The 576716-nt window shown below is 43.6% G+C and overlaps 1 protein-coding gene across 1 annotated transcript; it reads right to left on the bottom strand.

Annotated features, from left to right (window-relative positions):
* Positions 1–188859: 188859 nt before the first annotated feature.
* On the bottom strand, positions 188860–490812 carry ANKEF1 (ankyrin repeat and EF-hand domain containing 1). The gene is made up of 10 exons (XM_078647084.1): positions 490557–490812; positions 460688–461072; positions 445450–445649; positions 417173–417322; positions 388522–388645; positions 348760–349579; positions 331710–331936; positions 224066–224250; positions 201248–201370; positions 188860–191397 (listed from the first exon to the last, which is right to left on the bottom strand). The coding sequence occupies exons 2-10, from the start codon at positions 461031–461033 to the stop codon at positions 191245–191247; spliced, it is 2328 nt and encodes a 775-aa protein (XP_078503210.1). The 5' UTR covers positions 461034–461072; positions 490557–490812; the 3' UTR covers positions 188860–191244.
* Between the last annotated feature and the right edge of the window lie 85904 nt (positions 490813–576716).

Below are 576716 nucleotides of genomic sequence, written 5' to 3'. Positions count from 1 at the left end.
GCGAGCGCTTCCGCGCATGACGAGGAGATCAGTGGCCCCGCCGATCATCGTGAGGAGGAGCATCGGAGCGAGCGCTTCAGCGCATGCCCGCGGGAGCAGAGACCCCGCCGAGCAACGTGAGGAGCCGGCTGCAGCCAGAGTGAGTGTCTCCCTGCTCCCCTGCTCGCGCGCCACGCAGAGGAGCTGGCCGAGTAGGGAGAGGGAGTTGAGAGACTCGGCTGTTTTTGGGGGCATTGGGAAATCGGCCCTGTTCTCCGCTTGAGCGCCCGGCAGAGGAGCTGGCCCGAGCGAGGAGAGAGCAGGGGAGCTTCCAGGGAGCCTTCGCCCCAGTTAAGTGATTGACCACCTCGGTGGTGTACTCAGCCCCCCCCCCCTTTCTCATCTTGCTGCTGAACACAGAGAAGAACTTAACCACGCGGTGGAAACAAGTAAGGAGTGGAAAAGCAGGGGGAGTGGCGCTAGTGCCTACAAAGGAGAGAATTAGATACTGGTCAGTCAATCCCTGCTAAACACAGGTTGGGGAATAGCATAAGGAAAGCAGATCTGGCCAATGTGGTGAACTTATTAACTGTACTGTTATCAATAACAAGTAAAATAAGTAAATATCCCTGAAAGTGGAGCTACTGTTTATATGTTATCTGGATGTAATGAGAGAATACTACTGATGTGGAATTTTTTATGACAGTTAACACTGCTGAAAAGTACCCTATTAATTCCATGAAATCTGCATGTACTTAAATTGAGTGGCAGTTTTCTCTCCCAAGGTTCTAGCAGATTATTATTTCACCTGTGTGATTATAAAGTAATGAACTGTGAATCCTAGAGTAAAAAGTGTAAGAGTACTGACAAGTTAAATGATTAATTGCTTAGCAGTTTAAGTGATATAAGTGCTGATACAAAAGTGACCTGCAATGTTCTAAGTTATATTTATATATTTTGAGGATAAGGAGAATATTATTTTTATAAAGCAGCTCGTATTTTTTTACAGTTTTGGTGTAGTGTTTTCTTTTGAGTGCTATTGCGTGGAATTACTTTTGGGTGGTCTGCAACCTTAACACTGTGCCTCTGAAATGTTTGTCTTGCCCTAGGCCAGGCTACCCCAGTTCCAACACAGAGGTTTTGATTAGGGCCCAGTATTACAACCTCCGTTTTGCTACCGTTAAGTTTGGGCATGTTTTCTCTCATCCAGGTGGCAATGCTCCTAAGGCCAGACTGCAGGAGGGAGGAGGAGTCATGGTCTCCGTTGGAGAGTGAAAATACGATTTGAGAATCGTCGGCATAAGTGAACATGTTGAGGCCTGCTGCTTCGGCGATCTGAGCTAGCGGGGTAACATATAAGTTAAAAAGCAGGGGGCTCAGTACAGATCCCTGAGGGACACCATAGGGGGATTGGTGGACATTTGAGGCCGCGGTACTAGACGTTACTTGAAACGTCCTGAGCGTCAGAAAAGATGATATCCAGTCTAATGCTTTGCCCCTAATTCCCACGGCGGAGAGCGATTTTAACAAGATGTGGTGAGAGATGGTATCAAACGCTGCGCTGAGGTCGAGTAAAATCAGCGCAGCGGAGTCACCTCTGTCGACTAGGAGGCGGAGATTTTCCATGACCCCAAGCAGTGTCGTCTCAGTAGAAAAGCCGGGGCGAAAACCCAATTGGGAGGGGTGAAGTATGTTGTTTAACTCCGTGAAACTGGCAAGTTTCCGTGGACGTGTTTCTCCAAAATTTTGGAGAATACAGGTAGAAGGGATATAGGACGAAAATTGGCCAGCACTTTCGGATCCGCCGATGGTTTCTTGAGAAGAGGTGACACCATGGCATGTTTCCACATGGCTGGGACCTTTGCTGTGGAGAGGGACAAATTCAAAGTTTGCAAGATGACAGAGAGTTGCGGGGTGTTAAAGAGTCTCAGTACAGAGATTGGGAGGGGGTCGGTAGAAGAGCCAGATTTTACTTTCCCTAAGATGACTCGAAGACTCTGCTAACTTCACTTGTGCCCACATAGCCTTTTCTTTTAACTTCTTTTGTTTGGCATCGATCTCTTCACTACAATATTTTGCTTTTCCTTAAAACATCATCTACAGTGCTCGATTGCCATCCTATCATACTATGCCTAATCATATCTCCAATTTCTGGTCTTAATCGATACACAAATCGATATATAAAATGACTCATGTCCTTTTCACTCAACTCTTCATCAGCCACGGCCGGTGGTAGGTGTAACTGCAGGGCGGTGACGTAGGGAGTGGGAGGGGTAGGGTGGGGGGTTGTAATGTATGGATTACGGACTTTAACAGGTAAGTAAACATATAAGTAAATAAAACGAATTTCATTGTGTGCACTGCATCGCCAAATGCGATGCAGTGCACGCAACGTAATTCGTGTTTCCCCACCTTGCTCCATCAGGGGCAATACCAACAAGAGAAGGTTAAAGGCTAGAGAGAGATGAGAGGTGAAGTGTACAGCAGACAGAAGAGAGAGGTGAATCTAAGAGGAACAGAATCAGAGATAATGGTAATAGTAGTGCTTAATTTGAGCCAGCGGTTGCGATGGGAGCCGCCAGCAATACTTTTCTGCGTGAGCCATCTACTGAGGTCAAGAGATGGAAAAACACTCAACCAGGAACCAAGGAGAAAGAGAAAGACAAAAAAACAGTCACCAGGGGAGAAAGTAAGAACCTCTAAGGGTGAGAAGAAATGATTGGCAGTGTCTAGCAGTGGATTAAAGAAGCTGGTTTCAGGACTATGCAGCCTTGGGGTTTGACACGCTGATATTTAACGGCGCTGACCGCAGGTTTCTGGCCAGTACTTTGGACACCGGACTTCATTATTTTACAAATTAAGGTAAGAGGCAGGGAAAGGGTGAGGTGAAGTGAAGTGAAAATCATGGAATTGAGAGGTGAATGTAAGAGAGGCAGAATTAGTGAGAAAAGGTAAGAGGCTGGAGGGTGAAAAGGGGAGAGGTGGATGTGAAGAGGTCACAAAAAGAAAAAGGTGAAGAGGCTGGAGGGAGTGATGAGAGGTGAAGGGCAGTACTTGAACAGGAGATGTAGATGCTAGAGAGGCAGGGTAACTTGCATAGAGAGGAGAGGGAGGAAGGAAATTGTGAGAGATGGATGTGGATGCAAGAGGGGCAGAATCAGTGAGAACAGTAAGAGGCGGAGAGATGAGGTAAACTATAGAGAATGGAGAAGAAAGGTGGATATCCGAGGGACAGAACCAGTAGGAGAAGGAACGAACATTGGAGAGATGTAAGAGGGGTAGAATGCACAAGATAAAATAAGAGTCTGGGGAGAGATGAGAAGAAGACCAGAGTATGGAGGGGTAGGTGGGTGTAAGAGGGATAGAACCAACGAGAAAAGATAGGACGCTTCAGGAATATGGGAGGGGAAGGGTGGATGTAACTGGGGTAGGAGTGAATATAAGAGAGGCAGAACCAGCTAGAGAACATACGCAGAGTGAACAGGACCGAAAAGCAATTGTGAGAGGTGGATGAAGGAGAGCAGAATCACTAAAAGATGATAAGAGGTTTGGGAGAGGTAGACAGAGGGGGGAAGGCAGATATGAGATGAGCAGAACCTGCTAAAGAAATTGAAAGGGTTGGTGAGAGAGGAGAGATGAAGAGTCAATCGGGAGGTACAGGTCAAAGAGGGACATACCAGAAATAGAAGGAAAGCAGAAACAAGGGAAGGAGGAAGAGGAGAGGTTGAGCTACAGGGGCAGAAAATGTATAAGTAAATTTAGGAGCGTTGAACCAAAAGAAAAGAAAAGATAAAAGGCTGGTTGGAGAGTTGAGATGTGAAGAGTAGTGCAGGGAAGGGAGGTTTGGATGTAAGAGGGGCAGGAATAGCAAGAGAAGTTGAGAGTCTGGATGGAAAATTGCGAGGTAAAGAGGAAAGATGGATGTAAAAGTGACAGAACCAGAGACAGAAAGTAAGAGGTTGGGTGAGAGATATAAGCACCTTATCCAGTTATTCAATATCTGTCTTTTAAAAAGATCTGATTCATTGAACGTGTTAATGGACTGAAATACCAAACAATGTTCTATGTGACTAATAGTCCGCCAATCCTCAACAAACATCTTGCTATGACTGTGTGTGCCCAAAGTGTCCTGTGAAGTGATAAGGAATATAAACCATCCTGCAAGACTTAAGTGTTGTGAGGGCCAGGCTCAGGGAGACAAGGACCCAGAAAATCCAAAGAGAAGGCACTGGAGTGGATCATCTCGTTCCTTGCCGGAAGAACACAAAGAGTCCGCCTCCCCCCGTTTCGCTCCGAGGCCACCGAAGTCATCTGCGGCGTCCCGCAAGGATCTTCACTCAGCCCCACCCTCTTCAACATCTACATGAAACCTCTCGCAGCCATCGCACGCCAGCACAACCTCAACATCATCTCTTACGCCGACGACACCCAGCTGATCCTCTCCCTCACCAGAGACCCCGACACCGCCAGAACCTGCCTACACGAAGGGATGAAAGACGTCGCCGAGTGGATGAAGGACAGCCGCCTGAAACTGAATTTGGACAAGACGGAAGTCCTCATCCTGGGATCTTCGCCCTCTGCCTGGGACGACTCCTGGTGGCCCCCAGCCCTGGGCACCGCACCCAAGCCAACCGACCACGCACGCAACCTGGGCTTCATCCTGGACCCCTCCCTCTCGATGACCAGACAAGTCAACGCCGTCTCCTCATCGTGCTTCAACACCCTGCGTATGCTTCGCAAGATCTTCCGCTGGATCCCGACCGAGACCAGGAAGACTGTCACCCAGGCACTCGTCACCAGCCGACTGGACTACGGAAACGCCCTCTACGCCGGAACCACAGCCAAGCTACAGAAAAGACTCCAGCGCATCCAGAACGCCTCCGCCCGACTCATCCTGGATGCCCCCGACGCAGCCACATCTCCAGCCACCTGAGGAACCTGCACTGGCTCCCCGTCGACAAGAGGATCACGTTCCGGCTCCTCACCCACGCACACAAGTCTCTCCACGACCTGGACCCTAAGTACCTCAACGACCGCCTGACCTTCTACACGCCCACCCGCCAGCTACGGTCCACCAGCCTCGCCCTCGCAGCCGTACCATGCATCCGAAGAGCCACCGCCGGAGGAAGATCCTTCTCTTACCTGGCTGCCAAGACTTGGAACTCCCTCCCCATCCACCTTCGGCTGACCCAGGACCATCTCGCCTTCAGGAAACAACTCAAGACCTGGCTGTTCGAGCAGTAGCATACCCCTCCCCCCAAGCGCCTTGAGACCCTCCCGGGTGAGTAGTGCGCTATACAAATGGCATGATTGATTGATTGATTGAAAGTTGACCAATGAGCCTATGACTGCGTAAACTGGCCTCTGGCATGGACTGGCTTGGTCATTGGTGCTCAACTCAAAAGGCTGCTGCAGACTTATGGTTGGTGTGCCCAGAGTAGGTTTGACAGTGTTTACAAAGTCAACCAGCTCATTGTCATGTGCACAATGATAAAGCAAACATTAAAACAACGAGATCAACAGGCGTCAAGTGCTTTTTCTTCCAGTCTCACAAATTGCCATATTAAGGGGCTCATTAGGATGGCGGACGGAAGGCCGTCCTCCGTCCTGGAGTAGGCGGAAAAAGCCCTTTTCCGTCCGCCTGCCGCGGACAGTCCGACCGCCATATTAGGATGGGAAAAACTGTGAAAACTCTGTACGCGGCGGAAGAGAACGCACCGCCGCGGAACTACACCCGACCCCGCGGCGGACGTAACCAATCCTGAGACACCGCCGTACGGAATGATGTCTCCGACCGTGCCCCAAATCACGATGGCGGTAAACACACATAAAACCGCTGCGGAAAAACAACCTGCCTGAACATGTCGGATTCCCCACAGCGAAGATACAACACATTGCAGAGATACCCACCACAAGCAGCTCGCCCACATGGACCCAGCGCTACACGCATTTCCGATACTCTTTGCGATCCTCCACCAGCAAGTCATGGACCATCATCGACGACGACGCAGGTACGCTACACACCATTCACTGTCGGAAGGGGAGTACCTGGCAGAGCTGTGACGTTGAGAGGGGGAGTGTCATGTCACAGGAAATACATTGACGAACGCACCAAAATATACACAATTGAAGTACACAACCAGGAATGACAGCGACAAACCACAAAACATGATTTATTAGCTTTATTCAACATGCATATCAGAAAATCCAAGAGCATGGGCATTGTGCCCAACAGAGCAGGTACATCAGAGGCAGTAAACGAGAGGGCAGAATGCAGTATCAGAACAGCAACAGGGCATTGTGCCCAACAGAGCATGTACATCAGAGGCAGTAAACGAGAGGGCAGAATGCAGTATCAGAACAGCAACAGGTCATTGTGGACAACAGAGCAGGTACATCAGAGGCAGCACGTGAGAGGGGCTAAGTGCATCAACAATCCATTGCACTGGACAGGTCCATCAGAGTCAGCACGTGAGAGGGCAGAATGCAGTATCAGAACAGCAACAGGGCATTGTGGACAACAGAGCAGGTACATCATTGGCAGCACGTCAGAGGGCACAATGCAGTATCAGAACAGCAACAGGGCATTGTGCCCAACAGAGCACGTACATCAGAGGCAGTAAACGAGAGGGTAGAATGCAGTATCAGAACAGCAACAGGGCATTGTGCCCAACAGAGCAGGTACATCGGAGGCAGTAAACGAGAGGGCAGAATGCAGTATCAGAACAGCAACAGGGCATTGTGCCCAACAGAGCAGGTACATCATTGGCAGCACGTCAGAGGGCACAATGCAGTATCAGAACAGCAACAGGGCATTGTGCCCAACAGAGCAGGTACATCAGAGGCAGTAAACGAGAGGGCAGAATGCAGTATCAGAACAGCAACAGGGCATTGTGGACACCAGAGCAGGTACATCAGAGGCAGCACGTGAGAGGGGCTAAGTGCATCAACAGTCCATTGCACTGGACAGGTCCATCAGAGGCAGCACGTGAGAGGGCAGAATGCAGTATCAGAACAGCAACAGGGCATTGTGGACAACAGAGCAGGTACATCAGAGGCAGCACGTGAGAGGGGCTAAGTGCATCAACAGTCCATTGCAGTGGACAGGTCCATCAGAGGCAGCACGTGAGAGGGCAGAATGCAGTATCAGAACAGCAACAGGGCATTGTGGACAACAGAGCAGGTACATCATTGGCTAGCCAAGAACGTGTGTCAAGCGACCATTCACAAGGAGATTAACAAAACATAGGTGGTTACATTCGTCAATCTACACACAAACTAAAATGACATGTGACTGATGGCAACTAGACCTCACACCACAGAATCTGGTGGACTGCTTGAACAACTCGCCTCGGACACACCGCCAGCACCAGCACCAGGAGTGTGAGACACAGCCACCGATCTACTCACTGACACATGTGCCATAGACCCAGACACACCGCCAGCACCAGCACCAGGAGTGTGAGACACAGCCACCGATCTACTCACTGACACATGTGCCATAGACCCAGACACACCGCCAGCACCAGCACCAGGAGTGTGAGACACAGCCACCGATCTACTCACTGACACATGTGCCATAGACCCAGACACACCGCCAGCACTAGAAACAGGAGTGTGAGACACAGCCACAGCTGTGGTGACTGATACATGTGCCATAGACCCAGACACACTGCCAGCACCAGGAGTGTGAGACACAGCCACCGATCTACTCACTGACACATGTGCCATAGACCCAGACACACCGCCAGCACCAGCACCAGGAGTGTGAGACACAGCCACCGATCTACACACTGACACATGTGCCATAGACCCAGACACACCGCCAGCACCAGCATCAGGAGTGTGAGACACAGCCACCGATCTACACACTGACACATGAGCCCTAGACCCAGACACACTTGCCGGACATGTCCCTGTACACTGACCAACAAATACCATGCCTGCACCTGACACATGTGAGTGAACAGCAGCTGAGCCACTAGGACCACTGAAATGGTGAGCCACAGGGCTGTATGGGCCAGGAGGCAGGGTGGCTCTGGGAGCTGGGGACAGCTGTACTGGAGCGACATTGGGGTGTTCAGGTCTCACTGGTGTGTGTCTCCGTTTCTTTGTGAAATGTAGGGGTACCCCGGACATGCCTGGACTGGTAAGTGGAGTGGCATCACCAGACATCAAAGGTGAATCATGTGCTTGTGGTGGTCTGCTCTCTGGGGACGTGCTGGACCCTGCCTGCCGTTTGCTGTGGGCCTGCCTTCTACCCTCTGCATCATGTGTAATGGGTGATGCAACAACAGTGTACTCCTTCCTCTGCTTTAGTGGTCCGTGGATGGGAGTAAAGGTATGGGGGGACTCGACCGCTGATACATGTGTTGTACGTTCCCTAAACATCATCCTCAGTGCAGCCAGGGGTGAAATATGCCTATCCTTGATAGTGCTCGTGTCCATGGGAGAACCCTTGGCCATGGGATGTGCCTTGGACGTCGGAGGTGTCCTGTCCCTGGAATGGCCCTGATCCCTTTCCGGTGCTCTGTCCCTGGGTGCAGACATGTCCATTGTAGTGTCCCTCTCCTTTGAAGCTACCCTGCTCTTGGGAGGTGCCCTCACCTTGGTATTGTCCTTGTCCTTGGGAGTGTCCCTGCTCTTGGGAGGTGGCCTTTCCTTGGTACTGTCCTTGTCCTTGGGAGTGTCCCTGCTCTTGGGAGGTGGCCTTTCCTTGGTACTGTCCTTGTCCCTGGGAGTCTCCCTGCTCTTGGGAGGTGGCCTTTCCTTGCTACTGTCATTGTCCCTGGGAGTCTCCCTGCTCTTGGGAGGTGGCCTTTCATTGCTACTGTCCTTGGCCCTGGGAGTCTCCCTGCTCTTGGGAGGTGGCCTTTCCTTGCTACTGTCCTTGTCCCTGAGAGTCTCCCTGCTCTTGGGAGGTGGCCTTTCCTTGCTACTGTCCTTGTCCCTGGGAGTCTCCCTGCTCTTGGGAGGTGGCCTTTCCTTGCTACTGTCCTTGTCCCTGGGAGACTCCCTGCTCTTGGGAGGTGGCCTTTCCTTGCTACTGTTCTTGTCCCTGGGAGTCTCCCTGCTCTTGGGAGGTGGCCTCTCCTTGCTACTGTCCCTGTCCTTGGGAGTGTCCCTGCTCCTGGGAGGTGGCCTTTCCTTTGTACTGTCCTTGTCCCTGGGAGTCTCCCTGCTCTTGGGAGGTGGCCTTGGCTTGGGAGTCACGTTGGTGGGGGATGGCTGTGTAGCATGTGAATCCATTTCCATACACACCCCTCCATGATCATGTCTGTCAACTCCAGTGTTGGACACGTCGTCTTCGGATAAAGAGATCACAGGCTCATGGGACGGTGTCTGTGCCCTCTGTGCCCTGCCTTGCTGCCTGTGGCTGCTCCTAGTGTAATAACCAGAATAAGAGGCCTGGTCTGAAGACTCACTCTCCCCTGTAACATCAAGTGGTGTGGATGGTTGTACAGAAGTAGCACCCTGTCTATGCGACTGTACAATGGCTGAGGACACAGTGTTTGCCAATGACTGAACTGTTCTGTGGAGACCAGCAACATCGCCATGCATCCCCTCCATGAATGCCACCACCTGCCCCAACTTCCTATCGTGGTCTTGGAATGCATTGATCATGTTGGTCTGCCCTAGATCAACAGCCTCTGCACAAAGTGCACTTTGTGTCACTGGGGCAGGGGCGGCGGTTCCTGCACCGAAGGCAACTCTGCTCCCCCTCCTCTGGCGAGCACGAGTAGTACATGTTGCAGTGGGTGGCAGTGTGGGCCCTGTGTGCTGTGTCCCGACTGAAGGTGTTGATTGCCCACTCCCTGTCTGTGCCAACAGTGCAGACTCACCAACACTTTCTGAGGATGAGGGCGATGGTGTTTCCATATGCGAGTCCTCAGGGACGGTCCTGTCCCCCTCTCCGGGGCTGCCCTCTTCAGTGTCAGTCTGCGTGTGTGCGGCCTCTGATTCGGAAGCATTGCCACCACTCATCTCCGTTGTCTGCGGGTCAGTGCCCTCTGCCAAAGCTGAAATAGAGAGAAACGCGGTGTGAGTAAGTGCCACACACACGTACTGAAGGACAACAGATCTAGGATTGAATTAAATACATTGTACATGTAGCACACATCCTGCACACGTCCCACCCCTACTATCTGCACACATGTCATGCCATGGGACCACAGACCTCAACGGCATGTCCTGGAACCCTCAACTACCAAGCATGTGGGCTGTCCACCTGGCGGACATGGATGCCAACGCCTACTCCGCTAATGGCACCAGCATGGTATTTCTGCTAAACATACGCACCACGGAAGCCACTACTGTGTCCGAGCAGCAATACATGCATTGCAGGCCCAAGTAACATACACATACAATCTGCTTACCGCTACTTTGCTGTGATTCCCCACCCAGCTGGGCAGACAGGTCAGGATGCGTCACAGCAATGATACGGTGCATAAGAGGGGTCATGGTGCGGCGGGCCAGACGTGTAGATCTTGGAATCATCCCCAGTGTCATCTCTGCCACATTCTTGCTAAGCCTGGAGATGTCGTCCCAGCGCTTGTGGCAGTGTGTGTGTCGTCTATTGAACCCCTCCACTGCCCGTACATCACGTGCTATCGTCCTCCACACGGCCTTGCGAACGTGCAGCTTTACCTGCCATGATGGGAGTCAAGAGGGTAACGTAAGTGGACAGTATGACATAAACAAACATCACAGGAACACGATTCAACATGCAGCCATGCTCAGCACTACACATGTAAAGGTCCCACAGCACACTGGCAGGCCTGCAGAAGACAGGAGCCACCGAACACCTCATGACCAACAACATGTACACCACTATACTTACCACCTGTCCGGGTGCACCGTAGAGCCGTTGGTAGTGGCTGAGCACACCGTCCACAAGGACATCCAGCTCCGCTGCGGTGAAGGGACGCGACCGGCTCTCTCGCACTCCCTCCATGTCAAGGTCCTGGACTGTGGCCCAACAGCAGCAGCCGTAGGTCAGCTCAGCAGCAGCAGGTCGAGGTGATGGTCACAGGCAGCAGCCGTAGGTCAGCTCAGCAGCAGCAGGTCGAGGTGATGGTCACAGGCAGCAGCCGTAGGTCAGCTCAGCAGCAGCAGGTCGAGGTGATGGTCACAGGCAGCAGCCATAGGTCAGCTCAGCAGCAGCAGGTCGAGGTGATGGTCACAGGCAGCACTGGATCGAAGCAGTGAATGTGTGCTTCTGAAAGTCACACATATATAGGGACCAGAGCCCATGTCAGTGGCACACGTGGCCAGCTATTGGTTCCCCCTGGATGCCTCATTCGAAAAGGCCCAATGACAGGCCCTGGTGTGGCGGTGCACTGCTTCCGCCATTGTCGATGGCGCATACGTGCCCCGCGTGACCCCTTCCCATTGGCTGCCTGTGCACGTGCCGTCACGGACACACATCGGCAACCGCAAGTGCGCACTTCCGCGACGGTTGCATCTTTTGCAACAATGTTCAATCAGTGGCGCCACCATGGCGGTGCACGCCTTCCGCGGGGGAGGTGCAGGCCAACACATCCTTCTGATGTTGTCAATGGAGATGGCAGTTCATGACCCCCCTTACAGTCACGTTGCATCATCCACCGTACACCGTCCCTGGCAGGCATGTCACCCACCGCCGGTCCGGCCCGGTCAGCCACCGCCGTGCCGGCCCGGTGTTGTAAATAGCGTTGTCCATTCCGTCTGTTTTCTCTGTTTCTTATGTGGAACTTTAGTGTGTCCAGCCTCGGACGGCCCCTCCGTCTTGGAGGCGGTGCGGAGTCAGCTTGTGGGGCAGGTTGCTCAGGGGCCACATCCGTCTCCAGGGGCACAGGTGGCGGTGGCGGTGGTGTTGCTGACCGTGGCGGCTGGACACTCGGTTGAGGGGGGGGTGTGTTGCGTTCTAACCATACCCTCCACAGTGATGTGTGCTGGGCCACGAGGTCCACTAATTGGCCAATGCGGCTGTCAATGGCCCGCAACACATTGGTGTTATCAACCATGTCCTGGTGTGCACGATCAGCATGTCCCTGCCTACGCTCATAGAAAGCCTGGACTCTGCCTAGGGCTTCCAGTGTCTCAGCAGCAGGATGGGGTGGGTGTCCTTCCCCAGCTCGCCGGTGTGAGGTACTCCTGCTTGGGGATGTTGCCTCGGCTCTCTGCTTTCCCGTCCACTCTCCCTGCTTGCGTGGGATGTTGATGGCCCTGCGTCTAGCGGTGGGTCAGGCAGGGTGGCACAGGCAGGAGTGGTGGTAATGGTGGTGGTGGAGGTGGTGGTGGTGGTTCTACAGCTCACTGTGGCAGGTGTTGCAGGAGTGACACAGGCCACGGTTGTGGAGGCAGGGATTTCCCGTGTGCCAGATGGCCCTGGCAGTGTGCTTTGGCCCGCTTCCTCCTCCGCACCGGAGCTGGCTGTGGCATCGTCCCCAGAGAGTCCTGGATGTGGGTGAGGAGAATGTGGCGGCGGGTTGCTGGTTCCACCAGTCAAATTGCGATCACCTGTGAGGGAAAAGGTTTGATGATCAATACTTTGGACATGATATGTTTTGATTGGCATACATTACTTTTCAGTGACCACACACACCCGACCCACCACCACCCTCCCTGTGGACATGGGGGCCTGTTGGAGTTGTAGTGCTGGTCTCTCACACACCCCACACACCTCTCACACACACCCTGTGGACATGGGGGCCTGTTGGGAGTTGTAGTGCTGGTCCCTCACACACCCCACACACCTCTCACACACACCCTGTGGACATGGGGGCCTGTTGGGAGTCGTTTACATTTTGGTGAGTATGTAGCCCACATGCATAGGTTAGGGCCTGGGAGCTTTTTCTTCTCAGTTGTGTGTGGCAGGCCATGTCTATGTGCTTGTGGTGCTTGGTTTTTACTTACCAGCCTCTTCTCCTTCTTCAATTCCTTCCAGGCTCTCTGGGTGCAGTATGCCCAGCACCTTTTCCTCCCAATCAGTGTAGGGTATGGGCTCCGGGGGTGTGCCGCTGCCAGTGAGATTTGCTCGTAGATTGTTTTTGGCACGGATGCCTTTGACCCTGGTTTTTAGGTCATGCCACCGCCTCTGGATTTTGTGCTTTGTCCTTGGCACGGTACCTGACGCATTCACCCGAGTTACAATCCTGTCCCACATGTGATTTTTCTGGGCCACGGTGGTCTGCTGGACTAGTGTCCCGAATAAGTGGGGTTCAACACGGATGATTTCATCCACCATGACCTTCAACTCTGTCTCCGTGAATTTGTTTTTTTTTTTGGGTGCCATGGTGTGTGGTGCTCAAGGTGTGGGTTGGTTGTTTTGGGAGGTGCAGGTGTGTGGTGTGTAGGAATGGTGTGGTGAGTGTTTGTATGGTGGGTGTGTTTGGGTGGTGGTTGTATGTGTGCAATTTGTCTCTGCTGTTCGTCATCTCAGGCCTCTTGCTAGCAGCTATGCTGTGATGCAAAGGACTGTGGTAGTGCGTGGGATTAATTTTATAGTCTGTGTCGTGGTTGTGTCCCAATGGTTGATGGCAGTCAGGTGCTAGGTGGGTGTGTTGACTTGGGTGGATTAGTAGGTGCTTGGGGGGTTGTCATTGTGGCTTGTGATTGGTGTGGGTGTTTCAGGTGGGTGGGCGTCCTGTGTAGTGTGTTTTGTATTTACTTCGGTTAGCCATTTGTGAATTGGTTTGACGGTAGGGATGGTGTCCGTGTAGTCCTTCCGCTGGATTGCTGGATTTCTCGTAGCATTGTTTCCGCAGCGGTCGTGGATGGGGGTGAGTTCCGTGGGACTGGCGTCGTTATCCTAATCGCGGGAACGGAGCATCCGCAGGTATTGCGGTGGCTGTGCCTGTTCCCGCGGTCATGTTCGTCCGCGGGGGACAGAGTTTCTTGGGTTCCGTCCGCTTGCGGCGGTCTCAGGTGTATTCCGTCCGCCGCGGACGGGGTTTGCTGTACTCCGTCCGCCGCGGATGGAGTTTAATGGCATTTTTATCCTAATCGCAACGGCGGGTTCTCCGCGGCGCGGTCGGGAGTATCTTGGCTGCGTCCGTGGCAGACGGATCCCGTTTCTGTCCGCCATCATAATCGACCCCTATATGTTTAATTTTCATGTGTGTGCACAGGTCTTGTGTTTTTAATGTAGATGTTTGTCTTGTACAACATCATTCAAGGGGTTGTTAGGGTCACCCCTTACCTGGTAGCACCACAACATTAGGTCTGTGTCAGTTAATTTGCCAATTAACCAGCTGAGCGCAATCACTCCCTCATACTAAGAACCCTTCACTTTGGTTTAATGCACAATGATAATGGTCCAGCCTGGATAGGCACAGAATGGGTGCATTTTCTCCCAGAACTTAGAATCCCAAAACTCAGGGAGTGACCGCAAGACCTGGGGAAATTGCAGCTTTTCAGCAGCACAGTTTGAATTGGCCTCCTTTGGGAGGAGATGTAGAGAAAAGTGGGCACACAAGGAGAGGGGGGCAGTTGAGGAGTGCAGACATTTCAGAGAGTACATCAAAACACCTGGAGGGGTCTGCCACTCGTTGAGCCTATGGGTGGCTGTCCAGAAGGTTCAAAGCAGATCTTCCATTGGATCTTGGAAGGACCAAAAGTGTTTGGTTAGGAAGCTTGACACACGGCAAGAGTGACATGTGGATGATCAAAGGGGTCTTGCAAGAGTCTTGTGTTCAGTTATCTCTTTGAGCAAAAGCCATGCATAGTTTGGTTATCACATCTTAGGCTAAATATGAGTTGAGCAGCTTGGTCCTTTACCCGTTGCATTTTGCAAGTGTCTTCCCTTTTTAAATTTGTAAATCTCTGGGATTTTGGTAGCTTTATTTTGCAAGTCACACACCACCTCCCCGACCTATAGATATTCCACCTTGCTGGATTTTCTGTACTGGTGGATGCAAACTGCACAGAATCTACTATCTGCTGTATTTAGTACCTCTTGTTTTGTTGCTTCAATATACTACTTGCCAGCTTAGTGAGTGACTCAGTATAACTTATGGGATATTTTTTTCTGATGATGACAAATTGTTGTCTCTTTTCAGTCAAAAGTTAGCTCAGATCCTTGCATTTCATAAACATGGAGTTTGAGATTAATTGATGTGTTTAAGTGCTCAGTGTGTTTCTGTGATCCAGCATTTGGTGCTTTTGCCTGCCAATATATCAGGCACCCCACCTGTGTAAGACATCTGTGCCATTTTCTTCTCTTATCTCTGGCAATCTGTGCTTTCTGCTCTTGAATGCAACATTTGCAGTTCACTCACCTCATCTAGCACGTATCTCTTTGTGTGGATCCCCTATGCCTGCGGAAAACCAAAATGCTTTAACCATCGATCTCATTGGCATAAATGGAAGTTTGAGGTATCACTTGAAGATCTGCTGGATAGCTCTGGGACAATATGGGAATTTTAATCATGCACTAATCTTGAAACAATCAGTGAACATTGCAGTAATTATATTAGTTTTGGAGAGACATATGTCTAGCTTTCCACCTAGTTTGATCAATGTAATGTACTTCACATAATAGAGCTTTACATTATTTGTACTGATTTTATTAGGATTATTATTTATATTTTCATTCTTTTACTGTAATCCACACTAGGTAGGTAGCTTGTTGCAAAGTTGCTTCAGTGATGCCAGAGAATTAATTGTCAATTGATGTCACTTCCTGTGATGACACTGATAGAGCGCGCAGGTCACCCGACTAACAATTTCACCATATGCACACTTGGGCCCATACATTCAATTTACCATATTTATTATTCGGGTAACCTACACTCTACTACCAGTATCCCTAATTCCTATATACCGACTCACCAATCCTTCTCACAGGTACTTATGATCACAATGGATCAGGGAGCTAGTTGGAAAAGATAAGCAGTCACCAACATACAATAACATTTATAATATTTGCACTCTTTATAATAACCACAGACTTAGGAAGTTATGAAAACCTTTATCTAGTTCTCGTCAAAGTCAGAAAGCATAAAATTCACAGCGAGTAAACTATCAATGACCAAAATCATGAAAATCGTGTAACCATGCAGAAAATAGAGTATGCCAACCATTTAGAACTATAAAGGGAAGGTAAGAACAGGGAACGGCTAGTAAGAAATTTTCAGAAATTAGGCTTGGTATGGTGTGTCTAAAGGACGGGGAAAATAAGGAACATGCTAGAATGTCACAGTTTGAGTACCCCTAGACGATGGGTAAGGCAAAAGAGCTTTAATTTGTACTAAAGAAATTTAGAAATAACAATGTAGCTAAAAGGGTAGGAAAAATGGAACACGCTAATAATTCAGAGCAACCACTTTAATTCGACTAAAGGAATGGTAAAGAAAGTGAACATCTATATTTCATGAGCAGTATTTCACCATTGACTTAAGGATGGGAAAAAAATGGAACATGCTAGTAAAACAGCCAAAATTTAGAACGTTATTATTGGTCAGCACAGGGAGGGTAAAAGAAGGAACAAATGTGCAAATAAGATTTTAGCTAATTCAAGAAAAGCAAGGAAAGGATGCAAATGTGGTTCCCTCATTATATTTACCTAGAAAGGTGTGGAGACCAACCCTGGCCACGGGTCAGTTAAGAACAGCAGGAACCCCAAAGAATACAGTCGCCAGTAGCCCAGCAGGTGCAGAATGGAAACCCAGGACAGGAAACCAGATTAGGATCAGGACAGGGTCAGAGTCAAAAACACAAGAGGGTCCCTGAATGTGAATGCTAGGGGAGGGAGGAAGGGAAAAACTCTGGAATCAAGAACAGGAGAACCTCCCCTAGGTCCAAATATAAAGAAAGGCAAACACTCTAATCTAAGATTCAAAACATCATCATTGTCCCACACAAGACTTATTTATTTGGAAATCATATGTCTATTTATTTTCTAGAAAAAAGGTCTTTTCATTTATAAATCTAATCCAATAGCAGTGAAGACATAAATGTATATACAGACTCTATTTACATATCGAACTCAAAAAATGCAGCCTGCCCACTCACCACTTCAATATAGTCACCAATCACACTCAATCAAACCATCATCAGTCATACCACTCAACAATATGTACAGAATCACACAATCACAAAAGAAGAACATTCCTATATATACATCGGTTAAAAATGGCATACAAAAAGAAAGAAACAACAGAACAACAAAACAACAAGCGCCGACGCGCGTTTCCGAACAGGACCGATATTATCCAATCCTTCGTCAGGGCGCAAATAGGTACATACAGGTTCTTATATAATTTTTCAAACTATCAGCAATATACAAAAAGATTAAAAACTATAATTATTTACAGGACAGGACCACCAAGGTAAGACCAGCACCCGCAGTTCAGTTGCAACGCCTGCGCTACACCTTCTCTGCAGCTATCAGTCAAAACCCCGATTGGGTTCTCGATTTCCCCAGCAAAGTGCTTCGCCAGCACTTTAAGGTTCTCAAAACCCCGATTGGGTATGTGAGTCTGTCGGACAGAGTGCTCCGCAGCACCTCCGTTTCGATCAGCTATTGAGTGCGTAGGGTCAGTGGCAGGTCAGCTATTCGGACAAGTCGGACAAATTCTCTAGCTAAACCTAGGCTAGTTATACTGTTTTCGGGTCAGTGATCCACCCCCCAAATGTTGCAAGTGTAAGGATCCCCAATTTCGATTGGGCAAAAGAGAGGACAGGTCATCACACCTCCCAGGATTTGACTTTCTCAAGCTCACTATTTGCATTTTCAAGACCGCCCATCGAACTCTAGGTTCACATGACATATGCTTTATATATAACAATGGGGAATTTATCTTTTAATACATTGTATTTTATTGGGTACAGTTCTGCATCTTCGACTAGGTTAGAACGCTTCTTCCCAGGCGCATCTTGACTGGGACTGCCACTTGGTAAGATTCCAAAGGTCATTGCTGTGGAGACTCGCAGATCTTGCGCAGACTCAGTTTCAAGCAAAATGGAGTACAGCAGGGGACATCAGGCCATATTTCGTAATGTACCATGAAATGGAAAAGAAACAGTTTTAGAACACAGAAAAAATAAAGGCACTGTATACCATGAGTCACTATACTACACCCATTACTTCATAATAACTATAGCCTTAATGATTAATGCAGAACAAACAGCATAGCGAAAGCAGCGATGCAAGCTTCAGGCATGTGAGGACACAAAGCAGCCATCTTAGTTATACTGCGCAAGTGCAAAGAGTTTCCCACCAGAACTGCGAGCACGTCACGTCACATGGGTATGACCGTCACATGCGCAGAAGAAATTCCCGCGTAGCAGCAGCCATTTTAAGTAGCAAGCGTATTAGGATTAGTAAACACATAGGCAAGCTTCTCTCGGACACCCAAAATGTCGGAATAAGGGGTAAATTAATAAGACAAACAGGTTGATTAATAAATTAAAGTTATTCGAGGTTCTTGAATACAAGCAAGTCGCTATACGTGCGAATCCTTGCACCATCAACACTGCCTCTGATGTCACTTCCTATGAAGTTACATCTCATGAGAATTATAGGGGCCCCACATGTTCATATTCTGCCTGGTGCCCCAAACATCCTAGCACCGACCCTGCATCCGTGTCGCAGTGCCTTTCATGGTGATCCTGATCCTGGTGGGTGTCTCATTCTAAATATGGCGGGGTGGCTGTCACTATGATGTGATGGCAGCCTGAACAAATTTTTCTGAAGGCAGCCATCAGCTCAGCTGTTGAAAACCCAGCAGCTGCAGACCTCGAAATGGGGCGTGCGAGGCATCTGTCAATTTCACCAAATCCAAAAGGACCCTCCCTCTAAGTGCCCACTTACCTCTCCTCTTGCAAAAAGTACATAAACCTTGATGTTTTGACAGTGGCTGGCGACTTAGCTTAGAAACTTCACTGTTAAGCTGGCGACTGGCTAAGCAGCCGCCATTTTCCTTCAAAAGTATAACGAATGTGACCTGTATAAACACGTTGATATGAAATTATAAGCTAAGTGGACTGACTCCCTGAAACATAAAGGCTAAACCAGTCCCGCCTAATCCTTTGCTAATGTAAAATAATAGCATTCATTTTTAAAGAAGACGTTCTACTTTATTCGAACGATTATTTGAAAAGTGTTTGAAGATGACATCCGTTTGAATGGCATGCTTCTTTCCAGTCGAGCAACTGCACCTAATGCTTTAATTACGCTAATATCTGCTGGGAACACTGCAGGCTCAGTGAACACATTTAAAATGTAAAAATATACTTTAAAGACACATATCTGCTGTAAAACAAAAATATGTGTAATTAAGATGTTAGCGTATTGTCATAGCATATCAGCTTCTTTATTGAAAATACTAATTTAACAAGCCAAGGTAAAACATTAAAATGTTAACAAATGTTTTTCAACACATTTTCATCCTAAAAGTGAATACCAAACACTGACATTCATGAAAGCAAAGAGGCATTCTGTAAAACTAAAAAACACAAGGTTTCAAAACATTTCGATCGTAGCATCCACATAATATGTATTATGTGTTGGTCACTTACAATTATGACAGTAAGACTGTCATAGGTGACAGTAAGACTGTCATAGGGCATCTCAAAGTCTCTGATCCCTCCTCCTTCTTCACCCTTCTATGCTAATCTGTCCCTTTTGCATAAGACACACGGCTGAGTTGTATGCAACTACAAAGGAGGGCGATTATTTTGAAACAAAAGGTCAGCATGAGAATGCATATCTGAGGCATTTATGGGACCAGAAACATTATAAACGTGTTTGCTTCGAATACCATGGCATAGGGGAGGCACTCCCCAAGCATCCGCCTTGGTTCTCTGCCCAAAAATCATCCTAATGTTCGGTCTTTTTTAGTAATTGATCATTTGCATGTTTGCACTGTATGCACTTTGACTAGCTCTGCACTTTTGCACTTTACGTGTTTCAATGCTGCCGATTTTTGAAAGATTTTTCATGCCATTTTTTAGGTCGAGCCTAGCGCAGCGCATGCCCTACACCAGGAAAATGACCTCTTGTAATCACTTCAGCTTTTGTTAAAGTTTGTGCATGTGGAGCTCACACGCCATTGGCCTTTGTGTCTGGCTTTATTATGCAATTGGCCATAGGCGTGTGGATGTCCCAGCTTCTTTTAAAAGGTTTACTCCCAGAGCGTTTTGCTCTTGGGAGCCAGCAGCGGCGCCGGGCAGAGACAATCTGTTTTTCATCAGCCTGGGTGCGCTTGTTCATTCATTCATTAATTTATTACTTTATTCGGTTAAACAACAATAACCATAAAAGTACACAACATGAAAATTCATTACAAAGAAGTATCATAGATAATACATTATAAAAAGACAATTTTATACATAAAAAACTATTAAAATTCATCCATACAAATTGATTTGCGTAGTATAAAAACTTTAACAAAAAATTCAGAGATAAAAGCAACAGTTAATACTGTGTCCAATCTCTGCAATTCTAAAAATGCTGGGCGGCATCGCTTTAAATTCATTTCCTATAAAATTGGGATAATCAGTTTCCTACGAGGTAATGTATAAAATTTACAGAAAAATAAAATATGAATATCCGATTGGGCTGAAGAGTCATCACATGGGCACTCAACTAAATCATGGGACCAAGTATTCATAACAGGGAAACTCACAAGTCTAAAAAGAACATTTAACCTAAAACGTGTCAGGACAAAGCTCTCATAGTTAGATATATTTAAAGTTAAATATGGCTGTAGTTTTCCCTGAGTTAATCAGTTGGTGTAAACATACAGTCTTTTTCTTTACTTCCTCATTAGCTCTTTTCTCTTCAAGATACTCCATACATTGTTTTTGCAATATCTTCCTCGGGATATTAGCCATTGTGAGAGGATCATCATAGTAATTTCGGCAGTCAATTTCAACAAGGAAACATTTCACATAGACAAGCCATTTGATCCTATTCACGTGTACTAAGTTTAGAACATCCATCAAAATTGCGTGATTCAATACACACTCATTAGTTGTCCATGCCCTGTGCCAAAGAAGTATAGGCTGGATTTTGATTGTGTCTGCAATATGTGGCTGTCCAAGTTCCCTGTGGCAAATATAAGTCGAGACACTCTCAGGTACAGCTAAGATGTGCCTCAGGAACATGTTTGTCATTATTTGGATGGGATTTGTATTGGCATATCCCCAGAGTCCTGAGCCGTAAAGAGTAACTGATATACAGGTCGCATTAAAAATTGTTAAAATTTCCCTGATCGTTTTTTTACCCATTTTTTAATAAAGTTTTTTAGGGCCATAATTGATTTGGAGAACAAAAGACTTCTTACTTTTACAGCACTTGCCCATGTGCCGGACTCGTGGAACAGGATACCTAAATAAGGGAAGGTAGGGGTGGAATCCAAGGGACTATCATTCATATACATAGTTTTCTCTGTCTACTACTACCTGTGCCACAATTCATGGAGAAAGTTTTTGTACAGTTAATTTTTAGATCCAAATTTAGCATAAAGTTATTAAAAGATGTTATCAAGCCCTTTAGGGCAAGGGGCGTTCGTGCCATAATGACTGCATCATCTGCATACAAGAGTGCAGGGAGAGATCTTTTACCTACCATAGGCATATCCCTGCACTGTTGCAGCAGAATTCTCTCAAGACCATTAATATAGACTAAGAATAGAAAAGGGGCCAAAACGCACCCCTGGCGTACCCCTCGTCCTACCCCAAAGGATCTAGTACATTCTCCATCCTTTCCGTAACGCACAAGTGCATTGGCACCTGAGTATAATTCCCTTAGGAAACAAATTATAGTTTCTTCCACCCCTAAACCTTCTAATAATGCCCACAGTGTGCTATGGGAAACGCAGTTGAATGCTGACGTTAAGTCAACAAATGTAAAGTAAATACGTTCCCCCTTTGCCCTAGTATATTTTTGGTGCATAATATATAGGTTTAGGCCCTGCTCTACTGTTCCAACTCCCTTCTGGAAGCCATATTGCAGGTCACTGATTATCCCATTGTCCTCTGCCCAGCTTTGAAGTCTTCCTAAAATAACTCTCCCAAGGATCTTTATGGATGAATCTAGAAGGGAAATGGGTCGGTAACATACACAATTTTGCCTATCCCCCTTCTTAAATATTGGCACAATTATCGAAGTGAACCAAGAGGCATTTCAACCTCTTGCAAAGGCAGCATTAAAAAGTTGTACTAACATGGGCCCTCAAAGATCAATATTATATTTAAATAAATCCGCTGGGATACCATCCGGGCCTGCAGCTTTTCCGCCCTTGGTTATTTTGAGGCTCGCTATAACTTCTTTCAGGGTTACCACCAATTTCATGTCCTTGGGTGCGCTTGTTAATTATTGCTTTCCGCCCGTCGCCTCTTGCACCCTTCTGCTTGTTTAGTTTATCAAAGGGGGGGTGTTTGCCTACCTTCGTGGCTGGTCTTACAGGTTTGTGGAGTCGGTGATCTTGATGGAAACTGGGCGAGAGAAATAATGCACTGTTTATTTCTTGGTATAACTTTTGTGGGTCGGCTCCACTGGGAGGCCCCAGCAGTCTGCGCGCATCCTGTTGCTCATTAAAGGCTGTGAGCGCCAGGGGACTCGGGACCTACAGCCGGCCCTGCCGGTGCTCTGCATTAATACCTGAGACTAGCTTACGACCCCCCCTCCCCAAAACCCACATCCTGCAACAGACGTGCAGCTTTCAACTGATCGATTATATTCTGCTGCACTATTAACGCTCGGCTTTGGTACCCGCAAGGGCAAACCTCTAGCCCGTCCCCAATGCACCAAGTGTTTATCGTTGGGCCTTTTTGTAAGCGCCCCCCCCAAATAATAAATGTTTTTGGGTGGTCCCACACTCATGGTGCTAAATTGGGAGGTAGTGACAATCCCAGTGGTAATGGCAGGGTTTGTTGTAAATGCACACTGGGGTTACCCACCGGTCCCTAAATACTCCCAGCAGACCCCCCTTGCACTTCCGACACGCTGCTGCTGGGACTTTTGTACTGTCTTTGTGACCTTAAAACTGATTCTGGAAACAAGATACACAGCTTGAGAGAGCTTATCAAACGTGAGTGTTCACCTCTGGCCTGGTGTGTGGGGAGAATTGTGCCTCACCCCTTGCAACCACCGACTGAATAGACCAGAATAATAGACACATACACTGCTGTGCCTTGGACACCTCGTGGGGAGTGAGTGCCGTGCGTGATTGCACATCACCTCTGATGGTGTGTGTGAGACAGGCTGCACTGGTGTGTTACCGGCACTTGGGCAGCGTTGGTTTATTACAGAACAAGTCGGTGCCCGCACATTGAGTGCGGGGTGTAGACATGTTGTCCTTTCCTAATTAATGAAAAGAAGTGGTGTGTAGTTTGTGTGTACTGGTCGGTTGCGCGTGGGGTGCACACGCAGTAGAAGCATGGGGGGTATGTGAAAGTTCAATAAATCACTTCTTTGGGGGGGAGGCGGGGGTAAGCCAGACTGACAACTGCATTGTGTGTGTAAAAGGCCGCTTTATTGAAACAGGTGCACATCACAAACTTTATTTACTGGCTCCTCGCCTTACAAAACTAAAACCTCTCTAAACATCGAGTTAACTGCCCCTTGGGTTTCTTCCCCCCGCCCCTACGATCCCCACATGATAAAACATCCCCCACCCTGCAAAAACACAATACATTAAATGCAAATGCATTACATAAATACCATAATACCCAATCCTATCCCATAAACTTTGACCTTCTTGACCCCATTCCTAACCTCCTATCCTTCTTCCTGCAACTGTAACTAATGAGCCCCAATGTAAAATCTCCAACCTATTTAACCTTTCCCCGATCCTGAAACCAACTCCCCAACTTTACGCGAAGTACCAAAAACTCCAGCCAAACTTGGCCAACTTCCAAAACCAACACCGCCAGCACCTGTTCCAAGCGACAAATACAATTCATAACCCCTGCGCACCTGTTCCAAAAAAGTCCCTAAAAAACCTAATAAAACTTAATAAAACCTCCCAGAAAGAAAATCTCTGAAACCCAGGGAGGGTGGGCGGGGACAAAAACCTCTCTAGAAGCGCTCCCAGCCACCAGGTTACCAAACCTAAAATGGTGGCTGGGCATGCGCCGTTAACCCCTATATCCCTTGGGCTCTTTTCTAAATTTGGGCTGCTTTTGGGCTATCCCCAAGCAGCCCAATGTCCCAAAATGGCCCTCGCCATCTCAACCCCCCTCCCCCTCCCAATCTGCCCGGGGGGCAGACCTCGAGGCTCGGCTGCCCCCCAAAACCCCTTTGGGAGGGAAAAGGGGGGTAAGCCAGACTGACAACTGTATTGCGTGTGTAAAAGGCCGCTTTATTGAAACAGGTGCACATCACAAACTATATTTACTGGCTCCTCACCTTACAAAACTAAAACCTCTCTAAACATCGAGCTACCTGACCCCTTGGGTTTCTTCCCCCCACCCCTACGATCCCCACATGATAAAACATCCCCCACCCTGCAAAAACACAATACATTAAATGCAAATACATTACATAAATACCATAGTACCCAATCCTATCAAATAACCTTTGACCTTCTTGACCCCCAAACCTAACCTCCTATCCTTCTTCCTGCAACTGTAACTAATGAGCCCCAATGTAAAACCTTCAACCCGTTTAACCTTTCCCCGATCCCGAAACCACCTCCCCAACTTTCAGTTCCCGCCACAACATGCCCCCTTTTCCTTTCCAACTTATATTAAACACATTCGGATTGAATCCCAAATTTATGCCGAAATAACTGGATTGCGCCTGTACCCGGGCCCTCCTAACAAAGGAATGCCCCTCAATCCAGACCGCCATGTCTCTGGCGAGGGGACCCGCCACGGAACCTAAAAAAGAAATAAATAGTAAGTGCCCTGTCCCCCATAAACACCACGCGCTTCAAACGCAGTGCGCCTCCCGAACGTACCGCCGATAGCAGTCAGACGACCATCTGCCCAGCCGCATGATGTCCCCTCGCCCCTGCCCTTGCCGGTGAGCCTCCGAAGCCGCTCCGATTCTGAACGAGTGGGTGCCAAAACGATTCCCTTCCAGCCCCAGCCTCCTCAATGACTTACGCAAAACCGCCAGGAGCTGTGCTGCTGACACACGACGGCCATCCGCGTGTCAAAAAACTGCCCCCTCTACACCCCCTGCCGCTCTCAGGCGCAAACCCCACCTCACCGGGCACCTCCCTTCCGACACGCCTGCCGACAGGGAAACCCAACGGCCTACCCCTCTCTGATCCGTCTTCGCACTTTTCAACCACACTCGGTCCTCCCTCTCCCCGAACAACACCTCTCACCATTGCAACCCCGCGTCCCTCAGTGCACCCAGCAACTCAGAAACTCTAAAGGCTCCCACAAACATCCATGCCATCAGGGTAGCAAACAAACAGGCCTCCTCGGCAGAGAAACACACACCCGGCAACGCCGCGATGACCTGCACCAGCAACCCCGGCGACAATGGCTGACGGACCCGGCACCCTCTCCCGCATTTTCTGGCCCACCCCTCCAACATGCGAGACCCGAGTTCCCCTGCCGACGGCGCATACCCCCACAACAACTTGCCCATGAACGCTATCCCCGCCAGTTTGCCTGCAATCGTTACCCGCATGAGACCCTTGTCAATCAAATCCAAAATAAATTGCACCACATCCTCCTGCCTTTCCCTTCTTGAATCTCGCCACCGCGCCCTGAACACCAAGAAATCCTCCCACGCAGTCAAGTACGTCACCTTTGTTGACACTGCCAAGGACCCTAGAACCAGATGCAACATCCTGTGTTGCCTACGTACCACATCTGAGGGGGAATGCTGGTCGGCTCCTGGTCTGCGTCCTTGGCTAAGCCACGGAATCTCCCCCACTGCGAACGAGACAAAGCATCCGCAATGCCATTGTCAACCCCGGGCACATGTACTGCGCGGAGAGCAATATAAAAGCGCAAGCACCCCAGCACACACACATGCAGCAGCTTCAACACCTGTACATCTTTCGCCGACTGCCGATTGACCACCTCCACCACCGCCATGTTATCCACGTGAAGCGTTACCCTCCTGTGTGCCAGCAGCTCCCCCCAGAACGCCACCACCAAGGGAAAAAGCTCGAGGAAGGCAATACTCCTGCCCCCCCGCCCACTCCTGGGGCCATTTTACGGCGTACCACCGCCCCTGCCAGTACAAACCGAAACCATCGCTCCCCTGTGCGTCCGAGAAGATCTGCACATCCCACACTAGAACCTCCCCCAACTGCATGTGAATTCCATTGAAATGCTGCAAGAAAAAACTCCACATCCGTAAATCCTCCTTGACTCCCGCGGGGAGCCGGACGTGGTGATGCGGCGGGTGCCGCCCCACCAAAGCCCGGGCCAACCTTCTACAAAAAGTCCTTCCTACCCGCACCACTCTGCACGCAAAATTGAGGTGGGCCAGCAACACCTGAATCTCCAAAACCGTAACCTTGGGTCGTGCCAACATTCCTTCCAGCAGCTCTAGCATGTGCTGCTTTTTATCCACTGGTAAACGGGCCTCCATTGCCACCGAGTCCAGTTCCATCCCCAAAAAGGACAGCGCCGTTCCTGGCCCCACTGTCTTTTCCAGCGCCAATGGCACCCCCAACTCCATCATGAGCTCTATGAACCTGTCTAGTGCCTCCTGGCAGTCCGCAGAACCGGGTGAGTCGACAAAAAAGAAGTAATCAGGTAGTGCATGACCCGTCCGTGCCGTAAACAGCCACTGCAAAAACGTGCTGAAACACTCAAAAAGTGCACATGACATCGAGCAGCCCATCGGCAATGCTTTGTCCACGTACCAGCGGCCGTCGAACTGAATCCCCAGTAGGCCCCAATCGTCTGGATGGACTGGGAGCAGCCGGAAAGCCGACTTGATGTCACACTTTGCCATCCTTGCGGTTGCGCCCGCCGACACTACCAAGGCCATGGCCGCATCAACGGAGGAATATGAGACCATAGCCCCCTGTTCATCGAGCCCCCTTCGGGCCAGGACAGGTGCTGTATCAGCCGAAACTGCCCTTTCTCCTTCTTTGGCACAACCCCGACCGGGAAGACAATCAGATCCTCCACCGGCCAGTCCTCAAACGGACCTGCCATGCGGCCCTCCAACACCTCCTTCTCCAATTTGCCCCGCACCACCTCCGGGTGCTCCTTGGCAGACTTCAAATTATCTGCCCACCTCCGCCGCCTAGGACCCTCGTACCCCAGGCGGAACCCATCCTGGAACCCCCCTCTCAAACGTTCGGGAGCCCTCGCGTCGGGGTACTCACGTAGCGCCGCCACCAGCCGATCCACTTTAACCGGCGTATGAGCCCTTGGGCCCAGGACCCTTATCAATTCTGCCCGCTCCGCCTGCCTGATTGGAGCTCGCCCACTGGCCACCTGATGTTCCACACTACCCTCCTTTGGACGTGCCCGACGCATCACAGCACCTGACCAGTGGTTGACCATATTTGCCACATCCGGAGCATTCATGCCGGAAACGGTAATGCTCCCGCGTACACAACCCCTTGTTGTAGTCCCAACAGGGGCCCACGGTGCCGGACTGATTTTTGAACCCAGCCCCCACCCCTCCCCGAGTGGGGCGGCCTTGAAAGGGTTGATAAATGATGGGAAGCCCAGTTGCCGTAAAAATGGTCTTCCCCGATCCTGCCAAACCCATCGTGTGTTGCCACAGATCGGTATCAAGCTCGTCCCATTTCGCCTCCGGGTCCCAGGCCATCCGCGCACGGAACTTCTCATCATACTGCGCCCAGGCAAAACCGCCCCCCGTGATCTGGGCCTTCCTGATGACGTCCGTGTATTTAAACAAGGACACTGACCGGTCCGGGAACTTCTCGCAGTACACGCTAGCAAATATTAAGAAGGCCCCCGTCCAGTTCTCTATCACGAGAGGCACTTTCGGCCTCTTCTGGAGCTCGTACTCCTCCTCCTTTGAACCCTCCCTCGCCCGCACCACCCGATGAAGTAACTTCAGAATCTCCATGTACTCCCCCATCCAAATCCGTTCCTTTGTGGCTAGCATCAAGTGCGCCCCCAGGGGCTTCGTGACCCCCATATACGGAAGCTTCTTAATTTTTAGCTCCTTACTCTCCAGTTTACCGCCGTCCTCCCCGACAGCGCCCGCATCCACTGATCCCGCCGTGCAAGAGGCCCCTGTCACCCCTGCCCCTTTTGCCCCGTCCAGCGCCTCCTTGTCTCCCCGCCCGCCAGCTCCTGAAGCACCGCCTCTGGCCCCACCCCCTTGTCTGTCACATTCTTTCCTTTGCGCAGCCACACACCCCCAACCCCCCTCCCCCACCCCCCTGACACCAAACGCGCTGCTGCCGCTGCTCCCGTACCTGTCACCAATGCATCCACCAGCTGTCGTCCACCATGCCGCTCCACCGATGCCGCTCTCGGCTCCCAACGAGATGCCCGGGCCGTCCACTCACGCTGGCCCCGTGACCTTGGTAAAACACTATCAACAACATTAATGCGCCCCCTCCGCCCTCGCCATCCCTCAATTACCCTTCCTCCAAGCTATCCTCATCCTCTACCACTTGCACAAAACCAGCACCACACCCCTGTCCATTCGGTGGTGCTGACTGCCCCCTGCCAGCCACATTAAACAAAACGCGCGTGTCGCTCCTCCACCGGTGAGACTCCCCAGGCCGCTGGTGCCCCGTGGGTGCTGGGGTCGGCGAGCCCGCCTCGGGCCTTCTTGTGCCGGCCGCGACGGGATCCCCCGCCGTCGCCAGGTTTGCTATGGGAGGCTCCGACCTCCCTTCGCCTTGGCGCCGCTGGGCCGTCCTCAACCCTGCCAAGTCAGGAGCCCCTCGCCGCTCTTTCTCCTGCAAGAAGAATGGCGGACTGGTGTGTTGGGTCCCTCACTCCACCAGACCCCTGACCCCCCCAGCCTCCCACCTGTCCCCCGCACCCCCGACCCTCCTCTTCCCCCATCTGCCCGACCACCTCCTCCTCGTCGACACTCCACACCAACCCCCAACACCTGCCCCACCGTCATCTGACCCCGACTCCCCTCCCTCCAGCCTCCTGCACCAGACCCCTGCCCCACTGCAACCCCCCCAGCCAGGCCTCCCTCCCGCCCGCAAGACGCCCGACCCCCAGGCCCTCCCTGCCCCCCCCCTCGCATCTCGGATCCCCTCCCCCCATGACTCGAAGACGTCCAGGCCCTCCCAGTCTCCCCCATTCCCCTCCGATGTGAGCAACGGGGACCACCCCCTTCTCTCCCCCTGGGACCCAAACCCCTCCGCCACCCCCCACCGGGCATGCCCCCCGCCGCCTCCAACACGACCCCCCCAAAAGCCCCACCCATCCATTCATGCCCCCCAGATCCCCCCCACCCTGATTCCACAAGCCACCTGTCCTGCCGGCTGTCCCCCCCCGCTCCAGACATCTCCTCCGCCCCCCTCCCTCATGGCCAAACCCCCACAGCCCCCAGCCCTCGCACCCTTGTCCCCCCTCCCGCCTGTCCTTGTCGTCCCTGGCCCCCTCTCACCCCCTCGCTTTTCCTGGGCTCGTGGGAGGTACTGTCCTCCACCCCCCCTCTCCGCACGCTCCCTGCATCCCTGGGCACTCTGTGAGAGCTCGTCGGGGAACCGCTCCCCCCCCCTGGGGGCACGCTTGGCCTTCGCCTTCTTTCCCGCCCCTCCCGCAGTGACCGGCCGCTCCTCTCTCGCCACGGGGGGAGCGCTCCTCGTGCTGGTCCTCCGCGGCACCCTCGCACACACTCTTCCACCTGCACAACGACGGGGGAAGCGCTCTTCGCGCCTCCCTGCCGCTTACAGCCCGTACCTCGCTCAGACCTGCCTGCTCCCGCACCAGAGGGCCCAGGCGGAGGTGCAACCTCCGCCCCGGACCCCTCCGCCCGCACTTCCACGACCGCCCCCGTAGCAGCGGGGCGGTCCAACTCCACCATGGCTGGTCCCGACGCCAAACCCCCAGACTGCCTCCTCCGCCAAGGCCACCCCCGGCCCCCTGCTCCACCCTCACCACCCTCCCCGCTCCCCACGGTCACCCTCTGCCCCTCCTCTCCGCCCGGAGCCCTTAGCTGGGTCCTTGCCAGCTTCTGGGGCGAGCAGGCGAAGACGGCCGCCACCACCCCAGCAGACGCGCTCCACACCGGCCGCCCCCCCCCTGGGGGCCCTCAAGGAGGTCCATGCGCCCTGCCTCGCTGAGCAGGCATATGGCCTCCAAAACACGAAAATCCTCGGCTGCCATCACTCCAAAAACTCGCAAAGAGAATCCAAACCGCCACAAGCCAGACAAACTTTTCCCCAACACTACAGAAACCCTCCTGACAAAAACCTCTCTAGAAGCGCTCCCAGCCACCAGGTTACCAAACCTAAAGTGATGGCTGGGCAGGCGCCGTTAACCCCTATATCCGTTGGGCTCTTTTCTAAATTTGGGCTGCTTTTGGCCTATCCCCAAGCAGCTCAATGTCCCAAAATGGCCGTCCCCGTCTCAACAACCCTCCCCCTCCCAATCTGCCCGGGGGGCAGACCTCAAGGCTCGGCTGCCCCCCAAAGCTCCCTTCTTTGTGCCTTGTGGCAGCGGTGGGGCGAAGCGAGGTGCAGTCCAGTGGCCAGAGAAGTCATCTCCCTGCACTCAAGCTCTCGGCAAAAATAGTCCATGTGAATCCCCTGCTTGGTTTTCAAAGAAAGCGCCACAGGGGCGCACCGTATAATTACACTAAATGAGAGCCGGCGAGATGCAGGCTTCACGGGGCGCTAATGACCCCCCTGATGCAAGCACTATTTCTCTGAAGTCCCCCTTTCTACTGGCAGAAGACCCTCTGCACACGAACAATGCGAGCCTCTGAGTGCACCTGCACTCGTCAAAGAAACCCTTTCCAGGCGGAGTTCCTGTACTTTTCAGTTTCTCTGCAGTCAGCAGTTCAGGAGACACGGTTTTTGCACCACAAAAACAGACGTTGTTAGCAAAGCCAATAAAGTCTTGCTTGCAATTTCAGTCCTGACTAAAATATTTGTAAAATACTTGTTGCAGTAAAAAAGCATAACACAAATGATTGTTGTCTGTGTACAGGGCATCCAGGAGACCAGGAACTTGGGGCCCCATTAGGATGACGGGCCGACATTGCCCGCCCGCCACCCTATCGGAGAACGGAACCGCCCGCCATAAGGGCGGGGGTCCCGTGGGGGGAATTAGGATGTGACCGCCACAGTGGCGGGCACATCCTGTAGTTTTAGCATTGTGGCGGGCGGTGCACTTTGCACCGCCCGCCACAATGCTAAAAATGCTTTTTCGCATTTGCATATGCAAAGCGGCAGGCACCGCGCGGTGCCTGCCGCTTTGCATATGCAAATGTGGGGGGGTACCATAGGTACCCCTCCCTGTCCTCCCCCACCTCTGCCTACACCAGGGGGGCCCGCAAGGGGCCCCCACAGCAAACACCGCCTGCCTTTCCCTCAGCATCGTAATATGGCTGGCGGTGTCCATTGGACACCGCCACCATATTATTCCCTTTCCGCCGCGGTCGCAAGGCGACCGGGGCGGAAAACAGGCGGGCGGTGTTTTTCACCACCGCCATCCCCCCCGCCATATGGCGGGGGGCATTTGGGCTTGTGATGTCGGGCGGATTGCCTCCGCCAGGCCGGATTGCCTCCGCCAGGCCGGCGATGGCCACCGCCAGCCTGGCGGAGGCAATCCGCCAGACATCGTAATGGACCCCTTGATGTGTGACATTTCTGTGCACTTTAGATGAAAAATAGACCCTCCTGTATGGTAACGCAAGCACTTCACAGGAGGCGGAGTTATACCCTAAACAGTCAGTAGTATGCCAATGTAGAGAACAATCCTGCTCTGAGCAGAGCCAGTGCCTCTCCGTGTATTTGAAAGATTTGTTGACATTAGAAATTGCTGAGAGCTGCGCTGTCAAAAAACAGACTTAAAAATATATATTGTTGCCTTCAGAGCGCAGTGAATCCGCGAGGTTTTACAAAGACCATTTATGTATCGATTTTCAGCAGCACTGTTCAATTTGCTTGACATTATAAACTAGATTATTCAATCGGAAGACTTGAAGAAAAGGTTGATTTTGAAAGCTTCTTTTCGTAGGGTTGTCGTACTGCTGTGGTGCTGCACTAGTTTAGGCGAAATCTCTAAAAGCTACAGGTTTTCGGTATATTTTCGGTTTTTCCTTTTATTGGGCTAACTGAAAATTGAATGATAGCGCGGCCTGTTTTATAAATTTTCCCAGCCTCCCAAATTATTGGCCTTTAAGTAGGCTGCTTAGAGGTCCCTGTGACTTCACAAAAGAGCCCCAAAGTCCATTGCAAGCCAGTATATTGTCAGCCACAGAGGGTGACACAGTTTGTCTACATGGCTTACTAGGCCTTCAGTGCAGCTTTGTTCACACTTGAAATGGTCACGCTGCTTAAGTATGGGGAGGTTTACAGGAGGAGAGTGAAATGTGCGCTGTGGAACTAGGTAGGCATTTAGAAGGCCTACCTGGCTACTAGTGCCAACCGTTGTAAATATATTTATGTAAATGCATGATACACAAGTTAACACGGTATGCATGTTCGTTGATTTTTTCAAGAATTCGAGTAGAATTGCTTAAAATGCAGAATCTGTACTCCCAGGTTGCATGTCTTTAAAATAAATCTTTACAACTCATTGCTTGTAATGGTACTAAGATGCCGGAAAATCTCCGCAGAGTTGTCCTACGGAATCTTGGGTAACAGTTCCCATACTGTGCAGGTAAAAAATAAATAAACAAGTTATCGCTGGAAATTTGTGTTAAGTTTTTTTCTAAAGTAGTGCATGGTTACATTCCTGGATTTCTTTGTGGACGTTTGTAGTTGTTTTACTTATATGCGCCTAATGCTATGCGCCTAATGCTTTGAAGTGTCAAAGCATCTCTAGAGGGGTGCTGCAGGCTTCGGAAAACAAGCTGACATCTTGGAAAGCAGACATATGTAAGGTGTGACCCGCATTCCATGCAAGCTCGTGTCTCCAAACACATACAAGGGAGGACACAAGAGACCCTCTGTTCATGAAGCTAACAAGAAGCACACTCAAGAGCAGATGTTCTCAGGATGGCTTTTCCAAATGGCTGGATAAAATAATATTGTTGCATATTGCTTAAGCACTACAGTAAATGTAGTAGGGTTAATCCCCATAATTAAGAGGCCAGTGGAGCTGGAAGGAAAGTATATTTTATTTTAGGCTACTGATTCATAAGAGAACAAGAAAACAGTCTCTCTTTTCCTCTGGGAGGGACAGGAAATCAATACCCCCTCCCCCCAACACACTGTGGGCCAATCCAAATGAATCTGTATCTGGTAGTGGAGGACGGCCAGCACCATTCCGCCCAACACCTCTTCCACTGTAAGGGTCCCAAGTATAATATACAAATATTTTATAATCGAGTTCTATGCTTGTGTCTATGCTGGGCATTTGGCTATTGTATTCCCACATGGGTCTAGAAGGCCTGAAGTTTGAACTAGGAAAGGCCATTTTTATGTCGAGCCTAGCACAGCGCATGCGCTGCACTAGGAAAATGACCTCTTGTAATCACTTCAGCTTTCGTAAAAGCTCGCGCATGTGGAGCTCACACGCCATTGGCCTTTGCGTCTGGCTTTATTACACAATTGGCCAAAGGCCTGTGGATGTCCCAGCTTCTTTTAAAAGGTTTACTCACAGAGCATTTTGCTCTCGGGAGCCAGCAGTGGCGTGCAGAGGCAATCTGTTTTTCATCAGCGTGGGAGCGCTTGTTAACTATTGCTTTCCGCCCGTCGTCTCTTGCACCCTTCTGCTTGTTAACTTTGTCAAAGATTTGGGGAGTTCAGTTCAAGGGGCCATTAACTTTTAAAACTTTTATATTTTCATCGGATAATATTCGTTTTGCTTTTAAAAATATAATTGCTGCCTGTATTCCAAGGTGCAGCCTTGTGTTAATGCCTCTGGCTTCAGTTTCCTTTGTTCCTTTTCTGTTCTTTTCTTCACCTTCCTGTTGCATGTATGTTTGTTTGTATTTTTTCTTTTCCACTCGTAGAGTTGCATTTGAGCTCCAGCGTTACCATTGTTTTTGACATAATGGAGCTTTATTCTTACCAGAAACTTTGTAATTCAAACAGTGAGATTATGTCACGTGCAAAAAAAACTGGTGTAAATGACATTTACATCAGATGTAGGTCGCAGCGTTTCACCAAATTGATTCCTCGGTTGTAAATGATTATTTTTTATGTTTTTGAGATATTGTAATATAGTGCCTACACAAGGCCAGGCGGCGTCAATCGCTTTACATATGATTATCGCACCAGCGTGCAGAGAAGAAAAGAAAAAAAATCTAATGGTCAAATCAGGGGTAAAATGTACAGAGGGTGAAAGGAGAAACACAGCAATAAAAGTAAGATCCAGTCAATGCAAACAGTGATTGTAGCTACATGCAGAGAGGGGGTGCAAAAAAAAGCAGCTTAAACGGAGGGGAGGAATATTGAGAGATGCATGTACAATGTACAGGAGGCGGAGCAAAACAAAGAGAAAATGTTCCTTTTTTGAGAGGGTGGGTGTTAAAAGAGGAGTGAGGGGAAAACAGTGGTTGGTGAGGCGAAAAAACGTTAGGACACTTAAGACGCACACATGTTTTTGATGATGTTTGGCAAACACTATGCTCTGCTTTTCAGTGTAGCTTGGGTCCGCACCACCAATTAAACCCAGTGGGAAACACCTTGGCTAAAACCACACCCAGCACTCATGGCGCTTGGGTCCTCATAGGCGCAGGTTTTAAAAGCAGCGCAGATTGAATCCATGCTTCACTCGTCCTGTGGTCTAAAGCACCTATTTGTAGGAGGGGCCCCTCTGAGCCTAGTGCCCCCCCCAAGGGCAAGGTACCAAGCACGACACCCGACCTGAGACCATGGAAGCTGGGTTTTTGAGAGCGCGCTGTCAGGACATATTTATTCTCAAATCAAACATCAATTGGCAAAAAACAAAAAATGTGCATGACAATACCATCTTTACATTGTTTGTTGAAATCTGGATGGTAAACTGAACAGCTGGACACAGCAAGCACTGACGTCATCTCTCCTGTTGTCACACTGGACTCATCACTGCCCCCCTGTGACTCTGGCAGCCCTCCATGGGCCCCCACCAACTCCAAGGGCCGTTGTGAATTCTTAAGGACCTGCCCTTCATTCCCATTGCTCCTTCAAATATAATAAAAAGTTACAAGATTTTATTCAGTTGAATTTGCGAACAGTGCCAGTATTGTAAATGGCAACGTGCATTGTAAAGATGACAACACGCTTGCCTCGCGAGACAGAGGAAGTGTTCGCCTAGTTGATCGATGCTGAAGGCAGAGGATGTGGCTTAACTGTGAGAGCGGCCGACCTGGAAGCTGGGGACCCAGGTGTTTGAGTCTGACGGGAACTCAAACATCTTGTGATTCTGGGCAAATCACTTAGTCTCCCCGTGCCTAAAGAAAAACAAATATTGGCATAGCCAATAGGTCTCACCTTTGGGACCTTATAAGTGTTTAGCCATGCAACAGTTGATGTTGTTGCACCAAGGAAACTGTGCTGGATAACTAAACACTTATAAGGTCTCAAAGGCGAGACCTATTGGCTATGCCAATGCTTGTTTTAAGGTAATATGGGCCAGACAGTGCTATGCTTTAGATATAAGAAATGGTTATGCTAGGAACTGTCAAGACAAGGTATCATGAATTTGGTCCTCCTCCTGTTTGTAGCCCTTGAGAATAATATGATCCAGATGTGCACCTTGTAATGTTTGTTATGCTGGATATTGTCAAAAAATGTCAAATGTGCACGACAATTATAACCCTTTTTTATGAACTTTACAGGTAACTGATGTTGGATCTTTTTTAGTATGTGATAATTGAACTCTCGCTGTATGCACTTTGAGTATCTTAGCACTTTTGCATTTTACCTGCTTTTTTCTTGCTGATCTTTAATGATATTCCTTGCTAGTTGTTGCTAAGGGGATACGGGCCAGACATTACTATGCTTTAGCTTTAAGAAATGGTTATGTCAGGAGTTGACAAGAGAATGTATCATGAATTTGGTCCTCTTCTTACTTTTTGGACCATTTAATGATGATGTTATCTTAAGGCTTGTAGTTGCTGACTATGAGGGATAGCAATGTCACTGGACATGATTGTAATTTATATAATATTTTTCTTATATTCCAGATTTCATTTCAGTTCCCATTATTGCACATGAATGCACTTTGTCACTTCATGCGTTATTGCTGCTAAGTACATTATACAATACTGCCTTTTGGTTTTCCATATGCAATTTGTTATGCCATGAGGCAAATTTGAATGTACCAGCTCAATCAAAAAAAATAAAAAGTTAAGATTTCAATTTTGTGACTTCCATTCTTCCATGATGTTAGTACCAGCCATACAGACAGATAGATGGAGAGAGTTGCCCACCATTTGAGCGACCAAAAGGCAGAAATAATCAAGGAAAAAAGATAGTAAGGTGGACGTTCAGTAGGAACAAAAAACCCATGAACAGTGTATTTATGTCTGGATGCCTTGAGTTCTATCATGCTCCCAGTGTGGAATACGCCAGTTATAGCATATTTATTTCATTAGAATTCTGGCTTTTTATGTTTCACATGCACAGCGCCTGCGATATTTATTGTTTTTAATATAAACCTAAAAGGGACTTACATCCCGCCTCCTCTCTTTCCTGGCTTCTTATTGGTTCCTGTGTGTGCCACTTACTTTCCTTCATTTTTATTGACTGTAGCACATTTTCCTGCATTTACCAATGCTTGTCCCTCATCTACTTCTCATCAGTTTCCCTTTTACTCTAGCAGCATATTCATATAACAATTTATCACTCGGAGAGATTAAGTGATTTGCATAGAATTACAGAATGTTGTGGGGCGCCTCAGAGACTCGAACCGGGATCCCCAGCTCTCAAATCAGCAGCTCTGGCCACTGCCACATCCTCTACAGTCCTGTGTTATAAGTCAGGGTGCTCTTTCTTTCTCCCGACGATGATTGATGAAAACAGCTCTTTATTCATTGCATGGGTGTAACCGATGCATTAACAATGCTTGTTAAGACTGTCAGAACCCCATTAGGAAAGGTCAAGGGACAAACAGAAGTTACTGGGTCCAACCATGATGGTTGATCGTCCTGATGTCCTTTGGACTGACCTACTATGGAACTTGAGCAACTGGGCCAAGTAACCCTTCAGCACTCGTCATGGAGGGGAAGTAGACAGAGAGGTGTGCACACTAGCCCACAACTCAAAATAAATGCAACAGCAGCAATAAATAATTGTGCAATCAAATACTTGCTTTTGTGATAAAAGAAGTATTGACTTACAACTACAAAGTGAAATACGGCATTCATAAACAATACACACAATCCCCTGAGGTCAAGGCTATATTGTTTCATTGGCTGATCCCTGAGTCCAAGTTCCCTCAAACTAGCAGTTGCCGTTAGTCCCAACTGACTATAGCTGACATTCAGGTTTGGCCCCACTAGTACTCCGAGTCTCAGGAGTCCCATTCTCACACTGTTTTAAAGTCAATAGTGTTCCACTGGCATTAAGTTCCCCAAGGACCGACTGGCCCAAAACCAGTCTTACCTGCACCAGCAGGATCGGAGTGACTAGAGTATCTTAGCCTGCTCCCCCCACGAGTCCTGAAGCTACAGCGGCTGTCTCCTGTAAGTCTGTCAGACACAGCCTGGGTAGGCTGTGATTGTCTATCCTTGAGTTACTCGCACATCATCCTGCAATGCACTGGGGTTTCTCAATGCTCCTCCAGGCTGTGTAGGTTCTTCAGCTCTTCCCAAGGGTACTGGGGGAGGGGGCAGGGCAGATGATCCTGACGCCGGTCCACAGTTGCAACTCAAGCCCTCTATGGTCACCACAGTGGCCTCTCTCCTCCAATAACAATATTCGACCAGGTCACACTTCTAGCTCCTGGTGGTCCCTTCTGGCATACGGGTTCACCGCCCCTCTGCTGCACACAGACTATGACCCGATCAGCACAGCATCTCTCTTTATGGCGGCACCCTCCCTGCACAAGGGAAAAGACCCGTACCATGCAGCAACTACCACAGCTCACTTCACGGCGGCCCTCCTCTGGTATACGAGGATAAATGACTTTCCCTGCACATAGGCAACACCCCGACCGTCTCCTCACACCTCCCTAAGGGCATCCACTCACCAGGATTCCCCAACAGACCTCACTCCCTCCCTGCCACTCCTCTTCCTCACAGGGCACACTGGTCTTGGCAAGCAGGCGCATGTCTGTGCTCCAGGCTCTAGGGCAGGTGGTCTTGAATTCCCTGGGTGATGTCCCCTCACCCACCTGGGGGATTTGCAATCATTGGCCCCCAGTCCTTGTCACAGCTAAAATGTATTGCAGAGCTTCTCCTCATACAACCTGACTGGTTGCTTGACAGTTGACAGTTTTTGGGGTCTCAATCTCCCCTTCTCATAGTCCATTTTCAAACACCAAATGTGATTTAGAGTCTTAGGGCCAGATGTAGGAAGCCTAATACCGGTCGGTAACGGCCGAAATTACCGAATTTCGGCCGTTACAGACCGGTATTAGGCTTTTGGGATGTAGGGGCCTAATTTAAGGATTAGGTAATTTACCAAATCGGTAATTTAAGGAATCGGTAAATTACCGAAATCTTAAATACCGATTTGGTAAATTACTGAATCCTTAATGTAGGAAGCACTCAAGTGAGTGCTTTTCACTTGTAAGGATTCGTTATTTACCACCAAATACAAGTTGGTGGTAAATAACGAAAATCGTTAAAAAAGCAATTTTGTGCTTTTTTTAACAGTGCCATGTGGCAGACATACATGCACTTAGGGCATGTATGTGTGCCACATGTGCACCCATGCACTATACAGGGGTGCAACAGGGTGTCACTGTGACACCCTGCCACCCTTGTAGGTCTACCCCCTATTACTGATTCGGTATTTACCGAATCGGCAATTCTCATTCACTCCTATGGGCCTCCAGGCCCATAGGAATAATAATAATAATAATAATACAGAATTTTATAAAGCGCGTGCAGTTACCTCAGACAGAGGTGTCCCGGCGCTAAGCAAGCCGCAAAACAAAGAAAGAAAGGATGTGGTAGTGAGAAGGAGCCCTGGCTCAGATCTTATGGGTAAAAAGCCAAGTTTTAAGTAGCTTCCTGAAGCCAGATTCAGATGCTGCCAACTGTATAGCAGGCGGCAGAGTGTTCCACAGCTTCGCCGTGCTGGCCGAGAAGGTCCTACTTCCCAGCCGCGCCCTTCTAACTCGCTGAGTAAGAAGTTGGAGCAGAGAGTTGGAGCGTAGGAATCTCACCTGTACGTATCTTGGGAGTCGAGTTTTTAGATAGTTGGGACAAGTCCCATGTAAGGCTCTGTAAGCCAAGGTAAGAGCCTTAAATTTTATCCTGCTTGCTACTGGGAGCCAGTGCAGCTCGTGCAAGTGCGGAGAGACATGTTGTTTGTACTGGATATGCTTTATCAATCTCGCAGCCGCATTTTGTACGGTTTGCAACCGTTGGATCAGGTATTTGTGAAGGCCCAGATAGAGGCCGTTAGCATAATCCAGCCTTGAAGTGACCATGGCTTGGATTACCGTTTTTCGGCATCCTTCTGGTAGAAGCGGGAGAAATTTGCGCAGATACCTCAATTTGCTTAAGCATCCTCCTACGACCTGCTGGATGTAAGAAGAAAAAGATAAGCTATCATCCCATTTCACCCCCAAATTGTTTGCCTTTGTACTGGGGTGGGCGCCGGACCCAACTCAGCTGGCCACCAAAACTCCGAGGGGGGTGGGAGCCTTTTTCAAAGAAAATTACCTCAGTTTTACCCGCGTTCAACTTCAATTTGTTTGTGTTCATCCAACTTGCTACATCACGTAGGCAGCCCTTGAATTTAGCAAACGCTGTCTCCGACCCCTCAGAGTACGGGAAAACAAGCTGGGTGTCATCGGCGTATGAGATCGCCGTGACTCCCCAGTTCGCAATTAACGTGAATAGGGGGGCAAGATAAATATTAAAAAGCAGCGGGCTGAGTGCCGATCCCTGTGGGACCCTGCAACTCAGTCGCTTAGGTTTGGAGGAAAAAGCGCCCAGTGCCACCTTCTGCGATCTATTAGACAAATAAGAGTGCAGCCTCCCAAGCGCTTGTTCCTGAAGGCTAATCACCTCCAGTCACCTTAGTAGTCTGCCGTGGTCGACCGTATCGAAAGCGTCAGATAGATCCAGGAGCACCAGCATAGCCGATGCCCCTGAATCTAACGACCACCTGACCGACTCCGCTACCTCAATCAGGGCGGTCTCGGTGCTAAAATAGGCCCTAAAACCCGATTGGGTCTCGTGCAAGATCTTATTGTCTTCCGTGAATCTATTCAGTTGGAGCTGAATCAGTTTCTCCATCATTTTGCCTGGTGCCGCCAGTAGAGAAATTGGGCGCAAATTACTGAGGTCATCCGAATCCCCATTCGTTTTTTTTTTCAGAGGGAGAAGTGTGGCGTGTTTCCAGCAATCGGTAAACACCCCCGTGGAAATAGACATGTTCCATATATGCCGGAGAATGGGCGCGACTGAATCCGCCATCATACTCCAAAGCTTAGGTGGACAGGGGTCATCTGGCGACCCTGATTTACATCTCTTTATTTCCTGCAAAGCCTCCGAGAGCAAGATCGGATGGAATTGATCTAGAGACGCAGGGGGGACACTGGCTTCAGCCGTATCCGCCATTACCGTGGGACTGAGCTAGGAGAAAGCCCCATATACTTTCCTGATTTTGTCATCGAAAAATTCCGAAATCCTATCACAGAGAGTTTCAAAAGGGATAACCTCTGTTTCAATGCTTCTGGGTTTAAAAAAAGACTGCACTATTTTAAAAACTTCTTTGCTAGAATGTTCGACTTGTTGGATAGAGGTAGCAATTTTTATTGATTGTTGAAGCTTGCGGATGGCCATCCTATAAAGATTCCTTGCCAATTCGCAATAGTTAACCCTCCATATTTGCTCCAACTTCTTACAGGCTGATTTTTCTGCCCTCAGTTCCGCAGAAAACCAGGGGGCCGAGGGGGGTTCCCTCCGTGACATAGAATGTTTAACTGGGGCAATAGTCTCCACCATATCCCCTATCCATTGATTCATAGCCTTTGCATCAGCGTTAGTATTAGAAGTCAATGCCTGGGGATTCCGTGCAAGGGCTGGACCAATGGTTTCAGGTTGCAGATTTTTCCATTGTCTATGCAGAAAGGAGCGTCTTCCGACCTCCTGCCCCCCAACTGGTAATGTAACAACGAAGGGGATCAGAGCGTGATCCGACCAAAGTAGCGGCTGTGGCGCCTCAGCTGACAAATCCCTAATGTTGGAAAAAATCAAAACTAGCATATGTCCCGCTCTGTGCGTGGGCTCAGTGATAGTCAATGACAGGTTGGTGGCGCTCAGAGTGGAAATTAGCTGCTCCGCCAGGGGGCAGTCAGCACTATCAGCATGCACGTTGAAGTCCCCTACTACTAAAAAAAGCGGGTGAGAAAGAGAGCTTTGGACAATAATGTCCATAAGTTCGATTGAGCTAGCCTCCATACAGTCAGGGGGTCGGTAGATAACTAGCCCAGCCAGCGACTGTTGAGGGTTAATTTGGAGGCAAAAATGTATCCCTTCCACCCCTGGGATTGTAGTCGGCTGTGAGGATGTGAGCGTGTACCTGTCGTTAAAAATTAGAGCCACCCCCGCCCCTTCTATCGCTATCCCGATTCGAAAAGCACATTCTAAAGCCTTGTGGAACAGCTAGAGCAATGGAGGTCATATTGTGGTCGTTCAGCCAGGTTTCTGTCAGAAACATGGCGTCCCACTCCGAGTCCTCCAACAGCAGCCAGATATCTTCTGCATGTTTAGCCAGTGATCTGCAATTCAGGAGGCCTGCTCTGATGGCATTACTAGGAGGTCCCGCTGTGACTTTGGGCTTGTATGTGCGGGTGGAGTTAGCCTTAGTGAGCATCTTCCCGCAGTGCAGACATACCTAAGATAGGTTAGTGTTAGCTAAATCAGCCCTGGTCGCTCTGCAGGACTGTTCTGAATTCAGGGCCAATAGCTCCTCCCTTGACCAGGAGATCCTCCTGCTGTCCTTCCCCGCACTGGCAGCGTTCCTGGCCCTGGCCGCGTTACGGTCGCAGACGGGCGCAGACGGGCTTGCCTTAGGAATGTATGGGGAATACCGATTCGGTAAATAAAAAAACTTATTTACCGAATTTTACCGATTCGGTAAAATTTACCGAATCATTATCTACATATCATTTACCGATTCTAAAATACCGAATCAGTAAAATTCGGTATTTTAGAATCGGTAAATTATATTTACCTACATCTGGCCCTTAGTCTTTGAAGTTTTCTCTTCCTCTTGAAAACAGTCTTTCACAGCAGGATTGACACCAAATCTGATAGCCCCAGAACACAGGCTATGGGAGGGACTAGAGGATCACACTTGGATGTCAGCCACAATGATGTGGGTATCAAAAGGTTAGCCCAGGGTCCCAGCCCTAATCTTTATGATTCTCTTATCAGCCCCATCTCCTTCCAGAGATATGCCAAGGCCCATTCCTTGTGACCTCTCTCTGAATCAACGAGCAATCTTGAATTGTAATAGTGAGCCTTGCTCTCCCTCCAGTTTGCTCCTTGCAGTTTACATGAATGCAGAAATACACACATTTGCTTGTGTGAATTGCTCTACCTCTTCTCTTGATGTTTCACCATGCTGCCCTCGGTGTCCCAAAATGGACCCCAGAGTCTTCCATGCATTATACCATTCATAGGCACACATATACCCTGTACATGTATATAACATACACACACTGGACAGCACTACATCCTTTATGTATTGCACAGGTGCAAATACACCCAGCACATGTAAATCACACATGCACTGTGCAGCACTACACACCAAACCGGTGTAGGCCCAGTATGAGTTAAACACACAGCCACAAAACCTTTCATGAGTAGGCTTCACTCCAGTGACACAAATAACAAGCATTGGCATAGCCAATAGGTCTCTCCTTTGGGACCTGCTGCATAACTAAATACTTATAAGGTCCTAAACAAGCAATGGCTAGGCCAATGCTTGTTTTGATTACATCAGCTAAGGCTACAGATGCACTGCTGAGGCAGACCGAAAAAGGTTGAAATTTACTTTTTCCCTAGTGTAGTCCTTCTCCCGTTTTGTCCCTTTTCTATGTTTACCCTCTTGGCCCCTTGACCTTGTATGCTCGCTGAACTGCTGTTGTGTTGTGTATGTTCAAAATGTGAGGGACGCTTGCACAAGTTAGTGATGCATGAAAAAAACCTCTCACTTCCAAAAAAAGCAAATACTATTGGCTTTGTCAATGCGTGTTTGTTATGCAGACTGCAACTCCGAGGTGCGATCAGTGGAACGTTCACATCCCTGCCTCCACCCGATGCACTGGTTATTCCCTGACACTGGGCTTGCACCACTCGTCACACACAAGGGGACAGTTAGATCAGAAAATATTGTACAGATTTCTAGACATATTACTGTCCTCTTCGACCCATCGAAAATACTTCAGATGTGCAGGGGCGGAAGGCGGAAGCCCACCTCGGGTGCAATCACCCCAAAACTCAGCAATGCGGTTGCAACAGGCTCCGCAGTGATTGAAGGAAGAATGGTGTGAAGTGGACTCTAGCTAATTTCATAGCAAGCCTTTTACCACAGCCTCGCGGACTCTATAGGGCCAACAAAAGTAAAACAACGATGATGATAATAAAATGAATTGATAGGTAATACAACAAAACCAACAATAACAATGCTACTTCAAATATCGGGCGTCACAGGAAGTTCACAGTGAGTTTTTTTCACCATGTTCCATCTAAGTGATGCTATGGAAGGAGTTACTATCACCTCGGTCAATGGCGGGCTTTATATCACCTCTACAATGATAAATGTCTGTGTTTGCCGCACTACATTCATAATACCAACTTGTGTTTCATATCGAACGTTCTAAGAACTTTAACCAGCAGAGTTGCCCTTGCCCCATGCTGTGCTCCTCATCGTACCAACCACGGAACGATGGAAGGCTGAACTGACCTATAAATGGGTTCAAATTTGTGAAGGGTAGGGCAGACGTCAGTAGCAGGCTCTGAGCTACACCGAGGGAATCGTTAGGTGACAGCATCCGTACAGAAGTTTGCAGCAGGCGCTCTCACCCCCTGAGCTGTTCTAATTCAGGTGGATACAATGCTCGATATATTTAGATAACTTTGAAAGCAAGCGCGCGCCTCGCGCGTCAGCAGGGGGAGGGGGCCTGCCCGATTCACTTGCGGGAGCGTGCGACCATATGGCATCACCATATGGCACCGCGCGTTCCCGCAAGGAAATTGCCAGAGGTGCATGCATTGCCATTGCAAGCAATGCAACGCGTGCACGTTTTTGCCCCCAAAGCTGTGCCGACGGCATTAGGTCTCTCTCCTACGTAGCGCATGCATGCTGCGGAGGCAAGACCTAAAATGGACCTGGTCACTACTCCCAATCACTACACGGTATACTGCCACCACTGCACTCAGGCTGCTTAACTTCTGGTGAAGGCAGTGACCTTTCCACCTCTATGAGGGTAGCGTTTTGGGCGCCCCTCTCAGCCCTGCAATCTGTAAGACAGGCCTGTGTCATTGCACACACGCATTATCCGTATGCCAAAACAACACAAAATCAGCATTAGAGATCCAGACATCAGTACAGTTGAGGCACTCAGGCCATTCATCATCATGCAAGGGACATTTCCATCCCAACAACATCTTGACATAAAGTTCATAAGGTCCTACTTCATTTTAAGCAGATTGAGGCTCCATTTTCTGTTGCAAAACCTTTAACATGTCTGCCTTTGATGCAGATGTCATCTGTCCTTATCTTGTTAGGAACTTGTCAAAGTGTCAAGTCATTTAGATATATATACATCAAAAAGACACCAGATGCGAGATCAGTCTGGAACAAGTGCATTGTTATCTCAGTTTCAAGGTCAAACAAGAACAATAGCCAAAACAGTGAAGTCTGAATGGTCGCATTTTTACCTTATTTGATTAAAAGAATGTGTCTTAGACTAGCATCTTGATGCTCATTGATTATATCAAACATTCCTAAGATGATGTGAAAATTCAGTCTCGAATAGGATATAGTATAAAAGGACTGCCACCTGACCACTAGTCAGTAAAGGTCCTTCGCCCCAGAATATTGTGAGCAAGATACCGTAGAGATGATCCTGCCTGCCATAGATGCTGCTGCATCGCAACTTTCTACTGAAAGCTGATATCGAGCCTGAGTCCAGGAGGAGCTGATGCGACGCATGTTTGCCTTTTGCAGGGAAAACGGCCTCCCTGACTCTTGATAATTACAGTGTTTGGCTGTAAACAGGTATCTATACAGTCATTGTCCCTCAGAAACTCTAGATGCAAGTTGTGCTACTCCATGCTCTCCTAGTGTACTGCATAGAAGTTGGTTTTAGGGTATTAGTTTTTCTAGATGATATTTTAACCATAGTAGAAATTTTCATTTTCATCTTGTTGTTCGCAACATGCATTTGTGCTGTTTTAAGCATATTCAGTGTGGTTATTTTCAATGTGCAAAACATCAGGGTGCACCTGTTGAAATAAAGACACTTTAGTTAAAGTGTCTTTTTCTTAGCGCTGTTTGAGTGTGTGTGGTATTGAAGTGAACGAAAAAGGTTTGATTCTAATCACCACAGTGTCCCTGGAATCCTTCAGGAAGCGACTCAAGACCTGGCTTTTCGAGCAGTAGCTGCCCCCCCCCTACCTCCCCTCCAGCACCTTGAGACTCTAGCGTGTGAGTAGCGCGCTATACAAATGTTCTTGATTGATTGATTGACTGTTTGAGGACTGTTGGTAACCCAAATGCATTGACACCACTTCAGCTGTGTATTGAGTAGAGTTCTGCTGGGCTATAAAAACCTGTCTTTTACATTCAAACATTGGTGCATTGAACTAGCCCCCAGATGCATCAAGCATTCATTTTGCGATTCCTTATTAGCGAAAAGTAAGGAATCGCTAATAAAGAATAGCAAAATGGTATGCAAGAAGAAATCACTTTAAAAATAGCGATTACTTAAAATTCCTTAATTGCGATTCGCAAATTTCGGTCGCAATTAAGGAATACCTCCCCATTCATTCCTATGGGCATAGAGGTGCTTGATAATACGCCCTTGTTAATTCCCATAGCAGCCCATGTTAACACAAGAACATGGGCTTCCATGGAAATTAACACGGTCGTATTATCAAGCCTATTATCGCCGTTTTATCGTCAGTTTCCTGACGATAAAACGGTAATAATTTCAACACCGATCCTTGATAATATGCCCCCATATTCTTCTGTGCCTTGTAAAATCCTGAGGCTTGGTTTGTGCTGGTGAAATTCATTGTTGATGATGCAGTTCTTTCGAGACAGTGGGGTGTTAAAATATGTCAGGATAAAGGACAAAATATAGTCCGTGAAGTTGCAACTAGCCTGTGTGGATTGCCCACCGACTACTTTGTAAACTGATCTTCCTTTTGTGATGTGACTACGTTATTTTCGGCGCTAAACAAGTTAAGCGCTGAAAAGTAAATTAGGATAAAAAGATTCTGCACTGTTTTGGATCACATTTGTGACGCAAACACAGCGCCAAAGCATAGCAAATCTCCCCTAAGAGTATAGCCTTTCTCTGATGATGCTCAATTTTCCAAATTCAATAATTGGTCCTCTCTATAGACTATCTGGGCTAGAAACTCAAACTGCAATCTGAATGGGGGAACATGTTGAATGCTAAGAACAAGTGTCCATGGGCAGATTTTCACTAAAGATTAATGATGAATTACTATAGGGCATATCTACAGGAGTTTAGCTGAAAAATGAATGAATTTAATTAAATAGTAAAACTCATCAAATTAGTGCTTCTTTGATTGTATTATTTTTATGGTTGAAAATGCTTGAGAAATAGTGATCACACAATCTCCGAAACTGGATTGGAAACAAAAATTAATTATTGGAGAATCATGCCGTCTGTCATGACAGTTTTCCGGCTTCTGAGGAATTCAGGGACAACTAAGAAATCTTAGGAACAAAGAATGCCTCTTGTTTCTGAAACTAGTTACTATTGTAAGCACTCTGATGCCGACAATCTCCTTTAAAGACTCATGGGGAGGCAAAGGCGACCAGTCAGGGCTTACTCCTGAAGGGCGGCGTGGGGTATAATTCTCGGTGACAGATACAACTCTAATAGTGTGCAATTAATGCAATAGTCAGGCCCTGTTATACTTGTTGAATGACACCTTTCATTTATAGATAAAGATTGAATGTGATAGAAAAATGTCTTCTTTATCCTTACAGTAAGTCATGTTCAACATAAGTATTGTGGTCGAGCCTGGTTCTGTAGGAAAAAGGCAGACAGTTCTCTTCCAGACTTTTGCAAAATATCACTGTCTTTGTGGATGGGTGCTGTAAGAAATTGGGTTGTTGGTTGACTAGGGTGTGGGCCCTGGTCAAACAGCAACCACAAACCTTGTCATGGTAAGGCACCAGAAATGCCAAATTAACCTGCACACGCCCCCTTTGTAGCTTGGCCAATAGCAGTCAGGTTTAACTCAGAGGCACTGTGTAAAGTGAATCTATGACATAATTTTGACAGACAGAATATGGACATACAAAAATATTGACACAAAAATATCGACATCAAAAATATCGGAGTTCTATCTACATAAAGGTAAGTACAAAAATATCGAGAGAAAAAATATCGTAGTACAAAAATATCGAAGTTAAAAATATCGTTTTTTTTAATGTAATAATAATAATGTAAAAATTATTTAAAAATACATATAATTTAACAAATTATAAATATAAACCTTAAAACATATTTAAAAAATAATAACTAATACATATACATTTAAAATAAATTAAAAACTCTACATATAAATTAATATATATACTTACCCCACATATTGCAACAGTAGGAAAAGCGTTGGATAGCGTAGGGGTAAAAATTACTATTCCCACTCCAAAGGGTGCAACAGTAGGGAAAGCTTTGGATAGCGTAGGGGTAAAAACTACTATTCCCACTCCAGAGGGTGCAACAGTAGGGCAAGCTTTGAATAGCGTAAGGGTAAAAATTACTATTCCCACTCCAGAGGGTGCAACAGTAGGGAAAGCGTTGGATAGCTTAGGGGTAAAAATTACTATTCCCACTCCAGAGGGTGCAACAGTAGAGAAAGCGTTGGATAGCGTAGGGGTAAAAATTACTATTCCCACTCCAAAGGGTGCAACAGTAGGGAAAGCGGTGGATAGCGTAGGAGTAAAAATTACTATTCCCACTCCAGAGGGTGCAACAGTAGGGAAAGCGTTGGATAGCGTAGGGGTAAAAATTACTATTCCCACTCCAAAGGGTGCAACAGTAGGGAAAGCGTTGGATAGCGTAGGGGTAAAAATTACTATTCCCACTCCAGAGGGTGCAACAGTAGGGAAAGCGTTGGATAGCGTAGGGGTAAAAATTACTATTCCCACTCCAGAGGGTGCAACAGTAGAGAAAGCGTTGGATAGCGTAGGGGTAAAAATTACTATTCCAACTCCAAAGGGTGCAACAGTAGGGAAAGCGTTGGATAGCGTAGGAGTAAAAATTACTATTCCCACTCCAGAGGGTGGAACAGTAGGGAAAGCGTTGGATAGCGTAGGGGTAAAAATTACTATTCCCACTCCAAAGGGTGCAACAGTAGGGAAAGCGTTGGATAGCGTAGGGGTAAAAATTACTATTCCCACTCCAAAGGGTGCAACAGTAGGGAAAGTGTTGGATAGCGTAGGGGTAAAAATTACTATTCCCACTCCAGAGGGTGCAACAGTAGAGAAAGCGTTGGATAGCATAGGGGTAAAAATTACTATTCCCACTCCAAAGGGTGCAACAGTAGGGAAAGCGTTCGATAGTGTAGGAGTAAAAATTACTATTCCCACTCCAGAGGGTGCAACAGTAGAGAAAGCGTTGGATAGCGTAGGGGTAAAAATTACTATTCCCACTCCAAAGGGTGCAACAGTAGGGAAAGCGTTGGATAGCGTAGGAGTAAAAATTACTATTTCCACTCCAAAGGGTGCAATAGTAGGGAAAGTGTTGGATAGCGTAGGGGTAAAAATCACTATTCCCACTCCAGAGGGGGCAACAGTAGGGAAAGCGTTGGATAGCGTAGGGGTAAAAATTACTATTCGCACTCCAGAGGGTGCAACAGTAGGGAAAGCGTTGGATAGCATAGGGGTAAAAATTACTATTCCCACTCCAGAGGGTGCAACAGTAGGGAAAGCGTTGGATAGCATGGGGGTAACAATTACTTCCCACATTACTCCCATTTAACACACAACACACTACACATACAAAAAACACAATTAATATAAATATCAATTAATTAATTAACACATATTAATTACCAATTAATAATTAATTACCAACTAATAATTAATTAACAAGATATTTACAAGAATAAACAATATTTATTAATACATTATTTATAATTAATATTATGAAATAATTAAAAAAACGAATTACCAATTCATTAATTAACAATTAATTAACAATAAATACCAATAAATAAATACAATCTCTTTAATTAATTGAATTTAATTATGTCACACCCTATTCCCCTATAAACACACAACCCACTACACATAAATAAATCACATAAAAATGTAATTGTCATTTAATCACTTAATAATAATTAATTACCAATTAATTAGTAATTACCAATAATAATAATTAATTACCAATTAATTATTAATTAACAATAACAAAAAACAATAAACAATACTACATTAACTCTAAATACTTTAATTAAGTAATTCATAATTAATTACCAATTAAGTATTATTTAACAATAACAAAAAATAATAAACATTACTACATTAACTCTAATTAAAATAATTAACTAATTAATAATAATTAATTACGAATTAATTATTCATTAATAATTATTATTAATCAAAAATATTTTTTTTAAATGAATGAATGAATTATAATTAAATTACTTCCCACCCTATTCCCCTATAAACCTGCTCTGATACTAAAACGCAAAATGTAAACAAAATTACTAATTTCTAAACATACATTAAAAAACATGCTTAACAAACATATAAACAACATAATAAAATACATAACACTAAACAAAATTTCGATATTAGTAACATACATACCTTTATATCGTTAATCTGGTTATCGATATTATTGCACATCGATATTCTATACCATCGAAATTAAAACATTGATATTATTGTATATCGATATTTTAATTTTGATATTTTGCCTCTCTACCGTGTAAAGTATTTGTGCAACACTTCAAACAATAAAACTGTGAAAACATGTCACAAAATGAGGCCACAACTGGTTTAGAAATATAGAGTAATTTTTAATAAATAAAACAGAACCAAAATGACAAATATCCAATCACAAGATACTGAGTTATGGCTTTTTAAAGATTTTAGTGAAAATAGCATAAAAAAGCACAAAGCACCAATTGTGGATATCTGGTTGTGCCCGATCGGGACAAAGTCACAAGTTCACGCCAACCATGATGTTGAGCAGGTTGGCTACAAGGACCCAGATGGGCCTCCTGAACAAAGTACCTTAAGATCCGGGTTGCGGAGCATTGCTTGGATCAGGGGCAAAGATGCTTTCCGCAGCCGAGGCAATGCGTAGGTTAGGAGATGCAGCTAGGCGGCGGTGCAAAGTCCTGCACCGTTGTCGCCGAGGGTCCCGACAATGATGCTTGCGAATCAAAGTCTGGGTTCCTGGATATGCGCGTATTCAGGACGATGCGTCCGTTCCAAGGAGCTGTGAGGCTGTGATGCGGAGTCTGGCACCGTTGTTGAGACTTCTGTCGTCGAGAGATGCTAGGGCCTGTGCCATGGATGCGCCGCACCGTCGGGCCATGGGTTGGTTCCAAGAACTGCATAGGCGATGCAGGTCTTTGCAACGGGCCCAATCCAGACAGCAGCGGCGATGCATCTGTTCTGCTCGGGGATACGCTGCTCAGGAGATAAAATGCATTAGTTCTGTTCAGTGATGCACCGCTCAGCAGAGAAAATGTGTTGGTTCCGCTGGATGCACAGTGGCTGGTAAGCACCTTAGGCCCACTTCCATGGGTCCAGGACTGGGGTGGCACCACTTGACAGGGTAGACTCACAGATGGCAGGGTCCAGGTGCAAGATGGTTGGAAACCTGTTATGTTCCAGAGGCTTTCGTTCAGGAGGCCAATAAACTAGCCCTTGGAATGGTTGTATGGCGTTACTACGCATTCCGTTGCGACGCATGCCTTTACCACGCATGTGTACAATGCGAATGCCATTACCAAGCATAGCCTTTACCATGAATATGTCTTTACCACACAGACTTTTACAACACATTTGTTTGTAAAACCATGCATGGTAAGGGCATATTCAAGGTAAAGGTTACCTCAGACCCCTGCCCCAAGTACCATAACTGATCCCTTGCGCCCTCCCACCTCCAGCCCTCAGATCTTTCTTCCTAAAAAATACCCCTCCATTGTACCCCTGATTGACTCCCCCATAGCTCTCAATTGTCATAATAAATACCCCTCCCCTGCCATGAACCCTAAAAATGGACCCCTGCGCAATTTCCCCACCCAAACCTTTCTAACAAATACCCTCCCCTGCTCTAATCCCTAGAAACTGACCCATGTGCGACCCCCACCTAACCCTTCTAACAAATACCCCTCCCCTGGACCCTAGAATCAGCCCACTGCGCGACCCAACCCCCTCACCCTTTATTTAGTCAATATTAATTTTACATATAAAGTTAAATCACCCTTTCCTCTCCACATTATTTCCTCTCCAAGTTCTTCTGAGGCGTAGTGCACTTCATAGTGGGGAAGCGGAAGGGTCTTTCTTTTTCCTCTAACAACACCGATAGCCTCCACCACCATTACCAAACACATACCTCTCTGACACATGCCTTTACTAAGTGTCCCGTTGTAATGGTATGCATGATAAAGGCTGTACGTGGTAACCACACCTGCGTTGGAATGCATGCCTGGTTAAGGGAATTCATGGAAACAGCTGCATTGTAGCACCTGTTTCCCCTTGGAGTCAATCTGTGTTCAAAAGAAGCAGGTCCAGTCCTTCTCACCCAGGCAAGAGGGCAGCAGGCAACAGGTCAGCACATGAGGACAGCAGTTCCTTGAGAGCAGCAGTCCAGCAGAGTGACAGGCCTTCAGCAGCACAGCAGATCTTCCTGGCAGAATATCCACAGGTCCTGAAGTGTACTGAAGAGTTGGTGTCTGAGATCCCTTTTTATACCCTGGTACCCTGGTTCTAGAAGGTGGGAGAAGCTTCTAGACCGTGTCTTTGAAGTGCGTGGGACTCCTTAACTCGCCTGCCCTAGCTCCAAGCTGGCTGAAGTGACAATACAGGATCGTTAGGCCCTTTGTGTGGAGAGAGGACACAGCCTATTCAGCTGTTAGTGAGGCTTAGCCCAGCTCATCTTTCCCATCCTGCCAGTGATGGCCCTTCAAATCACACCTAAGCTTACATTGTGTGTGGCTGTCTAAGGGGAATGCACAAAGCCCAACTGTCAACTACACCGAGTCGTGTGACTCAGAGAGAGGCTGCAGGCACCAAATGGCTAAGGCAAGAAAATGCCAACTTCCTAAAAATGGCATTTTCAAATTTGTACTTTAAAATCCAACTTCTTCATACATTAGGATTTCAAATTAACGATGAAAAAAACGATGGAACAATGGATTTAGGCCCAGATCTCTGTACTGGGGTGAATGTATGCCATTGCTCTGCATTCTGTCCATAAATTGTTCTTTTTGCATTTGTCACCCCGAGTGGGACGGGTATGCTCAGACGTGAGTCCCATGCTCTCCTTGTCACTGAAGTCAAGCTATCCTGGCTGATAAGGGCTAAAAGCCCAAAACCGGTCCTAGGATGCTTGTTTCCAGTCCAGGGAGGACCTGGCCTGGCAGTTTGGGCTGGACTGTTCCCATTGGGCGCAGAGTCAAGGCTGATTTGCATATGGATGGGTCCAACTGGAATGGCATGGTGAGCAAAAAGACTATGGATTTAGGCCCAGATCTCTGTACTGGGTGAATGTATGACATTGTTCTGCATTCTGTCCATCAATTGTTCTTTTTGCAACTTCCTAAAAATGGCATTTTCAAAATTGTACTTTAAAATCCAACTTTATCATACATTAGGATTTAAAATTAGGATTCCAGAGACACCAAACACAAACCAGTTATCTCTTCCCATTTGGAAATTACAATGATAAAAGTAGGTAAAAGTGAATTTAAGAGTTTCTCACTAGCAGGACATGTAAAACATAAAAGTAAATGTTCTACATTTAAAATATTCTGAGCCCTGCCCTCTGTGCTGAGCTTGGCCTACCCTATGTGTGACTTATATGTTTTACAAAAGGAGGTCTGGTCCTGGGAAAAGTTTATTTTCCCAGGTCAAAAAGGCAGTTTACACTGCGCACACAGGCTCTGCAATGGCAGGCCTGAGACATGTGTAAAGTGCTACTTAAGTGTGTGGCGTAATCAGTGCAACAGGCCCACTAGTAGCATTTAATTTACAGGCCATGGTTACATATAGCTTTTGTTTCTTTCTGTTCCCCCTTCTTTCCCGTTTGTGTATTTTTCTCTCTCTTGCTCGTGGTCAATATCAGATGATAAAGAATAACACCCAGTCACCAAAAACAGTGCCCTTGGGATCAGCCAGCAACCACCGGCCTAAATTAAGCACTGGTTGGAGGGCAGACATTCTTCCATCCAATTATGTATTGATTTTTGTGTCTAGGCACAGAGCTTCTGATACGAACCAACAGTGAACACATTTTCCTAGCTCACAGGGCCAAATCATATCCTCATACAGTGACAGTAGGAGGGATCCGCCAGTAAACTGGTACTCATTCATTCACTCATTCAATTTAGGGGAGTTCAATTTGGTGCATTTTGCTCAAAATTCAGTAGGGTTTATTTTATAAAAATATCCCTAATGTTCTGTGACTTCTAGTTTCAAGAACCTGGCTGGCAGCTCATATTAGCCCCTAAAATTGTAGAGTCCTCCTAGACAGTTCTTCATCGAAACCAGGGCTTGTTGCTGAGGGCCAGTCTTCTAGCAAATTCCACAACAGTGGATGGGATTAAGCACCCACCAAAAAACACTTACTGCTGTGCATAACCAACCCACCTAGTGAAGGAAATGTAATGGGGATCAGTAAGCACAAACAACCTTAGCCTTTAGACACAGAGCCAGTCAAAAAATAAAACGTGATCTGGCTTTTTATTGAATCCTTGTATTCATTGAACAAGGCATATCCAACTGCAGTAGTGGCTGGCATGGATCGAGGGTGGGAGGAAAGGGGATTATTTAAAAAAGACAAAAAAAAGTACCTTCTCGCAGCATCTCTCCGTCGTCTCTCCTTGGGAATAAAACGGGAAGCAGGCAGCCAGGGTTCTGTGACTAATCACAATGCTGCAGTGCAGCGTTGTGATTGGTCTGAGTGCCGTGGTCCAGGTGCTCGGCCAGAGACTGGGGGCCTGGGCAGGTTCTCCATGCAGGCTGTAATGCATCCTGCGTGGAGAACATGCAAAGTGAGCATGACTGTTTGGTCGGACCGAGAGGGCCGGCCATACAGCCCTTGCACATTTAGGAGGGTGCTACCACTCCTCCCCTGCACTGCTCTGTTAGTAGAGCAGCCCCGCCTGACCCGTCACGCAAAACTGCTACAGCAGTACAAAATAAAATGACAATAACATTAATGTATAGGCATTTATATAGCGCACTACTTACCCGTAGGGTCCCAAGGCGCTTCGACCGCTGCGAAACCCTTCCTGGCTTCCCTGAGAGATGGTCCCTTAATGGGTATCTCCAGGGTGAGACCAGGCATCCCCGGCGGTCTGGTGGGGCCGTTAGTGAAGATGAGGCAAGCTTATGCCCAGAGTTGCCGAGTGTGATCGCTGATCAGAGTGGGCACCGAGGCGAGAGAATTATCGAGTCCGCTGACCCTGGTCCAGAAACCTGCCGCGCCGGGAATCGAACCCTGGTCCCGGGCCGTCCTCTGCTCTCGGGTCTGCCGCCTCTAACCAGTGAGCCACACTACTTCACATTTAGGGTGACCAACTGGCATTGGTGCAAATTCAGGATGGTGAATGTAAAAATTCAGGACAAAGGGACAAAATTCAGGCCAAAGGGTCAAAATTCTGGACAAAACTTCGGGACAAAAGGTGGTCGCGCAATAGTATATAAGTAAGTAAATAGACAACCACCTAAGTACAAGTCAAAATAAGTTTATATTAGGTTGAGACAATTGTGCATGTCACGGTTTTTCAGTATAGCCGCAGCTTGCTACCTTAGACGATTCAAAATTTGCATCTCGCTCCAGCAGGTACATTAGTCACCAGGCAATGGTGTACCACACCTGAATATAAGTGAGGCCACTTTTATTGTTGATTGAAAACTACTGGATATCCAAGGAGCTGTGCAGTGCCAGCCCCCAGTAACAACCGCTCTCCCCCCTTTCCGCCTCCCAGTGAAACACCCAATGCCCGGTCCGGCCAGTCCTGCCTTGCTACCACCCTCCATTGGTGCCCCTCATCTTCACTTAGACCGTCTCTTATGTGTATTTAATTTCTTTTATAGTGTTACTCATCCAAAGTATGTATGGTAGGGTATCGGAGTACGTTACATCACACACACATTATATAGAGACAATGACTCATATTAACGTGAAAGTCATTGTATAGGAAATGTTACTTAAGATAATGGGTGCTACAAGGTGTAATCATTCTTTCATCCATCATTCAGTCTTTCACCATTCATTCTGTCCTTCCATCTGTGTGCCCATCTATATCCAAACATATTCAACCATTTGCAAACCTATCCAAAATATATCCTTCCATCCATCATTTCACTCATCCATCCCTTCATCCACCCTTTCACTAATCTATCATTCATCTTCCCACCCTTTCACCCCATCCATCCGTACAGTCATCCATCCACTCTTCCACCCATCCATCTATTCACTCACCCATCCAGCCATTTACCCTTTCACCCATCCATTCACTTACTCATCCATACACACATTCACTTGCCCATCATCTACCCTTCCACCCATCTATTTACCTTTTCGCCTATCCATACTTCCACTCATTCACTCATCCATCCATCCTTTCTTTCATTATGTATCCATTCACCCTTTCATTCATCCATTCATCCTTTACTTTCAGTAATTCAACCAGCCATTCGCACATTCCTCTACTTATTTACTTTCCCACCTTTTCACATTATGAGCTGAGCCTTTGTCTGCAGAGTCGCAGAAAGAAGAGGCCTATCAAGAACTTCACCTGGCTGTAGTTCCTAAAGCAAGGGGTGGGGGAGGGTTCACTATGCCCCTGCACATAGGCAATCTGAAATCGTAGAAGTCATGAGTCATACATAATGCACAGTGCCAGGATGTGAGGTGACTGTGACATGGTGTTGTTTCCACGGCTTTAAGTGGTGTAAAAAAGCTTGGGGGTCTCTTCAAAGTGTATGTTCGGTGTAATTAAGAGCGTAGTTTAACACACCTAGGCAAAAAATCTGCCCATAGCATAGTCTTCCGCCCGACTGGTATTAAGTTGTGTCTGTCATTGCATCCAGATGTATAACACAGCAAGTATCATTACATCAACAAGAAGCCAGGACTATTGGCTTTGTCAATAGGTGTTAGTTGCTTAAAATGAAAAAGCAGTAACGAGGGCTTTGTTGAATATAATATTGAAAATACTTCACTCTAAAATGATGGGACAGTAAAAGAAGTTAACCCCTTCTTTTTAACTTGTTTTTCAGGCTTCTTTAAATAAACAGGTTTTTTTCACGTTGCAGCATGGGCGTTTTACCTTTTTTCTAACAGATAGCCCTGCTGTACACTAAGGTAGGAGGAGGCTGCCACATGCTTTAACACCCCCAGACTGCCACATTGTCATTCTGTATGTGGCAATTACTCGGCATACAGAAGGACAATGGGGGGTTGGGGGGATTGAGGCTTCTCTTGTGCTCCAGGAGGAGCGCCAGGCGACCCCATCAAGGGGGTGAGGGGTGAGGCCTCTCACAGGGGAGCAGTGTTGCTCCCTGTAATAGCCATAATTATGGACAAAAGGCGTCCGTAAAAGGGATCGTGACGGACAACGGACGTGAGGTCCCAATTACGGACGGTCCGTGAAATTTACGGACGGTTGGTCACCCTACTACATTATTATCATTTAATTTTTCCTTTCTTTCACTGCTTCAAAACAGTGGGGCGACGCTATTCCGCCTTAGCGGCGGATCCACCCATGTAAACTGGCAAATGGAATATTGAGTCATATTTCCACTCGCAATGTGTAACATAAGCAATATTACACATTTTACTACCCTTGTCCATTGTCGTTTGTCGTCACATTTGTACTCGATTGTGTACCTTCAAGATACCTACACCATGTCACTCTCACTCCATTGGACAATACTTACCATGCACACTCTTACCCATATTTTTTTGGTCGAGCAACAATGATGTCCTCAGTGTGCATCTCTTTGTAGATTCGAATCTGCACGATTTTTCCTCATTTGTCCAAAGTAGGCAGCATAGTCATTCTATCACACAGCGCTCTTCACATGATCAGCGGTAAATCGAGGTCGGAATGTTCCACTTTTAAAAACACCCCAGTGCAACATCAATCGAAAAGAAATGTTTATCCAACACCTGCAAAGAAAAAGAACCACACGGTGACCAAATAAACAACCATACATCCAGCTGAACAAACAGAACTCTGTAATTCACCTGTAGCCATCAAACAAATGTCTAAGAAATCAAAAGTGACCCTCACATTTCTGAATGGGGGAGGCTGTAGATTGCCAGAAGAGTGCCTCCCCCAAGCATTGAGAGAAACCTGCACACTCCCTCCAATGTCAATGGAGACAAAGCTGAAAGAACAGGATGAATAATGGAAAGAGGACATGGAAATAGAGAGAAAAGTAAGACCACCTGGGCAGAGACCCTCTCTCCCCAGAAGTAGTTCCTCATGCAATAGTCATATGGAGTAAAGCTTCTTGATCTCATTAACTTTCGCACAATAACCACTCCACGCTGTTACTTTAGCGTGAAAGGCCATTTATTAGGACAGGGTTGACAACCAATTCAAGAGAACACAAATAAACAGTTAACAATCCCCCCTCAATTCTTTCACACATCATCCACTCTCATACTCCACTTACTCAACTCCCAATTCACGCCCGACCTCTTCACTTATATCATTCACTTCCACCCTTCTCATTCAACCTCCTCCAACATCTACAGTCATCGCACTCCTGCCTGCCACACCCCCATCCTGCACCTGTATCCCCCTACCCGGAAGGGTGATTCTGCCCATCATGGACTCCCCACTCCCCCAAGTACTGCCACACGCCCCCTACAACCCGTCCTAAACATGGCACGCTTAACAACCAAAACACCCCCTTTCCACTCCTAAAAATGTAGGGTGGAAGTGTGGTCAAACTTTTCCTATCCTAACCCTGCTGGCACTGGGACAGGAAGAGGAAGGACTTCCTCTCCTGTCCCCCTTTATCATCTAGCCCTAGCCCCCTCCCCAAATCCCACCCCTACTCTATCTACACCCTGTCCTTACCTATCGCGCGAACACCCCAGGGGAAGACTGGTCTGCCGGCCTCACCTCCCCTGGGGGCCGCACTGTGTGCTGTCCCCTTGTGTGGCAGGTACTCATGGGAACTAGATATCGGGGAGCTACCAAGGCTATGCAGCAGCCACAATCAGATGCTAAATCAAACTCTTAGAACAAAACAAAAATTTCACTATTCACCGTATATAAATTGCAAACAGAAACGAAATAAAGCAGTCTTTGGAGGTATTTTATGCAGAGAGCATGAACATTTTTGGATGCTTGTATTCATGGATCTGTTGTTTTTAACCTAGGGTCAGTGGACACCTAGGAGACTGGGGCACAAACCGAGGGATCTGTGACTGCTTAGAAAATAATATATACATAAGAAAACAACATTGAAAATGTAAAGCACTCTGTAAATGTGAAGAAATTTGAAACTGGATGCTTGAAATTAAGTTGATACTTAGCATGATTATTGAGGGCCCCTCAGTTTACAGCAGAGAATCTAGTATGGACGATTGGTGGCTTAAACTGAAAAAGTGATATGCTAAAGTCTAGCATATCACTTCGTCCTTCAGAGATGAAACTACATTTTGAGATGCTCGAATTTTTCCATTGAGATTCAAATTTAATTGTTTTTGTATTTTCCTGCCTTTTTGACTTGAATAAATGTTTAATAATTTGTTTCATGTACTTATTTCGGTATTGGGTTCTAGGGCTTCCAATAGTGATACAGTGGGGTCCTGAAAAGCCAAAAGGTTAAGAACCCTGTCATAGTTCAATAGAAGTGCCTGCAGTATGCTGCCAGAAATAGCTATTTGGGATAATTAAATAGCCACAAGATGGCAGAAGAGTCTCAGATATGTGAGGAAAACAACATCTTTATAACTGTTTATCAAACAAATAAAAATACACTATTTGAAATGTTATACATTTTTCAAACACTTGCTTCTGTATGTATTTAGTATCTGAGTATCCTAGAAACAACCGCTGCATTGCTGTGTCTTGACAAGCAATTGATTTTCCCACTGTACATAAAAAATGACATTAAGAAATTGTTTTTGTTCAGCACAAATGTATTGGATTAAAGCTTCCCTGGCAACCAGCATAAATCTGCCTTAAATCTTTAAATTTTCTTCTAAGACGGTTCAGGGAAAGTTTTGAAAAGAATGGGGTCCAATAAAGCATTTTAAATCTTAAACTTCAGTCTTTGGTCCTGAAAGGACACTCATGGTTTTTTTAGTTCTCACTTAGTATCTCCAGAAGCTGATCTAATTTAATAAATGTTTTCCATGGCTTCGCCCTATGGCCCAGATTTATCAAGCCTCTGCGTTGTCCTTGCGTGGTGCAAGGACAACGTAAAGGCTTTGTAATATTTACAAAAGCACACAAGGAGTGATTTGCGCTGCCTTGCGAGACTTTGTAAAGAAATGCTTGTGTTGCGTTACATTTCAACTTGGGAGGCATTGCATGGATGGAGCATGGGCTTTCCTATGCATTCATCCAGAGATTTTGGTGCATTGCCAGATTTACTAAAGCTACTAAACAAGAGAATGCGTCAAAATGCTGCGCCTTCCACAGTAAGGTGTGACGAGAAGAAATATCTTCATTTTTCCCCATTATTTCCTCTTTCCACTTCCTGCACAAAAATCCTGCCTGAAACTCATGCAACTGTGCAGTATGGCGCAAGGGTGCCAGAATTGGCGCTAAGCAGCGAACATTGTGCCAGCCGAAGGAGAGGGCAGAAATGGCCATATCTTTGGAAATATAAAGCATTTCTGCTCTCTCGCTTTCATGCAACACAGCACAGAAATTTTGCATGCTGTCCTGTGTTGCGTTAAATAATATTAAATATGTCCCTATATGTACGGGGCTACCTCAAGTATGCCATTGAATTATGTCAATGGCATACTTGAGGTAACCCCGTTTTCACCTACATGTCAAAATTATCTTATGTATGTCAGAGTCTGCATATTATAATGCGAGCAGGCAGGCTTAACTTCAAAGACAGGTATGTAAAGCATTTAGAAACACCAATTCAGTAAATAAGTAAGGCACAACACATATTAAAAATCGAACACCAATTTATAAAAATATGTCCCTAAATGTATGGGGCTACCTCAAGTATGCCATTGACACAATATTGCCAAAGGTTTCACCTAAATGTCGAAATGATCCCATGTATGTCAGAGCCTGCATATTATAATGGGTGCCTTACTTAAGTCAAAAATAACATCCAATATGCCAGAGCCAACATTTTGACATTGATGCCTCCCCATATACCAGAGATAGCTCCATCTGTCACATCTACCTCGAATATGCAGGTTCTAGCATTTTGCCATTGGTGCTCCATACCAGAGGATCCTCTCTTATGCCAACAATTACCTCCTATATGTCAGCACCAGCATTTTCGAAAGGGAGCATACTTTAAGGACTACCTACGGTACGCCATGACCTGCATTTTGCCATAGGTAGCCTCCCCCACCCAAATGCATAGCTGTCAGTGGTGCAGATAGTGCAGTGACACTGGGTCTCAGTGGGTCAGGGGGCTCATACAGGCCAACACAGGGTGCTGTGCGCCCAGCCTTACCTATTCCAGTTTTCCAAAGAGTTCTGACAGTAAACGCCTTTCTACTGTCTCGAAAAGTCTAACATTGTTTCTTTCAATGTAAACATGTTTCGTTCATTTTCCCACCATTAACTACCAGTTATTTTGTTTATAAATAAAAGTTTGTTAACCCCTTGTGTGCTGCAGACGGCCTCCGCAGTCCGATGTCACGGTGGGCATGTGCGGAGGACGGCCAGGCGCCATCTGAACCCCGCCCACTCATTAATTCGTCCACACAGCGGGGGAATTCACGCAGCGCGCAAGGGGTGAAAACTATATTGTTTAGTAAAAAAAAAATAGATATCTTAGTCTGTTATACATAATTTTCCCTCTCATATGTTCTGCATGATTAATCTAATCACTTCGTTCCTTTTGTCTTCTTCCCTCCTGGTATACCCTGCTTTTCTATTTTGGATTTATCTCCTTAAGAGAATATTCATGGAGATTCTGGAATGGGGAGCTGGTTGGTCAGTAGGAGACAATGCCTGTCAGGAGTTGTTTACTTTGTACGTTGCTCTCAATAGACATGATTCTTCAACCACAGAGGGTGTTGAAAAGTGGGTTATTAGTTGTAGAAATATGCATCTACCATTGACAATCATTCCACTAACACAATATAGGGCTCAGAATAGGTCTTAGAAAATTATTTCCATGTTCAACCCGTGGTAGCTTGGCTGCGAGCAGGCAGCCTTAACTTCAAAGACAAGTATGTAAAGCATTTAAAAACACCAATTCAATAAATAATTAAGATACAACACATAATAAACATCTACCACCAATTTATAAAAATAGAAAATATCTTTATCTTTAAAATGACATCAAAACAAAACAAATCCAATGTGGGGAACCGGAGATATGAATTTGTGGGGATTTAGTATTCTATAGAACATCGTAACCTATATTGCCTGTTGGGACATCTGGTCGCACTAGACTGGGAAAAAGTCAAAGTTTCAGGCTGACCACGATGGAGCCCTGAGTAACTACCCCTTGGGGTAGGTCCCGGTCAAAGTCTTTACCTTCTGACGTACAAGCTTTTCTGGAGCTTTTCTTTCCAGGGTCCCACAAAGCTCTCAGCCAGTCTGGATTCGGCGAGGGTTCTCCGGCTTGCTTTGTGATGAGCTCCCAGTCAAACTTGTGAAAGTTTGACCTCCTGAGCTTTCCAGTGGGACGAACCAGAGATCCAGGCCGGCTCGCGGTTGAAGGTGTGCGGCTTGACTCTTGTCGTTCTGATGTAGAAAAATTTACAGAGCTTTTCAGCAGGATGAACCTGGATGGCTGGCGAGCTCATGGTTGAGGAACGTCGTCTTGGCTAGCCAGGTCAAGTCAGTCCACTTATAGAGCTTTTTTCCAAAGTTGCTCTAAACTTCTGGAACTTCTTCCTGAAGTCTCTTTAAGGGTCTCAAAGTGTCCAAAACTTACTCCAAGGGTCTGGAAGCTCACAGAATGGCCCTTGAACGTTTAGAACTTCAATTCCCACAATCCACTTGGAAAGAACCCTTAAAAATCCACTGGTAGTACTCCAGGCTGGGGATTCTTGGTGGTGATTGTCCAGGTGAGCTCTGTTAACCTGTTGCTTGCATGGAGTCCACTGTTTAGACCTTTTGAAGCAGGTTTGATTTGCAGGGCTTTTGTTCCAGATTGTGCAGCAGGCGCAGTCAGAGTGCAGGGCCTGGTTGGTGCAAATCAAATTTCCAGCATGGACCCTTTTGCAGTTTCAAGCAGCAGATCTGAGAGGCTGCCCCACTCAGATACTTATTCCAAGTTCTCTGGGTCGAGGAGGAGGGGCACTCCTGCCCAATGAGGCGCAGGGCAACACCCCAGAGTATGACCATATCCCCCAGAGTGTGGGACTGTAGTCTCCCAGAGAGCATAATTTCTCCAAAATTCAACATGGCTGAATTTTCAGCAGAGAGACAAGAGCTGACTAAGATTACCTTCAGGATAGTTTATCTCCATATTGCCATCTTCCCCTAGCATCAACCTACCAGGAGGCAAGCTCTATGTCAAGTATTCTAAAGTTCTGGGGTCTGGGCCCCAATATTTATAATCAATTTTCCTTTGTTCTCTTGTGGCAGAGAGACTATCTGCTCATTTAAAACAAGTTCTGTCCTCCCCGGTCCAGCTGCCCAGCAGGAGGTGGACACAACACTGTGTAAAGCAGCGCCGGTCCATTCAGGTGCAAGGAAATCTCCCTCCCTACTCTAAATGCAGGCTAGGTCTATTCAGCCCAGTCCCGACTCATCCAGTAAGAGCAGGACACACCTCAGTCCTCCCAGTGTCTGTCTGAAGAGAATTCACATCCACTGTCACTCCAACGCTAGACAATCAAACCAGGAGAGGCGCACAGGATGGCTAAGAAAGAAAATACCCACTTTCTAAAAGTGGTATTCTCAAACCCACAATATGAAAATCATCTTTACTAAAATATGCATTTTTATATTCTGAGTTCAGGCATACTAAACTCCATCGTTCTATCATGTCCTTATGGGAAGTTATACAAGATGTTACAAAGTATTCCCCATACTATCCTATGGGGCAGATGCCTTACCATAGTGAACAAGCATTTGCATTTGCAATGCAATAGGTCTCGCATTAGGAAAGTTTGAGCTATTGGTATTGTAAATGACACATTTTTTATTTATGTTTTGTTTTAAAAAAAAGTGAAATTAATAGCTTTGTCATTTACAATGCCAATAGTTATAACTTTCGCAAATGTGACACCTATAGCATTTGTAATGCAATATGTGTTGTATTTACGTGACTTACATGTATTTTTTATTGCAAATAACAATGGCTTTTAATTTTAAAAAATAATTAATACTTAAATAAAAGTTATTGTAATTTATAATGGCATTAGCTTAAACTTTTGTAAATAACTTTTGTGAAGATTATGTTCAGTGTATTTTATTGTGAGAATATTCAAGAACAGAAGTGAAATATTAACATCTTTTTGTTACATTTGTAATAAAGCTTGATACACTGGGAGAACATATTTGAACCAGTTGTTGTTGAATGGTTGCACAGATTGATGCTGTGGTGGCGCTGAGTGATGTTGTGATGGCGAACGAGTGATGCTGTGGCATTCAGTGATGCTGTGGTAGCGTATAGTGATGTTGTGGTGCCCCTGAGTGATGCTGTGGTGGTGCTGAGTGATGCTGTATGCTATGCTATGTTTTGTTTTGCTATCCTATGTTTTGTTTTGCTATGCTATGCTATGTTTTGTTATGCTATGCTATGTTTTGCCATGCTATGCTTTGTTATGCTATGCTATGTTTTGTTATGCTATGATAATTTTTGTTGTGTTTTATTATGCTATGCTTTATTTTGCTATGCTATGTTTTGTTATGCTATGCTATGCTATGTTTTGTTGTGTTTGGTATGCTATGCTATGTTTTGTTTTGCTATGCTATGTTTTGTTGTGTTTTGTTAAGCTATGCCATGTTTTGTTATGCTATGTGTTGTTGTGTTTTGTTATGCTATGTTATGCTATGTTTTGGTATGTTATGCTATGTTTTGTTATGCTATGCTATGTTTTGTTTTGCTATCCTATGCTTTGTTTTGTTATGCTATGCTATGTTTAATTTTGCTATCCTATGCTTTGTTATGCTATGCTAATTTTTGTTGTGTTTTGTTATGCTATGCTACGTTTTGCTATGCTATGCTTTGTTATGCTATGCTATGTGTTATGCTATGCTATGTTTTGTAGTGTTTTATTATGCTATGCTTTGTTTTGCTATGCTATGTTTTGTTATGCTATATTGTGTTGTGTTATGCTATGCTATGTTTTATTGCGTTTTGTTATGCTATGCTATGTTTTGCTATGCTTTGCTATGCTATGTTTTGTTATGTATGCAATGTTTTGTTGTTTTTTGTTATGCTATGCTATGTTTTGTTGTGTTTTGCTATGTTTTGTTATGCTATGCTTTGTTTTATGTTATCCTATGTTTTGTTATGTTATGCTATGTTTTGTTATGTTATGCTATGTTTTGTTGTGTTTTGTTATGCTGTGCTATGTTTTGTTATACTATGCTATGTTTTGTTTTGCTATGCTTTGGTATGTTATGCTATGCTTTGTTTTGTTATGCAATGTTTTGTTATGCTATGCTACGTTTTGTTGTGTTTTGTTATGCTATGCTATGCTTTGTTGTGTTTTGCTATGCTATGTTTTGTTTTGTTATGAGGGTGAGGGGTGTGAGGGTGTGTGAGGGTGAGGGGTTGTGAAGGTGAGGGTGTGTGTGAGGGTGTGTGAGGGTGAGGGTTGGTGAGGGTGGGTGAGAGGGTGTGTGAGGGTGAGGGTGAGAGGGTGTGTGAGTGTGAGAGGGTGTTTGAGGGTGAGAGGGTGTGTGAGGGTGAGAGCGTGGGTAAAGGTGAGTGTGTGTGTGAGGGTGAGGGGGGTGAGGGTGAGGGGGGTGAGGGTGAGGGGGTGTGAGGGTGAGGGGGTGTGAGGGTGAGGGGTGTGAGGGTGAGGGTTTGTGAGGGTGAGCGTGTGTGAGGGTGAGAGAGTTGTGAGGGGGTGTGAGGGTGAGGGGGTGAATGAGTGTGTGTGAGGGGGTGAGATTGAGAGGGTGGGTGAGGGTGTGTGTGAGGGTGAGGGGTTGTGAGGTTGAGTGTGAGGGTGAGTGGGTTTGAGGGTGAGGGTGTGAGGGAGGGTGAGGGGATGTGAGGGTGAGGGGTTGTGAGGGTGAGGGGGTGTGAGGGGGTGTGAGGGTGAGGGGTGAGGGTGTGTGAGGTTGAGGGTGTGTGAGGGTGAGAGGGTTGTGAGGGTGAGGGGGTGAGGGGGTGAGGGTGAGTGAGGGTGTGTGATGGTGTGTGAGGGTGTGGGGGGTGAGGTTGTGTGAGAGTGAGGGTGTGAGGGTGAGGGTGAGTGAGGGTGTGTGAGGGTGAGTGAGGGTGTGTGAGGGTGGGTGAGGGTGTGAGGGTGAGTGAGGTTGGGCCACGGTGTCTCTGAAAGCAGTTGTTTTCATTTACTTGGCGCGGGTTTAGGTCCGATAGAATGATATGATATGGGCTAGGCGCATTCCTCCGCCATGAAGCCATCCCAAGAGCCATTTTAAAGTTAACAGGAGAATTTCCCCCATGCTGTTCTCATCTGCCATTCCGCGAGACGTCTGTTCTCACACGGTAAGAGCACGCTGTCAATTAGGCACCTCGTGCTTGCACAACTCGTCCCCCCCCAAAAAAAATGTTCTTGCGTGCCATGATGTGACACATTGAACTTCCACCTAGCAAAAGCATTTTTGTTGTCAGAGTGACTTTTAACATTTCACAATTCGTGCCCAAATTAAGTTATATTTATTTGTAGCAATTAGGATTTACGATTTTTGAAAATGAGTGCTGCAAAATGACATCACTGAAACTTTTCTTGGTTGTTGAAACCAATTTTCTCACAGAGAGTTTTCGCCGCCAATTTCATCCGAAAAAGCTGTACTACTATTTAGGCACATGCATTGTTCCACTTTAAATCAAAATGGTGTGACAATTACCTTAAAATACTTTTAGACATGTTACAGTCAATAAACGTATTTTGCGTTTCCAGAACCGAATTAAAGTGAAAGTGTCAGTGAAGCTCCCGGCATTGCGCGGCGGGGGGGGGTGTTTGTCTGTGGGCTGGGTTAAAGATGAGAGCTGAGTAAAATTAACGAAAAGATGGTTATAGTAGAGAAGCCTGTGTTAGGGAGCGGGGAAAATGCACAAGACCAATTTTCTCACAGTGAGTTTTCGCTGCCAATTTCATCCGAAAAAGCTGTACTACTATTTAGGCACATGCATTGTTCCACTTTAAATCAAAACGGTGCGAAATTCACCTTTAAATACCTTTAGACATGTCACAGCCAATGAACGCATTTTGCGTTTACAGAACGGAATTAAAGTGAAAGTGTCAGTGAAGCTCTCGCCATTGCGCGGCGGGGGGCGGTGTGTGTGTGTGTGTGTCTGTGTCTGTGGGCTGGGTTAAAGATGAGAGCTGAGTAAAATTAACAAAAAGAGGGGTTTAGTGGAGAAGCCTGTGTTAGGGAGCAGGGCAAGTGCACTTTTAGTAAGACGAATTGGAAACCATAGAATGGCAGAGGAAAGGCAGCGCTGGGAGGGTGGCTGGGCAATCATGCCAGCATTCCGATTCACGAGCAGATGGTCCTGTTTATGACCTGCGGAGCGCGTGAACTGGCTGGTGGCAAATGGAATCAGAGAGACCGCAGTCGCTTTGATGTTCTTGTCTTGTCTTGCTTTGTGGGAGGGGTAGGGGGAGCGAATTCCTGTGCACGCGCCTGGCTCACATGAACTGTACGCGATCCGCAGCTGGGTAGGCGCTTTTCGGAACGCTTACTATAAATCTCGCCTACCATCCCCACGGGATGGAATAGATGAGACCTAAAAATGAAATACACTGTATTTCACTATCAGGACATGTTACACACACCAGGACATGTCCTACCTTTCACATACTCTGCACCCTGCCCACAGATGTAACTCGAGCCAACTTTAGGTGTGACTCACATGTAATGAAAGGGACTGTTATGGCCTGGCAAGTGGGCGCACTTGCCAGGTCGAAATGGCAGTAAAAACAGCACGCAGACACTGCATGGCAGATCTGAGAACCCTTTGAAAGGCTGCATGTGTGTGTGTAGCACAATCAGTGCTGCAGGCCCACTAGCAGCATTTGATTTATAGGCCCTGGGTACACACAGTGCACTGTACTAGGGACTTAGAAGTAAATCAAATAAGTCAAACTTGGAAACACCAATCCCTAATAACAATTTACACAGAGAGCACTGATTAGCAGTGGTAAAGTGCCCAGAGTCCTAAAACCAACAAAAACAGGGTCAAAAACAGGAGGCCAAAAAGCAAAAAGTCTGGGGGTAAACCCACTGAAAAAGCCAAGTCTAACAGGGAGCAATTCACAAAACTGTCGGCCAGCTACACCTAGTCATATGACACAGGATCAGGCTGCAGGCACCAAATTATCAGGACAGGAAAATGCCAACTTTCTAAAAGTGCCATTTTCAGAATTATTGTCACAAGTCCAACTTTATCAGTAAATAGGGCTTTTAATGGTAATTTGTAGGCACTCATCACAAACTGTCCACCTGCTCCCAATTGGAAGTTACATCTCATTGAATGTAATAAAATAACTCCAAATGTGATCTTATGAGAGAGGTAGGCCTTGCAGGAGTGAAATATGAAGTTAGGAGTTTTTTACTAACAGGACATGTCAAACTTTAAAGTACAGGTTCTACTTTTAAATACACTGCACTCTGCCCTATGGGCTGTTCAATGCCTATCCTAGGGGTGCCTTACATGTATTAAAAAGGAAGGTTTGGGCCTAGCACAAAGTGTATTTTCCAGGTCAAAATGACAGTTTAAAACTGCACACACAGGCTGTAATGGCAGGCCTGAGGCATGTTTACAGGGCTGCTTAAGTGGATGGCACAATCAGTGCTGCAGGCCCACTGGTAGGGACTTACAAGTAAAATAGGCCAATTGGGGTTTGCACATGTAAATGTAAAGATTTAAAGAACTTCCGGTAGAAATTATACGTTACAGTTACTCAACAGGACTAACAACTTGGAATATCAAGAAAAACTGCTAGGATTAGGAGATTCCCCTTGAGATAACTCCATAATACAGCCCATTATGTTAGAGAGCTCAACAATGGTCCAGTGGAGAGAAAAAGTGTGCAAACCATTGAAACACAAAATGCAAATGCCATAGAGACACCAAGCAGGAGGAAGGATAAGGGGAAAAATAGGGACTACAATGGCAAAATGTAGAGTAGAAATAAAAAGTCAATAATGTAGCTTTGGTAGCATGAAGCATATGGTGTTAGTTAGTAATTGTCCTTCTGCTAAATGAAGATTTTATTAATGCAAAAAGAAAATTTTTCAAGGGCCGGCAAAGGAAACCTGCAAGAGCAGTTTAAATGTTATGCATAATGGATAAACCTATTGGGCGAGAAATGAGGAAGAAAGTATGATGATGTGGAAGGGTTAGTAGTATGTGATTATGCCTCTGTTAATATAATGCTGCAGCAACCAAGCCCATGATGATTGTTTTCAGTGCAGGGAGGACCTGGCCTGGCGGTTCGGGTTAGACTGATCCCAGGAGGAGCAGGGTCAAGACTGATTTGCATATGTCTGGGTCCAATCTGGGGTGGCATAGTGAGCAAAAGAACAGTGGATTCTATGTCAGGACCGTAGGCTTCGGATTATGCTTATCCTTTCTTCGCTCTTTATTTAATACAAAACTCACAGCAGCCCAGAAAAGCTCAACAAATGCTTGTATATCCCAAAACAAAGGGAACAGCATTAAACTAGGAAAGAAAAGCAGTTTCCAAATGTTCCAAACTACAAATCCCATCAATCCATATGGGTAATGTCCAACATTAGTCCTTTAACCATGTCCATGACAGGTAGATAGGACGTCCATCTTGTGCCAGCTTCCTCTTTCTTCGCTGCTTCGCAGCCAGTTAAGTTGTTTATTCCTTATCTCTTTGCTTGAACACTGAATTTGTGTCCTGGTTGTGAGTTTCGCTGTTATTGCACTATGGTGAGGCTCTGTGGGGCTCCATTGTGCTGTTATTGATGTTGTTTTGCCTCCACAGAGCCCGGTTCCTTTGCGTTTACAGAACGGAATTAAAGTGAAAGTGTCAGTGAAGCTCTCGCCATTGCGCGGCGGGGGTCGGTGTGTGTGTGTGTATGTGTCTGTGTCTGTGGGCTGGGTTAAAGATGAGAGCTGAGTAAAATTAACAAAAAGAGGGGTTTAGTGGAGAAGCCTGTGTTAGGGAGCAGGGCAAGTGCACTTTTAGTAAGACGAATTGGAAACCATAGAATGGCAGAGGAAAGGCAGCGCTGGGAGGGTGGCTGGGCAATCATGCCAGCATTCCGATTCACGAGCAGATGGTCCTGTTTATGACCTGCGGAGCGCGTGAACTGGCTGGTGGCAAATGGAATCAGAGAGACCGCAGTCGCTTTGATGTTCTTGTCTTGTCTTGCTTTGTGGGAGGGGTAGGGGGAGCGAATTCCTGTGCACGCGCCTGGCTCACATGAACTGTACGCGATCCGCAGCTGGGTAGGCGCTTTTCGGAACGCTTACTATAAATCTCGCCTACCATCCCCACGGGATGGAATAGATGAGACCTAAAAATGAAATACACTGTATTTCACTATCAGGACATGTTACACACACCAGGACATGTCCTACCTTTCACATACTCTGCACCCTGCCCACAGATGTAACTCGAGCCAACTTTAGGTGTGACTCACATGTAATGAAAGGGACTGTTATGGCCTGGCAAGTGGGCGCACTTGCCAGGTCGAAATGGCAGTAAAAACAGCACGCAGACACTGCATGGCAGATCTGAGAACCCTTTGAAAGGCTGCATGTGTGTGTGTAGCACAATCAGTGCTGCAGGCCCACTAGCAGCATTTGATTTATAGGCCCTGGGTACACACAGTGCACTGTACTAGGGACTTAGAAGTAAATCAAATAAGTCAAACTTGGAAACACCAATCCCTAATAACAATTTACACAGAGAGCACTGATTAGCAGTGGTAAAGTGCCCAGAGTCCTAAAACCAACAAAAACAGGGTCAAAAACAGGAGGCCAAAAAGCAAAAAGTCTGGGGGTAAACCCACTGAAAAAGCCAAGTCTAACAGGGAGCAATTCACAAAACTGTCGGCCAGCTACACCTAGTCATATGACACAGGATCAGGCTGCAGGCACCAAATTGTCAGGACAGGAAAATGCCAACTTTCTAAAAGTGCCATTTTCAGAATTATTGTCACAAGTCCAACTTTATCAGTAAATAGGGCTTTTAATGGTAATTTGTAGGCACTCATCACAAACTGTCCACCTGCTCCCAATTGGAAGTTACATCTCATTGAATGTAATAAAATAACTCCAAATGTGATCTTATGAGAGAGGTAGGCCTTGCAGGAGTGAAATATGAAGTTAGGAGTTTTTTACTAACAGGACATGTCAAACTTTAAAGTACAGGTTCTACTTTTTAAATACACTGCACTCTGCCCTATGGGCTGTTCAATGCCTATCCTAGGGGTGCCTTACATGTATTAAAAAGGAAGGTTTGGGCCTAGCACAAAGTGTATTTTCCAGGTCAAAATGACAGTTTAAAACTGCACACACAGGCTGTAATGGCAGGCCTGAGGCATGTTTACAGGGCTGCTTAAGTGGATGGCACAATCAGTGCTGCAGGCCCACTGGTAGGGACTTACAAGTAAAATAGGCCAATTGGGGTTTGCACATGTAAATGTAAAGATTTAAAGAACTTCCGGTAGAAATTATACGTTACAGTTACTCAACAGGACTAACAACTTGGAATATCAAGAAAAACTGCTAGGATTAGGAGATTCCCCTTGAGATAACTCCATAATACAGCCCATTATGTTAGAGAGCTCAACAATGGTCCAGTGGAGAGAAAAAGTGTGCAAACCATTGAAACACAAAATGCAAATGCCATAGAGACACCAAGCAGGAGGAAGGATAAGGGGAAAAATAGGGACTACAATGGCAAAATGTAGAGTAAAAATAAAAAGTCAATAATGTAGCTTTGGTAGCATGAAGCATATGGTGTTAGTTAGTAATTGTCCTTCTGCTAAATGAAGATTTTATTAATGCAAAAAGACAATTTTTCAAGGGCCGGCAAAGGAAACCTGCAAGAGCAGTTTAAATGTTATGCATAATGGATAAACCTATTGGGCGAGAAATGAGGAAGAAAGTATGATGATGTGGAAGGGTTAGTAGTATGTGATTATGCCTCTGTTAATATAATGCTGCAGCAACCAAGCCCATGATGATTGTTTTCAGTGCAGGGAGGACCTGGCCTGGCGGTTCGGGTTAGACTGATCCCAGGAGGAGCAGGGTCAAGACTGATTTGCATATGTCTGGGTCCAATCTGGGGTGGCATAGTGAGCAAAAGAACAGTGGATTCTATGTCAGGACCGTAGGCTTCGGATTATGCTTATCCTTTCTTCGCTCTTTATTTAATACAAAACTCACAGCAGCCCAGAAAGGCTCAACAAATGCTTGTATATCCCAAAACAAAGGGAACAGCATTAAACTAGGAAAGAAAAGCAGTTTCCAAATGTTCCAAACTACAAATCCCATCAATCCATATGGGTAATGTCCAACATTAGTCCTTTAACCATGTCCATGACAGGTAGATAGGACGTCCATCTTGTGCCAGCTTCCTCTTTCTTCGCTGCTTCGCAGCCAGTTAAGTTGTTTATTCCTTATCTCTTTGCTTGAACACTGAATTTGTGTCCTGGTTGTGAGTTTCGCTGTTATTGCACTATGGGGAGGCTCTGTGGGGCTCCATTGTGCTGTTATTGATGTTGTTTTGCCTCCACAGAGCCCGGTTCCTTGCGGTGCGTGTTGCCGCTAGGGGGAGCTGCTGCGTCTTGTTGCTCCTCAGCGTGGTTTCTCCTCACAGAGAGGAGACGCGCAGAGAAGCGAGACGCGCCGGAGCCTTGCCCTGCCGCCTAACCCGAACGCCCATAGATTCTGGGTCTGTACTTGCCCCCATTGCTTTTACGCCCCGCGCAGGGTCCGTATAGCGGTTTTTACCACCACGAGCGCCTGAGGGCGTTTTTTCAGCACTATTAGAGCGGTTTCAACCGCAGTGGGCCTGAGAACCGATTTGAGGTATTTAGAGGGTGCGTGTGGCACCGCGCTGGGAGGCGGCTAAGACCCCGTCTTTTTGAGAGGGTCTGCGCGCTTTTAAGGACTGTGCTGCCTTGACGTCCGGTTTCCAACTGATTCTTAAAAGTTTTTTGGCCTGCAGCCTCCCCAAAGCCAGTGCTGTTCTCAACAGCCTTCCTCAGCCTCATTTCTATATTTATATATATATATATATATATATATATATATATATATATATATATATATATATATATATATATATATATATATATATTTACCTGTTACCTGGGACTGCGGTTACAACCGCTGACAGGCATGGAACAGGAGGGCTTTTACAAGGAGGAAGAGTTTCAGTATCTCAATGATGATGAATTCTACAATGTGGTGGACAGCTCTATCTACCGCTGTGTCACGGAGATAGTAGGCCCCATGGAGGAGCCTCCATGGGGCCTACTATCTACGCATTGTAGAAGAGTGCGTAAAGTTGGCGCAGGCACACTTAGGTACGCCGGGTGATAATCAAACTCCCATGGGAGAGGAGCTCCCTACCCCGAAAAAGCCCTGCAGGGAGGGGGTCTCCGCGGGAGCGCAGGGTGTGGACAGGGACGCCTTTGAGTGTTTGTGCGACGCTTTTTTGGCCCAGGCGACCATTCCCACCCCTGCACCACCACCGGGCCCTGAGCCCTTGGGTTCTTTGGGTATGGCTCCCTCGTCCCCTGGAGGAGTGTCACCGGCAGACACTGATGACGAGGAGGAGTCGGTGTGTTCTTGGCGGCCGTCCAACTCCGCCGCCGAGTTACCACAGGACAGTTTGGGTATGTTGGACCCGGATGAAATAATCCATCCGCGGTGTGCAGCTTGGACCCCTGGGGACAAGGTGGTGAAGTTCAAGGCAGGACGCCTCCGCAAACCCTTAGAGAAGGAGGCGAGGAGTTGTCTGCGTAGGGAGTGCCCACGGCCCACGTTGGAGGGAAAGCTGGCTATGACACCAGAGTTAGATTCAAAGATGGCCACCTTCCTTGCAAAGTTTGTAAAGGACCCCCGCAAAGGCATTGACCGTTCCTGGCGCTCCTGTCAGGATAAGTTGCTGGATGCAATAGGGCCCATCACTAAAATCCTTGACATGGCGGCTGAAGCGAAGGTAAGGGTTTCCACGATTTCTCCCGACATCCTGTCGAATTGGGCGCAGAGGGTGGTCATCTTCTTGGGGAACGCCAATTGTGCCCTTTCGACCGAACGTCGGCGATCACTTCTGTTCAATCTAGACCTAAATTTGGGTGGTTTGGCCTCCTCCGAGGCAGGGGCGGTGGCCCAAGGGGGTCTCTTCGGAGACCCCTTGATTAAGGAATTAGGTAAATTTGTTTCAACTTTTACCTCCCTGGACAAGGCCCAGTCCAGTATAAAGAGGGTCTTTCAGCAGTGTTTCTCTTGAGGGGCCGTTCGCGCTAGGGGCCACGTGACCGGCCGTGGCGGTCAAAACTATACCAACAAGGGTCAAGGATCCGGGCAAGGTCAATACAACACCTCTGCCAACTACACACATTTTAACCCCACCAGAGGTCAGCGCTTCAGAGGTCGAGGTGGCTTCAAGAACAACTCCGGCACCACCAATACCAGCGGTAAGTGTTATCTCTGCGGAGCAGGTCCAAATTGGCGGCCGACTAACGGCTTTTTCAGAGGCTTGGGCAGCGATTACTGCAGACGTGTGGGTCTTACAGACGATTCACAGTTTCCAAATAGAGTTTTATGATTGTCCTTACCAGACACGACCCCTGCACCCTATAGTTTTTTCAACTATTGATGCGCAGTTGATCGACAAAGAGGTCTCGGAGCTGCATCACAAAGGGGCCATTTGTCGGTCAACTCAGCAGCCCTCAGGTTTCCTCAGCAACATTTTCCTGGTGGAAAAAGCAGATGGAGGCAAACGGCCGGTTATCAACCTCAAGGAATTCAATGAGTGGTTGGTCTACCAGCATTTCAAGATGGAAGGAATCCATCTTCTTTGGGACGTTCTTCTTCCCAACGATTGGATGGTACGCCTGGATCTCAAGGACGCGTACTCGGTGGTACCCATCCATTCCCCACACCGTCGGTTTCTACAGTTCGTCTGGAAGGATCAGGTATTCGAATTCACGGCCCTTCCATTCGGGCTTTCCTCAGCCCCTTGGTGTTTCACCAAGCTGCTCCATCTGGCAGTGGAAATCCTGCAAAGTCAGGCTATTCGGATGATTGTCTATTCGGACGACATCCTCTTAATGGCCCAATGTCCCGAGAAGCTAGGCCTTTAACTTCAACAGAGCAATTCTCTGCTTCAAGGGTTAGGTTGTGTCATCAACAAAGACAAATCCGTTCTCTCTCCATCCCAGAGATTAATATTCCTTGGGTTCGTCGTAGACTCCCTCCAATCCTCCTTGAGCCTTCCGTCCCGGAAGGTGACCAAATTCTGGATGTGTTGCGTCAAACAATTTCCAAGTCCCACACCTCCCTCCGACAGATTGCCAGGGTGGTGGGACACCTCTCCTCTTTCATTCAGGCAACCTTCCCGGGACCCCTCCATTATCGAGCCCTCCAGTGTCTCAAGGTGCACCACCTCAAGAGGGGTATGACTTACGATCAGTTGGTTCCCCTTTCCACGGAGGTGAAGGACAAGATGTCTTGGTGGCTCACTCACATGGAAGCCTGTAATGGACGAGCGATCTTCGGGTCTGTTCTGGATCTAATAATAGAGTCCGATGCCAGCAGGTCGGGTTGGGGCGCCCGCTGCAGGGATTTCTCCACAGGCGGGGCCTGGTCGTCAGAGGAGCAGGAGTTGCACATAAACTGCTTGGAGCTGCTGGCGGGCTCTTTCGCAGTACGCTGCTGGACCAGAGATTCAGTGCGTTCATGCGTTCTTCTACAGATGGACAATGTCTCAGCGGTTCGATATGTCAACCATCTGGGCGGTCCACGGTCTCGAGCTCTGGTAAACTTAGCGAAAGAGTTTTGTAATTACTGTCTGGCCCACGATATCTCCGTGACAGCGGAGTACTTACCGGGTCGGGCCAACCAGGTAGCAGATTGGCACTCCAGGCATTTGCGGGACTCCTGCCAGTGGAAGATGGACGTATAGGTGTTCCAATGACTGAACGATCTATGGGGTCCTTTCTCAGTGGACCTGTTTGCATCCCGCTTGGAACATCAGCTCCCGCGGTTCTTCAGCTGGAGGCCGGATCCTCTCGCGGAGGCCACAGATGCTTTCCTCCAGGATTGGAGTCGAGAAGAAGCCTATGCGTTCCCTCCTTTTGCAATGGTGGTGCGGACGGCGGCCCAACGTTGCCGTCAGAATGCGGAGATGGTGGTGATCACGCCCGTATGGAGGTCTCAAATTTGGTTTCCAGTTCTTCTGGAACTTTCTTGGGATTTTCCAATCCTACTCCCCCGATTTCCCAGTCTTCTTCTCAATCCGGACGGGGAGCTGCATCATCTCATAACACAGGGTTCTCTCCACCTGATGGCATGGCAGCTTTCCAGCGACGTTGGTCGCTCCCGGGCCTTTCGAGATCAGCTGAGGACCTTCTGTCCAAAGCCTGGGCAGTCAGTACCGCAAAGCGTTACCATTCTGCCTTGACTAGGTGGGTGCATTGGTACCTTCGACGGGACCTGGATCCCGTAGCCGTGGGCGTCATTCCCGTTCTGAGTTTTTGGGCGGAATTGGCGTCAGACGGCCTGGCATATCGCACCATTAACGCAGTGCGTTCTGCGATTTCGGCTGCTCATTACCCGGTTGAAGGAGCTCGGGTCGTTGAACATCCCTTTATTTGTAGACTCCTAAGAGGTATCCGCCTTTCATTACCCCCAGAACCACGCTACTCTGTCCTTTGGGATGTCAATGTCGTCTTGAATCTTTTTCTGTCATGGCAACCTAACAAATACCTCTCTTTGAAAGAGTTGTCTGCTAAACTAGCCATGCTTTTGTGTTTGGTGTCTTGCCGCAGGGTCTCAGATGTACGAGCCTTGGACGTCTCTGCGAGGGTTTTTTCCCTGAAAGGGGTTACATTTACGGTGTGGCGTCACACGAAGTCTGCGTCAAGGACAATTTCGTACCCAGCATTCATAGATACCCCTAAGCTGTGTGTTGTTCAATGCCTAAAGGCGTACGAAGACATGACTTTAGAGATTCATCCTCCGGGCGAACAACAATTACTCATTGCCTTACGGAAGCCACACAAGGCCGTCTCTTCCCCTACCATTGCCAGGTGGGTGCGATGGGTCATGCAAGAGGCAGGTATTGACACTAAGCTGTTTGGGGTTCACTCAGCTAGGGGCACTATGGCATCTAAGGCGTTTGCTCTGGAAGCTCGTTTGGAGGACTTGATGCGTGCTGCGGATTGGTCCTCGGATTCCACCTTTAAGAGGTTTTATTTTAAACCAGTGGTGGACATTGCACATTTGGTGGTAAGTAAGCATTGAACTAGCATAATCCGAAGCCCCCGGTCCTGACATAGAATTGAAATTTTCCTAGCTTAGTAACTGTAAGTTTCAATTCTATTAAGGACACAGAGGCGAGGATTTTCCCTCCCAGGTTTCCTTCGGATGACATCCCACCCGTACTGCAGTAAGTAGTCGGATTTTGATTTATCTCTTGATTGTGCTTTGCTCAAGATGTTGTGCTGTTTGACATTGGTTTATTTAATCGTGTAGTTTATTTGTGACGCTTACGCTGGTGTCTTTCTCCCGTTAGGGAATGAAGGTTCAAAAGAGGACCAGTAGGATGGAAGCGTGACTCGCGCGAAGAAAGAGGAAGATGGCACAAGATGGACGTCCTTTCTACCTGTCATGGACACTGTTAAAGGACTAATGTTGGACATGAACCATATGGATTGATGGGATTTGTAGTTTGGAACATTTGGAAACTGCATTTTTTCCCTAGTTTAATGCTTTTTCCATTGTTTTGGCATATTCAAGCATTTGTTGAGCTTTTCTGGGCTGCTGTGAGTTTTGTATAAAATAAAGAGCGAAGAAAGGAAAAGCATAATCCTCACCTCCGTGTCCTTAAGAGAATTGAAACTTACCGTTACTAAGCTAGGAAAATTTCGATTCAACCCAGATCTCTTGACTGGGGATGAGTGGTTGAAAAGTTTCAGCACTCTGTCCTTCATCTTGTTGTGTTTGCTATGTTCACCCTAAGTGGCCAAAGGTATACCTAGATGTGGGTCACTTGCTCGTTGTTCTGCTGAATTCAAGCTAACCTGGCTGATAAGGGGTTATAACCTGAAACCAGTGCCAGGATGCTTGTTTCCAGTCCTGGAGGACCTAGCCTGGCAGTTCCGGGCTGGAGTGCTCCCATGAGGAGCAGGGTCAAGACTGATTTGCATATGGCTGGGTTCAAACTGGGGTGGCATAGTGAGCAAAAGAACAATGGATTCAACTCAGATTTCTTGACAGGGGGTGAGTGGTTGAAAGATTTTAGCCCTCTGTCCATCACCTTGTTGTGTTTGTTCTGTTAAGATAAGACACAAGACAGTGGACCGCTCCCTACAGGGAATTTAGAGCCAGATGTATGAAGCATTTTACTGCTCGCAAATGGCCCACCGGGCTGTTTGCGACCGGTAAAATACTTTTTGGCATGTACCAACCCTATTTTGCAAGTCGTTAACCTATTACTGACTTGCTTAATAGGGTTTATGAGTCGCTATGAGGAAGAGAGTGTTAAGGTCATCCGGTCATAATAGCGAGTTGCCATGGTATGTAGGAATGTTTTAGGACAGCGAAGGGGGTAGCTAAACATTTGCAGTTACCACCAACTTCAAGTTGGTGATCCCCCATTCACAAAGGGAAAGGGTCCCCAAGGGACCGCTTCCCTTTTGTGAATGTGGGAGTCAACATTGTACAAGAGAAGGCAGTGCTTATAAAATGAAAATGTAGCATTTTATTTTTATTTTTGAAATGCAGCCCGTTTTTCTTTAAGGAAATTACAAAATAATTATATTGCTCTATTTGAAAAGCAATCACAAACATGGTGGTCTGCTGACTCCAGCAGGGTGATGGAGCAAGGATTCGCACGTAAAGCGACTTGCTTGTATTCATGAACCTCAAATAACGTTAATAATGTAACCAACATGTTTGTTTTACTAAATTTGCATATTTTCACTTTACACAGGGTATCCGAGTAAAGCTTGCCTATGTGTTTACTAATCCTAATACGCTTGCTATCTAAGATGGCTGCTGCTAAGCGGGAATTTCTACTGCGCATGCGTCGGTCATACCCATGTGACGTGACGTACTCACAGTTCTGGTGGGAAATTGTTTGCACTTGCGCACTAGAGCTAAAATGGCTGCTTTATGTTCTCATATGCGAGAAGCTTGCATTGCTGATTTTGCTTTGTTGTGCGTTCTACATTAATCCTAATGCTATAGGTATTATAAAGTAATGGGTATAGAGTAGAGATTCATGGTATACAGTGTATTCATTATTTCTGTGTTCTAAAACTGTTTCTATTTTACTATTCATGTTTTGTAATCTTTGGGCATAAGGGACGGGAATACTCCATTTTGAAAATCCTTTCTGCGCATGACAGTCCACAGCCAGAGGATGAACTCTGTGTTCTTGAACCCAAGCCAGATAGAAGCACCTGCCAAGAAGTGCCTAGGAACTCACGTCTAACCCCACTAAGAAGAAGTCAAAACACTACAATATATTTATCAATAGACTGTCCATTGTTTCGCCATTCGAAGACATCATGTGAACCTGAAATTCGATGGGCGGGAATGAAAAATTCTAATGAGGGGTTTGAGAAAGCTCAAATCCTAGGTGGTGTGATGACCTGTCCTTTCTTTTGTCCAATCGACATTGGGGATCCTTACACTTGCAACATTTGGGGGGTGGAACACTGACCTGGAAAACAGTATAACTAGCCTAGGTTTAGATAGAGAAATTGTCCGACTTGTCCGAATAGCTGACCTGTCACTGACCCAACGCACTCAATAGCTGACAGAGAACAGAGGTGCTGCGGAGCACTCTGTCAGACAGACTCACAGACCCAGTCGGGGTTTTGGGAACCTTAAGTGCTGGTGAAGCACTTTGCTGGGGAATTCGATAACCCATTCGGGGCTCTGACTGATAGCTGCAGAGAGGGAGTAGCGCAGGCGTTGCAACTGAACTGCGGGTGCTGGTCTCAACTTTGGTGGTCCTGTACTGATCCTAATCTGGTTTTCCTTTCCTGGTTTCCTTTCTGCACCTGCTGGCCTACTGGCAACTGCATTCCTTGGGGTTCCTTCTGTCCTTAACTGACCCGTGGCCAGGGTTGGTCTCCACACCATTCTAGGTAAATATAAATCTGTGAGGGAAACCCACTTGCGTCCTTTCTTTTCTTTGCTTGAAATAGTTAAGGTCTTACTTATCCATTGTTCCTTTTCTTACCCTCCCTGTTTTGACCGATAATAAAAGTCATACGTTTTAGCTGATTATTAGCATGTTCCATTTTTCCCCATCCTTTAAGTAAATTGTGAAATACTGTTCATGAAAATATAGATATTCCCTTTCTTTACCCTCCTTTAGCTGAACTAGAGTGGTTGCTCTGAATCATTTAGTATGTTCCATTTCTTACCTCCCCTATAGCTACATGGTTATTTCAAATGTCGTCAGTATATATCAAGTTCCTTATCCACCTTTCTAGTAGTACTCACTGTGATTTTCTAGTATGTTCCTTATTTTCCCGTCCTTTAGTAACACCTTTCTAAATAAAGATTCTGTAAGTTCAGTATAGTATATTCCCTGTTCTTACCTTCCCTTTAGATTTCTAAATGGTTGGAATCATCTATTTTCTGCATGGTTATACGCTTTTCATGATTCTGGTTATCGATAGTTTGCTTGCTGTAAACCTCGTGCTTTCTAACCTTGAAGAGAACTAGATAAAGGTTTTTCAAAACTTCCCGAGTCTGTGGTTATTAATAAAGAGTGCAAATGTCATAAATTTTATTTTAGACTGCTTATCTTTGAAGCTAGCTCCCCTGATCCATTGTGGTCATAGGTGCCAAGGACAAGGATTGGTAAATCGAAGGTATAGGAATTAGTTAGGATTGGATTACTGGTAGTAGAGTGTAGGTTACCCGTCTAATAAGTATGGTGAATTTAAATTTATGGGCCCAGGTGGGCATATGGTAAAACAATTATAGTCGGGTGACTTGCGCGCTCTATCAGTAATTTTCTGGTAGCAGAGGATGGTTAAAGACTAGTTAAGATAGGTAGGTAGGTAAACTGTTGCTAACCGTGAAAAGTAAAATTGCTGCTAAATTGAATTGATCGATCAAATGAAAAATTGTTTTAAAAATTGTTTGGAATGTTATGAAATGTTTTAAAATTTTCTCTGATATGCTGCTATATTGATCTATGTATTAACAAAACTCGTTAGTGATTGTTATATGTTTGTCTGGAATCCCCGGGGGCAGAATAGCGAGTGGTAAGTGGAAGCCACGTCGCAAGCGAGGTCACTTACTTGAGGAAAATTGGTGCATGGTTGGGCAGAACTGGAAGCACTAATTAGGGTTTCTGTATAAATGTATGAATAAATGGTAGCAAAGAGTTCGCTGGCAAAACTTCTATTGTGATATAACCTAGTAAGGGTCACACGGAAGGAGTAGCAGGTTCGTCTTAGCTTGATTGATAGCAAAGGGGTTCGCTGGTGACATTTTGGCCTTAGTATATATCCCTGAGTGGATGAGTCCAAAGGAGTAGCAGGTTCCCTAATGCTTGCGTGAAGGGTAGGCAGGAGAGATCTACTCGCAGTATATGAAAAGTAAACGGAAGGGATTTACTTGCGGTGAAACAAATCTTTTCTTTCTAGACACTCGAGTACAGTGGCGAACATTTTTGCGTTGTAAATTAAACAGAGCACTTGCACTTTAAATAAAGAATTGAATTTTACGATTACCTTGTGAAGGAGGGAGTCAGTTGCGGAGCTGCGCTGACGTCACTCAAGTGCCACGCTAGTATTGGTCAAGACAGCGGGCGTGTAGCATTGTAAAGGAGGGGTGAACACAGAAGAGTGGGAACTCGTTTTACGAGAAAGCCGTGCACTCATTGGTTGAAATTGTTTGAAAGCGCATATTTGGTTGGTTGCAGAAAAATAAAAGACCCGCTAGTATTGGAAGTGATTTTGTAAACAGAGTAAGTGATTTGTGAAAATATATGTGGTATCCAAGTCATCCAGAGATTCGACCTGATCCAAGATATCAAGGTTTTGTGAGGGATCAGTGGAGAACAGCTAGAAATCGCATTATGTACGGAGGCAAGGGAAAAATGACATTTGTAGATAAAGTAAAGAATTACTTTAAGAAAGATAAGCCTATCAAAACTATAGAAGGAGTTATTATTCCTCCACCTAATACTCCCGCATCCTTTATGTTATTTGACAGAGGCTACCATGCTTGTGTATGGTTGGAAAATTGGGTGGAATATACTAAAGATTATGGAATTTTTGCATTTACCTAAGAAGGTAAATTTAATGGGAGAATTTTGTTTAATTTGAGGACCCGAATGAATAATTAACATCCCAGACCTAGACTAACGCAATATGAGGCATTAGAAGAATGGGAAATAGAGGCTTTTGAGCGAGACAGACCCAGAATTGACAAAGGGTTAGCTACATTTTATCCGAATGTAAAGAAAGACACCAGAGAAAAAAGAATGAAAGAATGGAGACAGAACATGATGGTAGAAGGACTGTACCCTGTAATAACAGTAGAAGAGCCCATGGGGGGGGGGGGGAAGGACAGAGAAAACAAAACATTTAATGACCACGGGTGATTCAGACGATGACTATCTGGAGGATTTGTTAATGAAGAATCCACCACCTTATAATGAGGAACCTAGATCCCTAAGTACGAGAAACCCATTCCTGAAACCTAATTATGGTGAAGGGCCAAGTATGACAAACCCAAGTGCCCCAAGTTATAACCCTCCTTTAATTCCGCAGATAGTACATGAAACCTCCATGTATAAGGTGCTGCAGGATAGAGAACGAAAAGCTTTAGTTAAACAGAGAACTGAACTAATCCAGAAAATCTCCCAATTAAATACCAGTCCTGAAGCTCTGACAATCCCAGCACTATTGGCCCAGTTGTTCCTTTGTAGGGAGATAAGCAAACTAGTCCAAAAACTCCAAATATAACCCCATCCGTAGTACAGCAGAGAAAAGAGCCCTTAATAATAGATGATCAGGCAAGTGAATGTGAATCTGTGATTTCCTTGATGGATTTACCGATAAGGGAACCAGAAGGGAGTTCACAGAGAAAGAACACTCCTTTTAGCACAAGAGAAGTTCAAATTGAGTCATCTTCCGGTACCAGAAGTGCTACGGTAGTGACTACTGAAGAAATCGACAGATGGACCCGAGAATTAGAGAAACCAAATCCTCAGCCAAAACCATTAGATATATATAAACTGAGAATAGAATTGGAGGAACTGATGGCTGGGAATGTGGGTTTGGACAGACTGAACACCCTTAGTGAAGAGGAATTGTTATTCATTTGCAAAAGTATCACCCGTAATACCAGAGTGTTCCATGAGAAATTAATGGACACCGCAGCTAGCATGGGAATTGACATTGGTAAGTCTAAAGTGTTGCAAAAACCCTATAGAGCTGAGTTCTCTGACAAGGATTTAGAAAATATGAATGTGTCAGGGAAAAAGGTGCAGATAAGAGAATTACTAAACCTGTTACAAAAATGGGGAGAATTGGAAAAATGGAAAGCCAGATGGGCAAAGAAAAAGGAAGAGAGTAGATAAAAACAAATGACATCTGAATATGTTTTAAAGGAAACAGAAAAGGTGGAAACGTTATATCCTATGCGAGAAGTGCCAGGGGGAGGATATGTACATGTTCCATGGTCCCGGCAGGATATCGTGTCCTTTACAAATGACTTCCCAAAATTGCGAGAAAAACCTGTAGAATGGTACAGACAGGTCGAGAGATTTGTGAAAGTTCAAAAATGTCTCCTGAAAGATCTAGATGGTTTCTTTGACATTGTAGTTCCAGTAGATTTGTGGACAGAATGTAAAATTGCTGTTGATTGGCCTAGTGAAGAATTCCCTAGGGACCCAAAGACAGGGACTCCTTCAGGGGATGTTATGAGGAAATACAATCAGGTAATGTTGTATTTGAAAGGAAAGGTGCCTGCAAAAGAAACTGATTGGACCCGAATAGATAGAACTACCCAGAATCGAGATGAAACTGTACATTCTTTTTATGAACGACTGTTACAGGTGTTTAAAATGTACAGCGGCCTGGATAACATAGAAATGAAGGACATGACCCACTTCATATATCGATTTGTGTTAGGGTTAAGGCCTGAGATCTCTCAGTGGATCAAAGACAATAAAATCTGCTGGCAAGCAAAACCAATTGACGAAGTCCTTAAATATGCTAAATACTGTGAAGATGAGCTGGAAAATAAGCTAAAAGAATTGAAAGAAAAAGCCATGTGGGCACAGGTAAAATTAACAGAGCACCAGGAACAGCAGTTAAGCAAAATGACTAATACTCAGAATCAAGGCCCTAGGAGTGGGGGAAAGCCGAGTAAAAATGAGCCGAGAAGAGGCAAGGAAAAAGTTTCCCCGTCACGGGTGCGGAAGGGTGGGACACTGGAGGGACGAGTGTAAGGCTATACAGAATGGTAATGTGCAAATTAATTATTTAAATCCACAGACGCAGAATGAGACACCACGGAAGACCCAGCAGCAGGTAAAACAGAATCAGTTGCCTCGAGCACCTAGGCCAAATTATAGGAGCAAAGCACAACAGGGTGAAGACACCGAAGTTTGGGAAGGAAGGGAGGATAGAAATGCAGCAACTTCACAATTTTTGTTAAGTGAAACATTCCTCTGTGACGATACCTACTGACGGTGCCTGAAGGGGGAGGACGAGGAGTGCGTGCTAGGCGCCTCCTTGCCGGTGGACCAGTCAGAGCCATACATTGAAGGAAAGGTTGAAGGAAATGACGTCACCTTTCTGTTGGACACTGGTGCTACCCGTTCTACTGTGAGAACAGCAGACGTTCCAAACCTACCCCTCTTGGGAGAAGCGATCCAAGTAGTGGGCGTTTCTAATAAGCTATTTAGTACCCCAGTTACAGAACCGATGGAAATTAAAATAGGGAATTTTAAAGAGATGCATAGATTTGTTGTCTGTGACTCAAGTCCTGTGAACTTATTAGGACGAGATTTGTTAGCCATAAAAGAAGATGCAGTCTACCCAAATACTAAACAGTATAAAATGAGTGCAGAAGTAAAAGCAGGGGTTGCTATTGAAATCAAACGGTTGCTAGAAGCAGGCATTTTGCAAGAAATGTTGAGCAGTGCTTGTAACTCATCGATAATTGGCATAAAGAAACCTAGTGGTAAGTACAGGGTCGTACAGGACCTGCGCAAGGTTAATAAAATTGTTGTTCCTTGCTGTCCTGTTGTGCCAAACCCTGCAGTGATTCTATACCAAATACCATGGAATGCTGGATGGTTTACTGTCATTGACTTATGTCATGCATTCTTTTCGACTCCATTGCCTCCAGATAGCAAATTTCTTTTCTCATTTGAATTCAACAGCCATGTATACGTCTGAAATCGTGTTCCTCACCGGTACACAGAAAGCCCTTCGATTTTTAATCAAATTCTGAAAAAATGCCTTGAAACCCTGATATTGCCAGGAATATCAGTCCTGTTGCAATATATAGACGACCTCTTGGTGGCGTCTAAAAGCAGGAAAGACTGTGTTATCAACACCATTGCCTTACTGAACCATTTAGGTGAAGGTGGACATAAAGTGTCGCCAGAAAAACTACAGTTTTGTACCTCATCAGAAAAATATCTGGGGCACCAGATAGAGCGGGGTATCAGGAAAGTTACCACAGAAAGAATTAGAATAATTCGAAACATGGAATTGCCAAATACCCAGAAAGAAATCAGAATGTTTCTTGGAGTTGTAGGATTCTGTAGGGCAGTGGATTGTGGGATTTGCAGTCCTAGCAAGACCATTGATAAAGATGACAAAGAAAGGAGCAAAAGATCCTGTGGAATGGGATGAGGAAAGCATGACTGCTTTTGTAAAATTGCGAGAATGTCTGTGTACAGCTCCTGCATTAGGAATGCCTGACTATTCAAAAGATGTTTCACTTTTTTGTGACACATGAGACAATTGCTCCTATGGCTAGGTTGATACATGGAGACACACATTTGGGAAAGATGCGATGATTCGCATATTCAGACAGGCATGGTTCAATTCGAAATTCAGAAACATAGCAGAGGCACTCTGCCAAAGGTGTCTGATTTGTCAGCAATTTAACCCAGGAAAGAAAACTGTAGTGTTACCAGGATGGATTGGAAAGGCAGAGGGCCCTTTTATTCGACTACAACTTGACTTTATTCAGTTACCCCCTTGTCGAGGAATGAAATACCTACTTGTCATTGTCTGCCTATTTTCAAGTGGGTAGAAGCTTACTCCACACGCAGGAACGATAGCCTCACTGTAGCCAAATTGTTACTTAGGGAACTTATACCTCGGTACGGTTTTCCAGTCACAATTGAATCAGACAGAGGAAGGCATTTCCATAATGAAGTGATCAAGCAGATTTGTGAATCATTCAAAATCACGCAATAACTGCACTTTGCATATCGCCCAGAGGCTTCTGGAGTAGTAGAACAGCTGAATGGCACTATAAAATCATGATTGGGAAAAATGTGTGAATTCACTCAAATAGAATGGCCAGATGCCTTGCCCCTTGTTTTGATGGGACTTAGAACTATTCCAGACCGGAACACAGGCTTGAGTCCCCATGAGATACTGATGGGAAGAGCAATGCGGCAAGCATGGGTGCCAGGATACAAACTGATAAGCATATCTAATGATTTGGTACTAGAATACTGCAAAGAACTGGCTGACCAAGTGCGTTCTATCTTTCACCAGGTTGGGGAAGACGCTGTCGCCAGACCAACGACCCCAGCACATGACCTGAATCCAGGTGATTGGGTCGTAATCAAGAAACATACCAGGAAAAGTTGCCTTGCACCAAGGTGGGGAAAACTACGACAAGTAATTCTGGTTACCACCACAGCTGTGAAGTGTGCAGAAGTACCTCGCTGGATCCATGCCAGTCATACGAAGAAAGTGACTGAACCTGAGGCAACTGAGGCTGAAGGTTGTGCAGCTGAGGGGTCTCAAGAGATCGGGCCTGAAGTAGCTGAAGAAGAACAACTGAGCTCCAGTCAAGATGATTGGATCCCAATAGTCGACCTGACTATAGATCCTGTGAGAACAAGAAGACAAACCTATTTAGATAGACAGTGGGATAGTGAGGACGAGACAGGTGTAGAGGAAGATAATCAGATCATCGAAATCCAAATCAAATCTGATTCTGAGGATGACCAGATAGGGAAAGAACAGGTAATTGACACTCCTCCAAGAACTCCTGAGCCAGAAGAGGGACAGATAGAAATTAGGGCAGAGGTTCAAGTGGAAGAAAATCAAAAGTTCGAAGTGCTTGAACAGGACCAGACAGGAATAGAAAATTGTGTTCAGGAAGAAGAAAACGAAATAGAACAAAGCCAAATCCAGCATACACCTGAACAAGGCCAGTTTAGGGACCAGGCAGAAGAAACTGATATAAGACCTGGATCTAGTCAGTTAGAAAGTAATACAGAGGACGAACTTGAAACAAATGTGCCACAACTAAATGAAAATAAAAGAGTGTTCGAAGAAAGCCAAGACACAGTGCCAGTTAAAAAACTCAGAAAAGGGGACACGGTACCTAGATTTGTCAAGAGACTGAGACTGCGACTAAAAACAATAAACGAAGAACCTGCGCAGAAAAATGAAGTCTCAAGTCAAACTGATCCAGCTGTAATAAAACCGAAGCAAAGAAGTGCCAGAATAAAAAGACTGAATAACAAATATCAGAGTCCTGAGTGGACTTACTTTGTATTGGAAGAGTTTGAAAACCTGGAAATAAGTGACGAAAGTGATGAAGGATTGATTATTGACCAGACCGAAGAAGAAGCGAAACCAACCTGAAAGTTGCTCCGAGTAAGCAAGTTGTGCAGAGTCACAAAGAGGGGTTAAAGCTTCTTTTGAGTCAAAATGTCTGATTCCTCTGTGAATGGGAGACCGAGACGAAGTTGTTTAAAAACATGCTGGATGTATGTTTATGTAGTGTAGCAATAGTACTGATACTTTGGATAGGACTAACAATAGCTATTCCTACTATGATGAGTAAAGACCCAAATCTGTACCCTACTAATCAATTGCCAAAAGACACTGAAGAATTACAAACTAGAAATACACCACAAAGTGTAGATGCACCAGAAAAGGAACTTTTTTTTAAGGAATCGCTATTTGGGATTTCAAATTGGTATGTATGTAGAAATTCGCTATTTTTTAGCGATTTCTTAAAATTCCTTTATTGCGATTAGCAAATTGCTAATCGCAATTAAGGAATAATTTCGCATTCATTTCTATGGGCCACGAGGCCCATAGGAATGAATGTGAAATTATTCTCAATTTGCGATTCGCAATTTGCTAATCGCAAATTGAGAATAATTTCAAGGTTGCAAGGGTGTCTTAAGGACACCCTGCTGCATCCCTGAAATTGACATGTGTGCGCATATGGCGCACATACATGCCCTAAGCGTCACATGGCACCACAAATTGCAAAAAGTGCCTTTGTAAAAGAATTCGCAAATTACCACCAACTACAAGTAGATGGTAATTTGCGATTTCTTAGCCTAAATTAGCAAAATTGAAATGCTTAATACATAGCATTTAAGAAATCGCAATTTGCAATTTCTTAAATGCTTACGCAATATTAAGGAATCGCAAAATTTGCGATTCCTTAATATTGCGAGGCTTTTTGCATGATACATACCATTTCCCGTTTTTTTTGTCGCAAACGCTGCTATTTTGCGATTTGCAGCGTTTGCGACAAAAAAAACGCTTTATACATCTGCCCCCAGATGAGGAAGGACTACATTACAATAGAATTAAAAACAAAACCCATTTAAATGTTTTCGCAAACTTGTTAGTACATTATGTAGAAGCTATGGAAATAGACGACTGTTATGTCTGTATGAAGCTGCCTACTTCGGTAGCTGAAGGTGTGACATACCATCATCTACCACTAACCTATGGAATTTCCTGTAATATTCTAACTAGTTTATTCTATAGAAGAGGACCTTTACAGTATTATTATTCAAACTTTGATGTGATATTTTCTGAACTTCCTGTATGCAGAAACCTGAACCCTGTACATACAACTAGAGATGTAGCAAAATACATGAGTGAATATTTTCTAACTGTAGGTAAAATAAATATAAATGACGCACACAAAGATAACTTGACCTGTTCATTACACGAACAAGAGAAAATGTTCCTAAATATGGTAGAGAAAAGAAGAGAAAGTTTCCAAAAGAAAGCAAAAGACAAGAATCAGAAAACCCCTAAATGGGCTGAAAGCATAGGGAGCACCTCAAATGGTTGGGCTAATGCTCCTATGTTGCTGGATTTCGAAAAGAAGGGGAAACTTTGTCTTCAAAGAGAAAGAACTAGTTATTATAACAATATATTCATTGGTTCCAGTGAATGCGAACACAATTACAAGGTAATTGGGGGTTGGGGTTTGAAAGATGGGTCAGAGCCTGTGTTTCCTGGAATTTATTATATATGTGGGAACAAGGCTTATTTCAAATTGCCCGACCATTGGTACGGGGGTTGGTATTTTGGTATTGTCTTCCCAAAGATATACCATGTGGGAAAAATCACTGGAAGCACTGAAAGAACTAATGAATTAGTATGTAGTAAAAGAGAAATTGTTGGTGAAATAGTAGGTGATATTTTTAGTGCATCGATACCTGCAGTGGAAGTGGCTCTGAATACACACAGAATTTGCAAGTTGTCAACAGTAGTAGATCGGTTATCAACTGACACTGCTGGAGGTTTCCTGATGGTCAATACCGAATTGGTCGCTATCAGATCAAAGGTTTTACAAAATCAAGCCAGGTCCAGAGCACACAGAAGGAGTGTAAATTGTTGTGAAATGTATCACATGTTCCAGCAAAAGAGAGATAAGATCGTTTTGTTACAAAGAGATTTATTCCTTATCACTCCTGTTGCTCCTATCAAAAGGAGATCAACCAGGAAAAGTTGCCAACCGACACGTGTTTCGTCACGGATAGTTAACCCTGACTCTTCAGGGCTGGAATGAGAATAGATAACATGACATACTATACAAAATCATTTGTGCACATGAGAGTGTTGTGCAAGAGAAAGGACACCAAGTGTTTGTGGAAACCAAAAAAGGGGGGAGGAAGAGGGTGTATGTGGGTGCAGGTGACCTGATGTTCCAATATTATTTCCCGAACATTTATTATATTGGTGACTACATAAAAAGTGTGGTATTTAAAAGATAAGTACCAAGAACCTTAAGTGACAGACGTGATGTATCCATGAGCTGTTAATGGTCGAGAACAATCAGAAAAAAGTGAGTTATAAAGCTTGTCACGGTTTGAGCAAAATGAAAACAAGTTACAATCTCCGGAATGTTCTGAATAAAAAATCGTTTCAAGAAAAAGAAAACCGTGAGTGCCGTGAAGTGGGTGACATAAAATTTGTCAACATCATTACATCATGAAAGCATGATACAAATTAATATGTTTGAAAAAATACGTTGTCACTTCTAATTTCTATAGAGATGAATATTCATCAACAATTTTTCTGAAAAGCATATCCTACTGCTTACAATTCCTACCAACTGTTGAGAAAAGCGGCAAGGGCAGAATCAGGGAAAAGAAAAGAAAACAGACAGATAGATGCTAGTGGTTCATCGGACAACCTATAGAGATTATTCTCCTTCGAGAATGGTCAAATTTATATGCACGTAAAGTGTTAATCGTTATTCCAAGTCACAGAAATAGGAAAATAAGGGGGGAGAGACCTAACATTGTGTATGTCCATTGAATTAATCAATTACAAATGTCGTGTAGACAAAACGCATGCAGAGGTAAGTAATACTAGAAGGATGTCATATGATGATGTACCGACATAAAATAGCCAGAGAAAGCAGTTTGTACAAAAACGGGGTATGGGGCAGCGTAATCCTACCTGATCTCAAGTGAGACACAGCGGTATCTATGGGGTGAGAAAGGGGAAAGATTGGTTCAAAATTGGGTTCAGAATTGCCCATATATTTGTAATCGCCCTTAATCAGTAACGTCCACTGAAAAGGGGGACGAAACAGTCATCAAGAAACGGCCCAATCTAGAATGTAGGAAGTACTCACCAGAGGATCGGTGATGCTTCCAACTCGGTCACAATCGGGTTTGCGTGTTTCAAAAGGAACCGATTCAATTGTTTGTATCGAGAACATCGGCTCAAGTCCACAGTTGGGAGAGGGGCAGACGGACGGGTAATGTCGTCTGTAAAGCAGTGGCTGCAAAAGAATAGGGGGTGGTTTTAATTAAATAAACGGGACATCTACTGTTTATTCAGGAAGTTTTGGGCTTCCGTAATCAGTCCGCTTACCTACCTGTCACCGCTCAGTCGCGGCATGGAGTGGGAGCCGGATACAGGAACCACTGTGTGTGTTATCGCTTTCTATTAAAAGCGATTCGAACGGAAGAAAGAGCTAGACCGCTAATCCGCGGTAACTGGGAATAAGAGTGGAAATGGAAAAATCCTAACCACGATTACTCAGGGTCAAAAGGTTTTTTTCCCCCCTAAACAAATAAATCTAGGATATGCTCTTTTTTGTGCTGAAAAGAATATATTCAGAAAATTCTAATCAAGAATTAGGTGAAAAGGTTGGAGCGAGCAAGGAAAAGAGTAGGAGGAGTTGTAGTGGAAGAAGACAAAAGTGAATAAATCTTATCTTTGTCAACGTCATTTTGTTCATTAGAAATCAACAACGGGGATGTTATTTATGAATTATTTGTTCACTCAAATTCATAACATATGTTTCAAAAATTGCATGAGTTTTCAAAATTGTGGTAGTCAATTTGCAATGAGAAGTATCATCATTTGCATATGTCATCACATTAATTTATAAACCTGTGGTGTACTTGAAATTTACATTAAAGGCAATAGTATAGACACACAGGCACATGCATCAAGCGTTAGCAAATTCGCAAATGATGCGAATCGCAATTTCAGAGCAATAGCGCTCGCAATTGGCAGTGTAGAAATGCATCATCCAAATATTAGCGAAAATCACTAAATAATCGCTAAAAATGAGAAATAGCAAAAAATATTCTGAGAATACAAGTGCGAATCCTTATCTGCGAATTCGATTCGCAAATAAGGATTCGCAATTAATATGCATAAAAAATCGCTAATTGCGATTTCCTCAAAAATCGCAATTTTGCACTTGCAAATTAAGAAGGGACACAACCAGGTGGTAAAAATAAAAATCAAACCTGAAACACCTGCAAACCAACTGAAAATGTATAAAACACACCCACACAAGGCCCCAGAGCTCAAAATGGCTGGTCTGTACCTGATGGCGAGGAGGATGCGGCTGCTAGGTGCTCGACAGACAAGGAGGCGAATCAATGAACGCATATTCAGAGTGCGCATAACTTTGCTTGGCCAGCAGGATGACGAAATATACGATAAGTATAGGCTGAATGGACAAATGATACTTGATCTAATTAATGAATTGGACCCCATTCCTCAATGACAGACACATAGGACCCAAGCTATCCCAACGCACGTACAAATATTATGTTGCCTACACCTACTGGCATCAGGCAGTTTTCAGGGAGTAATTGCAGTAGCCGGAGGTGTCTCACAAAGTGCATTATCAAGAATTTTGAAAGCGTTCCTTGATGCCATGATGTCCCGGATACATGCATATATAAGTTTTCCAACCTCAGCCCATGACCTAGCTAAGACTAAGCAGGAATTTTATCAGATAGCTGGCTTCCCACAAGTAATTGGATGTATAGATTGCACCCATGTTGCAATATGTCCCCCAGCTACACAGGAATATTTGTATAGAAATAGGAAATGCTACCATTCCCTCAACATTCAGGTTGTGTGTAATGCCAAAACCATAATAACAGACATTGTAGCGCAATTTCATGGCAGTGCACATGATTCATTCATCTTCAGGCAAAGTGGCATGCAGACCCGACTTGCAAGGGGAGACTTTGGAGAGGGACATTTGCTAGGTAAATATGTGCCACACAGCATTGCAAACTTGTCACAAATGCATATCTGAAACTCATAGTTGACATATTTTCTTTTCTCACATGTAGGCGACAGCGCATACGCCTTGCGCAATTACCTAATGACACCTTATCTCAATCCTGCAACAGCCGCCCAAAGAAGATACAATGTAGCGCAAATCTCAACAAGGAATATGATAGAGAGAACATTTGGGCTACTAAAGAGCAGATTCAGACGCCTACATAAGACAGGAGGAGCAATGAAATACAACCCAGAGCAATGCTGCAAAATTGTGGCAGCATGTGCCATGCTGCACAACATAGCGACAAAGGGAGGCCTGGAAATTGACCTTTCTGACAGTGACTCTGAGGATGAAAACCAGCCAATCCTTTACCAACGTGCCCAACAAGGATCTGACGCAGCAGAAGGACGCAGACGCAGAATGGAGATCACACAAAATTACTTTTAAGGTGAGTAATGATGACACGAAGACAGTATGGTTTGCAAAGTAATTTTTAATAATAAGAATATGTGACCTGGAAACAGAGGTGCACTTTAAAAGTGACTTTGGGCACACTTTTGTTGCCAACAACATTTACTATTTCAAAATAAATTAAAATACTTGTCAGTCAGTGATGAGGTCACAATGTGAGAATGGTTCATTCACCAGCTCAACAGGATTTGTGCATGGGAGCCTAGCGTTTCTTGCCCCTAACACCGAGACGCCTCTCAGCAGCAGCATCCTCTTGCCCTAGGCTGGGTCTGGATGTGATGGCACAGCATTTGGACCGTCTAGCCTCATTGACAATTGGCATTGGTGTATTGATCATGCCTGAGGCACCCTCACTGATTACATTTGGTGCAGGGATGTTTTCACCACTTGTAGATGCAGTCTCCATCTGTACTGCGTTAGTGACTTGCTGTAATCCTGTGGCAACATCACTATTATCATTGGACATTTCGGTCTGCATTGTTGATATTCTAAGTGAGCTGTTGCTGTGGCCAGTGTGTTATTGGACGCCACTTGCATTTTCAGTTGCTGCATGAGTTGTTGTTGCTGTGCATTGTGTGCTATTTGACCCTCATGCATGACTCTTGTCATTTCCTGACGACTAGTGGCAAACAGCTAGGTTAACTGACATTTTGGCAATTTCGTCCTTGATCAATCTAGTGTTTTTTGCCTGCAGGCGATGGGACCGAAGCATCTGTCCCTCCAAGCCACCCCAGACATCATTCAACTGTTCCACCTGCTGTGGCCTTCGTGCTCTCCTTGTCAACCTTGAATAGCCTCTCCGGTTGAAGGATGATCTACTTGAGGCGGTAGTACTTCGTGGGTTGCTGACATGAGGTGCCGCATCAGCCTCATCATCTGTGGGATAGGGTACCAAACTTTGGACAGGTGTCCTACGTGATTGTGGGACACGTGATTGGATGCTTTTCGAAGCTGGTGTGTTATCAGGTTCAGAGGCGCTGCTGAGCTGGATGTCCTGGACATCATTGTCCCTGGCCTCACCATGTTCTGCATCTGTGAGGTTAAACAGTGCACAACAGCATTAATGTATGCTTTTTAGTTATGTGACTGTTGTAACATGAATAAACATTTATACTTTGGCACAGTTACTACTCTTTTGGAATTGGTTTAATTAAAATATGTGTCTGTGACTGGAACTGCTTGACCAAACTACATCTCCCATGATGCACTTGCTATACTATTGAAAGTGATGTTAATGTTTCACTACTTGCGTGTGCGCTATGCAGAGCTACCATTCACACTGCAGTGATAGGGACAATGTACACATGCATTCCTCTTACCTTGGGACGTGTGTGCAGCTCCGGAGGTATCCAGTTGCGTCACACCGACCACAGCTTCTTTCTGGATTGTGCTCTCAATCAAATCCTCCATGGGAGTGTTTCTGGTGTGTGGTGGTGTCCCTCCTCCAGTTAGTAGTGCTTCCTTCAAGCGCTCTGCGATGCACGCCTTGGCCCTACTGCGCAAATCGTACCATCTTTTTTTCAGTTCGTCGGTGGTACGATGAGTGACCCCAATTGCGTTCACTCTGCTTTGTATCATGAGCCATATTCTCCTTTTCTCCTGCTCAGGCACCTTGAGAGAAGCCTTCCCAAACAACTTATCATTGCTGTGTACCACTCCCTCAATCAGGGCTTCAATTTCTGTTTCAGAAAACTAAGTTTTCTTTTTCTGCCACTTTGAGAGTCCTCAACAGTTTCTGCAGGCTCCATTTTGTGTACCTTACGGGTTTTATGAATCAGACACACTCCTCTCCTGCTCCCAGTACCAGCTCCCTCCTCTCTCTGTGCTCCTGGAGTGAAAATGAGGCTCTCAGAGCACACTTCCTGTTTCAGAATGAGGCTTGGAGGGCACAGTTCCTGGTTCTGACATCATCAATATGCATCAACGTGCGACCTCGCAATTTGCGATATCGCAAATTTCGATATCGCAATTATTTCTGCGATTATTAGCGATTCCTTAGAAAATCGCTATTTTATTGATGCATCCCGTTTTGCGATTCCTTATTTGCGATTCCTTAAAAATCGCTAATAAGGAATCGCAAAACGTTTTGTTGATGCATGTCACCGTAAGTATCTGGTCCAAGAAAAAAATGGAGTTCATCATCAGAATTCTGTCCATATTTCACCGTGTTCAAGCGCATAATCCAGGTGGCCTCTTGTCCTCTGGGACGTAGTTCACGATTGCCACCTCTGACACTTGCCTCAATGACATCAATTCCATAAAATTTGAAAGTTTTGACTGGACCCTGTGCCGGACATCTGGCCATGTGTATGGCCATGGGGTAGCGGGCATCCTGTGTGGAAATGGCTCTTGCATGTTCCCTGATCCTTTCTTTCAAGGGTCTGATCGAGCTTCCCACATATTGACTGTGACAAGCGCATTCAATGACGTATACTGTATAACTGGTGTTGCAGTTAATGTTAGTTTTGATCAAGAATTCTTGACGGTTGTGTCCAGAGAAAGTCTTGATTCCATGGTGGGCCCATTTGAAAATGGCACATAAACCACATTTGTAGAAACCCTTTGATCATTGTGTTAGCCAGGTACTATTCCTGGTTCCTCTTGGAACGGTGGGACTCAGTCTGTTTTTTAGGTTTCTACCCCGTCGGTAGGTGATTTGCGGTTTTTGTTTGATGGCTTTGTGTAAGGATTTGTCCGCCAGCAGGATCCCCCAGTGTTTAGTGATGCTCTTTTGTACCACTGTACTCATTTCATTGAAGTCCATAATGAGCCTCACAGGTTGGGATTGGGCTACTGACTGTGCTTTATTGGCAAGTGTCGATTCTCTCGTGATTTTTTTTATTCTGTTTTTAGCTTTGTTGAGTATTGCCGGTTTGTATCCTCTCTTGGCAAACCTGCTGCGCATGTTGTCTATGCAGTTTTCAAATTGGACATCTTCACTACAGTTCCTTCTTGCTTGTATGTATTCTCCGTAGGGAATGGTGTTTATTTGGTGAATCGGATGAGAGCTGGTGCCGTGTAAGATAGCGTTGCAGGCCGTTTCCTTGCGGTATAGTTTACTGTGGAGAGCATTGTTCTTAACATATAGCTCAATGTCCAGTAAGGTGACTGAGGTGGAACTGATGTGGCTGGTGAACCTCATATCCATATTATTGTCATTCAGATGAGCACAGAATTTGTGTAGAGATTCTTGTGTGCCTGACCAAATCAAAAGACAATCGTCAATTTACCTTCCCGAGTATATTATGTTATTGCTCCATCTTGTACCTTTGTTGCCCCAGATGATGTCAGCTTCGAGGGCCCCCATGTACAGGTTGGCAAAGGATGGGGAGACTTTGGACCCCATTGCGACGCCCTTTGTTTGTTTATACCATTTCTTATCATATACAAAATAGTTGTGGTTCAGAATTATGTCCATCATGGTAATGATCATTGTCGTATGTTCCAGAAGTGTGATGGACCTAGATTGTAGAGTTGTGGTGATTGCTTCAAGGCCTAATGTAGGTTTGATTGAAGTATAAAGCGATACAACATCTAGGGTGGCCAGAAGTAAGCCGGGTTCCCATTGAATGTCGGATAGGATACTCAATATGTGTTTGGTGTCCCGTGTAAAGGACGGAAGATTGTTCACTAGTGGGTTAAAAAAAAATCCACATATTGGGAGAGCCTTTCAGTTGGGCCACCCATCCCTGACACGATCGGTCTGCCCGGTGGGAAGTTTCCTGGCTTATGTATTTTGGGCAAGGTATACAACCATGGATAAGTCGGTCTCATCACTCTCATATACATTAATTCATCATCATCAATTAATCCAGCCGTATTCCATTCTCTAAGATGACCATTGATGAGAATGGTGAGTGGTCCTATGGGGTTACTCTCCTGAGGTTCATAACAAGTGTTGTCGGATAATTGGGATAGAATCTCTTCATGGTAGTCCGAACTGTTCATTATTACAACATTTCCTCCTTTCTCCGCCTCTCTGATTGTAATGTCTTTATCATTGCATAGGTTTTTGAGTGCAATTCTTTCATCTCTTGTGAGATTATCCCATGATCTCTTTTTGTTGGTTGTCTGTCTTCTTTCCTATTTTTCAATATCATCAAGCACCAATCTGTAGAAAGTGTCTATCGGGTTACCACCAGGCAATGTTGGGGTCCATTTGGATTTATTTTTTAGGCCACTGGCTATAGTTTGAATGAAGGCTGAATGAAGGCTGATAGCCAGAAACCGGTCCTTGGATGCTTGATTCCGGTCTGGAAAAGACATGGCTTGGTAGTTCGGACTGGACTGTTCCCATGAGGCACAGGGTCAGAGCTGATTTGCATATAGCCAGTGTCTAACCCAGGATGGTGGGGAGTGCAAAAAAACGATGGATTTAGGCCCAGATCCTTGTACTGGGGTGAATGTATGACATTGTTCTACATTCTGTCCATCAACTGTGTTTTTTGCAATTTTCACCCCGAGTGGGCTGGGTATGCTCAGACGTGAGTCCCAGGCTCTCCACACCACTGGAGTCAAGCTATCTAGGCTGAATGAAGGCTGATAGCCAGAAACCGGTCCTTGGATGCTTGATTCCGGTCTAGGAAAGACATGGCTTGGTAGTTCGGACTGGACTGTTCCCATGAGGCACAGGGTCAGAGCTGATTTTCATATAGCCAGTGTCTAACCCAGGGTGGTGTGGAGTGCAAAAAAACGATGGATTTAGGCCCAGATCCTTGTACTGGGGTGAATGTATGACATTGTTCTACATTCTGTCCATCAACTGTGTTTTTTGCAATTTTCACCCCGAGTGGGCTGGGTATGCTCAGACGTGAGTCCCAGGCTCTCCACACCACTGGAGTCAAGCTATCTAGGCTGAATGAAGGCTGATAGCCAGAAACCGGTCCTTGGATGCTTGATTCCGGTCTGGGAAAGACATGGCTTGGTAGTTCGGACTGGACTGTTCCATTAGGCACAGGGTCAGAGCTGATTTGCATATAGCCAGTGTCTAACCCAGGGTGGTGTGGAGTGCAAAAAAACGATGGATTTAGGCCCAAATCCTTGTACTGGGGTGAATGTATGACATTGTTCTACATTCTGTCCATCAACTGTGTTTTTTGCAATTTTCACCCCGAGTGGGCTGGGTATGCTTGTCGTGTATTTCTATAGGTTCTGAATCAGTCCCCCTATTCCTGACCCTATTCTGGTTAAACTAACTATCAAGTTAACTAACAGTCAGCCCATGAGGCAAGAAAACCCCCATGATGCAGATACCGTTATCTGACGCAGTCACACTACGGCACAGGAACGTGTTATCTGATTAGGTCATAACGCTTGAGATCTAATTAGACAAGCGACATTCCTCCAGCCCCTGATAAGGCATACGACGTTCTCATAACAAATCAAACCTATGACAACCTGGAAAATCCGTGCGGCCATTGTTTTGATTTCACAGAGAACTTTAGTAAAGAATGTGCTAACGAGCAAGTCGTATGACATCTTTATTGACGTATCTATGTCCATCCTTACGTCAATCTCGGCACCTTTAAGGTATAAATATTGCCGATCTTGCCCTATGCAAACACACGCGTGGTGACAAGACGGAGCAGCCATACTTGCCGAAGCCGAGAGCAGAAGCAGACCCCGCTGGCGCAGCCCCGCCTTCCTGACGCGCTGAGAGACGCGCTGCTATCTCAAGCCGAGAGACCCAGCACCGGCGCTTTCGGGCAGCCCTCGCAGGCAGCCTGGAATATCGAGAGCAGAGAAAGAGATACTATTCCTCATCCATCCTAAATTCCAGGTACAGAACTGAATAACCCCTCACAGAGAATTCTTTAGTTATTCACTTGGCAAAAACAAACTTAACTTAAACTGTAACTTTCTATTCCCGCCCACGCATTAGACTTAGGTCAGGTACACGGGGTAGGCGTATTTAGAAACACCAGTTGAGTACGTTTAGTCAAATGTATATGTGTATGTAAATATATTTTAATCATTTCAAACATCATATGGCTCAGAAACCATATCAATGTTTTTACAGTATTATTTTATACTATTGCTTTTAATGTATGCACTTTACTTAACTATAAGTATTGCAATAATATCGATCCATTTCTCTTGTACGAGAAAAGAGACTGATCAATAAATAACACCTTTTTATTGAACACGCCCGTCTCTTCCTTTTCTCTACATTCTGATGAGACTAAGAATGCACGTACTGACTGAGTAAAATAATTGCCTTGTGCTCACACGACTCTCGAGATTGACTCTTGATTAGGGGAGAGCAAAGTTGTCATGTTCTATGGTTGTCAGAAACTAAATCCCTTCTTGTCTAATCAGGGGAGTTAATTCCTTCCTTGAACATTCGAGAAAGTTTCTAGCGAACTCTGAGCTTAGCTGGCAAACCCAAAAATTAAGTCTAGTATCGACAGTAGTAGACCTAGTTAACGTCTGGCCTAGGCCTTTACTGCTGTAGGTACTATTCCAATGCGCAGAGCCTATTGGGAAAATAGGAACTACACTACATGGCGCCCAACGCGTTTGGAAAGGGCGATAAAACTAACGTAAGACATTTAGAGTAACTCAGTCGTGCTTTCTCACTCAGACCCCTTTTCCCAAATACTCCAAAGACGTCTGGAGTGGGTGAAAGGTTATATCCTCCAAAACCTCGCAGGAGGGAACTCCTATGTATGGTTCTTGGTCAAGTCAACGTTGAAGGATAAACAGTTCCAAAATATTGTGCATCTAATCTTTGTTCCATAAAGAAACCTGATCTGCAAATAGACATAATACCATCCTGTCTGTAAAATGGGAGACAGTGATGAAGAAAGAGAGGCAGTTAGATTAACTACTGAACTCGCAGATGCTGATGCTACCATGCAAGCAGCAGACCCGAATATAACACTCATTCCGGTCATTAAAAGGAGATCTATAACCTTAAAACTTATAGAAAATGGACTGACACCTAGAGGTGGCACAGTCATATTCGTAATTGAGGCACACGAATATCGGCAGACAGAGGTATACTATTCATGGATACATTTTCCGGCAGCAAATGCTGTAACAAAGTACTTCCACTATTACAAAGTAGAGGAACCTCCTGAAACATACACTCCTTTCGAGGAGGTGGAAGTACCACTCAAATTCCAAGAGCATTTGCTCTTATTTGATGGCGCCCTAAAACATAACAATCACATTACCAGGCTCGGTCCTTTAGGTAGACCAGGAGCAACGTGGCCGGTCTTAGCCGGATACACACCACATCCAGACATCGAAAGAATGCCTGCAGCAGAGCTGTTAATACAGCTAAAACAACTACTAAAAATTCATAGACAATTAGTTCAGTATGTAATGCGGACTTCAACAATTCAGCCAGCGATTAAACTTCCACAGCTGACCCCTCACCAGGGGAACACAAATAAAATTACACCACAGAACATCCAATCCTGCCTAGGTAAAGTTCCAGCTAAACGGGAACAGATACCATTCTGGTTGGCACAGAAAATTACCCAAATAGAGGCGGTGTTTCCTGACACCACCCCATTAGAAAAACACAGGATTCTGACTATATGTCTCCCAATGGGAATCGCACCACACATTGAGGACTGTGACACTTGGGGTACAGTCTTTGCTTCCATCTACACAAAAACGCACGGTGTTCCATCCATTTCGGTAATACCAGATGTGCTAAAACAAATTCAAGATGAATACGGTCCAGAACCTGCTTTAACTCTTGGTATGAAATTACTGAAAGACTTCAAGCAGGTCTCGGCTATATTACTAGCCAACATAAAAGGTGAAGCAGCAAACGTGGCGATCCGCCAGAGGTTAAAAGAGACAGATATAGCAGACCAACCAGCTGAAATTGCCAGAATCATAGAAAAATCCTATGAAGAACTAGGCAGAGATAGTCTAGGTGGAATACCAGTAAAACCGCAACTGACTACAAGTCCAGAAAAAATATTTTTTAATAATAATTCACCAAAAAAGAACTGGGATGGAAACAAACAATCCAATCCAAAAGAAAAGAAATTCCAGTCCCGAGGAAGGTCTCCTAGGCGAAGGGAGAAATCTCCGAACCAGAGACACAGGTCACCCCAGAGTGACCCCTCGGGGAATAGATATAACCTTAGAAATAGGGATAATATTAAAAAACCTGATAGATATCAAGACATTGATACACGTCCCTCTCAATCTTTTCAGAATTCCTCGCAGAAATCGGAAAGAAGAGGACGATCAGAAGAGCACGCCAAGTCCAAAGACAAGGAACCTGCTCAACAAAAAAAGAAATTACAATTTCCAAAAAAGAAGGTAGCCAGTATCAAGGTAGTTAACAATGCCGAGAATACTGAGGACACAACTGAAAAACGGAGAGTGGGCTCAGACAATGCTAGACAGCGCAGCAGAAGTGAGCATAGCTCGCAAAGTCCTTATGAATCATCTGGAGACAGTTGACACGAATGAATACCTTCAAGTGGAAACTGCAGACACCAGAGTTAGCAAGCCCCACAAGATATACGAGATAACATTACGTATAGAGGGAGATAAGACTAGGAAAATAAGGGGACTATTTTGGGATAACCTCTCAAAGGGTTATGACATCCTTCTAGCTGAAAAAGACTGGCCACCAGAGTTTGTCAGGGAGTGCCCTCATGGCGAAGAAGTAATTATGCCTGCCTTCTCGAATCAAATTCCGATTCATAAAAAATACACACTTGCTAGAAAGTGGGCAGTGGCCTTAGCACCTGCTTTATATAAAAATCATGTAGGATGGGATGAGGATTCTCCTCCTCACAAAATCCAGTTAAAATCACAACCTACTGCACAAAGGCAGTACCCAATTAAGCAAGAAGCTAAAAAACAGGTAAATGAAATACTAGATCAGCTAGAATACCAGGGGGTGATTGAAACTTGCACCTCACAAATGAACAATCCCTTGTTTCCGGTCTCCAAACCAGACAATTCATATCGTCTAGTTTTGGATTACCGACACCTTAACACATGTTGCAAAACCTTTGCAGTGCAAAACTCACACAGTGCTGCACTAATGAATAACATAGTGCGCAAAAAATACAAAACAACCTTGGACATCTCCAATGGATTCTTTTGTCAAAACATAGCTCCAGAGAGCAGATCTTTAACTGCATTCTCAGTAAATGGCACTCAAAAACAATTCTGTCGGTTAGCCCAGGGGTACAAGAACAGCCCGGGGGTATTCTCAGCGAGAGTAACCGAATTACTACAACTATATGATGATGAAGCATTATCTTATGTCGATGACATTTACTTAACAGATGATGACTTAGAGACTCACTTGAAAAGGGTGAACACCATAATACTTGGGTTCGCTGCAGAGGGTTACAAATTCAACTTTAAAAAGTCAAGAATTGCCCATCTGACAGTCTTATATGTAGGATATGAATTATCAAGTATAGCCTGGTTGACAATTTTCTAAAGAACTAGAAGAATTAAAAAATCTAAAATATGAAAAGACGTATCCTCTGCCAATCGACATTCTTCCTCTACGACATTACGCCTGTGTAATCTATACAGACGGACATGCTCAACCCTCCGTTTGGGGAGAACAAGCATACAACCCCACATGTGAGATTACAAAAGAAGTGTGGCGCGGAGGTAAACTAAGACCTCTATTAACAAAATCACACTCAGTAGAAACTAATTCAGAACTACAAACTGAAATAATAGCTTTGAAAATGGCGCTAGATAATGCGGATCGCGAATTCCCGACACTTATAGTGTCAGATTCATATTACTGCGTCAAAGCATATAACAAGGATTTGCAGACATGGATTCAGAACGGTTACAAAGATGACACAGATGCACCAATAAAGCAGAAACTGCTCTGGGAACAAGTAGCTCTTTTGAAAAAAGAACTACCAAAGACTCACGTGACACACTCACTGAGTCATCAGCGTGATGGCGTTCACGTTGTAGGGAATTCATTGGCTGAAACAGCCGCAGCGGCAGCCACTAAACCGGCTCCCGTAGATCGAAAAAAGCGTACATTAAAATACATTGACGGTGAAACAATGCTGGCGGTGAAAACGTCATCAAAGGGCGACTGCTCAGCGTTACCGATCAACTATCCACTCAATTATACATACATAATCGATGCAAACTCCGTCCCTTTTGCTCGAATCCCTGGAGTGGGGGATAGAGTGATTCCAAACATGGACAGGAGAAACTTGTTAATCGCAGACGCACACATGGGCGAGGGTCTCAGACACCTTAAATTAAAAGATTCTCTGGAAGAATTACAATCACGGTACTGGTGGCCAGGCATGAGCCTGCACTACACCATGTTTGTAAAAAACTGCCCAAACTGCAACAGAGATCGCAGTGGGGAGAGAAGCAGTTTAATACCTCGTCGTATCAAGGCAGATAATATTACCAGCAAAAAGAATGGCTTGCGATTAACATATACAGGCTAGTTTCCACTTATAATGTAGATCACCAGCACTCGGCTGACTTCCGGACTATTATACAAGATTTGCGAGTCTAATTGGCATATACACTAAGAGCATGTTACGTTTGACCATTGTTTTCACTCAGGCAAACCAGCCTGGGGGGAAACATGGCCAAATGAGCACAGTCCAGCGGGAATCTTCTCACTTCCTTCCTGAGGGTACGGGATGGTGTAAAGAAAAAACCAAGGCAGAAAGCAATCTATAATAGAAAGGATATTAGGTTCGGGAGCTGGGTGGGTCAAACATCTAATAAGTGTCCAACGTAGTCTAAATAACGTGCCAAGAAATTCTCTGAAGGGATTCAGTCCGTACGAATTATTATTCGGAACTAGGATGTTGATCTCTGACCTTGATAGTCAGACTTCAGTGGTAATAGAAAAAACCTTTGATGTCAAAGACCGTTTGGCTATTTTGCAGGACTTAAACAAAACAAGAAAAGACCTGAGCAACATACAGTTGAAACAACAGCCAACGACCACTGAAGAATCACCACCTGTCCCAGCAAGACCTGTCTGGATTCCAAAAGTCGGGGATCTAGTCAGGGAGAAGATCGCGGTAAAGAAGGAATTTGGGCCTTCTTACAGAAAAGCAGTTCCTGTCTTGTCTGTCAACGGGACAAGATCAGTTGTACTACCGCCACTTGCTGGTAAAAAGGAGAACCGAGTTGTATCCATCGACCTGGTAAAACCACAACATGTGGCCGATAACAAACAGTAGGCCAAGTGGACTCCCAATAAGTAGCAGAACACCTAGGTTTGCTACCAGTACAGAGGTCCTATCAAAAAGGCTCATCACATTCGAAACGCCTGCAGAAGAACAAGAAGGACTATGCAACAATGCAATAGAACTCAGACCTCTTAAAACCCAAATAAAGACATTTAGCAGAGACACACCAATCTATACTGAAGTACCAAGTGAAAATGCAAAAAACAGAAATCCTGAACCAATTGGAACAATTGACAGAACTGCATCCGGTTACTTCATCAACTTCGATGATTCCTCTGACGGCTTCAGTGAATCAAAGACACAGCCATCATCAAAATCCTTTAAAGACAAAGCTAAGGAACTTTTGAAACAATTGAAAGAAACATATCTGGTTTCTCCATGGATTGAATTTTGGGTGGGTTTTGGTGCATTTATCCTCATACTTTGGCTCATCATGGTATTTACTTTGGGACGCTTCATTGAGGGAAAATATGCTAAAATGGACACAGCAAGTCAGAACATCAACTTGGTCCTCAAACCACACACATCTTCACACGTCGAGAAAAGAGAACTTTCTTCAGCCAACTTCACAGCCAATCCTATACCTGGTGGGGTAGCCTGGGACAACACTGACTATGAAATTTATGGTCCGGTCGAGATCCTGAAATATCCACACCAAATCAAGATCTCCTTGAGTGACTTTGCAAAACCAAACTCATTTGCTGATGATTGGGACTTCGAAAGTATTAACAACATGATGTCTGACTTAGTAATGTCTGCTAAATTTACAAAACATGATTATTTGCAAGGTTCTACAAATTATGATAGTATGTATTGCTATAACCATTATGGTAACCATTTTTTACATAAATCTGCACAACCTAGAAATGTTTTAAGTTATAATCAATGGGAACATTGTGCTACACCTCCAAAAGGAAGCTCTAGAACCGTGTATGACAAATATTCATATTTTTCAGGTTTTAACATAAGTAATGCTGAAACATTTTATTTTAAATTGTCAAACAAGACAGGGATGAAAACCATGATAACCAACACAAAATTGATATATTCAGATTCATTCTTTGAAAAAATGAATACATTTGGATTTGATTATTGGGACAAAAATGTTGAGTTGAAAAGTGTTTGGGGTACAAAAGAATGGCAAGTACAGGGTTTAGAAGCTTTGTTTAGAGCCTGCATGATCCCAGAACAAATTATATTTTTAAATGACACTGTTCAACAAACCACCTGTCTTGGCTTAGCCAAAATCAAAGATTTAATTAAACCGTCTATTCCAAAGCCAACAATGTTTAGCAATAGCTCTGATACAGATGAAGAAATAGACGTAAACCATATACTAAACCAAAACAGAACACATCCTGATTGGAAACAATGGTTGATCTGGCCCACAGATACTAATTACTGTCAAGATAGATTCCTGAATAAAACACAGGGTTTCAAAATGACCAGGCCAGACCCTAGATATCCCCAAAGACATCACCCAGGGATAATAACAACCTACAGTGTGGGCAAATTATGCCTTCAATGGCTACAGACTTCCACACTGCCTGAAATTAAGCAACACCTAACTTTACTTACTGATGGTGCTGACTTGCGTGATTTCATACTGGGACCACGCAAACAGCGTCAAAAGCGTTTCATAGCAGCCTCTGTATATGCAGCATACAATGAGGCCTGGAAGGTTACTCAAATTGAGACAGCAGAAAGAATACGGGAAATTGACCGTATCAATTTGGAAAAATCACTTTCTGTAGTGGACAATGGGTTAATGACTCTGTCCTCCAGAATTTTTTCATTGGACAGCATTGTGACTTCAGCAATCGATATATTATCGCAAGACTTACTGTTATTACAACATGGTCAGTCACAATTGCGTTCCATTGTACAGCTTGGCTGGACGTTACAAAATCTGCGTTCAGGCTATGTGCCTTGGCGTTTAATCAACACAACGTCACTATTCCAAATCTTTAACCTTACTGATAGACAAATCGGTATGGCGCAAAAGGGTGCTGATTATACAATCTTGAGCATTGAAAAACTAGAAAGATTACCAATGACAATGTCAGAACGACCTGTCAGTGAATGGATAATCCACGGAATCATAAATATTCCAATCTCAACCTTCAGGTTTCAATACTGCCAAAAATATATACAGGCTGGCATGTACGAGAAATTGGGAAAGGGGTACCTTAAAACAACTTGGAACCTGCCCTATTCACATGCATGTGTCAGTAATAAAGGACAGAAAGTGTTTCTTAGTGGCAACAATTGTGCTATGTCACTAAGCGGCACGCTTCTGTGTAACGGAATTAGTTTGCATGGAGCCTGTGAAGGGAATTCGTACAACCTTTCATGTCACCAGCAAGGCGCACCTGCAACTGAAATAGAACCATTCTTTCAAAGACTCTATAATGGGAGTTACATTCTTATTGTAGACCGCAGATGTTGTAGTCTTATGCCCGGGACTCCTTATCTAGTCACTACAACGGCGAAGGTCAAGTGCTGTGGACGTTCTTTATTCCCCAGCTCCTTTCCAGACAGGGAGGCAAGGGCATGGCCCAGTTTGAAAATTACTTCTATTCGAATAGATACTTTAAGCAGAATGAAAACAGTGCTTCTTCAGACGCCTACAAGGCTCACGTCATCAAAAGAAACGTATGATCTACAAGTCGCAAGGACGACTACAGAGATACATACATTATTATCAACTAATTCCCCCGTACATTTCGCGGAAATCCTAAGCGAAATCTTAAATATTTCTGATACCACTGGGGTCTCAAAGGTATTTAAGACAGTATTTTCGATGGCATTAACACCATTCAAAGCCATACTGGGTATTTTTCCAGATTTCGTCCATTCGATTTTTGGCGGACTTCCCCTGATCCTGGGACTAATTGCAGGAATCCTATTCCTAGTCCTTATTTTTCGTTATGGCAACCCATGTCACAGATCAAACTCTCGCGACAATGGAAGATACGATCCTAGCCATTGGATACCGGGACCGGATATCAAAAATCCTGGGACTCTCCCGGCTTAGAGACCTGAACATGACTTGGTTTCTATCATTTCGACCAATGTGGCAAAGGTGTGTTTTACCTGTACTAAGGTGTCTGCTATGCGGAGAAGAATGCGTGTTAGACACCTGTCTGACGCTACAATCGGATGCGCCAGTGGATGCAGATACACTGTTGGTTTCTACCAAGGTTCACGCTTTGTGCTGCCCTCAAAGGCTGCCAATCCTGATGACGGCATTCCTGGAATCTTCACCACTGCGATTGAAGAGTAGTGAAGTTCAAGATGAAAGCAGCATCGAACAGGTACGACCTTCTGTCAGCAATGCGATACAGAATGTCAAAGCAGACAATCATGCGCACGAATGCATGGTTACACCTATTTCCGACTTAGTGGAACTTTCCCATGAAGCTGTTGACAGTTTTTTCGAAAGCCTGAATGATATGATGTTCTCTCCAGAACAGAAATAGAGACTTTTTGAGTAAACTCGCACACGGCGTTCCCTGAATTCGGCCTTCAACTTTAAAAATAAAGTGACATGAACAATTCTTCCCACCGGTTCACGGACAACAATTTTTTAGCAGCCCCAAATTATTTTTCACAAATTTTTTGGGACACTTATCTTCTGCTTAAAGTAAGAAACTATTCCTAGAGAACTAAAATTTCTATTTTTAGATACTTTATAGACTTTAGCTGCTCGCTGGGATGTTCACAAATATTTTATTATGTGATGAAATGGTCTCGAACTTCCTTTCTGTATAGCTATATTAAGAGCCATTTCATGTGTATTTCTCATATACCAATAAGCAATAATGCATACAAATGCGTGTTTACTTTTGCATTTAAACCATAGCTTAAGTGCATACAATATATATGACTGCAATTTTTCAGTATATTTGAAAATTTCGAAATGCATTTATGTACTTTGGGGTGGTAAGGTATACACTATACTCTATAGTATGTTGTACTATGTTATACTATGCATAGATTAGTAGATATGACCATAGTTAGCGTGGAGTGGGTGTCGTGTATTTCTATAGGTTCTGAATCAGTCCCCCTATTCCTGACCCTATTCTGGTTAAACTAACTATCAAGTTAACTAACAGTCAGCCCATGAGGCAAGAAAACCCCCATGATGCAGATACCGTTATCTGACGCAGTCACACTACGGCACAGGAACGTGTTATCTGATTAGGTCATAACGCTTGAGATCTAATTAGACAAGCGACATTCCTCCAGCCCCTGATAAGGCATACGACGTTCTCATAACAAATCAAACCTATGACAACCTGGAAAATCCGTGCGGCCATTGTTTTGATTTCACAGAGAACTTTAGTAAAGAATGTGCTAACGAGCAAGTCGTATGACATCTTTATTGACGTATCTATGTCCATCCTTACGTCAATCTCGGCACCTTTAAGGTATAAATATTGCCGATCTTGCCCTATGCAAACACACGCGTGGTGACAAGACGGAGCAGCCATACTTGCCGAAGCCGAGAGCAGAAGCAGACCCCGCTGGCGCAGCCCCGCCTTCCTGACGCGCTGAGAGACGCGCTGCTATCTCAAGCCGAGAGACCCAGCACCGGCGCTTTCGGGCAGCCCTCGCAGGCAGCCTGGAATATCGAGATCAGAGAAAGAGATACTATTCTTCATCCATCCTAAATTCCAGGTACAGAACTGAATAACCCCTCACAGAGAATTCTTTAGTTATTCACTTGGCAAAAACAAACTTAACTTAAACTGTAACTTTCTATTCCCGCCCACGCATTAGACTTAGGTCAGGTACACGGGGTAGGCGTATTTAGAAACACCAGTTGAGTACGTTTAGTCAAATGTATATGTGTATGTAAATATATTTTAATCATTTCAAACATCATATGGCTCAGAAACCATATCAATGTTTTTACAGTATTATTTTATACTATTGCTTTTAATGTATGCACTTTACTTAACTATAAGTATTGCAATAATATCGATCCATTTCTCTTGTACGAGAAAAGAGACTGATCAATAAATAACACCTTTTTATTGAACACGCCCGTCTCTTCCTTTTCTCTACATTCTGATGAGACTAAGAATGCACGTACTGACTGAGTAAAATAATTGCCTTGTGCTCACACGACTCTCGAGATTGACTCTTGATTAGGGGAGAGCAAAGTTGTCATGTTCTATGGTTGTCAGAAACTAAATCCCTTCTTGTCTAATCAGGGGAGTTAATTCCTTCCTTGAACATTCGAGAAAGTTTCTAGCGAACTCTGAGCTTAGCTGGCAAACCCAAAAATTAAGTCTAGTATCGACAGTAGTAGACCTAGTTAACGTCTGGCCTAGGCCTTTACTGCTGTAGGTACTATTCCAATGCGCAGAGCCTATTGGGAAAATAGGAGCTACACTACATGCTCAGACGTGAGTCCTACGCTCTCCACACCACTGGATTCAAGCTATCTAGCCTGAATGAAGGCTGATAGCCAGAAACCGGTCCTTGGATGCTTGATTCCGGTCTGGGAAAGACATGGCTTGGTAGTTCGGACTGGACTGTTCCCATGAGGCACAGGGTCAGAGCTGATTTTCATATAGCCAGTGTCTAACCCAGGGTGGTGTGGAGTGCAAAAAAATGATGGATTTAGGCCCAGATCCTTGTACTGGGGTGAATGTATGACATTGTTCTACATTCTGTCCATCAACTGTGTTTTTTGCAATTTTCACCCCGAGTGGGCTGGGTATGCTCAGACGTGATTCCCAGGCTCTCCACACCACTGGAGTCAAGCTATCTAGGCTGAATGAAGGCTGATAGCCAGAAACCGGTCCTTGGATGCTTGATTCCGGTCTGGGAAAGACATGGCTTGGTAGTTCGGACTGGACTGTTCCCATGAGGCACAGGGTCAGAGCTGATTTGCATATAGCCAGTGTCTAACCCAGGGTGGTGTGGAGTGCAAAAAAAATGTTGGATTTAGGCCCAAATCCTTGTACTGGGGTGAATGTATGACATTGTTCTACATTCTGTCCATCAACTGTGTTTTTTGCAATTTTCACCCCGAGTGGGCTGGGTATGCTCAGACGTGAGTCCTAGGCTCTCCACACCACTGGATTCAAGCTATCTAGCCTGAATGAAGGCTGATAGCCAAAACCGGTCCTTGGATGCTTGATTCCGGTCTGGGAAAGACATGGCTTGGTAGTTCGGACTGGACTGTTCCCATGAGGCACAGGGTCAGAGCTGATTTGCATATAGCCAGTGTCTAACCCAAGGTGGTGTGGAGTGCAAAAAAACAAGGGATTTAGGCCCAGATCCTTGTACTGGGGTGAATGTATGACATTGTTCTACATTCTGTCCATCAACTGTGTTTTTTTGCAATTTTCACCCCGAGTGGGCTGGGTATGCTCAGACGTGAGTCCCAGGCTCTCCACACCACTGGAGTCAAGCTATCTAGGCTGAATGAAGGCTGATAGCCAGAAACCGGTCCTTGGATGCTTGATTCCGGTCTGGGAAAGACATGGCTTGGTAGTTCGGACTGGACTGTTCCCATGAGGCACAGGGTCAGAGCTGATTTGCATATTGCCAGTGTCTAACCCAGGGTGGTGTGGAGTGCAAAAAAACGATGGATTTAGGCCCAGATCCTTGTACTGGGGTGAATGTATGACATTGTTCTACATTCTGTCCATCAACTGTGTTTTTTGCAATTTTCACCCCGAGTGGGCTGGGTATGCTCAGACGTGAGTCCCAGGCTCTCCACACCACTGGAGTCAAGCTATCTAGGCTGAATGAAGGCTGATAGCCAGAAACCGGTCCTTGGATGCTTGATTCCGGTCTGGGAAAGACATGGCCTGGTAGTTCGGACTGGACTGTTCCCATGAGGCACAGGGTCAGAGCTGATTTGCATATAGCCAGTGTCTAACCCAGGGTGGGGTGGAGTGCAAACAAACGATGGATTTAGGCCCAGATCCTTGTACTGGGGTGAATGTATGACATTGTTCTACATTCTGTCCATCAACTGTGTTTTTTGCAATTTTCACCCCGAGAGTTGGCTGGGTATGCTCAGACGTGAGTCCCAGGCTCTCCACACCACTGGAGTCAAGCTATCTAGGCTGAATGAAGGCTGATAGCCAGAAACCGGTCCTTGGATGCTTGATTCCGGTCTGGGAAAGACATGGCTTGGTAGTTCGGTCTGGACTGTTCCCATGAGGCACAGGGTCAGGGCTGATTTTCATATAGCCAGTGTCTAACCCAGGGTGGTGTGGAGTGCAAAAAAACGATGGATTTAGGCCCAGATCCTTGTACTGGGGTGAATGTATGACATTGTTCTACATTCTGTCCATCAACTGTGTTTTTTGAAATTTTCACCCCGAGTGGGCTGGGTATGCTCAGACGTGAGTCCCAGGCTCTCCACACCACTGGAGTCAAGCTATCTAGGCTGATTGAAGGCTGATAGCCAGACACCGGTCCTTGGATGCTTGATTCCGGTCTGGGAAAGACATGGCTTGGTAGTTCGGACTGGACTGTTCCCATGAGGCACAGGGTCAGAGCTGATTTGCATATAGCCAGTGTCTAACCCAGGGTGGGGTGGAGTGCAAAAAAACGATGGATTTAGGCCCAGATCCTTGTACTGGGGTGAATGTATGACATTGTTCTACATTCTGTCCATCAACTCTGTTTTTTGCAATTTTCACCCCGAGTGGGCTGGGTATGCTCAGACGTGAGTCCCAGGCTCTCCACACCACTGGAGTCAAGCTATCTAGGCTGAATGAAGGCTGATAGCCAGAAACCGGTCCTTGGATGCTTGATTCCGGTCTGGGAAAGACATGGCTTGGTAGTTCGGACTGGACTGTTCCCATGAGGCACAGGGTCAGAGCTGATTTGCATATAGCCAGTGTCTAACCCAGGGTGGTGTGGAGTGCAAATAAACGATGGATTTAGGCCCAGATCCTTGTACTGGGGTGAATGTATGACATTGTTCTACATTCTGTCTATCAACTGTGTTTTTTGCAATTTTCACCCCGAGTGGGCTGGGTATGCTCAGACGTGAGTCCAAGGCTCTCCACGCCACTGGATTCAAGCTATCTAGCCTGAATGAAGGCTGATAGCCAGAAACCGGTCCTTGGATGCTTGATTCCGGTCTGGGAAAGACATGGCTTGGTAGATCGGACTGGACTGTTCCCATGAGGCACAGGGTCAGAGCTGATTTGCATATAGCCAGTGTCTAACCCAAGGTGGTGTGGAGTGCAAAAAACGAGGGATTTAGGCCCAGATCCTTGTACTGGGGTGAATGTATGACATTGTTCTACATTCTGTCCATCAACTGTGTTTTTTGCAATTTTCACCCCGAGTGGGCTGGGTATGCTCAGACGTGAGTCCCAGGCTCTCCACACCACTGGAGTCAAGCTATCTAGGCTGAATGAAGGCTGATAGCCAGAAACTGGTCCTTGGATGCTTGATTCCGGTCTGGGAAAGACATGGCTTGGTAGTACGGACTGGACTGTTCCCATGAGGCACAGGGTCAGAGCTGATTTGCATATAGCCAGTGTCTTACCCAGGGTGGTGTGGAGTGCAAAAAAACGATGGATTTAGGCCCAGATCCTTGTACTGGGGTGAATGTATGACATTGTTCTACATTCTGTCCATCAACTGTGTTTTTTTGCAATTTTCACCCCGAGTGGGCTGGGTATGCTCAGACGTGAGTCCCAGGCTCTCCACACCACTGGAGTCAAGCTATCTAGGCTGAATGAAGGCTGATAGCCAGAAACCGGTCCTTGGATGCTTGATTCCGGTCTGGGAAAGACATGGCTTGGTAGTTCGGACTGGACTGTTCCCATGAGGCACAGGGTCAGAGCTGATTTGCATATAGCCAGTGTCTAACCCAGGGTGGTGTGGAGTGCAAAAAAACGATGGATTTAGGCCCAGATCCTTGTACTGGGGTGAATGTATGACATTGTTCTACATTCTGTCCATCAACTGTGTTTTTTGCAATTTTCACCCCGAGTGGGCTGGGTATGCTCAGACATGAGTCCCAGGCTCTTCACACCACTGGAGTCAAGCTATCTAGGCTGAATGAAGGCTGATAGCCAGAAACCGGTCCTTGGATGCTTGATTTTGGTCTGGGAAAGACATGGCTTGGTAGTTCGGACTGGACTGTTCCCATGAGGCACAGGGTCAGAGCTGATTTGCATATAGCCAGTGTCTTACCCAGGGTGGTGTGGAGTGCAATAAAACGATGGATTTAGGCCCAGATCCTTGGACTGGGGTGAATGTATGACATTGTTCTACATTCTGTCCATCAACTGTGTTTTTTGCAATTTTCACCCCGAGTGGGCTGGGTATGCTCAGATGTGAGTCCCAGGCTCTCCACACCACTGGAGTCAAGCTATCTAGGCTGAATGAAGGCTGATAGCCAGAAACCGGTCCTTGGATGCTTGATTCCGGTCTGGGAAAGACATGGCTTGGTAGTTCGGACTGGACTGTTCCCATGAGGCACAGGGTCAGAGCTCATTTGCATATAGCCAGTGTATAACCCAGGGTGGTGTGGAGTGCAAAAAAACGATGGATTTAGGCCCAGATCCTTGCACTGGGGGGAATGTATGACATTGCTCTACATTCTGTCCATCAACTGTGTTTTTTGCAATTTTCACCCCGAGTGGGCTGGGTATGCTCAGACGTGAGTCCCAGGCTCTCCACACCACTGGAGTCAAGCTATCTAGGCTGATTGAAGCCTGATAGCCAGACACCGGTCCTTGGATGCTTGATTCCGGTCTGGGAAAGACATGGCTTGGTAGTTCGGACTGAACTGTTCCCATGAGGCACAGGGTCAGAGCTGATTTGCATATAGCCAGTGCCTAACCCAGGGTGGGGTGGGGTGGAGTGCAAAAAAACGATGGATTTAGGCCCAGATCCTTGTACTGGGGTGAATGTATGACATTGTTCTACATTCTGTCCATCAACTCTGTTTTTTGCAATTTTCACCCCGAGTGGGCTGGGTATGCTCAGACGTGAGTCCCAGGCTCTCCACACCACTGGAGTCAAGCTATCTAGGCTGAATGAAGGCTGATAGCCAGAAACCGGTCCTTGGATGCTTGATTCCGGTCTGGGAAAGACATGGCTTGGTAGTTCGGACTGGACTGTTCTCATGAGGCACAGGGTCAGAGCTGATTTGCATATAGCCAGTGTCTAACCCAGGGTGGTGTGGAGTGCAAATAAACGATGGATTTAGGCCCAGATCCTTGTACTGGGGTGAATGTATGACATTGTTCTACATTCTGTCTATCAACTGTGTTTTTTGCAATTTTCACCCCGAGTGGGCTGGGTATGCTCAGACGTGAGTCCTAGGCTCTCCACGCCACTGGATTCAAGCTATCTAGCCTGAATGAAGGCTGATAGCCAGAAACCGGTCCTTGGATGCTTGATTCCGGTCTGGGAAAGACATGGCTTGGTAGTTCGGACTGGACTGTTCCCATGAGGCACAGGGTCAGAGCTGATTTGCATATAGCCAGTGTCTAACCCAAGGTGGTGTGGAGTGCAAAAAAACGAGGGATTTAGGCCCAGATCCTTGTACTGGGGTGAATGTATGACATTGTTCTACATTCTGTCCATCAACTGTGCTTTTTTGCAATTTTCACCCCGAGTGGGCTGGGTATGCTCAGACGTGAGTCCCAGGCTCTCCACACCACTGGAGTCAAGCTATCTAGGCTGAATGAAGGCTGATAGCCAGAAACCGGTCCTTGGATGCTTGATTCCGGTCTGGGAAAGACATGGCTTGGTAGTTCTGACTGGACTGTTCCCATGAGGCACAGGGTCAGAGCTGATTTGCATATAGCCAGTGTCTAACCCAGGGTGGTGTGGAGTGCAAAAAAACGATGGATTTAGGCCCAGATCCTTGTACTGTGGTGAATGTATGACATTGTTCTACATTCTGTCCATCAACTGTGTTTTTTGCAATTTTCCCCCCGAGTGGGCTGGGTATGCTCAGACATGAGTCCCAGGCTCTCCACGCCACTGGAGTCAAGCTATCTAGTCTGAATGAAGTCTGATAGCCAGAAACCGGTCCTTGGATGCTTGATTCCGGTCTGGGAAAGACATGGCTTGGTAGTACGGACTGGACTGTTCCCATGAGGCACAGGGTCAGAGCTGATTTGCATATAGCCAGTGTCTTACCCAGGGTGGTGTGGAGTGCAAAAAAACGATGGATTTAGGCCCAGATCCTTGTACTGGGGTGAATGTATGACATTGTTCTACATTCTGTCCATCAACTTTGTTTTTTGCAATTTTCACCCCGAGTGGGCTGGGTATGCTCAGACATGAGTCCCAGGCTCTCCACACCACTGGAGTCAAGCTATCTAGGCTGAATGAAGGCTGATAGCCAGAAACCGGTCCTTGGATGCTTGATTCCGGTCTGGGAAAGACATGGCTTGGTAGTTCGGACTGGACTGTTCCCATGAGGCACAGGGTCAGAGCTGATTGCATACAGCCAGTGTCTAACCCAAGGTGGTGTGGAGTGCAAAAAAACGAGGGATTTAGCCCAGATCCTTGTACTGGGGTGAATGTATGACATTGTTCTACATTCTGTCCATCAACTGTGTTTTTTGTAATTTTCACCCCGAGTGGGCTGGGTATGCTCAGACGTGAGTCCCAGGCTCTCCACACCACTGGAGTCAAGCTATCTAGGCTGAATGAAGGCTGATAGCCAGAAACCGGTCCTTGGATGCTTGATTCCGGTCTGGGAAAGACATGGCTTGGTAGTTCGGACTGGACTGTTCCCATGAGGCACAGGGTCAGAGCTGATTTGCATAGAGCCAGTGTCTAACTCAGGGTGGTGTGGAGTGCAAAAAAACGATGGATTTAGGCCCAGATCCTTGTACTGGGGTGAATGTATGACATTGTTCTACATTCTGTCCATCAACTGTGTTTTTTGCAATTTTCACCCGAGTGGACTGGGTATGCTCAGACGTGAGTCCCAGGCTCTCCACACCACTGGAGTCAAGCTATCTAGGATGAATGAAGGCTGATAGCCAGAAACCGGTCCTTGGATGCTTGATTCCGGTCTGGGAAAGACATGGCTTGGTAGTTCGGACTGGACTGTTCCCATGAGGCACAGGGTCAGAGCTGATTTGCATATAGCCAGTGTCTAACCCAGGGTGGTGTGGAGTGCAACAAAACGATGGATTTAGCCCCAGAACCTTGTACTGGGGTGAATGTATGACATTGTTCTACACTCTGTCCATCAACTGTGTTTTTTGCCATTTTCACCCCGAGTGGGCTGGGTATGCTCAGACGTGAGACCCAGGCTCTCCACACCACTGGAGTCAAGCTATCTAGGCTGAATGAAGGCTGATAGCCTGAACCGGTCCTTGGATGCTTGATTCCGGTCTGGGAAAGACATGGCTTGGTAGTTCGGACTGGACTGTTCCCATGAGGCACAGGTTCAGAGCTGATTTGCATATAGCCAGTGTCTAACCCAGGGTGGTGTGGAGTGCAAAAAAACGATGAATTTAGGCCCAGATCCTTGTACTGGGGTGAATGTATGACATTGTTCTACATTCTGTCCATCAACTGTGTTTTTTGCAATTTTCACCCCGAGTGGGCTGGGTATGCTCAGACGTGAGTCCCAGGCTCTCCACACCACTGGAGTCAAGCTATCTAGGCTGAATGAAGGCTGATAGCCAGAAACCGGTCCTTGGATGCTTGATTCCGGTCTGGGAAAGACATGGCTTGGTAGTTCGGACTGGACTGTTCCCATGAGGCACAGGGTCAGAGCTGATTTGCATATAGCCAGTGTCTAACCCAGGGTGGTGTGGAGTGCAACAAAACGATGGATTTAGCCCCAGAACCTTGTACTGGGGTGAATGTATGACATTGTTCTACACTCTGTCCATCAACTGTGTTTTTTGCCATTTTCACCCCGAGTGAGCTGGGTATGCTCAGATGTGAGACCCAGGCTCTCCACACCACTGGAGTCAAGCTATCTAGGCTGAATGAAGGCTGATAGCCAGAAACCGGTCCTTGGATGCTTGATTCCGGTCTGGGAAAGACATGGCTTGGTAGTTCGGACTGGACTGTTCCCATGAGGGACAGGGTCAGAGCTGATTTGCATATAGCCAGTGTCTAACCCAGGGTGGTGTGGAGTGCAAAAAAACGATGGATTTAGGCCCAGATCCTTGTACTGGGGTGAATGTATGACATTGTTCTACATTCTGTCCATCAACTGTGTTTTTTGCAATTTTCACCCCGAGTGGGCTGGGTATGCTCAGACGTGAGTCCTAGGCTCTCCACACCACTGGATTCAAGCTATCTAGCCTGAATGAAGGCTGATAGCCAGAAACCGGTCCTTGGATGCTTGATTCCGGTCTGGGAAAGACATGGCTTGGTAGTTCGGACTGGACTGTACCATGAGGCACAGGGTCAGAGCTGATTTGCATATAGCCAGTGTCTAACCCAAGGTGGTGTGGAGTGCAAAAAAACGAGGGATTCAGGCCCAGATCCTTGTACTGGGGTGAATGTATGACATTGTTCTACATTCTGTCCATCAACTGTGTTTTTTGCAATTTTCACCCCGAGTGGGCTGGGTATGCTCAGATGTGAGTCCCAGGCTCTCCACACCACTGGAGTCAAGCTATCTAGGCTGAATGAAGGCTGATAGCCAGAAACCGGTCCTTGGATGCTTGATTCCGGTCTGGGAAAGACATGGCTTGGTAGTTCGGACTGGACTGTTCCCATGAGGCACAGGGTCAGAGCTGATTTGCATATAGCCAGTGTCTAACCCAGGGTGGTGTGGAGTGCAACAAAACGATGGATTTAGCCCCAGAACCTTGTACTGGGGTGAATGTATGACATTTTTCTACACTCTGTCCATCAACTGTGTTTTTTGCCATTTTCACCCCGAGTAGGCTGGGTATGCTCAGAAGTGAGACCCAGGCTCTCCACACCACTGGAGTCAAGCTATCTAGGCTGAATGAAGGCTGATAGCCAGAAACCGGTCCTTGGATGCTTGATTCCCGTCTGGGAAAGACATGGCTTGGTAGTTCGGACTGGACTGTTCCCATGAGGCACAGGGTCAGAGCTGATTTGCATATAGCCAGTGTCTAACCCAGGGTGGTGTGGAGTGCAAAAAAACGATGGATTTAGGCCCAGATCCTTGTACTGGGGTGAATGTATGACATTGTTCTACATTCTGTCCATCAACTGTGTTTTTTGCAATTTTCACCCCGAGTGGGCTGGGTATGCTCAGACATGAGTCCCAGGCTCTCCACACCACTGGAGTCAAGCTATCTAGGCTGAATGAAGGCTGATAGCCAGAAACCGGTCCTTGGATGCTTGATTTTGGTCTGGGAAAGACATGGCTTGGTAGTTCGGACTGGACTGTTCCCATGAGGCACAGGGTCAGAGCTGATTTGCATATAGCCAGTGTCTTACCCAGGGTGGTGTGGAGTGCAATAAAACGATGGATTTAGGCCCAGATCCTTGGACTGGGGTGAATGTATGACATTGTTCTACATTCTGTCTATCAACTGTGTTTTTTGCAATTTTCACCCCGAGTGGGCTGGGTATGCTCAGATGTGAGTCCCAGGCTCTCCACACCACTGGAGTCAAGCTATCTAGGCCGAATGAAGGCTGATAGCCAGAAACCGGTCCTTGGATGCTTGATTCCGGTCTGGGAAAGACATGGCTTGGTAGTTCGGACTGGACTGTTCCCATGAGGCACAGGGTCAGAGCTCATTTGCATATAGCCAGTGTATAACCCAGGGTGGTGTGGAGTGCAAAAAAACGATGGATTTAGGCCCAGATCCTTGCACTGGGGTGAATGTATGACATTGTTCTACATTCTGTCCATCAACTGTGTTTTTTGCAATTTTCACCCCGAGTGGGCTGGGTATGCTCAGACGTGAGTCCCAGGCTCTCCACACCACTGGAGTCAAGCTATCTAGGCTGATTGAAGCCTGATAGCCAGACACCGGTCCTTGGATGCTTGATTCCGGTCTGGGAAAGACATGGCTTGGTAGTTCGGACTGAACTGTTCCCATGAGGCACAGGGTCAGAGCTGATTTGCATATAGCCAGTGCCTAACCCAGGGTGGGGTGGGGTGGAGTGCAAAAAAACGATGGATTTAGGCCCAGATCCTTGTACTGGGGTGAATGTATGACATTGTTCTACATTCTGTCCATCAACTCTGTTTTTTGCAATTTTCACCCCGAGTGGGCTGGGTATGCTCAGACGTGAGTCCCAGGCTCTCCACACCACTGGAGTCAAGCTATCTAGGCTGAATGAAGGCTGATAGCCAGAAACCGGTCCTTGGATGCTTGATTCCGGTCTGGGAAAGACATGGCTTGGTAGTTCGGACTGGACTGTTCTCATGAGGCACAGGGTCAGAGCTGATTTGCATATAGCCAGTGTCTAACCCAGGGTGGTGTGGAGTGCAAATAAACGATGGATTTAGGCCCAGATCCTTGTACTGGGGTGAATGTATGACATTGTTCTACATTCTGTCTATCAACTGTGTTTTTTGCAATTTTCACCCCGAGTGGGCTGGGTATGCTCAGACGTGAGTCCTAGGCTCTCCACGCCACTGGATTCAAGCTATCTAGCCTGAATGAAGGCTGATAGCCAGAAACCGGTCCTTGGATGCTTGATTCCGGTCTGGGAAAGACATGGCTTGGTAGTTCGGACTGGACTGTTCCCATGAGGCACAGGGTCAGAGCTGATTTGCATATAGCCAGTGTCTAACCCAAGGTGGTGTGGAGTGCAAAAAAACGAGGGATTTAGGCCCAGATCCTTGTACTGGGGTGAATGTATGACATTGTTCTACATTCTGTCCATCAACTGTGCTTTTTTGCAATTTTCACCCCGAGTGGGCTGGGTATGCTCAGACGTGAGTCCCAGGCTCTCCACACCACTGGAGTCAAGCTATCTAGGCTGAATGAAGGCTGATAGCCAGAAACCGGTCCTTGGATGCTTGATTCCGGTCTGGGAAAGACATGGCTTGGTAGTTCTGACTGGACTGTTCCCATGAGGCACAGGGTCAGAGCTGATTTGCATATAGCCAGTGCCTAACCCAGGGTGGGGTGGGGTGGAGTGCAAAAAAACGATGGATTTAGGCCCAGATCCTTGTACTGGGGTGAATGTATGACATTGTTCTACATTCTGTCCATCAACTGTGTTTTTTGCAATTTTCACCCGAGTGGACTGGGTATGCTCAGACGTGAGTCCCAAGCTCTCCACACCACTGGAGTCAAGCTATCTAGGATGAATGAAGGCTGATAGCCAGAAACCGGTCCTTGGATGCTTGATTCCGGTCTGGGAAAGACATGGCTTGGTAGTTCGGACTGGACTGTTCCCATGAGGCACAGGGTCAGAGCTGATTTGCATATAGCCAGTGTCTAACCCAGGGTGGTGTGGAGTGCAACAAAACGATGGATTTAGCCCCAGAACCTTGTACTGGGGTGAATGTATGACATTGTTCTACACTCTGTACATCAACTGTGTTTTTTGCCATTTTCACCCCGAGTGGGCTGGGTATGCTCAGACGTGAGACCCAGGCTCTCCACACCACTGGAGTCAAGCTATCTAGGCTGAATGAAGGCTGATAGCCTGAACCGGTCCTTGGATGCTTGATTCCGGTCTGGGAAAGACATGGCTTGGTAGTTCGGACTGGACTGTTCCCATGAGGCACAGGTTCAGAGCTGATTTGCATATAGCCAGTGTCTAACCCAGGGTGGTGTGGAGTGCAAAAAAACGATGAATTTAGGCCCAGATCCTTGTACTGGGGTGAATGTATGACATTGTTCTACATTCTGTCCATCAACTGTGTTTTTTGCAATTTTCACCCCGAGTGGGCTGGGTATGCTCAGACGTGAGTCCCAGGCTCTCCACACCACTGGAGTCAAGCTATCTAGGCTGAATGAAGGCTGATAGCCAGAAACCGGTCCTTGGATGCTTGATTCCGGTCTGGGAAAGACATGGCTTGGTAGTTCGGACTGGACTGTTCCCATGAGGCACAGGGTCAGAGCTGATTTGCATATAGCCAGTGTCTAACCCAGGGTGGTGTGGAGTGCAACAAAACGATGGATTTAGCCCCAGAACCTTGTACTGGGGTGAATGTATGACATTGTTCTACACTCTGTCCATCAACTGTGTTTTTTGCCATTTTCACCCCGAGTGAGCTGGGTATGCTCAGATGTGAGACCCAGGCTCTCCACACCACTGGAGTCAAGCTATCTAGGCTGAATGAAGGCTGATAGCCAGAAACCGGTCCTTGGATGCTTGATTCCGGTCTGGGAAAGACATGGCTTGGTAGTTCGGACTGGACTGTTCCCATGAGGGACAGGGTCAGAGCTGATTTGCATATAGCCAGTGTCTAACCCAGGGTGGTGTGGAGTGCAAAAAAACGATGGATTTAGGCCCAGATCCTTGTACTGGGGTGAATGTATGACATTGTTCTACATTCTGTCCATCAACTGTGTTTTTTGCAATTTTCACCCCGAGTGGGCTGGGTATGCTCAGACGTGAGTCCTAGGCTCTCCACACCACTGGATTCAAGCTATCTAGCCTGAATGAAGGCTGATAGCCAGAAACCGGTCCTTGGATGCTTGATTCCGGTCTGGGAAAGACATGGCTTGGTAGTTCGGACTGGACTGTACCATGAGGCACAGGGTCAGAGCTGATTTGCATATAGCCAGTGTCTAACCCAAGGTGGTGTGGAGTGCAAAAAAACGAGGGATTCAGGCCCAGATCCTTGTACTGGGGTGAATGTATGACATTGTTCTACATTCTGTCCATCAACTGTGTTTTTTGCAATTTTCACCCCGAGTGGGCTGGGTATGCTCAGATGTGAGTCCCAGGCTCTCCACACCACTGGAGTCAAGCTATCTAGGCTGAATGAAGGCTGATAGCCAGAAACCGGTCCTTGGATGCTTGATTCCGGTCTGGGAAAGACATGGCTTGGTAGTTCGGACTGGACTGTTCCCATGAGGCACAGGGTCAGAGCTGATTTGCATATAGCCAGTGTCTAACCCAGGGTGGTGTGGAGTGCAACAAAACGATGGATTTAGCCCCAGAACCTTGTACTGGGGTGAATGTATGACATTTTTCTACACTCTGTCCATCAACTGTGTTTTTTGCCATTTTCACCCCGAGTAGGCTGGGTATGCTCAGAAGTGAGACCCAGGCTCTCCACACCACTGGAGTCAAGCTATCTAGGCTGAATGAAGGCTGATAGCCAGAAACCGGTCCTTGGATGCTTGATTCCGGTCTGGGAAAGACATGGCTTGGTAGTTCGGACTGGACTGTTCCCATGAGGCACAGGGTCAGAGCTGATTTGCATATTGCCAGTGTCTAACCCAGGGTGGTGTGGAGTGCAAAAAAACGATGGATTTAGGCCCAGATCCTTGTACTGGGGTGAATGAATGTATGACATTGTTCTACATTCTGTCCATCAACTGTGTTTTTTGCAATTTTCACCCCGAGTGGGCTGGGTATGCTCAGACGTGAGTCCTAGGCTCTCCACACCACTGGATTCAAGCTATCTAGCCTGAATGAAGGCTGATAGCCAGAAACCGGTCCTTGGATGCTTGATTCCGGTCTGGGAAAGACATGGCTTGGTAGTTCGGACTGGACTGTTCCCATGAGGCACAGGGTCAGAGCTGATTGCATACAGCCAGTGTCTAACCCAAGGTGGTGTGGAGTGCAAAAAAACGAGGGATTTAGCCCAGATCCTTGTACTGGGGTGAATGTATGACATTGTTCTACATTCTGTCCATCAACTGTGTTTTTTGCAATTTTCACCCCGAGTGGGCTGGGTATGCTCAGACGTGAGTCCCAGGCTCTCCATACCACTGGAGTCAAGCTATCTAGGCTGAATGAAGGCTGATAGCCAGAAACCAGTCCTTGGATGCTTGATTCCGGTCTGGGAAAGACATGGCTTGGTAGTTCGGACTGGACTGTTCCCATGAGGCACAGGGTCAGAGCTGATTTGCATAGAGCCAGTGTCTAACTCAGGGTGGTGTGGAGTGCAAAAAAACGATGGATTTAGGCCCAGATCCTTGTACTGGGGTGAATGTATGACATTGTTCTACATTCTGTCCATCAACTGTGTTTTTTGCAATTTTCACCCCGAGTGGACTGGGTATGCTCAGACGTGAGTCCCAGGCTCTCCACACCACTGGAGTCAAGCTATCTAGGATGAATGAAGGCTGATAGCCAGAAACCGGTCCTTGGATGCTTGATTCCGGTCTGGGAAAGACATGGCTTGGTAGTTCGGACTGGACTGTTCCCATGAGGCACAGGGTCAGAGCTGATTTGCATATAGCCAGTGTCTAACCCAGGGTGGTGTGGAGTGCAACAAAACGATGGATTTAGCCCCAGAACCTTGTACTGGGGTGAATGTATGACATTGTTCTACACTCTGTACATCAACTGTGTTTTTTGCCATTTTCACCCCGAGTGGGCTGGGTATGCTCAGACGTGAGACCCAGGCTCTCCACACCACTGGAGTCAAGCTATCTAGGCTGAATGAAGGCTGATAGCCTGAACCGGTCCTTGGATGCTTGATTCCGGTCTGGGAAAGACATGGCTTGGTAGTTCGGACTTGACTGTTCCCATGAGGCACAGGTTCAGAGCTGATTTGCATATAGCCAGTGTCTAACCCAGGGTGGTGTGGAGTGCAAAAAAACGATGAATTTAGGCCCAGATCCTTGTACTGGGGTGAATGTATGACATTGTTCTACATTCTGTCCATCAACTGTGTTTTTTGCAATTTTCACCCGAGTGGACTGGGTATGCTCAGACGTGAGTCCCAAGCTCTCCACACCACTGGAGTCAAGCTATCTAGGATGAATGAAGGCTGATAGCCAGAAACCGGTCCTTGGATGCTTGATTCCGGTCTGGGAAAGACATGGCTTGGTAGTTCGGACTGGACTGTTCCCATGAGGCACAGGGTCAGAGCTGATTTGCATATAGCCAGTGTCTAACCCAGGGTGGTGTGGAGTGCAACAAAACGATGGATTTAGCCCCAGAACCTTGTACTGGGGTGAATGTATGACATTGTTCTACACTCTGTACATCAACTGTGTTTTTTGCCATTTTCACCCCGAGTGGGCTGGGTATGCTCAGACGTGAGACCCAGGCTCTCCACACCACTGGAGTCAAGCTATCTAGGCTGAATGAAGGCTGATAGCCTGAACCGGTCCTTGGATGCTTGATTCCGGTCTGGGAAAGACATGGCTTGGTAGTTCGGACTGGACTGTTCCCATGAGGCACAGGTTCAGAGCTGATTTGCATATAGCCAGTGTCTAACCCAGGGTGGTGTGGAGTGCAAAAAAACGATGAATTTAGGCCCAGATCCTTGTACTGGGGTGAATGTATGACATTGTTCTACATTCTGTCCATCAACTGTGTTTTTTGCAATTTTCACCCCGAGTGGGCTGGGTATGCTCAGACGTGAGTCCCAGGCTCTCCACACCACTGGAGTCAAGCTATCTAGGCTGAATGAAGGCTGATAGCCAGAAACCGGTCCTTGGATGCTTGATTCCGGTCTGGGAAAGACATGGCTTGGTAGTTCGGACTGGACTGTTCCCATGAGGCACAGGGTCAGAGCTGATTTGCATATAGCCAGTGTCTAACCCAGGGTGGTGTGGAGTGCAACAAAACGATGGATTTAGCCCCAGAACCTTGTACTGGGGTGAATGTATGACATTGTTCTACACTCTGTCCATCAACTGTGTTTTTTGCCATTTTCACCCCGAGTGAGCTGGGTATGCTCAGATGTGAGACCCAGGCTCTCCACACCACTGGAGTCAAGCTATCTAGGCTGAATGAAGGCTGATAGCCAGAAACCGGTCCTTGGATGCTTGATTCCGGTCTGGGAAAGACATGGCTTGGTAGTTCGGACTGGACTGTTCCCATGAGGGACAGGGTCAGAGCTGATTTGCATATAGCCAGTGTCTAACCCAGGGTGGTGTGGAGTGCAAAAAAACGATGGATTTAGGCCCAGATCCTTGTACTGGGGTGAATGTATGACATTGTTCTACATTCTGTCCATCAACTGTGTTTTTTGCAATTTTCACCCCGAGTGGGCTGGGTATGCTCAGACGTGAGTCCTAGGCTCTCCACACCACTGGATTCAAGCTATCTAGCCTGAATGAAGGCTGATAGCCAGAAACCGGTCCTTGGATGCTTGATTCCGGTCTGGGAAAGACATGGCTTGGTAGTTCGGACTGGACTGTACCATGAGGCACAGGGTCAGAGCTGATTTGCATATAGCCAGTGTCTAACCCAAGGTGGTGTGGAGTGCAAAAAAACGAGGGATTCAGGCCCAGATCCTTGTACTGGGGTGAATGTATGACATTGTTCTACATTCTGTCCATCAACTGTGTTTTTTGCAATTTTCACCCCGAGTGGGCTGGGTATGCTCAGATGTGAGTCCCAGGCTCTCCACACCACTGGAGTCAAGCTATCTAGGCTGAATGAAGGCTGATAGCCAGAAACCGGTCCTTGGATGCTTGATTCCGGTCTGGGAAAGACATGGCTTGGTAGTTCGGACTGGACTGTTCCCATGAGGCACAGGGTCAGAGCTGATTTGCATATAGCCAGTGTCTAACCCAGGGTGGTGTGGAGTGCAACAAAACGATGGATTTAGCCCCAGAACCTTGTACTGGGGTGAATGTATGACATTTTTCTACACTCTGTCCATCAACTGTGTTTTTTGCCATTTTCACCCCGAGTAGGCTGGGTATGCTCAGAAGTGAGACCCAGGCTCTCCACACCACTGGAGTCAAGCTATCTAGGCTGAATGAAGGCTGATAGCCAGAAACCGGTCCTTGGATGCTTGATTCCGGTCTGGGAAAGACATGGCTTGGTAGTTCGGACTGGACTGTTCCCATGAGGCACAGGGTCAGAGCTGATTTGCATATTGCCAGTGTCTAACCCAGGGTGGTGTGGAGTGCAAAAAAACGATGGATTTAGGCCCAGATCCTTGTACTGGGGTGAATGAATGTATGACATTGTTCTACATTCTGTCCATCAACTGTGTTTTTTGCAATTTTCACCCCGAGTGGGCTGGGTATGCTCAGACGTGAGTCCTAGGCTCTCCACACCACTGGATTCAAGCTATCTAGCCTGAATGAAGGCTGATAGCCAGAAACCGGTCCTTGGATGCTTGATTCCGGTCTGGGAAAGACATGGCTTGGTAGTTCGGACTGGACTGTTCCCATGAGGCACAGGGTCAGAGCTGATTGCATACAGCCAGTGTCTAACCCAAGGTGGTGTGGAGTGCAAAAAAACGAGGGATTTAGCCCAGATCCTTGTACTGGGGTGAATGTATGACATTGTTCTACATTCTGTCCATCAACTGTGTTTTTTGCAATTTTCACCCCGAGTGGGCTGGGTATGCTCAGACGTGAGTCCCAGGCTCTCCATACCACTGGAGTCAAGCTATCTAGGCTGAATGAAGGCTGATAGCCAGAAACCAGTCCTTGGATGCTTGATTCCGGTCTGGGAAAGACATGGCTTGGTAGTTCGGACTGGACTGTTCCCATGAGGCACAGGGTCAGAGCTGATTTGCATAGAGCCAGTGTCTAACTCAGGGTGGTGTGGAGTGCAAAAAAACGATGGATTTAGGCCCAGATCCTTGTACTGGGGTGAATGTATGACATTGTTCTACATTCTGTCCATCAACTGTGTTTTTTGCAATTTTCACCCCGAGTGGACTGGGTATGCTCAGACGTGAGTCCCAGGCTCTCCACACCACTGGAGTCAAGCTATCTAGGATGAATGAAGGCTGATAGCCAGAAACCGGTCCTTGGATGCTTGATTCCGGTCTGGGAAAGACATGGCTTGGTAGTTCGGACTGGACTGTTCCCATGAGGCACAGGGTCAGAGCTGATTTGCATATAGCCAGTGTCTAACCCAGGGTGGTGTGGAGTGCAACAAAACGATGGATTTAGCCCCAGAACCTTGTACTGGGGTGAATGTATGACATTGTTCTACACTCTGTACATCAACTGTGTTTTTTGCCATTTTCACCCCGAGTGGGCTGGGTATGCTCAGACGTGAGACCCAGGCTCTCCACACCACTGGAGTCAAGCTATCTAGGCTGAATGAAGGCTGATAGCCTGAACCGGTCCTTGGATGCTTGATTCCGGTCTGGGAAAGACATGGCTTGGTAGTTCGGACTTGACTGTTCCCATGAGGCACAGGTTCAGAGCTGATTTGCATATAGCCAGTGTCTAACCCAGGGTGGTGTGGAGTGCAAAAAAACGATGAATTTAGGCCCAGATCCTTGTACTGGGGTGAATGTATGACATTGTTCTACATTCTGTCCATCAACTGTGTTTTTTGCAATTTTCACCCCGAGTGGGCTGGGTATGCTCAGACGTGAGTCCCAGGCTCTCCACACCACTGGAGTCAAGCTATCTAGGCTGAATGAAGGCTGATAGCCAGAAACCGGTCCTTGGATGCTTGATTCCGGTCTGGGAAAGACATGGCTTGGTAGTTCGGACTGGACTGTTCCCATGAGGCACAGGGTCAGAGCTGATTTGCATATAGCCAGTGTCTAACCCAGGGTGGTGTGGAGTGCAACAAAACGATGGATTTAGCCCCAGAACCTTGTACTGGGGTGAATGTATGACATTGTTCTACACTCTGTCCATCAACTGTGTTTTTTGCCATTTTCACCCCGAGTGAGCTGGGTATGCTCAGATGTGAGACCCAGGCTCTCCACACCACTGGAGTCAAGCTATCTAGGCTGAATGAAGGCTGATAGCCAGAAACCGGTCCTTGGATGCTTGATTCCGGTCTGGGAAAGACATGGCTTGGTAGTTCGGACTGGACTGTTCCCATGAGGGACAGGGTCAGAGCTGATTTGCATATAGCCAGTGTCTAACCCAGGGTGGTGTGGAGTGCAAAAAAACGATGGATTTAGGCCCAGATCCTTGTACTGGGGTGAATGTATGACATTGTTCTACATTCTGTCCATCAACTGTGTTTTTTGCAATTTTCACCCCGAGTGGGCTGGGTATGCTCAGACGTGAGTCCTAGGCTCTCCACACCACTGGATTCAAGCTATCTAGCCTGAATGAAGGCTGATAGCCAGAAACCGGTCCTTGGATGCTTGATTCCGGTCTGGGAAAGACATGGCTTGGTAGTTCGGACTGGACTGTACCATGAGGCACAGGGTCAGAGCTGATTTGCATATAGCCAGTGTCTAACCCAAGGTGGTGTGGAGTGCAAAAAAACGAGGGATTCAGGCCCAGATCCTTGTACTGGGGTGAATGTATGACATTGTTCTACATTCTGTCCATCAACTGTGTTTTTTGCAATTTTCACCCCGAGTGGGCTGGGTATGCTCAGATGTGAGTCCCAGGCTCTCCACACCACTGGAGTCAAGCTATCTAGGCTGAATGAAGGCTGATAGCCAGAAACCGGTCCTTGGATGCTTGATTCCGGTCTGGGAAAGACATGGCTTGGTAGTTCGGACTGGACTGTTCCCATGAGGCACAGGGTCAGAGCTGATTTGCATATAGCCAGTGTCTAACCCAGGGTGGTGTGGAGTGCAAAAAAACGATGGATTTAGGCCCAGATCCTTGTACTGGGGTGAATGAATGTATGACATTGTTCTACATTCTGTCCATCAACTGTGTTTTTTGCAATTTTCACCCCGAGTGGGCTGGGTATGCTCAGACGTGAGTCCTAGGCTCTCCACACCACTGGATTCAAGCTATCTAGCCTGAATGAAGGCTGATAGCCAGAAACCGGTCCTTGGATGCTTGATTCCGGTCTGGGAAAGACATGGCTTGGTAGTTCGGACTGGACTGTTCCCATGAGGCACAGGGTCAGAGCTGATTGCATACAGCCAGTGTCTAACCCAAGGTGGTGTGGAGTGCAAAAAAACGAGGGATTTAGCCCAGATCCTTGTACTGGGGTGAATGTATGACATTGTTCTACATTCTGTCCATCAACTGTGTTTTTTGCAATTTTCACCCCGAGTGGGCTGGGTATGCTCAGACGTGAGTCCCAGGCTCTCCATACCACTGGAGTCAAGCTATCTAGGCTGAATGAAGGCTGATAGCCAAAACCGGTCCTTGGATGCTTGATTCCGGTCTGGGAAAGACATGGCTTGGTAGTTCGGACTGGACTGTTCCCATGAGGCACAGGGTCAGAGCTGATTTGCATAGAGCCAGTGTCTAACTCAGGGTGGTGTGGAGTGCAAAAAAACGATGGATTTAGGCCCAGATCCTTGTACTGGGGTGAATGTATGACATTGTTCTACATTCTGTCCATCAACTGTGTTTTTTGCAATTTTCACCCCGAGTGGACTGGGTATGCTCAGACGTGAGTCCCAGGCTCTCCACACCACTGGAGTCAAGCTATCTAGGATGAATGAAGGCTGATAGCCAGAAACCGGTCCTTGGATGCTTGATTCCGGTCTGGGAAAGACATGGCTTGGTAGTTCGGACTGGACTGTTCCCATGAGGCACAGGGTCAGAGCTGATTTGCATATAGCCAGTGTCTAACCCAGGGTGGTGTGGAGTGCAACAAAACGATGGATTTAGCCCCAGAACCTTGTACTGGGGTGAATGTATGACATTGTTCTACACTCTGTCCATCAACTGTGTTTTTTGCCATTTTCACCCCGAGTGGGCTGGGTATGCTCAGACGTGAGACCCAGGCTCTCCACACCACTGGAGTCAAGCTATCTAGGCTGAATGAAGGCTGATAGCCTGAAACCGGTCCTTGGATGCTTGATTCCGGTCTGGGAAAGACATGGCTTGGTAGTTCGGACTGGACTGTTCCCATGAGGCACAGGTTCAGAGCTGATTTGCATATAGCCAGTGTCTAACCCAGGGTGGTGTGGAGTGCAAAAAAACGATGAATTTAGGCCCAGATCCTTGTACTGGGGTGAATGTATGACATTGTTCTACATTCTGTCCATCAACTGTGTTTTTTGCAATTTTCACCCCGAGTGGGCTGGGTATGCTCAGACGTGAGTCCCAGGCTCTCCACACCACTGGAGTCAAGCTATCTAGGCTGAATGAAGGCTGATAGCCAGAAACCGGTCCTTGGATGCTTGATTCCGGTCTGGGAAAGACATGGCTTGGTAGTTCGGACTGGACTGTTCCCATGAGGCACAAGGTCAGAGCTGATTTGCATATAGCCAGTGTCTAACCCAGGGTGGTGTGGAGTGCAACAAAACGATGGATTTAGCCCCAGAACCTTGTACTGGGGTGCATGTATGACATTGTTCTACACTCTGTCTATCAACTGTGTTTTTTGCCATTTTCACCCCGAGTGGGCTGGGTATGCTCAGATGTGAGACCCAGGCTCTCCACACCACTGGAGTCAAGCTATCTAGGCTGAATGAAGGCTGATAGCCAGAAACCGGTCCTTGGATGCTTGATTCTGGTCTGGAAAAGACATGGCTTGGTAGTTCGGACTGGACTGTTCCCATGAGGCACAGGGTCAGAGCTGATTTGCATATAGCCAGTGTCTAACCCAGGGTGGTGTGAAGTGCAAAAAAACGATGGATTTAGGCCCATATCCTTGTACTGGGGTGAATGTATGACATTGTTCTACATTCTGTCCATCAACTGTGTTTTTTGCAATTTTCACCCCGAGTGGGCTGGGAATGCTCAGACGTGAGTCCTAGGCTCTCCACACCACTGGATTCAAGCTATCTAGCCTGAATGAAGGCTGATAGCCAGAAACCGGTCCTTGGATGCTTGATTCCGGTCTGGGAAAGACATGGCTTGGTAGTTCGGACTGGACTGTACCATGAGGCACAGGGTCAGAGCTGATTTGCATATAGCCAGTGTCTAACCCAAGGTGGTGTGGAGTGCAAAAAAACGAGGGATTCAGGCCCAGATCCTTGTACTGGGGTGAATGTATGACATTGTTCTACATTCTGTCCATCAACTGTGTTTTTTGCAATTTTCACCCCGAGTGGGCTGGGTATGCTCAGTTGTGAGTCCCAGGCTCTCCACACCACTGGAGTCAAGCTATCTAGGCTGAATGAAGGCTGATAGCCAGAAACCGGTCCTTGGATGCTTGATTCCGGTCTGGGAAAGACATGGCTTGGTAGTTCGGACTGGACTGTTCCCATGAGGCACAGGGTCAGAGCTGATTTGCATATAGCCAGTGTCTAACCCAGGGTGGTGTGGAGTGCAAAAAAACGATGGATTTAGGCCCAGATCCTTGTACTGGGGTGAATGTATGACATTGTGCTACATTCTGTCCATCAACTGTGTTTTTTGCAATTTTCACCCCGAGTGGGCTGGGTATGCTCAGACAAGAGTCCCAGGCTCTCCACACCACTGGAGTCAAGCTATCTAGGCTGAATGAAGGCTGATAGCCAGAAACCGGTCCTTGGATGCTTGATTCCGGTCTGGGAAAGACATGGCTTGGTAGTTCGGACTGGACTGTTCCCATGAGGCACAGGGTCAGAGCTGATTTGCATATAGCCAGTGTCTTACCCAGGGTGGTGTGGAGTGCAAAAAAACGATGGATTTAGGCCCAGATCCTTGTACTGGGGTGAATGTATGACATTGTTCTACATTCTGTCCATCAACTGTGTTTTTTGCAATTTTCACCCCGAGTGGGCTGGGTATGCTCAGACATGAGTCCCAGGCTCTCCACACCACTGGAGTCAAGCTATCTAGGCTGAATGAAGGCTGATAGCCAGAAACCGGTCCTTGGATGCTTGATTCCGGTCTGGGAAAGACATGGCTTGGTAGTTCGGACTGGACTGTTCCCATGAGGCACTGGGTCAGAGCTGATTTGCATATAGCCAGTGTCTTACCCAGGGTGGTGTGGAGTGCAATAAAACGATGGATTTAGGCCCAGATCCTTGTACTTGGGTGAATGTATGACATTGTTCTACATTCTGTCCATCAACTGTGTTTTTTGCAATTTTCACCCCAAGTGGGCTGGGTATGCTCAGATGTGAGTCCCAGGCTCTCCACACCACTGGAGTCAAGCTATCTAGGCTGAATGAAGGCTGATAGCCAGAAACCGGTCCTTGGATGCTTGATTCGGGTCTGGGAAAGACATGGCTTGGTAGTTCGGACTGGACTGTTCCCATGAGGCACAGGGTCAGAGCTGATTTGCATATGGCCAGTGTCTTACCCAGGGTGGTGAGGAGTGCAAAAAAACGATGGATTTAGGCCCAGATCCTTGTACTGGGGTGAATGTATGACATTGTTCTACATTCTGTCCATCAACTGTGTTTTTTGCAATTTTCACCCCGAGTGGGCTGGGTATGCTCAGACGTGAGTCCCAGGCTCTCCACACCACTGGAGTCAAGCTATCTAGGCTGAATGAAGGCTGATAGCCAGAAACTGGTCCTTGGATGCTTGATTCCGGTCTGGGAAAGACATGGCTTGGTAGTTTGGACTGGACTGTTCCCATGAGGCACAGGGTCAGAGCTGATTTGCATATAGCCAGTGTCTAACCCAGGGTGGTGTGGAGTGCAAAAAAACGATGGATTTAGGCCCAGATCCTTGTACTGGGGTGAATGTATGACATTGTTCTACACTCTGTCCATCAACTGTGTTTTTTGCCATTTTCACCCCGAGTGGGCTGGGTATGCTCAGACGTGAGTCCCAGGCTCTCCACACCACTGGAGTCAAGCTATCTAGGCTGAATGAAGGCTGATAGCCAGAAACCGGTCCTTGGATGCTTGATTCCGGTCTGTGAAAAACATGGCTTGGTAGTTCGGACTGGACTGTTCCCATGAGGCACAGGGTCAGAGCTGATTTGCATATAGCCAGTGTCTAACCCAGGGCGGTGTGCAGTGCAAAAAAACGATGGATTTAGGCCCAGATCCTTGTACTGGGGTGATTGTATGACATTGTTCTACATTCTGTCCATCAACTGTGTTTTTTGCAATAGTTTGATTGGTTTCAAGTTCCAAGTCTTTGAGTAGATTTTCAAAAGAGTTTGGAGGGTCGTCAAAATCCGTGAGGGATTGTAAAAGGTGTGTGGCCTTCACCTCTTGAATGCTCAAAGTGCTAGAGAAATTGTCAGGAGTGATGTTCACAGTTTCCCTTATATTTGTGGGTATGCCAGAGAAGTGTTTTTTTTGGTTTGAGGCCCCTGATGAATTTGAAGAGGTCTATTTTGGACCTACATGGATCGCCAAGCTCATGTGGGTTGAAACTAAGACCTTTGCTCAGTAGTGATATCATGTTTTTGTCCAATGTTTTTGATGACAGATTGACTACTTGTAAATCCGTGTCATCTGATGTTATTGTTTCTTGTTGCCTGACCTTAGTTTCTCCTTGTAATTGTCTTGTGCCGGCCCTCTTGCCTCTGCGGGTTTTGCGCTTGTAGAGTTCAATCGCGAACGATTTACTCGTCTCATTGTCCTTATTTCCTGCAAAAAAGGGTTGATGTTGCCTGATGTGGATTCTGATTGGTGCGAGTGGGTTTCTGAAATTGTTGATCATATTTTTTCACAAAAGTAAAAACTCGACCTTCCCGAGAGTCAGCTTAATCTCTTTTCAGTTGTCTTGTTTTGCGGTCTTTGATCTCATTTTGATGTTTGGATAGTATTTCATTCAGTATTTTGTAATTTTTTTCTGTTGCATCCTTCATGTCCAACGCTTCTATTTCTTTTTCAAGTTCCATTATTTCTGCTTGTAGCTTAGTCACCTTGCGTTCAGCATTTTCTATCAGGATTCTGATCAGTGTGTTTGAATTATCAGTGAGTGTTTCTTCCCATTTGCTCAATAGGTCGTCATCTAGATCGTCAAAAGTTGGGAAAGTTTGTGAGCGTAGTCCTCTAGGAACTCTTTTTAGTCGTAGGTACTGCTTAAGCGTGGCACTGTCCCACCATCGTGAGTTTTCTGTCTTTTTGAGTCGTTCTAATTTGATACATTTTTCTTTTAGACCTCCATTTTGCTTCTGGTTTCCACTAGCAGAAGCTACTGTGGGTTGGTTACCCTTACTTAAATTCTCAAATAGCTCAGAGGCGATCTTATCTCTATCCATATTGTATTAATCTTTATAAGTGTCCGTGTCTTTAATCGTAGTGGCTGCCTTTCTGAATCAAATATATGTGGGTCCAGCGAGAGGTTTTTTGAGGTTTTTCAGAAATTGATGGCGCTCAACAGTTTACGATATTGTGGGGTACCCAAGTGTATTGGTTGAAGATTCTTAGTTTTGGTGCATCTTGGTCAAAGGAAAACCACAACCTTTGAAAGGGAAAGGGGGGTACAAAATCGACTTGCCCTTGACACCGTATTGGCAAAAGAGGGCGGAGTCTGCAGAATGTTGAAAGCGCAACATTGTTGCACTTACATACCAAACAAAAGTGTGGAAATTAAAGGGTATGTGAGAAACATTACAAATTTTGAAAAATAGCTTAAACCACTGGAGGTTTATAGTGCATGGAAGAGACTTACTGATGGTCTCTCCGCTATAGGTAGTTGGTTTTCTAACCTAGGTAAGAGTCTTGTGAGTAAAATACTGATGCTAATAGCGGGAATAGGTCTATTAGTGTTCATAATAATAATTTGCTGCAAATGTCAAAAACACAAAAAGAAATATACTGTGAATAGGCGAGGAGTGAAACGAAATGTTGACGAGCTCGAATTAGAAGAATTGAATAATCAGATTTACAAAAGAGTGAAAAATTCTCATCCTAAAAAAGTTAATGGAAAAATCAAATTAGAAAGCTTGTAGAAATTGAACTGGGTGATATGTGAGAAGTTGGCATCTGGTTCCATTAACTGTAATGATATAAAATATCATCAAAGAGGGGATTGATGGAGCAAGGATTCGCACGTAAAGCGACTTGCTTGTATTCATGAACCTCAAATAACGTTAATAATGTAACCAACATGTTTGTTTTACTAAATTTGCATATTTTCACTTTACACGGGGTATCCGAGTAAAGCTTGCCTATGTGTTTACAAATCCTAATACGCTTGCTATCTAAGATGGCTGCTGCTAAGCGGGAATTTCTACTGCGTATGCGTTGGTCAAACCCATGTGACGTGACGTACTCGCAGTTCTGGTGGGAAACTGTTTGCACTTGCGCACTAGAGCTAAAATGGCTGCTTTATGTTCTCACATGCGAGAAGCTTGCATTGCTGCTTTTGCTTTGTTGTGCGTTCTGCATTAATCCTAATGCTATAGTTATTATAAAGTAATGGGTATAGAGTAGAGATTCATGGTATACAGTGTATTCATTATTTCTGTGTTCTAAAACTGTTTCTATTTTACTTTTCATGTATCGTAATCTTTGGGCATGAGGGACGGGAATACTCCATTTTGAAAATCCTTTCTGCACATGACAGTCCACAGCCAGAGGATGAACTCTGTGTTCTTGAACCCAAGCCAGATAGAAGCAACAGCCAAGATGTGCCTAGGAACTCACGTCTAACCCCACTAAGAAGAAGTCAAAAGACTACAATGTATTTATCAATAGACTGCCCATTGTTTCGCGAATCGAAGACATCATGTGAACCTGAAATTCGATGGGCGGGAATGAAAATTCTAATGAAGGGCTTGAGAAAGCTCAAATCCTAGGTGGTGTGATGACCTGTCCTTTCTTTTGTCCAATTGAAATTGGGGATCCTTACACTTGCAACATTTGGGGTGGTGGAACACTGACCTGGAAAACAGTATAACTAGCCTAGGTTTAGCTAGAGAAATTGTCCGACTTGTCCGAACAGCTGACCTGTCACTGACCCAACGCACTCAATAGCTGACCGAGAACAGAGGTGCTGCTGAGCACTCTGTCAGACAGACTCACAGACCCAGTCGGGGTTTTGGGAACCTTAAGTGCTGGCGAAGCACTTTGCTGGGGAATTCGATAACCCATTCGGGGTTCTGACTGATAGCTGCAGAGAGGTAGTAGCGCAGGCGTTGCAACTGAACTGCGGGTGCTGGTCTCAACTTTGGTGGTCCTGTCCTGACCCTAATCTGGTTTTCCTGTCCTGGTTTCCATTCTGCACCTGCTGGCCTACTGGCAACTGCATTCCTTGGGGTTACTTCTGTCCTGAATTGACCCGTGGCCAGGGTTGGTCTCCACACCGTTCTATGTAAATATAAATCTGTGAGGGAAACCCACTTGCGTCCTTTCTTTTCTTTGCTTGAAATAGTTAAGGTCTTACTTATCCATTGTTCCTTTTCTTACCCTCCCTGTTTTGACCGATAATAAAGTCATACGTTTTAGCTGATTATTAGCATGTTCCATTTTTCCCCATCCTTTAAGTAAATTGTGAAATACTGTTCATGAAAATATAGATGTTCCCTTTCTTTACCCTCCTTTAGCTGAACTAGAGTGGTTGCTCTGAATCATTTAGTATGTTCCATTTCTTACCTCCCCTATAGCTACATGGTTATTTCAAATTTCGTCAGTATATACCACGTTCCTTATCCACCTTTCTAGTAGTACTCACTGTGATTTTCTAGTATGTTCCTTATTTTCCAGTCCTTTAGTAACACCTTTCTAAATAAAGATTCTGTAAGTTCAGTATAGTATATTCCCTGTTCTTACCTTCCCTTTAGATTTCTAAATTGTTGGAATCATCCATTTTCTGCATGGTTATACGCTTTTCATGATTCTGGTTATCGATAGTTTGCTTGCTGTGAACATCATGCTTTCTAACCTTGAAGAGAACTAGATAAAGGTTTTTCAAAACTTCCAGAGTCTGTGGTTATTCCCAAACTTTTTGCCTTCACCCTCCTGTTTTCTGACCCTTTTTGTTTTGGCGTTTGAGACTCTGTGCATTTACTTGTAAGTCCCTAGTAAAGTTGTACTACATGCACCCAGCTGCTAGTGTACCTGCAGCACTGAATGTGCCATCCACTGAAGTAGTATTTTTAGACATGCTCCAGGCCTGCCAATGCAGCCTGTGTGTACAGTTTAACTGCCATTTCGACGTGGAAAAATATATCTTTTACAAGACCTAAATCTTCCTTTTTAATACATATAATGTCACCCCTAGGGTAGGTCCTAAACAGTCAATAGGGCAGTGTATTTAAAACATTGGGCAATAACATTAAACTTTTAAGTGAAACTTTCAATTGGGAGCAGGTAGAAAATTTGGGTTTGAAAGAATTGTCATTTAAAACCCTCTTTAATGGTAAAGTCTGATTTTAAGTCACAATTCTGAAAATGCAACTTTTAAAAAGTTAACCAGGTAAAGATGCCTGCAAGGGTTTAATTTGAAACACACTTTTTTGAATAAACATGTATGTGAGAAGTGTTTGTTTTGAACCCCTATGTTTCACATTTTGATATAACCAAAGTATCAATGATATGCCCGGCTATTGTAATTTATTCACAAAACAAACCTTAAAAGTATTGATGTGATGACATTCTATAAAATATATATTTATTCAAAAAAGTATGTTCCAAATAAAGCCCTTGAAGGCATCTTTCCCTGTTTAACTGTACTAACCAAGCCCACAAGGGTATATTGGGTTGCCCAAATTTATTGAAATGCTTTTAGAACATTGGCATATTCTTGTCCTAACCATTTGGCACCTATATCCTGGGTCACATGGCTAGGTGGAGCTGGCAGTTGGTCTTTGTGTACTGCTCCCAGACAGTGAGACTAGGGGGGGATTAGGTGTTGGCAGGATAGACCATCTCTGACTTGATAGGAGAGCCGAGCTGTCTCCTACCAAACCTGCACATCACAAAGGCCCTGCCTCAGCACAAAGGTTTTCATATTAGTCTTTTGTGCCCCCATGCAAGTTGGGGACAAGGAGGCAGGAAATTCCAGACACCTCTGTAGGGGGAGGGCTCTAGTAGTTTCTCCAACGACAAAGTGGGCACCAGGTAAAACTAACGGACCCTCAGACCTAACTCTTCAGAACACATCTGGACCTGTGGAAGGCTCAGAAGAGGGACTGCTGTGCTGCTCTGCTACAAGAAGGCATGCACTGCTTCCCTGATACTCTGCTGCCCTGCTACCTGAGTGAGAAGGACAGGACCTACTTTGAGGATTATCAGACAGGACCTACACCAAGGATCAAACCCGTCTGATCAGAGCCTCAGGGACAGAAAAGGCTCCAACTAATTTGAATCCTGCACCTGGAGTCTGCTTGCTGTGAGTCCTAACCCCGAAGTGTGCCCCTCCAGTCCTGGACACTTGGGAATGGGGCAAAAGGTGCTCTGCCAGCCCAGCTGTGGTCTCATCAGAGCTGACACAGATCAATGCAACACCAATGCAGCCCTTTGCAGCGCCTCATCAGAACTGATGCATTGTGATGCAGCCTCGAAGCAAGCCAGCATTGCAGCCTGACCAGCTCATCGGAGTTGCTGCTATGCAATGCATCCTCGACATGCATCACACAGCAGTTTCCAATTGGCACCAACACAGCCTCAATGCAAGCCCGCATCACAGCCCTCACAGCTCACCAGAACCACCACTGCATGATGCATCTACAGCACAGACTTTGCAGCACTTCCTGGGACCACCGCTCCATGGCACAATTTTCCGCAACCAGGATTTATGGTAAATTACTCAGTGGGACTAACGTGGTCCCTGTATCCAGAGCGCGCTCCATCTTGCTCAACCTGAACTTGTGACTTTGTCCCGGTCCAGCGCTACCAGATGACCAGAGTTGGCACTTTGTGCTTTTAAGTACTATTTTTTACCTAAATCTTTAAAACTGCACATCTCTTGTTCTACTAATTAGATTTTTCTCATTTTGGTGGCAAGCAAATGACTGAATTTCACTACGTTTTTCTAAATTGTTGCAGGATTATTTTCTTGTGTTGTGTTTTCACTTTATTGCTCTTTGAGTGCTGCATAAATACTTTACACATTTCCTCTAGGTTAATCCTGACTGCTTTTGTGCCAAGCTACCAGAGGGTTGAGCGCAGATTAATTTGGCGTTTGCTTGATTATTTCACCCCAACAAGAATTGTGGTTGCTACTTGAGTATGACTTCAGCCCCTTCAAAATGTAACCCAATCTCCAACAATAATGGTCTCCCCAAACCAAAAGATGAAACTATTGGTACAACAGAACATGTCCCGCTTGAAAGGGAGATCAAACTAAAAGCGAACACCCAGACTGTGCATCTCAAAATAACATTCGAACCATCTTGACTTCAGTATGTTTTGAAAAAATCTCTCTGCCAAGAAACTTTTGAATTCAAACACACACTCATTGGAGACTTGCCATACTGCCCAGCACCAGTCCATCTGGTACCATACCACAATTATATCTATGGGGTAAAGTATCCCCTACTGTATACTGTATGTAGGATAAAGTATCCCCTGCCAAACATTATAAGGATATTGCAAGTCAACAAGGAGTTCACTGGCAATATAGAGGAACAAGGCTGAGTTCATTTATTAGGTCATGAACCTCCAAAATGACATGCACTATCATTCTAATGTAAGGCAGAGGGTATTTTATTCCTTATATAACAAGATCACATAATCACCCTTCACACAATCTGCTTGAATTCTTAGTGTCTTGCATTTGTGACATGAAAACTAAAAGCAGAAACTGTACTGCAAAATCAAATACACCAAAAAGCAGTTAGTAATGTTACCAAAGATATATTAGAACCCATTTGATGTAACTAAGGTTAGTGAAACACTGCTGTTCAGATTCTGTTGAGTTTGAGCCTCATTTATGAGGCCCCTTTGTGCCACAGCAACATCACTTTTTGTGATGCTCTGGTGGCGCAGGAGCCTGCTCCATATTTACCTGCCAGCACTAATCCATTTTTGGCTTAATGCTGCCTTGTAAATATTGTTCCCTTTAACGCAGTTTTCTGCTTTAAAGGGGCGTGCAATGGGTATTGCCTGGTGTTTTCCCAGAAACATCCAAGGCTTATTGACACTGCCCCATATTTACGAGAAATTGTAACTCTGAGGCAGCAGCAAAAATATAAGCCTCCACAGGGGAGGGGCAAGGAAAGCACAACGAGGAGAAATATCATTCTTTCTCCCAGTTTTTTTTTTCTATATTCTGCAGCACACACAGTAAGAGAAAAAAGCCTCTTGTGATTGTTCCTGCACAGAAATAATCATCCTTGCAATGCAGGCAATGCAGGCACCCTTGCACCATGGTGCAAAGGTTCCTGCATTGGCGCACGGCAGCCCATTATGCGCCATTTCCGGGGAAAATAACAGGAATGCCCTACAGCAAAAACTCATAAATGAGGCCCTTTGTCTTTCTGGTAATGACCTACAGCAGCAAAAAACAAATCATGTTACCATAAATATCTCCTTTTCACTGGTGATTTTGTCTGAAACACCAATTCCTGTTTTTCTTGTTTAAACATTAGCTGTAGTGATGACCCAGGATAGGCCTTTCTCCTTGGCGAAGCAGGTATTGTGATATCAGAACTCAACTGTAATGACTTATTGCTGCTGCTGTTCTTTTTTTACAGGTGACTAGATACATCACAAGTAGACTGTAATAAGAAAATTAGAAACTGGGGGCCTCATTTATGAAAAGTGACGCATCGCTGCGTGAGAACAGCGATGCGTCACTTTTCATTGCGCCCTCCTTGCGACACCAATGATGCATCATATTTACAGTATGATGCATCATTGCGCAAGGAGTTACAGATACGTCAGTATTTCTGTTGGATCTGTTAGCGCAGAAGTGAAGCATTGATGGAGTGTGTCACAAAAGTGACGCAACTCCAACAATGCGTCCTTTCACATGGGGCAAGCCCCATGTGAAAGGGCGTGCATCAGTCTTACGCCTGCTGTGAGGCAGGCGCAAGATTTTGACGCAATGGTGTCCTAGAAGTGACGCAGTGAAATCTCATAGATTTCACTGCGTCACTTCTACGACCCTTTCTTGCGTCAAAACGCCCCCCTTGCATACATTATACCTGGCGCAGGTATAATGTGGCGCAGGGGTTTACAAAGTGACGCATCTACCTAGATGCGTCACTATGTAAATATGGCGCAACATGGCGCATTTTTTACGCCACTGGTGCATCACAAAAAGTGACGCACCGGCAGCGTAAAAGTGATGCACGGCCTCATAAATGAGGCCCTGGGTTCTATACATGGAATGCAGGCTTCCATGGATTACACTTGTGTTTACACAACCTCACTCTACATAATAGGGAGAATGCTAGTCACCAAGGAGTTCTATGACCGCATAGAGTAGAGGCCACAAGGCAGATGACCCTATTGGTCATGGCACTCTAAGGGCCTCATTTATGAAAAGTGACGCATCGCTGCGTGAAAACAGCGATGCGTCACTTTTCATTGCGCCCTCCTTGCGACACCAATGATGCGTCATATTTACAGTATGATGCATCTTTGCGCAAGGAGTTACAGATACGTCAGTATTTCTGATGGATCTGTTAGCGAAAAGTGACGCATTGATGGAGTGTGTCACAAAAGTGACGCAACTCCAGCAATGCGTCCTTTCACATGGGGCAAGCCCCATGTGAAAGGGCCTGCATCAGTCTTACGCCTGCTGTGAGGCAGGCGCAAGATTTTTACGCAATGGTGTCCTAGAAGTGACGCAGTGAAATCTCATAGATTTCACTGCGTCACTTCTACGACCCTTTCTTGCGTCAAAACGCCCCCCTTGCATACATTATACCTGGCGCAGGTATAATGTGGCGCAGGGGTTTACAAAGTGACGCATCTACCTAGATGCATCACTATGTAAATATGGCGCAACATGGCGCATTTTTTACGCCACTGGTACGTCACAAAAAGTGACGCACCGGCAGCGTAAAAGTGACGCACGGCCTCATAAATGAGGCCCTAAATCTGTACTGTAAAGATAACATGCAGATGCAAAGCTTCTGATTGGTTACAAAATATATTTTGATAAACTTAACGCAAGGCCACTTTCCAAAGTGGCTGAAGATGAGAATGTGTTTTAGCATGCAGAGATTCCACTTTTCTTGTAATGAACTGCGACGAAAACAACTTATCCCAACCTTCGCATCATTTTTCAGATAAAATCAATCAGAAGAAGTAGCTGACAAGCTAGTTATGCCGTTTATTGCTGAAACATCAGTTGTAACTCTGTTCGGTGATCCCTTCACACCGTCTACTGGCAGCGGGCATTATGATATCACAACTCATGTGTAATAAAGTATTCCAGTAGAGTAGCCATGTTATTATCTTATCATTCTCATAAAATAATTAGAAACGTTTTTAAACATAATATAGACTTCAGTGTACAATAACTGCATATTATGTTCCGAACAAAATAAACATAAACAAATTAATGTTATTGAAATTATGATACGACGCCCCCCATTTGCCAGCGGAGCATTCTTTTCTGCAAGCAACACTCTTTAAAATGTACAATGAGCAAATTCGGTTAGGTGGCATGTGCGGGGGTGTTTAAATCCTAACAATTAAGAAGAGAAATGCCAGCCGCTGTCAGGTGAGAGGGTAGTTTGATTGGGAACAGTAATAATTGTAACTATCAGCGGAGTACTCTAGGCCCTATAGCGTGCAATCACGGGCTGACAGTCGTCTTACGTGACTCTGCTTTAGCTGTGAGACAGATATTAATTAGTTTCTATTTTTACATTCATGACTAAGATGTTATGCAAAATTGACTAAAGAATATATGCACGTGACCATGGCTTCCCTAGAGAGTAAAATGGAAAGGTTCGCATGTGTTAAATAAACCACGCAATTTAATGATATAGAGCATCTCATTACAGCCAGGAAAACATTCTTAGAAAGCCTTAGTGTGGCTTTGATTAAAAGTACTATTGTTTTTACTTATATTGTATCGTTGCTAAACTACGACCAACGTTTTGATATTTCGACATGTTATTATTTATTATTTTAGTACAACTATATCTTTTTACAATTACAGACTCTAAACTTCGAATAGCAACCAACGTAATTCGCCTGCTGTATTCAAGTATTGTATCAAAAAAGTAATTAGATGACGTAAAGGATCCATGCAGAGAACTCCCATTAATCGAATATGGAGGTACTTTAGGTGAATTATTATAGTCGAATAATATTTTCCTCTACAGAGTCGATGATGATAATAATGCTTGTACCAACGAAGTAGACTCACAAAGAGCACATTTTGGGAAATTTTTTTGTTCGCAGCTTTTGCACTCTGGTGCAGGGTGGTTTGAGAGAGGTCCAGAGTAGGGACGCGACCATCAACAAATAGCCATGATTCAGACATACGCTATGGGGCAGATATATCATTCTTTCATGCAGCGCAATGATGCAAGCCACCATGCTACACTGCGTAAAAGGGCAGGAATGTGCCATATTTACTACTATACAGCGCATTTCTGTCCTTTCCTAGTGCTGGCCAGCCCTGGACTGGCTGTTGCGGGCACCGGGCAATCCCCCGGTGCGCCGCAAGGGTGGGGGCCGGTTTTGGGCCCTGGGGGCCGTTTTTGTTGCAGGGCCTTTTTTGCAGCATAGCTGCAAAAAAGGCCCTGTAACAAAATCGGCCGAAAAGCGGCCCTGGCAAAGAGCTTGGTCGCACCCCCAGGGGTCAGCGGAGCACTTTGTCAGGGCCGGTTTTTGTTCTCACTCCGGCCCTGGTGCTGGGCTGGCGCACTTTTGACTGCCTAGTACGACCACAGGCATCCCTGCGTCATGGTGCAAGGTTGACTGCGTTGAAGGCAGGATTGTTTTTGTGCAGGAAGAGACACCTTCCTGCTTAAAACAAACCTGAGATGCATTTTGCTCTTTCTACAGACAGAGGGTAAAACAAAGAGAAATAAAGATATTTCTCCTTGTTAAGCCTCACCTGGGGAGGCATAGCATTTTGGCATATTCCAAAGTCTACCACTAATGGTAAATCTTGGATTGTGCCAAAATCGCTGGGTGGATAAGTGGGAACACCCACACTCCATCCATGGAAGGCCTCCAGGCCACAGAGTAACGCAAGGCAGCGATTTGCTCTGCCAGGCGTTTCTATAGATACTTCAAGCCATGCAGGGTCCTGCAAGGTGGCCTTGCGTAGCTTGACAAGTCTCACTTAGGTTTGCGTCGCTCTTGCGCTTCATTGTGTGGTGCAAGGGCGACGCAAAATCTTGATCAATCTGGCTCTATATTTCTCCATATTCAAAGGAGTGTCACAGTGCTGGCAGTACGAAACAAGGACAGTGGTTACAAAAGTATTGCCCTTAAAGGGACCACTCACTTAATTCTGCATTACAAAAAAACTTTGGGGCATATTTATTAAAGATTTGTGTTGCCCCTGCATCCTGCAACGTGTTGCAATAGTGACGCAACTCTTACGTTTCCTTTATCAAGCCACGCAGGGCCACCTTGCGTGTCTTGATAAATCTAGAGTAAGGCAACGCAGCGCAAATTGCTGTGTTGCGTTACTCTGCCCCAGCGAGGTTTTCCATGGGTGGGGCATGGGTGTATCCACCCAGGGATTTTGGTGCATTCCTAAATTTACCATCAGAGGTAGACCTGGGAAAGCGTCAAATTGCTGTGCCTCTCCAGGTGGGGTGCAACAAGGAGAAATATCTTTATTTCTCCACATTATTACCTCTTTCTATGTGTGCTGCATTCTGTAGCACACGTATAAAGAAGAAAATGCCTCAGAGCAGCCGCGGCCCGTGGAGGGAGTTGCGGTGGGGCAGATAGGCGGGGCGGGGGAGGGTGGAGGGTGCTAAAAAATGGCATATGGATAATTGGAGGTAAGTAAACAATTTAATCAATAAAACGAATTTCGTAGAGCGCACTGCATCACAATTTGCAATGCAGGGCACACTACGAAATTTATTTTATTTATTAAATTGTTTACTTACCTCCAATCATCAATATGCCGGTTTTTATCATCCCCCCACCCTGCCCCTCCCCCACCCCGCATCTCTGCCCCACCGCAACTCCCTCCACGGGCCGCGGCATCCTCAGAGGATTGCTTTTTTTGCAGGAAGGTGCCCCTTCCTGCATAAAAACAATCCTGCTTACAATTCAGACACCCTTGCACCATGATTCAAAGGTGCCTTCATTGGCACTAGGTAGCACATTCTTCACCAGCGTTTGGAAATGACAGGAGTGGGCTATATATTGTTAATTCCTGCCCTTTCCTTGTCACGAAGAGCAGCAAAGTGACTTTCTCCACTGCATAATAATTTCATATTTATGCCCTTTAGACTATTAACTAAAGCCTTCCAAGTGAGGGTCATTGTTCAGTGCAAAAGCTCTTGTGAGATGTACATGCAATAGGCAGCTAGCAATTGTATTGTTCAGCGGGAATTTGAGCAGTGTTTTTATTACAAGTGTGGCCTTGAAGCTCTTTACTGTCCTTATTCATTTTCTTCAGCCCGGAGCCTGTGTGCATGCTTGGTAGAGCGAAGAGTTGGTGTGTGCCCTTTATGGGAGGTGTTGGGTGTTGTGTGTGGGGCGCAGAGGGGAGTTCAAATCACATTACTTTTGACTTGGGGGCTGAATTACTAAGATTTTACACGATGTTTGCATCACAAAAGTGACGCAAATCAGTGCAAAATATTTTTGTCTGATTTTCTTTCCAGTGCCAAACTTGTGACAGTGTCTCCGCGGCGTACAGCAGTTAATTTCAGCACCATCGCTAGGGAGTGGGTAGGAGAGTGCCATATTTCTGTATATTTGGTACTCTCCTGCTGTCTCCTCACGCAGCACAGCATTTGTGGCTGCTGCACTGCGCTGCATGAGAAATTGGCAAATCTGGCCCTTGGTGCTGTGCTTAGGCATATCTGTTGGGTAAACAGACAAAATATCGATTTCAAAATATCGAATGGACAAAATATCGACTTCAAAATATAGAATGGACAAAATATCGAATGGACAGAATATAGTCATCAAAAATATCGTTTTTAAGGTAAGTAATGTAATATATCGAATTTTAAAAATATAGAAAGTCAAAATATCTAAGTATATAATATAGGTTATTAAAATTATCGAATTTTTAATAATATCGATTTTTTATAGAGTTTTTTATGTTATTATATGTGTGAAAAGTGTGTATTTATGTTATAATTTATTTTAATTAATGAATTTTATGTTATTTAAGTTTTTGTGTAATTTAATTCTGTAGCAGGTTGTGGGTTTATAGGGGAATAGGGTGGGAAGTAATTTAATTATAATTAATTAAATATGTAAATTTATTTATTGATATTTATTTTGAATTTATTGTTAATTCATTTTTATTTGGTAATTAATTACATTTTAATTGCCAATTAATTTTATTTAATTGATTAATTGATAATTATGTTAATTTTACTAATTTATTTTCTGTAGCGGGTTGTGGATTTATAATTAATTGTTAATTAATTTTTAATTGCCAATTAATTCATTGTTAATTTGTAATTCATTTGTATTAATAGGTAATTAATTGTAGTAATTTATTTTCATTTGTATTTTTAATTGATTAATTATTATATTATATTAAATTGGTAATTACTTTTAATTATTTTTTTATAGATATTAAGATATCTATTTTTTTTTAAATTATATGAAGTATTTACTTTCCCTACTGTTGCACTCACTGGAGTGGGAATAGTAATTTTTACCCCTAGGCTATCCAACGCTTTCTCTACTGTTGCACTCTCTGGAGTGGGAATAGTAATTTTTACCCCTACGCTATCCAATGCTTTCCCTACTGTTGCACTCACTGGAGTGGGAATAGTAATTTTGACCCCTACGCTATCCAACCCTTTCTCTACTGTTGCACTCTCTGCAGTGGGAATATTAATTTTTACCCCTACGCTATCCAATGCTTTCCCTACTGTTGCACTCATTGGAGTGAGAATAGTAATTTTTACCCCTACGCTATCCAACACTTTCCCTACTGTTGCACTCTCTGGAGTGGGAATAGTCATTTTTACCCTTACGCTATCCAACGCTTTCCCTACTGTTGCACTCTCTGGAGTGGGAATAGTAATTTTTACACTTCCGCTATCCTACGGTAATAATATTGCATATTTTTTATTTATATTATGTTACTATATATATATATATATATATATGTTTTAATAAATATGATTGTATTTTTTTATAACTTTAATTCATTATTTAATAAGTTTAATGTAATTTAAGTATTTTTAAGTGTATTTTAGTTATTAATTTTCAATATTTTTTTTATTTAACATTGTTTTTAAGAAATTCGATATTTTTACATACTAAGGTGCCTATTAGGATGGCGGACGGACCTGTGTCCGTCCGCCACCCCCGAGGTGGATGGACCGTCTGCAGGGGCAGCGGCGGTCCCTCTGGTGGAATTAGGATGTGACTGCCACCCTGGCGGTCACATCCCGTATATTTAACATTGCGGCGGGTGCTGCTTTAAGCAGCACCTGCCGCAAAGTTAAATATGCATGCTGTGCATTTGCATGCACAAAGCGGCAGGCACCGCGCGGTGCCTGCCGCATTGTGCATGCAAATGTAGGGGGTTACCATAGGTACCCCCCATGTGCACCCCCCTTCACCCTGGGGGCCCGCAACAGGCCCCCAAAGAAAAGACCGTATGCCTTTCCGTGGTGGGAAAGGCATGTCCTGAAGTTCATCCTAATATGGCTGGCGGTGTCTGATAGACACCGCCACCATATTAGAGCTTTTCCGCCATGGTCGGAAGGCGACTGCGGCGGAAAAGCGGCGGACGGGCTTCCCATCCGCCGATGACCCCCCAGACATCCTAATGTGGTGGGGGTCTTTTCATTTACCGCAGCGGTGAATCCGTATCCTCCGGGCCGGCGGTGGCTTCCGCCAGCCCGGAGGATGCGGATTCACCGCAATCCTAATCGACCCCTATATTTTTTTTAACTATATTTTTGACTCGATATTTTAGTACTTACCTGTTTGTAGATAGAAACTCGATATTTTGTCTGTCGATATTTTGTCGCCGATATTTTTGGTAGTCGATAGTATGTCCGTCGATATTATGTCAGTGATGCATCTGTTGTGCAGAAAGAAGAGTGTCAGGCGGATTAAGCTGTTCTCACTATACTGATCACACCTGGGCTTGGACACTCCGGTATAAATCATTCATCTCGATCATATCGGTTCCTTACCCAATAGTTGTTCTTTTTGGAATGTTCTCATTGTGGAAATGTGCCAGGTTGGGCAATGGCTATGAGGCTTGGTTGATAAAGGAGGAGAGAAATGCTGTGTCTGTATTGTTTTTCAGAATCCAAGTTACGTGACAGCTCATTTATTTAGGTTGGGAGAATCTTGGAATTGGTGTGGGAGTCACAGGCAGGGGTGTAACGCAGACCCCTGCAACCCCATCAGTGCAAGGATGCCCCCAGGCTTCATGGGTCCCTATTCAGCCCAAGGTCTAAGAATATCTGTGAGATATGGGAGATGGAAGGGGCCTGAGACATTCTGCAGGTGAACCTTACCATTCTGTGTTACGCCATGGCACATAGGGTTACCGGTCCAAAATTTGGGGAATTGGGTCCTTTTAGTTCTGATGTACTGAAGCTCAGCTAGCCTTATTCCTATACTACGTTTGCAAACAGAGGATGTGGATTCTACCGGTACGTCTGTGTTTAGTTTCAGATGGTTCTGCTCCTTTTGCTTGTTCCTTCAGGCCAGCCTGTTTTGTCTTCAGATGTCAGCGGGAGGGAAGCCTGGGGTCAGTATGGTAGCTAGCTGTCGGGCTGCCCGTGTTCGTCACTGCGTTTGACACCCAGCAGTCGCATGAAGAACGGAGGGGGCTGGTGAGTCCCGTGATGTCCTGCACGGCCGCAGGTATGATCGGGGGCGGGGAGACAGAGACCGCCGCCCCCAAACTACGACACTGGGTGGGGCTGGAGTCTGTGCCTTGGAGAAGCCCAAAACACTGGCACAAAAGAGTGAGAGGCCTTCACACTCCACTTTCTATCAACATTAGGGGGTAACACAGGCTTCATTCACACATCCGGCAATAAAAATCTAAAACGGATTTCACCGTGTCCATAGTCAACCGTGACCCACACACACTCCTCATTATGCTATACAGAGTGTAGACACCTGTGCAGCATCCACTCACCACTGGATGCAGCAATGCAATGGACCCACTTGCCAGGGACAGATGGGGGACAGTACTATACAAGTCTTCCTGTGCAGGTTACAAGTAAAAGGACATGTCCTGCCGTATTAAAACACCGCTGCTCACACAGTCACTCTGCTACAGCTCTGTGAACTGGCAGTATGGTGTGCCCCTCCATACAACCAGGGCCGTATTTGTGTCACAATCCGTGATACATTGGCCCTTAGGGTACACACATTATTATTGTGTACGCTGAGGTATAAGAGAGTCAAAAACAGCCAAGGGCTCAGTGTATGTGCAACTCAAAAATAGAGGTGCACTCTCTCAGACTCCAGCAGGACATACCCATCCAGACAAAAAAGGTGTACAGGTTTTTCCACCCACTGCATCTAGGGGCATATTACAAGCCCCTATCGCCACCAGAAAGTTACTTTTATCGACGCTCCGGTGGCGTAGCGCTATTTCCCATATTTACAAAGAGGCGCTAAGCCACTTAACGTGGCTTAACACCACCTTGTAAATATGCACCTTGCCACCGCAGTACTCTGCGGCAAAGGGGCCTGCAATGAGTGTTGCTGTGGGCATTCCAATGCAACACCCCCTCCTTGCTTTTTTACACTGACCCAGATTTACAAGTCCAAGGCAGCACTAAAAACTGTCATTCTAACGCCAAGGATAACCAGGCATTAGAATGGTGATATGAAGAGAAAATATTAATTTCTCCTAGTTTTTAGCTCTTTTCATGTGTGCTGCATTCTGCAGCACACAAAGAAATAGCAAAATCCTTTTAATTATTGTTTATTGTTTCTGTGCAGGAAGGTGTCCCTTCCTGCACATAACTAATCATTAAATAATGGTGATATGCTACTTCTATATGTGCTGCAAAATGCAAAGTAGCAAATCGCTATTATTGATGGTTTATGTGCAGGAAGGTATACCTTTCTACACATAAACAAACGCCACTGCAGCACAAGCACCATTGCAACATAGCGACAGGGTGCCTGCCCTGGGCTTAGACAGCTTTTTTTGCACCTGCACTAGGGGAAACACAGAGGTGCGCCGTATTGTTGTGAATATGGCACATCCCTGCATTTTAGAAATGTTGGGGTGAGTCGCTGCTGAACTTCGCGCAGCACCGCACTCCGACATTTTTTTGTAAATATGTCCCCAGTTTACAGCTTTTCCTATCTAATGAAATGGATGACACTGTCCTCAAATCGACCAAACTCCTACATGGTGCAGATGCAACCATAAGTCATGCATCACAAGGGTGAATAGGGACACTCAGGTGTCCTTTAGTGCTGTGTATATTCCGTGTGGTCTCAAGGATGCATCTTGTTAACAATCTGCTTTAGGCATTTGCATTTAAAACACTTTGTCATAAATGTTTACTGGTGGGTTCGGAAAAAGTAGCCTTTTGTTGCTTCCCCCAGTGCTTTGCCTGTCCAAGTTCATTTATAGCTCTGTGCATTTGTGCCAGAATGTTACATAATCCTGTGATAAAGAAGAAATAAAGGATCTGTTTATGCCTCTTTTATGGATGCATAATCATTCCACTACTAGTTCAAAGTGTATTATCTCACTTATACTTGGGGATATTGTGTATGTGTTTGTGCGTGTGTCACATTCATGTCCTATGAGGCTTATATCACCTATAACCTATTGTCAATTACTTTGAAGATATTTACAAAGATAGTCACCAAATCTTAGATCACATTTAATTCGCAACAAAACATGTTAAGGATGAACATTTTATTTATTCATCTTCTTAGTAATTGTCAATAATACATGTTTTTGTTTAATTTGCACAGGTGTTTATCTTATTGTAGATGTATATAAGAAAGACACATGGTAATTATTTCTTATTCCATGTTTTATTAGGGGTCAACTGTTTTTAACATTTACTGTCCTGAAGATGGTCTTATTGACAAAAGCATAAGGACCGAAACGCAGAAAAATACACTTCTTTCTTAAATATCATTTGTTTTATATGAAAAAGTGTACACAATTGTTACAGTGAAGGGGTTAATTATTGTAAAAACCTTTTTTCCTTCTTGTTTCATTGTGAGTTAAACCTACAAGTACCCTATATTAATCCTCAATACAAAATTCTTTTTATACTTACACCCGTGTTTGTATATATTTGTCTATGATTAGATCTTGTGTTCTCATTTTGTGAATAAGGGAACAATGTAAGTACGTCTATATTCTACGAAAAGAAACTATAAGAAGAAATTACATTGCAAGTCATATTTTCTAGCTTGCCTTGAATGGTGAACTAAAAGTGTAAAAACATGTATTGAAATAAATCCCATGAAGGCGCATTTACCTGTTCATTTGAATCTGCCCAAGCCGTCAGGGGTATATTGGGTTTCCCATTTCATTAGATATCCATCTTGTACAGCAGCAGTGTCTCAGTTCATCGACAACTTATTGAGCCTAGCTATATATTCTGGGATAAAATAATATTTGTTCAGTGTATGGGCTACATTACATGGTGTTCTGAACAAAGGCACAGTTTTTCTAACAATAACCTGCGCCCCAAGACCACATCCTACTCCCCATTCCCCCAATGTCATGCCGACTAGGATAACTTCTAAGAGTTCATTCTTTTCGCTGCTGGCTTCGTCTTGGTATTGTCTACATCCTTGTAGTTGAAATGCTGTGCTTTGCCATTTTGGCCTGCTCTTGGCAGGGCTTCAGCGATGCCATTCTGGTCCAGTATCACCTTTAGGCTATTTACACAATTGTACTTTGATAAATTGAAAGGGGAAATTTCAGTTTTAACTCAAATCAATGTTAACTTAAAATCATCAACAAACATTACGGTCTACGTCTGAAATTGTCCACCTACTCTACACTCAAAGAGGGCAACGGCGCATCTTCAAAGCGGCTTTGGTCTGCATTTCCAGTATTTTTGCCTCTTTCACCTCACAACTGTCTTCAGGACTGCTACTGATCCTCCTGCTTGCGGATCCATCCTATATTCATCTTTCTACAAGGATGAATCCGACCTGTCTATGCGAAGAAAATGCTGTCTGGTTCTAGCCAAATTTCTGAGGCTAGACCACCTCACTGACATCTATAAGGAGTATACTGGTCATTACAAGAAGCTCATTCTCTAGAGCCTGACCAATTGTCTATTATTCAACATCCCACTGTAATGTATAGTTGTAATGCCTATCGTTCAACAGCAGTTTTTGTATCCTCACCATCATCATCATCATGATCTCTGTATCTACAAGCCGGCATATTTAGCTTACCACAGCAGATGCTTGCCATCAGTCTTCTCCCACTTCTGCTGTTCGATCATCTCCATTCTCACCAATCTTACCCACACTTTTCATCTGCTTGAATGTCTCTCTTCTGAGTCTCCTCTCTTGACCTTTTTCACCATTACTTCTGTTGATGCCTCCTGGCTCACCCTCATCAGTTATAACTCTTTGGGAATCATGGCTAGCTGCAGCTACCATGATGAAATGCAATATTTGCCTTATTCAAGGGCATCTGTCATTCTTTGATGTTGCCTGTACTGTTTGGTATCAATGATTGGGACATTTCTACCACATCTATATCTCCTAAGGCAACACTACCTTGCTTCTACCTGATCCCTAGTTTCCAGCTTTTTTTCCTGCTTTTGTACCACAATTTTGTGCATTGCTGCTCAGTACGTTCAGTCATAGGGAACTGCCCTCTTACACATTTAACAAAGAGCAACATCATACTTATAGTTAACTGTCCTAAATGTTTTTTTTACATATATGACCACTATCAATCATGGGTGTCTTGTATGTGCATGTATATCATATTAATTTCAACCTGAGGTTTGTAAGGCCTCTGCCCCCCTCTCCCGGAGATTATGTTAATTTGCAAAATGCTCTATAGGAGGTTTTATTGTTACCTTAAATTGTTTATGATAGTGGGTCTGTATGCTATGTATGTGATGTATATATACAGGCTATCGTTTTTTTATAATCAATCTTTATTGAATAAACCATATGGATTCTTTAAGCCATTCAGACAGACCATCAGAAGTACAGCTTTGTACAAACGTAAACAACATTATATAAAAAGAGGGAAAAGGGAAATCATGTCATAAGAAATAATTGTCACTAAATCAAATCAAAAACTATACATCTTAGTGTTGAATAAACCCACTAGCCTCTCACAGGAGACAACGACGTTAAACTTTTGTAATGTTACCCTATTTTGCTTATCTCCCAATTCTCACTCTGCTGGGTCTATTCCTAATTTTAATATTACACTCTTACAGTCCCAATATCTCCTCAAATTTCTCCATTTGATTGTTCACCTTGGAAATTGTTCTCTCGTAAGTTGCCATAGTCAACACATCTTGCAGTCATGTATCTGATCTGGTATGGTGGCTGTCTACAGCGGTTGTATGATAGGGTCACGCATGGTTAAACCACGGGTGCCTCTACCATGTAGCCCAAACCACAAATGGATCTTAACCATGTATTCCTTTACCTTGCATGCCTTTACCACACAATTTTGTGTTAGCATAAGTGGTAAAGGGGTTATGTGTGGCTAAGGTCGCCACTCGCCCCACCCCCCGACTGCCTCCACCACCCCTGCGCTGTCCCTAAAACCCTGCCCCTTTACAAACACTACCCAGATCCCCCCACTGACTCTACCCATTCCCCTCCCCCTGCCCTAAGGCCTCAAACCCTGTCCCTGTACTTACACTACCCCGACCCCCTGCGCTATCCCTTAAACTACACCAGCCCCTTCCACTGCCCGAGATCTACCCCGAGTCCCCCAGTCCTAAAAACATTCCCCGACTACCCATTCCTCTCCCCTTGCCCTAAGGCCTAAGTCCCTGCCCCGTTACATACACTACCCTGACCCTCCCACTCCACCCCCACACTGTCCCGAAAACTATAAGCACCCCCTGCCGTGAACCTAGCCCCACTTACCTCACCATGTCTCTTCCTGGTGTCTGCCTGCTTCCGTCTTCATCTTCTTCCATCTAGCCAGCAGCTAGGCCGCGCACTGCCTTAACCATATGCGTGGTTAAGGCAAGCATGGTAGAGCTTGCGACAGGACGTGGCATAGGGGCTAGGGCCCATGTATCATGAACTCCAACATTACAGGTGCCCGTTTCATTTCCTATTCTGCTAGCTCCCTGCGCCAGCTACAATCCACGAGGATCTGTGATACTCGATTATCCTGTAAGCTACTCGAGGGTTGTTTCTCATGTCTACAATGTCATTTTCAATCATTTGCGGCTACAGATAGCAGCCATGACAATGTAACCTCATTAGCATCTCCCCTGGAACTTAAGTGTCTTCTCCTCAACGTACGGTCTCTTCCCAGACATCAACTTCAGATCTGGGATCTGATTTTTTCCAAGCAACCTGACATATGTTTTTTAACTGAAACGTGGATGAAACCCCATACAATTACTGCAATAACATTAGGGGTCCCAGCAGGTTATAAAATCATACATGTGGATAGGCTAATTAAAACAGGAGGTGGTTTAGCCATCATATTTAAAGACACTTTTAAGATAACAATGTTAAAACAAAGCTTCACCCCTCTACTGGAAATCATGGTATTTAAAATTAATCTAGCAAGCAACATTTCATGGAAGGGCGCACTAATATATCGCCCACCGGGACAGAATCCAGACTTTGCTCTGTCTCTTCTGGAATTATTGTCATCCCATGTCAGGGCAAAGGAGGACTTTTTTCTCCTTGGTGATTTTAATGTACATATGGATAACCCTGAAGACCCTGAAACAATTAAACTAACAGTTGATCTGTCCAACCTCGGGCTAGAGATAAAAAATAGTGGTGCGACCCACATAGCGGGTCACACCCTCGACTCCATATTTTCTAACAGCACTAAAATCAGGTGCCTCCCTGCTACAGAAATGCACTGGACAGACCACTTTTTGATTGAGTTTAATTTGGCAGGACCAACCAAACAACAACCTAGAACACCACCCCCTCCTATCTATCGTCGTCAATGGCATAAAATATCAGTTGAAAATCTACGTGAACATTGGCAGAAACCTCAATTCTCCGAAGGAGACTCAGCCGAAGTGGCACTGGAAAAATACAATAATTCTCTTAAACTAGCTATTGACACCCTTGCCCCGTTAAAACTTCATAAGCAGTACCTCCCCACCAAACAAGAAAAGTGGTATACCCCAGACCTCAGGAAAGAAAAACAGAAATGTAGGAGGCTACAAAAAGCGTGGAGGAAATCCAAAAATGGGCAGGAAAGGAAAATGTTTTTAGAGGCTCAGTCAAATTATTACAAAAATATAAAACTTGCAAGAAAAAATAATTTATCCCTACAACTAGCTGAGGCGGGAAACTGTCAGAGGGAATTGTTTAAAATCTTGCTAAGTTTTGTAAAACCGACAGCTAGTGAGAGCCCTGACGATGCTTCTCAGACGCTGTGCGATGAGATTTCTATATTCTTTGAGGACAAAATTAATTTGATTTATAATAAAATTATCGCTTCTCAAGGCACAGAGACCCGGCTCTCCCCCCCATGTGTACCCTCTGCACATACTAAAAACACCTTTCTTACTATTCCACCAGTCAGTGATTCTGATCTTCCAGTCCTCATTAACCACATGAAAACCGGCTCCCCGAATGACCACCTTCCTGCTAAAATGGTGGCCCCTTTGATTTCCATCTTGGGACCCTCTATTCAGTCAGTTATGAATATCTCACTGGCCAAGGGACAAGTCCCAAGGGAATGGAAGATAGCGGTAGTAAACCCTACAAGGAAAAAAGCGGCCTCCCCCTGGACAGATCTTTCCAACCTCAGGCCCATCTCCCTCCTACCCCACATCGGTAAGATGACAGAGAAGCACATGAATATCCACCTATCAAATCACCTCGAAGCAGCAGAAGGCCTGGACCCTTCTCAATCTGGGTTCAGGCCAAACCACAGCACCGAATCGGCCCTACTAGAAGTGACCAATAACATCAGGATGACACTGGATAGTGGGGGGTCTACGATTCTGGTGCTGTTGGATTTGTCTGCTGCTTTCGACACGGTGTCTCACAAAGTGCTTCTCGACCGTCTGAGGGATGTAGGGCTGGGAGGTGTAGCCTTGTCTTGGGTGGAAAGTTTCCTCTCCTGCCGCTCTCAAGAAGTCAGGCTGGGCTCCCACAAATCCATCTCTAGGGAGCTCACCAGGGGTGTGCCACAGGGCTCATGCCTTAGCCCCACATTATTTAATGTGTATGTGGCCCCCCTGGCCGACTTAGTGAGGCCCTATGGGTTTACCCCGATATCTTACGCTGATGACACCCAGCTTCTGTTCCCATTTAAAACTTTTACACCTGCCCTGCAAAAATCTTTTGCAGAAGGCATGAGGGCCGTGTCAAGATGGATGGCCGAGAACTGCCTACAATGCAACGTGGGCAAAACGGAAGTTTTATTGTTCGGGGAGGCGGCGACACTGTGGTCTGGGGAGTGGTGGCCCACAGAATTAGGATCAGTTCCCGTCCCGAAGCAGACTGTCAAAAACTTGGGGGTGTTATTCGATCAAGCCTTGACTTTTAAACATCATGTCAACCAAGTTGCGGGCACTTGCTTCAGGGCCATTGGACTTTTGAAAAGGGTGGACTATTGAAAAGGGTGTTCCCCTATATACCTGATAGTCACAGGAAAACCCTAGTCCAGGCACTAGTGATCAGTAGATTGGACTACTGCAATGGCCTTCTTTTGTCAACTAATGAAGGCCAATTAAACAAACTGCAAGTAGTCCAAAACACGGCGGCGAGACTAGTTCTCAATGTTCCATCTAGAACTCCCTCCCGACCTCTACTAGCTAAACTCCACTGACTGCCAGTGCGGCAACGCACGAAGTTTAAAATTCTGTGTACCATTCAAAAATGTCTGATAGGAAAGGGCCCTAAATATTTGACTAAAGCCTTTCAACCCTATGTTCCAGGTAGATCCTTGCGATCAAGCAATCTCCATTTACTACAGGTTCCTAAAATAAAAAAATCTCGTCAGGGAGGTCGTGCTTTGGCACATACAGGACCTGCTCTCTGGAACTCCCTTCCCCCCAAACTTAAACTCATTACCAACCATTTATCCTTTCGTAAAACCCTCAAGACTCACCTTTTTACTACTAGTCAATCAGTTCATGCCTCGCTACCTCTCTAAGGGGCTGGGCACGGTATAAATCTCCTTTAACCAGCATAAGCGCGGAGATACCCCTTCGGGGATTTATTCAGGTGCTATAAAAGCATATAAAATAAAATAAAATAAAATAAAGAGCTTGCGTAGTCGGAACATGCATGGTTAAGACCGGGGTGTTCCAACTGTTTCCTGTTTCCAACACCTCTGAATACCAGTTTTGGTCGCTGCCAATGCTCTTATTTGGAAGTGTCATGCAGTGGGATGGGTCTAATGCCTGGGTTCTTAGATATCACAGTGAACTCTCTCAGTCTTTTCCAGATGGATCGTTTCCTTAACACCTTCGTGCTCATGACGAGGTCAGCTCATCATGAGGCACTGTGGCGTTGTGCTCATGACGAGCTGAGCTCGTTGTCTTCCGATGTCTCCGGGATTGTGCTGAAGATATAGGGTTCCACCTCTTGACGTCCTCGGAGTCTGAAGCATATATACACAGACTGCCAGGATAATCAAGCGAGGGAGGGAAAGGAAGGGGACAGCGGGGAGGGAGATCTGTAAGTACACTAAGTACACACTGTGAAGGTTTGCATGTAATCCAACTGTCAATTCCTTCCTTTACCAATCAACAACGGTATGTTCCCATTCCTACCTGAAAAGGAATATAATGATGCCTCAATTGTAAGAAGAGAGTAGGGAGATATCAGGGATTATACCAACTGTAAAGAGACAAAGTAAACATTGGATTTACTGGAGCTGTGATTATAGATCATCATTAAAAGCTGCATCTATAACATACCAAACACGCTACGTGTATATTCTTTTGTTAGGTAAATCCCAAGATATGACCCCCGATAATCTCTCTTCTGAGATGGAAACAAAATGAAAAGGTTGTGGAGAGAAAATCAGATAAGAACAGCAGACCCGGTTAATATCTCCTTAACGCTATCTGCACCACTGTAAGGTTCCTGTATTCCATGTATATGTCAGCCACTGATCGGCTGACCAAAACCTCATGTACTTCGTGGGAAAGTCAGAACATAGCTTGAGCCCAAACCATGTAATATCCAGCTACTCGACATCCAGTGTTTTGTGAACTAACCAAAATCCTGGTTATCCCAACAAGGACTCTTTAAATCAGAATAGGTATATTCCTGTAACAAGACAGCAGATTGCCTGCCCTGGCCAACGTTGAAAAGGAGCTCTCCCGTCTGAGAGAGCTACAAACAAAATCAGCAAGGAAAAGAAAAAAACACCAAATGGGAGAAAAACACTCGCAAACGTGTTTCCTCCTGTCCGTCAAAGAACTATGGGGCACATTATCAAGGGGGTTTATCTCTGCTTTTTTGGCTTTAAAAGCCAAGAAAGCGGAGATAAAATTATCTCCCTATTACCTAGCTGTCGCTAACACCAGTTAACGACAGCTAGTAGGAGATAGCGACCATCTTGGGCCCCACTTTGCATGTTAGTGATATTTATCACTAATGACATGCAAAGTCGGCGTGCCAAGATGTTAGCGACAGTCGCTAACATCGCTATCTCCTATTACCAACTTTTGGAGATATTCGCGCTAAGCGCGAATATCTCCAAAAGCTAACACCTGCCCTGAGCAGTTCTTAGCCATGTTATCCAATGGGAGGTGGATAACATGGCTAAGAGCATTAGCTCGGTAATGCATGAATATCGCTGACTTTTCAGCGATATTCATGCATTGCGGCCGGTTTTTATCGCATTTGCGATAAACCTTAGTAATACCAAGGTTTATCTGCGATAAAAATCGCCGCAGCTCAGCGGTAAAATGTTGTGTCTAACCAAGCAATAGCGATAATTATCGCTATTGCTTGGTAATATGCCCCTATGTACCCAACCCAAGACGGAGTACACAAGAGCCAGCAAAGTTCACTCACAGGTCTTACCGCTGTTCCGTAAGACTCACCGCTGCTAGATCCTTCGGCAAGAATAATCGGCAACGCCGGCTTCCCTGACTTGTTCTTTATTTCCTGTTTGTACGCGACTCGCGTACAACGGAACGTGCTTTCCGGGCATGATGGGAAATGTAGTCTAGGGCCCTGGAACTCCTTCTGGATCTCAATAAAGAGGTCAGCTACTGGCGCTACTGGTTACGTAAAACATGACACTCGTCATGACCCGCGCGGCGCTCACCCGCGGGGATAATTCCCCTGCTGTGCTGAGCGTTCCACGAAAGCGGGTGTGGTCATGACGAGCTCAGCTCGTCATGAGCACAGCGCCACCATGCAGCGTGATGAGCCGAGCTCGTTACAAGCACCGTGGCGCTGCGCGTGCCCCCCCTGCCCCCAGCACCGCAGGGGAATTAGCCCCACGGCAAAGGGGTTAATGATATACATTTCCATAATATGTGGACATTGACACAGTGGAAATGTGTACACTGCCAGCAAGCAGAGTTCAGACTCAACTCTGGTTCACATAAACAGGCCGGTAAAAAGTGCTAGTGGTGTTTAACTTGAAAGTATGCCAATTTCAATCTGCCTTCTCACAGACCTTTGTCATGATTTCAAAACTAATGATGTCTAACCTCCTGTTTCTAAACCACAAAAAATAACTCCCACCAGGGCTTCAACTTTTTATTGGTTTGTACACAAAAACAGTTGTCTGATAAGGTTTTGTATAGCTCTGAGACAATACTGTTGTGTATTCCCCACATATGAAACAAATTACTGATATCTTATTTATGAAAGGTATTAGAGTCTGGTCCCAGTCTTTGTCACAGGCTCAGCATCAGCTGGTTATATTTCCAGAGTTGAGGGGGCGGGGAGGTCATATTCATTACATAGGCCTATAAATTATCTCAAATATCCATCCTTTACCAAGTCAGCTATTGTCATTACCTCCTTATGACACCATGTGATTGATAATATTGCAGATTTAGCACTATTGCCCAATTATCCCATAGAAGGGACTTGTCTTGTAAACTATGAAAGGATCCCAATTTACCATGTGCTCTACCCAATGCATGTATCAGTCAGTGGGTTAACTGGTTTATTTTTTCCTTCATCAGCTTATCATTAGCTTAAGGAATAGATCTATCTTTCAGATTCAGGTCTGCATTCTCACTACCTACCCATAGAGGTGTATTAGCACACGATAGGAGTAGATGTTTTATATCAAAAAGAGGATGAGCAACCCAAAAACTCATTCTTGTACTGTAAATGTAGCCCCTACCCCTCTGTGTGCTGTGGCTGAGTGTAGTTTGTAGTTCTCAGTCTGGGGTCGGCTCCGTTCCAGTTGATCATTTTCTTGCCTCCGGTTTGCAAGGTACTGATTGATATTTTCAAGTAGATGGTAGAGGAAATGTCATTTAATCAGGGGTTACATTAATTTTGATTATTTTTTTCTTTCCCCATAATTAGAACTGCATTTTAATCCATGTCGTCGGATTGGATGCCAATTGTTCAAGAATGTCTTTCACCATATTATCCAGGTCTCTGTTGAAATATATTCCCATATATTTACACCTGGATTGTTGGCCAGTGTGATTCTTGTAGTATATTTTGCAGTGGGAGAGCTTCACATTTCCCCCAGTTTATCCTCCTTCCTTATATTTTACCTTTGAGGAGATCTCTATCCCAAAAGCGGGGCTCCCCTTTTGTAAAGTGTAGGAAAATGTACAGAAATTATTGAACTCAAAAATAAATGATAAATATATTTTTATATTCAATATTAATGTCAATTAATCTGACATATATATATTAAATGTAGAACATAATTAAGACTACAGCACTATTAGCTTAATTCTAAAATAAAACTTTAATTATTGGAAATATGTTCACTCAAACTTATTTTCCTAAAATTTACATTCAAAACTAAATTTCCACCTAAGGAAAATATTTTTTATTATGCATCAATAAGTATTACAAGTGATGTATAGAATTCATTAAAATTGAAGTCGTTATATTTTAATAATTATTATTACATACATTTTTAAATTCAGAATAGGGTTTTAGATATTTTATAATTAAATAATATGTGCTATTTCTATATTTTTATCATGAATCTATATTTATTTATACTTTTAACTATTTGAAATATTTTAATTTAACATTATTTCCAATGAGGTTTTATTTTACCTACCTACCTCCATTAATTTCTATCAGAGGGTGTGGCAGTACCAGTGGTTGGCCATGTGTGGTGCTGGATTTACTGCGGGGCTATTGTCTTTATAGTAGTAACTTACACACGGATTATGTGAATAAGCAAAAACCAGTAAACATTCTCAAAAGCGTAAGCTACCTTTATGGTATTAAAGTATGTTATAGTTAAATAAGAAATATGTACCATTTTATATATATATATTATCAACATTAAATCATATTTATATATATTTTTCAACAAACAAACATATTTTTTAACTATTTTAAATAATTTAATTTAACATTATTTTGCTATGGGGTTATATTTTAATTCCCTATTTTCATTATTTCCAATGGGAGAGTGTTGCCGGACCAGTGGTTGGCCACGTGTGGTGCTGGACTTACTACTGGTTTTTTTTTGTAGTAACACTTAGATTTTGAGAATAAGACATAAGTAGTAAATTTACTCAAAAGTGTAAGTTACCTCTGTGAATCAGGCCTTGCGTGTGTCAATTTACTACAAGTAAATGTATACTTCAATTTTTAAGTAACTTTACTACCTTTGACTATTTACTATTTATGATTTTAAAGATACTCAAACGAATAGACTCACTTGTCCCTCTAAAAAAGGGTCTGGAGTCATTATAAACATCAAATATGACTATAAAGTTACTACTAAATAGTGACTTTTGAGCTGATTTAGAGTTTGGCGGGTAGGATTTTACTCCATCAGGGTTATCACGGAATAGATTGTCGCACAGCTCAGTCAACATTACAAAACTGCACAGCAAACTTACAGGGGCATATTACAAAAAAATAGCGATATTTATCGCTAAGTAGGGTTAGCGGCAATTTTTTTATCACCGCGCATCGCGGGATTTAATCGCTGAGATAACGTGCTATTAGCAACGTTTATCTCAAAAGCGAAAAAATTCCCGGCGATAGCGTCAAAATCCGTGAATATCGCTGAGCAGCGATATTCAAGCATTATCGCTAACAGGGTCTTACCCATTATATCCACCTCCCATTGGATATAATGGCTAAGAACTGGTCTGAGCAGGTGTTCGTTTTTGGAGATATTCGCGCTAAGAGCGAATATTCCCATCGCTACGCCTGTGTTGGTAATAGGCGATAGCGATGTTAGCGACTGCTTTCAGTCGCGACAGGTTGGGTACGCCCACTTTGCATGTCATTAGCGATAAATATCGCTGACATGCAAAGCGGGCCCCAAACCGCTCGCTATCGCTAACTGCTGTTAGCGACAGCTTGCTAATAGGGCGATAGTATTAACGCCGCTTAGCGACCAAAAACGGCCGCTAAAGCGGCGAAAATTGCCTATCGCCCCCCTTGATAATATGCCCCACAATGTTTTCCATTATCCCCCCAAAAAATCGTAAAGTGGGATTTTTTCTGGAACATAAAAGAATCACCATAGGAGATTTTTTCCCATAAGAAGCGGTATTTTGCAATAAGGAGAGAACCTCAGGGAGAGACAAATGCCCACACACAAAACAATCACTCCATTTGCAGATTTCACTGGCCCTTACCACCTAGTTTTATTTGGTGGCGACAGAGAGTGAAAACTGACCATGTGTTCGCCCGCTCTAAATTGGGTGGGTGGACAGGACACATAGCCAAACCTCTGACAGCTCTTACTCTGTCAGGCCACCAGAGGTTTACATTGACAGCAGAGACAGAGAGTACGATAATAAAGGTGGACGTTTTTCCTCCATCAAGCCCCTTCCTAGCACTCCCTAAGGGGAACAACCTTTGCAACGAAACCCTAACAACGCGGTACCATTACAAAGCAGGTTTTAGAACGAAAGTCGTTACAACGACTTTCGCTGGAGGGCGCTCTAGGATATGGAATAGTTTAATTTACTATCCAACACCTTCCCTACTATCCACGGGGAAAATAAAAGTAAATTAAACTATTCACTATCCAGCGCCCCCCAACGCAAGTCGTTGTAACGACTTGCGTTGAAAAACCTGCATTGTAACGGTACGCGTGGTAATACCACGTGTTGTACCGTCATACATCCCTCCCTAAACCCCTCCTTACTGTTCTCTCAAGTCGTCCACTTTAGTAGTAACTATTCACTATTTTCCAGCCACTGCACTCTGTTCCTCCCACATTTACTACTAAAACTTACACCCATGTGCGCTGAGATCCCTGCAGTTGGGGTGGAGACCTCCGCATTTAAAAGATATGAGAAGTGGAGACGGAAACCTCCACATGTAAGTAGGTGAATTGCATTTTGTAGTATGTTAGTAATACTGTTTTCTGTGAATAGGCCCCAAAGTTTACTCTCACAGAGCTTCACTTACATTGCTAACAGCATCCTCACCATATCCTTATATTCTTACTGGTTTTGTTTCAATCTCATTAGGGGCATCCCTGCTTGGTAAGTGAATAAGGCACTTGTTTGAGTGTGGGCTGTGGTGGTCATGCATTGTATTATGTTGTCAGTATGTTAACGTTTGCTTTCTCACTGTTTTAATCTTCTCTCAGCGTTTTCTTAGTTATTGTTGTGTTCCTCATCATTTCCTGTGTTAAACAGGCCTTGCCTGCTGGCCATAGTGTTCATGCCCACTCCACAGATCTTCCCTTCTCCTCTAAGTATATTGAAAAATTGGAGCATTGTCTTGTTTTATTTGCTCATTTCGGATACTACAGTGCTTTCATATGCTAGGAACTTGGGGGCAGGATAAGTAGACCCACTTTTGTCTGAAATAGACTCATATCATAGGGCAATGTCCAGTTCAGGATTATAGATGCATCTGTTAACTTTGGTAGAAGTTGAAGTTAGGAAAAAGTCAATGTGCAAGCGTGTTTCTTGGACTCACAAAGTGAAAGAATAATCCTTTCTATTGAGTTTGATAATCTCCATGTAGCCGCTGGGGCATGATCATGCAAGATATCCTGAAAAAAATGTCTTTCCTCACTCCGTCATGCATCATGTCTGCCTGACTTGTCTATTAGGCAATCTAGAACCACATTCCAGTATCCTCCTCTGAGAATATCCTTAAAAATATCATAAAGGAAATCTCTTTTGTTACCAGCAGTAGATTGATACTTCCATTTTAAATAACTTTACAACCTTTGCCTATTCACCATTTATGAATGTAAAGTTATTCAAAAGAGTAGACTCACTTGCCTCACCCCGTGAAATAGGGTGTGGCGTCAAATTTGACTGCAAATGTACCACTAATAGTGACTTTTGGGCCAATTTAGAGCTTGGAGGACAGGGTTTTACTCCGTCAGGGTGACAGAGTAAAGTATTCCATCACGATGATGGAGACCCTGCCTACAAATTTTGAGATGTCCACTGGCCCAGCATTGGCAGGAACTGCCATCACAGCTGTTCCTGTCAATGCATTGTTTGATGTACACTTCAGGCATGTATAGCAATCCGAAGACAAGCACCATACACTGTATTTTAAGTATAACCATAATGTAGTGAACTGATGCACTGCCCTTTCAAGGGGTGGGATGTTCTTTGCCATATTTAATAAAAGTTGAGGATTTAACTGCATGGAACACTTTGCCAACCCAATTAATTTTATTTAAGTACTTCAGTTTCACAAGCAAAGAGATTTGTCTTCTGAAGTAATGCAATATCTGATCATTTCTGGTTAATATCTTTTTATCTTTTAATGTATTGCAACAGTCCATTTACATTTAAGAAAATTATTAACAGTGGTTTATGGCTGGTAGTTATTACATTAGTAATACAGTAAGTGAGTTTATCTTGGGGGGGACAAATTGGTTATGAAGGGGAGAAGAGAAGTTTGTATGGGGTGCCCGAGGAAGTTTTCACCTGATAGTGAGGGCTACAAATGAGCATGTCATCGGGAGTACTATTTATGGACTATCTAATTCCAAAGGTGGGATTACACTTATCGTAGAGACGTTTTGTATGAGGTGCCGGATAATATTTTTACCTGATTATGGAGGGTGGGGGAGTGAGTCTTTCATTGAGAGTGATCTTTACTGAATATCTATGCTTAAAAATAATAATTAAACAGATTAACAATTTGACTTACATTCATGTTATGTCATAACCAAAATAAATGGTCCAACTTTACTTGAGAATGACTTAATGTGGTGTCTCAGGCACTGTTCCAGTCATAAAAAACTATTCCTATTGATGGGTGGTATTATTTTAGTCACCTCTAATAAAAAAAAATCATAATACTATTGATTCCTCTCGATCTAAACCGCTTAATTCAAAATTATCTATCAAACATTAGAAGCCTTTTAATGTCCCCCTAGGCAAAACTGTACCTTAATGGAAATCTAGATGTAGAAGACTCTAAAATTATCCACATTAAAAAAATTATAAAACCATCTCATATACAATTCTCTGGAGCCTTCTCATTCATGAAATCATACAAAGAAATGGAATCCTTTAAGTACCACATACTATCTTTGATGGCCTTCCATATTGACTGATTATAAGTTATTGATTGTACCTTTGTGCGTTATTCCTTTCCTTAAGGCATGATACGAGCAAGGGGGAACCAATAGAAAAATAGCCATGCATCTTGCATGGGTGATCTCTTTTTGTCTATAACAACAAAATGTTGCTTGTCTCCAATTCTCCCTCTAGGTGCCCAATGAATTCATCAAGCCTAATGCTTCCATCTTAGCTGTGGAGTATAAATGAGGGTTGCTCCTTAGTTTACAGTGTTTGTTGTGATTGCTCTGTGGTATTAGGGTCCATAAAGGGGTATCTAGGGATTCAAGCCATCTTTCCCAAGAGTTAGAGTTCTCAAATTCTGTAGTTTTCCCATCAATTGTGACTAACATTGTTGCTGCGTTGTGTAATCCAAAACGTATACACCATTTACCTGGTCTTGGTCTTAAAGTTAAAAACATCTTCTTTTTCACATTAGTTTCTGCAGAGAAATCCTGGGAGAAGTATATCTTATGTCTAGAATACTTGTTGAGGTTTCATAAGGCAAGTTATTATTTGCTTCAGTCCATTTTTAAGGGCGCTGTCTTTCATTCTGACCCTATGTGCCCTCTGGAAATCAAAAGGTGGAATCAAAGTTATTTGTAGATTAGACAAGAAACCATCAAGGAAAGCCATCATATCATAACCTTCTGTTTTTGGGAATTCTGGAAATTCTTATATAGTTACAACTGTTTCTGTTCTCCAACTCGGTCTGTTTACATGAATCTTTCAATTATCTTGCTCCCAGTACACAGATTCTTCCACTCGCTTCTCCACAGAGGCCAATCTAGTTTCTGTTGTGGAGAACTTTTATTTCTGTCCATATCAATGAGATCTCCTCATCTACTTCAGTGGTATTAACTTGAACAGAACTGATGGACAGCCTGATTGCTGCCAACTCCTTCATGATCACCTGTACTGTAGCTTCTAACACAGTGGTTACTGGTTGTACCTTAGGAATTTTAAATGCTTGCCTGCAACAGCTTCTCTGCATACATAGGAGAACATATTAGCTTCAGATTGGGAATGGGGGCAGTCTAAAGCCAGGGAGACCTGAACCTCCTTTTTTTTTTTATTAGATCTTTTATTTTTTATCCCGTGGTGGTGGGAGACAGGTTAAACAAATAAACATAAATCTTACATATTTTATACACACAAAATTATAGAATAAAAATTGAAAAACATTATTAATTTGCCAGCCACTTTTCAAATGGTTCCCAGTTCTTGGAAGCTGTTAAACATCTTTTCTTTCCTCTAACCTCCTGAACGGAAGTCTCTAATTTGAACCAGGCCAACATCCTGGCCTTCCAATGACAAAAAGTAGGAGGTTCAGGATTTAACCAGAGCGGTGTAATGCAAAGTCTGACCATGGCCATAGCAATAAAGAGAAAGGCTTGCAAATATCTTGTTCTTTTGGGGGCCATAGAGTATTCATAACGCTGAGATTTTAACTGAAGTTTGAGTTATCAGAGTAAGAAAAGTTTCAATTTGATTGATAAAAAAAGATAACTCCGGACAGTCATAGAACATATGAACAGAATCTGCAGACGGAAATTTAGATCTTGCACACAACGACCCTTTGCCCCCACTAACTACCCCCCATCTGACAAGTTTTGCAGGCGTATAATAAAGATTGAACATAGCCATATAACTTTGCGAGCGAAGAGTACCAGAAACCAAAACAGACCTGGCTAAAACCAGTGGAAATTTTAGATCAACAGAGGGTACTCCAAATGTAGTCGCCCATTTATTATTCTGACCATCTAAATCGTCTGGGAGTTGAGATAGAAAAGACTGGTATAAACTGCCAATTTTTGCTTTCTTTCTTATTAATTCAACTATATCAATTTTTTGAAACATTGTTAGATTTGAAGGGAACTTCTTATCAAGAAAACTTCTAAATTGTAAATATTTAAAAAAAGTGGTGAGACTGCAAATGGAATTTCTCCTTCAGAGAAAAAAAAGTAGCCATTCGCCCGAAATCAGCCATATCGCCAATCTCCTTCAAACCAAGAGATGTCCAGGTAATGGCCACCCCCTCTTGAAATATTAATGGAAGTAGCCCAGAAGCACTTAATGGGGTATAATAATTGAGCTTAGGGATATGAAAAGGACGACAAACTTTTTGCAAAACCGAGAATAATGCCCACAAAACCTTAAATTTGTTTTTTTCTAAAATAACTTGGTTCAAGAATACGAGTTAATACACCTTTTGTAGAATCTCCCAATGATATTGAATATATTGATGGTGAAAGATGCAACGGAAGCTCGACAACATCTCCTAACAAAGGAGAAGTGAAGTGTTGGATCATAGCTGCCCAATAGTAATACATTAGATTCGGAACTGTCCATCCCCCACGATCCTGCGGGAGATAGGTCCACTTAGCCGCCCTCCTTTTTTTACGATATGACCATAAGAATCGTTGACATATCCTTTCTGCTTTTATTAAAATTAAAATAGGGATTAGAAGTGGAATAGATCTAAAAAGATATAAAAATTTGGGGAGGACAAACATTTTAAGGATATTACATCGGCCGAATAATGAGAGGTGTAAATGATCCAGCCTCTCTAACTTGTTATGAAGTAAATCAATAATAGGGGAGTAATTCAGGTCAGAAATCTGATCTATATCAGGGAAGATATGTTGCCACTCTAGTAATAGGAACATGAGAAATTGGCATAGCCGCAGATTGTAAAATTTGGGTCTTTGCAATGTTTAACTTGTAGCCCGAAATTGAGCCGAATTGAGCAGCCAGAGTCTCCAATGCAGGAAAAGATCGGGCTACATTATCAGTTAATAAAATAATATCATCGGCATATGCCAATGCCTTGTATTCAATTCCATGAACACTGATAGGAGATATAGTCTGAGATTTTTATATCAAACATAAAAAGGGATCGATAAATAAAGCAAAAAGTAGAGGAGAACATGGGCATCCTTATCTGGTGCCCCTGCTAATAGAAAAATAATGTGATTCATTACCAGAGATACGAATTTTGGCAGTTGGAGATATATACAGGGCTTGTAGAGCCTGGATAAATTCCGATGTGTAACCCTTCCAGCGCAGAACACCCCATAAATACCCCCAGGAGACCCTGTCGAACGCCTTCTCGGCGTCCAACAGGATCACCCAGAGGGCGGAGTTTGTAACCTTTGCCCAGTCTAACAGGGCGACAACACGCCTGATGTGATCCGTCATGTCCCTGCCGAGAATAAACCCAGGCTGGCGAATAGAGACCAGAGGAAGAATTGTTTGGGTTAGACGGAAAGCCAGTATCCTTGAATAGATCTTGCTATCCGTATTAATTAGCGCTATCGGCCGGTATGATGCAGGGTTTAATTCGTCTTTGCCTTTCTTTTTAAAGAGAACAATTGTCGACTGCCTCCAAGAATCAGGGACAGATCCAGTCTGGTCAAGGCGAAAGACCTCTAGCATTTGCTGTTTAAATAAGTGTGAAAAAGTCTTATAAAATTCTAGATGAATAAGATCCGGCCCGGCAGCTTTACCATTGGAAAGAGATTTCATAGCAGTTACAACTTCCTCCCAACTAATAGGTCCTGCCAAAATTTGATTCTGATCGTCTGTAACCTTGTGAGTATCCCTAGATTGAAAAAATTGGTCCAGACTAGTTTGCTGTTGTAGAGTTACATTTGTATCCTCTGTATATAGGATCGGATAAAAGTCAACAAAAGCATTTAGAACACCATTGGGTGTATCATGAATAATACCAGACGGATCCTTAACCCTGATAATCTGATTAGCTACAGCCCTTTGTTGTAAACGTTTTGCCAAAACTTTAGCAGAATTTTCCCCCAGCTCATACATAGAAGTTCGAAATTGAAAATACTTGGTTGCTAAATCTTTATAAAAAGGCTCTAATAAATTGGATTTAGCTATAGCAACGTATTTCAAACTTGCTGCTAAATCTTCCCCCATATGAATGTTAAGACTCAGATCCGATTCGGCTTGTTGAAGCACTGCCAGTCTAGTTTTAACGATTTGCTGCTCAGTTTTCCAACGATGAGAAGCAAATCGCTTAGTTTCACTGCGCAATGCGGCTTTAAATGTGTCCCAAAGAGTACCAACCGATCCGGTGCGACTATTAATTTTAAAAAAACTCTAAGATCCAAACAGTGAGCTGTTCCTGATACAATTTATCTAATAAAAGTTTTCTATCGAAAGTCCATGGCCTGATTTGATTAACAGGGCGATCGCATGGAAAACTGAAAATAATGGGATTATGGTCAGATATGGTCCTTGGGTTAATTTCGATCTTAACAGACCCTACAGCTTGAGCAGACATGAAAACAAAATCAATACGGACCATTTTGTTATGGGGTATTGAATAGAAAGTGTAGCCCTCTTGATTTGGATAATGATAGTGCCAAAGATCTATCAGACCATGTTCAGTAAGAAGAATCCGGAGCGCCTTATATACTTGAGGCTTTCGTCCAACATATGCACTATGCTTAGTTATATCTAACTGACTGGGGATATTGATATTAAAGTCCCCACAAAAAAACATTGGCTGGGGCCAGGTAGCTAGATCTAGATTTAGATTCCTCAAGACCTGCGGGTCATCAAGGTTAGAAGCATATATCGAACAGACAGAGAACGAACGACCATTGACCAATAATTCTACAATTAACCATCTGCCAGAATTATCTTGCTTTATCCTTCTAACCCGCCCAACCCCGGTTTTTAAAATAATAGCAACACCCCTGATTGTAGAGTGCAAGCCACTAAATCATAACCGAAAAATCTAAGATGAGCACGACTACCCCAAGGGATATAAGTTTCTTGCAAGCAGAATAAATCCACTTGCATCACCTGCAGCATCTTATGAAAGATCCTAAGTTTTTTAGGGTCATTCAATCCACAGATATTCCAGGTTGCACATGTCAATCTAGAAGCAGCCATTAAATTTAATCAAGACAAACAGCCCTGGAAAACTGATAAACATTTTTATAAAACAAATAATTGCAATCCAGCTTGTTTTGGAGAAAAATTAGAAAATTGCCATCAATTTGAGTCCATTTGAAAAACAGAAACAACTGTCAGTAAACTTAGACCTAGTCATCTCCGACCACCTCCAACACACCACCCAAGAACCCACCCCGTTCACCCCACCCACCCCAACGAAACCCACCCAACCACCCACTGCATCCCCGCACCCCTCACCCCCCATACGGAGCATCAGGACCATGGTCCTTGTGATGGTTGAGTAAGCGTATCCCCACACTCCACTGAACCCACAGTTTCCCCCTATCCAAAGAAATAACGGATGACCCTAGAATATCAACTAGAAAAAGCATTCAAAATTTTATATAAACCAATCAGGCCATCACTAAAAAGAGACTAGAGACAAAAACAAGAAGAAATGATGACTGCCCTGCATCTGAAAACAGAAAATACATTATCTAGCTCAGACTATATTGAATCCAAAAATTCCTTAGCAGGTATCTCCGACAGAAAAAACTTTGTCTGACCCTTGAAAATCACTTTTAATTTTGCCGGAAAAAGCAAAAATGCCTGGGCCCCCTTAGCCTGAAATAGAGAGATCTGTTGCCGGAGATGCCAGCGGCGGTCAACCGTCTCTGAGCAGAAGTCCGGACGGACAAAAAATTGGCAGTTCTTAGCAAATCGCTTCTTATTAGGTCTGGCAAGATCAAATATACGTTCACGGGCAAGGAAATTGTTGAAACATACCAAGATCGCACGTGGATAAGGATTAGTGACGGTGACAGAGGATTGCTTTTTTTTATTAAATGGAAAGCGATGCGCTCTCTGTATTTCGAGATTCCAATCCCACTGGGTGACTTCTGGGAAAGCATCGGTGAAAAGCTCCACTATAAATTGTCGGACATCGTCACCTTCTTTATTTTCCTCTATCCCCAAAACCCGGAAGTTATTCCTTCTAGCCCGATTCTCAAGATCTGAAAGCTTCCATAAAATATCCTTGCGTTGTTCTTTGACCTCTGTGACAAGATCTTTATGTACAGCAGCGGCATCTTCGAGAGCCGAGATCCATTCCTCAGCTTCAGTAACCCTGGTACAAGTCTCAGTGCAAGTTTTAATAATGCGTCGAAGAGAATTCTGCATTTTGCGGCAGACCCCCTGGATGCGCATATTTTCTTGTCTTGCTGCTTCTCTGTGCATCATTATAGTTTGATAAATGGTTACCAAAGAAACAACTTCAGGGATGTCTGACACGGCCCCCGTAGTATCTCCACATATATCCTGCATATTCAATTGAGCTTGTTCAACAGATAAGTCAATCTGCAAGTTTTGCTGGGTAGATTGGGAGATACTTTGGAGCTAGGAGCTTTACGAACTGTATCGGTACTCAGATCTTTAGAGGCCGCGCTAAGACGCCAATCAGCAGAGTCACTATCATAATCTGACCATTGAAGCTCTGGATTGTCATCATCATCCTCCTCTGAAACCGAGTAGAACTTATCGGTGGACTCACTGACCACTTTACCCTCTGGTGTCATGAGATCGTTCTGTAAGGAGCTCCAGAGAGGCAGATACAGGGATATTAGAAAGCTGAACTACATTACCCAGCATGCACTGGGCAGGAGAACATAAGACGTTAGAAGAGTCTGGAGCTGGACCTGGAGTCATGACTGTCTCTTTTGACAAATTCATAGAGTTAGTAAATCCAGGGGGCTCAGAAGGGTCAATATGGAGGGGGGGGGGGGATTCCTGAATTAGATAGCGCTATAGTGGATACTGCTAGAGGAAGACTCACCCCCTCCTTACCAAAAAAATCTTCGGGAGTCTTTAAACCTTGTCCTTGCGTTGTGTCAGGCAGGCTGGTATTTGTGATGGAAACTTTTGGCTTGGCCCCGAGCCTATCGAACATTGCAGGCAGTGTTTGACCCTTGACAGTCATCGGGGAGGTAGCGGAAATCACCGTAGGATTTGCCGGTGGAGGTTTGTCAATGTTTACCAGGCGCCCCTTCTGGACCGGAGCCGCTGAGCCTTTCGGATTCAGCTCAGCTTCCTGATGATTCCGTGTTGAGCTGTGGGACTTGAGAGCGGCGGCCGCTGCCTTAGACAGAACTTTCGGCGGCATCCTGATTTCACTTCTGAGAGCCGAAGGTGAAGAGCCTCGGAGCCCCGGAGAGCAGCTGGCGGGCTTAGAGGCGGAGAACACCGCGCGGCACACCGAGCCAGGTGACCAGCGGCTGGGACGCTGAACAGCCCGCCAAAACCACCACAGCTTCAGGGACACTCCAGGTCTAATAGACGCCAACCGGAAAGTAAGGGCCATAAACAAAGTCAGTTACTTTTCCTGCTGAGTAAAAAAGCGATTGATTTTCAGCAAGTTTCACGCAGACAGGGCAGAGCGGTCATTTCAGGGGTCCGCTGTGGTTCAGGAGAGCAGAACGCCAGCTCACTCGGCCAAGAGCACGGCCGCCATCTTGCTCGCGAAACCTGAACCTCCAATGGAAGCTTTGGTATAATTACCAGTTGAGGTGTAGGTCTTTGTACAGAAGAGTACTACTGGTAATGTACCTGCCTCCTCTTCCTGAGATGTTCAGTTTAATGTATGGATGCACAAATGGTGATTTCAAAGATTGATTTCTTGGTTTGGGTGTTTTCCTTCACCCTGCTATAAGGCTGTAAGGTGCTTCATCTTCATAGCGCTTTGTGGGTTGAAGGAGATTTAAACCAGTTTATTGGCACTAAGTCGGTTAAAATATTCTTTGTAGCCTTTTATCATGTTTTCTTATGCTTAGAAAATGGCATTTACCAGGACAGAAATGGGGAGGATTGAAGGGAAGTTTAGGCAATAGGCTCATAATCCTCTTTCTACTTCTAATAGCATAGCCTGCTGATGGCTCCTCACTTGTGAAAGGCAGTCCCAATTCTATGTTAAGCAGTCTGGTTAATACCTCAAGACTGATGTACAGGTATGTATAAGTGTAGGACATGGACTTTTTGGCTAAAGTTCCCTAAACTTTTTGCTTTCCCCCTCGACCATTTTCCTGATATAGAGTTGGCAATTTAGATGCTTTGGGTACTTTGCCACTGCTGATCAGGGTCAAAGTACAAGTGTTCCCTATACAAAATGTAATAGTAATTAGTTGACCTTGATTGGTATGTTTGCCTTACTAGTAAAGTCCCTAGTGAAGTGCACCCTGTGTGCCAGGGCTAGTAATGCAAGGCACGTGGAGAAGGGAACTCTGGCCTGCAGTGTAGGGCCTGCACGTAGAATGCTAAGTTAGCATGTTGTCCTGACAAGTGTAACCATTTGTCAGGCCAGGCTTTCTCTTTTGCATACGCATTGGGCACCCCTGTGGTAGGTCCCAGGTAATCCCTGGGCAGGGTGCAGTGTAGGTAGAAGGCAGGATATATACTAAGGTGTGTGTTATGTCCTGACAGTGAAAAACACTCCATTTTGTTTTTCACTGCTGAAAGGCCATCCTGCCCATAGGACAGAATGGGGGAGGCTGGGTGTTGTGTTTGTTAGCCTAGTTTCCTGTAAGTTTATAATGGAGAGGTAAAGTTTAGTATGTATGAACTTACAGTGTCATAACACATCTTTCTGTGAAGGTGGTTAGTCATTGTGTGTTCAGAAACCACTCTTTTAGAAAGTGGCTGACTTTTGTGCTCTATGCATTTCTGTGCATCTCTGCTGAAATGTGGATTGTCTGTCTGGATCTGAAAGGTGAGGGGAGCTGGGAGAGGTCTTGACCCAGTGAGGGGTTGAGATGGCACCAGGCTGCCCTGCATCTGGAGAGTAGGGGGGAGATGCCCACGAGGTGAAAAGGCCTGGGCTGGTGCTATAAACTAATTGACCCATATCCTGCTGAGTGATTAAGGATCCAGACCCCCAGTATCAAATGGAGAGAGGTGACACTGGGAGGGAGAACTGATTTAGGGAGGGGTCAGGGACCCCTGAGCACAAAGGAACTTCAAAGACATTAAGGGGTATAACTATGAGAGCTGAACCCCCTGAACGTTGGAATGAAACCAAAATGGATTGAGACTGAAAAGGCTTGGACCCATTCTGTGTTCAAGAGGAACCTCTGTTAAAGAAGGAGCAACTGAAGAGACTGCTGTGGAAAGACCAAGCCTTGCTTTGTTATCTGGGACTGGTCTGTAGTTTGCTGTTCTACCCAAGGGAGAGGCTGTTGGGACTGTGCTCGGAGGTGTTGGGTCCCCCTGCTTGAAGACTGTGCTTTGTGCCGTGTCTTGTAATCCCAAGGGCCGGGGTGAGCTGGCTCCCTGTTTGGAAATAAAGGATCATAAAAGTTTCTGGAGAAGTCCCAAGCAACGCAGTGTGCTTTAGCAGCTTGAGACCCGCAGAAGTTGTGCCTTGTGATCATGAACACGCAGGAGTAAGCTGAGTCTCAGACACGCTGGGTGCATGTCGTGGTGCAAGCCAAGGCATTGGTGAGGTGCGCTTGGTCATGGTGTGCACGGGGAGACAAAGTAAGACTCAGACGCACAGAGTGGTGTGAGCCAGGGTGTTGGTGAGGAGCACCTGGGTATTGTGTGCACCAAAAGAAGAAGTGAGCCTCAGAGGCGCAGAGTGAGTGTCGTGGTGCAGCCAGGGTGTTGGTGAGAAGCGCCTGGTCATCGCATGCACCTGGAGAAGAGGAGAGACTCGAATGCGCAGTGTGCTTGTCGAGGTGCAACCTGAAGCGCAGGTGAGGAGTGCCTAGGTAGGGTGTGCTCCAAATTTGAAGTGAAGTCTCCACAGTGCTGAAGGCAAGTCTCGGTGTTCACTGAGACTGCCGGAAGGAGTGCCAAGTCATTGGGCCCTCGGAGGAAAACAGCAGCGGCCCTGACCGGCAGTCCCCGAGGAGCTGGCCCGCCGGCCCGAACTCGCCGCACCCAATGACAGAGTTCTGGATCAAGGCCCAAGTCACTGATGTCGGAGAGGAGAGTGGGGCTGCCCCCTCCCAGGTAACGTGGATCACCACCTGGATGGGTTGTGGGCCCGGAGGGACACACTCTCGGCCTCTCGCTTCTGCCAGCTGAGCAAGCCTGTTGCTTCAGCTCAGATCTCGGCCCATGCTGACCCAAGGGGGGCCAGTACTGGAGCTGGAGTAGGAAGCAGTACTTTTGTGTCATCATTGATCCATATTGGGGGCACTGTAACGGAGCACCTAAACTGTTGTATTACACTTTGCATTATGGCTGCTAACGAACTATCGAACTGTCGTATGACGCCTGACTTCATTTGTGCCTGACGAACGACATGCTTAGTGCGCTCCGCACTGCATTATTTTTCCCTTGCAGATGACCTGATTGTAAAGTGGCGCATTGCATTAATTCTTCATTGCACAGTATCTGATTATATCGTGGCGCAGTGCATTATTTCTTCATTGTACAGTACAGGATTGTAGCGTGACACAATGCTTTGTTTCTTCCTGGTACAGGGCATGCTGGTAGTGATACGCATTGCATTATTCCTTCTATTGCAAAGTACATGAATGTGGTGCTACGTATGACATCGTTTCACTGTTGCACAGTACACGAGAATATCACTACGCATTGCAGTATTTGTTTTCTTTTGCAACGTGTGTGATTCTAGCAATACGACTGGCCTAAACTTTTCGAAACGGTTGGAAGTGAGCTTAACTGTTGGTTAGAAGTGGTGGTTGGGATTAGAACCTACCAACCCACCGGAAAGAATACTACCCATTCTTGTATGTTGATTTTGTATCGTGTGGTCATATTGTATTACCTCTTATATAAAGTTTATACTAATTTTACAAAAACTTGTGTGGAGTCTATTTCTGGTGACATCATTGGGTTACTGCGAGCGTGGTTGCACATACTGTACACTTGTGCCTAGGAGATAAGCATGGCTGCTCATGCCAAGCTACTAAGGGGGTGAGCAGAGCTATCTCAGACGGTGTACTTACTTAGCCTAACGTTGAAGCTAGGGTTTGGGGACTCCCGCCTCCAGCATTTGGTGACGGCGGTAAGCGATAAGGACCCCCCACTTCCAACAATAAGCTATTATCAGAGTCTTGAGCGTGTCTAGTGCCCCCACCATTACTCGCTGCACTCAGGCACCTAAATCATCGCTCCTCACCATGGCAACATTAATGTCCCACTCCAGGTGTCCTAGTGCTCCGGAAATCACCCCTAGGCTGTCTTCCCAAGGCTGATGGGGCAGCAAAGGTTTGTCCATGGTCCTTCTTATCTGCAATTGTCTGGCAACTTAAGGCCAGCCAGTTTGTGCAAACCACTTGCGTTTCTTCTAGTATGTTGAGCCATATCGCGTTCTCTCATATTTGTGTTACATGGAGGCTCTGGGCTAAGATCCCACAATATTGCTCTTTGGTACTCCACATTTTGTGTGCTGATATAATTTCTTAATCTAGAGTTCAAAGACACAGGGCATGAGGTCAGTCACATTCTCCCACACCTTTTTACTCTGCGAGAAACTCTGCAAAAAAGGCAGGCTGCTCTGTACAGTGGGCAGACAAGACAGAACCATCCAGGCTGAGCTTAAAAGTAAATATGGAATCTTCCCCAGCCATAGCCCAGGACTATCATCTGGCTATGCTAGTGTCGACTGTATGCAGCCTTCGTCTAGGTATTTAGCTTGTATCTTACTTCTCGTAAAGGCAGATTGTTAGCTACCAGTAATTAGGGTACTAGGCTAGGTTGAGAATACGCTTGTGTACACTTTCGTTAAGTTCCAATGCAATTGTGATTATTTGCGGCTAGTCTGCAACTTAGTTTCTGTTCTAGATTGTTGCATGATAAAACTGATAGGGTAAGTATCTAGGGCCCGGATTTACTAATGCTTTGCACTGGGTTTGCATTACTTACAAACTCAATGCTAAGTGTTATGCTGGAATTAACTGTCCAGCGCAAATCAGGATTTGCAGATAGTTTACTAAAGTGACACATTGCATTACTTTGTATCAAACTGGCGTTCCTTGTGTGGTTGATAGGTTTTCCCCTGCAACCACCCTTGGGTTTTGATGAAAATCCGTATCTATAAGCATTCGTAGACAAAAGGGCAGGAATGGGCTGTATCGATGTGATAGGGTGCATTCCTGTCCTTTTTCCCAGTGCCGGCGCAAAATAGGCTGCCAGGCGCCAAGGCAGGAACTCTTGCACCATGGTGCAAGGGTGCCTGTGTTGCAGGGCTGATTGATTTTGTGCCAGAAGGTTCCCCTTCCTGCCCAAAATCAATCAATTCAGGTGTGCTGCAGAATGCAGCTTGCATTGAAAAAGCAAAAATCGAGGAGAAATTAAAACATTTCTCCTCATTGTGCCTGCCTAATGCATTCCCTGGAGTGGCTTTAGATCCTGACCCATTCCCAGCTTTAGGATTTCTTGTAAATCTAAAAATGCATGGTAACACCCACAGCAACATCCATGGAATGCCCCTTTCGCGAAGTGTTCTGCGTCAAAGGGGCACATATTTACAAGGCCATGAAAAGCCATGTAAAGTGGCTTTATGTGGCCTTGTAAATATGCTGGGGCACAATGCGCCATGGGAATGTAAAAAAAGTGATGTTCTGGTGCTGCAAGGGGCCACATAAATGACGTGCTGTGTTTTTGTGACTGCATTCTTTAATGTCTCCATATGAGTTCCTGTTGACTTTCTTAGATAACAAGCTCAGCAGTGAACCTATCAACATTTAGGGTCTCATTTACAAAGAATTGGCTTAGGGCAGTGCTGCAAGTGATTTGCTGTACTGCCCCATGCCAATTTAAAAGGGGAGGAATGCACAGGATTTACCAGATACGGTGCATTCCTGTCCTTTCAGCCAGCGCAGGAGCACAATTTGCATTCGAGCGCCTACGCAGGCATGCACTCTTGCCCCATGGTGCAAGGTTGTCTATGTTGTTGGCATGATTGTTTTTGTGCAAGAAGGAGTACCTTCCTGCACAAAAAAAACTCACAGGAGGCGTTTATCTCGTTCTATGTGTGTTGCAGAATGCAGCACACATGGAGAGAGGAAAACGCCTGCTTTGGAGAGGCGTATTTTTTTGGCACTGCCACAGTTTATGTGATGTCGTAAATTTGGGGCACTGCTAAATTCCTTGGGTGTTGAGTGGGAACACTCAATGGAGCACCTCCCTGACACAAAGTAAGGCAAGGCAGCAACTTGGGCAGCCTTGCGTTACTCCATATCTATGAGGGCCATGTGCCTCATAGATTGGATTGAGAAGCCTGCGCCACCGGATCATCATGATAAGTGACGCTCCGGCGAGGAAGGCCTCTTGTAAACGAGGGCCTTTATTTAATATGGGTAGAAGCATTGACCGAGTACAACATGATTGTTTTTTATTTTAAACATTATGTTGATGCAGAATTTTTTCTTTATTCTTGTTTGAGAATCCAGCTCTTGGCATCCTGGCCATCTTGGTCAAAGGAAAAAAAGATCTTCTGGAGTGGCGGGGTAAAGGCAAAACATTATGGCATTGTGCCATTAGCAGAGTAAAATAATGCATCCTAGTAGAGGCTGCAGGGAATGGGGTTATTTTCTCAGAATCCATTTCTATGGTCATTGTGATATCTGGAACTTAGGTTTTTTTTGAAGGGTGTGTTAGCCAACCATCTTAAACAGGCGTATTGTATCGGCAGTCGGAGCAACCTCCTCCCGACGGCAGTCCAGCTTTTCTTCCTGCACTCGTCTCCTAACTTCCAGTAAAATATATTTTCTCTATCTCTTTCTCTTTTTCCCTCTCTTTTCTTGTTCTCACCCTTTTCGTTGGTCATGGTGAGCACACTCACCAAAGGTATTTTTATTTCCTTTCTCCTGTCTATCACTAGAAAACAGCAGAACAAATCTGTTGCTGCTAAAAAGCGGACATCAGTCTCTGCAAAGAGAGTGCTAGAAATAGTATTAAGTGAAAACAACAGTGATTAGCATAAGCCGTGTACCATATAGTGTAGAATCGTATCAAAATGGTGGAATGTAGAAAATTATTCAAATCATCCTCTTTGGACAACGAATTTTTTTTAGATTTTCATTTTTTTTATTTGACAGATTAATTTTTTTTATTGTTCCCATTGCTATCTGAAGGATCCAGTCGCATAAAAGTATCTTCAAAAACCAAATTACAATAGATTATTCTAGCCGTTCCTGTTGAACTCAGCAAATAACTAACAGAATTCCCATTTTGGACAATCATACTCAAACAACCTTGTTGCTGTTTTACTGAATATAGGATCACTATGGAGCTGCTCCCCAGTGGAGCTCTTGTACATCTATGGTTATTAGTCTCAGTGTGGATTGCACATATATTAACAATGTTTTTCCTTATTATAATTTAAATATTTAAATTTAATGGATGCTCTCTTTTGTGAAGGTCAGTGTTTTCCTGTTTCAAGTTTCACTCCGTCCTTGCAGTCTATATAGAGTAATTTGCCACCCTTTTGGGATTTCATCTCTACTATATAAAACCACAAATATATAAATACATTTTTTTATCAATATTGTAGGTTTAAACGTCTGTCCCCAAATATTCTAATAATACACACATTGTTCATTTTTAGAAAAAACATGGTATCCGTCAAGGTCCCATTCAATGCTAAATAAACATGGCCAACCTCCTTATATATTATGTTGTACAGACAAATCCCACATTGACACATACCTCGTCTTCTAAACTAAGCAGTTAGAAGTAATGCCATAATAAGCCATAGCAATTATTTGGATACGAAGTGCAGTAAGTACAAAGAATATCCAGTGGGAACAGTAACTTATTTTAGCCAAGTTATGATACAAAAATTTCCAATTCTAAAGTGTTTGATTTCTGATTATGTATATCAAAAAAGAACGTCATTGTTTTGATTTAGTCAATGTATCGTGTACATGAATTAAGATAAAGGAAATGTGCTGGATATATTGATGTTGCAGTTAAAGCTTTACGAGTAAAAATTGATCATGTATTTAAGTATATTCAGTATTGCAAACCACAGATAAATTATTATTAGTATAAAAATGTAAAATTAAGCCCTATGTGCGTTTTAGAAACTACATATTTTATGTTTCAAATGTATTTTAGAAACTTCATATTTTAAATTAAACATTTTAATACATAATTCAAACGATTTACAATTATGCCAATTTGGATTACATAACAGATGGAGGTAGGTTAGGAGCGGGAATGCAGCAATTACCATCAAATTATATAAAAACTCAAATTATACATGATAGGGTTTCCCACGGACTCGTCTGTAACACAGGGCCAGTTAGACAGAAGAAAAGGAACAGGTTGAACATTCAAAGCATACATAGTCTGGGCTCTTGGAGAACTGAAAAAAGATAGATGGTCACAAATAAAACAGTATATGTAAATTCAGAATAGTTGTTTCAAAACTGCTCTTCTAATTTCAGTTCCTTGTGGATTACCTCAAATAAACAGGGGAGAGGATGTGGCCTAACGGTTGGAGTGGTCAACCTCGTAGCTAGGCAACCAGGCTCAAGTCTGGGCAGGGACGCTCAACATCCTGTGATTCTGGGCAAATCACTTAGGGGCATATTACCAACAACTAGCGATAATTATCGCTATGTTGGCTTAGCGGCAATATTTTTATCGCCGAGCTGCGGCGATTTTTATCGCTTAGGAACCTTGCTATTATCAAGGTTTATCTCCTAAGCGATAAAAATCGGCCAAAATGCATGAATATCGCTGAAAAGTCAGCGATATTCATGCATTACCGAGCTAATGCTCTTAGCCATGTTATCCACCTACCATTGGATAACATGGCTAAGAACTGCTCACTAACTGGTGTTAGTGACAGCTAGGTAATACAGAGATGATTTTATCTCCGCTTTCTTGGCTTTTAAAGCCAAAAAAGCGGATAATCCCCCTTGATAATATGCCCCTTAATCCCTGTGCCTGACAACATCTATGTGTCCGTCTGTAACGCAACTGGTACTCATGCAAAGCGCTCCGATATACTGTTGTCTGCTTTGCTGATATTGTTAATGTTAATGTTTGCAAACAACTGAACAAAAGAAAACAAGTGACTTCTTGAAATAGCAAAACAGATGAATGACAGTTACACCACTACAACTACCAATGGCTGAGGAGAGAAAGCTCAATGCTGCTGTCTTAAAAAAAGTCATGAGCGCTGTCCCTGACCAACAGGTAATGGTCCTGACAGTCATTTGTTTTCTCTTGTATAGTAAAGCAAATTCCTTAAGCACCATACCAGCACAGCTACCTTCCACAACATACAAATAACAGTAAGCACATGGGTGCCAACAGTGTTAGCTTCCATCATACGCACGGAACAAGATAACAGTCACCACATGGACATTTACAGAGTAACCTGTCAACGTACACACAGGAGATATAAATATATAGCATGGCCAGCAGTAGGGACACAAATTCGTAGGGAAGGCATACACACAAGCACCCATCAGACATAAGTAACTGAAGCTGCACGGTTGCCTGATAGCTCAGAGCCAGAGATGAAAGACTAAAGGGTAAGCTAAGGATATTGCTCTAGTCCTCAGATGGCAGTCCCTGGCGTTTCCCTAACCTGCCCAAGATGATACTAAATGTTAGTAGTATCAGGTGATACTGCAGTGCTAAAAGGAATAACCTTTCCCCTACAAAACATGATATGAAAAACTAATAACATGATAACCACATAGATATGGAGTGATGCAGCGGAGGAACTGGAGAACTGCATGCCTCCCTTGTTTCCACCTTCCCTAACAAGAAGAGACTGTTTTATGGACAGTACCAACCCACTAAATTAATTGACAGCTTGATGTGTATCATGTATCTCTATGTTTAGCTCTAATTAATTCACGTATTTGACCATTCATGTACTGTATATCTTTATAATGTTTAACATTGTGAACCCACTATGGGGTCTTAGAGTGCATGAGTATGTCGGGATCTGTGGATCTGTATGGCAAGGTTCTAATATATTAGTGACTTTTTGAGAACCCTATAAACAATTTTCAGGCAGTTTGGGTCTCTTCAGATTGTATATGGCTGAGGAACTCGCTACCTCCTAATCAAAAGGCACCAAGTGAGCGTCTTCGAATCTTGCTCCAGAATCTAAACCCAGCTACATCAACCTTTACCTTAAGATAAGTACAACCACTCTTCACAATATCATAGACCTCAGAATGTTTTTTTTGGAGTAGATAATCTGTGTGGCACTGAGGAACCGGTCTTGCAATGCTCCAGAGGGCAAACATAAGATAGTTTAAAATATGTGAGTCATCCATCAAACCACTGCCAGTCAGCCACCTTTTAGAATTCAATCAAGTAATGGGTCCCATCTACATAGCTGCCAGGTATTTAAAATAAAGCCCACCATATCTTGCAGCCTTTATTAAAAGGCATAAAGAAAGACCTCCATTAACCACTGAAGCCAACTACTCAATGAGTGGCCTCATGGAGTGGTCAGCTCCCAGAGAACATTAATACCAAGAACTGGCTAAGTAACACCTACCAGTAGCATTATTTTATACATTACTGAGCACCATTTCCATGAACTGTCACAGCAGTACAAAGGTCATAGCAATTTTAAATGGAAAGGAGCTGGGAGTTAGGAGAACAAGAAGCTTTATGATTTCACTTTCTTGGATGTGCTGCTGCTTTACTGCATATTGTCAGATAATGAATTAAAACCTTTAAAGAATATTCTGAAACAAAGAAAGGAACTTTTAGCAAGTGAAATATGATGTTTAATTTTTCCAGATGCTCTTTAACACAATTTAAAAAAAAAAACAAGTTACTTACCTTCGGTAAATCATTCTTTTGTAAAAACAATATCTAGCTGCAGATTCCTTACTTTTGAATTTCCCAATTGCCAGACTGGATCTGGAAAGTTTTGTATGAGCAGTACCTCTGCACACCGTCCGGCTCCGTATGAAATTAGCGGACTTGTTTGCATCAGTTGTGACGTCTCAGTCACCAATATAGGCACCACCCAGGCGCACGCGTCTGTTCCTTTTCACTTTTTCCATGCCAGAAGCGGAGCGCCATGAAGTGAACAGTCTATTATGTGTCAAAACTAGTGCCCTGTAAAGGAGAACAAACCTGGCCCTATAAATGAGTCCACAGAGCAGGGAGGCATGGGTACGTAAGGAATATGCTGGTAGCTATTGTATTTACCAGATAATGGGTTACTGAGGGTAAGTAACTTGTTCATCTGATAGAGAATTCTAGCTGCAGATTCCTTACCTTTGAATAGATACCCAAGCCTTACTTCCTGGCAGTGGGCCACGGACAGATTTACTAGACTAAAAGGTCCTGCAGGACCTGATGGGAGAAATACCCTTCCCTACAGACCTGATTGTCCAGGCAGTAGTGCTTCGCAAACTTGTGCAGTGAAGCCCACATTTCAGCCAGGCAGATGTCAAGGACTGTCACTGCCGAGCTGATGCTGTGGTTGCAGCCTTCTCCCTGGTGAAATGAGCTCGTAAGCCCTCAGGAGGTTGCTTCCTAGCCAGGGAGTACCAGATTTTAATACAGCTAACAATCCAGTGCGAAATGGTTAGTTTCTACACAGCCTGACCTTTTTTAGCTTCCATGTAACCCACAAAAAGTTGGTCATCCACCTGGAACTGTTTTGTGCGGTCAAGGTAGAATGACAACTTTGTTTTGGGGTCTAGATGGTGGAAACTCTCCTCTTCCTTAGAGGGATGCGGAGGAGCAAAAAAGGTGGGGAGTGTGACCGATTGCCCCAGATGGAATGAGATCACAACTTTAGGTAGGAATGAGGCACAGGTGCAAAGCATCACCTTATTCAGGACTGTCATAAGGTGGGGAGGCTTGGATGACAAAGCCTGCAGCTCGCTTACCCTCTGAGCTGATGTTATTGCCACTAGAAAGGCTTGATGGTAAGCAGCCGGAGGGGACAATTGTGTAAAGGCTCAAAGGGAGCACACATTAGATATAAGAGAACCAATTTGAGAACCCACTGTGGCATGATAAAGAGCATAGAGGGAAACATATTTACAAGCCATGTCAAGAACCTATTTACAATAGGGGACTTGAATAAAGAGATTTAGTCCAACAGCCACAAGAAAGCAGAAAGATTACACTTGAGAATACCCAAAGCAGAGTCCTGCTGGGCAAGGGTAAGAATAAAAAGAATATTAGCTAGAAAAGCAGAAGAAGGGTCAATAGACCTTTCTGTACAATATATATATTTTTGTAACCAACTGCAGGCTTATACTGTCTTAGTGGAGGAACACCTGGCTGCCAAAATAACATTACATACTTCGGGAGGAAGGTCGAAAGCTATCAACTGTCGCTGCTCAATCTCCATGCAAGGAGGCAGAGTTGACAGGTTCAGGTGGAGGACCCTCCCCTGCTGCTGAAACAGAAGATCCTCCCGAAGGGGCATCCTGATCGGATCCAAGCAATAGGCTTTCTCCAGCTTTTGGCTTATCCTTTTAGTACATAGCGCCGAGACACCCATAAATTGTTAAATAAAATAAAAGATGCTCATTTGAAGACGCTCTGGATACCAGACTTACCTTGCCCAGTCGGGCGCAACAAGGATGACTTGGGCCCAGTTGTTCTTGGTCTTGTTGAGAATTCTGGGCAGAAGTGGTATGGGCTTAAATTATTATTATTATTAGGGAGTTTTGTAAAGCGCCTGGTTTACGCCCAAGGCGTGTCCCCGCGCTGTGGTGGGTAGGGTGACCGTGTAGCAGCCCAACAGTAGTTAGCGTTTGAAGAGATGAGTCTTAAGTTTTCGCCTAAACAGGGTTTCCGAAAACTCCATGCGAAGTTCCATCGGCAGGTCATTCCACCGCTTAGCGGCCAGGTATCTGAATGATCTACCCCCCATGCGTGTTTTCTTTATTTTGGGGATTTTCAGAAGACCTGTGCAAGACGAGCACAAGCTCCTGGTGGGCTCATACCAGGTGACCAGACTTTGTAATGGGGCAGGGGCTTTTCCTCTCAGAATGCGGTGGCATGTGGCCAAAGCCCTGAATTCCACCCTACTCCTGACCGGAAGCCAGTGCAACTCCTGGAGCGCTGCCCTGGAGGGAGATCTTCTAGGAAGCCTCAAAACAAGGCGAGCGGTAGCATTCTGCAACACCTGGAGGCGGTTTAAAACCTTTTCCGTTGCCCCCAGATACAGCAGATTGCTATAGTCCATGCGAGATGTGACTAACGCATGCACCAGCGTCCGGCGAGCAGCAATGGGTAGGAAATCCAAGATCTTCCTCATGGTTTTTAGAATGCCGAAGCATGTCCCCACCACTCGACTAGCCTGGGAGTCAAAAGTAAGATCCTCATCTAGCCATACACCCAGGTTCTTTGCTTCATGACATGGAGCAGGTACCTCTCCCATACAGGAGGCACGAGCTCCACTCACAACATAAAAGCATTGCTTAGCTATAGCTTCCTAGGAAACTCCAGCGTGCAATACTGCTGACACTGTGCATTCTCTGCATAGGCAAGCATATCTAACCAAGGGTCTCCCCACTTTTGAAAGAGATGTTGTGCCACCTCCAATTGGAGACATCATTCATGATCAGCTAGGCATTGATGGCTGAGTTTGTCTGCTGTGGCGTTCAAAGAACCTGCCAGGTGTTGAACCACCAGGGTAATGCCCTGCTGTTCCAGCCATGTCCAGAGATGTAGGGCCTCTTGATGAAGGGTCCAGGACCTCACCCCGCCCTTCTTGTTGCAGTTCCACATTTCAGTTGTGTTATCCGTGAACACTTGCATCATCTTCCCCTTGACAGATGGCAGAAATGCTTTCAATGCTAGCTTGATTGCCCAAAGTTTCAACAAGTAAATGTGGAGCCCCGACTCTGCGAGACACCAGTGTCTTCTGATCTCCACCTCTCACAGATGGCCACCCCATCCCAGGAGTGTTGCATCTGTCACTACTGTGAGATCTAGTTGGGGAAGGGAGAGGGTAAGCCTCTGACTCAATCGCGGTTTGTTAACCACCACTGCAGGTACTTTGCAGTTCCCTCCGAGATCTGAAACCATGTTGGAGAGATTCCATGATGCTGCGCCCACTGGAACTTCAGATCCCACTGCCGAGCCTGCATATGCCATCTGGCATAATTTACCAACATGATGCAGGAGGCCATTAGTCTCAGCAGCCTCAGAGTCATTCTCACCGAAATCCCAGATTTAGGCTGTAACATTGTTATCATAACCTGAATATCCTGGACTCGCTGATCAGGAGGATAAGCTCGAAACTGCACTGTGTCCCGAACAGCTCTGATGAAAGGGAGCCCCTGAGAAGGAGTCAGGTGTGACTCCTGCACATTTATAGAGCACCCCAGGGAATGTAGGAGGTCCTACGTAATCTAGAGGTGTGGGAGATAACAGCCTGGGCAAGGACGCCTACAGTCAGCCATTGAGGTAGTGGAAGACCGATACCCCTAACCTATGCAGATGAGCTGCAACCACTGCCATCACCTTGTTGAACACCCAAGGGGAGCTGGTAAGACCAAAGGGTAGCACAGTGAATTGAAAGTGCTTGTGGCCTACCTTGACACGCAGTTAATACCTGTGGGCCGGCAGAATGGGGATGTAAAAATACGCATTCTGCAGGTCCAATGCTACCCGTCTCCTTGACCTAGGGTAGATAAGAGCTGAGCCAACGTAGGAATCTTGAATTTCTCCTTTTTGAGGAAGTGATTGATGGTCCGGAGGTCCAGAATCGGACGTAGACCTTTCTTCTTATTTTGTATCAGAAAGTAGCAGGAGTAACAACCACTGCCTACTTCTGAAACGTGAACATTCTCTATAGCTCCCTTGGCCAGGAGAGCTGTAACTTTCTCTCTGAGTATTAGTAGATGATCCTATGCCAGCTGTTCTTGAGTTGGCGCTAAAGGGGGAGGAAAAGATAGAAAGAGAAGAGCTGATCTGCAAGACCCATTTGTCCGATGTTATGGACAGCCAACGAAGGAGATGCTGTTGAATTCTCCCTCTAACTGGACTGGCATGGTAGAACCAAACTAGGAATGTTTGGATGCTGCAGCTGCCAGGGGCTGGGTGGCAGACGACTTCCGGCTACCATTCCCACAAGGTTGTAATGTACCACGTCCACGTCCTCGCACAGCCTGGGGAGTTTGTGCATGACAGTGGTTGTGTTAAGGCTGGTGAGGCTGAAAACCCCTGCCATTGCTACAAAAGGGGCAAAAGGCAGACTGGGCTAAAGGTGTTACCAAGAGGCCCAAGGATCTGGCTGTAGCACGGGATTCCTTGAAGTGCTCTAATGCCAAGTCTGCCTACTCTCCGAAGAGACATGTCCCATCAAAAGGCATGTCCATGAATTGGCCTGGACATCACCCAAGAAGACAGATGTTCTCAGCAAGGTGTGGCATCATAAGGCCACAGTCGAAAAAAACACTCTACCCAGCAAGTTAGTCGTATCTAAGCTTGCTGCATCTCTCCCATCTTTCACTGCCTGAGAGAGCATGGCCGGGTCTCCTCCGGAACTTGTGGCAGCACTCGCGCAACTATTTCCCAAAGGGTGTGCGAGAAACAGCACAAGTAGCCGGTGTTCACCGACCACAATGCAAGGCTGGTGGAAGAAAACATCTGCTTCCCAAGTACATCCAGCCTCTTGGATTCCCTGACGGGGGAGCAGAAGGGAAGGCACTATGCGATGTGGCAGCCTGAGCTACCAAGCACTCAGGAGTGGGGTTTTGGCTGAGGAAAGTTGGATCACCCAGAGCCAGGTGATGGTGGCATGCTATTGTCCAGTTCACAGGAGCCCCTGTGCTAGGCGTGGACCATGAGACTAGAAGGAAATCTGTCAGAGCTGCATTAAAGGGCAAAAGGGGGGCAGATGAGGAAGCCCCAGGTTGAAGCACTTCGGCGAAGAGATTAGTCTTGGCCTGCACCAAGGGGAAACTCCAGGTCAAAGACCTCTGCTGCCCTCCTCACCCCCATGGCATAAGTGCTCCCTCCTCTGTAACCACATTGAGCGGAGAGAGCATACCAGTAGCTGGAAATGTGTCCAGTCCACTGGCCTCTCCAAGCTCCTCATACAAGTCCAAATCCTCACAAGGAGCGTCGAACTGATGTTCCCAAGAGTCCAGAGACCCCTCCCATTCTTCTCCCATGCCTGAAACTTCTTCAAAATGAACAGGAAACTATGTAGAATCTCTTGGCTCCTTTGGCACCGGAGTTCGATCGACATCGATCCGAGTCCGAGTCATCAGCTATCAGAATGGGGCCAGTGGCGCTTGCAGCGTCTACTTCAGGGCCGGGGCAGGTTACGTTGGCACAACCTGCGCTGACCTGGAATCCGATCCATGAAACCCCACCAGTGCAGAGGCCAGAGCTGTTGGTATGGAGCCTGGTGGGGCCTCCTCCAACCCCACAGGGCTCAAATATGCAGCGCATGGCCTCATAAAACTCTTTAATCTGTGCGTGGGTCGCTCCGGCTCCCGGAAATGGGGGGAGGCGCGGAGTTGGACATGGCACTGATTCTGCGGAACCATGCCTGGAGCATCAATGCTCCCCACCCATCTCATCGACAGACGAGTTAAAGTCGAAATTTCTTATGTCTCTTCCCTGAGTGTCCCGTGGACCTCGAGTGCGAAGAAGAGGTCTTGGGGCTCCTGGAGCAGTCCCGCAATCTTCTGTTCCTCAATCAGGACCAGGACCGCTAAGGAGTCACGCTCGATGGTGACGACTGCCGGGCCACGAGGAACTTCATGGTCCGCTCCTGCAAGGCCTCCGGTGCCATGGCCCGGCAGTCTGAGCACGACTCTGAGTTGGGGTCGCACTCGAGAAACCAAAGCAAACAAGATGGGGGTCAGTTACCAACATGGCAATGTAGCAAGTGCCACATGGCTTGAAACCTATCCTTCTAGAGATTATCCCTCGACACACAAGAAAAAACGTTGCAACAAAATGTCCACAAAAAAAGTCAAAACATGGATCAGCGCAAATTGGCATGGAAAGAAAAGAAATTACGCCGCGCGCCTCAGTGACACCCATATAGGTGACCACTGTCACAACAAACGTCAACTATTCTGGCTATGTCACATGGAGCTGGACGGAGCCACCTGACGGAGTGCAGGGGTACTGCTCACTCAAAAGTTTCTGAATCCAGTCTGACGCCTGGGAAATTCAAAGGTAAGGAATTTGCAGCTAGAAGTCTCTATCAGATACATTGCTGTAGTAAGAAACTATCCACTACGATTTCCAGTTGTGCAAAAGTGGAGTTTTAATTTGCATGAGCTACTTCCAAAATGTGATGTCTTTGACAACATCTTATAGGTGTTGCTAAGGTGGAAGTATCTGGCATCTCTAACATAATCTTTTACCCACCTTATGTTTGTAATACTTTAATAAGCAAAATGTAGGTGTGTAGGGAGCATGCAAAGGGCAGAATATTTATCAAGTACTGAGATTCAATGGTTGAAAATGTTGCTGTTTAAAACAAGATATTAAAGGATGCCTTAATGTTGAAGGGAAATCAAGTGGCCATAGCATACAGAAAGTTTCTTCGTGTGACGCTTCTTAAACTACTTGTGAAAAACGATCTATCTTGAAAGATTCACTCATATTGCTTACTGTGTAACAGAGAAGCAACAAATAGAGCAAGAGGCAGAAAAATTAATATGATTAGATGAACCATATAATAAGTCTATTAGGCTACGGAAAGAGAAGACACAAAATTGAACGACTGCCTCCTTATCTCCTCAACAGAATTGACATATAGTTATAAGTATACAGTACATTTATGGTGAATTAAACTAAATTTACTTGTTCGTCCATGAAAATGTTGTTGGCCATGTGCGTGCATAAATTCAACAGTGACCAATATTGCTCACATTTAGTTTCAAGTAAATAATTGCATTACAACAAAAATCATGATCTATCGAGAAGTCTCCCACTGAGGTCCCATGATTATATTTTAATAAGAATAGGAATGTTTTTCCCTATCAATGTAAACAATCATCTCAAGATAATTTTTTCTACGAAGCAGCTTCGAGTGCCAGAGCTTTTTCCATTAAATTCTTCGTAAACGGCATCTTGAAGTCTTCGAAGTCCACTTCATATGTGAACCGCTCCCGGCGTTGTTCTCGTTTTCTTATTAGCTCTTCAGTTGTAGGTAGTGGAGTCCAAAGCTTAGAAAACAAAATAAATTTTTTTTAAAAATAAATCGGACAATTAAAAAATAAGTATATCACTTTTCCGTTCAATTACCTTGCTATGCTTACACATATGGAAACATTACTCCATTGTACAAGGACTGTAATCTAAATATTACTCTAAATATTACTGGCCTTGATAAATGTCCGATTAAAGGGATTATTTATCATCTGGTGGGTGGGCAGCAGGTTAGCAAATCCACTGGCCTTGGCTTCCCCTGCGAAGGCCACCATATAAAGAGGTCCCCATCCGCATAGCTGGGATCCATGTGCACTGAAGGCACAGATGAATCCCGAGCAGCTGCCATAATATTTGTACCTGTTGGGCATTCATTTTTGGTTTTACAGAAGCAGGAGTCTGAGTCAGTAAAATTAAAAATCAGAAGTCCTGAAGCGCTGGGAGTTTTGCCCTGCACATGCTGGCCATCGTTTGTTTTGCCTGCTCGTGTCTGCCAGGCGTTGTTGCGTGTGGACCCGGGCATGGAAGATCAGTGACCGCCATGTTCTGAACAGCGTGGAGTGGGCGCCACTGCGAAGGGGTGGACCAAAAGCAAGCAGGCAATGGTTTCTGATGGCAGACCCAGCTGAGGTTCCAAACCTACCCACAGGTTTCACAATTCTAAATCAAGTGGTGGCTGGAATGCCAGTTTGGTGGGTTAGAAGCTCCATCCTCTAAATGGGGCCACAAGTCATTTAAATATTTTGCAAACTAGCTGAAAATTCCGTTGGTCATGTGCTCTTGTCAAAAATGTTCACATATGCTGAGTAGGGCTATGTTCCAAGCTGGTGGGGGACGGGCCCCGGGCCCCGGGCCCAAGGGGAGTTGCTGGATAATAAAAGAGCACTGCAGAAAGATGTCTTGTTGGCAGAAGCGGGATCTTGTTGTGCTGATAATTCTGATGTTGTCAATGTGGATGGTGGGTGGGGGAACGGGGGGGGCGCCTGGGTGTGAGAATATTCACTTGTGACTTGCCAGCTGTGTTTCTGTTGGTTAAAATTGCAAATAATGTTTTTTTTTGTTTGTTTTTTAAATGTTCTCATATAACATTTCTAGGGGTTTCTTACAGATGGGATACTTACAGAATTTTTTTAAAGGTATGTATGTTTTCGTTTTTTTACATATAGGGCATGATTTAGAGTTGGTGTGCAGATTGCTCCTTTGCAACCGCAACGGAGCATGCTTTCCGTCAAACTCTTGGTCCCCCCTCCTCATATAGAGACCGTGACCTTTCCTTCAACAGAGCCCTTGTTGGCTCCATCAACAAATAGCTTCCCCCAAATGTCGGAGGGAGTAGGAGCCTTCAGAGGAAGGTCAATACACTGCCTGCCCTATTTAGGGTGGACAGTGTCATGTCTATTTTTCTGTCCACGATCACCAAGTCAAAACTGGGGGTGAGGGATAGAAAAACTCTAAACTCCCGGGGCCTTATTTATGAAGGCCTTGCGCCGCCGGTGCGTCACTTTTAACATGGGAAAAAGTGACGCATCGGTGGCGCAAGGCTTTCATAAATGAGGCCCCCAGGGTGGGGGGTTATTCATTTTTTATTTTTCTGAAACAAACTCTCGCTTTGGGAGTGTGTTTCAGAAGAACAAAAAAAATGATTAAAAGTTTGGTGAATGGCTATCAAACTGTTTGTACTTTGAAGGAAACTGCCTTGACGGCAGTTCCTTTCAGGGTACAGAGGTGACAGCTCGGTGGGCAGTCAGCTCTAAATCTGGTGGTCAGAAACTCATCAGGGGGGTGGAGTGTTTGTCCTTAACGACCTTGATGGAGGGAGTACCATATACCAACGCTTAAAACAGGCCTTCAGTTTTAACAGAACCTTCAGCACCATCTTGTGGTCGGTGTGGAAAAATATATCAAAATTCCACCTACAGACACCAACATAGATCTTCCCTTCAATAGAACATGGGTCTACCCACACATTCATCCCCGAGTGTCTCATCATCGGTTCAAAACCAGGAAATGAACAGGCAGGGGATCGAATCTAGCATACAAAATCCGGATTTATCATAAAATATTGACTTTCTCAGAGACGGAGAACATAAATGTTTCATTTGTAAGAACGTATTATTTCTCAAATATGGGATCACATTCTATAGATTTACAACTGATCTGGGTTTCTCATTATCATATTAATGTGCTGCTTGTAGTATTCTTTTTGAGGAAATTCTCAAATGTTCACTGTCAAATGTTGTCCCTAAATTTGCGTTCCTTTTGTTTCATTGGCACTCAGAATATCTTTAAAATGGTGCATACATCCCCAGGAGTATTTATATTTCACGTAGCAAGGATCTGTAAATTATGGATGAACAGTTGTTCTAAATGAAGAACAGCCCTATAAACAACCACCTCATCAACAAACCCCTCCAATTAATTGGATGTTCTCAATAAGCAATAAACGTAGGTGTCTTTATTGTATAATCACATACTCCGCTCTTTAGCCTTAAGTCTGAGATGTGTAGCCCAGGATTCTCTTTGATACTAGGCCAGAAAATTATAGAAAAACACATTCACTTTAACCAGAAAGATTACTGTCCTCTTAGGAACTGTAGAGCAGATACCGAAATACAGGTACACGCTTACTTATCTCAAATAATATCACCTCAAGCCAGGATAGCTGTTCTCTCATTACTTGTGACAAAAGGAATAGCCTTAGCCAGTGCAGCACTAGTACAATTGGACACTTAACCGATGGACCATACAAATATTCTAATCTAATAGTCTAATTTAACTACAGTTTAATATCCTTTTTCCAAAGATGTTACAACTAAATAACTCTACGCAACCACGTGCTACTCATTGCACATTTAAATGATTAACAACTGTGTTTCAAGAAAAAACATTCTAGTGTTAGCATAGATTGCTAGAATTTGTTGCACCTGGGAAAGTGATAGTGTGTCAGAAACTGACCCACTGGGTTATGTTATCCCAGTTCGGCCTGCAGAGCTAAACAGGTTTTCCAGAAAGTATGCTTGGCTTGCTTTCAATAAGCTGGCCACAGCAGCAAGGCTGCACTTTAAAGGAAGTCTTGTGTAGTGAATGTGCCGCAATGGACACGAGAGCGCAGGCAAAACAAGGGACGGTCTTTGATCTCCAAAAGCAGTTTAGATAACAGTCACGATTACTCAGGAACAACATTGATCACAACTGCCTCAGCAAGAATAATTAGAAAGGAAAAGCTGTCCCAAAGCATACCAATGGTTCTAGTGTTCAAACCAGGGAAAGGGTCAAAGATAAATAGAAATTAAGAGAGTAGTTGACAGTGCTCTTGAAATAGTTTTTGGGCTGGTGGTAGTACTCAGTAATCTGAGCTTGAAGAAGGTGCTAAAGAGTCAAACATCTGGTAATGAGCAATGCAAAAAGCTGGTGCAAGTAAATCTAATGCACAACCCACTGAGCTGCATCACATACATTTGAAGTGCAGAAAAGTTTGAAAAGGCGTTTCAGGTCAGTAAGTCTGAAATTCCAGTGAGTTTGCAGATTCTATTTCCCTCAGGGCATAATCGGGCATTGCCGGATAGTTGATGCTTGGTGCAAAATTCCTCCAGCCCGCTCCCAGATTTAAGATGGTTCTGCAGAACAGAGGTCTGGCAGCAAGTATATTTATGGTGTTCAACCATTTAATTAGTGTACAACAGCTGATTATCCTAAAATTCCCACAGAAGCTCAAGCCCTCACATACAACAAAATGTTTTTTCCTCCCTCATGAGGGTGGTTTGTGGTGAAAATTTCCCAGATGCCTTGCTAGTATAGAAATTCACAACGATGAGAAAGAGACTCCTCAAGTCAGGGCTTTCCAGACCTTAGCAAGTGGAATCTTCACACCTGCCTGCCATTAATTCCTAAACTTCATGCTGAGTCTTTAGACAACAATAGACTATTATGACCCCTGACACGAAAAGATCAAGCAGCAGATGTTTACACCTAAATCTGCATCTTCCGATCCCACACCCTCTTCCATTAACACCACACAACTCCTCTCAACTGAACAAAATTGAGCAGCATCGTGAAAAAGTACGTGAAATGTACAACAATGCATCTGTTCTCTTCCCTTCCTCCGCTGCGCTCCCACCTTTGTGGCTTGCCTTCAGATCTCCATTAATCATTCTTCAATTTTGACCTTTGTAAGTATTTCAGTGTCAGATAGTAAAGCACTTGACATCTGCCAATGACTTCAACTTGTACATTTGATTTAGAGATTCTGAAGGCAGATGTTGGGACGGAAAAGTCTTCTACATGGTAAGGAAGTGCACTCCTGCACAGACTGCCCAACTGTACTAATGTCTGGATCCCTAATGCGGACTTGTCCTAGACCATGATCCATGTTTGCATGGATCATGCGTGTGCGCCATGACATAAGCCTGTCTCGTGGATTGTGGTCTTGTTGGACCAAGAGGGGTGCCGAAAGTGCTAACCTCTTAGTGGTTGAAGGCTACTGCCTTAACCAGGAGTTAAGCCGGCAGGAGTGAGACCCACAGGTTCACTCACTTTTAAAATTCCACTGTTGTGTTTAACTTACCCTTGGCCTACATCAGATTGGTGTAAAGTGCTGAGCAAAGCAGAAGTGGTTTATTTGCGCTGTGAAGAAGTGGTTTATCAGTGCTAGGTGTATGTGTGCCTGGGCAGGGTGCATGACAGAGGTAGTGCAGTACTGAGCAGTGCAAGCATGTGCTGGATGTACATGTGTGTATGAGTGGTACAGTACCTGAAGGATGTAGTGCTGCATAGTACGTGCAGGACAATTGCATGTGCTGGGTGTATGTGTACTTGTGAGTGGTGCAATACATGAAGGATAAAGTGTGTGTATGTTAAATGCATATGCTAGATGTATGTTTGCGTATGAGTGGTACAATATATAAAGGATATAGTGCTGGGCAGTGCATGCATGTTAAATGCTAATGCTGGAAGTATGTGTGCCTCTGAATGGTACAATACATGGAAGATACAGTACTGTGCAGTGTGTGTATGCTGTATACAAGCACTGGGTGTACGTGTGACTTTGAATGGTACAATACATGGAGGGCCCTGGGTTCAATTTTGGGAGACCCAGGCCTGCATTGTGAAACATGGAGAGGAGGTAGAGAGATTGCCCAGACAGATTTGTGCATTGTTGTATTCCTTTAAGCTGGGCGGGACACATGTTTGGGAGGGGAGGACCAGGCCTCCCCTGTACACTTCACATGGGAGGGGCCTGGCCACATCTTAGGAAGGAGATGGGGCTGATAAGAGAATCATAAATTATAGACCTGAGGGCTCTCAGCTACCCATTTAAAGCACATATAATTGTAGCTGACATCCAGATGTGAACTCTAGTCGCTCCCATGGCCTGCATTGTGGGACTATCAACTTTGGAGATACTCCTGCTGTGAAAGACTGATTTAAAGAGGAAGAGGGAGCTGAGGAGTGGACACTTCAAAAGAAGCAGAACCCCCCAAAAACTTAAAAGACTCAGACCCTAAATCACATTTGGTGTCTTGAAATGGACTATAGGAAAGGGGGGTTGAGACCCCATGAACAGTCATGTGGCAAGCAGCCAGATGGGCGGTGTGAGGAGGGGAAGCTCTGCAAGGCTTCTGCATGTGGCCAGGTCAAGGTCTGCTAGTCTCCCTGATGGGTGAGGGGACATCACCAAGGGAATCCTAGCCCACCTACACTAGAGCCTGGAGCTACAGTGCCTGCCTGCTAGCTTAGACCGGTGTGCCCTGTGAGGAAGCAGACTGCATTGGAGGGAGGGAGATCCAGCCCTGCCAGTGGACTCCCTGTGCGAGGTGTGAGGAAACAACTGCTGCACCAATTAGCTTGTTGCCCATGTGCAGGACAAATTTGGCAACCCCCCCAGTATGCGCGTATCAAGAGAGAGAGAGAGGACTCGAAAGCTAGTCCGAGTCCCCATAGTTTATATGTGTTATCAAAAGAGACTAGCTTAAATATGACCAATATTGTTAGGACTCGGATTAGATTTGTCATGGGCACCTCGTTGGTGAGTTCAGGAAGCCCTCACCCACCAACCTGGTTGGTGGCATGCTTCATCATCGGGCCCACCCAGTGACACCTAATGTGTCCCGGGTGTGCTGCGACGCCTGATTACAGCGGAGCTGGTATTTAACTGAGAGTGCAGTGTGAGGTGTAAATTGAAGTGTGAGTTAAAAGGTCTTGGCGAGGGTCCCAGTACCCGAGGGTAGATTACATTTTAATTTTTAATAACTGGGCCCCCGTCAGCGGTTAAAATAAGGCTTGGGGATGTTTAAGGGAGGCGAGTTACTACCTCCTACATCCATCAGTTGGTCGACATGTTTCAGCCAGCGCCTTAAACTAAAACTGGCTTTCCTCAGGACCTTTTTAAAATAGAGTGTAGTGCAGGTTAAAAAGGAGTGTAATCCAGGCTATGTGTTACACTCACTAAGGTGTTTCTCTAAGTGTGAGAGGGGGGATCCCCTTCTCATATATGCCTGTACTGACAACATTGAAGACATAGACAAAACATGTAAGAAGAGGAGAGTCAAATAGGCGTCTTCGCCACATAGTCATATACATAGAATGCCGAATCTACAGTGCTCAGTGGGTAGACTACAGTCGGCAAAAGTGTAATGGCACTGGTGGTACCATTATTGTGATTATCGCAAATAATTGGGGGTGGTGTCGCTAAAACACGGGTATCACACATATGCATGAGATACAAAGTGTGATGGGGCGTAAGTAAACACTCTTACGCTTAGATTTTGCAGACAATGCTTCCAGGAGTGAAGCGGTAATGGGTTGACCCTGTAGGGAAATAATGTTGGCCACTGGGAGTTAGAGACCTGTAAGGAGGGAAAAGCGCTTACCCAGAGATTGTTGCTTGGAGGTTGTCATACTCACAGCTTTTCTGGTCAGAGCCTGCCTTGTACCTGTTGCACCGTCCTCGTACTCCGGTAGAAAGAGCTGGAGTTTCTTGTTCGTTTTTATATGCTTGCTAATTGGATTAACTAACTGCACCTGTAGCTGGGAGTAAGAGTTTGGCTACCTCATTGGAGGCTGTGTTGTACGTAGTGACGCTGTGTTCTAAAGAGGAGCAGGAACAACCTATCACCTGCGTCAATACGTACAACACAGCCTCCAATGAGGTAGCCAAACTCATTAAGAAGAACTGGAAGATCTTGAACTCAGGCAGGGCAGACATACCGCGTTTTGCTTACAAGAGAAGCAATAACTTGAAGGACCAACTAGTTAACACCCGTCCCAAAACACATAACACACAAGAACCGAACACCATTCTGAATGCATGGGGCCTACCAAAAGTAACTGAACACTACACCTGCAATGATTGCAGTGTGTGTCATTTAACCACCCACACCAAAACTCTAACCCTAGAACCTAACAAGGTGTGGACACAATGCAGCCACACCAACTGTAATTCACGTAATGTGATTTACCTTCTCACCTGCTCCTGTGGTCTCCGCTATATCGGCATGACCACCCGCAAAATACGCACTAGGGTCACTGAGCACAGAAGCACCATTAGGTGTAAGAAAAACATCAGTAAATTAACCAACCACTTCATCACCCATGGCCATACCCCCAATGACCTCACATGGACAGTCATCGAACAAATCCCTGAGCAGGCATTAGACAATGAAAGAAGACTGATGAGCAAAGAACAGCGTTGGATCTATCGCCTTTCCTCACACATCAATGGCCTGAACGATGCGATCCCTTGGAACTCAGTCACATGCTGACGTAAACCTCTATACAGAGGTCTTTACTAGTACCCTTCCAACCCAGTTGACCTATGAACTCCCACTCAACTGAGGCTACCACCCCTAATCGTGCCATACTCAGCCATAGCCTCCCGCTCCTACAGCAACCTGTGAAGATTCATTACACTATGCCCGAGCTAAATGCACCTCCTTGAAGTTCCATGCCCGCACTATTGATAGTGGCAGATTGCATACTTCAACACAACACATACTCTACCGCGCACTTGCACTAATAACTAGTGTCTCAACCCCGCTCATGCGCAATAGACACATGCAGCCCCGCGCATGTGCTAGAGAGTAGTGTCTTTCAACCAACTAGTGTCTCACCCTTGCTCATGCGCAATAGACACAAGCAGCACCACGCATGTGCTAGAGACTAGTGTCTTTCCACCGCCCATGAGCAGACAGCTAGGAACACACCCGGGGTAGTCTTTCTACTCTTACTCCCAGCTACACGTGCAGATAGTTAATCCAATTAGCAAGCATATAAAAACGAACAAGAAACTCCAGCTCTTTCTACCGGAGTACGAGGACGGTGCAACAGGTACAAGGCAGGCTCTGACCAGAAAAGCTGTGAGTATGACAACCTCCAAGCAACAATCTCTGGGTAAGCACTTTTCCCTCCTTACAGGTCTCTAACTCCCAGTGGCCAACATTATTTTCCTACAGTGTCAACCCCTTACCGCTTCACTCCTGGAAGCATTGGCTGCAAAATCTAAGCGTAAGAGTGTTTACTTACGCCCCATCACACTTTGTATCTCATGCATATGTGTGATACCCGTGTTTTAGCGACACCACCCCCAATTATTTGCGATAATCACAATAATGATACCACCAGTGCCATTACACTTTTGCTGACTGTAGTCTACCCACTGAGCACTGTAGATTCGGCATTCTATGTATATGACTATGTGGCGGAGACGCCTATTTGACTCTCCTCTTCTTACATGTTTTGTCTATGTCTTCAATGTTGTCGGTACAGGCATATATGAGAAGGGAATCCCCCCCTCTCACACTTAGAGAAACACCTTAGTGAGTGTAACACACAGCCTGGATTACACTCCTTTTTAACCTGCACTACACTCTATTTTAAAAAGGTCCTGAGGAAAGCCAGATTTAGTTTAAGGCACTGGCTGAAACATGTCGACCAACTGATGGATGTAGGAGGTAGTAACTCGCCTCCCTTAAACATCCCCAAGCCTTATTTTAACCGCTGACGGGGGCCCAGTTATTAAAAATTTTAATTTAATTTACCCTCGGGTACTGGGACCCTCGCCAAGCCGTTTTAACTCACACTTCAATTTACACCTCACACTGCACTCTCAGTAAAATACCAGCTCCGCTGTAATCAGGCGTCGCAGCACACCCGGGACACATTAGGTGTCACTGGGTGGGCCGGATGATGAAGCATGCCACCAACCAGGTTGGTGGGTGAGGGCTTCATGAACTCACCAACGAGGTGCCCATGACAAATCTAATCAGAGTCCTAACAATATTGGTCATATTTAAGCTAGTCTCTTTTTACAACCCCCCCAGTATGCCAGGTGACAGCCGCTGTGAAGTTAGCCATGTGTCGTGCTGCACTGCTGATTGGGCCACAGCCCATGCGTGATAGCGAGGTGTTGGACCCGTATGCTAGGAGGTGCTGCTGGAGGAATACTACCCTGAAGAAAGGGGCCAAAGCTTTGTGAGGTAGTGAGGCAATGACCCTGTATGCAAGGCAGGGCTTCTGTGGGCAGTACCACTGTGCTGACTGGGCCAAAATCCGTGGACTGTGAGTTGTGGTGACCTCATTTGCCGGAAGTGGTTCCTGGGAGCACTGTGAACTGTTTGTCAATTATATTCTGAAATACCACCATATTTTGAGGTGATTTCCAGTTATTGACCTTGTTACAATCCAGGATTACAATACGGTCAGAATTTGAACTCACTTCAGCTGATGGTATAAAATTTTAATTAAAGAGTGTACAATAGCAGGGAAATGGTGCGAATGAATTATGTAACCTGTGCTTTTTGTAACGGATAGCTCATCCAATGAGACCCACTTAATTCATCACTGAATTGTTTCTTTTTTTACAGTACTTACCGTTTTTGGAACAAAGGAAATGTCTACTTTATTGGCTGCTCCAACTATCACGTCACTTAAGTAAGCCACGCTTTTCTTCCGGTTTTCCTTGGAAAGCGGTAGTGGGCTTAGTATAACAGGTTGCTGCAGCGAAAGGAGAGTTGTAGGAATTAATAACAAGCATGTTTTCTTATTTACAATAAATAAATTACCAATTAGAAGAAACTACTGAATCCGTTCATTTTGTATTTGAAAATGCATAGTGACAGAAGTACTTTTACATTCAGTTGCCTAATGGTAACTCTCTTCAATCCATATTTAATGAAGATTAAACATGATCAGTTACTGGCACTTCACAGGTGACTCCTAGGACACTTATTAAACTGTCTGAGAATATACTGGATGAATGTCTGAAATGTGGAAGGGATGTTGATCTTCAGCATTTTCCTAGACCTGCCCTAAAGCTGAAAACTATTTACCCACAGTGGGTAAAAGTGCAGCATATACAAATATGCTGCACTTTTACCCACTGTGGGTGGTGGAGCTGTTTTAGGACCTTTGTGGGTTGTCCTTCTCTTACAGTATCTCTAAATTGGTGGTCACATTTGTATCCCTTGCTCTATCTGCAGCCAAAAGAAGTAATACAAGAAGGTGGAAGGTCTTGTGGTGCCAATAAGGAAGGAATGGCTATGTACACTGGTCGACCTTAATGAGGTTATAAATATTGATCGAAATTTGGCTCATCTTGAGGTCTATGCAGGAACTACGAGTTGATTTTCGTGACTACATGTAAGTACTTCATGATGATGAAGAGATGGATGTTTCATTGACGTCAATGGCACTTGTGGCAATGATATAACTTTGTCTAATCAAACATTTCTGAAATGGCGTAAATGTTGTATCAACTATTACATTAATTATTAATTCTGTAATGTTCTTACGCTTTCACCTTTTGTATTGCATTTGGAACCCTTTCAGTCTTTTAATTTTTATTTGCTTCCACTTTTAATATACATTTATCGCCTTGTTTTGTATAATTGAAGAATTACCCTATTAGAACAAGTGCAACCAAGGAACTTGTTTCAGACCGTATCTTTAAATATGACACATACGGGTTTGAAAGAAATGATAATTAAGAGAAGACCTTGGAAACACATATCATCTATGTTGCAAAATCCGTAATTCGATGAGCTTGCAAAATTACACCATAAAAGAAAATATTAACAATAATGATATATTTGAGGCTAAATCCACCTGCAAGAGCTGAAATAAAACAAGGAAAATAAACATAAAAGCTGTTTGCAATTCCCAGTCAGCAATCCCTACTGCAAAGATCAACAGAAACACGTTTCAATAAAGCTACTAGAAGTTGTTCATCCTTTTTAAAGAGAAACTGAAAAAGATAGACCTCCTCCTGACCCACCTTCCCAATGTACAATCAGTATACAAACCACTCTGATGGAAAGGAAGATGGCGGGCTGATCCCGCTGCGGTGAGCATTCCCTTGAGCGGTTCCCACCATACTGCCTCGCCTACCTGATTCAGAGTTGGTTTCAGCCCTGCTCGCAGACCCAGGTGAATTTCGGCCAGGACCCGACACCCTTTGAACGGAGGGGGCTGTAGTGTCTCAAGGACTCAGTCTGCTTTCAATGCAATGGCAGCTCAGTGTTATTCTGTGGTGCTGTCTGCTGCAAGTGCAGGTGGCTCACTGGCGGAGCTGCTCTTGCTCCAGGAGAGAGCGAAACCCTGTGATGGAACCACCGTGCGGGGCCACGGAACGGGGAGGAAGCAGGGGTTGAACTGCCCCATGTATGGCTGCAACTACGGATGAGGAACTGGCCTAGGAGGCAACACCTGTCACAACATCGGACTCCTGGATCGGGTGACCCATACTGAGATTGCTGCAGTCTGGCAATGTAGCAGGTCTGCTGCAGGTTCTCAGTAAGGGGAAAGTAGATGTAATGGATTCTACGATAGTGGAAGTACATTTGAATGTGATTCAGAGCCCTAAGAGAATGACTGATGAAGAGCCTTTCATGGATTTGGCAAGTGGCACTATCTTGGAGGTGGGGCAAGATGTTTCTTGCAATAGAATTGATGCTTTAAAAAAGCATGCTGATGTCAGCGTTTTAGCACCTTCCCAGGAGAGTTCATTATCTCTTACTGAATTTGGCACCACACATATTCTTAAGCCCATTTCTGATAACGCAGGGCAAGGCCCTATGGGAAACAGTGATAATGGCAGACTACAATCTGTAGTGAGATTAGAAATAGCCGAGCAAGCTGAAGTCGGTGGTAACAGTTTGGAAACTGCTACTTTACATACTTGTGGGACCCCTGATCAGAGGTATGGATATTTAGGGGCTTTGAATGTTAATGCAGTTGAATTATTTAAAATAAGGATAAAGAATGTGGCATAAGACTGGAAGGGGGGGTAAGCATTGAACCCTACCCGACTCCCAAGCACTTGGATAGTAATATCCCTGGTAAGAAACAAGCCAGAGCTAAAGTCATTAAAGGACTTATAAAAAGGGATACAACCAGTACATTGATACTCAAGTGGATCAAACGGTCTCACCTGCCCAGAAACTGCTTCTAAGGACAGCCCTTTGCGTAAATAGGTTACCCCCAAAGGCAAGGTTAAAGATCTGATCTCGCGGATGTCCAATATTGGCACTGTTTTACAATTTCAATCATCACTGCTCAGGGAGGATGAACAAATTTAAAATGGAAGTAGCCCAAGCTCTGGTTCAAATATCGCTCACAGATTAGGTAACAATGCAGACTCACTCGGTGTCCCCTCGCATTGTGTGGCTGGATCTGACGCTACTTTTTCAAACCAAGCTAACTATGCGGATACGCTAGGCACTACTCTGTCAACAATCCTTCACTTTCTTCAGATACAGTGGACGGAGGCTCTGGACCATTATTCACAGGTGAAGGCGGACAATGCAGCAATGCACCAGGTTCTCTCAGAAGTCACCAGCAAGGTTGCCGCACTCTGTCTGAGATGACTGAACGTCAACAATGAGTGGTAGGTGTGAAAGAAGTTGAGTCTGTGACTGTTAAAACAGTTCGAGAGCAGGAGAGTCATACGGCGCTTCTCCAGAGTAAAATAGAAGATCTGAAAAACAGACAACGATATAATAATTTAAGGCTTTCCGGTGTGCCGGAGGGGAGAGAGGGCAATGATCCCAGAACATTTGTGGTCAACTTATTACAGAAGGCACTCCTGGAGTTATCAGATAGGGATATGGACTCTCAGATTCAGTGGGCTCATAGACTACTGTTAGTTATAAAGCAAGTTGTACAGACACAACTACTGCACCCCGCCCCATTATTATTTTTGTTGGTAATTTCCTGTTGAGACAGGCCATTTACTTTAAAGCACGCCTTGCTGCTCCTCTGAAACTAGACTCAATGTCCATCTTTGTCCAGTGTGACTTATGTAAGACCACACTGGATCAGCGCTGGAAAATGCGCCAGCTAATCAATCTGTTCAAGGCAGTCGGGTCACATGTATTTCTGTAAGAGCCTGCACGTCTAAAAGTTATCAAAGATGGATACCGGCAAAATTTCCATTCAGAGCTGGAAGTATTTAAATCTCTGAGTCAATGGCGTTAGGGCTACGGTCTTGTAGATAGGACTTTAAGTTAAGTACTCAATCAGAAGTGTAATGTACGGTAGCTTTTTCAGTGAACAATGAAAGATTTCTGAGGGCTTGTGAAGTAACTTCTATAGCGGAAATGTGAGTTGGTGGGGTTCCTGGGAGGGACGCTCCCAGGTGACTGCCACATCAGCTGGGAGCAAAGGGGATAGGTGATTCCTTTTCCAGGCATGGGGTGGGGAGGTCTTTGATGGGAGGGAGTGGGAGATCGTTGGGATGTATTACTATTGCACACTCAGGGGGTGTCGAGGTTTAAAAGTTAGATCAATCAGAAATTTCACATCAAATGTAATGCAATGTTAGTGGGGCAGGCTGATATCAAAGGCAGGGAAGTATTTGTGGATTTTAGAATTATATAATGTCTAGTTTGAAATGTATGTGTTGGAATGTCGCTGGGTTAAACCAACCCCGTAAAAGGCAGTTAGTTCGAGAGGAACTTGCAGTTTATAAACCACATTTTTGGGGCATGACTGAAACCCACATGGCATATAAAGATTGGCAGGTATTAAAAAAATTGGGGTATGATTGCATTTTATTCTTAGACTGTGTCTATACGTAGTGTGGCTATAATGAAATCTAATGGCTTAGTAGCTACAATGATTAAAACCTCCTCAGACAGCAGGGGGAGGTGGGCTATGGCTCAGTTGATGATCAATACTGAGAAATATACCACTTGTGCTGTAAATGGTCCCTATATGGCGGAAGTTACACTGCGGCCCGATTCTAGCTAATACTTGACTGGATTGAACTCCTTAAACACCGGCAAGAATATAGACACCGTGATATCTATATTTAACTGACAGTGCCGAAATTCATTGTAAGAACTGGAGGCTTATTGTACTTAATCTACTGAAAGACATTGACTAGAGTAATGACTCCCCTGATGAAGGGTTAATCCCAAAATGCATTGGGAATAGTAATATGGCAATGTCCTAATTCACTGCAAATAAAAGAGAATTTGTTTTTGAAGGAATATGTTTAAATGCACATGTGACGATTAACATTGTGATTTAACAAGAAGTGATTTAACAAGAAGTCAATAAAAGTCAACGAAAGCAAAAAGAAACAAACCGATTCATTGAAAGCACCATTATATTTTCTTGAAAAGTGTCCTGCAACCCTCTCAGAGTGCAACAAGGGGAAGCTAGGTGAGAGTCATCTAGCATTTCTTTAGTAGTTTTCTACATACGCCTTAAAGTCAGAGGGCGTCACCCCATTTGCACCTAAACGGATTAAGATCACATGAAGTTTATGAATTTTTAAATAATAATTGTGTGCTTCCCCACCCTATATGGATGAACCAGGTATGTTTGATTTTTTAAGTATAGAATTGCTGGATTGGGCCGGGTAATTGATTATAATGGGAGATTTTAATTGTGTTATGGACTGCAATATTCACCACGCTAACATTCAGATGACTAAAGCCTCAATTGTGAAATTGAAGAAGCTATATGGGCTACATGATGCATGGAGAATTCTATGTCACCAATTGCCAGGTTACATCTACTATTACTCTCCCCACAGGCAATATTCACGAATTGAGATGAGAATGGTAAAAGGGCAGATGCTAAAAGGGGTGTATATCGAGATATGTCCCACGATTATATCTGATCACAATGCCATAATATTGACACTGCATATCCTGCAAGTAGGGTCAAGAGTTTAATGGTCATTTTCATTTCTCAGTTATTTACTAACCAATCTGGAACATCATTAGTATTTAAAAAGTGGATTGGTTGAATTCATAGGTATCAATAAGGGCACCACTTAAGTTGCTATCGAATGGGCCACTTCAGTTTATTTTAAATCATAATAAGTGTAAGCAACTGGAATTAGCTCAATGTCAACAGGAATGCTCCAATTTAGAGTTGGACATGCCCAGGCAATCCTTACTCATCACCCTTTCGAACAGACTGTACATCTTAGGCTAAATTAAAGGCGGCAAATGCGAAAACGTGGGGTAATGGAGAACGCGGCGGTAAGCTATCAGAAGTATAAGACTTGTCAATATGAATATGGTGAAAAAGTGGGACGCCTCCTTGTGCATCAGATAGATGCTAAAAAGGTATGCATTTTTATGTGCATTTTGGAGGATGATGGAGGTAGCTATACTTGCCCACAATTAATAGCTGAGCAATTTGCCGCTTTTTATCAAAAGGTTTATAATAAGCCTAATAGTATTTACCAGCAGACTCTGGTAAACTATTTTGGGGAAAGTGGGATTCCTTAGCTAGATTCTCAGCAAAGCTCCATGTTAGAAGCGCATGTTGGGCTAGGGGAGGTTGAGGCAGCTATCTCGTTCTGTCATCTGGAAAATATGCAGGACAGGACACCATTCCTCTAGAATTCTATAAAGTGTTTATGGACGTTCTCACCCCAGAATTTATAGAATTGTTAAATTATATCTACAGCGGGAAGAAGCCCCAGTCTCATGGAGGGTGACTAATATTGTAGTCTGGTATGGGCAAACCAGCTGATTATAGGGGGTCTTATCACCCGATATTTTTGATGAATGTGGATGCAAAGATTTACTCTAAAATCTTAGCTGCACGCCTTGCCCCTCTTATGCATGATTTGGTCTCTATACAACAACATGGGTACTAGCACTACAATTGCAGCATTTGATGTCGCTAACAAAACTAAGGACCGAATGGTCATGATAATGCTGGATGCTGAGAAGGAATCTGACTGTGTCACCTGGGAGTCACTCCGGATGACCATGGGGGCATTTGGAATTGGTGATAGATATATAGCATTAGTGCAGATGTTGTATAAGAATTCTGTGGCTAAAATTCTGAAAGGCTGGTAAGTTCTCTACTTTGTTTTCTAGATTTAGGGGCACGTATCAGGGGTGCCCACTCTCCCGTCTGATGTTTGCTCTGTATATAGAGCCTTACATAAGGCACCTGGTGATGAACCAGGGCACACAGCCAGTTAGATTAAATAGCACTGAGCTAAAAGTAAATGCTTATGCAGACGATATAGCAGTTTATGCTATTAACCCAAGTATAGCTATCGATCTTCTATCTACTGAGGCAGAAAAATTTGGTGCATTTTTGGGGAATAAGCTCAATCTCTTGAAAACGTAAATAATTCTAAATTGTAAAACATCTACCCTTTAATGGGAATTACGGATACTGCCACCTATCTTGGCATAAGACTTAGCAGTCAGGTGGAAAATGTTGTTGCATTTAATTATGAGCCGCTTTTAAAGATAGTTATTACTAAGCTATGGCAATGGCATCGGCTTCCCTTAAGTATCGTGGGACAATGCAATATCATTAAAATTAATATTTTTAGCAACATTTATTTATCTATTTCGCTCTATAACATTACGGGTTCCTGATTTTTTTTAAACGTCTTGAGGGGGCAATTGGTAGTTTATATGTGGGTACAGGAGGGCTAGACGAGCTATTGGGTAAATAAAACTCCCTTATGAGCAGGGAGGATTCAAGTTGCCGGATTTCAGATTGTATTTTTGGGCTTCGTTCATGGGTCGGATCAAAAGTTTATTGACTGGGAGTAAACCTGGGGCGATTGCAGTTGAGTATCAATTAGCTGGGTTTAGATATTAGGTATGCAATGCAAACATTAGTTGACCCTAACTATTTCAAGAGAGTTAGATTCAAGGTGATAAGGGATGTGGGTCGGTTTAGTGCGAAATCTGCATTAAGTTTTCTTTACCAAATGTTAATTCTCGTACTCCACTGTGAGGAAATCCATCACTTCCTAACATATTCCACGATAGTGTGGGGCAAGCCTGGGGGAATATGGGCCTACATAATTTGGGCCAGTTATACGTCACACAGGGGCTACGTTCTTTTACTTCACTTCAAGAAATATTTGGGCTTCTGCAGCTGTCTTTTTAAAAATATCTCCAAGTTAAGGACTATCTCCTTCATAAACGTGAGTATAATAAGGAGCAAGAGATCTCTACAATCCTTGTGTCTCTCTATCGACCTTTAACCACCTAACCGCTGCGGCAATTTCGTCGCGGTGCGGCAGTTTAGCACAGTGGGCGGGCAGCGTCTGCCAACAGATGTGCGCAGCACTACGAAGGTAGTGCGCGCAATGGCCGTTGGCCATTGCCAGCAGCAAAGGGGTTAAGGGAATCCGCCCAGCACAACATAAGTACAATGTATCAGGATTATATGTCTTATGTCGAGGATGATAGTACACAAATGGATGCTTAAATACAGGAGGCTTTTGAATGTGATGTGATAATGTCTGTATAATTATTTGGCAAAAATGAAGTAATAAAGCTTTGATTGCTCGGACTTGTGAAGTAAGATGCAATAAAAATGATTTAAAAAAACTAAATAAAAACACTCTAGAAATTAAAATATACCTGGTCATCTTTCAGTGCTATTTCCCCAACGTGACTGTCAAATATCACCAAGACCAAATCATGCACTCATTTCTGTGAGTCTTTCTCCTCCACTTTTTTGAAGAAATATGAGTACTTACTAGTCTAACCTGACTAATGCCTCTCTGTCCCAAAGAGCAGTTCTGAATTGTCTAAAAATAGTCCAGATCTGTCTATTCCCTAAAAAGCCAGGTGCAGACCCAGAAGAGGCGAATAAATGCCAGCCCACTGTCAAATAAATCATTCCTTGCAAAGTTCTTTGAAAACTTTGTGGCAAGGAAGCTCAGACAGATTGTAGACGAAAATGACTTGGATCTGATATCAGATCTTAATACAGCACCGAAATGGTAATGCTGAAAACAGTCCGTGATGCACTATGCAAATTTAGTAAAGGCAACACCTAACTCTTCATTGTCCTAGACCTGTCAGCAGCTTTTGATAGCGTAAAACATCCCACTTTTATAGAAATCGTCATAGAAAGAATCGGTATGATGGGCACAGTCTTTAAATGATTCACATTGTATGCAGAAAATTGACTGTCCAGGCATAAAAGCGGCTAATTGAGGCACTTGGATAGTAATATCCCTGGTAAGAAACAAGCCAGAGCTAAAGTCATTAAAGGACTTATAAAAAGGGATACAACCAGTACATTGATACTCAAGTGGATCAAACGGTCTCACCTGCCCAGAAACTGCTTCTAAGGACAGCCCTTTGCGTAAATAGGTTACCTCCAAAGGCAAGGTTAAAGATCTGATCTCGCGGATGTCCAATATTGGCACTGTTTTACAATTTCAATCATCACTGCTCAGGGAGGATGAACAAATTTAAAATGGAAGTAGCCCAAGCTCTGGTTCAAATATCGCTCACAGATTAGGCAACAATGCAGACTCACTCGGTGTCCCCTCGCATTGTGTGGCTGGATCTGACGCTACTTTTTCAAACCAAGCTAACTATGCGGATACGCTAGGCACTACTCTGTCAACAATCCTTCACTTTCTTCAGATACAGTGGACGGAGGCTCTGGACCATTATTCACAGGTGAAGGCGGACAATGCAGCAATGCACCAGGTTCTCTCAGAAGTCACCAGCAAGGTTGCCGCACTCTGTCTGAGATGACTGAACGTCAACAATGAGTGGTAGGTGTGAAAGAAGTTGAGTCTGTGACTGTTAAAACAGTTCGAGAGCAGGAGAGTCATACGGCGCTTCTCCAGAGTAAAATAGAAGATCTGAAAAACAGACAACGATATAATAATTTAAGGCTTTCCGGTGTGCCGGAGGGGAGAGAGGGCAATGATCCCAGAACATTTGTGGTCAACTTATTACAGAAGGCACTCCTGGAGTTATCAGATAGGGATATGGACTCTCAGATTCAGTGGGCTCATAGACTACTGTTAGTTATAAAGCAAGTTGTACAGACACAACTACTGCACCCCGCCCCATTATTATTTTTGTTGGTAATTTCCTGTTGAGACAGGCCATTTACTTTAAAGCACGCCTTGCTGCTCCTCTGAAACTAGACTCAATGTCCATCTTTGTCCAGTGTGACTTATGTAAGACCACACTGGATCATCGCTGGAAAATGCGCCAGCTAATCAATCTGTTCAAGGCAGTCGGGTCACATGTATTTCTGTAAGAGCCTGCACTTCTAAAAGTTATCAAAGATGGACACCGGCAAAATGTCCATTCAGAGCTGGAAGTATTTAAATCTCTGAGTCAATGGCGTTAGGGCTACGGTCTTGTAGATAGGACTTTAAGTTAAGTACTCAATCAGAAGTGTAATGTACGGTAGCTTTTTCAGTGAACAATGAAAGATTTCTGAGGGCTTGTGAAGTAACTTCTATAGCGGAAATGTGAGTTGGTGGGGTTCCTGGGAGGGATGCTCCCAGGTGACTGCCACATCAGCTGGGAGCAAAGGGGATAGGTGATTCCTTTTCCAGGCATGGGGTGGGGAGGTCTTTGATGGGAGGGAGTGGGAGATCGTTGGGATGTATTACTATTGCACACTCAGGGGGTGTCGAGGTTTAAAAGTTAGATCAATCAGAAATTTCACATCAAATGTAATGCAATGTTAGTGGGGCAGGCTGATATCAAAGGCAGGGAAGTATTTGTGGATTTTAGAATTATATAATGTCTAGTTTGAAATGTATGTGTTGGAATGTCGCTGGGTTAAACCAACCCCGTAAAAGGCAGTTAGTTCGAGAGGAACTTGCAGTTTATAAACCACATTTTTGGGGCATGACTGAAACCCACATGGCATATAAAGATTGGCAGGTATTAAAAAAATTGGGGTATGATTGCATTTTATTCTTAGACTGTGTCTATACGTAGTGTGGCTATAATGAAATCTAATGGCTTAGTAGCTACAATGATTAAAACCTCCTCAGACAGCAGGGGGAGGTGGGCTATGGCTCAGTTGATGATCAATACTGAGAAATATACCACTTGTGCTGTAAATGGTCCCTATATGGGGGAAGTTACACTGCGGCCCGATTCTAGCTAATACTTGACTGGATTGAACTCCTTAAACACCGGCAAGAATATAGACACCGTGATATCTATATTTAACTGACAGTGCCGAAATTCATTGTAAGAACTGGAGGCTTATTGTACTTAATCTACTGAAAGACATTGACTAGAGTAATGACTCCCCTGATGAAGGGTTAATCCCAAAATGCATTGGGAATAGTAATATGGCAATGTCCTAATTCACTGCAAATAAAAGAGAATTTGTTTTTGAAGGAATACGTTTAAATGCACATGTGACGATTAACATTGTGATTTAACAAGAAGTCAATAAAAGTCAACGAAAGCAAAAAGAAACAAACCGATTCATTGAAAGCACCATTATATTTTCTTGAAAAGTGTCCTGCAACCCTCTCAGAGTGCAACAAGGGGAAGCTAGGGGAGAGTCATCTAGCATTTCTTTAGTAGTTTTCTACATACGCCTTAAAGTCAGAGGGCGTCACCCCATTTGCACCTAAACGGATTAAGATCACATGAAGTTTATGAATTTTTAAATAATAATTGTGTGCTTCCCCACCCTATATGGATGAACCAGGTATGTTTGATTTTTTAAGTATAGAATTGCTGGATTGTGCCGGGTAATTGATTATAATGGGAGATTTTAATTGTGTTATGGACTGCAATATTCGCCACGCTAACATTCAGATGACTAAAGCCTCAATTGTGAAATTGAAGAAGCTATATGGGCTACATGATGCATGGAGAATTCTATGTCACCAATTGCCAGGTTACATCTACTATTACTCTCCCCACAGGCAATATTCACGAATTGAGATGATAATGGTAAAAGGGCAGATGCTAAAAGGGGTGTATATCGAGATATGTCCCACGATTATATCTGATCACAATGCCATAATATTGACACTGCATATCCTGCAAGTAGGGTCAAGAGTTTAATGGTCATTTTCATTTCTCAGTTATTTACTAACCAATCTGGAATATCATTAGTATTTAAAAAGTGGATTGGTTGAATTCATAGGTATCAATAAGGGCACCACTTAAGTTGCTATCGAATGGGCCACTTCAGTTTATTTTAAATCATAATAAGTGTAAGCAACTGGAATTAGCTCAATGTCAACAGGAATGCTCCAATTTAGAGTTGGACATGCCCAGGCAATCCTTACTCATCACCCTTTCGAACAGACTGTACATCTTAGGCTAAATTAAAGGCGGCAAATGCGAAAACGTGGGGTAATGGAGAACGCGGCGGTAAGCTATCAGAAGTATAAGACTTGTCAATATGAATATGGTGAAAAAGTGGGACGCCTCCTTGTGCATCAGATAGATGCTAAAAAGGAATGCATTTTTATGTGCATTTTGGAGGATGATGGAGGTAGCTATACTTGCCCACAATTAATAGCTGAGCAATTTGCCGCTTTTTATCAAAAGGTTTATAATAAGCCTAATAGTATTTACCAGCAGACTCTGGTAAACTATTTTGGGGAAAGTGGGATTCCTTAGCTAGATTCTCAGCAAAGCTCCATGTTAGAAGCGCATGTTGGGCTAGGGGAGGTTGAGGCAGCTATCTCGCTCTGTCATCTGGAAAATATGCAGGACAGGACACCATTCCTCTAGAATTCTATAAAGTGTTTATGGACGTTCTCACCCCAGAATTTATAGAATTGTTAAATTATATCTACAGCGGGAAGAAGCCCCAGTCTCATGGAGGGTGACTAATATTGTAGTCTGGTATGGGCAAACCAGCTGAATATAGGGGGTCTTATCATCCGATATTTTTGATGAATGTGGATGCAAAGATTTACTCTAAAATCTTAGCTGCACGCCTTGCCCCTCTTATGCATGATTTGGTCTCTATACAACAACATGGGTACTAGCACTACAATTGCAGCATTTGATGTCGCTAACAAAACTAAGGACCGAATGGTCATGATAATGCTGGATGCTGAGAAGGAATCTGACTGTGTCACCTGGGAGTCACTCCGGATGACCATGGGGGCATTTGGAATTGGTGATAGATATATAGCATTAGTGCAGATGTTGTATAAGAATTCTGTGGCTAAAATTCTGAAAGGCTGGTAAGTTCTCTACTTTGTTTTCTAGATTTAGGGGCACGTATCAGGGGTGCCCACTCTCCCCTCTGATGTTTGCTCTGTATATAGAGCCTTACATAAGGCACCTGGTGATGAACCAGGGCACACAGCCAGTTAGATTAAATAGCACTGAGCTAAAAGTAAATGCTTATGCAGACGATATAGCAGTTTATGCTATTAACCCAAGTATAGCTATCGATCTTATATCTACTGAGGCAGAAAAATTTGGTGCATTTTTGGGGAATAAGCTCAATCTCTTGAAAACGCAAATAATTCTAAATTGTAAAACATCTACCCTTTAATGGGAATTACGGATACTGCCACCTATCTTGGCATAAGACTTAGCAGTCAGGTGGAAAATGTTGTTGCATTTAATTATGAGCCGCTTTTAAAGATAGTTATTACTAAGCTATGGCAATGGCATCGGCTTCCCTTAAGTATCGTGGGACGATGCAATATCATTAAAATTAATATTTTTAGCAACATTTATTTATCTATTTCGCTCTATAACATTACGGGTTCCTGATTTTTTTTAAACGTCTTGAGGGGGCAATTGGTAGTTTATATGTGGGTACAGGAGGGCTAGACGAGCTATTGGGTAAATAAAACTCCCTTATGAGCAGGGAGGATTCGAATTGCCGGATTTCAGATTGTATTTTTGGGCTTCGTTCATGGGTCGGATCAAAAGTTTATTGACTGGGAGTAAACCTGGGGCAATTGCAGTTGAGTATCAATTAGCTGGGTTTAGATATTAGGTATGCAATGCAAACATTAGTTGACCCTAACTATTTCAAGAGAGTTAGATTCAAGGTGATAAGGGATGTGGGTCGGTTTAGTGCGAAATCTGCATTAAGTTTTCTTTACCAAATGTTAATTCTCGTACTCCACTGTGAGGAAATCCATCACTTCCTAACATATTCCACGATAGTGTGGGGCAAGCCTGGGGGAATATGGGCCTACATAATTTGGGCCAGTTATACGTCACACAGGGGCTACGTTCTTTTACTTCACTTCAAGAAATATTTGGGCTTCTGCAGCTGTCTTTTTAAAAATATCTCCAAGTTAAGGACTATCTCCTTCATAAACGTGAGTATAATAAGGAGCAAGAGATCTCTACAATCCTTGTGTCTCTCTATCGACCTTTAACCACCTAACCGCTGCGGCAATTTCGTCGCGGTGCGGCAGTTTAGCACAGTGGGCGGGCAGCGTCTGCCAACAGATGTGCGCAGCACTACGAAGGTAGTGCGCGCAATGGCCGTTGGCCATTGCCAGCAGCAAAGGGGTTAAGGGAATCCGCCCAGCACAACATAAGTACAATGTATCAGGATTATATGTCTTATGTCGAGGATGATAGTACACAAATGGATGCTTAAATACAGGAGGCTTTTGAATGTGATGTGATAATGTCTGTATAATTATTTGGCAAAAATGAAGTAATAAAGCTTTGATTGCTCGGACTTGTGAAGTAAGATGCAATAAAAATGATTTAAAAAAACTAAATAAAAACACTCTAGAAATTAAAATATACCTGGTCATCTTTCAGTGCTATTTCCCCAACGTGACTGTCAAATATCACCAAGACCAAATCATGCACTCATTTCTGTGAGTCTTTCTCCTCCACTTTTTTGAAGAAATATGAGTACTTACTAGTCTAACCTGACTAATGCCTCTCTGTCCCAAAGAGCAGTTCTGAATTGTCTAAAAATAGTCCAGATCTGTCTATTCCCTAAAAAGCCAGGTGCAGACCCAGAAGAGGCGAATAAATGCCAGCCCACTGTCAAATAAATCATTCCTTGCAAAGTTCTTTGAAAACTTTGTGGCAAGGAAGCTCAGACAGATTGTAGACGAAAATGACTTGGATCTGATATCAGATCTTAATACAGCACCGAAATGGTAATGCTGAAAACAGTCCGTGATGCACTATGCAAATTTAGTAAAGGCAACACCTAACTCTTCATTGTCCTAGACCTGTCAGCAGCTTTTGATAGCGTAAAACATCCCACTTTTATAGAAATCGTCATAGAAAGAATCGGTATGATGGGCACAGTCTTTAAATGATTCACATTGTATGCAGAAAATTGACTGTCCAGGCATAAAAGCGGCTAATTGAGGCAAATTTTGACCGCATGTTGGATTCGGCTCAAAAATATGAACATCAATTTTCTCACACAATGTCAAAATAATAGGTAGATCTTGCATATAACTAATCTTAAAATATTGAATAAGACACATTCATTTCAAGCTGTTTTAGCTATACATTGAGCAAGATATTTCTGATTTTGCTAACTCAGCATTAATAGGCCCTTAACATCGCTACCTGTTGCATACAAATGCAAGCAACTTTGAAGATGATACTGGGCGTAACACTTTAACAAATTTTAATCACTGGGGCTCAATCAGAGATTTGATATGGGGGTTACTGACGATTTGTGCAACTGGCTGTTAATCTGTCCATTTTTTGAGGCAGCAAGAAACTACACTCAAATACTCTTGTAGTTGGCTTATGCAATATTGGTAATTCATTTACATTGTAGATCCCCTCAGAACTGTAAACTAGAGCAAAAAAATTGTTAGAAACTATATATTCTCCAGTATTGGATGTTTAATAGATTCACATTCTTGAATCTTTCCCCGTCGTCGAAGTGGGAGTCCCACTGTATATTTATAAAGCATTAGTGTGCTACCCATATAACCAATTGGCTGTAAAATAACATATTTACCAACCAATTCACATCCTTTAAAAACGAACTAAACTTCAGCCAATCAGGCTGCAGAACTCTGTTAACCACTCCTCTCATCGGCTACTATACTTCAGATTTTCAACCGCATGTTGTGTGATGGAAGCCTCCTTGAGCTCTGCTCAATTTTCTTCAGTTAAGAGGCTAACTATCAGGATTTCAACTCCAACAGCAAGTAATATTTGGAGATTCTTTTCTCTCTAATTCTGACAACAGAGATTCTGACAAACCATTGTGTTAGACACCTCACAAAAAGAGCCTTTTTCAGGCTTTGTGGCTCATGAGGAAAGAAAATACTTTATTCAGAAGATCCCCAAAAGGAAGGCAGATATTGCTTATATCCTTCACACAAAGTTAAAGACTGCATAATCAGTCACACTTTCTCTTTGAAGATGTTGAAGGATAGAGAAGGAAGGTTACTGTTGTGGCTTCAAAAGCTCAAGACCAAAGACACATCGATCTCCAGTGAAGAAAGTTGAAAGTACCACAGAATCCTCCAGAAAGTCTCCAAAGAGAGAGGGCTCAGAGGGTCATTCATCACAACATCGCAAAACTGAGGAGCTTCCTAAAAAGACTTTGAAAAAAGAGTAATCACAGACTTTCTGAAGAGAGAAGCCCATCTTCAAAGCACTCCAAAGAAGAGGATTCTTTAAAATTCACTCTGAGCCTACAACTCCATCAAGTAAGACTTTGATTCCGTTTAAAAAACCATTTTTGACAGAATTGTTAATGTTGAACAAACAATCAAAGACAGTAAAACTATCAACGATAACCATCTGGTATTATTTGGCATTATCCTTACCAAAGCAGGTGTTTTTAAAAACACAGTGGACACCAAAGTGACTATGACTACGGAGTTGTCCACAATGACAGTGGCAACTTTAACGCCATCAAAGGCAACTTCTTTACAGACGACAACATTCTGCTCGCTCACTGTCAAGCTGTTAATTAGAAAATCATCTGCGACACCAATGATGATACAAAAAATAATCCTGATTTCAGAAAAGTGCATTCCTATGCCCTTAATACTCGAACATATATATCACATAGTAAAGTGTCACTTTTACCACCAAGTCATCATAGATATGGAGGAATCTAACAATGATGAGGATGATGATGTTGGACCATTTTGTCCAGCATAAAGTGAAAATGAACTACATGTTAAATATCAAGATGATGACTACTTAGAGGGTAAATACTTCCCTCCTCAGAACACCCAGGAGTTAAACAAAGTGACACCCCTTAATATTTTCGCGAAAATGCAGCATTCAAGCAAGAATATACATATCAAGAAGAGATGATGCAAGTTCCTAGAGCACTGGTTAGAGACTTCGGATGTATGCTAGCAGATTACTACCAAAGGTTTAGAAGTCCCCACCACTAACATTTGGTACCACGTTCTCCCGAGGTTCAGCCATCAACACCTAGAACCTCTCACAGGGTTACACGTCCAAAATCTCAAACGCTGCAAGTAAAACTATCCCACTATACACGTGAAGATGTATATTCAGATGATGACAGAGGGGAAGTGGAGGCGCAGGACGACGAGGAAAAGGGATCAGAATGGGATCAGAATGAGATGACTATTTACCTCGCATCACCCCTCCACTTGATCCTAAACAGGCTGACTCACCACCCGACAACAAAGCAGTTTCATGCTGTTTTGGAAAGATCATTCAAAAGATCTGATATTCCTATTCCAGTTCAATAAAATGACAGTTTTCTTTATAGCATTAAAAGAACCATTGTGAAAGTCAGTGAAAGCAATTCCCATAATAGACTTCATCTGGAATGAGGGAATTAAAGTAATGAAAAACCCAGCAAATGTGTCAGCAGTCAACCCTCGTCTGGACACAAAATATAGGCACCAGACAACACTGTAGCTTGTCTTATTGGACATCCTAAAGCTGAGTCCGTAGTAATGCAAGCTGCTCAATGCTGTTCAAGAAATCCATCTGCACCATGAACTACTCCTCAGATCAGGTAAGGAGACACCTCAATAGTATAGGCAAGAGGTGTTCAATCATAGCGTCAACCACAGTAAGAACAGCTAATGCCCTAGCCATTCTTGGAGGTTATGATCGACAGATGTGGTTGGACATCAAAGCGTTTATTTGGTTCCTGCCAGAAGATAAACAGTTAGAGGCGTCGAAAATTCTCCTGGAAGGAGAAATGGCATCATCGAAAAATTACTGGCTGTGTCTTAAACACTGCATCTAAAGGCGTTAGACAACTAGTAGAAGTAGATTCTCCAAAGACAAGTATGGCTGAAATCAGAGTCTGTTAGACTTGAGGTGAAAGCAAACTACTCAATATGCCTTATGACCGAGAAGCACTCTTTGGAAAACTCGTTGATGACACACTCCAGACAATTTAAAGCAGATACTGACCCTACTACATTGCTTGGTATTCTACAACAAGGACGTCAGACAGATATCAACCATATCAGTTTCACTACAACCTTATTGTCAGCCGTATCAATATCAACAACAACAATACTGTCCTCCACGTTCAGCGGATTACCCAAAGCAAGAGCCATGAAGGAATCAAGGACCTCAAACTAAGGACAAGACCTGAAGATAATGATGTAACTCAGGAGCCAGATACAAAACCGTTAAAGAAAAGAGAGTAGGAGGACATATAACCAATTACTTCTCAAATTGGAACCTTGTTACAAAAGGCAATTGGGTCAAGGTCACCGAAAAACAGGTAATCACCACCCTTGCCCGAGACCCATCAATCAACCACACCGACACCGCCGCCCGTAACCTCAGGCAGTGGATCGACGACTGTGCCAACACCCTCGCCCCGATCAAGAAACCCTCAAAGAGATGCACCGACAGAAGGGCCATCTGGTTCACCACTAAACTCCAGGCATCCAAGCAGACCTGCCGAAAACTCGAGAAGAAGTGGCGCCACGAACAGACACCGGACAACCATGCAGCCCTCAAGAATGCCAGCCGCAGGCACCACCAACTCATTAGAACTGCCAAAAGGACCTCCTTCAAAGAACACATCGACAACAACACACACAACAGCAAAGAGCTCTTCAACATCGTGAAGGAACTCGCCAACCCCAGCTCCAGCTCTAACGACATCCCGCCGTCACAAGAACTCTGCGACTTTCTAGCCACCTTCTTCTAACGCAAGATCGCAGACAGTCACAACAGCTTCAAAACTCAGACCCCCGACACCCCAGACTCACGGCCCCCCAGCCACACCAGCCTCCTGTTCTCCTGGAACCACGTCAGCGACGAAGACACCATCAAAACCATGAACTCCGGCTCACCGTCAGACCCCTGCCCTCACCACATCTTCAACAAAGCGAGCTCCATCATCGCACCCCAACTCCAGAAGATCTTCAACAGCTCCTTTGAGACTGTCACCTTCCCGGAGAGCTGGAAACACGCAGAGATCAATGCCCTACTAAAGTAACCCAAGGCAGACCCAAAGGACCTCAAGAACTTTCGGCCCATCTCCCTGCTCCCGTTCCCGGTGAAAGTCATCAAGAAGATCGTCAACAGACAACTGTCCCACTTCCTCGAAGAGAACAACACCCTGGACTCGTCCCAATCTGGATTCCGCAGCAACCACAGCACCAAAACCGCCCTCATCGTTGCCACCGACTACATGAGGACTCTGCTGGACAATGGCAAAACTGTGGCCCTCACCCTCCTAGACCTCTCGGCCGTCTTCAACACCATCTGCCACCACACCCTATGCACAAGCCTCCACAACATAGGAATCCGCAGCAAAGCCCTGGACTGGATCATCTCCTTCCTCGCAGACAGAACCCAAAGAGTCTGCCTCCCTCCATTCCGATCCGAAGCCACCAAGATCACCTGCAGCGAACCCCAAGGTTCATCCGTCAGCCCAACCCTTTTCAACATCTACATGACACCACTCGCCAACATCGTCCGATCACACAACATCAACATCGTCTCATACGCCGACGACACCCAGCTGATCCTCTCCCTCACTAAAAGACCCCATCACCGCCAAAACCAACTTCCACAAAGGAATGAAGGCCGTCGCCGAATGGATGAAGAACAGTCACCTGAAACTGAACTTGGACACGACAGAGGTCCTCATCCTCGGCTCCACCCCCTCCACTTGGGACAACACCTGGTGGCCAGCCTCGCTGAAAGCTGTGCCGACACCCACTGACCATGCACGCAACCTGGGGTTCATCCTGGACTCAGCACTGTCAATGACTCAGCAGGTTAACGCCGTCTCCTCCTACTGCTTCAACACCCTCCGCATGCTGCGCAAGATCTACAGATGGATCCCCACCAGAAACAGAAGAACGGTCACCCAGGCCCTCGTCACCAGCAGGCTGGACTACAGCAAGGCCCTCTATGCGGTAATCAAGGCCAAACTCCAGAAAAGACTCCAATGCATACAGAATGCCTCTGCATGCCTCACCCTTGACATCACCCGCCACAACCACATCACTGCCCACCTGAGGGACCTGCACTGGCTCTCGTCAACAAGAGGATCACCTTCAAGCTCCTCATCCACACCCACAAAGCACTCCACAATGCCGGACCAGCATACCTCAACAAACAACTCACCTTCTACACCCCCAACTGCCAGCTTCGCTCCGCGGAACTCGCCCTCGCCACCGTTCCACGCATCCACCGAACGACCACCGGTGACAGATTCTTCTCTCCCCTAGCCACCAAGACATGGAACACCCTCCCCATCCACCTATGCCAGACCTAGGCTGACCTTCAGAAGACTTCTCAAGACCTGTCTGTTCGAGCAGTAGCAGCTCCCCCGCCCCCTCTTAGCACCTTGAGACCCTGGCGAGTGAGTAGTGCACTCTACAAATGATTGATTGATTGGGTCTTTAGACCTAGTACAATTTGGTCAAACTTTGGAGTTTATACAAAATTGTCCTCATACTCCTCCTCAAAGAAGATCACCTGCTCATCTTTGTTTGCTGCAATTGGAAACCATCACAATGTTGAACAAGGAGCTATATAAAAACTACGCTTTTCTCAGAGAAATGAAGGTTTCTATTCCATATTCTTCCTGATAAGAAAGAAATCCGGAGAATAGAGACATATATTGAAAAGCAGAGAAATGAACAAATTCCTCAAAAAGCAGTCTTTTCTAATGGTCACGTTGCAAGGGATTCTACAGCTCCTTATTCACAGTGATTATATGACAAAATTAGATCTCCAAGATGCCTTTTCATATCCCCATAGATCAAAAACACTGGGAGTTTATGATATTTGAAGTGGCTAGCAGCCATCACCAATTTAAAGTTGTCCCCTATTGGACTAAGATTAGCTCCTCAAATTTTTACAAAATGCCTAGTGGCAGCCTGTTTGAGACAAAAGGGCCATCAAGTGTTTCCTTACCTAGATGATCGGTTGATACAGGCTCAGTCCTGTCTGGCCACAAGAAAGTCAACCAAAGCCTGCCTACATAAATTCAGCCAGTTGGGCCTTATGTTAAACAGTCAAAAGCTTTCCCTCCATCCATCACAAAAGATAATGTTTCTGGGGGTGATTCCAGAGATCATAAAAGACAACGCTTACCCAACATTAGATAGATGCTGCAAACTAAAACAATTATTTTATTTTAAAGAAATTAGCAATTCTAAAAAGAAAGTCAGTTTTGGCACAACTTTACACATTTCTGCTGGGGATGATGTCATCGTACATCCACTTGAGGGGTCTCCCAGAAGAATTAGACAATCACTAGCTACAAACCGATAGCTAATACAATGAAAGTAGAAATATTACCTTGGAAGTGAAAGTTGTTTTTCGTTAGTGGACGCAAGAATTAAACTTATTAACAGGGCTTATGTTCTTAGTCCAAATATCACAATTTGTGATAACAGCAGACACTTCCTTATAAATTTGGGGAGCTCTTTTTCAGGGCCTACAGATCAGTGGGAAATGGATTTCTCAAGAAAAAGCTCTTCACACTAATCTGCTAGAATTAGGAGCGGTAGCATTAAGCCTTCAGGCTTTTCTGCCAAAAAAAGCCCGGACTTTAGTCCGGTTATGGACGGACAAAACTACATTAATGCATTACATAAACAAGCAAGAGGGAACAGTATCGCACATTTTTTCTCAAGAAGCGCAAAGGATTTGGGAATGGTCACTGAAGCATCAAGTTTAACTGATAGCGGAACATGTTCCTGGCAATCACAACCAGTGCACGGATATGTTAGGCAGAATGAAATATTCTTGCCACAATGGGAACTCAACTAAAAGGTCCTCAACAAGTTTCTGCACAATGATGAAAGCCGAATCGCGATCTCTTCGCTACAGCCCAAAACCAAAAGTGCCAATTCTTCAAAAGCTGACTCCACCAACCACAATCATGGGAGAACGCCTTTTCAATAGCATGGGCTGGAATATGTGCCTACTCTTTCCCTCCAGCACCTTTAATTCCAAAAGTCATGAGCAAAATGAAGAGGGAACCATGCAGAATAATTATGATAGCTCAAAGGTGGCCCAGACAACATTGGCTCACCAAGCTACTTCCCCTATCAGACCTGAAACATTGGAAAATAATACGAATCTCCGATCTTCTCACAATGAACAGCAATCAAGGGCTTCATATGGACTCTAAACCCTTGAACTGGTCGTTCTGGCTCCTATATTCAACAATTTCTCACATTTAGACATTCCGTAGGATTGTAGAAAAATGTCAGGTAAAGCCAAGCAGACTCAACTAAAGCAACTTATCACTTTTGTTTAAGGTACATGGACAAAAAAGATCATCCAATCTCATCAAAACCTCAGGAGATATTACTGTATCTATTATATATATATATATAAAAATCTGGTCTTTCAAATTCAGCATGTTTCCCAGGGCTTGACAGATCACAGATCCAGCCACGAAATAGCTCCTGGAAGTGAGATTTAGCAGGATGCCCCTACTTTCCAGCGCAGTGCAGCACCTAATCAGTTGAAGAGAACATCAATGAGAGATGCAATTGGGCTACATATTAAGCAGCAATTAAAGCTCAGTAGGTTTGAAAGCTGCATTTCACTAAACTACATATTGAGATCCTGTGTGCTCTTTACCTACTTGGCTCCATTATGACTTTTAACACTTTGGATGCGCAGGCGGGTCAAATGAGTAGATCTGCAGACGAGTAGGAGCATCCAAGTGGGATGGGGACAGGCAGGTGAGCATCAGACGGGGGAGAGGCAAGTCACCAATGTATATTTCTATTAGGAAATAAGACGAAGCACCCCTTTCATCACGTTCACGTCTGGGAATGTCATGGGCTGATACCAAGGTTGATGGACAGCCCTGTCAGCTAAGCTTAAAGCTAGATGAATCACTATAGACGGGAGCCTTCCAAAGGCTCCTTTCTGTAAATTTTACTGTATGTATGTATATGTTGTGTACTGTGTATTTTGTAGTGATGACAATACCTCTTGCCAGACAGTTAAAGCTGTCTGTGGCCAAGACCTAAAAAGAGTTAAGTGTACCACGCATTAGTTGTTCTTAATCACCTACCTCTTGCACCACAACCGGAGTCTCAGATTTGGATTGTGATTTTCCTTTACCCGCTTTTGTAGCCTTTTCTGAACCTCTCCCTTTCTTCTTATCTTTTGGTTTTGGCAAACTTTCCACTTTTAGTTGGATAAGATCAATTAATCTGTAGTCAGCATATGCATTTGCGATATCCAATGCACTCTGTCCTGTTAAATTATAAAAGACATATTTTTTATTGAAATATAGTTGGTAGACCACTGGCATAGCAGGCAGAAAGTGCAAATTGGAAGAAATTCAGTTTTGAGATTTTAAACAATTGGCAAATGCAATAGATGGCTTTGTCATAGCATTAAAAACTCTGGCATGGTGGGTATGTGTGCTGTGTGAGTGTCACTGGATAAAGGGATTTTCGTCAAGCACAGTAGTGTAATAGTGTGTCATGGCCCTAATGCAAGAAAGGACACTGGGGACCCTACCCCCTGGTTTTCTAGGTAAAAAGAAAAAACAGTCACTACCGGGGGTATAGTGGGCCCCTCACACTGATAAGCCCCAGTGCCGCTGCACCTGCTGCACTATTAAGAGCTACACCCTTCCTTGATCAAACATTTTATACAACAGTTTACATTGAAATAAAGAAGAGAGGGAAGGGGAAAGAAAGGAGAAAAAGAGAGAGAGACACAGAGAAAGATAAGAAAAATGCTTGTTTATGCTTGTTTATTCATTTTTATTGGCGATTAATATGCATAAAATAAGGCAGATATGTTCCAAAAAGGTGTTCAATAAAAACACTATATCACTTGAAGATCTTCAAAAGCCTTGTCTGAGTCCCCACATCAACACTTGGCGTCCGTTGTCCCCTTCCTCCTTGGATCCTTGCAGTGAAATGTTACAGTGAGAAGTTAGGTCCTGTTTCGTGTTAAGTACATAGGCTGACCTTTAGTTGCTCTAGTGTTGTGGCTTCTCATCTATTTGGATGTCTGAGGTTTGTGGTACCTTGCATGGTTCAGCGGTTGTCAGACATCATAAAACGCCTCAAGAAGCTCCCAGCTGAAAGCTGAGAATCTCAATAACCCGGGCCTCTTTCCTCTCGTGCTCCTGGTCTCCAGGCTGCCTCTCCTTGCTCCTCCAGCTCCAAAATGTCTAAGGCTTTGCAACTGCCTTTTAAAGCTATTCCACAGCTAGTTCATGTCAGGATTGTGTTCTCTTTTCATTTCCTTTTCCAACATGGCGGTCTCTTCCTTTGACTGTATTTGATTTTCCCAATCAATTATAGCTCTTGTCATGTGGTGTTTGATGTCATTTCCTTTTTCTGTTCTTTTGCTATATGAGGGATTCAGTTTGGGTGGATGGTGCATTGCAACAATGTCTTGTTCCTTCAGATGTTTTCTTGCTCCCTTCACTTGCTGATCCTGACTTTTTACTGCAAAAGAATTCCATAGTTGGCCTCCTGATTCCTGTTGTTCTTCTTTTCTTGAAGTCTTCAGCCACAAAGTTGTTTATTTTCATGTCTTTAGCTTTTTCCTCCTAAAAAGGAGGCTACTTTTTGATGACAGTTGCCAACCACATATTCTAGTGTGCGATGACATCACCTTTACCTAAGATAGCAGAAGACCTGGGTCTGGATTGCAGATAAGCATCTTGACCAGAACATCTAGTCAGAGTTAAATCATGAAACGCACAGGTATGGTAATGTGGTGATGTTTAACTTCTGAAAATAAATAGCAGTAATAATTCAATTCCCAATAGGCTTGCCTTTCACACACATGCTAGTTCAGTCACTGGTGTGAGAAAGGGTGGTAGTTCTGCAAGGTCCTCTAAATGTTCACACAAAAATATAATTTTCAGCATCGACATAGGGAAAGCTAATGAGGCTGTATTTATATTAATCATATTTCAGGCGGCCCAGGCCTGTTCAACACCTTAGGCATGACAAGGCTTTGCAAAGTGTAAATAAATGGCCACTTGTTTCCCTAATGAAAATAACATAATCTGAGCTCAACACACTTTACACAACAATGAAAGGAATAGGCCACGTTACAACGCATCTGTTTACAACGCATGCCATTATAACGCGGTCATCACAACGACTGCGTTGTTACTCCGCATACCATAACAACGCAAGTCATTATGAATTGCTGTAGGGGGGGGTGCCGGAATTTGGAATAGTATAATTTACTATTCCAACTCTCGTCTGTGCAACAGTTGGGAAGGTGTTGGATTTAAAATCCAACACCTTCTGGCGCCTAAAGGAAGTCGTTGTAACGACTTGCATTGTAATGATATGCGATGTAACAATGTGGTCTCTGCAATGACGTGTTGTAATGGCATGCAATGTATAAATATAGTTGTAAACAATGTTTACCCAATGAAAGCAGCAATGTGAAATATATATGTTTATTTACGAAAGAAGGGTAGCAAATATGTGCACATTTCCTCTCAGAAATTAGTTTACTCTAATATTTTAACCTAGAACATGACATTGTAATTATGCCATTCGGTCGGGGTAAATTCAGAAGTAACATTGGTACATATTTATTTTTTCCCTGAAATTGTGCATGAAATAAAGTCCTTTCCAGTAAAGGGGATGGAGAGGAGAGTACTATGGTGAATGATTTAAAAACAGCTGAGGGACAAATACAGAAGAGGAACAACATTACTAAATAAAGCTGGATAACACACAAGGAAAGGAAAAGGTGACAAAAGCTGTTAGAAGTTCATCTTTTTGAAGAAAAAATGAAAAAGATAGCCTTCTCCTTCGCCCTGATATAGAGTCAGAACATGAACCACTCTGGTAATTCAAATATATCTTGTCTTATTTCATTATTTAATTCCTTCTCAGTGGAACTGACAAATGATATTGCCAAGACCAAACATGTTCTCATTTTCTTTAGCCTACTTCCTTCTCTCTTCTTGGGTGCCCCTATGACACCTTACTAGTCTAACCTGACTAATTCCTCTCTAACTCAAGAAGCAGTTCCGCTTGTCTAAAACAGGTTTCTGCATTACTGAAAAAGCCAGGCTCATATCTGGAATGGCTGAATAACATCCACCTGGTGTCAAACCTACCCTTCCTTGCTAAGGTCTTGCAAAGAGGTATAGTGAAAGCAGCTGAAAAGTTTACAGACTAAATTAAGGTGGTTTATAAATTTCACATGAACCCCGAGATAACACACACTTTGCTCATTATGTATTTTTTACATTACATGATTTATTCATTGACTTTAGTACTCTTTAGAAAGATTTAGAACATTTGAGAGTCATCAGGTTGGTATTCACTGTTTGCCTGAGACTGCAGATATGGCTAACAATGTTTTAGGAAATGTGTATTTTTCTTGAGGATAATACGCTAATGTTTAAAATATGTTTTATGAAACAATGTACATTATTATAATTCAAATTGTAAATGCAAGGCACACTGTAGCTATGCAGCACATAAGCCTGGGTGCTGAAACATATACTGTTCTTTATCATGGAGGAAAAGTAAGCACCAAAATGCGTGACATGCCAGGTATGGGAACACATGGAGAGAAAAATTGCCTTCAGCAGGGAATGGTAAAGTACAAAGCTCTGTTTGTAATATAAAATCAGGGCCTTTGGTGGTCATATCACTGAAAATACAAGATTTGAAAAAAAATATTATTGGCTAGGGGTGCTCGTGATAGATAATTTCTATGGACTGGAATCTAGAGAATGCTAAAGTGATTCTGGTATTTTACTCACCTCTGCTGGTCGTTTCTATCAAGTAAGTTAAATAGAAGCAATTGCCGGAAAATTTAAAAAGGGAAGTCACTCAACCGAAGGCAATCCTGGTATCTTACTGACCTCTACTGGTCGTTTTCTATCAAGACAGTTAAATAGAGGCAGTTGCACAAGCAGAACGCAATTCTTGATAGCATACTGACCTCTACTGGTCGTTTTCTATCAAGACCGTTAAATAGAGGCAATTGAACAGAAAAAAAGTAACTAAGCAGAAGCAGACAAGTCCTAAAGCTGATCTCCAGAGCCCACAAAGTACAAACACATATAAGTATATACTAAAGTATGTACAAGAGGTCTCGAATGCTCAACCTAAAAAATGTGTTCCAACATTTGCTTTTTGTTTTGAAGTACATTGACACTACTGTGTAGGTTTATCAAGACATTTATAAAAAAAGAAAATAAGAGTGTGACTCTGTAAAAAAAAAGTTCTGACAGGGTTCTGTGTTTACAATGTGTGTTTTCACACATTGGTGAGTATTCATTGTTAGATGCTTGGGTCAAATATGGGCCCGCAATGGTGTGCTTGAGAGGTGCGCAGATTAATTATATAAGAGCAGCACTGCCACTTTAAAGTGTTTCTTTCTTAGTAAAGATGGAGAAAACAAATACTGTTTTTAATGTGTTTATTAGTTTAAGGCACCTAAACATCCTGCCAATGAATTTGGCACTGTGAATTACAAGAAATACTTCATAAATAATTCACAATTAGTACCTCTTTTCAATGAAACCACTGCAAAACATTCAATACTAAGGCGTTCCCATTATGCATGTATGTATGTATGTATGTTGGTGCGTGCAATGTCGGCAGAGCCATCCAACGAAAATATACCACACAAAGTCCAGAAGGATGCGCACGCTCAGTAAAGGCCGGTTGCAGAATTTATTGCATACAGGTTACGCGTTTCAACAGACTCGCTGTCTTGATCACACGGTGTGATCAAGACAGCGAGTCTGTCAAAACGCGCTATGTGGACTTTGTGTGGTATATATATACGAATAGTTATATATATATATATATATATATATATCACACATACACAGGAAACCCCTTTGAAGAGACGTGCCACACAAAGGTAAATCAGCTCTCTTTAATCATGGTCGCCTGCCAGCAGGAACTCACGAGGAACAGCTTTTCAAAAGTGTATGCCAGACGCGTTTCAGGTTGAGACCTTTCTTCAGTGGCATGTAGTTGATAGAGACTGCAAGCGCCGTTTGGACTGCACAGTTATAATTTCCAGCACCTGTCCTTGTGGGCGTGGTCATGTGGAAAAGTAAATTTTGCCATGTTCTGTGTCCCTACGTGTCATCCATCATATGTTATGTGTGCATGACCAATATGCATATGCATTTCCCATGTCTGATTAATGACGCAATTATAGTTGTGTCCACCTCTAGTATGCCAGTTTCCAGTCCTCGTGAATACTACGAATACCAGGCCTATGTAAAGCTACGTTGCCACGTTTCTCAGTGTGCACGTTATTTCATTATAAAGTCCCCGTTTCTAGGCCTCAACAGGGCCTGGACATCAGATTCAGCTCCTGTCTCCTGAAGCCTCGCTAAGGAGCGATACAGCCCCCACCTGTATCCTCGACCTTTCACTTACTTCCTGCCTCGCAGTGCCCGGTGCAGCTTGGCTCTGCCTCTGAGTCTGCCAAATGTATGTTATAGTTCCAGTTATCAGTTCAGTCCTCCTTCTCTGCATTCCTAAGCTACTGAACTGCATCAATAGTTTCCGTCATTGTCTAGCCTTCAGGGCTCTACGTTAGAGAAATACTGTATTTAATGGTCATTTAATATTCTTCATCACGCACTACATGTAGAATAATGCATGGTCCAGTCTTAGAATCAAGTTAGCCTTTCCCCTCCTGACTTCTAGTTTATATCAACATGTTCTCCAAACATCAGATACTAGATAGAGTTTAGGTACATGTCGCTCCGACCCTCCAGACTTTAGTCTCTGCTCCTAGCACAGAGTTCATAGCCCCCCAGCTTCTCCTCGTAACACGTCATTGCCAGTTTGCGCGCACCATCAGGTTAGAGGTCCCGGCTCCTTAGGTAGCCCCCTCCTATGTTTCCGCCCATTCATGACATATTCTGTTACGTCTGCACCACATGTCTATGTATACGCCCAGTTACACCTACTTTTACTGTTATCTTTCGCGACTGCTACGCGTCATGCCTTCTGTTCCACCCACTGCTACGCCTACTGCAATGTAATGCTATGTGTTCGCGCTATGTATATATGCTCGTGTATTGTTATCAAAAGTTAGCGCGCTCATCCCAGATCCTGGCCCCCGGCAGCTGCCATCCTATTCCCGTGCAGGTTGTCCTGTTCCTGTCCTTATGCTGTATTAAACCTGCAAAACTCCTACTACCTCGAATCTTGACTCTTATTTTATTGAGCTATCTGTTATGATATATGTCTAGTCAAAAATAGGGTATTATTTATTTATTTACCACATAATGGCGCCCGAATAGGGACTTGCCCTTTCCCCACGCGTCGGTGAAGCCACGCCGACCCCCTGACCCTCTGCAGCCGTGACGGAACCATACCGGCCACGTGCAGATATTTCTGCCTCAAGTATCCCTCAGGCCCACGGAGGAGACGGAGGAGGCGGTCCAGCATCCAAACGAGACGGTGGAGGAACGCGGCGAGTCCCGACCAGAGCCCAAGCCAAGAGTCCAAGGTCCGAGGTATCCGGAGGCCCACCCGTAACCGAAGTCCGAAGTTCGTCGTCCGTCGTCGTAGCAGTCCAGTCCAGTCCGAAGTTTTCCGTTCTTGCTGCCCGGTGAGTACCATTACTGGGGTAGTATCTAGACAGGGTCAATCTAAATTGACTCTGGTCCGTGGGTTGGTGGTACCCAGGCCCACAAACGAAGTGTTCACCTAGGTGGATACGGGTCTTGATGCGTCCCTTTATGGGACCGGTATGTTCCGTACTGTTTCAGCAGTGCATCCAGTAACTCTAGTCTGTTCCGTTCTCGAGAAATTCTTGTGTTTCTGTTCTCAGTATTCCAGGTAATATTTCTGTCCGAACTGTAATGTTATGATGTTGTTCAATGTATTTCCAATGTCGTGGTATGCCTGAATTGTTTTCCCAATTGTTATTGTTCCTCGTCTATTGTATTGTGTTCCGATTCAAGTTTACAATGTCTCTCTTTTCGAGATTACGTCAGTTAAAAACTAGAAAGGGTTTGTTAGAAGAAGCAGTTCCTGTTCCGCCTAGGGACAGTCCAGGTCACTTTATGTATCAGAAACATGGCATAAGCGCCATATTGTATCTAGATTTATGGGTAGATTATACCAAACAGTTAGAAGAAAAGTATAGATGGCCCGTATCGGGTACATGGGATGCCGAATGCATCATGCGAGTAGAAGAAGCATTATGGAAAAAGAAAGCCAGACAGTCACAGAAAGATGCCATCGAGTTATGGCGCAAAGAAGCTCATAAAAGAACCGAAAAAGAAATCAGAAAGTCAGAACTAAGTAGAGAATCCCAAGAACGAGCCCAAGAAAGATAATTAATCGAGATAGGTGAACGAGTTAGAACTGAGCAATCAGACAGACAGAGGCATGCCCTTAATAAGGGTATGTATCCTCTTCTTGCTGAGGGCTTGCCAAAAGCGACCCCAGAGGCATCCAGTAATTTCCCGCCACCATTAGTTCCGACCAAGCTACGTCACAAACCGACCGCAGCTGATATTTTTATTTCATCCTATCTGGACGACACAGTCCCCGAATATGCAAATCCTGTTCACGCTCCGCCAGTCCCTGTAAATCAGGTAATTCCTGCTCCTCCAGACACCGGGGTGCCCTTAACAGCCCCCCCGGGTCAGCCCGCCATACAAGTCCAGCCCACGTTACAATTACCGACCCTGCCAGGACGAAAAGCATCAGTTGATGATTCTAGTTTAGGGGCCGCAGGGGGAGGTCTTCCTCAAACCCCGCCGCCATACAAGCGTTTATCAGCACTCGAATTACATGCTCAAGCATCACAGCGTACTCCTAAAAGTACTAAGTCTGTTGCAGAAATCAGGCAAACCCTTGGCGAATGTGTCTATGACCCAGTTCCAGGCGAATTTAATATGGTTTTATATTCCGTACGCATAAGGAGGGTGACCGAGTATCTAGTCACCTTGCCGAATATGAAAGAAGATCTAGACAGAATATATCGTTTCATCCGTACAGGGGATGATCCAGAAAGTATTAGTAATGCCATGTCTCAAAGGAAAGCCGAGATTCAGCACATGATATTAAAGTTCTTAATTAACTGTCTAATAAGAGAACAAGATTACCCGTCTAAAGATCCAGAAGAAATGAAAACTCTGACAAAGTGGAGTGATAATATAGCCGAAGGAAAGCACAATACCATTAGTGCCATGGAAAGTATGTACAAGAAAATCCGTAGAGAGATAATAAAGATACACGAACAGCGTAAAGCAGCACAAGTAAGCGAGAAAGAAAGTACCTCTGATCCTGAAGAGGAAGACGATGAGAATACCGCCAGAATAGCGTATGTAGGGAAACCTAGATTTCCAGATCGCCATTTACGTCTAGAACCCAAGTCTACTTTCCATCATTCAGCACCAGAACAAGGTTCCCTAGAACAAGTATTTCAAGCTACCGATCACATTCTGAAATCACGAATCGGTTACAGTGAGTTAAGTACTATGCATGAACAGGAATTAGTGCGATCAGCAGTCCGATGGATTACTGATTCTACCACTTTTCCAGACGCAATAGTGGCACAAATGTTTCTGAAATTGCCCCCAGCCGAGCAGCGACTGGTGGGTATGTATATGATTCAGCACCTCATTACTCTGTATGAGGGTCAACATTCTGATCCGGGCCCGTTACATGATATCCTGAACGAGTTACTCCAGTATAGATGGAGAGGTCTAGGTACCGATTTAATTAGTGTCATTTTAGAACAGCGCCACAAATATAGAACATTCTTGAACCCGCATTTTGTTCATGTCTCACCCCCAGAAAGTAAATCATTCTACATAGACAGACAGAATCCGTTACGGGAAGTCCACCCAGTCAGAGGAACGGGTGGCGAAATGCAACGAGTGTTTGTATACACTCCAATCACAAAGATGGAACTCCTTGAAATGAAGAAATTAATTCCCTGTCATGACAAAGATCCAGCAGGGTTCCATCGAGAATTAAAAGACATGCTCCGTATGGGAGAATACACTTACCCAGATATCATTAAAATGTTAAAAGTTCTGCTACCCGCAGGGGTGTATGAAAAGCTAAAGGAAAAAGAATGGGAGGTGGGAGAGAAAAAGATAGATTGGGCAGTCCTAGAAGCAGAAGATAAGATACGTGTACCAGGTACTGGTCTTGGAGAGAAATGTAAAGAATTACCAGAATTATTGATACAAGTTTTACCCAGATTATTAACAACGAGAAAAGAAGACTGGGATGCAATCTCAGCCTGTAAACAGAAACAAGATGAAGATATTAGTGATTTTTATTCTAGATTTGAAAAATGTTTCAGTATCAACAGTGGTCTCAAGACAAGTAGTGAGTCATATCCTCACCTTTTTGTTACTAAATTAGTCGAGAATTCAAGTCCACCAATTAAAAACCGAGTTCTGAAAGTCGAAAGCACCTGGCAAGCAAATACTCCGTCCCAGATGCTCCAGATGCTCCAGTACCACCAGAATAGAATCAGGGAAGAGCAAGAACACGAGAGAAAACGTATGAAAGACACGAAAATGAAAGTGCTAGTTGCACAATCTGTTCCTCAAGACAGTCAGAAGAGGGGTCCGATTCAAGCCAGTCATCCTGCAACTCCCGTTAAAGGGAACTGCAATTATTGTAAACAGCCAGGTCATTTTATAAATGAGTGTGCAGTTCTGAAACATAACATAGCTACTGGTAAGACTAAAGAAAGACCACGTCCGCCTAGACAAGAACAAGTTTCACAGACTCCTCAGCCACAGAATGCACAACAGACAGTTACAGCACCGCAGCCTATTGCTGCAACACAGCATGTTACATCGCAGATGTACCAGTATGCACAGTCTGAGTATCCAGAGTACCAGCCATATTCATGAAACAGCCTAGAGAGGGAGGTAGGCTTGCCTCTCATCGAGATACCTGTAGATCAAGAAGGTCCCTATGTTCACAGTCAAGTATTAGGGAAAGACAGAAAGTTTTTGATTGATACAGGGGCAAGTAGGACCACAATTAGTCATGCCGAAGTTCCAGGGGCTCCGCTCTCAGGCTCAAGAAATGTTTCCCTTGGATTTTCAGGAAAGCCTATCGTTAATGAGATTTCAAAGCCAGTCACTCTAGAAGTAGGTCCATTGTCCCGCACTACTGATCTGTTACTTACTAAGTCATGTCCAGAAAACCTATTAGGCATTAAAAAACTGAAAGAGTTAGGTGCCGTTATATGTTGTTCCCCAGAGGGAATACGTTTGTTCCTACGTGACTTTAAGGGTCACTATGTATTACGAGATTTTGATACCAGACTGTCTAATGTTCCGCAGCATTTATGGGCGCAAGGTCCAACTGATGTAGGTTACATGCAAATCACACCCCATCGTGTGACTCTCAAACCAGGTGTAGTGTTACCACGAATCAGACAGTACAGATTGCCACCTGAGGCTGTAGCAGCCTTATCCAAAATTATAGACGAGCTCATCGCTCAAGGAGTAGTTGTAGAAACTGACTCCAATGTATGTAACTCTCCGATCATTCCAGTCATGAAACGTACTGATCCAAATGCACCCCCAGTATATCGATTAGTGATTGATTTACGAGAACTTAACAAATGTATTATTCCTCAGTACCCAGTTGTCCCAGACATCTCTTCCCTATTGACAGCCATTGATTCCGAAGCCACGTTCTTCACTGTCATAGACCTCAAGAACGCATTTTTTAGTGTTCCTATTCATCCAGACAGCCAATTTCTTTTCGGATTTTGTTTAAATGGAAGGAGCTATATGTTCACACGCGCTCCTCAAGGTTTCACAGAAAGCCCTAGTATTTACAGCCAAGCACTTAAGAGACAACTTGACAATATTCACATGCCAACTGACACTGCCCTGCTCCAGTATGTCGATGATCTACTGATCACAGCCCGTTCTGAACGTGACTGCGAGCGAGCGTCACTGACGGTTCTGTATTTCCTAGCCGAGATGGGGCACAAGGTGTCCCCTTCTAAGCTTCAATTCTGTGTCCAGCAAGTGGTCTACTTAGGACACTTACTGTCCGAGAGGGGTAGGCAGTTGACACCAGACCGTATCCAGTTAATAGCGAGTCTTCCCCAGCCCAAGACCCAGAAGGAGGTACGTGCCTTTATCGGCCTCACTTCTTACTGCAGACAATGGATTCCTCAGTATGCATTTCTAGCCAAGCCACTGATACAGTTAACGACACAGGAGGCAGCCGTATCGACTGTCCTCCCTTGGACATCTGAACATACACTTAGTTTCAACGAGTTAAAGAAAGCCCTATGCCAAGCTCCAGTTCTTGCTACACCGAACTACAGTAAGCCTTTTACACTTTTTGTCACTGAACGCGAAGGTACAGCATTATCTGTTCTCACACAAGATCAAGCAGGACAATACAAGCCCTGTGCTTATTTTTCGAGCACACTAGATCCAGTCGCCCAGGCGTTGCCTGCGTGCCTCAAGTCAGTTGCAGCCACAGCACTAGCTATCAGACAAAGTGATTCCATAGTTTTAGGACATACCTTGACAGTACAAGTCCCACACTCCGTGGAAGTTCTTTTAAACCGAACACAAACTCAGCACTTGACAATTGCACGTTTAACAGGTTATGAATTGACACTGTTCCAGCCACACATAGTAATTAGACGCTGCAACATCCTGAATCCTGCTACACTGTTACCATCAGTTAGTTCAAATCCAGCCACACACGACTGTGTGGAAGTAGTCAACATTTCGACAAAGCCAAGACAAGACCTGACAGACATTCCGTTACCAGACTCCGACCTGACACTTTATGTGGATGGTTCATGTATGAGAACTAGTACAGGAGAATTAGTCGCCGCGTATGCAGTGACTACTGACACCGAAGTTATTGAAACACACCGTATTGACACTCTGTCCGCTCAAGCAGCAGAGCTAGTTGCTCTGACACAAGCCTGCATACACGCCAAGAACCTGAAAGTTAATGTTTACACAGATTCACGTTACGCATTTGGAGTTGTACACGACTTCGGAGTGCTCTGGCAGGAGAGAGGTTTCATGACTTCTCATGGAACCAAGATTCAGCATGGTCTCCTTATTCAAGCTCTGTTAGATGCCATACATTTACCGACATCCATTGCTATCATGAAATGCAAAGCACATACGAAAGTCACTGACATTATTTCTCAAGGTAATGATCTAGCAGATCGCACAGCCAAGCTTACAGCACAGACTCTAGACATTCCAGTTAACCTGACACACACTCCAGATCCGATTACATGTATGACAGTTAAGGACCCTACTCAAGATGTCATAGATATCCAGTTACATGCTACTCCCGATGAAATCAAGAAATGGTCTGAACAAGGAGGGGTCCAGACAGATCAAGGATGGTTAACGAAGGGTAGAGCCACATGGTTTCTCCCCGACTCTATGGTTCAAGTCATCATTAATACCGCACATAGTCCAGCACATTTAGGAGAAAAAGCTATGTTAGACAGTATCCAGAACATTTGGTTCAACAAACATTTACGAGCTGCAGCCAAGCAGAAAGTCCGTACCTGTATGATATGTTGTCAGTTTAATCCAGGTAAAAGTGTCCCGGTGGAACAAGGTGGTTTCCAGCCTCCTGACCACCCCTTTGAAGTCCTCCAGATGGATTATATTCAGATGGAGCGATGTCGAGGTTTCAAGTATGTCCTTGTAGTTGTATGCGCTTTGTCCAGATGGACAGAAGCATATCCAGTCCCAGATTACACAGCCGCGACCACTGCCAAGCAGTTGGTTCGTGAGTTCTTCCCTCGATATGGACTCCCTAGAGTCGTATATTCTGATAACGGTCAGCCATTCTCATCTGAACTGATGAAGCACGTTTCCCTGTTGTTAGGGTACCAGTGGAAGTTTCATTGTGTACGCCATCCTGAAGCAGCTGGTCTAGTCGAGAGACATAATCAGACTCTGAAAATTCGAATTGCAAAAATATGTAAAGATAAGGGTGTGGACTGGCTAGTAGCTCTGCCAGTCGCTTTGTTTTATATGCGCATGGTCGCACATTCCATATCAGGTCTGTCCCCGTATGAGGTCGTATTCGGCCGCCCCCCTAACATGTGGGGTACTCCTAGACCCCGAAGTATTACTGATGTTTCATGTAATATGCTGACAGATTACCTAGCTTCCTTGATGTCTGCCCTCAACTCATGTCGTTCACAGGTTGCTGCCGCATTTCCAGACAATACCGAGGTGGCACCGCATGAAATCGTTCCAGGTTCCATGGTGATGGTCCGTAACTTTGACAGATCAAGTCCGCTGGAGCCTCGATGGAAAGAGCCCCGTCAGGTCCTCCTCACCACCCGTACAGCCGTGAAGTTGGAAGGCCGAAAAGGATGGATACACCTTTCTCACGTTAAACTTTTAAAAGGACTGAAACCCGTCTTTAAAAACATTTTCCAGGATATCAAGACTTGTCAAAACATTGTTCCTAAGGACTGTCCCGCAAATGACATTGATACAACCCCTCCCTTGGTAGAGAAAACTCCGCAGCAGGAGTATAAGCAAAAACTCCGGTCTAGTAAAATAAGTCAGTCAGTTTGATTGTATAAGTCCTCCCCTAGGTGAAACGGTTAGACTGTTTCTGACATGTATAAAATAGACCCCCATAGTGAGAGAGTTAGTAAAAACTCAATTCAATGTATCGTTTTTCTAAGTTTCATATTATTCATCAGCATTATGATTTCCTGCACCAGTTATGCCTTTTTCCTATATTTCCCAGTTCCTCATGTAAATAAGCATTCTAATGTTACAGCAGAGCACACGTTTAGTGATCTGCCTCCTCACGAATATTCATATCGCCTCGCTATGCGTAATAACTCATTTATCCGCATGTTACATTACTCACACCAGACCAGCAATGCCACTAATTGTTGGGTGTGTGGTCGACTCCCCCCTTTCCAGACCCCGAATGGAGTTCTGCCACTTTTTCCTTATCCATTCTCACATAATGGTTCGTGTGGAGCATGGTCCACGTTAACGTCATCCTCAACAGATATGTCTTTTCTTAACAGCACATGTTTTCCAGACAAGCAAGGTCTCCCCCACAGAACAGGTTTAGATCTAGAAAATGAAGTGTATAATTTAGGTAACTATTCGTCGAATTTTATGGTCCTGAATGTTCAGTCTGATACTACTCCAGACTCACCTGCTATTTCAGTACTACCAGTCAAAGGCGAATTATGTGTCCGAAATAAGGGTTCCGTACATGTAGGACATAGTGATTGTACTACTATTATCAAGTATAGTGACAGTGGGAAATCTATTTTTAAAGCTTCACGTCATTCTTATTTTGTTTGTGGTCAAACTGCATATGTTCGTCTGCCCCTCGATTGGGAGGGAACCTGTTATATTGCCTTCCTACTGCCACCAGTTTTTCTAGCCCCACCTGACTACCATAGGAATTCCTTCCTAGTACATACTAGACACAAGAGAAACCTCCCGATTGTTGATTATACTGAAACTGCTGCAGAACAATTCATTGATATTGATAAAGGTGTGTTCCCTTATTTAGGTACAGTTGTAAATAGTAAGCTAATCCGTAGGTTAACAAGAACCCTTGAAGCAGTAGTAGATGAGACTGCCTCCGCTCTAGGTAACTTAACCGAAGAGCAATCCTTTATGAGAATTGTTGTGCTCCAGAATCGTCTCGTCCTTGACGTCATACTGGCCGATAGGGGCGGGGCCTGTAGACTCATCGGATCTAGTTGCTGCATTTTCATTCCAAATAACGCGCCGTCTGTTTATTCAGCTATAACCAGACTTCATAAAATTGCCCATCTGTTACACCAGAATCCAGGCACCTGGACATGGTCCGGTTGGTTCTGGAATATAATTTCCGCCTGGGGATGGAAAGTCCTGTCCTTTCTAGGTATCGCAGTAGCGATCATATTCAGCTGCTGCCTCTGTATACAATGTGGCCCTGCGATTTGCGGCATGTGTGCTACCTCTTGTATTCCTAGTCCCAAGCCCCGTTCTAAATCTCGTTCCAAGACAATTCGAGATGAACAAATGGTACTGTATGAAATGATAGATGGTATCATGAATATTGATGTTTCCTGATGGAAACGTAGTGACAAGGAGGGAATGTGGAAAAGTAAATTTTGCCATGTTCTGTGTCCCTACGTGTCATCCATCATATGTTATGTGTGCATGACCAATATGCATATGCATTTCCCATGTCTGATTAATGACGCAATTATAGTTGTGTCCACCTCTAGTATGCCAGTTTCCAGTCCTCGTGAATACTACGAATACCAGGCCTATGTAAAGCTACGTTGCCACGTTTCTCAGTGTGCACGTTATTTCATTATAAAGTCCCCGTTTCTAGGCCTCAACAGGGCCTGGACATCAGATTCAGCTCCTGTCTCCTGAAGCCTCGCTAAGGAGCGATACAGCCCCCACCTGTATCCTCGACCTTTCACTTACTTCCTGCCTCGCAGTGCCCGGTGCAGCTTGGCTCTGCCTCTGAGTCTGCCAAATGTATGTTATAGTTCCAGTTATCAGTTCAGTCCTCCTTCTCTGCATTCCTAAGCTACTGAACTGCATCAATAGTTTCCGTCATTGTCTAGCCTTCAGGGCTCTACGTTAGAGAAATACTGTATTTAATGGTCATTTAATATTCTTCATCACGCACTACATGTAGAATAATGCATGGTCCAGTCTTAGAATCAAGTTAGCCTTTCCCCTCCTGACTTCTAGTTTATATCAACATGTTCTCCAAACATCAGATACTAGATAGAGTTTAGGTACATGTCGCTCCGACCCTCCAGACTTTAGTCTCTGCTCCTAGCACAGAGTTCATAGCCCCCCAGCTTCTCCTCGTAACACGTCATTGCCAGTTTGCGCGCACCATCAGGTTAGAGGTCCCGGCTCCTTAGGTAGCCCCCTCCTATGTTTCCGCCCATTCATGACATATTCTGTTACGTCTGCACCACATGTCTATGTATACGCCCAGTTACACCTACTTTTACTGTTATCTTTCGCGACTGCTACGCGTCATGCCTTCTGTTCCACCCACTGCTACGCCTACTGCAATGTAATGCTATGTGTTCGCGCTATGTATATATGCTCGTGTATTGTTATCAAAAGTTAGCGCGCTCATCCCAGATCCTGGCCCCCGGCAGCTGCCATCCTATTCCCGTGCAGGTTGTCCTGTTCCTGTCCTTATGCTGTATTAAACCTGCAAAACTCCTACTACCTCGAATCTTGACTCTTATTTTATTGAGCTATCTGTTATGATATATGTCTAGTCAAAAATAGGGTATTATTTATTTATTTACCACAGTCATTCGCATGGCCTTATGGGTGATATAGTACAATCCATAGTATTACCCCAGTGGGTTCGCTGCTTGAAGTCTCTAAGTTGTACTGATAAATCTTGCATTGTCCAAGATAGTGCCTGCTCCGCGTTAAGACTGCCAAATTGTAGCTTACGAGCTGGCTCCTTCCCTGCAAAGGCTCCAGCTCACCTTCGTTCACAAGCGCTGCAGCATCCGCGTGGTGCCGCAGCTGACCCGCTACAGCGGTGGGCTTCTCTTCACGACCGGGTTACGGCCGCCTTTAAATCACACATACACAGGAAACCCCTTTGAAGAGACGTGCCACACAAAGGTAAATCAGCTCTCTTTAATCATGGTCGCCTGCCAGCAGGAACTCACGAGGAACAGCTTTTCAAAAGTGTATGCCAGACGCGTTTCAGGTTGAGACCTTTCTTCAGTGGCATGTAGTTGATAGAGACTGCAAGCGCCGTTTGGACTGCACAGTTATAATTTCCAGCACATGTCCTTGTGGGCGTGGTCATTCGCATGGCCTTATGGGTGATGTAGTACAATCCATAGTATTACCCCAGTGGGTTCGCTGCTTGAAGTCTCTAAGTTGTACTGATAAATCTTGCATTGTCCAAGATAGTGCCTGCTCCGCTTTAAGACTGCCAAATTTTCAGCTTACGAGCTGGCTCCTTCCCTGCAAAGGCTCCAGCTCACCTTTGTTCACAAGCGCTGAGTCCACCCTCACATTCCCGGCACCAGCTGTGCGAGGAGCAGCTGCTCTGGTGGAAACCTTGAAGCAAATATATATATATATATATATATACATATATATATATATATATATATATATATATATATATATATATATATATATATTACCTACTGGCGGTCGCCAGTAGGTAGTTATAGTTAGGATCGTTTTCCATAGGAAATCCGCAACATTCTATTGGGAATAACTTTGGCGCCGAATGAGGGATCTGCCTGTAATTTTCCTTAACTTTGCCTCGCTGCGCTCCGCTCCTTCCCTGAAAGTTTCGGGGGGGATCCGTCAAGCGGGGGCCGAGATAAAAGGGGGGTCCCAAAACGTGTTTTCCCCATGTTAATTTCCATAGGGCGGTTGGACTCACTTTTAGCCCGAACGGCTGAATGGATTTCCACCAAACTTGGCAAAATTGTAGGGACTGGTACCCCGATGTGCCTTTGCTATGTCTCAAGATATATGCTCCAGTGGTTTTTACGAAAATTAACTTTGAAAAAATATATATTGGGCTACATTGGGCTATATATATGTTAGAGCCCAAATGTAGCCCAATGTAGCCCAATGTAGCCCAAAGATGGCCCCCAGAGACAAAAAAAACAAATGTAGCCCAAATATCAGCCAGATGTAGCCCAACTATAGCCCAATGACAGAATGTCCCAGAGTGTTCTAAAGAACAACTAGAGCGCTAACAGTCTTACTTATGACAATAGTATGGCACACCTGAAGTCATCTTGATTGGAATAAAGTGTTAACACTTAAAACATTTAATTTTCAAAGGAACAAAATGAGGTGGTTCATTTTGCCATAGAAATTATGATTAGTGCTGAAGAAAGAAAAATTAGGGCACATTTTGAGTGACTTCTCAAATCCTCTTATATTTCATTAAAAATATTCTGATATGCAGTCTCCCAAGATGGTCACCAGAGACAAAAGAGCCCGAATGTAGCCCAAATATCAGCCAGACGTAGCCCCACTATAGCCCAATGACAGAATGTCCCAGAGTGTTCTAAAGAACAACTAGAACGCTAACAGTTTTACTTATGACAAAAGTATGGCACACCTGAAGTCATCTTGATTGGAATAAAGTGGTAACACTTAATACATTTAATTTGAAAAGGAACAAAATGAGGGGTTTCATTTTGCCATAGAAATTTTATATATATATATATTCACTGAAAAAAACCATAGGTTACACACCAGTTATAGTTAGGAATTAGCATTTAAAAAACCTATTAAATTCACTGAAAAAACCATAGGTTTCACACCAGTTATAGTTAGGTGGAAATTTTACTCGCATAAAACCATTGAAATTCCCACGTTATAGTTAGTTGGACTCACTATAACTTGCGCGTGCAATGCACTGCTGATGACGTCACATATTACATCACTCATGACATGGTCAGTGACATCACTCATGACATCACTGATGACATCTCAAATGACATCACTGATGACATCATCCAGTGAATGTGTATCTTTCTGAAAAATAAATATTTTTTATATATGTTTATCTAAAGGTTGATGGAAGAATAAATGGGTAAATAAATGTCTAAATGGATTATGGCCGGGATGCCCGCCACCCCCTCCCAACACATATCCCCAAGGATGGGAAGTCGGACAATTGTTGAACTTTTGGAAGACGGGAGGGAGTCACCCTCCCGGCCGTATTTATTAAAATATGAAACAAAATTTAAAACATTAAATAAAAGTTTAATCATTATGCATTATGTACAATTTGTCATTTATTACATTTCGATGCAGTCATGTACTTTTGGCTAACATCCTGAAAATGCATACACTCTAATTCAAATTGTACATCCTAGCATTAAGGGCCAACGGCAAGGTCTTAACCGGTGTCAGATCCCTACTACCAACTCCCGCCCTCACTGTGTGAGCGGCGCATGCGCAGAGGGCTCTACCCTCATTGCCAACTGTAACTTCCCTTGTCGTGGTGGGGGGCCCCTTTCTACTCGACGCCATCTTAAGGGTCGTCCGAGTTCCCGTATGAGGTCTCTGTAGGAAGGACAGCGTGGACTCTCCCCCCCAACCCCACACTCTCTATCCGCCGTCGCGGATATCCGGCCCCCGGGAAATTAGTAAGGAGGGGCATATAACTGCCTCCCCCCCTGGGAGGGGCCCATGGCCATCTCCCCCTAGGCGCCCCATCCTTAGTGGGTGCCGCCTCCCCGTGGAAGGGGCCAATGGCCGTCTTCCCCCGGGCGCTCCCATCCATTGTGGGTGGTGCCCCACTCTAGGGACCTTTAAATTACTGCTCACCGATCATGACCTTACCGCCCGACAAATAAATACGACAGTTGTTTTCCTATTAAAAAAGAAAAATTTCACATCATCTCACTGTTATTACTGATCTTTCCTGCAAGAAGAAATTTCTCCAATGCGAACCGTATTTACATTCTCAAAATTCCTTTATTCACTCCTTCAAGGAAAAAAGGCCTATACTTTCATCACTCAGAAAAACTTTATTTTTCTCCAAACATTTGCTATCAGGGGCTGGTGGGTGGGTCAAAATTGCTGCTTGTTCCGTCGAGGGCTCACGAGCAACGAGTGGGTGCAGCTTTCCGATCCGAGGAACAAGAGGACGATCTTCTGGATTCCCGCTCCTTTATCCTTCTGCGGGAGGGCGTGTACCCGTCCCCGATACGCCTACTGGGCGTGGTCTTCCATCGAGGTGTCTAGGACAACCCCTCTCGGGCGGGGGAAGGCGCGCCCTGGCTACGCCGCTTTGGGCATACCAGCCGGGCTACGACCACCCCGCCCAAAATGGCTTCCCGGGAGGTTCGGGCACCCATCCATACGTTCGGGGGGACCGAGTGGTCGCCCCTTTCCAGTTTTTTTTGTGTAAAATTGATTGGTTAACTGACTTATTAAATGTATCTTAGTGAATACATATATTAGCGAGTAATGTTTAAATATTTAAATATCTGTATCTGTGTCTCACTTTGTGTATAAGTGGCTGCATGGGTTGGTGAGTAGCTACATGAGTGTGTATATGGGTTATTAGTTGTTTTTTTGAGTATCAGTATCAGTGTCTGTATGGTTCGGTGGGGGATATTACTTAGAGCACAGATGCATGAATGAGTGACTCACTATTTGTATCTATTTTGAAGACAGCATGTGTGCAAGACTGTATGGGTGGATGATTGTGTGTATGGGTGGGTTAGTGAGTATGTGTTTTTATAATTGATTGTTTAAGAGAGTAAATATGTTTCCGTTTCTGTAGAAGTATGTGTAGTGGTGTGTATATAGCAGTATAATCAAGTAAATGTTTTTTTGATAGTTTATTTGCATGTGTGAATTTGTCTGTGAGTAACTATATGGATGAGTATTAGTGTGTAAAAAGATGTATGGGTGTATGAGTACATATGATGAGTAAGTACATGCATGAGTGACTATATAGAACTGTTGGTGAATGAGTGGATGTGTATGTAGATGTTGGAATTACCTAATAAGTTGTTGTAATTGGTATTGGTTTCTCCTTTTTTAAGAAAATGTTAGTTTCTATTTTTGAATGTGTGTGTCAAAGGTTATTTTATGCTGATAGGAGGTCTGCCACTTTGTCACAAGGATGTTGTCATCAGTGATGTCATTTGAGATGTCATCAGTGATGTCATGAGTGATGTCACTGACCATGTCATGAATGATGTAATATGTGACGTCATCAGCAGTGCATTGCACGCGCAAGTTATAGTGAGTCCAACTAACTATAACGTTGGAATTTCAATGGTTTTATGCTAGTAAAATTTCCACCTAACTATAACTGGTGTGAAACCTATGGTTTTTTCAGTGAATATATATATATATATATATATATATATATATATATATATATATATATTTATATATATATATATATATATATATTTATATACACAGGGGTATCACAATGTGAATAAATGGTCGCACTGTAATCCCCACTGTGTCCTCTGGTCATTTTTATGAAGTGATCTTTGCTGGATGTTTTCACGCGCCTGCCAATAGCGCGTGTAAGACGACCCGTCTTAAAAAGTGGCTTGCGGCAATGTTGGCAATGTGGCAATTATCTCCAAGGGATTGGAATCTGCGAACCCGCCTCGGAAACAGACCAAGCAAGCTGCCGCTGCTGACAGCAGTCCGTGACTGCACGGGGACCTGTGATCACTGAATCTACGCGTCATGGCCCGGTTTGTATCCTGGATTTGGGGCTGAGACGTTGGGGACCCAAGGCAGCTATGAACACTGTTATTTTGGGACACATTCAACTTCTACAAAGCCCCCTCCTCCCCTTTGCAAGGCACAACAGTGCTCACTGAAGCACACACTGACTCCGCGATCGACACATGCGGAGCCAGCCATACTCCACTAATGGGAGGGCCGTGGAATATTCAAAAGGAGGGAGCGAGTGTGAACCAGCGCAAATGGCATCAGAAGAAGGCTAACGCCGAAATGCATCGTGCCGAGCAATGTGAATAAATGGTCGCCCTGTAATCCCTGCTGTGTCCTCTAGTTATTTTTATGAAGTGATCTTTGCTGGATATATATTTATATATATATATATATATATATATGTATATATATATATATACTACTATTATAAAGAGAGAACTGTGTCCTTTGAGCCAGGTAAACTCGAAAAGTACACCACCAATCACAACACCCAATACAGCGTTGGAAAGGGGAGGTCCAGGAGATGGACATAGGCTATAGAAAAGGACACCATATACATCAGGGGGCGGGGGGGAACGTTAGGGGAAAAGTAGTTCGTATGGGCGTAAGGATACAGTGATTGCACGCGGCGTTCGGCGGCGTCACAACGCTTGCGAGAGGCGCAATGGCGTGTGGGCGTGACGTCACGTCACCGCGACGTTCGCTGTCCGGACCGGAGCTCTGGAAGGAGCAAGTGAACAAAACACGACATGCGGGGAGGAGCGGTGGCGCGGGACCGACACACAACATTGGAGTGCCCAGCGCGGGGAGGAGCGGCGATGCTGGTGGGAGCGCAGGAAGGAGCAAGGGACACACACCCGACATGCGGGGAGGAGCGGCGGCGCGGGGGCTGGTAAGTACGCTCGCAACGCGAGTACGCGAGCGGAAAGCTGATTTGCTATCGGGTGTCTGTGAACATTCCAAACAGTCCGGAGCGGCCGCCATCTTGTGTCTCGGTAGGATCGAGACACAAGCGGTGGCAAAAACAAAGGGGGAAATGACCAAAAGGGGACAGGGTAGACCCCGCCTGACCACCTAGGTTTGATGTGGGGGCCATAAAAGGGCCCCGCGGGGCAAAAATATTTGTTTCCGATTTTCGCAGGGGGAGCGCCCGGTACGCGCACCGGGGAGCGTACCCTGGAGAAAAAAGAATGACAGAGTTTTTAAAAAATGTAGCATTTTTTTATAAATTGGAGGTAGTTCTAAAAAGAACTGTTTTTTTAATTCTTTTTGTTGTTTTATATTTTTTTTATTGGTTTTTTGAACATTTTTTACTTTTTTTGGCTTTTATGAACAATTTTATATATTTTTTGTAGTTTTTATGGGGACAAACAAAAAACAGGGAACTGTAAATGGTTCAACTGGAGCAAAAAAAAACAGGAACAAATTAAGGTTTCTTTGGGCACTTGTGGTTGTCACCAGCAAGGTTGATGAGATTAATACTTTGCTCACCATAGGTAATTGTTTTTCCACAAAATATACAAACAATTTTGTATCCACCAAACTTGGTTTGTATGTTTGGGACCATCTCCCTTGCCTCTGGACCCGATGGAGTGGGTTCTTTGCTTGTTGAGGTTCTGGAAGACGATTGGGGAAGGTTTCTGCACAGTTCTCTCACCTCTGCTGCAGAATAGTTATTGGGGTGCAATCGTTGCATGTGGCGAATCATTGTGTGATTCCCAAATGAATATTTTTTGACAGGGTTCCCCCTGGATAGTACAGCGCCACAGATGAGACAGGTCACCTTTGCAGCGTTTACCTTCTTTGCACCCCTTGGGATATTAAAAAACTCCCATATAAAGTGCTCCTTAGGTTTATATGGGGGATTGTCTTCAGGCAGGAACTGCCTTCTCTCATCCTCCTCCTCCTCCTCTTCTTGTTCACCACCAATGTGATGTTGTGGTGGTCCTTGTGGTGGTGGTGGTGGTGGTGCAGATGCTCCAGCTGCTGCTGCTACTGTAGCCATTTCTCTATCAATAGAAGCAGGTCTTCCTCACTCAAAGAACAAAGTGAGAATGAGGAAAAAAGGTGGGGGCTTTCATCATTTGGAAAACAAAACTGTTCTGAACCAATGAAAAGTGTTATTTTCAGGTCACATGACCCGGGCTTTCATCATTTGGAAACCAAAACTGTTCTGAACCAATGAAAAGTGTTATCTTCAGGTCACATGACCCGACGCGCTTACGCTACGCGCCCCGGTGCGCGCCCGGGGGCTCACCCGGCGGCGCTTACGTCGAGCGATCGTATGCGCTCGGGCGCTTCCGGGTGCGCTTACGCCGTGCATCATAAGACGCATCACGCGGCTACGCAATACGTCACGATGATGTTTTCGTTCGCGGCAATGGCGCTAACGGGACGCTCACCGGTACGCGCACCGGGGCGCGCCATAACACTGCGCTTACCCGTGCGTTCCCCGGTACGCGCATCAGGAGCGCACCAAGACAAAAAAAAAAAAAAAGGGAAAAATATACATAAAAAAATAGTATTACATAAATATACAATATAAAATTCATTATAAAAAATATTATATTTCATACCTATAGAGATTTGCTATTAACAAACTTTTGAAATTCACTGAAAAAAACATAGGTTTGAGGCCCTATATATAGATAGGAATTAGCATTTACAAAACCTATGAAATTCACTGAAAAAACCATAGGTTTCACACCAGTTATAGTTAGGAATTAGCATTTAAAAAACCTATGAAATTCACTGAAAAAACCATAGGTTTCACACCAGTTATAGTTAGGAATTAGCGTTTAGCTATTAAATTCACATTCAGCAGTGCATTGCAGGCGCGCAAGTTATAGTGAGTCCAACTAACTATAATGTGGGTATTTCAATGGTTTTATGCGAGTACAATTTCCAGCTAACTATAACTGGTGTGAAACCTATGGTTTTTTCAGTGAATATATATATATATATATATATATATATATATATATTACCTACTGGCGGTCGCCAGTAGGTATATATAGTTAGGATTTTTTCTCTATGGGTTTTTTGAAAATTCTATGTCTAATAACTTTGGCGTTTGTGGACGGAATCGGCTGAAATTTTCAGGAAAATGGCACATTTTGTTTCTGAGCAGCCCTTGAAAATTTGGGGGGGTTCGTCCAGTGGGGGCCGAGAAAAAAGGGGGGTCCCAAAACGTGTTTTTAACATTGAGTTTTCCATAGGGCGGTTGGCCTCACTTTTAGCCCGAACGGCTGAATGGATTTGCACGAAACTTGGCAAAATTGTAGGGACTGGTAGCCCGATGTGCCTTTTGTAGGTCTCAATATATGTGCTCCAGTGGATTTTGAGAAATTAACGTTTAAAAAAAGATATATATCTGTAACAGCGGACCGGTTAGCGCTCTGGTTCGCGGACTTTTCGCGCAACGGAGCTTTGTGAAGCGAAGCTGATTGGTTCTCCGGCGTCTGTCAACATTCCAAACAGTCCGTAGCGGCCGCCATCTTGTCTCTCGGTAGGATCGAGAGACAAGAGGAGGTCAAAACAAAGGGGGAAATAACTATAAGGGGGCATAGTAGATCCTCGCTGACCCCCTAGGTTTGATGTGGAGGTTTTAAAAGGGCCCCGCGGGGCAAAAAAAAATAATAAAAATAATAATTGAACGGCTGAATGGATTTGCACGAAACTTGGCAAAATATTAGGGACTGGTAGCCCGATGTGCCTTTGCTAGGTCTCAATATATGTGCTCCAGTGGATTTTGAGAAATTAACGTTCAAAAAAAGATATATATCTGTAACAGCGCTCCGCTTCGCGTAACGGAGGTTTGCGAAGCTGATTGGTCATTCTGTCACTGGGCTATAGTTGGGCTACATCTGGCTGATATTTGGGCTACATTTGTTTTTTTGTGTGTCTGGCGGCCATCTTTGGGCTACATTGGGCTACATTGGGCTTCATTGGGCTACATTCGGCTAATTAGCAAATAGCTCATCGCAAACTAGGAATGGTAAAGAATCGCTATTTATTCCTTAAAGTTCGCTATTTAGGAAATGCAAATAACTTTGATGATACATATGGCGGTTCATCTCTAACAAGATAAGAAGCATAGGGATAGATTTATGATGACTGGCGCATCACCAGGGATGTGTTAGTCATTCTGTGCCGCTGTTCCGTCACCTATGGTGTGCTGCATTTACAATGCGGCGCATCATGGGGCAAAAACAGCACAGATGCGTGATGTATCTGTGCCGTAAAGGTGGCGCATTGCTGGAGTTGTATCGCAAGTGTGATGAAGCTCCAGCAAGGGTCGGGGGTGCCCCTGTCGCAGGGTTTCTGTTCTCACACAGAACTGTGGACAGAGGATTGGAACCTCGGCGAATTAGGGTGTCCCAAAACTCACGTTAGTAATCAAAAACTATTTAGCAAGCTAGGTACAGTGTCACATTGGATATAACAAACTCTCAATGTTTAGACAATCCAGAATATGAACTTATAGTACCTCAGGATACGTGGAACTCATGAACAGTCGGTCGTTATATATTTCTTAGAAACCAGAACATGGAGTTAAGAAGAACACATGTGTATTTGAAATGTTTATTTACTAATGCCGTCTTCTCAGGCGTAGTACCTTAGATAATAAAAGTACACATATTATCAGTAGCAAAATTACCAGCATAGTTACTAGTACATAAAAAGTGAATGGTGATAGTATGTTAACATGCTGTAAATGAATAAGAGTTAGCAACACTTATAAGCAGCCGCGGGCCGTGGAGGGAGTTACGGTGAGGCAGGGAGGCGGGGAGGGGGAGAAGCAGGGTGGAGAATACAAGTACACATATTATCAGTAGCAAAATTACCAGCATAGTTACTAGTACATAAAAAGCGAATGGTGACAGTATGTTAACATGCTGTAAATGAATAAGAGTTAGCAACACTTATAAGCAGCCGCGGGCCGTGGAGGGAGTTACGGTGGGGCGGGGAGGGGGAGGGGCAAGGTAGAGAGGGCTCCACCCTGCTTCTCCCCCTCCCCGCCTCCCTGCCCCATCGTAACTCCCTCCACGGCCCGCGGCTGCTTATATCTCACCCTCCCTAATACACATATTATATTATTTGCTAAGAAGGTCTCTTTGTGTTGGTTTAGGGCGTGTCCATACTTTAGTGTCTTAGATTTGAAGGAATCACATCAGCATACACCAGCTCTCTCTTCATGTGAACCGCATCAACTGTTGTGTATGTGTGTTCGGCAAAGCAATATAAAACCCGCCTCATGCCCAGAATTGGCAGAAGTTGCACTTATGTTATGAGTATGAAGTCGTGGAGATCAGACCTCATAACAATTCTGTATCGTGTTGTTCTTGAAACTTTAGCACTCGCTGTACAGATATAGTTTAACAAGTAAAGCAGATAGTAGACCAATAACATATTATTCTCATGTAAACCACGATGAACTACTAGGTGGAAAGCTAAAGCAACAACTAAGTGTCGTGTGCAGAAGTTGCAAAAAAGGAAAAATGGCGTTTAAACCGGTAATGAGCCCATGCTAACTTAACACGGTGTAAAGATATCCAGGACCTAGATGACACCTCCTCATGATCCGGAAACGAACTGAATAAGATAATAGAAGTGCCATCTCATGAGAGCAGATTGCAAGTTTATATGTGGACGGTCCGCAAGGTAAAGCATTAAAAACTAGGAAAATTCAATGCTAAAGAAAAATAAAACAGCCAAGTACTTTATCGAGTCTTAAGCCAATAGGCAAGGTAAATAATAAAAACTTGACAAATAAGTCAATGAATTGTCAATGAAATGCTAGTACTCAGCATATCAAACATGAAAAAGGTCTATGACATAACTGTGTATGCAAAATAAGCTGCAACAGCCTCCAATAGGAAGTCACCGTCTTCATCCGAAAACAGTTCAGCCATCCAATTTAAAAGCGGAAAAGAACATACGTGCTCTCCCAGCACCGGATCCTCTATCACCATCAGAGGACAGCTCGGTGGGTTTTCAAGAAAGCTGTGTTCCAAGAAAGACTGTGCTGCCGCCAGTAAATTCCAGGGACCAAGTAGTCCATGCATCAATGCCACAGCCATAATCCTTTCGCCAGGACAAATCAACTCGTGAGTAATGATAGGAGTCATCAGCTGATTAAAGTCGACGTCAGGAGAAACCGGTCCGCAGAGACACAAATCAATGGCCCAATCGAAATCACAGGTCAGGCAGTGAAATACAGGCTGGACACAGGTGAAGTAGGAGAACCGAAAAGATAATCCATATGCCGTGCTTAATATCGCCAACGGCATTGTGCCATAATATTCTAGCATGCGATTGCGGAACAGTGTCAGCAGCTGCAGGGTCGGAGGTTGCATAGGAGGGACATCCATATTTAAAAATGTAAAAAAGCACAAGAGCGTCCGCTGGTAATGCAAGTAAAAATGCAATCCACGAACCAGAGTGGAGAAAATGGAATGAAAGGGAGCAGGGATGACTCCAAAGATTTTCTCAAATGAAGTCACGAGACCACTGGTAACAACTTTAAAAAAGTGTGCCAGGGATTTTGTGGAGGATGCGTTAAAGATAGTCGGAAACATGTTGCTGAAATTGAAAGGCAAACCTGTGTACGGGTGTTCGCTATGTGAAGTACGAAAGTTTCACGGGCCGAACTCAAGGCCACCTCTCTCTGAGACAAAAGAGCTCTTATTCTTGTCATGCCGTTGAAACGTGTCCCAAGGTTGGTATTTGTGGCCAGATTGAAAACTCCCTATGTTCATGTGTGGGAGGAAATAGAACATTTCTGCAGCAAATAACCCGTTCACTTACTGTTACGATAAAAGGAATACTTTTTAATTAACTCAGAACAATCTTCATTATTGAGCATCAAATAACTACCATTTTCCAACAACTTGAACGTGGGGATGATAGCAGGAACTGGCGTGCCTTGCAACACGCAAGCCATATTTGGTCGGTGTTTGTTGCATGAATCGTGTAACTGTATGTGCCTACACATTAGTGAATGATCTGGCGTCTCAGTGCATTCCTCTCCATTCAGATAAACTTCTTGATCATTTTTGAAACATCTGTATGTGTATGGAAGCGACCAGACCTCATGAACAAAAGCACTACCTAAAGGTTCATAAAGACCTATTGGTATATATTTCATACAATTTGAAAACTTATATAAAGCAAAAGGCAGCGTTATTAAACCGTGGATAAGGCATGTTGCCAAAAAACCCGCAATCCTCTGCTGATGATGTCACTGAGCATGTCATGAATGATGTAATATGTGACATCATCAGTAGTGGATTATGGGTAATAGTATCTCTAGTTTACTCCCCTATAGCTGTCTTTCTTTTAACATAAGTGTGTGTTTCCTTCCCTTATACTTACTGTTTTTGGTTCGCTTCCAGTTCGCGTACCAGCGAGCGAACTAGGAAGCGAACTAAGAGAAATAGAGGTTGGCACAGTTCCAAATATTGTACCAATTTTTTAATAACGGGGAGGTAGTTCTGAAAAGAACTTTTTTTTTTATTTTTCTGAACATTTTTTTACTGTTTTTGAATTTTTCGGAACAGTTTTATATTTTTTGGGGTTTTTCTTGGAGGGGGCAATGAAAACGATTCATTGTAAAGGGCTCAACAGGAGCAACAAAACAAAAAAAAGAAGTATTTATTATTTTGGGCGTTTCGGACAAACTTGCATATGATAGTCAATAGCTCTGTTGATCAGAGTGATGCTTCTTTCTCCGTAGGAAATGAATCCATCGCAAAATACGCAGGTGTGTTTTACTTCACCAAATCTCATTTGTATATTTGGCACCATCTCCCTGCCCTCTGGTCCCGTTACTTCCGGTACAACAGATCTTCTGGCCATAATAGGGAGATTATCTAGGTCGTTCCGAAACTGTGCAGCACTGTAGTTGTTAGGATGCCACCTAGTCATATGGCGATGCATTGTGTAGTTTCCGAAACTGTATTTTTTGTCGGTCCCTCTGGACAGTCTATCTTGACATATAAGGCAAGTTACGTATCTTGCATTTACTTTTTTCTGACCTTTGGGAATTTTAAAAAATTGCCAAATGAAGTTTTCTTTCCGGTGAGACGTCTTGGGCTGCTCAGGCAAAAACTGCCTCTCTTCGTGCTCGTCCTCCTGTTCCTCTTCTTCTTCTTCTTGTTGAATTACAACTTGAGCAGGTGGTCCACTCTTCCTTGGATGTGGTGGAGGTGGTGGGGAAGCACCAGCTGAAGCTACTAAAGAAGCCATTGCTCAGTGATCACAAAGGGTCTTTCTCTCACAATGATGAAAGTCAGAGTGAGGAAAGAAGGAGGGATTTTCATCATTTGGGAAAAACAAGAGTTCTCAACCAATCAAAAGTGTTCATTTTAGATTATATGACCTAGTCTTACATCATTAGGAAACCAAAAGTGAAATGAACCAATGAAAAGTGTTATTACCAAGTCACATGACTTGCTGTGTTTACGTTAAGCGCTTTGCAGGGCCTCCCGGTTTGCTTCCAGAAACCTGCGCTTTGGCACTCGCTTCGCGTACCAGTTTGCTAACGTAGCACGTCATATGACGTATCAAGCGACAACGTGGAACGTCATGCGGACGGGAGGCGTCACGATGTTGTTTTCTAACGCGGCACTTGCGGTAAAGAAACGTTTACCGGCTCGCGGTCTATTTCGCGGCATCAAGGTCAGCTAACGGGAAGCTTCCCGATTCGCGAAGCGGGAACGAAGAAAAAAAAATATTTTAAAAAAAAATTATTCATAAACATATAAAATATATTTTTGGATTTAAAGAAGAATACATTTTACAGCTACAGATATTAGCTGTTAAAAAACCAATGAAATTCACAGAAAAAACCATAGGTTATAGACCATATATAGTTAGGAATTAGCATTTACAAAACCTTGAAAATTCACTGAAAAAACCATAGGTTATAGACCATATATAGTTAGGAAATAGCATTTAGAAAACCTTATTTTACTCACACAAAACCATTGAAATTCCATATATAGTTAGTTGCACTAACTATATATCGCGCACCTGCAATCCACTGCTGATGATGTCACATATTACATCATTCATGACATGGTCAGTGACATCACTGATGACATCACTGATGACATCTCAAATGACATCACTGATGACATCACTGATGACAACATCCAGTGACTGTATGCTTCTGTAAAGTTAAAATATGTCTTACATATTGAAGAATGAGTGGATGTATAAGTGTCTGGATGAAGGATTTAGTAGGTGCATGACTGACTGTATAAGTGAGTGATTAAATGTGTCTCACTGAGTGCATGGGTTAGTGACTAAACTGTTTTAAATTGTGCATCATTGTGTCTGTTGTTTTGTAATCTGATGCATGTGTTGATCATTAGCTATATGACTAACTATATGGGTTATTGATTAGTTGCCCAAGTATTTGTATGGGAGACTGAGTGTGTGTGTGGGTGTCTGGGAGGTGTATGACTCTGTGCATAGATGTGTGAGCAGTTGATTCACTAGATGTATGGGTTCAAAAGTGCATGTGGAAACATCTGTATGGGCGGTTGACTGTGTGCATGAGTGTATTGGTGAGTGAATGGATATCTCAGTGCTACATGTCAAAGTAAGTACATATGTAAAACACAGTACATGTGATAGTTGACATATATAAATAACTGTGCATAAGAGCCAGTGAATGTGTGAGTGGCTGTATGGATTATTGTGAACTTGTATCAGGGATTGTATAACAGAGTAAATATGTGTTATTATATGTTCCAATAAGTAAGGTGTGTATAACTATATAGTTGAGGAAATCGAGGTGTGATTGATTCTTTGCAAGACTGACTAGGTGTGTGAGTAACTCCATGGATGAGTGACAGTCTGTGAGTGTCTGTTTACACTGAGTGTATCTAAGGTTATATTAGAGTCTGAAGAGGTTCATTGTATCATCACATGAATGATGTCATCAGTGATGTGATCAGTAATGTCAAATGAGATGTCATCAGTGATGTCATCAGTGATGTCATTTGAGATGTCATCAGTGATGTCATCAGTGATGTCACTGACCATGTCATGAATGATGTAATATGTGACATCATCAGCAGTGGATTGCAGGTGCGCGATATATAGTTAGTGCAACTAACTATATATGGAATTTCAATGGTTTTGTGTGAGTAAAATAAGGTTTTCTAAATGCTATTTCCTAACTATATATGGTCTATAACCTATGGTTTTTTCAGTGAATTTTCAAGGTTTTGTAAATGCTAATTCCTAACTATATATGGTCTATAACCTATGGTTTTTTCTGTGAATATATATATATATATACAAACACCAGTCCCGGTCAAAGGAAATGCTGGGCCGACTCGCGGGCGGTCCGAGATGGGGCTACCGGCAGCCCAATATAAAAATACCACAATCCGCTTCTTCAACAGATCACTCAACAGATCACTCGGACACACCAGGCTGCTTGTGAAGTTGATTTATTGCAGGAAACTACAATAAAAAGCAGTGTGGTGTGTCAAAGTGATCTGTTGAAGAAGCGGATTGTGGTATCTACACATATATACACCCCCTGACACACACATATATATTATATATATGTTCACTGATAAAAACAAAGGTTATTATTATTTTCACTCATACAAAACCAGTGAAATTGAACAGTTATAGTTACCTGAGCTAACTATAACTTACACCCCCAATGCACTGCTTATGACGTCACACCACTCACGACATGGTCAGTGACATCACTGATGACATCTCAAATTACATCACTGATGGCATCATCCAGTTAGTGTAAGTGTTTTCTAAAAGCTTATGAGTGTTAAACATATATAATAAACAACCACAAAAGTGAAATTAGTAATGAATAGTTGATGAAATTGTTACAACTAAATCCTATTTGTATCTTCTCTATAACTATTTCCATGGTTTAATACGCTTTTAATCTAGGAAATGTTTTTAGAAAATTGTAAATTATTGTTAATGTAGCTGCAGTGTGAAGTGTTTAACCTATTTATATTTGTATTGTGATGTGTGTATGCATTTTATCATGTGCTTTTATGGCCCTTGGTGGCCGAAATAAAGTTATCGATTAGTAATTAGTATGCTAGGTGTACTGCTGAATGGTACTACTTCTAACACATATTATGTGAGTTGATGTGTGACTGTGTGTATCGAATTGTGAGTGGGTGTCTTAGTGGCTGTATGTGTGTGTGAGTGGCTGTTTGGCTGTATGTGTGACTAAGTGGGTGTGTGAGTAGCTGTGTGAGTGAGTGGCGGAGTGACCAGTCAGTGGCTGTATTGATCTGTGAGGGGCTGGGAGAGTTTCTCATTGGTTCTTTGAGTGGGTGCATGAGTGCCTGAGTGGGTTTGTGAGTGAGTGCATGAGTGTCTGTATTGGTCTATAAGTATGTGAGTGTATGAGGAGGTCTGTGAGTGGGTGTGCAAGTAGGTCTGTGAGTGGGTATGCGGGTGTCTGAGTAGGTCTGCGAATGGGTGTATCAGTATCTGAGTGGGTTTGTCAGTGAGGTGTGTGAGTGCCTGAGTATGCGAGTGGGTATCTAAGTATCTGTGTGGTTGTGCCAGTAGTGTGTCAATGACTAGGCCACAATGGAACTGCACCTGCCCTTTTATATAACAAGAGTCCACAGTTTTGCATAAAATATCTACCCAAGTGAAGTTCTTTCTACTGGTTTATTACTAAGTGTCACCTCGTTGGGTAAATGTCCAGTACACACTCTACACACAGCTGCGTAATGGAGCACAAGGAAATGTCACCAATGAACTTGTGTGTGTTTTTTTCAATTTCATTGTTCCTGGTTCATCTTTATCCAGAAATATATGATAACATGAATCCTTCTGTAGTGACGATGACTACAAAGAGGCAAATAGTCACCAAACAAGGGTCCTTCCTCTTAACTATATATGAAGCGAGTGCTTCTTTGTTTGGTGGAGATGTTCTCATATTCCTTGGCTTCAAGGACTCCTCTCCAAAATTGTTGAGAAACGCAATGGGAAGCCACTTGTTCAGGTGTTCATCATCCTGGCAAAAGGCAGGAAGACCTTGGATACTACTAGGGTGGATGGGGCCAAACAGGGAACCTTTCAAGTGATTTGCACATTTGCTTACTCCTAGCAGTTTAAAGGGAGAACTGTGGGCTCTGCTCACCTGTAAAGGACAACAAAGAACCAACTCATCACAGTCACTACAGATTGTGCATCAATAGATCAATGCATTCATCTCCACAAAGGATTTCAGATCATTTTTCAAAATAAACTTCCCGACAAAACACACTTGCTTTGCCTTAACCAAGCCCAGGAGTTAGGATCATTTGTCCTTTATAGAAGTGGAGCTTCAACGGGAGCACCTGCTATTTTATATTTTAAGTGCCCCCCCCTTCAGGTTTAATTTCTATGAAATGGGCATCAGTACCAGAATGGCCCTGGGGACCCCAACCCTGAGGCCCGACGAATTCAACAGGGGCGGGGACAGGGCAACCCTTTCCAATTTAGACCCCAGGAACCCCATCCTCAGGCCCAACATTAATTGAATGGGGAAGGAGGGCAGTGCTGCCCCTTTCCCAAGCCGATTTCGGCCCTGGGAACCCCATCCCACAGGGCCCGAACTTATCTTCCTGGGCACCCTGGTCCTACCCAGGTGCTATAGGATCATGGCGGAGCCTCAAGGCCCTCTGGTCCTAGCCAACTCCCTGCCTCCTGTGGGAGCTGGCATTGCTCTTGCACGCAGGGAGCTGCTGGAAATGCAGCACCCTGTGTTCAAGAGCAATAATTTAATCTCTTTCCGTGCCTGCATGTCTGTAGGCAAGGAAAGAGATGAAAACTCGGCTTTCAGAAAGAAAGAGCAGTTTGACAGCTCCTGCTTACTGGAAGAAGAGTGTTTGCTTTTGCTTGGCGTAAGATGTCAAAGCTTCCCCCAAGCAAAATCAAACAGCTATGTCCTGGAGTGGGCACCCCAGGACACACCAGTCTCCAGGGACATTAGTGACTCCAGGAGGCAGGCTGAGCGACCCCCCCTCCTTTATTGTGCACAGGCCAGCACCAGGTGGATGGTGGTCCCCGGGCCGTATATGGCGACTCCGAGGGGCGTTGCTGGTACATAGGAGTCTGCGTGACACCCCTATATTATTTTAATTATTAGCTCGAGGAGGTGGTGGTCCCCATGGCCTGGGGGTCCACATGGCCCACCTGCTAACTTTTAACAATAGCCTAGGGGGGTGGCCCAGGGGGTCCTCATGACCCCCACTACATTTTATAATAGTTCTGGCGAGGTGGTGGTACCCAGGGACCGGCGGGGAGGGGTCTGCAAGGCCTCCATGCTAAATTTTAACAATAACCCTGAGGAGGCGGTGGTCCCGGGGGCCCTGTGGGTCTGCGCAGCCCCTTGCTAAATTTTAACAATAGCCCCTGGGAAGTGGTGGCCCCGCGGGGTTTGCGCAGTTCCCCCTTATAAATTAACAATAGGAGGTGGTGGTTCCCAGGGCAAAAATCAGCCCTTGGATGGGAGCCCCATGTGCCACTTCCTTATTTAATTTAAATATGAATGCTCCCGGGGCCTGGCTCATCCGAGAGCTTCCTTAAAAGCAAGCTTGGAGACCGGGCTTGCTTTTTTTCCCAATTTGCTGTAATAAACATGAATATTTGTAACTTTCACAGGGAATTGAGAAGAGTTTTTGCTCTTCCGGGGTTTAACCAGGAAGTGTTGGCAATCATCCTGGGAATTGGTTTCAGCCAAGTTCCGAAATCAAAATGCAGAAAAAAAGAAAACTAGAAAAGGGGGCAGGGTGTTTTAAATGCTAACTCCTAACTATAACATGTGTGAAACCTATGGTTTTTTCAATGAATTTGCAAGGTTTTTTAAATGCTAATTCCTAACTATAACGTGTGTGAAACCTATGGTTTTTTCAGTGAATTTCAAAGGTTTTGTAAATGATAATTTATAAATGTATTAATTATTATGTCTTTCTTTTTATACTAATTTCTTATATTTTTAATATAAATATTTATATGTACTTAATTTTTTAGATTATATTTCATATTCTTATTATAAAATAACAAAACTAAATTGCAAAGTCATTTTTGGATTAATTATTGCTTGACTTTGGTTGCAAGTATAACACAGCTCCAGCAATGCTCTGGGGCCCTATGCTTACAAAGCTGTATCAATCCTTACACCTGCTTCAAGCATGTGCAAGGTTTTGACGCAGCATAAGCTCAAAAGTGACTGAATAAAATGTTATACATTTCACTCAGTGACTTTTAGGAGGTGTTGCTGCACCCCCTTCTGCACAGGAAAGCCTCTTCTGGCGTAGGGCTTTACAATGTAATGCACCCTGCAGATGCATCACATTGTTAATAGCACACACCATGGCACATCTTTTGCACCAATGCTGTGTCACAAAAGTGACGCAACGGCTGTGTAAAAGAGGCACAAGGGGATTGTAAATCCGCCCCTAACACATACAAATTCACCCAGGCAGTTTCACCAGCAGCGCAAATTGAAGCAAATACTTCTTACATATTTATGTACATATGTTACATTCAAGTGCTTCGGACATACTACAGTATACTATAGGTAAACACCTTATAGATTTATGCTGTAGCACTTCCTTAAAGTTCTGCACTTTCACATTCTCCATACACTAGTAATATATTCATTCATTCATTTATGAACTACACATTCATTCTGACAAACTTTTACACACTAACATAGAAATATAGTTCTTTCTTTGACCAGTGAAGGTAGTTCTAAAAAGCACTATTTTGTTTGTTTTGTATTTTTTTTTTGTGTTTTCTCAACAAATTTGAAGCGGAACAAAAGAATGAAAAAAAGAACAACTAATGTCGAGGACAGCAATGATCCTGCATCCTGCGTTTCATCAGGTCTATAGACTGTTCCCCATAACACAAAAGTTTATCGCAATAAATGCAAAGAATTTTAACTTTAGCAAAGTCAGAATCAATATGTAGGTGTGGACTGCTTGCTGAAAATAATGCTGCCACAGTTGATGTGCTTGGTGTAGCAGCAGGTGGGTTCTCGTGCAACCTCCGTCTTGCAGCTCGAGCAAAGTTCTTGGGCTGCAAGTTCTTCACTTGTCGCACCATATTTGCTGTGCCAAAGGAGTATTTTTTACATGGATCACCCCTTGAAAGAGTTGTTTGGCAAATTTTACAGGTTACTTTTGGAGCATTAACCTTTTTTTGATCTTCTGGAAAAGTGAAAAACTTCCAAATTAGAGCTTCTTTCCTCTTCTTTGGAGGTTCTTCAGGAATGAAATCTCCCTCTGAAGAACTGCTTGAAGATGAGTCCATTGCTCTTATTATTGTGATCTTCCATCTATTTGAGAGGATTCTCAGAACAAATGCTTCTTCTTAGAAAGTCAAAGTCGAATAATTATAATGGGACGGAACTTTCAACAGTCGCAATAGGAAAAGTTACTAACCAATCAAATCACTACTTTTAAAGTCACATGGCTTTCCGTATGCTTATGATGCGCTTGCACAGCTCTTTCAATACAAGTAATCATGATGTTCTACCGCGATTTGTGTAATTCATTTTAAAAGTAATATATGATTATTAAAAGTATTTAAAAAAATTCATAGTTATCCCAAATGTCTGCCCTTAGTATGTACATTAAATACATAAATAAATGTTTTAAACCAAGTAGAAACATTGCCGCCTTTCGCGTACAGAACGCCGTACATGACGTCACACCGAAGCTTTAATGCAACGCGTAACGTCAAAGCATATTAGTACCGTATGCGCGGGTACACGCTGAGTATGATAAGCAGTACAAAGTATGGTGCGATCACCCTCTCAGTGACAAATCAGAGCTCGGGGCGCGCTAAGGAGAATTATTAGAAGTGCTGACTCATTGCAGATCCGATTCTGGGCCTGCCTCTGCGTACATCATAACACCGCCCCCATCTCTCTCTGTTGTTAATTGCTAGTGCACACACTCATACTTGCACATGCGTAGTGCACGCCCACCCACACTACCCACATGCCACCACCTAGCATGCTTGCTATCATTTAGCCTGGAAACCAATACATTACTCAATGGCATGTCCCCCAGGGCCATCATTCTTGCAGACAGCGAAAAAGCTGCCAATGACGGACCTGGGCTTGGTTTGGTCAGCCCCCGCGGTTCCCATATAATGCGGGCACTGACGTGAGCACGCTCTCTTTTGTGCTGCGTTGACAGACAGACTGCCAGACTCAGCGAAACCGCAGCCTTTCAAGACACGACAAAAGATGACAGAAGCAAAGGTAAGAGAAGACGTCACAACATCAGCCTCCACTGTAAATTGTATATGCATAATGCTATTTTTTTATCCTTCATATGGCTTTCCTACCCCTCAATGGTTTTAAATTGTACTTACATAATTGAAATATTTCTTTATAAGTCACGAGGTCCTATACACCTCTAATCTTAAACATTGTGTGTGCATACATTTCTGTGTCGTATTTCTGTACTACGCCACGTGCTTAGGCCTCTATTATTATTAATTGTGCGTCCATGATAGTATTTTTTTTTCTGCGTCACGAGGCCGTCCCAGGCTTCTATTAACTTATTGATCTTCCTTTGTTTGCTGGAGCTGCAACAATCTTAACTACGGAATATTAAGAACCCACATTAAAATTCACTTTTGACAGTAGTTACGCAACTCAGTTTACGATGACTAATCAAAATGTCCTTTTGTTTCCTTCAACAAACATCGTTCAGAAGCAACCAGGGCCTATCGAGCAACAGCAATGGAATTCTCTGCAACGTATTGAATATACTTTGACGTCTAGAAGCAGACTTCAAGTCGAAAGGTGAACTCCAGTGGCCGCACTCTTTATACAAGGTAAGCACAGCACCCTAGATCTACAAATCCTTCATAGGAATGCATTAGAAATAATTTGGCATAACGGGCGTTAGTAACGCAGAAGGCACTTCCACATAGACACCACTTGAACGCGGCACTATAACAAGTAAAATGTACCAGGTACACTTCACTCGTAAAACTGTAGTGTTAGCTTTATTTGTGAAACGAGAGAGGGCCATATTATCAACACTTGGCGGCAAAATTATCGCCACTTCATCGTCAGCAAACTGCCGCTAAAGTGGCCATAATAGGTTTGATAATATGCTCTAGGGAATTCCAATCGAAGCTCATGTTACATGTGAAGGACATCTGACATGAGCTTCGATTGGAATGCCATAGAGCATATTATCAAACCCATTATCGCCACTTTAGCAACATTTTTCTGCCGATAAAGTGGCAATAATTTTGTCGCCCAGGCTTGATATTATGGCCCAGAGTGCGTAGTGTACAGCAGCTTCTCTGTAAAATCTATAATTACCTCTGAGCAGTGACAACAGATAGGTTACAACAGTCTGACAAACAGATCCACAACCTTATTACGCCACTTTTGAGTCACTTTTAACATGGGTAAAGTGATGCAAGGAGCTAGTAAATCTATGTCTGGTTCAAGAAAAAATCTCAACTCCAGACTCTGCGACACAGTTTTAATGTTGTTATCTCTCTCTCTCACTCTCTGTGACATCATTTCTCTTTCTCTCTTAAACTTAGACACTGCTGTCTGCTTGGACGTGTAGAAGAATTGTTAAAGTGAAGTTGTGAACTCCACTTCCTAATGTGTTTGGGCGCAAAGTTTACACAACGGTAAGCACAGAGGCCTAGATCTACAAAGCCTTCATAGGAATGCATTAGAAATAAGTCGCCATAACGGGCGTCAGTAACGCAATAGGCACTTCCATATAGACAACACTTGAATGCGGCATTATAACAGAACTGGAATGTACGAGTCACACTGCACACGTAAAACTGTAGAGTTACCACAACTTGTAATGATTCAGCTCATTTACTCACATAAGCATAATTCTAAATTCTAATTTTCTTTTTTCTTTTGCAGATTACCAATCGGACACCTTTTGGAATCCATTTCACAATTTCTTTATAACATGGTTTAAGTTATTTCGCCAGTTCTAATATAGTTATGATTGAATTTCGTTTATATTTCTATTATTATTAATTGTGCGTCCATGATAGTATTTTTTTTTCTGCGTCACGAGGCTGTCCCAGGCTTCTATTAACTTATTGATCTTCCTTTGTTTGCTGGAGCTGCAACAGTCTTAACTACGGAATATTAAGAACCCACATTAAAATTCACTTTTGACAGTAGTTATGCAACTCAATTTACGATGACTAATCAAAATGTCCTTTTTTGTTTCCTTCAACAAACATCGTTCAGAAGCAACCAAGGCCTATCGAGCAACAGCAATGGAATTCTCTGCAACTTATTGAATATACTTTGACGTATAGAAGCAGACTTCAAGTCGAAAGGTGAACTCCGGTGGCCGCACTCTTTATAACAGGTGAGCACAGCACCCTAAATCTACAAATCCTTCATAGGAGTGCATTAGAAATAATTCGGCATAACGGGCATTAGTAACGCAGTAGGCACTTCCACATAGACAACACTTGAACGCGGCACTATAACAAGTAAAATGTACCAGGTACACTACACTCGTAAAACTGTAGTGTTAGCTTTATTTGTGAAACGAGAGAGGGCCATATTATCAACCCTTGGCGGCAAAATTATCGCCACTTTATTGGCAGAAAACTGCCGCTAAAGTGGCCATAATAGGTTTGATAATATGCTCTATGGAATTCCAATCGAAGCTCATGTTACATGTGAAAGGCATCTGACATGAGCTTCGATTGGAATGCCATAGAGCATATTATCAAACCCATTATCGCCACTTTAGCGACACTTTCCTGCCGATAAAGTGGCAATAATTTTGTCGCCCAGGCTTGATATTATGGCCCAGAGTGCGTAGTGTACAGCAGCTTCTCTGTAAAATCTATAATTACCTCTGAGCAGTGACAACAGATAGGTTACAACAGTCTGACAAACAGATCCACAACCTTATTACGCCACTTTTTAGTCACTTTTAACATGGGTAAAGTGATGCAAGGAGCTAGTAAATCTACGTCTGGTTCAAGAAAAAATCTCAACTCCAGACTCTGCAACACAGTTTTAATGTTGTTATCTCTCTCTCTCACTCTCTGTGACATCATTTCTCTTTCTCTCTTAAACTTAGACACTGCTGTCTGCTTGGACGTGTAGAAGAATTGTTAAAGTGAAGTTGTGAACTCCACTTCCTAATGTGTTTGGGCGCAAAGTTTACACAACGGTAAGCACAGAGGCCTAGATCTACAAAGCCTTCATAGGAATGCATTAGAAATAAGTCGCCATAACGGGCGTCAGTAACGCAATAGGCACTTCCATATAGACAACACTTGAACGCGGCACTATAACAGAACTGGAATGTACGAGTCACACTGCACACGTAAAACTGTAGAGTTACCACAACTTGTAATGATTCAGCTCATTTACTCACATAAGCATAATTCTAAATTCTAATTTTCTTTTTTCTTTTGCAGATTACCAATCGGACACCTTTTGGAGTCCATTTCACAATTTCTTTATAACATTGTTTAAGTTATTTTGCCAGTTCTAATATAGTTATAATTGAGTTTCGTTTATATTTATTGTTTAATAAAAGTTAATAAAAAAACTACATACTTCTTTTATTTTGTGGGGGAGGGGTATGACGGTCCACAATAAAAATAATGTTGAAATACTATAGTAAGATATTCAAGACTAGGATTGAAAACTACTGAGTTCTAACTAACTGATATAATAAATACAACGGTGAGAAACTACTAAAATGGCGGTGGACGGAGTACGTAATCAACATTTGGCGCCTCAGCATTACCTTTCAAATAAATATATAAAAAATATGACTATTAATACTGTACAAAAGTACAGCACCGGATGAATCACACGAACCGGGAAAAGAAAGCGACAGATTTACTAACTGATATAAAGAAAGGTTTGCTTGTTGAACTTGAAGAAAAAGAAAACGTGAGCTTCGAAACGACGCTGAGCATGCGAAGAGAGTACAACTGCTACACCAAAAAAAGGAAAGCTTTACATACTATCATAGAAATGAAGGAGCATATTATCAACAAATGGCGATACATTATCGCCGCTTTTATCGACAGGAAACTGCCGATAAAGCGGCGATAATGTGGTTGATAATAGGCCCTTGTAACTTCCCATAGCAGTCCAGGTTCTGGTGTTAACCTGGGCTCCAATGGTTATTCACAAGGGCATATTATCAAGCCCATTATCACCGCTTTATCGGTAGTTTCCTGCCGATAAAAGCGACGATAATGTATCGCCTTTTGTTGATAATATGGCCCATTGCTCTTTTTTTACCAATAAACTTAGGTGCACATCATCAAGGACCGGTGTTAAAATTATCGCCATTTTATTGGCAGGAAACTGCCGATACAACGACGATAATGAGCTTGATAATACGGCCTTCTTATTTCCCAGAGAAGCCCATGTTAACACCAGAACATAGCCTTCTATGGAAATTTACAAGGACGTATTATCAATCCCACCCTCCCAACATTAACAAAAAACCATAGGCCCTTGTAAATTCCCATAGCAGCCCAGGTTCTGATCCTAACCTAGGCTGCTATGGTTATTCACAAGTAGATATTATCAAGCCCATTATCTCCGCTTTATCAGCAGTTTCCTGCCAATAAAAGCAACGATAATGTATCGCCTTTTGTTGATAATATGGCCCATTGCTCTTTTTTTTTACCAGTAAACTTAGGTGCATATTATCAAGGATCGGTGTTAAAATTATCGCCGTTTTATTGGCAGGAAACTGCCGATAAAACGGCGATAATGAGCTTGATAATACGGCCTTGGTATTTCCTATAGAAGCCCATGTTAGCACCAGAACATAGGCTTCTATGGGAATTAACAAGGACGTATTATCAAGCCCAACCTCTCAACATTAATAAAAAAACTCCAGACAATGCAGATACCCAGAGCTGGAAGGCCATTTTACATATCACAGCCCCAGAATGGTGGCGTTCCCCGCGACGTGTACTGGGGGAGAGAGAGAGAGAGCTCAAAACATATTTCCCCAGTGCTCGGGGCACCTTACAGGTACCCATTATGCAGAAAAATTGCCCCCGTAATTTGCCCCCCCGGGACCTAATGAATAAAACGGACTTCTACTTTTTTTTCACCTTTTCCACCACGTACAAGTACTGCATGAGTATTCGACATTTTTTATTTTTTAAAATAATAAAAATTGAGCCTAAAGATCCATGTACCACCCCTGACCCAGACTATAGGCTCGGAATGTTTCTACCCTGCCCCCTTTCCTTATTTCTCGACTTTGTTTTACTGTTTTCTTGTGACTCTGCTCTCCCGACAAACAACATGGCTGCCAACACTTCCTGGTTTGGAGTATTGACAGCCAATCAGCATGCAGCTCCTGCTCGTAATTGTAGGTATTTACATACGCGTACGCCGCGATTTTTCTTTAAAAAAAAAAGAGAGCCTAAACATCCATGTACGACCCCCTGAGCAAGCCTAGAGGGTCAGAATGTCTCTACCCTACCCCCTTCCCTTATTTCTCAACTTTGCTTTACTGTTTTCTTGTGACTCGGTTCTAGCGTGGCACAAGATGGCCGCCAACACTTCCTGGTTTCGAGTGTTGACAGACAGTTCACAGCCAATCAGCATGCAGCTCGCGCTCGTAATTGGACAGATTTAAGTACGCGTACTGAACTCCGACTCTAGATATCGCTATGCTTTTACTTGCAATTTTCTCAGAAACTACTGAACGGATTTACACCATTTAACAAAAAGCACAATCTGCGAACAGAACTCTACCTCTCTGCCAAATAATCACATGATCAAGTCCTGTATGGACCCCGCAAGTGGGCCCATCCTCGATCCCGTGCTTTCCGAACCACACTTCCCATAATACACAGTCTCATTTGAGCCTCCCATTGGTGGGTGTGTCATATGGAAAATGGAGAAGTGGGTTAGCGTTTGCTCACACTGCTTCCGTTAAAGCCCCTGAAGAGAAGCATATGGAGCTTCGAAATGCGTCGGGCAGATCCATTACGGAGCGGCATCTACAAGCGGATCCCCGTCCTCACCTACACAAAAATCAAGCTGCTGCTAGTGTGCTACTCAAATGTGGACAACCTTGGAGCGACAATTTATACGCGGCCGTCCAGCCGCGGAGTATGCACCACCCCGTCATCCTTGGGGGTCCTTAGTATATTAAAGAATGAGTGTATGTATGAGTGTCTGGATAAAGGATTTAGTGGGTGCGTGACTGACTGTATGAGTGGGTGATTAAATGTGTCTTACTGAATGCATGGGTTAGTGACTAAACTGTTTGAATGTGTGTATCATTATGTCTGTTGTTGTGTAAGCTGCTGCATGTATTGATTAGTAGCTATATGGCTGGCTATATGGGTTATTGATTGGTAACCCAAGTATTTGTATGTGAGGGTGAGTGTGTGTGGGAGTGGCTGGGAGGTGTGTGACTCTGTGCATAGATGTGTGAGCAGTTGATTCACTTGGTGTATGGGTTCAAGAGTGCATGTGGAAACAGCTGTATAGGTGGTTGACTGTGTGCATGGGTGTGTTGGTGAGTGAATGGATATCTCAGTGCTACATGTCCAAATAAGTACATATATAAAACACAGTGCATGTGAGAGTTGGCATATATTAATGACTATACATGAGAGCCTGTGATTGCGTACGTGACTGTATGGATCAATGTGTACTTGTATCAGGGATTGTAAAAGAGAGTAAGTATGTGTAAGTAAATGTTTGAATAAGTAAGGTTATGTGTGTATAACTGTTTAGATGAGGAAATGGGAGTGGGATTGATTCTTTGCATGACTGACTAGGTTTGTGAGTAACTCCATGGATGAGTGGCACTGTGTGAGTGTCTGTATAGGTGTATGAGTGCATATGATAGTGTTGTATTGATGAGTGACTGTATGTATAAGTGATTGTGTGGGTGAATGAGTGGATGTGTGTGTAGACTTAGGAATCAGTGAGTGTGTATGTAGTAACTGGTATTGGTGTGTCAATGGTTTCAGGAATGGTAGTCTGTATTGAACACTGGATGTATCAAAGGTTAGATTAGAGTGTGAGGAGGTGCATTATATTTTCTCACGGATGATGTCATCAGTGATGTCATCAGTGATGTCACTGACCATGTCATGAATGATGTAATATGTGACATCATCAGCAGTGGATTGCGGGCGCGTGAGTTATTGTGAGTCCAACTAACTATAACGTGGGAATTACAATGGTTTTGTATGAGTAAAATGTTCAGCTAACTATAACTGGTGTGAAACCTATGGTTTTTTCTGTGAATTCCAAAGGTTTTTTAAATGCTAATTCCTAACTATAACAATTGTGAAACCTATGGTTTTTTCTGTGAATTTCAAAGGTTTTTTAAATGCTATTTCCTAACTATAACTATTGTGAAACCTATGGTTTTTTCAGTGAATTTCAAAGGTTTTTTAAAAGCTAATGCCTTTGTATATCGAGTTTGTTACCTACGATTTTTTAAGTGAATTATTTTTTTTAGTAGCTGTTTTTTATAACTATTAATTATTATTTATTTATTTTTTAAATTAATTTTTCAATGTATTTTTCATGTAGTTTTTTTTATCATTTTGCCTCGGAGCACTCAGGGTGCGCACACCGGTAAGCTCACCCGAAAGCGCAGCAAGAGCGCTATTCCCGCGTGCGAGAAAAAATAATTGTATTTAAAGTAAAAAAGAATTCAAGACATTTAGTGGCATACTTATAAAAGTAATATTTTTGTTTTTAAATACCCGTATTTTAACTTTAAACGTATTTCCGAAAAGGTAGCAAAACGTCATTTAGGCGCGCCGCGTAAGCGCCCCCGGAAGCGCCTACGTTCGTGCCGCGTAAGCGCCCCCGGAAGCGCTCTGGTGCGCGCAGCGTAAGCGCGTCAAGTCATGTGACCTTAAAATAACACTTTTCATTGGTTCTTTACAGTTTTTTTTCAACTAATGAATACCCCACCCATTTCCTTCACTACCTCTTTCACTTTGGAGAGAGCAAGACCTGTTTCCTGTTTCTCTTCATCAGTGTTAAAAGAATGGCTGCAAGACCACCTAGCAGCAGTGAAGACTCTGATGAGTTTATCCAGGAGGAGCCTCCTCAGCCTAAGGTGAAGGAGCACTTTATATGGAAATTTTTTACAATTCCACCAGGGGAAAAAAAGGTTAATGCTCCTAAGGTGGAGTGTAAGATTTGCCAAACAGTTCTTTCTCGGGGTGACCCTAGAAGGAAATATAGTTTTGGCAACTCAACTATGATCAGGCATGTTCAAAGGAGGCACCCCCAGAACTATGCCCGTGAGAGTGTCAGGGACCTGGCACGTAATCCCCCAAGGGATGGCGCCTCAACATCCACCGGAGGAGCAACAACATCGGGGAGAGGAAGAGCAGTGGAGCTCATTCCTAACATTCAACCTGTATTTACAGATATCACCATCAAATGTAAGCAGTGTGATGAACTGCTTTGCTACGGAGAGCAAAGTATCATGCTCATTGTACGCAAAAGAGAAGACCATCGGTGCCCTCCCCAGCCTTAATTTTTCCCCTTTTTTTTGCTCCTGTTGAGCAGTTTGGCATTCCCTATTTTTGTTTTTGTTGAGAAAAAAAAACAAAAAAAAGAAGAAAAAAACCAGTTCTTTTTAGAACTACCTCCAATTCTCAAAAAAGAACTGTATTCTTTACAAATTCAAAAGGACTGAGTGAAGTGGAGTGCAGTGAGAGAGGAAAGGAAAATGAGTGAGGGAGCTAAGAAAGGAACGAGAGGGGAAGGGAAGTGAAGTAGGGGGATTGAAAGAAGGTGAGTGTGGGAGGTGAATGAGGGGAAGGGGAGTGAACATGGGGAATGAGGATAAGTGAAGAAAGTGGAGTAAGAGAACGGGGATGAGGAAGGGTAAGAGAAGAGCAGTGAGGTTGAGGAAAGAGGGGTGATAGAAAGTGGATAAAGGCAAGTGAGCGTGAGACAAGGGGAGTGAGAGAGTGAGGAGACAGAGGAAGTGAAGGAAAGAGTGAGAAAAGAGGACTGAGTGAGGGAGCAAAGAAAGATATGTGAGGGAGTGTGGCTGAGTTATAGGAAGTGAGTGTAACAGAAGAGGAGTGAGAGACTAAGAGGACGGAGAGAATGCGGGTAACAGAGAGAGAGTGACGGAAGGGGAGTGAGTTAGTAAGAGGACAGAGGGATTGAGAGAAGGAGTTTTTGAAGTGGAGTAAGGAGAGTAACAGAGGGTAAAAGAGTGAAGGAGTGAAGGAAGGGAAGAGACAGGAAGGGAAGTAAAATAGGAGAGCTAAAAGAAAGTGAGTGTGGGAGTGTGGCTGAGTTTTAGGGAGTGAGCGTGACAGAAGAGGAGTGAGAGACTAAGAGAACGGAGAGAATGAGGCTAACAGAGAGAAAATGATGGAAGGGGAGTGTAGAAGTAAGAGGACAGAGGGAGTAAGAGAAGGAGTTAGTGAAGTGGAGTAAGGAGAGTAAGGGAAGGGAAAAGAGTGAAGGAGCGAAGGAAGGGAAGAGACACGAGGGAAAGTAAAGGAGAAGGTCTGAAAGAAGGTGAGTGTGGGAGGGGAGTGAGGAAAAGGGGAGTAAACATGGGGATTGAGAATAAGTGAGGGAAGCGCAGTAAGGGAACGGGGGTGTGGGTGGTGAGAGAAGAATAGTGAGGTTAAGTAAAAGAGTGTTAAAAAACTAAATTTTGTATGTCAAACTTACCTTATAAGTAATGTAAACTTACTTAAATATTTTTAGTAAATTAAATATCCGTGGAAGAGAAAAAGAAGTAAGTTATAATATTTATAATATATATTTTACAATACAAGAGAGAAAGCAGGAGATTAAAAGTCATAAAAGGGTAGTAAGAGATAAAGTAGGAGTAAAGGACTCAGAAAGGAAAACAAAGGAATGGTGAAGGTCAGATTTTGATTTGATTTTGATTAAAATTTATAATGCGCAGAACAATAACCCGCAGGTATCAAGGCGCCTAACAAACACATCAAAATTGAAATATACATCCTTACACATAGGCTTGCAAGAAGAGGCGGGTTTTTAAAGCCCTTCGAAATTTCTGAAGGGAAGATAAAGATCTAAGATCCAACGGAAGATCATTCCACCATTTGGGGGCCAGGGTGGAGAAAGCCCTGCCACCCCACTTGGATCTTCGAATCCGGGGGACTGTGAGGAGCAGTTTCCCGGAGGAACGCAAGTTCCTTCCAGGGATATAGTGGGAGATGATGGACCCGACTCCCGTATCAGTTCCTTTTGCGATGGCTCTATAGGTCATGCATAAAACCTTAAACCGAACTCGATGTTCCACCGGTAACCAATGCAACGCTTTCCTGGCCAATGTGGCCGAAGAGCCTCTAGGAGCATCCAGAGCAAATCTGGCTGTAGCGTTCTGAACTACCTGCAAGCGCTGCAGGAGGCTCCTATTAAGCCCCGCATACAGCGCATTGCAGTAGTCCAGGCGTGAGCCAATGAGTGCGATCGCTATTTGCTTTCTGGACTGCAAGGTGAGGTATTTCCTAATCCTTCGTAGGGTGTGAATTAGACCCCAACAGGTGGAGATGGTTCTACTCACCTGGTTGCCCATATCCAGGGCCGGGTCTATCATCACCCCTAGATTCTTAGCCGATGTTGTGGGAGAAGGACACACTCCTAACGAGTCAGGCCACCAGCTGGCAGACCAGATGTTCTCTTTCCCTCCAAACACCATCACCTCAGTCTTCTCCCCATTAAGCTTAAGTGAATTCATAATCATCCACTGACCGACCGCCTCCATACAAGATCTAAATTTGGAGGCGGTGTGTACATCTGAATGGGAGAGAGAGACGAGGATTTGGGTGTCATCCGCGTAAGAGACTACCTCCATCCCGAAAGATCTTATTAATCTGGCTAGAGGGGTCACATAAATGTTAAATAGGGTCGGACTAAGAGCCGACCCCTGTGGGACCCCACATCGCACAGGTCGGGATGGAGATAGGAACTTCCCCAGCTTGACTCTTTGTTCCCTGCCATCAAGGAAGGAAGTCAGAAGGTCCAGAGCTGCGTCCCTCACCCCCACTTCCCTCAGCCGAGATGTAAGTACTGAGGGAGAGAGGGTATCAAAGGCCGCAGTTAAGTCCAGCAGGACCAGGAGGGTGGTCTGGCCCCCATCCACTGTCGTGCGGATCTTATCAAGCACGGTGGTGAGGGCTGACTCGGTGCTATGTTCCCTCCTGAATCCATGCTGGGAGAAATCCAGACAGCCCGACCCTTCAACAAAGGCAGCAAGATGCTTGTTAAGATGTATCTCAAGCATCTTCGCAGGGGCTGGAAGCAGCGAGATTGGACGGAAGTTTTTTAGGACCTTCGGGTCAAGGGATGCCTTCTTTAACAGAGGTTTGACAACTGCGCTCTTCCACTCCAGGGGGAAGATACCGTCTCTCATAGCTAGGTTCATAATTTCTAGCAGAGGAGGTAGAAGGGTCACCCTGCACTGTTTGATGATTTTCAGTGGGCAGATGTCCAAGGGGGAGCCAGATTTGGTCTTATTAAGCAAGATCTCTAGGTCTTGCAAAGCCAGCGGGGGAAAACAGTCCAAAATGCTCGATGGAGGGGTGCTAGGGGAGATCGTAGTCATCTCAACCCGAGCAAAAGGTGCACTAATACAAGCTCTTTGTTCCTCAAGAGCCGTGTGGATGTCCTGGATTTTAGTGTGAAAAAAGGAGGCGATCCGATCACATAGATCTTGCGATGGGACAACAGAATCAGGAGTTTGTAGAATAGCTAAAGAATCTACAATTTTAAAGAGCTCCTTCGGTGAGGAGAGCGAAGATGTTAGGGCCACAAAATGATCTTGTTTGGCCTGAGTAATCTCAGCTTTGTATTTCCTGACCAGAGCTTTGTGGGCTTCCTTATTTTTAAAGTCCCAGCTGGAGTGCCAAAGCCTCTCCTTCCTCCTCACTTCTTGCCTGAGGAGTCTGAGGGAGTCTGAGAACCAAGGGGCGGATGGTCTCTTTCTTGCTCGGCGGCGGGTCTGTACTGGAGCCAATTCATTCAGGGCCTCCGTAGTGACCTGTTCAAAATGACCAACCGCAGTCTGTACTGTATCCAGGTCAGTGATAGATAGACTAGCAGCCCAGGGCACGAAGGAGTCACTACTAATGTTCCTGAAATTTCTGGCAGTTTCCATTATATGGTTCACTTTTACACTTCCCTCCACCCTATGGTGTTCTAGAAGGAATGGAACTGCAAGATGATCAGACCATGACAGAGGGTCAGAGACAAGGTCAGAGACAAGGTCAGAGAGAGTGAAAAAGAAATAGAGGGAGAGCAAATTACTGAGAGGATAATTACATGGATACACTCAATGACAGAGAACAAGAGAAGGAGAGAGAAATAAAGTGAAAGTGAGTAAGATACTGAAGGAATGTGCATTAGGAAAACTAAAGAAAGAAAGGGAGGTAAAGAAAGGAGAGTGAGTGACAGGGAAGCAGGAGTGAGTGATGGTGGATTCATGACATTGAGGGATGGAATGTGAGTGAGGGTGAATGTAGAGTCGTAAGACAGTGAGGGGACAATGGGAATGACAGTAACAGAGAGGGAGTGAGGGAAGACAAGTGAGAATATGAGAGAATAGAGGGAGTGCGAAAAAGAGTGAGTAAAGGGGAGTTAGGTGAGTGAATGAAGGGGAATGACTGAGGGAGCAAAGGAAGGAAAGAAAGAGAAGAGAAGTGAAGCAAAGAGACTAGGAAAAGGTGAGTGCTTGAGGAGAGAAAGAGGAAGGGGAATTAAGGATGATGAATGAGAATAACTGAGGAAACCGGAGTTAGGGAACAAGGATGAGAGAGGGTGAGTGAAGAGCTGTGAGGTTGAGGAAAGAGGGAAGATAGAGGGAGGAGAAAGGCAAGTGAGCATGAGACAAGGGAAGTGAAGGAGTAAGGACATAGAGGTAGTGAAAGAAAGAGAGACAGAAAGGGACTAAGTCAGAGAACAAAGAAAGGTAAGTGAGGAAGTGTGGGTGAGTTATAGGGAGTAAGCGTGACGGAAGAGGAGTGAGAGAGTGAGGGGATGGAGGTAGTGAAGCTAAGAGAGAGGGATTGAGGGAAGGAGAATGAGGATGTGACAGGACAGAGGTAGTGAGAGAAAGAGTGAGTGAAGTGGAGTAAGGTAAGTGAGGTAAGGGGAAGGAGTGAGTAAGTGAATGAAGGGAATAGAGGGGGAGACGACTGAAGCATAGGTACTGAGAGAAGGTGAGTGGGGGATGAAAGTAAAGGGAAAGGGAGAAAAAGATAGGGAATGAGGGGTAGTGAGTGAACCAGACTAAAAGAATGGGAGTGAAAGAACGGCAGAGAGCATGAGTAAAGAGGGATGAAAGAGGGTGCATAAAAATGAGTGAGAGTAAGACAAAGGGAGTGAGGAAGTGAGGGGATAGAGGTACTGAAGGAAACAGTGACAGTAAAGGACTGAGTGAGGGAGCAAAGAAAGATAAGTGAGGGAGTGTGGCTGAGTTATAGGCAGTGAGCGTGACAGAAGAGGAGTGAGAGAGTAAGAGGACGGAGAGAATGAGGCTAACAACGAGAGAATGAGGGAAGGGAAGTGTAGAAGTAAGAGGACAAAGGGAGTAAGAGAAGGAGTTAGTGAAGTGGAATAAGGAGAGTAACAGAACGGAAAAGAGTGAAGCAGCGAAGGAAGGAAAGAGACAGGAAGGGAAGTAAAACAGGAGAGCTGAAAGAAAGTGAGTGTGGGAGTGTGTCTGAGTTATAGGGAGTGAGCGTGACAGAAGAGGAGTGAGAGACTAAGAGGACGGAGAGAATGAGGCTAACAACGAGAGAATGAGGGAAGGGAAGTGTAGAAGTAAGAGGACAGAGGGAGTAAGAGAAGGAGTTAGTGAAGTGGAGTAAGGAGAGTAAGGGAAGGGAAAAGAGTGAAGGAGCGAAGGAAGGGAAGAGAGAGGAAGGGAAGTAAAACAGGAGATCTGAAAGAAAGTGAGTGAGGGAGTGTGTCTGAGTTATAGGGAGTGAGCGTGACAGAAGAGGAGTGAGAGACTAAGAGGACGGAGAGAATGAGGCTAACAGAGAGAGAATGAGGGACGGGGAGTGTAGAAGTAAGAGGACAAAGGGAGTAAGAGAAGGAGTTAGTGAAGTGGAGTAAGGAGAGTAAGGGAAGGGAAAAGAGTGAAGGAGCGAAGGAAGGGAAGAGACAGGAAGGGAAGTGAAACAGGAGAACTGAAAGAAAGTGAGTGTGGGAGTGTGGCTGAGTTATAGGGAGTGAGCGTCACAGAAGAGGAGTGAGAAACTAAGAGGACGGAGAGAATGACGCTAACAGAGAGAGAATGAAGGAAGGGGAGTGTAGAAGTAAGAGGACAGAGGGAGTAAGAGAAGGAGTTAGTGAAGTGGAGTAAGGAGAATAAGGGAAGGGAAAAGAGTGAAGGAGCGAAGGAAAGGAAGAGAAAGGAAGAGAAATTAAGGAGAATGTCTGAAAGAAGGTGAGTGTGGGAGCGGAGTGAGGAAAAGGGGAGTAAACATGGGGATTGAGAATAAGTGAGGGATGCGCAGTAAGAGAACGGAGGTGTGGGTGGGTGAGAGAACAGTAGTGAGGTTAAGGAAAAGAGTGTTAAAACACTACATTTTGTATGAAAAACTTACCTTATAAGTAATGTAAACTTACTTTCATATTTTCAGTAACTTTAATATCTGCGGAAGAGAAAAATAGTAAGTTATAATATTTATAATATATATTTTACAATACAAGAGAGAAAGCAGGAGATTAAAAGTCATAAAAGGGTAGTAAGATATAAAGTAGGAGTGAAGGACTCAGAAAGGAAAACAAAGGAATGGTGCAAGTTAGGGAGAGTGAAAAAGAAATAGAGGGAAAGCAAATTACTAAGAGGAAAATGTCATGGATACATTCAGTGACAGAGAACAAGAGAAAGAGAGAGAAATGAAGTGAAAGTGAGTAAGATTGTAAAGGAATGTGCATTAGGAAAACTAAAGAAAGAAAGGAGAGTAAAGAAAGGGGAATGAATGAAAGGGAAGCAGGAGTGATTGATGGTGGATTCATGACATTGAGGGATGGAATGTGAGTGAGGGTGAATGTAGGGTCGTAAGACAGTGAGGGGACAATGGAAATGAAGGTAACAGAGAGGGAGTGAGGGAAGACAAGTGAGAATATGAGAGAATAGAGGGAGTGGGAAACAGAGTGAATAAAGGGGAGTTAGGTGAGTGAGGTAAGGGGAATGACTGAGGGAGCAAAGGAAGGAAAGAAGGGGAAGAGAAGTGAACCAAAGGGACTTGGAAAAGATGAGTGCTTGAGGAGAGAAAGAGGAAGGGGAGTTAAGGATGATGAATGAGGATAACTGAAGGAACCGGAGTAAGGGAACAAGGGTGAGGGAGGGTGAGTGAAGAGCAGTGAGGTTGAGGAAAGAGGGAAGATGGAAGGAGGATAAAGGCGAGTGAGAATGAGACAAGGGGAGTGAAGGAGTGAGGACATAGAGGTAGTGAAAGAAAGAGAGACAGAAAGAGACTGAGTGAGAGAGCAAAGAAAGGTAAGTGCGAGAGTGTGAGTGAGTTATAGGGAGTGAGTGAGACAAAAGAGAAGTGAGAGACTCAAGGGACGGAGAAAGTAAGGCTAAAAGAGAGGGACTGAGGGAAGGGGACTGAGGAAGTGAGAGGACAGAGAGAGTGACTTAAGGAGTGAGAGAATTTGAGTAAGGTGAGTAAAGGAAGAAGAATGAGTGAGGGAGCAAATGAAAGAAAGAGAGGGGAAGGGAAGTGAAGTGAAGAAGGGAGACTGAAAGAAGTTGAGTGTGGGAGGGGAGTTAGGGAAAGGGCAGTAAACATGAGGAATGAAAATAACTGAGGGAAGTGGAGTAAGGGAACGGGGGTGATGTAGACTGAAACAAGGGTAGTGAGGTTGAGGAAAGACGAGTGATAGAGAGTGGATAAAGACGAGTGATTATAAGACAAGGGGACTGAGGGAGTGAGGACATAGAGGTAGTGAAGGAAAGAGTGAGTGGAAAGAACTGAGTAAGGGAACAAAGAAAGGAAAGTGAGGGAGTGTGGGTGAGTTATAGGGTGTGACCGTCATGGAAGAAGAGTGAGAGAGTGAGGTGACTGAGAGAGTGAGGCTAAGAGAGAGGGAGTAAGGTAAGGGGAATGAGGATGTGAGAGGACAGAGGGAGTGAAAGAAGGAGTGAGTGAAGTGGAGTAAGGTTAGTGAGAGAACAGGAATTGTTCAGGAAGCAAAGAAAGAAAAGAAGGGGAGGGGGAGTGAAGTAGAGTGACTGAGAGCTGGAAAGTGGTGGATGGGAGAGAGGGAAAGGGCAGTGAAGAAATGGAGAATGGGGATAAGTGAGGAAAGTGGAATAAGAAAAAGGGAGATCAGGGAGAGTGAGAGAAGGCTAGTGAGGGTGAGTTAAGAGGAGTGATAAAGAATGGAAAAAGGTGAGTGAGCATAAGACAAGGGGAGCATAATATATATTTGAGAATACAAAATACAAAATAATTTGTACAACATGTTATATGGTTTATTTTTGCTGTTCTCAGAATATATTGAATTTCACTTAAAACAGTGACTTCAATACTACTCATCATATGACAGCGGGCAAAAAAACCCACAATCAAAATGATTGAGTTTAAAAAACCCATACAACGTTTCAATAAATGATGTAAAATTTAGAAAAAACTTATCTTTAGTCACTTTTGATCCACATACTTTTCCACGAGGCCAAATAGTATATGGAAAGTCCTTTTCTTTGGAAATTACTCAAGAGTGTTCTTAATCTCCCATTTACGCGAGTTTCTGAAAGAAAAGCTCCAATATCTTTTACATTATGAAACAATAGTTTTTTTCCAACTCCTCGCTTACTTTTCATTAATATTTCCTACAATACTCACATCACACACTACGTGATACACTTATACTACCTCTATGACAACTACATGTTTTTTATTATCTTCAGCACTCTCACTCGGAAAGTAATTTTGAACATCAAACTAAATTTTATTAACTGCTCCAATCTTCATAGGCCAATTACCTTCCCTAAAATTTCGGTTGTAAGAACAATAGGTAAGAATTCTGTAAGTCAGAAGGCAAACGTTGTTTGAAAGTCAATTGAGTATCATCACAGTTACGCCAGCCTTTTTGACATTTTAAATAACCTGTGTAATGTCCTGATGTTGTAGAAGGACCATCATGGTAAATAATTCCTGCAGTTGCAAAGGTTCTTCCTGAAATTGACAATTGAAAAGCCACAACATTTATTATTAAAGTTGTCAATTTAGTTCCATCAGGTCTAAAATTACAAACTGTCCATAACTTTGTATAAATAATGTTGATAGCATTGCAGATTTACATCGACTACAGACCATGTTTTGATTTGCTTCCCTAACTAGATTATTAAAAGACACTGATTTGCAGTCTGGTAAAGTCAAATATATAAATCTTTCAGTGTCTATTGTAGTACTACTTGAAAAGGAGCAATTGTTGCAGTCATGTTGCCATTTATAAGAAAGCCCAAAAAGATTTTCTACATCTACACCTTCATTATGCAATACAACAAGCATATACATTAGAAATTCCTGACAATCTTGCTGAATATTCTGTGAAAATTGATTTAGATCAGAACATATGTCTAAAACATTTTGAATTTCAGAAACACTTTGTATTTTTGTTCAGTCACTGCTACATTTCTTAAACACAGAATTCAACAAACAACAAAATCTTTGATCTTGATTTTCAGCAATCTGCTCTTGTACAGTATGGAGAAAAAAAACAACATTAACCACTACATTAGCATAGCAGTTGACACCAGAACTGTTTTCAAACTGAAATCCAACAACATCTTTAACTGAATCCTTTTCCTTTCTGCTTACAATTACTGGTTCATCTACTTTTTTTCTTTTTGCTACAACTTCACTACAATTTTTCTCATTTCTTCTTTTTCGGCCCACTACACGCTTTTCAAATAGAGGATATTGAGGTAAATTTGGAGCATACTCTCTTCTTAACCTATTATATTCTTTTACACAATTTAGATCTGCACTAATCTTTGTGTCATCAAAATTAATCAAGTACAATCCAGATAAAGTTCTAACTCGAGATAAAGCAACATATGCCATACCCTCCTTGAACACAGAACTTCCAATATTCACCAAAGCACTATCTACACTTAAACCTTGAGATTTATGAATAGTCACTGCATATGCCAAAGAAAAAGGAAACTGTTTTCTGCTGACATATAACTCTTTCACAAGCAAAAATCAGGCAGAACAACAACAGATTTGTTGTACTTCTTCAATACAATCAAATTAAATTTTTATAAATTCAATTCCATCTCTATTTCGGTAATCCACAAAATCCACAACATGACCCATTGCTCCATTTACTAAACCTCTTTCCACATGTAAATTACGTCGTAAAATTATACGACAATTTAAAGATGCATACAGAGTCTTTTCCATACCAGCAGTTTTAGATATTGTCTTCTCTACAGAATCCAATTTTGATTTCAACTTTTCTGACAAAATAATAGTTGCTCCTTCATGTTCGATTTTATCAATAGCTTCCAGTTTCACAATCTCTTGATTTTCCAACTTTAACATTTTGTTGTTGAAGATTGAACATTCTTGCAGAGTTGGCATCAAGCATATGACAGATTTGTTTTCAGGAATTTTCATAAAAATATTCTGTGGGAGAATATTTTCATTTGGAAACAAATTTGAAATTGATCGTCCATGTAAAGCTTCTTTGCCATGCTCAGTTAGTTTTCCAATTCTTACATCTTGTAGAATATTTGTATAATCTTCATCCTTTGCCTGTCGCATATTTTGAAGCAGTTCTGTATATTTGAAATTTAACCATATGTTAACATTTCCAATGCTTCCTAACCACTTCCTGGTATCTTCATGCGTAAGAATTTTAAACACTGGCTGTCCTTTCACTGGAGTTAGTTGCAGTAGATCTCCAAAAACAATGATGTGTTTGCCTCCAAATAACACATCATAGTCCGTTTCAAGAATTTCTTGCATTCTTAAATGCACAAAAGCAAGCATTACATTTGATACCATGCTTACTTCATCAATGATAAGAAGTTTCATTTTCTTTAGGACTCTTGAAACTTCACAACAAGCTTCTCCAGATAGCTTGAGCAGTTGGAGAAGTAACAACACAAGAGAGCGATGACTCCGTTCTTTTCTGCAGATATGTTGCAATTGCTTTATTCAGGAAATTTTTTTCAGTTCCTGCTTCTCCACTCATGTACAGTCGGACAGGTATAAATGATGTACATGAGCACTCTTTTTTCTCATGAGATAAACCATGCTCAATGTGTTCTGTGACTTCATCATATATTTCTCTCTGCTCAACGTTTAGTTCTTTTTCCAAATCTTCTAAGTTAACTCCATCCTCCTGAGCTTGTTCCATGGCTCTTTCAACTTAATCCATGGCAGTGGCAGCTTGATTTTGTATAATTGGTCCTCCTAGTGGATCCTGACTCAATGAAGCAGAACTCTGACTATCTTGAGAACTGTCTCTAGCAATCTCTGCTGCAATTGTAGCTTCTTGCTGTATTTCCTCGTTCAACATTTGCAGATAATTTGAAAAAATAAGACATTCTATGGTATCCTTGGTTGCATTGAACCTATCTTCATAAGTAAGAAAATCTCCAAGTAGTTCCTCTTCTGTACGCCAAGGCTTAAAGAGTTGCAAAAGAGCTAAGTAATAAAATTCCCTTTTGTCTGGAGATTCACAACTCAATTTTCGATGAGTTATCAAATGGCCTTTTCTTTGTGTCACTAGACAGCCTTCATATCCAATTACAGCATATACACCTTTATTGATGTCTTCTGTGACGTTCCTTTTAAAAGTATAGGTTTGCAGAACTTCATAGAGACAAACGTTCTCAAGATGAGTACTTCTTTTTGGATAGTATGTATCCAACATGTTTGTCTTCAAAATATCTGTACTGTCTGGTTCTTTCTCCGCCAAATACTCTATTTCTTGTACAGATTTCAAAACTCGGTTTCGTGTTGCAGCAAGACCTAGACTCACCCAAAAGATGGTTCTAGATTTGGCATATAGACTTGCTGATGATAACCAATCATATGCTCCAATTTCTCGATGCGACAACATCTTCAGACTGTAACTGTATAATTTCTTGCTTAGACTCTTTTCATGTGAAATTTCCTGCCACATTTCCTTCAGTTCCGTCTTTTCAGATTTTGTGATGTAAGACGTCACATATCGAACTACAGCAATAGAGTTGTCAGCCACATATTGAATATCCATGTTAGCATTCCACATGGACAAAATGACTGGGTTGCAGTCATTTATGTATTTGGACTCCTCATTTCTTCTTAGGTTGTATGTATTTTTAGGTGATTTTCTTGTCACAGTATGTCGCAGAGAAGACATAAAATTGTTCACTCTTCCTTTCGATGTTACTGGACGTAGAAATGCAAAACGACATTTCGTATAGAACTTGTCCTTGGATTTGTATTTACGACGACAGTATTTTCCACAACGATGGGTTTGAAAGCGTAAAACTTGATGTCTCAAATTGTTTTCTTCTGTACTTTTCGGAACAGCACATGTAGAATACTGCTCAATGAAACTCAGCACTTTCTCATCTGAATCTGTTCCAAATGTTGGTGCATCTTTAATCCATAGCAGCATATGTATGTGAGAAGCACCTCTTGCTTGATACTTCTTTCTCCAAAAGAAATCCAACACCTCTCCAAGCGGAGGATTTTTTTTGTTTGTAATAAAAGACATCATAGCTTCAAACCTATGATTGAAATACCTGCATACATTAACTGGATCCAAAGAGCACAGTTCTCCAGGTGTCTTGTATTCAATATTTTCAATGTTTTTATTTGCCTCACGTAGAAATTCAAGTAAGTCTTCCCAAGCATACTCAGCACAGCTAAGAGTGAGGAACCATGTAGGAGTTCCTAAGTTTCTTAGCATACATTTCAATTCCCCATGACGACGGTACCAATGCTCGTTAGTACCATGCTGACATGCCATGAGATTAATTAGCTGAGATTCCAAAACACTGTCTTGCAGTTTCACTTTATCCATAAAGTCCTTTGCCGAAACATTTTGTAGATGTGCTCCACTTTTCAGTATATGGTGCACTGCATAAGAAAGTCCAGACAAGTCACTCTCAAATAGTAAATGGAACAAATATGGAATGCATTGACGAAACCTTGGATCTTCTGCATATAATCTTGAAGTCCAGTATTCAGATGCAGGAATTTGAAAAGATCGGTCGTCATATCGTACACCTTCACCTGTTGGAAATAACTGTGGAAAACAACGAGCTTCCAAACTTTCTTCCCATACACTAATGGGACTTCCTTTTGCTTCTTTCATTTGAAACAAGTCAATAGCATTCCCCATTACTTCTTTGGTATGCAATGGATGAACACTATAATGTTCATAAATTTCTTCACTTCTAGAGACATCAACTTTTTCTATTTGCCCAGCGGAGAAATCACTCTCCTCTTCTACAGTTGTTTCCTCTTCTCCCACATACACATTTTTATAGTACTGATTATTTTTTACCAGATACAACGTTGCCTTTTTGAGTTTCCTAACATCCACTAATTCTTGCCAGATTTTCTTACTCTTTGTCGGAACACCATTAACTAGAATAACCAGAGGTTCCTCCTCTACTTTTTCTACACCAATTGTATCAATATTTTTCTTAAAATCTAGAGGCAAATAAACAACTCTTCCCTTTAATCCTCTCTGTAAATCTGAAGGAGGCAATTTCCCTGTCTTAGGCTCCATGCGAACAATAGCCTGAAAAGGATGCACACATTGAATCAGAATAGACTCATAGGTATTTAAATCCATCAATTCAGAAGGAATGTCTACCAACTCCAGATTATTATGAACAGCTCGAGCAGGCATTCTGTTTTCATTTAATTTATTATAACAATATTTACAAATACGTTGATCAGAACCCAAATCAAAACAATTGTCTACCAACAAATAAGTTGCAAAATCCTTCCACTCATTATTATTAACCTTTTCGCTTTTTACATATAAATCAACTAATCTAGTCTGATGCTTATAATGAGTTCGTCGACAACATACGCAAGTAAAATTAGGCCTTTCACTTGAATTCACCTTAAACTTTGTAATTTCATGTTCAAATTTTTCTGTACTTGAAATCTCTACATTCTCTTCTACATTATCTTCTATTACTGTATCAATGTCTGCACTGTCCTCTTTTTCACCAAAGTAACAAAACTCAATTTCTTCATAAATGTTTTTCACATCTAATTCAGTCCCATGCAAAAGAGCACTGTTTCACTGTTTTAGTTTAAGTGCTGGACTTTTTGCATAATACAACCTTCTCACTAATTTCCTCACTTTATTATGATGCACTGCTAACATCCTAAAATGGTGAAAAACGCTCTGACATACTTTTCTTGAAAGACAAGCCAGTGAATGCCCTTGCAAACCTGTTTTTTCTCTCACTCTACAAGGATCTAAATCTTGCAAAATTTTCATTTTTTGTTTTAGACTTTCTTAGTATATGTCCGTAAGAAACTGCGAAACAAATCAATTGAATCCTGTCGCACACTACAAATACTACTACAATTCCAAGTATACACTGGAGCCTTAGGACATCTCCCTAAAACTTCACCAGCTAACACCTCTTCTGTATTTCTAAGCACAATCTTTTCTTTTTCAACCGGACAACCGTCCTTCACCTCATATGCTCGACCACTGGTGTCAACTGCATGCACCAAATCAATATCCTGAAAGTAACTTTCTTCATTAAAAAATGGCTCACAACTTGAACTATGCTTCCATTCTCCAGAAAAAAATCACAAAAATTAGTCCGATTAATTATTCTTTTCCACTTACATTTTGATTTGAACACATTGATTACCTTATCTACTGTACGTATTCTATTCATTACTAATCCATATAACTTATTTTTTACTTTAAATAGGCTCTAAGCTGTGCAATCAAGATCCAGGGTGTGCCTTTCAAATGAAAAAGGAATGTTATAACTTGCTTATATATATGTGGTCTGTTTTTTGACAGTAGACAACTAACTTTAAAAAAAACCATGTACTTCCATATTTTTAAAGACATCAACTAAGCATATTATTCACCCAGATCCATTTAAAATCAAGCTTGACTCACAGTGTGATATTAGGCACATGACCAGGATGTTACATGTAATCTACCATGTCTGTCTCTGCATGCAATATGTGTGTGTCTGCTCAAACTATTTTACTGTCTCTACTGGTAAAAAACACCCTGGATCTTGATTGCACAGCTTAGAGCCTATTTCTGAAGTAAGAAGCCTAACACACACACTGCCTAAGATTCCCTACTAGAACATATACTAAAGCCCAACTCACTTTAAAAATACATGTATTTCCATACTTTAAACACATCAACTAAGCAAATTATTCACCCAGATCCATTTAAAATCAAGCTTGACTCACAGTGTGATCTTAGGCACATGACCAGGATGTTACATGTAATCTACCATGTCTGTCTCTGCATGCAATATGTGTGTGTCTGCTCATACTATTTCACTGTCTCTACTGGCAAAAAAACAGACCACATATATATAAGCAACACATATCATTCCTCGTTCATTTCAAAGGCACACCCTGGATCTTGATTGCACAGCTTAGAGCCTATTTCTAAAGTAAGAGGCCTAACACAGACGCTGCCTAAGATTCCCTACTAGAACATATACTAAAGCCCAACTGACTTTTAAAAAACATGTACTTCCATATTTTAAAGACATCAACTAAGCATATTATTCACCCAGATCCACTTAAAATCAAGCTTGACTCACAGTGTGATCTTAGGCACATAACCAGGATGTTACATGTAATCTACCATGTCTGTCTCTGCATGCAATATGTGTGTGTCTGCTCATACTATTTCCCTGTCTCTACTGGCAAAAAACAGACCACATATATATAAGCAACACATATCATTCCTTGTTCATTTCAAAGGCACACCCTGGATCTTCATTGCACAGCTTAGAGCCTATTTCTAAAGTGAGAGGCCTAACACAAACACTGACTAAGATTCCCCACTAGAACATATACTAAAGCACAACTGACTTTAAAAATACTTGTACTTCCATATTTTTAAAGACATCAACTAAGCATATTATTCACCCAGATCCATTTAAAATCAAGCTTGACTCACAGTGTGAGCTTAGGCACATAACCAGGATGTTACATGTAATCTACCATGGCTGTCTCTGCATACAATATGTGTGTGTCTGCTCATACTATTTACCTGTCTCTACTGGCAAAAAACAGACCACATATATATAAGCAACACATAACATTCCTCTCTCATTTCAAAGGCACACCCTGGATCTTGATTGCACAGCTTAGAGCCTATTTCTAAAGTAAGAGGCCTAACACAGACACTTCCTAAGACTCCCTACTAGAACATATACTAAAGCCCAACTGACTTTAAAAAAACATGTATTTCCATATTTTTAAAGACATCAACTAAGCATATTATTCACCCAGATACATTTAAAATCAAGCTTGACTCACAGTGTGATCTTAGGCACATGACCAGGATGTTACATGTAATCTACCATGTCTGTCTCTGCATGCAATATGTGTGTGTCTGCTCCTACTATTTCACTGTCTCTACTAGCAGAAAACAGACCACATATATATAAGCAACACATAACATTCCTCTCTCATTTCAAAGGCACACCCTGGATCTTGATTGCACAGCTTAGAGCCTATTTCTAAAGTAAGAGGCCTAACACAGACACTGCCTAAGATTCCCTACTAGAACATATACTAAAGCCCAACTGACTTTTAAAAAAACATGTACTTCCATATTTTTAAAGACATCAACTAAGCATATTATTCACCCAGATCCATTTAAAATCAAGCTTGACTCACAGTGTGATCTTAGGCACATAACCAGGATGTTACATGTAATCTACCATGTCTGTCTCTGCATGCAATATGTGGGTGTCTGTTCATACTATTTCACTGTCTCTTCTGGCAAAAAACAGACCACATATATATAAGCAACACATAACATTCCTCTCTCATTTCAAAGGCACACCCTGGATCTTGATTGCACAGCTTAGAGTCTATTTCTAAATTAAGAGGCCTAACACAGACGCTGCCTAAGATTCCTTACTAGAACATATACTGAAGCCCAACTAACTTTAAAAAAACATGTACTTCCATATTTTTAAAGACATCACCTAAGCATATTATTCACCCTGATCTATTTAAAATCAAGCTTGACTGACAGTATGATCTTAGGCACATGACCAGGATGTTACATGTAATCTACCATGTCTGTCTCTGCATGCAATATGTGTGTGCCCGCTCATACTATTTCACTCTCTCTCCTGGCAAAAAACAGACCACATATATATAAGCAACACATAACATTTCTCTCTCATTTCAAAGGCACACCCTGGATCGTGATTGCACAGCTTAGAGCCTATTTATAAAGTAAGAGGCCTAACACAGACGCTGCCTAAGATTCCCTACTAGAACATATACTAAAGCCCAACTGACTTTAAAAAAACATGTACTTCCATATTTTTAAAGACATCAACTAAGCATATTATTCACCCAGATACATTTAAAATCAAGCTTGACGCACAGTGTGATCTTAGGCACATGACCAGGATGTTACATATAATCTACCTTGTCTGTCTCTGCATGCAATATGTGTGTGTCTGCTCATACTATTTCATTGTCTCTACTGGAAAAAAACAGACCACATATATATAAGCAACACATAACATTCCTCTCTCATTTCAAAGGCATACCCTGGATCTTGATTGCACAGCTTAGAGCCTATTTCTAAAGTAAGAGGCCTAACACAGACACTGCCTAAGATTCCCTACTCACATATTTGATTTGATCGGTGAATATGATCTGGATTGCTTATTCATAACAGAAATCTGGCTCCGTGAATGGTCCAACCCAGACTTTGTTCATGCGGTACCCCCTAGATACGCGATCTGCAGACAAGACCGCGTAGAACAGCGCGGTGGAGGCCTGGCTATTATTTATAGAGACACCCTTAAATGTTCTATTAAAGAGCTTCCGGACATTGAAGAAGCTGAAAGTTTGTATTTCAGCATTCAAGTGCTTGACACTTTCACCTTTTCGGGAGCATTCCTCTACCGCCCTCCCCGTAATCCCACACAGTTCCTTAACAGTGTAGGGGAAGTGTTAAGTGATATGATCCTTAGATGCGCCAACTTTACTATTATTGGCGACCTGAACCTACATCTAGACAATCCCACTGATAATCACGCCACTGGCTTCAAAGAAACCCTACAGATCCTAGGACTTACACTTAAGACTTTTGGAGCGACTCATAAAGCTGGACACTCCCTTGACTGTATCAGCTCTAATTTAGACCAAATGACGGTAAAAGACCCACTACCTCAGATCTGGACGGACCATCATTTCATTGAATTCAATATAGAACTCATAGGTAGTCAAAGTCAAAGCACGTCCAAAAAAGTAGTAAATAAAAGAAATACTTCACCCAACTGGGATAAAATCATGAAACATCCTGATCTCATCAGCTAGGCCAATGATAGTAAACCCTCTCTATCAGGTAACACCTCTATAGACTACCAAAAATTTGAAGGATGGAGGACAGAGATCGGAAATAAAATCAGATATCCAGAAAAAACCCAGAACCCCTTAGTGAAAAAGAAAATTTCAGCTCCTTGGTTCCTAGACACTCTAAAAGAACAATTGGCGGAGATCAAACTGTTAGAACGTAAATGGAGACGAAAATATGATATCGACTCTAAAGTTAAATATAAAACAGCTAGGAAATCATACCACTCCTCCATTAAAGCCGCCAAAACCAACTACTTCACCTCTCAAATTGAAGCAGCCAACAATAAACAAAAAGAAATTTTTTAAATCGTCAACAGCTTCACGAAGCCCAAAATTGCAACTCTAGAAATTCCTCCGTCCCAAACCTTGTGTGATGATATAGCCAATTACTTCACTCAAAAAGTAGACATGCCTATTAAAGACTTCCCTCTTCTGGGAACAGCGGAAGTTGAGATTAAAACAGTCCCTAACCCTCATCAACCCAAATTCAGTCACATTAGCCTGGATGACTCTCTTCAGGGAATCTCTGCCATTAAATCAGGTTCCCCCTCTGACCCCTGTCCCCCTACATTTCTGAAATCCATACTACAAGAGGTCAACCCTCATGTCAACGCCATCATCAATTCTTCTTTCCAAACAGGGGAGATTCCTCCTCAGTGGAAAGTAGCGACAGTGAAACCTTTACAGAAAAAGGCACTACAAGACCCTACCATATTATCCAACCTTCGTCCCATCTCTCTCCTCCCGGCCATCTGCAAAATCACTGAATCATTTGCAAATAAACAACTAATGTCATTTCTTGAAGAAAATGACATCATGCATCCATGTCAAGCTGGTTTCAGGACCCACCGCTCTACCGAATCTGCACTCTTATCATCCTCTGAAACCATATGTGCTGCATTGGATCAGGGCAAACGGGCTGTCCTGATCCTATTAGACCTCTCTGCAGCATTCGACATGGTGTCCCATGCTATCCTTCTACATCGCCTGTCTAATGCAGGCATGGCAGGAACCGTGTTCGAATGGTTCAAAAACTATCTTGCACACAGGCGTCAGATTGTCAGGTTAGGTGACTTCTCTTCAGAAGAAAAAACTATCAAAACAGGAGTTCCGCAGGGCTCCAGTTTAAGCCCTACCCTGTTTAACCTTTACATGGTTCCCTTACTGAAATTAATCTCATCTTTCAACATAAGTACTGTCGCTTACGCTGACGACACTCAGCTTGTTCTGACCCTTGATAAGAATCATTCCAACGCAGAACAAGTACTGAAAGACTGTCTGTCAGCAACCTTCAATTGGATGTCCCTTAACCATCTAAAATGTAACTCATCAAAGACTGAGATTATCCCATTTGGTCCTAACAACTGCTTCTCCCCTCAAGACTGGTGGCCAGATAAAGCTGCCCCCCCCCCGCAGACTAATAATACCACCCGAAACCTTGGCATAAAGTTTAACAATACCCTAACATTCAACCAGCAGGCCAAAGAAGTAGCATGAGCATGCTTCGGCATCATTAGAGGCCTTAGAAAATTCTTTGACTTCCTCCCTCTGAGTGCCAGACGTACGGTAGCCATAGCCCTTGTAACATCAAGGTTGGACTATTGTAATAGCCTCTATGCAGGACTAAACAAATCTGCCCTGCATAAGCTACAAATGGTCCAACACGCAGATGCCAGACTGGTCCTCAGACTGCCTAGGAAATCCTCAGCCTCTACAGCTCTGAATACTCTACACTGGCTCCCAATAAATAAGCGCATACTGTTTAAGGTCCTTACCGTCACCTACAGAGCCTTTTACCATCATGGCCCACTTTATTTGCGTAAATATTTCAGACAATACCAACCTTCCCGATCTCTTAGGTCCTCTACTGCCAACCTTCTGCATGTCCCTAGGTTTAAGATGACAACGCGAGGAGGTAAATCCATTACAGTCATTGGAGCGAAAGCATGGAACAAGCTTCCTCCATGTCTGCGTCAATCCACCACTGAACTAAATTTTAGAAAGCTTTTAAAAACATGGATTTACTCCCTGCCCAACTCTGAATGCATGAGGCTCCCTTTTTTTTTTTTTTTTTATTGAGATGGATCAGAATATATAAAAAAAACACAATTACAGATATCAGCTAGATAAGAAAATGGTAACATCAGACATTAATAATAAATATATACATATATATCGTCTGCCTCTGCCAGAACTTAGCAATCATCCAAATGCTTGTTACAAGTATAACCACATAGGAAAAAAAAAAAAGTTACATTCAAATCGATAAAGGAGACTCTAAAACTGTTCAGAATATTCATCTCATTTTCCTCCAATTACTAAGAGGAGCCCATATATGCTTACCGTACTCTTTCCTCTTTTTACCTTTAAAGCTATATAGGCATTCCTCAATGTTATGAGTCCCCAGCAATCTCGTAAGCCACATCTGAAATGTGGGAGCTGTCGGATCTTTCCAGGCCGCCGCAATTAAAATTCTAAAAACAGCCACACACAGAAAGATAAAAGCTTTGACTTCTTGTTCAATTATAAGGTTTTCATCCCTGCCAATCAAAACAGTAGTAGGGGATAGAGGGATTTGGCGCTCTAGCAGCCCCGATAAAAACTTTTCCATTTCAGTTAAAACTGGCTTAAGATTCTGACAAGAATAAAACATATGCAATAAATCCGCCGGGCCTTGATTACACCTTGGACACCTATCAGTATCTCTTTTACCCCATTGAAACAACTTGGCGGGAGTATAGTAAAGGTTGAACACCATCTTATAATGCTGAGCTTTTAAATTAGTTGCTCTTAGTACTTTCCTATTCAATGCCAGAGCATAATCTACATCTATATCTGGGTCCCCAATTCTTTGAGCCCAGACAGTTTCTATTTGTCCAATGTCCTCTCCCAAGCCCTGTAAAAGATATCTATACCCTATTTTAATCTTCTTGCCCCCATTCCTTATGTATTTCACAATCGGGGTAGGCTCCTGAATGGAAACCCTAGGTCTTAGTGACTTCAATGTTTGTTCTAATTGTTTATATAAAAGCCAGTGGTTCGAAGGGATACCATATTTTTGTTGCAAAACATCAAACCCTAATAGTTCATCCTTACACATGACATCCCCCAGACATCTAATGCCCAACCTCTTCCATATACCGCTATTTCTGTTCTGTCCTAGATGAATGAATGGGCTTGCACTCCAAAGATCTACTGTACCATTGATCTTAGGGATCTTGAGAAATTTCAAAATCGCCTTCCATGTACCCCACGCGCTTAACATCACCTTGCTTTTACTCCTTTTGAAATACAAGACATTGATTTCTTGTGTTAAAATCCCCATAGCCCTTTCTCCAATTAATAATTCGAATATTGTAGGGATTCTGTGGGATCCAGGCGGCCTCTCTAGAACATCACAATTCAGTAAATGATTCATATGCAGCATTAAGCAGACCCAGTGATTTAACCTTAAATTAGGTGCCGATAACCCTCCTCCCTCTAGTGGTGCAGAGAGTCGAGCTAATGATCTCCGAATTTTTCCATATTGCCATAGAAATTGTGAAAACACTGCTTCCATTTTTTTCAACAGACCCTCATCAATGAGTAGCGGTATGGCACGAAATAAATACAGTAATTTTGGAAACATTGACATTTTCAATACATTCACCCTTCCAATCAAAGACAAATGTAATACATCGATTCTTCTCAATTCTTTGTCTATTGATGTGAGTAAGGGCACGTAATTTTCCTGTATGATTCTACCTACATTTGCATTGATTTTAACTCCCAGATAGACCGCGGAGTCCACATACCTTTGATCCCTTTTATGAATATTCTTTGTACAAATTATTATTGTTTTTTCCGTGTTGAGCTTATAACCAGAGTATATCCCGAACTCCTGAGCCAAAAGGCTTAATTCACGTATTGCCGTTTGCGGATTAATGGTAACAATTGCCAGATCATCCGCATACGCCAATAACTTGGTAGTATATCCGTGAGTTATAACCGGGGTTATTTTATCAGAAGCAAGAATCTTCCTAATTAACGGGTCAATATAGAGTGAAAAAAGTATAGGAGAACAGGGGCATCCTTGACGGGTGCCTCTTCTAATCGCCACCTCTTCCGATTGTAGTCCCATTGAGGTGATTCTGGCTACAGGATCCATATACATAGCTTTAATTGCTTTCCTGCATTTCTCACCAAAGCCCCTTCTGGCCAATACATCCCACATAAAATCCCAGACCACACGGTCGAAAGCCTTTTCGGCGTCTAAAAGGATCATAGCCATATCTCCACCCGCAGCAGCCATTGCATCAAATAACGATATTGCCCGTGCTGTATGTTCAGTGGTACCTCTCCCTGGGACAAACCCATGCTGCCAGGGTGAGACAAGTTGACCAATAATCCTTCCTAGCCTTTTCGCCCATACCTTGGAATAAAGTTTGGCATCCGCATTTATCAGCGAAATCGGCCGATATGAGCCTGGATTCTCCTCCGGTTTTCCCTTCTTATGGAATATTACAATATTAGTCTGTTTCCATGTATCCGGGACCTTACCAGAACAGATTATTCCATTAAACAGATCTTCAAGCAAAGGAAGAATTTCCTCTCCTAAAACCCTATAGACCTCTATTGGTAAACCGTCTGGGCCTGCCGCTTTACCCGCTGCCAGTTCTTTCAGAGCAGTCCTTATCTCCTCTGCTGTTATATCCAAATCCAATTGCACCTTATCCTCCTCCTCCACCCTTGGGCATGGGGGTCCCAAATCTTGCGACGGTGGTAGCACCCCTGGCTCCTGATCGTACAATTCCTGATAGAATTTCTGAAATACATCCATTATTGCTTTTGGATCTGTATATTCTACCCCGTTATACTTGATCTTACCAATTTTATTGCGATTTGTTTCTTGCCTAATGCGCAGCGCTAAAGCTCTTCCAGCTTGTTCGCCTGTCTCATACCTCCTAGCTCTATGTGTTTGATATTCACATATCTCCTTCTGCGTGATTAAGATCTCGCCCTTGATCCGAGCCATATTTCTAACAGTTTCCCCACTATCTTTACCTGAAACTATTGCCTCTATATGACATCTCTCTACCTCTGCTAAGTCTGATATGAGTTTTTCAGCTTTACTTTTATCCTCTTGCCTTAATTTAGCTGCACAACTGATCGTCTCACCCCTTAATGCAGCCTTAAAGGATTCCCAAACTCCATTTCTGGAAGCACTATATCTGTTAAACTCGAAAAATTCCTTCGCCCACTTTTTAATATGATTTACAAACCTTTCATCATTTAATAGTTTCCTTTCAAAGGTCCATCTTGATGTTTTCCTCTGCATATTGGGAATCTTATAAGTCAATATCAAGGGGTTGTGATCAGAGACTATTCTTGGTAATTTGACTATTTTAACCTTGCCAATTTCCCCCATTGTCACAAAAAAATAATCCAGTTTAGAATATTTCTGTGCCGGGTGGGAAAAATATGTATAGCCTCGATCCCCAGGCATTTTTCCCCCCATACCTCCACCAGGCCATGAGACTGAATTAAGGAGCCGAGAGCTCTATTTACTTTACGTTTACGACCTATATATCTACTTCCCTGTTGCCAGTCTGCTGAGATATTCATATCCCCACACACTATCATCGGTGTGGTCCAATTAGCCAACTCTTCTTCCAATTTATCATAAACCATTGGGTCGTCTTCGTTTGGGCCATATATCACACACAGTGTAAATCCCACGTTCAATTCCACTAGGACCCACCTACCAGACCCATCAGTTTGACTACGTTTCACTCCACCCAGATTACTTTTTGCTAAAATAGCCACACCTCTAATCGTGATGATTGTGATGAACATCCGATCATGGTATACCCACGCATCTCCAGCAGCTTCCTTTTAGCCCAGGGTATATGGGTTTCCTGAATGCACACTATGTCTATATTATTTGATTTGACCAAGTGACTCAATCTTTGCCGTTTCTTCCAGTCGTTTAGACCACCTGCATTAATGGTGCAAATCCTAATGTCTGACATTAATCACGCATTTACCTTTCCTACATTGTCTGTTAACCATGAATCTGATACCAGCCCAAGTCATATTCATTTCCATCTCGTAGTCTTTCTTTTTTTTCATCCACCCTTTTCTCCCCTCCACCCCCTCCCCCTGCTCCCTCTCCCTCCCCTTGCCCAACTCCCAGCCGGAGCTCCCCCTCACCCACCCCCCTTTTTCAGAGGCGCTCAGACCGATGGTCTGTGCACGTGATGGTTCGCAGCCCTGATATGCATGAGGCTCCTAGGATATGCTGCGTAGACAGGTAGATTTTTACCATTCTTTCTGCCTTTTCTGCCTTTATTGGAATCCAAGCGCCAAGATACTCCCCGGGGTGGTAGTGCGCTATACAAGTGCCGTCTCACATCACATCACATTACTAGAACATATACTAAAGCCCAACTAACTTTAAAAAAACATGTACTTCCATATTTTTAAAGACATCAACTAAGCATATTATTCACCCAGATACATTTAAAATCAAGCTTGACTCACAGTGTGATCTTAGGCACATGACCAGGATGTTACATGTCATCTACCATGTCTATCTCTGCATGCAATATGTGTGTGTCTGCTCATACTATTTCACTGTCTCTACTGACAAAAAACAGACCACATATATATAAGCAACACATAACATTCCTCTCTCATTTCAAAGGCACACCCTGGATCTTGATTGCACAGCTTAGAGCCTATTTCTAAAGTAAGAGGCCTAACACAGACGCTGCCTAAGATTCCCTACTAGAACATATACTGAAGCCCAACTGACTTTAAAAAAACACGTACTTCCATATTTTTAAAGACATCAACTAAGCATATTATTCACCCAGATCCATTTAAAATCAAGCTTGACTCACAGTGTGATCTTAGGCACATGAGACACATGTCATGACACACACACACAAAGAGAGAAATGACACACAGAAAAAGAGAGATTATGCACGTGCAAAGTGACATGAGACACAGACACAGAGTACCCCTTAAGCTAAGAGAGGTAAACTGTTAGAAGGTACAAGTGACATTATTGAAAAATTAGAAAATGTAATTCCTTATTTCAAACAAACACTCGGGGGCCGATTCCGATCCGGTAAAATCCCCGTCCGTACAAATCGTATCCGGAGCCGTTTCCGTACGACTCGTACGGATGCCGTACGACCGGACGATTCCGATCCCGATCGGCCGACCAGGACGCGATTCGTACGGTACACGTCGATTCGTACGGAAAAGCGCACGATCACCTACACACCGTACGGCGCGTACCCCCCATGATCACAGGGGTACGCGCCGTACCCCTGTGATCATGCGGGGTACGTGCCGTACACCCAGCGTACATGGGGTACGTGCCGTACACCCACCGTACATGGGGTACGGTGCGTACCCCATGTACGCTGGGTGTACGGCACGTACCCCGCATGATCAAGGGGTACGGCGCGTACCCCTGCGATCATGGGGGGTACGTGCCGTACCCGGGGGGGGCGTTCCGTACCTTTTTCGGCGCGAACTCTGCGTTTACGACTGTTTTCAGCTCCCGTAGGAAAAGGGTCGTACGGTGCGTACCCGACACGAATCGTACTTGCTGGGTCGTAAAAACCAGCCGCGAACCGTAGTGATGTCGCGTACAGCGGGTTCCGAGTGAGACTCGTACGGAGATTTGATTCGTACGGAGTCCTGTACGACTCGTACGGAGTTCGGCTTCTGGTACGGATCGTACTTCGTCGTACGTACGGGACGTTTACGGGTACGATTCGTACGGGGAAAAAACGCTCCGTACGACGATTCGGAGCGCATTTTACCGGATCGGAATCGGCCCCTCAGTGTGAACCTTGACCAAAATTTAAAAGCCAGACATTTTACCAGAAAACATTTTCCATAGTAAATCGTTTTTTACACAAAAGCACAGCCCATTTAAATGACCACTACAAACAAAGCAGAAACCTAACTCATTTTCAAAATACATTTCCAATATGCACCATTCCATTTTTAAACAGCATTACAAAAAACATGACACACAATACTAGAATTAAGAAGCACAATATGCTTCTTAATCTTCCCCATAGTACATACAGCAGTCTATCTTTATTAAAAGAATCATTACTCACCTTTAAAAATGCTTTGGAAGATGGAGAACAGTGTCAGTCACACACACCAGATTTTCTTAAGCAGAATCTCTGAATAATGCTTCTGTCACTGGAGCCTTTCAATAATGGCACAGATTTCCTCTCATTTCAGACCCATATTCTTGCACATAACCAATCAAAATTCTTCCCACACAAATTCAAAACCAAACTGCACATTTTATTTGGTTGTACATTTCAACACTTTGAAACTCACATAATATTCACCCATCCCCCAGTGCTTATTCACCTGTTACCATGGTAACTCCCACCTAACCCAGCAAACAGTTCAAAAGTTCATCATAGAATGTTGCAAAAGAATCCAGCAAGGGTGTTTGACCTCTCAATGTACTAGCTAATCATGTGCAATGTTTCTTTCAATGACCTTTTCTCAACCATTAAAATGACTTCTTTAAAAAAAAAGCATGCACCCTAATTTTCAGTGGTGAATTTTAAGAAAGCACCAATCATTTCTTGTTTTTCAAGTGCACTGAATCTCAACCACTTTTTTTTCATAACTCCTACTTTCAAACTGCCATTTCATTTCCACAACTCATCTGAATACAAGCACATCTACCTTCAAGATGCCAAAAGTCTGGTTTGTGGGTCATAGCTTTGTCTACTGGAGTGAAAAATTTGTAAGTAACAGAGGTATTGACAACCTTGATTTACCAAATGTGGACATTGTGTGGATTGGACAGAGAGGATTAAGAAGTCACCAATTGATACCATTGATAAAATCCTTTATGCATCTACCACAGCCTGACCTTATAATTGTGCACTGTGGTGGAAATGACCTGGGCACTTTGACTGGGGTAGGTCTGGGAATGCTTTTAAAGGACATCTTTTGCCAATTGATGTCACTTTTCCCAAAAACTGCCTTGGTATTTTCTATTACATGCCAAAGGCAAAAATGGAACTGGTCCAACCAATTTTGTCCACAGATTGAGAAAGCAATGAAACATGTGAATAAATCTGTTTCTGCTTTCCTCAGAGACTATGGTATGGGTTCTATATACCACAACAACTTGCGTTACAACATGCAAGGCATCTATAGGAGAGATGGTGTACATTTTACAGATGAGGGGAATAGAGTCTTCCTCTTGAATTTGAGACTCTGCATTGGTACCTACTTGTAGGTACAAAAAACACCCACATAACACAACAGCTTTTTTCAGAGCTACTCTACCTCTAAGCACTCTAAATAATTTTTTTACTCTAATTTTTACACTGTTTTTCACCGTGGTGCGCTCAGGGTGCGCACACCGGTGAGCGTACATGGGAACGCACCCAGCGCTCACCCCGCGAAAATTTAAAAAAAATATATATAGTTTTTTTGCCCTTCAGGGTTCTTCTAGGCCCCCCTCAGAAAACCTAAGGGGTCAGGGGGTGTCTACCCTGCCCCCTTTAATCATTTCCCACTTTTTAATATCACCTCTTGTGTCTTGTGTCTCGATTCTACCGAGACACCAGATGGCGGACTCTCCGGATTGTTTGCAATGTTGACAGACACCCGAGAGCCAATCAGCTTTCAGCTTGCGCACTTCCGTGGCGCGCCGGGTGCGCACTCCGGTACGCGTACCGGTGAGCGCTCGGAGCGCGCCTACAGATAAATATGTGTGTTTTTCAAGTTGCTTTTCATAAAAACCACTGGAGCAATTTCAAACAAATATGGAAAAGGCCCTACTGCGTACCAGTGCCTATCATTTTACCAAGTTTGGTGTACTTACATTCAGCCATTCGAGCTGTAGCCGTGTCTAAATGTCCTATAGAAAATTGCATGGGGAAAACACATTTGAAACTATTGAAATTTAAAACCAATCAAAATGTTACTTTCATTTTGAATTTGTGTGTGATGAAGTATGATTGGTGATGTATATATCTTAAATGAGAGGAAAACACGGCCATTTTGTGATACTCCTGTCTGAGGTACTTTTGAGAGGAATTTTGGGTGCTCAATTTCTGGAGTTTGATTTACAAAGTACTAACCCTTCTCCTACTTTCAAAAAGGTGAGTTGTTAATTTGTAAGAGAAACTATGTTGTACACTTTAAGATAATTTGGAAAATGTTTTCTGTTAGCTATTTACAGTCATTCTGTTATAATTATGGATTAAGATATGCTTCATCATATGCAGTGCTTTATATTTCTAGTTCCTGCCTGATACTATACACTGCCCAATTAATTTTAAAGAACTAAATACTTGATTAAGCTACTTTTATTATGTATTACTAAAAACAATAAATGAAAGTGATTACTTTCTTCTGCAATTTACAGCAAGAAATTTGAAATTAAAATGAATCAGAATGAGGAGACCAAGGAAATTTCTTTTGAAATTTAAACTACATTTTTTGAAATTCAAAATGTCACGGATATCGACAGCACCATTTTATCACAAGGAGGAGATGACATAAATAATTTTTGGGATGAATCTCTTGACGAAGAATTAATCGAATGTTTGGATACAATAGAATTCCAACAATCATCATGGCACACTTATAATGAGGACATTCCTGATCATATGATTGAAGAGGAAATTCCAGATGAGGACATGCTACAAGTTCTATTAAATTATGAAAATTTGGAACAATAAATTAATATTTACAAATTAAAAATTAGTTGACATATTATTCATTTTATTTCTAATTTATGAGGTAGTAGCGAAGTGATTGTATTGAAGTGAATTTTAGACTCTGCATCGGTACCTACTTGTAGGTACTAAAATCACCCACATAACACAAAAGCTCTTCTTAGAGCTACCCTACCTCTAAGCAATCCAAATTCGTATTTTACACTATTTTCTTTCAATGTTTTTCCCTGTGGTACGCTCTGGGTGCGCGTACCGGTGAGCGTACCTGGGAACGCACACAGCGCTTACCCAGCGAAAATTGCACAAAAAAAAAAGTTTTTTTGCCCTTCAGGGTCCCTCTAGGCCCCCCTAAGAAAACCTAGGCGGTCAGGGGGTGTGTACCCTGCCCCCTTTCAATCATTTCCCCCTTTTTTTTGTCAACTCTTGTGTCTCGATTCTACCGAGACACAAGATGGCGGACTCTCCGGACTGTTTAGAATGTTGACAGACATCCGACAGCCAATCAGCTTTCCGCTCGCGCACTCCTGTGGCGCGCCGGGTGCGCTCCCCGGTACGCGTACCGGTGAGCGCTCGGAGCGCGGCTATAGATATATATGTGTTTTTGAAGTTAATTTTCAAAAAAACACTGGAGCAATTTTCACCAAATATAGCAAAGGCACATCTGCGTACCAGTCCCTACAATTTTGCAAAGTTTGGCGTAATTCCGTTCAGAGGTTCGGGCTGTAGCCGTGTCAGAACGTCCTATGGAAATTAACATGGGAAAACACGTTTTGGGACCCCCCTTTTTTCTCAGCCCCCACTTCACGAACCCCCCGAAACTTTCAGGGAAGGAGTGCAGCGGAGCTGGCCAAAATTTTGGAAAATTACACGCAAATTCCTCCACCGGCGCCAAAGTTATTCCCAATAGAATGTTGCGGATTTCCTATGGTAGCTAGGTCCTAACTATAACTAGGTTATATATATATATATATATATATATATATATATATATATATATATATATATATATATATATATATATATATATATATATATATATATATATGAACTCCAACCTGTCCCTCAGTGCACTTCCTGTGCGGACACGAACTGGGACACCAAATGACGCCACAGCCAGACTTGATTCAAAGGTGAATTTCTTTTATTAGTGCATACAGGGTGCAAAGCCTGGTCAAACGCGTTTCGGGCACCGGCTGTGCCCTTGCTCACTGACAATTTTACTTAAATGCTCCACCAATTTAAATACACTTGATTCCTAGAATTTTCGCACCAAACATCCGTTTCAGTAAACGACATAGTTGAAGGACTCATGACATTCAAGACTATACAAGTTATGGGAAACTAACCCGCCATTTTGAAACGGTGTAAAATATCTGATCCCAATATTGTCATGGTGACTGTATATCATCATCCATGTGCCCTCCAAAAGCGTGGAAATATTTACAAATGTACTAAAATGTATATATTTCATAAAAAAACATATATGTATATTTCACACTATATTCCACGAATTGTTTGTTAAACTGACCAGAACATTTAGGAAAATCATGATTGTATTAAAAGGGCAAAATAATGTGGAGTAAATTACAATGGCATGTTAGGCTCCGCTAAATCCATTAAATCCTTAAATATGTACTCTCGCGAGTTCTTATTGTGCAAATACGCTATGGTACCATCTCATGCTATGTGAACATAGCCAAGTATAACATGTGAATATCATGGCAAAATGCTTGTTATACCTTTTAAAGTGCAAACGTATACATGTCATCTATACAAATATAAACATTTGGTATGTACAAATACAGTCAAGTATCCTAAGCACCCAATAAATAAAGTTCCAAGCGTACAATATATACAAAAAGGGTCTTCAAACGGAATGGAACATGCCAATATATACAAAACCACAATTATAATCTGATTTCCCTATGGCCATCTGAGCTGAACTGAGGCTCATTATTGATGGTAACATGATTCAATAATGCTCAAATGCTGGATAGGCCCGTAAAGTGTAAACATGCCAAACACAAAGGTTCTCGTAACTGGAGAGTTAGTGTACTATACTCATTGTGTGTGAGTTTGTTAATATCTGTAGTGGAGAGCGAGATTATATTGGAGGCTTGCAAAAAAGAGGATATTTCTTGCCATATATTATGACAAGGTGTACAAGTGCATATGGTGTTTTATGAATGAAACTTCATTAAGATTAAAAGGCCCACATACAAAAAATGTGTATCGTGGGTCATGCATAGGTTACATAAGGTTCTCAAAATGCCCTCCAAAGGCCGGGAATAAATTTACAGATAGTGGATTCTGGTAGGCTGTAACATATCAACGCATAGTTGGATATGGTCCCCAAGCCTGGAGTCCATATGGTCCTGATGGCTGAATTTAGAGAAAATTGCGGAGATCTTCCCCCATGTTAAGGCCTCCAGGGGTCTTACTGTTGAGTTTCATAATGTATTTAGACTCGAGTTGGCGAAGTTTTCTGTCTGTGTCACCTCCCCTTTTGCCCTGCTCAACTGCATCAATAACAAAGTATTGGAGATTGGTTAAATCTTTGTTGTGAGTGGTCGCAAAATGTCTAGCCACGGGGTATGTTGTTTCCGTGTTGACAATTGCTCTTATGTGTTGCAAAATACGGACGTGGGCTGGATGTTTCGTGCTTCCCACATACATTAGATTGCAAGAGCATTGCAGTACATATACTGCATTTTCTGTGTGACATGTAAAATGAGCCCTGAGGGGGACTGGGGTGTTGTCAAATGGGGTGGTATAAGATGTAGTGTTTACCCCAAATGTGCATGCCCTGCATGAACTGCATTTCCATATTTCGGGGACAACCAGTTTTTTCTTTTTTTGGTTTCCGGGATGCTGGTGACCAACTCGTTGCGCATGGAGAATGCTCGCCTGAAGGTGATAGTGGGGGCTTTGGGCATGATCTCTTTTAACACCAAATCAGACATAATGATGGGCCATTCGCGTCTGACTATTTGACTTATTTGTTTGGCCTGCCTACTGAAACCAGTGATAAGTCTAATCTGATTGTTCTTTGTATCATCTGATTTCGTGACATTGTCTTTTCTGTTGGGATTGAGGAGGGTCAAGCGGTTCAGAGTATTTGCCTTTTTCATGGCAATGTCTAACAAGTGAGGTAAATAACCCCTAGCTATGAGTCTAGATTTGGCTTCTTCTTGCTGGAGATCTCTGAGTAATGGTGAACTGCACGTACGATGAATTCGCAACAATTCACCGTAAGGTATGCTAGCTATGGTGTGTTTCGGATGAAAGCTCCTAGCATGGAGGATTGTGTTTCCTGATGTGCTCTTTCTGAAAATACTGGTGGTTATCTGGTTGTTAGCAATTGCCACGTGTACATCAAGGAAATCTGCCTCTATTCTACTCATGTTAGCTGTGAATCTTAGATTAAGTTGATTGTCATTGATATTACTGACAAAGTTCTCCGCCTCTTGTGTTGTTCCCTTCCATATGATGAAAACATCATCAATATACCTCCAATATTTGAGGATATGTTCAGAACAGGAAGTAGCAAAGAGAACCCTGAGGACATGTTCCTCCCACCCGCCTACGTGGAGCCCCGCGTAGCTTGGGGAGAAACATGCCCCCATTGCTACTCCTCTGAGTTGTTTGTATAGGTTGTTATTGAACAGAAAAATGTTATTGTTTAAACATTTCTCAATCATTTTGAGTAGCATGCAATTATGTTTGTACATTTCAATGGGTCTTTTGCTTAAATAAAACTTCACTGCTCTGAGTCCATCAGTGTGCTCTATGCTCGTATAGAGCGTCGCAATGTCCATAGTGATAAATAACAGATTGTCCGACCATTCACATTGGTTCAACAAAAACAAAAAATCTGAAGTGTACTTAAGATAAGCGGGCATATATATATTCACTCGATCCTCCCGCCGAACGAAGGGACGACAAGCCACACCAGCCGGGTATGATTCAAAGTTTTCTTTATTGGGCACAAAAAAGACGCGTTTCGAGCACACAGGCTCTTGGTCACATGACCACCACGGACATATATATATATATATATATTCGGTATGTTGTCTGTCGTCCACAATACAGCATGCTCAGCCGAACAGAAGGATGAAGCGAGACCCAGTTGTTTGGTGTAAATTATTTATGAGCCCAACACCAGTCAGCCATGACGCGTTTCGGCTACCAAAAGCCTTGATCACATGACATTGTCATGGGGGCTGGCCACCCATTTTTAAAGTGCAAGAGTGACTGTTGCACGATAAACATAGTAAAAATACTATGAGAGTTATTGCATAAATGCATTAAGCGTACTACATTAATAGTGGTACTTAGTGTTTGACTTGTCATTGCATAAATGCATTAATACATCATTTGCAAACCATTACGCTACAATCAAATAAATACAGTGCATAAATAAGGATAAAGTCAGTATCAGTAATGCAGAATACCACGCTAAAACATAAAAAGTTAAAATGTTTAAAACGTATAAATATTTCAAATCTGTCACTGATATGATGATCACGTACATAATTAACACGGTAAAAGGAAATACCTAATAAAGCCCACTGTATGTTATGGTAGACAACAGGGGCGTTTGTGCAAAGCATGCAATTGAGAGTAATCCTTTTCATGATTGCAAACCGTGAAGGTGATAATGCCCATGTGGGCTAATCCTACTTATTGTGCAAAGTATGCTAAATTGATGTGCAAATTTGCTTGATGTGCAAAACCACGCAACAGTAAAATCAATGTGCTACCAATAAAAGAAAAATGTGTGTGTAAATATAACCAAATTAGATAAAATATCTCATTTTTGAAGATTTAAGTCATTAGTGTGGAGGACATGGTTAGTTATGTGGTAGTTTAAGACAATACAGGTACAAGTTAATAAGTTGAGTACAGTGATAATGGCAGTTCTATTGATTCATAGGTAAGTGTGGCAGTCCTCACTGGCATTAAGCCCGTTTGGCATCTTGGTATCGAGCATTATAATATACCTAGTTTCTAGTTTACGAAGCAAAGATTCTCTGTCGCCACCTCTTCTCTGAGGAGGCACACAGTCAATTACGAAGTAAACCAGGCCAGTTGGATTTTTCCCGTGCACTTTTTCAAAGTGCCGGGCTACTGGATATGTAGGGTCTGCATTGCTAATTGCTCTTAAATGTTGCAGTATCCTTTTATGCACGTGTGGTCTTGTGCTACCTACATATCTTAGGCCACACGGGCATTCTAAAACATAGACCGCATATTCCGACCTGCAATTCAACTTTTCTCTAATTTTGATAGGCTTGGGGGAAAGTGGTGTCGTATATTCAGTTCTGCTAACACCGTTCTTGCAGGCTTTGCATGATGCACATCTCAGAAAGCCCCTACTACCTCCTAGCCACGAGCCCGTGACTACTTCAGGGCTGCTTGAGACCAAACTGTCCTGCATTGATATAGCTTTCCTGTACGTAATGCTCGGTGATTTAGTCACCAACTTGCCCACTACCGGATCATTGGTTATCAGGGACCAGTTATCTTTGACTATCTTTCGGATAGATTTGTGTTGGTTGCAATAGCCAATAATTAGGCGTGTTTCATTGGCAATTATGTTTTTAGATGTTCCTACACAATCATCCGAAGGACTCAGGAGCTGCTTTCTTTCCTGTCTATTGGCTCTGGTGATGGCATCGTCAATGGTTACCCCATCATACCCTCTGGCTAAGAATCTGATCTTGATCTCAATTTGGGCAATTAGGCACTCTGAGTTGTTACTACAGATTCTCCTGATGCGGCGCATATCCCCATAGGGAATGCTCTTGATCAGGTGCACTGGGTGATGCCTGGTAGCGTGCAACAGGGTGTTACCGGATGTTGGCTTTCTATAAAGCTTGCTCTGTAGCTTACCATCATTAACAAACAATTCTACATCCAGAAACACAACAGATTGGGCACTGATAGTACTTGTGAATTGCAGGTTTAAATCATTGGTGTTCAACTGTTCAATAAAAGTAGCCACTTCACTTGCAGAGCCATCCCATACAAAAAAGAGGTCATCAATATACCTCAGCCAGCATTTTACCTGTGTATTCATGATGGCGGTATGGTTAGGAATGAGGACCTGCTCCTCCCATTAACCCATGTGGAGACAGGCATAACTGGGAGAAAAGCAGGCCCCCATTGCCACTCCTCTAGTCTGCATGAACAACTGATTTGCAAACAGAAACACATTGTTGTCTAAACACATGGAGATCATGGCAATAATCATCTTGGAATGTTCGTGATATTTATCAGGTCTCTTGTTAAGAAAATGTTGAATAGCCTTGATACCGTCCCTGTGTTGGATGCTTGTATACAGGGCGGTTACATCCATTGACACTAGGAGAAAAATTGGTTCCCACTTAAAGTCAGAGAGTTTTTTCAAAAAATCCCCTGTGTCAAGGATGAATGACGGCAGGTTTCTGACATGCTCCTGCAGGAAAAAGTCAATGTACCTGCTCACGTTCTCCAAGATGCTGTTGCGGGACGAGATGATTGGCCGGCCAGGCGGCTGTTGGCAGTTCTTATGAATTTTGGGGATAAAGTATATCACAGGGTTCACAGGATAGTCATTTTTCAAATATTTGAATTCCTCAAAAGTTAGCAAACCAATACTTCTCCAGGCCATCAATTTGGAGTGGATATCATTTCTGGCTTGTTGTACCTCCTGGATATTCATTCTCCTGAAGCAGTCTCTGTCATTCAACTGCTTCAATGCCTCGTCCATGTATATTTTGCGTGGCCATAACACGACGTTTCCAGCTTTGTCAGATTGTCTGATCACCAGGTGTTTGTTGTTTCTTAATTTTTTCACCAAGTTGTGGTATTGCAAGTCTCTGTAATTTCGTCGTTTTATGGCATTAGCATTCTTTATTTGCAGATCCTTGAGCTCTAATGACACCCGATCATGAAAAATGTCCAGGTTGTCCTTCAACATCAGGGGACAACATTTGGATTTGGGTTTGAAGGGTGTTCTGCAAAGGGCTTGTGCCGGTTCCCCACCCGGGACCGGCTGTGTTGACGCCCCTACTTCTTCCTGCAAATCCATAAACTCCTGGGTGAGTGCTTGCCCCATAATTGGAGGACTGTTCGGTGTAGGTAAGGAAACTTGGGCAGAGCTGGTATCAGTGGGTTTCTGTAAGCTGTGATGTTTTTTCAACTTTAATTTACGGACATACTTAAATAAATCCATTTTAGTGCTGGCATAGTCGAAGTCTCATCGCGCACTGTAAGAGAGTCCTAACGACAGGATAGATGTTTCGCTAGGGGTAAGCACTATGTCCGTTAGGTTGACCACAGTTTTAGCATCTACTGTTTTTGTACTTGGTTGTGCTGCCACTTTGCCCGCTGCCTCCTTTGCCTCCCGCCCGCATTTCCGCCTCTTGTTGCGCTTTCTCCTTTCTGAGCGCTTTCTGTTCTCTTGTTGGCGGCGGCTCCCTGTGTGCCAGAGCGGAGGGTTAATTTTCGGTCCTGCTGGACTACTGCCAACTCTTGAGCCGGGGTAAATTTGCGAAACCCCGACCTCTGGTTGCGTTTGGCCTCCGTGTCTGACTCACTGTCCACCTGTGAGCTCTCCCCTGAGATGGATGGAGTCTCTGCAAAATTCATGCTGGTAGATGGCCCTGACGAATTAACTGAGACAATATCATTTCTTTGCTGGCTCTGCTTGAGGGTGTCGTATTTTTTGGAGAAGGTGAAAATCTGCCCGTGTTCATAATCTAAACGATCACGTTGAAATTTATAGGCTTTGCGTCTTTTAATAGTTTCCTCTTCACGCTTAAGACGTGCATTCATTTCTTCACGGTATTTGATAGTTATCGGGGAGCTAGGGATATTGTCAATTTCAGATTCAATCCTTTCTATTTCCACCAGTAACTTAGTCTTGTCACTTTCTGCATATTGAACCAGGATTTCTATTAAGCGTCTTGAAGAGTCTAAATTGCACTGTGCCCAATCGGAGAGCATTTTGGGATCCGGGTCCTCAAAGGAGGGTGCCAGCATTATTCTGAGACCACGCGGCACCCTCCCCACCTCTAAGTATCCGGACAGGGAGCTATGCTCCCACCACTTAGCCTGCTCTCTCTTGCAGCATTTCTCCAAAGCCTTAAATAGATCTTTAATGTTGTTACTCGGTTCAGGTACCGAACTCGTAGCTGTAATTGTTAGTGGCTCCCCGGCCGGGGAGTCTGAGAACATGCCCTTAGATGCCTCCACACGCCCCCGTACAGTGTCTGCCGAGATGGTGTTAGATGTGGGCACAAACTTTAGCAAGGTAAACTAGCACTCCTACCCAACAATGCTGAGGAGTCTGTACCTTGTGCACTCCACACAGGATTTGCTGTGGGGCTCCGATAGCTTCACAGGTACTCTCGGTGCTGCTCCGGCTCTCGATCAGCGAAAGCCGACCTCCGACCCGGAACCACTCCCGTACTTCCCCGTATTGCTGTTGGAATCTCCGCCTCTCCTGGGGCGTTGGCGGCGTCTCCTTCCTGGAGTCTTAACAAAATGTGTCCCAGAGGCTGGGACCGTTGCTTCAAGCCGTACTTGCCCAAATGTGAAGGGGTCTCGCTGAGTCCAGGGAAGCAGTCCCAGAGATATTTTCGGTATGTTGTCGTCCACAATCCAGCATGCTCAGCCGAACAGAAGGATGAAGCGAGACCCAGTTGTTTGGTGTAAATTATTTATTAGCCCAACACCAGTCAGCCATGACGTGTTTCGGCTACCAAAAGCCTTGATCACATGACATTGTCATGGGGGCTGGCCACCCATTTTTAAAGTGCAAGAGTGCCTGTTGCGCGATAAACATAGTAAAAATACTATGAGAGTTATTGCATAAATGCATTAAGCGTACTACATTTATAGTGGTACTTAGTGTTTGACTTATATATATATATATATACATACACACATATGTATGTTACTTCTTCCCACTTAAGCCACCCTGCCCAACGGGGATGTCACGCTGTGTCGGGCGCTGCACCCGACTAAAACATTCCCTCCCACAGCAACACCAGGAATCAGAAGTACCAAAATGGCACTCAGGATTGTAAATCCACAATGTTAATTACCAGCAAGTTAGCACAGTTCCGCAACGCGTTTTGACCAAATGGCCTTGCTCTTGCTTCAATCGCATTGGAAAAAATGAGAGCCATGTTAGTTTAGACACAGTGGCGGGCACTGATACATCAGAAATGTCTGAAGCAATTACATCTAAAGGAGAAAACAGAGGTACAACGTTTTTGGAACAATTTTGCCTTTTAAGATGTGGACAAATAATATGTCAGAAAGCCTCAAGGGGAAAAGGATCAAGAGAGTGAGGAAGAGGCACGAGAGGCAAAAAAAGAGTCGCTAAAGAAAAGAAGGAAACACTAAAAACGACCCACAGGGAGCACACAAGTCAGGTCCACAGATGGGAGTAGGAATATGGTAAAAAAATACTGTCATTAACATGTCAAATAGACTGTTATCTGAAACAGAATGAAATGTTTTATTTTATGAGCTTTCTGTCTGTCCAACTGAAAAGTTTAATTTTGTTGGAACTCAGATTGACTTATTCAAACTGATTAGAGGCTTGAAATTGAAGAAAACCTTTGTGCCCACCCTAGAGGCATGGCCAAGGAAATTAGCAACCCCTCCTCTGTGGTTACAAACAACCAGTTCCAGGGAAAGCTCCTAACTAACTGTACCTGGTGTTTAACTGACTAGGGGGGACAAAGGAAAAGGGCAGGCCCAGATAGACCTCTTAGAAGTTAACTGAGTACCTGGGCTAGATGGTCATTCTGTCAGAGGAAAAAAAAACTTCCCGACAAGCAAGGCCTTTGTCTCAGCTCTAAGAACAAGTTAACACCTCATCAAGGAGATATTCAGCTCCTGGTTGACTTTTGGAAGCTAATGCCTAGGGGGTTCTAGAGGATTTAGGCAGGTAAAGGTGACTTTTTATGAAAGTATTCATCACAAATCTAACTTTAACAATAAATTGGAATTCAAATAAATGTCTTACAAAGTCCAAGAATTAGCTTTTTAGCTGGGTCCTATGCAGTGATGCATTATTTAATTTTCATATTATATCCTAATGCTTTACAATGAATCAGCACACCCTGCTACAGTGAAAATAGCTTTTGGGTATATGTTTTACATTAAACGTTTACATGTCCTACTCTTATGTTCCATGCACCCTACCTTTTTAGGCATTAAAGCCTATTGGGAATGATTTAATAATATCAAAATGAGGTTTCAGGCCTGTCTTTCAAAAGAAGTTATTTTGAAAGATTGCATTCACAGTTTAGAAATGCACAGCCAGGTTGCTGGTGGCAGGCCTGCAGTCATGGCTGGCATTGTCTCTTTAGTGGTTGTACAATATGTGCTGCATTCCACTAGTGACATTAACTTATAGGTCCAGGGTACATATTGTACCATTTACTAGGGACTTATAGGTAACTTAAATGTGCTACTTAGGAGCATAGCCAATGTCTACATGTGGTAGGGTCAGAACACATATACTCGGGCCTAGTTAGCAGGGTCTCAGTGCACAGTCAAAATCCAGCAGCATCAGTTCAATAAAATGTGGTATCAGGTGTAAGCGATAGGGGTATTAGTTGAGGGTGGTGAGAACCCACTTCAAATAATAATCACAACAAAAGTCAGTACATAAGCCTGTGCTTAACCATTTGGTAGGTTGGCCTAACTCGGAACAATATGTAAAGTGGATATGCACTACACAAATATTAATAAAGTGAAAATACAAGACAAGACAAATCTCAAAACAATTTAGAAAAACTACATTTTAATAAATAAAATAAAAGCACTAAAAGGACAATTTCCAATAAATAAGGCTGGAGTTAAGAATTCTTTTAAGTTAGGGTTGAAAATAGCATCAAAAAGCATTAAGAGCCAAACGCGGTCATCTGGTTGCGCTTGAGTGGGGCAAAGTCAAAAGTTAAGGCCGACTGCAATGGCGTGCAGGTCAGATACAGGTACAAGGTTCACACACGTGAAACGTTTTACCTTTGGACATAGTCTCTAGAATGGAAGTCAAAATTCCTCAACGGCGAAGGCAGCAGGCTGTGGCCAAAAAGGGCTCCACGTCGTCAGATATCCACTGGACGAGTTCTCTGTGAATCCACTGACTTTTAGCGGAAAAGCTCTAAGCAGAAGAGATTTGAATTTCACACCCAGTGTAGGTCCCTTGCAGGCGAGATACATTCACACTTACGCCTGGTAAAGATTTCTACCTTTGGACTTAGTCAGAGGGCTGATTCTTCCAGTGGGGCAAGGCTACAGGCTGTAGCAGATTTGCTGCTGTGGAGAAGACTGTAGCAAGAGCAACCTGGATCTTTAACCTGTAGCGAAGCACTTTCATCAGATCAACTTGGTGGTTGGTCCCAGTCAGTTTTCAGAGCAAAAAGGTGGCAAAACATTTTTAAGTCTGCGGTTTCAGGAAACACTTTCACACCAGCTACGGGTCCAGGGCCTTCGGGGATAGCACTTGGGTGTCACTTGGGTGTCACTTGGGTGTCAAAATTCACTTCCTCAGAGGCCAGCAGCTGGGTCCTGGGCAGGCCTAGTTCCAACTGGTCAGCCGGGAGTGCAGGAAAAGGCCTCTTGATGTTTGTTGTGTCATTGTAGCCCTAACTGGGGTTCAGCCTTATGACCCTTGGAGTCCGCTTCTTTGTCCTGGGTACAAGATGGAGAACGGGTCCAGTCTTCAAGTCTTCTGTTCTTCCATTGGGGCAGAAGTGGTCCAAGGAGGGTACTGTGGACTCTACATTTATTCCTGGTGCCAGCCTGTAGGTGGTGGGAACTCCTGGCTACTCCCTAACCAATGGGGTAAATGTTCCTAGGGGTTGTGCTCTCCAATTTTGCAGAACTTCCTGTGTGTTAAACTAGCCCAGAGTGCCATTCTCTACCTAAATCCAACATAGCAGTAACTTTCTTCCTACAGTCAGAGCACCCTGTGCCCACCCAGAGGCACAGCTATGATAATGAACAAATCCTTCCTTGTGATCACTCTAAACCATTTCTGGGGCAGCCTCCCCCTACTGTGTTTGGTGCTAAGCTGACTAGGAAGACAAAGGGAGACAGTCTTAGGTGTGGGCTACATCAGTCTATGACATGGTAAGCAAACTTTGAATCTCAGGAAGGGGATGGCACAACCCTCAGGCTAGACTGCTCAAGGAAGAGAAACACCTCTCCACACCCAATCCTTTTGTCTACTCTCTGGGAGCAATAGCCATAACATCACCGGAGAGCAATAGTCAGGTGACACTGGAAGAAAAGCATATTTGGCTTATGCAGAGAAATTACAACTTTCTCTAAAATAGTAATATAAAACCTGACTTGTCTACTAAGTTGGAGTTAAAATTACTTTTCAAATGAGTCCTTGAATCATGGTTCCAGCTGCTCCCAAACTAAAGTTAAACATTATAAATTACTAGGATGTAACCCAGTGTTTCCCAATGGGAGGGCTAGCCGTGCCACAGTGAAAGGGAAATTAAGAGGTTTTCCACTGTTACCTCTGGTTGGCAGGTGTACAGTGAACAGAGTCCTAGGGCCAGCAGAAATGGGTTCAGCATAAGAAGGTAAAAATGTGGGGGAATACCTCGCAAAAGATAGTCCTCACCAAAATCAAGAAGAAAAACGAAATTTAACCTAACCAGAGCACCGCAGTTTCAGTTGATACTGGGACTTTCCTGGCTCACCTAAAATACTTCAAACATAGATTAGAAATACAGAAAATGGTCACCAATTCTACATACTGTAAAGATCATTATTACCAGAACAAGGAAGTAGAACTAAAACCATCACAACTTCAAAAACTAACACAAGGAAGTTAGTTGACTTGTGACACCAAAAAGATAGAAGTGCCAGCGGGCCTCCCGGGATGACGGAGTCAACAGTGGCAGCAGAGAAGGAAAAGCAGTCTGCAAAAGTGGACTTGAAGGAGAGGGGTGGAGGGAAAGACACGCTGGGTCATGCGGCGCGGGAAGGTGCAGGTGCAGTAAATGTTGAGGCACCGGATCCCCTGAGGCGGGATGCCTCCAAGCCCCCATCAAGGAGGAAAGGAGCAAACCCTCAAAGGGAAGCAACAGCTCCATCCCACCAGAGCCCTGGTGGAGAACCTCCAAGAGATGGTCTACCGGGAAATAAGCAACCGGGTCCCCCATGAACAGAATACCCAAAGCAGTGGACACTGCGTGAGCAAAGGCCGCACCTGCCTCCGTAGGGTCCCGCGGTGGAGAAAGCAGCTCCTTAATGGGTGACGGCTGTAAACTAAGGCGGCCATCCCCGAAGCCAAGCGGGGCGGGCAAAGGCCAGACCTGGAAGTCATAAGGAACTGAAGAATGGGGGACCTGCTGCTCCTCCAGCGAACAGCTCGGCCTCAGAAATGGCGGGGAGCCGCCCTTTGATGACACTGGCGAAAAAGAGACCACGCGGCGGCCTGTCTCCGGGGAGGATGACACCAGTAGGCACCCAACCTCTGGAGAAAAGTGAGCGTCCAAAGACGAATCCGCGGCATGACCTCTGTGTGGAGCCGTAGAGTGTGCTGCCTGGGGCAGGACGTCAACAACATCCGGCGCCGAGGGAGACACCGGATAGGGCTCCTCCAAGTCACACTGCGCCGGGGACCAGGGTGGAGCCGGAGCTGAAGTGGCCAAGGGGCAGCGCCGGAACTACGCCGACTCGACCTCCGCCAAGGCAGCCGCCTGCTTGGAGGAACGAGAGGGACAGGGGCAGTGACACGAAGCCCTCCGTCAGCCTCGGCCCAGGTTGTGACGGAGGTGGCCCGGCGACCCATGCGGCGTCGCCAAGGACGATTCAACCTCCGACTCGCCCTCCGACGAGGCAGCCACCTGCGGGGAGGGATGAGAGGGGCCCGGAGGGGGACGAGGATGGTCCACCGATCCCTGTGGTGCTGTCCGGACCAGCAGATGCCGGAGCCGTGGCGGCGGCAGCTCAGCTGTGGACAAGGCATCCACCTGCGCAGAGGGCAGAACGGGGCTCGGGGATGCGACTCGAGCCCTGGCGAACTCCCTCGACACCACAGGGACTCCTGTGGGAGTTTGCGGTGAGGCAGAGGCTCCGTGGTCCAAAGGAGGGACCCCCTAGGGGCCGCACCCAAACAGTACCACATCCTCCAGGCCAGAGGCACCGGCGGCGCCGCGGAGGGCCCCACGCAAGGCCAGGGATCCGCTGATGCCCCAGGAGGGGAAGGAGGAGGAAACGCCAGCGAGGCCTGCAAAGCCGCCGCATAAGTCTCCATCTGGACTCTCGGCACCACGGTGGATAGAAGGACGACACCCAGGGCCGCATCACCCGCGGAGAGCCCACTGCCCCGGCAGGCCGAACACCAGCCCCCAGCGACAAACTGCGACACTTACCCACCGGGGAGCGACGCTCTCACGACATCGGAGAGGGGAGAGGACGACGACAACGGCTGTTTCTGAAGCCATCTGCCAAGGAAGATTGAGGGGATGAAGCCGACCTTGAGAGACGCGCCGAGAGTAGTTTCATCCGGAGCTCCCACCGCGACTTTGGCTTCAACTGTTGGCACGCCTCACAATCATTGGTGCCGTGTCCTTCCCCTAAGCACCACTTACAAATGAGGTGAGGGTCCGTCGCCGATATAAGACGCCCACACAACGTGCAAGTCTTGAAGCCTGAAGGCATTCGCACACTGTTACATCCAAAAATAGTCACAACGAGGATGAAAAAAGGGGCCCAAACAGGCCCAAGCAGGGACCGGATCTGGGTTGCACGCGGAAAAGGAAAAAACTGACATAGGCACGCGGGGGGGGGGGGGCTTATGTGACCTTGCTGACGTCACATACGCGGACGACGCCTGGGCGGAGTCACGTGATGTCGCCCCACCACCCGGCGCGCAGGGATGCTGTGGCAAAAAGTTTCTGGATACAGTCTCACGCCTGGGGATAATTCTACGTGAAGGAATCTGCGGCTAGTAGTCTCTATCAGATTGTAAAGCCCAAGTCGAAAAGGAGAGTTGTTCTTTGACTGGTGCCAGTAACTACACTTTCATGAGCCATTTGTGTGGGCACTGGATACTGCTCTAAGTTAATGACTAAAAACATATGGACTGTACTCCACTGCATATATTTGAAAAATGATTCTGTGGAATGAATTGTGAAGCCCGAACCAGTTTTACATGTTCTTAGCGGGAGAGGATGTGCTTTCATAGAGAGAGTCAGGCTTCCGCTGAGCACACTTGTTGCAACCAAGGGCTGAGAACACAGGGATGTGATTAAAGCGTTTCCCAGGGTTGTTTTGAACTTCCAATCCAGCGCTGGCACATAAAGCATGAGAATACAAGGAGGGGTCTTCTGTCTGCTTGCTCACTCCAATCCTAGAAAAGGCAGAGGAGTTGCTGAAAAGAGAACCTTCATATATGCACTAGGGTCCTCCTTGACATTACAGTGAAGATATTTTCCCTCTACGTACCTGAAAAAAACGTGTAAACATATCTTCTTGTAAAAACAAAAAATGCTTATCTAAATCACATCATTAAAAAGTAGAAGGAGTGAATGAGGAGGGAGTGTGCCTGGCGGACCCGGCACTGAGTCGTGGGCTGGTAACGGCAAAGCTCCTACTACCGGCTACATCCACCCCTTATTGCTCATTGCTGCAGCGCACAGCTTTCCAGAACATGATGTTGCAGTGGAAGTCAACAACCTGCAAAGTATTCTCCTACGTTACCTCTGGTGGGGCTCCCACACGGGGACCCCCTGTCCACAATTACGTGTATCCAACTGGCCAGATGGTCGGAGGCCGGACTGGACATTGTTGGGGACTGGTATCTAAATAAGACGATGATCCCTTTTGCGGAACTGGTAGAGGGTGGAGGACTCCCCCCGGGTCAGCTCCTGCACTACAAAGCGTTGATGCACACGTTTGAGCACTTATGGGGCTCTGGGAGGGAGGAACCTGATACGAACCATGTCCTCCATGCTTTATTTACCATTAGCACTGCGGGACACCTGGTGAAATGGCTTTATGCCACATTAGTGGAGGCTTCTACCGGCCCTCTAGATGGATTACGGGCATGTTGGGACAGGACTTGGGGCAGAGTCCTTACCGACTGAGTGGCGTAAGGTCTTGCGCTACTCGAGGAATGTCCCCCGAAACACACAATTGAAATATATCCAATTCAACTACACACATATGACCTATATGACGTCACACTAGCTTAACGTGACATATGGAGGGGGTGCGACAGTGTCCCAGATGTGCCCACCCGGATGCTGACTTTAGCCACATGACTTGGGAGTGCCAATGGGTGCGTCCTTACTGGGAGGCGGTGTTGGTCAAGATCAAGGACGTGCTTAATAGGGAGTTGGACTTAACGATTCAAATGTGTCTGCTGGGTCTCTTTCCCAGGCCACCTAAGCGCAAAGTTTTGAATCGTTTGATCGAACTAGTACTGGGCCTCGCTAAGCGCAGGATATCGATGGAGTGGAAATCCTCGAGCGGGCCACAGGTTGCAGCCTGGAGTAGGGATGTTATTGCTTTGGCAGGGGAAGAAGGCAGAGCTCTAGCATGGGAGGAGGCCAAGGGAGTGGGAATGTGCCAGACTGCTGAGCAATGGAAAGAGGCAATGGTTGAATGGGAGAAACCGGAGGGGTCTAGCAGTGAGGGGGGGAGTTGGATCACGAACCACAAATAGATGCATTGGATCAAGTCGCTTATCCAGGGTGTCCTGGAGCACCAGGGGTTTGATTTATGGGGACGGGGTGCAGGGGTTTGGGACTCCCTGAGTGTATCTTGCCGGATACAGTAAGGCTGCCAATTGTGGTGTCAGAACCCCCTCCTACCAGACCCGCTCGTGTTTATGCTGGCATTTCCATTAGATGTTGGTTCTCCAACATGTAAACACCACTTCTCTGCACAAGTTATTAGTTTTTTCTTCTTTTCCTTTTCCCCTTTTTCTTTTTTCCTTTTTCTGGGTATGAACCTTGTTAATGGCATGATATGACCACATTTACAAATACATATGCATATGATGGACTGATGTTGGACGACTACCCACACAATTGCCATGATATGACTGCCTTAGTGGAGCAAGTACCCATGAATGTAGACAGTAATGGATGATGTGATTTGTTTTGTTTTTCCTTTATCCTTCTTGAACTTAATGTATCGATTAGCATAAAATGGCAATAAAAATATCTTATACATTTTCTTTTTAATTAAAGAGACATCAGGTGTCAATGAATACCATTTGGGGGAGGCAAGGTACAAAACAAACACTTCAAAGATTCAGGGTGCAATGCGCCTGTTTCTGGAGTGCCAAGAGTTTTAAAAAATTGAACGATGCCCTAGCTATGTTCATTCTGCACACCTACTAGGGCTGTGTTACCTAAAGTGTCCCTGAGGTGCAATAGGTGTGTGCACCTGCTTTCGGTGCCCCCATGGGTCTGTAGTATTATAGATGGGGCTGCAGATACTTGTGTGTCTTCTGTAAAGCAGATAGAACCAGGGCTATCTTAAATGGACATTACCTCATTTGCATGAGTACGTGACCAACAAATCAGGGAAACACTTTAGCTCTGCGTTCGTGCCATATAATGGCTTTAGTGCAGACGCAAAGAGGCCAATAGCATGCCACCTCAGTGAGTACCCTGAGGGAGACCACTGCAAAGAAAGAAAAGGGGTTCCACGGATCCCCCTAGACACCCCCACCAGCCTGCAGTAGACTCTTCCCCCCCTTTTAAGTGCAGGCCAGGATACATATCATGATGGGCTTTCTTGGCCCAGAGAGAGCAGAGCACATGTTTTATGCACTTGTACTGTGTAAAGTGAATTTATTTTTCCCCATATTTCTCATAGTTAGTGCTTTATTTTCAGACAACACACCTCAAAAAAGATAGAGGAAACCGTTGCTCTCTTTTTCTGTGCCGTACTTTCTCAAAATAAAGCCTGACCATGAAATATTGGGTTAAATAAATTCACTTTATACCCTCCAGGTGCACGTAACAGGCCCTTCGCATTGCACAAGAAAAGCCAATTATTATAAAGCCCTTGGTACGGCCTGCACTTTTAAAAACATGGAGCGGCTGCTTCAAATAGCTGCTCTGCTTTTCACTAATATGTTACCCCAGGACAGTGAAAGTTCATGGCTCCCCCCAGGACAGCGCAAGTTAATGGCTGCACTGGGGGTGTACATTATTTGTGAAGGGATGCACTGTACTTGTTTGTAACCGCTGCAGCTAATGGTGCACAGTGGCGCAAACCATGATAGTGCACCCTTTCTATAATGTAATCCCAGTTTCCGCTGCATCTTTTTCCCTCAACCACGTCCCTGATGCTAAGACTCCTGTGCCAGTGTTACAATACCAAGCCTCATCTATTAACTTGCTAGTTCTTGTGTAAGTCTCCCTGTGTACTCACTTTGTGAAGGCTTCATGGTTCTTGAGCCCATATGTACCAAGGAATTTTACATTTTCTAACAGTGCAAATCCCAATTTCGGACCATTAGGAAATACAAAATGCCATTTCGGAATGTACAAAAGGCATTTGCAGAGGTGCAAAATATGATTCCTACCTAGTAGAAATCGCTTTTTGGTAATTGCAAAATAGAAAAACGCAAATAGAGATTTCCAAATTGTGAATCCCTAATCGCATGTATAACAAATTCACTAATTGCGGCTTGACGCAAAATCGCCATTCTGGAAATGCAATTAACGGATCAGGTGGTAACCAGGTGCAAACTATAAAAAGCCACCCAAAATGGGCCAGCCTCTTTCAGAATGGTGACTTTGTACATTCTGACAAACAGGATGAGGATTTTGGCTGGGAGGAAGACAAGGAGAAGAAGACAGGAGAGGATATACAGGGTGAGGATCACATTGTTTGAACAGAGGAGGAGACTTATGAGAGGTACAGACTTCAAGTAATACTTGATTTAATTGCTGAGTTACAAGATCAGATGCATACCCCAATACTCAGAAGCAACACAATCTCACCACATCTGCAGGTATTGTGCTGCCTACACCTCTTAGCTTCTGGCCTTTACCATGGGGTCATAGCGGTGGTGGCGGGAAGTCACAAAGTGCCTTTTCTAAGTTCTTTCGCATGTTTCTGGACATTTTATTGAGCAAGATTAACCAATATATATCATTCCCTAATACCCCCCAATTATTGCAACAAACCAAATTGCTGTTCTACAGGAAAGTACAGTTCCCCAATGTCATTGGCTGTGTTGATGACACACATGTCGCCAAATGTCCCCCTCATCAATTGAAACATATACAGGAAAAGCTTACACTCACTCAGTATGCGGGAAGTGTGTGGTGCCTCATGTATCAAAACAGACATTTTGGCCAGATTCCCAGGAAGCAGCCACAACTCATTCATGTTCCGCCATGGTGGAATACAAAACCGACTGTCACCGGGTGTATTTAATGATGCTTTCCTACTAGGTATGTGAGGAAATATGCTTGTTTTGTAATCACGTCTTCATGTTGTGCATTCATTTATTTTTCATAGAGTATTGGTATATTGCCCTTTGTTTATTTCCACTGTCTTTTTTGCTGCTGCAGAGAATTCTAAGTGGAATGTATATAGTTGAATTGATTTGATGAGAGGCAATTGGCTGAGAATTGCTTCTCAGGATGTGTCTGGAGTTTCCTATGGATGAATAAATATAATGTATGGACTTCCATTGCCTTCTTGGATTATTTGGGATTCAGAACTTCACATTGGCGACGAAAGGCTCTTCAACGCATGTGTTCCAGAGGAAACTTCAATACTTATGCTTGTTGTTGTGAGTACTTTGAACTATATCTCACCAACGTCACTGAACTTTCATCCAGTAACTAAGTGTATCTGGAATCTGTAATACGTTGTATTTATACTAAGATTATCATCACATGCGCTATTTCTCGAGACACTGAACTGGAGCACTTTGCATTTCTTCTGCGTGGTTCCAGTCGTCTGCATCGGTGCTCGTATCAACTTAGTGCCAGCCGTATCATCGGAGACGTGCTACGTGTGCATGGCTGTCTCGACATGCTTATTGTTCTTGCTGTCTTTTTCTAACTATAATAGTGTGGCTAAATCTTAACTTCTGTGGAATTCCTTAGACTTTGTGTGAGGAGTTGTTCTTTCTTGTCAGCTGCTTGTCAATCCGGCTGTAGTTACAAGGAAGCTACTCGGAAGTAGAAGTAGGAGGACAGAAATAGAAGAGTGGCCTTGTTTCTGGACAGCAGAGGTTGAAGGAGGACTACTTAGCTGAAACAATCTTTGGATTGTTTATTGACTGAAATGTGTTATAGTTTTCAATTATTTTCTTGAGTGGGATTTATTTCCCATTTACTTAAAGCTTATTTCTTTGCAGGGGATTCTGATACAATTTTGTGTATTGCTGAGTTTTGTTTTTTTAAGTACACTTTTTACAGGAATATTTATATTATTTCTTAATTTCTCCTTGGGAATTATTTTACCGTGATCAAAATGCAACACATTTCACCTCCTCTTTTCTTTCTCTACTCTCCTGGTGATTCTCCCTTATTGCTGTCTAAATGGAAAAAGGTTTTTATCAGTTATCTCAAAGTCGGTGGACCAAATTTATCTGCTGAAAGGAAAACGTCTATGTTGGTGCATTGTTTGGGGGCAGAAGAAGGCCACAAGGTGCATGAGAATTTACCTGAACTTGTTGTGGAAGGGGATGGTGATGGTTTGAGTGAATATGGGATAGCACTTACAAAATTGGATATGCATTATTTGTACATGGTTTCAATAATATTACAAAGATTTTATTTTTGGCAAAATAAAACAGAATGACAGAGAAGACTTCATTACAGCTCTCAGAAAACTTGCAGCTCTATGTAATTTCGGGGGAAACACAGAGGAGAGAATTTGTGATCAATTCATGTTGGAGTGTAAGAGTGATAAGTCAGAGAGGAATTGTGAGGCAAAAGTGATCATGATCTTACTGAAGTGGTCACCATAGCTAAACAGGTTTAGCACTCAATGGAATGCACACAAGAACTTTAAAACTCCAAAAATTAAGGAAAAAATTAAGCCAATAATGAAGTGTACATGCTGTTATAGCTTCCAAAGGAAAACGAAATAATGTTCCTAAGCAGAAAGGGTGCTGTTACAGGTGCGGCAATCCTAATTACATTCGTAATCGTGTGGTTTGCCAGCTGTGTGGGAAAAGGGGCCATTTTGCCAAGTGTTGCAAGTCCCCTAATACTAACAAAGAGAAAGTGAATGTGGTGGGAGAATTGGAACAGGATCTTGTCTTTCAGATTTCTGATGCCAATACCAATGGATTACTGAAGACTGAGTGCTCACATCCTTCTGATGTGGTTATGGTGAATGGGTTAAGTGTAGTCATGATGATGGATTGGGCCAGACTGTCCTTGATATCAGATATTGACTTTCAGCTAGATTCATCATTATCCTGTTTTGCGAGTCCTTAATAGCGATTCATAAGGAATCGCTATTAAGGACTTGCAAAACGGGATTCATGTAGGAATTGCAAAAAATATTGCGATTCCTACATCTTCCTTATTTCCTAAAGGCCCATAGGAATGAATGGGGAGTTATTCCTTATTTGCGATTAGCAATTTGCTAATCGCAAATAAGGATGCGATTTCAAGGGTGCCAGGGGTGTCCAAAGGACACCCTGTAGCACCCCTGAAAAGAAAATGTAGCCAGATGTTGCGCACACACATGTCCAAAGGACATGTTTGTGTGTGTAACATACCACTCAGAAAAATGCACTAAAGTGCATTTTTCTGAGTTTTCGCTATTTACCAAGAAGTCTGACTTCGTGGTAAATAGCGGCCAGAAATAGCGAATTCGCAAATAGAAAATGGTTGATGAATTGCATTTAAGGAATCTCAAATAGAGATTCCTTAAATGCAATTCCTCGCAAATATGCGATTTCGCAATTAGCGATTTTTGCATTTGGGATGATGAATCCCAAATGCAAAAATTGCACTCGCAAAGGGCCAGATTCTCAGAATCTGGCCCTTTGCGAGCCGTTTTCGGCTTGATGAATCTAGATGTTTGATAAGAGTTTTAAGCGGGAAAGTATCTCTTGTAGCACCTGATGTTACACCGTACAGCTATAGAGGGTAGCCCATTGAATTGATTGGGTATTTTGAGGCTGACTTTGAATTTCAAGGTAACAGGGCAACTGGGAAATTGTATGTGCCAGGTAAAGGATACTCTATCTTGAGTTGGCCACACCAGAAGCTGTTGGGGATCTTTATGGACCCTAATCTTAGTCCTTCTGTTCAGGTCAGAAAGACGGATACCATGGCAAAGTAGGTACAACGTGAGTTCCCTCTAGTGTTTTCAGGTAAAGTGGGATGTGTGAGGGGTTATGTCCATCATATTAGAAATAAGAAAGGAGCTACACCTATTGTGTGCAAGGCTCTGTATGTACCCCTGAGTCTTCATGATGCAGTGGAGTTGGAGTTAGAGAGGCTCAAGGATGAGGGAAGCAGTGTAGGAATGGTTGGCTCCAGTGGTCATGGCTCTGGGGAAATACAACTTTGTGTGGATCTTCGCCATCTCAATAAAGTGGTTACTGAAGATAAATTTCCCTTACCTAACATTCAGGAGATGGTCACATTGATGGGTAATGCTAAGTATTTTACCACACTCAACATGACATCGGCCTACCACCAGGTCAGAATGAGTGATGATTCAAAGGACCTCGCATCTTTCGTCACGCCTTTTGGGGTGTTTTGTTTCAACCGTATGCTCATTGGACTTTTTTCAGCGACATTGGTTTCCAGAGACCTATGTCCGGTTTATTATGGTTGTTCCAAGATGACTTGTTGATATTCAGGGAAAATTTGCATGATCATGCCAACAAGATTAAGGAGATTCTGCAAGTGTTTATGCAAAGGGTAATCACTCTCAACATTGCCAAATGTAAGTTAAGTCTGTCGCAGATTAAGTATTTGGGTTGTCTCTTGTTGGGTGAGGGTGTTAAACCCAAACCTGAACTTGTTAGTGCTATTTCAGGGATGCCCCAACCGTCCAAGAAACAAGATGTTAAAGCATTTCTGGGCATTGTGTTGTTTTATGCCTATTTTTTTCCCAATCTAGCGAGCCACGCAGTTGCTATAAGATCTTCTCAGGAAAGGTGTACAATTTGATTGGTCTGAGGAGTGTACTAGGGTGTTTACAGATCTAAAAGATGCCCTAGCATCTGCTCACTTTTGAAAAAGCTTTGTTCCAGAAAAATCACAAAAGGAGTGTGAACCCAAATAAACCCTTGGAGGCGTGGGCGATAAAGTATTCGAAAGAGAAAGTGTGCCTACAAGGGATTTTGTTTGTAAAATAATTCTTGGAGATATTGTCTCAATGTACTCAGTTACACCCTGATCAGTGGTGAACAACAGATTCAATCAAAATAATCAATACAGTTAATTATAAGAGAATTAAACAAATAGTAAATAATAATTGCAAAAGTGATACACGGGGCGAGAATATACTTAAAAAAAGTCATATATTTAATATATGTTCGAACCTTTTAGTCAGGGAAAAGAATATACATAAAAGCAACCAAACATAGCTAGAAAGGTGACGTTAGTTAGCCTATACAACAACTATGTTGACATCTTCCCAGAAATTCTGTATAATCAATGTTTTAGGGGAAAGGATGCCACCGTTTCGGTCTGTGGTGGTGATGAGACCGTCAGACCATCTTCAGGACGGAGAGTTGACACAAAATATACCCTGTATAATACAATGTAAATAATCATATTTTAACATTGTAGGTTGGAACTGAATTATAGTAATTAAAGATAGACGCACCCGTGTATAGCAAAGAGCAATAGGTGAAAGTTTGCTTGATAGAACCGGCACCATAGAGGATAAAATATGAAGTTATTTATTTGTTCCAGGAAAGGCATACATACTTCACACAGATGCCAGTGAGAGAGGACTTGGAGGTGTCTTGAAACAAAAACAGGGAGAAAATTAGGTCACCATAGCCTTTGCTTCTAGGTCATTGAGTAGTGCGGAAGGGCGCTACTCTACCATTGAGAGAGAGGCACTTGCAGTATATTGGGCGATTCAAAAGTTCAGACAGTTTTTGTGGGATGTTAAGTTTCTGGTGTGTACTGATCATAAACCATTACAAGAGGTCTTTGGAAAAAGGGTCTAGATTGTATTTCGACGAGAGTCTGCAAGTGGCTTGTTGTATTGCAGGACTTTGAGTTTGTAGTCCATACTTGCCTGGTGTGGAAAAAAAGTTGCTGACTGTCTGTCAAGATTAGTGTCTAATTCCTGTGGTATCGATGATGTGGATCATTGGTGGAAGGATGATGATATCAAGGTGTGCAATGTGACAAGGGGTTGTGTCACCGAGATTGAATGGGGACAGAAAGTGGAAAAGGATGAAGTGGTGAAGGGCATGGCTAATTTTGTTTTGTCTGGAGAAGATGGTTGGTAAAAACTTTTCATGGTTTTTTGAGAAACTGTCGGAAATTAATGGCATTCTCCTGAGAGCCGGTAGATTAGTTCCCCGCCGGGTATCAGATAACACTTGATTCAATTAGCTCATGAAGGCAATCAGGGCATCAGAAAGACCAAAGAACTTCTTAGATTCATGTATTGGTAGTCTGATATGGATCTAACTGTTGAGAGTTGTGCGGGGCTGTTCTGAATGCAGGTTGAGTGATAAAAGTTTGAAATTAAGAACTTCTCCGATGATTTGCAGTTAAATTCTCACTGAAGTCTGGGAGGAAATAGGACTTGATATAGTTGAGCCCATAAACCTGGACAGCACTTCCAAGTATGTTTTGGTGTCCATGGATATGCTATCACATTGGCCAGAGGTGGGACTTACTTATGTGATTAATACTGCTGCTGTCATCAAGTTTCTATCTGCAGTGTTTGCCAGAGAATCTTAATCATAGATCTTAATGGATAACAGATGCAATTTACCTCAAGGGAAATGGAGACGTTTCTGGATGAGAGGGGGATTTCTCACAAAAAGTGTGCTCTCTATCACCCAGAAACAAATGGTATCATTGAGAGGTTAAATATGACTTTGAAGGAAGCAATCCAAATTGCGAGCTTCAATGGTGTGTATTGGGTCCAAGCCATCAAGAGACGGGTGGAGGAATACAGATTCACTCCATATTCTACCATGGGTGCTAGACCATCTGTGTTGCTCAATAAACACAGACCTTACACTGTGGTGGATCATCCCTAGGTGAGGAGTTATTGTAAGAGTGAAATCAGTGCAGATGAAGTGATGAGAAAAACACAAGAGAAAAAATGTAGTCTGTAGGAAGAGAGGAGAAGAATATATGATCTCCGTAAAGCAGTCAAGCCTTTGCTGATAAAGGTCGGTGATGTTGTCAAGGTAAAGCTGCCGGAGCGAGTTTGAGGAATTTCCCAGTTCAGTAGAACATATTGGTGACAGAAGTATTCTGTGGTGCAGCCAAGTTGGATGATGGTCGCATCTGGAATAACAACCGTCTGGTGGTAGTGAAAAATACATAATTTTATTTTGGGTGCTTTAATAAATGGGGAGATGTGTGGTAATGTGCATTTTTTGTAATCACATGTCTTTCTGTGGTGCACTCATTCATTTTTCATAGCGTATTGTATAGTGCCATTTGTTTATTTCAACAGTATTTTCTTCTGCTGCAGAGAAATCTAATTGGAATGTATATACTTGAATTGATGTGGTGAGAAACAGTTGGCTGAGAATTGCTTCTTAGGATGTGGCTGGAATACCCTATGGATGAATAAACCTTATTTATTGCATTCCATTGCCTCCTTGGATTTTTTGGGAATCAGGACTTCACGGTATGAGAATCACAGACTCAATCAATCAAATCATTTGTAAAGCGCACTACTCACCCGTGAGGGTCTCAAGGCGCTCGATGGGGGATGCTGCTGCTGCTCAAAAATCCAGGTCTTGGGGAGTTTTCTGAAGGTCAGCAAGTCTTAGGTCTGCCGTAGGTGGATGGGGAGGGTGTTCCAGGCCGTGGCGGAGAGGTGGGAGAACGAGCAGCCACCGGAAGTCGCTCTTCTGAAGCGGGGGACTGTGGCAAATGCGAGGTCGGCGGAGCAGAGCTGGCGGGTGGGGGTGTAGAAGCTGAGTCGTCTGTTGAGGTACGTTGGTCCGGTGTAGTGGAGTGCCTTGTGTGCATGGGTGAGGAGCCTGAAGGTTATCCTCTTGTTGACTGGGAGCCAGGGCAGGTCTCTCAGGTGGGGTGTGATGTGACTGCGGCGAGGAATGTCGAGGATCAGGCGTGCAGAGGTGTTCTGGATGCGTTGGAGCCATCTCAGGAGTTTGGTCTAGGCTCCTGCGTAGAGGGTGTTTCCGTAGTGCAACCTGCTGCTGACGAGGGCCTGGGTGACCGTTCTTCTCACTTCAGTGGGGATCCACTTGTAGATCCTGCGGAGCATGCAGAGGGTGTTGAAGCAGGAGGAGGATACGGCGTTGACCTGTTTAGTCATGGAGAGGGTGAAGTCGAGGATGACCCCTAGGTTGTGTGCCTGGTCGGTGGGTGTTGGGACGGTTCCCAGTCTGGTCGGCCACAAGGAGTCAGGCCAAAGGGGTGGTTCCGAGAATGAGGAACTCCATCTTGTCCGAGTTCAGCTTCAGTCGGCTGTTCCTCATCCATTCAGCGAAGGCTTTCATTCCTTCGTGAAGGTTGGTTTTGGCGGTGTGGGGGTCCTTGGTGAGGGAGAGGATCAGCTGGGTGTCATCGACATAGGAGATGATGTTGAGGTCGTGCCGACGGGCGACCGGTGCCATGTAGACGTTAAACAGAGTTGGACTGAGGGATGAGCCCTGGGGTACGCTGCAGATGATCTCGGTGGCTTTGGAGCAGAAGGGGGGAAGGCGGACGCTCTGTGTTCTGCCGGAGTGGAAGTAGGTGGTCCAGTCCAGGGCCTTCTCTTGGATCCCAGCGTTGTGGTCGCGTGTTCGTAGTGTGTGGTGGCAGACCGTGTCGAAGGCGGCTGACAGGTCCAGGAGGATGAGGGCCGCCGTTTCTCCAGCAGGGACTTGATGTCATTGTTGGCGGCGATGAGGGCAGTCTCAGTGCTGTGGTTGCTGTAGAACCCGGACTGGGAAGGGTCCAGGATGATGTTCTCCTCGAGGTAGCGGGTCACTTGTTCGTTGACGGTCTTCTCGATGACCTTTGCCGGGAACGGGAACGGGAGCAGGAAGATGGGCCGGAAGTTCTTGAGGTCCTTGGGGTCCGCCTTGGGTTTTTTGAGTAAGGCGTTGATCTCGGCGTGCTTCCAGCTCAATGAATGAATACATTGGCCAGGGCAGTGTGTGTAATGTGACCTAATGGTGTTCCTTTTAATGCATGTAAGGTGACAGTGCCTATGCCTTGCTTCTCTGGATACTCACATAGTACCTGACTCTAAGGACAAGATTTGAAATGCAGTATAAAAGGGCACACAGGACAACGAGTTCTACCATAGAGAGGACCTTTGGTATCCAGTTTCGCAGCCTCCACAAGACCGGCGGGACACTACTATACAGATTAGGTACATGCGGCAAGATTATTGCCACATGTGCCATACTGCACAACACTGCAATAAAGAAGGGTCTGCACAAAATCCCCATGGAGCCTAATTCTGACTCTGCTGATGAACTTCCACCACTGCAGGTGCAACAGGAGAGTATACTTGCAGCAGAGTGACGTGCATGATGCACAGAGATCACCAACAACTATTTCTGAGGTAAGAGTAATTAAACATTGAATAATGAGACCTTGCATATGATGGTGGATAACTAGGAACCCACCTTTTAATCAGCTAGTGACAACATTGTTTCACTCATGGATCAACTGTATCCTTGTGGATGTAATATTGATTATAAGAAACAACAAAGTGAGTAATGGCTAAGAAAATAAAGGTGACTAATTTCTCTGAGTGTACAGTGGTTCACTGGTTTCGGCCTCTGGGTTTGGGTGCCTTGTCAGCAACAGCAGACTGTGGGACAGTTGACATGTCAGTCCCAGAAGTATGTTGGTATGAACGTCTGGAAATGCACGCCTCCTGAATGGACATGCCACTGAGGCTAGAGCCCGCTTCGCTCTCAGGAAGGGGCAGGATGTTGGGGACTGCAGTGCCCCATGTCAGTTTGAATGTTCACAGTTCGCCTTGCTAGTGTTTTTGTGGCTACTGCCAAGCGGTTGAAGGACTGGTTGAATGAATCAAACCTTCCCAGGTACTGCCTTTGCCTTTGTCTCTGCACACTGTGCTCCTTCCCCACTGCTGCTAGCCACTGGTTCTGCCCTTTCTCCAATTTCTGTATTGAAGTAGATATTCATAGTAGATGCCTACTGACAGTACGTATTTGTTTTGTCTGCGGGAGTTGGACGGAAATGATGGACCTCTCCAAGCCATCATACACAGGAGAACTCTCTGACATGTCATCTGTCACGTTGTCTGTATGGGCTGCTGATGTTTGGCCTCTGATCTGTCTGTGTGTCCTGCCCTCCGATATTGTGGGGTCCCTGCACTGCGATTGTCCATCATCTATGTCCACAAACTCTGGCAGTCATTAGATGGTTGCTCTCTTAGCAGTTGGAGTTGCGGTGATGGGCTGAGGGGGTGGTGGCATTGTGTCCTCAATGACCACATCAGTATCAGTAGCCCCTTCAGATGCAATGCATCCTGACATGTTTGGGCTATGATCTGTGGAAATACATTTAAATAGTTAGTGTAAATAAATGGTTAATGTTTGCCCACAATATTGTTGTGATTCTTCTTTATGTGTTTGTGACATGTTATGTTGTACATATATGTTTGGTGTACTCATCAACACAAAGAACAGCAAGCAACTGCGTATTGCAACTCCCACGGTGTATTGCCAAGGTGGGGTAATCATCTCAATGGAGTTATTGGTGCTGTGAGGTATGATGTATGGAACACCGTCTGGTGCCTGCTGTATTGGAGCTGTCAGTCAGCTGGTTCCAGGGTCCTCTCTCTCCACGGGAGTCAAAGGGAGGTGTTTTGAGGGTCCTACACCTGTTCCATGTGCCTCAGCCATCATGCACCCACCTTCTCCTTCAAACGAGACCTCCAGATCTAGGATAATTCCAGAGATCATTTTGTGGATCTCTGAAATGATCCTCTAGGTGACTGTTAGGGAGTAAACCTTCTTCAGGATGATGGTCCAGATCCTTGTTTTTTGGTGTCTCTCTGGGACTGTGAAGGAGGCCTTCCCAAACAGGTGGTCCATATGGGAGACACATTCTTCTGTCAGGAGCTCCAGCTTCTTCTGAGAGACGTTTGCCTTCCTCTTCCTACTCCCAGAGTCCTTGTTCCCAACTTCAGTAGCCATGGTCTCCTCTAGGAATGGTATGATACACTGGCAGTGGTGATGCAAGAGCACTCCTTACTTCCAGCACCTTCCTAGGCCTCTGGGTTGTGACCAAACCCTATGTTTGTAAACATCCAGGTCTGACATTATCATTCTGCATCCAGAAAGCTCTGTTTCCTAATTTACGATTTACGATTAGGATATCTCGATTTTGCGATTTCTTATTTTGTGATTTTCTATTTGCAAATAGATAGGAATCACTATTTATGGACTCAGTGGTTACATACATACCGTTTTGCGATTCCTAAATAGCGATTGCTGTGGATTCGGAAATTGCAAATCCGAAATTTCATACATATGGCCCTTGATTCCCCATGACTCTGCCTTGTATCAGTCTCTAAGTTTATCTCCGTCCTCATCCAAGATCAGTGTCTCTGTTTCAACTTTTGGCAACCCAGTGCCACTGCATCGCTAAGTCTATGAATGTTGTTGTGCATGCCACTGTCCTCAGTTAACCTGAGTACTAGGAGCGGCCCTGTGCAAGTAAAAGCGATGGGAGGGTGGGACTCAACAGACAATAACGAGGGGAAATTGATCATTTATTTAATTTTCCCTCGTTGTCATCTGTCAAGTCCCCACCCCGCCCCACCACTCTTACCTCCATGGGCCGCTCCTGATGAGTACATCTGTGCCTTTGCTGAGCCTCTGCTGTCACAGTATTCATTTGACACACCCTCTTGATTGTTTTTCCCTCACCCAAATTAACCCAAAGATACCCATGCCCTTCCCAGTGCTACAGGGTACCGGAACCACTCAATAAGAGCCTGTTTATGGAATTGCGACTTTATCGCCACAATAAGATGAAAAATCTTGCAAAAGCCAACTCCCAATTTAGTGCAGACACAGCAGAATGCTTTGATCAGATATCAACATTAGAGAACCGATGTAAGTGCCCTTTCATCATATAAAAGCTCACAAAAGGTGCCATCACTAACTTAGCAAAAATATTACCCTCTTGAAGTACCAGCAATGTACCTCCACGCACCAACCCAACAGCCAGACAGATGTCAATCTGTTGCTTTAAAATAGCACTAGTGGGTAGATGTATCAAGCATTTTTCTGGTTGCCAACAACCTGATTCACAGTATAGGGTCATTTGCGACCGGACATATGCATATTGGTATGTATCTATCCCAAAATGCAATTTGGTAAAATGTTACTGAATCGCAGTTTGGAATTGCGAATACATACTGATTCAGTTTTAAGAAGGTGAGATTTTTGGGTGACCCTTCCTAATACCGGTATGGTATGTATTACTGTTTTGCAACTGAATTCCAGTCACAAAACAGTAATACTTTACCACCAGTTTAAAAGTGGGGGTAACCCATTCGCAATGGGAAAGAAGTCCCCTAGGAACCACTTTTCCTTTGAGAATGTAAATAAAAATATTTTTGCCTACTTCAAAAAATGGAACTGCAAAGTTAAATTTTTTCTTTTTAAACGCATCGCGTTTTCCTTTACAGAAAATGGACTACATTCTAAAAAAGATTACTTCATTATAAAGCATTCAAAGACATGGTGGACTGCTGTGCGGACCTTAGCACCACTCCTGTGATGGCAGCGATTCCTAATGGGTTGCAAATTGCATTAATGTCATGAGGTAGGTCTACAATTGGGAAAAATTCCTAATGTTAGTACATCTAGCCATAAATAAGAAAAGGTTGCAAATGAGATCTTACAGGTTTTGTCTCTCTGTGCCACTGTCACAGAAGAAAACTCTCATAGAACCAGTACCACTAGTCAGTGCCAACATCTAGTCGCATTTCTTCCCAGCTTTAGTTTTTGTTTGTTCTGAAACCCGGATGTTTTCAGGCAATGTGAATTTGGGAAGGGGAAGACTGGGCATATTACTAAAATTGCAGTTGGGCAACATATTCTATTTCAAGATAAATACTTGAAAGAGGACTGGTTAACACAAAAGTGGAGAAAAGCTGAATAAGTCCCATGTCCTGACTTTATTTTGGAATACACTGAGACTAGAGAGAGAGGCAGGAGAGAAACAAATATAACAGAAACAGAGGCCCACATGCATCATTGTTACATTTTGCACTTCCTAATTTGCGAAAAATAAGGAATCGCAAATTAAGAAGTGCAAAATGCTATGCATCATTATTTTCGGTATTCATTTGGATTCGGTAAAAATCGCAATTTTTACCGAATCCCAAATGAATACCGAATTCTTAAGTAAATTTTCGCAATTCCCATTGATTCCTATGGGCCAAAAGGCCCATAGGAGTCAATGGGAAGGCATCACCAAATTGCGAGTGGCACTTTGAAAATTTCATGGGTGCAGGGGGGGGTCCAAAGGACCCCCCATGCACCCCTGAAATGTATTTTTTGCATCATGTTTCACACACACATGTCCTAAGGACATGTGTGTGTGAAACATGAATGTTGAAAAAAAAAATTTTCACCATTTTAAACACTTTTTCCAAATTTACCGAGTGGTTCAACCACTCGGTAAATTTGGCACCCTAATTGCGAATTTCCACTTCTAAAAGTAATGATGCATTGCTTTTAAGAAATCGCACATATGCGACTTCTTAAAAGCACCCGCAATTTTAGAACTCGCAAAAATGTTACGAATTCTAAAATTGCTTCATGCATCCCAAAAAGCACTTTTGCATTCGCAAACGGCCGATTTTAAGGAATCGCACCGTTTGCGACTACAAAAATGCTTGATGCATGTGGGCCAGAGACATTTAAGCTAATGACCTAAAAAGGCAAAAGTCGCTAAAGAAATGGAAATAAGGTTTAGGGAGAGGAGTTGGCCTAACGGCTAGGGCGGTCGACCTCGAATCTGGGGAACTGAGTTTGAGTCTCGCAGAACATCCTGCGATTCTGGGCAAATCACTTATTCTTCGCATGCCTTCTCCGCATGCCTAACAAAAATGAATGGGGCAGATTTATGTTAACTGGCGCATCCCCAGGGATGCGCCAGTTAATGTGCGCCACAGTGCGCCACAGCTCCGCCACCCATGGTGCGCGCATTTACAATGCGGCGCACCATGGGGCAAAAACGGCACAGATGCGTGACGCATCTGTGCCGTAAAGGCGGCGCATTGCTGGAGTTGCGTCGCAAGCGCGACGCAGCTCCAGCAAGGCTCGGGGGATGCCCTATCTGACCAATGCTGCATCAAGACCTACGCCTGCTTCAAGCAGGCGCAGGCTTTTGACGCAGCATTGGCGTGAAAGTGACTGAGTGAAATCTTATAGATTTCACTCAGCCACTTTTGCGAGGCGCACCTGCCCCGGAACGCCCACCCTGCGCCGGAACGCCCACAAGCGGCGCAGGGCTTTACAACGTGACGCATCTGCCTAGATGCGTCACGTTGTAAATCGTTCGTAGGGATGCGCCACGTTTACGCCGCCTTGCGTGACGCAACAGCGGCGTAAACGTGGCGCAAGGCCATCATAAATCTTCCCCAATGTGTCCTCATGTAATGCAACTGGTGTTATGTAAAGTGCTCTGATACCTTCGGGTCAAGTTCGCTCTATAAAAAACTCTGTAAAAAAAAAGGTTCCAAAACTGAAATCTAGGCAACAATGGCTACTATTGGGGGACACAATTAGAAACGTTTTTGACGTCCCACAGTTCGTTTTCTTTTTTGTTTGGAAACCTACACGTGAGCTGGAAAAAGATTGGCGTAAATCACATTACATGCTAGGACAATAAGAAGGAAACTGCTTAGAATAAAAATAGACATTTTACAATTCTAGTGATCAAAAATCAAATGTACCCCAACAATATGTTTTAAAGTTTTACCTTTTCTGTTGGTAAGCTGGACTTTGGCTCCAACACTTAATAAATACTGCACACACGTCAAGCTACAACTTTCAATTGCTCTCATTAGTGGCGTTGATCCATTTAAGGCGGTGGCATCTATTTTTGCGCCTGAGTTCACTAGAAGCTCAGCTATGTCTACCTGGCCTGCATGGCAAGCATGGTGTAAAGGCGTCCACAGGAAATTGTCAGTTGCATTCACATTAGCACTGTTATAAGAAGAAAGTGAGAAATGGAAAGAGATGTGAGAAACATGTTCTAAAGCACATGGCCTTTTTCCTTCTTTAAATCTGAAACCATATATTAATGCACATATCCCAACTGCATTATTAACTATTTTTAGGTCTCTCTACCTATATGAAGCTTTGAAAATTTGTCAAGTAATGGGAACGGCCATGTACCCAGAATCTAGGACTGGAAACACTTAATTTCAACTTTGGTTTCTCTATATAAATATTAATTAATACATTTCAATGCAGTACAACAACCAGAAAGATCCAGAACACTCTCGGATTTAAACAGACACATATGGATTTCCAATTGTGTTGCTACAATGAAGAGACTACAAAGACCTTTGCACATCCATTGCTGAACTGGGAACCAACAATACATGGTCTGCCAAGGTACTTAGGAGCAATATTTCTCCATAGCAGCAGCTCACATATGTTAGTGTAGGAATTGGTAAAATAACAACAATACGATGGGTTTGGGGCCCTAGGGAGTTTTAAGACCAAGCTTTGACACGATCCCTCCTACAACTCATAAACACAAAAAGTATCAAAGGGTCTACAGCGAGTGCCTGGAGTGAAAGAACTACCTAATGTGAACACTGCGTCTATCCTAGTCTTCTAGAAGGGTAACCTTACCTCTAGAAAGAGAGGGACATGTCAAGAAGAAACCCATCAGTCACCATACGGATCCGCCCTTCATCATTTGGGATTCTTATTTTGACCCAAAGGTAGAACCTCTGTCCCTGCAGAATGAGGAAGAGATGGAAATAACCCTCATCTGCTTGGCAAGATGTTGACGGAGTCCTACCTATCTCAGTGTGAGGATGACTAAAGTGCTAGTGCAAATGAAACAAAAGTGAGGGGAAAAAAGTGTGTTTAAAATTGGGTGAGGGAGTCCTAAAGTAATTTTATTTTGGTGTGACTCACTCCACCAATGTTAAAAGATCTTAGGCAGTCTGTGGATATTGCTGCCCAGGTGTGAAAAGATATAAGGTCGACATGTTTCAGCAAATGATGGACTATTGTGTCCTTGCTTTCTTCAGGACCTAACCAGCTGTCGCTACTGCAAAAGTGAAAAAATAATAAACGAGTGATAATAGGATATTTAGATAAAGTACGAGATCACCTGATTCTCTAGGTGTCCTTGCTTTATCTTTTCTCATGGACTGTGTTTTTCACTGTGAACAAGAAGCAAGAAAAATGACGAAGTGTAAATTTAGGTGACGTTCCACATCATGGCAGTGTTGCAGATCAGGAAAATATCCCTATAGATGCTATATTCAGAAGATATATACGTAGACCCTCTATTAGGGCTTGTTGTTAACATCGTTATGGGTATACTTTTATAATCCAAACTACTAAGTTCCATCTTACCGGTCTCGTGAGAGATGGAGGCCTCACCCCTCCTGGCTGCGGCTCAGGGAAAGAGTAGAGCATGGCTCTAATGAAAGAAAAGGAAGAAATCTGTCAAGATGCTCCCTCTCTAGCAAAAGTGTAAAAAACTGGTGAACGCTATATCTTTGAAAAAATGAAATTCCCATTGCGATAGTTACATCGATCAATGGCGACGAAAGTTATATAGATGTTGTTTCTCAAGACACTCCTTGTTCACTGAACATATTGCTGCTCGGAACGAACAACAGCGTCGTTATATGAGAAACCCAAAGTATAAAAATACTTCGGTAATGCTCATGTATCAGAGAGCTCAAAGAATCTGAAGTTACTCACAGTCAAGGGTTTGACGAACACGCTCACCTGTCCGTCGGTACTCTATTGCCAGCGTCCAAGCCGACTGGGGAGGTACCGGGACAGGGAGTGCGTAGGTGTTAAAAGCCCGACGGCTATTAGATGCAGTTCGTCACGTGGGCCAATCAGGGCTGTATACAGCCCGGTGAACGTTGTTTTCAAGAAAACTGTCCTGTGATTCGTTAGCGGTAAAGGTCACTTGTGGTAGAGCTTGCCATGGTTAAAGCAAGAGATTAAATGCATCTGCATTAAAAAAATTATCGTTTTTGGTATGATAATGCCATCCCGTTCCTATTTTAATTTTTAACAATCTTGTTCTTGAAAGACGGCTAAAGGGTGAGAAAAGCAAAAGTGCCAGAAACTACCAAAACTACGGTGTCCGGATCTCTGGTATCTGTGGATATATATGAAAACAACAATGAACTTTATTGACAATGATGTTATGTCTGGTACTAGAGATAGTAAAGCAAGACACTGAGTGTGGCCCGGGAATGGCTATTTAGAGCCTTGATCTCTACTACTATTGTGTTTGCACAATCTATAAACTACTTAACAGAATTACCGGTCATCAATGTAGTTATAAAACCGATCTGTAAAAACAGATCATTAAAATGAAATGATGATAATGTCAAATATCGTGAACTATATTGCAACGAGCTTCCTGAGAGGAACGTAAGTAATGTATCCCATTAATAAAGTGATCGATCGTGATGTGAGCCAGTTAGGAAATGAGGTGGGTGGGGGGGGCGGCTTTGGTAGTGATAGCCTGGCATCTGGTATGTACCGCAATGGTGGTAATGCGGTTTTAGGTTAAGCAAATGGTGACCCTTCTATGAATATAATGATACCGTGGTGTTTTGTCAGAACATGGAAATTATCATAGGTGATCATCATAAAGTGGACCACAGGATTTCATCATTTAATCCTAATTGGTTAGTGCCCAGTTTGAAGACCCATTTTTGTTCCTTTTCCAAGAGGTATTTAGATACATCTGTGATGTGAGTTGGAATGTACGGCTGTTCTAGAACTGTCCATTGGAAAGCAGTTGGATGCTGTTTGGCCTCCAAGAAATGGTTGGTCAGTTTGGTTGCCTGTCTTTTACATCTCTTTGTACTGGGCACTTTGTTGCCATACTAGACCTCGCAACAAAGTGCCCAGGGCAGTAGGTACCATCTGGGACCTACCCCCAGTAACAGGTCATCATCCCTGTGGCTCTTGCCAAGCTTGCCCGCAGACTAAGAGATCAAATGAGATTGATATAGGAACCAGTAAACCATGGATTCAGACCAAATTTACCACCTGTGACAGCAAAAGAATAATCTATCTTATCACTTGCCCCTCCGGTCTCAGATATATCGGAATGACAACCCGTAAGATCAAGGTCAGAATATCTGAACACAAAAGTACAATCAGATGTAAAAGACAGGCAACCAAACTGACCAACCATTTCTTGGAGGCCAAACACCATTCAACTGCTTTCCAATGGACAGTTCTAGAACAGCCGTACATTCCAACTCACATCACAGATGTATCTAAATACCTCTTGGTAAAGGAACAAAAATGGGTCTTCAAACTGGGCACTAACCGACTAGGATTAAATGGTGAAATCCCGTGGTCCACTTTATCATGATCACCTATGATGATTTCCATGTTCTGACAAAACACCACGGTATCATTATATTCATCATAGAAGGGTCACCATTTGCTTAACCTAAAACTGCTTTACCACCATTGTGGTACATACCAGATGCCAGGCTATCACTACCAAAGCCGGCCCCCCCCACCCCATTTCCTAACTGGCTCACATCACGATCGATCAAGATATAAATGGGATACATTACTTACGTTCCTCTCAGGAAGCTAGTTGCAATATAGTACACAATATTTGACATTATCATCATTTCATTTTAATGATCTGTTTTTACAGATCGGTTTTATAACTACATTGATGACCTGTAATTCTGTTAAGTAGTTTATAGATTGTGCAAACACAATAGTAATAGAGATCAAGGCTCTAAATAGCCATTCCCGGGCCACACTTGGTGTCTTGCTTTACTATCTCTAGTACCAGACATAACATCATTGTCAATAAAGTTCATTGTTGTTTTCATATATATCCACAGATACCAGAGATCCGGACACCGTAGTTTTGGTAGTTTCAGGCACTTTTGCTTTTCTCACCCTTTAGCCGTCTTTCAAGAAAAAGATTGTTAAAAATTAAAATAGGAACGGGATGGCATTATCATACCAAAAACGATCATTTTTTTAATGCAGATGCATTAAATATCTTGCTTTAACCATGGCGAGCTCTACCACAAGTGACCTTTCTTGAAAACAATGTTCACCGGGCTGTATACAGCCCTGATTGGTCCACGTGACTAACTGCATCCAATAGCCGTCGGGCTTTTAACACCTACGCACTCCCTGTCGCGGTACCTCCCCAGTCGGCTTGGACGCTAGCAATAGAGTACCGACGGACAGGTGAGCGCGTTCGTCAAACCCTTGACTGTGAGTAACTTCAGATTCTTTGAGCTCTCTGATACATGAGCATTACCGAAGTATTTTTATACTTTGGGTTTCTCATATAACGACGCTGTTGTTCGTTCCGAGCAGCAATATGTTCGGTGAACAAGGAGTGTCTTGAGAAACAACATCTAGATAACTTTCGTCGCCATTGATCGATGTAACGATCACAATGGGAATTTCATTTTTTTCAACGATATAGCGTTCACCAGTTTTTTACACTTTTGCTAGAGAGGGAGCATCTTGACAGATTTCTTCCTTTTCTTTCATTAGAGCAGTGCTCTAATCTTTCCCTGAGCCGCAGCCAGGAGGGGTGAGGCCTCCATCTCTCTCGAGACCGGTAAGATGGAACTTGGTAGTTTGGATTGTAAAAGTATACCCATAACGATGTTAACAAAAAGCCCTAATAGAGGGTCTATGTATATATCTTCTGAATATAGCATCAATAGGGATATTTTCCTGATCTGCAATACTGCCATGATGTGGAACTTCACCTAAATTTACACTATGTCATTTTTCTTGCTTCTTGTTCACAGTGAAAAACACAGTCCATGAGAAAAGATGAAGCAAGGACACCTAGAGAATCAGGTGATCTTGTACTTTATCTAAATATCCTATTATCACTCGTTTATTATTTTTTCACTTTTGCAGTAGCGACAGCTGGTTAGGTCCTGAAGAAAGCAAGGACACAATAGTCCATCATTTGCTGAAACATGTCGACCTTATATTTTTTCACACCTGGGCAGCAATATCCATGGACTGCCTATGATCTTTTAACATTGGTGGAGTGAGTCACACCAAAATAAAATTACTTTCGGACTCCCTCCCCCAATTTTAAACACACTTTTTTCCCCTCACTTTTGTTTCATTTGCACTGCAACTTTAGTCATCCTCAGACTGAGATAGGTAGGACTCCATCAACATCTCACTAAGCAGATGAGGGTTATTTCCATCTCTTCCTCATTCTGCAGGGACAGAGGTTCTAACTTTGGGTCAAAATAAGAATCCCAAATGATGAAGGGCGGATCCGTGTGGTGACTGATGGGTTTCTTCTTGACCTGTCCCTCTCTTTCTAGAGGTAAGGTTACCCTTCTCGAAGACTAGGATAGACACAGTGTTCACATTAGGTAGTTCTTTCACTCCAGGCACTCGCTGTAGACCCTTTGATACTTTTTGTGTTTATTAGTGTAGGAATTGGCCCTTTCTAAAGTCCCCAAACATTTGGCTTTCCCCCTAGACCTTTTTCTTACTTGGTGTTGCCAACTTAGATGCTTTGCACACTTTGCCACTGCTAACCAGTGTCAAAGGTTAAGTGTTCCCTGTATAAAGTAATGGTAATTGGCTGTCCATGATTGGTATGTTTGCCTTACTAGAAAAAGTCCCTAGTAAGGTGCACTATGTGTGCCTGCATCACTATTTGTGCCACCCACACAAGTAGCCTTAAAAAGGGAATTCAGGCCAGCCATTGCAGGGCCTGCACGCAGTAAGTGAAACTGCCATGTTGTTCTGTCAAGTGCACACACATCCCTTTATGTGCACCTAAGACACCCCTGTGGTAGGTCTGGGGTCCCCCCGGACATGGTGTAGTGTATGTGAAAGGTAGGACATGTACTAAGGTGTGTGTCATGTCCTTACAGTGAAATAATCTCCATTTCGTTTTTCACTGTTGAAAGGCCATCTTGCCCATAGGACAGAATGGGAGGGCTGTGTAATAAGGTTTCCAGCCTGTCATCCCTAAGGCTTAAGATGGAAAGCTGAAGTGTAGTATGCCTAAACTCACCATGTAATAACACATCTTTTGATGTAGGTGTTTTATTGCATTGTGTGTTCAGAAGCCACACTTTTAAAAGTAGCTGCATTTTTCTGCTCTGACATTTCTGCGTGTCTCTGCTTGGCTATGGATTGAAGCGATAGGATCTGGGGAATGTCTTCACCCAGGGGAGGAGGTGAGACAGCCACAGGCTGACCAGCATCTGGAGTGTAGGGGGAGGAAAAGCCCCTAGAGGTGAAGAGGCCAGGGCTGCTGTTATAAAACAACCTGCTGATTGACTGAAAGTCCAGACCCCCACTAATCGAAGGAAGAAGGGGTCACTGGCAGGGAGGCACCCAGAACTGGTTTGAGCAGGAGTCAGTGCCCCCTAAAGCACAAAGACTTCAAAGCCATTGAGGGGTAAAACTATGAGAGCTGAAACCCCTGTACTCGGGAGAACGGCTTGATCAAGTGTGAACAAGACTGGAGCTACTTCGTGGTCAAGAGGACCTTTGCCATGGAAGAAACAATTGAAGAGACTGATGGATAGGACTGATTGTGCTGTGTGATCTGGGACTGGCCTGCAGTTTGCTGTTTCAACCAAGGAATGGCTAAAGGGACTTTGCTGTGTGCTGTGTACCCCTGCTTGAATAACTTTGCGGTGTGCTGTGTCCTGAAGTAACTGTCCCCAAGGGCCTGAGGTGAGCTGGCTTCCTGTTCGGAAACACAGGAATACAAACGTTTCCAAAGAAGACTCTTAGAGATCTTCGTAAGGCACGCCCTGTGATCGTGGCACCTGGAGTCCTAGTGTGTTTCAGAGACATTGTGTGTATGTGCTCTGTCTAGCCTGAGACCCTCGAAGGAGTCGCCTTGCGATAGTGTGCACCGGAATCCAAGTGAGTCTCAACGCCGTTGTGTGCGGGTGAGTTGTGCACAGTGAGACCTTCATGAGGATTTGCCTTGTCATCGTGTGCACCGGAAGCCAAGTGAGTCTCAACGCCATTGTGTGCGGGTGCATTGTGCACCATGAGACATTTGTGAGGATTTGCTGTGTTATTGTTTGCACCGAAATAAAGAGAGTCTCCGCGACGCTGTGCGGGTGATCTTCGTGCAGCCAAAGACTTGTTTGTGGAGTGCCCAGTGATCGTGCACCCGCAGTGAAGGACGATTCAGTGACGCTGTGTGCGTGTGCTTTCGTAAGTGAAGCGGCCCGACCGGCAGTCTAGGAGGATCTGAGTTGCTGGCCCATAGCTGCCATTGCCATTTCACAAAGCTGTATTGGAGGCCCAGCTGCTGACCGAGGAGAGGAGAGTGAGTTCGCGCCCCCAGGTAACATGTGTCGACTCCTGGGGTGGGGCGCAGGCTTGGAGGGAGACGCTCTCTGCCTCTCTCTCGTGTTGGCAGTGCAAGCCTCTGCTTCGGATTGTATTGTGGCCTGTATCACCAAAGGAGTGGTGGTACAGGGGCTGGAGTGCGAAGCTGCACTTTGGGATTACATCGTACTGTGTGAGGGGCAACTGTGAGAGTTGGAGAGACCGCCTAAGGCCCGGTGATCGGGCCTGAGTATATTACGCATTATTTCATTTCCGAAGAACGGAGTACCTAACTGTCGTATTACACATTGCATCATTTCTGGATACCGAAGTACCTGATCAGAGTATTACGCATTGCATTATTCCTGCATACTGAACTACCTGTTTAGTGTATGATGCATGGCATTGTTATCTGCATAACAAATGACCTAATTGTCATATGACACATTGCATTCTTTCTGAACAACGATCTACCTGATTAGAGTATTGCGCATGGTATTTCTCCTGCGTAACGAAATACCTTATTAGTGTATATGAATTGCCATGTTTTTGCAGAACGACATATGTGGTGGTGGTATCACACATTATATTATTTGATCTTGCAATGTGCCTGATTGTTACGTTATGCATGACAGTAATATTACATTGCACAATTATCTGATTCTAGCATTACGACTGTATGATATGATTTTAGGAGTACAGGAGAATGTTGAGAAGTGCTCATTGATATCGCCAGAACTTACAAGGGCTGACTGGCCTAACAACCATCCAGGAGAATTATTACACAACCTCTATGTTGGTTTTATATTGTGTGGTCTTATTGTATATCTTTTTACATAAAGTTTATACTCGTTTTTACAAAACTCGTGTGGAGTCTATTTGTGGTGTCATCATTGGATTATTGTGAGCGTGGGTGCAAATACTTTACACATTTGCCTTGAAGATAAGCCTGGCTGCTCGTGCCAAGCTACCGAGGGGGTGAGTGGGGCTATCTAAAAAGGTGACCTTCCTTTCCCTGACGTTGGAACGTGGGTCCCTACTTGGCCTAAGGTACCTACCTCAGCCAACCAGGGATACCGGGTCTAACAGTTTGTATAAGAAAATGTGTGCCCATTAGAAACCATGGGACGCTAAGCATGCAAATAAGTGTGGCAAATAAGTGTGGTACAATAGCCTATCTGAACAAACTTTCCATTGAAATGAAGTCTGTTGCATATACTATACCAGCAGTAATTATAATTTTTCAGTATTGTTCCACGACTTAAAGCTCAAAACTGGTCCTTTAGCACATAAAAGCTCATTAAAATGCTTGCCCCAACATAAAAGCATCACACTATCTGTTATCAAATTTCAAACATATTTAAGCATTGCATGCGTTGTCCATCGTGACGGCATGGAGCTGGCCAGATCTAAAAGTAGAGATACCTGTCTGCTTATAAATACTGACAAGATGGTAATGTCAAAATTGCAAAAACAAATTATTACAAACCAGCAAGCTAATGTTTACAGTGCCCCAGCATGTAAAGTACTATTGCCATTCAAATAATTCAGATTTCCCGATCATGTATATCATAACTGACATGCCAATATCCACACTGCTTCCAGAATGTAAAGCAGTACTGACATGCCAATAATCCACAATGCCTCCAGCATATACAATTCCATAGCCATGCCAACACTCTACACTGTCACCAGCATACACAAAGCTATTGTAAGGGCTAAAAACTGCTTTGCCCCAGCATATATATTACTGCTGCCATGCAGATAACCACACTGACGTCCGCACGTAGAGCCTCATAACCATTCATGTAAGTTTCCACCTCATGCCTCGGCATATTAGTACTATTACCATGGCAGAAATGCATATGCTTCCAGCACATTAAACAGGATGCCGTGCCAGTAATCCACCATTCCTCAGTATGTAAAGCACAACTAGCCCCACAGGCAGATCTGCACACATACAAAGAAAATATGACTAAAGAGGAGTTTTTGGTGCATGCGTAGTGGAAGTAGTAGAATAAATATTGTTTCGTTTTTACCTGGCTGTGGCATCCTGTGTGTCCAGAAGTAGTTTCTATTTGTCATCTGGAAGTATCTCCCGGTGTGCCGGTTTCTATTTTCACCTACATAATTTAGTTAGTCTTTCTATGCTTACAATGTAAAGTGATCCGTTGATTCTTACTCTTTACCGATTCATGCATGCATATTCAGTCTTTAAATATTTGTATTTATCTTCTTGACTTCCTACACGAAGAATTACATTCTTAAACCCATTTTACAAAAATAACTTTTGTTCTCTATCAATTTCGACCTTTTTAGGTCTCGCCTATGCAGCGTACATGCGCTGCTTAGGAGACCGTTAGCCTTCGTTCAGCTCTTTTTCAAAGCACATACTTGTGCTTGTGGTGGCATACACCTTATGGGAGCACGCAGGGGCATGCCACAAGCACGAGTGTGTGCTTCGAAAAAGAGAAGACTGCTCACCCAAGCACGCCCGCCTGGCTCTGCCTCTCCGTCTTGCTTGCGATTCTTGGTTTTTCTTCTCGCGCATAAACGTGTGCACCCTCTAGTTAAACCTCTTTGCATTTTGCATTTCTTTTCGTTTGAAGCACGGCCCTTTCACAAACAACTGCTAGAAATCTAGACATTTAAGTTGCCTTAGCAGGAATCCTCATTAGCCTCCAGTGAACCGATTGCCTTTTCTGAACGAAAACTGTCACAGTTGGCACAGGAATAGCTGACTCGTCTTCCAGATGGCTTGTAAATTTGCTCTCGACAGCTCGCTCCCTTGCGCCCCTCCTCACTTTACAAGCCTCCTCACCTGCTCACCCTGTGGTAGGCTATCTGAAAGGACGTTTGTAACTGGGACATCACTGTTGAATGTAGCGGGAACGTGTGAGGCAGATTAATGAAAGTGTGCAGTATTCTCTTCTGGTTAACAATTGCAGCCGTCTGTCAGCCAGTATGCTTCCTTTCGCACTTGAATGACGAGCGAAAATGGAGCTGAACGTTGAAGAGAGACAGTGGCGTAAAATTTTCTGAGCGCCCAATGCTGCTGTTTAGAATACTGCTTCAGAGAAGTACATGAACTGTGCAACAATGTAATATAATAATAATACATACATGAATAAATTAGGCACAGTGGATGCATTTGGTCCGGATACGTTTTCTTGCGCATCGCCAAGTTTCAGGGGGCCTTTTTCAATTTTTGCTCTTGAAGTGATTGTAAAACCTGGTGTTTGCTTTGGGTGACCAGATCTTGTGATTCAAAAACTGGGACATTTTGCAAAAATAGAGGAAGACCTTCAATTTTACATCAACGAAGTGGCAATGAATAACAGCCCTCATCAGCATAAACGCAGAAGGGGCACTAAGCAAATAAGTAAAATGCCATTTTTTAAAACCAGCATCATGCCTATTAATAAATGTTCTTACTTATAACAGCTACTAACTAGCCCTGCTTTGAAACACCTATTCAAGTGCCTCTTACTGTTTTCAGTTGACCCTCTCTAAAATCCGGGACATGTGCCAGTGCCAAATATGCCATGACAGATGTTGACATCCAGGAGTCTCCCAGCAAATCTGGGATGCCAGGTTACCCTATATTTGCTCCACTGTTTTTTTAACTATGCAAGCTGCAGCCACAAATGCTGCAAAAACGTCTATCTTCGTGCTAGCATTGTTGCAAGTGCAAACGAGTGTCAAAGTCTGACGTTAGGAGGCACCAACAAAACCAGTGTACGTCTTCACTTTTACACAGTCACCCAGAAAAGGTGCACAAATAATGTGGGCAGTTGTTGCCTCAGTCGAAAGTGCAAAGTTGTATTGTGCAGCATGTTTGAACTGGTGCCCTACTCTTGCTATGTTTTAATCAACCTGGCTGATTGGTCTACCTTCTTATGGGGCAGTAATCTTTTTTAACTCGCAGTGTCCCTGCTCCGTCGCTTCTCTCGTCTGTTGTGGGGCTTCGCCTCTGACTTGGCACAGTCTGTTTAGCCTTGCAGAGGTTTCCTTGTCTCGTGCGGTCTCCCTCATCTGGCAGAAACACCCTCGTATAGTGTTGCCTCCAGCCCGGTGATCTCCCCCTTCTGGCCCTTTTACTTCTGTTGTTACAAGGTATGTCCTATTTAGTCTGTCAGCACTATTTTCTTTAATGAGTTTCTCCTCCCTCAGGCAGGACATGCTTTCCTGTAACATTCCGCGCGCCATGCCGCTTTCACTTTAAGCAGCCGGGGACAATCGCGATCACTTCTTGGAAGTGAAATAGGTCTGGCATTTACAAGAGTTTGAGCCATTGGCATTGTAAATGACACTGCCTTTTATGTAGGTGTTAATTATCAAAACAGATAAATAAAATGCTTTGTCATTTACAATGCTAATAGCTTAAACTCTCATAAATGTGAGACCTATTGCATTGCAAATGCTTGTCTTATCTGGTTACCATCTACCATTGCTATTCTTAATTCTGTATGGCTTCACATTCAAGCTACTAGTTTGTCTTGCTCTGGATTTAATCTGTTGTAACTGACATTCAGTTAATCCTTTGGAAGACAAAAGTTCAAAACCAAAAAGGGACAGTATTTTTAGAACAATTTGTCAAAGTGTGCTCAACATCAGTGTTAGAAATGGCGGGTCTCTAGTTGGCGGTGGTATGCACCCTGTCCAAGTAGGGGTCTTTCCTTCTAGTCAGGGTAAGGGAGTTACACGCCCAAGATAACCCCTGCTCAACCCCTTGGTATCTTGGCACAAATGCAGAAATTATCAAATATTTAATTTGATTCACAAACCAATATAAAAAATTCGAAATTCTATTTTGAATGGGAAGGTTGGAGCTTTTCCAAATACAACTGAGACAAGTCATAGTCCATACTCTGTTCTGCTTGTTGCACCCAACGGTAGTGAGACAAAATATCGAAATTAAAATATCGATATACAATAATATCGATGTTTTAATTTCGATAGTATAGAATATCGATGTCCAAAATATCGACAGACAGAATATCGTTTTTTTAAGGTATGTATGTTACTAATATCGAATTTTACTAATATCGAAATTTTGTTTAGTGTTATGTATTTTAATGTGTTGTTTATATGTTTGTTAAACATGTTTTGTAATGTATGTTTGAAAATTTGTAAATTTGTTTACATTTTGCGTTTTAGTATCAGAGCAGGTTGTGGGTTTATAGGGGAATAGGGTGGGAAGTAATTTAATAATAATTAATTAATTAATATATGTTTGTAAATATTTTTTATTAATACTTAATTGGTAATTAATTAATATTAATTAGTTAATTAATTAATATAATTTAGTACATATTTTTAATTAATAATTAATTGGTAATTAATTAATATTAATTAGTTAATTACATTAGAGTAATTGTTTTATATATATAATTTTTTGTTATTGTTAATTAATTAATTGGGAAACAATAATATTAATTAGTAAATTAAATTATTTACAGCTAATGTGCTAATATATTTACTTTATTGTTATTGTTAATTAATAATTAATTGATAATTCAATAATATTAATTATGTAATTAAATTATTTAGAGTTAATGTGCTAATATATTTAATGTGTTGTTATTGTTAATTAATAATTAATTGGTAATTAAATAATATTAATTATGTAATTAAATTATTTAGAGTTAATGTGCTAATATATTTAATTTTTTGTTATTGTTAAATAATAATTAATTGGTCATTAAGAATTATTAAGTGAATAAATGATATGATTTATTTCTGTGTAGTGGGTTGTGTGTTTATAGGGGGATAGGGAGTGATATAATTAAATGTAATTAATTAAAGAGATTGTAATTTTCTTTGGTATTTATTGTTAATTAATTAGTAATTAATATGTGTTATTTAGTTCATTTATAATTACATCAATTTAGTAATATTAATTGTTATTAATTGATTAATTGAAATTTATATTAATTGTCTTTTTTATATGTGTAGTGTGTTGTGTGTTAAAGTGGGAGTAGTGTGGGAATTAATTTTTACCCCCATGCTATCCAACGCTTTCCCTACTGTTGCACCCTCTGGAGTGTGAATAGTAATTTTTACCCCTACGCTATCCACCGGGGAAACAACCTTTACAACGCAACTTTTACAACGCACTACCATTACAACGAAATTTTTACAATGCAAAACCATTACAACGCATGTGTTTACAACGCATGTTTTAACAACGCAGGTACCTTTACAACGCATACCATTACAACGTAAGTATAGGTAAGTATTTAATAATATTTTAAATTTTATATGTTTTCGGTTTTTTAAGGGGTATTTTTAGGGTTCAGGGTCAGTTTTCAGTTTTTGGGTAAAAGTGTATTTTTAGTGTTCAGGGTAAGTTTTCAGTTTTTGGGTAAAGGGGTATTTTTAGGGTTCAGGGTCAGTTTTCAGTTTTTGGGTAAAGGAGTATTTTTTGGGTTCAGGGTCAGTTTTCAGTTCTTGGGTAAAAGGGTATTTTTAGTGTTCAGGGTCAGTTTTCAGTTTTTGGGTAAAGGAGTATTTTTAGGGTTCAGGGTCAGTTTTCAGTTCTTGGGTAAAGGGGTATTTTTAGGGTTCAGGGTCAGTTTTCAGTTTTTGGGTAAAGGGGTATTTTTTGGGTTCAGGGTCAGTTTTCAGTTTTTGGGTAAAGGGGTATTTTTAGGGTTCAGGGTCAGTTTTCAGTTTTTGGGTAAAGGGGTATTTTTAGGGTTCAGGGTCAGTTTTCAGTTTTTGGGTAAAGGGGTATTTTTTGGGTTCAGGGTCAGTTTTTAGTTCTTGGGTAAAGGGGTATTTTTTTGGGTTCAGGGTCAGTTTTCAGTTTTTGGGTAAAGGGGTATTTTTAGGGTTCAGGGTCAGTTTTGGGTTTTTGGCTAAAAGGGTATTTTTTGGGTTCAGGGTCAGTTTTGGGTTTTTGGGTAAAGGGGTATTTTTAGGGTTCAGGGTCAGTTTTGGGTTTTTGGGTAAAAGGGTATTTTTAGGGTTCAGGGTCAGTTTTGGGTTTTTGGATAAAGGGGTATTTTTAGGGTTCAGGGTCAGTTTTGGGTTTTTGGGGTACAGGCGTACAGGGTAAAAATAAAATAAATTTATATTTAAGTTAAATCAATTAAATGAAATTAAAAAAAATAAAAATATATTAAATTATTACGTTTTTAATTTATTTTAAATGTATATGTATTAGTTTTAATTTTTTAATTATGTTTTAATGTTTTTATTTAATATTTGTAAAATTATATGTATTTTTAAATTATTTTTACATTATTATTTATACATTTAAAAAACGATATTTTTAATTTCGATATTTTTGTACTACGATATAAATTTTTCGATATTTTTGTACTTACCTTTATGAAGATATGACTCCGATATTTTTGATTTCGATATTTTTGTGTCGATATTTTTGTATGTCGATATTCTGTCTGTCGATATTATGTCAGACATTCGCACCCAACATTGCTAGTTCGAATAAATATGAGGATATCAATTTTTACTTAAAATTTCAAATTGCTTCACATTTATAGAACACTTTAAAATTTTAAAGTCTTCAGTCGGCTACTTTATTTATATACTTCTTATTAATCTATTACTAAGCAGTCGAGGACCCTCAGAATGGGTGCCGCGGACCCACAGGGGTCCAAGGACCACAGGCTAAGAACCATTGGGTTACATAATCTGGTTCAGATGAAATACATCAAATCCCTGTATTTGACATGGCAAATTGGAAACTTTTTGCACAGGACTTGGAGCTGGTCTAAAATGAAGGATACTAAGGGATGATCTGTCTGAAAAGGGCAATCTCGGGAATGGTCGGTGGTCTAAGGATCTTTGCCCAAAACAGATTATATTATGAATTAGGTCAGCTGTGGCGGTCACACACAGTGGCACGCTCTTTCTAGACGCCTTTTTGGTAGCAGAAATGGATAAGCAACCAAATGAAGTGCAGTCTTGACGGAGTTTGTGGGTTTATGAAAGGAGAGCATGGACAGATGATCGAACAAAAAATAACTTGTTTCTAGGAATAAAGAACCCTACAAATGTTCTAAAAGATCCAAGGCAGGTAGAACAGTACTCAGACGAATATGACTGTAACCTGAAATATGCTGTAATGATGATGTACAGGGCCAAGCGGAAACAACTGTACTTCCAGGTGAAAGGCATCATGTACTTTAAAGCTTCCTCAGCATAGGTCTCTTTCTCGTTGTTATGCTATTTGGCATAACTATCGGGATGAAAACATCAACAAAAATGATATACCAAGTATAATACATTTATGATTTTTTTGTTGTGCAGATTGCAGTCCATAATTTAGTAGAATATAGATAGATGTATATTCAAGTTGGTTTTCCTAGAGTTACACTACACATGCTGGGAGACATTTTCCAAGCTAGTCTCTTATCGGTGGGAGTTGTTCAGAGACAAGCTGTTGGACAAGTTGTTCTGCTCTTTTTAAGCAATTTTTTGATCTCTCGCACATCAGGAGTGTTGCTCACGAAATTTCACAAACTATAGTCTATTCTTTTAGAATAACATTGAATATATATTTTTAGCACCCAATTAAAGTCTGCAAGTAACGCGGATTTGTGGCAAACAAGCTATTTAAATAACTTTCAAAAAAGGTTTTAACTAAATGTATGGTTGCTTGTGATGATTGTTTTTTATAATAATGCTCTTATAGGTAAATGAGCAACAAAAATTAAAGGCATGAATGCTTTCATGTTTTCTAGAGCTTCGAGGCATTTTTAAATAGTTAATGCTCATTTATCATGCAAATTAGAGTATTTTGTTATATTACCCGATCCAGGTAGCTAAAATTGACCAGCAGCTTTCTTAGACCTGTAAGTGCTATTTGAAAAATTATTTGAAAGGAATTTATAAATCTATTTCCCAAATGATAATGGCACGATAAATGGAAGCAACCCAACTTAATTTTGAGATTAATGCTGATAATGAAGATATGTCAGTATATTTCTGTGTTTATCGCTATTATGGTTGCCGGATACAAATCATGATTAATGGGAAATGAACCAAAGGTCATATAAGTGGTCATGCAGGATAGATTTTGTTTTAGTAGATATGAAGAAGACGAAGTCCTCAGTATATTAACTTAAAAAGAACAATATAAAATAGAATGGAAACAGTTTGTGACCTCTAAAAATAATATGTGGAGTTTAGTAGCGATGTTGAGGCATAAGATTCTCGTTTTTACAAGACCTTACACTTCCTTCATAAACTCTGATGCAAGCAAGCTGCCGGACATTGATTGGTCATTTTCTACAATGCCTAATTCATTAAATATTTTAGTGTCTTCGTCTCATCACGTTTGCAGGGGTGTTTGGGAAACCCGGTTCTATGTATAATTCTGGTATGTGTCAAGTTTGTATGTATATTAAGGACATTTTTCATTCTTTTTACTTCCTATTTTGTCCAGAGCATAATCCATCAAAACATTGCCTTTGCGGAAGATACAAACGGAAACTTACCCCTTCTCCAAAAGGAATTTCACAGCATCCATATTTCCAAAGGCACATGCAGACATCAGTGGAGTTTTGTAATAAATGTCTTTCACATCCACTGGAACACCTTCCTCCAAAGCTTTTTTGAGTGACTCTACATCCCCAGCTTTTGTGGCATAACTAATATTGGTATAGACCCTCCCGGGGTCATCAATATACCATCCTGTATCATCCTGTAATGGATTCTCAGGAGGATGGTCACAGTCAAAACGATTGGCATCTGTAACGCAGTGAAAGGCTTCAATCATGAAATTTGGAGGACCACCGTCTTCACGGCGAAATATTAGCTCAGCAGGTACAGTGCAAATTGGCATAGGTATAGTAAATTTTCCTCTTCTTCCTCTCTTCTTCTTTGCTTTTTTCTTTTTGGGTCCATATGACGAGAGCAAATATGCTTTCTGTAAGTACTTCGAGCCTTTGAGGAATTCTTCGAGGTTGATTTTTCCTGATCGTGCTTTTTCATGCAACTGTATTATGGTCTGTATCTCTTCCGGAGTAACTGGAGCTCCAAGGTCCTCAAGAACTGTTATAAAATCCTCCTTGAGGACTGTCCCATCCCCTTTGTCGAGGGGTTGAAGTGCTTCACGAATGGCTGCCTGGTTTTCAAATGACCAGTCATGTAAACTAAGCGCCCACGGTGCATTGGGGTTCTTGGCTCCTGGTTTGGAAAATTTTGTGAAGAGGCGTTCAGCTTTTCGTAGTTCCTTTACTGCTGCTTTGAAACCTCTTTCCTTTGCAACTACTCTTGGTGTTAAATGCATCAGGTTCTTCCACTTTGGATCCGCGCCTAAAACAAGAACAAGAAATTTAGTATGACTCACAAGCAAAGTCACAGTCATGAGCGATGATCACTCTTTTAGGAGACTTACTCATTATTGTGTATACTTGTCATCAACATTTGATCGAATGTATGATTATACCACGCATACAAATACCACGCATGGCTTTACCACGCGAATTTTACTTCGCAAGTGGCTTTACCACGCTGGAATTTTCAACGAAGGATTATACTACGCATATAATTTTTTCTTTTTTATATATATTATATATAAAAAAATATATATATTTTTTTGAAAGAGAAATAAATGGGTGAGGCAAAACAACCATTTCCATGATGCCTACTCGACCAGCCACAATTCTACGTAGAAATTTTATCTAGATGTTTGCCATAGTTGTTACGCAGCAGGACTTCTATATCGTAGTAATATTATATACCCAGGTATCTGACCAGGGGCTGATGACACTGTATATAGTATTTAAAAATTAAGGTGGTGGTGCCCTCTTCAGGGGCATCATTATAGATTTTGACCATTTACCCGTAAGGTGAGACCATCTGCAATAATCCCTCTGACTTAGAGGTTCCCTGCGGATTTTGGGTCCTTTCCTAATAATATAATGTCATCAGCATAGAGTGACAGTAGCATCCTACGTTGTACAAACGTAATACCCCAGGTGCCATGAAACTCCCTATGCAGACTAGCCAGAGAATCCACTTCCAGAGCAAAAAAAATCTCAAATTCATTTACATCTTTTTTTTAATAAGACTCACTTGCAAGGCCATCCCTTCCTGGAGCTCAAGCATTCTCCAATCCTCCAATAGGTTTTTCACTTCCTCATCTGTAAAAGGAGAGCATAAAGCCTCCCATTCATTCACTTCTACCCAAGTTAAGCTGACCCTATCTAGATAGCTATGTATAGCAGTAACAGTCAGTGTGTCCCTGGAATCTCACAGCTCAGCAAAATATACTGACAGAAAATCTTCAGAATATATTCAGGAAGATATTGTGGGGAACTATCAGCTGAGCCAATGGTTACTACATCTGATGCTCATTACTGTGGTTACATTGGTAGAGCTGGCGTGTTTCTTGGCCTTTCACCTTCTACATATATCTGAGCTGAAGTATATTTGCCTAAGAATGTGATTTCCTGTGTCTGCTTCTATATATGCTTGTAGCTTAGTATGTATCCCTAGCAGCAGCCCTGGCCAGCCAGTTTCATTATGCGTGATTCCCAGTATTTTAAATTCAGATTCCAATGGATTTAATCTACTACATGTAGATCTGAATATGCTGTGCCCTTTTACTATACACTCCCCTCAGATAAAAACCTTGAATGCCTCTTAGGGGGAGATTTACTAAGATTTTGCGCTGTGTTTGCTCCACAAAAGTGACGCAAAACGGAGCAAAATCGTTTTTTTCTAATTAACGTTCCAGCGCTAAACTTGTTAAGCACTGGAAATAATGTAGAAGTAATAAGAAGCAGCGCATTGAGCTGATTCACATTACTTTGCGTCGTGGGGGGGGGGGTGCCAAGGGTGGTGCATGGGCATTCACATGCAGCCACCCAAACTTTCTCACGCTAAACTCATTTACTATAAACAGTAAATTGGGTTTAGCGTGAGTAAACTGCGCCCTTTTCATCTAGGCGCAAGGAAGTAGAAATGCTTTAATTTCTCCTTCCTTTTCAGACTTTGCATGCGTGCTGCCACTGTACAGCAAGCATACAAAATGGGAAAAGCTTTCCCTCAGGTCTAGCATAGTATTTTGTACAGGAAGGGTACCCTTCCTGTGCAAAACCTATGCTACACTCATGCATACACTAGCGCTACAGCGCTAAGGTGTTTGTGTGCATGGGGCACGGCTGCTGAAATAAGTGCTGGCACAAGGGAAAGGGGAGGAGAGAGCCATATCTTTTAAAATATGGCACTATCCTGCTCCCCCAGTCGCGCAACATAGCGCAGCCTCGCGGGGGGATGCGCTGCGTTGCGCAACTTTTTTGTAAATCTCCCCCTTAGAGTGTAGCATGAATTTCAACTGAATCCTTATTTATGTCAAAATATGCATTGATGGCACTGTCTTATTTCCTTCTGGACACACTGTCCGGGAGTATAGTAGACTGTGCCCTTCATAGCCTCTGGCTGCGTATGGTATTAGGCAACTCCAGCAACAGTATCACAGGGAAGTGGTTTGAGTGTATCTGTGGTAGATAGTGATGCCCTTGGCCCAGCCTGCTCACCCAGAAATCAATTCTGGAGGCAGTACCATGTCCTGTGAAATAATATGAGTATGTTCTAGCGGTTTTGGAGCACATGCCTCAAGCAAAGGAATTGCGATTCCTTAATCGTGATTATTAGGGAATCACTATTAAGGAATCAAAATTCCTTATGCATGTAGGTTACGCAAAATAAATTGCAATTCCTACATATTCCCTATTTGCAAATCGCAAATTGCGATTCGCTATTAGGAAATGCTTTGACATTCATTCCTATGGGCCTCTAGGCCTAGAGGCCCATGGGAATGAATGGGAAAGCATTCGTAATTTACAATTACCAAATAGGTAATCGCAAATTGCAAATGCAATTCAATGGTGCAAGGGGGCCAAAATGCCACCATGATGCACCCCTAAAAATGGTATTTGTGCACGTGACGCACACAGGCAAGTGTATGCGCCACATGGCACTTAGAAAAATGCAATTTTGTGCATTTATTTAAGGAATTGCAAATTACCATCAACTTGAAGTTGATGCCAATTTGCGATTCCTTAATGCAAAGACACATTCTGAGAATGCTGCTTGCATTGCGTATAGGGAATCGCAAAATAGGTCATTGCAAAAATTGCAATTACCTATTTTGCAAATGCCTTTGGGGTTGATGCATCCCAAAAGGCTATTTTCCAGTGGTTGCAAAGGGGCCGACTCTACGAATTGTCCCGTTTGCAATCGGTAAATAGCTTAATGCATGTGCCCCTTTGTGTCTAATACGCCAAGTAACTTCCAGATCATATTGTTGCAATATGTTAAAAAATGTTTCCCTGGCTGTGATTTGTCAGTTATCTCTGTTGTTGGTCCTATCAAGTGAGGCATAAAGCATGAGAATATGGTCCCCTTCCTAGAATATTTTCCTGGGAACCAGAGCTGTCCATCACGCCATGGCCTTAGAAAAAAGTTCAGGGTCTTCTTGATTGGGACCATATGTGTCAATTCATTTTACATGCATCATTTATAATTTTCCTGGACAATTAGAGATTGGCCTTCAGGGTCTACAATAAAGCAGATATATCTTTAATAAATTCCTGTCCTCATTAATAGGGTCACCCCTGGAAATGTAGAGCATGCACAAAAATTCTATGTTCACTCTATTTTTATCAATGCCAACAGTGCAAGCTTTGAAAAGGTGAGTTTCCTGTAGGAACAATATGACTATATTAAGTATGTTAACATATGGCAGTGCCTCATAAGTTAAGTTTTCTTGGAGTTGTTCAGCACATACACATTCCACAACATTAACCTACATTTGGGGGCAGGTGTACCCTTCTGTTCTATGTTAGCCTTCTTGTGACTATGATTTCTGATAGAGGCTTCTGGCCACACTAAACTTGGGCTTGTAGGGCTAACTGTGTGTGTGGAGAGTACGATGGTAATCCTAGTGTCCATCCACTTCTAACACTAACATCCAGTTTAAAGCAGCCATTGTAGCCACAACAAACCCAGAATGACAGAAGGCTGGTAAAACAAAACCGGAGTCCTCCAGCAACCAGACAATGGATCCACAAGAATGGTCTAGGGATCCTATTCTCTCCCCTTTCAAGTGTGCCTTATGTTGTTCATGTGGCTCAACAGACCTCTCAATAAGGATTTGATAGTGGGGTGCCAACAGGATGTGCACAGCCTCCATTCTTCTGCTGAGCTCAAAGGAGTCATCCGGGCCCATTCAGGTTCGCCTGTCAATCACAATGACCTATTGTGCAGCTCCTAAGTGGAATTTCACACCTCATTAACACCATATTCAGACTACGTCCAGGCTGCGAGAAGCTGGAGAATCAATGCAAATTAATAGCCAGGAAATTCAGGCTGGGAAAAAGTAGCTTTCAAAAAAGTTACTTTTCTTATTTTATTAAAAATCTAACTTCACAATTGAATTGGATTTTAAATTACTATTAAACTAGCTAATCCCTTTCCCGAGAAACAGTATTTGTATTTTAATCTTTCCTTTGGTTTTCTAAGTAGGACAGCTAGGCTTGCCTCAGTGAAAACATTTTTTTTTTACCGCTGCCTGGCTTTTCTGTGATAGATCTGCATTAATATGGATGCCTTGATTATGAACTGAGGATGTCGGGGCACGTTTTTGCCCCATAAAAGAGGGACACTTCAATGAAAGTACCTTAGATGGCTCAGATGAAGTTAAATTGAGTTCGGTTTTTGATGGATTTCGCTTTAAAACATTTAAAAAATAAATGTGATCCACAGAAGTCAGCTTGTTTGCTAATCTAAAATCAATTGCATATCATGCACGTATATCTCATCTGATGAATCAGTTTGGCCATGGGTGACATATAAATGTTGGATAATGGAGGGTACAGAATAGAGCCCTTTGGGACATGGCAGTTGAGTGTCTTATGTTCCAAGCGGTAAAAAGAGAAGGTCACAATTTGTTGCCGGACTTTCATGAAACATCATAAACATCAAGCCCTGAGTCTTGTCCTAAAATGTCAACTCACGGCATGGAGTTAGGACAATTACCAAGCAAAGCAATTTGTGGCAAGAAACAGAGGGACGGAAACTAAATAGTGCAAACATTAACATTTGGGGCCAACAATGATAATGCACAGGAGTAAACCAGAATCACGATGTGTGCCCATGCATCTCAACTATTCCCATAGTCCTGATAGCAGTCACACACCCAAGCTGACCATCGCCTCAGACATGTCCTATGCAAAAGAGACTTAAGAGGAATGTCAAGGTTAGGAATATATAGCAAAAATTCTACAAACAGACCATTTGCTTTGTGGTCTAACAGCCAGTCGGAGCAAGGGAGGTCTGTCCCATGAACAGAATCCTTAGCGTGTATACAACATATAAACATATGAGTAAATGGCTCTAATATGTTTCCTTAGGACAATAGGTTGTAATCGGTTATCAAAGGACAGGAGGCAAACCAGCATCTCGGCAGGAAATATACGTGAATTCGACCACTTGTCCAGTATTGCTACACTCAGTATCCAAGTAAACACATATGGGCATTAATCCCTTGCACAGGCATGCTCTGTGTAAGGTGAACTAATCGGAAATGTAAACTTGTAAATATTTTTTTTATTTAAAAATAATATTTTCTGGTAAGCTTGTCAACCACACATAGTGAGTGGCTTATTCAAAAAGGCGTTTTTTAGTAGGTAAAGTAGTACTACTATAGTATCTTTTGGCATAGTCTTACATGTCTTTGCGTCTCAAAAAACTCGAAACTGGAAATCAAATGGGGACATCTCGGAATTATCATACACAATTAGTAAAAATTGAAAGGACTGTGCCCTCTTTGCACTTTAACTAATAGGAAGTTGGCCGGTTCATTCTTACTTGCAACAAATTATAAACATTCAAAGCCACGTAGGTGCCTATTGCTATTGTTAGAACAGAATTGCAGCTATAGAACATGACAAACAACCCAGATTCAAAATTGTTGGACATAATATTCCATACTATCTTACAGAATGGGTGGGAGACTTAGATTTACATTATATGTTCCTCACAATACCTAATGTGTTCCATCCAATTCTGTATAGTGAAGTTAGAGGATGTTGAAGAGTATGACCTGGATCATATTTTGTGCTGTAATTACCACTGTGGAGCGTCATGTGGGTAAGTCATCCTTCTTATTCAACTTACGCATGTTTAGCAGTATCTCATTCCAGGCCTCCAATAAAGGGCGCCTTCTTAATACCATTTTTAATTCCATATGGAGCGCTGAGCTTTCCGCCTCTGCCCAATGATACAGTGGTAAACGACATTTAAATAATGATGGGTAGAGAGGGGCTTTCTAGGACATGGCACTTGTTCTCTGAGCTTTGAATTAGGGCTAGATCCTAGGTCAAAGAAGTAATCCCGATAAAAAAACTCTATGTTGTTCAGATCTGCTTGCTTTGCAATAGGAGCTATAGCGTCTAGTGCCCACCTCCAAACGTTGACAGATCTGGACAGTTCTATTCCATATGAATGCATCCTGCCAGGGGTTCGAGACATTTGGGACAAGCGTATATCACCCCAGGATATATTTCGTTCACCTTTTTTGGTGTCTGGTATAAAGAAATAAAACTGTATTCATTTGAAACAGGCATTTCAGGACATCCTGTGAATGTAGGAAAACACCTGCTTCCATTCCTTCCTGTTCAGCTCCCTCTCAATAACCTTCGCTCATTTTCCCTTCAGAGAATATAGGGGTGTGCATGAATGTTCCAGCCCATCTCTATAAGATAACTGCACTGCATCCCGCCCTCCTCCCTTTAGCGCCTTGAGACCCTCACAGGTGAGTAGTCGTGCTCGATAAGATTATTGATTGATTGATTGATTGATTGATTGAATGAAGTCAGCTGCTCAACCTCCAGCCGCTACCCTTTGAATAGATTGGTTGTAATAATTTGTGAGTTCAATGTGTATCATCATTAATGTTCCATATTCTGTGAATGGAGTTAATTGGTCCATCATATGTCAGAGGCCATGCATTCTCTACAATTAAGTTTTGAAATATGGTTAAGGTCCCTTGATAGAGTTCTTCAAGAGTAGTTGCCCTTTTTCCCCAGTAAATAGCCAGCGCACACGGTGTAACAGCGTGCGTCCCATGATAAAATCTGATATAGATCCACTAGAGATGTCATTATATAGCACCTCTCCATATTAAATGCTGATTGTAAATTAGTAGGTAAAATAATAGTGAACAAAATGATGTTATACTGAAAGACACTGTACATCCAGATTAGTCTGCATTTGTGGTACAGAGCTGCACAGCACTAAACATTAGAGGACCATTTCAGGTCAACAGGAAGAGGATGCAGCCAGATTGGGTGTTTCCTTCAGTTAAGGTCATAAATATGAAGAAGGCCTTTGACTCTCTGGAGTGGAACTACCTCTTCATAGTCCTACAGAGGATGGTCTTTGCTACGGAAATTCTTACCAGTACCAAACTCTTGTATACCCATCCAACAGCAAGAATGATGAGATAAAATGGGCACCGACAAGGCTTTCCACTATCCCTGTTGCTATTCACACCTTGCAATGGAGCTACTGGGAGCAACATCTGGAAAACAGGGCAAGTACGGGCATTCCACTGGGGAGAAAAGGATTCACTATACGCGGACAATATTTTGCTCTATTGCTCTGCTTTTGGAATGTGAGCAAGGATGTAGGGCAGGGCATGGAGATTGTAGAGACATTTGTCAATTTATCTGGGCCACAAATTAATAAAAATATGTCATGCCTATCCGCATTTAAATCAGCAGAGTACTTGGGGAGACAATGACTACCCTAGCGCCTTGAAATGAGAAGCCATCAAGTACTGAGGAACACAAATATACAGGCAAATAATAGATATATTCAAAGACAACCTAATAAAAAAAGCTAGCAGGAACCATGATATCTGTGCGGTTCTGGAATAAATTAGCGCTCTCAGTCATGGAATAAAATAGCCATTGCCAAGGTAGTTGTAGTACTGTGCTTTCCCTACTTGTTTTCTAACAGAAGCAAACACAGTACTAACAAACGTGGGGGGGAGGGAAAAGGCACAATAACCCCTTGCTGAATTACAACCACATCTTGATGAAGGAGGCCTAAGTATAACTATTTTGTAAAATTATTACCTAGCAGCTCAACTGCAGTGGACCCCCTGCTGGGTCAATGAGCTCCTCCCCCGCCCTTTCAACGTACAAGAGGCTTTGGCAAAGGCTTATTATTGCCCAGCATTGTTTCTAAACTTCCCAAAGGGAGGAAAAACCATGCTCCTTAAGGATTGCCAGGCATTTCTGGGAAGGAACACTAATAAAACAAAAATCACATATGCTCCTGCAGTGTCTGCATGGGGTGCCCCTTACACAGATGGCACACACAGCAGATGTATTTGCATGGGCAAACGCAGGGACCTTAACGCTAGGTGAATCATACAACGACGCAGAGCTATATACATTCCAAGCATTACAACAGAGATATATAATGTTCCAGCAGGTAATTTCATAACTTTTAATGCCTTAATAAATAAGACCAAAAGACTTTGCTACATGGCTCGGCAAATCCAATGACTCACACAGAATCAATATTCGAGCTAATACACAACAGAAAAGTTGTAAATAGATTATATGCCTCATTACTCCAGATGACTCAAATCTCGCTGCAAGACACATGGGAGACAGACTTACAATGAAAACATCACTGACCGGGAATGGAAGCAAATAAACAAGTTCTGGTCACAGGGTTTGAAAACAACTGAAGAACCAGCAAACATAAAACTCCCTCAGCATAAAAACTAGCCTTTTTGGGGTTTATAACCCTCACTAAGAAAAATATATTACCTATTTGGATTTGCCAAATATGCCAATTTTCCCCTAAAAGACTGTTGGCCCTGTCCTGGAAACTCAACACGGCACCAGGCCGGGCGGAATGGAAAAGGGTGCTGAGTAAATTGACGGAAGCAGGAGGTTTAATGATTTCCAGTTTGCAAAGGCAAACCAGTATTGGCAAAGCCAATAGGTCTGGCACTACGGCCAAACTTTGCCAATTCTTGTTTTGCTTTTTCATGGTTTTTGCAAAACTTTATTTTTTGAGGATATGCTGGGCCTTCATCAATCTAAAATAAAATTATAATTTGCTACAGGCAAAAAGGTATTTTTGGCCTAAAACTTCCCCAAATATTACCGTAGTTCTCCCTGGCACTGAAAGGAACTAATCTGTGTGTGAATGTGTTACTTGTGAAAGGATGGTATTTATTTATTGAGTTTTTAAAGCGCGACAGCTACCCAAAAAGGGTTTCCCGGCGCTGATAAGATAATAAGCAGTTGAGCAGATCACATTACTCTGATGAAAAGCAAGGGCAAATTATTGATTAAACAGCCAGGTCTTTATGGCTCTGTGAAAATGAACATAACTTGTTTCCATGCGTAGATTCAGAGGGAGGGAATTCCATAGCTTAGGACCTAACATGGAAAAGAACCTTCCCCCCATCCTGGCGCGACGTACTTTGGGCACGCTGAAAAGGCCATGAGATGAGGATCTCAGGCAGCGGGCAGGGGTGTAGGTATGAACCAGGGATTGTAAGTATCTTGGGGCAGTGCCCCATTTGATTCTGTGCATAAAACTAAGTGTCTTGAATTTGACTCTGTTTTCGACTCTTAGCCAGTACAGTGCCCTGTGATGACCTGACATACGTTCCATTCTATGACACTTGCAAAGCAATCTTGCGGCGGCGTTTTGCACAAGCTGAAGGCGTCTCATGACAGCCTGTGATGACCCTAAGTAGAGGACATTTCCGTAGTCCAAACGGGAGGTGATTAGGGCGTTGACTACAGACTTCTGTGTGTCACCAGGCAGCATCCAGATGATTTTCCTGAGCCACCTCAGGATGGTGAAACAGGTTGCTGTTAAATTAATAACTTGGGGCTCCATAGTTAGGCCATTGTCAATGATGATGCCCAGATTGCGTACTTGGGGCGACGGAATGGGAAGAGATCCCATTTCTGGGGGCCAATGTCTTGGGCTCCAAAGGCCCTCATTAGGGCCAAGTGTTAAAACCTCAGTTTTGCCACCATTAAGCTTAAGCAGGTTGTCCCTCATCCATGTTGCAAGTTTGCTAAGGCCTGACTGCAGAAGGGAGGAGGAATACTGGTCTCCATTAGAGAGTGAGAAAACAATCTGCGAGTCATCTGCATAAGTAAACATGGTTAGACCTACAGATTCGGCGATCTGAGCAAGAGGGGTTACATATAGATTAAAAAGCAGAGGACTAAGCACCGAGCCCTGGGGAACTCCATAAGGGGACGGATGGACATTAGAGGACGCGGTATTGGAAGTAATCTGAAATGTCCTTTGAGTCAAAAAATGATGCTATCCAATCCAGGGCTTTACCCCTAATGCCCATGGCAGAGAGTGACTTTAACAAAATGTTGTGGGAGATGGTATAAAACGCTGCGCTGAGATCAAGTAGAATCAGCGCAGCTGAGTCTCCTCTGTCTACCAAATGGCGCAGATTTTTTGTCACCCCAAGCAGTGTTGTCTCTGTCGAAAACCCAGGGCGGAAGCCTGACTGAGAGGGATGGAGTATGTCGTTCGCCTCCCTATACCGGGCAAGGTGGCAGTGGACATGTTTCTCTAAAACTTTGGAGAAAGCAGGCAGGAGGGAAATAGGACGGAAGTTAGCCAGGATTTTAGGATCAGCCATTGTTTTTTTTAGCAACGGTGAGACCATGGCATGTTTCCACATGGACGGGACCGTGGCAGTGGAAGGGGACAAATTCAGCGCCTGGCAAATTACAGAAAGTTGCGGGGTACCCAGGAGTTTGAGAATGGAAATTGGGAGAGGGTCAGCTGGAGAGCCATATTTCAATTTCCCTAAAATCTCCTGAAGGCCTTGAACGTTCATCTCCGGCCAGGACGTTAATGGCTCATAGGACAGATCTGGCGGATAGGAGATGCCCACCTCCTCACAGCCAAGATCAGGATTCCTCGCAGTGTGTGCCTGATGCTGTTTGGAGATATCCTGATAGATGGTATCAACCTTACTAGTGAAGAACTGCGCCAATTCTTCACATTGAACATTACTCAGAGGAAGGGGTTTAGCTATAGTTTGGGAGCCAGCTAACTCTTTTACTAGGTTAAATAGTGTTTTCGATTTATTTGTGGCCTCGGAAATAATCTTCACCACATAACCAGCTCTAGTTGTAATACAGGCTTTGTGGTAAAGCTCAAGTTCCTTCATGTAAATCTGGCCAGCTGCTGGAGAATAGTCTTTCCTCTAGAGGCGTTCCAGACGTTTACATTTGGACTTTTCAGCCTTCAGTGAATCGTTAAACCACAACGCCGGAGAGTTATGGCCTTTAATTTTATTGTGAGCAGGTGGCAGACACGTGTCTATGGCGTAACACATAGTGAAGTCAGCCAATGGCTGAAGTAGACTGATATATTGCCCCGTAATGCATGCTAGATTAGGTGGAAGACAAATAAGAATGACACCAATCACAGACTAATGGATAACGTCAGGCCAAAACTCCTATAAATAACTACATTGTACACAGAATTTTAGTAAAATCAAAAGGTCTTGGCTAACACTGACCTAAAAAAGTAAATCAGTGTGGTATTAGCTGTAAGCCTCTTGCCTTTGAGAAAGAAAGTGAGAAACAAGGAAACAGAAATAAAGATGAAAAAGTGCAGGCAAGAAAAAAGCACGAAAGAAAGAAAACAAGAAAAAACATAAGAAAGAAGGAAAGAGAAATGAAAGGAAAGAAAGCGAAAATAAAGAGAAGGAAAGATAGAGAGGTAAAGAGAGAAAGGAAGAAGGTAAGAAAGGTGGAAAGGAAAGAAAGAAACAGAAGAAAAACAAAAATAAGGGAAAGAAAGGTGGAAAGAGAAAGAAAAAATAAGGAAAAAGGAAGAAAGAAGGGGAAAATGAAAGAAGGAATCAAAGAAGGCAACGGAAGGAAAGGGAATGAAAGAAGGCAATGGAAAGAAAGAGAAAGAAAGAAAATGAAAGAAAAAGAAGGCTAGAAAGAAAGAACGAAAGAAAGAAAGAAGGGAAGGAGAGAAAAAGAAAGAGAAAGAAAGGAGGAAAGAGAAAGACAAAAGAATAGAAGAATGGCAGAAAGCAAGAAGGAAAGAGAAAGAAAGAAGAAATAAAGATGAATGAGCAACAAATAAGGAAGGAAAGTAAAAGAAGGAAAGAATGGAAGGAAACAAATTAGGAAAAAAGGTGTAAAGATAGAAAGAGAGTATGAAAAAAGTAGAAAGAGCAGAACTATACAGAACAGTTTCAAATGGACACAAACTGGTTGTTGGACTTAGCCCTTTTCCCCGAAATGTTTCGCTCCCCCCCCGACCCCCTATTTGAGGATGTCTCCCCCATGGTAGATAAATGTATAGGCCATGTGTGGTGTGAGATGCCATGGTAAATGTGAGGCAATGGTGTTCGCACCTATAATTCCCCCATTGCCAGAATGAACCTTGGTGAAATGTCGCTTTTAAAATGGATGCCATGGCTGCGTGTGGTGCCACCTGACTGTGGTAGGTTAGCAGTCTAGTCGTTCTGTTCCCAGCCATCCCAGCTTTTGGAGGTAAAGCCTGGCACCCCGGGTGCTCTACTCCTCCCCCTGAGCCAGTTAGAACCAGTTTCCCCAGATGCTTCTAGACGCTTCTGGCACTGTCTGGTAGGTGGGGTGAGGGGCGTATAAATAAGGGGGTTGTGCCACCATGTGCTCTGTCAGAGCGTGGACCTGAGAGAGAGGGGACTTGCTGCCAGGGGGTACCGCCACCTGGGCCTGTGTGCTGGCCCCTGAGCCCATCTGTACCCCTCCATTGTCGAGAGGGTGAGTGAGAGCCCGCTACTAGAGTACAGGTTGCTGTACCAGGAGGAGTGAGGAGTGGTGCAGGTGCACACCTAGAGTGAAACGTTTTGATTATTCTATATTCAGAATTTAAACAAATTACTTCAAATGTAAGGAAAATTGCGTGCTAATCCCTGAAGATTGGGAAAGAGACCCTAATTTCCCATAATTAAGAATGGCAAAATAAACTGTGGGGAAACCAACAATTAAGGGATTGCACAGCGAAAGGACTGTATGTCTCAACACAGACTTTTAGTGAATTTTCAGACAATAGTCACAAATGCTCAAAGGCAGTTACATGCTTCAAAACTTTTCGGTTTTAGTTCAAATTATCAGCAATGATTTCAAATACAATAAATTATAAACATCCTGCACATTGTGTTTGACAAGGATATAAACAAAACGATATGCTGTTGTATCATCATGCAAAAACATAAATCTATACATAAACAGATGACTCCGTATTGATATTGTTCATTTTTCAAAAGTCCCAATGCATTTCGGGTTATCTAAAGAACCCTTCGTCAGGGGAGTAGGTTCGAAGAATGTGATGGTCTTCACATGTTGAATGGCATCCACAGTAATCTAAAACGCAACAACATGCAGTAAATATACTGCATTACATGTAGGATTTGCACCCAAGTGTGTGACTCGACTGTGGTAATGATGAACAAAAGGAGGAAAGTGTGCTCAAGTGCATAGTAGCAGTAGAAACCGAAGTTTATAATATAGTGTGTTTAACAGAAGCCTCGAGTGTGCGTACTAAAATGAAATGAGTGTCAAAAAATACCCAAGTTGAACCACAGAGATGAGGTGGATAAATTGATAAATGGGGCTTGCCTGAAAAGCTCGAAAGAGCTGCCGTTAGGTATGGTCTTTGAGTTGTAGCACAGTGCTCAAAAAAGTCTCAGGATCTATAAACAGTAACGTGACACGTAATGGGAGTGAAAGAATAGTCAATAATCAATATTGGAACATAAGTGGTAAAAGAAGCATGAACTCGATGAGAGAATCTTACCCAAAGTGGGGCGAAGTTCGCATGCGTCAGAGCGCTGGCATTTCGTGGCGTCTGCTAGAAAAATTAATAACGCGCCGTTAGTAAACTGGCGCTCATTATGGTCAAAGAAACTGTAAAAAAAGCACGGGTGTAGCTCTAACGTACCTGGAGTAGGAGAATGGAGATGCGAAACTAGCCGGAGCTTGGGAAAGCGGAAGTCGCGGATGTGAAGGAGATCCCAGAGTTCTGAGCGGTTTTAAAGGAGCAGTAACAGTGTAATGGAATTAATACCACAATCAAGGATGTGGAATAAAAAAGACTCGTGTTTCTCATGATATCCCGCAAAAGAACGTGTGGTGTCTCATAAAATGTGCTGTGCGGCGAACATAAAACAAGGTTCAAATAAAATATGTGTAAACGAGAAAATTATAAAAGAATGTGAGTCAGGATTAAACAATGAGTGAACGAAGGATAAGGGGAGTGTCTAGACAAGAAAATTAAAGTACAAGGAAGAGAAGAAATGAGTGCAAATCCTGTACAATAAGAAGAAAAGTAGCTTCATTTTCATAGATATTATTACAAAAAGCATAACATTTCGTAATGGTCATTGAGCCCATTAGGGGCCAAGGTACATAATGTTTTTATCCAGTGGGTTTCTCTCCGGGCTAAGGCAGTGTTAATATCTATGCCTGGGTTTTTTCCAAGGCTTTCGAGAATTGTGTAACGTAATTGGGGTATGGTATGCCCTGCTGTGTCCCAGTGTGTTGCCAGTGGAGAGGTAGTGTTTTTATTCCTAATTCGGCTCTTGTGCTCTATGATGCGTGTCTTAATTTTCCTGCTTGTTCTGCCTACATACACAAGGCCACATGGGCATTTAATTGCATAAATGACTTGTTCAGTGTTACAATTAGATGTATGTTTAAGTTTTAGCTTGGCACCCGTTTGCGGGTGCATGAATGTGTCTCCTGGAATCACATTGCCGCATTGGCCACAGTTGTAGCACTTTGACATTCCCTTGAAAGTTCCCGTGGGTTGTTCATCCCGAGATTTCAACATTTCACGGAGATTTTTGGATCTTTGATGAGCAAATAGTGGAGGTTCAATAAAGATGTTTTTAAAGCCAGGTTCATTTTCAATAATTTCCCAACGTTTTCTGATTATTGTTTGGATGAGAGGTGCCTGAGTAGAGTTTTTTTAACACAAATACTTCTTTTTTTGATGGTGTTTTGATGGAGGCTTGCAGTAAGTCCTTCCTGGATTTTTTTGCTGTTGTCTCTTCTGCTTGTTGCAGTATCTTCAGTGGATAACCTCTGGCAAGATATTTGTGTTTTTGAGCTTCAATGTTGCTTTTGCATGATTCTTCATCAGAAGTGATCCTTTTTATACGAGTGAACTGGGAAATGGGTAAATGTTTTTTCAATGAAAATGGATGTGCACTTTTGAAATGAAGTGCACTGTTTACATCTGTGGGTTTTGTGTAAACTGTTGTGCTCAATCCGGTCGATGTCTTTCGAATTTCAATGTCCAAAAAATGTATTTTTTCTTCCTGTATGTTATATGTAAACTGTATTCTCGGGTTATGTGAGTTCAACTGTTTAATCGAATCTTCCAATAAATGTCTTTGGCCATTCCATAGGACTAGAATGTCGTCAATGTAACGCAAGATTGAGACTGCATTGTTTTGCCAAATGGGGTTGGTCAGCACGTGTAGATGTTCAAAATGAGCCATGAAGGTGTTAGCATACGACGGGGCTCCGGGAAAGCCAATGGATGTACCCGTGTTCTGTAAAAAGATTTTTTTCTGCCAAACAAAATAACTGTGGTATAAAGAGAAATGTAATAATTCCAATAGAAAAATCGCTTGTTCAGGTGGTATGGTAGAGGCCAACAGTCTCCATTCCACTGCCTCTAGGCCTTCTTGATGTGCTATCGAGGTATATAAAGCCACGACATCTATTGTGCACAACAGAGTGTCATGGTGCACCAATTCTCCAATTGCATCCAATTTTAAGAGACAGTCAGTAGTGTCTTTTATGTATGTTACCCAAGTTTGTACCAGTGGTTGAAGATGATGGTCCACATAGTATCCAATGGCTTCATGTATAGAATTACATCCGGCCACTATGGGCCTAAAAGGTGGTCTTTATGCATATTGGGAAGCATGTAGATGTGTGGAGCTTTTGGCGTTTGATTGACTAAGAATTTTCCAGTGTTAGTGTCTATAGTCCCATCATCAACTGGTTTCGTGACTATAGCTGTTAACAAGTTGTTGAATTCATCAGTGGGGTCTTTGTCAAGTAACAGGTAGGTGTCCGTGTCCGATACATGTGTGTCCACGCTTGCGTTGTAGAATGTTGTATCCATGACCACTAGGGCTCCGCCCTTGTCGGCTGGTTGAAAAGTTATTGATGTGTCTTGTTGTAAATTCCTTAGAATTCTCTGCTCTTTATCCGTTAAGTTTGAGTTTACTGGTTTGGTGTACTTGATAGCTTCAAGATCTTTTTTGACCAATAGTTCAAATGTGTCCAATGATTTATGAGTAATAGGAGACATAAACCTACTTTTTGGACGAAATTTCTTCATTTCATTGTTGGGCTCCTCTTGGTTGGGCAGTGTCGAGAAGAACCACTTAAGGCGTAGTTTGCGCATGAATTTAAATAGCGATGTTTCTGTTTCCAATTCATTAGAAGAATACGTGGGGACAAAGGATGTACCTTTGTTTAACACTTTGAATTCAGCTTGAGTGAGTTTTTTTTGTGATATGTTCATCACTATTGATTCTGTTTTTTCAAATTTCTCTGCGGTCTCCCTGCCTCTGGGGCCTTTTTTGTTGTTTTTTCCCCTTCGAGTGCGGGTTCTAATTGTGTTGTGACCTTGTCTGGAGGTACTTTCGTCAGTGGACCCGCCACTAAAAAAGGCCGTTGCTTGCTTGTTGTCGCTGTTTCACCTGCTGTTAGTGAGGTTTCTTCTACTGTAGCTGAGGTATGTTTGGGACGTTGTGTTGTCAAATCCTGATCGGGTACCAGACTCTCTTCGGAGGAGTTGGTGTTTGGTTTCTTGAAGAATCTTTTTTGTGCATAAGTTTCCGCCCAAGAGTAGAACTCGTCTAATTTGTAGTCAATGGTGTCTCTACGAAACTTCCTGATCTTACGTTTGTGGACCTCTTTAGCATGTTTATCCAAGTTGATGTTAATATTCTCCAATACTTTATCGCAATCCTCAGATTCCATTTTTTGTGAGATTTCATCCTTAAGTTTATTGATGTCTTTTGATAAGTCTGTGAGTATAGTGGAAATTTCTTCGATGATTAATAATATTAAATCCAACGAACACTTATTCAGTATCGCGTACCAGCGAGACATGAAATCTTTGTTGAATTTAAACAACATAGGTTTTAGAGCGATTCGCAAGCCTCTTGGAATTCTTTTAACCTTGTGATACTCTATGAGAGTAGTGGCGTGGAGACGTTGGTTTATTTATTTCTTCAATAGGTATTCCAATTGTCGTAGTTGTTGTGAAGTGTTTCCTGTGGATGTACCGAAGTCGCGTCCTTCTTTGATGAGAGAGTAAATTGATTCTGCTTCATCCGTGGTGTATGCTTTTGTAGTAGCCTGATTGGTAGTAAGATCTGCTATGTCTTGCCAAGACATCTTTATTGAGTTTTGAGGGTGCAATCCTGCTGTAGGGGGGGTCAAGTATAAATGCAATGAGGAGTGGTGCAGGTGCACACCTAGAGTGAAACGTTTTTAATATTCTATATTCAGAATTTAAACAAATTACTTCAAATGCATGGAAAATTGCGTGCTAATCCCTGAAGATTGGGAAAGAGACCCTAATTTCCCATAATTAAGAATGGCAAAATAAACTGTGGGGAAACCAACAGTTAAGGGATTGCACAGCAAAAGGACTGTATGTCTCAACACGGACTTTTAGTGAATTTTCAGACAATAGTCACAAATGCTCAAAGGCAGATACATGCTTCAAAACTTTTCGGTTTTAGTTCAAATTATCAGCAATGATTTCAAATACAATAAATTATAAACATCCTGCACATTGTGTTTGACAAGGATATAAACAAAACGATATGCTGTTGTATCATCATGCAAAAACATAAATCTATACATAAACATACAGTTTTCAAAAGTCCCAATGCATTACGGGTTATCTAAAGAACCCTTCGTCAGGGGAGTAGGTTCGAAGAATGTGATGGTCTTCACATGTTGAATGGCATCCACAGTAATGTGGTTCAACTTGGGTATTTTTTGACACTCATTTCATTTTAGTACGCACACTCGAGGCTTCTGTTAAACACACTATATTATAAACTTCGGTTCCTACTGCTACTATGCACTTGATCACACTTTCCTCCTTTTGTTCATCATTACCACAGTCGAGTCACTTACTTGGGTGCAAATCCTACATGTAATGCAGTATATTTACTGCATGTTGTTGCGTTTTAGATTACTGTGGATGCCATTCAACATGTGAAGACCATCACATTCTTCGAACCTACTCCCCTGACGAAGGGTTCTTTAGATAACCCGAAATGCATTGGGACTTTTGAATAATGAACAATATCAATACGGAGTCATCTGTTTATGTATAGATTTATGTTTTTGCATGATGATACAACAGCATATCGTTTTGTTTATATCCTTGTCAAACACAATGTGCAGGATGTTTATAATTTATTGTATTTGAAATCATTGCTGATAATTTGAACTAAAACCGAAAAGCTTTGAAGCATGTATCTGCCTTTGAGCATTTGTGACTATTGTCTGAAAATTCTCTAAAAGTCCGTGTTGAGACATACAGTCTTTTCGCTGTGCAATCCCTTAACTGTTGGTTTCCCCACAGTTTATTTTGCCATTCTTAATTATGGGAAATTAGGGTCTCTTTCCCAATCTTCAGGGATTAGCACGCAATTTTCCTTACATTTGAAGTAATTTGTTTAAATTCTGAATATAGAATAATCAAAACGTTTCACTCTAGGTGTGCACCTGCACCGCTCCTCATTGCATTTATACTTGACCCCCCCTACAGCAGGATTGCACCCTCAAAACTCAATAGAGATGTCTTGGCAAGACATAGCAGATCTCACTACCAATCAGGCTACTACAAAAGCATACACCACGGATGAAGCAGAATCAATTTACTCTCTCATCAAAGAAGGACGCGACTTCGGTACATCCACAGGAAACACTTCACAACAACTACGACAATTGGAATACCTATTGAAGAAAGAAATAAACCAACGTCTCCACGCCACTACTCTCATAGAGTATCACAAGGTTAAAAGAATTCCAAGAGGCTTGCGAATCGCTCTAAAACCTATGTTGTTTAAATTCAACAAAGATTTCATGTCTCGCTGGTACGCGATACTGAATAAGTGTTCGTTGGATTTAATATTATTAATCATCGAAGAAATTTCCACTATACTCACAGACTTATCAAAAGACATCAATAAACTTAAGGATGAAATCTCACAAAAAATGGAATTTGAGGATTGGGATAAAGTATTGGAGAATATTAACATCAACTTGGATAAACATGCTAAAGAGGTCCACGAACGTAAGATCAGGAAGTTTCGTAGAGACACCATTGACTACAAATTAGACGAGGTCTACTCTTGGGCGGAAAATTATGCACAAAAAAGATTCTTCAAGAAACCAAACACCAACTCCTCCGAAGAGAGTCTGGTACCCGATCAGGATTTGACAACGCAACGTCCCAAACATACCTCAGCTACAGTAGAAGAAACCTCACTAACAGCAGGTGAAACAGCGACAACAAGCAAGCAACCGCCTTTTTTAGTGGCGGGTCCACTGACGAAAGTACCTCCAGACAAGGTCACAACACAATTAGAACCCGCACTCGAAGGGGAAAAAACAACAAAAAAGGCCCCAGAGGCAGGGAGACCACAGAGAAATTTGAAAAAACAGAATCAATAGTGGTGAACATATCACAAAAAAAACTTACTCAAGCTCAATTCAAAGTGTTAAACAAAGGTACATCCTTTGTCCCCACGTATTCTTCTAATGAATTGGAAACAGAAACATCGCTATTTACATTCATGCGCAAACTACGCCTTAAGTGGTTCTTCTCGACACTGCCCAACCAAGAGGAGCCCAACAATGAAATGAAGAAATTTCGTCCAAAAAGTAGGTTTATGTCTCCTATTACTCATAAATCATTGGACACATTTGAACTATTGGTCAAAAAAGATCATGAAGCTATCAAGTACACCAAACCAGTAAACTCAAACTTAACGGATAAAGAGCGGAGAATTCTAAGGAATTTACAAGAAGACACATCAATAACTTTTCAACCAGCCGACAAGGGCGGAGCCCTAGTGGTCATGGATACAACATTCTACAACGCAAGCGTGGACACACGTGTATCGGACACAGACACCTACCTGTTACTTGACAAAGACCCCACTGATGAATTCAACAACTTGTTAACAGCTATAGTCACGAAAGCAGTTGATGATGAAACTATAGACACTAACACTGGAAAATTCTTAGTCAATCAAACGCCAAAAGCTCCCACATCTACATGCTTCCCAAGATGCATAAAGATAAACTAAAACAACCTTTTAGGCCCTTAGTGGCCGGATGTAATTCTATACATGAAGCCATTGGATACTATGTGGACCACCATCTTCAACCACTGGTACAAACTTGGGTAACATACATAAAAGACACTACTGACTGTCTCTTAAAATTGGACGCAATTGGAGAATTGGTGCACCATGACACTCTGTTGTGCACAATAGATGTTGTGGCTTTATATACCTCGATAGCACATCAAGAAGGCCTAGAGGCAGTGGAATGGAGACTGTTGGCCTCTACCATACCACCTGAACAAGCGATTTTTCTATTGGAATTATTACATTTCTCTTTATACCACAGTTATTTTGTTTGGCAGAAAAAATTCTTTTTACAGAACACGGGTACATCCATGGGCTTTCCCGGAGCCCCGTCGTATGCTAACACCTTCATGGCTCATTTTGAACATCACAATTGTGTTGCGGGTCACGCACTCCTCCTTGTACTAGGATGATTAGCTGTGGTGTGCCTCAAAGATTTCACCCCCTGACAGGAAGGTGTTGCAATCAATGTGTGGTCAGTGGCACCTAAGATAAGTGCCAGCTCCTTGAGCACAACCTATCGATATCAAAAAATTACGATTTGAACCAAAGTTGCATCAACTGTTGTTCATGTTTAATTCACATGATTTGAATATCATTCGTTAAACGATTTCATTCCAATGTATTATCCATTGAATCCATTATCATGTATGCATAATATCACCATTTCCCGATGCATTTCGGACCAACGGTCCTTCGTCAGGGGAATCCTGAAAAGACAATAATTCAATCTAAGTATTGTTCCCCGAGGTTCAATCCAAATAATTGAGTAAATATAGGTGCAAAATAAATGAATAAATTAAACAGTGCTAAAACGTTACAGTAATGGCGTATCCAAAAAAAGTCGCGATGTTCAGTTGTCCAAGGTTCTTATTCTCATTAATGCGTGAATCCCAGTAATGTGCGGTTTATCAAACGACTGAGTCGAGCCTCGTGTAGTTATAGAAAACGCTCTCACTATTCACCAAAAATTCAACCACATTCATGCCCTGTGCTCGGTGTTTGTAAAAATAACCCAGGGTGCTCTAAACGTGCAACTGAAAAAAGTTCAATGACTTACGAGAAAAGTAGAGTAAGAACCCGCGTCCCACTCGTGCGCCCTTCGCCGGTGCATGCAAACTAAGTCTTACGTGAAAGCGGAAGTATATGTAATGAAACCATAAACATGCAAAGCGGACTGAGCATGTGGCGGCCATCTTGTAGAGGTGTTGGAAGATGAGTGTGGTAGCCCACGAAAGTTAATCAACCACGTAGTGCGTGTGTCTATATGGTGAAAAATTAGTTCTGAGACATGGAAAGATGATTATGGTGAAGGCCTGTGGTGACAAACATCCAAGAACAAAAACATATAGATAAATAGTCTGAATACATGAAATAAATGAAATGAATATGCCAGCAAGTATCATCGTCCAAATAAGGTACTCTACAGGTAACATGTAAATTCCATCCGGTCATTGAGACCGGACGGTTTCATAGATTGGAGAAATGTTATCCAATGGTTTTCACGCTGTAATAAAAAGTCATTATTGTCTCTGCCATCCCGTTTACTGACCACTTCCACAGCAGCGAATCGCAGTTGACTGATGTTGTGTCTACTGTCTTTAAAGTGCGCGGCCAGGTTAGATTTAAGGTTCACTGTTCTTATATTACTCTTATGTTCATTCACTCTCAGTTTCAATTTTCGGGAGGTCTTGCCAGTATATACCAATCCACAAGGACATTTGATGATGTATATCACATTTTCAGTGTCACATGTTGCATTTAATCTGAGTTTAATGTCAGTACCCTTCAGTGGATGTTTGATCACAGGACCTTTGATCATGTTGTTACAGTTTTTGCAGTTTAAACACGGTTGATTGCCTCTGTAAGTGGTTTCTGGAGGATGTCTAGGATTTTTGATGATTTCTTTAAGATTATTGCCTCTTTTGTAGGCAAACAAAGGTTGTTCATCAAAGATGCCATTAAAATCTTGTTCTCTACTGATAATCGGCCAATGTTTCAATATTGAGGCCTTGTATGACCTTGATGCTTCTGAAGATCTTGCCAATGATTTTCAAATTTTCATCATGCAGTTGATGCACTTCACCTTATATCAGAGTTACTTTTCCTGGGATGATCAACTGTACGCACAGCTGTCCGGGACATCCATGGGCAACTGTGCAGCACCTGTATATGCCAATGCATTCATGCAATATTTTGAAAACAATCATATCTTGAACCAGACTCCATGGATTATGCATGCCAAAATGTTTCTGAGATATATAGACGATATTTTCGTCGTATGGCAAGGAGACCATGAGTCTCTGACATTGGCATTAACAAATCTCAATAACATCAATGACCGTATCCAGTTCACCCATGAAGTTGACCAACAAACTATCACATTCCTTGATGTCAGACTAACAAGAGCAGGTGATCATTTGGAAACCAATCTGTATAGAAAAGGAACAGATAAGAACAACATCCTTCATTACAATTCCTATCACCAGAGATCATTGAAGAATCACCTTCCTTTTTCACAGCTCCTTCGAGTTAAACGGATCGTATCCGATAAATTCGAATATGAAATACAAGCAGAAAACATGTTAGAACGTTTCGAAAAAAGAGGGTATCCTAGAAACATCTTGGTCAAAGCCAAAGAACGATGCGACAGTTTAACACGACAAGATACACTTGCCATCAAACAGAAAAGTGATGCTAAAAGACCTGTGGTCGTATCCAAATATTCAGAAGCATCAAGGTCATACAAGGCCTCAATATTGAAACATTGGCCGATTATCAGTAGAGAACAAGATTTTAATGGCATCTTTGATGAACAACCTTTGTTTGCCTACAAAAGAGGCAATAATCTTAAAGAAATCATCAAAAATCCTAGACATCCTCCAGAAACCACTTACAGAGGCAATCAACCGTGTTTAAACTGCAAAAACTGTAACAACATGATCAAAGGTCCTGTGATCAAACATCCACTGAAGGGTACTGACATTAAACTCAGATTAAATGCAATATGTGACACTGAAAATGTGATATACATCATCAAATGTCCTTGTGGATTGGTATATACTGGCAAGACCTCCCGAAAATTGAAACTGAGAGTGAATGAACATAAGAGTAATATAAGAACAGTGAACCTTAAATCTAACCTGGCCGCGCACTTTAAAGACAGTAGACACAACATCAGTCAACTGCGATTCGCTGCTGTGGAAGTGGTCAGTAAACGGGATGGCAGAGACAATAATGACTTTTTATTACAGCGTGAAAACCATTGGATAAAATTTCTCCAATCTATGAAACCGTCCGGTCTCAATGACCGGATGGAATTTACATGTTACCTGTAGAGTACCTTATTTGGACGATGATACTTGCTGGCATATTCATTTCATTTATTTCATGTATTCAGACTATTTATCTATATGTTTTTGTTCTTGGATGTTTGTCACCACAGGCCTTCACCATAATCATCTTTCCATGTCTCAGAACTAATTTTTCACCATATAGACACACGCACTACGTGGTTGATTAACTTTCGTGGGCTACCACACTCATCTTCCAACACCTCTACAAGATGGCCTCCACATGCTCAGTCCACTTTGCATGTTTATGGTTTCATTACATATACTTCCGCTTTCACGTAAGACTTAGTTTACATGCACCGGCGAAGGGCGCACGAGTGGGACGCGGGTTCTTACTCTACTTTTCTCGTAAGTCATTGAACTTTTTTCAGTTGCACGTTTAGAGCACCCTGGGTTATTTGTACAAACACCGAGCACAGGGCATGAATGTGGTTGAATTTTTGGTGAATAGTTAGAGCGTTTTCTATAACTACACGAGGCTCGACTCAGTCGTTTGATAAACCGCACATTACTGGGATTCACGCATTAATGAGAATAAGAACCTTGGACAACTGAACATCGCGACTTTTTTTTGGATACGCCATTACTGTAACGTTTTAGCACTGTTTAATTTATTCATTTATTTTGCACCTATATTTACTCAATTATTTGGATTGAACCTCGGGGAACAATACTTAGATTGAATTATTGTCTTTTCAGGATTCCCCTGACGAAGGACCGTTGGTCCGAAATGCATCGGGAAATGGTGATATTATGCATACATGATAATGGATTCAATGGATAATACATTGGAATGAAATCGTTTAACGAATGATATTCAAATCATGTGAATTAAACATGAACAACAGTTGATGCAACTTTGGTTCAAATCGTAATTTTTTGATATCGATAGGTTGTGCTCAAGGAGCTGGCACTTATCTTAGGTGCCACTGACCACACATTCATTTTGAACATCTACACGTGCTGACCAACCCCATTTGGCAAAATAATGCAGTCTCAATCTTCCGTTACATTGACGACATTCTAGTCTTATGGAATGGCCAAAGACATTTATTGGAAGATTCGATTAAACAGTTGAACTCACATAACCTGAGAATACAGTTTACATATAACATACAGGAAGAAAAAATAACTTTTTTGGACATTGAAATTCGAAAGACATCGACCGGATTGAGCACAACAGTTTACACAAAACCCACAGATGTAAACAGTGCACTTCATTTCAAAAGTGCACATCCATTTTCATTGAAAAAACATTTACCCATTTCCCAGTTCACTCGTATAAAAAGGATCACTTCTGATGAAGAATCATGCAAAAGCAACATTGAAGCTCAAAAACACAAATATCTTGCCAGAGGTTATCCACTGAAGATACTGCAACAAGCAGAAGAGACAACAGCAAAAAAATCCAGGAAGGACTTACTGCAAGCCTCCATCAAAACACCATCAAAAAAAGAAGTATTTGTGTTAAAAAACTCTACTCAGGCACCTCTCATCCAAACAATAATCAGAAAACGTTGGGAAATTATTGAAAATGAACCTGGCTTTAAAAACATCTTTATTGAACCTCCACTATTTGCTCATCAAAGATCCAAAAATCTCCGTGAAATGTTGAAATCTCGGGATGAACAACCCACGGGAACTTTCAAGGGAATGTCAAAGTGCTACAACTGTGGCCAATGCGGCAATGTGATTCCAGGAGACACATTCATGCACCCGCAAACGGGTGCCAAGCTAAAACTTAAACATACATCTAATTGTAACACTGAACAAGTCATTTATGCAATTAAATGCCCATGTGGCCTCGTGTATGTAGGCAGAACAAGCAGGAAAATTAAGACACGCATCATAGAGCACAAGAGCCGAATTAGGAATAAAAACACTACCTCTCCACTGGCAACACACTGGGACACAGCAGGGCATACCATACCCCAATTACGTTACACAATTCTCGAAAGCCTTGAAAAAAAAACAGGCATAGATATTAACACTGCCTTAGCCCGGAGAGAAACCCACTGGATAAAAACATTATGTACCTTGGCCCCTAATGGGCTCAATGACCATTACGAAATGTTATGCTTTTTGTAATAATATCTATGAAAATGAAGCTACTTTTCTTCTTATTGTACAGGATTTGCACTCATTTCTTCTCTTCCTTGTACTTTAATTTTCTTGTCTAGACTCTACCCTTATCCTTCGTTCACTCATTGTTTAATCCTGACTCACATTCTTTTATCATTTTCTCGTTTACACATATTTTATTTGAACCTTGTTTTATGTTCGTCGCACAGCACATTTTATGAGACACCACACGTTCTTTTGCGGGATATCATGAGAAACACGAGTCTTTTTTATTCCACATCCTTGATTGTGGTATCAATTCCATTACACTGTTACTGCTCCTTTAAAACCGCTCAGCACTCTGGGATCTCCTTCACATCCGCGACTTCCGCTTTCCCAAGCTCCGGCTAGTTTCGCATCTCCATTCTCCTACTCCAGGTACGTTAGAGCTACACCCGTGCTTTTTTTACCGTTTCGTTGACCATAATGAGCGCCAGTTTACTAACGGCGCGTTATTAATTTTTCTAGCAGACGCCACGAAATGCCAGCGCTCTGACGCATGCGAACTTCGCCCCACTTTGGGTAAGATTCTCTCATCGAGTTCATGTTTCTTTTACCACTTATGTTCCAATATTGATTATTGACTATTCTTTCACTCCCATTACGTGTCACGTTACTGTTTATAGATCCCGAGACTTTTTTGAGCACTGTGCTACAACTCAAAGACCATACCTAACGGCAGCTCTTTCGAGCTTTTCAGGCAAGCCCCATTTATCAATTTATCCACCTCATCTCTGTGGTTCAACTTGGGTATTTTTTGACACTCATTTCATTTTAGTACGTACACTCGAGGCTTCTGTTAAACACACTATATTATAAACTTCGGTTTCTACTGCTACTATGCACTTGAGCACACTTTCCTCCTTTTGTTCATCATTACCACAGTCGAGTCACACACTTGGGTGCAAATCCTACATGTAATGCAGTATATTTACTGCATGTTGTTGCGTTTTAGATTACTGTGGATGCCATTCAACATGTGAAGACCATCACATTCTTCGAACCTACTCCCCTGACGAAGGGTTCTTTAGATAACCCGAAATGCATTGGGACTTTTGAAAAATGAACAATATCAATACGGAGTCATCTGTTTATGTATAGATTTATGTTTTTGCATGATGATACAACAGCATATCGTTTTGTTTATATCCTTGTCAAACACAATGTGCAGGATGTTTATAATTTATTGTATTTGAAATCATTGCTGATAATTTGAACTAAAACCGAAAAGTTTTGAAGCATGTATCTGCCTTTGAGCATTTGTGACTATTGTCTGAAAATTCACTAAAAGTCGGTGTTGAGACATACAGTCCTTTCGCTGTGCAATCCCTTAACTGTTGGTTTCCCCACAGTTTATTGTACCAGAAGGAGTGCCACGTTGCAGGGGATGATAGTTCCAAGGAGCTGCTGCCCTGGACTGATGAGTACCCACTGACTGCGGACCAGGCCTATCACTGCCGGTCTGCTCTCCTGCCCTAGCGCCTCGTGAGCGCTACACCAGGGCCCTGACTGCTCCCTTGCGCCTGGAAAAGAAGAGCGCTTTCGCGGACTGCCAAGGAGTGCCTTTGACTGTGCCCAGAAGCAGGTGAGGAGCGCTACCTGTCGTCCCTGAAGCCCATGGTGGGACTGAACACATCGCAAGCGCTATACTCAGGGTGCCAGGGGAAGAGGAGCTGAGGCCTACAGCGCTGTTCTGCCCAAGAGCTATATTGAGAGAACTGTGTCCCCCTGCGCTGTGGTACTAAAGTGCTGTAATCTCCTAAGCGCTATTTTGCCCAGAGCTGTGAAGAACTGTTGCTGCCAGAGCTGTGCTCTAAGCGCTGCTTGCCTATGACTGAGAATTGACACCTGCTAATAGCGCGGGGCTATCTAAGTGCTAGTCTGAAAGTGTCTGCTGCCCTCCTGCTGGTGCTGTGTCCCTGAAGCGCTACATTGGAGGACCTTGCCACCTGAAGCCAGCGCTGCCCCACGAGAATCTGTGCGCCCCTGTGCCCCCGCCGCGCTGAGGAGCGCGGGCTGTTCAAGATCACCGCCACTGGCCGGGTACCTGAGAGTGGGCGCTGTGCCCGAGGAAGCGCTGTGTGACCCTAATCACCGCTGCAGCCCGGTACCTGTCTCCTAGTGATGTGCCAGGGAGCGCTCACCTGCCGAAGATCACCGCTGCGGCCTGGGAGCCGTGAAACCAGAGGTGCTACCTGCGCCTCCCTCTTGTGTGCTGCGGTCGGCCACTGCGGCTGATCGCGCCTTGGGGCCTGGAGGTCACCACCGCGGCCCCGGTGCCTTCTACGAGGAGATCGTCTGCCGTTCAGAAACCCAGCGGCCGCCCCTGAAGCCGGGGTAGAGGAAAGGCCGCAGTAGGCCCCGGAGCGTTTCTCAAGGGCGACGTCATTGGCCGCATTTGGCGGCAGTCACAGACCCATTGGTTCCTGCGGCCGCGCCCACCGGAAGCCACCACCTCATTGGTTCCTATGCCCAGCCCCCTTGGAAGCTGCGCAGCCATGGCGGAGGCTGCCGCGCCCCCACGAGAGCCGATCATGGATTGGGTGCTGGGTCTGAAGGCAGCCAGAAGACCCGGAGCCGGATGTATGACATTACAACGCATGCTTTTACATCGCATGCTTTTACAACGCGGTTTTTACAACGCATACCATTACAACGCATAGTGCTTTTAGGTGCTGGATAGTGAACTGTTTAATTTACTATTCCAACTCCAGTCCCCGTGGATAGTAGGGAAGGTGTTAGATAGTACATTAAACCTATTCCCTATCCTAGAGCGCCCCCCAGCGCAATGTGTTGTAATGGTTTGCGTTGTAAAGGCAATGCGTGGTAAAAGTTGCGTTGTAGAGGGTGTTTACCCCCGGAGCCGCCCGGACATCGCTGCGGGGGCTCCAGGAGAGAGAGAGCCCCCCCCCCGATCTGCTCCAGACCCGGATGAGGAGGGGTAGCACGTCCGACAGCGAAGAGAGCCAACAGGAAGGTGCTGCTGCTGGCGGGGCTCCCGTGTTCGAAAGGGAAGCCCCGCGCCTGCCGTCCAGCCTGCAGCGGAAAGAAGAAGAGTCCCGGTGAGAGGGGCTCAGTCCTCCCGTGGTTGGGGGGGTGTCGGGGCAGATTGCTGGTGCCTGCCCCTGGTTCTGAGGCTCCTGTTGTTCCTCAGCTGCCCCACTTGACAACGGGCAGCCACCTTAGCCGTGGGATCCTCGAGGGACGCCCCATGTGAACAGTGAGAGGATGGGCCCCGTCCTCACATTTCATTTCATATGCATAGGACCCGTACACTGATGATGAAGCCCTGAGGCCCACAGGTTTCTGTGAAAGGTTATTTATGCCCCATGACATGCCCAAGGCTTTATGTTCATGATTTACGCCTATCCTGATGTTTTCATTTCAGGTCTACGGCAAGGGTGATTGATGCCTGAGCCTGGAGTTGTAATGCTTTATGTTCCGGCCTGACCTAACGCCTTTATGCTAAAGAGGTTGTGACGATGCCCTAGGCCTGCCTGTTAATGCTCTTATGCTAACACACTGATGCATAACTTTCTCTTGTCTCCCTAAGGAGAAGCCTGAGGAGGATACCTTCATGCCTAAGGCCAGGTTCATTTAGAGAGTCCCAGAGTGGGGGTTATACCTGCCCAGGGTGGTAGTGTTAGACGATCAGTGGGCTCTACTGACTACGTTTTAAGCTCAAGGAGCATGATTTAGACCTGAGAATAGGACTCATTGCTGTTGGTGTTCTGATGCGTTGTCGCATGCTCCTATATTAATGCACATGCTAATTTGGTGATTCACTCCCCTGGGTTATGTGAATGGTATCAACGCTAATAATGTTTTTTGGTCTGCCCATGGCCGATGTTCCTGCCGGATGCAATGTTAGAATGCTTCAGGTTCCTACTTTACGCCAAATGATAATGTCTTATGTCTAGGGCGGTGTGGCTAAAGCTAGGCATGATGGACTGTACATGTATTTTCATTTGACTCATGAGGTCTTACATGCAGATGTTCCGACCTATCGCTCGATTTTCATGTGAGTGTTTATGCCATTTTTATACATACTGTGTTTCCTGACCCACGGGTCCTGCCTAATGCAACTATGCTGATAAGGAGTGTGGAGTGCCTAAGGTTATGCAGGATATGCTCACCTGTTTATGCCCCATGCTAATGTTCTGAGCTTAGTTCAGTTCATTGCCAGTAGTTGCTGGCTGTGATACATTTGTTGTTAGACTTTCCTTTACCCGGTGTCCCTGTAAATAGTCCCCGTATAAATAATTATCTAGTGCCAGCTGGCACAGGTTAATTGTAACTGTGATTACTTTCTAAGTGTCATCTTACAATACACATATTGTTTTTCACCCAAACTGGTGTTGACTCTTTTTGTAGTGTGCCTTGTGTGTCGCATGTGTGTGTCGCGTGGATGCTTTACATAATGCCCTGGAGTTTAGCCTACCCGCTCCGCACCATGCTACCCCATTTCTAACACTGGTAAACTGTGAAATGGCAGTATACAGAAAAGCAAAACACTACAAAGCGAATTTACAACTGCACTGGGGGAGAGACAGGATCGGAGAAAGATGAACTATGTATCCGAAGCATCCGGCTATCGCATCAGGCTCTTAACACAAAGGCAACACTAACGCAATTATGAAGTATAAACAAAACATTAGCACTGAAGGGAACTAGCTTGTGTACCGATATGCTCATTGTGAGCGAGCAAACTGCAGTCACTCGAAGTAAAATTAATCAGTGGCCTAAGTAGACTAATCGATTGCCCCATGATATACACTGTTGAGATAGGAAGCAAAATGAGAATGACAGACCAATGGATGAAGAAGTGGTTGAAACAGAAAAGCTGTAAGTCGGAGGCAAAATGGCGTCCACGCTGGACGCGTGAGCAAGCTGCTCCAGCAGGACCCCACGGACATGGTGCTGCCGAGATACGTGCAGGCGGCTGAGGGTCACTGTATTGAGGAATACGCTTAAAGGACTTACGCGGTTTACTTTTTTGCTGAAAAGGAAAGCTTTCCTCGGAGCCTAAATGTGCTCTTTTCTCGCTGTAGCTTTGACTGGAGCTCTAGTGCGGAGTCTGCAGTGGAGGTTGTGGGGGGTCCATATGAGGAGGCTCACCTGGTTCACCCGTGCTCCTACTGGCGTTTTGGCAGTCTCGACTGTTTCGGCATTCGGAAAGGCTGTGAGTTGGACAGTAGTAGGGGCGATGGCTCCTAAAGGTCGGAGAGGGCGCGGGCAGGGATCCGCTGGTTCAGAGGTACCGGATGAATCAGAAGCTGCGGTAGTAACGACGGCTCCAACTACGATAAGCTCTGCTTCAGCCCCAGCCCCAAGCGCAACAAAGATTACAGCCCGTGGGGAGTCACGCGCCAAAGAGCCGGACAAGGCAGGGAAGGCGGTATCTCGAGCGAAGGAGAAGGCTGAGCCGGAGGCTGCAAAGCCCGTTAAAGGTATACCAGAGCTATTTTTTACCATGAAAAATAAAGAAGCTGCTAAGTCTGTTTTGGCTAAAGACTCTGTTAAAGACTCTGCTCCTATTGAAACTGTGGAGGCATTGATTGAGCGGGTAGAAGACGGGCTGAGGATGGAAGCTCTTATAGACTGCACGGAATAAAGGAGACAAGGGGCTGAAACTATGAATGGATTAGATATTGCAAATGGGTCTGCTGGAGAGGCATCGACTGGCATTCACCTGATTGAAGAACAGATTGAGTAGGATAGGGAGAGTGCGCAGGAAAAAGAGCCAGAAACAGCAGCGACTTTAAATGCGAATTTAATCACTACCCAGTTCAAGAATATAGAGAGTACAGAGAGTCTTAGGAAGAAGGGACCACAAGGGGGGGCTTCACATGACCCCACGGGTTCCAATATTATTGAATCAGACTCCGCTGATTTTTACTCCTTGTCAGAACACTCAGTGTCATCAGCTGAGGATCTTGCGCAACAGTATGCCACATATATGAGTATGGAAGAAGGGAGCCTCCATAGTAGTTTTGAAGCAGAAGATCAGGGCTCAGACTCTTATGACGCTGGAACAGTCCGCAGACTGCGGTTAAATCAGGAAGGAGATAACCTAGAAGGAGTAAAAGGAAGGGACGGCGATACCACTGTAGCGTCTCTTGTGGGAGAGGAGCAAGCTGAAGAAATTTCACTTGGGCTAATATATAAGACTATGATGCTGCATAGAGATGAGCATAGGCAGGACAGTTTGAGAGTGCAGAACTCGTGCAAAAAGTTGCAAAACTCTGTCAGGCGCTCGACCAAATCACATTCTGAGTTTGTGGAGAGAGCAAATGAAGCTGAAGTCCGTATTTCCACTCTGGAGGACGAGCTTCTGCAACAGAAGAAAGCTTTGGAGGCACAACTCGCTAATAAGGACGATATCAATTGGAAGCTTACTGAGCTAGAAAACCGCTCACAAAGAAACAATTTGAGGTTTTTACAGATTCTGGAGGGCAAGGAGGGGTCAGACCCCCGAGGCTTCATGATAGAGCTCTTGAAGAAGTCATTCCCTGAGTCTACAAGATGGGACTGGGACCGGGAGGTGGAGAGGGCACATCGGTTCCCTTTTAACATCAGAACAAATCAGCGGGATCAGAAACCAAGAGCCATGTTAGTGGCATTTAATAGTTTTCTGGCGCGTGAGGAAGTTTTCACTAAAGCACGACCAGACAAGAAAATTAGTGCCCTTGACTGTGACTTTTTCGTACGCCCTGACCTTTGTAAACAATCTGTTGATTTGAGATGGCAGTTTAGACAATTAATTTCAGTCTTCCAATCTAAGGGGGACCAAGCTTATTTGATGTTTCCTGCTAAAATGAAAGTTGTGTACAGAGAACGTACCCATTATTTTATGACGGCTGTGGCAGCTAAGGCCTTTATGGATACAATGTAATTGGATTGATACATATACATATGTAATGGGATAGGATTTTTTTTGTGATGGTTAAGATATTTTTCGATATGATATGCAGTAATCGCTAACTGAGGCTTATAAATGGGCTATGTTTCATTAGGCTAGTAATATATGTTATTCTGGCTATTTTCTTCCTCTTTCACACTGCTCCTTCTCGAATGGCAGCGGTTTAAATATTGATTTTTGGGATTTTTTGCATTGAGTGGATAACATGCCCGTGGGCGAAGGCAGGTAGATGGAGCTAGCTCGCATCAACAGGACCATAAGTCCTAAAGCCTCAATGAAGGGTTAGGGGGAGAGGGAGGGGAGGGGGAGTCAGGGTTGGGGGATCAGGGGAGGTGCACAAGGGGGGTGTGGGGAGAAAAAGGGGGAAAAAATGTTCTTGAACACAGCAAACTGCGCAAAGAGTACAGTATAGAGGATTCTACAGTCTTATTTAGTTTTAATATTTCAATATATTGGGATTGCTTGATTCTATATTTTTCCCTTTTTTGTTTATGGAGTTATGAAAAAAAAATGTCTGTGATGGCTTTGAATAAGTTTAGGTATATTACATATATGATAAATGGCTTCTAAACGATTAAAGGTCTGCTCACTAAATGTATCGGGGCTAAACAATATTATAAAGAGACATAAGGTTGCAGCTGAGCTGAGATATATTGCACCACATCTACTGTGTTTGCAGGAAACTCACATACCATGGTCAAAAAGAGACGTGTTAAGAGAACTTGGATTTTCATTAGTGATCACTACCGGACAGTCTAGTCTGATACGCGGCGTGGCTATTATGTGTAAGGGTAACAATGTAACACCGGGAAGGACGCTAGGTAGGTGATAAAAAAGGAAGATGGGCAATCGCAGAATTTTGTGTGGATGGTAAAAAGCTGACTTTATGTAATATTTATGGTGCAAATTTAGACGACCCGGAAGTTCTAACTGAAGTGAATTTGGAATTAGCCACCTGGCCTCAGCCCGTAGTGCTTTGCGGAGATATGAACATCAATCTGACCAATAGTTCATTGAGAGATGGGTTTGCTAAGTATAGGGGGCGCAAGCCAAAAGTATATAAAGCACTACACAATCTAGTGCAGGACCAAGGGCTGGTGGATGTGTGGGGGCATATAAGACCACAGGATAGTGGGTATACATTTTATTCTTACCCCCACAAAAAATTGGTCAGACTTGATTATTTTTTCGCCCCGGCCTCTGCATTAGAAGGAGCGATAATTACTGTGCACCCAAGGATTTCATCAGATCATTCTCCTATAGTATTGGAGATAGGTCCGGGGCTTTCTAGACCTAGACAGCTTAATTTCACATTTGATAGGAAGTTGGTGGTAAATAGTGATTTTAGGGATCATATTAGGAAGTGGATTAAGCTGTTCTTTCAGGAAAATAAGGGCTCCGCCACGCAGGCCATTATTTGGGACACTTTCAAAGCGGGGTTCCGTGGGGAATGTATTAGCTTTTCATCTCTGAATCAAAGGAAGGCGAGACAGGAGTTGGATAGACTATATCAGCAACTAATTCAGTCTGAAATATTATTGATGAAGGGGGTAGTCAGCGGGGTGAACGATTTGAGTAAATTGGAGGACATAGTCGCAAAGGATAGAGCGAAAGTGTTGGGATTCTGGAGTGTAGAGAACGCAAGGAGGTTTTTAACATCCAGGATGGAAAAGCACGAGTACGGTGAGGCAATAGGGAAAAAATTGGCGGTACAATTGCGAATAAAAGAATCAGCTAGAAATATTGTGCAAATGACGGACTCTACGGGGGTGGCTCATACGGATCCACAGGAAATACTCAAGATCTTTCAGCAGTTCTATACAGAACTAAATGACCAACAGAAGGGGTGGATGCTGATGGACTAGAATGGGTGGTAATGTTAGAGGAGGGTTTAAAAAGATTAGACCCAACAGCTGCACAATGGCTGGAAGGTACTATCACGGGGGAGGAGGTGGAAAAAGCTGTGAAAAGTCTTGCAACTGGAAAAGCAGCCGGTCCAGATAGGATACCTAGTGAGGTATACACACAATTTTATAATGATATTAAGGAGGAGCTACTAGGAGTTATGCAGGCTGCTCAGCTTAGTTCCCCTCCCAGGTCGTGGGCTGAAGCGACTATAGCAGTTTTCTGTAAAAAGGGCAAGTAACCAGAGTTAGTAGGCTCTTACCGGCCGATATCACTGCTAAATGTGGATAATAAAATCTACTCCAAAATATTAGCTAACCGGCTAACTCACTGTATGACTTCTTTAGTCTCATACTACCAACATGGTTTTATACCAAAAAGAGGGACGGTAGAGCATGTTAACAAAGTAATTTTTTTATTTGACATAGCTGCTGTGAAAAGGAACGATCTTGCGCTGATCTTGCTTGACGCGGAAAAAGCGTTTGATCGAGTACAGTGGGGGTATTTGTGGAAATTAATGAGTAGAATGGGCTTTGGTCAGAAATGTATTTATGCAATTCAATCCTTATATCTACACCCTGTGGCTAAGATTTCCGTTATGGGCCTAGTTTCGGATACTGTTAAAATTACACGTGGTACACGTCAAGGATGCCCCTGCTCCCCTCTTTTGTTTGCCCTTTATATTAACCCTTTTATAGAGCAATTAACTTGGAATGTTTTGATCCCACCCTAGAAAGTTGAAGAATATTATTTTTCGGTTTTTGCCTATGCCGATGATATTGCGGTGACAACTGTAAATCCCGGCACTGCAATAAAAGAAATCGAGCGGTTGGCGAAGGTTTTTGGGAGGGTCTCTGGATATAAATTGAACGAGGCGAAAACGCAAATTCTTTTTCTGAGACTGTAGTATGGCAGGATTGTAGGGTAGTAAAGGAGGCAACATACCTAGGTATATAATTAAGGGCAAATATGAGTGAATTAGTGGAGGTTAACTGGAATACGCTTATGGCCAAAATCAGGCAATCTCTGGATAGATGGGAGCGGCTATTTTTAACCATTATTGGACGGTCAAATGTCTTAAAAATGAATGTGCTGCCAAAAGTCCTATACTTATTTAGGTCTATACCGTTAGAAATCTCAAAAGATAAAATACAGGCATTACAGGCAAGATGTGGGAAATGTATGTGGAGCCCAGGAAGACCAAGAAGGGCAATGAACCTCATGACTTTACCGTATTCAAGGGGAGGACTGGGGGTCCCAGATTTTTATTTGTATTATGTAACTTGTTTTCTTTTGAGGATGAGGGTTTTGATCACTGGAGAGACAGGAACTGATGTGGCTAATGCCCCGAATATTTTTGACATTCAGTTAGGTGCATTTGCAAAGCAACCTTTAGTTAAAGAGATTGACGGGAGTTACTACAAATGGACTCGGTTTAAGGTAGCGCTGGGGGCGTTTAAGGTTTGAAAATGGTTTGGGAAAATAATGGGGACAGGAAAAGTATTGTATTACACGCCCTTTAGCACATATAGGCTTCTACCAGGTATCTTCTCTAACACAATGGCTTTAATTTGGCAGCGGAAAGGGATTAGGATCCTGGGTGATATGATTAAGGAGGAAGGGATTTGTAAATCCTTTGAGGAGATGATGGCTCAGTTTTCGCTGCCTAGGAGTTTTTTCTTTACATTTTTACAAATTCGTGATTATTTAAATCGGCGAAGAGGGAAATTGGAGCAAAATAAAGTCATTGAAGGAATCAGGAGGTCTGTTAAAATTGGAGTGGTATATCAATTATTACTGTCTGTTAAGAATGATGATATAGAAAAAGTAAAGCTAAAATGGAGAGATTTAGTAGGAGACCCAGAGATTGAGGTTGAAGAGCTTTTAATATTATCTAAGGAGGCTTTAATGTCTGCAAATTTGAAAGCCCAGTTTTTTAAGACCTTACATGATCTATACTACACTCCTAAAAGAATGACAAAGTGGGGCGGGGGAAATGAAGGCAAGTGTTTTCGGTGTGGGGAAAATGATGCTGGGGTGATACATATTTTTTATAGTTGTGTTAAACTTCAAGGTTATATTGTAGATCTCAAACAGTTTTTGTCTTTGGTGCTTAGAACATCTGTTGTTATTACTCCGGCAATGTTGGTACTCTGTAAAATTCCAAAGGATAGGATACCGGAACCACTATTTCAGCATCGTCATTTTATATTTTTTGCAATGACTGTAGCACGTCTGTGCATAGCTACGGAGTGGTTACAGGAAAAACCACCGGACTTCCATCAGTGGCGGGCCAGAATGCTCAGTTTATATAATTTGGAGTGGGGTCTTTTTTCTATCAAAGGCTTGAGGAAAAAAAGACTGGGCATAAAAATTTGGAGTGTGTTTAGGGATTACTATGAGGAATGAATTGTCAATTGTCAATTGTCATTTGGGTGTAATAGCTTTGCTTTGATGTATTTTATTTTTTCTGCTCTAACACTAGTGGAAAATGTTGAAATTGTGAATTGGTTACTCTGTTTTTCTCTGCAGTTTTGATGTGAAAGAACAATTAAAAAAAACAAAAAAACTGGTGTTGACTCTTTTTGTAGTGTGCCTTGTGTGTCGCCTTTGTGTGTCACATGGATGCTTTACATAATGCCCTGGAGATTAGCCTACCCGCTCCGCACCATGCTACCCCATTTCTAACACTGGTAAACTGTGAAATGGCAGTATACAGAAAAGCAAAACACTACAAAGCGAATTTACAACTGCACTGGGGGAGAGACAGGATCGGAGAAAGATGGACTATGTATCCGAAGCATCCGGCTATCACATCAGGCTCTTAACACAAAGGCAACACTAACGCAATTATGAAGTATAAACAAAACATTAGCACTGAAGGGAACTAGCTCGTGTACCGATATGCTCAGTGTGAGCGAGCAAACTGCAGTCACTCGAAGTAAAATTAATCAGTGGCCTAAGTAGACTAATCGATTGCCCCATGATATACACTGTTGCGATAGGAAGCAAAATGACAATGACACAACAACATACCAATGGATGAAGAAGTGGTTGATAGCCCCTATATGTATGTATTTTATGCATATTTTAGTAAAATCTAAAGGGCTTGGTTAACGCCAGACCTAAAAATGGAACATGTGCTAAAAATCACATTGGGATACAATGCTCCAGTCCCTAGCATAGAACAATGATGAGAGAACCCCCGAGACTATATATCCTTTTTAATGCAATCAACTAATGCATGGGTCACACCAACATCATCACCTTTCGACCTCCCCCACCACCTGGGATCCTCCCCACCTGTGACCTCTGCTCCTATATGCTGAATCCTATTGCACAAAACGAACAGACAGCAGGATATTGGCCATGTGCGTTTGTTGTTAAAAACATGTCAAAATATCCGAAAATACTCAGTCATACCTGTGGGTGACTAGTACAAATTTACTGTCTCTAGCAGTTAATGTGTAAAGGTTAAAGATATTACTTCTACAGGGTACAAATGTAATGTGAAATGTGTCATGATACCCAACACAAATGTAAAAATGCATAACATTGTGAAGTTTGTTTATATAGCTATAAAAGTAAATTAAAAAACAATTGTATGAAAGAAGGCATGCTGTACAAAGGGCCACATTTAGAACTGAAAAAATTTTCGGGGAAAAAGACAAAAAAGAAAAAGGAATTGTATGCATCAACAAATGAGTTATGCAATTCCAGAACAAAAGTGGCAGAAACCATGGTCTTGTAGAAAAGCCTATACAGGTATAGCGGCCATCTTAGAGTGGGTGCTTTTAAATAGAAGCAAATAAGAGAGGGGGGCAGGGTAGAAATACTCTGACACCCTAAGCCTGCTCCTTCAGCAGTGAAAGCATCCAACTGATGCTCTGCGTCCGTATTGTGCTGCTAGTGACTGGGCCACTGCCTCCTAACCACAGGTGCAGCACACAAGAGCCCTCTAGAAAAGTGGTTTGCAGTGTTGTCGTAAACAGTGACAGATCTCTTTATCTATCAGTATTGTAGATATAAAGCAGCAAAATGCAGACACTCAACAGCCTGACAATCAAAACATCAAATGGCTGATTCTAAACGTGAATTAGAATGGCAACAAAGCCGGTGGCTGAAGGGGCTGACATACTGCCCCATTCTATGCATGGAGGTCTGTGGGCTGATCCAGGATGTGACATACAATGCAACAAAGCAAAGCTATAAGAGGGTTGACTCAAAGACCCCTAATCTATGTATTAGTAGTAGGAATATACATTATTTTTAAGAAAACAGTACACGGGCAATGATGGCCCTAGGTCAGACCCCATAATTAGTCGAAAAAAACAAGTTGTTCAATTACCCGTCGCTAATATAGCCCTCTGCATTACAATAGGAATAACACAATCAAAATACTATCTTGGCATATTTAATCAAAGCAGTCACTTACCCCGTTGGGCTATATACCTGGCGCATTCAGCGAAACCTCCGTTGGCCGCAAGGTGAAGTGCTGTGTTTCCATCCATTGCAATAATTGAAAAGTCTGCTTTGTATGCACCAAGAACCTTCAAAACCTATGAAAGGGCAGGAAACAAATACCTTAAGTAAGCTAATGCAAATAGGTGAGAAAATAGGTCATTGTTGTAAATGAGAACATGTTGATAAAGGTGCGACCATCAAACGTACACAATGTAAAGAATTCAGCGATACAGCACTTCTTAGTATATTTTTTAACGTGTACTTAGATGCCGGTGGAACTCTATGGCCTGTTTTTTACCAAGTATGTTTAACGTGTTACAATGGGATGGAAAATCACCCTCAATACTGCTGACCCGTGATCGTGCCAACTCACATAAGTATGCATAGAATAGAAAAAGATATCAATGACACAACCTGGTACCTCGGGTATTCTTTGCTGAATCGCTTGGGGACAAACCCGAAAACATAATAAGAAAATGTAATTTCGAAACTTTAATTGAATTATTTTACTGGAAATCATCAACGTGTTTTTCAGAGCAACACGTTACTTACAGCACCCTACAATGTTGCCCACCAGCTCATCCAACTCCTATATTTCTTTTTGTCAATGCCACTTTGCATATATTTTCTATTAGAGGAAGGATTAGGACGCTCCCCTGGAGACTACTCCTTTAACATTGGTACCCCAGAAGCATTGTCCAACAAAGTACAAGATTTCAGGGTCCATGGATCTGAGGCAGTGAAGTTGGATCCTCCTTAATGGTGGGTTGGTATCTCTGAAAGAGGAAGCTGCCCTGCCCTAACAGAGTCAAGAGTAGGAGGCATCAGGAAGCTGGTGTGGTAGGGGGAGAAGAGTGAGAAAGACAGAATACGTTTGTTGCTTCTTATCTCAGGTAATCTTCTTTGCAGCATGAGCTAGAGCCAGACTACCCGGAGTCAGGTATACATCATGCACTGTCTACCAAGGGAATTATAAAGGTGTTAAGTGTGCCTTATAGGACATGCTTATGTTAGGTGTTTATGGTACATGAAAATGGGAAAACTGGACATTGTTGGGTTAGCCAAGAATATGCACTGCTAGTATAGAGGAGGCTTGAAAGGTAAGGTAACTGGACAATTAGTGACATATCCTTTGGATGTTTCCAAAGGATACCTCTGGGACTTTGGAAAACCTTTCTGCTTGCTAGCAGGACATTACAGAAAACTGCAACATGTGATTACTGAAGAATTATGAAAACTTACAACACCCAGATTTTTGAATCTGGGATGGTCATGGAATTGTGGAGCTGGATATCTATCCCTGCAATTCAAAGTAAATGCCATGTACTTATAAAGCTGCATTACCTCCAACCGGCTCTGATGTAGGACCCATGTCTAATAAAGATGAATAAATACCAAAAAAGGGAGGGACTAGTGCTTGTTTAAGGTCCAGCACACACGCCCTTTAAATAGACTATGAAAACAAGGAGTGTGCAGTTCCTATGGGGGGATCCAGGTCTCCTAGTGTGGTGAATCCAGGGGAGCACAGGGGAGTGCTCCCATTTGAAGCAAGGGCCCTCACACACCCCGAGAGGCATCATGTTTCATCATTGGGCAGCTCCTCTTGTGTCAGCGCTGCAATGCTCAACGCGCCCCTCAGGGGTGTCTTTGCCGGAAGTTTTTTTTTTAGACGACGTGAGGAGTGAGGGTTGAATGTGATGTGCAGGTGTGAGTAGAATAGGAGGAGGCTGTGTGTGTTAAAAATTACTAATAGGATCCAAAAACTATTTACATTTTTGGGTAATTTTGTCATTATTAAAAACGTGAGTTTGAGCTAGTGACAGACATAATGATGTATCTAGTCTCTGATTAATATAAGTCCAGGGTCAAAATTTTCATGCCTCTTACTGTCCGGATCGGCAGAGTAAGGGGTAGGCCGGAAGCCCGAATCGAGCACAGACTACCGACTGTGGGCACGCACAATAGTGTTTTGCCCTGACTGGTCCGACTGGGGCCATACACTATACTAACTTTGGGTCTGGCCCCAAGAGACACACTACCTATTTATGAAAGGTATACAGGGCATGATTTGCACATATCTCAAAAATCTATCCGTTTGAGTAGATGAAGTCGAATTGTTCCTGATGAAATGCTGTGATCCTTGTGGACAGTAAGAAGCATTCTTGGCTTATTTATTTCTCAATCAAGGCATTGACTTGTTCTGCTGAGACCCATTGGTTGTCTATTCCTGTGACATGCTCGACTTGCAGAAAGATGCTGTGCATTAGAAACCACTTCCATATTTACTGAGCTTGCAAGAAGAGCCATTTTGATATCGTCCCCCCTTATTTGGCGAGATAAAACATGGTGATAGTGTTGTCCATTCTCAACAGGACAAATGAATTGCACATTCTGGGCAGCCTTTAGTTCTAGAAGATTGATATGCATTTGTGCTTCATGAACAGGCCATTTTCTGTGGATTTCAGCTTCTTAAAATGAGCCCCCAACCTTCCAGGGAAGTGCCTGTTGTCATTATGAAGAATGGTAGTAATGCCTCGAAAAAGAGAGATATTGACTTCTTTTCCCCACCATGACAAAGCTTGCTTCATTGTAGGGGTGATGTTGATCAAGTCGTCAAATGATCCATGCACCTGTATCTATTGTACATCCAATTGTTCCTGCAAAGGTCTCATGTGCAGATGACAATTTGGTATTAATGGACAGCATTCCCAACATTGACTTGAACATTCTTTCTTTTATAACTCTTTTTATTGAAGAACAACAATGCAATTGCATGAGTAAATGGTAGTGAGACATTGGCACAAACAATATCATATAGAATGCAGGTTTTAAAACAGCATATTATTCACTTACTTTATATTCTATGCCGGCTTTAGATTAGTCAGCCAACACTTGATCCTCGGGGGACTTGAACATTCTTACTGAAGTGGACTTTCTTTTTGCAAGGGAAGTAGTTGTCTCCATTATATTTTTAACTCTCTCCGTAGTCGGGTAAGCTTTGGTGACCATGGTGTCCGGAATGGCACCGAGAATACCAGCGCATGCAATATTATCATGGGTGATTCTTCTGTGTTCAATTTCAGTCGAAGAAACTGAATGAGCTGCCGACATGCCATGGTGGATCTTTGAGCAGAGAAGAATGTGGGACCCTTGACCAACATGTTGTCCAAGTAGGGAATACTGGGTGCCAAGATCTTCTTAAGAAGGCATCCATTGGTGCCATGCACTTGGTTAAGACCATGGGAACCCATCACAGGCCAAACAGGAGAATCTTTAAAGGATAGGGGCACCCTGCCACCTCGAACCTCAGGAATCGCAGATGTTTCACGTGAATGGGAATGTGGAAATATGCATCTAAGAGATCGAGAGATGTCATGAAATCCCCTTTGTTGACCAGGAATAGGATTTCCTGCACAGAACAGCATTCTTAAAGGTTGTTACTTTACATACTTGTTGAACTGCTGGAGATCTATTACCTGTTTCAATTTCCCAAACCTATTTTAATAGAAACCCTTGGTGTGCTGCTACAAAGGAACTCTCTCTATAGCTCCCTTTGAGAGAAGCAGAGATATCTCTTGCTTTAAGAGAGTAAGATGTTCATGCATTCTCTTCGGAGGAGGATGATAGGGAGGCTTATAAACGAATTCCAGGGTGTGACCATGATGGATGATGTCTAACACCCATTTGTCTGAAAAGATACGCTCCCATTGATTGTAGAAGGCCGAGAGATAGTGGCTCAATGGTTGGTCCTAAGGTGGTGAGATGACGCGAGCCTAGAAATTAGCATTGTCTTCTAGTGGTGTCTTGAGATCTTTCCACAGCTGGGGGTCATCTTCACGTTGTGTGTCTTGAGCACGCAGAAGTGGTGGAGGCGTTGTAAGATTGTTGCCCATTGTATTGAGGTCGATTCCCCAGCTTTGAATATGGCTGATATCAGTAGGACTGCAAGGAAGGTCTTTAACCTTATTGTTCTGTTACTCTATCTCTAAGAAAGGACTGGAAACACTGTTGATGTAGCATCTCCAGGGAACGTGCAGTATCAGTATTAACTTTGATGGCCTGCAGAGCCTCATCCACATCTTTCTTGAACAAATTCTCCCCATCGAAGGGCATATCCATAATTTTGGATTGTACTTCAGGGCGGAAAGCAGTCGCTTTAAGCGAGCCCTGTTGGCGTAATACTGCTGCATTTGTCATATGCTTAAATGCAGCGGATGAGGTGTTAATGGGAGTGTAATAGTAAACAATGTCGAACAAGAGATGATGTGGCACTACCGCTGTTTTGAATTAAATTCACCCTTCATTTTTTCCCTTTATGCTGACCTTGCACTAACAGTACACCTTGTGCTATCACATTTGAACTATACATCTGGTTTTATGAAAGAGGTATTGCAAGACGGGATGGGCTGCAATGTGAACAAGATTATCCAGGAGGACATTGCTCCCCTAAAAGAGGTTATTGTTTTAATGTTCTGTGAGCCTTTTTAATGTATTGTATTGTGATGTGTAAATCTATGGTTTTAATTAACAGAAATAAACTTGACTTTTACTCGGTCCATCGGCAGTGTCAATAATTTCAGACGACGCTCTGCCCCTTCTTGCAAAATGTCCTCCGCCTTCTTTTTCTTGTCATTTGGTAAGAACTCCAAGAAGGCGGATAGATTCAACCACATTTGATAGTAGTAGCGACCCAGAATGGCCAGTTCATTTGAGAACCTGATGGATGTAGCTGCCGTTGTTGCAAAACGGTTGCTGATGTTATATAGCCTCCTGCCCTCCTTATCTGGTGGTGCTGAACAGGGGTCAGTAGGAGTTCTGGAGCGTCACTGGGCAGCCTGCATGACCAGGGTATCTGGTCGCGGCTGACCTTTCAAAAAAGCTGGCGAAGTAACCGGAGCTTTAGAATTTTTGTCCAGCCGCGGAATAACTGCAGTGACCGATAATGAGATCTTCATCGGTTTAAGACCTTCTTCCCAAATATTGTTGACAATGGGAATAAAGTGGATGGATTTTCTGTCAGTCTTTAAAATCATACGAAAAGCATTCAGTCCGCTTTAGTGAGAGAGGACAATCAAACGTTTTGGAAGAACGTTACAGTAATTCGCGAAAACCTCTGATGTCCTCATGAAGAGAACGTGCGGGTGAAGGTGATGGTGACGAAGGGACAATGCAATTAGCCAATTCTTGACCTGATGTAACTGGGTCCTTGTTGGGCTTGGCCTTTTATGCAGGGTTATCCCCAAACATTTTGCTTATTCCTCCTATTTTTTCCTGACCTGTTGTTGTTGGCTATAGGATTCTGGGCATTTTTACCACTGCTAATCAGTGCTAAAGTGCATTTGCTCTCTGTGTAAATTGTCATTACGGATTGTTGTTTCCATGATTCGCTTATTTGACGTACTACTAAGTCCTTAGTACTGTGCACTATGTGTGCCCAGGGTCTGTAAATCAAATGCTGCTAGTGGGCCTTCAGCACCGATTGTGCCACCCACGCAAGCAGCCTTGCAAAAGGTACCTATCTCTGCCAACTAGAAACCCTCATTTCTAATAGGCATGAAGTAGTTCCCCCTCCTCAGATTGATCCTCAGTTGAGGAAAAGTCAGCCCATAACACACCTGATGCCCAGGCTGCTGGCGCAGGACGCCTCTTAGTTCCCATCTTGAACGATTACCAAATAAAGAGACGGGCGCTGGAAGCAGGAATACAAGAATAGAGTTTTATTTCTCATGAGGAGAGCCTGTCATTTCGGACACTCGCATAGTGTCTTCAGGAGGTGCTCTAACAAGTTTCTCTGAGGCTTTGTCTTTTATACACATGTTTATGGCACACAAACATTCCTTATTACAATAAGACGCTTCAAAGTAGGGGAAAGGCATGCTTGGAATCCCGGCTTCAGGCCTATTCCCATACCAGTCGCTCAGATGTCATCCTCCCCTCCTGAATGTAACAAGAGATTGTGATCTCTCAGCTGAACATTCCTACAGGACACGAGGGCAGGAGGGGATGATCAGGTCAAAGGTTGGTCAGGTGGTAAGGTCGGACACTTCGGTTGGTGCATCACGGGTTTTGTTATGCTGGGCAGGGAAAAGGAGGATGTATATCCACGAGGCTTGGTCTTAGGACTTGGGACCGGGTCGATAGGTCAAGTGCAGCCGGGGGGGGGGGGGGGGGTGTCAGCTGAGGGGAAGGGTGTTCCTGGGAGGAAATGGGGGGTGTGGGTCAAGCAGGAGTGCTACTTCTAGAGCAGGGTCACGCAGAGGGAGAGGGTCTTGTGGTCGATACATGAGCAGTGCGCGCGGGGGAGGGGTGTCGGGGGTTTAGCAAACGGTCAGAGAGGCCATGGTGCCTAAAATAGCTGTCGTGTACATGTGTGCATGGGTCTTATGCTGGCGGGATAACACAGTCAGTGTTTCGTAATTATTTGTTCTGCTTACAACAAGGGGTACAGTGAACACAAATGAACGCCGCTTATGTACACATACATTGCCATTTTCAACACAGTGATGAAATCTGAGGTATGGTGGCTCAGCAGGGCTAGAGTGGTCTTGCCTCAGATTGGCTGAATTTTGGGTCCATTAAAAAATGTGAATTGGTTAATGTCAATTGTTTTCTCTATTCTGTTAATGTACCTACATAGTACTGTTTGTTTTAAATACAGTAGAACTCCCACCATGACAACGGGGAAGATTCAAGCATGTGAATCTATGAACGATTCAATACCGGAGAAGGAAGCGAAGCATTTCAACATTTGACCTTCAATCCCTGTTCTGGAAGAAAGGAAATTGAGTGGAGTTTCATCTTCAACAGTGTTAAATGTTGTAGCACTATGAGGCATTTATCTGACTCGTGAAATCCTTAAGATGACATCACACAGGCTGAAGGGAAATGTGTTTGTACAGTGTTTGGCACAAACAATAGATTAGGAATTGTTGGCCTTTCATTTTTTAATTCTGTCATCTTTAAGGGATGCACATTTCTCTTTGTATACGTGCCTGCAGGAGGGAAAGGGACAAACCCAGGTCTAAAAGATCTAAAAGCATACAATGTAATTTCTGTAGGTCAGTCACACCAGAAAGTATTGAGCACAGCTAGGAAGTCTATTGCTTACCCCTCCAATCAATCAAACAATAATTTATAAAGCACTGCAAATCACATGTGAGGGTCTCAATGCGCTGGAGTTGCTAGTTGCTGCGTGGTGATCTGTTAATTCGAACAGCCAGGTCTTGAGACCTTTCCTGAATTGCTGGAGCGATGAGACGGTCCTGAGGTGCAGGAGGAGCTTGTTCCAAGCTTTGACCACCAGGTGTGAGAAACAGCGCCCTCCGCTGTTGGCTCGGTGGATCCGGGGGATGTCTGCTTGGAGGAGGGAGGCGGATAGTAGGTGTCTGGTTGGTTTGTATGAGTGGGTCAACATCTTGAACTTGCATCACTTCTGCATCACGAGCCAGTGAAGCTTTTGAGGTGGGGTGTGATGTGGGCTTGTCTGGGGAGGATGAGAATGAGTTTTGCCGCTGAGTTTTGTATTGTCTGAAGTCTCATCAGGAGGCGTGTTGTGATTCCTACTAAGTGTGTGTGTTCCCATAGTCCAGCCTCCTGGTGATGAGGGCCTGCATGATGGTCTTTCTGGTGTTGCCTGGGAGCCACCTGAAGATCTTGCGGAGTATGCACATGGTGTGGAAGCAGGGGGGTGAGACTGTGTTTACCTGTTTCTTCATAGATAGCTTGCTGTCCAGGATGATGCAGAGGTTGCAGATATGGTCTGTCAGGCAGGGGGTGGGGTGAATTCCGCAGGCCACCATGTGTCGTTCCATGGCTAGGTGTTGTTCCTAAAGATGGGAACATCTGTCTTATCCATGTTGAGCTAGCGGCAATTGTCCTTCATCAAGTCGGCAACGTTTATCATACATCTGTGGAAAATGGTGATGGACAGGGTCTTTTGACAGTGAGAGGATGACCTGGGTGTTGTCGGCATAGGAAAAAATGTTGAGTCGGTGCGATCTGACCGTGTTGGCCAGTGGGGCCATGTAAATGTTGAAGAGAGTGGGGCTGAGGAATGATTCTTGGTGGAGGCCTTAGATGATATTCTTGGGCTCTGAGGTGAACAGTTGGAGATGGATTCTCTGTGTTCTTCCGGTGAGGTATGAGGCGATCCATTTGAGGGTGTCTTGCTGGATTCCGATGTGCTGGACTCTGTTGATCAAGATGTGATGGAAGAAGGTGTTGAAGGTGGCTGATAAGTCCAGGCGGATGAGGGATGCCATTTTGCTGCGGTCCAGGAGGTCCCTGATGTCATCGGTGGCTGGAATCAGGGCTGTTTTGGTGCTGTGGTTAGCTTGGAATATGGATTGCGAGGGTTCCAGGGTGGTGTTGTGAGTTGCTGGTTGATTGCCTTCTCTGGAACCTTCACTAAAAGGGGAGCAGGGAGAGGGGCTGGTAATTCTTCTGTTCTGCTGGGTTGCCAGATGGTTTCTTCAGGAGGGGCCTCTCTTCAGTGTGTTTTCAGTCCTTCAGGAAGAAGTGTGAGGTAATGAAGGTGTCACGACTTTCATGAGCTTGTCGCCAATTGTCTTGCTCAAGAGGTTGAAGACGTGGTGGGGACAGGGGTCTGTGGGAGCTCCTGAGTGTATTGAGTTCATGGTGGCGATTGTGGCTTTGGTTGTGAGAGGGTTCAAGTGGATGAGCAGGTGTTCGGGTTTTGTGTTCGTGGGAGTGAGCAGGCTAATGCCATTGGTGGTGGGGGTTGGGGTTCAACGTTTTCGTAGATGACTGAGCTCTTGTCATGGAAGAAGTCCGCCAGGGTGTCACATAGTTCTTGGGAGGGAGTGATGTAATTCTCTGTGGCTGGGGAGTTGGAGAACTCCTTTATGATGGTAAGTTTCTTGCTGCAGTTTGTGCAGGGTTCCATACAGTCTGCTAGGGCTTTCTTTTGTGTTTCTTTCAGAAGGTGGTGGTACTGGTTGAGTGCTGTCCTGAAGGCTGCATAGTCTCCTCTCTCCACCAGGAGAAATTCTTTGTCGCCTGTTCCGAGTGAAATGCTGTGTCTGGGAGGTGGAAGTTGAGAAAGTTGTTACACTGGTCTTCTGATATCTTTTTCTAGTCTCAGCAGGTGGAATTGAGGGGGAACGGTACCAGTGTTGCTGCGCCCTGAGATGGTGATGCGGATGCTGTAGTGATCGGTCCAGTTAGGCTGAATGAAAGGGCTGTAGTTGACTCTGTCGCTGGATATGAAAATGGGGTCAAGCGTGTGTCCTGCGATATGGGTAGGGTTGGTGACAAGTTGTTTGAGGCTACTGTTGTTCATGCTGTTCAGGAGGTTGGTTCTGTTCGTGTTGCTAGGGTCGAGTGGAGTGGAAGCTGAGATCCCTTAGGGAGATGTAGTCCTGAGTCAAAGGCGATCGGTGCGATGAGGTCAAGTATGGTGTTGCAGATGCTGGAGTGTGGTCTTGGCAGTCTGTAGGCAAGGGTGCTACTGATGGTGCTTTTTCCATCTGTGTGGAGTTGGAAATAGACGTGCTGCATCATAAGGGTCAAGTCTTCCGGGGAGGTCATGCAGCAGATGATGTCCTTAAAGATGATGGCAATTCCACCTCCCTGTTTGCTGGATTAGTCATGGCGTGTAAACTTGTAGCCTCGGGGGGGGGCGATGTCTTACACAAAAAAGTATTGGCACAGCCAATAGGTTTCACTGCTGAAACTTGAATGTTTGTTTTCTTTGTGTGGAACGTCGCTCCACCTCCATCTGATGCCCTTACCTGTCATTCACCATGTGAAAGCTGTCAGTCATAGTCAACTTCCACTTTCAAAATCCACACCACCTACTTTGACGGGTCGATATTGATCAACTTTTTCAAACCATTGCGAATTGGAAGGAGCATAGGGAACGCACCTTTACTGTCCCCACCACATTTTCAATCACATTGAGTGTCTTTTAGCAAAAGTTTAACTCTCTGGGAGTTATTATTGTGGCAGCTCGTGTGCTTTTGAGGATGGAGTAATATAAAGGCGTGTACTTTGGTGTTCCTGTCAGTGCTGAGACTGGATTGCCACACAACCAGTGTGCAGAAGTAAGCGTAGTTTACTATTTTAAGGGGGGTCATGCGTCCAGTGCTCGTTTATATGTCTTTCATAGCAGTCACAGGACGTTTTATGAAGCATGGGCCTCAGTGCTCAGCTTATTTGTTTATTCCATTTCCTCCGTCTCAATCACTGCTATCAAACATCTCCCTTCTCCTGTCTGTTCAGAACGGATTGTGCACTAACTCATTTAGAGTACAAGGAACAAGAAATAAATGAAGGGCTCTTTGCTCGACTCCCTGCGATCTTGACTACCTCCAGGTGGATCATGAACTAAGCGGTAAGATAAACACCTATACGTTTTAAACCTGAGAGACAAGGAACAAGCAAAAATATATTTTTGAAATGTATTTATGCTGTATGTTGGGTATATGTGTGATTTAATATGAGTCTTTTGTCCACGTACACAGAAGTCTAAGGAAAATTGAATAATGTTGACATGTAGGTGATCCCGATACATTCCGCTATCCCGTGATAAATGGCTATTCAATTACGGAACTAATCATCGCAGGTTTTAATTTATGTACATACAAATCGGTCTTCTTCGTTTTTGTTTATTTTATTAGGCATAAGCCTCAGTATTAAGCTTATTTATTTATTCCATATGCTCCCTCTCAATCACTGCTATCTAAGCACTCCATTCTCTTGTCTGTTCCGATGAGTGTGGGGGTGTATCACTGAGGTCAAAAAGGACCTCACTCTAAAAGAAATTACTGTTACATCTCTAAATAATATCATCTCAGGAAGGTGCCGAAACCATACTTCTTTTCATTCTGCTAGTTCTTACACCTGCCAAGTTTAGATAGTTTAGCATTAAGAAACCCCAGAGTACATTTTGTGCGCTACCTGAACCAAAACCAATCAAAAAGTTCTGGCTCACAAAGTACCTTTTGCACACTGGGATTTTGCAGTTGCAAGCTCTGTGAATTAGAGAATCGCATGCATAGCGCACACAAAATGCTTTTTACATTATTTTTATTATAATTATTAGTAGTAGTAAATATTTATAGAGCGCCTAGGCATCCTCGCGCTACATCAGGCCCTTAGTCCCTTGCAAGGGTAGAAAGACCAACTATATTTCTTTTTCTCTGCGTCTCTCCCTCTCTGTATCACTCCCTCTCTCCCTCTCTTTCTCAAACATTCCACTTTCCTGTAGTGTCCTGCTGGACACGTTCTAGTGTTCCACCTGCTTGTAACCCACACTATTCACCCACCCATCACAGGCATCACCGGTCAGGTGACCCTGTTAATAAAAGGGGCCAGGCGCACGTGCCCTGGGCAGTTCCAGTATCCAACTACAATGTGTTTGTGTGGTTGTTTGCTTATAATGTGGGCCTAGGGCCCCGAACACGACAATGGCAATGAGGCAGGTCTGACCCCCCATGCCCGCTGCAAGATACTCCGTCGTCCCTCAGGGGAAGGAAATAAGCAAGATGATGTGACATCCCCCACTGTGCTGCCCATTAGTTCCGGCAGAAATAGGAGGGGAAAAGCACTCCCCTAAGGCACCAAGCATAGCTCAGCAACGATCGACTCCGGTGAGAGAGAGAGACCCCCTGCTATGCCAGCTAAGCGTCCGCATCCGCGCAGGCTGTTAATGCCACAATCGAGTGGCCCTACAACCCCCGCCGTAGGGTGACAGGCAGAGTCATCCTGCTACTTCTGAGCAGGGCGCTGTACAGCCTGCTGAGATTTCCCGCCTCAATGGCTCTCATCTGACTAGTCCGAGGCGTCGGCCAGATTAGCGAAGTACAGCGGACCGGCAGCACGCTGTCAGACCATGCCCTCAAGTCTGTCCCCCGCAGCACCTGTACAGGTGTGATGAACGGGCCCACCATACTGCAGTGAATGAAGCGGTTACTGCAGCCCTCCAAGGCACCAAGCGGCACAACGGAAGAAGCACTGCCACGAGGTGGAAAGAGCCCGAGTGCCTGGCTCACCGCTTCGCACTGCATCGAAGAGCAAGGATCTTCATCACCACGAGGTAGGAGTGCCCAACGCCCCCTCGCACCGAGCAGAGAGCGATAGCCTGCAGACACACATAAGAGAGTGCGGGGTGACGGCGTCCCTGCCCGAGGACGTCCCACCTCCCCTGCCTGGAATATGTAATGCCCACATCTGCAGCACCCCATGTCAGTGGGCTGTACTTACCCTGGAATAGGGAATATCTTTCCCCACATCTGCTCCTGTGAGACCAGTGGGGGCAAAATGAAGCATGGCATCAAGAAAGCCGCTCCGCCTCCAGAGACCGGCAGCACCACACCTAAGTTTGTTGCGGTGTCCTGCGAGGCCTGCAGCTTCAAGACAGCTGCCTGAGGCTGTCAGCCACACTTCAGCACTACCTGGCGGCCTCCTTGCTGTACCGCACCCTAGCTCTGGAGATTGAAAGCAGGGCACGTCTGCATAAGAAATAAAATCACAAGCAAGGGAAGCAAGAACAAGCTACCACGTACCGGGGAAGAAGAGATAGAGTGACAGTTTTTGTGTCCCACAGAGAATTAAGCAAGTTAGAAGGCTATCTGGCCCTCACAGAGACCAGCAGGTTCGCCCATCCTCTAGGGCTGCAGCACGTCTGGCATCAGCGCTCCTCTGAACACTGCCAGCAACTGCCCCAGAGTATCAATCTTCCCCAAAAATCCCGGGCCATCAGACGAGATGGAGGCAGAGGATACCGCATGCCCCCGGGTGGCAGACAGCTACCACTGCAACTGAGAGCAAGAGGAGTGCTTAGGATACACCAGCCACCCTGATGAGTGAACTCATCCCAGACAGCAAGCACTGGGAACTTGCAAAGGACCAGCAATGTGCTGATACTATCGCATGCTGAACCAGGGTGGTAGCTAAGTGTACCCTAGGCCCCCTGGTGGCCACCTGCCACCACTACAGCACTGAAGAAGTAGTTTGGGCTAAGTGAGATGAGAGAGCGCTAAACTAAAGTGAAAAATTGTATGGGTGCATCATATGTACAAGTAGTCAGCACCCGTATATGTAAAGGGTTTACTAATCATGTTCAAATGCGATGTAGGGTTGAGAACTGAAGTATTTGATGTTAGAACTACCTGCAGAACAAATGATTAAGGGTTTTGAAGCACTAATGATGTTGTTTTAATGGATTATCATTGCGTGTTTAGGCCTGCTTTATTAAAATTCATATTTGCATTTATATATATTCATGATAAGCTTGCTTAAAGTAGAAAATGCATTTACTTTGAGGTTGGAGGCCTAAAGAACGAAAAGATTGTTCATGTAAGATGTTGGGCCTATAAACGTGCAGAGGTCCAGTCCATGGAAATCGAGTGGGCCTGACTGGAAATGTTTTGCTTAGCATTAAATGGTAGAAATGTTTAGTAAAAGCGGCCCTTGGCTAAAACTAATCAACGTTAAAGAATGTGTGAGCCGATTCTCATGTATTTCCTTGCAGGTGCCGGACCAAGTAGACAGTAGAGTAGAAGGGCCCATTGTGTATGAGTGTTAGAATGTTAGACTCAGACATGGAGGAGTAGCCGAGGAATTTAAAGATACAACTTGAAGCGACGGAGAGTCTGGGACCCAAGGACGTTTGGACCGACATGGATGGAAGGGTGCCATAATGGAAAATTCTGGAAACCAACACCTTCGAGAGGGGCGTACCTGAAGGCGTGTCGCCCGTATTGTGGGGTTTTGCATTAGGGACAGCACCCCGAGGGAGGAGGTAGAGCAGATGGGCAGAGGAGTCAGAGAGCGCGGGTGGATGGGCAAAGAGCTTAGTTAGGACTGAGGTTTCTCCAGACTGAAGAGAAAAGTGAGTGAACTTCTTTGGAAGTCACCACGGCTGACACATTTTGATAGGATGGGCTATTGTTGAGTAGGGATGTCACTTAGCATAGTGTAGGGATAGATTAACTTGACCTTTTCTTTTCAATGCATACCAGAACTCAAGTTACAGCAATCTTTGTTAGTCTGATGATTCTGGAACTGATTCTCGTATTATTGATAAGCCGCCTAAGACTTTTCCGTAGGATCATGTTTGTATTAGTGCCTGTTTATCTTCTGAACCTCGTGTTGAGGTGTTTGTATCTTCAGCTGTTTTCATTTCTGTAATAAATCTTCAAACTTAGTTCTTAGCCAGTGGTTCTTTGGGGGAAGCTAATGGGAATTGGTGGAAGTATTGATTATTGGTAAATAGGTTGCCTAATTCACTCTATGACAGATAAAAAGGTTAAGTCGACCTGTGACGGGATTTTGGAAGTGGTAAGCAGGTTCTAGAATGAAAATCCTGCCTTCTCAGTTGGTAGAAGAGTAGGATGGTTTATCTTCTGGAGTGAGGGTAATCTAGAGCAGGTTGAGATTTCCCGAGGCCCATAGAGAACCAATGACGAGTATCCAGAAAATCGCGGACGGAGGATGGCGTTCCATGGAAACTGACGGAGAGTGACGGTGCGGCAGAAAGCAGCAGCTCGGAAGAGAGTGAGTATGAAAAAGGGTCATGCGTGTTAGATTGCGGTGATACGTTTGTATTGTTGTGTTGTATTGTCTTGCGGAGTTGAGTGCCTGTAGTGTGTGAGGAAGATCAGGTTGTGAGCGCGCAACCGGAGAAAATCTTAAGCTCAAAGGGAGTTTAAGTGGTTCGGGTGTATCGAACACCCTTAAGTAATTGTCGACCATTGAAAAGGGGGTCATGAAGTACCATTGATCGCCCGCAGGACCGAGATAGGGGGAATGAATGTGTGAGTGCGTGGGTAACGGACGATGGTCGGAAGTTGCCGTGTGTCTGTAACCTATCAGTGAGGCGATTGTCCGGTCGTTCGTGGACAGACATTTGCCGGTTCGGTGACAATTACGGTTAGACTGTGGCTGCACAGTCAAGGAAGTGGCCGCTTGGTCGGAAGTGATCATTTCCAGAGTATGATTGGGACGCATGCGTGACCGGGAGACGAGCGGAGAGAGGAGGGGAACTGCTGCGAAACGGAGGCGTGTGACGTCAGAAGGAGCCGCGCTGGGATAGGGCGGTTAGTGTGGAGCCGCGCTGGGATTGGTGGATTGTCATCGAGAGGTAGAAGAGCGTTGTAAACAAGGAAACGTGGTTGCTTTTCATCATGAAATGTTTAAAAGTGTTGCGAGATTGTTTTAGAGGTGAAAAGAAGTTAGAACCTCGGGGTGGGGAAGAGGCTCCACCCGAGGATACTCCAGCCTATTATATGGCTACGAATGTTGGGTTGCATACCATATTGTGGCTTGAGAACTGGTGCAAGATGACTGACGGGAAAGAGGAATTGACTTTTCCTAAATATGGAACTTTTAGACTGGAGGTGCTGTATCAGCTAAAAGCGATTATGACTTCTTTGCAGCCCCTACCCAGACCAACGCAGTTTGAAGCATTGAATGCGTTGATCAGAGCAGCCCATGAAAGAAACAGAGATAGGAGACAGGAAAGGGTGAAAAGATCAGTTAGGGCGGTTCAAGATGCGAGATGGGATGCATTAGCCAAGAGGTGGAGAGTGCAGACCATCGAAGGGGACAGGTTGTACCCGTTGTTGGTCAAGGAAGGAGACGCGCAGAGAAGGAGTGCCGAGGATGAGGACAGTGAGACAGACGACAGCCTGATAGAGAGACTGTTGTCGGAGAGACCACCTCCTTAAAATCCGGAGACGGGAGGGGGGTCAGCACCGATGGGGAACAAGGGAGACCCCGACATAGACGGTGGTGTCCCGATGGAAAGCTGTTTGAGCTCCTTAGGGGACAAGTTTGGCCCGGCAGAGGGAGAAAAGGCACCCCAATCATCCCCCACAACGAGAGTATTGGGAAGATTCACGGTGCAAAAGGTGCACACTGAAGAGGGTGTAGATTCACAGAGATTGCCAGACGCCCTTACGGTGCCTGTCACCATAGTATCAGTATGTAATCCAGAACAGACAATGAGCGAGGGTCCGCTACAAACGGAGAGAGAGAGAAGTGTCAGTGAAGGGAGGAGTAATGTGGCGGACGGATGGTGCCAATGGCCAAGACCGGTAGAAAGGAGCACCCCTTTGGCAGCATCGGCAGATTTTTCTGGAGAACAGGGGGGTTTGAGAGGACCGATGGATTTGAGAGGACCCCGGCCAAGGTCCATCAGAGAATTAAGGCCGGACTTGAGAACTTGGGATACGATTGTTGATACCCAGAGCAATAGGTCGAGGAAGGAGTTTGACAATGGAACCCAGGAAATTAAGGGGGTGTCTCACTGCGCGCCTAGCGAAAGCAGGCAGGAATGGGAACGCGGAAGTGTGGAAAGTAGGGGGGTGTCCCACCACACCTCTGGCGATCATAGACAGGAGTGGGACCATGAGGGTTGGGAAAACAGGAGGGTTCCCCCTAACACACCTGAAGAAAACAGACGAGGGAATCAGGACGGTGAATGGAGGGACTCTAATGGAAATTCTAGCGAAGGAACATTGAGAGCAGCAATAAAAGCAAGAAGGATTGATGTGTTGAGACTAAAATCTGAAGTGGAGGAAATAGTGGAAGGTACATTGCCACTAGAGAGAATAGAACTCTATGAGCCAGATGAACTGTTGTTTGTGGCAAAGGATGTCACTCGGAGGGCTAGGACAGCACATGAGAAACTGTCTGAGTTAGCAAACAAGTATGTTGTGGATTTGACAAAGACAAAAGCACTACAGGGTGGCCATAGGTTACAGTATTCAGACCAAGACCTAGAAGAAAAGAGAGTGATCGGATTAAAAACCCACATCAGGGAACTGATAGTGGGAATCCGAACATGGACCCAATTGGACAAATGGGAGGAAAGGTGGTCAAAGAGAAAGAGCGTTAGACGAAGCGCTATTGAGACATCCCCGGGAGGAGGGTTGATGCAGGCAGAAACGTACCCCTTACGGGAGGTGGCTCACGGGGGATATGTACATGTACCCTGGAGTAGGGGAGATTTGGCTGCCTTTACGAACTCATTTGCAAAGCTGCGAGAGTCCAGTAGAATGGTACAAACAGGTAGAGAGGTTTGTTAAGATCTCAAAGGTAATGTGGATTGATCTAAACACACTGTTCGACATTGTAGTCCCAGGAGACCTGTGGATAGCATGCAAGGTTAGTGTCGAATGGCCCACAGAGGAGCCGGATCGAGACACTAGCACGAATGGACCCTCACCCAAGGTGATGATAAAATATGAGCAGGTGATCACGTGGTTGAAGACTAAGGTACCACCACAGGACATAGACTGGGTGAAGATAGATCGGACTAGGCAGGAACCGAAGGAGACAGTCCATGAGTATTATGAGCGGCTCTTGCAGATTTTTAAGCAGTACAGTGGATTGGATGTGATGGATCCAAAGGACATGGGACAGTTTGTGTCCAAGTTTGTCTTGGGTCTGAGACCTGATATCTGTCTCATGATGCAGCAACATTTAATTTGCTGGCAGAACAAGCCTCTGGACGAGATCTTGAGGTATGCGAGGTATTGCAGTGATGAGATAGACTCCAAGACAAGGAAGCTTAAGGATAAACTGATGTTAGTACAGATGCAATCGGGAGGGCAGGGTCAGACTGGCAATGGCACACTTGGGAGAAAATCGGGGGGACAGAAAAGGGATAATGAGGAGGGCCCAAGGCCAAGGATAGACTTGGCGGCTCTGAAAAAGACGACAAGGTGTCACCAGTGTCACGAGATCGGACATTGGAGACGCGAGTGTCCCCATAACCCAGACAATCAAGTGCAAGAAGAGGAGGAGGAGGAGGTCCAAGCCCCTCCGGAACCGAGAGTAACAGTAACTAAATTTAAGACGACAAAAGGGGGGGACTTCAGCCCCTAGGGCTCCGGTTCCCCAGCCACCGAAGATTACGACAGGAAACAAAGTTTACAAGCAGATGCCCTTCATAGTTGAAGGGGATGAGTATTATTATTTTGATCCAGTGACAGGACGGTGCCTGAGTGGGGAAAAGGACTGCACCCTCGGGGCAGTCCTGGAGGTAGATCAGAGGGGACCATTCGTAGAGGCCGATGTAGCAGGACACCCCACCACCTTTTTGGTTGACACTGGTGCTTCCCGGTCTACTGTGCGGTCTGCGGTTGTCCCTAATTTGCCCCTTTCAGGACAGACTATCCAAGTGGTAGGGGTTGCGAACAGAAGAATGACAAACCCTCTGACTGAACCAGTTCCAGTCAAGATCGGGGGTTTCAGGGATAACCACCAATTTGTGTTGTGTGATTCCAGTCCTGTGTGTCTGTTGGGGAGGGATCTCCAGTGTAAACTTAATTGTACCATTTACTGTACCCCACAGGGAGTAGAGTTACAGACGAATGATGATGATGCGGCTTTCAAGGTTGCAAATACACATGTGTGTATAGAGTTGTACCCTGCTTTAACTGTGGAGGAACTCCCTTGGGACCTGAGGGATGCAGTCTCACCGGAAGTGTGGGACTTTACAGGAGAGGAGATCGGGTTGATCAAAGGGGTAGAGCCAGTTAAAATTCAAGTAAGACCGAACGCTGAGTTCCCAAGAACGCCTCAATACAAGTTGACCCCAGAGACTATTGCAGGAATAAGACCTGTGATCGAATCCATGATTAGACAGGGAATTTTGAAGGAAGTCATGGGCAGTCCATGCAACTCCCCGATCATGGGTTTGCAGAAGCCTAGCGGGAAGTTCAGGATTGTGCAGGATTTGCGAAAGGTGAACAACATAGTTGTTCCATGCTGTCCAGTGGTACAGAATCCATCAGTGATACTGTTTCAGATACCGTTCCAAGCTGAATGGTTTTCTGTGATTGATTTGTGTCAGGCTTTCTTTTCGATCCCATTGCATGAGGAGCGCCAATTTCTTTTTGCGTTCAAAATAGAGAACCGCGTCTTAACATGGTGTCGTATCCCTCAAGGGTATACAGAGAGCCCTTCGATCTTTAATCAGCTGCTGAAGAGGAATCTTGAGAATCTGGTGCTGCCACAGAACTCTGTTCTGGTACAGTACATAGACGATCTCCTTGTTGCGTCAGACACAGAAGATGCTTGTAGGATTGACACCATTGCTTTGTTGAACCATTTGGCAGAGAATGGACATAAGGTATCCCCTAACAAGTTACAGTACTGTTTGTCTGAAGTACAGTATCTGGGTCACAGGATAGAGAAAGGAAAAAGGAAAGTGTCGCCTGACAGGATTGAGGCGTTCATGAAAATGATGGTGCCTACGACTCAGAGAGAGGTTAGGATGTTCCTGGGTATGGTTGGCTACTGTCGCCAGTGGATTGCCAATTTTTCCCTGAAGGCGAAGCCATTGCAGAAGCTGACGCACAAGGATGTAAGTGATCCGGTACCATGGGACAAGGATTGTATGATGGCTTTTCTTGAGTTGCGAGAGGACTTGTGTCGCGCTCCGGCTCTGGGAATGCCCGATTACACCAAATCATTTTCACTGTTCTTGCTGTGAAAGGGAGGGGTGTGCTTTGGCAGTTTTAGTACAAGATCATGGAGGAGTCCGTAGACCAGTTGCATACTTCTCGGCTACCTTGGATCCAGTAGCCGCAGCGTTGCCCGGATGTCTTAAATCCGTTGCCGCAACAGGTGTCAGCATTGAGAGGTGTGAGAGCATTGTGATGGGTAACCCACTGATAGTACATGTGCTCCACTCAGTGGAATTGTTAATGACCAGGACCAAGACACAACACCTGACCAATAACAGGTTCACACGCTACGAGCAGGTTATACTTGCTGCGGAGAATGTGAACCTTAGGAGGTGTTTGGTCTTGAATCCTGCTACCTTGATGCCCTTACCAAATGACTTAGATGATGATTGGGAAGACCATGATTGCATTGATGTGACTGAACTGTGCACCAAACCCAGACCGGATATTGTCGATGAGCCACTGGTAGACCCAGACGAAATTTACTTTGTGGATGGCTCATGTGTAAGGGACAATACTGGTCAGTTGAGAGCAGTGTTTGCTGTCTGTACTATCTCTGAGATAGTCGAAGCGGCCTGCCTGGAAGGAGTACACTCCGCGCAGGTGGCTGAGATAATTGCGTTGACGCGTGCCTGCCTGGCAGCCAACAAGATTCGGATCACCATATATACAGATAGCCAATACGGGTTCGGTGTGGTTCATGATTTCGGTCAATAGTGGTCCCAAAGGGGTTACATGACATCATCAAGTTCCCCTATCAGGAATGGAGAATTTATCAGGTTGTTGCTGGAGGCTCTGCAAGGTCCAGCCGAAATTGCCGTCGTGAAATACACTGCACATACCAAGAACACTGACTTTGTGTCCATGGGTAATCGTTATGCTGATGAGGTTGCACGTTATTGTGCCGAGCAGGGATACTCGTTTACTGAACAAACAATTGAGGGGGTGCAGGAAGGAACCGAGTTAAGCATGATGCTCGAGGTGGCAGATACCTGGGAAGAATTGAAGAGCATGCAGGAGCAGGTGTCCGACTATGAGAAGAGAGTGTGGGAAATGGCTGGTTGTGTCCGAGGAGAGTTGGACCTATGGGTTTCGGCTGATGGGAGAGCGGTGTTGCCGAATGAACTGGTGAGTACGATGGCACGACAGATACATGGTCCTGTACATCTGGGAAGAGATGCCATGATGCGTGTGTTCAGACAAACTTGGTCAATCCAAAATTCAGGACGGCTGCGGAAGCATTGTGTCAAAGGTGTGTTACATGTCAACAAATGAATGTTGGGAAAAGAACGCCAGTTACTATGGGTCACATTGGGAGGTCCGGCGGACCTTTCTACAGGATGCAACTGGATTTCATTGAGATGCCGAGGTGTAATCGCCTTAGGTATGTCCTGGTGATCGTGTGTGTGTTTTCCAGGTGGGTTGAGGCATACCCAACTCGTAGGTGTGATACACTTACAGTAGCAAAGTTGTTGCTGAGGGTGTTAGTGCCACGTTTCGGGGTTCCGACCTCTTTGGAATCGGACAGAGGAACACATTTTAATAGCGAAGTTGTGAAAATGCTCTGCTCTGCACTGAACATTGACCAAAGGCTGCATTGTAGTTACCGACCAGAGGCTTCCGGCATAGTGGAGCAAATAAATGGGACCCTCAAGGCCCGAATGGCGAAGGTGTGCTCATCCACGTCCCTGAAATGGCCAGATGCTTTGCCGTTGGTACTAATGAGCATGCGTAGTACAGCAGACAGAAGGACAGGACTCTCACCTCACGAAGTACTGATGGGGAGGGCTATGAGACTGCCATCTATTCCTACAACCGCCTTGCTAAATATCACAGATGATCTGATCCTTGATTACTGCAAGGGACTTTCTGATGTCATTCGTTCTGTGTCCCTTCAGGTGCGGGCTGCTGAAATTCTGGCTTCCAGAGACCTTTGTCACGACCTGTGCCCAGGTGACTGGGTCCTGGTGCGGAAGCACGTCAGAAAAAGCTGCCTGGATGTGCGCTGGAGAGGACCTTTCCAAGTTATACTGGTGGCGAACACTGCTGTGAAGTGTGGAGGGTTGCCAAACTGGGTCCACGCTTCTCACACCCGACGAGTGCCAGCACCCTTGGAAGAAACAGCTCCTCTCGTGGAGGGCAACACTGACGAAGAAGAAGATCCACAGGAGGGGACAAGTCAAGCTGTGGGGGAGTCCGAAGAAGCTGGTATCTCCTCCGATAGAGCTGAAGGAGATCACGACAACAGCGACACTGAGTCTGCCTCTGAAGGGGGAAGTGGCTGTGAAGGTGATCTGAGCGCAGAACAAGCTGAAAGTGGCGATGAACAGGGTGTGCAAACGAGAAGCAGAAGAGTGAAGAGTGCAGAGGCTCATTGGCCTGAAAGGCGGAGGCGCCTGAACGTGCGATTGGTCTCAGAAAGGGATCTTGCTCCTGTGTCTGAAGAGTCTGAACAGGACGAGGGAGAACAGGAGACAGAACAAAGAGGTCCGAGGAGGTCAAGGAGGGTGAGAGTACCTTGTCGAAGATACGCCACTCCCGAGTGGATCTACCCTTTGACAAATGCCAGGTGTACTGAGATCAGGGAGGGTGAGGTCGGTGGCAGTGACCAGTACAATCCCAAATGTTAAGTTGGAAGTGATACTGTTGGTACCTGGACTTGAGATTGAAGGCGTACTGACACTTACCATTCCCAATCCCCCTTACCTGAGCAAGATACGTGATCTAATCCTGGATAGACTGATTTTTCCTACATTTGGTCCAGAAATACCATCTTATGAAGCAGTAGTCCTTCGCATGGAACTGTTAGATTATGTGCTTTGTGCAGTTGGAGCAAATATCATCATAGATTATTAGAGACTTTGTAAATAGCTGTCAAGACCAACCTAGCGCCGAGTGGAGGAAGAAGACATTTAGAGACTTTCCACAGAGGACGGAGAAGGGCTAGGGTTGTCTATTGTTCCTGCAAAAGAAAAGGCTGCAAAAGAAAAGCGGAACGGGGATTTCTGCCTTCAGAGGTGTGGTTCGAGAGACTCAAATAACCAAGAAACGAGACTTTGAATAGTTGTTGAGAACGAACTGCCCTGTCCTGAGACCATGGAGGCTGGAAACCCGACTCGTAGAGCTAAGTGTATAATAGGTACCCTTTTAGGAGGAGTGATACTCCTTATAGTATTAGTAGTTGCAGTTTCCTATTTAGTACCACACGAGCAGGCAGTGAAGGTTGAGGGAACACCGACACCCATCACTCCTAGCAAGAAAGAGGTCAAAGTAGGAGTAGAAAAAGCTTTGCTAGCAGAAGAAAGTCGTAGGTTACACGAAGATCTGTCTAAGGGCAATTTTGGACAGAATGCGTATGCCAAGTTGTTGTTTGAATACATTGATGCAATGGATGTGAAAGACTGCTATGTGTGTATGCAATTGCCGGCTTCAGTAGATGAGGGTATTAGATACCATCACCTTCCATTGACATATGGAATTTCATGTAGTATACTGCTTAGCATACTTTATGGGCGTAACCATTTTGAGTATTTCTTTTCGAATTATGATGCTGTGTTGCCGGAAGTCCCTGCTTATAAACACTTGAATAAGTTTGACTATTATAAGTCAGAGGACAGACTTGGATATTTTTTCATTCCGACACAAGAATTAGACATCTCATATGCTCACCGACACAATTTGACGTGCTTGTTATCAAAAACAGAGAAGAGGTTCATAGAACAGGTTGAGGACAGGTACACGAAGCAAAAACAGTTGCGAGATTCAGGGCAAGGTAAAGTTGATTGGACTGAGGAAGAGAAGCAGCACAAGTCTAAAGGGAGTTATGCAGAAAGGGAAGTTATGCCTTCACAGACCACAGACGTATTATGAAAATGTGTATGTGGGTCATACTACATGTGAACCTACTTTCACACTGGAGTATTACACGAAAGATTTCTTGAAGAGTGTGGTGCAGGTGATTCCAACGGTGTACTTTGTCTGTGGAAGGAATGCGTATGTGAGATTGCCGGAAAAATGGTACGGGACGTGTTACCTAGCGATCATTTTTCCCAAAATGTACCATACTGAGGATTTTGCTCTCCTAGAGGGAGGACATCAGACGAGGGTAAAGCGAGGTGAAAGTGCGGGTGCGATAGTGGGAGATGTGTTTGGAGCAATGATACCCATGGTGGGAGTCATTCTGAATGACGTGAAGATACGGCGATTGGAAACAGTGGTGGATGAACTGTCAATGAATACAGCAAAGTCACTAGTGTTGGTTGAGGGTGAGATGTTGTCGATAAGGACAATGGTTTTACAAAACCGTCTTGCTTTAGACGTCCTTCTAGCCAAAGAGGGAGGAGTCTGTAAACGTTTGAAGGTCCAGGAATGTTGCACATATATTCCAGATAATTCTAAGGATCTGGAGAAATATATCAGTAACATTACTGCCATTCATTATGAGATTAAAGATTTGACACAAGAGAACGTGTGGGAGAAGGTTGGCAAGGGATTTGGAACCGTGGGAAACTGGTTTGCAAATCTGGGAAGAAGTTTCCTTGGGTTTGTACTGAAACCCCTCATCATAGCTGTGGCATGCGTGATTGGGTTGTGGGGTTTGGTGAGACTGTACAAGTGGTATAGGTCAACTAGATTGCAAAGATCGATGAGAGTGCAAGAGCAAAGAATGGAAAGGCTGCAGGATGGTCAATATCGCAGCCTGAGAGCATTGGAGATGCTTAAGCGAGGGCAAGTGGCCACGGGTTCTGTTTAACTCGGTTCCTACCTTAAGGGATGGTGTGATGGTGGTGAGGACACTGGTCATCAAAGGGGGGAACAGAGAGCGCTAAACTGAAGTGAAAAATTGTAGGGGTGCATCATATGTACAAGTAGTCAGCACCCGTATATGTAAAGGGTTTACTAATCATGTTCAAATGCGATGTAGGGTTGATAACTGAAGTATTTGATGTTAGAACTACCTGCAGAACAAATGATTAAGGGTTTTGAAACACTAATGATGTCGTTTTAATGGATTATCATTGCGTGTTTAGGCCTGCTTTATTAAAATTCATATTTGCATTTATATATATTCATGATAAGCTTGCTTAAAGTAGAAAATGCATTTACTTTGAGGTTGGAGGCCTAAAGAACGAAAAGATTGTTCATGTAAGATGTTGGGCCTATAAACGTGCAGAGGTCCAGTCCATGGAAATCGAGTAGGCCTGACTGGAAATGTTTTGCTTAGCATTAAATGGTAGAAATGTTTAGTAAAAGCGGCCCTTGGCTAAAACTAATCAACGTTAAAGAATGTGTGAGCCGATTCTCATGTATTTCCTTGCAGGTGCCGGACCAAGTAGACAGTAGAGTAGAAGGGCCCATTGTGTATGAGTGTTAGAATGTTAGACTCAGACATGGAGGAGTAGCCGAGGAATTTAAAGATACAACTTGAAGAGACGGAGAGTCTGGGACCCAAGGACGTTTGGACCAACACGGATGGAAGGGTGCCATAATGGAAAATTCTGGAAACCAACACCTTCGAGAGGGGCGTACCTGAAGGCGTGTCGCCCGTATTGTGGGGTTTTGGATTAGGGACAGCACCCCAAGGGAGGAGGTAGAGCAGATGGGCAGAGGAGTCAGAGGAGTCAGAGAGAGCGGTTGGATGGGCAAAGAGCTTAGTTAGGACTGAGGTTTCTCCAGACTGAAGAGAAAAGTGAGTGAACTTCTTTGGAAGTCACCACGGCTGACACCTTTTGATAGGATTGGCTATTGTTGAGTAGGGATGTCACTTAGCATAGTGTAGGGATAGATTAACTTGACTTTTTCTTTTCAATGCATACCAGAACTCAAGTTACAGCAATCTTTGTTAGTCTGATGATTCTGGAACTGATTCTCGTATTATTCATAAGCCGCCTAAGACTTTTCCGTAGGATCATGTTTGTATTAGTACCTGTTTATCTTATGAACCTCGTGTTGAGGTGTTTGTATCTTCAGTTGTTTTCATTTCTGTAATAAATCTTCAAACTTAGTTCTTAGTCAGTGGTTCTTTGGGGGAAGCTAATGGGAATTGTTGAAAGTATTGATTATTGGTAAATAGGTTGCCTAATTCACTCTATGACAGATAAAAAGGTTCAGTCGACCTGTGACGGGATTTTGGAAGTGGTAAGCAGGTTCTAGAATGAAAATCCCGCCTTCTCAGAGACACCCATTGTCCTAGGCCCTCAAGGAGTGAAGGGGAGACAACCTGGTAGGATAGCCTGTACGAGGGACTGCCAGGACCTCCATGGAAAAGGACCCACAGCATCACCTAGTTGCCACAGTATCACACCTCACCCTGAGAAGCCAAACAGAAAAAAAATGCAAAAGGCCATGAGAGACACAGCCAGGACTGGTGCTAAGAGCACCACACTCCCCCCAGTGGCAGAAGATCCCAACAGCAGTAGCAAAGAGCTCCATGAATCCCAAAGCTGCACCAGCGTCAAATAGACAAGCCCCACACTGACGTACATGAAGACCGTGCACATAGCGTGCAAACGCAGTCTGATGCCGCCACAAGTGAAGAAACTGATCTACACACCCCTGCTGCTGAACGGCCACCACCGCAAGAAAGAGGAGCAAGCCCACCAACTGCCAAAAGAGGGCACCCAAGAAGAGAACGGAGCACACAAGGTCGGAGTTGCGCAGAGGGCCGCACCAGCGAACATGCTGGCATGGGCAGGCACCCAGAAGATAGAGACATCTCCACACAGATGCACTGCTGAAGACAGAAAGGAGATCTTCTACATCTCCACCATGCCAGCGAAGCTCCGCAGTGGGCAGAAGACAGCAGTTTCATCCCTCACACTGCCTCAAGACTGTGTCGCCAATGGCTCAAGAAGGCAAGAGGAGAGTCGCACACCATGTGGTAAGCTGCCACCGCAACATGTACTCCAACGACACATCGCGCAGCAAGAAGGAGCACATCACACAAAGTGGCCAAGCATGCCTGCATGGAGGCATGAGCAGGCGCCACAATGGCGTTGGCTTAAGGCACAAGCATGACGCCCTCGAGAGAAGAGGGATGGTGCCCGTGAAAGATCCTCAAGAGGAAGAAGCAAGACCTACCGACAGGACAGACCTGCGACAGGTCCGCAGAAAAGGAAAGACCATCCCAAGCACTGGACACGACCAGCGAAATGTCCATGTGGCGCAAACATGAGACATGTACAGGCCACCACATCCGAGTGATGAACCTGGTCAGAAGAAGAAGAGTGCGGCATGAAGCCACTCTGCAAAGAAAGGAAGGAGAGTGCCACAGGGCAAACCACCACAGACACGCATGAAGGAAAGGAGAAGGGCGACAGGACAGAGGACTCATGCCAGCACTGGAGAAGGTGTTCATCAGCACAAGCCAGCCACTGGGGTGCAGAGACGTCACTGGAGACTGTTTCGCGGGAGGACCAACCGTAAGCCGCTAGCAAGTGCAATCTGCGTCCATGCTCCAAGCTTCGCAGTTCGACCATCCTCTCACCTGTCACCGGCTACTTGGCATCAATAGCACCAACCCTAGCAAGTGCACCTGCTGGAAGACAACTGCAAGTAGACACAAAGTCCCTCTAGTCCTCCTCACTCCACAAGGTCACCCAAGGCAAGAGATTGCCACCTGTTGCCCAACTGAAGGAAAATTATTGTGTTCGTCATCATCATCCAGGTGCATCATCACCAAGGACATCAAAGGAGCATTGCACAACCAGAGTGGATCCCAACACTCCAGACAACCTGAGTTTAACAAGGCTAGCCACCCGGGAATTTTCTGTGTGCCCCGACAACCTGGTGCCTGCCGAAGTAGAGCATACCTGACCATTGGAATATCCACCCTTGGGGTTACACAAGGCTTGGCCATGACCCTGTTGGGAGTTCTGCAGCGACCCCTCAGCGCAGCCTATGAAAGGCCCGCACAGCCCACGCGGTCACGTGGCAATCCAGGGGCAAGGGCCTCTAAGGAGTTCTTGTGAGAGGGGAATCCGAATAGGAGGGATGCGTTGGCAGCAGCTCCATGACAGGCACCGGGAAGCATGGAGGGCACAGATGAAGACTGGCCACCCAAAGACCATTGGAGGAAGGCGTAGAACCTGTGTCCTGATGATGAGAACACCTAGACTGAGACACCACCCTCTGCGGCAACATGAGCGACTTGGCTGTGTTCCTCAGCGATGCCTTCGCGCGGCCTACACAAAGCCCGCACAGTCCACACAGTCCCATGGCAGCCCGGCAGGAAGCCCCCCCCGGGAGACTCCAGTGAGAGAGGAGTCCAGGCAAGAGAGGAAAGTTTGAAGTTGCTCGGCTGTCAGGAGCTGGAAAGACCATCAAGCACGTCTCCTCCAAGGACAGGCCTCATACACCAAGATCATCCCCAACAGTTGTAGGTTTGTCATCCACCGGAACCTGAGCGCCTGCGAGATCTCCAGAGTGGACTCCACCACCGTTCCAGATGCACTGATATTTGAACTTTATAAATAGACTCCAAGACCACGAGACCAGGGCGGTCTGAACTATACAGCTGAGGTGGATTCAAGCTTCCCAACCGTGTTGTCCAGAACTCCAGCACTGCCCAGCAGACGGCCCGAAGAGACTCATTGGTGCTAAGTATTATTGTTTGTTTTCTTCCTAGGTTGGACTTTTGTTTGTTTCTTTTAATTAAAGTTTGGGAGGAATGTAGTGTCCGGCTGGATACGTTCTAGTGTTCCGCCTGCTTGTTACCCACACAATTCACCCACCCATCCCATGCGTCACCGGGCCAGTGACCCTGTTAATAAAAGGGGCCGGTTGCACGTGCCCTGGGCCAGTTCCACTATCCAACTACAATGTGTTTGTGTGGTTATTTGCTTATCATGTGGTCTTAGGGCCCCAAACACCACATTCCCCTCCTCTTTTTACATTCTGCCAAATCCTAAATCCGATCAAATGCTATAATTCTCTAGCGCCATGCATCCATTTCGTACACTCTCGGACATCCTGAATCTTGATTCTCTGACTCTTGTCCCTCCTGTCCCCCTCCCATCTTGTGTTCTCTGCTCCCAACTTCCTGCACTTCCAACCATATGCCTAATGTGGGCTAGAAATAATGTATTACTGCCTATAGAGACTCTTAGCAATAACTACGTTAAAGTGTCAAGCTGGAAAAGTAGAAAGTCATATTAAATAATATGTAGCAGATGGGATTACCTCAAAAAATCCTCCTTTGGCAGCAAAATGAACAGAATTATATCTTTCCTTGTCAAAAACATTAACATCGGCTCCTTTTTGAAGAAGAGATCGGACGACCTCGGCTGCTCCTTCTCTCGAAGCTTCCATGAGAGGAGTGCGACCCGTCGCCTGAAACAGAAACACATGACAATCCTGCTCAGTTTCCTCTTTTTGAATTACCATTCACTGCTTCAATGCTAAAAGTGTATAAATATCAACTGAAAATCAGATAAATGCAATGCATATACAGAAATACCTCATATAGGGGCACGTGCATTAAGCCTTTTTCTGTACGCAAACGGGCTAATTCGCAGAATTGGCCTGTTTCCGAATGGAAAAAGGTCTTTCCCAATGCATGCAGATTTTTTCATTCACAATTTAGGTATTCGCAATTTTTTGCGATTACCTAAATTGCGAATGTTTAGGGAATCGCAATTTGCGATGCCCTAATGCCGATGCATGTAGCCTTTCCTAAAGGAAACTGTGCATTTAGGAAACGCTTATTACCATCAACTTCAAGTTGATGGTAATATGTGCATGCTTTCAAAAATGCACTAAAATGCTTTTTTCAAAGTGCCATGAGGGTACAAATGCATGTGCTTCACATGTGCACACTTGCCTTTTTTGTGGGGTGCTTCAGGGGGGACCCTAGGCCCCAGGGTACCCTTGGGTTTGCATTCACTATTTGAGATTACCAATTTGATAATCACAATTAGCTAATGCAATGCCATTCATTCCTATGGGCCTGCAGGCCCATTGGAATGAATGGAGTCACATTAGCTAATAGCGATTCGTAATTTCCAAATCGCTATTAGCTAATGTTAAGGAATCTCACATTTTTTGGCGATGCCTACAGGTATTGGCATTTGAAATACCAAATAGCGATTCCTTAATAATCCCTATTTGGCAATCGCAAATTGTAACTTTGATGTATGATGTATAAACTAGTGCTTTCCAAACGTTTTTGGACCATGGCCCACTTTTTAGAACATCAAACTTTTCCAGCCCACTTAGCTTTAGTGAACGATTTTTTAATGCCACGAAAGCATCCTGTGGTAGCGCACTCTAATTTACAGACAGCACATTATCCATTCAAATAGCCACTAAATTTTCACAAACATACAGTTTTACTGACAGAAACTATATTGCACACAAATAATAATGTGTTGGAAATGAGTTTCAGTGAATATATATCATTTGTACATCACCAAGTAAAGTGTTCTGATTTGATTAAAGTCTTGGTTTTCATCAGACTTTAGAATTACAAAAAATGTGCTTCATTTTTGCTTTTCTCACCTTGCCCTTGTCCCTGCCTGTTCGTTTCTGTCTGATTTGCCAGTTTAATGTGGTTTTAGTCTTTCATTATCATTATCCTTTTATGCTTTGTGCTGCTTTGCAGGCAGGCGGGGCTGCTCTGCTCTCAGAGCAGGGTAGGAGAGGAGTGGTTTGCCCACTCCTAAGTGTGCAGGGATTGTTTGGTCCGCCCTCTCGGGACTCCCGAAGCAGTCATGCACACTTTCCCTGTTATCCCTGCAGGCTGCGTTACAGTCTGCGTGGAGAACATGCCCAGGCCCCCATTCCCTGGTTGATCGTCAAACAAGGACGCTCAAAACCAATCACAATACTGCATTGCAGCGTTGTGATTGGTCAGGGGAGCCTGGGTGCTTACCAATCACAATGCTGCATTGAAGCATTGTGATTGGTCAGTGGGGGCTGCTGTGCTTCCTCTTCCTCGAGTTCCACAAGGAGAGTAGGAGCAGAGACGCGGGATCCGGTGGCAAGAAAATAATATTTTTTTTAATTTGCTTTAATATTTGAAACTCCCGTGCGACCCCCGCGCACACCTCGCCAACCGCGAGCCATGCCAGCCGCCACCGGCTGGCACACATCAACAAAACCATCATCTGCGTGAGGCAGCTAAGCTACGGTGATTTAGGTGAGTCTGGGGAGGTTTGTGTGCAGGGGCCAGTTAATGCTCAGCCAGAGCCTTACCAGTGAAATAAAAAGCTAGCTCATTTAATTTACTACCATCTGCAAGTGCACAAAATTTCTCTCCGCCCATGTCCAGGGCTCTATCTTTGAAAAGGCAGGCCCTGTCTGTACTGCATAGTGGGAGAAGAGTGTTGGTTAGAGTGACATTCATTGATGTTGAGTTTCACTGTGGTGCTGGTGGCTGAAGAGTGTGCTCCAGACTTGGTGCAGCAGCATTTATGCACATCTTACTCGCACGGCAGCAAGCAAACAGAGCGGGAGGATAGGACCACAAGCAGCATGGAAAGCGCTTTGTGGCCTTAGTAAGGGGTAGGAAAGCACTATAGCAATTGTATAATACACTATAGATCTGGAGTGTCAAGTAGGGCCACAAAGTTCCAGATCCATATCACATTCTTTAGGATAAACGCAAAGTAAATGACTTTTAATTAGATCAATTTTATGTACATTTTTCTATGTTGATGTCTGGAAAGTCTGGAATGGATCCAAGTGATAAACTGAAAATTTTTGGAACAAATATAGGTTCCAGAATTGCCCAATCCCTGTTCCTGGAACCGCCACCTTCAGTCGAGAACGTGTAGTGGGCTGGTCAAACATGTTCAGATGACATAGTAGACGTAGCCGAGATGTAGTTTATTAAGTCCGTAGGAAGTAAATACAGCAAGCCCTACCAGGAGCAGCCTGCTAGCTGCTCAGCCTATCTTCCAACTCACAACAGGCACCCAAGCATTCTACTCATGTCAATCACGCCAACATTCTACACGGAACACTCACACTGGCTGAGCAGCTAGGAACAAGGTGAAAGGGAACATTACAGCATAACATGAGAATACTACATGAATGCTATATGGGCTAGTCATTTTCTGGTAGTGCCACAAGAAGCTGGAAATCCTTACCTCCCTCCCTGCACCTAGCAACCTGCATAGCCACCTTCAAAAAGGACCTCAAGCTCCTCCTATTTGACAGACACCTGGGTTAATCGCCCTTGACCATACCTACGTTCTCTATCCATGAGATGAACTACCTTCATTGTGTGTCCCCACCATCTTACTCAATGCTTGAACCATGTACGTCCTTGTCCAACGGCTGCTTTTGTCCTGGTTGCAGCTACCGATGCAATATGTCTGAATGTAATTATTGTAACTGTAACTTGCTGTACCCTTGTATCATGCTACTGTTTGGCGTGCCCTGGACAGTGGGCACTAGGACCCCGAGGTAGGAGTGTGGGAGGGGGCCGACACCAGACACCACTTCCGGTCAAGGGGGACGTTGATGGACACTCAAGGACGGACAGGGCAAAGGGCAGGACGCCAACCAAGGCTGCTGTAAAGAAGTAAATAAAGGTACCTGATATTGATCGTGGTCTCCTGTCATAATTGGGGGCTCGACGACACGACAACTGGTGACGAGGTGGAAAGAGCACACGTGTGTCTGGTGCCCGAAACATCCAAAAAGCGAGACCAGGAGCCCACCCTGGTTCGCGTGAGGAGGAGAAGCCATGGCGCGGGAGCCCACCCCGACCGCAACAGAAGCGAAGCAGGAAGCATTTGCAGCAACGCCGGTATGAAAATACTGAAATAGCCTAGTGAGCGCGAGAAGCTGGAAATAGCGCGAGAACTCTCGCGAGGGCGGCCATTTTGAAGTTAGGCGGATTGGCCAATCAACGCTGGAGGAGATCGGGCGGCCATTTTAAGATCAGGTAACGCTCGGATTAGCCCTGAAATCCCTCGAGATTTCGGCGGCCATCTCAAAGTAAGGCAAAACGAACCAATAGGGGAGCTGGAAAGACCGGCGGCCATTTTAAGGACAGGCGGGATCGAAAAAGCAATGAATGTGCCGATAAGAGCACAGAACAAAGGAAAACAAGCATAAGGAAATGCAAATAAAAGCAGGGAAGAGCAAAAGAGCAGAAACAAAAGAGAAAATAACAAATAAAGTACAAAAATAGAAGCAAGCAAGCAAAAGAAGGAAAGGAAAGCATAAAAGCACAAGTGCCAATAAGAGAATAAATAAATAAATAAGCACAAGCAACTGCAAAGAAAAGCAGAAGGAAGCAAATGTGCAGAAAGAAAGAGAAAACAAGTTAATGTGAAAGAAAGCAATCAATTGAGAGAAGAAGGGAAACTAGCAAGAAATATCTGAAGAAGAATCAAAGAAGAGCTGCAAGTAAAAGATGTCTGAACCAAAGAGCGAAAAGCAGAGCGCCCAATACCGAAGACCTCTCCCATTCAATCTATCAGAACCACAAGTAGGGATCAGTTGGGAGCGATGGATTAAAAAATTCGAGCGGTACATGTGCACCACGGATGTCACAGAGGCAAAACAATTGGATCTGTTTCTAAATCTGGTCGGTGATGAAGTAGACGACCTACTAGTAACACTACCAGAAGACGAGACGTCGACGTACAAAGGGCTGATAAAATGCCTATCAAGCAAATTCGATCCACAGAGAAATGTTGACTTTGAGAGATATACGTTCACAATAGCATTTCAATACACGGATGAATCACTGGATGATTTTGTGACCCGATTGCGCAAACTAGTGACCCACTGCGAATTCGACAAGTTCGACAACGAACAAGTGATTCGCCTGCGCATCATTGAAGGATGTCGTGACACGGACTTTCGTGCGAGAATCCTGAAGGACCCAACCTCATTGGAGAAAATGTTGTCATTGGCAAGGGCCGAGGCAAGAGCAACGGTGCAAGCGAAGCAAATGGAGCGGGGAAAGGAACGGCGAATAGAGCAGGCACACCGTATGGCGGAGAACAAACGCACAAACAATTGGAAGAAAGGACACAATGAACAGGTGACAAAGAAGCAACCCGAATCGACCTGCTACAGATGCGGACTTGAATTCCCACACAAAGGCGCATGCCCGGCATTGGGCCAGACCTTCAGGAAATGCAATAGGAGCAACCACTTTGCCAGCGCGTGCCTGGGACTGCAGTTCAGAAGTGAAAGAGGAAGACCGGGAAGACCAAGGATGACAACGAGCAGGCATGTCAGACATGTGGAAACAACACACAGAAGCTCATCGGCCGAGTCAGGAGAAGACGAGGTAGAAGAAAAGGTAGAACACCTGTACCTCATGTCCGACGCTGTTGCCATGCCCGCAGAAGAAGACACGAGTGGAGAAAGCATCCACCTGGTAAACAAAATGAAGTAAAGAAAACAGAGACCGTGACCATAGACGTGGGACCACACAAAACGCGGTCCGTGCTAGACAGCGGGGCAACATGTAACATCATGTGTGTATCGGAACATGAGAAGATGGAAGTAAAACCAGTATTGATGCCATCAAAAGTTGACGTATTCACGTGGGATCAAGAAAACTAGTGATGAACATGGGATAATTCACAGAGAATTTGACATACAAAGGACAAACAATAAAAGAAGAGATACATGTACTGAAGGGTGACATTCCGGCACCGTGCCTATTGAGCAATGTCATAGCGCAGGTAATGGGCCTCCTCGAAATGGCATACCACATGTCGGAGAAGAAAAGCATCCCGCGAGAATATCCCAGACTCCTCCAGGGACTAGGGAAGCTAAAAGGACGACAAATAACACTGCACATCAACAAAGCAGTAAAACCAGTAGCTCAACATCACCGGCGAGTACCAATACACCTACAACCCCAAGTGGAGGAAGAAATTGAAGCGTTGTTAAGTCAGGACATCATAGAGCCAGCCGAGGGACCGACACCATGGGTGTTGCCAATAGTGGCAGTGCCAAAAAAGAACACATCCAAAATTTGCATCTGTGTTGACATGAGAATACCGAACACAGCAATTGAACGTGAAAGGCACCCCGTACCTCACCTCGATGACATGATCAGCTGCCTGACAGGCACACGACGTTTCTCCAAACTAGACCTGTGCAAAGGATATCATCAGCTAGAACTTGACCCTCTGTCCAGATACATCACAACATTTTCCACACACTTGGGTCTTTTCCGATATAAGCGTTTGAGTTTTGGAATATCATCGGCTGCTGAAATATTCCAAGAAACAATACAGCAAATAATAAGGCCGGTAAAAACAGTCTGAACTAAAGCGACGAGATTCTGGTGTTCGGCAAGTCAGATGATGAACATGACAAAGCACTGCGAGACGTATGCTCCCAGCTAGAATAAGCAGGGCTGACGCTAAACGAGGACAAGTGTGAATTGGGGCGAGACAAATTGGTGTTCTTTGGACATATTTTCTCCAAAAAAGGGATGCGACCAGATCGCAGCAAAGTGGACACGCTAGAAAAAGCAAAACATCCAAGCGATGTTGCAGAAGTGAGGTCATTCCTCGGCCTTGCTAGCTACTGCGCAAGATACATAAAGGACTTTGCCACAGTGAGCACGCCACTGACGGAACTAATCAAACAAGGCCAGACCTTCAAACGGACAGAAGAATGCAGCAAAGCATTTCAAGCGATCAGTCAAGCAGTGACAGCAGAGTAGACCACCGTGCGTACTTTGATCTGCTGCTTTGCACAGAATTGACAGTGGACGCCAGCCCAGTGGGATTGGGAGCGATACTAGCACAACACAGACCAGGCAAAGAGTCACCAAGGTGCGTAGTAGCATACGGAAGCAAGAGCCTGTCCGGCATCGAGAGAGCATACTCTCAGCCGGAGAAAGAGAGTCTGGCAGTAGTATGGGCATGTGATCACTACCACATGTTCATATATGGGAAACCATTCACAATAATAACAGATCACCAGGCACTGGTAACGATCTATGGCAACCCCAATGCAAAAATACCGCCACGAATAGAGAGGTGGGGAATCAGACTCATGGACTACAATTTCAAGATCATACACAAACCAGGAAACGTGCACAACCCGGCGGACTACATGTCAATACACCCTCTGCCGCACGCAATTGAGGAAACCTCAATGGCGGAAGAATACCTGGACTGTGTACTAAAACACAACACTCCAGCATCGATAAAGATGGAAGAATTGGAACAAGAAACGAAACGGGATCCAACAATGCAAGCGATCAAGACGGTGACGAGACAACACAGGTGGAGGCATGTCAACAATAACAGCATCCTGGAAAAAGGAGTGATCAAAGAAGAAATGTTGGCATTCAAAAAGATCAATGAAGAGCTCTCAGAGACCAAAAATGGAATAATGATGAGAGGAACAAGAATAGTAATGCCCAGAGCACTGAGGAGACAGACGGTGGAACTGGCACAAGAAACACACAGAGGCATGGTAGCAACAAAGAAAATATTACGGTAAAAGGTGTGGTTCCCGGGGTTACACAACATGGTAGAAGCCACAGTTGCACACTACCAAGTCTGTCAAGTGACAGGACAGCCGACCAAGCCGGAACCGCTACAGATGTCAGAGCTCCCGAAGGCAGTGTGGACTGAATTGGCAGCGGATTTCTATGGGCCCCTGGAGACAGGAAGCTACCTGCTAGTGATAATAGACGAATTCTCCAGATTTCCCATCGTGCGGCAAGTGGCATCAACATCAGCAAACACGACGCTGCCAGTCATGGATGATGTTTTCGCAGCCTGGGGCTCCCCACAAACTCTAAAGACTGACAATGGTCCGCCTTTCTCAGGAGAGGAGTTCAGAAAATTCATGAACTACTTAGGGATCCGCCACCGGAAAATAGCACAGCTGTGGCCACAGGCAAACGGCATGGCAGAAAGGTTCATGGGAACGATAAAGAAGGCTGTCCAACGAGCAAAGCTAACACAGATATCGATAGGGCAAGCCCTGTGCCAGATACTAAGGGACTACAGAAACACTCCTCACAGCTCCACAGGGCGGTGCCCCGCTGAGCTAGTACTAGGCCGTTTGAGCAGGATGAGGATACCGCAGATGGAAGAGACAGCAAAGAAAGAGCGAGGCAGCATCGCCGCCAAGGACGAAGAAGCAAAAACGAAAATGAAAACATACGCCGATACAAGGAGGCATGCCATTCCGGCGCAACTAAAAGAAGGAGACACGGTTGTAGTTCGGCAGAGACAGCTGAGGAAGTCAGACAGCCCGTTCTCGAAGGATTCACTGACGGTGACTGAAGTAAAAGGGCGCATGATAACAGCATCAGCAGGGCGTTATCTCATCACAAGAAATGGCTCGCATTTCAAGGAATTAAAGGTCAAAGAAGAAGAAAAGCAGACACCAGTGCTGGAGGAAACCAGACAGGACGAAGGTGCATAAATGGACAACGGAGAGACACGGCAGAGAAGGGAATGCAAGAAACCAAAGAGACTGATTGAAGAGATGTAATGTGAAGAGGTTCACCTAGAGAATCCCTCTCTCTCTCTCTCTCTCTCTCTCTCTTTATTTCTCTGTCAGTGACAATAGGCAGTGTCACAAAACTGTTTACTTTGCAACAAGGGGGGAGATGTCGTGTCCTGGGCAGTGGGCACTAGGACCCCGAGGTAGGAGTGTGGGATGGGGCCGACACCAGACACCACTTCCGGTCAAGGGGGACGTTGCTGAACACTCAAGGATGGACAGGGCAAGGGGCAGGACGCCAACCAAGGCTGCTGTAAAGAAGTAAATAAAGGTACCTGATATTGATCGTGGTCTCCTGTCATAATTGGGGGCTCGACGACACAACACTATTGTAAAGTGCTCTGATGCCTTCAGGCCATGTCTGAGCTATATAAAATTGTAAAAAATAAAATGAAAATAAACCCATTGACCTACACTGGACAGATAATATGTACATTTTGACCCGTGGTTATAGACTGCAAACTATGTTTTCAACAGACCTACGGAATTCACAATAATTTGTGTTATTCATATCTAATCTTCAGAAAATTTGGTATAAACATAGCTGAGTTATAAGCACATGGGCATGGCACAAAGGTTGGTGGATGCTCGTACACAGCTCATGCAAAAAGTAGCGCTCTTTCGATGGTGAACAGCAAACCATGGGGTGCCTGTGCAAATTAAAGATCTGCTAGTTGGAAGGAAATGGGGAAGGAACAAGGAGAGGAAGGTTAGGGAAAAGGAAGGTACAAAGTAGCAGGAGATTAAAAAGTGACGCAAAATAAGCATGCCGTAGCAGGTGAAAGAAGGCGTAATTGTCTTTTCCAGAGCCACAGAACATGTGAGTTTCATAACTGAGGGAACAGGGATGTGTCCTGTGAATGATTGAGGAATCATGACTCAGGCAGTTCTCACAAGAGTCTGCATCAAGATCTCTTCCATGGGGAGGATTTCCTGATGCAGACTGAAGCTAGCTATAACCATGTTTTTACACAGCTTTGTAGGTGAGGAAGAGAGCCTTGAAGTCTAGGCAGGCAGAGGTGGATAGCCAAATGTTCAGTGTGGCCTGAGAAATACTTTTTTGAAAGTCATAATGGGGGAAGTTCAATGTTTGTAAACGAGGAAGACAGCAAAGTGATGTGGTGACTGGAAGACTTGGGTAGGTAATTTAATTAGTTGCTAGTGGAGAGCTTTTCCTTAAAGAGGACTCAAGGCTTTTGAAATGATTTAACAGAAGAACAGCTAAAGATGCAATTTATGTAGTCAGAGCAATGCAAGGGATGAGATGTAGTAAGGAAAATATTCGTTTTTTTCACAGATGAGCAATAGCTTGCTTTAGTTCATCCTTCCCATGATTCATTTTGGACAGTCAGGGAGAGCTTCTCACATTAAAAATGCCCCTGGTTTTGTTTTTGTTTTCAGCTTCGAGACAATATCTGCATTCATCATAAAGTTGGATTGTGCTGCTTCAGGACCGATGTCTGAGAAATACTAAATGGAAGAAACAAATGGCAAGAATAAGAGTCCTGAGGCAAGCTGCAATCTCAATTACATTTTGGAGTTGTGGGGTGAGGGCATGGTGTGCCCACAAGCAAGGTGACCAACGACTAAGAAAGCGCGCGGTTGTGATGTGCGCAAATCTTTGTTCCTCTTGTTTCAGGAGGACAAACACTAACCAGATATTAGGAAACAAACCTGGAATCTGGTGCTGTTTAATGCAAGGTGGATACGTGATCAACACCTGCCTGCCTACTGAGCTGATATGCTGAGAGAAGTTAGAAGCCAGATGTACGCAGTAATTAAATCTAGAAGAGGCTAGAAACAGTTCTTTGTGGCAGAGAGGGAGCAAGGTAGGGCGTGGGGCTGAAACAGATTCATCATCTTGCCGGAGAAGCCCCTGGGTGCTGGAATGGCACAGCTTCAATGTTCAACTGCAAACAAACCTGGAGCGACGCAGGGTAGCTAGTGAGTGCCACGTGGCCCATAAAGTGTGATTTGGCTGTAAATAATCCCTGAGTAGGGTGAGACCTGGTTGGCTGAGGACACCACATGGTCTTGGCTTTAGAAAGAAATAAGAAGGACTCCAGGGTGGAGCAGAAACAGGTTCTGGACAGACAGAGGCTCTAAATGAAGTAGATATCCATAGAAAAATCAATACTGTAAAGACACATAATAAGTATCTCTACGGAGGAGGCGAAAATAATAACCAGGCAAGACAATAATCATGACTAAAAGAGGAAGTGCAGTACTCTGTTGGATGGAACAATATTAAAATAGATTTGAGGAAGGTCTGATTGCAGAGTACAGGCCAGAAAGATAATAGCGACATTGATTCCTCTGTGACTTGTCATCTGAGGGCCAGCATTTAAGCTTTGGAGGGTTTGACTTGCAGGGGGAATAAGAACAGAGAGGATCAACTGGATAAACCTGACATAGGGATGAGAATACTGACATGCCACAAGAGCAGATCTTGCTGTTGATGAAGAGTGAGAACTCCTGTCAACCTCCTATCATTCCCCACCATATCCCCTTTAAGGGTAAGCAGGTCTGTCTGGAATTAAGGTGAGACCACTGGCAGTCACGTGATACAACCGGCAATGCTGGGAAAGCCTGATCAATGGCTCAAGCTGAAAAAAAGTACATCATAATAACGAAAAGCTTGAAAGCAGAAAACAAACTAGAGAAATGCCTTTCTGTGTGCTCCCAAAGCAGAAGTCTTTCAAAGTGATGCACCAAAGATACAGGACTGAGAGTCTGCTTCTGAACTTACATTAAGAGATGTGCTATCAGCATTCTCAGGCACTTTGGAGGCCCTGGAGCACAAGATAGACACTGTCTGGATAGATTTGAATCTTTTACTCACAAATGTCCATAAAATAACAGAAAGCGTAGGTGCGGTGGAAAAACTCTCTAACAAAACTATGACAAAAGTAAACCCACTTCCAGAGAATCCCACAAGTCTGCAGTGTGTCACACAAAAACTAGGGGTGGAGCTGGAAGATTTTGACAGTTTTTCCAGATGTAACCATGTTTGAATTATTGGGGTCCCCAAAAAAGAGCAGAGGACCCCGCTTGTTGAACTCTTTGCTGAGGAATTGATCCTGCAAAAGCAACAACCAAAATGTCTGTTGTTATTGTTATTATTTCCATGCCATCTCTGAAAACAGATACAGTGCCAAGGGCACATGAATAGCCAATTACCCTGGACCTCCTTCTGTTGGATATTGCCTGAGTGCTACATTTGAAATGGAAAAAGAAATAATTTAGAGCACATAACATTAAGTACTTTGCCAGACAGACTGAGAATAATTTCTAAAGAGAAAATATGGCACTTTTTGTCCCCGACACGATTTGTGACTAAATGGATGGATAGCAAAGTGTGGGCCAGGACCATAACAGACCAGTGCTACGAAAGAGTAGCAAACAGTGGCCCAGGGAACATGAGAAGCCAACCTCTACAGTCACAAAATCTAAATAAAACGTGATGCTTGATATACCCCAATAACTAACATCTCTCCTGTGACTTCTGAGAGAGTGAAGAGCCAGATGCCAAAGTGACTCAGACCTAGAAAAACCCCATGAAGACGGGCGATAGGAAATGCTGAAAAGTGCCTGCATCACTGGTGGACTTGGAAATATTGAAGGTCAACCCAGGCCACAAATTAGTGATGATAATTGTCTGATTAGATGCAGACCTAACTAGATTGACACTTACTTATGATCCTGTCCGACTGCTAATGTGAGGTTTTTGATGCGGTCAGAGGAAGGAGATAAGTTTCGACAGATGAATTGACCTCCCCAGCTTCATCATTTTAAAAACACCACAAAATGTTGGCCCAGTAAAACACACACAAGATTAACAGGCAGATTATGCCCTCAGTTCTTTTTGAATATAGGTGTATAAAAACCCGTTCTGATCATGCCCCTGTAATGCTTATTCTAGACACAGTCTCACCCATCGCTGCAAGACCCACACAATGGTACATCAGCAAAGTGGCAATCAGGGATACAGCACCAGGCTTAGGGCCCGATTTATATCTTGGTAGAAAGGGTAATCCTGCGGGCAGACCCTTGGTGTAACCATGGTGGAGACTGCTCTGTCTCTGCCGTGGTTACATCCTTCAGATGGAGTAAAGGCTGTCAGAGGTTGACCTGCATGTCTGCCCACCTAATTTAGATGGGCGAACATACAGGTCAGTTTTCATGGTCTGTCACTGTCAGGGAAACCTTGGCGCCAAGGGGCAGTGAATATTGAAAAAAAAACTCTTGCCACGGGAGATAACTCCAATGGCGAGGTGGGGCAATGTTTTTTTTTTACTTTGTTGTAAGGCATAGTCATGGTTTACAGAACCGTCGGCAAAGTTACTATACCATGGCCAGAACTGCCTTGATGGTGGTTCCAAAAATTGTTTGAAAGATCTGCTGGCCTATGGACATTTCAGAATTTTGCAGACAAGATCTTAGCCAAAATTAAAACAAGCCCTTTATTTGCTATTCTCTAGGGCATTACTTTATGGAGAAAGATAATGGAAAAGTGATGTAGGCCGGGGTGTGGGAAGCAGCCCAAGCGGTAATACTAGGAGTCTTGATTGCCCATACAGTCATTGTTTCTAGGTTAGCAAGACCTAAAAAAAGATGAAGTAAAAAATTGATTAAAAAATTCAAAGCACAACATAAATAGTATTGTTTTCAAATAAGTTGAGGATAGTTGGTGTGTTTAGAAGAAATATGACATGGCTAGGAAATCATTACACACAAATCAAAACTACAACAAAAGGCAAAAAGGCGGATCGAATATTTAGTATGCAAACTTAAAACGGTCCAAAGGATGAATCACATAGCCAAAATAACGGACTAGAGAGAAGAAGCAGATGAAACAACTACAAACATTTTGGAAACATTATCCCTCACTACTGATGGAGCGAGATTTAGAAATATATTTATTTCAGCTCGCAAAATTAAACTTCCCTAATGTTTAATAAAACTAATATGTTTGCATGTATGTTATTAAACCAACCTATAATAAAGTTGCACACACCAACATGAGGGTTTAACATTATGTGCTCTATGTTGCAGCAAGTACGTTTTAAAAATAATTAACTAACCTTGTTTGTTTGTCTATTGTCTTATTAATTGCGGTTGTTCAATTAATTGCATGTGCGTATTTTATGTATGCTTTTGTCTATGTGGTGTCTTTTTATTTTTACAGGTGCATAGAGAATCCTGCTGGACTAAGTGAAGAATGGTAGATATAAATGCTGCTTTATTTGTTTGCTTCAGCTAAGTAATTTAGACTAATGGGTTAATTATTAGCAATGGTGGGTGGCAACAGAACGAACTGTATTTCTTGCATTAATTTATGTTTTATGTTTGTTTATATAATAGTTTTACAAATGAAGCTTAGAGATGGCTGCAGAAAAATAGTGCACTTTTAAAAAGTGACGCAAGAAAAAGGTGGCGCAGAAAAATGACGCTTTCTGAAAAGAGGCCTGTTGATGAAAATACCACAAGAGAAAATAATTCTGAAAAAGATGAAAAACCTATGAGCTTTTATTTTGAAAGGTTTTGGAAAGAACTGCTAAAAGTGACTCTCTGGAGAAATTTGCCAACGTGCCACGGGAGCTCAGAACGGACAGGCTCAAGGTTGGAAGGAAGAGACGTGATAGATTTTACATTGCTTGAACTTCTTTCGCTACAAAATGTAGAAGCCTGAGGAAGTGCTGCCAAGACTTCGTGCATGAACAATGGACTAGTGAATAACCCGGACATGAGGAAGAAGATGTCATATTTTACTGTGGCATGAGGTGGCTCAGCCAATGGAGAGCTAGAATTCATCTGCTGGAATGTGAAAAATAGTTAGCTCAGCATAGTTTTAGGGTATAAGAATCAGCCCAAACAGCAGACATTTGGCTTACGCTCGAGATACCAGAGGAACGTGTTATGCCGATGGACAACATACGTAAGGAAAGGAGCTTTTATTAAATACTTTATTTCTAGGTGATGAGGGTAGAGACAGAGAGATAGTTAGGGTTTGGGAATGCTTAATTTTACTTACTTCTGCTAATGAATAAAAATTCTTGTATTATGCTCTCTTTATTAATTGTGAATAAATCTCTCTTTATGTCATTTTCTAATGCTTGTTTAATAAAATTCCAAAACCTGAGTTTTACTAGTTATGTTTAGATAAACTTTCTAAATGACAAGCTGGTCTTGATTATTGTGGATAGTTTAAAACAACATATTTAGATCTTATCGCCTCATGATTCAGTCGCTCTGTTATTGATATGGGTCTGGTATAGTATGGTAAGTTTGGTGGTAGTAGATAGAGTCATTTATGCAAAATTTTGGTGAGAGCGCTGGATCACTACCATCAAGCCCAAAATTAATTTAAATAAAACAGTTATTTAGCCATTCTCCTTCCCCATTTTGAAGCCAGTGATGTGGCCTTGCAGCCAAAGAGATACAATCAGCAATCATACGTGCTTCAGAGCCCACTGATGCCTACTAGAGAACAATGGTTAACAGATATGGATAGGTGCATGGGCATTGAATCCAGTGAGACACATGAGGACTGGAGAAAATTTTGACTGTGCATGGGCGCAGAAGAAGTGGCATATGTAAGTAGAGGCAAACCCATCAAGAGTGAGAAAAGCTGGGGCGCTGAGAACAATTTTACGGGTTGGGAATCGATGACACCGTTACTCTCACTCAATAACGAGCAGCCTGGACGATGCACCATTAGTAATACTGAACCTTGAGCTACACCTATAAAGAATGCGATGAACTGCGATAATTCTGCCAAGGTTTCAGGTGTAAATAAAGACCTGGTGGAATGTGTTTAAAGTACAGGTCTGCTACCTTGACTGAACATGCTCCTGCTGTCAGACTTTGATCCAGGACATGCACTGTTACGTGCTTGTTAAAAAATGTAAGGAAAAACTGTTGTAGAAAAAAAATAATCTCTCAGAGAACAAAGCTCCCAGACCAGATGAATTCCTGTGTCATTTTATGAACCCTATCAAGACTTACTAGTAACTCTGTCAAAGGTACACAACTACTTTTTTTTATCTGCAAGGTCCATTAGGAATATTATGCTGGAATCTGTAATTACATTAATAGTAAAGACTGACAACGATCCTGTCGTGTTGCCATGCCTGACTCTGTCTGTAACTTCCGAATCAGGTATGGCAGGAAGCGGAAGGGGGAGGCGGCGCGAGGGAGCACCAGTCGGGGAAATAAGTTAAATAAAGAATGACGTGAATCTCCCAGCTCGTGTCCGCCTGTTTCATAGCGCAGGACACGAAAACCTGGCGACGAGGGTGGGATGCAAAACACCCTTGGGATCATCACGCAAGAAAGAATCGCCGCGCGCGAGTCAGTTGCAGCTTTTTAAAAAAAAAAGGAAACACCTCGTCAGAGCAAGCGCGCCAGAAATTCTGCCTGAATTTTGGCCAGTGATCAGAGTGCCCATCAGACCGAACGTCTGGAGCTCCAACCACACTGGACAGAGCACAAACTGGGGTAAGGACATCGATTCCCCCACTAATAAATAGGCACAAGAGGTCACATTCGGCAGCCATTTTGAGGTCAGGCAACCTCATAGGAGAATACTGCCACAAGCCCGGCGGCCATTTTAAAGTCAGACGAAAGTAGAAAATACCCCGTTTCAAAGCCTCCTGGACGCCACTGTGAGCATCAGAGAAGGCAGTGAAGACATTAACTTGTCACCATGACCACTCAGCCTGACTCTACACAAAATGCACTGCCAGGTCCAGCCCAAGCCATGCCACAAGGACCCATCTTAATGGGGGTATCGTTCCTGCGTCCCCCTGAACCCCTATCACTGACGTCTGGGAACAGCATGGGTGCCAAGTGGAAGAGCTGGATAGAAGATTTCAAAGATTTCATGAAGGGCTCACGAGTCAATGACCCCGACTCATAGCATTGAAGAACCTGGTGGGCAAAGACATCGGACAGATCATCAAAGAACTGCCTCCAGAAAATGCTGCTTCGTATGCATATGTGAGAGAAGCCTTAAACAGAAAGTTCCTTCACAAGCGCAATTTGGACTACGAACGTTACACGTTCAACCTCGCGTCCCAAGAACGGGATGAGTCCATGGGCGACTTCATCTCTCGACTAAAACGCCTGGCACAATACTGCAAATTTGATAAATTCAACACAGAAGATGTGCTTTGTCTACGCATCATTGAAGGGTGCCAATCAGAGTCACTATGACATTGACTACTAAAGAAACTCGCATGAATAAATGGTCAAGCAGAAGAGCAGCCCAAAAAAATGGAAGCCAGCAAGACAGAGAAACGAGAACAAGTGTTCCGAATACAATCTCAGACAGAAGCGAGACATCGCCCGGATCATCGGAGACCGAGAAAGTCCACAAGCTCATCCCATGGTGGGACCAGAAGAGGCAATGCCCAAAAGCAACCACCACAATGTTATCGTTGTGGCCTGGACTACCCTCATACAGGCACCTGCCCGGCCTTGGGACAACAATGTCACCGATGCGGAAGGGAAATCATTTCGAAGCAATGTGCCAAACTCGTTGTAAAGAAGTGGGACCGGCCAAGGGAAGTACTGGACCACGCCACAACGTGAGGTCGGTGCAAGGAAGGGGAGACCGCTCAATGAACTCGTCCAGATCCAGCACTCAGTCACAAAAGTCATATTGATGCCAATGAACAACGTCAAGAGAATCGTCTGCCCTCACTCCCATATCGCAAGACAGCGACGACATGGTGACAGACCGGGACCACTTAAAGAAATATCCCTGACTAGACATTCGGATGGGAAATCACTCCGCCAAATTTGTTCTAGACACGGGATCATTGCTCAATTACATCTGCACGACGGAATATGAGAGGATGTGCCCGAAGCCAAAATTAGAACCAGCCGCAGTGCGTGTCTACACGTGGATGTCCAAAGACCCACTGCCGTGCTTAGGACGATTTCCCATGACATTGACCTACAAAGACAGAACAATTCAAGCTCACGTTCACGTAATAGAACGTCCTGAAGTGACTGACTGCCTCCTCAGTTTACCTACAGAACGGCTGAAGCTGGTAGAGATTCTATTCAAAGTTGATGACTCACCCGACATAATAAACAAATTCACAAAACAATTCTCAGGCCCAGGAAAACTAGCCAATGTCAAGGTCAAACTACAAATAAACGAACAAGTAACGCCTATGGCTCAGCATCATAGGAAAGTACCATTTCATCTCGAACAAGCAGTTGAGGACGAGCTCCAAGACCTGCTGAGAGCGGATATCATAGAAAGGTCAACCGGACCTACTCCATGGGTGTCACCAGTAGTGGTCATGCCTAAACGGGGCCACGAGAACAAAGTGCCCCTGTGCGTGGACATGCGCACCCCAAACACAGCCATCGAGTGAGAGAGGCATCCCGGACATCACATCAGCGACATGATCACTCACCTGAAAGGAGTAAGTTTTCTCAAAATTAGATATCAATAAAGGATACCACCAGCTCGAGCTCTGTGAAAAATCCAGGTACATCACCACGTTTACTACACATCAAGGACTTTTCAGGTACAAGAGCCTCAATTTTGGGATCTCCTCAGCGGCAGAGAACTTTCAATAGGCAGTTCGGCGAATGATCCACCACATCCCAAATTCATTCAACTACAGCGACGACATCCTTGTCTTTGGTGCAACACGTGAAGACCATGACAAAGCCCTAGATTGCGTGTCATGCCCTTCTCAATGCCAACTTCACACTCAACAGAGACAAGTGTGAATTCCATAGGTCAACTCTCAAATTCTACGGTCACATCTTCTCTGAAGACTGCATGAGACCGGATCCGGAAAAGGTCTCAGCACTGGCCGCCACTCCGCAACCTCACGATGTCAGCGACATTCAGTCCTTCATGGGCATAGCCAGCTACTGCGCCCGATATATCAAGGACTATGTGACCATCAGCTACCCGCTGCGAGAACTCACGAGACAAGGGCAAGCATTTCACTGGTCCAATGCATGTGAGCACGCTTTCAACAAGATCAAAAGGGCTGTGAGCTCTGCCGCTCATATGGCATATTTCAACCCTAGAAGACTGAGATTACAGTTGATGCAAGCCCTGTCAGACTTGGCGCTATTCTAGCCCAATATGATGACGAGAGAGATCAGCGTCACATCGTGGCCTACGCCAGACGCAGCCTCACCGACACAGAGATAGCATACTCACAACCTGAGAAGGAAAGTCTGGCGGTTGTGTGGGCATGCGAGCATTTCCATCTATTTGTATATAGGAAATACTTCACAGCCATCACTGACCATCAGGCCTTAATTACCATCTTTGGCAACCCACGAGCAAAGATGCCTCCAAGGATTGAGAGGTGGGGGATCTGTTTGCAAGACTACACGTACACCATCATTCACAAACCGGGAAAAGCGGAGAATCCGGCAGACTACATATCACGTCATCCACAAGTGCTGACACAGACACGTGACTCGCTAGCCGAAGAGTACCTTCATTTTGTCATTGATCAAGCACGCCCACCTACTGTCCCACTAGAAGCCATCATAGAGGCCACTGCCAAAGATGCCACACTTCAAGACGTCATGCAACGCATCCGCACAGACTCCTGGAGACACCTGGATGACCCACAAACGAAGATCGCCATCTATATGCAAGAACTCTCATCTTTCAGACACGTCAAGGATGATCTCACGATCAGTGCAGACGGGTTGCTGTTGAGAGACAGAAGAATTGTCGTCTCTCACCAACTAAGACAAGGGTCCATCAGTTTAGCACACAAAGGTCTCAGAGGCGTAGTGGCCACGAAGAAAGCACTACGAGAGAGAGTCTGGTTCCCGTCCCTTGACCAGAGGGTGGAAGCCACACTTTAAGACTGCCGACAATGCCAACTAGTAGAGCGCGAAGAACCACCCACCCCATTACAGATGTCAGACCTCCCAAACAGTGTGTGGCAACAAGTAGCTGTCGACTTATTTGGCCGACTTAAGTCCGGAAAATATGCCATTGTCATCATGGACGAATATTCCCGATTCCCCATTGCACATCAACTCTCAGTTACAAAAGCATCCACTGTCATACCCATTCTTGATGAAGTGTTTGCAGCATGAGGAATACCTAAGGTGGTGAAGACAGACAACAGACCACCTTTCAATGGACACGAATTTGCAGAGTTCGCAAATCACCTGAATTTCAAACACCGGAAAATCACTCCCTTGTGGCCCCAAGCCAATGGAATGGTTGAACGTTTCATGGCCACTCTGAAGAAAACGATACAACAAGGTGAGCTGTCTCAACGTGACATCCAACCAGCACTCAATGAAGTGTTGCGAGCATACAGGACTACACCACATAGCACCACAAACAGATGTCCCGCCACCCTGATGCTCGGGAGAACCCCGCGCACCAAGATACCGACTTCAGAAGCAGTCACACAATCCAGACTCCCGACCTTGGACCACGAGACACTAGTGAACATCGACAAGGACAAGAAAGCAAAAATGAAGGAATATGCTGATGATCATCGACACGCCAAGGTGTCTGACATCCGAGAAGGAGACAGGGTAGGGGTGATGCAAGAATGGAGAACCAAAGCTGACAGCCCCATTATGTCCACCCGCCTCAAGTGGTACAGAAAAAAGGGACTATGGTCACAGCTTCCCCTGCAAACAAGAGGACCAGAAGAAACGTGTTGCACTTCAAGAAGTGCAACCCAGTGGCCTACAGTCAAGAAAATGAAACACATTGAGCCCAGGAGCCGATGATCCCAAAGAACATCCTCGCGTAACCAAAATGAATGAAGTTGTTGAGAGGCGTCACTCTCGTCGACCCCAGAGAACCATCCGGAGACCAGTTTGACTCATTGAGGAACTCTAAAGAAAATAAAGAGCTGGGACAGTTGACAAATTAAAAAGGGGGGAGATGTTGTGCTGCCATGCCTGACTCTGTCTGTAATTTTCGGATCTGGCATGACATGAAGCGGAAAAGGGAGGCAGTGCGAGGTAGCGCCAGTCGGGGAAATAAGTCAAATAAAGAAAGACGTGCATACCCCAGCTCGTGTCCGCGTGTTTCATAGCGCGGGACGCGAATGATCCCACTAGATGTAGTTTGTAGAGACCAATAGCTTTGTTGAATTTTCAATTAAAATATTTACTTCAATACCAGCAGCCCATTTACATAAGATTTAACCTTCCATCATCTCTCCTTATCAATCACGTTTCCTAACAAACCACTTGGTCACAGCACATGCCTGGAGGAGATTTAATCGAGATAGTTGAACATCTGCTAGATGTGGAGAAGGCCTTTAACAGAGTTGATTGGGTGTATGCCACAGAGCTTAGAAAAAACTGAATTTGGCCTAATTTGATTACATTTCACTAAAGCAAACTTTAAATCTCCTTGTGCAAAAATAAATTGAATAGTGACTTAGCAAGACAAATACATCTTAGAAGATAGAGAAGACGGGGTGTACCATCCACCCTAATTTTTGCTCTTACAATGGAACCACTAATTCCTGATATTGTAGGAGTTCAATCAAAAAGTAGTCATTACATATAAGTGTTGCTTGCAGATTATATATTATGCTTCCTAAGCGAGCCAGAACGCTTGCTTCCAACCTTAATCATTGTACTAAATATATTGGCAAAAGCATCAAGTACTGTTAAAGAAGAATAGTCTAGCTTGCCTTGGAGGCCTCATATACTAAATTAGGATCTATCACACCTTATCAGCCGAACATCTGTACAGATGCATACTCTATGTATTGGTCTGTATAGATGGGCAAGCTAGACATTTAATGACTAAGGGCCCGATGTAGGTGGCTCATTACCGGTTGGTAAACCCAAAATTCTGTAAATTTCAGGCTTACCGACCGGTATTGAGCCATTTGCTATGTAGGTGATGATTCGGTAAATACCGAATCAGTATTTACCGATTCTGTATTTACCGAATCATTATTTACCGATGTGATATTTACCGAATCAGTAAATTGCATGTAGGAAGCACATTTAAGAGTGCTTATGTGCTTTAAGGATTTGTTATTTACCACCAACTATAAGTTGGTGGTAAATACTGAATGCCTTTGAAAATGCAAATCTGTGCCTTTTCAACTGTGCCATGTGGCAGACATACATGCCCTTAGGGCATGTATGTGTGCCACATGGGCACACAAGCACGATTATGGGGTGCAACAGGGTGTCAAAGTGAAACCATGCCACCCCTCAATATGTTCACCCTTTTGCCGAATCGGTTTTTACCGATTCGGTAATTCACATTCATTCCTATGGGCCTCCAGGTCAATAGGAATGAATAGGAATTACCGAATCGGTAAATACCGATTCGGTAATTACGAATCTTACCGATTCGGTAATACTTACCTAATAAATACCTACAACCCATTTACCGATTCTAAAATACCGAATAGGTAAAATTCGGTATTTTAGAATCGGTAAATCTTCATTACCTACATCTGGCCCTCAGTCAATTAACCAGTGTGAAAATGATTTTCTATTACTTTATACGTGATGCAAAACTCATCTGTCTGATTTATCAAAACCACAAAACAGCAGATTCAAACTAAAGATGCAGCAAGTGTTTCTAATTACTCAATCTACGATAGTCCCCTCAAGTGAAGATTATGGAGGATTAGGCATTGGAATCAATTGATAAGGACCACTGAGAAACGTCTTAACCCTCACCTGTGACTCCCATCATTTATGATCTTGATTTTCCAATGAAAATCATAGATTTAGATTTTAGGAAGTGGCAACCTGGAAACCAACTGAGAACTATTCTTGGAAGGGAAATTCATAGATAGACAAGCATGTACTGAAAAGTTTAATTTAAGATGAACAGTTGAGTATTGAGTTACTCAGCTGACCCACGGCCTTAACAAACAAACATAAACATAAAGTAAGCAGAGATAAAACAGCACAACAATAGCTAATTGTCCAGGAAGGAACAAAGAATGGTATTTTTTTCTCCATACACAGCATACTAATATAATGTATACTAAAAGGCAAGAATATTTGGGGGCGGATTTACAAGCTCCCTGCGCCACCAGTACGTCACTTTTCGTGACGTACTGGTGGCGCAGGGGGCTCCTCCAAATTTACAAGCACATGAAAAGCCACCCTGCATGACTTTTCCTCTCCTTGTAAATACGGTCCCCTGACACGCAGCACTTTGTTTATTTATTTTATTTTGAAGGTTTTATATAGCGCGAGCAAGAGTCTTGCGTGTATCAGAGAACTTTACAAGTTATAAGTAGACGGCAAAAGATAGCATACAGAGATCTATGTGAAGATGTTATACAAAGCTCTTAATTGAAGGGAAAAAAAATACTAAGCTAGCGAAAAAACAGAAGGACGGATATGGATCGCAAAAACACAATACATAATAAAATACAGTAAACAGTAATAGAGATCACGTGAATTTTGCCATGAGGATTGCTTTCACTTCTTTTTTGAATGAGGCAGAGGAAGGATTCATTCTTGTTTCACTGGGCAAGGTATTCCAGATCCTAGGAGCCATGCCAGAGAAGGAGCGGTTATAGTTTTTTTTCTTGGCAAATTGTTGTGGTTGTAGAAGAAGGGTCTTAGCACTCCTGGAGGCTCTGCTGCCCGCAGAGAGCACCAGTTTCTGCACTAGGTAGTGTGGGGTGTTGTGGTAGAGGGCCTTGTGCGCCATACAAGCGTTTTTTAGGTGAATTCTGGCTTCAAACGGTAGCCAATTGAGGGTTTCCAGGTCTGGAGATATGTGAGAGTTTCTCTTTGAACCTGTGATGAGTCTCGCAGCTGAATTGATTGTGGCTCTTAGTGGGGCTGTCAATGACCTTGGGAGCCCGCATAAGGTTACTGCCCCATATTCAATACGGGGGATTACTAGGGCTTGAACCGCTTGTTTGAAATCGTAGGTGGGCAGAAAAGGTTTCAGTTTTCGCAGGGTCTTTAGGTGGAAGTTAGCTCCTCTTGTTGAGGCGCAGATGTGTTTTTGCATCTTTAGGTTACTGTCAAGTGTTACCCCTAGCGATTTCGCAGAGTAGACGATGAGAGGTTGTCCATTGAGAGCTGTTAAGTGCTTCATCCAATCCAGGATAGTGGGAGTTTTGTTAGGGGGAGCGATTAAGAGGAATTCCGTTTTGAGGGAGTTAAGTTTCCAGTGGTTTTCAGCCAGCCAAGTTTGGGTTTTGTTGCAGTGTGGTGTTGAGCGATTTGATGTCATCAAGTGAGTGGATCTTGATGTATATTTGGGTGTCGTCTGCATACATGTGGAAGTGTATCTTGGCGAGGCTGAGAAGGTCAGTGAGAGGTTCCATAAAGAGGTTGAAGAGGGTGGGTGAGAGGGAGGAGCCTTGTGGAACTCCTAATGTGACTGGCATGGGGTTGGACCGAGATAGGTTGACCTTGAATCTTTGGGATCTGTTTTGGAGGAAAGAGGCGAACCAGTTAAATACATTTAAAGACATTCCCATTCTGTGTTTCAGGAGATCGAGCAGGTTGACGTGTTTGACGGTGTCGAAAGCTGATGACAGGTCGAGTAGTATTTGTAGACAGGCTTCCTCCTGGTCTAGGAGTTTAAGAGCGTCGTCTAATACAGATGGCATGGCTGATTTGGTGCTGTGACCTGCTCTGAAGCCTGATTGAAACTGGTTAAGCAGGTTGAATTGATCAATGTGACTGTTCAGCTGTATGTTAATGCCTTTTTCCAGGCGTTTGGCTAACATAGGAATGTTAGAAATCGGACAATAGTTATTAAGGTCAGAGGGGTTAGCTCTTGTTTTCTTTAGGATAGGCGAAACCTGACCAGTTTTCAGGATGTCTGGAATGGATCCTTGAAGGAGGGACGTGTTAATGATCTTGGTCCAGAGGGGTAATAAGAGAGGAATGAAGTCTTTGAGGTAATTTGCTGGGAGCGAGTCTGTGAAATGATTGGAGGGTTTCAGAGCGGTTAGCGTCTTTATTATGGTGTCTTCACTGAAGTGTGGAAGTGGGACCAAGTTGCATTGTTTTTTTAGTTTAAATATTGGGAGGTTATTATCTTGGGCACCAGCCAAGGGCAGTGATGAGTTCTTTTCCAAGTCTGAGATGGATAGTAGTTCCTGGAGTAGATCTGATTTAATAGATTCTGTCTTAGAGGCGAAGAAGGAGGCAAATTCATCACAGTTGGCTAGAAAGCGTGGGCTAGTGTTGTGGAGACTTGGTAGGCTCTTGGTTTGGGCTTTGATAAGATCGAATAGCTTTTTGGGTCGGTTCTTGGCTAGGTATAGTTGAGACCTGAAGAAATCGGTTTTAGACTTTCTGATCTTTCTAAAATAAGTGTTTCTGGAGATTCTTAGAAGTTTGAGGTGGTCAGCTGAGGGGGCGGCTCTCCAGGGTCGTTCAATTACTCTAAGAGAGCGTCTGTCTTCATTAAGCCTACCATCATACCACGGTTTTGAGTCTTTTGCTGAAGTTCTTTTCAGTTGAAGCGGGGCAATTTTGTCTAGCAGGTTGTTCATGGAGTGAAAGTAATGATTGGTCAGCCCCTGTACATCGGCAAGGTCTTCCGGGGGACAGAGAGGGTTTGAGTTAGATGAGGCTAAAAGGTCAGAGCCTACGTTTTTCAGGTTTCTCTTCCAGATCTTAGTTCTCAGGGGTTGTGTAGGTAGTCGTTTAATAGTTTCCAAGACTTAGAATGAAATGACATGATGGTCAGACCAGTCTCAAGGGAGTATCGAGTCGAGCTGTGTGGAGTCCGCTTTGGAGATTATTAGGTCGAGAGTTGCACCTTTGTCGTGTGTAGGGCTGTTACATATTTGGTTAAGATTAAGGTCAGCGAGGAAAGCTTTGAGGCTGTTTACCTCTGGGTCCTTCTGGTCGTCCCAGTGAAGGTTAAAGTCCCCCAAGAAAATTTGCTTATTTTGCTGGCTGTCATTGGATGCTAGAATGTCCATGAAATGTTCTATGATTGTGAGGTTATCTCCAGGAGGATGGTAGAAGGTATGTAAAGAGCATATTTTGTTTGTTGTTGTTGGTGATGTTTACGCATAGGTATTCGCAAGATGATAAAGCAGGGGCATTGGAGATGGACACTGTTAGGCTGATCTGGTGAATGCAGGCTATCCCACCGCCTGGCCTGTCCATTCTGTCTAGTCTGGTGATGCCATAATTAGGGGGTAACAGGATGTCCATGATGGGAGTGGATGTTTCATTTAACCAAGTTTCTATCAGGATCATAATGTCTGGTTCGTTAGTAATAAGTAGGTCAGCTATATCAGCTGCATGTCTAGAAGCGGACTTGCAGTTTAGGAGGATACAGCTTAGCTGCGGCTGGATGGATCCTGTGGTGGGTTCGGTTGTGAGGGGGATTCTAGTGAGGTTATTTTCAACAATGCCTCTGGAGTTGAGTCTGAAGGCTCGGTGTGTGTTGATCGGCATAGATTGTATTCGGGAGTCAACCTGATAGGGCGGGATATGGCATTAGGGTGTGGGACTGTGCTCCAACGTGGATACCCATGAGCCTGGGAGCTCGCAGGAAGACGTTGGATGTGTCTATAGTTCTTTGGAGTGTGGGGAAGAACTGTATTTCTGTATATTGCAAGTGGACTTGGTTTGTTGTAATATAAGGTTGTGTAGGGTTCGGATTTCCGATTTGACTTGTTGAAGGGCTGATAAAATCTGGTCAAGGCTGGTGTCAGGAGTGATAGTTTCCTTATTGGATGTGAGGACTTTGCGTTGAAGGGGCATTCTATGGGTGTTGCTGTGGGTGATCCCACGCAACACCCACGGAACAAGACACATCTCCAGATTTACTAGAAATCGTAAATCTGGAGATACGTCTGAATGCTACGCCAACCTAGAGGGGGTGTAGCGAGGCGCAACTAGGAGAAATGTTTTAATTTCTCCTCGTTTGTTCCTCTTTCAATGCGTGCTGCATTCTACAGCACGCATTGAAAGAGGAAAATGACTGTAGTGATTGTTTTTGTGCAGGAAGGTGCTCCTTCTTGCACAAAAACAATCTCCCCACAACGCAGGCATCATTGCACCATGATGCAAGGGTGGCTGTGCCAGCACATGGCTGCAGTTTGTGCACCAGCGCAGGGGGAGGCACAGCGATGCGACATATTCTTGTAAATATGTCGCATCTCTGTGCTTCAGAAGTGCAGCCGTGTGGCACAGCCAAAGGGCTTGCGGTGCGGTACCATACTGAGGCACTTCCTTGTAGATCTGCCCCACGGTATCATGGGCAAAACCTCTATGAAATTAGAGCCCAGTAGAGAAATGGATTAATATAAGGAGAAGAGCAACAAAGTAATCAACATGCTCACAGTAAATATGGAATACAAATGAAGCAGTGAGTAGGTGGTACTTGGCTCTCTATGGCTGAATGTGATGTTTGGGAGTTCAAAATTGTGTTGGAAAGGATGTGTAGAAAAAGGATATTTTGGGGGGTTGTTAAATTGAATTTATTGTGTTGTACACAATACCAACAGGATATAGCCAGCACAGTGCAGAAGCCCATCATGCAGCTAGTAATGAATCCAAGGTATAGGATTACAACACAACTTCCCCAACTCCGGGAAGAGCATGAGGGTCAGTACAAAAAGCAACAACTTAGGAATGTCGACGTAAGGTCCAACAGCTTACCTTAAAACATTAAACCTCAAAAAAAAATCTGCTCTCCACCACCCTCTCATGACACCCCCTTCCCATATCCCCACAGGGTTCAATCATAGAAAGATTAAGATCTCGCGGCAGATAGGTTCAAAAGCACATATCAAATCGACAAGCAAAAAGCATCAGCTTAAAGAAAAGAAAAAAAGTTGCATATGTGGACAATCCTATCAGCATGAAGACAAATGCCCAGCAATAGTACATATGTGTCATCACTGCAGAAAGGACAATCACTCTGAGTTATGCATTTTTCTACGTCTTCTTCATTCTGCAGATTGGATTTCACTCCCTCTACCTACTGGCTGGGATAAAAGTACAACCAGCGCAGAGGTTCAGAACGATTTAATTTTTCCAGACAGCCCTAAGGAAGTCGTCAGTTAATGCCCGGGACGACGAAACACGTGTTGGCTGGACTTCTAACCGAAGATAATAAAAAGAACAAAACATACTGGAATTGAGTTGATGATATGAACTTAAATAGATGTTATGATTCATTAATGTGTGCTCGGGCAGTGAGTTTTTTCTGAGACGGATCCCTTGGGGTCACATTTAGAGGTTAGGGTAGTTCCCCCTCCCTAGAGCACAATTTACTATAAACTGACCTAGCCGTGGTCCATGCAGGCAACAGTCGTGGGGCAGTGGGGCTGCGTGGGGGGATTTCAAGGGACGATGCTGAGGGAAAAATAAATAATTAATTAATTCTCCCTTGGCAGCGTCCCTCGAAATCCCCCCAACGTGGCCCCACAGCCCGACCGCTGTTACCTGCACGGACCGTGGCTGAACTGACCCTAGATATACCCATCAAGAGTAAGTGCCATTTCCACAGGGTGTGTCCTCACCCGCTAGGTAATTATTTCACACAATCTTCACTGCCTTCTGGCAGGTGTCAGAAACTGACGCAAAAGCAACAATGCTGTCCCTGTCGCACATACTGGGAGGCAGAGGTTCTGTGTTGCTGTCTTTGCATCAAGTCCTACTGCGAAATTAGTTAAAGACCGAGTGACGTCTTAGTTGGCGCAGGAGGACGACATCCAGGCGTGGTTTTATAGAGAGCCATATAAAATTAATATACACAGAAAAACTGAATTAATTTAGTCAGCAGTTAACCTGGCAATCAGGCATGGAGCTATGGGGAAACAGTTTTGCCTTAAGCCTTCCTGGTGAGGAATTAGTGTCAACCTCTGTAATTCTCTTTGCTGTTATGTTACTTGTGTATTAATGAGAGCATACACTTACCATTGGATCTTACTGACTTTACAATACACTTTCATTGCCATATGACTGAGTTGGACAGCTTTCCCTTGTCCTAAAAGAAATACAAATCTTTATAAGGATTTATATTTTCCAAATTGTCTTACTAGGTTAATGGCGTTTGGGTCCGCTCCTCTCTCAAGTAGTTTCAGGCACATTTCTTTGCACTCTGAGGCTTGTTCACAGGCTAGAAGAAACACCGATTTCCCAGCATTCGTGCTATTGTTGACATCGGCTCCGTACTCCATGACCATCTGTACACAGCGCGCATGTCTCTTGGTTGGGCAACTACAGTAGAATAACACTCCTGCAAACGGCATGCAAATGATTTTTTTGCGTTTGAAACAAATAGACTCTTTTTGATCTATATACAGAGGGTAGAAACAATCTAACATGAAACTATCAAAACAACCTGACTCATATGCCGGGCCACTTTTTGCGACTCAGCGCGCGCAACGAACTTCGTATAATTTATTTAATTGTTTACTTACCTCCGTTCATCCATATGCCGGTGTTTACTTCCCCCCACCCTGCCCCTCCCTCGCCCAGCCTCACAGCCCCAAGGAACTCCCTCCACTGTCCAGTACTGGACAACAGGGTCATGAATTCAATGGTGCAGCAGGTGCAGTGACACCAGGACCAAACGCTCTAGGCACCCCACTAAACATCTAAAACTGTTATAATTTACTACTAAACAGGCAGTTACAAGCGCAGTTGCCTTGACGACTACAGGGTCATAATTTGAATGCTGCGCAGGTACAGTGTCACCAGGCCCAGAAGTTGTCAGAACTCCTCTAAATATCCAATATTACTATATTTTACTGCTCTACAGGCAGTCACAGTTGCCGTTACCTTGCAGTTGAAAGGGGCTTGATTTAAATGGTGCACCAAATGCAGTGATACCAGGGCCAACAGTTGTCAGATCTCATCTAAACACCTAATATTGCTATATTTTACAACTAAACAGGCAGTCACAAGTGCAGTTATCTAACAGGTGCTTGGGTCATGAAAACAATAGTGCAGCAGGTGTAGTGGCACCTGGACCAAAAGCTCCAGGCACTCCACTAAACACTAATTATTGCTATATTTTACAACTGGAAAACCTGGGGGTCTAAAGAAGAGCTCAAGTGAACTCAAAAAGACTGAGACTCCTTCAAAAGTGAGTCAGGACTCAAAATCCTATATGCTCTTTCTAAACAAGGGAACAACAGTAAACAGAAAACCAGAACCTCAAGTGATTGTTGGTGAGACTCATAAACAAACATTGGATTCCCATCAAAGTATTGCCATGATCAATTTTCTCACTTGGTCATCCAATATGGGATGGTATGTCTCTTGATCATTGAGACTCTCTCCATGCCCAAAGAAAAGCTGGGTCAAGTCCACAATCACTTCCTGACCATGAGAATTGAATGTTGATGGGAACATGTGCAGTGCAATAACAAAAGAAAAAGTGGTGACTTAAAATAGGGTAAAGAGCCAAAAAATAGATTTTTAATAAATATTGACCTTTCCCTAACTAAAAACAAGAACAGTGCAAGGAAGCAGTTCCAACAAATAACTGCAAATGCGCCGACATGTTTCAGTCGACAAGGAAAGAGATCCCACGGCTTTCTTCAGGGCCTCTGTTCTAACCTTTTTGCTACTGTGTGAAATAGTCACAAACAAACTATAAATCAAGAAATAAGTGAATAAATCAATTTTCAATAAAGGATATAAGTGAACAATCTGTGTTACTATTCCTCCGTATCAAATGATGTGTTTCACATCTAAAAGACAAACATAATGAGTTCTGCGTTAATATGTAAAACTGTGTTTCTCCTTTATTCATTGATTTAAGCAAATTAAACAATTATTTTACTCACCCACTTTGACCGGGGACTAGACCTCACCTCTCCTGGACCAAGCTCAGGATGTCGGAGGCCCCGCTCTGTGAAGGCAAGGAATGGGGTACTCAGAATAAAGAAGGAGACCTAAAAGCGTCTACTCTGCTTTAAAACATATGTAGATCCCTCTCGCATCCTCCTCTCACAGCAAATGCACCTATCCTGTATACAAACAGTTATGGCTCACATACAAACTAAAAAATCACAAATTACAGAGCCCTTTGGAAACATAGGGTCTCATATCTGTCACTTAGCTCAGAAAACTGAATGTTTACTTAACCCAGATCGTCGTGTAAAAAAGAGGGCAGCTCCTCTAATAGACTATTAGTGATGGTTATAGCTATCTCAAATAGGAGGGGGATTTTGGAGGATTTGGGGTCGGGGGGCACAGCCCCTCATCAACTATCCTGACTAGTAAACATATCTACAAACATTCACCCACCTGTCCGTCGTTGCCTCTGGCGGTACCTGGGTCAGGGGGGAGGCAACGACTGGTACAGAGTGTGCGCTTTTAAAGAGAAATGCACTTGTAGGGAGGGCCGCGATTATTAGTGTGTATCTTAAACAAAAGGGTAATGCTGGCAACAAACCCTGCAAAGAATTAAAGAGATAACTTACTTCTTTGTCATTATTGGAAATAATCACTCGAAAAACGTCTTAAGCCGATTATTTTCCTGTTAGCATCCGAAATCTCGCGTATCATGTCATCGCGAGAACGTGGTGAACTACTCGATGACATCATCACCCTCGAAACTGTAGTTTCAAACTTAGTCCCCACGCAACCAAAGTGAATGTCCTTTAAATCGAGAAAATATGTCCTTCTATAGGGTGTTGCTATGATGGTCATCGTCAATTACTCCACTACAATTAAAAGAATACATTTTAGCGGGAGTCTGACAAAAGCGCGATGCTCAGTGGAACTACAAAATACATAACCTCTACGTTCATTGTAGTTTTTTACTCGCGCTAGCTTTATTGATCATTGTTATTTTGACAGAGATGATGAGATCAGGACATAATCATGCCGCAGATCGAATCAAACTGTCAGTTTCACTAAATAAATAATTACAGATAGCCCGACCATACTACTTGGTCTTCTTCAGATAAACCACAACGGGAAACATCATTTACCACGAACGCATTACCACGCGTTACGTTTACAACGGGTCACTTACCACGCAAACGTCCTTTCATCGCGGGTGCATTCCACGAACGTTTTTACAACGCAAGCTTCATTGCTTCCAGTCTTCATTCCTTCGCTTCGTCCTGCGTGTATATCATTAGGAGAAAGGGACAATAAAAAGGGGGGGTTGGGGGGTCTCCCCCCTAAAAAAAAAGCGGAATAAAAAAAAAAAAAGAAAACTTTAGAAAAAAAACGCTATTCAGTGCAAATTGAGAGAAAGGAAAGAGCCTCAACAACGACGTGGCGTGTACGTCAAAATAGAAGTCCTATCTCTATTTTGAAAGACGTGTTTTGACGCTGGTTATCGTAACGTAAATATGGCGGAGTACAGTCTTGCGTGCTCAAATGCTGCGTGGTAAAGACACATGCGTAGTAAAATACGCGTGGTAAAGCCATGCGTGGTACAGGTAAGCGTTGTATTATCATATATTCACCACAACAAACCCTATTATGTTGAGCGATGACAATCAAATTATGTCATTTATGTTAGAAAAGGACCTACGAACTCTGTCATTTGTAGTGACTTGAATGCTTAGCTGACCTAAATATTGCGGCACTAGAGAACTGCCACAACCTCCAACGGTGACCTAAACAACAGTCAATTACAATGCGTGGTAGCATGGCATGTGTGTGATATTCAAGGTAAGGAAGTATAGGATGGAAGTATAGTAGTGGGAAAATATAACTGATGTTGTTCGTTCAAAATTAAGGACTATCCAATGCATAAAATGCCTTTTGTTAACTCATTGTAAACTAGTCCAAGGTATTTCATCATTAAGACCTCGGGTGTCTGTGGACAACTTATATATCCACTTTTGTTCTTTCATGAACAAATATTTGGCGACGTCACCAATGTGTGATGGTATATATGGTTTCTCCAATATTGTCCATTCAAAGTCTACTTCTGTGTGGTTCTGCTCTGCAAAATGCTTGGTAAGCTTAGATATGGTCTTCCTACACCTGAATGCACTTTTATGTTCTAGCATCCGTGTTCGTACCTTGCGAGTTGTCATACTAATATATTTTGCAGCACAGGGGCAGGTAAGCTGGTAAATTACGTGCGTGCTATTGCAATTTGTAAACTGTTTTTGCTCCCACGGACGATCTGTCCCTATGTCTATTTGAGATGTTTGTGTAGTTTGTGGACAGACCAAACAACATCCACATGGATGATGTCCTGTCACAGCAGGTAGATCCCATAGTGTGCCAACTGCTCTTTTTGGCATTTCCTTTGGTCGAGTATGTATTAAGCGGTCGCGAAAACTGCTTGATCGCTTAAAAGCAAACAATGGAGGCTCAATCTTATCATTGCTGCAATTTAGGACACGCCAGTGGCGTCAGACAATCCGTTGAATATGGTTAGATTTGGTGTTCAAAGTACTAACAAACGTTAAGCGGTCCAAAGGGGATTTTACTACAGGGGGCTCAAGGAGAGCTTCCCGATGGTTATTGGTCGCTCGCTTCAATGAGCGTTTGATCAGACCTCTTAGATAGTGTCTTGCTAGAAGTTGTCGGGATAAACTCTCTGCATGTTTGGTGAAGGTTTCTTGAGTGGAGCAGTTACGCTGAACACGGAGAAACTGCCCATATGGCAGATTATCCCGAAGGGCTTTCGGGTGCTGACTCTCGTATAACAGCAGGGAGTTTCTGGCCATCGGTTTACGAAATAGTTCGCTCTCTAGTCCTGTGGTGGTAGCATAAATGGAGAGATCCAGGAAAGATAATCTATCCTTGCTGATCTCTACAGTGAATCGCAAATAGCGGTTCTGAGTGTTCAGCCACTGATGGAATAGCAGGATCGATTCTCTGTCTCCTCTCCATACAACAAACACATCGTCTACATATCGTTTCCACCATTTAATGGATGGAAAGAAGGGATTAGTAGATGTCAAGATGTGTTGTTGTTCAAATGCATGAACATAGAGGTTCGCCAGACTTGGCGCAAAAATGCTGCCCATGCTGGTCCCTGATGTCTGGAGATAGATTGTTTGTTTGTACCTGAAAAAATTCAGCAAGGATAGATTATCTTTCCTGGATCTCTCCATTTATGCTATCATCACAGGACTAGAGAGCGAACTATTTCGTAAACCGATGGCCAGAAACTCCCTGCTGTTATACGAGAGTCAGCACCCGAAAGCCCTTCGGGATAATCTGCCCTATGGGCAGTTTCTCCGTGTTCAGCGTAACTGCTCGACTCAAGAAACCTTCACCAAACATGCAGAGAGTTTATCCCGACAACTTCTAGCAAGGCACTATCCAAGAGGTCTGATCAAACGCTCATTGAAGCGAGCGACCAATAACCATCGGGAAGCTCTCCTTGAGCCCCCTGTAGTAAAATCCCCTTTGGACCGCTTAACGTTTGTTAGCACTTTCAACACCAAATCTAACCATATCCAACGGATTGTCCGACGCCACTGGCATGTCCTAAATTGCAGCAATGATAAGATTGAGCCTCCATTGTTTGCTTTTAAGCGATCAAGCAGTTTACGCGACCGCTTAATACATACTCGACCAAAGGAAATGCCAAAAAGAGCAGTTGGCACACTATGGGATCTACCTGTTGTGACAGGACATCATCCATGTGGATGTTGTTCGGTCTGTCCACAAACTACACAAACATCTCAAATAGACATAGGGACAGATCGTCCGTGGGAGCAAAAACAGTTTACAAATTGCAATAGCACGCACGTAATTTACCAGCTTACCTGCCCTTGTGCTGCAAAATATATTGGTATGACAACTCGCAAGGTACGAACACGGATGCTAGAACATAAAAGTGCATTCAGGTGTAGGAAGACCATATCTAAGCTTACCAAGCATTTTGCAGAGCAGAACCACACAGAAGTAGACTTTGAATGGACAATATTGGAGAAACCATATATACCATCACACATTGGTGACGTCGCCAAATATTTGTTCATGAAAGAACAAAAGTGGATATATAAGTTGTCCACAGACACCCGAGGTCTTAATGATGAAATACCTTGGACTAGTTTACAATGAGTTAACAAAAGGCATTTTATGCATTGGATAGTCCTTAATTTCGAACGAACAACATCAGTTATATTTTCCCACTACTATACTTCCATCCTATACTTCCTCGCCTTGAATATCACACACATGCCATGCTACCACGCATTGTAATTGACTGTTGTTTAGGTGACCGTTGGAGGTTGTGGCAGTTCTCTAGTGCCGCAATATTTGGGTCAGCTAAGCATTCAAGTCACTACAAATGACATAGTTTGTAGGTCCTTTTCTAACATAATCGACATAATTTGATTGTCATCGCTCAACATAATAGGGTTTGTTGTGGTTTATCTGAAGAAGACCAAGTAGTAAGGTCGGGCTATCTGTAATTATTTGTTTAGTTAAACTGACAGTTTGATTCGATCTGCGCCATGATTATGTCCTGATCTCATCATCCCTGTCAAAATAACAATGATCAATAAAGCTAGCGCGAGTAAAAAACTACAATGGACATAGAGGTTATGTTTTTTGTAGTTCCACTGAGCATCGCGCTTTTGTCAGAATCCCGCTAAAATTTATTCTTTTAATTGTAGTGGAGTAATTGACGATGACCATCATAGCAACACCCTATATTAGGACATATTTTCTTGATTTAAAGGTCATTCACTTTGGTTGCGTGGGCACTAAGTTTGAAACAACAGTTTTGAGGGCGATGATGTCATCGAGTAGTTCGCCACGTTCTCGCGATAATATGATACGCGAGATTTCGGATGCTAACGGGAAAATAATCGGCTTAAGCCGTTTTTCAAGGGGGTATTTTCAATAATGACAAAGAAGTAAGTTATCTCTTTAATTCTTTGCAGGGTTTATTGCCAGCATTACCCTTTTGTTTAAGATACACACTAATAATCGTGGCCTTCCCTACGAGTGCATTTCTCTTTAAAAGCGCACACTCTGTACCGGTCGTTGCCTCCCCCTGACTCAGGTACCGCCAGAGGCAACGACGGACAGGTGGTTGAATGTTTGTAGATATGCTTACTAGTCAGGATAGTTGATGAGGGGCTGTGCCCCCCGACACCAAACCCTCCACAATCCCCCTCCTATTTGGGATAGCTATAACCATCACTAATAGTCTATTAGAGGAGCTACCCCCTTTTTTACACGACGATCTGGGTTAAGCAAACATTCAGTTTTCTGAGCCAAGTGACAGATATGAGACCCTATGTTTCCAAAGGGCTCTGTAGCTTGTGATTTTTTAGTTCGTATGTGAGCCATAACTGTTTGTATACAGGATAGGGGATGTATGATGTTACAACGCATACTTTTACAACGCCTACCATTACCACGCAATTTTTACAACGCAGGATCCATTACAACGAAGTACCATTACAACGCATGTATTTACAACGCAGTTACCTTTACAACGCATACCATTACAACGTAAGTATTGGTAAGTTTATAATATTTTTTTAATGTAAATTAATTAAAATTAATATAATTTAATTTTATTTATTTTAATTTAAATAATTTAATTTAATTTAATTTATTTAATTTAATTTTATTTAATTTAATCAATTTAATTTAATGTAAATTGAATTTAATTGTATTTAATTTTTACCTTGTACCCCTTTACCCAAAAACCCAAAACTGACCCTGAACGCTAAAAATACCCCTTTACCCAAAAACCCAAAACTGACCCTGAACCCTAAAAATACCCCTTTACCCAAAAACCCAAAACTGACCCTGAACCCTAAAAATACCCCTTTACCCAAAAACCCAAAACTGACCCTGAACCCTAAAAATACCCCTTTACCCAAAAACCCAAAACTGACCCTGAACCCTAAAAATACCCTTTACCCAAAAACCCAAAACTGACCCTGAACCCTAAAAATACCCCTTTACCCAAAAACCCAAAACTGACCCTGAACCCTAAAAATACCCCTTTACCCAAAAACCTAAAACTGACCCTGAACCCTAAAAATACCCCTTTACCCAAAAACCCAAAACTGACCTTGAACCCTAAAAATACCCCTTTACCCAAAAACCTAAAACTGACCCTGAACCCTAAAAATACCCCTTTACCCAAAAACCTAAAACTGACCCTGAACCCTAAAAATACCCCTTTACCCAAAAACCCAAAACTGACCCTGAACCCTAAAAATACCCCTTTACCCAAAAACCCAAAACTGACCATGAACCCTAAAAATACCCCTTTACCCAAAAACCCAAAACTGACCCTGGACCCTAAAAATACCCCTTTACCCAAAAACCCAAAACTGACCCTGAACCCTAAAAATACCCCTTTACCCAAAAACCCAAAACTGACCCTGAACCCTAAAAATACCCCTTTACCCAAAAACCCAAACTTATAATATTTTTGATAAAATTACATACTTACCAATATTTACGTTGTAATGGTATGCGTTGTAAAGGTACCTGCGTTGTAAATACATGCGTTGTAATGGTACTTCGTTGTAATGGATCCTGCGTTGTAAAAATTGCGTGGTAATGGTAGGTCGTTGTAAAAGTTGCGTTGTAAAGGTTGTATACCCAGGATAGGTGTATTTGCTGTGAGATGAGGATGCGAGAGGGCTCTACATATGTTTTAAAGCAGAGTAGACGCTTTTAGGTCTCCTTCTTTATTCTGAGTACCCCATTCCTTGCCTTCACAGGACGGGGCCTCCGACATCCTGAGCTTGGTCCAGGAGAGGTTAGGTCTAGTCCCCGGTCAAACTGGGTGAGTAAAATAATTGTTTAATTTGCGTAAATCAATGAATAAAGGAGAAATACAGTTTTACATATTAACGCAGAACTCATTATGTTTGTCTTTTAGATGTGAGACACATCATTTGATACAGAGGAATAGTAACACAGATTGTTCACTTATATCCTTTATTGAAAATTGATTTATTCACTTATTTCTTGATTCATAGTTTGTTTGTGACTATTTCACGCAGTAGCAAAAAGGTTAGAACAGAGGCCCTGAAGAAAGCCGTGGGATCTCTTTCCTTGTCGGCTGAAACATGTCGGACCATTTGCAGTTATTTGTTGGAACTGCTTCCTTGCACTGTTCTTGTTTTTAGTTAGACAAAGGTCAATATTTATTAAAATTCCATTTTCTGGCTCTTTACCCTATTTTAAGTCACCACTTTTTCTTTTGTTATTGCACTGAGCATGTTCCCATCGACATTCAATTCTCATGGTCAGGAAGTGATTGTGGACTTGAACCAGCTTTTTTTTGGGCATGGACAGATTCTCAATGATCAAGAGACATACCATCCCATTTTGGATGACCAAGTGAGAAAATTGATCATGACAATACTCTGATGGATTCCAATGTTCGTTTATGAGTCTCACCAAAAATCACTTGAGGTTCTGGTTTTCTGTTTACTGTTGTTCCCTTGTTTAGAAAGACCATATAGGATTTTGAGTCCTGACTCACTTTTGAAGGAGTCTCAGTCTTTTTGAGTTCACTTGAGCTCTTCTTTATACCCCCAGGTTTTCTTGTTATAAATATTAGTTGTTAGGGGATATTAACCCAGGCAGGTCTCTAAACATCCCTTTGACCCTCTTTTCTCTGTGTTTTTGATATTTTGCAACTGAACAGGAAGTCACAACTGCAGTTATCTTTCAGGCACTCGGGTCATGATTTGAATGGTGCAGCAGGTGCAGTGGCACCGGGCCAAAAAGTTGTCAGAACCCCTCTAAACACATAATATTGCTATATTTGACCACTAAACAGGCTGTCACAATTGCAGTTACCTTGCAGATGAAAGGGGCTTGATTTAATGGTGCAGGAGGTGCAGTGGTACCAGGGCCAAAAGTTGTCAGAACTCCTCTAAACACCTAATATTTCAATATTTTACTACTAAATAGGCAGTCACAAATGCAGTTACCTTACAGGAAATAGGGTCATGATTTGAATGGTTGCAGCAAGCGCAGTGGCACCGGGCCGAAAGTTGTCATAACTCCTCTAAATACCAAATACTGCTATATTTTATTACTAAACAGGCAGTCACAAATTTAGTTATCTTGCAGGTACATGGGGCATGATTTCGATGGGGCAGCAGGTGAGGCGGCACCGGGTCCAAAAGTTGTCAGAACTCCTCTAAATACATGATATTGCTATTACATCAATTAATTCTATTATTTCACTGTTTCATTTTTAAATGTTTTGTTATTACTTACCCGTACTATACCACTACTAACAGCACAATATATTGCCTTTTTGTACATAAACAAGTTATAACACTTTAACAGACTTTCTGTAACTTATATTGTACAGCCACTCATCAAGATAAAACTTACAAAAAAAAATCTTACTATCAATCACCTAATGCATTTACCATTGCTTGTTATATATACCTGGGGACGGGGACGTCTGTAGGGTCTCCCTCTCCAGCCCAGTTAGACCCCATCCCCAAGAGCTGGGTATATTTTAAGGGGAGGGGAGTGTGCAGTCCCCCATCACTGAGCTGTTTTCGGCCCCAGGGACCATATCCCCGAGGCCCCATCTATTTATTAAGGTAAGGGGTGAACGGTCCCCCTTCCCCAGCCATTTTCGGCTGAGGACCCCATCCCCTGGGGCTCAATACATTGATTAAGGGGGGAGGGACGTGTCTTTCACCCAGACACTTTAGTTTTGGGGTTGGGGGGCACCATTTCCCTGCACCATGTGACAGGAACTGCACGGTGCCTGCCATGTATTGCAGGGAAATGTAAAATGTGTTTTTTTACATTGCGGCGGGTGATGCAGCCAGCAGCACCTGTCGTACTGTAATTATTGGACCTGCCCCCAGGGTATGGGATCCCTGGGGCCAATTAAGGCTCAGGGAAGTGGGGCAGCACACTCCCTCCCCTTAATATATATGGGCCTAATGGGATGGGGTCCTCAAACCTGAAGGCCAAACCTATGCCACTCATGCCAAAGGCTGTGTGGCGTGGGGTTGGCAGCCTGCTGGGGGTTTGGACACAGGGCCTGACAGCATGCCAAGCCCTGTGTCCAGCCCCCCACTGCGCATGGCCAAAGGGGGGCCAAACCAATAGAATAGAGGAGGGGGCATGCAGACCCCCTACTCTAGCCATCTTAGGCCACCGTGACCCCATCCCCCAGGACCGAAACGTAAATAAAAGTAGAGAGGGCTGTGTGGCCCATCTCCGGAGCCTTTACAGGCCCCAGCAACCCCCATGCCCCATGGTTGGATGTTTTTAAAAGGGGAGGAGGCCAGGTAGACCTGGTCAAGCCTTCCCAGGCATTGGGGACCCCATCCCTTGGTGCTGGCTTTTCTTAAAAGAGAAGGGAAGCCTCAAAGTTCCCCTACCTGAACCTACTTTGCCCCGGGGACCTCATCCTCTAGGACCTGCATTTTAAATAGGTGGGTGCCCCACTACGCACTAGGGGTACCCACCAGGTAAATATTCGGGGCTGTGGGGAAAACATGGGGCTGCGCTGCTCCATCCGGCTTCCAGCATGATACAGGAGCTGGAATTGTTATTTATGCCACTCCCTTCAGACAGGAGCAATAGGTTGTCCGTTTTCTCTGCCCGCATCAATGCAGGCAGAGAAACAGATCACAAATCTGCTACCAGCTGGTGAGATCCTTAAAAACAAGCATTTACAATGAAACGGTCTCGCCTTTGCAAAAGTTAGAGCTATTGGCATTGTAAATGACAATTTTTTTATTTATGTGTTTGTTTTGAAAACAGATAAATAAATGGCATTGTCATTTAGAATGCCAATAGCTTAATCTCTTGTAAATGCGAGACCTATTGCATTTGCACCCCCACACACACACAGAGAGCCACACACATACACAGAGCCACACACAAACACACACACACACATAGATGTGGTGGATGTGGTGGTGGTGGATCTGGTGGATGTGGTGGTGGGTGTGGTGGATGTGGTGGTGTTGGATGTGGTGGTGTTGGATGTGGTGGATGTGGTGGTGGTGGATGTGGTGGATGTGGTGGTGGTGGATGTGGTGGTGGTGGATGTGGTGGTGGTGGATGTGGTGGTGGTGGATGTGGTGGTGGATGTAGTGGTGGTGGATGTGTTGGTGGTGGATGTGGTGGATGTGGTGGTGGATGTAGTGGTGGTTGATGTGGTGGATGTGGTGGTGGATGTGGTGGTGGTGGTGGATGTGGTGGTGGTGTGGATGTGGCGGTGGTGGTGGATGTGGTGGTGGTGGATGTGGATGTGGTGGTGGATGTGGATGTGGTGGTGGATGTGGTGGTGGTGGATGTGGTGGTGGAGGATGTGGTGAATGTGGCGGTGCAGGATGTGGTGCATGTGGTGGATGTGGTGGTGGTGGATGTGGTGGTGGATGTGGTGGTGGATGTGATGGAGGATGTGGTGGTGGATGTGGTGGTGGATCTGGTGGTTTATCTGGTGGTGGATGCGGTGGTGGCGGTGGATGTGGTGGTGGAGGTGGCGGTGGATATGGTGGTGGATGTGGTGGTGGTGGATGTAGTGGTGGATGTGGTGGTGGATGTGGTGGTGGATGTGGTGGTGGTGAATGTGGTGATGGATGTGGTGGTGGATGTGGTGGTGGTGGATGTGGTGGACGTGGTGGATGTGGTGGTGGTGGTGGATGTGGTGGACGTGGTGGTGGATGTGGTGGTGGATGTGGTGGTGGATGTGGTGGTGGTGGGTGTGGTGGTGGTGGATGTGGTGGTGGATGTGGTGGTAGATGTGGTGGATGTGGTGGATGTGGTGGTGGGTGTGGTGGATGTGGTGGTGGTGGATGTGGTGAATGTGGTGGTGGAGGTGGAGGTGGTGGTGGATGTGGTGGATGTGGTGGTGGTGGTGGATTGGTGGATGTGGTGGTGGATATGGTGGTGGTGGTGGTGGATGTGGTTGTGGTTCTGGTGGTGGATATGGTGGTGGATGTGGTGGTGGTGGTGGATGTGGTGGTGGTGGATGTGGTTGTGGATGTGGTGGTGGTGGTGGACGTGGTGGTGGTTCAAGCTCCCAGAGAAAGCTCTCCACAGGCCTCCTTTTAGAAACTCAGGCAGGATGGAGGAGCAAGTGAGCGTGCAGCCGGCCTTCCTGTAGAGGGCAGTCATGGAGCTGGATGACTACCCCTCCAAACGTCTTCACACTGGCACCGTCCCCGAGGAGCCCCTGTCTCTCCCGGTGCTGCGCGCCCGCCAAGACCTGTACGACGCCAACTTCCCCTTCTACCAGCAGCCAGTGGAGATTAGGGTCTTCTCGCTGGACGCCGAACGCCGCTTCTTCAACGACGCGTGGAGGCTGCGCTACTACCGGCCGCCCACCAATGAGAAGAAGCCCGGCTTCGACCTACGGGACGGACACCACGACCACTACGTGCGGCGTGACGAGGGCATCAAGGAGTGGCTGGATCACCTGCTGAGATGGATCACCCACAACCGGCACCTCCTCCAGTCCCGGAAGAACGACAAGGTGGCGGCATCGAGGTGAGGCGTACACGCAACAACCGCTTTTGGTGGAACACTTTTAGTGACGAATCTGGGCATTGATTGTGTGACAAATGAGGGGTTTTCCTTCTTATTTTGTCGTTTGTTTGATCCCAAGCATTACCCGAGCTTTGTTAACAAACGACATCAAAGCAGGGCAAATAAAGTCTATGTTTACTTAGCAGCTATGAGAGGTGTTTCAAGACCAAAGTCATGTGTAAAGTGACGTTGCTAAATACATGTACTTGGAATCCCTATAGCTTCAAGGTGAGTGTTCCATGTGAGAATTTGCATGCATGTGCTTTGTGCTTGTATTTTTTTTAATCTTGAATATTGGGGTGAAGGTCCGCGTGTCTTAAGCAATTTAGTAGTGGCACACCATGAGATTTAGTAAATTACATACTTTGCGGTCGTTAAATCATTTATTTGTACAAAATCCATTTCACATTTTCAAAAACTTTTTCCGGTTCGTAAAATTCTGCGACCCATACCGAATGGGACCTTGGAAGGGGTGTGGAATTGACTTTCTTTCTAGATTACAAGTCGGTATGATATGCATTGGTGGTGTCCCACTGTCATTGATCTGTTATTGATTCCCACATTGGGGTGGTAACTGACTTTCAAAGGGGGAGACATCCCCTTGGGAATCAGGTTGGCGCCCACAGGGGGAGTGTGCAGTGGTCGAGGGGATCCGCTGCCTCGTTGCAGTAAAGTTTTAAAACATTGAAAAAAAAAAATCCTCTTTAAAGAAGCCCCTCGTGCGTAAAAGCAGAGTTTTCCATTTTGGAATTTAGTCACAGAGATGTGCTCTGCTGTCCTCTGAATGCCACACCACCATTGTAGCAAATCGGCAAATGTCTCCAAGCCCCGTCCTTTTCAGACTGGGGGGCGTGTTTTTGACTTTCTTTCTAGGATGTGAACAACAGTCAAAAACACGCCCCCCAGTCTGAAAAGGACGGGGCTTAGAGACAAATGGTTCTTCTTTCTATCTATGCCCCGTCCTTTTCAGACTGGGGGGCGTGTTTTTGACTGTTGTTTACAGCCTAGAAAGAAAGTAAAAAACATGCCCCCAATCCGAAAAGGACGGGGCTTAGATCCAAAGAAGAACGTCACTGGGACCTCTTCTCCAATGGCTGGCCACCATTTAGGAGGCCAGCAAATGGAGAAGAGGGGCGGGGCTTAACATCGCTACTCCAAGTCATTAAATCTCACGAGCTTGAGTGCGCATGTGCGCACCAGACGCCACGCAAGACCTAAAAATGACTTAGTATTTGATCCCATTTGGTGGGAGATTTGAAAATGCTCCTACCAGATGGGAACAAACACATTTCCCTGCCCACAGTAGTGCAGGCAGGGAAACTATTGTGTCCTGGCAGTCTCCCCGGGACACAGCAAGTGAGCTGGCCCCGGGGCCGTTAAAGGTTCAGGGAGGGGGTCCCCCCACCCTTTTAATTAAAGTTACAGCCTGGAGGAATGGGGTCCCTAGAGCTTTTTTAAGGCTTGTGTGTGGGGGGGGGGCTGAACACTGCCACCAGGTATATATATATTGTTAATGCAAGTCAGAACTGTGCATTGTCATTTTGTATTATCTAATGCACTTGTTATGCTACTCATGTTATCAATTTTCAAGCTCAATTGGTTTTCACACAATATGCTAAATCATAACATAATTTTCTACACATCTTTAGTCCCATTTATGTTAAGTAAAAAGCCCATCATATGCCATGAAAGAGGAAATATCCCATCAGTCAGAAGCAGGAGGAAAAAAAACCTTAAAAACAGTAAAATTATAACTATGCCTCTTTCATATATATTGCATAATATTGGAAATACTGGCAAATAAACTCAATGTTATGCATATACGTTTACCTTTTCCTTCCTTATCAACTACTGTCATGTCTGCAGGTGCCTTAGCTAGCACCTCCAGGACCAGTTCGTGGCCGAGTTCTGCTGCTTTCATGGCCGGTGTGCGTCCCATAAGATCCTGTTCATCGGGATTGGCTCCTAGACTTAGTAGGAAATTAGTCATTTCAACATTGTTTGCAACTGCGGCCAAATGGAGGACGCCATTTCCATTTTGGGGTTCGGTGATATTTATAAGGTCTGATACACCAAGCTTGATGAGCTTCTCTATCTGCTCTTTATCTTCCGAGCGTACACACTGAAGAACCTTGTAGATCTGCAAACTTTCAAGTCTTCCTTCTGCTACAGGCATTTTGGCAGTTATGACAATTCAAGTCTAGAAAGGGGGTTCCTAGATCAGGGAAATAAAAAATAAAAAATATATATATATATATATATAAGAGTTTTATCCAAAATAAAAATCAGATTTTTCTTTTAAACCATAGTGGTGTTATAGCATTTTATATACAGCATTGCTGTTGTTACATGACACTTTCATGCCTTCCCGACAATACCACAAATGGAATGCCCTGCTATTTTCCTATTATAGCACACAGAGTCTGTATCCTAAAACCTGTACAAGTAAACCCATTTGGTTTTAAATCTGACTTGAGGGTAGTTCACTAGAACGCACACAGACTATGTAAACAAGAACTTCTGAGCTTTAGTTATGGCTAAAATTAGGGCTAAATGATTCAGAAAAGGGGGTGGTGATGAACAGAGTGCCTGAATTAAGCAGACCACTCTTACCCAGTCGGCCCGGCTTGCTTGAATCCTGATGGTGCAAAGAGCAAGGGACTCACATCTGAGTATACCCTTCCACGCTTATGGTGGACAAAATGATTCAGAAAAGGGGGTGGTGATGAACAGAGTGCCTGAATTAAGCAGACCACTCTTACCCAGTCCAAAGATCAGGGCTTGATCCATCACCGTTTTTTAGCTCACTGCACCATCCCAGCTCAGAACTTGGCTATATGCAAATTAGTCTGTTCCTGTCCCAGTGCATGATGGGAACAGGGCAAACCAAACTACCAAGCCAATTCTTATACTGGGAAGGAAACAAGCTTCCGGGGACCGGTTTCTGCCATTTCAGGCATCGTCGGCCCGGCTTGCTTGAATCCTGATGGTGCAATGAGCAAGGGACTCACATCTGAGTATACCCTTCCACGCTTATGGTGGACAAAATGATTCAGAAAAGGGGGTGGTGATGAACAGAGTGCCTGAATTAAGCAGACCACTCTTACCCAGTCTAAAGATCAGGGCTTGATCCATCACCGTTTTTTAGCTCACTGCACCATCCCAGCTCAGAACTTGGCTATATGCAAATTAGTCTGTTCCTGTCCCAGTGCATGATGGGAACAGGGCAAACCAAACTACCAAGCCAATTCTTATACTGGGAAGGAAACAAGCTTCCGGGGACCGGTTTCTGACTTTTCAGGCGTCGTCGGCCCGGCTTGCTTGAATCCTGATGGTGCAAAGAGCAAGGGACTCACATCTGAGTATACCCTTCCACGCTTAGAATTGGCTTGGTAGTTTGGTTTGCCCTGTTCCCATCATGCACTGGGACAGGAACAGACTAATTTGCATATAGCCAAGTTCTGAGCTGGGATGGTGCAGTGAGCTAAAAAACGGTGATGGATCAAGCCCTGATCTTTGGACTGGGTAAGAGTGGTCTGCTTAATTCAGGCACTCACTCTGTTCATCACCACCCCCTTTTCTGAATCATTTTGTCCACCATAAGGCTGGAAGGGTATACTCAGATGTGAGTCCCTTGCTCATTGCACCATCAGGATTCAAGCAAGCCGGGCCGACGACGCCTGAAATGGCAGAAACCGGTCTCCGGAAGCTTGTTTCCTTCCCAGTATAAGAATTGGCTTGGTAGTTTGGTTTGCCCTGTTCCCATCATGCACTGGGACAGGAACAGACTAATTTGCATATAGCCAAGTTCTGAGCTGGGATGGTGCAGTGAGCTAAAAAACGGTGATGGATCAAGCCCTGATCTTTGGACTGGGTAAGAGTGGTCTGCTTAATTCAGGCACTCTGTTCATCACCACCCCCTTTTCTGAATCATTTTGTCCACCATAAGCGTGGAAGGGTATACTCAGATGTGAGTCCCTTGCTCATTGCACCATCAGGATTCAAGCAAGCCGGGCCGACGACGCCTGAAATGGCAGAAACCGGTCCCCGGAAGCTTGTTTCCTTCCCAGTATAAGAATTGGCTTGGTAGTTTGGTTTGCCCTGTTCCCATAATGCACTGGGACAGGAACAGACTAATTTGCATATAGCCAAGTTCTGAGCTGGGATGGGGCAGTGAGCTAAATAACGGTGATGGATCAAGCCCTGATCTTTGGACTGGTTAAGAGTGGTCTGCTTAATTCAGACACTCTGTTCATCACCACCCCCTTTTCTGAATCATTTTGTCCACCATAAGCGTGGAAGGGTATACTCAGACATGAGTCCCTTGCTCACTGCTCCATCAGGATTCAAGCAAGCCGGGCCGACGACGCCTGAAATGGCAGAAACCGGTCCCCGGAAGCTTGTCTCCTTTCTGGTGAAGAATTGGCTTGGTAGTTTGGTCTGCCCTGTTCCCATGATGCACTGGGCCAGGGACAGACTAATTTGCATATAGCCAGGTTCTGAGCTGGGATGGGGCAGTGAGCTAAATAACGGTGATGGATCAAGCGCTGATCTTTGGACTGGGTAAGAGTGGTCTGCTTAATTCAGACACTCTGTTCATCACCACCCCCTTTTCTGAATCATTTTGTCCACCATAAGCGTGGAAGGGTATACTCAGACATGAGTCCCTTGCTCACTGCTCCATCAGGATTCAAGCAAGCCGGGCCGACGACGCCTGGAATGGCAGAAACCGGTCCCCGGAAGCTTGTCTCCTTTCTGGTGAAGAATTGGCTTGGTAGTTTGGTCTGCCCTGTTCCCATGATGCACTGGGCCAGGGACAGACTAATTTGCATATAGCCAGGTTCTGAGCTGGGATGGGGCAGTGAGCTAAATAACGGTGATGGATCAAGCCCTGATCTTTGGACTGGGTAAGTGTGGTCTGCTTAATTCAGACACTCTGTTTATCACCACCCCCTTTTCTGAATTAAAATTAGGGCTAGGCATTTATTTCTTCTTTCAAATCTCCAGCTCTTGCAGCTCTTCAAATTGTATTCTTCTATATTGTCTTTTTAGCTTGTTAGATTAAACAGACTACACGAGCTACCTTAAAAGCAGCAATTCCATTAATTATGAAGATGCTCAAAGGAGAGGGGTAGCAATAATTCATTATTCTCCTAACTATCTACCATCTAAGAGAACCGCATTCACTGTGGTAATTTCTTTCTCTTTTATGTTAAATCACTACAATATATAATCTTTTAGATTGTTATAGCAACGCTTGTCTTTCTGGTTGTTTTTTGTTCAAAATGTTATACCAATTTTAAGCATACTTACTAGTAAAATACATTAGCATTGAAAGAACAATTCAAATGGGGCATTATGACCTTTTTTATTAATTGTATCAACAGTTGAACATTTGCCCTGCGTCCTTGACATGAAATTTGGTATTCTGTTTTACACTTTTTTTGGCTACTTAAATTGTATTGCTCATAAATCGGTTTAATAAGTGAGCTCTAGTTCTCAACAAAGTCAGCAAGGTAACATAAAGTGAAGCACAGACTTCGAACAATTAATTGAAATTCTTGTTACATGCCTCTTTCATATTAGATATTAGGAACTGTGTACTAATCTTAGCAGCATTCTCATATACTTGGAAAGAGTCTTTTGTAATAATCAGGAATTATAGCACCGATTTCAAATGGTTCTGAGATATCCAAGATTTCTCAACTTCTTCCCATTATTTAACCCCACACAGTTCCGTTGTTTTTTTGGTTGGTAAAATATCCAGGAAGAAAATATGGGGATTGGGGGTTCCCCACATACCTTAACATGTCCAATTTGGCTGTAAACTTCTTTACTGCTTAAATTGGAAATTATGCCTCCCTAGGAATGAGGGCCTTCGTGTTTTAGGAAGAAATGTGTTGAGGTATCTGTTTTTGGTGCTTTTAAGCAGACCTTACAGTACTCTACTTTTTGAGATTCAGTCTAGATCTGCTTGTCACAATGCTCCTTTTGCAGTTAAGAACCTGCTCACTTCTCTCCCATCAGAAAAGACATGAGTCCAGGACAAGTTTTGTTTCTCTAGGCTGCAGAAGCAACTCCTTTAAGAGTGAGACTGACCGCCCTAGCACCTTGACCAGAGCAAGAGCAGAGCATATGGTCAACACTAGGTAGCTAGCAGCAGATGTACCCAGGCATAAGCAGGGGATAAGAGAACTAGGAAAAAAGACCAGACCAATGACATGTCTGACCTGTAGTCTTTTGAGGGTTTTTATATTGACTTTATATTTGATGCACCATTGTATTATGCATGTAAATCTTGAACTAAAGCATTCTTCAACTTCATTGTGTCTCTATACTGAAGGCACAAGGCATAGCTCACTCCTCCAACTGCCATCAGAGGTGGGTGTCTTTTTCGACCATCCCTAGATGTGTCGTACTGAAGAATTTATCAGTTTGCTTGATTTTCAAACCGAAAAGAAAGGCACAGATCTCCTTAAACAGGCAGCCCTTCACTGACTTCCAGATAAAAACAAATTCAGTTAAAGGCTTCATATCTGTAACATCAAGCAATAGAGAAAAGATGCCCCTTATAATATCAGAATAGAATTCAGGAATACCGCCCAACTCGATCTCTCCATTTAGCATCGGAGTATAACCTGAGAACCCCACACTATGGAGGGACGACCTTCCACTATTTAGCTTCTAAAGCCTGGAATGCCCTTCCTCTAACCCTGAAGGAGATAAAGGTGGATCTTCCCTTTAGAATAGCCCTAAAAACGTATTATTCGAGTGATCTAAATGTAAATTAATACTTGTATAGCGCACTACTCACCCGCAAGGGTCTCAAGGCGCTTGTACGAATACCGCTGTGGAACCCATCCTGGCTTTCCCTGTGAGGTGTCCACTCCTGGGTACCCCCAAGGTGGAGGCCAGGCATCCTTAGCGTTGTGGGGGCCGTTGTGGAGATTAAGCAAGCTATTGCCCAGAGTTGCAGAGTGGGACTCCATGATTGGAATAGGCACGAGGCGAGAATTATCAGGTCCGTGGAATTTTGAGCCCAAGACCTGCCGAGGCGGGAATTAAACCCTGGTCCCAGGCTAGACCTCTGCATCGGGGTCTGCCGCTCTAACCATTGAGCCACACTTCTCCATCTGTCTGTTTCACGACTTTTGAGATGTCAGGGTTGTGCTTTATAACATAACACAGCACACCATAACATAATATAACATAACAAGAAATGACGACTCAAAAATGCCTTTCTTCCTACCACAAGATCATGGTTAAAGATGGGGAAGTGCTGAGTATGCGCATGCACTCTTTGTTTAATTTGCTGTATAAAAGGTACGACTACTAGCTTTGAAGTTCAGATGGAAGACAACCAAGGAAGCTATTGTGTGTTAAATGCTGATTGCTATCAAATATCCTATCTCTCTCTCGGTGTCACAGGCTCTGTTGTATGCGGCAGTCATAACCTTAACTTTTGGCTATTGACAATCCATTCATTCAGAACAGGGGATTCATAGCATGATTTGCAGGAATTGGAGAGTCTTAACCATACCCTTTCTCCTGAGAGGACAAAAGTCCACCATTTTCTTTGGGACAGTTTGGTAAAACAATCTTTCTTGAGGCGGTAGAGGCTTCGCAGATAACCCCCAGGAGGGAGAGCAACCAGCAGTCCCCATCAGAGCTGGAATTGCTGTGTCAATTGTGAAAGCTCTCAGTGTCTGAGTCACAAAAAAAGAAGCTACAGGGCATTCTCGGAGCTCTGATATGACCTTTTGTGGTAGCGTTTTTAAAAAGAAATCATGCCGGGAAGTCCCCCATGCCTTAATCTCAATATCCAAAAAACAAGAAAGGGTTTGGACTCCAATCAGTATGGCTGAGCCCCAATTAACCAATACAGAATGCAATTTATATACAATATACAATTTCACTTCTCAACGGCCACACATTTCTGATTAATTCATATGAAAACAGAGGTTTCGTGGCTACATTAATCTCAATATCATCACCACGAAAAAAGCAAATGCAAACATGGAACATTCATAAAGCCCCCACACTGAAGCTTGGTGGGAGCTTTGAGAAAGTTGTTGTTGGTGCTGCAGAGAACCCAGCAAGAGACTTTATGGTGGAGTGTAGGATTATACAGCTCTCATTAGAAACCAAAACAGTGCAGGACCCGCACCTCTTCTTGTGACTCTCATACTAGAGACATATTTAGTTAAGATCCTCAAGCCATACCTCCCAGTGCATTACCTAAACAGGCTTCACATGAGGGACCCTTGGTATGCCTAAAAAAAATAGTAAACTGGCAGACACACAGATCTGTGCATATATTACCAATAATGCACCTAACTGTGCACTGACCTTATTCACAGCACTGCATAGAAGAAGGATTCAAATAGAACCGCCCAGAAAAACATCCTACAATGGAGGAGGCCGAAAAACAAAGCAAGGCTGAACTTTTGTGCTTATTTCTTTCATCCAGTTACGCTCATCAAGGTGTCGCCCCCACGGATGTCCTAAAAAGTGTCCCCTAATATGTAGAGTTTAGGGGACACTTTTTAGGTCCTCTGCATGTGCGACACACCGTGACCATAGTATGATAATAGGATCTGGCCGACTCTAAGACCCCATGAAGAGATAAAGCATTGAGAAAGATATTCTCTAACAGGAAATTATCTTGTGATAAGAGAAAAAACTCTGAGGCATACAAAGTAGCATGATGTAATTCGGATTAATAAATATCACAGGTGCACAATTTGTGTTCTTTGTAGACATAACTATAAGATAGGCATCGCCATAAATCACTGGTTCTGATGAAAGACATCTGACCTGAAGTGGCATTTTGATAAGGCTAAAACATGTAGACCCTGGTTTGAAGGGGGAGCTCATAATAACTCCAGACATATAAATATATTTTGTTTTTAACCTTCCCAAATTTTCCCCATAAAAAAATTCTAATAAAGAAGAGACATATGAAGATCATTTTGAAATCCTCAATCCCGCAATAACATCTAGAGCTACAGAGATTCAAGGACTGAAGCACACCCAGGCACACTAGGTATGCTGGGTGGGAACCCAATGATGAAGCATGCCGCTAACATAACTAGTGAGTGAGGGTTCTTTTACAAAAAGTAGGGGTCCCTCTGTAGACCGGATTGATCAGGGAGACAACACAAGATAACTGCATCTACAAGTTCTCTCTTCTTTGATATTTGAATATTAGAGATCGGAGATTTTGTTCATGTTACCTCTTTCCAGATCTTAATGTTAAACGGTGATCTTATATAATTTTCAGATCATTTTCTCTGTCATCGTAAAAAAAAAAGAAAAAAAGACCGAAAAGTAATACACAAGAAGAAACCAGGGGCTAGATGTAGGTAATTCTCATTTACTGACTCTAGAATACCGAATTTTACCGATTCGGTATTCTAGATTCGGTAAATGAGATGTAGTTATAAATTCGGTATTTTTTACAGAATCTGTAGGATTCTGTAATTACCGATTCGGTATTTACCGATTCGGGAATTGTCATTGAATCCTATGGGCCTTGAAGCCCATAGGAATCAATGTCAATTACCGAATCGGTAAATACGATTCGGTAAAAATACCGAATTTGCAAGGGGGACAGGGTGTCACTTTGACACCCTGTTGCACCCCTAATACTGGCTTGTGTGCCATATGGCACACATACATGCCACATGGCACAGGTGTACATGCACAGATGTGCATGTACACAGGAATTCGTTATTTACCATGGAATAGAATTCCATGGTAAATAACGATTCGGTAAGGGCCTGTGGCACTGATTACAGTGCCACCTACATGTAGATTTACCGAGTCGGTAAATATACCGATTCGGTAAATTTACAGGATCGGTAAATATACCGATTTGTAACATTTCAGGCCCCTACATCTCCATCTGCAAATACCGGTCGGTAACGGCCGAATTCGGCCGTTATCGACCGGTATTTGCCTTCCTACATCTGGCCCCAGATCTTTTCCACTGAATCTGCAAATTCTACTTGCCTTTACACATATCTAGGAACCAGTGATTTGATAGGCAGGGGTATGACATAACCCGATTCTCAGAAGTTTTAATAATATATGGGCACTCAATAGTATTATTTTGTTAGAAATGGTCTTTGAAGTTTAAGTCCAATAAAGCTGGCACTGTCACCATTTTCTGATACTTCACTTATAAGGTTTTTGCCTGTGTTTTACAAAAGTGATTTCACAGGGTCACCATACTTAGTTTTTGGGCCAGTTTCTCTACCAATATAAAATGGGATAACATTTGAATACTTCCTAGTTTTGTCACTCTCAGTTCCGACTCTAGTCATAGACCATACCAGGGAGAGGGAAAAATGTCATTTGAACGGACAACACAATATCACAAAAGCTTGTCATTAATACTAAAGATGTCCTACCAGAATGAGTGTACTCCTGTGTTACCTACCTTCACCACACAGAACACAGCTATTATTGCCTGACAGGCTCAACCCCACTTTTGGAGGAATCACTTTGATGGTAGTCTTAAAGACTTTTCAGGGGTCTGTTATAAGTGAAAACTTTAAATAGGCTGCAGTAGTATTCCAAAACGTATTTATTTTAATAGGGTACTGTTGGCTAGAGTAAAAAGCAGGGCAGGATGTAACAGGGAATTGTACTTATTGGCTCCTACGTCCATGGCTCAACTAGCCTTTTATCTCATCAGGCATTTCCCTGATGGGCTAGGGTCTTTGGAAGTTGATTTTTTTATGTCCCAGAACTGCTTCCTATTTATGGAGCAAGAGCAGAGGGAAGGCAAAAAAAAAGATATATATATATATATATATATATTCACTGAAAAAACCATAGGTTATAGACCATATATAGTTAGGAATTAGCATTTAAAAAACCTTATTTTACTCACACAAAACCATTGAAATTCCATATATAGTTAGTTGTACTAACTATATATCGCGCACCCGCAATCCACTGCTGATCATGTCACATATTACATCATTCATGACATGGTCAGTGACATCACTGATGACATCACTGATGACATCTCAAATGACATCACTGATGACATCACTGATGACATCTCAAATGACATCACTGATGACATCACTGATGACGTCATCCAGTGACTGTATAATTCTGTAAAGTTAAAATATGTCTTACATATTTAAGAATGAGTGGATGTATAAATGTCTGGATGAAGGATTTAGTAGGTGCATGACTGACTGTATGAGTGAGTGGTTAAATGTGTCTCACTGAGTGCATGGGTTAGTGACTAAACTGTCTCAATTTGTGCATCATTATGTCTGTTGTTCTATAAACTGCTGCATGTGTTGATCATTAGCTATATGATTAACTATATGCGTTATTGATTGGTTGCCTACGTATTTGTATGGGAGACTGAGAGTGTGTATGGGTGGCTGGGAGGTGTATGACTCTGTGCATAGATGTGTGAGCAGTTGATTCACTAGATGTATGGGTTCTAAAGTGCATGTGGAAACAGCTGTATGGGCGGTTGACTGTGTGCATGAGTGTATTGCTGAGTGAATGGATATCTCAGTGCTACATGTAAAAGTAAGTACATATGTAAAACACAGTACATGTGAGAGTTGACATATATAAATAACTGTGCATAAGAGCCAGTGAATGTGTGAGTGGCTGTATGGATCATTGTGAACTTGTATCAGGGATTGTATAAGAGAGTAAATATGTGTTAGTATATGTTTGAATAAGTAAGGTGTGTATAACTGTATAGTTGAGAAAATGGATGTGTGATTGATTCTTTGCATGACTGACTAGGTGTGTGTGTAACTCTATGGATGAGTGACAGTCTGTGAGTGTCTGTTTACACTTACTGTATCTAAGGTTATATTAGAGTCTGAAGAGCTTCATCGTATTATCACATGAATGATGTCATCAGTGATGTCATCAGTAATGTCAAATGAGATGTCATCAGTGATGTCATCCGTGATGTCATTTGAGATGTCATCAGTGATGTCATCAGTGATGTCATTTGAGATGTCATCAGTGATGTCATCAGTGATGTCACTGACCATGTCATGAATGATGTAATATGTGACATGATCAGCAGTGGATTGCGGGTGCGCGATATATAGTTAGTACAACTAACTATATATGGAATTTCAATGGTTTTGTGTGAGTAAAATAAGGTTTTTTAAATGCTAATTCCTAACTATATATGGTCTATAACCTATGGTTTTTTCAGTGAATTTTCAAGGTTTTGTAAATGCTAATTCCTAACTATATATGGTCTATAACCTATGGTTTTTTCAGTGAATTTCATTGGTTTTTTAAAAGCTAATATCTACAGCTGTAAAATGTATTCTTCTTTAAATCCAAAAATATATTTTATATGTTTATTAATAAATTTTTTTAAATATTTTTTTTGTTTCGCTCCCGGTCCGCTAACCGGGAAGCTTCCCGTTAGCTCAATTCGATTCCGCGATCCGGTCCGCGAACCGGTAACAAATCAACATAGTGACGGTATCGCGTTGCCGCGTAATGCGTCTTATGACGTACTGCGTTAGCGCACCCGGAAGTGCCCCGGGGCGCGGACCGAGGCGCGAAACGCAACTCCCCGGAAGCGATCCCCGGCGCGAAAGCGCGACGTATCGCGTTGCCGCGAAATGCGTCTTGTGACGTATCGCGTTAGCGCACCCGGAAGTGTCCCGGGGCGCGGACCGCGGCGCGAAGGGGAGCGACCCGGAAGCTAACCGGGGAGCGTTCCGCAGCGCGTAACATGAGCGTGAGAGGTCATGTGACTTGTTAATAAAACTTTTCATTGGTTCATTTCACTTTTAGTTTCATAATTATGGAAGGCTAGGTCATGTGACCTAAAAATAACACTTTTCATTGGTTGAGAAGTATTGTTTTTTCCAAATGATGAAAACCACTCCTTCTTTCCTCACTCTGACTTTCATTATTGTGAGAGGAAGACCTATTTTGCTTCTTGGAAGACCTATTTTGATTGTATGAAAATGGCTTCACTGATTGCTTCAGCTGGTGCACCCCCACCACCACCTCCACCTCCTCATGGGAAGAGAGGACCACCTCCCCAGGTGGTTACCAACACTGAGGAGGAAGATGAAGAGATGGATGAGGAGGGAGAACAACCACAATTCCTGGAAGAGTTGCCCCGGGTTTCAAGAAAGAAACCCAGTTTCATCTGGCAGTTTTTTTCCATCCCTCGTGGCCAAAAAAAGGTCAATGCCAGGTACGCAACATGCCTCATATGCAAGGAACAATTGTCCAGAGGGACGGACAAAAAATACAGCTATGGTAATCATACCATGCATAGGCACATGACGAGGAAACATCCCCTAAATTACAGCCGGGCGGAATTAAGGGATATGATGGACAATCCTCGACCAACTCCTGTGGCGAGACCAACAACATCGGTTTCTTTATCACCAGAGGAGGCACGGGAAACTGTGCCAAATATCCAACCAAATTTTGGGCACGTGATTCACTTATGTATGCACTGTCGTGCATTAATAGCTTGTGGCAACATGAGCATCAATGCACTGAACCTGGCGTATGAACACCATGATTGCCCTAACCGCCCCCAGTAATTTTTTTTTGCTCCTGTTGAGCCCTTTTCAACGCCTGTTTTTTGTTGTTTCCCCCCCACAAAAAAAACAAAAAAAATTATAAAATCGTTCAAAAAATACAAAAAAAACAAAAAATGTTCAAAAAATAAAAAAAAAATATAAAACAACAAAAATATAAAAAAAAAAGTTCTTTTCAGAACTACCTTCCCTTTCCAAAAAAATTGCTACAATGTTTAGCACTCTGGCAAGCTCTATTTCTTTTGGTTCGCTCCCGGGTTAGCTTCCCGGTACGCGGACCGGGAGCTAACCAAAAAAAAAAATTTTTTTTTAAAAAAAGTGTAAGTATAAGGAAAGTAAACAGAGAGTGATGTTTCAAGAAAGACAGCTATAGGGAGTAAAGAAGAGATACTGTTTAATAGATCTATTTACCAAAGAACAGACAGAAGAGGGTATAATTGTGAAAAACAAAATAGATAACGAAGTGAAAGAAAAACAAGCATTGGCATAGCCAATAGGTATCGACTTTGGGACCTTCTAAGTATTTAGTTATGCAGCATAATATCCTTGGTGCAGCAACATCAACTGTTGCATGGCTAAACACGTATAAGGTCCCAAAGGCGAGACCTATTGTCTATGCCAATGCTTGTTTCTTAAGTAGAATTGCAATACGTCTGGCTCTTCCATGTGAAAAGATCTTATCTTGTGCTCTAAAGATTGCTAAAGTCTCGACAGAGAACAGGCTAGGCTGTAAGTAGGGTAAATTGCGCTTGGTGATCTGTTTGAGGGAGCGTCTGCTTTGCCTGGTGTCTTTGGAGAGCAATTTTGATTGTTATACTGGACAATATAGCCCTAATGTAAATAACATAGGGGCATATTATCAACATAGGCAATAAAAGTTTTGCAGCTTTTATCGGCAGAAATGTGTCGCTAAAGCTGCTTTTGCGGCAGAAAACTGCCGCTAAAGCCGCTTTTGCACCAGTTTTCTGCCAATAAAAAGAGCAATAATTTTATTGGCTGCATTCATAATATGCCCCTTAGTGTGCTTCAACTACACAGAGAAAGCATTATGAACAAATAGTGATACAGTGATCAGTCAAAGACACTAAGAGTAATAGAGACGGAGTGAGTGAACAAGAGTGAGGAACTATGAGAAGAAAGGGACTGAGAAAAAGAGTGGAAGGAGTTGAGTAAGTAGGTAATAGAGAAAGGAATGAGGGAAGTAGCAAAGGCAGGAAACTGAGGATTAAAGAAATGAAGCAGTGGAACTAATAGTAGTTCAATGTGATAGAAATGTAACGAAAAGAGTACAAAATATTTACCTTATAATTGTCGTTAAATTACTCATTTTTTATTTTTATACTTTCAATCTGTGAAAGAGAGAACAAACATTTGAAAAATATAAAAACATGTATTAAAAAATTACAAAAGACAAGGGCAAAGATTGAAGGACAAACAGTTTTTCAATAACTTTGACACTTACAGAAGCTACACAGTCCTAAAGATATACATTTTAAACTAACACTATCTTGATGCAGATGAAGTGAGGCCTATCTTAAAACATGGTGCATCTTTTGCATTGCTGTTGTCTCAGAAAAGTGTCGCAAGACACTAAAATTTAAAATAATTGCTTCAGGATGCCAATAAGATGTCTACTATCCAGAGTTTTGTTTCAGGTGAGGCCTACTCAGGGTTGCAGATGAAATTTCGAGTTGTTGAAGAGAATAGAGGACATAATACATGTGAAGGTCTACCAATGAAGTGAGTCATGTCCACTGCAATCTTCAACAAAGTCCAAACCTCCTATGTTTCCCTGGACAGACCTAAACTTGATCTGCACAATGTGATTCGTAATGATAGGAAACACAGGTGATGTAATTGAAATACATGCAATTTATTTTGCTCATTTCACAATCACATCACTTGTGTTTCCTTTGCTTAGGTATCTCATTGTGCAGATGTAGTCTAGCATATGAAAGAATACGCAGAAGTGCAGCACTGCATGCAACAACTTTGACACTTACAGAAGCCTCACCTTCTCCATGCCTCCTACACAGTTCTACATATACATCATAAATGCAAACAGTACAGAATTAATTATACATGTTAAATGGTTTATTTTTGCTGTTCTCAGAATGTATCAAAATTCACTAAAAACAGTGACTTGAAGGTATTCATCATGTAACAGCGGGGAAAAAAAAACACAATCAAAATGATTGTGTTTAAAAAACCCATACAACATCAGAAATCAAAAATCAGAACTCCTTAAAGTTAACTTACTTTCCATGACGTCCAAGGATGTCCTATGAATAGCTTACACTCTTTTGTGCTGTTATTACTTTCAGCCCGCCACTTTCTGAAAGAAAATCTCCATCGTTTTTAAAAACATGTTACATACAATAAATGACTTCTTGCTCTCTACCACAAGATTCCACAAGGCCAAATCTTGTCAGAGCCATGTATAACTCTTGGATTTCTTGTTAGCCAATCCCATCATTTGGCATTTCCGCAACTTTCAGAATTAAAATGTTGAAGATCATTTTCACAATCCTGGAATAGTAATATCTTCCCCTTCTTGCTCAGTCATGTTCTACATTTCCTATGACACTGATACTGCTTAATATGAAGCAGACTTACACTACCTCTATGACTACAACAATTATTTAATTCTCTACATCACTTTTAATCACAAAGCAATGTAAAACAGTAGACAGCATTGCAGACTTACATTCCCTCTACTCCATGTTTTGATTGGCTGCTTCAATTAGCTTATAAAAAGAAACAGTTTTTCTGAACTCATTCAAAGTGCACATATATCTCCATGATGTCCAGTCCTATGATTAGAAGTTATGTCTCTGAACTACACTTATCCTCAAGGCCAAATTGTGTAGGAGCCATTAGAACTTCTTGAAATTCCACAGAGCACATCCCGAGATTATTTCCCTAAAATTTTGGTTTTAAAAACACCAGGTAAGAGTTTTTAAGGTCATACGGCAATTTTTTTTTAAAAATTAAAACAGAATCATTGCAGAATGACCAGCCATTTCTAGACTTTAAATAAGCTGTGTAATGTCCTGATGATATTGAAGGGCCGTCATGATATATAATTGCTGTAGTTACAAAAGTCCTTCCTGATATTGACAACTGCGAAGCTACAAAATTTTTTATTAAAGTTGTCAATTTTGTTCCATCAGGCCTACATCGTTGGAACATTAAAATGACGTACTGGCCATATGTTCGTATAAATAATGTGGACATCATTTCAGATTTACATTGGCTACACTCCATGTTGTGATTAGCAGCTTTTACTAGCTTATTAAAGGAGACTGATTTACTGTCTGGCAAAGTTAAATATATAAATCTTTCTGAGTCTACACTAGTAGTACTTGATATCATACAGTTCTCGCAGTCATGCTGCCATTGATAAGAAAGCCCAAACAGCTGATCTACATCTACACCTTCAGCATGTAATACATCAAGCATATACATTAAAAACTCCTGACAATCTTGCTGAATATTTTGAGAGAATTGTGTTTGGCCTGAACATCTGTCTAACAGATTTCGAATTTCAGACACACTTTCTATGTTTCTTCTATCAGTGGTACATTTCTCTAACACAGAATTTAACAAACCGCAAAATCTTTGATCAGAATTGACCACAATCTCTTCTTTTACATTTTTTAGAGAAAACAAAACATTAATTACTACATTAGCATAGCAGTTGACACCAGAACTGTTTTCAAACTGAAAACCAACAACATCTTCAACAGAATCCTTTTTGTTTCTGCTTGTAATTTTAGGTTCATTCACTTTTTGTCTTTTTGCTATAACCTCCCCAGTATTGTTCTCATTTCTTCGTTTCCGGCCTACCAGACGTTTCTCAAACAAAGGAAACTGAGGCAAATGTGGCGCATACTCTCTTCTTAACCTATTGTATTCCTTAACACAATCTAGATCTGCACAAATGTTTGTGACATCACACTCAATCAAGTACAATCCCGATAAAGTTCTAACTCGTGACAATGCCACATATGCCATACCCTCCTTGAACACAGAACTGCCAATATTCACCAATGCACTGTCTACACTTAAACCTTGCGATTTATGGATTGTCACCGCATATGCCAAGCAAACAGGAAACTGCTTACGGCGAACATATAAGTCTTTTACAAGCAAAAATCTAGCAGAACAACGAGCAATTAGCTGTACTTCCTCAATGCCATCAAATTTAATTTTTAAAAATTCAATTCCATCTCTATTTCTGTATTTCACAAAATCAACAACATTACCCATTGATCCATTTACCAGACCTCTTTCAACATGTAAATTCCTTCTTAAAATTATACGGCAGTTCAAGCACACATTCAGAGTCTTTTCAAAACCTGCAGTTTTAGATATACTCTTCTCTAATGAATCCAATTTTGTTTTCAGATTCTCAGACAAAATAATTGTTGATCCCATATGCTCTACTCTATCAATAGCTTCCAGTTTCACAATCTCTTGCTTTTCTAAATGCAACATTTTGTTGTTAAATTTGGCACATTCTGCAAGAGTTGGCATCAAACATATTCCAGATTTCTTTTCAGTAATTTTCTGAAAAATATTCTCAGGCACAACATCTTGTTCTGGATATAAATTTGACAGTAATCGTGCATGTAAAGCTTCTTTCCCATGCTCGGTCACTTTTCCAATTCTAACATCTTGTAGAATAGTCTTGTAAACTTCATCCTTCGCCTGACGCATATTTTCATGCAGTTCAGCATAATTGAAGTTTAACCATATATTGACGTTGCCAATGCTGCCTAGGCACTTCCTGGTATCTTCATGCGTGAGCATTTTGAACACAGGTTGCCCTTTCACTGGTGTCAGCTGCAAAAGATCTCCGAAAACAATGATGTGTTTGCCACCAAATAACACATCATACTCTGTTTTGAGAACTTCTTGCATCCTCAAATGCACAAAGGCAAGCATGACATTGGAAACCATGCTTACTTCGTCAATGATAAGAAGTTTCATTTTCCTCAAGATTCTTGAAACTTCAAAACAAGCATCTCCAGATAGCTTGTGATATTCTAATTTGTTGTCATGCTCCACTGGCAGCATCAGTAAACGATGTAAAGTAATCCCTTTAATATTATGTGCTGCCAGTCCAGTTGGAGCAGTGACAACACAAGACAGCGATGACTCTGTCCTTTCCTGCAAATAGCATGAAATTGCTTTAATGAGGAAACTTTTTCCAGTTCCCGCTTCTCCACTCACGTACAGTCGGACAGGCTTCAACGACGTACATGAGCACTCTTTCTTATCATGACTTAATCCATGATCAATTTGCATGGTAACTTCGTCATATATTTTCCTCTGCTCAACGTTGAGTTGCCTTTCCAACTCTTCTAAGTTAACCGCATCCTCTTGAGCATGTGCCATGGCTCTTTCCACTTCATTCATAGCAGTGGCAGCTTCATTTTCGATAAGAGGTCCTCCTAGTGGATCCTGACTCAATGAAGCAGAACTCTGACTGTCCTGAGAACTGTCTCTGGCAATCTCGGCTGCAATCGTTGCTTCCTGCTCAATTTCCGCATTCAACATTTCTACATATTTGGGAAAAGCAGGACATTCTATGGTCTCCTTGGCGGCATTGAAAGAGTCTTCGTAACAGAAGAAATCTCCAAGCAGTTCCTCTTCTGCACGCCAAGGCTTGAAAAGTTGCAAAAGTGCTAAATAGAAAAACTCCTTTTTTTCAGGAGATTCGCCACTCAATTTTCGATGGTTTACCAAGTGGCATTTTCTTTGCTTGACCAGACATCCCTCACTTCCTATTACAGCATACACTCCTTTCTCAGTATCTTCTTTGATGTTCCTCTTGAATATGTAATTTTGCAGAACCTCATACAGACAAACATTCTCGAGGTGACTGCTTCGATTTGGATAATATGTATCCAACATGTTTGTCTTCAAAATGTCGGTACTGTTTGGCTCCTTTTCCGCCAAATACTCAATTTCCCGCACAGGTTTGAGAACTCGATTACGCGTTGCAGCAAGACCAAGACTCGCCCAAACGATACTCCTGGACTTGGCATAGAGACTTGCTGAAGACAACCGGTCAGAACATTCATACGCTCCGATTTCTCGATGCGACAACATCTTCAGACTGAAACTGTACAACTTCTTGCTGAGGCTCTTTTCATGGGAAATGTCCTCCCACATATCCTTCAATTCTGTCTTCTCTTTTTTGGTGATGTAAGACGTCACATACCGAGCCACAGCCATACAGTTATCAGCCACAAACTGTATATCCATGTTAGCATTCCACATGGACAAAATCACCGGGTTGTAGTCGTTGATGTACTTGGACTCTTCGTTCCTCTTCAAATTGTATGTGTTTTTAGGTGATTTCTTCATCACATTATGTCGCAGCGAAGACATCAAACTGTTTACTCTTCCTTTAGAAATCACCGGTCGTGGAAAGCCGAAACGACATTTGGTGTAGAACTTGTCTTTGTTTCGGAATTTACGACGGCAGTACTTTCCACATCGATGGCTTTGGAAACGCAGAACTTTTTCTCTTAGGCTTTTCTTCTCCTTTGCGTTTGGAACAGCACACGTAGAATACTGTTGGATGAAACTCATCACTGAGTCTTCTGGATCCGTTCCAAATTTAGGTGCATCCTTGATCCACAGCAACATATGTATATGAGGAGCACCTCTTGCTTGGTACTCCTTTCTCCAGAAGAAATCCAACACCTCTCCAAGAGGTGGATTCTTCTTATTCATGATGAAAGACATCATAGCTTCAAATCTATGATTGAAGTACCTACATACATTGACTGGATCCAAAAAGCACAGTTCTCCGGGTGTCTTGAATTCGATGTTATCTACGTTAGCATTTGCCTCTCGTAGAAATTGAAGTAAGTCTTCCCAGCCATACTCGGCACAACTCAGAGTGAGGAACCATGTGGGAGTACCTAAGTTCCTCAGCATACATTTTAAATCACCATGACGACGGTACCAGTACTCATTAGTACCACGCTGACACGCCATGAGATTAGTCAGGTGAGAATCCAAAATACTATCTTGGACATTCACTTTATCCATAAAATCACTTGCCGAGATGTTTTGCATGTGTATACCACTTTTCAAGATGTGGTTCACTGCATATGACAGTCCAGACAGATCGCTTTCAAACAGGAGATGAAACAAATAAGGAATGCATTGTCGAAACCTAGCATCTCCTGCATACAATCGCAAAGTCCGGTATTCAGAAGCAGGAATTTGATGAGGTCGCTCATCATATCTTCCTCCCTGACCTGTTGGAAAAAGCTGTGGGAAACACCGAGCTTCCAAACTTTCCTCCCAAACACTAATGGGACTCCCTTTGGCTTGTTTCATTTGAAACAACTCAATAGCATTCCCCATGACTTCCTTGGAATGCAAAGGATGAACACTATAATGTTCATATATTTCTTCACTAGTAGAGGGTTCTACTTTCTCAATTTGACCAGCACACAAATCGCTATCCTCTTCCTCACTTACTTCCTCTTCTGCAACATATACATTCTTATAGTATTTATTATTTTTTTTCAAATACAATGTTGCCTTTTTAACTTTCCTAACATCTACTAAATCTTGCCATATTTTCTTATTCTTTGTCGGAACCCCATTAACTAAGATAACCAGAGGTTCCTCTTCCACTTTTTCTACTCCAATTGTGTTAATGTTTTTCTTGAAATCTAGAGGCAAATAAACAACTCTTCCCTTTAATCCTCTCTGTAAATCTGATGGAGGCAATTTCCCTGTCTTTGGCTCCATTCTTACAATAGCCTGAAAGGGATGGATACTTTGAATCAAAATAGATTCATAAGTATTTAAGTCCTTCAATTCAGAAGGAATCTCAACCAATTCCAGATTATTATGAACTGCTCTAGCAGGCATCTGGTTTTGTTTTAATTTGTTACAACAATAAGTACACACACGTTGATCCAATCCCAAATCAAAACAATTTTCTACCATCAAGTATGTTGCAAAATCCTTCCATTCACTATTATTTTCCCTTTCACTTTTTGCATATAAATCCACTAACTTAGTCTGATTCTTATAATAAGTGTGTCTACAACACACACAAGTGAAATTAGGCCTCTCACTTGATTTCACGTCAAACGTCGCAATTTCCCTCTGGAAATTATCTGTACTGGAAACCTGTACACTATCTTCCACATGACCCTCTACTTCTTGCTCAATTTCAACATTCTCCTCTTTACTTCCAAAGTAACAAAACTCAATTTCTTCACATATATTCTTCACATCTATTTCAGAACCATGCAAAAGAGCAGCGCATAATTGTTTCAGCATAATTGCTGGACTCTTAGCATAATACAACATTCTAACTAATTTCCTCACTTTGTTATGATGCACTGCTAGCATCCTGAAATGATGAAAAACACTCTGGCATACTCTCCTGGAAAGACAAGCCAGTGAATGACCATGCAAACCTGTCACTTCTCTTACTCTGCAAGGATCTAATTCTTGCAACAACATCATTTTCTGCTTCAAACTTTTTTTGTTAAATGACCGTACAAAATCACAAAGCAAATTGATGGAATCCTGTCGCACACTGCAAATACTACTACACTTCCAGGTGTACACAGGACCCTTAGCACGTCTTCCTAAAACCTCATTACCTAACAACTCTTCTGCCTCTGTTGTCACAAGTTTTTCTTTTTCAACTGGACAACCATCTTTCACTTCATAAGCACGACCACTGGTGTCAACTGCATGCACCAAATCATTATCCTGGAAATCTCTCCTCATTAAAAAATGCCTCACAGCTTGAACTATGCATCCATTCTCCAGAAAAAACTTCACAAAAATTACTACGATTAACTATTCTCTTCCATCTACTATTTCTTTTGAAATCAAAAATTGCCTTGTTTAGCTTCCTAATTCTATTGATTATCAAAATAAATAACTTACGTTTAATTTCAAATGCCTGATCAATAACTTTCTCAACTTTTTTTTTTCTCTTATAAAAAACTAGTTTCTGTTGACCTTTCTTAATATTTTTTAACAAATTGCCAATTATCCTGTTGCGGAACATTCGTTTACGAATCTCCCTAAACTGTTGTTTCCTTCTACTATCATGCACAGATTTATCTCTTGCTCTAGCAGTAACATTTTTCATTGTCCTTTTCTTTCCATTTGATTTCCTTCTCGTGTTATGGACTGAAACATTTTCTGTAGTAATATTTTTTTTATTACAAATATTTCTCATGAAATATTTAGAGCTCTTACCCGGTGCTTTCTTCGTGGCTTGAGAAATCTTTTTGTTAGAGGACTGCTGCGTTTTTTTTTTCACCTGCTGTCTTTGACGTTTTGCAGCCTTTATCTGTCTTTGTATTGTAGGCATGGTGAAATCTTGAAATGATCTGCAGTTGAATCTGAGGAAAAATATAATAAAAAATGTTAATAAACATTATTATCAAACAGTAAATCAGTAATAGTGATCAAAAACATAACACACTACTTGACATTTTAATTTGAAGATTTTTTAGTCATTGGCAATTTTACAATACAGAAATACCAGAAAAGAAATGACATTTATATTTATGTTACCTATGCTATTTTATATGTGAATCTGATCTAATTTTATGAGCATATTTTAATATTTTATTGAAGACACTACACATAACCTGTTTTTGAAGGTGTCTTTATTTTTAAATTAAACGGTTTACCTTTTTACTTTTTATTGATTATAAATTTTAAAAATAAATGTTTATATTTCCAAAGGCTCAAGCAGGTCAGCTTCCCATCCTATATCATATAATTCGGACAAATCTGCATCCTCATCACGCTCTTCTTCATCCTCAGGATTTAAATCATCCAAAGGATCAACATCCACTGATGTTTCAATTACAAGTTCAATGATGAGGTCAAAATCAACTGATTGCAGATTGTCGCTCATGTTGAGGTTGTCTTTATCTTTAAAGAAAGATAACAACAATGAGATGTTGCAGAGTAAGAAACAAATCTCAGAGATTATAATAGTAAAATTGTTTAACAAGATTAACATTTTGCAGCTATTATTTAGCCATGTCCAGCAATGCTGAGCAGGTGAAGCCTATGTCTAATTTTTCACTGAACAGGACTCATCTCTTCTTAACCTTGGATAAGCCTCACCGACTCTGTGTCCCCTGCACATACTTAAATGTTAAAGGGCAGATTTATATTAAATGGCACATCCCCAGGCATGCACCAGTTAATGTGCACCACTGCTTTACCACCCATGGTGTGCCGCATTTACAATCAGATAGGAGAAAGCTGCGTCAAAACCCTGCGCCTGCTTGAAGCTGGCATAGGTCTTGATGCAGCATTGTGGAGATGGGGCACCCCTGAGCCTTGCTGGAGCTGCATCGCACTTGCGATACAACTCCAGCAATGCGCCACCTTTACGGCACAGATGCGTCACGCATCTGTGCCGTTTTTGCCCCATGCTGCGCCGCATTGTAAATGCAGCACAACATGGGTGGCGGAACAGTGGCGCAGGATGACTGTCACATCCCTGGTGATGCGCCAGTCATCATAAATCTATCCCTAAGCTTCTTATCTTGTTACAGATGAACTGCCATATGTATCATCAAAATATTTTACATTTTCTAAATAGCGAATTTTAAGGAATAAATAGCGATTCTTTACCATTCCTAATTTGCGATGAGCAAATTGCTAATTGCAAGTTACCCATTCATTTCCATGGCCTAGGAGGCTCATATGAATGAAGGTTTAATTTGCGATTAGCAATTTGCTCATCACAAATTAGGAATTTTTCCAAGGGTGCAGGGGTGTCTCAAGAACACCCTGCTGCACCCCTGAAAAACAAATTTGGGGGCATATGGCACACATACATGCCCTAAGGGCATGTGTTGGCGTCATATGGCACCTTTTGTTTTTTTGAAAAAAAGCTTTTTGAAAAGAATTCACAAATTACCACCAATTTACCACAATAGTTTCCAAATCCTTAATGTCATTTTTTACATAGTTTTTGTTTGATACATTGCATTTAAGTAGTCACAACATTTGCAAATGCTTCAGTGCAATCGCAAAATAAAGAATAGCAAATTTTGCTACTCCTTATTTTGCATCAAACTTGTTTGATACATACCATTTGTCTAATTAACATTCGCAAAGGCCGAAATTCATAGAATTTTGATCTTTGCAAATGCTAATTAGCTTGATACATATGGCCCCAAGTGAGGCCTGTCTTGCGACATGGTGCATCTTTTGCATCACTGCTGCTTGGGTTTTATGTGGTACGTTTTTTTTACACCATGACATATCTGCCTAAATGCATCAATTTGTAATGTTGTCGCCTCATAGCAAATCTTTTGCACCACCGCTGCATCATAAAAGTGACGCACAGTGGCACAAAAAAGGCATACACCTATCATAAATCTGTCCCTAGCATTTTAAATGATTAATCCAGGATGACAATAAAGTGTGTCCTATCCAGAGGTTTGTTTAAGGTGAGGCCTACTCAGGATTGCAGATTAAAGTTACGCTTGATGAAGAATACAGAGGAGATAATACATATAAAGGACTACCAATGAAGTAAGTAATGTGCACTTTATTGCGCCAGTCTTCATAAATGTATCCCTAAGCTTCTTATCTTGTTACAGATGAACCACCATATGTACCATCAAACTATTTTGCATTTCCTAAATAGCAAATTTTAAGGAATAAATAGCAATTCTTTACTATTCCTAATTTGCAATGAGCAAATTGCTAATTGCAAATTACCCATTCATTTCCATGGGCTAGGAGGCTCATAGGAATGAAGGTTGCAATTTGTGATTAGCAATTAGCTCATCACAAAATAGGATTTTTTTCAAGCGTGCAGGGGTATCTCAAGAACACCCTGCTGCACCCCTGAAAAAGAAATTTGGGAGCATATGGCACACCTACATGCCCTAAGGGCATGTATGGGCGTCATATGGGACCTTTTTTTTTTGTTGAAAAAAATGCTTTTTGAAAAGAATTCGCAAATTACCACAAACTAGAAGTTGGTGGTAGTTTCCAAATCCTTAATATCATTTTTTACATATTTTTTTTTTGATACATTGCATTTAAGGAATCGCAAATTTTGAATTATTGACATTTTAAGTCATTTCCACATGTGCAGTGTTTTCAAAATATAATTTGAAAATCGTTTTTGGGGAAAAGTAATGGTTTGCAAATTTATGACAAGGACATAATGGTGTATGCTTCTCTATAAGGCATTTCAGTGTCTCTGATGTCATTTTTCCCATATTACATTATAAGACCTTTCCCCATGAAGCACATTCCTTGTAAATATGCTCCCACCTGTGCATTGCGAATTTAGATTTTGACTGTTTCAGTCACATAGCCATGTTGAAAGTGACCCAAAAAAATTGCAAACGTTTTAAAATAACACATTCATGTGTCTTTAAGTCATTTCCCCATGGACAATGTTTTCTAAGTGGCGCAAAAGAGGTATACACCTATCATAAATCTGTCCCTAGCATTTTAAATGATTAATACAGGATAACAATAAGATGTAGCCTATCCAGAGGTTTGTTTAAAGTGAGGCCTACTCAGGATTGCAGATTAAATTTACGCTTGATGAAGAATACAGAGGAGATAATACATGTAAAGCTCTACCAATGAAGTAAGTGATGTCTACTTCATTGCGCCAGTCACCATAAATGAATCCATAAGCTTCTTATCTTGTTAGAGATCAACCGCCATATGTATCATCAAACTATTTTGCATTTCCTAAATAGCGAATTTTAAGGAATAAATAGCAATTCTTTACCATTCCTAATTTGCAATGAGCAAATTGCTAATTGCTATTTTACCCATTCATTTCCATGGGCTAGGAGGCTCATATAAATGAAGGTGCAATTTGCGATTAACAATTTGCTCATCACAAATTAGGAATTTATTCCAAAGGTGCAGGGGTGTCTCAAGAACACCCTGCTGCAACCCTAAAAAAGAAATTTGGGGGCATATGGCGCACATAAATTTTAACAACATTCCTTTACCTCAACAACGATTTTCAAATCATAACTTCAAAACACTACACATGGGAAAATTACTTAAATTGTCCTTAAGACACATAAAAGCGTTTTTTGATTGGCTTTCCTGCATGGTAGGGTCACTTTTAACATGGCTATGTAACACAAACATTCAAAATCAAAATTTTCCATGCACAGGTGGGAGCATATTTACAAGCAATTTGCGCCACAGAGAAAGGTCTTACATTAAAATGGGAAAAATAACATCAGGGACAGTCAATTGCCTTATAAAGAACCATACACCATTATGTCCTTGTCATGAATTTAAAAACAATTCCTTTTCCCCAAAAACGATTTTCAAATCATAATTTCAAAACACTGCACATGAGAAAATGACTTAAAATGTCATTAAAACACATGAAAGCGTTTTTTGATTGCCTTTCGAGCATGGTTGGGTCACTTTTAACATGGCTATGTAACACAAACATTCAAAATCTAAATTTTCCATGCACATGTGAGAGCATATTTACAAGCAATTTGCGCCACAGAGAAAGGTCTTACACTAAAATGAGAAAAATAACATCAGGGACAGTCAATTGCCTTATAAAGAAGCATACACCATTATGTCCTTGTCATGAATTTAAAAACAATTCCTTTTCCCCAAAAACGATTTTCAAATCATAATTTCTAAACACTGCACATGGGAAAATGACTTAAAATGTCATTAAAACACATGAAAGCATTTTTTGATTGGCTTTCCAGCATGGTTGGGTCACTTTTAACATGGCTATGTAACACAAACATTCAAAATCAAAATTTTCCATACACATGTGAGAGCATATTTACAAGCAATTTGCGCCACATAAATCATAATTTTCTCCTTAAAGCACACTATTCTCTATCTAAATTAAAGAAATATTTTCTCACCTTAGCAAATACTTTGAGTTTGAAAACAGTCTAAGAAACACACCAATTTGTCTTCAGCAGAGCAAAAGGTATGCACTCCAGAGTCTGCAGCTATCAAAAGCACAGAAATGCTGTAATTCTTCACACATATTTCTCATGTCACCCAATCAAAACTCTTCCCTCACTTTTTTTCAAATGAAAACCCTTCCCCCTCTGCCCTTTCTGCCTATTTTCCATAGCAACCACCTCTTGGAAAAACTCTGGTGTTTGCAAGTTCACACAACAATGTTGCAATTGAACTCTGAACTCTCAGTGCACCTGCATATCCAGTGCATTCTTTCATTTAATGATTTTTTATTGACCACTCAAAATACATCTTTCAAAGAACACATCTGTGCACCCTAACTTTCTGTTTTCATCAATCAAAATCCACCAATCACTGTTACTGCTTCATGAACACAGAAACTCCACAGTTTTTTTTTCATTTTACACTCTCATTTTTTCAACTGCCATTTCATTGCCACACTTCATCTGACTGCAGGAGAACCTTCTCTCACCATGTTTTCTGTCTGGATTGTTGGTCATAGTTATATTCACTGGGCTCAAAGGTACGTTGAAAGCAGGAATTTACCTAACCTCAATTTACAAGATGTGGAAATTAAGTGGTTTGGCCACAGAGGATTAAAATGTCACCAATTGATACCATTGGTGAAAACCTTTATGCATTTGCCAAAACCTGACCTGTTAATTGTGCGCTGTGGAGGTAATGACTTGGGCACTTTGACTGGTGTAGGTCTGGAAATGCTTTTAAAGGACACCTTTGAGCAATTAATGGCACTTTTTCCTCAGACTGCCTTGGTATATTCAAATATATGCCAAAGACAGAAATGGAGGTGGTCAAACCAATTTTGTCCACAAATTGAGAAGTCGAGGAAGCATGTAAACAAATCTGTTTCAGCTTACATGAGAGACCATGGAATGGGCTCCCTGTACAACAATAACTTGCGTTACTACATGCAAGATATCTACAGAGGAGATGGAGTTCACTTCTCAGATGAGGGCAACAGAGTTTTCACTCTGAATTTAAGAATGTGCATTGGTACCTACTTATAAGTACCTAAATGTACCATAAACCCAAAAGCTCTTCTCAGAGCTACCCTACATCTAATCACTCACAATTATTATTTTACTCTAACTTTTTTCACTAATTTTCAACAAAGTACGCTCCCTGGGGCGCTACCCGGTACGCGTACCGGGAGCTAACCTCGCGAAATTTTTTTAAAAAAATGTTTTTTTTTCGCACATATAAACCTCCTCAGCCACCCTCAGAAAACCTAGGGGGTCAAGATAACTCTACCGTGCCCCCTTCTACCCATTCCGAACATTATTTGCCCTCCATCTTGTATCTTAATTCGACCGAAACACAAAATGGTGGACTCCCGGAACGCTTAAGGTCCGCGAACCGAGGCGCTCAACGGTTCGCGTACCGGGTCGCTCCCTGGGAAGATAAAGGAAATAAAAAATAATCAAAAAATCCAACAATCAATTAACATACAGCATTTGAAAAGACTATCATTCATTTTTCATTGTAGTACACTCCCCAGAACGCTTCCCGGTTCGCGGACCGGGCGCTAACCACGAAAAAAAACAAAAAAAAAATTATTTTTTTTTGCCCCGCGGGGCCCCTTTAAAACCTCCACATTAAACCTAGGGGGTCAGCGAGGATCTACTATGCCCCCTTATAGTTATTTCCCCCTTTGTTTTGGCCTCCTCTTGTCTCTCGATCCTACCGAGAGACAAGATGGCGGCCGCTCCGGACTGTTTAGAATGTTGACAGACACCGGAGAGCCAATCAGCTTCGCTACGCGAAGTTCCGGTACGCTTAAGGTCCGCGAACCGGGGCGCTGCCCGGTCCGCGCTTACAGATATATATCTTTTTTTGAACGTTAATTTCTCAAAATCCACTGCAGCACATATATTGAGACCTACAAAAGGCACATCGGGCTACCAGTCCCTACAATTTAGCCAAGTTTCGTGCAAATCCATTCAGCCGTTCGGGCTAAAAGTGAGGCTAACCGCCCTATGGAAAACTCAATGTTAAAAACACGTTTTGGGACCCCCCTTTTTTCTCGGCCCCCCCTGGACGAACCCCCCCCCAAATTTTCAGGGGCTCCTCAGAAACAAAATGTTCCATTTTCCAGAATATTTCAGCCAATTCCGTCCACAAACGCCAAAGTTATTAGACATAGAATTTTCAAAAATCCCATAGGGAAAAAATCCTAACTATATATACCTACTGGCGACCGCCAGTAGGTAATATATATATATATATATGGAGGGAGATCAGATCAGATCAAATAAGAGGAAGAAGGTTGAGAGGAGAGACAGAAAATGGATTGATGGACAGCAAGAGAGTGGAGAAAAAGTGAGGGGGAGTAGGAATGAAACATTTTGCCACAGCTGCTTTTGGTTCTCCGTCCAGCAATGTCCACATCCCTGTGTCAACAAGTTTCAGCCAGTAAATGTATGCCCAAAACGTTATCCGGCCTTTTCCTGGGCCATTTAGATCCCCTAGATATGTTCTTAATTTGTCTCTTTATTGTGGTGTGTAAACCAGGAGTGCCACGCACTCACTCCAATCATACATGCCCACACAATTTCAACTTCACTGTCGTTTCCCAATGTCAAGTACTCTGAAGGAATTAATTTAACGAAATAAATTAACTCCTACGGTCTGTTGAATTAACTCCTAGGGTCTGTTGAAGTCGGTAATAGGAATCGTTTTTTTTAAATTCATGCAACTATTCAATGCGCAGATTTTTATGTGCAGTTCATTGCACGCCCTATATAATAATAAACAAAGAGGAATGTAGTGTTATATATACACTCAATCAAGAACCCGTGAGAGACGTCCTGTGTTTTAAATTACGTTTAATATTACACTGTGTATGCATTCATTTGCCAGTGGTTGGTAAATGAAGAGCAGTGAAGTTTTGTCACACACCAACTTGCAACAATCACCAAATTAGAGTCAGAAGGACCGGTGGTCGGTTACAGAGAGCAACCTATTTCTTTAACAGGGTAGATTCGCCCCATAGGAAAATTATGGGCTGCCATCTTTGTCACACACTAAAAAGAGCTGGCTCCTTATGCCCCTCTACCAGAGACTGTAGTGGGTACTCATATGAATGGAATAAGTGGTATTTTCTACTCCATTACACCTTCATTAGGTCCCATAAATTCTGAATGTTGTTGTAAGGTGAGGGATCAACTCCTGCTTATCGTCACACATGCGGTTTGCTGTAGACGCTTGTACCGTGTAAAGGGCATGATCTGTCGAGGCGTTGCCACGGCGGCTTCATACGTGGGGTGTTTCTTGTGAAATATAGACATAACCCATCAGCTTCATTATGAAACCAACGGGCTTATTTTTATGTTCTTCAAAAAGGGTTTGCATTCACAAAATCAGAAGGTTCTATTTTATTTCTGACAAATGAAAGTAATCAACCCTACTTTAGGCATCCGCGTCACAATGCTAAAACACTGTGTAGGTATGGTCTAACAATGGCATATGTCCCCCAGTTGCTGTGCAATACTTGTAATGTTGATGCAGCAACATCTTTAAATAGTCAAGCTCTGTGCAAAACAAAAAGGCTGAATGCAGCAAAAGAAGAAAAGGCAATGTAGGGCAACAGGCAAGGCAGCAACCAATGATGAAAATTTAAAGTTCAGATCTAAAAAGTTGGCATGTATGTGATGTAGGTGGGAGTTGTTGGTTATTAGTTGGGTGTACCCAGCAGAGGCAAGGTCAGGTCATGCAACAAAACTTTATATATCCCAGCATAAGCAGCATCTTTGTCAGTCCCCAAACTTGTGATAATGCTGACATAAATATAAAAGACTGATGTTTAGAGAACAGTGGGTCATAAAGAGGAAAACACAATATTATCTTTAGTCTTTTCTATAAAAAGATAAATATCTATTGGTCATTCGCATATTTAATATGGCACCCACGTCTTCCTACCCAACACATGTTGGCGAAGAGAAAGCGGTGCTTACAAGGAGAAAATAAATTGAGTTTAGGGGCGAGGACAGAGAGAAAGGGTATAAAATAAAAAGAGGAATTGCGAGATATACTTTTAACTATATATCTACAATTCAGTTTCCTGGATAATATTTCAATGCTCATCAAAATACCTTGACAAGAGTTACCTGTATGTCAATCTGCTTTAACAGTTCCAGCCACTCTGTAACTCTTTCAATGATTTCTCATTTAACTTGCATTTTACCAATGAAGGCCAATAATGTCTCTCCTCGTAGACAAGAGCAGCCCTTGCATTGTGAACAAACTGTTCGCTGTTAATCATTTTGCTTGAAGAGCTTGCAATTGTCCTTCAAACGTCCATGTCTTCACAAAATTAAGAAAGTGGGTGATTGAAACTGAAGGTATGTAGTCAAGCAGCTTCCCAAGTTGTTATCTGAAATTTAAACATACAATGCATTTAATAGTTGCAGAGATTCAAAAAGTTGTGAAGATTAATCGATTATTCAAAGTTATTTAATATTACATGCTCTAATGTAGCTATAACGTGCGTCCTCGATATGCACTGCTAATTATCTCACATATTACATCACTCACGACATGCTTACGACATCATTGAAAAAATCACTGCAACATCTGGAATGGCATCATTGATGACACTGGGCATGTCAAGTGCACTTGTTAAAGTTACTTTGGGCACGAGTTTTAGTTAACTGAGATAACTATAACTGGTGAATTTCAGTGGTTTTATTCGTTCAAAAAGGTACGTTTTACCTGACATTTTCACCTAACTATAGAGTGTCTTTAACTTTTGATTTTCGCAGTAAATTTTAGTTTTTTTACTGCAAAGTAAGATATTACTACCATAGCTAACTATAACATCACTTATACGTATTTCCAAAGAATTTCTATGTTTTTCTTAACGTAAAGTATGATGTCAACCCTGTGGGAGCATCAATGGCCGGGCCCTGAGCCCAACCCCCCACTGGCAACTAACCCTCCGGGGCCCAAGCCCTCACCCAACCAACTGATGTGCCCTCACCGCGGCGCACAGCCGAAGCTCAACTTCCTGCTGAACAAGGCCTTCGGGCAGACCACCCATACAAAACCCACTGGGCACACAGCTAAGTGTAACAATATCAAGGGTGTCATTTTAAGTACAGCAGACATACTGGATTTATCAAAAAGTCACCAATAACTATAATCAAATGTATATTTAATAAATTCAGACACTGCAATGTTTAATAAAAGTGATTGTCATAAAATATTTTGAATAAAGCTCCTATAACAGAAAAAAACAGTAACATGTCTTTGTGTCTTTTTCTTTTAACACTTTTCAAGGCACAAATTGCAACCATAGAATAAATCACTAGAGCTGCTCATACTCCAGATGAAGAGCATACAGCTCGTGCTATTAAACTCCTGCTTTTAAAAAATATGGTAAGCTCTCCTGTGGTCATGGATTTAATGACACAGGATACTAAGGGCCAGATGTAGGAAGGCCATTACCGGTCGGTAACGGCCAAAATCGGCCGTTACCGACAGGTAATAGACTTTTCCTATGTAGGAGGCACATTTACCGATTCGGTAAATAACAAATCGGTATTTACCGATTCGGCATTTACCGAATCATCATTTACCGATTCGTTATTTACTGAATTGATAAATGAAATGTAGGAAGCACTTAAAAGAGTGCTTCTGGGCTTTAAGGATTCATTATTTACCACCAACTATTAGTTGGTGGTAAATAACAAATTCCTATGTAAATGCAAATCTTTGCATTTACACCTGTGCCATGTGACAGACATACATGCCCTTAGGGCATGTATGTGTGCCACATGTGCACACAAGCACTAATCAGGGGTGCAACAGCGTGTCAAAGTGACACCCTGCCACCCTTGAATTTTTCCCAATTTTACCAAATCGGTAATTACCGATTCGGTAATTGACATTCATTCCTATGGGCCTCCAGGCCCATAGGAATGGATGGCAAATACCGAAATCGGTAATTACCGATTCACCGAATCTTAACGATTCTGTATTTTTTAACGATTTTTTACCCACATAGCATTTACCGATTCGAAAATACCGAATCGGTAAAATTCGGTATTTTCGAATCTGTAAATTTAAATTACCTACATCTAGCCCTTAATGTTTATTTAATATTGCTGGGGGGCTGCTCCGCTGAATTCTGCCCCTGCCCCCACCATGTTAACAAATATGTTTGAGGGGGCTCCTGCCTTTTCTAGGGGTACACCAGCAAGTAAGTATGTCTTTCAAAAAAGCCCTTGAGCGTTATGGTTAGCCACAACAGGGGTAGCCCTACTGACCCAGAGCCAGTGGCAGGCAAACCATGTAGAAGCCACAGCGGTTTCAGGAGATAATGTACACATGTATCACAAATGTACAATACAAATAAAAACAGTGCTCACAGGAAAATTCAAAACTATTGAGATTATTATTAAGTAATGATTTTCCACACAGAATATGTCACAATGCAATATACAGACAAACAATTTGTGCTCAACATATTACACTAAATAAACACGTTGGTTGTAATAGGTTCTATCTTGTGTGGCCTACTTAATTGAACTTAAGACCATTTGCCATTGTTTTTGTTTACACTGTATATTGTCTGTGTTAGAACCGGGGTCTCTAGTTGGCAGGGGTATGCGCCCTAGTCCAAGTAGGGACCACCGCTTCCGACCTGGTAGCTTGGCGCAGAGCAGCAAAGGCGTTACTTCAGAGGCAATGTGTAAAGTATTTGTGCAACACACAACGGCGATGACCCAGTAAAAACACTCACAAAAGGAACACCACACCAGTTTTGTATAAGAATAAGAATTTCTTTATCTAAAAATTATGCGAGATCCAAAAGCAGATAAATCCAGCTCAAGGCAAGATCAATAATAAAAAGGATTCCAGTTTCCAAGCAAGATCAATAACCAATAAGAATGAATCCAGTTCCCAGGCCTGATCAAATCACCAAAAGCTCATGTGTGCCAAGGGCTCCTGCTGGTAATGTCTTTCTCACAGTGTCCTTGGATGGCAAAAGTTCACTTGAGGTAGGTTCTTATGGTCAAACTTCACTGGGGGAAGGTTCTTAGGCCAAAGTTCCCTTGTAGCGTAATAAGTGTGCCTCTCATAGAAATGATGCTCCCAGCGTAGGAAGTGCGGCTGCCCAGGCGCTGCTGGTAATGCTAAAAAATGCCCCAGTGTCAATTACCAAGTAATTATGCCCCCGTAGGCCGGTCAGTGAAGGACGGTTCACAGCCAAGCACAAAGCTCACACTCCAGGTACCCGGCCAACCCACACCCAGCCCCCTCGCAGCAGCCTGGTTGCACTGAGGCGTTACCTGGGGTGGTGGTTGCGGGCGCGGGTGCGAGGCTCCTCTCCCCCTGGGGCCTTGGGCTCACCAGGCGCTGCACGGGTGGGGGTCACGGCCACACAGCGCTCCTTTAGCACAGCGCTTAACAGTGCCTCCAAGTCCGGGGCAACGACGGAGCCTCCTGCCACACAGCGCTTCGCTTCTCAGCGCTACACAGCGCGCTCCGGTCCCAGTGGCGGTGACCTCAGGGCCAGTTTGGCTTGCGCCAGAAGCAGAGGCAATCACAGAGCCCTCGGGAGGATCACGGGGCAAGCAGTGCTGAGGGCAGGCACAGCGTTGCAGGGCAAATCTTGAGTGTTGTTGCTGTTCCAAAGGGCAGTCTTTAAAACGCTGTGGTCCAAGGACAGGTAATTTCCTTTAGCTTAAAAAGGGTGCAGTCCCAAAAAGGCAATCTTTAAAAGGTTGAAGACTCTTTAAAATGTGGTTCAAAGAAAAGTAGTTCCTTTGGGATGTTGTGGAGACACTCTGGTGGTGATGTTGAAGTCTCCCATGCAGTGCAGGATCAGCAGACAGTAGGGCAGCTCAGCAGGTTGTGGGGCAGCAGTTCCTTGGAGCAGTCAGCCTCCTTCCCAGTGGCAATCCTCTTGCGCAGCAGTCCTCACTCCAGCAGGGATTCTTCCAGGTCCAGCAGTGTAACAAGAATGTGAGGCCAGGACCCTCCCTTATATATCTTTTTAGTCTAGGGGCTAGAAAGTGGTGGAAGTCTCTGGAAGGGTCTGGGGGCAGGGGCTTCTGGAAGAGTCCAGGGAGTTCTGGTATGTTCCCTGCCTTCCCTGACCTAGCTGTCACAGTGACGAGAGACAGGCCGTTAAGGCTACAGTGGGCAGCCCATCACAGCTCATCCCAGGGAAGAAGGTGTGAATCACCACTCCCACCTCCCAACCCAGGCAGGCTATCAGTATGCAGAGGGGAGGGGGGAGTCTGCAGCCTAATCTAAGTGTAGGCAGGAAAAGGTCCCCTTTATAAAAGTGGGATCCCTAGCGTAGTAACGCCCAAACCCTATATATCATTGGAAAGGGTTCCCCGCCCCGAGTCCAACAAGACCAAACATGATAGACTTATTAGGTCCCTGTCAGAAGTTATTCCCTAAGGGGAGGTTCCCAATGTTAGCCTATGGAGGATTAAACCTTACTGCGGTAGCAGTGGCTTGTGGCAGATATGCCAGCCTCACAAGGTTTTAGGGAAGAGCACCTGCACCTCAGCACTGTTTAGCAGTGGTGAGGCGCCCAGAGTCCTAAGTCCAACAAAATATAGGATAAAAATGGGAGGCAAAAAGGGCAAAAATGTAGGGGAGACCACCCTAAGGCTGACAGGTCTAACAGTCTGTATAAGTTAGTTTAATCTCAATCGTTTTGAATTTTCCTAGAGCATTATAGGGCACTCCTTGCTTGGAGTACTGAATAAAGAATGAGTGACTTTTGCCTCTCGTCTAATATTCATTTTTCCCATTATCTTCTTTAAAATTTGTATTATTATTGTGGGTGTCCCGGTCCAGCCCGGGACACCCACCACATTTTCTTTTTGTTAGGGGCCGCAGGGGGAAGCCTCCGGATCGCCGCAGCCCAGTCGGCTCACCTGCCAGCACCCATCTTGGGTGCCGGCGACGGCAGGAAATTCTTTAGATTTTTTTAATATTGGGGAGGGGGAGTGCTGGTCATCTCCTGGGTGCAGCAGGAACCAGCTTTGCTCCCGCCTGGAGGGAGCAGGTTTTTTCCTGCCAAGGGGAGTAGTCTCTATTTCCCTACACACAAAAGTAGGAGCAGAGAAAAGAACGTGTGATCCCTCCCTGCGAGACCATTTCTGCAGCTCCTGCCAGGTGGGTGCATACAAGTCTCTGCTTACGCAGAAACAGTGTCTCGGGCACAACCAGGGTGGAGGTCCGGGGGATAAATCCCCTGGGCCATTCTAAGGCTCGAGGAAGGGGTTGCATGCCCCCTTCCCTTTTAATAAGTGTTGGCCACAGTAGATAGGGTACCCAGGACCTTTCGAGGCCAGGGAGGATGGCCACAGGGCCCTTTCCCAACTCCATAACAACAACAGTCCCAAAACCACTCTGGAGAGGCTACTAGAATTATGTGGCATAGTGGATATTATTTATTGGCAAGGTTATCTATATTATGTGGTAAAAAATACAAATTATGCAGAACAGTCTATGGCAGTATTACTTTCATACATATGAGAAAGAAACAATATTTCGGTGAAATTTGCAATTTTCAAAAATTATGTAGCAAATAATGTTGCAAATACAGTAAATCCATAATCATGCAGTAAAACCTGAAGCCACAGAATCACCTAAATCAACTGACCCTCACAATTGCCGACTGTTTTATTAACAACTTATTCAAGAAAGGTAAACAAAACCTAAACATTCCAACTCCTATCAGTGCTCACTCTTCTTTGCACTTTGAATAAAACAAAATGCTCAAACTGGCCAAAAAACACAATGTATCATAAAAAATACATACCATGTGTAATATGGTCCAATATTGCCATCTCGGGGATCTGCTGACACTTGCAAGCCACGTGGCCGTTAGCCTTGCGGTTTAAGATGTCATCAGAACTCATCTATGGCAAAATTGGAATTGGACCAAATTGCACAACTACCCATCGGATCACTGAAATAATATCTGTGGTATATAAATAAATAATACCGGATCTAGGTTTGACTGGACATAGCAATAACAGATAGCTCAATAAATAAGAGTCAAGATTCGAGGTAGTAGGAGTTTGCAGGTTTAATACAGCATAAAGGACAGGAACAGGACAACCTGCACGGGAACAGGATGGCAGCGCTGCCTGGGACAGGATTGGACTGGCGTAACATTTAATAACAGTACACAAGCATATATACTAAAATAGTTGCATTACAATACATATGATAGGCGGAGCAGTGGGTGTGGTCAATAGCAGTCGCGAAAGATAAGGGTGAAAGTAGGTGTAACAAGAGGCGTATACATGGACATGTGATGTAAACGTAACAGAATATGTCATAAATGGGGCGGAAACATGGAGGGGGCTACCTAAGGAGCCGGGACCTCTAACCTAATGGTGCGCGCAAACTGACAATGACGTGTTACTAGGAGAAGCTGGGGGCTATGAACTCTGTGCTAGGAGTAGAGACTGAAGTCTGGAGAGTCAGGGCGACATGTACCTAAACCCTATCTAGTATCTAATGTTTAGAGGACATGTTGATATAAACTAAGAGTCAGGAGGGGAGAGGCTAACAGACTCTAAGACTGGAGCATGCATTATTCTACATGTAGTGCGTGTTGAAGAATATTAAATGACCATAAATACAGTATTTCTCTTACATGGAGACGTAAAGGCTAGACAATGACGGAAACTATTGATGCGATTCAGTAGTTTAGGAATGCAGAGAAGGAGGGCTGGACTGATAACTAGAATCATAACATACTCTTGGCAGACTCGTAGGCAGAGCCAGGCCGAGCCGGGCACTGTGAGGCAGGAAGTAAGTGAAGGGTCGAGGATACAGGTTGGGGCTGTATCGCTCCTCAGCGAGGGCTCAGGAGACAGGAGCTGAATCTGGTGTCCGGGCCCTTTTGAGGCCTAGAAACGGGGACTTTACAATGAAATAACGTGCACACTGGGAAACGTGGCAACGTAACTTTACATAGGCCTAATACTCGTAGCTTTCACGAGAACTGGGAACTGGCATACTAGGGATGGACACAACTGTAATTGCGTCTTTAGTCAAACATGGGGAATACATATGCATATTAATCATGCACACATAACATAAGATGGGGAACACGTAGGGACACAGAACATGGCAAAATTTACTTTTCCACATTCCCTCCTTGTCACTACGTTTCCATCAGGAAACATCAATATTCATGATACCATCTATCATTTCATACAGTATCATTTGCTCGTCTCGAATTTTCTTGGAACGGGATTTAGAACGGGACTTGGGACTAGGAATACAAGAGGTAGCACAAATGCCACAAATCGCAGGGCCACATTGTATACAGAGGCAGCAACTGAATATGATCGCTACTGCAATACCCAGAAATGACAATACTTTCCATCCCCAGGCGGAAATTATATTCCAGAACCAACCGGACCATGTCCAGGTGCCTGGATCTTGGTGTAACATATGGGCAATTTTATGGAGTCTGGTTATAGCTGAATAAACAGACGGCGCGTTATTTGGAATGAAAATGCAGCAACTAGATCCGATGACTCTACATGCCCCGCCCCTATCGGCCAGTATGACGTCAAGGACGAGACGATTCTGGAGCACGACAATTCTCATAAAGGATTGCTCTTCGGTCAAGTTACCTAGAGCAGAGGTAGTCTCAATCACTACTGCTTCAAGGGTTCTGGTTAATCTACGTATCAGTTTACTATTCACGACAGTACCTAAATAGGGAAAGACACCTTTATTGATATCTATATATTGTTCTAGAGCAGTTTCAGTATAATCGACAATCGGGAGGTCTCTCTTGTGTCTAGTATGTACTAGGTGGGAATTCCTATGGTAGTCGGGTGGGGCTAGAAAAACTGGTGGCAGTAGGAAGGCAATGTAACAGGTACCCTCCCACTCGAGGGGCAGACGAACATATGCGGTCTGACCACAAACAAAATAAGAATGACGTGAAGCTTTGAAAATAGATTTCCTGCTGTCACTATAATTGACAATAGTAGTACAATCACTATGGCCTACATGTACGGAACCATTCTTTCGGACACATAATTCACCTTTGACTGGTAATACTGACATAGCAGGTAAGTCTGGAGTAGTATCAGACTGAACATTCAGGACCATGAAATTCGAAGAATAATTACCTAAATTATAAACTTCATTTTCTAGATCTAACCCTGTTCTGTGGGGAAGACCTTGCTTGTCTGGGAAACATGTACTGTTAAGAAAAGACATATCTGTTGTGGATGACGTTAACGTGGACCATGCTCCAAACGAACCATTATGTGAAAATGGATAAGGAAGGAGTGGCAGAACTCCCTTCGGTGTCTGGAATGGGGGGAGTCGACCACACACCCAACAATTAGTGGCATTGCTGGTCTGGTGTGAATAATGTAACATGCGGATAAAGGAATTATTACGCATAGCAAGACGATATGAGAGTTCATGAGGAGGTAGATCACTAAACGTGTGCTCTACTGTAGCAATAGAAGACTTATTTACATGAGAAACTGAAAAACACAAATAAAATGCATAACCTGTGCAGGTAGTCATAAGGCTGAAAAACAATATGAAACTTAGAAAAACGATACATCGGATTGAGTTTTGACTAACTCTCTCACTATGGGGGTCTATTTTATACATGTCAGAAACCGGTCTAACCGTTTCACCTAGGGGAGGACTTAGACAATCAAACTGGCTGACTTATTTTACTAGACCTTAATTTTAGCTTATACTCCTGTTGCGGAGTTTTCTCTAACAGGGAGGGTTTAGTATCATTGTCTTTTGCGGGACAGTCCTTGAGAATAGTACTTTGGCAGTCCTTAAAATCCTCGGAAATGTTCTTTGAAACTGTCTTTAGTCCGTAAAATCTTTTCACATGAGACAGGTGGACCCAGCCCTTCCTGCCTTCCAGCTTGACGGCAGTACGGGTGGCCAGGAGGACCTGCTTGGGCTCTTTCCAGCGGGGCTCCAGCGGACTTGAACGATCAAAATTCCGGACAAGAACCATGCATCCGGGAACGATTTCATGCGGTGCCACCTCGGTATTGTCTGGAAATGCGGCGGCAACCTGTGAACGACAAGAGTGTAGGGCAGACATCAAGGAAGCTAGGTAATCTGTCAGCATATTACTTGAAACATCTGTAATACTTCGGGGTCTAGGTGTACCCCACATATTAGGGGGGCGGCCGAATACGACCTCATACGGGGACAGACCTGATCTGGAATGTGCGACCATGCGCATATAAAACAAAGCGACTGGCAGATCTACTAGCCAGTCCACACCTTTCTCTTTACATATTTTGGCGATGCGGATTTTCAGGGTCTGATTATGTCTCTCTACGAGACCGGCTGCTTCAGGATGGCGTACACAATGGAACTTCCACTGGTACCCTAACAAAAGGGAAACATGTTTCATGAGCTCAGATGAGAATGGCTGGCCGTTATCAGAATATACGACTCTAGGGAGTCCATAACGGGGGAAGAACTCACGAACCAACTGCTTGGCAGTGGTCGCGGCTGTGTAATCTGGGACTGGATATGCCTCTGTCCATCTGGACAAAGCGCATACAACTACAAGGACATACTTGAAACCTCGACATCGCTCCATCTGAATATAATCCATTTGGAGGACTTCAAAAGGGTGGTCAGGGGGCTGGAATCCACCTTGTTCCACCGGGACACTTTTACCTGGATTAAACTGGCAACATATCATACAGGTACGGACTTTCTGCTTGGCTGCAGCTCGTAAATGCTTGTTGAACCAAATGTTCTGGATACTGTCTAACATAGCTTTTTCTCCTAAATGTGCTGGACTATGTGCGGTATTGATAATGACTTGAACCATAGAGTCGGGGAGAAACCATGTGGCTTTTCCCTTCGTTACCCATCCCTGATCTGTCTGGACCCCTCCTTGTTCGGACCATTTCTTGATTTCATCGGGAGTAGCATGTAACTGGATATCTATGACATCTTGAGTAGGGTCCTTAACTGTCATGCAGGTAGTCGGATCTGGAGTATGTGTCTGTGTCGGATTAACTGAAATGTCTGGAGTCTGTGCTGTAAGCTTGGCTGTGCGATCTGCTAGATCATTACCTTGGGAAATAATGTCAGTAACTTTCGTATGTGCTTTGCACTTCATGATAGCAATAGATGTCGGTAAGTGTATGGCATCTAACAGAGCTTGAATAAGGAGACCATGCTGAATCTTGGTTCCATGAGAAGTCATGAAACCTCTCTCCTGCCAGAGCACTCCAAAGTCGTGTACGACTCCGAATGCGTAGCGTGAATCTGTATAAATATTAACTTTCAGGTTCTTGGCGTGTATGCAGGCTTGGGTCAGAGCAACTAGCTCTGCTGCTTGAGCAGACAGGGTGTCAATACGGTGTGTTTCTATAACTTCAGTGTCAGTAGTCACTGCATACGCGGCTACTAGTTCTCCTGTACTTGTTCTCATACATGAACCATCCACATAAAGTGTCAGGTCGGGATCTGGTAATGGAATATCTGTCAGATCTTGTCTTGGCTTTGTCATGGTGTTAACTACTTCCACACAGTCATGTGTGGCAGGATTCGAATTAACTGACGGTAACAGTGTAGCAGGATTTAGAACGTTGCAGCGTCTGATTTCTATGTGTGGCTGGAACAGTGTCAGTTCATAACCTGTTAAACGTGCAATTGTCAAGTGCTGAGTCTGGGTTCGGTTTAAAAGAACTTCCACGGAGTGTGGAACTTGTACTGTCAAGGAATGTCCTAATACTATGGAATCACTTTGTCTGATAGCTAGTGCTGTGGCTGCAACTGACTTGAGGCACGCAGGCAAAACCTGGGCTACAGGATCTAGTGTGCTCGAAAAATAAGCACAGGGCTTGTATTGTCCTGCTTGATCTTGTGTGAGAACAGATAATGCTGTACCTTCACGTTCAGTGACGAAAAGTGTAAAAGGCTTACTGTAGTTCGGTGTAGCTAGAACAGGAGCCTGACATAAAGCTTTCTTTAACTCATTGAAACTAAGTGTATGTTCAGATGTCCAAGGGAGGACAGTCGATAGGGCTGCCTCCTGTGTCGTTAACTGTATCAGTGGTTTAGCTAGAAATGCATACTGAGGAATCCATTGTCTACAATAAGAAGTAAGGCCGATAAAAGCACGTACCTCCTTCTGTGTCTTGGGCTGAGGAAGACTCGCTATTAACTGGATACGGTCGGGTGTCAACTGCCTACCCCTCTTGGACAGTAAGTGGCCTAAGTAGATCACTTGCTGGACACAGAATTGAAGCTTCGAAGGGGACACCTTGTGCCCCATCTCGGCAAGGAAATACAAGACTGTAAGTGATGCTCGCTCGCAAGCACGTTCAGAACGGGCTGTGATCAGTAGATCATCGACATACTGGAGCAGGGCAGTGTCAGTTGGCATGTGAATATTGTCTAGTTGTCTCTTAAGTGCTTGACTGTAAATGCTAGGACTTTCTGTGAAACCTTGAGGAGCTCGTGTGAACATATAGCTCCTTCCATTTAAACAAAATCCGAAAAGAAACTGGCTGTCTGGATGAATGGGGACACTGAAAAACGCGTTCTTGAGGTCTATGACTGTAAAAAAATGAGGCTTCGGAATCAATGGCTGTCAATAGGGAAGAGATATCTGGAACAACTGGATACTGGGGAATTATACATTTATTAAGTTCTCGTAGGTCAATCACTAATCGATATACTGGGGGTGCATTTGGATCAGTACGTTTCATGACTGGAATGATCGGAGAATTACATACATTGGAGTCAGTTTCTACAACTACTCCTTGAGCGATGAGCTCGTCAATAATTTTGGATAAGGCTGCTACAGCCTCAGGTGGCAATCTGTACTGTCTGATTCGTGGTAACACTACACCTGGCTTGAGAGTCACACGATGGGGTGTGATTTGCATATAACCTACATCAGTTGGACCTTGCGCCCATAGATGCTGCGGAACATTAGACAATCTCGGATCAAAATCTCGTAATACATAGTGACCCTTGAAGTCACGTAGAAACAGGCGTATTCCCTCTGGGGAGCAGCAAATAACTGCACCTAATTCTTTCAGTGTCTTAATGCCTAACACATTTTCTGGACATGACTTCGTAAGTAACAGATCAGTAGTGCGGGACAATGGACCTACTTCTAGAGTAACTGGCTTAGATATCTCGTTTACAATAGGCTTTCCTGAAAATCCAAGGGAAACATTTCTAGAGCCTGAGAGCGGAGCCCCTGGAACTTCGGCGTGACTGATGGTGGTGCTACTTGCCCCTGTATCAATCAGAAACTTTCTGTCTTTCCCTAGTACTTGACTATGAACATAGGGACCTTCTTGATCTACAGGAATCTCGATGAGAGGCAAGCCTACCTCCCTCTCTAGGCTGTTTCATGAATATGGCTGATACTCTGGATACTCAGACTGTGCATACTGGTACATCTGCTGTGTAACATGCTGTGTTGCAGCAATAGGCTGCGGTGCTGTAACTGTCTGTTGTGCATTCTGTGGCTGCGAAGTCTGTGAAACTTGTTCTTGTCTAGGCGGACGTGGTCTTTCTTTAGTTTTACCAGTAGCTATATTGTGTTTCAGAACTGCACACTCGTTTATGAAATGACCTGGCTGTTTACAATAATTGCAGGTCCCTTTAACGGGAACTGTAGGATGACTGGCTTGATTCGTACCCCTCTTCTGACTGTCTTGAGGAACAGATTGTGCAACTAGTACTTTCATTTTCGTGTCTTTCATACGTTTTCTCTCGTGTTCTTGCTCTTCTCTGATTCTATTCTGGTGGTACTGAAGCATCTGTAACATCTGGGACGGGGTACTAGCTTGCCATGTACTTTCGACTTTCAAAACTCGATTCTTAACTTGTGGACTTGAATTCTCGACTAATTTAGTAACAAAAAGATGAGGGTATGACTCACTACTCGTCTTGAGGCCACTGTTTATAATAAAGCATTTCTCGAATCTAGAATAAAAATCACTAGTGTCTTCGTCTTGTTTCTGTTTACAGGCTGAGATTGCATCCCAGTCTTCCTTTTTAGTGGCTAATAATCTGGGCAAAACGTGTATTAATAGTTCAGGTAATTCTTTACATTTCTCTCCAAGACCGGTACCTGGTACTCGTATCTTATCTTCAGCTTCTAGAACTGCCCAATCGATCTTTTTCTCTCCCACCTCCCATTCTTTTTCCTTGAGTTTTTCATATATGCCTGCGGGCAACAGGACTTTTAACATTTTAATTATATCTGGATACGTGTATTCTCCCATACGGAGCATGTCTTTTAATTCTCGGTGGAACCCTGCTGGATCTTTGTCATGACAGGGAATTAGTTTCTTCATCTCTAAGAGTTCCATCTTTGTAATCGGAGTGTAAACAAACACTCGTTGCATTTCACCATCTGCTGTCCTGACTGGGTGTACTTCTCGTAGCGGGTTCTGTCTATCTATGTAAAATGGTTTACTTTCTGGAGGTGAGACATGAACAAAATGCGGGTTCAAAAACATACTATATTTATGGCGCTGTTCTAGAATGACACTAATTAAATCGGTACCTAAACCTTTCCATCTATACTGGAGTAACTCGTTCAGGACATCGTGTAACGGACCTGGATCAGAATGTTGACCCTCATACAATGTGATGAGGTGCTGGATCATATACATACCCACCAGTCGTTGCTCGGCTGGGGGCAGTTTCAGAAACATTTGTGCCACTATTTCATCTGGAAAAGTGGTAGAATCAGTAATCCATCGGACTGCTGATCGGGCTAGTTCTTGTTCATGCATAGTACTTAATTCACTATAACCGATTCGTGATTTCAGAATGTGATCGGTAGCTTGAAATACTTGTTCTAGGGAACTTTGTTCTGGTGCTGGATGAGGAACAGTTTTCTTGTAGTCTAGACGTGAATGTCGGTCGGAAAGTCTAGTTCTACCTACATACGCTATTCTGGCGGGATTCTCATCGTCTACCTCTTCAGTAGAAGAGTCATTCTCTTTCTCGTTTACTTGTGCTGCTTTACGTTGTTCATGTAACTTTATTATTTCTTTACGAATTCTCTTGTACATACTCTCTATACTACTGATGGTTCTGTGCTTACCCTCGGCTATATTATCACTCCACCTTGTCAGGATTCTCATTTCGGCCGGATCTTTGGTCGGATAATCTTGTTCCCTTATTAAACAATTAATCAGAAACTTTAATATCATGAGCTGGATCTCAGCTTTCCTTTGAGACATGGCTTCGCCAATACTTTCTGGATCATCCCCTGTACGGATGAAACGATATATTCTGTCTAGATCTTCTTTCATATTCGGTAGGGTATCCAAATACCCGGTCACCCGTCTTACACGGATGGAATATATAACTGTACTATCATCACCTGCAACTGGATCATAGCGGCATTCAGTAAGAGCTTGTCGGATATCTGCAACGGACTTATATTTGGGCGTACGCTGTAACGCACTTTCATGTAACTCGACTAACGTTACTCGTTGGTGTGGTGGCGGGGTACCAGGAGGACCTCCTCCTGCGGCCCCTATACTGGAATCGTCGACTGATACTCTTCGTGCTGGCAGAGTGGGAAATTGTAATGTAGGCTGGACCGGGGGTACCGTAGCAGGTACTCCGGTGTCTGGAGGAGCAGGATTTACATTATTTACAGGGACTGGCGGAACAGGATTTGCATATTCTGGGACTGTGTCGTCCAAGTAGGACGAGATGAAAATATCAGCTGCGGTCGGTTTGTGACGTAGCTTGGTCGGAACTAATGGTGGCGGAAAATTACTGGATGCCTCCGGGGTCGCTTTTGGCAAGCCCTCGGCAAGAAGAGGATACATACCCTTAATGAGGGCATGCCTCTGTCTATCTGACTGTTCGGTTTTGACTCGTTCACCTATCTCGATTAATTCCCTTTCGTGGGCTCGTTCTAAGGATTCTCTACTTAATTCTGACTTTCTGATTTCTTTTTCGGTTCTTTTATGAGATTCTTTGCGCCATAACTCGATGGCATCTTTCTGTGACTGTCTGGCTTTCTTTTTCCATAATGCTTCTTCTACTCGCATGATGCACTCGGCATCCCATGTACCCGATACGGGCCATCTATACTTTTCTTCTAACTGTTTGGTATACTCTACCCATAAATCTAGATATAATATGGCACTTATGCCATGCTTCTGATACATAAAGTGACCTGGACTGTCCCTAGGCGGGACAGGAACTGCTTCTTCTAACAGACCTTTTCTAGTTCTTAACTGACGTAGTCTGGAAAATAACGGCATGACTGAACTGTAATCTGGACACAATACAATACACAATGAACACGATAACTACACCACTCTCATACCACGACATTAAAATACATGAAGAACATTTAAAATAACAGTTCGGACAGAATACTACCTGGAATACTGAAAACAGAATACATGAATTTCTCGAGAACAGAACTGACTAGAACAGAAACTAGATGCACTGCTGAAACAGTACGAAACTTACCGGTCTCATAAAGAGACACGTCAGGACCCGCATCCACCGGAGTGGACACTTCGTTTTGGGTCTGTGTACCACCAAAACCCACGGACCAGAGACAATTAGATTGACCCTGTCTAGATACTACCCCAGCAACGGTACTCACCGGGCAGCAAGAACGGAAGGCCTCGGACTGGACTGGACTGCTTCGACGCCGGACGGACGAACTTCGGACTTCAGTTACGGGTGGGCCTCCGGATACCTCGGACCTTGGACTCTCGGCTTGGGCTCTGGTCGGGACTCGCCGCGTTCCTCCACCGCCTCGTCTGGATGCTGGACCGCCACCTCCGTCTCCTCCGTGGGCCTGAGGGATACTTGAAGCAGAAATATCTGCACGTGCACGGTATGGTTCCGTCACGGCTGCAGAGGGTCAGGGGGCCGGCGTGGCTTCACCGGCGCGTGGGGAAAGGGCAAGTCCCTATTCGGGCGCCATTATGTGGTATATAAATAATTAATACCGGATCTAGGTTTGACTGGACATAGCAATAACAGATAGCTCAATAAATAAGAGTCAAGATTCGAGGTAGTAGGAGTTTGCAGGTTTAATACAGCATAAAGGACAGGAACAGGACAACCTGCACGGGAACAGGATGGCAGCGCTGCCTGGGACAGGATTGGACTGGCGTAACATTTAATAACAGTACACAAGCATATATACTAAAATAGTTGCATTACAATACATATGATAGGCGGAGCAGTGGGTGTGGTCAATAGCAGTCGCGAAAGATAAGGGTGAAAGTAGGTGTAACAAGAGGCGTATACATGGACATGTGATGTAAACGTAACAGAATATGTCATAAATGGGGCGGAAACATGGAGGGGGCTACCTAAGGAGCCGGGACCTCTAACCTAATGGTGCGCGCAAACTGACAATGACGTGTTACTAGGAGAAGCTGGGGGCTATGAACTCTGTGCTAGGAGTAGAGACTGAAGTCTGGAGAGTCAGGGCGACATGTACCTAAACCCTATCTAGTATCTAATGTTTAGAGGACATGTTGATATAAACTAAGAGTCAGGAGGGGAGAGGCTAACAGACTCTAAGACTGGAGCATGCATTATTCTACATGTAGTGCGTGTTGAAGAATATTAAATGACCATAAATACAGTATTTCTCTTACATGGAGACGTAAAGGCTAGACAATGACGGAAACTATTGATGCGATTCAGTAGTTTAGGAATGCAGAGAAGGAGGGCTGGACTGATAACTAGAATCATAACATACTCTTGGCAGACTCGTAGGCAGAGCCAGGCCGAGCCGGGCACTGTGAGGCAGGAAGTAAGTGAAGGGTCGAGGATACAGGTGGGGGCTGTATCGCTCCTCAGCGAGGGCTCAGGAGACAGGAGCTGAATCTGGTGTCCGGGCCCTTTTGAGGCCTAGAAACGGGGACTTTACAATGAAATAACGTGCACACTGGGAAACGTGGCAACGTAACTTTACATAGGCCTAATACTCGTAGCTTTCACGAGAACTGGGAACTGGCATACTAGGGATGGACACAACTGTAATTGCGTCTTTAGTCAAACATGGGGAATACATATGCATATTAATCATGCACACATAACATAAGATGGGGAACACGTAGGGACACAGAACATGGCAAAATTTACTTTTCCACATATCGACTACCAAAATATCGACGAGAAAATATCTACAACCAAAATATCGAGTTTGTATGTACAAACAGGTAAGTACAAAAATATCGAGTACAAAATATCGTGTACAAAAATATAGTTGTAAAAAATATCGACTTTAATAAAAACAATGTTTAATTACATTAATATAAAAAATTAATTACTCAAATATAATTAACAATACTTAAAATAACTTTTAATAATTAAATAATTAATGAAAGTAAAAACATAATATTTTTTAATCATATTTCTTAAAACATATATATATATAGTAACAAAATTTAATTAAATAATAGCCAATATTATTAACGTACAAATACAAAAGAGTAAAAATTACTATTCCCACTGCAAAGAGTGCAACAGTGGATATATGACGTTACAACACAACTTTTACAACGCACTACCATTACAACGTAAGTATTGGTAAGTATATAATAATTTTTTTAATTTAAATTATTTAAAATTATTTAAATATAATTTAATTTAATTTCATAAAATTAAATTAATGTAAATTTAATTTTACTTGATTTTTACACTGTACCCCTGTACCCCTGTACCCCAAAACTGACCCTGAACCCTAAAAAAACCCTTTACCCAAAAACCCAAAACTGACCCTGAACCCTAAAAAAACCCTTTACCCAAAAACCCCAAAACTGACCCTGAACCCTAAAAATACCCCTTTACCCAAAAACTAAAAACTGACCCTGAACCCTAAAAATACCCCTTTACCCAAAAACTAAAAACTGACCCTGAACCCTTAAAATACCCCTTTACCCAAAAACTAAAAACTGACCCTGAACCCTAAAAATACCCCTTTACCCAAAAACTAAAAACTGACCCTGAACCCTAAAAATACCCCTTTACCCAAAAACTAAAAACTGACCCTAAACCCTAAAAATACCCCTTTACCCCAAAACTAAAAACTGACCCTGAACCCTAAAAATACCCCTTTACCCAAAAACTAAAAACTGACCCTGAACCCTAAAAATACCCCTTTAATTTAACATAATTAGCAATTAATCAATTAAATTAAATTAATTACCAATTACATTTTAATTAACAAATATTATTTAATTACCAATTAATTAAATATTACTACCAATTAATACATTTACATATTTAATAAATAATAATTAAATTACTTCCCACCCTATTCCCCTATAAACCCACAACCCGCTACAGGAAATACATTATTTTAATTTACATAATTAGCAATTAATCAATTAAATTAAATTAATTACCAATTGAATTTTAAATAATTAACATATAATATTTAATTACCAATTAATTATTATTACTACCAATTAATACATTTACATATTTAATTAATTATAATTAAATTACTTCCCACCCTATTCCCCTATAAACCCACAACCCGCTACAGAATAAAATTACACAATAATTTTAAAAAAATCATTAATTAAAAATAATTATAACATAAAATGACACTTTTCACACATATTATAACATAAAAACACTATAAATAATTACATATTATATAAAAAAAGATATTTTTTACTTTCGATATTATTTACAGTCGATATTACTTCACTTACCTTAAAAACTATATTTTGGCTGTCGATATTCTGTCCTGACGATATTTTCTCCAAACGATATTTAAAACTCGATATTTTGTCCATTCGATATTGTGGAGTCGATATTATGTCTGTGCACCCTACCCATCATGTATCACAGACGAATAGAAAACATTATACACATCCATGCAGCGACGGCCCGTGTAGGGCGTTCCACCGGGCGGTGACGTGGGGCGGGGGAGGGGCAGGGTAGGTGGGGTGTAAAATAAGGGAAATGGCGATTACAGGTAAGTAACGTAAAAAATAAATAAAACAAATTTCGTCGCGCGCGCTGCACCGCCAAATGCGATGAGGCGCGCGCAACAAAATTAGTTTTTAAAAAAATGTTAACGTTACTTACCTGTAATCGTCCGTTTCCCATATTTTACACCCCCCCTCCCGCCGCCCCCGCCCCACGTCACAGCCCGGTGGAACGCAATATACGGGCCATCGCTGCATCCATGTGAAGTATGAACTTTATTGTTGTAATGCCAGTCCCAAATTCTTCTCCAAAACTTTACTGTTTACATTCTAATAATTCCAATTAAACAAACCTGAACATTCTTATTCCAATCAGCAGTGCCCATTGTTCGCTGCAGCTTGCAAAGTAAACATTTAGGAAAATCTTCCTTCAATAGAGTAAATGTTTTTTTAGCAAAGCAAAGGGTGTGGATTACTAAAATTATATATTCTTAACTTCACAATTATGTTTGCCATGGACAACCTAATGTAGTAGTCAAGTATTGGGATTACTGTTTTAGCAGACATTTCTGTGCTAAAAAAACTTTTTCAAATCAACTGCCGCAAAATAAACAAGTAACATAAAACATACATGAGGGGAAAGTGTAATAAAAAATGTCTAGCTCATGCTGTAGTGTCACGTGAGTTAGCAATAACAGGACCCATTTGGCTCCTGATAAACTCACTAGAAATATGACGTAATTGTAAGAGCGTAGTGAAGTGAATGTAGGTTTAGAATGTTGGGTTCGTGATTACACGCAGATGAATACTCCCACACCCTTCATACTCTAGCATTCTAACTCCACAGACAGCACTCACATGCCTCACAGAGTAGCGGTCACTTACTACCTGAAACATGGTTACAGCCGTCACAGAAACATGGTTACAGCCATCACAAATTAGCAGGCTCTACCTACCAACAGCATTCTTGTGTTTCTCAAAGGAGGAGCCACACACTAATAGCATCACTCACATCCTTCACAGATTAGCAGCCACTCTACATACAGCTTTCTAACGTCCTTCTAAGTAGTGGTCTCAGAATACCAATAGCATTCATACCCTCACAGAGTTAACAGTCACACACTAGGAGAAGCGCTCTCACACCTCTCACAGAGAGCGCAGCCACAAAGGCCTGACTGATAACAGAAAGTGCGTCTTCATTGATTAGTGAGGTTTGTGCATGTGGGTGAATACAAGAATGAGTGAATGGGTGGATAAATAGATACATGAGTGGCATGATGAGAGACCTAGTGCATGGATAATGAGTGATTGAGTTCAAGAATTGAAGGACGGTGCACCAGAATGGAGCTAGAGATTCCAAATTGTAATCCAAAAAGTATTCTTTATTAAGTCTTCAAATTTAAAATCTTTTTGTGGACATCAGCCAACACGTTTCGTTCCAGGACCGATGGTTGGAATGCGGGATGATTGGTCTGTACGTCTACAATGACGAGGACTTTATTTTGGGCTTTTATGTTGATGCCTTGAACCTTCTATACCTTGATGTGGCTACTTTCGATATATTTTTAAAGGATCTGGTGTCTTATCCTCTACACGGACTGATTTATTTGTGAAGTGGTGGGATCAGTGAAACATGAAATTAATTTTGAATATCAGTCACTGAGGAAACCACTGACTGTAGGACACTGCTGGAGGGACACCAGATATAGACATTATTGCCCTGACGACGTTCCTCCCGGAACGAAACGCGTTGGCTGATGTCCACAAAAAGATTTTAAATTTGAAGACTTAATAAAGAATACTTTTTGGATTACAATTTGGAATCTCTAACTCCATTTTGGTGCACCCTCCTTCAATTCTTGAATTCTCCTATCTGGTTTCCAATGGGGTATTTGTGCGGCATAGTCCGGACGAGATTGCACGGACAATTTATTCATTTGGCTTACTGGGGTAATTGAGGTGCAGAACCTTGGTCAGCCGCACTGTGGTATGTTGTAGTGAATGAGTGATTGAGTGCCTGAAGGGATGGAGTGCACAAATTGTCACATCCAGGCACTTTCAGTTATAATGCCGCACCTATTGGTTTTAGAACTGTTTGTATCCATAAGCTGCCATCTCTACCCGCTAAGGTAAACATCCCTGTATGTTTGGACCACAGCCACTCATCCAATGCCTCATAATAATTTTGCTAACCACAAGCAAAGCCTGCATGACAAACAACTTTTCAACGTAAGGGTTTGCTCCATTACACTCCTCCCTAAGCTCTTCATTTTGATTAAATTAATTACAAGTATTTGGTTTCAGAGCCGTCTGGCGCTGCATTTAATCCGAAACCTTTTCACTGAATTACACAAAGTGGATGAACAACACTCTCCACAAGTCAAATTAAAGTGGTAATAGAAAAATGTACAGCACAATATAATCAAAATATAATTACAATTCAAATACTGTGACACAATCACAACAACCAATGGCATTAATTTACTTTAAAATGTGGCCCTAAACTACAGTCAATGGGCCTACTTTCTCTGTACAGATACATCACATTACAATACAAAATGGCACAGTTCAAGCACATGCCCCATAATGACAGACGGTCTCTCAACCAATTACATGTTGATGTCAGGATCCAGTTCTTAAAAGAGTAGTCATTTGAAGAAACATCAACAGTTAATGCCTGCTCCTCAAATGCAACTAGGATTGCCACGCCATTCACCGGTACAAGATCACCAGCTATCGACCATGCAGAGAGCTTCACTCCTCCGACTGCAACCTACTCTGTTCAACGGCATTAAAACTCTCAACGTGTGGAGTGGAGTGGTTAGAGATTAAGGAATTTTGGGGTACGCTTCTGGAACGCCATCCATGTCCAATTAAACTAATTTCGGCAAATTGAAAACAAATCTTAAAACTCACTTATTCTAATTTGTCCGTTTTTTTCAGGTAGTGAGTGGCGTTACACAACGTTTTCCACTGATCACATAAAAGATATTATAAAAACCCGGAAATCAATGTAAAAGTAATACATCTATATCAAATTTGATCTTTAAATATTCTCTAGTTCAACAAATTCACTGAAGAGAGGTATGAATCTGAGGAAATCTTACTAGGCCTGCCTCAATGGTTCAGAGAGAGCCACAATGAAGGTCCACGAAAAAGCACGCGAAGACTACATGCCACGATTACAGACCATAACAGGTGCATACTGGCTGTGCCTAACACACACAGGGAGGAGAGCACTGGGCTTGGGTGTTTGGCTGGCCCGAGGAGGTCGGCCAAACAGTCATGCGCACGTAGAGAGTGAAAACCACGCCTGCCTCTACTCTGGCCAGCCCAGCTTAGCCCCACCCTAACCTGGCTCAGAGTCCGCACTGAAAAATAAAATGATAAGAATGTCATGATATTATCATTTTCTTTTTTCTTTTTGCACTGCTCAAAGAGCAGTGGGGCTACACTCTTCCGCCTTAGCAGAGGAGCCGCCACTATGGATGGGTAATGATTAGGGGCAGTAAGGAGTTTTTGGGGTTCAGGAATGGGCACTGCATAAGGGTAGAAAGGGGGTTTTAGAGTCCAGGGATGGGTAGTATTTAGGTGCAGTAGGGAATTTTAGGGATCAAGAATGGGTACTGCTTATAGGTACTATGAGGTTTTTAGGGTTCAAGGAAAGGTATTTTAAAATTAAATTATATGATGCAAAACAAATAAATGCAAATAAATTATAATTAATATTAATTTATTTTTTAACTAATAGTGTACTAAAAAAATTAATTAAAATCAAAATTAGATTAATGGGTATATATTTATAAATAAATACCTTGTGTACAATATGCATATATTTATGTGTTTGTGTGTTTATTTATGAAGTAATGCTTACCACCTTACCTACAATGTAAAGCCAATCCCAATTTAAAGGATCACCATGTAAAGTTACTCCTAATGTACTTATCTCAAAGTAATGACTTCCGATGTGACAACTTGTAATATAACGTCTGATATTCATCTATACAGGTCGACTTCCAGTTCTCCATTCTAGTGGGTGTGTCCTTTATCTTGACAGAAGAAGCCATGTTGTAAGATCCAGTAAACTGAAAATTAGACTGCATTAAATAAAAAAATCTTAATGCCCAACCCACTTTGCCCTCTGGGCTATCAACTTCAGTATATATAATACTCTGTCAAAACTGACACACTTCAGAGCTCTCTTTCAGGTTCTCAAGGTGAGCTCTGAATGTTCCAAACTACTAAAAAGTAGAGAGGCAATATTGTGTTTCATAAACACTGCTTCAACTCTGGCAGCCAAAGCTTGTATAGCAACATGTTATCAAATCCATTTACAGCACTGGCACACTGGTGCTTACCAAAAGATTGGTGGCCGGAAAAAAGCTTTTCCAGAGAGCAAAGATTTTTGATAAGCAGTTTGAGAAGATTCACAAACATTCAAGAAAAACAAACACTCCCATTTCGCAACAGAAAGGTCTCTTCCTACAAGAAAGATTTGACTCCAGTCAGAAACAAACGTCAAGGGCTCAACAATGGCTAATACAAGTAACAAGGGACAAAGGAACCTTAGATACTTTCTGTATAAATACAGCACCTCTTGGTAGTGTTAGCTAGAAGGAACTGAGACTTCCAGGCTGACAGACTGCCCAGAGACGCAGACGCTTCTGCATGCAGACGTTCCAGCTGATAGCTGTCTAAACATCCCTTGCTGGGTGTCCAACTCGAGACCAGGAAGGGGTCCAACACTCTCCTGCTTCAGGTAATGGGATTAGACTAAACCTAGAGGGATTCTTGGCTCTACACCTACTCACATGCTAGGTACACTTAGGGACTTCTAGATAGGCATCGTAGGAGTACGTGTGCTTTCTTTTATCATGCATTTTATATCCATGTATGTGTTAATGACTATTGCAAAATGGTAGAACTCTACTATCCTTTTAAATTCACTGTACTGCTGATCATAGATCTCTGCTACTGTCTAACGGTTGTCGCAGCACATATATTTTACACTAGAAGAACAATTGTGCAATAAATGCTTATTGTAACACGCCCAACTGTTTCTTCCGTGTAACTCTCTGAGACCGAATAAGTAAGCACGAGTGACTGAGCGAAAGGTAGTACATTGTTTCCATGATCCTGAGGGATAAGGTTATCACGTTCCAAGGTTGCCAGAAACTATTCTCTCCCAGATAGAGGAGATTCTAGTGGCACTGTGAGCTAGCTAATGCAAATAGGCTAACATACACAGTGGGGGTGCTCAGAGTTAGTCTGCCATCAATCCTACAGTTTATGTTATCCAAACGTGCAGGTCCTGCATGGGTAATATAGGAACTACACGACATTTCCCTATTCCGAAGGTTGCAAGTAGTTTTAGATCAGGCATCTATTTGAATAGTTAAACATCTTTACTGAAAATATTGCATTCAAGATGGAGAAACTCAAACACATCATTCTCAAGGTAGCTCCAGGGAAGATCATGGAAACCCTGCTGGATATTTAGCTTCACTCCTACTCATTTCTTGAATTCTCTAAGATGCTGAAGACCTTGCTTTTCGAGCAGTCACATTAGGCCATAGGTTTGGTAAGACCAGGGGTCTACATCCTTTTCACTAATAAGAGCTACTTATGTTCAATGAAAATTATCCAGAGTTACTGATATTATTAGCGTTGTACACATCAAAAAAGATTACATTAGTGGCCACCCTAAGAAAGATTACCAGCCTTGGTCACCTCAGTGCAGGATTGCCAGCAGGAATGTAAAAAAAAGTTTCGTGAGTTTTAAATGCCTCTACAAGGGTATTACATAACGACCACAGCTGCAATGCCCCCTGGCGCCAAGGTATGCAGCACACATAGAAGGTGCAAATTGCCGTTATTGATTGTTTATGTGCAGGAGGGTGTCCCCTCCTGTACATAAACAATTGTCCCTGGAGCGCAGGCACCATTGCAACATGGCGGCATGGTGCCTTTCGCTTGCACAAGGAAGCCATTTTTGCGCCAGCACTAGTGGAAACATAGGGTGTGCCATATTCTTGTGATTACGGCCCATGCGTTTTGGAAATGCCGGAATGCTGCGCTGCCTAATTTGGTGCGCTCAGCGTGCCGACATTTTCTTCTAAATGTGCCCCGAAGTGCCTAAAGTTATTTTGACTGTGGATGTTGATTGTGAGAAAAGTGTTTTCGCCAGTAAAAAAAAGGACATTATTGTTGGGTACACATTGACAAAGTTGAATTAAAAGTCACGGGTGACTCAGGCTCACCTGTTATCATGTTGTCATAAACCATTTATTTCTCTTTGGTCAAATACCTTGCTGACAGTGTGTGATAATAGAGCTTTTGCCTATGGTGATTTCAAAATTAAAATGCTAGGGTATTTTGAGGAAATGTTCAATTTTGTTGGAATTTTGCTAGAAGGTCTATATTTACAAATATTGTTGTGACTGTAAATGGAAAAGACATTATGGGGTGGATAGAACAAGGCAGGCTGGGTTTTATATGGAACCTTGGCACTGAAACTCAAGTGATGTTGCTGGAACAACAAGGAGTTGAGACGAGGACATTTTGAATAAATATCCTGATTATTTGGTGATATGATTGGTTTTGTGAAAGGATGTGAACATCAGATTATTTTAAAGGATAATGCTATACCTATGTATCATAAGATAAGAGAAGTACCATTCGGTGTTTCAAGAAACATCTGGAGGAGTTAAGTGCAAATAATATCATTGAACATGTCAACGCTTCTGAATGGGTGGGTTCTAGTGTTATTGCTAAAGCTAAAGAAAGAGTGCCAAATCAGATTATGTTGTTGTTAGAAATGGGGGTCTCTAGTTGGCAGAGGTAGGTACATGTGTCCAAATAGGTACCCTTGCTCCTAGTCAGGGTAAGGGGGATACACACTTTAGATAACCCCTGCTCACCCCCTGGGTAGCTTGGCATGAGCAGACAGCCTATCCCAAAGGCAAAGGGTAAAGTATTTGTACCAACACTCACAGTAACATAGTGAAAACACCACAAATGGACACCACACAGTTTAGAAAAATAAAATATCTTTATCTAAACTAACAAGAGCAAAACAACAAAAATCTTACATACGCCGTTAAAAATATGACTTTCAAAAGGTTTCAAGGACTTCTATGATAGAAAACTATGGATATGTGACTTTTACACACAGTACCTGTAGTTGCGTCAAAATTCACAAGGCCAAACAGCCGCAGAGTGAGGAAGAATCGAAAACAAGGAGATGCGTCAGTTTCTGAGACCTTGGGGAGGTAATGCGACAGTTCTGCTGCACGCAGAAAAGATGCATCAAATCCGGTCTGTATTTTTATTTATTTTATTTTATTTATAGAGTTTTGTATAGCGCGGACAAGACCCGTGGGTATCAGAGCGCTTCACATGTAAGGATAGGTTACAGACAATTATGGAGGCAATAGTAACAACAGATATACATGGGTATAGGGTCTAAGGCGATCAGCTATAAGGGGGATTATAAGTAAGAGTTATTCGGCCTATCCAATTAGTATTAGGGGGTGAGTGAGGTAGGGTTGTATAGCATAGCAGTGCAAATATCATGTGTAAATAGCATTAAGGAGTAAAAAGTATTGCCATGTATCCGGGATCCTAGGCAATAAAACAAAGTGAGGTAGAGGGTACATCGTATTGTCTGAGAGTTATGGATATCAGATCCCTGTGATTTAAGTTAGTAGTAACGTGTGTGTCCAATGTATAACATGGAATCAATCTGATAGCAGATAGTTGATCTTCAGGAAGTTCCAGTCGAGGCTGTCTCTCTTTGGTGAAGATATTCTCATCAGTAACCATTATTCTTCCCTAAGAGAGGTATTTGCTCATCATGTAGTTCTTCAGTTCGCGTTTGAATGATATCAAGTTTTTAATCTTCCTGATGTTAGGAGGTAGTGAATTCCAGACTCTGGGGGCGGCTCCTGAGAACGCTCGGTTGTAGGTCTTTTTCTTACGGAAAAAGGCTGGCCTCAGTAGCAGTTCTTTAGCGCTTCTCGTTAGTCTGTTGCTTCCTGATAGCTTAATTTTCTTGGCAAGGTATCTCGGCATGTTGTAGTGAACTGCTCTGTGGGTAATACAAGCAATCTTCATTTGAATTCTGGCTTCATAGGGTAGCCAGTTTAGCGTCTTCAGGTGAGGGGATATGTGGTCGAATTTCCTCGATCCCGTGATCAGTCTTGCCGCTGCATTGAGACAGGCTTTTAGCGGTGCTATGGATGTTTTCGGTAGACCCGCTAACGTAGTGCAACCGTATTCAATCCTCGAAATAACTAGGGATTGTACAGCTAGTTTTAGGTCCGTCTTTGAGATGTATGGTTTCAATTTTCTTAGATAGTTCAGATGGAAGCGGGCACCCTTGGCCATTGAGTTTATGTGGTCTTTCATGTCAAGGTTCTCATCCAAGGTAATTCCAAGTGATTTAGCTGACTTAACTAGGGTCGGGGTGCAGTTCAGTGCTGTCACCAGTTTCGTCAATTCCTGTACCTCGGGACGGTTCTTTGTCGGTGAGATTAACAGGAATTCAGTTTTATGGGCATTTAGTTTCAAATGGTTCGTAGTTAACCACTGTAGAGCTCTCTTTAGTGTCTTGTTCATTAGGTCAATGTCATCTCGGGAGGCGATCTTTATGTATATTTGCGTGTCATCTGCATACATGTGATAGGGTATCTGTGATCCCCGAAGGATCTCCGTAAGAGGTTCAACATATAGGTTGAATAGATCTGGGGATAGTGTTGAACCTTGTGGGACCCCGACGGCAGTAGGACAAGGGGAAGAGGTCGCTTGATTGACCAGGAAACGTTGGGTCCTATTTTGCAGGAAAGATCTAAACCAATTCAGTACATTTCCCGATAAGCCCATCCTTTCTTGTAGCCTGGTCATCAGCATTTCATGATTTACCGTGTCAAATGCAGATGACAGGTCTAGGAGAATCAGTAGGCATGCTTGATTTCTGTCTAGGGCTTGTAGGGCGTCATCCACAATGTGCAGGATCGCAGTTTCAGTACTATGCCCAGCTCTAAATCCAGATTGGCAATCGTCTAGTAATGAGAACTTAGCAATGTGTTGACTCAGTTGGACTTGTACGCACTTCTCAATAGTTTTGGCCAATAAAGGTATGTTGGTCACTGGTCGATAGTTGTTCGGGTCAGTTGCATCCGCTGTCGGTTTTTTGATGATGGGCACAACCTGGCCTGTTTTTAGGCAGTCGGGCAGGGTCCCTTGGGTAAGTGAGGCATTTATTATGTCAGTCCAGATCGGGACTAGGGTATGGCTAATTACTCTAACGCACTTTGCCGGTAGAGGGTCCTGATAGTGGTTGTTCGGTCTGATTTCCATTAGCGTTTTGGTGATCTTATCTTGGTCATACAGTTCGAATGTGTCCCATTTTGCCTTATTTTTTGTTTGGGGACTCTCTGTTGGCTCATTGGCCTCTTCTGTAGGTGAGGTAGGGGTCGAGATGTTAATTGCGGCCGTTGTGAGTTCCACTTCAAGCATTTTCGTTTTTTCCATGAAAAATGTAGAGAATTCCTCACAACTTAAGGGAGTTTTTGGATTCTCGTGAACTGTTTTAGCTAGCTTGTTCGATTGTTGTTTTAGGATCTCAAAGAGTTTCCGGGGTCTGTTTGAGGCATTGTCAAGTTCAGCTTTTATAAAATCTTTTTTGGATTTAATTATCTTCTTGTTATACTGGCTTCTGGTATTCCTGAGGGCTATGAGCTCGGGAGAGGAGGGATGTTGTCTCCATTTCCTTTCGGCCATTCTCAATTTACGCCTGTCCTCATTTAGTGACTCACTGAACCAAGGATTTTTAGGTTTCTCGGATACTCTTTTCAGTGTCTGAGGCATGGTGTCATTGACGATATTTCCTATTGAAGTTAAGTAGTGCTCCGTTAACTCGCTGACATTCAGTCTGTTGTTTGGTGCCTTCAAGACTTTCTCACATCTTTCCACCAATAGTTCCATATTGGCCTCTTTTGTGTCTCGGACCAGTTTTTTGGCCTTGCGGGGTTGTATGGTCCTGCCCTTTTTCAATGTGGTTATCGCAAAGGTTATGGCGTGATGGTCGGACCAATCACACGGGTCAGTAGCGAGAATTGAAGCCTCTTTATTCTTTGAAATAATCCAGTCTAAGGTCCCTCCTTGTGAGTGAGTGGGATATGTGCAAGCTTGTGTAAGGTTTAGCTCGGTGAGGAAGTCTTTCAGTGAGTTAACTAGTTTGTCATTGTCGTCCTCCCAGTGGAGGTTAAAGTCACCAAGGAATATATTGTGGGCATCAGGATTAGAGTTAGTTGTTATGATCTCCATGAGGTGCTCTGAGAACTTTGCGTTATCTCCAGGAGGGTGGTAGAACGCATGCATGTTGCATCTTTGGTTGTTTGCTGCTTTTATGTTGAGACCAAGGTATTCACAAGACTCTAGGGGGTCAGATTGGAATTGGCTGACCTCGATCTCAGACCTGTGGATGCAAGCTATCCCTCCTCCCACTTTCTTAGGTCTGTCTAATCTGACAATGTTATATTGAGGAGGAACTAGGAGATCTAAATTAGGTGAAGATGATTCACTGAGCCAAGTTTCAGTGAGGAAGGCCAGGTCGATTTGCTTGTTAATGATGAGAGCAGCTATGTCAGATGCATGTTTCGTTGCCGAACGACAGTTTAATAACAGGCATTTCAGGGGTTCGTGTGAGTTCGGGACGTTGCCATGGTCAGATTCCGTTGCCGTCACCTGGATGTGTCGTAGGTTGTTGTGGATAGCTTTCCTGTCATTCTTTCTGGACGGTCTATTGGAGTCAATAGGTACTATTTTGATGCTCTCCTCTCTTTCATGGACTGGTTGTTCATAAGATCTGAGTAAGACCAAGACTTCTTCATTTGATAAAGGATCGGTTCTGTTAGGTCTGTTAAGCCTGAGTACAACATTCTGGATGTGTGAAACTTTGGTGTGGGTTCCTAACGTCATCTCCCATATTTTTTTCAATTGTCTGTGAGAATTTCGACGAGGCTTGTACCAGGTTCCCTACTAGTTTCTGGAGCTCCTTAACTTCATTCTGAATTCGTGAAGTTATCTTTTTTGCATTAGTTCTGCTTGCCTGTGTTCTATTTTTTGTTTTCCTCCATGATTGGTTCGTTCTCCTTACCACAGATCTTTCTTTGTTGTCCTTCATTTCGTTGGCATTGCTGACTCTATTACAGTTGGGCTCATTATTCCCCAAGTTGAGTGGTGTAGGGGGTGAATATATGGGTAAGGAACTGTGATATTCAAGACTCACATTCCCAGGTTGTTGAGGAAGGTCGTGGTTATCTTCATCGGGAGTTTTCCTTGGAGCTGAGGTAGTCGCTTCAGGCGTGGGGGCGATTTGTAGGGGGAAGTGATGCGTCGATTTTTTTTTTTTATGGTTCCGGTCTGCAGGTGATGCGTTGGGGAAACTTGGCACACAGGTGCGATGCGTGGAAATCATGGATGGGTCGGTAATCAATGCGGCAGCGAGTGGCGCTGCGTCGGTTTTCATTAGCTACGACCCCCCGATGTGTCGATTCTTGCAGCGGCGACAGGTGCTGCATCGGTTTTCATAGCGGCATGGCAATGCTTGGAAATTCTTCTCGCGCCGGAGATGTGTCAGAAAAACAGCCGCAAGGAAAGCGATGCTTCATTTCTGTAGTTCTTCAAGTTCCTTCTCTCTTCCAGCTCCTTAACAGCAGCAACATCTTCCAGAGGTCCCATACTGGCGACTCCTGGCAGGTCAGAACTCACAGCAGTAGAGTTCAGAGAGGTGGTGGTGAAGTCTTTGTGTCCCTGACACTTCAGAACAGGAGGCCAGCACACACAGGCCCTTGGAGACCTCCTGCAAGCAGGGGACACAGCAAAGTCCTCCTTCTTTCCTTGGCAGAACCAGCAACTGCTGGCCAACCCCACACAGCACACAGCAGAGAGGCAGTACATCTCCTCAATCTCTCCAGCCCTTCTCCTTGGCAAAGAGTCATCTTGAATTCCAGCAATGTTCTAAAGTTCAGGGGGTTTAGGTCTAATATTTATACCCCACTCTGTCTTTGTTCTTGTTCTGCAAGAGTCTCTGAACTCAGTCCAAACCAGTTCTGTCCTCACTGGTGTAGTATGACAACAGGGGCTGGAGACAGCATTGTGCAAGAGAGACAGGCTCTATTCAGGTGCAAGGGAAATCTCCTCCCACCACTCTAAATGCAGACCAGGCCTATTCAGGTGTTAGTGAAAACTCCTCCCACTACTCTGAATGCAGCCCAGGTCTATTCAGCTCAGATCTGACTCATTCAGAAAAGGCAGACACACACATCCCTCCCCCACCCTCTGTGGCCGTCTGAGGGAACGCACATCCCCAGCCCTGTCACTCCAAAACCAGACAGTCAATACACAAACAGGCAGAGGCACACAGAAGGGTTAAACAAGAAAATGCCCAAAGTGGCAGTTTCAAACACAAAATTTAAAAAACATCTTTACTAAAAGATGCGTTATTAAATTCTGAGTTCAGAGAGCCTAACACACACATCAACAAGGAACTCTTCAACATCGTAAAACAGCTCCCCAATCCCAACGCCAACAGCAACGACATCACACCGTCACAAGACCTCTGCAACTCCCTCGCCACGTTCTTCCACCGCAAGATCGCCGACATACACAACAGCTTCGGTGCCCAGACTCCCCCCAGCCACCGAACCAACGCTCCCTACAACCATCCTCAGCGCTTGGACTCCCATCAGCACCTAAGACACCGCCCGCGCCATGAACACCATCCACTCCGGCTTTCCTTCCGACCCATGCCCTCACCACATCTTCAACAAAGCCGACACCATCATCGCTCCCCACCTACGGAACGTCATAAACAACTCCCTCCCGTCCACCACTTTCCCAGAGAGCTGGAAGCACGCAGAGATCAACGCCCTACTGAAGAAACCCACAGCGGACCCCAAAGACCTAAAAAACTTCCGCCCCATCTCTCTTCTTCCCTTCCCGGCGAAAGTGATCGAGAAGATCGTCAATAAGCAGCTGACCGCATTCCTCGAAGCCAATGGGTCCCTCGATCCATCCCAGTCCGGATTTCGAGCCAACCACAGCACCTAGACTGCCCTCATCGCAGCCACCGACGACATCAGGGCCATACTCGACAACGTGGAAACCACTACCCTCATTCTCCTAGACCTCTCAGCCGCCTTTGATACAGTTTGCCATCGCACCCTAATAACCCGCCTCCACAACGCCGGGATCCAAGACAAAGCCCTGGACTGGATCACCTCTTTCCTCTCCGACAGAACCCAGCGAGTCCGCCTCCCTCCCTTCCGCTCCGCGGCCACCGAGATCATCTGCGGCGTATCCCAAGGCTCATCACTCAGCCCAACCCTCTTCAATATCTACATGAGACCCCTCGCCACCATTGCACGCAAACACAACCTCAACATCATCTCATACGCCGACGACACCCAGCTGTTACTCTCCCTCACCAAAGACCCAGCCACAGCCAAACTCAACCTCCAGGAAGGAATGAAAAACATCGCGGAATGGATGAAACTCAGCCGTCTGAAACTGAACTCAGACAAGACGGAGGTCCTCATCCTCGGACCATCCCCATCCACCTAGGACGACTCCTGGTGGCCCGCAGAACTAGGCACCGCACCGACACCCACTGACCATGCACGCAACCTGGGATTCATCCTGGACTCCTCTCTCACGATGACCAAACAAGTCAACGCCATCTCATCTTCATGCTTCAACACCCTGCGCATGCTCCGTAAGATCTTCTGCTGGATCCCTACTGGAAGTAGAAAGACGGTCACCCAGGCCCTCGTCACCAGCTGACTCGACTACGGAAACGCCCTATACGCAGGAACCACAATCAAACTTCAGAAAAGACTCCAACGCATACAGAACGCATCCGCACGACTCATTCTCGACATCCCCCGCCCCACCTGAGAGACCTGCACTGGCTCCCCATCAGCAAAAGGATAACGTTCAGGCTCCTCACCCACGCACAGGGGCTTGGAGGTGTGTGTGGCTCCAGGAGGGGCAGGGTGAGTCAGCACTAGTCTGAATAGGACATCTACATTTGGAGTGGTGGGAGGAGTAGCCCCTTGACCCTGAATAAGATTGTGCCTGCCCTGTACAATGCTGGCTCCGCCCCCTGTGGTGTGTCTGATCACCAAGCCCCCACCTGACAAAGGGGAAGAGGAGTCTGGTACACAGAGTGCTCCCTGTGTCCAGCCTGAGACCGGAGGAGTCACATGAGGAGGGAGTGGCTGTGCTGGTGAGTGCAGCCCTAAAAGAGGGAAGAGAGGAGTCGATCTCAGTATTGGTCCCCCAAGAAGACCGGAGGGGTCAAAGAAGAACCCCAGTGAGTGGGGTTCCCAGTGGGCATCGGGTCCAGTGCCTTTGCTGCTTTCCACAGCTGCCCCGCAGGAACGTGGGCAGCTGCCACAGAGTGACACTCTTCATTTTGTAGAGCCCCGGTGTGAGGGGCTTGAGTGGCCCTGTATGGCAGGTGTCCAGTTTTCACAGCTGCAACATTGGGCACTATTGTTTTAGAGTCCAAGTGTGGACTCCTGAGGACACCGAAGTGCAAGTACCTGATGTATTTCCCTCAGTTGCCCCGCCATAGCGAACAACTGCAACATTTGGGGGCACATTTGTCTTGCAGAGTCCAGGTGGGGACTCCAGAGGGCACAGTGAGTGCCAGTGTCTACAATCATTTTTACAGCTGCACGGCAGTTAGCGGCAGCTGCATAGTTTAGGCCATTTGTTGACACAGTCCCAGTGGGGACCCAGGAGGCACCATAGTGCCAGCGCCACTATGTCATTGGGGGCACTTTTGTTCCTTGTGATGAAAGAGGAGTTAAATACACTTCTGCCCTGCCCCAGCGCAATTGCGCACTTTGATGTTGCTACATTGGCAGCCAGCACTGACATTTTGGGCATAGGGCATTTGAGCCCCTCTGAGAAGGCCAGTTGGCCAGGGGGTCAGTGTTAGGTTGGTAAGGCGTCAGGCCTTAATGTAATTCATGAGGTACCTATGGTAAATGTGATTTATGCACCCTGACTTATGCCTAGAATGTGTTTATGCTTATGAGGTGATTGCATAATGTGTTTATGTTGGTGATACCTAATGCCTAACATGTTTATGCTTATGAGGTTATTGCAAAATGTGTTTATGCTGGTGAGACCTAACACGTAATGTATTTATGTTAATGAGGTTTGGGCCTAATGTGTTTTTGCCTAATGTCAGGTTATGATATTTTAGGATGGTGTCTAATGCTAATATGATAATGCTTAGGTCGTTATGGTACCAGTAGTTACTAGTTGTGTTTTATATTTACTACCTGCATTCTGATGGTTCCGACCGTGGCCCGATTGGCCTGGTCCTGTATATAATCCCCTGTGAATATTGCCTAGTGCCAGTTGGCACAGTGCAATGTGTGATTATGTTTGTAATGTGTTTATGATAATACAAAGTCTATTTTTGATATAACATTGTGTGGAGTTTCTTTTGTAGTGTGCCTAGTGTGTTGCTGCTGTGTGTGTGTTGCGAAAACGCTTTACCCATTGCCTCTGGGATAAGCCTGACTGCTCGTGCCAAGCTACCAAGGGGGTGAGCAGAGGTTATCATCAGTGTGTAACTCCTTTGCTCTGACCAGAGTGGTGGTTTCTGCCTGGCTTAGGCGCCAACCCTAACCAAACAGAAATCCCATTTCTAACACACAGCAGGAGCAAATCAGAATCTGATAGCTCCATAACAAAGGCCATGGGATTGACTAGAGGTTTACATCTAGATGTCAGCCACAGTGATATGTGTAGCAAAAGTTTACCCCACAGCCATACTCTTTATCACTCTTTAGCACATCACAGCAAGGAGTCCCATCGCCTTGCTGTGATGCGCACAGCTACCTTCCCAATGATCTCTGAATCAAAGAACACCCTTTGAAGTGTACTGAAGAGCCTCTCCCTTCCTCCGGTGTGTCCAACCCGCTCACAGATGCAGCAATCCACAAATGTGTTGGGGGGATGGGGACCTCCTCATATTCTTCCAATCAGCCCTGGGTCTCCCAAAATGGAACCCAGAGTCATTCATGTACTGTACCATTCACAGGCACACATACATTAAGCACATGCATATAGCATACACGTACTACACAGTACTACATACTCCATGCATTGTACCGTTCACAGTCACACATACACCCTGAACATACACATAACATACATACACTCCACAACACTGCATTATCCCTGTATTGTACCATTCACAGGTACACATGCACCCAGCGCATGTATACCACACACACGTTGGACAGCACTGCACACCAAACCGATGTAGGACAAGGGTAAGTTAAGCACCAAGTGGCAGAAATGTAAATGAGTGAGCCTATAGACCTCACTCCAGTGACACAGGTAGCAAGGTTGTGTATATTCTTACTGATCACTACACTATATGCTGCCACTACTGTGCTGGTGCTTCTTAACTCCTGGCAAAGGCAGTAGCCTTTCACCACAATGAGGATAGTAATTTGGATGCTCCACCCAGTCCAAAATAGACTGTAATCTGTGAGACAGACCTATGTCATGGCACACAGAAATGTTCTGTGTTCACCCATGACTACAAAAATCAGCAATAGGGTTCTAGACATTGTTACAGTTGGGGCGCTCAGGGCAGAGGTGCACATCAATCACCATGTGAGGGACATTTCCATCCCAACAGATGCCCCTCCCAGATAAGAACACCCCAAACTAATTCCTAACCTGGAAAGGCTGGGTGGTGAGATTGGTAAAACCGGCAGGATAGTCCATTAGCATTCCTGTGGCTCAATACGGCTCTGTGCTCCACTACGTTGTCTCACCCTTGTAAAGAAATAGACCATCTCAACAATTTGGGATTCTCTTCCTTCATAGCCACCAACCATTTCAGTAGCTTATAATCTGTTTGCACTACAGGCTTTGTGCCAAATAAGTAAGACCAGAACTTATGCAAGTCTCACACAATGGCAAAGCACTCCTTCTCAATAGCCACCCAGTTCTGCTCTCTGGGTAGTAATCTCCTTCTAATAAAGGCTACCAGGTGCTCTCTACCATTGTCATCTAGTTGAGCTAATACCATCTGTCTCAACAAAGAAAGCCTGACTCTAGTCAGGGGCTTTGAGGGCAGGTGCAGCGCATAGTATGGTACATTCTTCAGTTCCTCAAATGTTTACTGACACTTCTCAGCCCATATCATTTTCCTGGGCTGATTCCTGGAGGTCGAAGCAGTAAATACTTGCTTACTTATGCCTTCTACCCCTCCTGGGGTTTAGACCACCAACCAGGACTCTCCAGCCTTCAAAGCAGTCAATGGGATAACTATACTTCCATAGTTCGCCAGAAAGTTCCTGTAATACCCAGTGAGTCCTACAAAAACCCTCACCTCAGTCTAGGTAGTAGGCACCTCCCACTACATCACAGACTGAAGCTTGGAATCCAGCAGGCAAATCTTCCCATTCCCCACCTCATGCCCAAACTAGACAACAGGTGACTGCCCCATCTGACACTTGGTTGCCTTAATGGTCAGTGTTGCCTCCTGTATCCTAACTGCACCTGTGCTAGATTTCTTAGGTGGTCCAGTCATGAATTATTGAACATCGCAATGACATCCAGGTAGGCCACACAGCATTCATCCAACCCTGCGTGAACATGGTTCATCAGGAGCTGAAAAGTGGCTGGAGTATTCTTCAACCAAAATAGCATCACCTTGAACTAACATAGCCCCTCTGGTGTAAAAAATGTAGTCTTCTCCTTGGCATTTGGTAACAAATCAATCTGCTAGTGCCCATTGGTAAGATCCAATGTGCTCAAATATCTTGCAGAACCTAAACGATCTACAAGCAAATTTGCTCTTAAAATAGGACGGGCATCAGTTTTAGTTATCTCATTGAGAGATTGGTAGTCCACACAGAACAGCAAGTCTGGGGATCCTTGCTTTAGTACTAGCACCACAGGACTAGACCATGGACTACGATATCTCTCAATTACCCCCCAAGTCATCATTTTCCAAACTTCTGCCATACTGCATCACTAAGCCCAGTCTGACATCCTGCCCTTCACCGACAGACTGTCTCCTGTGTCTATGGCATGCACACAGACAGAAGTCAACCCCAGAGTCAGCGAGAAAAGGTTGGCAATCTGCCCCAACACCTCTCTACACTCCCTCTGAATGTTTAGGGGGCTAGCTGAACACCTCCCACTGTGTCATCCCTTATGACACTATGCAGCAAGTCAGGAAGAGGCTCACTGTCTTCATCTACTTCCTCTGTCATAGCCATGACATTCACTGTGTAATCTGCCCTGAGGTAAGGATTCAGCCTTTTCACCTGGAATACCTCTTGGGTTCCCTTATGACATCCGTGTCTAGCACATAGTTAACCTCAAAAATCTTCTTAACTACCTTGTATGGCCCACAAAATTTGTCCTCCAAGGCTATGGGACAAATAGGCTTTATAACCAACACCTTCTGACCTTCCTGATACCTACAAGTGTAGCTTTCTGGTTGTGCCATTCTTTATCAGCGCATGGTTGGCCTGAAGATTTACTTTTGCCTGACTCGTGTACTGCGCCATCAACTTCCTGAGGCCAATTACATAGGCCACAACATACTACTATGGAGACTGCAGTTACTACTGCCCTTCTATGACCAAGGTGAGTGGACCCCTACCAGATGTCCATACGGTGCACAGTCAAAATATCGAGTTTGAAATATCGACCTACAAAAAAATTGTGTTGGAAATATCGAAGGTACATAATATCGAGGTCAAGAATATCGTTGGACAGAATTTCGACCCTAAGGCAAGTCATATCGATTTTTTTTATTTCGATGCAAGTAATATCGAAGTTACTAATATCGATATTTGTATTATTGTTATGTATTTTATTATGTATGTGTAATATTTTTTTTGTTAAGTATTTTACTTGTTTTAAATTATATGTGTATTATTTTTATATATTAATAAAGTTATTTTGATGTAAATGTTATGTTTTAGTACGGGAGCGGGTTGTGGGTTTATAGGGGAATAGGGTGGGAAGTAATTTAAATATACTAAATTAAATATTAATTTTTAGGAATTATAAATTAATTTTAATTAATGTTTGTGTTTATTTCTCTAGCGGGTTGTGGGTTTATAGGGGAATAGGGTGGGAAGTAATTTAAATATACTAAATTAATTATTAATTTTTAGGAATTATAAATTAATTTTAATTAATGTTTGTGTTTATTTCTGTAGTGGGTTGTGGGTTTATAGGGGAATTGGGTGGGAAGTAATTTAATTATAATCAAATAATGATTTATTTTTATTTATTTGAATGGGTAAATATTTTATTTTTAATTAATTATTCATTTGTAATTAATTATTTTATTTGATAATTAATTTTTTTCATTGGTGATTAATGTTTTTAATTGGTAAATAATTGCTTTAATTGGTAGTTAATTTTTTTAATTGTTAATTACTTTTTTTAATTGGTAATTAATGTTTTAATTGGCAAATAATTATTTTAATTCGTAAATATTTTTGGGGGTAATTAATTTTGGTAATTGGTAATCAATGTTTTTAATTGGTAATTGTTTTTTTATTAATTGGAAATTATTTTTAATAAATTGGTAATCAATGTTTCATAAAAAGTATTATTTGGTATGGAAAATAATTTTATTGTTTAATATTTTTTAATTGTGAATTAATTTTAAATAATTAAAAAAAATTATAGAAAAATATTGTATTGTTCAATATTTATTATTTGGTGACTAATATTTATTAATTAATATTTATTGGTATTTATTGTTAATTTATTGATAAATTATTGTTAAATAATTATTCAATTGTAATTATGTTTTTAATAATTATTCATGGGTATTTGTAAAAGATGTAGAGTTATTAAAAAATGTCATTATTTATTATTTTAAATACAAATTGTGTTTATAAGTATGTTATATTTAAATTCTACGCTATCCAATGTTTTCCCTACTGTTTCACTCTCTGGAGTTGGAATAGTAATTTTTACCCCTACGCGTGGTGCCTGCCGCATTGTGCATGCACATGCAGGGGGGTTCCATAGGTACCCCCCATGTGCACCCCCACCCCCCTTTCACCTGGGGGCCCCGCAAGGGCCCCCCAGAAGCAAAGGTCCACATGCTTTTCCACGGCGGAAAAACTGCAGCGGAAAAGCATGTTTACACACGCTTCCTAATTTGGCTGGCGGTGTCTTGCAGACACCGCCACCAAATAGCGGTCTACACCCCGCGGATCAGCGGCGGACGGACCTGCCGTCCGCCGCTGATCCCACCGCCATCCTAATCTGGCGGGTGGTGTTGACAGGGACCGTGGCGGTGAATCCGCATCCTCCGGGCCGGCGGTGGCTTCCACCGGCCCGGAGGATGCGGATTCACCGCCATCATAATCGACCCCCTAGTGCTGCCCAACCACTCCTTTGGTGACCTGTTCCTGGGCTTCCTTGCGAACTCTAACACAGTACGGCACTTTTCCTGGCCTTGAAGGACTCTTCCTGGGTAGGCCCTCCAGCAGATAGCAAACCCTGCACATCTCTAAGCAACCCAGACTCCAGCACCTAGACCACTTCAGGAGAATCATCCTGCCCGCCTTCTGGAGCAGAAACGATGAGCTGCATGGCCACTGCCTCCTGGAGTCTGCCGTTTCCTTATCCTGGTCCCTGCAAATAAGGAATGATCCCAGTCCCACTCTGAGACTGGTGTGGAGTGTGGGCTCTGGTCAGCACATCTGACATAGTCCATGCCATAAAGGCTTCTTTCTGGTCCGGACACCAAGCCAGGGGCAATCAAATCATTGCCCATCAGACATCCAGCACCTTCCTTTTCCTTAACCGACATCAACCATGATCGCCTTGCCAGTTAGCTCAATCTCATCCTTGGCAAGCGGATATTCCATGCCCTCTCTGCTGGCTACCAAACCTGTATCCTTGGTCCCAGGGAGTATCCCCTCATGTTTAAGTTACTTCCACTCAACCATAGTGCAGAAGGCACCAGTATCCTTTAGGACAGGCACTTTATTCCAACTGATACTAACTTCCTGCACAAATCCCATTGTGTTAGGATGAATGTGCTTCAGAGTATCTTGTCCCTCTCCCAGATCTCCATAGCTACTAGGGGGAGCTTAACAGGTTCCTCCCAGGTCCCTTCACCCACATGCTTGCTGTCCTGGGTTCTGCTTGGTCAGGGTCTTCCGCCTGACAATCCCTCTTGAAGTGCCCCACCTGGTGGCACTTGTAGCAAGTAACAACCTTGGACTTGTAAGAACTTCCCTGTCCTCCCTTCTCATGATGTCCTTCCCGGACACAACCATTACCATTACCATATTTCCTAAGCCCTCCTTGAGTCCCATGAGAATTACCCTGTTTGATTTGTTTCAAAACATGTCTGGAGTACAAGACTTCCAAGACAATTTGTTTATTTATGACAAAACTACTGATAAACACAATAGCTTTCTTGATAAGGTACATGGTATTTTAAAAAAACATGGTATGACTTTATCGTGAGAAATCCACTTTTTAATTACCTCTGTGGATTACCTTGGTGATAGAATTACTTCAGGAGGGATAAAAACAAAAACGGATCTTATAAAAGGTGGAAAAGATGTGCCTTCACCAAGTAACAAAGATGAACTTAAGTCATTTATTGGTTTGAGTGACTGTTATTCGAGGTTTGATGAGTGTTTTGCCACCATTATGCAGTCACTCAAGAGAATGGTAAGGAAAAACTGAAAATTAATTTGGTCTGATAAACAGCAACAAGTTTTTGATAATATTAAGAAAAGTTCACCGAACATACCTGCTTTGAAAATGTTTATATGTGGCTGTGAGTGTACCACAAGTGCTGATGCCAGTGCTGTGGGCTTGGGTGCAATTTTGTGCCATACCATAGAGAACAAGAACATACAGTAGCTTTTGTCTCTAGATCTCTTAAGGCAATAGAAAAAAAATTAAATCACTATTTAGTGTGAGGCATCGACATGTGCATGGGTAATTGAAAAATATTAAACCTACATTTTTAATTTTATGTACTGCTCACAAACCGTTAATATACTTACTTGGTGAGAGAGGTATCTCAGGGGTGTCATTTAGATTTATTTGTATTCTAAGTTGCAAGAATACAAATTTGATGTGCATTCTAATGCTGGGTACGCTAATAAGAGTGTTAATTGTTTATCCATACTCAACAAGTTGTTGAAGGAGGGCATACAGACAGAGCTAATTTGTGGTTGTGATGTTCAAAGTTTTGTCAAAGAAAAAGTGTGGACAAATTATAATACACATCATATCACTGCCAAAGTAACACGCTTTGTTTTGTTGCGTGGAAGAAAGTAATGTACTGTTATGGTGCCTGATTGGCTAGAAAAAAAATCATAAGGAGGGGTCATACTTTCTATGAGTGTATTGACAGTGGTGTACTTTGTTCGAATGTTAAGGCCGCTCAAGAAAAAATGAAGTCTTACCATGATAACTGACGCCTGTTGTTTAACATGAATTTGAAAGTTGGGGCTTGGTTGATGTTAAAAAAACTTAGAACACGAAAAGAGAAAAACTGATTTTAACTATATTGGTCCATACAAAGTTGTTAAAATCATGCGCTGTTCAGTTAAAGTTGCTGATGGGAGGAGGTGGTCCAAACGTTATCTTGTTCTACCAAATGAATCCCAGAAAAATGTTACTGAAATAAAATTGTATACCTCGGGTATTCTGAACAAATTGTAGCAAATTAACCTGTTGCATCTTTACTGGTTGTACAGCGTGATAGGTCAGCTTCATGTTCTAAAATGTCTCGTGGGGTCATCTCCAATGTTTGCCAGGGATTGGGTTCTACTAATAATGTGAGTTGCAAACAACCATTTCTACTGTTACCAAATCTGAAGTGTCCCAAAAGACCATGTTATTAACAGGATTTTTCTATGTAAACTAGTTTTCATTATAATGTATAAAGGCATATTTTTATAGGAAAAAGGGAGATATTGCATTAAGGTAATTACATGCACTAATAGCTTTTTCTTTGTTGATGCTTGTGAGCTTTGTTGCTGCTCATGAGCTTTGTCTGTTGGGTCTGCATTCGGATTCCAGATCTCAAACTGTTAGATCAGTTGGAGACTAGTTATCAGAGCACACTGGATGTCGGCAGACGGGCTCCTGTTCTTCCTGCCAATTGTTATGAATAAATTGGTCCATTAATAAAGCGATTTTGGTTCCAGCGTTGTTCTTACATGCTTCAACATCAAGTCTGTCTTTTACCCAATGGCACTTCTCATTGCACTAGTTATAGTTTTGTTTTGACAATTAAAGGACTGATTCATGAAACGAAAATCGGCTCGCAAAGGGCCAGATTCTGAGAATTTGGCTCTTTGCGAGCGCAATTATTGCATTTGGGATTCATCATCCCAAATGCAATAATCGCTATTATAGAATTCGCTATTGTGCGAGGAATTGCATTTAAGGAATCTCTATTAGAGATTCCTTAAATGCAATTCATCAACCAATTTTAAATTGCGAATTCGCAATATTTGGCCGCTATTTACCACGAAGTCTGACTTCGTGGTAAATAGCGAAAAAATAGATTAAAGCACTTTAGTGCATTTTTTTCTTTTGCATGTTACACACACACATGTCCTTTGGACATGTGTGTGCGCAACACCTGTGTAATGTTGCATTTCAGGGGTGCTACACCCTTGAAATCGCATCCTTATTTGCGATTAGCAAATTGCTAATCGCAAATAAGGAATAACTCCCCATTCATTCCTATGGGCCTTTAGGCCCATAGGAATGAATGGGGAGTTATTCCTTATTTGCGATTAGCAATTTGCTAATCGCAAATAAGGAATGTGTAGGAATCGCAATTTATTTAGCAATTCCTACATGAATACCGTTTTGCAAGTCCTTAATAGCGATTCCTTATGAACCGCTATTAAAGACTCGCAAAACGTCCCTTTCATGAATCTAGCTGTAAGTATGAGTTTAACAAAATCAAATTGTGCAAAGTGCCTTACGATAAAGAGTCAGGACGGTGTCACACCTGTGGCCACTTGGCACCTCCAAAACTCATTTGGGGAGAATCTACTATCTTTTTTAAAGTGCTTTTTTACATATATTAACAACCAATACTGGCCAAAAGTGTTTTCAAATGCAGGTTGACATCAACCTGCCACCCAAAAAATATCCACACTGGTGAATCTCCATGAGTCAATGTAACACAGAGTTTAAAACGTGTTACGTTCTGATCATTGTCACTGGAAATATTTGTTTTAGAATAGGCACTTGCATTTAACTATAACAAAAGTAATTTGGAGAGAACCACAAAAATTACTGCAAAAAACGTACAGGCTATCTTTTAGCAAACTCCACTGGACACATATGTTTAAAATGCACCGCTGGCCCCCGTTAAAAAATAGTATTGGAGAGAGTGATTGCTATCCACTCAACATCTTTCAAAAGTCCTGTCCCATGCTCCCTACTCCTCGTCTTTCTTTTTGAATAGATTCATTTTTTTTTCTGATTACGTCTATGAAGTATTGTGGAATGGGAAGCTAGTTATAGTAACCCTAGAAGTCGATCACAGATTTTGTTTTTAATATTGTATTTATACTTTTTGAAACATAACAGCAGGAAATCAAAACATTGCATCGGTCTCGTTCAATAGAGTATGCCATCATAGATGAAAACATTAGCAAGCAGAGCGATCGTGAATAAAGTTTGGCGGCATGCAGCATATCAAGAATCTTATTATACCTTTTAGTTTATGAGGCCGGCATATGGACAATACATCACATTTGTTACTGGGTCGATGATCAACAATTACTCACTATCAGCATCCGGACTTCCCTTTCTCGGTCTGATTGATGCGGCAGTAACAAACTATAAGTCTCACACTCTGTATTACACCAAGCCAGATTGTTCACTAAGTCCTCAACTCCGGGCGCTCTGATCTGGTTGGGAGAAGAGCCTCTGAGATCAAGAACGTCATCAATTTCCGTTCATCTGGTTGGGCTGGATCTGCCTGGGACCGCTCCCGCACTGAACGAGACAGTCGGTAGTATAGGAATACGTCTAATGCATTGTAAGGCCACAGGTCCTCTCATTCCCGCAAGAGACTCACCTGTTGTGACGTTCAAGGAGAAACCTCGCCTCAGGCTTTGTGTCGATCACCCCCGGTGGCTGGGCAGTGTCAGGAGCCAGCTGTCCCTCCGCTGCCTCTGCGAGGGGGACGCGGAGGCCAGCAATCACAGGGCGGGAGTGATGGCAGACGGCAGGACGCTGTATTCGATCACCATAGCAACGGCACCGGGGAGAAAGATGCGCGCGCCGCTCTTCTGGCATTCTGCTATTGTGTCGGGATTTCGCCTTTGAAAGCCCATTGGTTGGTAGGCGGGACCAACTCCTTACGTCAGCCATATAGGAACAGAGCGTGCATGTTTGGCATTAACATAAAGTTTCTGCGCTCTCACTCGCTCTTCATAGAACGACACAACTGTTAGTTAGTTCATATGTTAGACCCCACAGTACAAGGCTAGAGTGCTTCGGTGTGGTCGCTAAAGCCAGCTGATAGGCAGCAGGTTTGATTGCTGTTGATTGGTGGTAAGTTAGGGGCAGAATTAAAGGATATTAATTATTGTGACCTCATATTTTTTGGACCCTGCAACATGTGCTTATAAGAGCGCAGTTCACCGAAGGGACGATTTCACACAACATTTTGCATAGCGCTATTTGATACCCTTGGTGGTAAGTTAAAGAAGTGATGGGTGTAAATACATTTCACAGCCGTATTATGAAAGTATTATTAATAATATGCATTTGTATTGCGTTGCATTTTGTAGCTGTGGTGTATTCTGTAGTTTTGCCTTTCATTATTGCAATGTGATGAAGTTTTGTACTATGGTTGTTGTGCTGCGTTCTGTGTTGATTGTTGTGTTTGTTGAACCCACTTATGTTGTAATATTTTTACAAAAGGGGGGTGGTGATGGACGGAGCATCCAAATCAATCAAACACTCACACCCAGTCAAAAGATCTGGGTTTAATCTGTAGTGTAGTTCCTATATTCCCAATAGGCTCTGCGCATTGGAATAATATCTTCAATAGTATAGACGTAGGACAGAGGTTAACTAGGTCTTCTACTGACGATATTAGACTTAAGTTTTGTGTGCTAGCTAGCTCAGAGTTCACTAGAAACTTTCTCGAATAGGCGAGGAGGAGTTTAACCTCCCTGGATAGACAAGAAGGGATTTAGTTTCTGACAACCATAGAACATGACAACTTTGCTCTCCCTAACCAAGAGTATATCTCCAGAGTCGTGTGAAAACAAAAGACAGCTATTTTACTCAGTCAATACGTGCATACTTAGTTCCACCAGTTCGTAGAGAAAGAAGAGATGGGCGTGTTCAATAAAAGATGTTATTTATTGATCAGTCTCTTATTCTCATACAAGAGAAATGAATCGCTACAGTAGCAATACTTAAGGTTAAGTAAAGTGCATACAGTAAAAGCAGGATTATAAAATAATACTGTAAAAGCATTGATATGGTTTCTTAGCCATATGATACTTTAAAATGGATAAAAGATATACATACATATATACATTGACTAATCGTACTCAACTGGTGCTTCTAACTACGCCTACACCAGTGTACCTGACCTAAGCCTAATACATGGGAGGGAGTAAGTAAGTAGCAGTTTAAGTTAAGTTTGTTTTGCCAAGAATCTGACTCAAGAATTCTCTGTAAGGGGTTAGTCAGTTCAGTACCTGGGATTTAGAAGGCAGGAGGGCTGGTATCTCTCTCTCAGGACTCGATATCCCAGTTACCCGCGAAGGTAAGCCGGAAACGCCGGAGGCTGGATTTTCTCGGCAGGAGAAAAGGCAGCGTCTCTCTCAGCGCGTCAAAAGGGAGGGGCAGCGTCCGTGGGCTTCCTGCATCAGCTGGGCTCTCCGGCAAGTAGCGCTTCTCCAATCTCATCACCACCATGTCCTTGCTTAGGGCAGCGTCAGTATATTTATACCTGAAAGGTGCCGAGTTTGACGTAAGGATGGACATAAGATGTCAGTAAGAATGTCATAAGGACTGGTCGTTCTTACATTCCTTTTAGGAGTTCTCGAGCAAAATCAAAACAATAGCTGCGGGGGATTTCCCAGGTCTGCTGATGGTTTGGTTTGTTTTGAGAACTCGGTGTGCGTTCTAGGGGGCTGGAGGAATAGTGCTTGCTTAATGTGACAGCATGCGCTATGACCTAATCTGAAAACGGGTTTCTGTGCCGTTGTATGGATACTAGTGAATTAATAACCGGACAAGGGTCAGAAATAGGAGTATCAATATAGGTACCTAGATAAACACACTACACCCACTCCACGATTTTATGTACATATTTACTAACCTAAGCAATAGTAAACATAACTAATAATGCATGTGTATACCGAACCACCCCAAAATACATTTTTTGCATTTGAAAAATGGCGTATGCGAAATACACGAAATGAGTATAGGTACTGTATGCATTCAAGCAGTATAATCATTCAAAAAGGAGATGCACATTTTATATTAGCATGAATGATTTGTGAAATTACACATGAAATGGCTCTTAATACAGAAAAAAATTTGCGAGACCATCTCATCACATATAAATACAATTACTTGCATATAAGCTAGAGGTTGAGGTAAAGTTTTGTTTCTACAGTTCCTAAGAATAGAAGCTCTGTTCTCTAAGAATAGTTTTACTTAAAGCAGAAGATAAGTGCCAAAAAGGTAAATATTTTGGATCTGGAAAAACTTTTCGCTTTTCAGGGGAGAAGAGAAACAATAGTTCATAGTCACTTTGTTTTAAAAAACCGAAGGCCAAATTCAGAGTTCAGGGAACGCTGTGTGCAACTTTGTTTAAAGTCATTCTCTCTGTTCTGGTGAAAACATCATTTCAGACAGACTCTCGAAAAAACAGTCTACAGCTTCTGGTGAAAGTTCGACCAAGTTGGAAAATGTCGCTACCATGCAGTCATGCGCATGTTCGCTTTCAGTGATGTTTAGACCAGTACTGCTTACAGAAGGTCGTACCTGGTTGATGCTGCTCTCATCCTGTACTTCACTACCCTTCAATCGTAGTGGTGAAGTCTCCACGAATGCCGTCATCCGGATAGGCAGCCGCTGGGGACAGCACAATGCATGAGCCTTTACTGGACCCAACAAAGTATCTGCATCCAATGGTACTTCTGATTGTAGTGTAAGACAGGTGTCCAACACGCATTCTTCGCCGCATAGCATGCATCTTAATACAGGTAAGACACAATTCTGCCATATGGGTCTGAACGAAAGAAACCAGGTCATATTTAGATCTCTTAGCCGGGCTAATCCAAGGACTTTAGTTATGCGGTCCCGGTAGCGTATAGCTAGGATCGTTTTTTCCATTGTTGCTGGAGTCTTGTCTGTGACATGGCTTGCCATAACGAAGCAAGAGTAGCAAAAATAGGATGCCTGCTACGAGTCCCAACAGGAGAGGAAGTCCGCCAAAGATGGAATGGATGAAATTTGGAAAAATACCCAGGACTGCTTTGAATGGGGTTAACAGTCCCGAAAAAACGGTCTTAAATACACTCGCGATATCATTTGTATCAGAAATATTTAAGATTTCGTTTAGCATTTCTGCGAAGTGTAGGGGGCAATTTGTTGATAGCAATGCATGCATCTCTTCCGTTGTCCTTGCAACTTGGAGATCATACGTTTCTTTTGATGACGTCAAATGGGTTGGCGTCTGTAGGAGCACAGGCTTCATTCTGCTTAAAGTATGAATTCGAATAGAAGAGATATTCAAACTTGGCCAAATTTTTCCCTCCCTGTCTGGAGTGTCATTTGGAAACAATACTCGCTCACAGCAAATGGACATGGAAGTCACGCTTACTAGATAAGGTTTTCCTGTCAGCAAGCCACAACATCTGTGATCTACAATTAGAATGTAACTCCCGTTAGAAAGTCTTCTAAAGAATGGTTCTATTCGTGCTGCAGGTGTGCCGAGCTGGTGGCATGAAAGGTTATTTGAAGTCCCCTCGCAGGCCCCATGTAAACTTATGACCTGACACAGAAGTATACCACTTAGTGATTTTTCATAATTGTTACCACTAAGAAATACACTCTGTCCCTTATCACTGTAACATGTGTGTGTATAAGGTAAGTTCCATGTTGACTTAATGAATCCTTTACCCAACCTTTCATACTGGCCTGCCTGTATATATTTTTGACAGTATCGAAACTGGAAAGTTGTTATCGGAATAGTTATTATCCCATGTACTATCCATTCAATGACAGGTTGCTCTGACATTGTCAATGGTAATCTCTCAAGTTTTTCAATGCTCAGAATTGTATACTCTGCACCCTTTTGTGCCAAACTGATTTGTGTATCAGTAAGGTTAAAGATACTGAATAATGACGTTGTGTTGATTAAACGCCAAGGCACATAGCCTGAACGTAGATTTTGTAACGTCCAGCCAAGCTGTACAATAGAACGCAATTGGGACTGACCGTGTTGTAACATCAGTACGTCTTGTTCTATTATATCGATTGCAGATGATACAATACTGTCCAGTGAATATATTCTGGAAGACAGAGTCATTAACCCATTGTCCACAACAGAAAGCGATTTTTCCAAATTAACACGGTCAATTTCCCGTATTTTCTCTGCTGTTCCAATTTGAGTTACTTTCCAAGCTTCATTGTAAGCTGCATATATAGAGGCCGCTATGAAACGTTTTTGACGCTGTTTGCGTGGTCCCATAATGAAATCACATAAGTCAGCACCTTCTTTAAGTAAAGTCAAGTGTTGCTTAATTTCTGCCAGTGTGGATGTTTTCAGCCATTCGAGGCAGAGTTTCCCTACACTGTAAGTAGTTACAATCCCTGGATGTTGTCTCTGGGAGTATCTAGGGTCTGGCCTGGTCAATGTGAACCCCTGTTTTTTGTTCAGGAATCTATCTTGACAGTTATTTGTGTCTGTGGGCCAGATCAACCATTTCTTCCAATCAGGATGTGTTTTGGTATAAAATATGGGATATGTCTATCTCAACATCTGTAGTGCTATTACTGTCGTGTGTTGGTTTTGGAATAGACGGTTTGTTTAAGTCTTTAATTTTGGCTAGGCCAAGACAGGATGTCTGTTGAATTGTGTCATTCAAAAATATAATTTGTTCTGGGATCATGCAGGCTCTAAATAATGATTCTAAACCTTGCACTTGCCAATCTCTTGTACCCCAGATTGTCTTAGTTTCAATATTTTTGTTCCAAAAATCATAACCAAATGTTTTCATTTTTTCAAAAAATGTCTCTGAATAGACCAATTTTGTGTTTGTAAGCATGGTTTTCATTCCTGTCTTATTTAACAGTCTAAAATAAAACGTTTCTGCGTTACTTGTGTTAAACCCTGAGAAGTATGAAAATCTATCATAAAATGTTTTTGAACTGCCTTTTGGTGGAGTAGCACAATGTTCCCATTGGTTGTAATTTAAAACATTTCTTGGTTGAGCAGATTTATGCAGAAAATGGTTACCATAGTGGTTATAACAATACATCTGGTCATAATTAGATGAACCTTGTAAATAATCATGTCCTGTAAATTTAGCTGACATCACTAGATCTGACATCATATCATTAATACTTTTAAAGTCCCAATCATCAGAGAATGTGCTTGGTTTTACAAAGTCACTCAATGAAATCTTGAATTGATGAGGATACTTCAGGAGCTCAACCGGACCATAGATTTCGTAATCAGTTTTGTCCCACGCTACCCCACCGGGTATAGGAGTGGCTGTGAAGTTTACTGAAGAAAGTTCTCTTTTCTCGATGTGTGAAGACTTGTGTGGTTTCAGGACCAAGTTGATATTCTGACTTGCTGTGTCCATTATAACATATTTTCCCTCAATGAAATGTCCCAAGCATAGTACCATGATGAGCCAAAGTATGAGGATGAATACTCCTAGTGCCACCCAAAGTTCAATCCATGGAGAAATCAGATACGTTTCTTTTAGTTGTTGAATGAGTTCCTTTGCTTTGTTTTTAAAAGATTTTTTTGTCGGCTGTTCTCCATGCTCACTTGGATCTTCAGAAAAATCATCGAAGTTGATGAAGTAGCCTGATGCTGTTCTGTCAATTGTTTCAATTGCTTCTGGATTCTTTTTTGCTTTTTGAATTTTCTTTGTTTCATTAGCATAGTCTGTGGTTACATCATTGTAGACTGGTGTTTCTTGATGTAAGATTTTAATTTGGGTTTCAAGAGGTTTAAGTTCCATGGCTTTGTTGCATAGTCCTTGTTGTTTCACTGTAGGTTTATCAATTGTGATTAGTCTCTCAGTTTGAACCTCTGTATGTGTAGCAAACTTTGGTGTTCTACTACTTCTTGGGAGTCCACTTGGCCTACTACTTGTTATCGGCCACATGATTGTGGTTTAACCAGGTCGATGGATACAACTCGGTTCTCCTTTTTACCAGTGTCATGTATTCCTATAGGTTCTGAATCGATCCCCCTATTCCTGACCCTATTCTGGTTAAACTAACTATCAAGTTAACTAACAGTCAGCCCATGAGGCAAGAAAAGCCCCCATGATGCAGATACCGTTATCTGATGCAGTCACACTACGGCACAGGAACGTGTTATCTGATTAGGTCATAACGCTTGAGATCTAATTAGACAAGCGACATTCCTCCAGCCCCTGATAAGGCATACGACGTTCTCATAACAAATCAAACCTATGACAACCTGGAAAATCCGTGCGGCCATTGTTTTGATTTCACAGAGAACTTCAGTAAAAGAATGTGCTAACGAGCAAGTCGTATGACATCTTTATTGACGTATCTATGTCCATCCTTACGTCAATCTCGGCACCTTTAAGGTATAAATATTGCCGATCTTGCCCTATGCAAACACACGCGTGGTGACAAGACGGAGCAGCCATACTTGCCGAAGCCCAGAAGCAGAGCAGACCCGCTGGCAGCAGCCCCGCCTTCCTGACGCGCTGAGAGACGCGCTGCTATCTCCTACCGAGAGACCCAGCACCGGCGCTTTCGGGCAGCCCTCGCAGGCAGCCTGGAATATCGAGACCAGAGAAAGAGATACCATTCCTCATTCATCCTAACTTCCAGGTACAGAACTGAATAACCCCTCACAGAGAATTCTTTAGTTATTCACTTGGCAAAAACAAACTTAACTTAAACTGTAACTTTCTATTCCCGCCCACGCATTAGACTTAGGTCAGGTACACGGGGTAGGCGTATTTAGAAACACCAGTTGAGTACGTTTAGTCAAATGTATATGTGTATGTAAATATATTTTAATCATCTTAAACATCATATGGCTCAGAAACCATATCAATGTTTTTACAGTATTATTTTATACTATTGCTTTTAATGTATGCACTTTACTTAACTATAAGTATTGCAATAATATCGATCCATTTCTCTTGTACGAGAAAAGAGACTGATCAATAAATAACACCTTTTTATTGAACACGCCCGTCTCTTCCTTTTCTCTACAATCTGATGAGACTAAGAATGCACGTACTGACTGAGTAAAATAATTGCCTTGTGCTCACACGACTCTGGAGATACACTCTTGATTAGGGGAGAGCAAAGTTGTCATGTTCTATGGTTGTCAGAAACTAAATCCCTTCTTGTCTAATCAGGGGAGTTAATTCTTTCCTGAACATTCGAGAAAGTTTCTAGCGAACTCTGAGCTACGCTGGCAAACCCAAAACTTAAGTCTAGTATCGACAGTAGTAGACCTAGTTAACGTCTGGCCTAGGCCTTTACTGCTGTAGGTATTATTCCAATGCGCAGAGCCTATTGGGAAGATAGGAACTACACTACATGGCGCCCAACGCGTTTGGAAAGGGCGATAAAACTAACGTAAGACATTTAGAGTAACTCAGTCGTGCTTTCTCACTCAGACCCCTTTTCCCAAATACTCCAAAGACGTCTGGAGTGGGTGAAAGGTAATATCCTCCAAAACCTCGCAGGAGGGAACTCCTATGTAAGGTTCTTGGTTTAGTCAACGTTGAAGGATACACTGTTCCAAAATATTGTGCATCTAATCTCTGTTTCCATAAAGAAACCTGATCTGCAAACAAACATAATACCATCCTGTCGGTAAAATGGGAGACAGTGATGAAGAAAGAGAGGCAGTAAGATTAGCAGCTGAAATAGTAGCAGCTGATACTGCAGCACTAGATGCGGACGGGGATATAATACTTATCCCGGTCGCCAAAAGGAAATCTATAACCTTAAAACTTATAGAAAATGGACTGACACCTAGAGGTGGCACAGTCATATTCGTAATTGAGGCACACGAATATCGGCAGACAGAGGTATACTATACATGGATACATTTTCCAGCAGCAAATGCTGTAACAAAGTACTTCCACTATTACAAAATAGAGGTTCCACCCGACATTTACACTCCTTTCGAGGAGGTGGAAGTACCACTCAAATTCCAAGAGCATTTGCTCTTATTTGATGGCGCCCTAATACATAATAATCACATCACCAGGCTAGGTCCTTTAGGTAGACCAGGAGCAACGTGGCCGGTCTTAGCCGGATACACACCACACCCAGACATCGAAGGAATGTCTACAGGAGAGCTGTTAATACAGCTAAAACAATTACTAAAAATTCATAGACAATTAGTCCAGTATGTAATGCGGACTTCAACAATCTAAGCCAGCGATTAAACTTCCACAGCTGACCCCTCACCAGGGGAACACAAATAAAATCACACCACAGAACATCCAATCCTGCCTAGGTAAAGTTCCGGCTAAACGGGAACAGATACCATTCTGGTTGGCACAGAAAATCACCCAAATAGAGGCGGTGTTTCCTGACACCACCCCGCTAGAAAAACACAGGATTCTGACTATATGTCTCCCAATGGGAATCGCACCACACATAGAGGACTGTGACACTTGTGGTACAGTCTTTGCTTCAATCTACACAAAAACGCACGGTGTTCCATCCATTTCGGTAATACCAGATGTGCTAAAACAAATTCAAGACGAATACGGTCCAGAACCTGCTTTAACTCTTGGTATGAAATTACTGAAAGACTTCAAGCAGGTCTCGGCTATATTATTAGCCAATATAAAAGGTGAAGCAGCAAACGTGGCGATCCGCCAGAGGTTAAAAGAGACAGATATAGCAGACCAACCAGCTGAAATTGCCAGAATCATAGAAAAATCCTATGAGGAACTAGGTAGAGATAGTTTAGGTGGAATACCAGTAAAACCGCAAGTGACTGAAAGTCCAGAAAAAATATTTTTAAATAATTCACCAAAAAAGAACTGGGATGGAAACAAACAATCCAATCCAAAAGAAAAGAAATTCCAGTCCCGAGGAAGGTCTCCTAGGCGAAGGGAGAAATCTCCGAACCAGAGACACAGATCACCCCAGAGTGACCCCTCTGGGAAAAGATATAACCTTAGAAATAGGGATAATATTAAAAACCCTGATAGATATCAAGACATTGATACACGTCCCTCTCAATCTTTTCAGACTTCGTCACAGAAATCGGAAAGAAGAGGACTATCAGAACAAAGAGAAGAGCACGCCAAGTCCAAAGACAAGGAACCTGCTCAACAAAAAAAGAAATTACAATTTCCAAAAAAGAAGGTAGCCAGTATCAAGGTAGTTAACAATGCCGAGAATACTGAGGACACAACTGAAAAACGGAGAGTGGGCTCAGACAATGCTAGACAGCGCAGCAGAAGTGAGCATAGCTCGCAAAGTCCTTATGAATCATCTGGAGACAGTGGACACGAATGAATATCTTCAAGTGGAAACTGCAGACACCAGAGTTAGCAAACCCCACAAGATATACGAGATAACATTACGTATAGAGGGAGATAAGACTAGGAAAATAAGGGGACTATTTTGGGATAACCTCTCCAAGGGTTATGACATCCTTCTAGCTGAAAAAGACTGGCCACCAGAGTTTGTCAGGGAGTGCCCTCATGGCGAAGAAGTAATTATGCCTGCCTTCTCGAATCAAATCCCGATTCATAAAAAATACACACTTGCTAGAAAGTGGGCAGTGGCCTTAGCACCTGCTTTATATAAAAATCATGTAGGATGGGATGAGGACTCTCCTCCTCACAAAATCCAGTTAAAATCACAACCAACTGCACAAAGGCAGTACCCAATTAAGCAAGAAGCTAAAAAACAGGTAAATGAAATACTAGATCAGCTAGAATACCAGGGGGTGATTGAAACTTGCACCTCACAAATGAACAATCCTTTGTTTCCGGTCTCCAAACCAGACAATTCATATCGTGTAGTTTTGGATTACCGACACCTTAACACATGTTGCAAAACCTTTGCAGTGCAAAACTCACACAGTGCTGCACTAATGAATAACATAGTGCGCAAAAAATACAAAACAACCTTGGACATCTCCAATGGATTCTTTTGTCAAAACATAGCACCAGAGAGCAGATATTTAACTGCATTCTCAGTAAATGGCACTCAAAAACAATTCTGTCGGTTAACCCAGGGGTACAAGAACAGCCTGGGGGTATTCTCAGCGAGAGTAACAGAATTACTACAACTATATGATGATGAAGCATTATCTTATGTTGATGACATTTACTTAACAGACGATGACTTGGATACTCACTTGAAAAGAGTGAACACCATAATACTTGGGTTCGCAGCAGAGGGTTACAAATTCAACTTTAAAAAATCCAGAATTGCCCATCTGACAGTCCTATTCTTAGGATATGAGTTATCAAGTGAAGGCAAAAGCCTGGCTGACAATTTCCTAGAGAAATGTGCCGTAATCCAAGCTCCTAAAACACTAAAAAACCTACAGTCAATTCTAGGCTTCCCAAATTTCCGAAGAACATACATTGCAAATTACGCAGAAAGGGTCAAACCCCTTTATGATCTAATTAAACCAGACTTTAAAAGATCCAATTGGACTCAAACACACACAGAAATTTTGAGATCCTTACAAACAGACATGCTAATTAAAACAAAATTAGAAACACGTGATAACACACGCAATCTTGTGATTCGAGTCATCCCAGGGAGATGCGGATTCACATACCTGACCTCTAATGAGGGAGAAAAGGTACCAATTGCATTCAAATCACACTTGTACACAGAAGCTGAACAGAAATTCAGTAATGCAGAAAAAATCATTCGTGCAGTTCAAACCGCAATAGCTAGAGAAAAAGAGATAGCTGACGGTAGACATATCACAGTCAGAACAGCAGAATCAGCCTTTAAGGCACTAACAACACCGTGTAATTTACCAACAACAACATTGAATCCGGAATGGATACAATGGGTGAATTCAATCACAACGGACAAAGTATACTACTACTTTGATCCAGATCTAGAAGAATTAAAAAATCTAAAATATGAAAAGACGTATCCTCTGCCAATCGACATTCTGCCTCTACGACATTACGCCTGTGTAATCTATACAGACGGACATGCTCAACCCTCCGTTTGGGGAGAACATGCATACAACCCCACATGTGAGATTACAAAAGAAGTGTGGCGCAGAGGTAAACTAAGACCTCTATTAACAAAATCACACTCAGTAGAAACTAATTCAGAACTACAAACTGAAATAATAGCATTAAAAATGGCGCTAGATAATGCGGATCGCGAATTCCCGACACTTATAGTGTCAGATTCATATTATTGCGTCAAAGCATATAACAAGGATTTGCAGACATGGATTCAGAACGGTTATAAAGATGACACAGATGCACCAATAAAGCAGAAGTTGCTCTGGGAACAAATAGCTCTTTTACAAAAAGAACTACCAAAGACTCACGTGACACACTCACTGAGTCATCAGCGTGATGGCGTTCACGTTGTAGGGAATTCATTGGCTGAAATAGCCGCAGCGGCAGCCACTAAGTCGGCTCCCGTAGTTCGAAAAAAGCGTACATTAAAATACATTGACGGTGAAACAGTGCTGGCGGTGAAAACGTCATCAAAAGGCGACTGCTCAGCGTTACCGATCAACTATCCACTCAATTATACATACATAATCGATGCAAACTCCGTCCCTTTTGCTCGAATCCCTGGAGTGGGGGATAGAGTGATTCCAAACATGGACAGGAGAAGCTTGTTAATCGCAGACGCACACATGGGCGAGGGTCTCAGACACCATAAAATAAAAGATTCTCTGGAAGAATTACAATCACGGTACTGGTGGCCAGGCATGAGCCTGCATTACACCATGTTTGTAAAAAACTGCCCAAACTGCAACAGAGATCGCAGTGGGGAGAGAAACAGTTTAATACCTCGTCGTATCAAGGCAGATAATATGACCAATAAAAAGCAGGGCCTGCGATTAACATATACAGGCTAGTTTCCACTTATAATGTAGATCACCGGCACTCGGCTGACGTCCGGACTGTTATACAAAGATTTGCGAGTCTAAATGGCATATACGCTAAGAGCATGCTACGTTCGACCATTGTTTTCACTCAAGCCCACCAGCCTGGGGGGAAACATGGCCGAATGAGCACAGTCCAGCGGGAATCTTCTCACTTCCTTCCTGAGGGTACGGGATGGTGTAAAGAAAAAACCAAGGCAGAAAGCAATCTATAATGGAAAGGATATTAGGTTCGGGAGCTGGGTGAGTCAAACATCTAATAAGTGTCCAACGTAGTCTAAATAACTTGCCAAGAAATTCTCTGAAGGGATTCAGTCTGTACGAATTATTATTTGGAACTAGAATGATTATCTCTGACCTCGACAGTCAGACTTCAGTGGTTAAAGAAAAAAGCTTTGATGTCAAAGACCGTTTGGCTATTTTGCAGGACTTAAACAAAACAAGAAAAGACCTGACCAACATACAGTTGAAACAACAGCCAACAACCACTGAAGAATCACCACCTGTCCCAGCAAGACCTGTCTGGATTCCAAAAGTCGGGGATCTAGTCAGGGAGAAGATCGCGGTAAAGAAGGAATTTGGGCCTTCTTACAGAAAAGCAGTTCCTGTCTTGTCTGTCAACGGGACAAGATCAGTTGTACTACCGCCACTTGCTGGTAAAAAGGAGAACCGAGTTGTATCCATCGACCTGGTAAAACCACAACATGTGGCCGATAACAAACAGTAGGCCAAGTGGACTCCCAATAAGTAGCAGAACACCAAGGTTTGCTACCAGTACAGAGGTCCTAACGAAGAGGCTCATCACATTCGAAACGCCTACAGAAGAACAACAAGGACTATGCAACAATGCAATAGAACTCAGACCTCTGAAAACCCAAATAAAAACATTTAGCAGAGACACACCAATCTATAATGAAGTACCAGGTGACAATTCAAGAAACAAAAATACTGAACCAATTGGAACAATTGACAGAACTGCATCCGGCTACTTCATCAACTTCGATGATTCCTCTGAAAGCCTCAGTGAATCAAAGACACAGCCATCATCAAAATCCTTTAAAGACAAAGCTAAGGAACTTTTGAACCAACTGAAAGAAACATATCTGATTTCTCCATGGATTGAATTTTGGGTGGGTTTTGGTGCATTTATCCTCATACTTTGGCTCATCATGGTATTAACTTTGGGACGCTTCATTGAGGGAAAATATGCTAAAAAGGACACAGCAAGTCAGAACATCAACTTGGTCCTCAAACCACACACATCTTCACACGGCGAGAAAAGAGAACTTTCTTCAGCCAACTTCACAGCCAATCCTATACCTGGTGGGGTAGCCTGGGACAACACTGACTATGAAATTTATGGTCCGGTCGAGATCCTGAAATATCCGCACCAAATCAAGATCTCCTTGAGTGACTTTGCAAAACCAAACTCATTTGATTTGCTGATGATTGGGACTTCGAAAGCATTAATAACATGATGTCTGACTTAGTAATGTCTGCTAAATTTACAAAACATGATTATTTGCAAGGTTCTACAAATTATGATAGTATGTATTGCTATAACCACTATGGTAACCATTTTTTACATAAATCTGCACAACCTAGAAATGTTTTAAATTATAATCAATGGGAACATTGTGCAACACCTCCAAAAGGGAGCTCAAGAACCGTTTACGACAAATATTCATATTTTTCAGGTTTTAACACAAGTAATGCTGAAACATTTTATTTTAAATTGTCAAACAAGACAGGGATGAAAACCATGATAACCAACACAAAGTTGATATATTCAGATTCATTCTTCGAAGAAATGAATACTTTAGGATTTAATTATTGGGACAAAAATGTTGATTTGAAAAGTGTTTGGGGTACAAAAGAATGGCAAGTACAGGGTTTAGAAGCTTTGTTTAGAGCTTGCATGATCCCAGAACAAATGATATTTTTAAATGACACTGTTCAACAAACCACCTGTCTTGGCTTAGCCAAAATCAAAGATTTAATTAAACTGTCTATTCCAAAGCCAACAATGTTTAGCAATAGCTCTGATACAGATGAAGAGATAGACGTAAACCATATATTAAACCAAAACAGAACACATCCTGATTGGAAACAGTGGTTGATCTGGCCCATAGATACAAATAACTGTCAAGACAGATTCCTGAACAAAACACAAGGTTTCAAAATGACCAGGCCAGACCCTAGATATCCTCAAAGACATCACCCAGGGATAATAACAACCTACAGTGTGGGCAAATTATGCCTTCAGTGGCTACAAACTTCCACACCGCCTGAAATTAAGCAACACCTAACTTTACTTACTGATGGTGCTGACTTGCGTGATTTCATAATGGGACCACGCAAACAGCGTCAAAAGCGTTTCATAGCAGCCTCTGTATATGCAGCATACAATGAGGCCTGGAAGGTTAATCAAATTGAAACAGCAGAGAGAATACGGGAAATTGACCGTATTAATTTGGAAAAATCACTTTCTGTAGTGGACAATGGGTTAATGACTCTGTCCTCCAGAATTTTTTCATTGGACAGCATTGTGTCTTCAGCAATCGATATATTATCGCAAGACTTACTGTTATTACAACATGGTCAGTCACAATTGCGTTCTATTGTACAGCTTGGCTGGACGTTACAAAATCTGCGTTCAGGCTATGTGCCTTGGCGTTTAATCAACACAACGTCACTATTCCAAATCTTTAACCTTACTGATAGACAAATCGGTATGGCGCAAAAGGGTGCTGATTATACAATCTTGAGCATTGAAAAACTAGAAAGATTACCAATGACAATGTCAGAACGACCTGTCAGTGAATGGATAATCCACGGAATCATAAATATTCCAATCTCAACCTTCAGGTTTCAATACTGCCAAAAATATATACAGGCTGGCATGTACGAGAAATTGGGGAAGGGGTACCTTAAAACAACTTGGAACCTGCCCTATTCACATGCATGTGTCAGTAATAAAGGACAGAAAGTGTTTCTTAGTGGCAACAATTGTGCTATGTCACTAAGCGGCACGCTTCTGTGTAACGGAATTAGTTTGCATGGAGCCTGTGAAGGGAATTCATACAACCTTTCATGTCACCAGCAAGGTGCACCTGCAACTGAAATAGAACCATTCTTTCAAAGACTCTATAATGGGAGTTACATTCTTATTGTAGACCGCAAATGTTGTAGTCTTATGCCCGGGACTCCTTATCTAGTCACTACGACTGCGAAGGTCAAGTGCTGTGGACGTTCTTTGTTCCCCAGCTCCTTTCCAGACAGGGAGGCAAGGGCATGGCCCAGTTTGAAAATTACTTCTATTCGAATAGATACTTTAAGCAGAATGAAAACAGTGCTTCTTCAGACGCCTACAAGGCTCTCGTCATCAAAAGAAACGTATGATCTACAAGTCGCAAGGACGACTGCAGAGATACATACATTATTATCAACTAATTCCCCCGTACATTTCGCGGAAATCCTGAGCGAAATCTTAAATATTTCTGATACCACTGGGGTCTCAAAGGTATTTAAGACAGTATTTTCGATGGCATTAACACCATTCAAAGCCATACTGGGTATTTTTCCAGATTTCGTCCATTCGATTTTTGGCGGACTTCCCCTGATCCTGGGACTAATTGCAGGAATCCTATTCTTAGTCCTTATTTTTCGTTATGGCAACCCATGTCACAGATCAAACTCTCGCGACAATGGAAGATACAATCCTAGCCATTGGATACCGGGACCGGATATCAAAAATCCTGGGACTCTCCCGGCTTAGAGACCTGAACATGACTTGGTTTCTATCATTTCGACCAATGTGGCAAAGATGTGTTTTACCTGTATTGAGATGTCTGCTATGCGGAGAAGAATGCGTGTTAGACACTTGTCTGACGCTACAATCGGATGCGCCAGTGGATGCAGATACATTGTTGGTTCCTACCAAGGTTCACGCTTTGTGCTGCCCTCAAAGGCTGCCAATCCTGATGACGGCATTCGTGGAATCTTCACCACTACGATTGAAGAGTAGTGAAGTTCAAGATGAAAGCAGCATTGATCAGGTACGACCTTCTGTCAGCAATGCAAATCAGAATGTCAATGGAGACAATCATGCGCACGAATGCATGGTTACACCTATTTCCGACTTAGTGGAACTTTCCCATGAAGCTGTTGACAGTTTTTTCGAAAGCCTTAATGATATGATGTTCTCTCCAGAACAGAAATAGAGACTTTTGAGCAAGCTCGCACACGGCGTTCCCTGAATTCGGCCTTCAACTTTAAAAATAAAGTCACATGAACAATTTTTCCCACCAGTTCACGGACAACGATTTTTTAGCAGCCCCAAATTATTTTTTACAAAATTTTCGGGACACTTATCTTCTGCTTAAAGTAAGAAACTATTCCTAGAGAACTAAGATTTCTATTTTTAGATACTTTATAAACTTTAGTTGCCCGCTGGTATGTTCACAAATATTTTATTATGTGATGAAATGGTCTCGAACTTTCTTTCTGTATAGCCATATTAAGAGCCATTTCATGTGTATTTCTCATATACTAAATAAGCAATAATGTCTACAAATGCGTGTTTACTTTAGCGTTTAATTCATAGCTTAAGTGCATACAATATATATGACTGCAATTTTTCAGTATATTTGAAAGTTTCAAAATGCATTTATGTATTTTGGGGTGGTAAGGTATACACTATACTCTATAGTATGTTGTACTATGTTATACTATGCATAGATTAGTAAATATGACCATAGTTAGCGTGGAGTGGGTGTCATGTATTCCTATAGGTTCTGAATCGATCCCCCTATTCCTGACCCTATTCTGGTTAAACTAACTATCAAGTTAACTAACAGTCAGCCCATGAGGCAAGAAAAGCCCCCATGATGCAGATACCGTTATCTGACGCAGTCACACTACGGCACAGGAACGTGTTATCTGATTAGGTCATAACGCTTGAGATCTAATTAGACAAGCGACATTCCTCCAGCCCCTGATAAGGCATACGACGTTCTCATAACAAATCAAACCTATGACAACCTGGAAAATCCGTGCGGCCATTGTTTTGATTTCACAGAGAACTTCAGTAAAAGAATGTGCTAACGAGCAAGTCGTATGACATCTTTATTGACGTATCTATGTCCATCCTTACGTCAATCTCGGCACCTTTAAGGTATAAATATTGCCGATCTTGCCCTATGCAAACACACGCGTGGTGACAAGACGGAGCAGCCATACTTGCCGAAGCCCAGAAGCAGAGCAGACCCGCTGGCAGCAGCCCCGCCTTCCTGACGCGCTGAGAGACGCGCTGCTATCTCCTACCGAGAGACCCAGCACCGGCGCTTTCGGGCAGCCCTCGCAGGCAGCCTGGAATATCGAGACCAGAGAAAGAGATACCATTCCTCATTCATCCTAACTTCCAGGTACAGAACTGAATAACCCCTCACAGAGAATTCTTTAGTTATTCACTTGGCAAAAACAAACTTAACTTAAACTGTAACTTTCTATTCCCGCCCACGCATTAGACTTAGGTCAGGTACACGGGGTAGGCGTATTTAGAAACACCAGTTGAGTACGTTTAGTCAAATGTATATGTGTATGTAAATATATTTTAATCATCTTAAACATCATATGGCTCAGAAACCATATCAATGTTTTTACAGTATTATTTTATACTATTGCTTTTAATGTATGCACTTTACTTAACTATAAGTATTGCAATAATATCGATCCATTTCTCTTGTACGAGAAAAGAGACTGATCAATAAATAACACCTTTTTATTGAACACGCCCGTCTCTTCCTTTTCTCTACAATCTGATGAGACTAAGAATGCACGTACTGACTGAGTAAAATAATTGCCTTGTGCTCACACGACTCTGGAGATACACTCTTGATTAGGGGAGAGCAAAGTTGTCATGTTCTATGGTTGTCAGAAACTAAATCCCTTCTTGTCTAATCAGGGGAGTTAATTCTTTCCTGAACATTCGAGAAAGTTTCTAGCGAACTCTGAGCTATGCTGGCAAACCCAAAACTTAAGTCTAGTATCGACAGTAGTAGACCTAGTTAACGTCTGGCCTAGGCCTTTACTGCTGTAGGTATTATTCCAATGCGCAGAGCCTATTGGGAAGATAGGAACTACACTACACCAGCAAGGGGAAGTAATACTACTGATCTTGTCCCGTTGACAGACAAGATAGGTACTGCTTTTCTGTAAGAAGGCCCAAATTCCTTCTTTACCGCGATCTTCTCTCTGACCAGATCCCCCATTTTTGGAATCCAGACAGGCCTTGCTGGGACAGGTGGTTTATCTTCAGTGGCTGTTGGCTGTTGCTTCAACTTTATGTTGCTCAGGTCTTTTCTCTTTTTGTTTAAGTCCTGTAAAATAGCCAAACGATCTTTGATATCAAAGCATTTTTCTTTAACCTTTGAAGTTTGACTGTCGAGGTCCTGGATTGCCATTCTAGTCCCAAACAATAGTTCGTACGGACTGAGACCTTTCAGAGAATTTCTTGGTAGATTGTTAAGACTACGTTGGACACTTATTAAATGTTTGACCCACCCAGCTCCCGAACCTAATACCTTTGCCGTTATAGATTGCTCTATGCCTTGGTTTTTTCTTTACACCATCCCGTTTCCCTCAGGAAGGAAGTGATAAGAGTCCCGCAATGCAATGCCCATGCTGGCCATATACCCCCCATAAGCTCCAGAGGTAAAAGCAGGGCAATGGTCAGAATGTAGCATGCCCCATGCGTATATGCCATTATAGACTCGCAAATCTTTTTATAACAGTTCAGACGTCAGCCGAGAGCTGGGGTCTACATTTTAAGTGATGATAGTCTCTATATGTTAATTTTGCGCATTAATCCTACTGTGTTTTATATATTTATTGTTTAATCCCGTCTTGAGCGAACCGCCATGGTAAAACACCATCTCGGTCGCCACTGCAATCTCTGTTGCAGTTTGGACAGTTTTTTGCAAATATGTGATGTTGCAGGCTCATTCCTGGCCACCAGTATGTGGATTGCAATTCTTCCAGAGAATCTTTTAGTTTGAGGTGTCTAAGACCCTCACCCATATGTGCGTCTGCTATTAACAAGCCTCTCCTGTTCGTGTTTGGAATTACTCTATCCCCCACTCCAGGGATTTGAGCAAAAGGAACGGAGTTCGCATCGATTATGTATGTATAATTGAGTGGATAGTTGATGGGTAGCGCTGAGCAGTCGCCTTTTGATGATGTTTTTACCGCCAGTATTGTTTCCCCGTCAATGTATTTTCCTGAACGCTTTTTTGTAGCTACGGGAGCCGATTTAGTTGCTTCCGCTGTGGCTGTCTTAGCCAATAAATTCCCTGCAGCGTGAACGCCATCACGCTGATGACTCAATGAATGTATCACGTGAGTCTTTGGTAGTTCTTTCTGTAAAAGAACTACTTGTTCCCAAAGCGATTTTTGCTTTATTGTGGCATCTGTGTCATCTTTGTAACCGTTTTGAACCCATTTCTGCAAGTCTTCGTTGTATGATTTGACGCAGTAATACGAATCGCACACTATTAGTGTCGGGAATTCGCGATCGGCATTATCTAGCGCCATTTTTAACGCTATTATTTCAGTCTGTTGTTCTGAATTATTTTCCACTGAGTGTGTTTTTGTAAACAGTGGTCTCAATTTACTCCCTCGCCACACATCTTTTACAATCTCGCATGTGGCGTTGTAGGCTTGTTTTCCCCAAACTGAGGGTTCTGCATAACTGTTTGTGTATATTACGCAGGCGTAAAGTTGTATGGGCAGAATGTCGCTAGGCAGAGGATATTCTCTTTCATATTCTAAATTTTTTTATTTTTTCATTTCTGGGTCAAAATAGTATTTTACTCTGTCTGTAGCAAGAGAATCTTCCCATTGTATCCATTTTGGATTTAGTGCCATAGTAGGTAGATTTCATGGGCTTGTTAATGCCTCAAAGGCTGATTCTGCTGTTCTGACTGTAATCCGTCTGCCGTCAGCTTGGTATCTTTCTCTTGCTACAGCTGTTTGAACCGCATGAACAATGTTTTCCTTAATGCTGAATGTTTTTTCAGCTTCTGTGTACAAATGAGATTTATAAGCTATTGGTACCGTTTCTCCCTCGTTAGAGGTTAGGTATGTGAATCCGCATCTTCCTGGGATGACCCGAATCACAAGGTTGCGTGTGTTGTCGCGCGTTTGCAGTTTTGTTTTAACTAACATGTCTGTTTGTAAAGATCTCAAAATTTCTGTATGTTCTTGAGTCCAATTGATTCTTTTAAAATCTGGTTTTATTAAGTCATAGAGAGATTTAACCCTCTCCGCGTAATTTATAATGTAAGTTCTTCCGAAATTCAGGAAACCTAGTATTGATTGTAAGTTTTTCAGCGTTCTTGGTGCTTGGATTATAGCACATTTTTCCAGGAAATTGTCTGCCAGGCTTTTGCCTTCACTTGATAATTCATATCCTAAAAATAGGACAATCAGATGGGCAATTCTTGACTTCTTGAAGTTGAATTTGTAACCCTCTGCTGCGAACCCAAGTATTATGGTGTTCACTCTTTTCAAGTGAGTATCCAAGTCATCCTCTGTTAGATAGATGTCATCGACATAAGATAATGCCTCGTCATCATACATTTGTAGTAACTCTGTTACTCTCGCTGAGAATAATCCTGGGCTGTTCTTGAACCCCTGGGGCAAACAACAGAAATTTTTCTGCGAGCCATTTATTGAGAAAGCGGTCAAATATCTGCTTTCAGGTGCTATATTTTGACAAAAGAATCCATTAGAGATGTCTAATGTTGTATTGTATTTTTTGCGCACTATGCTATTCATTAGTGCTGCACTGTGTGAGTTTTGTACTGCAAAAGTTTTGCAACATGAGTTAAGGTGTCTGTAGTCCAAAACTAGACGATATGAATCATCTGGTTTGGAGACAGGAAACAAAGGATTGTTCATTTGTGAGGTGCATGTTTCAATCACCCCCTGGTATTCAAGTTGATCTAAGATCTCCCTGACCTGTTTTTTAGCTTCTTGCTTAATTGGGTACTGCCTTTGTGCAGTTGGTTGAGATTTTAACTGGATTTTGTGAGGAGGTGAGTCCTCATCCCATCCTACGTGGTTTTTATATAATGCAGGAGCTTGGGCTACTGCCCACTTTCTTGCAAGTGTATATTTTTTATGTATTGGAATGTGATTTGAGAAGGCAGGCATAATCATTTCTTCGCCATGAGGGCACTCCCTGACAAACTCTGGTAGCCAGTCTTTTTCAGCTAGAAGGATGTCATAACCTTTGGAGAGATTATCCCAAAATAGACCCCTTATTTTCCTAGTCTTATCTCCCTCTATACGTAAAGTTATTTCATATATTTTATGAGGTTTGCTAACTCTGGTATCTGCAGTTTCCACCTGAATGTATTCATTCGTGTCCACTGTCTCCTGATGATTCATCAGGATCTTGCGAGCTATGCTCACTTCTGCTGCGCTGTCTAGCATTGTCTGAGCCCACTCTCCGTTTTTCAGCTGTGTCCTCAGGATCCTCGGCATGTTTGATTACTTTAATACTGGCTACCTTCTTCTTTGGAAATTGTAACTTTTTATTTTGATGAGCAGGTTCCTTGTCTTTGGACTTGACGTGCTCTTCCCTGTGTTCTGACCGTCCTCTTCTTTCCGATTTCTGTGAGGAAGTCTGAAAAGATCGAGATGGACGTGTATCAATATCTTGATATCTATCAGGTTTCTTCAAATTATCCCTATTTCTAAGGTTGTATTTTTTCTCAGAGGGCTCCCTCTGGGGAGACTTGTGTCCTTGGTCTGGAAATCTTTCTCTCCGCCGAGGAGACCTTCCTCTGGACTGGAATTTCTTCTCTTTGGGAGTGGATTGTTTATTTCCATCCCAGTTCTTTTTTGGAGTGTTTAGATTATTTTTAATAAATACCTTTTCAGGATTTTCAGTTAGTTGGGGTTTCACTGGTTTCCCACCCAAACTATCTCTTCCTAGTTCTTCATAGGATTTTTCTATGATTCTGGCAAGTTCAAAAGGTTGTTCTGCTATATCTGTTTCTTTCAATCTTTGGCGGATCGCCACAGTTGCTGCTTTCCCCTTTATGTTGGCTAGTAATATTGCCGAGACCTGCTTGAAGTCTTTCAGTAATTTCATACCCAGAGTTAAAGCAGGTTCTGGACCGTATTCATTTTGAATCTGTTTTAGCACCTCTGGTATTACCGCCATGGACGGAACACCATGTGTTTTTGTGTAAATGGAAGCAAAGACTGTACCCCAAGTGTCACAGTCCTCCACATGTGGAGCGATCCCCATTGGAAGACAGATAGTCAGAATTCTGTGTTTCTCAGTAGGGGTAGTATCCGGAAATACTGCCTCTATTTGACTGATTTTCTGTGCTTAACCAGAATGGAATTTGTTCCCTTTTCATGGGTACTTTACCTAGACAGGACTGTATGTTCTGTGGTGTGATTTTATTTGTGTTCCCCTGATGAGGGGTCAGCTGTGGAATTTTAATAGCTGTTTGGACTGTTGAAGTCCGCATTACATATTGCACTAATTGTCTGTGTATTTTAATCAGTTGTTTTAACTGGGCTAAGAGTTCTGGTATTGACATTTTTTAAATATCTGGATGTGGTGTGTAGCTGGCTAGAACCGGCCACGTTGCTCCTGGTCTACCTAGTGGACCGAGCCTGGTGATGTGATCATTATGTTTTAGGGCGCCTTTAAACCAGAGCAGGTGCTCTTGGTATTTGAGTGGTATTTCCAGCTCCTCGAAAGGAGTGTACTCATCCGGTGGTTCCTCTATTTTGTAATAGTGGAACTCCTTTGTTACAGCGTTTGCTGCTGGAAAGTTTATCCATGAATAGAATACCTCTGTCTGCCGATATTCATGTGCCTCAATTACAAATATGACTGTACCACCTCTTGGTGTCAGTCCATTTTCTATAAGTTTTAAAGTTATAGTTTTTCTTATGCTGACCGGGATGAGTATTGCCTCCGGGTCTTGCTGTAGGAGACTTGTGTCATCCGCTAGGAGTTGAGCTGCTAATCTAGCTGTCTCCCTATCTCCTTCACCGTCTGACATTTTACTGACAGGAAGGTTTTTTGTTGCAGATCAGGTTTCCACGGAAACAAAAGATTAGATGCACAATGTTTTGGAACAGTGTATCCTTCAACGTTGAATAAACCAAAAAACTATACATAGGAGTCTCCTCCTACTAAGTTTGGCGGATTTTAACCTTTGACCCACTCCAGACGTCTTTGGAGTTTTATGGGAGAACGGGTCTGTGTGGAAAAGCACGACTGAGTTACTCTAATGGCTTGCGTTAGTTTTATCGCCTTACCAAACCGCTGGGCGCCATGTAGTGTAGTTCCTATATTCCCAATAGGCTCTGCGCATTGGAATAATATCTTCAATAGTATAGACGTAGGACAGAGGTTAACTAGGTCTTCTACTGATGATATTAGACTTAAGTTTTGTGTGCCAGCTAGCTCAGAGTTCACTAGAAACTTTCTCGAATAGGCGAGGAGGAGTTCAACCTCCCTGGATAGACAAGAAGGGATTTAGTTTCTGACAACCATAGAACATGACAACTTTGCTCTCCCTAACCAAGAGTATATCTCCAGAGTCGTGTGAAAACAAAAGACAGCTATTTTACTCAGTCAATACGTGCATACTTAGTTCCACCAGTTCGTAGAGAAAGAAGAGATGGGCGTGTTCAATAAAAGATGTTATTTATTGATCAGTCTCTTTTTCTCATACAAGAGAAATGAATCGCTACAGTAGCAATACTTAAGGTTAAGTAAAGTGCATACAGTAAAAGCAGGATTATAAAATAATACTGTAAAAGCATTGATATGGTTTCTTAGCCATATGATACTTTAAAATGGATAAAAGATATACATACATATATACATTGACTAATCGTACTCAACTGGTGCTTCTAACTACGCCTACCCCGGTGTACCTGACCTAAGCCTAATACATGGGAGGGAGTAAGTAAGTAGCAGTTTAAGTTAAGTTTGTTTTGCCAAGAATCTGATTCAAGAATTCTCTGTAAGGGGTTAGTCAGTTCAGTACCTGGGATTTAGAAGGCAGGAGGGCTGGTATCTCTCTCTCAGGACTCGATATCCCAGTTACCCACGAAGGTAAGCCGGAAACGCCGGAGGCTAGATTTTCTCGGCAGGAGAAAAGGCAGCGTCTCTCTAAGCGCGTCAAAAGGGAGGGGCAGCGTCCGTGGGCTTCCTGCATCAGCTGGGCTCTCCGGCAAGTAGCGCTGCTCCAAGCTCATCACCACCGTGTCCTTGCTTAGGGCAGCGTCAGTATATTTATACCTGAAAGGTGCCGAGTTTGACGTAAGGATGGACATAAGACGTCAGTAAGAATGTCATAAGGACTGGTCGTTCTTACATTCCTTTTAGGAGTTCTCGAGCAAAATCAAAACAATAGCTGCGGGGGATTTCCCAGGTCTGCTGATGGTTTGGTTTGTTTTGAGAACTCGGTGTGCGTTCTAGGGGGCTGGAGGAATAGTGCTTGCTTAATGTGACAGCATGCGCTATGACCTAATCTGAAAACGGGTTTCTGTGCCGTTGTATGGATACTAGTGAATTAATAACCGGACAAGGGTCAGAAATAGGAGTATCAATATAGGTACCTAGATAAACACACTACAAATCGATCACCGTTCTTTAGCCCACTCTGCCACCTCAGTTCAGACATGGCTATATGCAAATCAGTCTGACCCTGTGCCTCATGGGAACAGTCCAGCCCGAACTGCCAAGCCATGTCTTCCCTGGACCGGAAACAAGCTTCCGAGGACCGGTTTCTGGCATTCCAGCCGTCTTCAGCCCGGCTTGCTTGAATCCAGTGGCAAAGTGAGCAAGGGACTCACGTCTGAGCATACCCTGCCACACTTATGGCAGCCAAAAGCGGTACAAAAGGGGGTGGTGATGGACGGAGCATCTGAATCAATCAAACACTCACACCCAGTCAAAAGATCTGGGTTTAATCCATCACCGTTCTTTAGCCCACTCTGCCACCCCAGTTCAGACATGGCTATATGCAAATCAGTCTGACCCTGTGCCTCATGGGAACAGTCCAGCCCGAACTGCCAAGCCATGTCTTCCCTGGACCGGAAACAAGCTTCCGAGGACCGGTTTCTGGCATTCCAGCCGTCTTCAGCCCGGCTTGCTTGAATCCAGTGGCAAAGTGAGCAAGGGACTCACGTCTGAGCATACCCTGCCACACTTATGGCGGCCAAAAGCGGTACAAAAGGGGGTGGTGATGGACGGAGCATCTGAATCAATCAAACACTCACACCCAGTCAAAAGATCTTGGTTTAATCCATCACCGTTCTTTAGCCCACTCTGCCACCCCAGTTCAGACATGGCTATATGCAAATCAGTCTGACCCTGTGCCTCATGGGAACAGCCAGGTTCTGAAACTGGGATGGTGCAATGAGCTAAAAAACGGTTTTGGATCTAGCCCTGATCTCTTGACTGGGTGAGAGTATTCTGCTTAATTCAGAGACTCTGTCCATCACCGCCCCTTGTTGTAAATTATTTTGTCCACCCTAAGCGTGGAAGGGTATACTCAGATGTGAGTCCCTTGCTCATTGCACCATCAGGATTCAAGCAAGCTGGGCCGAAGATGGCTGAAATGCCAGAAACCGGTCCCCGGAAGCTTGTTTCCTTCCCAGTGTAAGAATTGGCTTTTGTAGTCTGGTCTGCCCTGTTCCCATGATGCACTGGGCCAGGGACAGACTAATTTGCATACAGCCAGGTTCTGAAACTGGGATGGTGCAATGAGCTAAAAAACGGTGTTGGATCTAGCCCTGATCGCTTGACTGGGTGAGAGTATTCTGCTTAATTCAGAGACTCTGTCCATCACCACCCCTTGTTGTAAATCATGGGAACAGTCCAGCCCGAACTGCCAAGCCATGTCTTCCCTGGACCGGAAACAAGCTTCCGAGGACTGGTTTCTGGCATTCCAGCCGTCTTCAGCCCGGCTTGCTTGAATCCAGTGGCAAAGTGAGCAAGGGACTCACGTCTGAGCATTACCTGCCACACTTATGGCGGCCAAAAGCGGTACAAAAGGGGGTGGTGATGGACGGAGCATCTGAATCAATCAAACACTCACACCCAGTCAAAAGATCTGGGTTTAATCCATCACCGTTCTTTAGCCCACTCTGCCAGCCCAGTTCAGACATGGCTATATGCAAATCAGTCTGACCCTGTGCCTCATGGGAACGTTCCAGCCCAAACTGCCAAGCCATGCCTTCCCTGGAAACTAGCTTCTGAGGACCGGTTTCTGGCATTCCAGCCGTCTTCAGCCCGGCTTGCTTGAATCCAGTGGCAAAGTGGGCAAGGGACTCACGTGTGGCAGGGTATGCTCAGACGTGTGTCCCTTGCTCACTTTGCCACTGGATTCAAGCAAGCCGGGCTGAAGATGGCTGGAATGCCAGAAACCGGTCCTCGGAAGCTTGTTTCCGGTCCAGGGAAGACATGGCTTGGCAGTTCGGGCTGGACTGTTCCCATGAGGCACAGGGTCAGACTGATTTGCATATAGCCATGTCTGAACTGGGGTGGCAGAGTGGGCTAAAGAACGGTGATGGATTAAACCCAGATCTTTTGACTGGGTGTGAGTGTTTGATTGATTCAGATGCTCCGTCCATCACCACCCCCTTTTGTACCGCTTTTGGCCGCCATAAGTGTGGCAGGGTATGCTCAGACGTGAGTCCCTTGCTCACTTTGCCACTGGATTCAAGCAAGTCAGGCTGAAGACGGCTGGAATGCCAGAAACCGGTCCTCGGAAGCTTGTTTCCGGTCCAGGGAAGACATGGCTTGGCAGTTCGGGCTGGACTGTTCCCATGAGGCACAGGGTCAGACTGATTTGCATATAGCCATGTCTGAACTGGGGTGGCAGGGTGGGCTAAAGAAAGCTGATGGATTAAACCCAGATCTTTTGACTGGGTGTGAGTGTTTGATTGATTCATTTGCTCCGTCCATCACCACCCCCTTTTGTACCGTAATATGTTTACAAGCATTATGAAAAGACGACCCTGGGCAGTGGTGGTTCTTCTTCATGGCGCAGCTCTGCCATCTGTGAGGTGCCACATAATGCTGCTAATTATTTAACTTTGTGGTTTTCATAAATACTGCTAGTGCACGGGTCAGCCCTCTCGGCCTCTGTGTGTGTTGTACATGTTGTTCTGTTCAATAAAGTTATTTTATTAAGGTTGTATGTACTTCACAACAAGCCACCTACTTTCTATGGCTTTGTGACGTCACATAGAATCTTCGTGTTGTATTTAATACACATCATGGAATGTTTAGTCATTCGACTGCTGTTTTCTCTGCTGTTCTGCTGTGTTTACCGCTAGCTGTCTACGGGCCTCTTTAACTTAATAAAATATTAAGTTATACTTCTTCGTGTCATCTTGCTTTGTATTGATGTCACTTCAATTTGGCGACGAGTGTGGAATCAATTTGATGACTTCCTAGAGGACTTCCCAGCCGTGAAAGGATTTTGTAACCTACATTTCATCCAGCCTTCAAAAGAACTTCATTAGGCAAGTTACTATGTTTTTTGTTATATTCAGTAATTGTGCCGATTCAATAACTTGCGAACAAATTATGTGAGTTCAGTTTCTTTCTTTGTAGCTTACTGTTGGAGTTGGCAGATAGGAGTGTAAGTTAACGGTTCCTTCGGCTCTCTTGCTGCAACTGACATCACGTGTATTTACGTCGTCTGTTGAGTCAGCGCACGCTAGTCACGTTACGTAATGTACGTGACTCCATTTTGAAATCAGGAACCTTTGAAGTAAGTTCAATGGAATTTTGCCTGTCACTTTCTACGGTTTGACGCACTTCGTGTCAAGTTTCTTCTGCCACAAGGTATTATTATTTACTGATAAATCTTCACTCAACCAAAAGTTTTATTTTATTAAATGCACGAGTGTGCATTCAATTTTTTTTCAAGAAAGTTTCAAGACTAATTCGAATATATCTGTTCTATCGCTATTAGGACATTAATATAGATTCATCCAGATTTTCTCTGTTGAGAATTCTATTTTGGTTCAAAAATTGATTTACATATAAAAAAAAGAGGAAGTCTGCATTTCCGGACACAACATGTCTCAAAACTCTAATATAAGTGCACCAACAGCATTGTTATCTGATCCTGGCCAACCATCCATGAAATGGAAAAACTGGATGCATGCTTTTGAGAATTACCTTGTAGCCATTGATGGTAAAAAGTATGAACCAGAAAGAAAGAAGGCGATTTTGTTTGGTTTGTTGGGAGCTGCTGGACAAGAAACCTTTGATAGCTTACCTGAATTTGAAGGTCCTCCAGGTAAATTTATACCTTTAGATGAATATCAGGAAGCAATTAAAAGGCTTGAAAAACAATTTGATGAAGAGCCTAATGTTATGGTTGGGAGACATCGTTTTGCAATGAGAATGCAATTGAAATCTGAGACTTTTGAAGAATATATTGCTTGTTAGAGAGTTTTAGCCATGAAATGCGATTTTAATGATATGGCTGACATTTATATTCATGATCAGTTCATGTTTCATTGTTATGAAAAAAGAATTCAGGAGAGACTATTAGCATGTAGAAATCCTTTATTGCAAGAAGTAATAGATTTACCAAAGGGGATAGAATTTTCTTTAGAAAGCTCCAAAGAACTGTCTGGAGGAAGTAGTCTTAAAGATAATATTTTTTCAGTGCAGGACAAAAACAAAACAGAGTACAAAAATGAGAGGAGAAACACACCAGGAAATTTTGTAGAATCTAAATTTTTTGTTTGTTTCAGGTGTTGATAAAGCAGACTATTCTGGATGTCCTGCAGTTGATAAGAAGTGCACTAAATGTTTGAAAATTGGGCATTTTCCTGGTGTTTGTTAAATGTTTAAGCCTAATCCTTTTTGTAAAGTAAAAGTAAGAAACTGCTGAATTTGACGAAAAATTTGCCCAACTATAGTTTAAACTATTGAAGAAAAATGTGATATAATTAGAAGACCACTTGGTGTGGCATACATTGCTACAGTAGAATTAAAAATTATGGCTGACTCAGGGTCACCCATCACTATTGTTTCGGATAAAAAATATGAAGAGAATTGGTCACATATTAATTTAAAGGCTTCTGATGTTAATCCAAAAGCTTTTGGAGAATTCAATATAAATATGTTAGGGTATTTCCAGGATGTTTTAAATATCAAAGGTAGGTCTACTAATACAAATATATATGTTGCTGAACGTAGTAGGAATATTGTTGGTTGGAAAGATTTAGCACGTCTGGGTATTATATTAAAGCCAGGAGCTGATGATCCTATCGTTCTTAGTGATATTGATGTTGCATCTGTTCAAATTTCTAATTCTAGTGATGACTTAAACATTGTTCTTCATAAGTATGATTCTTTATTTGAAGATCACATTGGATGTGTTAAAGGCTTTGAGCATTCTATCAAACTAAACAAAAATGCCATTCCTGTTAAACACAAGGTAAGAGCTGTTCCATTGTCAGTCAGGAACGATTTACAAAAATTGCTAAACAAGTTGGATGAAGAGGAAGTTATAGAACAAACTGATTCGTCTGAATGAATTTCTGCCATTGTGATTATTAAGTAGAAAAATGGCGAAATCCGCCTCAGTGCCGACTTGAGGTCTTTAAACAAAAATATAATAGTAGATTGCCATCCCTTGCCTAACATTCAGGAGATCTTAGCAGCTACTTCAGGTTCAAAATATTTGTCTTTAATTGACCTCAAGCCGGCCTACCATCAGGTCAAACTGGCTGATGATTCCAAGGATTACGCAACTTTTATTACTCCATTAGGGGCATATAGATTCATTAGGCTTCCTTTCGGACTTGCTTCATCAGCTAGTGTTCTTCCGAAAACGATGGAGTTTATATTGAAAGATGTAAGTGGTGTAGAGAAGTTTCAAGATGACATTCTCATACATGCAAGTACTGTTGAAAAGCACAACAAGATTCTTGATACCGTTCTTCAGAAATTAAAAGATATAGGTATCACAGTAGCAAAAGGCAAATGCAAATTTCTTTAGACTGAAATTGAGTAATTTGGTCATATTTTAAGCGGGAATGACATTAGACCCAAACTTGAGTCGGTAAAGGCAATTTCTGATGCTCCTTTTCCAGAAGACAAAGATTCTTTGGGATCCTTTTTAGGTCTTAGTGAGTATTACTCTCGTGTCATTGAAAATTATGCAGACAAGGTCGAACCATTACGAATGCTATTACATAAGGGCGAGAAGTACAACTGGTTGAAAGAACAGGATAAGGATTTTTCTGAAGGTAAAAAGGCTATTGTTAATGCTCCTATGTTGAATCCTTATGATTCAGAAGGTATAAATATTGTTACTGTAGATGCCAGCTCTGTAGGAATTGGCGTTTTTTTCTCAAAAAGTTGAAGGTCATGTTCATACTATTGCCTTTATTTACAGACGCCTACATAATTTAGAGTTGTACTTTAGTACTATAGAAAGAGAAACTTTGGCCTGTGTGTGGGCCATCTAAAAACTTAAAATGTACCTCTGGTGTAAACACTTTGAATTTATTACAGATCACAAACCCCTCACCTATATGATGGATGGTTGTGGCAGAGGGAATGGTAAGGCTTCTGCCAGGTTGGTAAGATTACTGACAGTTACAGGAATACAATTTTTCTATTAAACATATCTCAGGCAAGGATAATATTAGTTGGTTATGGTGAAATTGAGTTTCCACCCAATCGCGCACTGTTCACTTGGCGCCCTAGCGCTTTCTATAATTTATTCCTTTAATCCATAATATTAGAGCTGATTGCTTATCGAGATTAACTATTGCTGATAAAACAGATGAGGAAGACCCAAAGGGGTCATTATGATGGCGGGCGGCGCCCCGGGAAAATGGACCTCCCGCTAAGGGTGTGGCGGTCCCGCATGAGCAATTACGATGTGCCCGCCACACTGGAGGGCGCGTCCTGCATTGTTAGCATTGCGGCTGGCGGTGCTGTCAGCAGCACCCGCCGCAATACAAAAAAGGCATGTGTGCATTTGCATGCACAACGTGGCAGGCACCGCGCAGTTCCTGCCACGTCGTCCATGCAAATGCCTCCCATGTGCCCCCCCACATCCTGGGGGCCCGCAACAGGCCCCCAACTGTGGAAACCGCATGCCTTTCCATGGCGGCAACGCCGCCACTGAAAGGCTGCTTCCTGCTGTCATCATAATATGGATGGTGGTGTCTAGCAGACACCGCCACCATATTCAACCCTTTTCGCCCGGTCGACTCGTTGACCAGGCGGAAATGCGGCAGACGGTCTTCCCGTCCGCCGCATTACCCCCAGTTATCATAATATGGCAGGGGGGATATGGGAGGCGGGGGATGATGTCGGCGATCCGCCCAACATAATAGACCCCAGAGTGCGTTATAGCCACTGTTGATGTTCTTAAAGACACTGAACAAGTGTGCAGTGAAACAGAATGGTTGGACTTATGCAGTAAAGAGCAAACCATTTTAAATGTTAAAAATGTTGTCACAGGAACTTGGCCACCATTAGGAACCTCTCGTCAGAGCTTAAAACTTACTTCCAAGTTTCTGATGAATTGAGTTTAGTTAATGAGTTTTTATTCCATGATGATCTATTAATTCCTCCTGCCAAATTGAGAAAGAGTTTAATTAACATTGCTCACAGAAGTCATCTAGGTTTTACTTTAACTAAGAAAATGTTAAAGATATACTACTGGTGGCCTGGATTAGATGCAGATGTAAATCTTTTTCTTGGCAACTGCGCTGTTTGCTGAAAGTCAGATAATCATTGGAAACTTAGAGCCAATGAAATGCAGCTTGTTTCTATTCCTGCTGTTTCATGGAACAAAATTGCCATATATTTTGTAGGTCTTTTCAATATTTTAGAAAATGATTGTAGATTTTTAATCGTTCTTATAGATTTCTACAGTGAATGGATATATTTTGATTTTGTAGCATTAATTGACACTGATTCAGTAATTGAATGTTTTAAAAGATGTTTTGCCATTGAAAGACTTCCACATGTCATTGTCTCAGATAATGGAAAGCAACTCACTTCAGAGAAAATGGTCTTATTTAAAAAAAGCAAATGCATTGAACAAGAGAAAAACCTTTATATTCACCCAAATCCAATGGTCAAGTTGAAAGGATCAACAGATTAATAAAAGAAGGTGTCCAGATGGCAATTGCTGCAGGATTTTCTGTTAAGGAGTTTATACAGGAGAAGGTCAAGAGTTGCAACTACGCTACCAATATTGTAACTGGATATTCATAATTTTTCTTGATGGGAGGCAGGAAAGGAAATACATTACTTACTCCTAAATTCGATATTTGTGAGAAAAGTGATTCCAGTTTTGTTGAGATTGACAATGGGCAACTTAAAATAAAAGAGAGGATGCAAGAAAACCAACTTCGATCTAAAGATTACCATGACACGATTCATAGAGCAACTTTCAAAGAGATAGAAAAGGGAGATTGGGTCATCATCCAAAAGCCTTATAAAGTACAAAAGGGAGAATCAAAATTTTCTGAGCCTCTAGAGGTTGTTGATGTGTCCAAACGTTCTGTTCATTTAAGCAACAAAGGTTGGAGAAACAAAAGTGATATTATTAAGCTTAAACCTGGCCAAAGAGAACTTATTAGTGGATCTAAAAGGATCTGTTCAAATATGGAGGATGGTTATATATGGTTTGATTTTGAGGCTGATGTTGTAAATGAATGTGTTATACCTTCTGATGGAAACACAACTGTTGAAACAAGTAGTCCCAGTTGTACCTTGAGTAAAAAATGAATTTGTACATACTGAGAATATAAACATTGATAGTCCCAGTGTAAATCTACAACCAAATTCTGCAGTAGTTGGTTCTTCTTGAAATTATGTGGCTTCTTGCAATTTATTTGACGGTATTTGTACTAGTTCTGGAAGGTTTTCTCGCTTTTCTAACAAGTACAAAGAATATGTGACATATTGATTTTATTGTTTTTAAAAAAGGGAGATGGTGACACAAGTTGTTCTGTTCAATAAAGTTATTTTATTAAGGTTGTATGCACTTCACAAGCCACCTACTTTCTGTGGCTTTGTGACATCACATAGAACGTTCGTGTTGTATTTAGTACACGTCATGGAATGTTTGGTCATTCGACTGCTGTTTTCTGTTTTTCTGCCGTGTTTACCGCTAGCTTACTATTGGCCTCTTTAACTTAAAATAATATGTTATACTTCTTCATGTCATCTTGGTATGTATTGATGTCACTTCAGTGTAGTAATTTGAATTCTTTCTCTTTCTTTTTGTTAATTCATTTAATGTTTAACTTTAGTACTGCATTCTCTTGCGTGTTAGCTGTGAGGTAATATGGAATTTACCTATGTCATTTAGAATACTGTTATGTAATTTGGAATTCACTGATGTAGGGGTTTATGTTTGAAGTCCTGCAGACGCAGTTGGAGTTTGCTGGAGCTGGATGTCTTAAGCTCATGCACTAGTGGGTAGTTTAATGGCACTTAAAATAAATCATGTATTTTTATAAACCTATCGACTCCATCACTTTTTTACGCTCTGCTCCAAGCTCCTGATGACAGGAGGAGGTTGGAGGATTTGAGAAATGATCCAACTACACATTTTTGTTTAAAAACACAGCGTTCTGCAGATAAATATCTGGATTGCGCATGTGAGGAACGCAGTTCAACTTCAGTTCTCTTACACTAGCACACTTTATTTTATTTTATTGTATGCAGTTTTATATACTGCAAACTCAACCCAAACGTTTTGTAGCACTTTATAAGAGCACCAGTTACATCACACAAGGTCATATTGTTTTGGCTTGTTTTAGGCACAGGGAGATTCTGAGCTGACGCTGAGTCTCGAACCGGGTTCCTGAGTTCCAAAGTTGCCAGCTCTGGCCGTAACACCACATCCTCTACATTTTATTTAGCAGACATATTGCACATGTCTCAGACAGCACAGTATATCTGCTGAAAATGGGGCTCTCAGGACGCACATCGCTGCATCCCTGAGGCCAAAGAGGAGCCACACAGAGTGACGGGATCCTCAACACTGTTGAGCGTCTTATAGGGCTTTGCTTCCATTCCTATGAGGAAGCTGGCAGAGGTGGGACATCTTCTTAATCCTGGCCCTGCTACTCCGTCTGGCTCCTCATTTGGAATCATGGCTTGCTGGATCCAATGTCCAGCATTGGATTCCTGCTCTGCCTATGCCATGGAGACTTTGAGATGCCAGCAAAGGAAGAAACGTAAGTTAAAATAAATACAGTGTTGTTTCTCTGTCCATGTGTGAGTGAAAATGTGTTTGTGAGTGATTGAGGGAGAATGAGATTGTGTGCGAGTGTGTGTTTGAGAGTGTCAAAGAGAATGGAAGTGTGAGAGTCAATGAGTTAGTGTGACAGTGAGAAAGTATCAGTGAAAGCGAGGGAATGAGTAAAGAACTGTGGGCGAGTTCAAATGAATGAGTTAAGATTGTGAGAGGGAGTGGGAGTGAGTTGGGAGTGCCTCTATTAATGGTGCAGCAGGTGCTGATGCATCAGGGCCCAGAAGTCTGAGGTTCTTACTGAAAATTGTTTAATGGAGCAGAGCATATGTACCCCAGGAGTTGAAATCTGAGCCCCTGTAGGAGTAGTTGTGAGTGAAGGTCAGTTATTGTGAAAAGGGTGAATGTGTGTAAGCGTGTTTTTGAGTGAGAGTGAAAATCATTGTATTGTGTGAGTGTATGGGTACATTTGTGAGTAAGTATGAATCAGAATGAGTAAATGAGAGTGTGAGTTAGACTGAATGGGGAGAGAGTGAATGAGACAGAGTGAGTATGTGCGCTCCTTCTCTGGAAACGTGCTGATCGTCTGGAATGCCCTCCCACAGGAACTGCGTTGCAAGCCCTCATACATTGCCTTAAAAAAGACCTTAACACCTTAGCCGCGGTAGGATTTACCGCGGCGCGCTGAGTTTTTTTAAAACCCGCTTTACATGACGAGCTCAGCTCGTCATGAGCGTACGAGAGGCGTACCTCATGACGAGCTGAGCTCGTCATGAGCGTGGAAGGGGTTAAACTGCATCTCCTCAGCAAATACTGGGGGTCCTTAATCAGACCTTCGACCTCCTCCGACCCTACCCTCCTCTACTTCACTCCCTCCCCTTCACCTCTCCCCTCCCACCGTCTGTCTCCCTCATCCTACTCCCACCTCCCTTCCCTCCTCCCTCTTAAAACCCCTCCCGGCTGACCCCCCCCCCCCCCATCTGCTTTCCCCCGCCTTTCCTCTTTCAAAATTTCTACCTAACCCACAGCTCAGCCCTTAATTTCTCCCCCCAGCCACTATATATATATAAGTGTATCTGCTCTTGCTATGTCTGTGTTTATTGGACCTCAATGGAACGTTTGTTTTTATTCATTGTCTGTATTGTGTGCTGTTTGAGCAACTCTTGTCATCCTGTTTTTTACACTTGTAAAGCACTCAGATACTTCCGGGTCTAGCCAGCTCTCTATAAAACCTTTCTAATAAAATAAAATTTAAATAAATAAATGTGTAAGAGTGTGTTTAAGTATGTTTTATGCTTGTGAGTCAGCTGCTAGTCATGGAATACTCAAGATAATTCTTGACGTACGGGGACACCCAAGATCACTTGCTGTTGCTAGCATATTAAATGTATATCTTGGCATAAGGGAGGGCACTAATTGAAAACTGTAGGCCCTGACATACTGGATGTAATTCTTGCCATACTGGGATCACCAATGACAAAATAATGGTGCTGGCATCCTGGAAGTAATACTTGGCAACTATGGCACATTGGTTGTGGGAAGCAAAATGCACAATACATGTAATTCACATTGTTACGCAATAATGAAAATGCATGCATCATCTAATGCAAATGAATACCAACCTATATGGTCTAAACACACAAGCAAATGCACAGTATGGGGTCCATAATTAGACACAAGGTAAAATATATGACAGTGATTTGTGCTGTGTTGTTAGTTTCTTTATGCATGTTACTGTTTTATATTCTGTTGTTTAGATAATGCTATGACAGTAAATACTGCTTTATTTCCTGCCAAAAGTAGGAAACGCCTTTAAAGTTCCTGAGATAGGCAACCATTTACCACATTCTAAGATAGTAAAATAGCGCTGTCCCAACTGTTCAAATATTTATGACATCAGTCAGCCTATAAGTGTGGGTGAGACTGTGTTTTTAAATAACACTTGTAGTTCTCACTTTATCTTTTAAGGCCGAAGGAGTCACATTGAATAGTTGTTATTGTATTATTGCCTTTTCCTAGTCCTTAGACATAGGTACACCACTTTCTCCCCCAAAAATGCTTTAGACCTTCCCTGAGAGAGACCTGCTCCACATGTACTATAGACCCCTACTTCTTGTTGCGTCTGTCTGGCCATCCTCCTGGGTCACAATCAGGGGGCTCACTATTTGGTTTTAATTTTCCAAATTGTTCTCCTGGTCTTGTGATGGGTACAAACTTAGAGGTTGGGAATTTGGGATGGTATGGTCCCAGCAGGGAAAGGAGGGCAAAGTCTACCTGGATAAAGATGTAGGAGGTATGGGGTGCATTGTTGTGCGAATTAAATTTACCAATCTTACAATGATAATAATTCTAATTACTATCCATATGAACAACTTGTTGGTTAGGGAATACACTTTGCCTTTTCCTTCAATATTTCAATGTCAAATGACTTGATGTCACTATCCCAACGAATAATACATACCATGTCTGTATCAAATTCAGTCACTGCCAATTATATGAAGAAGGGATGAACAGATGTGAGTTCTCGGTGCTAAATGATTTTTTGACCATGGAGGTTATATAGTCTTAACACACTGACAGCAGCTATCTTTCTAGCTCTCAAGCCCTCTGCTCTTTCTCTGCAGGAGCAAGAAGTGGTTGTGAGGACTGACAGTATGGTATTAAAGTCATATGTGAACCATATAGGAGATACCAAACCCCTTTACTAAGCAGCAGCAGTAATGGTTCAGATTTGTACATTGGCAGGGGGGTCACCATCTTTCCCTAACACCAGTTTATATCAAGGGTGTGAGCTACAGAGTGGATAATCTCTTCCTCTTCTCAGAGGTTCTGTCTATTGCTGGTGATATTTGCAGACTTGTGCATTCACTTTGGGGTTCCCTTTTTGGATCTCTTAGCTTTGAGTAGTTCTGCAGCCGCATCCAGGAATAGAGGGCAGATAGAGGTTAGATGCTCTCCTATAGCCCTGACTTTCAGATCTTTTTTTGCCATCCCTCCTGGCCCACTCAACTCATTCCACAAGTGTGATTTAGATTTGGAGGGAGAGAATGATAGTCAGGTTAGTGGTCACCTATTGGAAGATGGCCCAGTAATTTCCATTTCTTCACCAATTCCCAGTAAATGAATTCTCCGTCTATTCTCTTGTCTGCCCAATTTCCCTGTTTTCCTACCAGAAGACTAACATAGGCTTCAACTCTTGGTCTGGAAGTTGAAAGGTGGAGGCTCCAGCATTTAGGCATATCCAAAGATCTTGCCTTTGCTGTTTAAGCATTCAGAAGTCCTTCCACATTGAGATCATATGAGCACCATTCTAACTCTTTCCGTTCTTGGTGTGATAAAGTGGAATCATCCTTGGGATTGTGACCCTACGTTTATTTTACAATTTCTCCAAGAAGTTTTGAGTTGGTGATTGCTTTATCAGTCCTTAGGGCCTAGTGGGTAGCCAGTCACTCTTCTAATAATTTTTGAGGAAATACAGAGGAAATTAAACTGTTGGTTTTTGTCTATTTAAATGCTTTTCCTAGCATTTGCATTCTCTTACATTTCCTGTTTAGGGTTTGCCCATAGTCCTGTAAGCATTGCAAAATTCCAACTTTGACTCTCAAGTCACCTGCCTCTGTAGGAGTCTTTTGTTAAAGGTCCTCTTTTTAGTGACCATCACATCAGCATGTACCCTGGGTGAGTTATTTTCTTTGGTGTGGCCTGCCCCTTCCCTCAGGATCTTTCCTGATTGATTGGTGCTTCTTATGGTCTTGAATTTGTGCCTAAGTTCAGTTCTAATTTTCACTGTTCACAGGAAATACTATTTCCTGTATTCCCTAATCCATCTTCTGATTCTGACATATTCTGTCTCTTCACTTTCTGGATGATCACAGAGCGGTGGTCATCTATTTGGACCACATTCGAACATTTAGACAATGTCAGGACTTGTTTGAACATGTTAGTTCTGCCAGACTTGGTTGTCAACCCTCAGTGTGTACCATCAGTCGTTGGATGCTCTTAGTCACTTCTATGGCATATGCCTAGAGAGGTAAAGGGTCATTCTACCAGGGGCATGGCTGCATTCTGGGCAGAGGCACAGTTGCATCTCTGCAAGACATTTGTGCAGCTGTGGTCGTGGTCTTGGTCTTCTCCTCCTTCCTTTCCCTCTCACAGTATTCTATAAGTGGGTTTGGGTGGAAAAGGAGAATATGGTGCTCATGAGTTATCATCGGTACAGCAGCCTGAGGCTCATTAAATGCTTCACCATTTTTAAATAAATGCATTTTGCACTCCGATTGGCCAGTTTCTGGTGGGTTTTCTTTACAGGCACATATGTTTTCTTTGGTATATCTTTACTTCTGTAAGGGTAGCCTAGAAGTTACCCCACTTCTAAGGCTGGCACAAAGTATACATATTGGACCGTCGTAAACTCCTGGACCTGCGGTTGATCCCCACCCCACTACCCCCAGAAAGACTGCCTTATACTTCAGAAAACTGCTCTGCTGCTTGATGCCTGCTTTGTACCTCAGAGGACTGCCCTGCTGCTTGAAGCTTTCATTGTACAATCAGAGGACTGCCCTGCTGCACGAAGCCTGCCTTGCTGCTTGATTCCATGGCTACCAGAGTGAATCCAAGAACTAGTTGGCTGGCCTCCTGTGTGAGGTATAGGGACATAACCAGCTCCAGAGACCTTGAAACCTGCACTTAGCCTGCGCTTGAAGTGAAGTCCCTTACTCCCAAGCAGTGACCAATCAGTCCTGCACCCTTGGAATTGATGCTAAAGGTGTTCCTCCAGGCAAACCTGAAAATTGGAACTTAGCAAAACTTTTCACCAGAAAGCGACCTTAGAACTTAGAGGAGACTGGAACCTACCTGCTCACCATTCCTCTTGAGGGCATTGCCAGTCGGCCTGACTTTGCAGTATCTCCTGCTACATTCTTCTCCACAGTTGCAAATCATGTTTAGGGGGACCTCTCAGGATTGGTATCCGCTATGTGGAGACCTCGTCATTTATAGCCAGCACCTCCGTCTCGCTGGAGATTTCCGACTTCCCAAAAAGTGACAAAGTCCGAACATAAAAATCTTCATGGCAGCTTTGTCTATCATGAGAACTCCTCCTCTGACAGTGCGAGCTACACTGTCCCACTGAACTTTACCTTCTCAGGAACTTTTCTTTGAAACTTCTTCTAAGTCTGAAAGTAAGCCGATACCAGGCCAATTCACCTCGTGTACCGGAACCACATTGCATCACCGTCGTGTGCGACTAGATGCCCGCAGTTGGCGCTTTGATTTTTTTAATGCACTTTTTTTCACTAAAAACATGAAAAAATTATAACTCCTGTTTTACATATTAGATTTAGTTTGTTTTGAGTTCATTTTATTTATTACATTTCAGTCTATTTTTCTAAATTGGTGTGGGATTTGTTGTTGTGTGATGCATAAATACTTAATACAGTTCATCTAAGTTAAGCCTGACTGCTTTTTTGCCAAGCTACCAGATGGTTACACACAGGTTAATTTTGTAGCTTTTGTGGTTCACCCTGACAAGGATTGCGTTTGTTGCTTTAAAAGGGTTCACACCACCCTCAACCAATAACCCAATGTATTACAATTGGCATATATGGGACATTGTTGCTTGGGATGCTGCTGGTGGCTGTGAAAATATAGACGCTGAGGCAGCTGATAGAACACTGATACATGTGAGGCATAGGAGTCATGGCATTGTGACTTTGGACAACTCTGTTAGGCTAGACAGATAGTGTTGACAATGACCGATGTCAAAGGGGAGTTAAGTGCATTCATCTAATTTCATATCACTTTAAGAGTATCAATGTAGTACATCAAATGGTACAGCTTGCAAATGGGGTGCATGAAAGCAGATGGGTGCCCAGCCCCCTGCCCTCTGACTTACCTTGCACCAGTCCTACAGCTGGTTGAGGCCCTCCAACGCCTTGAGGTTCCTGCACTTACCTTGCACCAGTCCTACAGCTGGTTGAGGCCCTCCAAAGCCTTAAGGTTCCTGCCTCCTCTCCCAGGCATGCTCTCTCTCGTGCCTGTACCGCCTCTTGCTCTTTCTATCTCTCACCCATTTCCATTTTTTGGTCCTTTGTCTTTTACCTTTATTTGACTTTCTTGCTCTTTCTCACCCTTGTGTGCCTTCTTGCTCCATGTGAGCTTTTGCCCTTTTTATCTCAATCGTTCATGCGTTTTTGCTCCTTTTGTGCCATGTTACTCTCTCTCACCCTATTGTGCCCTTTCTCTTCTTTTTTTACCTCTTTCTCACACTTCTATGCCTTTTTGCTTTTGCTCACCCTTCTGTTGCCATTTTGTGCCTTTTTGTCACCCTTTTTTGCCTTTTTTCTTTTTTCCATACTTCTGTTGCCTTGGATGCCTCCCCCGTGATCCACTCTCTGACTCCCATGCCCCCCACCTCCCCCTGCTCTTTACTGGTTCCTTCCCTTGCCACTAGTCCTTTCCACCCTTTCGACTAGCACCGCCCCTGCACCCATCCCATGGCCTACTTAATGGTGGCTGCAGCGCAGACCAGCCATTAAGCAGATGCCCACACCCTTGCCTCTAATTAGGCCAGTTCTCTGATCAGTCCAGGCACTCACAAACCTGGCTCAATTGCCTGAAGGCTCCAGCCTCCTCTTCCACTCACGCTCTGTCTCGTGCCTATGCCGCCTCTTGCTCTTCCTGTCTCTCACTTGTTTACCTCTCAGTCATTGCGATCCTTTTGGTGTTTTTTTTGCCTTTCTTGGTGTCTCTCACCCTAGTGTGCCTTCTTGCTCCTATTGTGCTTTTGTTCTTTCCTCACTCTTTCAGGCCTTTCCACTCCTTTTGTGCCATTTTGCTCTCTCTCATCCTTTGATGCCTTTTCACTTCCTTTGTTACTTCTCCACTCTTTCCGGGTCTGGTGGCTTAGTGGACTAATGCATCCACTGTAGGGGGCTGTGTTCAACCTAATTGTCACAGGCTCAAATCCCAGCAGGTCCACTCAGCCTTTTTATCCTCCTGAGGTCTATAAAATGAGTACCTTTGCGTTGGGTAACAATAAACATCTGTCATATATTGGCAAGATCCCCTGGGGTGAATGTGCGCTTTACAAATGCACGTTATGTTTCTCTCCCATCTGTCGCCTTTCTGCCTTTTCTCGCTCTTTCTAACCCTTTTTTGCCATTTTGTGTGTTTTTGTCACCCTTTTGTGCTTTTTGCTCTTTTTCACTCTTCTGTTGTCTTTCATGCCTCACTCTGCTTCCTGACTCCTACCTCCTGTTTCCCACCCTCCTTCCCCACACATTACCTATTCCATGCCACACTCTAGACTAGCCCCACCCACTGCCCCCTGTGCTCCTTTCCACCTCCCAGTGCCAACTTAATGACGACCTCAGCACAGGTGCGCAACCGATGCATGCATCGGGTGTGCCACTGGCACAGCAAAGGCAGCCCATCTATGCCTCAACCGCACCCAGCACCACAAGACCTGGTCTTTCCGCCCCATGGCACCCATGCTTCTTCTGCAACACATTACCCACCATACCTACACCACCCACGCAACCCATAAATGCACCTCCTGACCCCCCTTCAAACATACACCCCAAGACAAAC

Source organism: Lissotriton helveticus, chromosome 6 (genome assembly GCF_964261635.1).
Source record: "Lissotriton helveticus chromosome 6, aLisHel1.1, whole genome shotgun sequence".
NCBI classification, from domain to species: domain Eukaryota; kingdom Metazoa; phylum Chordata; class Amphibia; order Caudata; family Salamandridae; genus Lissotriton; species Lissotriton helveticus.
The sequence above is the reverse complement of the archived record's forward strand: the minus strand, read 5'-3'. Positions and strand labels throughout refer to the sequence as shown.

Excerpts from the sequence above, each read along its gene's own strand:
- ANKEF1 (XM_078647084.1), bottom strand. The coding sequence starts at position 461,033 with ATGCCTGTAGCAGAAGGAAGACTTGAAAGTTTGCAGATCTACAAGGTT. Across the intron at positions 417,323-445,449 it reads ACCCAAACGCCATTAACCTA|GCGACGGGTCGCACTCCTCT; the intron begins GTAAGACAATTT and ends TTTCTGTTTCAG. Across the intron at positions 224,251-331,709 it reads CCAGCTTACCAACAGAAAAG|GACAGAGTGCATTGGATATC; the intron begins GTAAAACTTTAA and ends ATAATTTAACAG.